Here is a 521041-nt window from a genome sequence, read left to right on the forward strand (position 1 = left end):
TCTCAGTTCCTCTCACCTGTACACAAATTTTGCATTTGGTCCTGCCACTTCCCCCTAACACCTCTCCTTTCCCTCACCCTGACATCAGCTGTGGAACTGAAGGATGCAGCCACTCTGTGTGCAGCACAGGTACATGCCATGTAAATCAAAGGACATGAGAGGCTGGGATAAAGCTCCAGACAGACATGAGTACAGACTGCTCCATTTTTGTTTGTGCAATTCTTGCAGCAGATGCCTGATTAACAGGGGAGCAGAAAACCAGGGGGAGAAGCCACATTTTCTAAGCTAAGTGTGCAAAATCTCTCTGTACTCCTAGATTAAAAAAAACCATACCCAAGGCTTGATATAAGGTAAACTTTGATTCTGTGTTTAACACTGCCTATATAGCCAGAAAACAAACTGTTTTCCATTGTCTAGACTTCAAGGGATTTCTTTTCATGGCATGTTGCAGAAGTGATAGAGTTGCAGCTCTATGAATCATCAAAATCTTGAATGAATATTCACTTGAAGAAAAAAACCCCTTTTAAAAAATGTGATTGTAAGTTTAAATGTTGCAAGACCCACCCTCAGGGAGCAGGCAGAGCATTTTTGATGTGGCTTTAAATGTTTAGGGGAATTTTTGAGAATATCCATAAAACCATGGCTCCCGTACAGTGTCCACACAGGCAGCAGAGAGATACCCAGCCCAGCACTTGGCCTGAAGTTATTCTCTGAGTGGATATGTAAGTTCACAAGGTTGATGTTGGGTACATTATGGTGTCACTCTGTGTGACCAGATCCATCAGAAGAAGAGTGTGAGTGTGCCCTATTAGCATAATTCCTCTTGGAACTGTTCTGTAAGAATAATGTAAATACATTTTTGGGTTCTCAGAGGTGACTTTTCTTGGGCAAAATGCACAGGTCTTCAAGAGAGATGCTTGAACATCTAAGATGGAAACTCCTGTATTTAAAACATTCCCCTAGGCTTCCTGTGTAAAAGAAAAACATGGAAATTAAGAGAAATAGCTCCTTTCTAGGCAGTGAGTCACCTGGTATTAGCATAGACATCTAAATAAAACATGTAAATCATGCCTCAGAAGTGTCTTTTTCTCCACATGAACTATAAAAAGAGTCTAAACAACTGACTCAGATGTAAATGTCTGCAGTGTAGATGATCAAAGCCAGGTGAGGCACATCCACCACTGGAGCATGGGGAGGTGCAGACAGACACACAGCAGCTCAGGCTCTGAGAGCACACACCACCAGCTCATGACTAGGTTCTCATGGTGCCTGTTCTGGTGGTAGCTCATGCTCCAGCATTAATGAGTCCTTCCCCCACCCTTCCCACAGTGAGTTGCTGACAAATAATCAAAATGGTCCTAAGAAGTCAATCACCTCTATGCCAAGTACTTGAAAGTGGAAAATATTTAGGAAAAAAATGTATTTACTAAGAAATTTTATATCTAGAAAGAAACAATTCTGCATTTTTTTCCTAAAACTTCCTAGTTGGAATGTCCATAGTCTAAATCTTATTTGGCAGACCAACTTAAAAACACTTGAACATTTGAAGGAAGATGAAATAAGCAATGAATGACAAACATCAAATAAATAATTTAGAATCAGATAAAAAGATTTCTTTTTTTTAACCTCTAAATGCTATTATGTTGCTTTGTTATTATTTTTTTTGGCTTGGGTTTTTTTTTTAATTTGTATTCAACACTTTAAAAAATTAGGAAATTTGGAAATAATTGCAGATAAAGGGCTGGAGTTATTTAAGAGGAGAAACTGATGGGAGCTCCAACCCTGCAGCTGTGCTGTTCATTTGCCATGACAGAAGCACATGAAGGCATCCTTTTCCTGACTCCTTGCACCCAGTGATTGAAACCAGCACTCCTTGATATCAAGAATCTGCCCTAATTTCAAACATGCTCCAGGATGGCATTCATTGCACATGTCCATGTTTGCATCTTAGCTTAGGACTGATATTCTGATGCCTCTTTTCCACCCCTGCTCATCACTGGGATTGCAGCACAGGGCTGTCCCGGGCCAAACCAGCAGGATCAGCCCCTCGATGGAGCCAGGACAGGAGCTGTGCCCCAGCTCCGCTGGGCAGCCAGACCTCACCACCAGAGCAGTGCTGGTGCCAGGAGCCACCCTGGAGCAAGGACAGTGTGGACACAGGGCCCAGCAACTGTAAAATCACAGTAAGAATCCACAGTCTTCAGGTGAGCTTTTATAAACCAGAGGAGTTGGCTGCTGGCTGAGGATTCACGTGCTGCAGATATCTGACCATACCCTCTGCCCAAAGAACTGAAATCACCTCAAATACCTTCAGAGCTTCTATTAGCAAAGGAGCACAAGCTGTGTTACTTCCTACCTTCTACAGCGGCCTCTTCCATCCCTCCATGGATTCCCTAGAGCAGGGTCACAAGCACTGACACTGCTGGTCTGACCCTTCTGGTGACTTAGGATGCTCTTTGTATTCACTCATTGGCTCCTCCCTAGAAACATGAATTAAAAAGTTCGTCTTTCTGAAGTGACTTCACAAGTCCCTCTCAAGGATCAGATTTTTAGTTATTTCTCTTTTAGAACTCTCAGGCCTCCATACCTCAGTTCTTGGAAAAACACTGTGAAATGCGGTCCCTGACTCAAAAAGTAGCTTAGAATTCCCTTGCATGAAAACCGTCTAAGGATGGCAAAAAAGTAGAACCAAAGAAGGGAGGGAAATGCAGAATTACAAAAGCGTTCAGACGGGCGCGGCAGGGCACGGCTCGGCGGGGCGGGCGCGCAGACACACTTGTAGCTGTTCTTGGTGCTGAAGCAGGCGACGCTCCGTGGCAGGACAGAGCACGGCTCGGCACGGCTCGGCACGGCACGGCTCGGCTCGGCACGGCACGGCACGGAACGGCTCCACGTGAATCCCCAGCCGGTCGCGGCTGCGGCTCCGGGCCCGCCCGCCCGCGCTCGGCACCGCCCTCCCCGGCACGGCCGCTCCGCCCGGGGCGCGGTGCCGGCAGACGCGGCCGCGGGATCTCTGAGCAGGGGAAGCCGGTGAAGGCTGAGGCTGTGGCACCGGGGGAGCGGGAGCGAGGACAGGGACACAGAGGGATCACCGGCGCGGGCCGGGGCTGTTTAACGCGGTCTCCCCCAGGGTGCGGAGCTTCCATCCCCATCCCGCCTCCCGCGGGCGGCGGAGTCGTGTCCCCCGCCACAGGATCGATGACACAGGATAAGATTCCCGACGCTCTTTGTCCCGACCCCGGTTTTGGCTCGCAGCTCGGATGCCGGGTGGCGGAGTTCCCATTTACCCCCCGACACCAGGGAAGTTTCGGCAGCGCGGAGCCGGGGCCACGGCCGGGAGCACCTCGCCGGACGGCTCTGGAAGTTTGCTCCGCTCCCAGCGGCTCTGCCCAGCACACACCATTGCCCGGGGATGCCCCGCGCCGCCGGGCCCGCGGAGCCGCGGGAGCGCAGCCCCGGCGCGGCCGCTCCGCCCGCCCGGGAGCCCCGCTCAGCCTCGGCCAGACGGCGCCACCTCGAGGGCGCTGCCCGCAACTGCACCCGCGGCGCGGCTCGGCTGCGGGACGGGGCTCGGAGCGGGGGCAGCGCGGCCGCGCGTCCGGCTACGGACAGCGACCAGACCTTCTCCATCCTCCCGTTCACGCCAGCCTGAACTGCTCTCCTTAAAAAGAACAACATCTTTCTTTGCTTTGCCCAGGGCTGTCTCACTTAGAGCATCATTGCTGGAAGGAGGAATTCCAAGAGCGCTTAAATATGTCCAACCAACGCTTCCATGATCACCTCTGTTGTCTGTTACTGCTTGTGTTTATGTTAAAGGTCTGCCCCAGGCAAACCACAGCACTCAGACAGTGTTCAATGTGTCTTTCTACAGTAACAGTGTAGGGCCAAGCAATAAGGTCCCAAACATCAGACACTGCTCCCAAAGATGCTGGGTGGGAAGTCCAGTGGCTTCAGGACAAGACATCAGTTTGCACCAAAAGCCACGCCTGCACATACACACCCATTTCTGTAAATTCCTGAAGAACAAGTCAGGTAAACAAACAGGTCTCTGCCTCCCTAGGCAACAAAACAGCTCAGTCTGCAAGCCACTTGCTCTTGCAATCCCCTTTTCTGCAGAACAAAAGGCAGAGAATTAATTAAATACAGCACAGATGAAGAAACAACATAGAAGATGTATGTTGCAACTGTCATGACCATGTTTTGACACTGACTTTGGAATCAGAGCAGAAACATTCAGGTCAACTTCACAGCTGGTATATTCTGTCTCTAATACTTATTTCTCATTCAGAAAAAAAATTATAAAACTATCTATACATCATAAAATAATCTTATTCAATAGTCCATAGTCCTGGCAACATGCCAGTCAGGCCTGTAGCTTTAAATAACTGTCCCCTCACCAGACAATAAACTCCTCATGAATATATCCACCTTTTAGTCAACCATGACTTCAGGATCTCAAAACCAAAGTATTTTAATGCTGACTGCCTCTCTATAGCATTCTCATATTATGATACTGAAAGTTCAATTGTCTCTTCTCACAATATAAGGGAAAAAACCAAAGTGGGAAAAGGAATATTATGCAAATATGATGCTTTAGTTGAAAGCAGTAGTTGGAATATATTGGGAATTACAGCTTTATTTTGCACAGTGATGCTGAATTTCTGTTTTAGGTGTTTTAAATAATCACCACAAAATAAGATGCATAGTTTCAATTAAGGATAAAGAAACTAAGTTTGGCACAAGTGTTCCAACAATCACCAAGTGCTTGAATAGTTCAAATATTGTATCTCCTAACAGACCACCTTGGCACATCATGTTCTCTTCCACTGTGACTACAAGTCTTAAAGAAATTAGTTATATTTAGATTAAGAATTAATATCAGTTTGAAAATAAACCACATCAAATAACAGGTACTAATATCTGTGGGAACATTTGTACCTCATACCCATCTCTCAGCAATTTTAGAAAGTATCTGTTAATTTATTTCACATACATGTATTTACATTGAGGGAAATTCACACCACTGAAAATACAACATTTACACATTCACAGATATACAGTTTTGCACTCTCTCCTGTGTTAAGACCAGGCACTCAGCTCTGCTATCTCTGCAATAATGACAATATTAATTCTTAGCAGATCAAACAACAGGCAGGTTTAGTGGATTTTAAACATCATCATGCTCTGTGTATGGTGGTTATACTCTTCAGGCTTTTAGATAGCAGATTATTTCACTGAAGAAAAATGCTTCCTGCATGGCATTTGCATAAGCTTCTATAAATCATAAGCATATACATATAGTTTCTGTTTTACTGTGTTATCAGTGATCCTTACTCTATAGAGTTCAGTTATCCTTGTAGTAGTTATTAAAGTTAATTCGCAGCAGAAAATCCTCCAAATGTGGTTGGTATCCTCTATTTACAAGCTTTGTTACCACTGGAAAAAATAAAATAAATAAAGTAAGCTTCAACTAAGATTAATATTGCAAATTCATCCTTGACAGCATCTGTGCCTTTTAATTAAAAAAAAAAAACCAAGAAAATCATAATGCAGAAATCTGAGAACAAATGTACATTTTAACATAAGAAAAGTCCAGTATTTCTTTCTGGAATTATAAAATATTTTAAATAAATACAAAAGAAGGACTATGTGTCAGTTCCAAGTGAAAGTGCATTATTCTAACAAAGCATTTCCTTCTTATGTCGCTTTCACAGAAACAAAGAAATCACAGAATCTTTCACAATAAAGATGGTGTGTTCCTATCACAATCACAACTGACCAGGAAGCACATTTAGGTCCTCAGGAGACCTCTGTGAAAGAAGCAGCTCTGCTGAAGTGAAGTCCATTGTGAGAGAGAAAAGCCAAGAGAAATTCCTAGGACAAAGCCCTCACGCTCTATGAACGGACACACCAACTGCTCTAAACATCCTCCAGTACAAAGGAAAAAAGCCAACAGAAGCTCCCTAAGCTCACAAACATCCCATGCACCAATACCAAGGGAATCAGCAAGCAGCAGCAGCATGCAAGGAAGAAGGGGAGGTGTCTTTTTAGAAGTTAGGGCCCGAGCCAAAGCCATTGAAGTCCAGAAAACTTTGTATTGGCTTTCAATGGATTCTGGATCAACCCCTTGTGGAGAGAGAGCATTTTACAATACATGGTGACTGAAGGTACAAGTGGAGATGAACAAGCACATATTTGTTTTGTAGTGCTTAACAAAGAGGGTGTAAAAAAATGGGTCACTCATCAGATTTCCTTACAGAATGGTCTATTAATCTCTGTCCATGAAGCAACCATAGATCTCGTAGTATGGGCTTAGGTGGCTCCCACAGGTGTTCTGACTTCCTGTAGAATTTGGAAGCAGCCATTCTAACTCATCCTGAAATATCTGTTTTTGGTCCTTTGATACCATTTTTGGACACCCTTAAAGAATAAAAAGGGCAGCTCATTTCCTGAAGAATATAGTCTGAACTAGAAAATATTTTAGAAGAATAGATAGAAGAAAAGCAGATGCACCTCCCTCGGGAATTCAAGATTTTCTAAAAAAAGGAACCCAGATCCCACAAACAGCCTTTATAACAGACGAAGGATAAGTAATGTACTTAAATACAAGCAAGATCTGAAAGACATATGGAAGGTAACCATTTCAGCACATTATAGCCTAAGCTGAGAGTGAGATGAAATTTTACCATAGTAAAGGAAAGAACATTTGTCAATAGTTGAACACAGTTGAAAAGCTTGCCTGGAGCACATGCTGGAAGGCTCTCTGAGCTTTAGTCCAACGTGGGAATCAGAACTTCCAAATCTCATACTAGTGGTAAAACTCAACTATTGCATATATATCTAAAATTACTTCTGAGTGGTATCTATCTCTCACTGCTGCCAATAAAAAGTTTCAGAACTCACTTCCAGAGAAAAGAAAAAATGTATGCACAAAAGTACAGCTAAATACCAAATACTTATTTTGTAAATCAGCAAAAACTTACAGTCAGTTTTCAAATATCTGGTAGATTTCATGTGTGTACATCTCAATTGATGTACATGCAGATCTGATCTTGGCAAACCACAACAATGCAGTTTTCATTTGGGAAGTATATTTCCAACATTCCTTAAGCATATAATCTTCCTACTTTTACATTATATTACTAAAATATTCCAGTAGCCAGTTGACCTTTTGTTCCATCTAGAATTTATGCAATTTCTTACCTTTGAATAAGAAATGGGAGTAATACTTGAAGGTGTTGTAGGACTGCTGCATCAGACCAAAGTTGGGATGGACAGCCATTTGCTTCCCTGCATCAAAGCTCCACGACTGCGAGATGAGCTGGCTGCGGAACTTCAGGATGAGGCTGAAGATGCTGTGGATGATGTTCATCACAGGGGCTGCCTTCTCTGTCAACAGACCCCTGACAGAACAAAAACAACTGCACAAATCAGTTGATGTAATTTACTGGTTGTAAGACTATAAATACAAAGGAATGACAACCCTTTAGGTTAAAGATAATGGCTTTAAAAAAATCCCCAAGACTGCAGCCAACAAATTTTAAACAAGGTGCCTAAATCTAACACAGTTTACTTGCACTTCCAAGAAACTTATATCTGCCCTAGAGAATCTGATTTCTAGAAAGACATTTGCCTTTGCAAAAGAGATGACATTTAACAGCAACATGTTCTGACTTTCCTTAAACTTTAATCTCCTCTCATCCTACCACCTGCTATCCAAAGAGCAGCTCTAGGCAAGCCTTTTCTGATTAAAACTCGCAAACAGAGACATGAAAGGAGAAATTTCTTTTCTTGCTTTTAATTTCTGTTCTGTATCATCTCCCTCCATCTCACCACTTCATCATTTCAGTGTACACTGTACAAGAAGAAACCAAATAAACTGTAGCTCCTTTCCTTTCAGTCACACCACACCACACCACGCCTCACATACAGTAACTAAGGGGCTAAAAGCTTGTGATTCCTAAAAGATGGTTGTCTCTTGCACTGCTCATAAAGCTAGACAAATCTTTTTGTCCTTTCCAAGTCCAGCCCTGGCCACTGCACACATATTAAAAGCACACACGTTGTACAGAAGATGCATCTCATATCCTTCAGCAAGGCTTACTGGGCACACTAATGATGCTGAATGAAACAGCAGTAATTTACAAAGGACAGAGTGACAGAAAAAGAACTGTGGCATGTGTGCCCTTAGTTTAGAGCTGTCCTGAGCAGCTGGAAGCTTGCAGAGGCATGGTGACCAGGAGCAGGAGGTAACTCAAGGAGTCCAGGGAAATGAAAAGGATGGATAGCTGAGAAAAAGTATCAAAGTACAGACCTTGTGAGATGCCATGAAGTTTGTTTCTTACATAAGAACACTTTCACATGTAAAGACTAATTAATGTGTCAGGTAAAAGTCAGTTTTGCACAAATACATTAGGCTAGGACTGGCCACTCCCTTAACATGCATTTGAAGTAAAAGCAAGTATGGTAACTTGCCTGAAGATTGCTTTGTTGAGGTATTCAGCATGTGTTCTGTGAATTTCTTCCAGGTTGCCCACAGAAGACAGTTTGTTTCCAAATTCACACCATGTAACATGAAGGATCTGATTAGCAATGTAACCTTGAATTACTTTCACAAAATGCTGCATCTCATGTTTATACAGCTGGAGCTGTCGAAACTGGACAGAATTTGATGCACGACTCACTAAAGCTGAAAACAAAAGCAGAAATATATTATCAACCACAGAGACCATCTAAAATCAGAATTTTTTAAGGAATTTAGATTTTTATTAGTAGAGTCTAATCCTGTTTAAAATGCCTTCAGCACCCTCTGCTAGACAATTGCTTATATACAGTCATGTCAAACTTCAAAAGCCACAATTTTCTCAGAACATCTTCCTTTGCATTTTGAACAGGATGCTCTCTTTCACTAGTCACACTCACCAGTGCGCTTCAAGTGAAACCAAACATCCTTGAGAGTCCACACCATGTGCTTCAGCTGAAGCAAAAAGGAGAAAATCTTGTTGTATTTATTCATGCAGCTCTCAGTAATGACAATGTTCAGAGGCCAGTCAACCTACAAGAAACAACAGTGCTGATCATACTACATTTTTTGTTAGAAATTATAACATTATTTAAAATACAAGTATTTCAACAATTATTATGTATTTTAATAATGCAATGCAATGGGCAGGCTAAGTAAATCCTGTCGTTTCCATTACACATTATTTTACTCCATTCTTAGATACTGTATTCTTATTAACATATTCACCACTGTACATAAGAACCATGGCATAAGTGCAGTATTCTACCTTGCTCCATGACCTCTTACCTTGTACCTGAGCTCTAAGCAGCTCAGAGCATCCGGTGCATTGGGCGTGAACATTTCTGGGAGATACTTGAGGGCAAAAGAAAGATTGGAAGCAAGCTGGGTGTCACCATGAAGACTGTACTGTAGTGCTTTATTTAGGATAGAATTAAGAACCAGTGGATTCAGCAATTCACCAGGTGTTTGTCCTGATCCAAGCTGGAGATAAAAAAAAAAACCAAACCACTAATTACATCATATTAATAAAAAGTCTTGGCTCTTGAACACAGGTGAATTAAAGCACAATGATAAAGTGGTGATTACCCTGCCTTGATTGGAAGTTTTTACTTCTGCCATAGGGATGCATGAACAGCATAAAAAGCAACTTCTGAACTATTTTCTGTTCACAGCCTGAAGGGTAATCTCATACCTACACTGATTTATTTTCTTATGTCTGCTGTGGTTCAGTTCCTCCTGCAGGGAATAGAGTCTTTAGAAAGCCAGGGATTCAAGGAATTTATCTGACTTGAATCTGCCTGTCTCATCACCTCAGCACTCTCAGAGGTTTACAAATAAAGCTATTCATCAAGTCTAAATCCCCAAGTGCTCTCCCTAGTTGGGTCTAAAGCATTTTCAGAACTCAGAAAAATGCATTAACTCTCCTACAGCTGCCTATGTCCATGGGCAACAATCTGAATCAACCCAGGCTATCTGTCCTACCTTGTTGTCTTCCCCATGAACACAGCAGTAAGTCATGAAAACACTGCCTCATCAGAGGGCCAGCACTCTCTTCACATGGCCTCCCCTCTGCTCTCTAGCTGAGGATATTTAAGGTAAGAGTAGGTAGTTTGCAACACAGTGGGCAGCTTTCCACTGGATTTTAGCAAATGGCAACAGGCTCTTCCAGCCTTGCTGCCAGCAGACAGGAGGGGACAGCAATAGTGCAGCAGCTTTCACAGGAAATAGTGAGGTACCCTTCCAGGAGTGCTTATCTGTCCAAGACCTTTTTATTCCATCCTTACAACATTAACAGAGTTCCTTGCTACAGACTTCTCAACACAGCACAAAAGAGGAAAACTCCACAAGCCAGGATTCCAATTCACACCATTCTCTCATTCCCATCCAAATCAATTCAGAGGCATGAAGGCAAAGCAGACACCCCAAACCCTGGGGTTAAGACAACAAAGCAAATACCTTCTCAAACAACAGGTCACTGAGTGACTGAGCAAACTCCCCATCTTCCATTAATAAAAAGTGTCTCAGTGCTTCAAAATGCTTCTCTACATTCAGCTCCACAAAGTAGTAATCAACTATTGCTTTGTTCACAAGAGAAACACTAAGAATAAAAACACAGAAAAGATATTACACTTACATGCAACTCCTTCCTTACTGTTAACATTCAGCTGTGGCTACATCAGATTAATACTCCAGTACTTAACCCTGCTATTTAAGATGTTACTCATATAGGCAAAAAACATGAGACAAAAAATCCTCATCCATTATATATCAGAACTAAAACCTACCACTTCAGGTAACTGGGTTCTGAAAAATACTGGGGAAGTATTTTAAGACCGGCTACATACAGTGATCTTTGGAATATGCTGCTGGACCTGGATCAACATTTTATCAATTTTTTATCAATAGCATTCTGATCTCTGCACCTACACAAATTAAAAGACTATTAAATCCCCAGTAAGAATATACTAATTGAAAAAAACTCTGACACCAGATATTAAGATCTATACTACAGTTTAGCATCTAGATCTATACACAGCCTACAGTACCGTCTAGGTATTCAACTTAGCTTTAAATACTTTAAATACTTGCCTATCAGGGATAGGGTTATTCTGGCAGCACAAAAACTCAGGCTCAGTTTGCTGAATGTGTGAATCTGCACACAGATCATTCTGGCAGCCAACCAGGTGTTTAAAATGAGGTTAGACAATAACATCTTTCTACATTGCACCAAACTTTGAGTATAGCACACTGAGAGCTAGCAGATGGAAACTTAAAGGAAAGCAGATTCTAAAAAAGTGTCTGTAATTGTTTTCATGACAAAAGCTAATCTTGTACAAAGTAACAAAAACTTTTATTTAAAATATTATTAGATATACTCATTAAACCATCCAACATGTATGTGGTTTCCTTATATATTCCAATGGTAACAAGAACTGCTTCCATTATACCTCAAAACAGCCTTGAAGCTGGAGTTCCCACATAAGCATGAAATATACCCTGATCAATATGAGATTTCAAGAATTTAAAGATTTTTTTTACTCCCTTCGCTTTCATTTTTCAAATATAAACTAGCACACATAAAGAATACACCTTCTTTTTAAAAGAACGAGGAAACTAATGGTGTCAAAATCACTGCTGCATAATCTACAAGACTTCCCTCTGAGTGCTTATATTACAAACACACATTCACATTTTTAATTTGCATATAAATGTCTAAGTTTATGTTATTATTTATCATGCAGATCTGATCTTTTTAATTACTAATGGACCATTTACTGAATTATTTCTAGGACCTAAAAGCAAATTTAACACATCTATGTGCAACTCCTTTAATTGCAAAATTAATTGCAAAATTCCTAACAAATACTCACTGAGATACAAGTGGAGCAGTAATAGAACGTTTCATCAGCACTGGCAGAGACAAGAGCTCACTCAGCTGTACAGCAGTTTCATCTGTTGCAGACTGCACTGTAGGGTCCACAGGAAATGTGTATGATCTTGGTATCACGTGATGCAAGAGATGAGAAACTGGTGGCTCTGCTACATTTAAAAATACACAAATAATATAAGTTATTATAGTTAAGAAGCTTAATAATATGTTCCTATTAACCTCTGTATACAAAGACTTCTAGGTCAGAAAATCATAACATGTCAAAATGTATTTCTCATCTTTGTGCCTTGGAGCAAATTGTTTGGTTATTACAGTTCCTAACATTGGTAATTCACTGGTAAGTCATAACATTCAGCTTTCTAGCTCAAATTCATCACATCTTCTATTGATCTACTATTCCAGCAGTTCTACTCACACATCAAATCATAACTATCTTGATACTTTTCAATACAATACTGATCAGATAAGGCTTTCAAATAAGCTTGTTCTTTCTTCCATGCATCTTCCTCTTCCCCTTCTCTCTCCTTGGCTGTGGCAGCATTAGCTTCAGAAGATAAAGTTTCTTGAGGCACGGTATCTTGAGAAATGGCCTTTTCAGGTTCTTCTTTCTAAAATTCATGAATGGACAAATTTTATGAGAGATGTTGGCTTTGTCTGTTCAGGCTTAATGTGTTCCTACAGGTAACTGCCTAGCTGTTCAAATGAAAAGAGAAGAGCCTACTCGCCTGTGTGTTTCAGACACGTAGAAACAAAATGATTTTACAGCAACTACTAGATCAGAGAGGAATTTACTACCTTTACTTTCAGTTCAATTTTTCAAAAGAAAAATAAGTCCTCTCAACAACCCCTTTTGCTTCTTACCTGTAAGCTCTGTGTGGAATCTGGAGAAGGGTCCTTGTTGACAACATCTGCAATTACTGTAAATACAATTAAAGTCAGCATTTACTTAGACCTGCTTATAATACTTGGTTCATACCTCAGATCTGCTCCTAAAGCAGTTCAAGATTCCTGTATAAACTATCGCAGAAACAACCACACCAATAACAGTACCTCCCCACAGCTCCACCCAGGTAGTTTTATGCATGTTCTCTACTTAAGGACCCTAAAGGTCCTGTTTCACAAAATTCCAGGCTAAAAGTTTCATTTTTTAATGCTCTGCTTCTTGCATACAGGAGACAAGTCTAAGCTCAAATTCTTTCCTCTGAAATCTAGCACTGTATGAAAAGTAATGCAAGGAATTAAGTGGAATAAGTAAGGAAGAAAGGACCCGTTTAGAAAATAAACATTTGGAGTTACTTTCATAAGCCCTTAAACAAATGCTGACTGAATAAACCTAATTTTATTTTACCTTCTTCTTTCTTTTCTATTGTATTTTCCTTTTTATCATCTTGAATATTAGCATCAGGAGAGTCTGTAACACTGTCAGATATCTGTGACTGAGGCAAAGTCTCTTCCTTAACTTGTGATGGTTTTGCATCCTTCCTGCCCCCTTCAGCGGGAGAGAACTCCTCACTGTACAGAAGTGTCTGAACTGTGGAGTCGGACGAAGAACCCGAAATGGCTTTACGATGAGGTATAGGATCACTTTCTGTAGATGGGGCCCACTTCCCTATTTGGATGCTAGACTGGGATGCGTGTCCAAAGGGGCTCCAACGGGATTTCAAAGGCTCTGCATCCGACACCAGCTCTCCAATTTTGATGTGTGACTGCGAGGCGTGCCCGTGGATGTTCCAACGAGGCCTGGCTGAGGCCACCTCTGACACGTTTTCACCAATCTTGATATTGGCATCAGATGCGTGACCATGGCTGCTCCATCGAGGCCTTGCAGGAGCTACATTTGACACATACTCTCCAATCTTAATATTGGCTTCTGAAGCATGTCCATGGATGTTCCACCTGGGCCTTGAGGTCTCTATCTCTGAAGCATATTCCCCAATTTTAATATGAGCTTCAGAAACATGTCCATGAATATTCCATCGAGGTTGCCTAGACTCAACTTCAGAAGTACAGCTGCTGCTTTTTATATGGGAATCTGAAGAATGCCCATAAGGACTTGAATGTGGCTGGTAAGTGTCCACTTGAGGTACATATTCTCCCACTCTAATGTTGGCATCAGATGCATGTCCATGAATATTCCAGCGAGGCCTTCTGTTGTCCACACCAAATAAGTTTTCCCCAACTCTGACATGTCCCTGCCAAGCTGCAGACGGTCTGAGAACTGTACTGAAATCATACTCGCTCTGCTGATGCAATGGTGCACTGTCTTCTTCTGGTGGTCCTCTCACAACAGCCTGACTTTCACTCACTTGCAAAGTCTGAGAAAGATCTGAGTTAATATTTTGGAATGCTTCATCGAGCAAAGATCCTTGCATCCTGACAGCAACAGACTGTTCATCTTGTGACTTTGATAAGAAATCTTCTATATTTACATTGGATTCAGGCAAGGACTCAGCACTGTATAGAGAACTGCATGCTTTCTCTGAATTTTGGAGATTGCTTTCAGATCCTGTTGCTTTAGGCTGAAAATGCTCATCAGCATCATTATTTGCTGGCTCTGGCACAGGCAGTGCTTTGTCAGCAGAAGCAGCATATCCCTGTTCAGTCTCAGATTCTTCTCTGCCAACTGTCTCATTAGAAGGCAGAGGTTTGACAAAAGACTCCTAAAAAAGAAATAATTATTACACTGTATGGTTGGTCACATATCAACCTACTAATTAAGGCATTACTTTATTACAGGATTAAAAATTTCCCAATTTTTCTGATGAGTACATAAATGATAACTACTCACCTTGCTGTTGCAGTGAACCTTGTGTTTACTGAACTGAAATGAACTATGAAATTAAGTCCCTTTAGGGAAACCTGGAACAGCAACTTGAAGTTTATGTAAGAAAATAAACTCACTTGTGAAGGTGGCTCTTTCTCAACAGGGGTTTTATCCAAAGCCAACTGGCACTGTTTATAAGGAATAATATCTAATTTTCTCCTATAGCTTCCCTCTGGAAGTTTTTCAAGCATTTCCTACAAATTAAAAAAAAAAAAAGAAAAAAGTCTTTAAGTACCAAGTATCAAATTTTCTAAATTACACTTCTTAAATCTTTTTAGGAGGTACCTCAATGCGTTTTTGATCTTCTAACAGAAACTTAAGACGGGCTGTTTCCAACTTGTGGCGCTGAATTTTCCATAATTTTCTTTGTTCCCTACGGGCTGCATCATCAGAAAGTTTGCTATAATGGTCAATTAATTCCTGCCTAAATGAAGGTAAAAAGAAAGTTACAGATTTTTGCACACTGATTTTCATCTTCCCATCTAAAGAATAAAACTTTTTAGCACTTCAGAACTGAGAATTGGTTCTTGAAATGTAGAAGCCAGAGGCTTCAGTCACAGAATAAACAGGTGGAAAACACAGGACTGCATTTTTAGTCAACATGTATTTCTGTAACTATTTTTATTAGTATTAGTATTAGTAGGTAATTCATTTGGTTTAAGTAATTTTAGATGAAACAGAAGAAAGTGAAATATCAAACTCCAACTGCTTTTTACTTCTGCTTTGACATACGTGACCATTTTTGCTGTGGGCTCTGCTTTTAAATTTTAAGATGCAGTCAATTTTTTTCTTGAAATTTTTATTATAGCAAAACCCAGCATAGGGTTGGCACAAATCAGTGGGTCCCAGATTTTATGGCCACTAACAATTTGTAACAAAATTGCTCACTGATTGCCAAAAATTCTTACATCCATCTTCTAACTGCAAATATTACCCTTGTAGAATAAAGTCTGCAAAATACTGTGAATTTTAACATACAATTACTTTTTCCTGAGATCTTTATGATAATTTTGAAGACAACTCAGATACATTTACCTTGCCTTTTTTTCCAGTTCTTCTTCTAAAGCTTTCAGTCTTTTTTCTCTCTCTCTGAGCTCTCGGGCATAGCTGAAATCATCATCAATCTCCTCTTGCTTTATTGCAAGACGACGCTGCATAAATATTTAACACTTTTAAAAGCTGTTCCCAATACCAGCTGTAACACACACATCTACAAGAAGTTCTTATTTGTACACCATGAGCTACTAATTCAACTTCAGTACAACATATCCATTCATTTATTTGCCTAAGAAATATAGTCTGCCTCTAGAATGGCAGAGAGATACCTCTTGGTCCTTTGCAAACTGTTCCTTCAGCTTCTGAAACTGCTCCCGTTTCTTTGCATCCAAAGCCATTCGTTCTGATATTTGCTTGTCTGTGTTAAAATAAAGATTCTGTTAGTTTACATTAACAAAATCACTAGAGAGCACATAAAATGCCACTATAACTTACCACTAATGGCTTTCAGTACTTTGCTAGCAGTTTCCCGAGCATGAACAATTAATTCTTGTTTGGCTATTTCCATGCGCAAGTCCTAAAAATAAAATAAAAGAAAATAAAATTAAATTTAAAAGAAAAAGCCAAGGTGGAATTTTTTCTATTATTTTAGACTTGAAATACACTGATACACAGTTGCAAAGACAGATGCACATTTTATAATGGTTATTAATCAATTAATACAACAAAAATATGAATAAAACAAGTAAATGCAAAATCTACAAACTAGTCTTGAAAGTTAATACTCCAGACTTTAAAACAAACGAATTCCATCTGATATATAAACTAAATTGATGGAATCTGAAGGCCAGAATTTTCTTTGTAGTTAAAATGTTCTGAAAAAACAATTAGCCATGGAAATCACAAACAGTCTTATCTGGTTACTAATTAGTTTATCTCATTTGTTAAATCAGAATCTAACAGTCTTTTCAGTAAGAGGACAAATCTCCTAATGTAAAGAACTAAGATCAAAGTCTAACACTCATTTAATATATGAAAAGGCTAAAAAATATCAACACACCACCTATACTTTTAAAAGCTATATTACATAATTTCAATATTTAATAATTTTTATTTGCTGCAATTAAAACTGTAATTTACCCATTAAAAATCTGACTGTAAATACAAATTCTTTAGAGGTTATAACAAAAATGAAAATTGACTATTTTTAAAAAATCATAATGAGGTATTTGCTCCTTTTTCATTTACCTTTTCCTCCTTGCTTATAGAACTGTATCGAGCAATTCTTTCCATTCGACCTACGTACACTGCACAATCTCTCTCTATTTCCTTCAGTTCTTCAAGGGAAAAAATAACTGAAATCCGGGGAACAGGTATATCTGACCAACATATATAATGCTGAAAAATGAGAGATTTCCTTTTACATACATTTTAAATATTATGAATTCACATTACACATTTTTTTTAACTTAGTCCTGCTTCACAAAACCTCCATACAGGATCTATTTCACTTGAGGTATTAGGCTTACATGTGACACCACATAGCTGATAATGAGCTGCTCTGCTGAGACTGAGCAGCTCTGATGTTAAGGAGAACACTTGCTCCCTGGGAATGTTTACAGACTTTAGACACCTCTCTGGTTGTTTTATTTTTGGACATATAGAGAGAAGACACAAAATAGTTGAACATGTTCTTCTTATCAAGGACAAGAATCGTTCTGCAAAATACCAATAAACAAAACTTTTTGAAAATGCAGTGATACAGCTAAAAGAGCTGTGCAGAACTGAGCCATGACCTGGTAAGAGTGAGGCAGTTTTAGACCAAAAAGGAGTAGTGCAAGAAGTGGAAGGCACTTGTTTGAATGCCACAAACATTTCTGCTTTCAATACAAAGAAATAAATACATAATGTACATTGTATACAATAAATCTGATGGTGCTAAAATGTCTATTTCTGCAGTGAGGTAGTAGCAAGTAGAGTGGATAATCAGCTCACAGGTATCTGAGAGCAAGTAATTGCCCTTCATCATCCTACTTACGTAATACCAAGTTTTGTTAAAGGAGTGAACTTGCTAAAAACCTGCACTCTTGCTCTAGAGAGTAATGTAATAGGAAGGAAGCAACCCAAAACTTACCCTAGGACAGCACAATTTCAGCAAGTTTATGGTTTTCCCACATATGTATACATCATTAGCAATATGCTTAAGAAATACAGGGACACAGTCTTCTACTTCTTTTGAAATCAAAACATAACCATGAGTCCAGTAATGTTTATCTGTGTAACAAAAAGATGGAAATACATATTTTAGTTATTTAATTAACAGCACAAATTATACTAATTAGAAATGCTCCATATATATATACTGTACCTCTGAAACAAAGATAATCCTCATTCACCTGAATCATAAATTCTCCATAAACATCTCTGAACACACCACTATATACCCAATCATAGATAAATCTGAAAAAAAAAATTGTACAGTGTTGAAAATCAATTCTCTTGCATTCTCTTCTTTATTATAACCAAGGAGTTAGTATGCTCTCTAAAATCCCAAAAGACACAAGATATATGCAGGTTAAAAGCCATCAATTAAGTGCTGTGACACTGACATTTAAATATACAGGAAATTGTGGCTCTACACTTTTCTTAAGCTATTTTTAATAGACTATTTTAGTGATAATTAGTTTAGATAAGAGAACAGTGCCTCAATTAAAACAATTATTTTATTCCTACACATCAATTTACTAAATATATATAAAAATATACAGAAAACTTTGCAGCACATCAAGGGCACAGCAAGAGAAAAGCAGAAAGGATTTGTTTTAAACAGTGGTAATTTCAGCAGAGAGAAACTAAAAGGGTATAAAATAAAGATGCAATACCATGTACTTTTTCCCCAGACCCAGAGACATTTTTAATATATATGCCATGATGAGAATTACTATTTTGGCATATTTATTCATGCTTTTTCATATTTTTTCTGTGTGAGTCAAACTTTTGAAGAAATAAAAAGCCCACTACTTTTATACAATCTGAGGCTATAGATAAAAAGGCTCAGAGGTCCTGGGAGATTTTTTTTTTTTTTAATTAACAGTGTGCAACAAAGAGGAAGCATTTAACACAGCAACCGCTGCTCAACTTCAAGGTTGCAAGTAAAAAGTTAAGCACTTTTAAATTGTTAAATCTGATGCTTCTGTGGTTTATTTGAGCAACAACTTGTATTATTTAATTTCCTTCAGGTTAATAAATGAGTGGGTAACACTTTATGCAGATAATAGAGGCTTCCTTCCAGGGTAGTCCTGATCATGTATAATTGATACTTCAATAGCTATCTGCAGCAAATTTAGGAATCAATGCAGCAATCCAGATTTTTTTAGGTTCCATGTGATGCCCTTGGTATTTCAGAAATCTGACTTCCTTCTATAAATAGCAGGGTAAGAGCTGTGAAGATATTTCAGTGAGGCTTCTGGTAAATCTGAAATTAAATTTCTCCGAAGATAATTTCATGTAGAAGGAAGAAAACACAAGAAGGGTGGCCATGGGAGGAATCTTAAATTTAGAGCATTTTGGCAGATTTTTGTTTTCTCTTGTATTTTTACATCTATTATGTAACATTGCAAACTGATGATGGACTACAGCTATAATTCGTGTAAATAGCTATTAAAAAAATTACCATCTCTTCAGATGTCTGTAAACTAATAATTTTTTAATTGATGAGCACTGCTTAACAAAACTGTTGCAATCCAAGGAACTCTACTTTTAGTTACTCCTATTATCAGTTAGTTACATGTACTTAATGAACAACAGATATTTTATTCATTTTTGCTTACTAAAAAGCCCACAACAAAAAGACAGTGGAAAAAAGCATGAACTTCCCCAGTTTGTACAATAAAAGAAACTTGTCAGTTTCCAGTTTTGGGATTTTAACTGAGGTATGAGGATATTTCAATATGAACTTCCATGACCAGCAGCAAGAATTAAGTCTTATTTACACATATTTATTTACTAATCTAGCCACACATAACTCCTTACATTGTTACTTAGCTAAGAGGGTCAGAACAGCAAAATTAACCAATTTTAATATATACTGCATATACAGACATGTATTTTTTACTGAAATTATTAAAAGCCACCGTTAAACATGCAGAGTCACTCACCAGATTACCAATTCATAATTCTTAAACTCAGTTATGCAGAGAACAAACAGTATCGACACACCTTGTGTACGGCTCACAGCTTGTCTTCAATAAAGAGAGAAGAACTGGATAATGCTCATTGCTACAATTGTTGAGAGCCTCTTTGTACAGATATGAAAGCAATTTAACACCCTAAAAATGAAAAATATTTTAACATTAGGCAACACACTTCACAACATCTTTAATAACAAAAATACATGGCTTGACATATTTCACTAGACTCAGAAGGCAGTTTCATCTCATGTCCTCCATCTATTTGCTTCACCTGAGCAAGTTACCCCAAGCTCACTTTATCATCTCTAGAGTGAGACAGGTATGTTTACAGTTGGATTCACATGACTAGAAGGCTTATTTTGAGCCCTTTGTTTATTTCAGGAATTGAAAACCCTGGACAAATTTCCATATGTTTAAGTATCTGGAGAAAGGACTATAGTGCTTTAACTGGAGGTCCAGGATCATAGCTTTGCTAGTAGAGAGACCAGCACTAAGTATTTAATGTAAAATCCAACATATTTGAAGAATATTAACACTGAAACCCAAAACAAACATAAAAATATCAAACAAAAAATCACCGTAGGAAATGAAGCACCAGCTCCACCACTGATCCCCAGTGCTGTCGTTCCTATGCCACACAGTTCAGCTAAATACCTAAAAAACAGTATTAAAACATATATAAAAACTTCAACCAGGAGTCTCCAAGATCAGTTATGAACTTTGCTGAATTTCAATATTGTACAACAATCACACTCAATCTGCTGAATGACAACAGGCATAACTAAGAAACTGAGTATAAAGACCTTGTATGTTTTCCCTCGAATAGTCTGGATATAAAAAAATTTTGTAAAACAGAGGAAAAATACTGACAGACTAAATAAGAATGCCCATGTAATATGGCCTTCTCAGTGTATATGCACTTTTTCTGCAAGGAAAAGTTTAAACATTTAATACCATTCTCTTACCTCAGCTGACGACCTAATTTCTTGAATAGAAAGCTGATTGTTAGAAGACTCAAAGTAGGAGGTGTTGACAAAACACAGGCTCGGTAATATTGAAGATACTTTCTCAGTCCACTTGTGAATGCCTGGCATGAACAGAAAATACTTAAAAGTCTTACTGTGAAAGTTGTTAACAGTCTATCAATGTCTCTCATCGATTGCATCAGCATGAAAAAAAAACCTTTTAGTAAAATAAATGGCATATGCAGGTAAGGGAGACTTGAACACTAAAGTAAGGGGCGAGTGAGGGTCCATGCAACTTCAGACACTGCAATGAGCCTGATGACTCCTCTGTAGTCCTCACACATGCAGTGCATAGAGCCTGGAGCCATGCACAGTGAAATAAAGCATCTTGGCTCAGATTCTTTAACTTGTCCTTTGAGGAGCTCCTCATTCTCTATAAAACCAGCCCAGGGAAACCTGCTTCCCTACTTTCGTGCCTAAACTGGATACTGCAAAACACTTATCTAGGACTTTATCTAACAGAGAAACCTTCTTAACAGAAATTGAATAACATTGCTGTAATTCAAATATTCAGCATGAATAGATTTTCATAACTAATCCTAACTTAATTCTATACATTAGGAAGAGATTAAATCACCAGATATTACAGTGCGTACATACAGCTCAACATAATATGCCGAGGACTGACATGGAAAATTTGCATGCATAATTTTGAACCAAGGAAAAGTAATTAAAGCTATTCAAACCATCTTTTTCTACCTCAGTTTTTATTTTTGAAAAATATATTTTATATATATACAGTGTACTAAGAAAGTTCTTGTATTTTAATTTTATACATCTTTCTGTACATATAAGAAACGTGTTAAAAGCATTTAAAAATTTCAATTCTTTAGTCCACAACAGAACAATATTACTAAACAAAAGGTAACAAAGACATTTTACTGCATGTTTCAGTGGAAGCAAGCCCTCAGCACAGAGAGCTGTGATTTAAATACATCAGCACTGTTCCTTGCTGACCTGGGATGGAGCATTACACTAAAAATATCCTGCAGTTTTGCAGAATGCAGAAATTCCAGCTTTACATTAAATCAGTGACCTTCTCTACCTCAGATAATTGGCCCATTAAACCCAGTTGATTTAATGCAATTGTTTTACCTGAAACACAAGTCCTTTGCTGTATGAGGAATCCAAAACTGGCTGAAGAGAAAAGCGACTTAGCCGCATGTAATAGGTTCCATACTCTGCAACTTCTGAGAGCAGGTTATGCATTGTCTCTGGTGATGTTCCAGACACATACACCCCCTCCTTTATCACAAAGGACTGAGCAGCCTAAGAGGATACAGGGAGGAGAAAAAAAGAAAAGGCAGGCAGATTCAATGATTTCTAGAGCTGTATTCTGATTTAAAATAGCAAATGCTTACACACAAAAATAATAGCAGACAAATTCTCAGTTTAGATACTCAGGTGACTGAGACTATATAGCTAGGACAGTGAGACAAACATGGAATTGTAGCAAAATTGGAGGAGTAGGAATGATGCTTTAAAATTTACAGAATAAGACTCTTTACTTAATTCCTTAAAGAAAATCCAATTCTACAAAATTATTTACACACCTATTTTCAAGTACTCATAAACCTATTTTCCCTTTAGAGAACTACAAATAATCTTAGCCTATTACAGTAACATAATTACTGCAATAGATAAATACTGCCCTGTTGACATTAGGCAACATTCAACTTCTTAACACTAGTCACAACTGCAAGATCTCAGCAGAAATAAATGTATTGAGGAGGAAACCTCTATGAAGGAAAAAACTAAAAAGATTTGAGTAGGAAGGGCAGATAAAAATCTTCCCTACCTGATTGAGTGAAAATGTGGTGGATACCACACCAATGAGGACATTCAAGACATCCTTAACCAGTTCAGGTTCTTTCACCAGCGCAAGCTGAGGAAGCTGAAGTACAGTATTAGCAAACAGCTGCAATTCCCCTTCTCGAAGTTTGTAAAATTTGTCAAAAGCTTCTCTCCCAGCTTCAGTAAGATACGGTTCCTCTTTTTTACCAGGTGGGCTGTGGCAGAGTAAACACAACATTACAAGGTAATTGTGTAATGAAAAGAATTACATACATCTCATACAGGAAGAAAAAAGCATTTCAGAGTTTTGCACAGACAGAATTCCACACAGAAAAGTTACTTGTAATAGACATTTGTAAGGGAATGTGCAGTCAATGAAACCAGAGCTCAAACTCAGTGCAGAGAACAAATACATAAATACATAGATAATTTGAACATCAGTTCAAAGAGACAGAATCCTTGGCACAGAACTACCAGCTGCTTTTATGGCCCTCCTTCATGCAGTTTTCACACTAGGAAAACAAGGAAAATATATGCCATATTTCCATGGTTCATTTAATGCTAATATTCAAGTAAGTTGAAGAGAAATACACTCCAACTGTTAGAATCAACTTCCATTAACACATTTTGCCTGTTCGTAGTGAAGATTACTATCCCCTCCAAAACAATTTCTATTTCCAATTCTTCCAAAAACTCTGAATTCTAGTAGCAGGTACTACACAAAATCAGTCAGGCATATGGTCTATATATGGCTCTTAGACCCCTACAGTCTAAAAAGCAGCAAGAAAAATTGTTTTGTTCTAGGAAAAAGCTCAAGTGGGCTATAGTGGCTTTGAAAAGTCAGAACAGTGAATTTCTGAGTTTCTGAGCTTCTAAGTCTCAGAGATAAAAAACCACTGTTCAACAATGCAACAGCACACCACTAGATTATTATTTAAAATTAAAGAAAACATTCAGAGCAAAGCTTCTCCAAGAATCAGGCTCATCACTGGCCATCTGAAATCTCAGAACACCTGCCATACCTTCTTTTCCTTTTACCTTCCATTTTAGGGGAGCCAGGAACCCTGAACAGGACTGCAGAGAGCTTTCTCTCAGGAGATGCATCTTCTGCTCAAAAGCCGAAAGAACTACAAGCCTAACTAGACCACCAAGAAGTCTGTTACAATTTTCTCATCTGTCTACAGGATGGGGAAAGGAATACAATACTCTACAATACAGGGAGATATTTGTTTAAATCTTCTACTGCTCTACAATTACCACTTTCTCTTTTGAAACTGAAAATATGGAATCATTTTATACTGAGACAAATTGCATAGCATGTAAGAAGTCAAAATAGATAGAAAAATGCTGCATTTCACACAAACAGTGTTTTCCTAATCCCTTCGTTTTTTGACAAAGTTGATTTTATCTCTTCCTGAGAAAGTGCTGCACTCTAAGAATCGGTCTGTTGAAATCACACAACTTTTATTCCTTTATCCCTATTAATGCAGCATATTGAAATCTGTGAATTAGACATGCTCATTTCACTATTTATACTGAGGTCATGTGGAACTAAGATGCAATGCACCTTCACACATTTGCACATGGTGCACAGTAAATTTACCAGTAAGATCAGACACGTACTAGCCAATTCTTTCCCAACACCTTCGTTTGCTGGGTCCATATGTAAGCACTGCATCCCACAGGTCTATGTCTGGAGTCATGCTTGGCTCTGACTGAGAATCAGGAGTCAGATTGGATGCTGACTGGAATCCCTCATCTTCTGACTGGTCTATACTTTGGGGAACCTGTCAGAAAGAGTTCAAATGTCAGACATGGAAACATTTTACTGAAGACACATTTGTTAATGAAAAAGATGTTCTGCAATCATTCATGACCAAATGACTCAACGTGACCCAACCTCTCTCAGCTACCCTCCCATTATATCAAGCTTAAATTTTTATTGTAGGCACTCTTTTAATCTTATGAGTCTCTATAGGTATTAATGCCCATACATAAAAAACAAATCACCTTCAAAATAATATACTACACTTGTTGGGGTTAAATTTTAAACTTTCTTGTTTGGCAAGCATATAGTGCTACAAATGGAGAATCTCAGGTATGGACATTCAACAATGTAGCATTAATACTGCTTTACCATTTGTTCCAGACAAAGGATCCAGGCCACAAATCTTCAAATTTGTAAGCATTTTGTTAACTATGACTAACCACAGTTTGTACCCTAATTCATATGCAGAAAATCTGTAAGTGTCCAAACAGTGTATATGCCACATCCTCAACTCCCACTCAACAGGACCCATATGTGCAGAATTATCCTCAATTTTAGTAAAAGACATCCATGTAAATCACATCCATGTAAAAAGCAGCATATTCCTCAAGAAATTGCAAATTTTCCAGTGTGATAGAAAGAGGTCAGCACTAACTCAAAAAGCTTCTGCCTCCTCTAGGTTACAATTTACATCCACATGTGAGCACTGAATGGCAGAGGGTTTTTCTATTTAATGTGTTTGCCTTCAAGTTTCAGTTCAGACCCTGAATTAAAGGAGTTGCAAGATCTATCCATATGTTAAGTAAAGGGAACAAGATGAGGATCTAAGGGTAGGCTATAAATAAGCCTACCTACACACAGTAAAAATGGAAAGAAAGAAGAAAAACTCTGAAAGTGTACCTAGTACTTCTACAAGAATAAGCCAGCAAAAATAAACAGAACGGACAGCAAAAGGGGAAAAAAGATACAGTAGAAACTGTACACACTGAAAAGGTAATAGGACAATAGGAACTAGGCCATTAAATGGAAAAAAAAAACCCAGAAAAAATGCTTTAAGATATAACAAGCCAAGACAACAATACAGCAAGTTAGGTAATGCAATCTGAACAGCAAATCAGTACATTCAGGCAGGGATGCTTAGGCAGTCAGTCTGAGCACTGACAAGCAAGCAGCAATGCAGAGGAGCTCATCAGAAGAAGCAGGCAAAAATGCAAGCGAAAGGTTGCTAGGGTGGGGAAGGCATAGATACAGCTGATGGCTTCAATTCATAAAGGCTATGGCCACATGATGGGTTTTGACACAGCTACAGGGCAAGACCAAGGTTTTTGGTATTATACATCTCCAAAAAGAATATCTGGTTCTCTGCAAAGGAAAGGATCCCTGCTCCATCTTAAATTCCAGTGCTGTAGGCTTCTATCACCAATTAAACTACTATGCACATTTTTAACTATATTTTAAAGTGACACATGAAAGCATGCATGCACTCCTTAGTCCAAACCAAATGATACCATACTTTAATTGCAAGTCCAGACAAATCTGCATTGTCAGGCACTGGTGGTAAATCCAGCTTGATGTCCATATCATAGGTGCGGCTGTGGACGAGAGCACCGAAGAGCGAGACGCGCGTTTCCTTCTCAAACTTGTCCCCAGCAGGACAGCTCTGGGAGAACAGCCCCATGGCAGGGAGCCCAGTGCCAGGGGCAGCCTCCATGATCTGCAGGGTCTGCTGAATCGTGTCGTTGAACTGACATTCTTCGTTTGTTATCAGAGACTGTATGTCAGCTTCAAACACACTCACATCATAATAATCATAACCCTGGTATTTGACATTCCTCCCAACATATTTGTTGTTCAAAAAATAGTCCTTTTTTTGAGGTACCAGCTGAGGGGGACCTGTCCCAGCAAGCTGTACTAAGAGATCTAAGACAGAATTAACTTCAGTAAATGGTAAACATTCAGCTGTTTCCAGTTCCTCCACAAGATTCTCCAGTCTATCTGCTTGAGCACCTAGGCCAGCGACTCTCAAGTTGAAAGACAGCATCAAAATTTTGTTTTTCACCGGGAGTCTGGAAACGTTTGATTGCAGCTTACGAGCCTCATCTTGAAAAAGGTTCATGAACAGGGCATTATAAGCAACCCTTTTCAAATTTTGCTTAGCCCTTCTCTTGCTGATCTTCTGCCTGCCTAAGTGAACTTTCCATGGCAGAGCTGTCAGGTGTGCTTCACACAAGTCATTGAACAGCTGTGTAATGCTCTCCATTGCAAATGGAACTGTCAGGTTTTGGCAGGTACAGTCTGGGTCTCTGATCCCATGGGAAGGAAGACCTGAAAAATATCAGAAGGAAAAAACTCATAAGGTGCATAAGAAATTGGTAAGTATGCTTTAACTTGAACTGAGACAGCTCAAAAGAAAAGAGAACTGACCTCACACACATTTAGGACATGAGCTATGAAAAACCCACTTTAACTTTTATCATCAATGAAGTTATGGTGCAGGAAGCTTAATTCCAGATGCCAAATTTTTCTCGGGAGACTGAAATAAAAGAAGGAAGATTGTCCAGATCTGATCCCGGAATCCTGCGGGAGCACCTCCCTCCCCTCGCGGTGCCTGCAGCCGCGGCCGCGCGGGCAAGACGCGGGAGGCGATGGTGACCGGGGCCGGCCGCACGGCTGGGCCGGAGGGTTCCCGCCATCCCCGGGGCACGCCGGAGCACCCACCCAGGACTGGAAGGGTGTCGGCACCCCCGGAGGAGCTGCCGGCGGCGGGGCTCACCCTGAGCATCCGGCCGGGCCCCCCCGCCCCGAACCCCCCGCCGCCAGCAGCTGCCCGCGCCCTTCCCGCCCCCCGGCCGTACCTGCGGCGCTCCCCGGGCAGCGGGAGCGGGACGGAGCCGCCGCCGCCTCCTCCCGCCGCCGCCGCCGACGTCACCCGAGCGCGACCGGGCCCGCCCCGCTGCCCGTCCCGCTCCCGCTCCCGCCCCCGCCCCGGCGGGGGCCGAGGGAGCCCGCGGGGCCGCCCCTCAGGCCCGGCGCTGCTGCAACGCGGCCTCAGCTCCGGCACCTCCGACCGCGGAGGGAAACGCCGGTTGGAGCGTTCGTGAATTTAAACCATTCCTGCAATTCTCACCCTGAACTGCCGCGGCTCGGCTGACAAACACATAACAACACGCGAGTGCCGGAAAGCAATGAGCGACGCCGGGCCCGAGCAGCCTTAGGACCGTATTTGCAAACAAATCTACTAACAGTACACTGTTTCCCCTCTTAATTCATGTTTTAATAAAGGCTTAGAAAAATACATATCAAAATGCAACACTAGAAATTCCATTGAAGAAAGGCAGGGAAAGGGGAAAGAGCTGAGCTATTACACAAGAAAATGCTTTTATCATTAAAACGCTGCGTTTAAAAAAAAAAAAAGGAGGAGGAGGCGTTTAGGCGAGACAGTGCGAGAGGGGAGAATGGCAAAAATCTCCTCTGTCAGGAAACAAATTTCCTGTTAGGAAAAATGCTGAAGCTAAAGTTTGGCCATTGGCTAGTTTCCAATTTAAATACCTTTTTGGACCTCAAAGGCCAGTTCAAAGAAACTCTAAACTGAAACAGAACATCTTAATGCTCTTCAGCTCTTCTTTGTGAAAAATCTTTCACATGACTTTTATTTTCTTTTGAAAGAGATTTTAATTTCAAAATGGTCAAGGAATGGGTATAATTTCCTCTCCAGGAATATCTGAAAACCAAAACAAATGAAAAGGGAAGCGCACTGAACAGTTAAAAAAGACAACTGCAAAGACAGATTTATTTATTCTGCATGATATAAAGTTATATAAAGTGGAACCCAGTAGGAACACCAGTATAAACATCATTTGAAGTGCCTGAAATCAAAAGGTCAAATTATTGAAGTCAATAAAAAAAAGTGCTCTTGAAAATTATCCCTAAATCACACCTGGAATACTACAAAACAAGGCATATCATGGCTATTGCCTTGGGATGTTTGTTTAATTTTGAGAATTTACATGATGTGGCCTTAGGCAACTACTAAGTCTCTGGAGATTTGGAGCTCTTATTTGTTATACTGATAATTTATGCTTGAAAAGAGGGCAGAGTGAAGTCCTCATATTTTCCTTTTCTTCTTTGCAAAATGATTCTGAAGTGAAATCAATTTCTGGAAGTCCCATCGTTCACTGAAAAGAACAGCAGTAAGGAAACCAGTTATTAACCAAGCTCATACCACATTCCTGGCCCCACAAGAATATTTTTATTGGAACCAGACCCCTGGTATTGGGCATTGCTTCTGAAAGATAGAATGAAGTTTTCTTTTAGAGATGCCCACCTGGATAACTGTTTGGTTTTCTTTTTGAAAAAGAGAAGTCCTTCAGCAAAAAAATATTTCTGGATAAGTATGCTTGAAAACATGCACACCTGCCTGGCCTGATTCCTCTACAAATGCAATGCCTGATCTCCAGCTCTTTGTAACTGTACTTGCAGCATGACTAATCATTATTGAGTTATTCGTGGAAAAGTTAAACATTTTAAAATATCATCTGGTTTGGTACTATACTCAGAAAACACATCAGCAATAAAAGCCAGGGCACATCACGTTACCCATTCTTTAAGCACATATTTTGGCTATTTCATTCCAAAATTTTGAAGTAACAGTATTCTAAGTCCCAAGGCTACAGCTGCTATGCTCTGAAATTTGGTGCTTTCCAGCTCAAGTGGCAGAATTAGAAGCATTCAGGGTTTCACCATTTGAAACATTCAGAGATTCACATTAGATCAATCTGGTCCCACTGACTTACAGGACTCAGTTGTATTTATATATAATCTTTTCAGAAATTTACTGTATATAAGAGTTAAAGATAAAATCAGATGACTTACCTGAACACTGAAGCATTTTCCATTCCTGCTGAAACTGGTCTCTTAATGCTTTTATTTTATTTACTTTTTCTTGGGTAGGAGGTACATAAATTCCAAAGGGAGGTGTAGAAGCACCTACTAATGCTTTGGCTACACTTTGCATTAAACTTATCTCTGTGTCCTAATTAGGAAGAAAAGAAAATACTCCTGTGAACCAAGTTCTCTTTGCTTCAGTGATACATGAAATATTTTAAAACAAGCTTTTGTAATTCAATTGCTAGCATTAGTAGTAAGAATGAGCAACCTCCCATTTACAAATAAAAATGTGTTAAAATGGAGTTTTTTTTCTGAAAAATGTAAATGAATTTTCATGTGTTGTTGTAAAACTTGTTTCTTTCAAATGGAGAAAGAATTTCACTTTTCCCTTTATGACTGAAGTGCTGGATTAAGGACAGAAAATAAGGACAGAAATAATGCTGGGCTAAGGGGAGCATGGAACTTGCTTACTTCATGGATCATTTACTTTCTATGAGTGGAAAATAGTAACGTATTTTGCTTATTCCAAAAGTTTACTCTTTTTGACTTCTCACAGTCTAAATCAGTATCATTTCCTTGCAGACACTGGATTTGAAATGTTGATGCTATATGAAGAGTATATTTGGAATACTGTAACACTGTTTTTAAGAGATAGAAGCATTTTTTCAAGTACTCTAAAAAGCCATGCACATGCATTAGAAAATCATGATACTGTTATGGAGCTACCTGCAGAGTACCAATATAAAAGTATCAATCTTTTTTTTTAACATGTATGCCTAATATCCTTTTATTGTCTGTGTTTACACTTCAGAATATCTCCATTTCATACTCCTAATTAGTAGTGTGCAAATACATTATTTTTGAATACTGCATATCAGTGTACAAATTATTTTAGCTTAGCCAATTTATGTATCAGCATTGTAAATTAAAACAAACAACATTTGAGAAAACTACAGAATAAATTATGTCAAAAATCCACTTAATTGGAGGCTTAATGAATAGCATGGGGAACAGATTAGAATAAGCATACATGAACAATTTTTTGTTGTTTCTCACTGAAGAAGAACTAGAGGGCACAAAAGTAACTAAAAGTTACTGTTTCATAGATCACACAGAGAAACTGTGTTACAATCACAGGATGCTGGAGCGGCCGAGAGTGGAAATTGAGTTGTTTATGTGACTAGACAAATTCATGGAAGATACATTCACTGACACTGATCACTGCTCCGGATACAGCCTCCAACTTCTAAATTCAAGCATCCTTTATGTGGTAGCATGTGGAAAAAGCCTAGGAAAAGTTTCTATATTTTTTATTTTCTTTCCCATGCTCTCTACCTGAAACACAAAGCTGGGGTACTCTGGCCCTCAATTATGTATTATCCCAATTAAGCTCACTTGAAGGCTATGTGCCCTTCTGATTTGTGTTCTGCAGGCTGGAAGTTGTGTGTGACAAAACATAGCACCAGGGAAAGGAGAGGAAATGTAGCGGTCTGCTATGAACAGAACAGCAGGCTGCTTTCAGGCACACTTGATGGAAAGAGGCCAGATTATTTAACAGACAGGAAGTGCCTCTTTCCAGGTCACAAATGAGCTGTGGATCTCAGATAAAAATGAAAGTTGTGGCAGATTGACAGAACACCTATGGTACACAGACATAACCTTGTGTTCATGCCTCTGCTTCCCCACTGCAGGCTGCAACAGCTGCCTACAGCTCGGTGTGCAACTGTCCTTGTTTTATTCTCAGGACAGACAGAACCCTGGGCAGGTTGTGCTGTGACCCCAGGGGTACCAAATACAGCATAAATACAGCCAGTATTTTCTACTGGGCAGCTTGAAGCAGTTCACACCAGTGTCTCTGCCAGACACTTTGAAGTACCATGGCTTAGCACCACTTACCTCAATCACAGCAAAAACTCGAGACTCAGCCAACCCTCGTAGTAATGCAACAAGCAGAGAAATCCCACTTATTCCAAGGTTCCTGTTTGGTCCAACAGCTATTACTGTTAGGTTTGGTTGATAACTATATGCTACAGGAAGAATGAATCCAAGCACAGCAGAAAAGAGATCATTTCCTCCAGCATCCTTTAACAACAACAACAAATTGGTTAGCACAAATTTAAACCCCCAGATTTCCAGATATAAAACAAAACAGAAAGATGACTCTCATAAACCTTTTGATTGGTCTAGGAAACAAGATACTGATCTATTTTCCTAGCAATTTTTATATTAACCATGCAGGATTATTCATCCTTTCCTTAGTGTCTTTGCAGTGTAACTCTGCCTTGCTGAAGATGAACTGCAGTAACTAGGGAAGGTTTCCTCAAACCTATGCATTCTAATACACTCTAAAGCTCTGAGAAGGAGTAGTAACCTGGCAAGGGCAAAAAAAGGAAAAAAATTTCAAAGGTCCAAAGTGGAGCAAGGGGTGCAATTCTCAATGTAATTTTATAAATTTGTAAATATATTATTTCTGTTAAAAAAAATTTCTCCTATGTTGTTTCTAGAAAGTGAATCTTACCTCTTTCCAGTTTAGAGAAATATAGTGTTTGCAACCAGTCTTTCTAGACTGTTCTTTCTCACAGATGTTTATGATAAGCATTTTTCTGTAAATAAAAAACCATTTGAGTATTTAATCAATTATTTCCCAATGGCATAAAAATGGAGTATTTTCCTTCATCATTCTTTATATACTAATACTAAATACAGGAGCAAATAACTATTTGCATTAGTACATTCTGAAATTTAAACAATTAAAACTGAAATTCTTTTTATGAATTTTTAAAAAGATGATTAAAGACTATTGGCAAATTACTTTTAAGAAAAAGGGGAGATAGAAAAAAATTATGTGTAAGTAAAGAAGACTTTCAGTAAGGAACTCTGCATCAGCAATATGTGCCTTCTGCAGTTAGAGGGGAGATAGGTCTCCTATTTAATTAACAATTGCTTTATTATGTTGTATTTTCAATAACAATCTAAATTTCAATCAATACAGAAGGATTATACTTCACCACCAAATGCATGAAATAGCATTTAGAGACAATAATTTCTCTTTGAATGTGTATTTGGGGATGTTTTGTATCATGTCTCAAGGTAAACTTCATAAATGTCAGCTCATGACTGATTCCTTAGTGCAGATTTCATCACACATATAGACAGATAAGAACATTCAGAAAGCCCTTGGGACTGTACCCCCTAATGTACAGGGAGGCCTCACCCATCTTCTGTGTTGGGTATCATCTGCATGTCTCCAACAAATACACAAAGCACTCTGCAGGAAACAAAAATTTACATCTATTAACAATTAATTTTTTTCAGTTAGTGTGATTTGTATAAAACTTTGTGTATAGATTAGAAGCATTAAAAAGACTGTATACTGAATTTGGTCCATTAAAAGTAGAAATAAAACACATTTAGGGCAGCTCATTTCTTTTATCAAATACTGGGGAGGAAAAACAAAAATCAAGAAATTGTCCCCAGGCCAAAGCCAATTACAATCTGACAAAGGAAGTGTAGGCTAGCACAGCCATCATCCTTACAAATGTTTTGCCTTTGGAAAGGCAAAAGGCTGTTGCTGGTGTATACACTGTTACCTGGATTAAATGTTGAAAATGCTATGCATGTGGGCATGCTATTTATTTTAAAATCAAGGTTTCACAGGCAATTTGCCATATTTGCCACATTTAGTATTTGATTTTGACATGTTGTCAAAGGGCTCTAAATGCAAACATACAAATTCACCTTTGAAATCCAAAACGAACAGAATGTCTTAGTGCAACAGCAGCAGAAAGAGCAGCTGTGGGTGATGCTGCAATTCCATTACACACCTACAAAATAAATTTTTCATTCAGAAGCAATGCTGCCAAAGATCAGGTCATTTTTAAAGTGTAACAGCTGTATTCATTATTTTCTACAGAAACATTATTATTTATTCCACAAACTGCACTATTATTTCAAAAGTATGGTGCTACACCAGAAGGCAACTGTAAAAATAACTTTTCCAGAGGAAGGCCACGTTTACTGGGTCTCTAGAATAGTCTACAAACTGTGCAGAAAAACACACCCTATGAAAAGGAGGTTTTTCCTGAATATTCTGACTCTTCCTTTAACCTAGGGAAGCTATTCTTTGTTGGAAAATACAACTGCCACAATACTCAGTCAACCCTTGAGTGTTCATTTGTGGTGTGTGCTTTGAACTCCACATAAAAGCTAAGCAAAAAGATATGTTTCCCCCTCATTCCTCCTCTTTGTCAGCACAAAATGTTAACTTACACCTGCAACTCATTAGAAGTTCTACTTCTTTTTACCAGTAATCATTTCTTAAAATCTATTTATAGGCTATCCTGGAGCTGTGTGCAGTTTATAAAGTCCAAAATTTGTCCCTGGGATCTTCACATGTGACTTCCAAGAGCAAGATGTCTTGGAAGAAAGAGGCCATTGTGGTAGTTACTCCTCCTTGTAGGTCTGGTACCCTAAAGAGAGCTTTTCACTCAAAGAGTGACTTATTATGATGTAATATTTTAAACTTGTTTTCAGTTCTTCTTCTCTGCTCATCCAAGATTTTACACATAAATATGGATATGCACCCTCTAAGCCTGCCCTCTCTTAATTCCTGACCCTGCAAGGATCAAAACACTGAACTAGAATTACTCTGTTCAGAATCAGAGCATTCAGCAGAGCTGTTGAAAACATCACTAAAAAGTGTGTGCATGCACATGCAAGTCAAAGTTTACTGTGTAAGCTTTGCACCTTAAGACATGAAAAGTATTGGCACTTCTTCAGATTTCTACTGTTCCTTACTGGTGCTTGATAGAGCAACCTCTGCTCCCCTTAACTGGAAGGCTTAATGCCTGTCACCCCCTGAGTCTGAGAGCAGTGAGTAGGCTCTTAGGGACTAATTCTGTGACTACCTACAGAAAGTCTGGACAATGAGTTGCCCAAAGATGGTTAGAAAGATGGATTGGGGTTAACAGCTATCCCTAAATAGTCCTTTTCTCATCTTGCATGCTCACTCTTATAGCCAAACACATTGTAGCTGAGATTAGTGGACTTGGGAGATAAATAATAACTAGTATCTGGGTAACAATATAGCAGAAGAAAAAAAATCAGAGGAATCCCCCTCTACCCCCACCCCCCAGACCAAGGAAGGATCTTATTACCTCCTTCTTAAGTATCTTATCTAGGATCACAAATGTACTGCCAAGAGAGAGCAAAGTTTTGTCTTCTTTCACAAGGTCTGCATAAAAGCCACTGTAAGTAAAATAAATTACATGAAGAAAAACTAGGTTAGAGGCAATACTGTCTTCAAAGGCAACACTGATAAGTGCTTTGCAATTAGTATTAATGAAGTACATTTTGTATAGGTGCTACACACTGATGCTCAGAAACCTGCTCTAGCAGGAAGATGACAACACCGGTGCCTGACAGTCTTCATCTCCCTAAAACTCTCTCCATTCTGCACTGGGAAGAAAACAAACATGTCTGATGCTATTCAGGAAACAGAATTCTGTCTAAATTAGACAAAGATATGACAAACATTGCATTTCTCAAATCAGAGCAGTTTGGTATTTTTTCCAGCTAGAAGTGAGTACAGAGCTTTAAGACAGCTTCCTAGCAAAATCTCTTTCTAAATTAATACATTTGCATTAGCTGTCCTATCTCTATTGAAAGAGTTATAGAGAAGAATATTGATTATTTAAAGGATTTCAGGTTATGAGTGCTATACAACACAAATGTCTTTATTTATAAAGGAAGAAACTCTGGCTGTAACTGAGTTGACTAAGGCCAAAAAGATGACCATGGCAGGCACAGAGCTAGATGACAGCCTGTACAGAGACCTCTCATCCTCTGTGGAAAATAAAATAAATAGGACCAACCTCACAAGAGCTTTTATTTCTGTTTCATCCATTTCCTTCACCAGCTGAACATGTTCAGGAAGAAAATGTTCTGAACCTTCAGAGCCAGTTGTTGCTGTTTTGATGGGAGGCACTGGAAATAGAATATTTTTCATGTGCAATTCCAAAAACCTTTCTACTTTGACAGTGTTGTTGTTGTTAGTTATCTGAGATTCATCTTCTGTGGAGGGATTTGAATTAGCCTTCTTTAGTAAGTGTGATTTGGTGCTCAAATTTTGTAAAAATGATGTATCTAGAGAAAAAGAAAGATGGGTTTCACAGGTATTAGTTTCTAAGCAATATGTTAATATTGGGATGTATTTATTCACAAATAGAATACATCAGTATTCACAGTATGCATATTTACTCCCATGCACTAGCTACAATACTTGCTGACACAGATGTTATTTCTTCAGTGCTACTACATTTATTTTCATCTAGTGAAAGGTTATATATTGTAATGAAGCTTATGCCCCTATTTTTGACAAAGAAAACAGCATCCTCAAACAAAGATATCAAAGTGCTACTTTTTGGCATGATGTTTGCCAGCTTCAGAGAGTTTTTTTTCTGACCAGCTGAAGACATGACCTCAAATGAAGCCCCATACTGCTTCATCAGTCATTTGATGACTAACTTGCTTGTTAGTCCACTGGTATTAATTTTAATAATTTTTCAATTTCTGTATAAATCCATTTATCAATAATATTTGCTTGAATGAAGAGAAACTACCTTCATAAGCCAACCATTTCCAGTAGGGTTTATGTGCTGCTCTCACATTTTGAATAGATTCAACAGCACTAAAAAATAAACCAGATTAACAGTATTAGTAATAATGAAAATCATAAAAGGAATCCTAACTTACTTCAACAAAAAATCAAAACCAAAAAGTCAAACTGAAAATGAAGAAATTTTGATTTCTTCCAAGAATTCAAATCGGAACAAGAGTCAATAGGCACATTGCTTGAAAAGATTAGAGTCAAAAAAGAAAGTGAAGAGCACATACAGCATGTACACACATTTATACATTGAGTGGAATCCCAACCCTGCTCTTGGAGGAAGCACACCTGTATGAGTTCAGGAAAAATTTGTCCGGTCAATGTTTTGCCAAGAGATTTTATCTACACAACATAAAGATTTAATTAGACTGACTCAAAAGCAAGACAATCTGTTCAGGAACTACGTAAATCACATACCCTGCTATTCTTTGCATTGAAGTCTCCTTTTTATCATCACTGGTTATATTATGGTATTATTATTTGGCACCACTATTTGCAGCACTATGGGCAAACAGTCCCATTGCATCAGCTATCATACAAACAGAATTCAGGTTGTGTTAAATCCAGAAGAAATTCTGTGTACTTGCAGATTACTTGTCAGGTGTTCAGGAGCTGGGCTGACATGTTGGATAAGTATGTAATCAACTTTCTATGACATAGGATGACAGCAATGTGAGATACCATAATTGGTAGAGAAGAAAAAGAGGGCACAGTGGGGTTATGGGATGTGCTAGGAGCAAAATAACAAGTTTTGCTCCATCAGTTTACCAAATGAAACTCAGCCTACAGTCTGTGTATATCCACACTGCTTCCCTGACTGATCCAAGCTCTGAGTTTTAACTAACACAGCCAGCTGGGAGGTGCTGCCAATAAAGGACATAAGGAGCATTTCAGCTAGAAAAAGCAGAGGACAGCTACTGAGCTGGGATAAAGATGGAGGACATGGAGATGTGGAGGAGATAATGCAAACAGGTAGAGAGAAAGACACTCTTTAGATGTCTTTAAGACACTTTTAAGATGTCTTTAGAAAGACACTCAGGCCCAAGGTTCAGAATGCTTTACTAGGTCACATTCCACCACTGTAGACACACAGTCTTAGTGTCTCTAAAAAGAAGTTAGACTTGAAATTTAATTATCTTGGTACAGTTCTACACAGTCAAGTGCTTTTGCACCCCAGAGCTCAATGCTCCAAATTCCAGAAACACAAGAATTCATCAAGACTGGCTTGCATAGCCTGAACTCTCAGTGATGAGAGAAAGGCTTGCCCCAGCTGTTGCTGTACTGCAGTGACTGAAGTGGCTCTGGGGTCTGAAGCACCACCCCTTGCAGCTGCATACCTTCCCAAATACTGGCTGTAGATAACTGGTATTACCTTGATTACAGCAGGATTATCTCAGCCTCCAGTGAGATGGATTTCTATAGGATAACAAGGCCTAAGGATAAAATGGCTTATAGTTTTATGCTGTAAGATCTCACAACTTGAAGTAATTCCAGAAACAAAAGTATATAAAACTGTACCTTGGAGGACTTTTTAAAAATGCAAGTTATCCAAAGTAGAACGCAATATATTATAACTACCATATTAAAACTTTACTTCAGCAAAGTGATCAAAGCATGCATGTCTTTAGTCTCTTTAAAAAACACATTAGTTGCTCTAAAATTCTTTATATGCTTACCTTAGACAAGGTGCCATTTCTCCAGTTATCTGAGGTACAGGATCTCCAAGCAAAGTTCTTACAGTCATGCACACTGATTCACCCAATGATTTCAAGTGGTATCCGCCCTAAAAAGTATTTTGTGTCAACTAAGGGACAAGTACTTTTAATATCTCTCTGAATTTCAACAGAGAAAATATACTATCCTTTTGAAATGTATCTGTATTTACAGAAACAGAAGATGATATGCAAGTGTAGGTAAGTCAATGATTTTTCAATATGAAAACAGTAACTTAGTGGCCACCTGCTGAACTTCACTGGCATCCCATGAGTGAACTCACTTCATCATAGTTCAGGTAACTTCAGAAATCAGTCATTTGCCATAAAAACACATGACTTCTCCGTTCCCATCTACAACATGCCATCTTCAACAGTCCTTGTGGAAGATTCCTTAGAAGGCAAATGCTATAACTGTCCTCTAAAATGGCTCTACAAGAGAAATCCCCCACAGCCTGACACTTTTAAGACATGGTTGCTTAACAGTTTGGCAGAATCTGGAGAAGAAGATGGATTTAAGACTGGTAGGTGACATGCAGGAAGCTATCTATCACCTATGGAGCAGTCACACCATCTGTGGTAGGAGTGAATGCTTACTTGCACTTCAGCTAATAGACAAAAATATCTATAATAACCTGCTACAGAGAAGGATGATGGAAGAAGGGCCATGCAAAACAAAAGGTCATGTGAATCAATTGATATACAGTTGACTCTTGAAGTCCTTGTTGGCAGCAATATTTCCACATATTTATTTACTTGAAAAGCCACTATTTTTCTAACATGCAGCAGAAATAAGGAGTTTCTCCTTTCAAAAGGAGAAAACATTTTAATTGTTTAAAAGAAGAATAAAAAAGAGCTCCTATAGAGCCTGCATACAGTCATTAAATCAAAAAAGAGGGAATTTTCTAAGTGTTCCATTACTAAGTAAGAGTATATTTATGTTAAAGGTTTTATAAAATCTGGAGTAAGGTGTGCTTGTAAAAACATTGGTGATACAGCCTATTCATTAAATACATTTAATGAGTTTGGGACTGTCAAGAGCAGTAGACTAATCACTGTTCACAAGAACTGAGCAGATTTGTGGAAGATATGTTTTTTTGAATGATAAGCATATGGCTCCTTTGTTTCAAAACTCTGTAGTGTAAGAGCACTGTCAAATCTTAGCCATTTTTGCATTCCTGCTACTCAAAAGAAAGATAAAAATAAGAAATTATTTTATTAAGAAGTTGTGCTTCCTAGCTTCTAGTTTGCCTTAAATGGCTTTACTACAAAGACCTTTCCCCTGAAAGTACATTTCAAAAGTCTTTACCTCTAGGATGACACACAGTTTTCCATTAGCTAACTGCATCAGGAAATGGGTAAGGTGGGCAAAAACCTCAGGAGTGGCATTCATCTGACCCTAAACCAAAGAAAAAATTTTAAGAGATGACACCTTGATTCAAAAACACTGTTAAGAAACCCAAACAAACAATCTGACATAGCCAAGTCTGAGATGGAGTACCAGAGCACTTGCCTCTCATCATATCAAACAGAATGCTGAACCAACTGCATTTAAGGAGGTGAAAAAAACCAACACAGTAATTACACATATCCCTTACACATATGGCATAATCTGTCTTTAGATGAGATGTCTTGTTGTAATATTGAATGAACAAAGGTCACCCTAAAGATTCAAGCATGTATTTTTAGCTTGATCAATGTGAATTTCACTTAGCAATCACAGGATTAAAACAGCAGGAATATTTTCCTAATAGATTCATGACTGACAACACAAAGACCACAAGTTACTTACTTCAGGGTCACCAATTCCAGCATCATATCCAGAGGAGACAATAACCAGTTCAGGATCAAACTGTTATAAAAGACAGACAGTTGCAGCACATCTTTAGGTCCTATTTTCAATTGTAGGGATTACAACTGTACCATGATCAGTTGCTATTTCAATTTGAATATGAACACAAGTAAGGATTCTCCTTGAATACATTACCCTTTTACACTATTTTTGTACATGCTGGAGAAGTTGCAGATGATTGTGTTGAATATGTAAAAGCTAAAATGCTATAAATACTATTCAGTTGATCAGGGCAACATCACACCAGCAGAATAAATGTATTAACTGTGCTACTGGCAATTACTGCATTTCTGTAAAATATTCAATGGTACCTGCTTTAGAAGCACTCAGGAAATGCTCTTTGGCACTAAAAAATTACCTCAAAAGCCATTGGAAGCAACACATGGAAAAACGCAGCAAGATAATCTGAATTTCCCATCCCAACCTGAAAAATATGAGAAACACAGGGTATGTTTTCCAGTTGGAATGATAAATTTTCTAAGGTTCTTCAAGACTGTAGGGAAAGATAGGAGAAGTTAAAGATGAGGGAATCTTATGAAGTACAGTAAAAAATCCTCTATTTAAGTAAAACACATAAATATCCACCATTTTTAATCTTAATGAGTTTCAGTCCTCTGCTAAACAAGGATGTAACTGTCTCCTGAAACACTTTTTGATTGGATGGCTAGGCAAGATATTAAATTAAAAATGAGTGCATAAATTCTTCTCTCCCTTTTATTTTTCAAACATTACCACATTCTGAGCCATATTTTTGCAGCAGACCTTCCCCTGACAGGAAGGATATACACTGTGCAAGACATTTGCCAAGCAAGTGAAGCAGGGAACTTACTCACAAAGTATTCCACAAAGGATGAGATACAAAACTATTGCTTTGTTGTGCTGTAAACAATATTTACCTTATTCCAAGGCAAATTTATGTTAAAACCTTTTCCTTTTCCCAGACCAACAGCATCATAATCGGATTCTTTGAGTGATGGCCAGAATTCCTGATGCTCATAGCGATGCCAAGAAAAGTACAAAATACTGGAAATAAAAAAAATAAAAACCCAATTTGACAAAAAGATTGTGGAAATTGCTTTATATCCTGAACCTGATGACTGCATGGCCTGAAAGCAAGAAAATAAAACTATCCTATCCTTTCTCATTAGTTTTCTCAAAGGATTTAGACTGTGAAAATTGGTAGAGTGGGTCCTATGCCAAAATTAACCTAAAAATTAACATGCTAAAAATTACTTATGTCACTTTCCAAAAAAAAATATAAATCTCACATATTTTATCCAACCACTACTTGAAGACTTTGACTGAGAGATTCATAAACAGATAACAGATGTACTACCTCAGTAGTGGCAAATCGACGTAATCATATTGCTTATTTTGTTATTCTTTAAAGTAAAAGAGATTTACATTTTATTTTGATTTAGATATTTACTTCTATTTTGTAACAAATGAAAAACAGAGAGACTAAAATAGCAAGGCCAATGTGTCATAAGATTCTAGTTTTAGAAGTTTAAGAAATCTTATTCTCTAGAAAGGCAGGCAATCTTAAACAGCTGACATAAAAGAAGAAAAAAAATCCTTCAAACCTTGGATCTTCTTCAAATATATATTGAGTTCCTTGCCCGTGGTGCACATCCCAGTCAACGATTAGGATTCTGTACAGATCAGTAAAAGAAGGAATTCAGAGGAAGAGCCACAGCATCTTAATCTACAGAAGATGTAAATGAAAAATGTTTTTCTGAACCAAAAGGAACATGACATCCAGAAAGCTCTAGACATTAATCTAAACTAGTACAAAGTCAAACTGTTGTTACACATTAAAAACTTCTCCAAAGTCAACCATGCACTTACCTCTGCAGACCATATTTCAGTTTTGCATATTCTGCTGCAATAGCCACGTTGTTGAACAAACAGAACCCATTAGCTGCATTCCTCTGGCTGTGGTGACCTGGAGGCCTGAACCAAAATTTGATGAATTATTCACAACAGAAGAGGTTTTGCTAACTGAAAATTTCCTCAGGTGTGTTCTTACCTGACTAACGCCATTCCATTGCGCACTTTCCCTGCCATCACAGCATCCACCAGCTGCAAAGCTGCTCCTACTGCCAGCCTGGCACAGTGGTAAGTGCTCTGAGAAAGAGAAACTCATCAGCTTAAAGAGGGCACCCACGAGTGCTTTAGCATCCCAACAGCAAACTGTCCTGACATAATTCCACCCCACTGAGGCTATACAAAGACAGCTGAAACAGAACTTTACAACACAGACTCCAATGTGCTTTCCCCTGTGATTACCAGTGATCACCAGAATCTTTCTAAGGATGCTCTCTGTGGAGCTGTCAAACATGCTTGATGGATGTATTGAGTGGAATAACATGACATCTTTGAAAAAAAGGAATGAAACCCTACAGAAACATAGCACAGAAGACTTCATCTCAATTTCATGGAACAACATTTAAGAGCAACTATTACCAAAATGTGATTTGCAGGTCACTAATGGTCTACAGTGACATTAAGTGACAAAAATAGAGCTAAATTTTGAGTAGTGCATTATCCTGGTGTGATACAATTACAAAATAGATGACAGGACACTTGAGCAATTTAAATTACAGCATTATACTAAACTAGAAACAGAAAATTACAATATCATAAATAAATGTGAGACTACATCAGTAGCAAAAAAAGTATTTTTAATCATCCCCTTCTTAGAAAAATTCCACTCAGGTGCAGTAACAGAAATAGTGGTAACTCCCAAGAGAGGAAGCAGTTTAACTTACACACCGGATGAAAGAAAAAAGCATCATAATTTTCAGAGACCCTTTTCAGCTCCTCCTCATTCATTGTCTGAGTGCTTTTTGCCACTTCCAAGTGCTCTAAACTGCAGGAGAAAGAGATTAACACAACACTTAAATAAGCAACTATAAATATTTTTTAGAAGTTAACTTGTATTCCTATGTATAAATCAGCATTCATTGCTTAAGACCCCACAGAGTGAGAATGTAGATTTAGTGGAATAGCAGATTCATAATTCAGCACCTATGCCATACTCAACATTGTGACACATTTTCCATTGAAATTAATGAAAGCCATTGCATTTTGGAACAGTCTTTTCAAATGGATCAAAATATAATCTAGAGGTATGAGATCTGCTGTTTCATTGGATTAATCTGAATGAAAGTTAAGTTTCAGACCTGTGAACCAGCAGGATCTCCTCCTCACTTCCTTCTCTGACGGGCACATGGACACACCTTTCCACAAGATGGTAACTTCTAAGCTGCTCATAGGAGGATGAAAGTCTTTCTGGCACTTCAATATCACAAATGGGACTAAAAAGAAACAATAATTATATTACTGTAATACTAAATCAGCACAGGTAACTAATACACTTCATAAAGCCTAGCTTTTAACTCCCCATTTTAAGAAAATTCATTACCGTCAAAGAGAGATACATGAGAGTATGTAAAAATGGAAAAAAATTCTTGAAGCATTTTATGTTTCAGAACTCAGTCAGAAATTGATTCTAAAATATGTAAGCAAAACTGAGTCTTAAAAAAATCCCAAACAAACAATACAGTAGCATCATTTTTTGTTTCTTCTCTCACTGGTAAAAAGTTGCTTAACTACAGACATGGGAATGCTGCAATTAAAACCTGTAGGCTACAATGAAGGTGAACAGAGAAGAAGCAGGTGTGGGAGAGAAGACAATGGATTGTTACTCTGTGCACTGCAAAGAAACTCCTCTGATTTATGCAAATTTACGTAATATTATATTACATAATATTATTACGTAAAATATACCAATTTCTAACTTAATGTAATTGACATGTTTCAGCTGAGTGAGTATATCTGTACACTTTTCCAAGGTCAATGATACTTTAATTTTATAAACAATTTAATTAGCTTAAAACACATTATTTAGGGGACTGCTCAGATGCCTCATCCTAACATCTCTTGTTAAGCTCTCCCAGACTGGATGCCTGCAGCTTTTTAAATCCAGTTTCAGATAATCATTACAGTATCTAGATACAAATTATGAATAAAATATTTTTTTCCTCTTAGAGGAAAGACTTTCTTTTTACTTGGAAATGACAGGAAATAATACGAGATACTTCCTATTACATTTACAAAACATGCATTTATTTGGCACTGCTCTCACGAGTCCTAACAAGAATCCATTAATAAAAACAACAGCAGTGACTTACTCATTCCAAAGTAGTTTGTGAGTGGTCATCTCCTCATCATAAATCAGCGCTGTTCCTGAAGCCATTGCTACAACTGAGCAGAACAAAACCACTAAGATTTCACAGCAGAACTAAACTTACACCAGTTGCTATCACATTAGATAGTGAGAATGAAAGTACAGAGCATATCTGCTTGCACGACAGCTTTGTACTTTAAACTTCGTACTTACAGAGCGAAATCAAAGGGAAACATGAAGGACTCAGATTCTGACAAAAGCGTACCCCCCGAAACCGGGTGCAGGCAGGCAGGATTCACAGAGACCGAGCGCTCCAGAGCCGGGCGCTGGCACTCCGGCTGCGGGGCTCACCCGGCTCCCCGAACCCCCGTGCGAGCAGCGGGGGCTCCGAGCCCAGGCCGCTCCTCCCCTCATGGCACACAGACTCACCTGTGCGCCCGCCCAACAGCGCGGGGACAACTGGAGCTACAGAGCCACAAAGTAGGAACAACGGGATTGCATACACCGCGGCACAACAGTTACAGGGATTCGTCTGGTTTAGAACTTCATCGGTCTCTCACAAACCCCAGAGAGACGCTGAAGAGAGGCAAAGAAGCCGACGGGCAGGCAGCGAATGCGAGCGCGCTGCTGCCGGCCGTGGGGCCGCGTACCTGGGCCGCCGCTCGCGTACCGCGGAGCCCCGCAGCCCCTCACGGAAACCAGCCCGGCCCTGCAGCCTCCCACGGAACCAGCCCGGCCCCGCGCCCGGCCGACGCCTTCCGAGGGCGGGGAGGGCGGCGCGTCCCGGGGCTGGCTGTGGGCGTGCCGAGCGCAGCCCCGCCCCGGCCCTGCAGGAGCGCGGCTTGAGGCGCCGTTCGAGTGACGCTGCGGAGCTCCGGGGCCCACAACCGCTGGAGGGGTTTTAGCGTGGAACTGACCCAAGAGCGAAACACCCCCAGCCCCTGTGGGCTGTGTGGCATCTTCTGGCATAATGAAAAATAAAGAGCGAGCCTGGACCAAAGGGGTGACTGCTCCTTTTCCGCAGAATGATGGGTCCGGGCGCTGATGCCTCTCCTGCCCGTCCGAGGCGGGCCGGGACAGCCGGCCCGTGTGTGTACACAGCGTCTTTCATTACTGACCGCATTTTTACTGGTTTCTTTCCCTCGCTTTTTTCTACGAGATTTCCCAGTTCATGGTAGAAAATGATGGAACAGGTGTCATCGCATTCCATAGCCTCATACAAACCTGCACTTTTGGGGAATGTATCCGAACCCCAGATCATTACAGGTGCGAATTTTAGAGATCTACTGCTCATAAACTTTTCCCGTATTTGTTTAAAGAAAATATAATAATAGACACTGTATTATTGAAGTAGTTTCTAATTTATGTATTACCACCTGTTACTGTGTTTATTATACACATTTATAAAACTAAAGTCAAGTCCTGTCCATCTTCACGTAGTCTTTAATTTCCGTGTATTGCACTGACCATGAGGATGCTAATCATCTGCCTTCTGTAATTTTTTTAATGTTTTGACTCCATTATTTCCCTGCAGATCATTTGGAGAACGAGTAAATTTTATAAATTAACTTTTGTAATGTGTTTGAAAATGAAAAGAGACTTTTCAGAAGCAGGGGTTTGATTTGTGACACCCAGTAACCAAATTTTCTTGCGACTGGGACCAAAGATACCGTGTTAATTATTCTTCTTTTTATTCCACTCTGATTCCGGCGAAAGCCACCAGCAGAGGGCCGCCTCCTTTCGAAATACTCCAACGGGAGACAATGAGGCAGATTCATGACGCACTAGGCAAGGGAAAGGTTAGCTAACTGGAGAAAATGGTAGAGCAAGAGGTATAGACAAATACATTGAAAGCGGCTGGATTTGAAACTGGTTTATGCTGAGTTTTACACATATTACATATTTTTTTAAAATCATAACTCAAAGAAATATTTATCCATAGCTGTCTGAGTTCCAACAGGACGAGAGAAGTTGTAACACTACCAAAAGGAAGCCTGATAACAAATGTGGTTTGAGTTCAACTTACAATACCATTTAAAAGGAAATGAAAGCTTTATTTTCAACTTATAATACATTCCTATGTACAAGATAGGTTTGGCATGAGAAATATAATCATCTTTTTACAAATAATACGATAAATATTTACAAGCATTTATGTTGTCTCCACTTCTGAGTGGCCAGAGTCAGCTGGGAGTCCTTCCTCTGCCAGCGATAAACCTGTTTGACCAAAATGATGCCCTCTTCAATGTTCCCCACAAGGAGATACACCATGGGACGGTGGGTTGGGCTCATCCTCTCTATACATTTTTCATTAATTAGCAGCCACTGTTGTATCATACTCTGGGTTTCGTAGGGCAACAGTGAGCCCTGGGTAATGAATTCCACCTGGCATTCAATGTTATACTCCTGGTCCTCAAATGCTGTTCTCTTCTTGGACAGCTTTACTTTCACTGCTAAGGAAAAAGGAAAAGGAAGTGCAAGTCAGACCATTTCTCAAATGCAATAGAAAACAGTACCAGTGAAAACAGGAAAATTCCTTGAAAATATTATTATAATTTATGTTGATAGAGTATGGTGAGGCCTTTTCCAGGAGAAGTTTAAAACATTTTTGAAAAATAAATTTTATGTAGTAAAGGGGTTTTTTTTCCATTTAATTAGGTGACTAGGAAAAAATATTTTCACAAGCATGAGTAATTTATTTTTACCATCACCATGTTATGTCAGACTTTGAGTAATTACATATTGTAAGCTGTTGGTCTTATTCTTGTATGACAAAACTGCCCAGCAACTGCCCAAGCAATTTTCCTGAAATTCGCCTTGTCTGTGTGTGGAATTCCTAGGATACCACCCTTTTAGATATTCCCTTTTCACTATACGCACTACCTACCCCACTTGACTCCATCAACAATTTTTAGCATGACATTTGTCTGTATTTCTTGATCTAATGTCAGCCAAGTTGCTGAAAGTCTTTGCACTGCCATCAAAGGCTTTCCAGGAAGTCTCTAGGGCAAACTCCACTCATCACTCCAACAAGGCAACAGGAGGTAAGAATTCCTTCTACTGATATTATTTTCTGAGTCTCCCTCTCAGTAAGTTAGGTATCACGAAAAAACTCATTCACAAAAGTAGCAGACATACACCATATACTGGTAAAACACTAAATCTTTACTTTCTGCTTAAATGATAATAAAAGGCAAACTTGCTTATTTGGCTGCTTTTGACAGAAATATTTTAAATAAACATGTTGTAGCCAACTAGACCAGAACAGCTATTTGGCTGGAAACCAGATCATTGATAAATCTTTCATGCACAATAAATCCTCCTTATATTTAGATTAGAAATAACTTATTCTGAAATTCAACCTAAAGCTAAATTAGCAGCCAGACTCTTAATCCTTTGAAATCCCTGCAGAAACTGTCACTAACTGTAATTCTACTTCTAAGCATTTCGAAGAAGAGTTGTTAGTCTCTTCAACACCAGGTACATTAGCAAGGACTTACCAAAGTTACTGTCACAGAAAACTTCAAGAACTCTTTTGTGTGTAAAGAATTCCTCCACGGCTGGGCAAGTCTGGCAGGTAGGCTTTGGTAGGACTGATAAGAAATTACAAAGTCTCATTGTTATCTTTTAGAATAATTAGTTTTAATTTTCTGCTGCCAAAGCTGAGAACCCACTGTTTAACCACAGAAATGACAGAGAAAATACACATCAAATACAGGGCCAGTGATAATAGGTAAAAAGTCAACACACTTCTCTGAAAAAAAGGCTAGAGATTAAAAGGAGTTTCATTTCCCATGCCCATTCAGCCCTTGTTCTGACTGACAAGATCAATTATCAGCAACAAATAAGGTAACAAATACAGTATAATTTTTAACGCAACTACAGTGGGTGGTAAGGGGTTAGGTGGCTGATTCTGTCAGTCCCTCTGGGATCAGCTGCACTATAAGCCTGTGAATATACATGAATTTAGGTGTGCTAGCAGCAACTGAACCTTACTCTTTTCCATAGAGTTAGTAAGTGGGAGTACATTTGAAGATTTGAACATTTATGCCAAGATAACTCATGCTTCTTTAAGGAAAATCAGATAAAATAATCCAAATTTTACTAAACCGATTTGAAAACCAGTTTGTTGTACACATAAAAGCATCTGTGCTAAGGGCCATTGATAAGTCTGTAATGAGCAATTCCAGCACGGTGTGCTGTGTGTATGGCAGTGCCCAGAGCTGGGCAGGGTGGTGCTGCAGGTGGTGGAGGCACTACCACAGCACAGCCCCTGCACGGCTGACCCCAGCCCTGGGCTCGCTGCAGCTCACAGTGCTGGCACCCTGCCCATCCTCACGGACACTGGAGCAGGACAGCCACACCTGGCTGCATGACAGAACCACAGGAACAGTGTCCCTGGGATCTCCCTGATTCCCAGGAACACGGGGCATGGCCACCCTCCCCTCACATCCCGAGCTACCTTTGTGCAGGTGTTTGTAGTCCTTGGAGAGCGGTGCCAGGCACGTGTCCTCATCACCAGGGAAGCGGTCGCAGTCCAGGCTGGCCGGCCAGGGCTGCCCCTGGCACAGCAGCACGGGGGCACAGCTGGCACGGACAGAGGCACACATGCTCCTGCAGGGCTGGATGAACCTGTGTGCGAGCAACACCGGGCTCAGGCAGCTCAGGGGTAACACCAACTATTGCAACAGTGATGCCTGGGCAAAGTACAGCATCCTTGCTGACATTCAACATCCTTCAATAATAATATCATTCCAGAAGCAGCAGCTGTGCAAATTATGCAAGCAGTCTCTGTATGGACTGAGCTTACAATATTTAGTTATGATTTTAATAATACATTTATGACAACCTGAGAAAAGCTTCAGTATGAGCCTGATTCTATTAGCTGTAGGTGCTTCAACCCTAAATGAATAAGAATAAAGTTCAGCTGTAACAAAATAAAACATCATATCCTTTGACAACACTGTTCATGTTCCCAAGGCAAACTAAAATTGAAGTGGAACAAGTTTTCAGTACTTTTTTTTCATACTTGATGAATACAAAAAAGCTAGCAGAAATTTACTTCAGAAATTACTTCAGAATAACAAAAATTACTTCAGAAAAAGTAGAGATCACCTTTAGATTATGATAAACATTCATTTGATTTCATTCCTGTTCTGGCAAATAAAGGCTGGAGTTTTGTACTGTGCTGTGATACTTACGTATCTAAACAGATGGGTGCAAACAGGGAGCACAGGAACGTCCCCACGTGAGGGTGACAGTCTGTGTTTACAAGGTGCTGCCAGGTGCTGGATTTTTGGATAACCTCTGCCATGCTTGTGTGTCCCATCAGGTTGGGAAGTCTCATTTCAGAGTATCCAATCTTGTGGCACATGCCCATCTCCTTGGGTATCATGACGCATTTCGTGGATAATCCAATGTCCAAGGCTGTTGCCACCCTTAGGAAACCATTCATGGCAAAAACAAGAATTTCTGCAGTCAATAACATCTTCCAGTGACTCCTGGACTGCTGAACAGGAAGCTGTCAAACCACTCAAGTGCAGAGGCATGCCGAAAACCTTGTGGCTTATATATCCCAAGAGCTTAATGAACTCTTGGTTATCAACAGCTTATCAAATAACTCGAGACAAGACCGGGTCTTATTGCCTAATCAAGGGATTGTTGTGACAGCCAGGGAGGTGGAGAAAAAGTATAGATGTATGTTCCCCAAGGACACTGATTTGGAAGAGCCTTTCTCACGTCCCACGGTGTCAGTGGCTGCAGCATGCTAGGCAGCATATTAAACTTTGACACCTGGAAGGTTCTCTGTGCTTTCAAAAACAAATTAAGAGATCCCCCAGAAAAAGGGTTGGGCAGACATGCTGTCTCCTGGGGCTTCTGTGTCTCCTTTGTTTTCAGACACTGCTGACATGACAGAAAAACCAGCCCAGATTGACTTATCAAGTGAAAATGTTTTGCTTGTGCTAATGGCCCATGTCTCTTCCACAGTTTTACAATGTAGAAGAGGCACTTTCTTTTATCAAGCACTGTAAAAGAGACAGACATCTGCCATTAAGTGAGTATTTTGACTGGAAATTTGGATTCCTATTCTCAGACATGCTAAAGGCCTCAACTGCTATTAATTTTAATAGACACCTGAAAATACAGAATTGAATTTGTAGCACTGTTGTGAGTATCAGTATTTAATCAGGAAAAAAATCAATTACACATTTTTATTATTTTGAATGAAGCTGTCTACATTTAAAAATGCTCAAATAATGCAGCATTTTAACTATTTATTAATAAATTATAATTATAATTATATTAAAGTGTATGAAAGCAAATTATACCAGACGTGTACTTCTTCTGTTCATAGCACCAAAAAATGGTGTTATCACTGTTAGTACAGCTCTTTGCTATAGAGAAGTTGGGAACTAATTAAGATGAAAAAGGATCTGAGTAATGCATAGCTTACCTATTATGAACAGAAAAGTCAGTTTATGAATTTAAAAAGCTGAAGATCTAAACAAAGCATTTTGTGGAGATTTTTTTATTTTATGAAAATACCTTTTTTCCAGTTAGTTATGGACATTAATTTTTATTTTCACACCTGGTTACATGATTTATTAGCGGAAATGTTTAGGTATTAATAAGTTGTAGTTGGGTCTACTGTAAAATATTTGTCTTGGGTATTAGGCTAAAATAAGTACGTTCATAATGGTGTATCATCTAGTATTACTGATGCTTGATTGAAATGCACTTCTTCAGAAACTATAGCTTTTTGTGCTTATACTGAGATGTAGCACAGTTAGACAATGCATCACACATAATTTACATGTTTATACTTAAAGGTGAGGTTACTAATCCTAGAATCTTTGAAACCAAAGACAACCCCCTACTAATTCCTCCTTGGCTGCCTTCTTTATTCTGAACTACTAGTAAAATTACAGTATCTGTTTAAATAAGTAGAAAAAAATGACAGCATGCAAGGTCCCAGGAACTAAAAAATCACAGAATCACAGAATCACAGGTTGGAAGAGACCTTCAAGATCATCCAATCCAACCTGTTCTCTGACACCTCAACCAACCATGGCACCGAGTGCCAAATGTATTTAAAACAACTGTCAGTTTTTCTTCTCATGCTTTGTTCCCAAATGGTGTTTTTTTTTCCCAGCAAATGCGGCTTCTCTGTATCCCTTACCTCACCTCAAGGCAGAGAACTGAATACCTAACCAGGCTGACTCAGGCCTGGTGATAGCTTCCCTTTGACAGGTGCTCCATGTATTTCTTAGGCAGTTAGAGCCTGCAGCAAGAGTCCCATCCTTGCTAAATCTGTGCAGGTACATCTGCAAGGCACAGCTTCACACAGCTCCTCTTGCTACCATTTTGCAGTGAAATGACTTCACAGTTGTTTAACCCAAGGAGAGGCAGGTCCAGGCTGAGCCAACTGCACAACCCTTTGTCTAGTAATTTTATTAAATTAATCAAATTCCTCTCTGTCTCCAGTGATATTCTTCTGTAATACTGCTCTCATCTGATTACTATCTGAAAGTAGGTGGCAAGATCCCTGATGAAAGAAGCATGTGGAGCACGGTATTACATGCAGATTTCTAAATTGTATAAAACATAAAGTAAGAAAGAGTATTTGGTTTCTCAATTATTTGGATGTTTTTCTCTGTGTTTTTTTCAGGGACTGTCTCACAACCTACAAGAAAGTCTGATTCATCTTAAAACCTGACCCAGCATTGTTTCCTGCCAGGCTTCCCAGGGAGGAGGTCATTTATGAGGCACTGTGGAGCTGTGCTTTAAAGTATCTTTTAGTCTCTTAAAGGCATCCAACTATCTTTTGATGCTTTGCTTTTGGAGAGCTGACTTTTGGTAGACTCAAGGGTTGAACAACTGCCACCAGTTTCAAGAGAAAAACCTGCCTAAATGCTTTTGCTGGATGCCCATGACTGCACTGGGTCCAAGGGTGGTTCTGAAGCAAGATCATTATCCATAATTCAGTAATTTTGGATAGCCATCTTCTGTCAGGAACGATTTATGGGGAGCTTCTGATTCTCTTCTGGAAGCGACTTGGTTCAAGTGGGTCAAATTTCTTACCCTGTGCTATTTTCAGTGACATAACTTATTAAGAAATTTACCAATTTAAGATCCTTTTCACTCCTGGGTCACTTTTAAGTAAGGGACAGTGCTTCAGTTCAGGCTCAATTATTTTCATGTTCTTCATGAGCAGATGTTACCTTTGAACTTGGTTTGACAGGAAGCCTTTATAATTTTAATTTTAGCAGGAGTCTTGCAGAACAATTATTAAAAGTGAGCATGTAGAGTATATTACCATTGCTTGGAGAGTGCTACGGGTCAGCAGATGTTGGCAGAAGCATGACCTGCAGCACCCATGTTGCTGTGCCATAAATTCTTTTTTTTTTTTTTTTTTTTTTGCAAACAGCTGCTCATTTAATGGGGAAAAAACATCAAGCAAATATACACACAGATTGATTTTGTGAACACAGTAAACTGTTTTACTGTTGCCACACTATCTAAACCTTCAGATTGCACAAAAACTTGTGGCTCAGCATTTCTTTTTGGAGTGATATATGTCTGTAGAAGGTGTTTGAACAAAGACTGACTAAGGTGAAAAAAAAAATATTATCATGGCAATTGCAGTGCCTGCATACAGTTAGAGATCTCAAAATCTGGAGTGCAGCTACTGCTCTCTGAGACTTCTGAGGAAAGCCGTGTGGTGTTTCCCTTAGCCACAGGCTGCATTTATTGTTCCTGGATATGAGCAAGGGACACCTGCTGATGGACCCTGATAAGAGGAGCAGTGGCTGGAGGCTCCCTGCCTGCCCACCTCTGAGCCCTCTCCTTTGACTGTTACCAGGGAGACAGACAGAGATTAACCAGGAGCCACCCATCAGAGCCCAGTAAGAAACAGGATTGAAATTTTCTTCAAAGAAAGCAGGGGGTTGAGAGCAAATTTGCAGATGTAGGGATTTTTGGTTTTAATCTAAACATTTGTTGCAATATTTGGCTGGAGTCATTTTTAACTGGAGTCAATTGCAGAGATGCAAGGCTCCCAGACAAAGATCAAAGCTTGTAACCATGTAAGAAGGCAGGGGAGAGGTGGTCCTTGTTCTGATGAAAGCTTTGCTCAACTAACATCTTTAATCTGCAGTGCAGGATTTACTTCATAACATTTCCTTTGCTTTATAAAAAAATAATTAGGCCACATGTGGTATCTGTGAAACAGAAGAGACAGAGTCATGGATGCCTTTGAATGCCTTTGAAAAGGCCTCATTAATTTATTTGTCACAATAGCTTTACCATTGGTTCAATTTTTAAAGGACAGAAATATATTTCCTTATAAATCTGTAGTGGAAATTGTTACAGGCTGACTGCTTTGGCATGCTCAGCACTGTCCTTTCTACTGTCAGTTGATTAACTGAAAGTTTGTTTTAATAGTGAAATTCCCTGCTTTGGGTGACCCAAACTTAGTTTCTGACTCTGCCACATTTCTTCTGGAAGCTTTAACCCTGCTGCACTGTCCTCCTGCACACACAGATTGTCCTGGTTAACAACGATGGGGGGATGCTGGAGTTAAACACGTTCAAATATGAAGTGTTCAGATGCTACAAGAGTGGGGAGAGGGCATGTAAATACCCACCCAGATCCCAGGAGTATCACTCAGAGCACAAGGGTGTTGAATACTACACAAAAACTGGATAAGTAGCATTTCCTAAGTAGGCCAAATCAGTCAGCCAAAAGAAGGACACAGGAAGATGAGGTGACTTCTAACCAGCTAGGAGCTAACTCAGGCATACAAATCTGAGCTTTGACATCACCATGTTCATCAACCCATTCAGCTTCTGGAGGTCCTGCCCAGCAATGTTTTGTCAATGCAGAGCAGGACAATTTGTGTGAGGTGATGTTAGAGGAAGAACTGAAATCCAGCACTGACTTACTAGAGGCACATTCACAAAATTGCATTTAGGCCATGTCCTGGGTGCTGCACATCAGGGCCTTGTGGTGAACACCACATTGGTTAAATGCTGTGTGAAGCTGTTTGCTTTCAAGGTGGCTGAAAATAGGAAAGAAATGCTGGCACAGCTGTTAAGAAAGTGAATTTTTGTTTTTCAGCCATAAAAACCATGGCAATAATATTAGTTTTGCTCCAGGGGTAAGCAAATTCCAAATAATAGCTTTCAGGTGGGAGCAAAATACAGTCTGTCTGAATTTAGGGTTTTACTCTATTGATCGTGTACCAGATGAGCACCTTCCCCCTCCAGCCAGCAGTAATAGCCATTCTTCTCTGTTCTGACCCAGGTAAAAAAATTCAATGTGTTAGGGTACTTTTATTCCTTGGTATTGGTTTGCTGCATTGGCTAATATCTTTCTTTTTATTCTTGAGACAGTTTTACTGGATTTCAATTTTGTTTTGCTCCAATTTAATTTTGTGAAAGAAGGACTATTTGACAAATGGAGTATTATGTATTTCAGGCATAGAAAAGCTCCTCTTTTCTTTTAGACTTAAGTAGCTTTTGCAGTCTTTTGGCAACTGGGCTGATGCTGGTTCTCCCTCTATCAAATTTCTATCATAGCTGAGTCCCCTGTCATGTACTGTCTGTCACAAACAGCTCCAAATCAAATAAAAAGTGAAGTTAAACACAGAGCTTATTGAATTGTTTCTAACCTCTGTGAACATAAGGGAATACAAGTAGACTCACACTCTTTCCTAGGGAGAAAGGGGAGCAGCTCCAAGTACACATTACATCCCAGCTATGTGTAGTCCACTGAGAAAGTAAACCCTGTCACCTTGTCCATTCCCCCTCCCCGATCCTTTCTTTGTCTGCGGTCTGTAGCCAACCAGTGATCATCAAGATAAGACAAAACCACATTAAGTCTTGAAAATCGCGTCTGGCTTCTGGCTGCCACTGGAGATAGCTCTATCAGTTAAACAAGCCAAGCCCCGGGAGAGTGCTCTGCTGACTCCAGCACGCCTGGAGCCCATCCCTTTCAAGTCGCCTGGCAGCATTTCGCATTTCACTTGTGTGGCACCCGCAGGAAATGCTCTTGGCATCTGACCTCTTCTCAACACACGGCAGGCCATGATGCACTTTCACACCATGGGAAGCTGCAGACCTGAAGCTCCCGTTTAAAAGGAAAACTTCAGCCTAAATACTTTGTTGAATAAGCAACATTTAAATAATTTCTGTAATGTTTCACAAATACACAGATGTGCTTCAAATACCTGAATCAGGTATAATGGCCAAGTCTTCTTTAAGCAAGATTCCCATTGGCATTTGCATAATTTTTTCTTGAATAATGTAGATTCATAAAATTATTCATAGATTCACAAAGTCATTTAGGTTGGAAAGGACCTTTAAGACCACCAAGTCCATCCATAAACCTACAACTTCAAAGTCCCACTACACCACATCCCTAAGTGTCACATCTACACGTCTTTTGAGCGCTCCCAGGGAACATGACCCAACCACTTCCCTGGGCAGCCTGTTGCAACACTTGATAACTCTTTCCACCAAGACATATTTCCTCATATCCAGTGTCTGGCACACCTTGATGGTACAATGTAATCTCATTCCAGACCCTGAATAAGTATTTAAATTTAAATAATCAAAGCAAATGTTCCTGTTGCAAATGTTCTTGGTGAAACCAAAAACTTACCAAGAAATAGTCAAAGTTACATCCTGGACATGAATTTGAGCTTCTGATCATTAGAATCCTAGCAGGTTTTTTTTTACAAATTTCTGTCCAAACCAGGATTCATATTGTTTTTTAAGAGCGTAAAATGTAATTCTAAAATTTCAAAAAGAAAATATATTTTCTTGATAAATCCTAGCTTTAGGTTTCTATGTTAGTATAGTTTTGGAAAGAGATTTATTATTTTGGGCTTTCTAACTGAAAACACTTGCAAATTTTTTAATTCAAGTACAGAGGTGTGTACTAAACTCTATTCAAAACAAATAGGTGTGTCCTGAACTCTAATGTGTGTATAGACAATATTCAAAGATTGGGATTCTGAGAAAATATATTTTTAACTGTGTCAATTACAAATTACAGGAGTAACTGCTTCACAAATCAGTATGTCCATTCACAGGGTAGACATACCTATGTATATGCCATGTCAGGTATATAATTTTTACCTGACAGCTATACAAATATTTTATGGGAATAGTTCTTTTCTGTTCTGCACCATGAACTATGTGCTCCAAGGAAAAGGAGTACTCACTGACAGTGTGAATAATTTTTTTTTCACTCTCCCTATTTTAGATGTTACCTTACCCATACCTTTTGGACAAGGATGACCTCAAAAGGGAGCCTTATGAAGCCTTTAAGGCACCTTCCTATCCTGACAAAAGACACAGTTGCTATTGCAGCTGCCACTAATCTACTTTTTTCAGTATTCCTCATATATCAAGGAACTCAAAACATTTTCCAAGGTTCAATGAATGAAGCAACTGGCCTTATGTGTAACCTGCTTTGACTACAAATGCTTAGCCAAATCACACCTCTGTGTGAGGAGTGAAGAATTCGAGAGACAGCAGGAGGGCAGCACTGTGGCAGACAACTGGCAGGTCATGCCAGGCATTAGGCGGATCATCATGGGCAGGTCTAGATTTCAAATGTGATAATGGCTTCGCAGACACTACTTTTTCATTTGAACCTTTATGATTTTTCTCTCTGTTATCATGCACGGATGGTATCTCTGTAAAAACTGTTTAAGTATTTTTTTCTGTCTTAGAAGACATGTAGAACAGTTTTGTAAAAGTAAGTAGATTCTGCATCTTGTATTCTTATTGAATCTTTTTATATGCACTTTAATGGTGAATGCATAGTGCTTTCCTGGAACACTGATGCTGGGCCTGCAAAATCTGTAAAACCTCAGCAATTGTTCCTATAAAGACAACTTATATTGCCACAACCATTCCCACAGCAAGCCTGAGAGTTACAGAATCAACCACTTCGTCCCCTCCCCTCTGTTTTGTGAGACAGCCTCAATGGTATTCATGAAAGGCTTTAAATTCTCTGCAAAGGGGGAGAATTCAATTTGAAAGAACCCCAAAACCAAAAACCAAACAAACCACAAATCAGTCATTAAAGAGAAAGCATAGATGCAATATGTTATACAAAAAGATAGGGAATAAAAAATATCTTCTCTTTCTCTGAGCCTTGGGGCAGATGGCAGACTCCTTCCTTCTCTCTGTGCTGGCTTATGCTGCACACGTTGCCTCTGTTGACATCAAAGACATTTGGTTTCTATTACCCTATCTCGAAGAGAAATTCCCTGATAAAGGAGTCTCCACCCTCATGATTAAACTCTATTTGGATTTCAATACCTGGGCAGAGCCCCTGCGCCAGCAGGCCAGGATTAGAGGGCCCAGACTTCAGCACCCATTTGCTAATTTGGGAGCAGACTGTGGGGCCTGCCTGTGGAATGTTATGTCACTTGGTCTTCACAGCCCTCTACCTTCATTCCAGGGCAAACATTTCCTTCCAGTGGAGCTACTGGGAAGGGAAATGGGTGAATCCATCCTAAATAGCTACACAACAAGAAGAGCTGAGTAAATAAGAAAAAATGTAGAGCAATCATTTAGAAATAGCTCAAAATCAAACAGTACCTAAATGATCTCTAAAACTATGGTTTACTTCTAATTAGTATATGAAGCTCAGGGAGGCACAACCAGAGAACAATTAAATTTACAGTTAGACAGAGAGGCTGATGGTTTTTTTGGTCTTAGGATCCATTTTCATTCTCTAAATAGCATTAAGGGTTTCATGCTGGTTGCAGTGATCAAAGATTGATAACTGTCTCCACAGGAGGCTCCTTTCATTATGGAAACCATAGAGGAGCAAATAGTTTAGAGGGGAAGGTATTTTGAAATTAGACTGGAGCATCCAGAGAAAAAGGATTTGTCATTGCAGCTCTGGTTTCCCACCATAAAAGGCACATGTTTGCCAGACAGCGTCCCCAGCTCTCTTCCTTTGCTCTTATATCTGTCTGATAAAAGTGATAAAAGCTATTGCCACTCCCCATAAGCTTTGTTACATCTACATCTCTACTACAGCATTGCTAATGATAAATGTATTGGGACAGGAGACCTTTGAATTGTTTGGTGAGAGAGAAAACTACTTTTAGAAACATCCATGGAAAATGCTTTGTGTTTCTCTTCATGCTGAGTAGTATTTTTCTCCCTGATATACTAGCAAAAAGAAACAGAGGTACTGGAGTTACTGACAGACAGGTTCTGTACCTAAGGAAGGCAAAGACAGTTTCCACAATCCATGGCTATACCATGGAAGGCAATGTTCTGCCTGTTTTGCTTATGCTGAGTGTTAGAATACACCCTATTGATGTCAGTGTCTTATGGCAGACCTTTATGTGAGCAAAACTGACAAAGTTGGCCAGCATACACAGACCACTCACTTTTTTTGGTGAATTATCTTTCACAACATTCTATAAAATGTTTGGTTTTGGTCCATGATGTTGAAAAAGCATTCAGTATGGGAGGTACTTTCCCTGCCATAGGGTTGGCTCAATAAAGCAATCTCATCCTCATATCTTGGCTTCAGCAAGGGATGCAGCAGATGTATATGCCAATCTTTAAAGGGAACAAACAACTTGTGTCCCTGAGCTTACAGAAGTCCTTACAAAGCAATTCTGTCCCAATACTCCAGTGGGAGAAGCCAGCTTGGGTCCATGGCCACATGTGTGAGGACATTCACTTGGTTACTTCTTTCTTTACGGATTAGCTGTACTTGGTTTTCTTGGTTGGAATACTGCTTGAGTAGATAAAACTAACACAGAAAAATGAGGGGAATTAGTGCTTCAAATTCTGCCAACTTCCGAGTTTTCATTTTTCTCTTTTCTGAGAAAAGGACCATTTGTTGTAGGCCTGCTTCACAAGAAGCCCTACTATCATGCCCATGTTTACCAAGGTCTGACAAGAAGAGAGAGATTTAGTCTTCTTTAAAAATCCTAGCTGATCACAATGGATGTATGAACCAGCTGATGATGTCACAGCACCATATTAGAGAAGATTTTATTAACCCTAAAGAGCCCTCAGGCATCCACTGGTATGAATTTGATACATTAAGGCAAGCCAGTGTGTGGGACACAGCAATGCTCTCTGCTTGCTCAGCTCAGCTCCTCAGCCTTCCCTGAGCATTTTCTCATGGCAAGTCAGGCTTACCCCACTGCTAAGATCTGAGGTTACAGCATTAAGGGAATTTTCTCTGTATATAAATAATTTATGTCTCAAATTACTCTAATGATACCAAACACTAGTTAAGGAAAGCAATTCAAAACCTGGAAGACACACAGCAAGTTCATAACATTAATCATATCAAATCCAGGTGATCAAAACCACTAATCTAGCCATAAAGCATAAGAGGCCATAAAACCCATTGAGAAACCTAAGGGAACATAGTTAATGTTCTGTTTTAAAGACTTGCAATGGCCATACTGAATAGAAAAAGTAATTATAGTTATAGTGAGCTGTTCATTAAAAGAATCACGCTCATTTCATTGAGTCTCCAAATATTCACTAATTTTTGTACGGCCATAGTTTCACATCTGTTCTGGAAAATTCAGCAATCTGAATGCAAAGAGTGCACTACCAGAGTGCTGGAAAGCCATATGGGGAGTCATGCTTGAAGTCTGTAAGGTGACATGAGACCTAGAGTTTATATGTGTGCCTGGTGACCTAGCCCTCCCACTCTGCCAGCAGGCAGGGCTTGACCTCAGTGTTCACAATATTCTCACTGCTGTGGTTTTACTTTTCTGATGAGTCTGATTGTTTATTTACAATATTAGTAATGCCTTCAAAAAAATCTTCCTGCATTGTATTTTCTTTCTTTAAAGGAAATCTGTGCTCTCTTGCAGAAATTTTCTTTCATAATAATTACCTTTTGCACTAATGCATCATGTATGAAAAACCTCATTAATGATGTTGTCATGATACTTAGTCCAAATGGAGACTTACAGCAACTTAGAGTAGTTTGCCAACAGTACAGAAATATGTATTCATTCCATTTATCATGGAGCACTGCCAACAAATCTTTTCAACTTGACTCTAATTTGATGAAAACCACTATATCTAGGTCAGATGGCAGGGGGCACCTGGGGACAGCCCCAGCCCTGGGTGTGGGGCACCTCCCTGGGGATGGGGACAGGCCAGACCGGGACATCAGCCAGCGAGTGGAGGTGGTTTGGTGGGACCCACGGCAGGGACACGGCTGCAGGGCAGGGAGAGCTGCAGCTCAGGCAGGGCCAAGGCAGGAGCCTGTGCTGGAAGGGTTTGCCCCCACAGTGCCTGGGAGCCTCCCCCAGGGTCACTGTGGGGAAGGAGCCACCCTTGACTGCAGTGGCTCTGAGCTGGCCCCCAGTCTCAGCAGCCCAAGCGTTGTGACCTCCTGCCGACACTCTCATAACCCTTCCAGCAGAGCTCACCATCAGGCTTCCCAAACAAGCCCCTCACAAAGGCTGCATTGTTACTCTCTCACGGCTGGAGAACAACAGACAAGAGATGACAGCCATATGCACCCATCAGTTGGGCTGAGCACAATTTTCCAGGCACTGCTGGCTCTGTGGCCATGTCAGTGCTAGTAAATGAACCATGCCTGCAGCACTTTGCTGGATCTATGGCTTTAGAGAAAACCTGAGTGAACATTTTTCTGATTACATTTTGTGGCTGTATTTTTTTCTTCTTATAGTAGAGCACTACCATTTCATGAAAAAAAACTTGGCTCAAACCCAAAAATGTAAGGGGTTACACAGGAACAGCAAAATGTCTGGACACATGCCAAAGTTGTACTACTTGTCAGCAGGAACCATCATGTATAAATGGGATTTTAAAAATGCCTAAAAAAACCTGCCATGGCCCAGGCTCCTGTGGACTAAATGGCGATGGTTTTCCAGGCAGTACAATTTTGCTGTTATCAGCTGTGCTATCACAAAGCTATAGTAATAGTGAATTTCCCATTAGGATCAGACTGAAGTGGATTAGGGGTTGGTATCAAAAGTATCACTCTGACAGGAACCTCACCATGCAAACACAGCAAGAGACTTTACCTGCTCCCCAGGAGCATGTGCTCCCAGGACATTGTGTGTAAACCAAGAACATTCTCAAACAGGACCTGAGCAATTCCATTCCTTGCTTTTCGTTTGTTTCACTGGCAGTCTGTTTTGCTTCTCAAAGGTAAAAGTATATTCAAAATGCTTCAATGAAAGGTGTAAGAGCTGCATGCCTGGATCACTCTAACTTTGCTGGGAAATACACCTCATTGCTAACTCATGAAGCAGACCACAAAGTAGAAAACTCCTGGTAGGAAAAGTAACAAGGGTAAGCACAAAGGAGCTCCCATCACAGAGTAAAACAGCAGCAGACAAAAATGATGAATCATTAAAACACCTGCCTTGTCCCCACTCACCTCCTAGGGGGATGCTGTTCCTGGTAGCTAAAAAGCATACATCAGTCCCATGCCTCAGAGCTGCAGATGGCTGCTAGATGAAAATACAGTTTTCAGACATTTCTACTCCACAGGCTACAAATGATCTGTGCACAAGAGCTGCGCATTAAGTGGTACTCCAGAAGTTTCAAAGAGTGTCTGTATGATGGAAGTCCTCCTCCCTTGATCTTTCTCCAACTCAGGCTCTGAATTCTTATGAAGACTTAGGAGGAGATTTTAAATGCTGCTGTGCATTAAACTGCTTCTGGTATTGTTTGGCTTATACAACCAGTTGCCACCAGTGTATGTAGGAGATGGAGAATTAATCAGCAGAGACAGCAGGTGTTTTGAGCCCCTATTCTTTTCTGTGGTCGCTGCAGGCACCATCAAAACACATGGCTATTTTATACCAAGATCCAGTGAATGACAGCATCTAACAGGTGCTTCATTCTTTGAGAACTTTAGCTGTTAACAGACCAGAAGTATCTGGTATTCACTTCTGAACAGCAGATCAGAAAGTAGGAAACTCAAAGAATCCCACCCATCTCATATGCTCAGTAATTCCCAATCAAGAACAAAGTGCATCTTCTGAGCACATTTTGCGGGACACATTACCATGCACCTCAGTGATATCCTACTTAAAAAAAAAAAAAAAAAAAGGAAGCTTGGATAACATCTGGCCCACAAGAAAACATTATCAAAAATCAACATTTGGTGAGTCTTCAATGCAACAAAAACTAATACTTAAAGAGACAATCTTGTTCTAAAATAGTCAGAGAGCATGTGAGCCCCATACATCCTATTGGAACTTTGTTAACTCAAACTATCCTGTCCAACTCAAAGATATATATGCTTGATGACCATCAGTCTGACTCTGGCTTTTAAAATCAGACTGAGAAATGCAACTGTATTTAAGAACTAAAATCCTGTCCTTCAGAACAAAGCAGAGATGTCTGGTAAAATCCAAGAAACTGTTAAGAAATAATATGGTGGCAGTAGTACAGTCAGATCAGCTCTGTGGCAACTCTGGGTTCAGAAAATGGGAGAAAGATTAGCATCTGTGGTCTCACTAGCTTCCAAAAGAACCTGTATCAGCAGCTATTATTACATGAAATGTACCTACAATACTAGTTTCATGCAGATCCCTTTACTGAAAGTAATATTTTCAGTACTGATTATACATCTGCGAATACATATGAGGAAAATAAGACCATTATTGTGTAAAAAACAAACTCGCAACCTTTATTTGTCACAACACATTTCATGTACATGCAGAATGTATTTACATTTCTCTTTTAAGGCAAACAGAAATTGGGTTCTTATACCTGAGTTGCTTAGCACCAGTAGGAATAGCAAATAAAAACTTAGGAACTGTTGTCTCTCCCTCTGGAGTAGCAGCTGCTTCTGCTGCAAAGTATTTCTGCTTTCACCTCACAGTTCTTTCAATGATCTCTACTGGAGAGATGGCCCTTGGAGCCATTTCTGCAGAATTCAATGTCTTCACAGAAACTTCCAGACCAACCTGATGTTGGCTTTGCCATTTGCTGATGGCACAGCAGTACGTCTGTTTTTGCTGACATGCATCAAGGTCTTCAGTTAAGAAGGCCTTGTATTTCTTCACTACCAAGAAAAGCTAACACTATCTTTTTATGTCTTTCTCATGTGTGCTGGCTGCTTCTCCAAAGCTAAGTTAAAATTAAGAGAGGTAAAAGTTTGCCACAGCAGTGGAAGATTTTAGTGCTTGACTTTGTGGAAATACCCACTGAAGCGTTAGCCTTTAGGGAAGAAAATGCAAAGCAGTTTTTCAATTAACAAAATGCTCCCTCCTAGTCTGACTAACATTTGAGCCATCTGCATTATCTCCAGACTTTAGGTATTTGCAAAAATTTAGAGTGTTGAATTCCATTTAAAATATAGAGGCAGCATTTTCAATTAAGTGTTTGACATTTTTCATTTCCCATTGACTCAGTCTATCAACACCACTAATTCCAAGAGGCACTTTTCTCCCACGACTTTTAAGAAGACCAAAGAACATGATTCTAAGAGACAATATCTATTCTGTAAAAGATAAAGTTCCTATTTAACACAGAAGTGTAGACCAAGCAGAAAGTCCATAGTGCAAAATGGGGTATGACTCTTAAGTATGCCTTTCTCTGTGAGAAAGCTGTAGTTTGGAAAAATATTTTGATTCAATATACATTCTCTGCTTTTTTTTTCATGAATTCCTGAAACTGTCGTTTTTAATGACTTGTCAAATACATGAATTTAAGGTCTCTCTTACTATTTAGTCTCTCTAGGTGTCCACCTCAGCAAATCAACTCTCATCACAAACAATTTTTAAACAAATGCTAATATTTACAGGTGTTTAATTCAAACATTCATTGAAAGAAACAGAGTAACTCTGCCTTTATTAAACTTATGGTTTATATTGGATATTAAAGCAAAAAAAAAAAAAAAAACACAAGTAATTTCTTCTTTTTTCCAGTTACTACCTGCTAGGATCAAATGTATTCTTTAACATTCATTTCACTCAGTAGTAACACACCATGGTGTTATTACATTGGGAATATCGAAACAGTCAACTGTGAAGATACTACCTTTAAGAAAGATAAACAATTTCACACAGAAATTCTTCACAAAGGTTTGCCAGCTCTTTTTCCCACCTCTCAGAGACCCTTATGAACAAAGCACCTAGGAAAATACAGTAACAGGACAGTGACAGGAACTCAGGAAGCACCTAACCAATATATCCCATCAGGAAGCTGACTCCTGCTAAGGTACCTCTCCACAAAAGGTCTGAAGGTTTTTCCAAGTAAGATGAGTTTAAATCAGTAAAAAATCAGTATTATTCTTCACTTGGTAACAGCTTTGTACACTGTAAAAAAAAGCCAGGTTGCTGCAGGTATTCCTGATGAAGAGGAAGTCTATCATTTTGGTCCTCATTTCATTTCCTACAAAGTGACCCACATGTAGCTTTATTTTTAAAATCAGCACTGCTGATTGTCTGAGATAATTTCAATACTAAGATGTTGAAGAGCTTACAAAATTTTAGAAAATCTGTAGAATTTCTCCCTGTAAATCCTTGATCCCTATTCTACTATACAAAGAAAATGCACTGTATTTAGGGAAAATATTATACAGTGATTATATATACAGTGACTGTTCACCTAGCAAGTTTATGAAATCTTGTTCTGAGGTTCTCTTCTACTCACAGAGGACAGGGGATGCAGGCACTCACTCAGTCTGCTACCCACTGCAGTCCCTGAGGTAACAGGAGATGATTAGCCTTCCCAGACATCTCAGCAAAGTGGAATATCCCACAGGAAGTCACATGAATACCCCTTGCATTCAAGACAGTTCAGTGGCCTTGGAGATCAGTCACAGCACACCAGATATACTGTGTTCTCAGCTTGCCTGGGGTGGTAACTTGCACTCTTCAGATCTCTGAGTTGAAGAATTAATCCTGCTCTTTTGAGGATGGCAGCAGGGTATTGCAGTCTGAGTCCTTTTGTGCAGAAGGAAGAAGTTTGTAGGCAGAAATAAGTTTCTGGCCATTTTTGAAATGCTACGCCCAAAGGCACCAACTTCCACATGCAGAGTAAAGGACATTGTTACAGTGCAGATGAAACAGATTACGTATTTATAAGGAGTTTTATACACCTGAAATGTCACAAACATTTACAACTTTTCTGCCTTCAGAGTTCTGAAAATACTGAGCCATTACACTGCTGTCTCCTTTGAGTCCAATGTCTGTGGTGGCTTGAAGTTCAGTATCTCTTTATATGTAATGCCTGCAAAACAACAGAACAGACATAGCATTGCTGTGGTCTAATCCGAAAAGGAGCTACACAAACATGAATGAGCAAGGTACAACCCCAGCATGGCTGGGCTCTAATCTAGCTCAGGAAGAGAGAGACCTCTTCAGGCAAAAAGAGAGGTAGAGTACAAAACCTAAGGGAATCAAGGATGACTTTTTCACCATTTCAGATTTAAAAAAGTAGCCCAGTACTGAAATGGTATAGGGGCTTTCAAAGGGACGTGAGCACTGACTTTTGAGTATAGTGGGCAATATCCTCAGCAAGAGCTACTGAGCACATTAGATTTAAAAGTTAGGTCCTGATTTAAAAGCCAAACTACAAACCTTTGACCTTAGATGAAAACAAGATTGGACTTAAATCTCTGCTGACACAGATATGTTTTTTTCTCCCTCAGAGACTCTAAGGCCAGCAACCACTGCAGTCCTGTAGAGGCAACAGTCACAAAATCTCTTCACCTGCTCTATCCACTGAAAGGCAAGTTACAGAAATGGTTTCTTTTCTATGTTCCAGAAGATGGGAGGACAGAAACATTAGGGAAATGGAGGACAGCCTCTGTTAGGAAGCAGAGAAGAAACCTTTAGAGATCCTTCCACAAGAACTTGGTAAGAGGAACACTGGCTTATCAGTAGCATTTATCTTAATGCTGTCTATTTACCCTGTATGACCAAAAGCAGGGGAGTTAATTTGTAAGGGGGATCATTTTTATTTCTGCATGGCCTTTCAATCGGGCTAATTCTGAAAACATCACAAAATTAAACTCACGCTTCCACTCATCTAATGGAAGATCCATGTTATCAAATGTGTCGTCGTATTTCTCAGCTTCAATCTCTTCCTCAGGATCATGAATTGGTTCAAAGTAGGGATGCAGCAAAGCCTCAGCTGCCGTGACTCGCTTCTCTGCATCCAGCACCAGCATCTTCTCCAAAAGGTTTACAGCTATTGCACAGAAAACCAACAGTGCATCAACCCACACACCTGATTCCACTTGTACACGGTAATACTGCCCTGGAGGTATTTCAAATAACTACATGGAGTAACAGATCACTGTGGGTCCATTTATAGGCAGTGGGGCCTCCTTGCATGACTGTTGTGAGCAAGCTGGGACGTGTATAAAGCCTAATGCAATGCAGAGGTGCTCCCTTGCTTCTGTATGCAGTACAGAAAACATCTCAGCTAATGACTCCTCAGCTTCTGGCTCCAGGACCACTGAGCCTGGGCTTTCCCAGGTGTCTTTAAGCACTGCCACTCATTGTGGTTCTAAGGGACATCCCCCCTGACAGCACCTGAATGAACAGGTGAACAGGGAGTGAGAACTGCGCTCTGTGTCACCAAACCCAGACCAAGTACACTCTGAAGTACACTAAGACAGGTCAGCTGTCCATACTCAGAACCTCAGAGCTAACTTTATCTCCTATGTGGTTTTGACCTCAGCCAAAACAACCCATTAAAGTTCTGCATGTTCCCCTCCTCTGGATTCTGGATTCATTCCATTGCTAGACTGTCAAAGTGGGCTAGTGTAAACAGGTAAGATGAATGATTCATTTATTTTCTGTTTTTCTATCCTGAAAGTTCTTGGGTTTGAAGCAGCTGAAAGGAAGTAGAGACAGTGTGGGAAGTGATGCTTCACCCCAAAAAGTGTGGAACAGGATGCTTCAATGTCTGCTTGCCATGTTGCATATTCCAGACCTGAAGCAGCCAGATGGCCACAGAAATGATAAAAGACATCCTAAGAACTAAATGGAAATGTGTAGCTTGCTATAGCTACCCATCAGCTAACCATGCAGTAAGGGTAAGAGCTGTTTATTAATCAGCTTTATTCATATCGTATCTGAAACTAAAATTTTAACTTAAATTATGAAAATTTAAGTATCTTAATTAATATTCTAATAAAACTGGCTTGTTAGTGTTTAGGCCATTGGGGAATTGATAATGCTTAAGGAGAGTAATTTCAGAGCTCTGCCAGCCTCATGTCACAGTTATGCACAGTTGATAGGCTCTTCTGGCTGCTAAGATTTATGGAATCCAAGCCACTGTTTCTCAGGAATGCACAGATGTTTCTCAGGATGTATTAATTCTATTACTAAAATGTCAGCTTTCCATTTTCTTGTATTTCAACTGCAGATCAGATTGGGCTCTCAGAATTGTAGTTCAAATACAGTACAGAGAAAATTTTATTACATTTATTTGATATGCTAGGGCTCTCGAGAAAAATGCTCAAGTAAAACCAATAAGCAGGTACTAGACTGAAACCCAAAACACAACATACTAATTTTTTTTATGCTTCTAAGAAACAACTGATTCCTGGCAGGGTTTAAACTTCAGTTTCCACAATCAAAATGATGAATTATGGAAAACAAGAGACAGAATAGCCCAAGAACCACCACAACCCCTGTCACATGACTGAATTATAATGCAGCTGCCTCCAATGCAAACACAAGAACAAGCTGCACACATCCACACAAACAGCCTTACCCAAAGGATTCGCATACTTCAAGATGGATGCAAAGTCTTTCTTCTGGACTTTTGGGAGGCTTTTGATGTAATTTTTTGCCTTAAAACAAACATGGATATTAAATTAGATCTTTGCCCCCTTTGTAATGAGACAACATTAACTATATGCTTAATACCTTTCTCAAAAATATTTTGACAGCATGTTGTACAAATGCATTTTTTCTGATGATATTAATCTTCTTCCTGAATGGAATATTTTTTAATCACTTTAAAACCATGATTTAGAAATTATGATGTGAAGCTTTAATTATTAGTGCTCCATATTTTGTATATTTATTCAAATAAATATGTATGAATTACTTGAAAGAATGTCATCATGAGTTTACAGCAATCTCTAGAAGTGAACCTTATACAGTAATTCCTTTACATTTAAACTGAACAGTTCCACTAATGAATAAATTCAGGCTCTTTATAAGAAGGGCCTCAGGATTCTAGAAGGACATCACCATAAGGACAGGAAAGAGACATTTGCAAAAAACTGGGTTTTCTGAATATCTCCCTGCTTTTAGTATTTTTACAATAAAAGTTGCCATGTATCACCTCTGCTGTTTATATGGTACACACTGGAATCCTGAAATATTTAAATAATGTTCTGATAATTTTCTGTCATTCCACCCTCACTTCCAGTAGCTACTGTGGGTGCACAAACCATGTCAAGGCAGAGAAGAACCATCAGGGGCCATATCAGCAGTCAATATGTATTACCTCAGCCTGTCTAAGAACTGAGCATGGCTTAAAGGAAAAATAAGACATGGAAAACCAACAGACAAATCAGAATACTCACATCTTGACTGTGCAATTTTTGAACAAAATCTTGTGTTGGTGTACCTGTTATTTTCATTATTTCTGTGAGTTGGTCCAGATCTGAATACCAGAAATAAGGAACAAATTCTTTCACTATTAGGAAAGTAATAATCCTGCAAAAGTAATGCATTTCTTTGCTGTTGGAGAATAATGTAAAAAAATTAATTCAATGAGTGAACAGAAGATTTATGAAAGATGAAAGTTCTCCATTTCTCTTAGAAAAGGCAAAGAAAATATTCTAGAATTTAGGAACAGATAATTGAATCATCTGCAAAATTTTCTAATATCATCAGACTTGTTCTGTGTTGTCTGGACAAAAATCAGTCCAAAACTATTAAGAGTATCTAAACAATCAACACATGTATTACATGCACTAGGAAAAAAAATGCATTTCTATTATCACAGAGCCTTCTACTTGATTATTTGGAATGTGATTCAAAGATCACCTCTACTGAAAAAAATCAGTAATACAAGTTTTAATTGGCAGATATGGTACAGATATGAAATAATGATTTAATGAGAGAGCTGTAAGCCATTTTACTATTAATTTCAATTTATACTCATCTGTTTTGAACAGACTTACTGTATTACATAATCACCTGTCATAATTTTCTTAAATCAGTATCATAAATTCACTGAAGGATACGATCATTTCCCTTAAACAGAGGTCTCCCTGTTATCATCTCAGCCATTATACAGCCCACAGACCAGATGTCAACTGAAAAAAAGACCAAGAGGCACATCAACTTGTCTGTTTAAACATGCATAAAGTTTAATTTAAAACATATTTTAAGTAAGTATAAAAATTACCTTTATAGCCTTCTATAAAATAAATGTGTGCCTTGCCAAGTATGATGAACAGCATAGGTAAAACTACCAGACTTTGTAATGAGCAAACTGGAGATAATCTTATAAAATGCAGAATGAGTTTCCCAATAACAGGCATAGGAAGTAAATTTTCAGTACTTTCAAAAACTTTCATAGTGTTATTTGAACTCTCTCCATTTGCCATTTCTCCCTGTCTGTTCAAATTAATTTATAGGAACCCAAGAAGAGAGACCAGACTGTCATGTCTGTATAATTTAAATAATTTTCTTCTAATAACCTTGGCACTTTCTATTACTCTCAGAAAACGTATCTAAAAAATCCCCAAACTCACCACCACATTATTACCTGCAATTTATCTACAAGGAAATGTTGCATCATTACACTGTCATTTTCACCTCCAATTTCTTGTTCATTTCAGAAACAAAGCCTTGTGTACATCTCACCTGACCCAGTGAATGCTTTAGTTCTGTCAAGATACTTTAGAAGAGACACTGACCTGTCTGAGTATAATGCATCCAGTTAAGAATGACCTCTGGGGCTCTGTACCACCTTGTAACCACATAGCCAGTCATCTCACTGTCTGTGTGCCTTGCCAATCCAAAATCCAGGATCTGCAGTGGAAGCACAAAGCACATTCATATCAGCTTGCTATCTAGTTCATACAGTTGTTTACAACTCTAAGAAAAAAACAAAACTGGAGCAATCTGCAGAGATTAGTTTATTTTTGGATCTTTTTCTCATTGAAGTGTCTTGTTCTCATTTTAAAAATCAAGACAGAGGTAGCAGAGAGATTTGAATAACTTTTTTTCAAGTTACATACTTCTATGGCACCATCAAAAGCTGTAAGACCAGTAAAGAAAATAAAAAATTATTCACTTATTAATTAAGGAGATATTGGACACACTTAATGCAAAATATTCCCCAACCACAGAATCACCATTGTATCAAGTTACAGCTAAAAGAACAGCACCCATTTTAGACAGTGTCCACTGCTCTCATATCCCAGGTGGCACAGCTATTCAAGAGTGTGTTCCAACAATATTCTGAAGAAAGAAGGTATTGTTATTTCTACTATATGATAGTAGAAATGAATATCTATGCATCATATATCATGATAGATCATCATGAATAACTGATACAAGGGAAGACTTCCTCTAGGTCACACTGAAAAACAGCAACAAGAGTAGGGAATTACCATCACTTAGTCCCATCAAGTCTTCTCCAACCTCCAGCATCAACTATAGAAAAACCTTTTGAAACAAATGCAAGAACCATGCAATTTTTTTAAAGTGCTATGCACAATTCAGCTTATTTCTAAGATTCTCAGATATTTCTCTCTAGATATAGCAATGTGTACAGCAGCAAGATTAAAAATGAATGTTATGGCCTTCTGTCAACTTCTATAAAATCTGCCTTAAAAAGGCCCACCGGTATGGACCATCAAAAGATGCTGAAAACAGTAAGAAAATTCCATTCCTAGAACAACAATCAGTTTGTATTCATTGGAAAGCTCATGCTTCTAACAAGAACTGGGAGGCATGGGTACGTCAAGTTCTACTGAAGATAAACCATGGTGACACACAGATAACTAAACATGGAGCTTTGCATGAGCAGCCACAGCTTGCCATGTGAATCACACTGCACATGTTTATTGATAGGGCAGGGGTTTTAATAGGGACACCTAAGCATTCCTATGCCAAGAGTCATGTTTTTGTAATGCTCTCTGCAATTAAGCATTCTAAAATATTTCAGGATAGTTTCATCATTCCCTGGCACTAACAGAAAAAGGAAAACTATATTTTCATTCACAAATCAAGAATACAAAATGTTATGGCTTATCTTTATTGCCATACTGGAAATATAATTTCCATGTTTTCCTCATAATTGCTGATTACCAATCAATTTAAAAACAGGAACAGAATGCAAAGGGAGACATTTTTTATTCATACCAATTAAATGCACTTGATTGTGGCTGATTCTTTGGGTACTGAAGATTCACTAGATGCAATTTTTTTGTATATATAATTTTTGTATAAACCTTTATATATGGCTTTTATTGTACAAATTCAGCACATGAATTTTCCCAGAACAACAGCAGGGATGGTGGAAGAAAAAAAAAAAAGTAACAGATCAAATCCAGATGTGGTACAGTCTATTCTGTCACAGTCTTTTAGGCATTTATCTACCAAGGCTTGTGACATGTAGAGTTGGAAACAGCTAAAATATAATTTGGTCTTGTAGATTTGTAGAAGTAGAAAACGACAGCAAGAATTTTTGTGTATTATACTTTAACTTCGTGATTTATTTTAATTTACATTTCATTAAACTCCAGAACAACTGTATCCTATTTGTACTTAACATGGTACCATTTCAATAAGTATCTTCATATAAAACTTTTATTCTCACACTGCAATCTCCAACTTTTCAGCTTGAACTTCCACAGAAATTTTCAGAGCATGTTTGAAAATCCTTCTTATAATCTGTGAATTATAGAACAATGACCCAATTTCCCTCAGCTCCTTAAGGATAGGTCTTCTTTGACTCAGCAAACTTAATTTTCCTAATTTTTTTCATTAACTAAAAAAAAAAACTTGTCACTTTGAGAGTGCAGAAAGGACAGTGATTTCCCCTCATACAGCCTCCACTGTCACTTTTCTGATACCTATGAAGGAGTTGAGAGCATCAGATGAGGGAAAAACGAGCATCAGAAAGCTCACTGTGAAAAACCTGATAGCTAATTAATTACCATTCAAGGAATTGTTTCAACTTGCTTACAGTCTCATCGTCACTGGAGTTGATGCAAGGGAAGCTGCAGAGTGCACAGACATGAGGGAAAAAGGGAAAATGGTTGCACTATTCCTGGCAAAGTGATTTTATGCCTGCATAAACTGACTTTGAGAATGTGCAGAAAAAGATTTGTTAAATAAGTAGATACAGATCAGGAGACACTTGGCCTGCATCTCAAAATACAATTGTACAGCTGGGGGTGTGGGGGATGACATCCATATACAACTGTTTTTTCTACACTGTCTTATTTTCCCATCAGCGTGGGATCCATCCCCAATTTGTCCACCTCCAAGCCAGGAAAAGTCAATGGCTTTTTGTGTTTGATAGGAAAACACTAAAATTACAGAACCCTGGAACATTCAGGTCAGTCTCCAAAGACCAAAATTTGTATTACAATGGCTACATGCAAGTATGTAGTTTGTGTGTTGCAAGCTAAAATCCACTTTTGTAATGCTCTGCATCACATTTTATTTCATTCCATTAAGGGTGTCCTTCACAAACTTTGATCTTCTGTATCTCCCAGCTGGTAGAGTAAGACTTTTTCTATTTATTTAAAGCTGAAATTCTCACATAACCGAATCACTCCCACCAACTCTTCTGTCTCTTTTAGGAACAATACCTTGGCCATAAGATCTGATGTGTCCTTACACACCAGGACACTAAAGTCCCCATTCAAATTCCCTGTTGTTCTGTGAGGATGCACAGGCCAATTGTGGTTCAAGAGCAAAAAGCCTGGCCCAACACAGAAACCAGCCAGCATGTCCACAGCTGCTGCACCTGTTGTCTTCTGCCTTCTAACACGTCTGACTGGTTTTTCAAACAAACATACCTTACCTTCAATTCACAGTCTTCATTTACTGCCAAGTTTCCAGGCTTTAGATCCTGCAACCAGATTTTAAATGAATGTTTTGTGTTTTTTTGTTTTTTTTTTTAATTTTACAGCAAGACAATAGAGTACTCTTTTTTGGTATCTGTCCTTCCTTCTTTCTGGTTTTATAGTTTTTATGTAACTATTTTGAACAGCAACAGGTAAAATGATGTCAGAACACAAATAACACAAACAAGGATGCAAACTTGCACATTTGGCTTTTTTCCAGTATACTTCCCCTCCAAGAAAAATAATTATTTTTTTTTCTGCTATAAGTCAGGAAAATACTTTCCAGTGAAGGAATTCTCTAATTTTTCTACAAGAGGGGTTTGGACAATAATTTGTTGCATTTAATACTATGACCACAAGGTTAAAAATTCACATTTATAGTTCTGGACTGTACATGTTGCATATTAAAATATGCACTATAAAAGTTCCTTACCCTGATAGATTTAGAAGGAGTACTGAAAGAATCAAACAAGATTTTACATAAAACCCTATGCTTTCTTCTGTGGAAAAATCAATTTCCCATGAAAGTTAACACAACTGCAACATAAAAACAGTATTCCCTTAAGTCTCTTAAGCCACCTTAGAGACTTCCAATGATCTTCCACAGTTGTAAAGTTTAGCAAAGGGAAGATTACTGGCAAGGACTAAGATGATATTGCAACACCAATGGCTCAGAAATACATTACTAGATATACATTCTCCTTCAGCTTTTTCAAACCTTTGTTTGATACACTCTAGCACAAGATCTTTAGAAGTAGCTTCTCTCTGAACTTTTTAACATGGATCCACCTGTTTTATACAAAGATCTTTTAAGATCAGAGGGGCCTTGGAGAGAAACAATTTGGTGCAAAAAACCGTAATAAAACCAAGAAGCTCAAGGGTCATCAAGAGAGCCCTTAGAAGAAAACTAAGCAAGGGTAAGTTTAGACCAAGATCCCAGCAGTTGCAAAAATAAAAATATAAACATCTTACATTATTTTGTCAGTTGTGTATTTTCCACGTCCAGCTTAAAGCTGATACAATGTGCACTGTCTATGGTGCTCCTGACACTTGATTAAAAAAGGACAATTTCTACTGTTCTAATGCAGTTTCGGGGGAAGATATGCTGCTTGGTACCACAAAGGCATCATTCAGAACTCCTTCCTCACAGTGCAGAAGTGATTTTAAGTGGACTTTATACAGAGAAGGGATTAAAAAGGAAACAAATGCTTAATTTCTCTCAGAAAAAAACCCTGAGGTTCTTAAATCTCTATAATTTTGGATAATTTTTTTCAGTTTCTAAGGATCCCTCAGAACTCTGAACACTAATAAAACATTTAAAGAAAACCTAAACACTGTTTTTAAAAGTTTACTCTTCATTAAAAAATAAACAAAAAACCCCCAGCTCTTATCTATCTCAATTTAGACACTATTTGCTCTTGTGGAGACTTACAACTCAACTTCAAAAAGTAATCTAGGAACCCCAAATCTAAGCTGTATTCAGGGCAACTTGAGTGCCAGCTTACACTGACATCGCCATGCCACCTTTTGTTCGCACTGGAGAAGAAATCAAAGGTACCAACAAACTGAGAAAAGCTATAAACAGAATTTCAGGCCTATTTATAAGCATGCTTATACACAAACATCATTCACATTATCAAAATATAAACATCTTTCATGTTTTTCCACTTACCCTGTGAATTATGCCTGATGAGTGAATATACTGTAAAAAGAGAAAGTATTTTTTTAGTCAAGGTCTTGAGTTTAAAAGTAGCCTGGGGTAGGAGAGAAAACACTTATACATGGTGCTAAAGTAAACTGAAATTAGAAAAATTTTATTTGTTGCACAGAAGATCCCTTTAGCCATGGTTTTAATGTTTATTTAATGTTCATTAGTATTTTGTCCTTTCCCTCTCTTAATAATGAGAAACCACTAAATCAGTTTGAGTACTGCAACTGATATATGTATATCAGAATGAAACATGGTTATTTTATACATCAGAAATGCTCTCCTGCAATAGGTGTCTCTGGTGTGCCATCACAGTTTAGATTCATATGCTTCAGCAGCACTGGCTTTTAAGAGATCATTGAGACTGGGATGAAGGCCAGTCAAGGTCTTATCTGAGAATTCTTGCTACATGCTTCAGTATTTCCTCAATGGAAAGTGGAAAGGTCAAGTTCAAAGACATTCTCTTTACTTGGATATTTTCATCACTCATTCAGTGACCTATTTAAGGGCTCACAAAAGCCAAACCACCAAACTGAACACCCAGGACTAGTTCTTTTGGGATGATACCTGATAAAATACAGGTGTTCAAACCCATGACTGCCACTAAATGCTCCCCACTGAGGAATGCAGCTTCTCTCACCACTGAATGATACCCTAAAAGAGACTATTTTCATCACAGTCAATAAAGGGAACTTCTAGTAACTAGTTCAGATACATGCATCTCTTGCAAAGATCGAAATGCAGAAAGCTGTTCTGAACTGAGGACATGGTTTCCAAGAGCAGCCTGGATGTGCTAATCCCTTCAGGGGTGGGGAACTGATCTGAAACCCCCACAGACCATACTAGTGATGCTAAAAAACATGAGAACAATAAAAGTATTTTAAAAAAAGACTTGAGAAAAGATGAATAAGATGCAAATCCTCCAGCTTCACCCAAAGAGCTTTCATTTTATTCTGCTCTGAAGAATGGGACAAGTGGCAACAGGGTCACTGGGAACTAGCTGGCAGAGCCAGAAAATACCAACCAAGAATAGTCAGCATGACATCAAAGAAATGCACAGAAGAAAGGAGCTTTGCAGGATAATTGCAAATCAGCCACAGCCATGACCATCCTCCCCAGCAGCCCTCAGGATGGGCAGTTAAACTCACAAACGCAACAGTCCCTCTGCAAAAGGGTCCTCACAATCCAGCTGATGAGAAACACCAAGACAAAGAAAGGAAAGCTACAGAACCAAATCAACTTCTTCAGACAGAACCAATGTGCCTTTCAGACTTAGATTTCTGAACTTAAAACACAACCCATACAACCTAAGCAGCACAAGATCTGCACTTAGGGTGCCAAGCAGTGACTGAAAAAATCTCTGACAGTTAGTCCTCTCTTACACCTGACCAGCCACACCAGATGTGGTCTGATAGGTTCTGAAAAGAGGGATGGGGGGAAAAGCCCCCACTTCTTTGACCCTGTGCCTACAACTTTACCAACCCAGCCCAGGCTGTGGTAGGGCCCTGCTGCTGCAGGGTCACACTGCTGTGCCAGAGCCCAGGCCTGTCCTGGCAGCTGCAGTAGTTCAGCTCCTGCTGCAGATTACTTACAGATTGGGCAAGGTTTAACAGCACCCATAGGAAATGCCAAAGCCTCTCACAGGATTTCCTGGGGCTGACACAAGACTTTGAGGGCACACGGCTGCTTCACAGAATGTTTGCTGAAAAACCACTACAGCAAACACAAAACTACAAAATGTTTTATCTGTTATGGATGTGCATGAAGTGAATTGGGACAGGAGGAGGAGGAAGTTTGTCAATTTTACATGGAGACCATATGTACTTTAAAAAACAAAACAACAAACCCAAACTAGAAATGTAAGTGTAAATAGTTAAACTACCAATAAATTAAGAAAAAGATGTCCTCTGTTATCACTATCTTGATCAAGGATATCACAATATCTACTTGCATTCTAAATTATTGCAATATCTTCTAACTGAAGCCTCTTGATTTTCCAGAACAGATGCTTAAAATATTCTATAGTTGGTTTGTGCTGCAAAGACTGTACACAGTAAGGAAATATAGGGGCCTGAATATATGTATTGTTATAAAGGAGTCCTTGTGAATATATATATGTAGTGAGAGTCCTATGTATTAGATAGGTGGGTCCTGTTGCTCTGGATGAGCTACAGCTGTGGGATCCTTGGTTGGGTAGCAGCTGTAGCTCATGAAGGGCTCTGGGATAAAAGGGGGTTGGGTCGAGAGCCCAGAAGGAGCCCCTATGGAAGCCATGAGGAACTGTGCTGCAGAGAGGAGCTGCATAATAGGACCATCAAGAAGGTATGGACTTTAAGATGGGACTCCAGAAATATGAAATACAATAAGATAACAACAACAAGGAAATAGCTGGCAGACCCAGTCATTTGGCACCTAAGAATGTGGAATGTAGAACCAGGAATTAAAAGGTCTGCACCCTTCACAATTTCAGTCAAAGAAAATCTCACCTGTTTGGGGGGAAGAGTATGATTTTGCTGTCATTCTCACCCCACTGAAGGTTTTATGAATGTCCACAGCACCAAAATCATGTTAACACCTTGGGGAAAGCTCCTATATTTTCTGAAAGCTCTTCTTAACATAACACAACACTACTGTAATTACCTGAATTAGCAGTTATTCCTGATTGCAATGCACACATCAGCCTTTCTGTAAGCTGAAATACTGGTGCTGTGCTGCAATGTTTCTTTAACAATAGCAGTATTTTTTTAAATGCATTTCATAATCTCCTGGAAGGTAGCAACACTGGAACTGTGCCAGTCTTCATTCAGAAGGTTTTCTATTTCTGTTCAACAGCCTTCTGAAATGGGATCCTGTTCTTACTGGTTCTCCTCATTAAATTATCCATCCATTGACAGATTTTTCATTCTTAATGATTCAGAACAGAGTAGTCATATTCTTCACAAAGTTTCTACCACTTCACCTGAACCATATTTTATTCAAGAAGCCAGTTAACACAAGTGAAGTGCCTTGCAGCACAGGAGCTCTGTGCATTATCCCAAAGACAATTTTGATAGTATGCATAAATCCTGGAATGCAAGCTTCAGATCGTGCTAGGAAGTCATCCAACAATCATCTAAATTTCAAGCATTCTTTTCTTTCTATGTCACCTCTACACAAAATAAAAAGCTAATCAAAAGGGAATTAATAAAGACTCAGGAGAATGTGTTCTAGGGAACATGCAAAATGAAAATGAAAAGCATCTTGGCGGGGAAGTAAAAACTGAAGAGGAAATGAGTCAGAGGGGGAAGGGAAAGCAGACAAGCAGAAAAATCCAGCATAAATGTGAACAAACAGTAAATACAAATGAGAAAAGGACAGAACTAGAGTAGTACATCTTACCATAAATATGGCAAGAGAAGCTTGAACAGCTGTTTGCATGGCCCTATAGCTGTCTGTCCCTTCCCAAGCAGAATGAATAAAGAGAGAGGACTGACAGCCACCTCCCCCAGACCTCTATGAACAGGAGCCCAGCTGGCATTCCTGCAGAACAGGGACCCAAGACTGAAAGCTGCACTCTCTTTCCACCTACATATACAGACATTTATGTTTAGCTTGCCTTCTGTGCTCTTTGACAACACACAGCTTTTCTGTCAAACAATAGCAAAAAAGAAATTATGGAAGCCCTTCCAAGATGCAAGCTCACATGTAAGTAAAATTTAATGCCAGACTAAGGTCCAACTAGGCAACAGGCAAAGGAGAGGTAAGCCATTGCTTTTAAATGGTGTCACATCACATTGAATTACAAGGCTCACCAAAGAAAGAAAATTAGTATTTCATTCTCTGTAGAAAAAAGACAGTAAAATGATAAGAACTGACAAAAAAGAACTGTACAGACTTGCAGAGCAAAGGCTGAAGATAAAAATCTTCATGAACTCAGTCATGACCTCAATTTATACAGGTTTTTTAAAATCAAGGCTGTTGAGCCCTTTGTATACAACCAATCCAGAAGCAGCCTACAGATAGAATGTAGAAATGAAGCCTGCAAGGAAAATGACTGGGGGGCTTAGCAAAAATCTCCCTTATCCCTTCACAGTACATCAGTCACACAGAGCTCTCCCTTACACACATTAAACTGTCACATGTAAACAGGTTGTTATGGTAATATATGCAATGTGACAAAAATGATGAACAGCCTTCTTGCCTTTGACCAGACATAAATACAGATACCATAAAGTTCTTATATACTTTACAAAAGACAAATGCATATTGCATGTTACATCTTTAACACCAAAAAACCCCCTCAGAATAGACTCCATCAAAGTTAAAAGGTGACAAACAAAGTCATCATACAAAGGAGAGGCTAAGCTTGAGAAGCTGAATGAGTTTTACCACAAAGATCTACAGTGGCATTCTCCCCCTTCCCAGGTGTTGCAAGCATTTTTCCCTTGCAATGCCTCTACTGAGTGCTAGCTAAATGTATGTATGTTTGTTCCCCATGCCCAGACAAAAAAGCAATCCAAGTAAACACAAATGGGCTGTCTTTAACCCAGATACAGTAGACCTTAAAAAGTACAAGGCTTTAATGAAAAACTTGGCTAACCTTTTCTTAAACAGTTAATTTACTGATATCTGTAAAAGAATAAACAAATTACTGACTCATTTTCTTTCTTGTCTGCATGTTAGCAACACTGCTTTCAGCTTAACATATTTCCTAGCACAGACAGGGCTACAAGAATATGCCTCAACACTAGACCATTCCTATTTCTTAAAAATATTTTCAGCTAGGTGTGTACTTCTGGCTCAAATGGTTCAATGAGAATCCAGCAATTAATGGAACAGATACAGGAAAGACTGTTCTCCAGAGTTTGCTGTGTAATAAGAAATAACAAAACAGTCTAGTAGCAAAATAATATTTTATTTCCTGCAGGTAATTTTGAGGTACGTACAGTTTTAAAAACATGGGGTAAGAAACTGCTCAGGTAAACCACTTCTTACAGAAGATCTATCACAGTTACTATCTCAGCATCCCAGCTGGTAGCTGTTGCCATGTAACTGCTTTTATCTTTATGTTCCTCCCACAGGAGACAGTCCTTCATGAACTCTTTCAGCATGTGTTCTTCACACAGGATGCAGTCCTTCAGGAGTGGACTGCTCCAGTGTGGGTCCTTCAAGGGCCACAGGTCTCACTAAACCTGCCAGGGGCCTGCTCCAGCACTGGCTCTCCATGGGCTGCAGCCTCATTTAGGCCACATTCCCAGGCTCCAGCATGGTGTGCTCCACGGCTGCTGGGTGGATATCTGCTCTGATGTGGTCCTCCATGGGTTGCAGAGGAGCAACCTGTGCCACCAGGGCTTGCAGGGAAACCTCTACTCCAGCATCTGTAGCATCTTCTCCCCCTCTATCCTCAATGACACTGGTGCCTGCAGGGCTGCTTCACATTTTCTCACTCCCCTCTCACAGCTGCTGCCAACATTTTTTTACCCCTCCTTAAGTGTATTACCATGCCATGATCATTGCTGATGGGCTCAGCTTTAGCCAGCAGTGAGTCTGCTTTGCAGCCAGCTGGAACTTTGTTCAACAAGGAGGCAGTTCCTGGTGTCTTCTCACAGCAGCCACCCTGCAGCCTTCACTAACAAACAAACCTTGCCACAAACCTGCCCAATACATCCTCATAAATTCCTGCTCTGTTTTCTTCCCATGTATGTCAACCACACACAGTTGCTCCACATTTGTCTTCCACATTTACTGATCCAACAGACTTCAGCATCAGCCTTTGGGGCCACAAGCTCTGCTCTGCTGGCCTCTGTCATAGAGTGACTGTCACTAGACCAAGATGTTTCTAAGCCATTTCACCAGAATTAAATTAATTATTCATCCTTTCCACTACACTCAACCTAAACTAATTCTTTAAGGTTCGCATATGCCTGTAAAGTCAGCACAAATGCTGTTTTTCATCCCTGGTGAATAGCATGCCTCTCCTGGAAATCTGCTTCCCAGACAGCTACCTGCTGGAACTTAAACAGACCACTCCATTTACACAGTCCTTCAGACAACACTTATTAGGACATGGCTTTGTGACTAGGGAACTAATTACAGAACTGTAATTGTAACTCCACATTCAGAATCCAGGTTAGAGGCGATATTTCCTCCAGTTTAAATAAAACAAATTTCCCCAAACCTGGCTTTAGTTTACCTGACTTGAGGTTCCTGCATTTGTAACATGGGAATTGTAGCACTTAAATGCACAACTATAAACACAAAAGATAATTACTTAGCACATGTAAAAGGCTATGTGAACAAAAATCTACTAAAATAAGAACACAAAATCCAGGGTAGGGTCAAAGAGAAATCAATAATGCACGACTCAACAAGAAAATGTATTTATTACAGTTTTTGATGGGAGTAAAACAGTTTATTTGCCCTTCTGTATCTCTTCAGTGCTGAGGGACAACAGAATCATGGTTATGCTGCTCCTGATGTCATTGTCCAGGCACAGCAAGCTGTGCTGCTATTTAATTATTTTTTAATAGTGTTTGACAATGCAAGTATAGATCTGGATGAATCCACATCCTGATAGGAGTGCCACATGCTCCTGTCTCAAAATCAGGTCTGTATTTCCACTGCACAAGCAAACCCCTACACTGACCTCACTTATCTGTACAAGCACAGAGGAAATTTCTGCCCATACATTGTGTGGTTACAGGGCCATAAAACCAAAACTGTACAGTGCCAGCAGCAGCCCAGGAATGACATTCCATTTAGACAGTGCCATTCCATAGCCTCCTTAAGTGTCTCCAGAGCAGCAAAGAGAGTTAAACAGCTTTAACTGCAGGAGAGCCTGGATAAAGCCTGCAGACCTAGGTCAAGGTTTTTCTTCTCTTGGAATTGTGTCACCAAAAGAAAAAAGTAGTAAACCCAAAAGTAAACACAGTAATTTAAGAACTGTAGTACCAGTATGGATCAAGAATCATTTTCCCATCACATTAATACAGATTATAGATAAAAAAGGGAGCTTAAGGAATTCTTCTTTTTGTGTTGTAAGACCATGAACTTCTACATGAAGAAACTGCAAACTGTGAGCAAAAACAAAACTAGGGAGAACACAGGCAATTGCACCAGGGGCATGAAAAAGCCAAGGTACTCAATGCCTTCTTTTCATCCATCTTTACTGGTACTATTTGCCATATCATAGGTCCCTGAAATTGCTGGAAAAGTCTGGAGCAGGAAGATTTAACCCTCAATGGAGGAGGATCAGATAAGGAATATCTGAACAAACACAAATTTAACATTTAAACAAACAGTCTGATGAGATGCACTCATGAATTCTAAGAGAAGCTGGCCAATGTCATCAGGAGTCCACTTAATAGTATGTGAAAGGTCATGGTGAGCAGGAGATGTTCCTTATGATTGTAAGAAAGCAAATATTGCTCATGTCTTCAAAAGTGTATTGAAGAAGAGGATCAAGGAAGGCCAGTCAGCCACACCTCACTCTCTGGGAATGTGCTAAGCAAGTAATTCTGGAAACCATTTCCAAAAATTACAAGGACAAAGAACTGATTGGCAGTAGTCAACATGGATTTACAGAAGAAAATCATACTTTACAGCCTGTTAGCCTTCTGTGATAAGACAACTGGATTGGTGGATGACAGGAGGGCAGACAGTGTTGTTTACCTTGTCTCTTGCAAAGCTTTTGAAGCCCTCATAACACCCTGAGAGACAGTGGAAGTAGGAGTTGGATTAATGGACAGTGACTGAGCTGCCAGGATCAAAGCTGACTGAACTGCCTGGATCAAAGAGCTGTGATCAGTGGCAGAAGTCCAGCTGGAGGCCCATCACCAGCACTGCCCCCTTAGGGATGGTACTGAAGTCAGTTCTGTTTATCATTTTCATTACTGACCTGGATGATGGGACAGAGGGCTCCCTCAGCAAATGACACACCAGATGACTGTGTTGCCATTTAGTGAGACCTCCACAGGCCAATAAAAGGGCTGACAGGAACCCACCAAAGTTCACAAAAATCCTGGGAGAGAATAATGCCATGCACCAGACAAGGCTGGAGATTGACCAGCTTGGCAGAAAAGGACCTGTGCCCTGGAACCAAAGACAACCAAAAGCCTCATTCATTGGGCAGAGGATTGCCAGCACCTTGAAGATGATCCTTCCCTTTCCTTAGCTCTGGTGAGACACACCAGGAGTGCTGTGCTCAGCTATGGGCTTCTCAGTTAAAGAGAGACACTGAAACAAGCTTAATAATGATGACTATGGGACTGGAGCACCTTATGTAAGATAAGAAACTGAGAGAGACAGGATTCTTCAGCTGTAAAATTATACTTTCTATAATAAATGAATATAATGATTTTAATTTAGTATACAATTTTTACTATACTAGGTGAGATAAATTTTATCCTGCTATTAAATTATAAGTACTTATAGTTCTCCATAACAGTTCACTAGGAAAAAATCCTGTGAAATCAAAATAGTAGTACAACTGGCAAACCTTTAAGCCTTTCAACATCTGATATACCAGGAACTGGATTCGATCTTCAGTTAATTTCTCATGCTTCATTATCTTACTCAAGTCTGTTCCCATAAATGGCATAACGAGGTAGCTTAAAACAAAACAAAACAAAAATAGAAAGAAAACCAAACAGATTAACTTGATTAACTTTGTTATGTAAAGCATTATTGTATGTTATAGTTCAATTACAATATTAAATTATAGATCATTCCATTTACCAAACAATTCATCCTCCCACCCTCCAAGCCTATCTGTTTTTATCTGATTGTCTCAAAGAGCTATTGCCCAGTTCTGTCACTGATTATGGAAATTTGCTAGTTATCAGAACTAGCTTTGAAAGAAACTAACCAAAAGCCTCATGATATTTCAAAGACAGCTACACAAAAAACTAAGACATTAATGCAAGGCAATGTACCTCACAGTCATGATCGAGCAGCACAGCCACTGAGCTAGCAAAATCTGGAGGATGATTTTAGGGTCTCATTTCAAACACAGGGCTTCAATGCTCATCAGGTACATGTGCACTCTATTACATATGCTGTGTAAAATGCCAGCACAGTAGACAATATGGACAACATTCATTTTGGCTCAACAATCAATATGAACACATGCTCCATGTTTTCTGTACTTCATTTTCTACATTTTTCTGTCAGATAGCTTTCTTTGTTAACATATAAATACACAAGGTTGTTTAGGAAACACAGATACACTAGATGAAATCCAGAACAGGATTTCTGGACACTGCTTCTCTAGCAACTCTAATTCACCAGAATTGTAGCAGTAAACAAGTAAAACAGCAGACATGTTAAACATCTTGTGTTTGAGAAGCCACCAAAAGGTCAGGGAGATGTGGTAGAAACAACCTGTATCAGGTGCTGTTTGGACCACTGACTGGGTAAAAAGTCACGGGGCACAATAAACCACAATGCAGATAAACACCAAAAAATTCAGCAGCAGCAGCACTTTTAACTGATCCTTGAATTTGGATGGATCCCACTGAGATATGCCACATAGTGGGAGTAACTTTTAGCCTACTGGATTGGGTTAAGAACTGCCCCACCATTTGAGCAACCTGGGCCTTAGGGTAAGAAATCAGGATTTGTAAGGTGGATTAGGGAATTCACTAAACTGCCATTTATTAAGGGCTGAAAGACAGGAAACTGATTCCAATGACAATCTGAGAACTCCAGCCCACCAAAGCTGCATGTAAGAGTTATATTAAGATGAAACTCAGAAAGAAAAGTCCATGAAGCAACAATTTTGAAATTCTCTATTTAAAAAGCAACAACCTTTCATCCCACACATGCAACAATGCTCTGCTCCAACAACAACTTGGAACTTACAAGTCATTAAACTTCTCCAGCGTTACATCTGGTGTGAATACATCCAAAATTCCAATGACCTAAAAAAAAAAGAAAAAATAGAAAAAAAATTAATGGCTGATTTGACACAATAAAGCCTAAATCACCTAATAAGTGGAAAAATATAATCTAAAACACATTGAGACATTAGCTATGGGCATAAACATGTCAGAAAGAATACCTAAAGTAGTGCCAGGATTTGTTATGTGTTAGATTTTATAACTCAGATGGCAGTTTTACCCTATAACAAAAAAATATAAAAAGTACCTACTGGAACTAAAAGTTCAGAGGCTAACAGTTTTACGTAAGAGGAGACAGTATTTTATCACTTTCAATACTGACATGCTGAAAATAAACCAGAAAAATCAGACTATAAAATGAAGCACTTGTAAGTGCTCTCCACCTAGCTGGGCCTGCTGCTTATCAATGAGGTGCACTTTAAACATCTTCCAATTTCAGCAACAGGGTAATTTAGGTACATAGACTACAATAGCTTCTTGGAAGCACAAAGAAGAAACCAGAACGAAGCTGGTTTTATTGAGAAAAAATTAGCAAGAACTTTATATGATTTACTATGGCTTATACCTCAGGTTCTCCAGAGGGTTTTATGTCAAACAAAAGCATCCTATCACTTAACAGAGAAATAATAATCCAGTAAAATGGATTTTCCACCACAGCTTTTCCTATTAGAATGGGTTTTGGGAGAACTACACAAACTGACTGGGTTCATTACACTAAATACCAATGCTACTTTCAAGACCACTGAACACCAGAAAATTAAATACACAGTACTCAATGCTCAAAAAGAAGTAGCTGCAGTGATCTAAAGCCAGATTTTAGATGCTGCATAATCCAGGCAGTGCCTAAATAACACAGGCTTTTAGAGCTGCCTCTTTTCTATCCCTGCTGCTAATTCATGACCATTTCTGTCTGTTCAGAGGAAGACTCCCAAGCCTCAGAGTGCTTGTGGTGTTTCCCAGGTGCAGGCTGCTATGTCACAGGACCACAAAATATTCTGAGCTGGAAGGGACCCACACAGATCACTGAGTACAACTCTTATGTGAACGGCCTGTGTGGGGACTGAACCCACAACTTTGCTGCTCTTAGCAACATGAGGCTATGCAGGACTTTGCCAGAAACAAGCTAAAAGACTAATAAGCTTTATAACCTTGTTCAACCCTATCTTTGTGGCCATACAGACATTAGGTCATCAAGAACTGTCATCCAAATAAGACATCATCTTAAAAAAGTGAAAACAAAGAGAAGCATGAGCAGAAATGGAGGGGGGAAATGCAAGAAAAGGACACCTTCCTTTATTTAAAGCTTTAAATGCCCAACCATGATGAAATCCTTATTGCACACATTTTTACTCTTTCCACATTAAGGGTAGACTACTACAGTTAGACTGGATATTGTCAAAATGATGAAGAAGGTAGAAAAACTAATAAAGATGAAGGCAGAAAATTATACCTCCCTTTCTCTGCACATATATCTTTGAAAAAAAAGTCACCAATAATATTTACTTGGGACTGTTATATGAAACTAATTAAAGAAGAATAAGTATTATAAAATAATAATTAAACCAACAGAGGATGTGGTTATTATTTGAAGTAATACCACTAGTGCTGACACTACAATAAGAATTTTCTTTTTTATCAGTTTTACATAAGTTTTTCCTTTGCTCTGTGGAGGTAGTGAGAGAAAGGAGGAGGATGAGATTACAAAGACATACTTTGCAACAGTGGAGCATAATGCAGCCCTACAGGCATTTCCTAAGGCAGTGTGTGTATGCAAACACACAACCAGAAAAGTAGTGTGCTCTCTTCAGATGTACATATATGAAGAAGGAAGTTAACATTTTAGCAGTAATCTTATTTAATATGCATCTTCCTTTACCAAGCTCCACTTTCTCAAAAGTCTTGCTTGTTCTCCTTAGCAAGTATTTCCATGCCCTCATACACCTAAGCAAGAACCACAAGAAAATAAATCCCACCACATCTGAATGTAGCAGTGAAAGACACTGGGACACCACAATGAGAAGAAGGGACACAGAGGAGGATGAAATAATGTGGCTGCTCTATCTCATGCATCTGTGCACCAAGGCATTATCAGGCACCCCCTGTGGAATCCAGGAGCATGAAGAACACATTTCCATGCAGAACAGACCAGCCCCAAAACACACTAGTGAAGCTCACTAACATCCTAATGTGTATCTATTCAAGTACACAGAGCTCCTGGTACTCAACGCTGCCTGATGTGCACTACTGCTGAGGCAGGGCTGCAAACTTACAGAGACAAACCTACCATTGCTGCAAATCCTCTACAGTGAATGAAGCCACCAAGAACAACGCTCAGCTCCCAAAGAAGGGAATTTTAAATAATGAACTAGAAAACTCTTTAAATATGCTAAGGATTTCAGAATACTTCTTTTCCTCTACGAACCAGGTTTTCTAAAAATCCTGAAATCCATGTTAGTGTCCAAAATGGTAAGACATACTAATAGTGAATAAATATTAAAATATAGTGAAGGACCCATTTCCTTTTCCTCAGTGATTTTTATTTAATAGTTGTGGTTTGGGATTATTTTCCTGTACTGGAGCAGAGTCATTCATATTTCCATTTAGGCCAGAGGTTTTTGCAGCTATATTAAGCACAAGGAAATATGTGATAAAAGAAATCCTCTGAGGAAGATACAACTCCAGCTACTTGTTCAGGAAAAGGAAAAGAAACAGAAAAAATGTAGTCAACTCCCTCCTTTATAATATGATGGAAAATTCTGCTTCTGTTTGAAATCTCTCAATTAAAGACAGCATTTGTAAAGAACTTTATGATGTTCCAGCACTAAAGCAAGCCACCATAAACAATCACAAGAATAATTTATTTTTTCATAGTGTTGACTATATGAAATGTACCAGAAATATCTATGAAACCTTCTATAAATGTATTTTTGGCATTAATCAGCACAATTACTGACGCTATCAGAGCTGGAAGCTCAGCTGAGGAATGAACCCAGTACACTCTGCAATGGCAATGAAAAGGATCTGTGGAAATCAGCAGCAGTGCTGCCTTTTCGGGGTCTTATTTTTACCCCAACTAACTTGCCAAGAGGCAATTTCTCCCACAAAGAATGCAGCTACTGTACATTTGACTGAAAAATAACCTCGATTTCCTCAGCCTGCACTGAAGTACTTTAATAGCTTTCATCTCAAGGACAGGGTGTAATACTGCGTCACTTCCATAGAACTACAGATTGTTTTGGCTTGGAAGGGACCTTTAAGTTCATGTAGTTCTAAACCCTTACTATGGGCAGGGACCCCTTCCACCAGACCAGGCTGCCCAAAGCCCCATTCAACCCAGCCTTGGACGCTTACAGGGATGAAGCATTCACATCTTCTTAGAACAACCTGTGCCAGTGCCTCATGACCCACACAGTAAAGAATTTCTTCCTTATGTCCAATCTAAATCTACCCTCTTTCAGTTTAAACTATTGCTCCTTGTCCTGTCTTATAAAAAGCTCCTCTCCATCTCTCTTGTAGCCCTCCTTGTGTACTGGAAGGCTGCTCTAAGGTCCCCCCAGAGCCTTCTCTTCTCCAGGCAGAACAACTCCAACCTTCCCAGCCTGTCTTCATAAGAGATGCTGCATCTTCCTGAAGCAAAACCCCACAAAACTACCCATCTCCTGGTCTAACTTGTTTTCCAAAGGTATGCTTTCACCCCAAAATATTTACTCTGAAGCCAGTGGGGAGTGGGTAGCAGCATCTCCAGCCTTTCTTAGCCTTACTGTGTGTGTCCTCTGACCACATTCACCAACTTTACTGTTGTTAACAAATAGCAGGTTCACATTGGTATGGTGGTTTCTGCCCTTCCCTTCCCAGCTGCCTTCTTTTCCAAACACCATTTCAACAGCAGAGCACAATGGTGAATAGCTCCTTACCTCTGCCTTCCCCTGTACTTTGTATTGGATTACTTCTATTCAAGGACTGACTCATTTCATTTCTGTAAAAGAGTTTCTGATGTAAGCAGCAGTACATCAAAAGACCTGAATCTAGTATAAATTAATAAGTAATGTTGGTTATGTGTCTCATGCAGTAAGTGCTGCTTTCTCCAGCAGATGTTATGCATGAAAACACAGTGAAGTTGAGTGGCTTTAGCATTCAGGCTAAACATGCAAGTACATTTCTTAAGAGAGAGCCTTGCTGAACTACATACTATGTCACATTAAATTTTCTGCAGGATTAACTTCACGTTCCTGCGCTGTCCTCATCATGGGCATCCTTTTACTACACTAAAAACTCCCAGTCTTTTTAAAATTTTTACTATTCATGCCAAGGCTTGTACCACAGTCACCTTTCATCCTCACAGAGATGAGGGACACCTGGAATACCTCTTTTTCTTTTCTCCTGCCAGCACATTGGCACTCAAGCCATATCCATGAGCATCACCACACTCTTCCTTCAAAGGATTCATATGTAACACTGGACAGATTCAAATCCTGCAGACAGACTCACCTTCATCTCTAGACTGGATGGCAATCAAAAGAGAAAGTTTGGGTTTCAGTGCAGCTTTTCTTATTTTAATTTCATGGAATAAGCTCATCAGCCTGCTTTACCAGAACCCAAGGCTGGGTGTGAATAAATGGCTATCAGCTGAAGCCCAGCCTACATAAAGCAACTATTAGTCAAGTTAGGAAAATAGGCAGAAAGACAACAGAGATCCCTATGCTGACTTATTGACTTTGGAGTATCAAAATAAAATTAATTCAGTGTCCTGTTAGTGCCCAGTGTCCACATCTAGCTCCTAGATGTGCTAACCTTTCAGTCTGCAGAAAGGCAGACAGGAGCATTTCTCCCTTACAAATTTTTGATAGCAATGAATTGTCCAGTTGTAACTGTGTTTTTGCTTTCATAAGGACCAATAAGGAGATTTGCCATTTCCAGATAGGAAATATATGCACTTTACTGGCATATATGTACCCAAAGAATGTGAGTTTTTAGCTGGTGCAGTCCTGCAGGACTTGCTGCAGGAAACCTCTTCTAACACAGTGAGCACACTCTCATCCATTAAGGCATCACTCATCTCAACTCCCTTGTTGGTCTGATTTTGTACACTGCAGATGCTGCTGCTTTCCACTGCTCATGTCAAGCTAGATGAACTGCAAAAGGTGACAGATTTAAGATTTTTCTCAGGCAAGAACACAGCATGACTAACTATTTTCTCTGGAACAAATTCCTTCCCTGGTTGGCACTCTGTAGGTGAAAATAAAAAGCCCATCATTTTGTTTTAAATAAAAAAGAAAACAGAATTAAAAAGCAGCCAACCTAAAAGTGGATCATCCTCAGAAATGTAATTGTAGAGAGACAGATAATTTGGTGTCTGTTGGATATCCAATTCCTTCCAAAGGGGGAAAAAAGCTACATGCTTCTCATAATGCAAAACACACACTGGTCTTCAGATGTAGGAATACACCAGAGAATAATTTCCACCCTGAGCAATGAATGAGAGCATAATATAGAGTACCTTTAAACAAATACTGCACTGGTCTCTTACATACAGAGTTTCCAGGAAGGGAAAACATCTGTAGAATATTAACTGACCCAAGAAATGTTTAATGAGCATTTGTCAGAAATGTTACTCCAGAAACACATTCAGACTAACTGGTAGTACTGTGTCAGAATTCAATGTGGGTGAATACATGTACACACAGGTATACACACATGCACAAATGCCACACTTTGATAAAATCCACACTCTGCTCTGACACAAGCCACCAGCATAAGCCATTGCTCTTCTCTTCCTCTGTCCAGTGCCATCTCCTCTTGCCAGCTATTCTATACTCCTGCTTGAAAATTTCTCTTAACAACCTGGAGGTGAGGAGAGCACCAGGGCTGGAGACCTGCAAACAACTGTGCACTTGTTTCAACAAAAGCAGTATCAAGGTATCACAATCCAAATGTGTAAGAAAAACCAAGTTATTTGCCAAAAGAAACTAAAGGTTCTGCACCTCCACTTACTTGTCTGGGTTTCACTCTGCATACACAGACATCTCCATTAACTGCAGAAGAATACACAAATACAGAGCTATGCAAATGTTTGAGAGCTAAAGCCAGGATCAAAGTTAGCACACTAGCCATATTTTCACTGCTTTTGGTTTCAAGCCAGAGCCGTAATAGGTAAATTTTAAAGGTCCTATTCAAATGAATTCAAAATGGACAGAAACACAGAACAGAAGCAGCACTACTGAAAAATAGTTCCTAAAGATAAAAAGACTGTTCCTCTGTACAAGATTCAGCAGATGTGAAAGAAGTAATCAAGAGCTGGTAAGGCTGTATGGGGAGGAATACTACAAACCAACATGATTAAATGAAGAAGAAAAACAGCCCCAAGAAGAGCTTTCTTCATTCTGCCTTAGCTGTGGTTATTCCTCATTTCCATACCATGCCCTTCCACATGCCAGCTATTTATACAGCTACAGAGTGATCCAGCAGCTTATCCCACTGGAAACAAACTTTTCTTTTTGGCATTGTCTAAGGAATTGATCTGTGTTAGACTGCTTCTTTAGTAGTAGAAACAGCTTATGAAGTTTGGGAAACATCCTGTGCCCTCTCAAATTAAAAGGCCTACCCAAAAAAAAAAAAAAAAAAAAAAAGGAAAAAAGCATACCAGCATCATTAAAGACTGATTTACCTGTCACACACATGTGAGTACCTGTCCCTTGGCCCTCAACCCTCCTTTGGATTTGTTTGCAAAGGGCTGATGAGAAGCCCCACGTGATCAAGTCTGCGTGGTTTACACAGGAACATTCCTCACTACATGGTCTACACAGAAATATGCCTCACTACATTTACTTGAGCTTTACTTGAGAGACTTTAGGGAGAACAAAGGTCTAATGAAAGATGGTGCAACCAGCCAGCTCCTCCTGAAAATGCCTAAACAGACAAGCAAATTGACCTGTGACTTAGCATCCCTACAAAGAAAATACAAATCCAATAAAATTTGGTATAATTACTCCTGCCTTTGCTTTTGCAGGACTTCTGGTAATCCTACAACCATTCTGCATAAAAAATATGAGCATATTTCTCAAACAGGATATAATGGAGGTCATCTAGGGTATTTAGCAGTAGTTTTACTCCATTTTTCTTCACTGACACGCTGATGAATTATATCCACGAAACACAGGTTTAATGGGATCTTCTGCTATCTTAATGGAAGATCAGAGCTGTTATTTTTAACACAATGTGTCAGACCATTACAACTTCTTCCATTATTCTGAATACAGCATAAGGTTAAATAAACTGTGATAATGTATTGCTGCATGCTTAACACAAGAATTCCCTGAAGGCTACGAGGGGCAGAGATGGTCCATTGAGAGGTAATTATAGTGAAACAAGTAAAACATCACACTTTCCATAAAAGCCAACATCAAATTCCTTGTGGTCACAGAAGTAATTTTGAAATAAAATCAGGTAAGAAGAGTGAATTGGATGCAATTTTAACTATCAAATAAACAGAAGAAAGTATTTCCTGAGAGGGTGGTGAGACTCTGGAACAGGTTGCCCAGAGAAGTTGTGGACATCCCATCCCTGGAAGTGTTCAAGATCAGATTGGATGGGGTTTTGAGCAACCTGGTTGAGTGAAAGGTGTCCCTGCCCACAGCAGAAGGGTTGGAACTACATGATTTTTCATATCCTTTTCAATGTGTGGTTCATATCCTTTTCATATCCTTTCCATTCTGTGGTTCTATGTTTCTATGAAATATGCAAAAAAAAGCTCTTTGACAGAATGGTTATGGGTCCAAGGGGTCAGGCTGAAAATCATGATAGGAGCAATATTGCCATTCTGATTTAATTCTGGATGGGTGAAGCAGCTGAAGGATTACCCTTGAGATCAGCTGAGGAACTGAAAATCCTAAGAGGCATTGCTGCTGCTTCTAATTCACCATGGCCAACGTGACTGACAAAAGGGAGTGAGGCTGGGGTGGCAGATAGGAATTGTCTTCATGGCTGCACTGCCATGTCAGTCTCATCACAGATGGGTGGAACAGTCAGTTTCTGCTTCCAACCCCTGCAGCATCATTTACTCAGTCTTTGTTCTCTAATGAATAGATGATTTTAACAATTCATGTTAAAACTTCTCCTTAGTACATAAACCGCTTCTTTCTGTGGCCCAAACTGTTTCCTATGATTGTAAATCATTCTCTTCCTTCATATATATTGATTTGTAACTTGTACAGATTGTGCTCAGGTTCCCCAGTGACCATTTTCTTCTGGACTCTTTAATTACCAATTGAGCCCACAGTGGAGTTCTAGAGTATTATTCCAAAGGGCATACACTGCATAAAACCTGCTAAGAGTGGAAAATGCTACCCAACAGATTATTCTGGGAAATGGAAGAAAAATAATCTCAAAATTCTGGACACAGTTAGGAGCTTGGCAACTGCACAGGCTGCTCTGCTCCCAAATGTTCAGTAAAGAAAACGCTGAGAGTATTTAAGCCCATACACAGAAGTTTCCTGCAAACATTAACTCTTAAACATATGCAGCAGTGGTTATGAGGCAGTTACTTTGAAGTAATCAGACTAAAACAAGTAGACAGTTTCTTAAGCCTACAAAAAGCTCTTTTTCTTTCTGGACTGTCAGGACAGCCCGCAAATTATTCTTCAAACAAACCTAGTTGGTACTCACAATATTAGTATTATAATGTTAAATGGCAATGACTAGTTATTGTTATTACCACTTTCTCTCATCCTCACTTTTGATGTCTCAGTTTTTTGTGAAATGCTTTGAGACTCCATAACAACTGTTTTTGCACAAACTTCTTTATTTTTTTTCCTAAATTCCTAAGCAGTACTGGGACCATGAATCTTTCTCTCAACCACACTTTCAGCACTTCTTTCTACAGCTGTTCTTTCACATTACATGGGAATTATCTGCAGAGTTCTATTACCTATTCTCTGCTTCACCGTAAAGCAATTTGTTTAGTCATTTGTGGACTTTTCCTGTTTCCCATTTATATCAGCCTGAAAGGTTAAAATTAACAATAAAAAAGGAGAAAAATGCTAACCTCTTCTAAAAGATATTCATGTGTGCATCTTCAAGCAAGCTCAGGGGAACAAAAAAAAAAAAAGAAAGAAAAGAAAAAAAGATGCTGGTATTTAAGACCCACAGACCTGTGCTCTGTGTTCTCCTGCAACTCACAGGAAGGTAGTAATGGAGACCTTAATTTCTGGCTTTTAATCCCTCTCACTAGCACTGAGCAAATTGCACTGTGGTCCTAACCTTCCCCACCCAATTTTTCCTACGTGGAAATTAAGTGGTGTTTCCCACAGGATATTCTAGTTTGTGTGAACTGATGTTTGTAGGACAGGCAGACAAAAAAACAGGCTGAAAGATTTCAGAATTCCATTCAGCTACACATGTGCCTTGTCCAAATGTACATATTTTCTTTGATTTAGAGTGCCTAAGCTGTAGTTTTGAGCTAATGACTCAACTCACGTTTTCATGCTTCATGTGTTTCAGGAGACGCAGCTCTCGGTAAGCTCGTTTGGCAAAGAGTTCAGACTGAAACGGGCGGTACAATTTCTTAATGGCCACTTTGGTACCACTTCTTCCATCGACGGCTGAGCTTTAAGGGAAAAGAAAGAGTTTGGTGAGTAAGGACCGAAGCAAGTCTGCAAAGCCCAGCAAACCCGGCCAGCGGCTGCATCCTGCCCCACGCTGCCGGGCCCTCGGGGGGAGACACCGCCCCACAGCATCTCTGCCAGCAGCCATCTCACTTCGTTCCTTTAAAAGCCTGCCAGGCTCTGTAATGAAATGTAGACAGTTATCAAAAGCTTTAAAAAGGAACATCTGCGGAGTGGGAAAAAAAAATCCCCAAACTAAAAATAAGACAAAAAATCCCACTAAACACCAAAGCCCATCACCAACGCAGAGCCAAACCGAGGGGCCCGCCCCAAGCGCTAAAACACCCCGGGCTGCAGGGACGCTGCCGCTCCGGGGTGCCGCGGGCCGGGCTCGGCAGCGGCGGGCAGCGCTGGGGCAGGGCTGGGGCAGCGCCCCCGGGCAGGGCTGGGGCAGCGCTGCGGGCTCTGCTCGCTCCAGGCACGGAAGACGCCCGGGTCGGCTCCTCCTGGCGAAGAGCCCGGCTCGGGGCGGCCAGGTGAACAGCGGGGCCGCCGCCCCTCTGCACCCACGGGGCCGGCGGCACCGGGCGGGGCCAGCCCGGGTCCGGACAACAACCGGGAAAAGTTGGCAGGGAGCAGCGCGCGAGAGGGCCGGCCCCGGCAGCATCCCCCGGGCCGGGACAGAGGCCGCCGCCCCCCTCGCCCCCACCGCTCCGCTCACCACACGGCTCCGTAGGCGCCGGACCCCACCGGCTGCAGGTCCCGGTAGCGGTCCCGCACTTCCCAGAGGGTCTTGGTGATCTCCTGCCGGTAGAAGCCATTCTTGGGGGAGGACATGGCGCTGCCGACCCCCGCCGGCTCGCGCCGACAAAGAGCCCGGGCCGGGGGAGCGGGAGCGGCCGGCGCCGCCGAGCCGGGCTGCGCTGAGGGGCCGGGCCTCAGCGAGCGGCGCCGCCCGCGCCCGCCCCGCGCAGCCCCGCCGGCAGCACCGCCCGCCGGCAGCGCTCACCCCGGGGACCGGCACCGGGATCCGCACCGGCCCGGCAGCGCCCTGCGTGACCCCCAGCCCTGGAGCCTGGGGCTGCGCTCCGCCGAGTCTGGGCGCGAAGGGCGCGGTGTCCCGGCGGCAGCGGCGGAGCGAGGCCAGGGAGGCAGGTGCCGGGGCTCTCGCTGTCCGAGCGAGCCCTTGCAGTGCGGACCAAACCCCTCCGGCCGGCTCTTCTCCGCCATGGCCCCCCCTCACGCGGGGCCCGTTTGGCGTTTGTGCTCAGGTTCCGGTGAGGTGCCTTCGGCTGCTGCATCGACGTGTTAAAAAGTACGAGAGGCTGCCGCTGGCAGAGCTGGGAGTCCAAACGTGAGCTTTTGTATGGCCTGTGCCCTGTGATGAACAGGTCGTTCCAGGGTCAGACCACAAGTTACAACAATATTTCATAGAGTTAAATAAAAACCAGCCCATACTTGGTTCAGGTGCTCAGAGCAAGTATCTTGTGCATGGCTGAAGTGGAATGGAACTGTTGCAGCAGCGGCTTGAAATTACTGCAGTGCTGGAGTACGGACAAGAGCAACCTTCTCAGTAGCTATGTAGTAAATAGGCCTGGGCCAGCAACACGTGTAAGGCAAAAACCTGGTTTAAAATATGTGTTATGTGTTCTCTGTATGAATATAATTAAAATTCTTGTCCTTCAGGGTCTGGCACAACCTTTGTTTAGTTTGACTTCACCCCTGAGCAATGTTGCTGTGGTTAGATAACTCAGATTTGCTGTCACTAGAGTTCAGTTTGTGGTTTAGCTCTAAAGGAGCAATCTGGACAAGTTTCATGGCTCCCAATGCCATTTTGGTAGTTGCCACGGGCCCAGCCCTTTTGGTGCTGGACTACCAAATGTGGACGAGCCACTCTGCCCTTGCTCCTCTTGGGGTACAGAACAGCACAACCTTCCAGCTGCCAGCCCTGTGTTCAGCTCTGCTCTCCACTGACCTGTTCCAATCTCTGGTTTAGTGAGAATGCAGAGCAACCTTCTGCCATTTAGCAGTTAACATGAGGCTTGTGAGAAGTGTCAGATTAATAGCAGATGTTTACTTTTAAGAATCCACTGCCCCAGGAGATTATTTTTTAATTTCTGACATCCCTTCTATGATCTCTGCCATTCAGATGTTGGCGGTGTGATACATGGTACAGGTAAGGTGAAAGATACAACAGCTTTCTCTCATTTTGAGCTAATCCATTAGTTAAATTACTTTTAATTACCATTATATATGTTTCTAGTATAGAGAGGATAAGTTCTGCTTGTTATCCTTCACTTACTTTTCCTTTATCCAGTTGTGACAAAGTGATACTTTTTTACTGCTTGCTTTTTATCAAGGCAGAAATTAAATTATTTTGATACAGTAGATAAAAGTACTAATTTAGCATCAAGAGAAGTTCACTCTTGTGCACAAGCTGAGAATATTACAGAGCAACTTTAAAAAAACATTTTAAATTGACAGAGTTATCTGCTCCTGGTTTTCCCATGTTTTTCCTCCAGTAAGTATCTAGGCATATTTTGCTATAGATGGATGAAACAGCTGTGTAGGTCAAATATAAGACCAGCTGGTCATACATAAACGTGGTGACCTGGTAAACTTACTGAAAAGACTAGGAAATCAGCACTGTCATAACTTTGTCTAATAAACCATTCAAAATGTCTATGAAGGGAATGAGTCAAGAAACTTGGGTCCATCCACAGCTGGTAGATCTTACAGCAATGTCACAAACTGCAGAGTCTCTGCATCCTGCTAGGCTCAGCTGGATACATGGTGATGTTTTCCCAAAGACAGTTTGTTGTCAGGGGACTGACTGATAGATGCTACGGCCCTATCTTATTCTGGGCAACATGTACTTGATAGGATGGATTTTAAAAAGAGTGCTATCAGATATTTCTGCTTCTGGCATACATTTATTGTAAAGTTAATAGAAAAAGGGATCTTCTTCACATATCATTAACAAAAAATAATAAATGCATTAATGGTGCAAAAATTGCACTTTTCTAATGCTCATCACATAAACGGAAGATTTAAGAGGTATCAGAATGTGGTGGTTTTTTTTTTTTAAGAGCCAACTTTTGATGTGCTGGATGGTTGCCATCAGCTGCAAAGCATATGAGGTAGATGAGATGGGTACAGTATTCTTTCAGTACTCTTTCTAATCCCTCTGATAACTGAGACCTCAATTTCCCTCCAGCCTGGAAGAGAAGCTTTGGTTCTGGAACAGAAGCTGTACAAGCAAGCAGTGAGAAATCTAACCATGTTTTCCTGAGAAATCCTACATGTCTGAAGTCTGGTGAGAGAGTTTGATGGCAAAGCTGCTCACCACAAGCTGCCCCTTGGAGATGACAAAATGACACAGCCCTGTCAGGAGCTGAACTGGAGAGGGGACTGGCAGTGATCTCTAGTCCAGGCACTGATATTGTGCTGGAAAGGAGATCATACAAAGTCCTTTGAAGAATCAAACGTCTTCCCACCTTTCTGCCTGTTTATATGTCTTTCATATGATCATTTTATTCTTGAAACACTAATTCACATATGAATAATTTGGCTGTGTAAAACATATCTGAAATGTCAATAAACATAAAATCTTGCTGAATTGTCAAAAGCTGATTCCTAGGATATTATTTTTTAAGAAGCTTTCTATATGTCCACCTTCAAAAAATACTCTGTGCCTTACTTGGACCTGTTGCCATGGAGGAAGTAAGTTAATTCTATTTTTTACAACAAGAAGTACAGCTTAAAAAATAGTAATTAAAAAAAATCTCAGTGTTAATTGGAAAATACTCTTGTGCTATTTTGTCCCCACCCTTCCCCAGTGGAGTCACTGCCAACTATTTTCCAACTTTTCTGATTTTGTCTCTCTGCCCAATGAGCAGGGTGTTTCAGTTCTAGTTTCTGTGACATGTAGCCCTCCTGGGGGGCCTTGCCATGGTGCAAGGTCATTAAGCCATCAGCAGAAAGGAATAAATAAATATACACACCTAAGTGCTTTATTATATTAAAAAATAATTCAAACTATACATTACATTTTTTTCAAGAGGTCAAGTGAGAACTTACTAAGTAACTGTGTAGTACTCCATTATCCCTGCTTGCTGGAGGTTGGTGGAGGAAGAGAGGCCAGTTGTAGAGAGTAGCAGACACCTATGTATAAATCAACTACTTTTAACACTCTCCTAACTTTCCTCAGAATCCACCAAAAGATCCTCTCCTACAAGAGACTGAAGGAGTTTAATTTTTAAACTATCACAGATTGTTGCAATATGAGATGCTATAGTCTACAGAGCAAAACAACAATTCTTCAAGAGTTTCCCAACCTCAATGCAAAAATCATATGAAAAGAGCATTAATGGATATCACTGATGGATAGCTTTACTCATTTGTCACTGCATAGTTTTGCACATCTCCTGTTAAATCACCCAAACCATCATGGCATTCTTTCCCCCATCTTACCCATCCTTCTCAGTGCTGCCTTAGTTTTCTTTGTTTCCACCACCACCTAATGAGAGAGCTGGGCAGAACAGGAGTACTGTATGTAATTTTTGCACAGAATGTAATTTAACTATGGTTCTTGATTAGAGCAATCAGGGTCTAATGTAAAATAGGCATATATTATCTGGGTGTTAATCCACAGGACATTACTCTATAAGGAACAAAGTATTGCTCAGTGGAGGCTGCCAGTTATGGCAGATTTAGTGTATAGTTGTCTCAGAACTGCAGCTGTGATTCAGTATTACTACTGTGTTCACTATTACTTGTGATTAAATTGGAACCTAAAAGGACTGGCTAAAACCTCTGTGCTATGGTACACATCTTAATATGTGACAATAATTGGAGCTGGGGGACTATGGGAGTGCAAAATGAAGCATTTGTGTGTCTGCAAGATGGAAGCCTAATTGAAGAGTTTCGCTCATTATGTTGAAATTTCTGGTCTAATGGATTAAGTGTCAGATTGTTGGAGATCAGTGTTCACACAGAAAACTCACAATATATTTCCTCCTTGTAGTGAAAATGTAGACCCTTTTAGGTGAATCAGTTCAATATTTTATTTTATAGCAGAAAGAAGGGCAATGGCAGCCACACGAATGTAGCTTTCTAAATCTCTTGGTACGAGTGCCTTAAAACCCCTTACCCAGACTCATAAATTAATGACACTTGGTACTCTCACTTGTGCAAATGTGCTGATTTCTAAGAACCAGTTTGCATCCATAAATACTAGCAGCAGTAGCAGCAATGTGTGACAAAAAACCAGCTGCTTTTAAAGCAAAGTGAAGTGTTGCTGTTATTTCCTAAGGAGACTGATCTTGTTGAGGTTGAATTCCTTTCTGCTGCTAACAAAAGACATAGTTTACTCCATTTACAGTGAAATTCTCTTTTCATAAGAGCTAAATCTTTACCACTGCTCATCTGTCAGGGATTCTTGGGCCAAGTCAGTAATTTACAGATGTAGCAAAGGACACTTAAGTAATTTGTGCTGGCAGTTCTGTACAGTATGTTTTGGACACATTCACCTTTGACCAGGTCCCAGGAGTGGGGAAAGTGGAGGTCTGTTTTCTTGCTATGATCCAGGAGCACATGTGACAGGAAAAAAGGAAGGAAGTAACTTTTGTATTGACTGCTTCCAACCTCTGTCAAAGTTTCTTTTGCTGCCAACATTTTGTCCTTGAGAGGGCTGTTCCCCTCCTGACCCTTAGGGTGAGCTCGCTGTTTCAGATCCTGCAGCACACTGACCTTCCTTCCCTCTTGCTTTCATCTGGTATACCATATCAAAAAAACCACCAAGAGCACAACCTGGAATTCTGCAACAAAGCTGTCTAAATAATGACTCTATTGTAATGATTGATAATGATGTATTTATTTTAATATATCAGTATTGATTGCCTAATTTCTTATTCCCCCCCCCCCCATAAATTTTTGAACTTATTAGTAACCCTGCTATTTCAGACTCAAGTAGCCACTTTGTATCTTCAGGGTATGGCACATGATATCTTCTAAAACAGTGCTTTTCCTCTAAACTATCCTTGTTTTTTCTTTCCGTTGGTCCATTGTAGATTAAAAGTTTTTTATTCCTGTCTGCTTTGGCTGTGTCATATCAATTTCCTGTTGCTGGGTTTCAGTGCTGATGAGGTAAAGAGCTTAAAAAATAAAGCTGCAGATTCTAAAAGTGTTGTGTATACTTAGGCATGTCAAAAGACTGAGATGCATGCAAAAGATTTTCCTTTTGCAAGAACGTTTGCTGCCAGTGATGATAAAATTACTAGACTTGGGGTTGCACTAACCCTGATTAGAGTGAGATAATAAATACTGGAAGTGATTTCAATTCACTAGGTGGACGGATAACAAGCTCTTGTGACTGAAAGCTGAAATTAAATAAAGTCAGATTAAAAGTAAATTGCTAACCATGTCGGTAATTGACCAGCTGTGTCCTGCCCACTGGAAGCCTGAGCTGCCTCCTCCATGAGCAAAGCCCAGCCCTGCTCCTCCATCCCCTCTGTGCTTTGCAGGTGGCCAGGGATGAGAGTACCCTGATTTAGTGTAGGCTAAAACCTACCCTGCTCTCCTGAAGCACAAATGCAATGTATAGGGCACCTGCAAAGGCACAAATGTGCTACTGAAAGTAACAGTGCTCTCAGGAGATGAAACCCCTGCTGTTTAAGCAGAAACCACTACAAGTTTGCAAATAACATTTGGGCCATGTAATGAATGCCTTCATTAATGACATTTTTAGCAAATACTTTTTTATAAAAGCTTTATATTTACTTTTTGAAATTTACTTTTAAGCCATCTGCCTCACCAAGCCTGACAAAGCCCTCACTCCTCTATATTTATCTCCATCTGCCTGTTTGAGTTGGTAGATAAATGTTTTCTTCCATCTGTGTTCAAATGATAAGCATTGTTAGTGCTAAGGCTCCCACCTTTCTGTCCCATTGGGGTACTGGCTTTCCAATTACCTTCTCCTGCTGTTGTAAACTGATAAAGTTATCAAATTATAGTCTCATGTTGGATTGCCACAAGGGAGCTGGTTACCTACTCTAGAAAAATACTTTAATTATTGGTTTTTGAGGTCTAAATAATTACCTTCATTTTGCACATCTAGGAAAAAGATGTCTGTCTCCCTACTGTTTTTCTTGACATTAAAATGAGATGATTTACAGGTTTTGATGGTAATTCATTAAAAAGGGCTGATCTATTGTTGCCCATTACTGTCACCTTCGATTACTTTAAATGCGGCCATGACCATGTTCTTCCTACATAATTTATCTCCTAGAAAAAAACCTGCATCTCTGAATGCCAAAGAAAATATTCAGAGGAAGATTCAGAGTTGCCAGAAGAAATTTTGGAAGCAACATAAAACTTTCTTTCTACCTCAAGTGGCAGAGCTATGGCAACCAGTTTTACCCATCCTTTGAAGCATTTTACAACAGCCACCCTCAGAGCCAGGAAACCAGATTTAACAATGAAGGGACAAACCCCATAATAAATTAATTATTGTCGGACACAAAAAGTTCTTGTGAAATCTCTTTACTTCATCTTTGCCCTTCCAACTGAAATGGAGCAACCAAATAGGCTTGTAAACTCAATATCAGACTTCAGAGAAAATAAAGCACTAAGTTACTTTTAACTGGCAAACAAACAAATTAAAAAAATGTTTAAGATATGACTGAGTGAATATTTTCATTATGTAGTTAGACAAATAGTTTAAAGATTTAGAACTTTTTCACCTATTTTAGTCAGCATGAAATTCAGTCATTGCATGATCATTACAATCCTCATCCAGCTTCACAGGAAGCCAAAGTAACAATGGCTGACAGCACTTCAACAGAGTCACAAGAAATTCATGCAGGCATTTACTCTCAGATTAACATGCCTTGGGGGAAGCTGAATACAAGTGGCTGCATTTCATTGGTTGCAAGTGTTGGATAACTGGTCAACATTGCCAAAACAGTCTATCGCTTAGTCCATAAATTAGAAACATATTTTCTGGATGGAATGTCTATTTCTACTTTTGAAAAAAGCAAAGTTCTTGGACTTGAGTTTTTGTTTTTAAATCTGTTTATTAAGAAAAAGCCTTTCTTTTTACATAGAAAAAATACAGAGGAAAGTAAATGCAGTAGAGTCCATTACCTTATATAACTGCTATACAATTGAATATTAATGACAAAAGTTTCAGAAAACCTAAATATTATAAAAAGCCACCTCTAAAATAAGACTCTGACAGCAAGAACAAGACACAAATTAAACATTAAACAGCTGTGAATCACACGTGTACAAAGACACAGCTAATACAATACAAGAGGCCTTGTGCCAAAAGGATATTCCTGTCACAGTATTATGCATGTTATGTTGCTGTATACAGTATAATGAAGGAATCAGATGAATTTGATTCTTTAAAAAATTTTGGTATCTGATATATCCTGCAATTTTTAAATTTAATTTTTCAACTTTTCAGAGTCAGAAAACCTTTAAAAATTTAAAAAGAAACTCCAATGAGAATGTGACAAATTCTTGACTCTCCTTGTTTTGTCATGTCTTCCAATGGCAATTATTAGATTACTTTCCCAAGGATTTTGTGAAAAAAAATAAGACAATGTGGAATATTTAATTCAAAGCTGTGAACTGAGCACTCCTGCACTGCCATCTGTGACAGCCTTTGCTGAAGCTTGCAGAAGTCTACAGAGCTCTGCTGCAGTACCTTCAAGGCACCTTTCTGCAAACCCAGGCAAATTCACCAACACTCCAGCAATGGCATGGTGAGGAATACACCGGGAAGGAAAACTGTCTCACAAACGGGTATTGTGCAGATTGAAAAATAGATGTGGAAAATAATGAGAACACACACTTGAATGGCAAGAGAAGAGAAAGATTTATTTTTACTGACTTTCAACTGGTGTTAAGATTGCTTGAGAGACATCCAGTACATGTGTAAGACCACCACAGATATGACTACATATGCATATTCTGTCTATCTCACTACCACGCCCTCTCTTCATAAAGGCACTAACTATAAATAGTACGAAAACAGACAGATAAAATGCCACCAAAAAAAAAAAAAAAAGATTGCTTGTATGGACTTCTTGTTCATGTTTGTATACATTCATGCTTTAAATGTACAATTTTAAAATTAATTTAAAAGGTCACCTTTATTTTGGCAGTACAACTGATAAAATGAAACATGCAGAACACATAGCTTGACAGAACTCAGTGCATAATTTTTTCAGAATGAAGCAGTTCTTTACCACCCTTTGTGAGCTGGGAATACATTCATATTACAAGGCAAAAGACACCCCCACCCAAACCAGACATCTGGCTTCTGTTTAATGCATCTGTTTTTCCACATCTCCTCCAACATCTTTGGATAGTAAAATCTATGTCTGACCGCGGGTTAAATTGTATGGTTATATTTTAACAGTCTTCATAGTGCAGCAAGGTGAGACAGAGCTGCCTGTATTCACTGTTCTATCTCCAGGCTGTCCATTTTTAGGTCGGGTGGTTTAAAGCTATTCACTTCTTCATAGGTAAGTTCTGTAGAGGGGGTGTGAGGAAGAGAGAAGAATTAGGTGATATTTTCTCCAAAAGAAAAATATTCCAGACAAAACAGTTCTACGGATACACGTGACCTGTAGTTTGTATATCCAGCCTCTCTAGCTTCCAGATCCAAAAATAGACTGAATTCACTAGGAATCCTCCTCTTAACCTCAGATTACAAATTAGACTCACAAATACTGTTATTGTACAACATGACTGTCCCCTTCAACTAATTACTAAAACACACAGCTTCTGAAAGGAAAACATCAGTTACCCTGTCAGATGACCTGCCAAAATGCAATACACAACAATGTGTAATGGAAAATGGAAACTTTAGAAGTATCTAGATAGGTTTTAAAATGTACACTTTTAACTGTGGAAAACATTCTTCATCATCTCTCAATCAGTTGCCTTCAATTACATATCATTTGCAATTACATATAATTTGCAATTCTGTGCTAATTCCTCAGGATCCTGGGATTTTTTGTTTTTTTTAATGTTTTACTGTAGCTAACTTAATTTTACGGTACTCTGAAAAAAATTTTCTTTTTGTCTTAGAAGCACGTAACAGCTTTCGTCAGCAAATTCTATATTCATCAATAGCTAGAAACATGGGTTACTTGCTATGTTTTGGGAATAACCCTTTATCTTTTCATGCTAACAGTCACGTCCAGTTTTCTGCCTTGGACATTATAGGAATATGTTGTCAGTGGCTACCTCTTTTGTATTTTCTCAAATTAGATGCTGCTTTTTAAGGAACAAATCCTGTTTGCATATGGCTAACTTCAGGTATTGGCATTACTTCCAACTTCTGTTTTCCAAACAGTGATGTTTAAATCATATCAAACTCATGCCTATTAGTTTTTTTATTACGTAACTCTGTCTGAGACAGCTGCTATGCCTCCAAGTGTATCTAGGACTCTAAAAAAATATGTAAAAAATCTCGGTATTGCATCCTGCTTATGCTCTGGTTGTGTTGTGCTGGACCACTGTGTACAGTTTCAGTGAGAGATTTCTGTGAAGGAAATTCTGTGTGCAGAACTCCAGGCATTGGAGGATTTGTTAGGTGACTCTGAGTGACTGACTTATGACTATTACATAGAATTACAGGCAGCCAGGGAGCAGCTACAGCTGACTGAACTTGGAGAAGCCAGTGTCCTCACAAATTGCACACCAGGAACTGTATTAGAAATCATTCTTACTGGCTGTGTGGTTTATGTTCATGAAATTCTTTACCCACTTCCCACTGCACCTACCCAGCAGAGATATGTCCTACTGGAGCAACATCTAAGGAGAGAATATATGGCATTCAACTCTGAATAGCATACTCTTGGCCTCTAAAATTTTGAAACATTTTCTAACTGATTAAACATGTCAGTAAGAAATCTATGAGCTTGGGTTGTGAGCCTCAGCAGTGTGCAATGGAGGCCAAAAAAACTCTGAAGTGTATAATGTATAAGACAAAGTGTCTGAAATCTCATTTTACTTCGGTGCTCAGTCCCTTGAGATCAGGCACCACTGATTTTTAACTTGAACAGAAAAAGAGCAGAAACATGCCAACAACATCTTGAGAAATTGGGTCAATATTTCATCAACACTACAAACATTTTATCTCATCTTACTTAAATGAGGCACATGCAGTACTTGAAAATAAAAAGTTTATTCCCCAAGATAAAAATACGGCCAGAGGGAAGAAGGAAAAGCAGCAAACCTGCTGTGCGAGTTTGGAGATTTTTCTCTCACACCTTTTTTTTACATGTGAATAAAGGAATTGGACCTGCAGTTCCATCAAGGTCAATGATGTAAAAAATGATACAAGAAAAATGCAATGATAAATAATATGATACTGCCTTCCAAGAGATTTCACCTGCATGTCCTCATTTCAGTTTAGAAAGCGTTAAGCTGTTAAGATTGTTGCTGAAATAATTTCAATGGAGTTTCATCACAAACAGAAATCCACTTCATGACTCATAAATTGTTAAACTTTCCTGTTAAAGACTCAGGCAACTGAAAAGGCAGCAGAAAATAAATCATCCATTCCTGAGTACAGCAGCAAATGAAGGCAGCTCTCAACAAACAAGATGTATGGGTGCTGCTGTAGGCTGCCAAAGGAGAGCGTGTGTAAGGAGTAAGTGATGCCAGTCAATACTCCTTGTTTGTACAGACAGCTTCTACAAAAGCCTTTCCAGGGTTCTAGGAGGTTGATTTATTGTAGAGAGAGCCATAACCCCACTATTATCTTTCTTTAAGATATTTGCTATAGACAGTCTTCTTTCTCCCCTGTAATGCCCAGGATAAAACAAGTGGATGGGCATGAGTAAGACATGGGAGTATTCTTCATCCTAAACCTAACCACTGTGATAATACGTTTTTATCAAAGCTTTCCCAAGTAAAAGTTACAGAAAACACAAATAGAAATAAAAGAACATTTATTTTATAGAAGACATATTTCATCTTATGCCAAGGAAAGACCTTTATTGATAAATAGAAACAATTAGTTTTCTACAACATTAATCTCAATTTAAAATCTCTAGTAAGGAATTTTTAGAATATTGTCCTCATTATACAGTGGTGAAATTGGACTGTACTTTTCAGTGTCCTTGCAGTCTAATGTTGAGCCACCTTACTTCTGTGATACTGCAGTGCAATATGACTGTGTTGCAAGCATGGAAGGTTGTTGCAGTAGGTATCAAAGAAAGGTTTTGGGGTGTCACTCCCAAGTAAAACCAACTATCATCTCAAACAGGACCAATAGCATGGTGTAGTTATTAATCCAAATTCCTTTGCTATCTAAAGAATTATTAACAAAATACACATCTATGTGGACAATATTACTTTCTGGTTCTGGTCAGAACTAGACCAGAATCCCAAGTAGTGTCACTTCCCCCAGGACAGTTACTTCAGCTGGGGATCTGACCTAGAAAACTAAAAGCAAAACAGAATGTGTAATTACCTTGTAGCTAGCATCAGCTTTTAGTTAAGCTTTCACTGCTACAGGGAATCTAGTAAGTAGAGGATAGAAGCAGGGGGTGAGGGCAAAATCCAGAGAGAAAATATAAGCTTTTCTGCTTGTCCATTCCACAAGCACACATATGAACTTGTTTGCCTGAGGCTTAAAAGTTCAAGTTCCCCTGGCTAGAAATGGAGGAAAACTGTTATTTAAGTAAGGCTGTCTTCTGCTGTATGTGTTAAGCAGTGCATGCAGTTCTGATACCTTTCCATTCATCAATGGTTCGCTCCTTGTTCTCTATGGACTCGTCGTAGAGCTCGGCCTCGGGTTCATCATCCGGGTCGTGGTACTGCACAAAGTAGGGATGCGCGAGCGCTTCCGACGCAGTGATCCTCTTATCGCTGTCCAAAATCAGCATCTTCTCAAGAAGATCTACAGCTAAGGCAAAACCAGAAATGCAGTTCAGAGCCAGAAGAGACCACGAGGAAATAAAAGAAACCATCTATTCTCATTAAACACAACGAATATTACTGGCAAACTATGTTTAAGGTGAAATAAAAGAAACCATCTATTCTCACATTAAAATGAGATGATTTACAAGTTTTGATGGTAATTCATTAAAAAGGGCTGAGCTATTGTTGCCCATTACTGTCACTTTCGATTAGTTTAAATGCAGCTATGACCTTGTTCTTCCTTAAACACAACTAATTCACCTTAAACACAACTAATATTACTGGCAAAATTTAGGCAACATAACAAGTAAGTTTTGAAGATTTTGTGCTGAGAGTACAAAAGAGAGCTGAAGGAAGCTTCTGGTTTGCTTGTGGCATGCACAAAGGCTCAGTATAATCAAATGGAGATCTGATTCACCTCTTCAGATATCTTAATTCTAAAAAGATCCGTGTGTGCTTATAAGGTAATATCCTATGTTGTGCTTTGTGTGCTTAAGTTTGCACTGATCAGGACCAAGCTAAGTAACTTGTGAATAATAAAGTGTGAGATTACACTTCTAATAAGCAGCACCAATGAAACGACCAGAGGAAAACCCCAAAGCCACTTCACAGGACCCAGCATAAACAAAATATGTTTAAAGTTGACATTTGAAGTATACTTCAAATATCTTATAGAAATAAGAGAGAGTTGTATGGCTGAAATGATTTTTTTAAATGGAAATTATAACTACTTCAAATACTATTTTTTCCCTGCTTTCATATAAGCATTGGCATTAATTTGCCTTTATGCTATTAATACGTAGCATGCTATCATGTACTTCAGGCAAATAAATCCCATTTTTTAATATGAAAATGTTGCAAACTACTTGTATTTGCAAGAATAAAATTTGTATTAATACACAAAATGAATCCAAACCATTTTAATTCACAATACTTTCCTTTAATGTGCACTTGATGGAACTGACCTGGTACTGCAGTGAAATTACTCTGATGACTCAAATGTCTTCTTTTTATGTCACAAGAAAAAGCTCACAGAAACATCTCTTTCGCAAAGGCAGAACCAATTGATTATACAGAAAAACAATCACAGAATCAAAGGTCTGCCTTAGCCTAGTATCCTGTGCCCAACAATGGCTCATATATTCCTAGGAAATAATACTCAAAGGGTCATTCAAACAACTATACTTCCTGGTATATTCTTCTGCTTGCCAGCAATTTACAGCTCATGGCCTTCCTGAGCCAGAAATGATGTCTCTAATCTAGACCCCATGACATTTTTATTTATTTCTGCTATCTACAGCTGGCTTGTGCTTTTCATCTATGTGGACCATTTTCCTTTAGGATGTTCCTGTAATCTCCATCAGAAACAAGAAGACACAGGCTTCATAATGGGAAAACCGTCTCAGGATGAAAGGTTAAGCAATGCTTTTCTCACTGTTCTGATTATCATTATTATTATATGGGATCATACAGCAAGGAACACAAGGAATGCTTGAATCCCTATGTTAGTGAAAAATTTTATCTGTGTCAGTCTGATTTTCTTACCTAATGGATTGGCACCACGAAACACTGCTTTCAAATCCTGCTGAGGCATATGTGGAAGAGATTCGATGTATTTTCTTGCCTAAAAATAAGTTAATATACTTATGATAAGGGTTAAGTGTTGAAGTGAGGGGGAGAACGACCATCCTATAATGCATCGAACTCCGAATTTATTGATCGATCAGTCACTTTAAATAACAGTGTTAATTAACTTCATGCATATTCCAAAATCCAGGTTTACGATAGGCTAACAGAGAAAACTCTAACCACTCCTTTTGTTTTACAATACCGTTGATTGTTTACATCAAACAAATCCAGTGTTCTCACTGTGATACGAACGGTTCCCAAAACTTCCATAACTGTTCCCAGGGTGCCATCTTTTCCCAGAGAGGATGTTACCTTTGTTATGGGAAGACTGCCTGAGAACTTTATTGTTTATGCAAGGATGCCTGAGAGAGACTAATTGTTTATAGAAGTCAGGCTGGAAACTGCTTTGAAACTGCTTCACAGCTACCTGTTACTTTTCTCTCAGCTGCATGGCTTCGTGGCCTTTTTCTTTAAGCCATGCTTGAACTAAACTCCCGACAGTTAAGTTTTGCTCAACAGTAACCATATCAGCTCTAAGAAACCAGACATTGTATTTTTTACGTTTCTTACATGGGAAATTCTTTTTACATAAAACCATAATATATGACCTTGTTTCAAACACTCACCCCTGTATACTGGACAATAAGCAAGAGAATTTTAAGCAGGTACATTTTGGTTTAAGGCTTCAGTGTTAGCACTTTAGTTTTCACCTGTGCTTACTGGTTCATTGCAGTATATCCCCAGTGAATACATGCATGTAATGCTCAGTCAGAAAATGCAGCCTAAATCATCTTTCAGTTACCCTCAGCAAAGTGGTATAATTCAATCTGTAGCCTTCCCTCATCTCTCTTCTCTGGTGAGACGTAGCTTCACTAACCAAAGAAGAAATTCTGCTACTCCATGTGAATGGATTTTCAGATGTTGAACAGAATTTAAGAGCTTGCCTTTTCACTATGGCTATGAAAGGTTAATCCAAACTCAGCTAGTAAAAGCCTGCCTGGATATAGGATCCACAAATGTCAGCCTGACAGTACATGAGCTACAGATTTTTAGGCTGAGGTAGGTAGGTTGGCAAGAGAAGAGGTTGCATATTTGGATCAGACAGAACAGGGAATTCTGAAAAGAAATTGTCAAAAAAAGGAGCAGATGGCTATTCCCTAAATCCATAAAAAACCTCAGCTGGTCTTTGGACAAACCCTAACCCTTTTAAAACATGTTTGTGTTATAGAGATGTCTCTCAGGATTTTAGCAGTCCCGTTAGAAGGACACTATCTGCAGAAGGCTAACTAAGCATCCTTGGTCCATGGAAAAAAGCAACTAATCAACAACTAATCCTAACATGACTGAATAAGATGCAGTGAAAATTACCTCCAACCTTGCCCAGAAGTCCTTTGAAAACAAAACAGACCTATCAAAGTGCACGTACTAGCCTGTCCCCTCTGCTTATATACTCACTGCAGAAACCTGACCAGGAGATCACAGTGTTTAAATTATTCTGAAATACAATTACCATTTAAACTCATATTAACATGAAACACTGACAAACACCTCAGTAACTTGTGCTGAAGCATCCAAGGAGGTTGATCTTTTAGTTTCCAGTTCTTTAATCCTCTACTTCTAACTGAAAATAGACTTGGCATTTCAGCAAATCTCTGACATTGCTGTTACAGGAATGTTAAAAAATTGTCCATGTCTGCAAACTGCACTAAGAAATACCTAAACATAAGGCCAAACCACATGGTAAAGAAGGACTAGAATGAAGAAACTCCCTTGCAGCTGGCAATTACCTCCAAGCAAGGTGTGCATCTCATCTGACATTGCTCCTCTAATCAGGCAGCAGCAGCCCAGAGGTGACCTAGCAGCCCTCCTGTTCATTAACCTGGTTTTTGTGTTCTGCCTGTGCTCCAAAGGTATAATTAGCCCAAATAAAATAGTTTCAGGATTCCTGTACCTCACTGAGCTATGCTCTAAAACACAAGAAATTAAAAGAACAAAGCACGTACTATTTCCATAAGTATTTAAGGTGTTACTATCAAAAAGCTCACTAGTTGTGGGAAAATAACATTTTGTATTCGCTTCTGAGAATATGTTACAGCAAAACCTGTAGGTCTTAACAGCACATAAAGGCTACAAAAGGAACTATGAGACTATATAAGGACATATGCTTAGGTCTGTGTCCTATACAAGGGCTCTACAAGGACTGTGCTTAGGACAGCACAGTCTGAGATTTGTTGGTTGATGAAGTCTCTGGCAAAAGGATGGAAGCTTAGTTAGCCTCCTGCCACAGCCATTCCTAGGTGTTGGGTACCGAAAAACTCTGGGACTGTGTATTGGCCTGTGATGAAGAGGTTTCACTATGCTTGGACCTTCCAGAAATACAGGGCTGCTCTGGCTCTCTGACTGCTCCTGCTTACTTAACCTGCTAGTGCATTCATTAGCAAGGTCAAAGGAAACCCATCAACATTTACACAAGCTGAGAAACAGCCACTGATATTAGTCTGAGGTGTATACAGAAGGGGTTTAAGAAAAGAGCTGCAGCTTAGGAGGTATCTGTGTGCTGGTGTTTATCTGAACTCTTACCTCATGCCCATCACCTGCATCACCTGCCTTTATCAAACAATACTACATCTCATTCCTCAGCTGGCTATCCACAGTTACTGCTTACAATGAATCTTTGAAGTGTCACTTTAGCAGAGAAATTAAGTGGAAATTGGTCATTTACTAGATTGCTATTTAAAGAAGCCACATGGAAAGTTAAAAAGCCCACTCTTAACTAAATATTATTAAGACATTAGACATCACGCAAGCACTTAGAAAGATTAATAAATATGATTTTCAAATTAGGGATCTAAATGGAGCACTCATGCAGAGCAGACATTTTTTGATTTGGATACATCTTTGTTTAGAAACCTTACAATAATGGAAAGCATACAAATTACAGAGACGTCAGATTATCAGATTTAATAGAAATATATTGCTCTGAGCTGAGCACCAGTTTTAATTTTTTAAATTATAAGAATATTTTAATTACAAGCACTAAAAAAGATCATTTGGACTAATTTCTTAACACTTTGCAAAAACTGAGTACATGAGAACAAGTATCAAAATTTATTCAGGTGACAGTCAAGGCATCTGGCTGCCTCCAAAAACATGTTTTTTGAATTACGACATTCTAGCAGTAAAACCAGAGATAATTTTAAGGTATTTCCTCATTTCCAAATTAGAATGTCCATGTAACAGAGGCAGTGACATACAATGCTAGTTAGAATAGGAATGACAGGAAGTCAGTTAACTGAATGAAGCTGTGAACTCACATGTTCTGATGATATTTTCTTCAGAAGCTCCGAACTGGGCGTGCCCACAACTTCCATTATTCTCTTCAGTTGATCAATATCTGCATAATTTCAGGGAAATGAACAGCACACAGTCCTTCTGGGTTTAGACAATTAATGAGCTTCCATGCATGTAACTAAGATGCTTAAAACCATTCAGCAAAATAATTCCCCCATAGCTCACGGAAGGATATCAATTCATACCTGCTTAAACCTAGTCCTGGAGTACCAGATTCTCTACTGTACTATATTAACTTGTCAGGTATGTCAGTATTGCTTTTCTGTCCTAGTTCCCAATTTAATACATTCTTCAGCTTAATATTAATAGCATATTTATATTTCAGTGATCTGAGGGATTTCTGAAAATCAGTTTATTATGATAGGCTATTTTAAGCTGATAGGCCTAAATTACTAATCTGAAGACGGGCAAGTGAAAAGTTATCATTTGGCACCTTTAAAAATTTGTTTTATATATGTCTCAAGATTAAGACCTTTGAAAATGTTCATTTTTCATTGCCACCTAGGATCTGTGAAGTATATTACATTTTTTTGTAGAGACTCAAGATTATTTTACAGCTTTATTTAAATTGATATAATCATATAGTTGTAGACCATATTTTATAACAACAAAAAAAATCTTATTTCTTGTGAACTATATTTACTGATTTGTTCAATACCAACATATCATGTAATCAAACACTCTGAGGACAAGTCATGTCCTGATGATGATATACCTGGAGAATGCCTGTGGTTACAATAGAGCCTAATGATGCTGAGCACAACAGAAGGTCAGTGGGGAGACTTGGTCTCAGCTCTCTTAAGATTATTTCAGGCAATTCTAGTGTCATAATTCTTTGCACCCAGCAACAGCTAAGTACTAGCAGAAGTGTTTTTGGAGGGGTTTCAGAGTAGCAAGAAATGTAAATACAGAAGAAATGTACTCTTGTTTCTCATAATAAAAGCTCGATGCAGTTGGTTCCTCATTCCTTATTATGGGTTTTTCTTCAGTTTCCTTTTATTATTTTACTGCTCTCCTCAGAAACATCTCTTTTTTGCTCCTGCCAGCACAGGAAACGCCAGTGGAAATACCTGATGCTCTATCAGGGACCACAGCACAGTGCTGCAAAAAAGAAAGGGCTTTGTTGGTCCTGTGGCATTTCTGGAGCTACTGGCTTCTTTTAATATAACAGGACAGAACAGAGATATTAATTCACTTATTATTAAAAGTTAACTCATTTGCATTTTCCAGAACTTTCAGCCTAAAAGCAGTTCTATTTTGTTAAATCATATTAGCTGATGAAAAAATGATGCCTTTACTCAGCTTCAGTTTTAGTGTATGTTATTTCAATAAGATCCACACATGGAGGAAATCTACCCTGTTGTAACTAGGTTATTATTTAAACACAGATACACAAAAGAATAAATGTAACTTTTTGTTGTTTAAGAACATCTGTTACTGGTTTTTATCCTACCAGTGGGTCTCATATTCAGTTGTCATATACACTGAACTGAAAGATTAGCAAATTGTTTATTCTTTTACAAGTTTGTTACCTCAAAACCATGTCCATAGAAACACTCAAGTCCTTCGGAAAAAAAAAGGAAGAATTGGAGAGTATTTTTTTAGTTCAATCTTAAGTTTTATATTAAGGATACAATCATTTCCTGGAAATAGAGCCTTTCCTTTCAATAGCTCTGCCATGATACAGCCAACTGACCATATGTCAACTGCCAAAAAACAGAGACAGAAATGTGCACAATGAAACAAAGAGATCCTTAAACACAGCTGTTTCTTGGTTTAAAACTATCACTACATCCAGCTGTAGCAAAATACAAGCCTTCACAGTTTACCTGTTTGATTGTAGTGCATCCAGTTTAACATAATTTCTGGAGCTCTGTACCATCTTGTTGCAACATATCCAGTCATTTCATCATCAGTTTGACGAGCTAAACCAAAGTCTAAAATCTACAGAATAAAAATAAAATAATAATTTTTTAAAACCCCTTACACTTTTGTTATAGGTCCTGATTTTCCCATTAATCATTACTGAGTTTTCCGTAGTCCCTCACTATCAGTGAAGTGGGACAGCAGCACTCTGCAGACGAGCTCATCTGCTCTCCTGCTGTATCTGTGCAGCCTCTGGTGCTGCTTGAAGATATTTCCACTGTAATGAACCTGGTGCTTTGTTCTCCAAGGCAGACTTTATATTTTGCCTTGGGTTTAGTTTTCCACTGACATTAATTTACTAAAAATAAACACTGTTGCTATAAAAAATGAAATATTATTATAATCAGCTGGGAGTGTTTGTGTAAAACGCTGACAGCAAGTGCCAGTGGCCATTTAAAGACCAAATAAGCTGATCACAAATGTGCAGAATTTCTGTTGTCTAATTTTCTTATGTCTAAGCATATACTCAATTCACACATTATCCTGATGCCACTAGGTGAGAAATGTATATCCTGTGTAACAATATAAATTTAAATCACACTTCATTTGTTTTCAGCAGAACTTGACCACCAAAACAAAAGAGGCTGGTTGCAAAGTGTTCCCCTCCAGATGCTTTCCCTTGCTAAGTTTACACTGATGGGAAGTTATTTCAACTGAACTTTCAGCTCATTTCCTTGCTTTCTGTTCTGTTCTCTGGTTAGTCTATGTCCTGCCCTAGCTCTAAGAGAGATTGCCTTGGAAGGGTAAAGTCTGAGCCTATTGTCAGTCACCTGGGCTAGCCAGCATCTCTTCACATAGAAATGTGAGTAAGATCATTGAGTATCTCCTGTGATGAGATCCAGGATTATTTATTAAGCTGATGGCTAATCCTTTTCACAGGGAATAGGAGAACTTCAAGAGTATAATTCAAAATTCCTCCGTTATAATCCAATTAAAAGATATAAAAAGCCTAAAGAAAAACGTTAAGATATAAACAATTAACATCTTTACTTCCAGTATAGTTGAAAAGCATAATTTATTTCTTAAGTAAGTGAAGAAAAATGCATGAGGCAAACAAGCAGAAGTAATGGTGTGAAACACAAAAACTAATGCCCTTATTTTTATAAGGATTTTGGCAATATTTTTCCTTAACAGCTGATCCCTTCCACCAAATGTGCATACACACACACTTTCCTTCTCCTTGCTTCTATTTCCTTTTTGTTAGTACTTGGAAATATCCACTAGTTTGTCCTATTAAAAATAATTTGAGGAAGTAAAGCTAAAAATAAAAACAAAGCAGAGAGCAGTGTAACAAATGCTAGACAGGGAGCTGCACAGATTTCATAATAATAGAAAAAAACCAGAAAAAGTCTCCTTTATTTCCAGTACAAAAATACAGTACATGATCAAACACAGATGACCCACAAAATTTCACAGATGCTGAACATACATGCATGAAGACATTTAAGAGATAATCATGAAACTTGCTGAGCATCTGCAAGTGTCACTAAATCAAACAGGAACTACACTTTCTCACCACAGATCCAGATTAGTGCAGGAACCTAACTGCACTGCTCTTACTCATTATTGTGGCTTTTTGCTGATCTTGTGGTATTTGGAGTCTTTTCTTAAATCCCTCGCAGCTGGGATAAAGTGATTACATCAGAGTCTTAGAAACAGGAATAAAGATGTTTCTGGCTGTCATGGAGAAATGTTTAACTTCTCATTCTTAAGCTTAAAGGCTTAGAAAGCTCCAAGACATCTTTTCCTTCTCCAGAGTCTCATGTTACTACACAGTATCATATCACACAGACACACCAAGAGTTGTATCTATATAGAGGTGTACATCAAAATAGCATTTGGGAAGCAAGGATTATAGGGTTCTTTTTGGTTGGTTGGGGATTTTTGTTTCTTTTTCTTACTGCCTGTAACTGGTAATACTGGTATCTTTGTTGTCACCATTATTTAATATAGCTTGGATGTTCTACAGATACAAAAATGAAAGTTGTTACAAGTTGTATACACGGCAGATGCAGACACATATAACAGGTCAGACTCTCAAGATATCCTCAGTTAAGTACTCACTCAGAGACCAAATATTATCTCTGTACCATCTGTGGCGTACATAGGGATTTTGCAAAGATATTTGTATTCATATTGAATCAACATTTGGGAAAAAATGTTCACAGAAATGGGCAAGTAGCAAACAGTTGAAATTAATGGAATGAGCCATAAGAATGGTAACTAACATTTTCTTAGAAAACTGTCATATTGAGACTTTTCACAACACTCTGTTACAACAGCATGATACCCACCCTCAATTCACAGTCTTCATTTACAGCTAGGTTACTGGGCTTCAGGTCCTGTGGCAGAACACAGAATTAGTTGAGTACTACTTCAGCCTTTTAAAATATATTCTAACTATGTCTTAGCAACATATCTGATGCACAGAGGGACACATTCCATTAATCTTCATTACCTCAAAGACTGAACTCACCCGATGGATGATTCCAGCTGAGTGAATATACTGTGAAACAAAACAAAACAAAAGGGGTAAGATTTGAAGTTAGAGGTGAAGGGAGGTCAAAGAAAGCCACTTGTCTTGTTTTTTTGCTTCTGAGACTGTTTTATATACAGAAAATACCTACGTCATACCATGTTTACAGATCAGAGGTATGTCAAACTTCAAAACCTTCCTGTTTTGTCTTATCCAGAACTGGATATTTCAAGAAAGGTAACCATGAAGACTAGATTTCACCATGAAAGGCAGCACACTCAGTGATTCTTCTGTATAAAGTCTTCTACCAATTTGGAATTTGTTCCAGCCTTCCCTGGATGTTGATCAGCAGTGGCCTAGGGAGCAGCATGGTTGACTCCTACAGGATATAAATCCACCTCCCCATACTGTGAACACTGATGTGGGTGGAAGCAGCCACACCTGCACTCTGGGACAGGTCAGTGACCAAAATATCCCCCAAAGCCACAGCATTGCTTCAGGTCCACTTGCAAAGTGGTATTTAAGTGGCTATTTTGTGTGTCTGCTATTTTACATAAAACATTTAAAATAAAAAATTAGAACAGCTTACTCTGTCATTGCCTATTGTTCTCCAGTTAGGATTAACAGCAAGTTTATCTATGATCTTATCTACCAGCATAAGCAGGGCCTTGAAAACCTTCTATTCTCTAGAGGGGAATTCACCTGTTTGAGGGGAAGGGATTAAACACAAAAACTCTATAGCAACTGGGAAAACCCAAAGAGAACACAAGGGCATTCTTCATGTTCCAGACCTAAGAACTGTTTATCAGAAGGCAGGGCCACCTCTCAATGTTCTCACAGCAGCTGCAAGCAGCTGAATGGAGGAAGCCAAAACACTGCTATCAACAGAAGGAACTGTGTCCCTGCTCTGCTGAGACAACCACAGCAGCCCCTCCTGGTGCCACCAAGCAGTCATACACAGGATCAAATGTTCTTTTGCTAATGAGACATGAGAATTTCATGAGAATTTCAATTCCAGAAGAGAGGAGCTACCAGCAACCTCTCCCCTTTGGAACAGACCCAGAAATGCACCTGAGTGCTTTTCTGAAATTAATATTCACTTAGAGCACAATTCTTACTATTATTTAGCTTTGACACAACAGAGACTTATATTCAAAACCACAAGCAGGATAATTAATGCCAGAATCCATCTTCCTAACTAAGCTATTAACTCACATAAATGAGACAAAGCAATTAAGGGCTCAGTTGTGCAATTTTTATTCACTAAAATCTGTTCTTAAAATGATGGAACCTGCATGCATGAATAAGAATTACTGTCTCAGGCACAAGGTGACTTGCTGAAAATCATTTCATAAGAAAATCATGTAATAATATTTCAGAGCCAGTATTTACCATGGCTTGCTTTCAAACACATATTATTTTCCATGTCTAAAATATCAATTACTGTTAGGTTAGCAAGTAAAGCTGCTGACCTCTCTCTTCTGTTTGCTTTTATCCTGGGAAAATCCATACTGGTCTGAAAAAAAGCTTAGCACCTAGTAACGGGAAGCATTACCTACATCTTCTGTTTATAGACACTTACATATTAAACTTCAGCAAAATGATACATATTCTGATTCTTTTGGAAAAAAAATTGCTGTAGATTCATTGCCAATCACCTGTGTCATTGAAGTGTATAAATATTAATTTATTTGATTAAAGGAAATAATGACTTTACAGGCACACTAAATCCTAAGTGATTGTGTGCAGCATCATACATTGCTGGGATAAATTTCTACTCCTTGATATTTCCCAAAGGACACAACTAACTTGGTTATCTCTTCACCCACAAGACACTCTCTACAAAAATCAGGACTGTGTTTTTTTCAAAGGGCCTCATGCCTCTCAAAGCACAAATGTGAGTTACTTCCCATATTGTTTTTTATCTATTCATATTATTTCCATATTGTCCATAGTGCCTCAAAAATTCTGAAGAATATGAAATGGATAAAGAAAATATATAGCATGTTATTGTCCTGCAATAGGAACTGAAATAGACCTAAATTGATCTAAAGTTAACTTTCAAGGGAGTATTCACATGTATTGTGCATGTAAACATTGGTAGGCTTGGGGGTTTATTTCTAGTTGAAAAAATTATCTGATAATTGATAAATGATTGCTAGTTGTGCACTTTTAAGATATTAAAAAAAAAAGCATTTAAGTATGCTCATTGCAACCATCCAGGTTGCAGCATTGCAACCATCCTTACAACATTTAGGTTGCTGACTCATTACCACAACATTTAGATTCCAGGACTCAGACAGTACCTTAAGACCTCGAAGTAACTGATAGATGAGAAACTGTATATGATCATCTGTTAACTTCTGGCACTTCACAATGTTATTCAGGTCAGCACCCATTAAATTTGTCACAAGATATCTGTGAAAATACAGAAGTGGGGAAAAAAAGGAAAAAAAAACAACACAGAAAATTCTTCTAGAAGAGTATCCACCCAGGACATGTAGGCTCCTTTTCCACTGTCTATTAACACATTTTATATTCTTTAAATCATCTGTGAGTTCTAATAATGCAATCACTACTATGAGACTTAATATAATTAAAAAGAAAAATTCTTGCAGGATATTAGAAGCTTTTATCTCTGTTTTCTCCATGACACACTACAGCAGTGATACATGCAACACATTTTTTGATGAAGAGGAAGCCTCACCCAACATCAAAGTGGCAGCCTGAGCCACCAAAACCACAGGACCTGCAAGGGCCTGGAATATCTGATGGTGGAAGGAAATATTAGAGAGGCAGAAATAAGAGTGTTTTGTGTAACTTCCCTCTCTGTTCCCACTGGAAGTTTTATTTTCTGACAAATTTTGCAGAAACATTGATTATTTTCCAAGTACAGAGCTGGAACAAAAGCATGCATCTGTCATACCCAATTCCCATTCGTGTAATTTTGCCCCAGAGTCAAAGGGGTTTGGTCACTAATTTCCACAGAGACAAAAACATGTTAATTACTATTTCTTCTGCTAAATTGTTTACTTAAGTGCTTATACAATTATGTAAACCAAAAGGAAATCAGCATAAATCATATGTTTGAGTCACACCAAAATATACCTGGTACTAGGTTAGCCAGGAGTCTAGCCTAAATTTACCTTGTGTCAGTTAACTAACAGAACACCTTCCTGCATTCCTGAACTCTGCCATCTATGTATGAACAAATAACCCACAGTTTACAAACACACAGTTGAAGTGAAAAGGTTTTAAGTTTATTGGCATTTATGCAGCATTAAATAATTTACCATACACCTTTAATCTAATTTAAATAATTTAAATTTTCATTTAGAAAAGTACAAAAATGAGGTCTATCTCCCTGCCTCCTCTTTTGTGGAAAAGTTGCAAAAAGATTTTTACAAAGCTGACTGTGGCTGAAAGTCTTTTAGAAATGTATGTTCTTCCTTTTTAAAAGCAGAATGGTATTTACTTAGTAAGTAGTCAGAATGATTTAAAAAATTTTACTTACACTTCGTTGAAGTTTTCTATTGATGTTGCAGGTGTAAAAACATCAAGCAGTCCTATAACCTGTAAGGTGAGAGAAGGGGCAAGAAGTGACATTTTATTTTTACAAACCTGTAAAGCAACATGTGATTTGTATTGACAGTGCTCAACATTTTCAGGATGAAACTTACAAAAATATGACATATGGTTATACTGAAAATTGACATAGTAGGTGATCTATAAAGGTATCACCTCAGCCATCTTAATTACAATCTTAATTATGAAGAGTAAAAAAAAATAAAGGCAGAAGAAGTAATGTCTCATTACAGAAAAGCTGACACATGCCTTATACAATTGTTATACTTTAGATTATGCACACCTTCATCACCTTTCTTGGTCTGTTTTCATTAAACTTTTTATTCTTTCTCCAGGATATTTTTCAATCAACCATATTTTATTCAGGCTTCAAGTCATCAAGCTACCTTTAAGCAAGTGGATGCTCCACTGAAATCAACTGTTTACCACATAAACTTAGACCATTAATTAGTAATGTGAGATCTGAAGGTCTACTGCCTTTCATTTAACTATTACACTGTTGTCAATTGCAACAAGACTTATCTGCCCCTAATTTCTCAACAGAATCCACATTCAGCAAAAGCAGGTTTGAGGTGTGGGGTCTTTTTTTTTCCTGGGCTGATGTTTCAAGATGTTTCAACAGTAGTGAACAGAATACTTTTATTACTTTATTAGAGAAGAGTACGATGACTTGTTTTGAGTTTCTTTAACCTCACCTTCAAGATTTCATTAGATATTTTTAAAATAAAAATGCAGTGTGCTGCTGAAAGCTTCCAGTGACTTCACGACACCCAAGGTGGCTAGGTCTGGGTATCTTGGGTAGCTAGACAGTTGCATGCACCTTTTTGAAAAAGATTGTACCTAACTGAAATTAAGCTTCTATTGTAAACTTTTGTAAGGTCAATCCAAAGGGAAGAACTCACTCTCCACTTACATTCTCGTGCTTCATGTGCTTAAGCAGCCGAAGCTCCCGGTAGGTTCTCCGGGCATGGATAAGCGATTGAAAAGGTCTTGAGAGCTTTTTCACTGCCACCTTCTGTCTTGTTTTGGTATCATAAGCTGAGCTGAAAGAGGGCAAGAAAGTCCACAATGATGGCATGTTCTACAGCAAAGCTCTCCACCAGTTCACAGAAGGAACTTGCAGTCTCCTGAGGGCTCCTACCCCTTTCTTCACCCTCTTTCACCTTCTACTCAGGGACTGCAAGCAGGGTGCTTAGTCAGCAGTAACTCCCAAGTATTTCAAAACAGGTCCCTTGTTTTCCATAGCAAATTACTAATGCTCATGGTACTGTTCAGGACCCATCCCCAGGCAGCCCTTTCCCCAAATGGCAGGAAAAGTAACCAGACAATTAGCTCCACTCATGCAGCTCCAGCCTCCAGCTCCAAGGCAGGGCTCGTAGGGAATATGGGGATTCAAACTGAAGTTTGTTCTTACTGAGCAAATTGGAACCTTTACTAATTAGAGGAACACTGCCTTTGTATCTATGAATATTAATTATTAGGTAACCATTAGCTTGATAGATGACAATGTCCCCAAACAGGTATCAAGTTAGGATGCTGACATAATCATGCCCATGCCTTTCCCAACAAGTGAGGAACGGGCATGTCTCATACTCCAGCCCACATATCCACAGCATGTGCTTAATGTCCCACAGATGGAGGTGCCCTGCTGAAGAGGACACTAAGTATATAATCAATATTTGCAAGCAAGGGAGACCCACTCTTTTTTTTTGAGCATTAGAAAGACATGACAAGCACAAGCCACAAACAGATGTCTGATATGTAGCACAGGGGTAAAAATGATCCCTGTATGTATTACTTCATACATAGTACACTACATAGTACAATTATAAAAAGACACTGTAACCTCCTGTTAAGAAGAAAAAAATTTCTTTCAGTTGTTACTCTTACTTATTAAGTAATTGTGTTCAATTAAAATACCTAGAAATTCTCAGTTTAAAGAGTGGATAACACTATGTGTACTTGCTAGAGAGCGCTAACTAAATTAAGACTCTTCCCACACATTTATCTTATTACAGAACTTTTTTGGAATTACAAACACAAAAATTAAACAACATGAAAAATGCATGGAGTAGAATGTCAACAGTCACAGAAAATGCTATTAACTTCTTCTGCAGTGTTTTAAACACTCTCACAAATTGTTGTAGAACACACCTGCTAGAGACAAAAACCACTCATGGTGCCTGGAGTAGCTTCCAATTTAATACACAGAGCCTACAGTCAGCTGCAAATAGGTGGACTCTGACACATATTTGGTGCTATGCTAAAGTCACAAAGAGCCAAGTGAAGAGCAAAACCTCTATCTGCAGGATAAGCTGATGGTGCTAATCAGAAGAAACAAGGGATACAATTCAACATGCAGGAAGAACAGTGGCATCCAAAAGGTGATTGTCCTAGAAATAACCCAACCTCCACGAGGCCAAGCCAGAATTTCATAAAGACAGAATAGAAGCAAGTAGATCTAATTAACAAGTTTCCTGTAGGCTCTGTGGAAGGAGGGTGTCACTCATGAGATAAATGACATAGATAAGCAGATTACTTAGCTAGTTCTTTGCAAGCATCACAGAAGCTGATCTTCTGCCAAGTTTTAAAGGTGCAGAGTGCTGTGGTTTTGCTGAGCACCTCAGAAAGGGCATTTCCCGAGCAGAAGCAAGAATGCATAGGAACGAGGAGAAGACTGGAATCACTCTGATGAGTGGATGGAAGGGATACAACAGAGAAACTCATTCCAACAATGGGGCAGGGACTGAGTTATTCAGGATATGTGGCTTAATTACATGGAGCAGCTTAAGGAACAAACAGTGTGAAAAGAACTGACAAACAGAAATATTTTAAATTCCACTTGACCAGCCACAAGGAAAGCATGAAGGTTGCAAAAATAAATCTAAAGAAATAAAAAGGAAGCCAATGCTTAGCTTCTAATATAACAAAGATTAGATGTAATTGCCCTGTGTTTAGCCATGGGCAACAAAGCGACTGGAGAACACTGCCAAGTCTCACAAATGCACACTGACTACAGTCTTTCCAGTTTTGGGGGAAAGGAAATGTTTATCCAGGTAAATAAATAACATTGCTCAAAAAAACAGTTTGCTTAACATCTCAGCTTTTCTGGTAATTCATAAGCCTTCCCACTCATGCTTGCACCAGTCTGTGAAATACTGTACACATTACACAAGAAGGCTAAGAAGAATTAGATTTTAAGCCCGTTATCATGATAAACATCACTCTCTTCCCAATTCTAAGTTCAAATGTGAGTTTCAGTGGTTTCAAAACCACTGATCTTTAAGATGAATTGCTTTTTATCTTCTATATGACTCAAGGCTGCAAAGCTTTCAGATGATACAAAGCACAATTTTTTTAGCTTCAGTAATTCTTATGACAGCAGCTTTTTAGACCAAAGATGGAATCACATAAGGATAGAGGAGGAAAAGGGAAAAGTGAAAAGGGAAAGGAAAGTTGAATTCTGAGACCTCCAACAGGAAATCATGAATCGAAGCTGCACAGGCCAGGGACTGACTTGGTTTAAATGAGTGCTTCCACACTCAACTAACCAAAGTTATAATCAGAGCTAATGCCTTCAGACTCCTTCCTTGCCTGGTTTACCATCATCATAATTCAAGTTATTAACAGTAAAGCATTCAAAAATATGTTTCATGTTGTTTGAACTGTCTTGGTTGTCAGATTCAAGGAGAACTTGTATATGTGATCTCTGCTACTGCCTCTGTGATCACATTTTTAGACTAGATCTCTGTCTTGCTATTATATCATCATAGCTACAATCTGGTTTGTCCCCTGAATCCCTCATCAGCCACTGGGTAAACTATTAGGTGATAGAAGGAAGGAGGAGTTGCTTCCCTTTCTTTGTGATTTCCCCACGAATGCTCAGCTTTCAGAGTAGAGTTTCAGATGTCTCTGGAGAGGACATCTCTGGTTCCAGCCAAAGCAAAAATACAGGCACACCTGTGCTTGGCACCTGTAAATCCTTCCTTGGGGGCCTGTAACCAGCATGGTTAAAATGACTGAAAATTGCTTTTTAAAAACCCCCCAAACCCATGCTGATAACTATTTTGATTTAACAGGAAGAAAAGGGTTAGAGGCCTATTCCATGGTTTAACCACAGCTGGCAAAGTGCCACACTGCTGCCTGCTCACTCCTGTCCACTCCACCTCAGAAAAAAAAATTAAACTTAATGTGTTGACATAAGAACAATTTAACAATTGGAACAAAATATAATAAAATGTAATCATGATGCCAAATAACTGCTTTAGACAGGCTTTCTATCATAATTTAGAAAGAAATAGAATTACACTATCTTTTTAGTTAACAAGAAACAACTTTGTAACAATCATACCAATATCTTTTTCAGATATGATTGCTCTTGACCCAGAACCCATCAGAGTTAAGACACATTTTTTGCTGTCTCTCCTTTTCAAGATCAAGGATAAAAAGCCATGACTCTGCTGGGATGGCATAATTTTCACACAGATTAGAGACTTTGGTTTAGTGTGATATTCAATCATTGCTTAAATTAGACTCACCTTTTTAGTGTTGTCAACTCCTATATTTAATAATTCTATTGAAGTTCCTCTAGATGAAATATCAATTTTTAGTTCTGTGCACATTTTCCCAGTTCTTAAGATTTCAGAGAAAAGTTTGAAGACAGGGAGCTACTGCAGTTCAAAAACTTGAGAGGCAGAAAGCATGGGATTTTAACCTCAAGATAACCTTCAAGCCTCAAGATAACATTATAACTTTTGATGAGATATGGATTTTGGTAGCTGTTTATAACTATGGCTGTACATACAGTAATTTCCCTAGTACCCACAGAGTTTATCCTCTGTGGTTGCAGAGCAGTAAAACTGGACAGACAGGCCATTCATGTGTGCAGCCTGCTCAGACCCCTCAGGGATTTTGGGGCTAGAAGCACACCATTCACCTGTGGCTGCTTAGTCTTTGGGATCAGATTTGCCTCAGCAGCTGGAGGGCTGTTTGTAGGAGCCTGATCTTAAAAACCCCACATGGAGCCAACTTGGATCCGATTTAGTAAACTCCAGGATTGAATGCAGGAAGAATCCTTCCTGGGATCAGCTGGTCACCTTGAACTATAGCTAGTCCCTGAAATTCCTAATGCTTTGGGCTCAGAGAACATTACTAGCTGGTCACTGCCCTACCCACAGTGCCTGGAAAAAGTTAATCTTGAATGCAGCATTCAGTCTACAGGTTCTCTTCATTCCTGGAGCCAGCTCAGATGTAGCTGATGCGGAATGAAGGTGTGACCCAAAGCTGGCTGTCCATGGTGCCAGTGTGGTGTCTCCAGAATCATTCCTGTTTGCTGTAGGTTACTTGTGTCAGACAATATTCCATCCCTTCAATGTTCCATCCCTTCACTCTGGATAACCACAAGATTTTGATTGTCTACAAAGTCTTTTGGCATTATAGCTGTAAAAATTATTTAGGTCTATGCAATCTAAGCAACTGATTTGGGGTTAGGTGGAAAAACCACAAGACTAACTTCTCAGATTTTTTAAAATATAATTCAGTATCTCAGCTTGCAAGGCTGTTACCTTTATATCATCAGAAGTTTGACTACTGGCTGGACACTATACCAAAACTTGGAGAGAATGCTGGACACAGCACATGTGACAGTGACACCGGGTATTTCCCATATTGTTCCAGGTATCTACTTTTGTTTCTTTCACTGCAGCATGAGTTTATTTCCTTCATTGGGTCACATTCCTCCAAAACATGCAAAAATTCCCCATTACATGTAACTGTTAAGAGAAAGACAACAAAAAAGAAAGAAAAACCCCAAAAAGGCAATTCATGCTCAAAATACAGGTTCACAATTTTGAATTCTTATCTGCAGATCTCAGCACCCTTTCAAGTACCCAATGACTCCTTCCACTGAAGGTGACATGAACTTCCTTGTGGACAGATGTACTCTTAATTTGGAAGATGCTAAGTTATTGAGAAAAACAAATAGCAGAAGGGTCTGTGTGAGCAGGTATTGAAGGGGAAAGAACTGAAGAAGGGTCAACACTCAGAGAATCTCTTCACTGATGGAGGCAGCTCTTATGGCACCATGCACTGGCAAGTAAGATACAAAAGAGGGACCACAGGAACCCTGCCCTGGGACACCTTCTAGCAATTTCTTGCAGTTTGGGTTCCTAGAACTACAGTGAATAACAACACTTTTTTACACTTCTCATAAATGTCACGTAAGTGAAAAGTAATCACACGAACAACATGTGATTTTATTTTTTATTTGCAAGGTTTTGTTTGTGAGCTTCGTCTTCTGGGATTTACCTATCTTGTTCTTCTTCTTTAAAACATACATTTCTATTTATTTTTAATTTAAATAAAAACCTACTTTTTATTGAGACGTGAAGGAGCCATGAAAAAAACCCCACACAGCATCCATCCAATACTGGCAAAGGATCATATCAGCTATTGGCAGTGAAGGAAGAGAACAGAAAACAGCTACCCAAAGCCATTTTGAGTTGGGCAGTAAAGTAAACCCAGGAAATGGTTAATTTGTTTCTTCTTTATAAATGTTTTGTTACTGTTTTGCAAGTTCATGTTGGTGATTTTTACTCCCCGAGAGCTAGCTGTAAGGTTTGTTTGCTAAACCATACAAATCACAACATATATGTGCATCAAAAGGAAACCATAAAGAAAAATTAGATGGTGGCAAGAAAAAACAGAATGAGGATGTAATGGGAAGCTCTGAAACTACATGTTAATCTTCTAATTAGACAAAAAAACCCACTTGTTTGATGATGACAGGTGATTGTACTGTAAAAATTACATCCCCTCACTTGGATATGTTTCCAACACACCATGCTGATCAGTAGCATCAATGGTTTTGGTTTTAGTACAATGACTGTTAATTATCTCAGATTAATTTACCCCTAAATCTAAACATAACCCCACAAATATCTTTTACCTATGCAACATAATTGTTCTATAACCAACATAAAAGTATGTTACTGTTTTTATTGTTTTAAGCAGACATTTTCAGTGAAAAATAATCACTCTCCACATGTTTATGTGAATACATCACCAGTTTTCATTCAATGGAACATGATCATAAAAGTGCTATATCAGCCTCTGAATCCACAAGCCATATTTTATTTTTTGATCTGTCTCCTGTGCCTCCACAGTGACTTAAACATTTAAATAACTTTACTGAGGAGCAGTCACACTTTTTTAGGTGAAGGTACAGAGAGCACAGCTTATATCAGTGGGACTGATGTATTTAAAATCATGTTTGTGAAAAAAACATACAGAAGGTTGGGGTCATAAGCTGTTAGTTTCCTCAGCATGTGCAACCAGCTCATGGATACTAAAATAATCAGGCATTGTACATAGCCTGAGCCCAATGTCAGTAAGTAAACAAGAATATCAGTCAGCTGCCACTAAACCAGTACATTGCTAGTGACAAATATGTTCCATTCAGTATTTAAAAAAAAAAAAAAAAAGACTAACAGGTAGTTATATATTGTAGGCCTTGAAGCTTCAGCTGGAAATGCTCGCAGTTAATGTAGATATAAAGTTTAACATGAAAGATATCAGTGCTTTCAAAAACATTAAACAAATCCATACAGACAAAAATCTCACTTATATTTTGTCCTTCTTTTTCCTATTCCTCCCCCCATTTCTCCTTCACATTTCCTGTTTCCTCTCTCCACAACAGCAAAATATGAAATGGTAGCAATTTATTCCCAGGGTTCAGGGGTTTGAAATGTCCTCTCCCTTCCCGGCTGTATGTCCAGAATTGAGATATTGTATTTTTGGTATGAAACAACTAATAGGTTCTGGAATTCAAACACTCCTTGTGAAGCAAGCAACCAGGCCCTAAGACTTTCAGGTCTTTGGGACAGGGACTGTGTTCCCAGATGTAATCATGGCTGACAGCAGGACAGGAAAGGAGGCAGCTATGCCACTGCTGCCTCATGTAGTCAGCAAGGTAAGTATCATAAAAAATATATTGAAGTAAGGATGGAGGAGCCCTGCAGAGAATACTCTCTGCTAATGTATTCTTACAGCCACACAGAAGGCCATTCAATGACCCCTGTTGCCTTTCTGCCACAACTGGTTCACCTCATGCCTCTCATCTCTCTACCATCCCAAGCCTTCCCTTTCTCTAAGAGATCTCATTAATTCCCTGTGAAAGAAAACCTGCACAATACAAAGTCCCCACTTCTTAACCTTGTCTTTTCTTCACCTTTCTTCACAAAGACCTCTATCACCCTTCACATGCCCACTTGTGTCAGGTGCTCCCAAGATACTCCACAAGCTTAGTGACAGCACCCTACATAGAAATCTCTATCACAGCAATTCTCAGCCTTTCTCATCCTTCTCCACAAACACCTCCTTCATTAAATCTTATTAGACATTCTCATTTAAAATAGGGACCTTGACACCACTAATTACCATCCTGCTTCCCTTTCCTTTCCCAAGTCAGTTAACTACACTGTTCCAACAGCTGGAAAATACTCAGGATGAAACCAGAAAAAGGAAGGACAAGCAATCTGCATTCCACCCTAGTTTTCCACAAAACCACTCTCAACACATTCCCTATTTGATGTCTTCCCAGCCGGTGCTCAGAAACACCCTCCCGTCTTCCTTCATGTACCTTTCACAAAAATTCCTAAATTCTTGACCTTCTTTGGCTTTGTAGCTGCAAATCCCACTGTGCTTTTACTTCTAATGGCTATTTCTTTATGTTCCTTTTAGAATCTTTTTCAATCTGCAACATTTTTTTGTTGCTTCCCTTATTTTGATCCACTCACTCCAGCAATACTGCTGCAAAGATCCTCCTTCTAATTGGTAACACTGACCATGCAACCCCTTTTATTTAGTTCTCCTCTCCATTGCAACCTCACCTTCAAGGCCTTGTTTCTAAGTATTTTTGTTACATATACTGACTTTTAAGAGCTGTCCTACCTCTAACTGGGGTCTCATATCAGCCTGCATGTCAATTTTCAAGCAAGTGTTTGACTATGCTTAGAGGGCTCTATTGTAAATATCTACACCACTAAAGAAAGGTGTCAATGCTTTCCTTCTGAATGCTGCATACCAAAAATAGACAACTCCTATCGGGTCTTTGACAGCAGGATTTTAACAATGTTGTGGAAAAAGCTTCCAATAATTATAACCATTTGTAAGATGAAGTTCAGCCCCTGCATTTATATTGAAAACAAAAGACTTAATCAGAAAGCAGTCCAAAGGGAGTCTACAAAAAATCCATGTGTGTCTGGGATTGTGCATTTAGCCTGTAAAAATCTATACCATCTTCAGTTTCCAGCTGTATTTACATACAGCAGTTGTGTGTTACTACTACTCTAAAAGTTTATCTCAGCATTTACTATTTAAAGTAGCATGTAGCTCTACAGTGATACACACCACAACTCCAGTAACCTGATCTCACAGTTGAAATCATACACTTAGTATCAATACAGCTAACTAAACAGATATTAAAAAAAAACCCCAACAGAACCCAACCTGAAATCATCGAGTACAATCTGGGATGAAGGAATTTTTCTTTTTGTCTGCTAGATTCAATTTACAGCAGCTTTTAAAACCTTTACATGATACTGAGTTGTCTTAGCATCTTCTTAGAGTTCCTCAATGTGAAAAGGATGGTATCAGCAGTGTTATGTTCCAGTATTGCAAGCTAATGCCCTCAAAACATCTGCGAGTACCAGAGGCACAGAATGGGGTGAATGGCAGGAAAGAAGGGGTTAAACTTCAAGATCACAATGTTCTGCTTCTATTTTTCCACTTGTACTTCCTCAAAGCAAAACTGTAGCTTAAACACCTTCTCCCATTCTTACCCAAAATTAGCCAGGACATAAACTTAATGAATCTTAAGCATGTGCTTAAAGGGAACAGGATAGAGGGATGCTGGAAGTGTTGTAAACAACTTTGCTTTCCTGCTTTTTTTGAACTGAGGCCTGTGCCACTACACTTTGACTTAGCAGACCTCAACTTAAACATCTGTTAGGTCACCTGAGATGGTGCTAGGCATTGCATAGTCTCAAAATCAAAAGAGACTGAATGTAAGTACTACTGATGGCAACAGACTCTGAGAAAACAGTGCAGGAGTCTATGGTTGTGAAGAAACTCTGGACTGAGTTTGGTTCATCTTGCAAGGTCTGTTCTTTCCAAAGGAGGCAGAACACAGAGCCTGCAATATGCTAATGGCAAACAACCTGTTGGAGAGATCAGAGAGCATCCTGCAGAATGCTGTCAATCCCTCCCAGGCAAAAATAGGACTAAATAGGTTAGAAGGCAGTTTACAAAAGCTGGTATAAAAAAGAGGCATACAGGCTTAAAAAAGATCCAAAGAACAGGAAACCCAAAATCTATACATGTTTCATAATTTGTGGTATAATAACAAGAAGTCTTTTAAAAAGATGAAGCTCTTTCTCAAGCACGCAGCAATGCCACCTCCCAGAGGAAAAGGTGGCCAGGCATCAAACCACAGTGGAACCACCAGGGCAACACAGCTGGAAAGCACAGATGCTCCAGGCTAAAGGTCCCATTTATAAGCAACAGCACTGGGACAGTTGGAAGACTCAAACAGAACCAGAATTCTTATTTTAAAAAGCAGAACCATAAGGAACAAGAATTTAAAACTCAATTTGACCTGAGACATAGTCACTTTTCTCTAGAACTGAAAAGAAAGGATTGTAGATTAAGACTACCTTGTCAAAGTAAGGTATCTTGCTTCCTATCTAAATGGCTTAATATAACTTAAAGGCTGCAAAACTCTCAATTAGCAGGTCTGGTGCCGGTCCCTTAAGAGTGAACCAGCTCTTTGACTTCTGTGAGAGGCAATCCAACTATAAAGGTTGAGCACCAAAAATGCATTTTTTGAAGAAAACTTTAAATTTAACCAAATTTTAGCTTGAGAAAGAGTTAAAATAATAGTCTAATAATAAAAAACCCTCGCCTTATACAAAGCTATAGCAAAAAAGAAAACAATCCCAAACCACACCAGTTGTGTATGTAAATTTGATACTTGCCAATAAAACCCAACCCCTAGAAAAAAAAGGAATTAAGCAAAACATACTGTTGAAAATGTCAATGATAACTTTACTTGTAATTAAACTATACACTCCCATCCCTCACCCCCTGGCTTTAAACTTTTTTTCCTAAACTTAAAAAATCAGATCTGACAGCAGCAAATGACAGAACACACAGGAGCTTGAATGGCCACAGGAAAAAGTACAGGCAAAAGAAAGCCTTGCACAAAGCTAAGGTACAAGAGTAACATAAAAAGTACTTCAAGGATTAACTACTTGAGAGAAAGACCTCACAGCTCTCTCTGTAATTCACATAGATGCTAAGGTGCAACTCTGCTTTGCAGTGCAGCTGAGTTTGGAAGATTTCCAAAACCAAATGTTCTTTGTGATATGTCATTAAAAAAGTGACAAAAGCACTAGAGCTTTTTATACAAGGGAAGATTTGGGGTTTCTACCTATTCCACATCTAAATAAAAACAAAAAAAAAAACCCAAATGGGAAAGCAATGTGCTTGGTACAGCTATACCTCTAAAAGTGAATCTGTTTTAAACCCACTAGTATCTATCTCCATAGCATATTTGATGCATCTGCAGCAAACTCAAACACAAATTCTACTGGACACCTGAAATGTCAATAAATTGGGCCAAAACACAGCCTCCTGACACAAACTGCTCTATTGGTTTTGAGCTGCCAGCAAAAGATGCTTAAATGCAAGCATTATGTCAAAAATAAGAGACAATATGTCTCTTATTATCAGTTATCAATTCAGTTACCCAAGTCTGTGGGCTATGACAAATAATTTACTGTTAAAAAAGAAAAGGGTAGGCCTAGAGAAGAGTTTCACTGAGGTAGAAAAAATTTGTTACAACAATTCTCTTCTCATTTCAAAGCCAGCATTTGGAGTTCAGGACCTTGGCTGCTATTCATCAAAGCACTTAAGAATTTGTTTAATTCTAGTAGTTTCTGTAAGACTTGAATATGTTTTTAGGTATTTTACTGAATAGGAGTACAACTATTCACAGAAGCAATATAGCATATTACTCAAGGGAATGGTTGCATCTTGTAGGTCTCCTGGGTAAAGCACATGCACACAGAAAAAAAAATCAATTTCAATAGACTCTAAAAATAGAAGGCTTTTCTCAAAGAGATGCATACCTTTTCCTCACATGCAAGCTTCTATTTGGGTTTATACTTCATTGATGTTAACAAGGCTATTAATATAGAGCAAAGTTTTATTGCTATATTCTATTTTTAAATGTCTATTTTAGAGTAAATCTTTCTCATAGCATGTTCCAGTTTCCATTTTACATCTTCATTTCCTAGGCTTTGCAATTGATAAAAATTACTAGGATTTCCTTGGCTGTGCAGTTTCAAAAACCAAAGCACCAGCTGTGCTGCAAGTGAACCATGACATGTTTTCACTTCCTTTTCAATTGCTCAAAACTCTTGACATCTCATTATAAAATTCAGTAAAGTAGGTCTTTCCCTCAAAACTATGTCAGCATAAATAGGGAAAGTAACCAGAAATGCAGTTTCAATTGGAACACAAAAGTAGTTACTCTGCTACTGCATATCCATCCAGCTCTTAGTTTACTTTCTCCTCTTTCCTATCACAAACTAAAAATTTTATTGTGTAAATAAATTAAGTCGTTGTGGAACTATTCCCAGCATCTGCTTGGAGCAGTTAGCACATGCTAACTACAATGACACTCACATGGTATTGGCCTAGACCTCCCTGCTGCAAGCATAAATTAGAAATAATAAAAAAAGAGAAGAATTCAAAGACACTTCACACCAGTTCTGAGTGTTTCTGCTGATAGTTGGAGGTTTTTTGAAAATGCATACTCTGAGTTTATGTGCAAACTTGGACATTTCACAGAGCTAGAGAATGAACTAATACAAAACTGTTCTCTGGTATCTGAGAAAAAGTGAGAACTACTGCATGAGTTTAGAGCACAGCAAAAAACCAAAGTTCTAAAGAAAATTTTTAAAAAAAACTTTTATTTAAAGTAGCACTTGCATGTAAAGGGCCATGGATTATTTATTATTGTTTTACATATTTCCACTCACCCAGCTTACAAAAGAAACACGATTCTTTCTCAAAAACCCTTTAATCGCCATTATTATTTCCATAAATTGATTCAAAGCTTTTATAAGCGTAGTAAAATGTGCATCAAATACTAAAGTAAAGCCCAGCCTGCACTGGGAGTTCCCGGGAGTGCAAGCCTGACGTAGGAGTTACCAAAGAAAGAGAAACGTTTTATGACAACATGTGGCAAACCCTTCCAATTCCTTAAGACGCCGCAGCCCTTGGGCAGCAATCTGTCCTAATTTAGGATCCCCGGAAAGCCCGGGGTGAGCATCCCGTGCTCTCCCTCAGCCTGCCCGGCTCCGGGGGCAGCTCCCATTGTCTCGGCGGACAGAGCGCTGCGCCCGCCGCGGCTGCCCCGGCCTTGCGTGTGTCCCGGTACAGCCCCGGCGGGAAGGGCCGCGCCGCCGGGAGCCGTGCCGGCCGGGGCGGACCCCGCTCGGGGACCCCTTGCCCAGCCCCGCCGCCTGCCCGTCCTCCCGCTCGGAACCGCCATGACTGTGCAGGATTCCGGGCTTCGGGGCAATTCTCCCTCCGGAGGCGGGAGCAGCACCGGCCGCAGCGGTGCTGCCGGACCGGGGGCAGCCCAGGGGCAGCCCGGAGCCCGGGGGGCGGCCCCGGGGCAGCGGCGGGAGGGCGGGCAAGGCTGCCCCGCGTTAGCGGCGGCGGGAGGGCGGGCAGGGCTGCCCCGGGGAGCGGCGGGCGCGGTTGCCCGGGTGACGGCGCGGCTTGCCCGGCCCCGCGGGGCCGCCGGCCGGGGCAGCGGGGCGGGAGCTCCCCTCACCCCGGTGCCTGGCGGACACGCCCCCGCCCCGCCGCCGCCGCCGGCCCCTCCGCTCCCGCACACGACCCCCGGCGCGGCGGCTCCCGCCTGCCCCGCATTGTCCGTCCCCGCCGCCCGCCGGCTGCACCTGCCGGCTCCCGGCCCCTCTGCCGCCGCGCCGCACCTACCAGACGGAACCGTAGGCGCCGGAGCCGACGGGGGTGAGGTTCTGGTAGCGCTGGGGCACCTCCCACACCGTCTTGTTCAGCTCCTGCCGGTAGAAGCCGCCGCGCTCGGACATTTTCCCGGAGCCGCCGGCAGCAGCGGCAGCAGCAGCGGCAGCCGCCCCTCAGTCGAGGCTTTACGGTCGGCGCCGGCGGGGAGGAGGGACCGGGAGGGGAAGGGGAGGGGAAGGCGGAGGCCGAAGGGGTGGGGGCAGCGGCCGGGGCCGGGGGAGCCCGGGTGGGGACGAGGGGAGTCTTGACGAAGGAGCCCAGGATCCCCGGGGCGGCACCCGGTGTCTTTCCGCGGGGCCACCCGGGGGCTTGCGGGGAGTGGCGAAGCGCCGATCCCGCCCCGGAGCATCGCAGCCGGGGCGGTGACGGACCGGAGCGGGGCCTCGCCGCATCGGCCGCCCCTGCCCGAATGTGCGGGAAGGGCCCGCGCCGTCGCTCTGCTCCCCGCGGGGACGGTGGGGACGGCAGACCCGGTTATCCCGCCCTTCGCCTGGTGTCTCTCAGGCTTTCTGAAGCCTTGCTGACACCTTTCTTACTTTGCCACGGCCACCTGAAGTTCCCTCTGGGCCCGCCAGGCTCTCCCCTTCCCCAGCTCGAGCTGCAGCCACTGCGGCGCTGACCCTGCGCCGGGGGATCCTCTGCGGGGCCAGTGCGGGCCCCGCTCACTGATGGAGCCCCGAGCAGGTCGGGGGTTTTCTCGGAGTCCTCTGGTGCCTAAAATTTCCCCTTACCGCATTGATTCCCGCATGCAATCATCTGAGTCCTCTTCCTTTTCATCAATGAAGACTTGAGCCCTCAAGACAATAGATAATCTTGAAAACTTTAAAAGTCCAAAATTCATGCAGCAGTTAAAGGTTCTCTGACTTTACTGCACGTTTTCTTTTCTCCAAAATGTACCTTATACGATATCTCAATGACGTCTGAAATCATGACAGCACTACTGCAATGTTACCAGTATATTTCTTTATGTATTGTTTCCTTCCATGGCTTCTTACACTTCTTTGAGCACCTGTAAGTAACTTGTACATAGCCTGTTTGCATAGATTCAGTGTACTGGGATTGCTTTACACCTGCCTTTTAATCACTGTGGAATATAAATCCTTGCATTTCAGAACCCTCCTGTACCATGGATTGCTGTTTGCTTTGGCAAATAGCTGCTCAGTTTGTGCTAGGACATAATGTGAGTGTAGAGAACACGTATGCTTGAATAGTTGTGAGCATGATGGGACAGAAAACAGGTGTTACAGATGCTCCAAACACTAGCTCTGAAACCTCAGCCCATGTTGCATGACAGGACTTCCATACTAGGACTTTCAAGTGAACAGCACCAGCAACTTGGCATTTGCTGGGTGCATTTCAAATAAAAAATACACGAGTGGTACTACTATAGCCATTTATCTACAGCCATCCACTCAAAGACTACTAAGTGCTCCTAAAGCAATAGTCTAGTTCTCACTTCTACCTTTCTTCAGTGCAGCTGACCTCTCCAGTTCTCTCCAGACTGCTCCCTGGTCCCACTTGAATTTCTCTGCTGAGGGCATAGTGCATGAAGGAAGTGAAAAGTGTAAAAAAATCCAACAATACATTAATTTATTTTATTTTTCTCAGCACCACTGTATGGAGTTTTAAAACCGGAGTAAGAGTGCAGTGACACTACAGCAAGCCAAGAAGAAATATTTCTGTCACTGCCATCCCCCATCTTATTTACCCCTAAAGTAAGTGGCCCCAAATGTTTACCATTGCTAAAATGGAACAAATACTCCTACTTGCTAACTTTTATTGTACTTTGTCTCTAGAGGTGTTTTGGTGTATTAAATTATTTCTTTCTAAATGCAGCCATGATTTTTGGAAGTTGTGTCTGTCTATGTCTCCCCAAGCTTTTAATCATGCAATTTCCACAGGAGTTCATTTTTCACATTACTAGTTAATATTGGTAAATATTTACAGTTGGTCTCAATTTTCTGTCTTCTCTGAGTTCCTGTGAGTTATTTGTGTTGCAATTATGACTCCAAGACTGTGCTTGATATCCTTGTTTTATTGGATACTACGGATATGGTCTGCTACTGTGTGTAATGAAGGAGATAATGGAAAACATCAAGATGCAAGGACATGTATTTGAGTTGTCTCAGAGCTAGGTAGGTTCTAGGCCTCCAGAAGCCTCCCATAAAGCAAGCCCTCACAGCTGCCTTTCCCATGGCAGAATCAGCTCATCCATCTTTGCCATCTCTGTGAAGGAAGAGAAAGAGGCAGAGACAGCTCCCTTGTCAGCTGGATTCTTCTCTTTTAGCTGCAGTTTTACAGGAGGTGTGATGGCACGAAGAAAAGATAAGGTCACAGCTTCTGCTGTACCTGTACATACATTGCCTTCTTTGGAATACTGTTGCATAAAACTGAACCTGAAGCTGTGTTGGGACTCCCACGGACAGGGAGAGCCCATGAAAGAGCTGTGGACACTGCACAGCCCTCCCCACCTTGCCCTGAGAGCATCCTGTGTGACAGTTCCTCACCAGGTCAATGCTGGTGGCCGGAGGGCAGTGGCAGGGACTCACTGCCCATCACACAGGGCACAGCGCTGGGAGGGGACCCCGTGTGCTGCAGTGGGACAGTCTGGGACACACAGGCAGCTTGTGGGGTGGGATCACCTGGGTGAGCCTCCTGGCTGGTGAGGCAGCCCTGCATTCAGGGATGAGGAGGCTGTGCCCCCAGGAAGGGTGGGATGCCGTCCCTCAGACACACAGCACATCTAGCCGGTACCAAAGGAAGCAAACTTGCTGGCAGAGCACTAACTTGCTGTTGTGACTCTTCTCCCACTGCATGGTCAAACCCCACATTAGTCTCATTAGAATAAACTTCAGTGAAAACAAAGGAATTTATTGTTTTAGCCAGTTATGAGTTGCTAATTTCCAGTTGTTCCTCATTCCTATTTTTTTGAGTTGGACTTGATGATCCTAATGGATCCCTTCCAACTCAGTGTATTTGATTATTTTCCCTCCTTTTTTTGTTTGATATATTACAGAAAGCTTGCACGTCTTTGTTACCCTCCTCCAGGTTCCTTTCAATTCTCATTTATTCTTTCTCTAGTTCTGTTTTTGTACTCAGTTTAGAAATCTCAAATTTAATATATAATGGAGTTCAAAGATTGCAATTTTCATACTAATAATAAACATGAAAAAGAAAGAAAATGCCACCTTAGTACTGAAAACATATAATTTCCTGGTGGAAAACAACCATATTACTGTAAACTCAGCACTGATTTAAAAAAGACTTTGAAAAACATAGGACAGACTGTTTGCATATCAGAGTTCAGACTGTTCTCAACACAATTGCTATGAATATAGGATAGCCCTAACTAAAAATCTACCAAGTATCACTGAGGTTTTAGGATGAACCACCATGGTTCTGTCACTATATCTGTTATGTACTTAACTTTGTAGTTGGAGATGTCCGTTAATGGATTTCACCATGTCCACCTGAAGTTAATAACAGTAAACTAAACATAGTAATGTTGTGAAGGTGCTTCCTGTGCCACTTTTGAAAATGTTGTAGGGTATATGGAACATATTTATAAAAGATTTATTTTGATTATATTTTATACTTTTATTCTTTATTTTTATTCTTTATTTATTGGTTTTATTTGCAGGTTCTTGTGAATTTCTGAAACTACATCTACAAATAACATAGGAAAGCTGCCACTGTTTGTAATGACTGAAAGACAAAGTACAGACAGCAGGAAAGGCTAAATGAAGTCCTCTGTAAATAGCAAGTCAATCATTACCTACTCCTAACACATTGGTTTCCATGAGATTGCTTTGCCAAGGACCATGTATCTTTGTGACTGAATCACAAGACACTTGTTGCATTTGCCCATGAAATACTCTCTCATATTTCTGCTATTAACTGGCTGTTGCCAAAGACCTATTTGGAAGAAGGCTTCGTAGCACCCAGGTTGATTCAGATGACCTGCTCCAGTCTGAGACTATTTTGTCCTGTTAGGTGTTAGATATTTAAACTGGAAAAGCATTTTTTTTTATGTTGTGAGAACATGAAGGGTCTTGCATTAAAGAGAACTTAAAATTTAGTTACTCATTTTTAGCCTCAAGTTGAAAATTAAAAGTCCAAGGCATTTCACACCTATAATGAGGTGTGAAATCAAATAAGCAATTCTGCTATTGATTGAGGACTTTTAAAATCTGGGTTAAATCCTAGTATATATATGGCAAGAATAGGTTTCTATTCTTTCTGAGAAGAGAGATTCTAATATGGCTTGAGTTCAGAGCTCAGGCTTTGTTTCCTTTTTTTCCACATTCTTTCTCTGTGGAATTAGGATGGCCACTAGATATCTCTGTGACAGCTTTCCACGTTTATGACCTGAGACTAGGATTGTTTCCTTATTTTAAGTATAAATATATAAGACTGATGCTACCTGAGATAGTAATAACACTTTACTAGCTAAGCCTATTGTTTGCAGACATTGATAAAATTTTTTCACGTATTCCTATCATACTGCTGTGGATGCAGGGTGGGAAATATTTTCTAATATCCTGTTAAAAATGTAATTCTGACAAAAAAAAAAAAAAATCAGTGTCCTTTACCTAAAATTACAGAGGAGTGTATCTTGGCCTCCTGGAGTCTACCAGAACAGGGTGGCAGTGTTTTTCCTACATGCAGGAGCAACACATGGCTGTTATTCTAAGATCATGTTGCTATTAGATGTCTCAATGTGATTGGAACTGCAAGCATGCTGGCAATTGGTGTCAGAAGTCCCCAAAGTAAATAAAATAAAATACAATATCCTGCTCAGTCATGTCAACAAAGGCTTCTAGGTGCATGTACATTCAGAACAAGGCCATCACCAGAAAAATAAATAGAGATTTAACTTTATAATAATTCCTAATTAAGCAAACAAAGGTCCAGATATGAAGAAAGGCTGAGATGGGCCATTAATACATAGTGCCATATTTTCTCTTGCAATCCATGTAATTATGTTGCCTGCTGAATCACAACAACACCATGATGCTATATTCTTATGCATAATACAGCTTCAGTCAAACACAGTCTAATATTGACATGTATAATCAGTAGCTGCAGAGAGCCCAGCACTGCTCCTATTCAAATCAAATTTCATTATGAGAATGGGAGCAAGAACACATTGTTCCAAATGCATTAATTTGGGCTTCTGTCCTGAATATACATCAGCTGTAAATTTTTTCACAGTGACTGAAGGTACTCTAAAGATGAAAGCAGATGCAGATGTAAGAGCCCACATACACCAAGCTCTGTGCTTTTCTGATGCACATTAAGAAATCACACTCAAGGAAAACTGTTTAACTGACTACTGTGTTGTTTCTTTTGGCTACAAAGAACACCATGGGTTCTTTAAAATGGCTGTGCATTGCAAATCATGAATTCCTCTTATCACAATCCAAAAATAATTATGTATTGGAACAATTATATTAATGAGGTGTCAATCTGGCTAAAACTGTGCTTATTCTGCATGCAAAGTCAATATGAAGAAAAGTTGTTACTTACAGGACTTCTAAATGCCATGGGGTTGTAGATGTGTACAAACTTGCACCCACACCCATAGGGCTGCTCTGCCTGATGCCTGTGAGCTTTGGAACATGGTAAACTCTATTACAGTGCTTTAAAAATATGCAAATATTTGCAGTTGAGGGAGAACAATATGAAATCCATATCTGATTCAGCTTTAACTCTTAATGAACACTTACAGAAAATTGATACCAATGCAAACTTGTAAAAGCAGAACACAAATTTCTAGTAAATTAGCCTGACTTAGTATGAGGTGCATGTATTCACATGCCTTCATTTGCCATCTGCTACTCATCTGCAGAATTTTGCACTCCAATCTGGTGCTGTTCATTTCCCATAAAGCAGTTACATTCAACCTTGTCATACTGAAAATACTGCATCCTTCTTCATAGTTGTGTTTTTCAGTCATTTTTTGAGATATTGTGAGGATACAACTCAGACAGCTTGAGAAAAATGGTACAAGTTCACTTGTTCTATTGTATATAATCCTGTCTAATCTATCTGCAGGGGTTTTTTTGTCCATTAGCATGACTCCAGTGCACAGTGGGCTATTCCACAAAGGTGAAAAGTGGGATTTCTACTTTAATCACATTTTATTTCTCGCTGATATTACAATGTCACCTTCTTGGTTTTTACTTAATAACCTGTCTTTGGACTCTGCTGAGAAGACTTTTGGTTCCTCAAAGTAAATGTGTCAGTAAGGCTTCAAAGAATGGTTGCAATGTGACTGTGGCGTGACAAATGACACTGCAGATGTTGAGCAGGGTGGACAATAATGGACCTGATGGCGGCATGCCCTCTACTGAGGCTTCACAAGGGCTTGATAAAGCCAGGGAAATGCAGTTGTGTGGCTTGGCAGGCTGCTATTGGGCACATTTGGACACAAAACATACCTTGCTTGCTAAATATCTGGATCAAACTTTCTGCTATTATTATTATGGCAGGATGGTAGTACAATAATGTGATGTTTTAAAAATCATTTCAAACAATCATTTGGATAAAAAATGTGATCCACATTCTATTTGGGAGCTGCTATCCATAAAAGAAGACATTTTTTTTCACAGTTTCATCATAATTCAGGATGAATTTGATACACATTGGCTTTTTCAAGTTATATAGATCCTGCATCTACTGAAATCTAACTACAGTTTTATTAATGAACCTACACAGTCTCTATGCTGTGAAAGAGCAGCTTATTACTCCTTAGATTTTCTTGTACTTACAAGAATTTTTATAAACTGAACTACAAAAGCTGTGCCCACAGTTTAACAACTGTCTTATATATGTATGGCCATCTTAAAAAAAAATTAAGCCATAAACCTTTGTATGTAGAACTGTGTAGATGTATGATATACATCTACTAATAATTTCAGAAATAAAGATCAGGTGTTGCCTCAGTTTACCTGTTTTGTATTATTGTACTTGAATTACACAGATCAATGAATAAAAGCAATGGCAAACATAAACTGTTTTTGAGGAATTATTAATTGAGGGACTTGAACCTACGGATTTAAGCCTGTTAATATCCCTTCTATAAACTTGAACTTAACAAAGGGAATACTGAGTCAGAGGCCCTAGAAAGGAGTGGGGTTATCAGTAGTTGCAAGGAATAAGTGAGACAAATCCTGACTGCAACAAGCATATGACCACAAAAAAAGGGGAAGGGAATTGTGCTGAAAAGAGTTTTCAAGGGAAGGCTGCTACACTGATGAATAATATCAGACTGGAAGCGATTTCCAGTCACTGAATTACAGGTGTTACATTTGCCATCACAAACTGACTGAGTGCCAATTAATAAGTACTTTCACTGGCCTTATCAGAAAATTTATATTAGGTTATAGGCTACCAATGCATATTTGTGATTATGCAAGTGCTGATCTCTGGCCTTTCTTTGGTGTTTCACATTCCTCCAGTGTATTTCTAGACATCAAGTGTGTCTGTGGCAGCATTAAGTTCTCTGAGCTCTTTTTGTTTCCTGTACTAAGATAGGCTCACCTCTTGTTAGTATGATTCTGAGGAGAAGGCCAAGCAGAAACTGTAACAGCTCCTCCTGTGGAGTTGAGTATTTTATGAAAAATACTACATGACAGTTCTCTGTGGCCACCAGGGAGTTACAAACTAATCCTTTTTTGTACTAGAGTCTGTTGTTTAAAGAGAAATTAATTATTTCAAATTTCCTTGGTGTTTTACTCATCCTGTAGTAAAACACAAACTGTCCTGTTTGCTGCTTGCTTACTATTATCTCCTGCTTCAAATGGTAAAATAATAAATAGGCTGAGATTTTTTATCGACTGAGACTCTCAGACATGAATGGCATAACTGGGCTTTCAAAAGCAAAGGTCATGTCCACTGCCTTATTTGGTGAACATTTAAGTGACAGGACAGTGACCTGTGGTGAAACCTTTTCATTCCCAGTGTGCATTTGGGGGCTCTTCAATATAAATTTTTCATGCATACCAAGCTAATGTTTTTTCTATAGTGGTTTTTAACACTAAAGAGAACCGATGAAAGAATTCTTTGCTGGCAAAGGCAGCACATTTGTTCTAAAGACCAGCCTGTTTTACAGCAAAATACCTTGGTAAGCTAAAGTTTCTTAACACTACTTATCTTCAGTCTCATTTGAGGTGGAAGTAGACTGAGTATACCTTGAGAAATAAGGCAAGTATGTCCTTAATTGGAGTTTACAGATGATGATTTTTATGCTACAGGTGTTCTTGAAATTATTGAGATGAGTGTGAAGCCAGCTTTTATTACTAACACAGTAACTGTTTCATCTTACTCCAGTTAGACGAAATACTTCTGTATCTAGTGCTCTACCTATTTTTTGCAGTAGAGTGGAATAGTGGATGAGTTTGTATGAAGCCTCTTTTTCATATTTTTCATTTTTGTCTATTACAATATATTCTAATTTCCTTCTAAAAAGACATCAGCCAACTGCATTGTCCAGCATTATTTGCTTAGAGGTAGAGCTTATATTTTCTTTAAAATCTCGGAATGACTGGAAGCATGGCAGTTGAAACCAATTCTCTCTCTCCCTGTCTTTATCCCTCCATTCCATAACATAGAGGTTTAGCAAATATTGTATCAATTTTAGGTAATTCTTCTAGAAAGCTCTGTAGAATGCTTTTCCCAGTGGGGGCTTTAGAAGCACCAGGTTTTCTGTAACTTTTCCTCTTTTATTTGTTTTCATAACTTTTTCTGCCTTGAAATATAGATGTAGCAAACCTTGGCTCAAGCTTCATTTGAAAGCGGTGTTTTTATGTACTGTAAAAATCAAGTCCTCTACAGCTGTTTCTTGAACTTAATGGATGCCCTTACAGAGTGTCCATTTACTCCTTCTGCCTGATCTGTATCTTGGTTTTTTGTGTGATGCTGTTGCACCTACCTGACAGTTTTAGCAGGTCTCTCTCCATGACTCAGCAATCATTAAGGTATTTTGAGGCCCAAATCAATGTCTGGACTTGCCTCAATTTGTGCATCCTGCACTAACATCTATTTTGAAATGAGGATTAGCAACATTTAAAGCACCTATGGTAGACTATTTTTTCCTCCAATTTAGATAAAAGCATGTTACCAGGATCTCAGTGGAATGGTAGTGTTTTGTCTTTATACAAATAGAGGCTCACTGGACCCAGTGAGATCCCAGTGCCTGTGAATGTTGTTGATATCTGCCCCAAGACACACCATGGTGTTCAGCGTCTGGTTCTGTACCATAAAAGAGTCCATGTTATTCCTGCTGCAGATTCTATCCCTTGCTTTGGTGTGATGAATTGCTAGCTGCATACTGGAAGAACAAGGTACTTTCTATTTGATTCTGCTATGGCAGCAGAAGAGCTTTGCAATTACTGGCGTTTTTGTGGACAGGTGATCCTGCAAAGTCATTCAATCTCAGCACTATTTTGTGTGCTTACTTACAGAAATTGCTAGCTATAGAGTAGCTCCTTTAGTCTCAGAAAATCAATAAATTATGTCATTAGCTATTAGAACCTCCCACACTCCTTAGGCAGGTGAAGCAGTAGATTTTTTGCAAGCATCCAGCCTCTTGAAACTATTTGCCTCCTAGATAAGTGATTTTCTCACACTGCAATAGCTGCAATGTCATCACATTTAGGTCTTTTTAGTTTAATTCAGCTGGCTTCTTCATTTCCATTTGAGGATTCCAGACTCATTTCTAACTGTCAGGACTCTCGCTCCATGAATAATAACTATTTGTTAAGACTGGACACCATCAAGTCATTCATACTGCAAATTGTGGCAAGAATTATTATTGTTCTAACAATATTTGATGACACTGGGAGCCTGGACTTGACCTATGAGATTCCTTCCCAATGCTATGATGTTCCCATTGCAAATCCCACCATCAAAAGACCAAATGGCAAAGAGAAGGAAAAGCTAAATCACAAAACAGCACAAGAAATTCTCTGTGAAGGCACAGTCCCCTACCTCAATCTCACTGTCCAGTGACTCATTGTACCTCAAACTGCACTACAAAACTTAATAACACCAGAGCTCAGATCTTCACAGCTATGTGAAAACCTGTTCAGACTAGGAAACATATTTTTTGTTAAAAATTAAAGATGAGAAGGCTGTATTCTCCCTCAAGAGTAGCTATTTTCAGTTATTTCTTTCTATAGTCATGCATGCATAGCTGTCAGCAGTTCTGCTTTAAGAGGTAGGATAACTTACCCTAATTATTCCTGGACATTTCTTTCCTAGATATTCGTGTCCACTCTTAGTATGAACATTTCCTTCCTTCCTTCCTTCCTTCCTTCCTTCCTTCCTTCCTTCCTTCCTTCCTTCCTTCCTTCCTTCCTTCCTTCCTTCCGACACTTCCTTCCTTCCGACACTTCCTTCCTTCCGACACTTCCTTCCTTCCGACACTTCCTTCCTTCCTTCCGACACTTCCTTCCTTCCTTCCGACACTTCCTTCCTTCCTTCCTTCCTTCCTTCCTTCCTTCCTTCCTTCCTTCCTTCCTTCCTTCCGACACTTCCTTCCGACACTTCCTTCCGACACTTCCTTCCGACACTTCCTTCCGACACTTCCTTCCGACACTTCCTTCCTTCCTTCCTTCCTTCCTTCCTTCCTTCCTTCCTTCCTTCCTTCCTTCCTTCCTTCCGACACTTCCTTCCGACACTTCCTTCCGACACTTCCTTCCGACACTTCCTTCCGACACTTCCTTCCTTCCTTCCTTCCTTCCTTCCTTCCTTCCTTCCTTCCTTCCTTCCTTCCTTCCTTCCTTCCTTCCTTCCTTCCTTCCGACACTTCCTTCCGACACTTCCTTCCGACACTTCCTTCCGACACTTCCTTCCGACACTTCCTTCCGACACTTCCTTCCGACACTTCCTTCCTTCCTTCCGACACTTCCTTCCTTCCTTCCTTCCTTCCTTCCGACACTTCCTTCCTTCCTTCCTTCCTTCCTTCCTTCCTTCCTTCCTTCCTTCCTTCCTTCCTTCCTTCCTTCCTTCCTTCCTTCCTTCCTTCCTTCCTTCCTTCCTTCCTTCCGACACTTCCTTCCTTCCTTCCTTCCTTCCTTCCTTCCTTCCTTCCTTCCTTCCTTCCTTCCTTCCTTCCTTCCTTCCTTCCTTCCTTCCTTCCTTCCTTCCTTCCTTCCTTCCGACACTTCCTTCCTTCCTTCCGACACTTCCTTCCGACACTTCCTTCCGACACTTCCTTCCGACACTTCCTTCCGACACTTCCTTCCGACACTTCCTTCCGACACTTCCTTCCTTCCTTCCGACACTTCCTTCCTTCCTTCCTATTTTCTTATGTCTTAGACCAAAACAAGCCTTACAGATATTTCTCACAGTCCCACATATGAAAGAAGAAGACAAAAAGAAACTTGAGGCAGGGTTGGCCTGCATTAGTCCGCACTGCTGTATTGATTGTGCATTCTCTCTCATTAGCTTACCTAGGATGGGGAGGTTTGATCTACTCAATTCTGCATGATCTCTTTCTTCTCTTATGTCTACTTTTCACCATTCTGTGGATAGATCCAGGCTGTAGGGCTCTAAGGATCAGCCTAGCAGGGAATTTCCCCTCTGTAGTGCAAGCTATGAATACTATGTACATGTGAACAGCCTGGAAGGGTCATTGTTAAGAAGGCGTGAGGAAAAAATTTCTGAGATTGGGCTCAGTGACCTGCTTTCATTCACTGAAGCATATGCTTCCATTCACAGACATGCAGTAATCATAAATCTACCTGTACTAATAACAGTTAGGCAATATTTGTTCAACAAACAAAAATAACATCAGTAACAAAAGCTTAATCAAGGTTCACACTTGCTTTCTGAGGTACAAATTGGTAAAGTGTAGCTTAGACAGAAATATCAGTTTCATTAGACCTTTTTGTTAAGGTGATGGTCCTTAGCTTGGGGAGTATGGCAGGTGATGCTTTAAAGGAAAAGGCCACAGATGAGAATGCTTACATCCTAAATGTTGTGGCTCTCCTGCTTTATTTAATGAAATGACAGTAATCACAGAGAGGAAAGCAGACAAATGTTTCACACATATGGCAGGCTTCAGCAATTCCCCCAACACAATGAATGCAATCTTTCCAGCTCTAGGCCTTTGCCACAAAGCTAATAGCTCTACTGCTCCGGAAACCAATCACATGCCCTGTGCCTCTCCCTGCAGGTGCAGCTTGCCTGGGCAATCCAACCACAAACACTGTATTTTTGCACTCTCATGTACAGGAGTAAGTTGCAATCCTGCAATCAGGAAGTGCTGTGACCAGAAGTCATTACGGTGAATTTTCTGAAGTAATGCAAAGGCACACAGGAAATAGCTTTCCATGATTTAAAGCCTTTTCACATGGGCTGCTCAATTCTCAGAAACAGCAAGCAGTAACTGAAGACAAGTGATAGGTTATTGCTTTCTCTCCCATCCTATTTTTCCATCAAAGCAGGAAAGGAAATTAAAGATAAATCTGTTTTTATGAAATAGAAATAGGTTTTTTTATTACAAATAAATCTTGGACAAAACCAGAGCAAGTGAAAGCACTGCTGTTTCTCTTTTATGGCAGGTAACTTGGTAAGGTATGGGACAGGTGGCTTCAGGAAGTAAAATACTCCATGCCTCTGCATGTGTTTGGTGATCTGTTAAAATAGCAGCTGTCCCACTCTCATCTCAGTCATAATGAGAAGGCAATTATTACAGCCTTAATTATCATTACAGATAAGCAAACGGGCTTCAGCACAACTTGAATCCTGGCTCTTCTGCTCTTGTTTACCAGAAGCCACACACTGCTCCAGGCAATTCACACAGCAAGCAGACACATCCAGGATCAGCCAGAATGAGGAAGGCTGTTGACCAACGTCAGCAGTTGCTTAGACCTTACGAAATGTAGGTCCAGTTCTTGGGCTCACACAGGGCTTTGGTGGGATTGTTTTGGCATGCCTTTTCCAGCCCAAGTGTTCCTGGAGCTCTAGGCTCTTTGGCTCTCTCAAACCTAACCTTAACCTCAGCCCTAGTGCTAGCCCTAGCCCTTATCCAACCAAACCTATGAGTTTTCCAGATCAGAAAGATGTTGGAGCAGCAAGGAAACATATAGTTTTTGTTTTGTGTTTGGGCTAGGGATAAAGACTTAGGTTTAGGGTTAAGACTCAGAGAGTCAAAGAGTTTACAGCTCCAGGAACAACAGGGCTGGAAAAGGCATGCCAAGGTGATCCCAACAAGGCCTCAACCCATCAGAAAGATGTAGGACCAGCAAGGTTGAGGCCTTGCTGGTCCTACATCTTTCTGATTGGGAAAACTCATAGGATTGGGTAAGGGCTAGTGCTAGGGCTGTGGCTAGCACTAGGGCTGGGGTTAGTGTTAGGTTTACAGTTAGGGTTGAGAGAGCCAAAGAGCCTACAGCTTCAGGAACACTGGGGCTGGAAAAGGCAAACCCACAGGTTCCCAGCAAGGCCCCAACCTTGCTGCTCCTACTTCTTTCTGATCTTATAGGAAAACCTATAGTCTTGGGCTTGGGTTGGGGCTAAGACTGGGTTTAAGGTTAGGGTAAGGTTAAAAGTTTGGGTTTGGGATAGGGTTGGGACAGTCAAAGTGCCTACAGCTCCATGAACACTTGGGCTGGAAGTGGCATGCCAAGGCCATCTCGGCAGGGCCCAACCTTGATGCTTCTACTTCTTTCTAAACTTGAACGCCAATACTGCTGGGGACTTTAGACTTAGGCTTAGGGGTAGGGTAGGGGTAGGGTTAAGGTTAGGCTTGAGTGAATCAAAGAGCCTACAGCTCCAGGAACACTAGGGCTGGAAACAGTATGCCAGCCATTCCAGCATGGCCCCAGCCTTGCTGCTTCTACATCTTTCTGACCTGAAAAACTGATGGGATAGGGTTAGAGCCCTAGGATTAGGGCTAGGCTGGTGTTAGGGTTAGATTTAGAGTGAGTGTTATGGTTAGGGTTCAGAGAATCAAAGAGACCACAACTCCAGGAACACTGGTGGTGGAAAAGGCATGCCTAAGTGGTCCTGGCAGGACTCCAACCTTGCTGCTCTTACATCTTTCAGATCAGGAAAACCCAGGATTGGGTTAGGCCTTGTGCTAGGGCTGGGGTTAGGGTTAGATTTAGGGCTAGTGATGAGAGAGTCAAAGAGTCTGCACTCCAGGAACACTGGGTCTGGAAAAGCAATCTATGAAGTTTGCCTTGGCAATATGAACTGTAATTCCAACAAAGAATAAAAGATTTCAGAAGAAAGTTAATTCCCTTACAACACTTACCTTGAAGCATATTTAGCTCAATCTAGCATGTCCTTGTGTAGGAAAAATTCATTCTGAGGCCTAACACCTTCTCAGCTGCACTGTGTCATTATTAAAGTTCATCACAAGTATGCTGCATGTTGGCCATGGCCTTTTGGTACAAGCATTGTGAAAAGGATAATCAGTGTCCAAGAAGAAACTCTGGAGAATAGATTATGATCATCTTCTCAGCATCTTGTCTTGTTTCCCTTTTTCCTCTCATTCTCCAGTAAAGATTCATCAGCAGTTGTTACAAGTCCCTATTGCTGGAGACCAGTGAAAGCATGGACATAGGATGCAGCCCATTGCTCAGTGCTGAATTGGTATTTGTGTGAGTTTGACTTTGTTTTCACTACTGCTAGGGGTGAAAGGGATATATAGCACATACAGCAGGATCAAAAAAAGGATAAACCCTCCATTACTATGCTTCACAGTGTTTGGCATTTCAAATCAAGAGATAATGTTAAATTCTGTCATATTGATTACACACACAAAAAAAAAAAAAAAATCAAAGGCCAAGGGTCAACTTGTGACACAGGAGCCTATTCTGAATGGCCCACAGGGCAATTTGGGACAGTGCTGGGAAATTCTACGATTTGAAAATTCACCTGCAAAAGACAACTGTTTCTAGTTTCTTCTGAATCCAGTGAAATAATTTGAATTTAAAGAACACAGGCAGTCCCTGTCCTTCAGAGGCAAGGTACTGCCAATTGATTGATTGGTATCACCTTTCTGTGAGGTAGCATCCCTCTGCTCCCATCGATCTTCTACCAGAGCTGCCCCTAACCTCTAAATTGAGAAAGAAAATACAGCTTGGCATATGCACTAGAAAAAGGCTGCTTCTCCAGCTTTAGAGTACAATTGTCTTTGAGGATGGTGCATTTATTTGGGCTAAAACATAGTTTTTAATTGAAGCTGTTAAAGCTCCAGACTGAAAGAGCTTTTAAAATTTGGTATGTCTCCTATGAATCACATCATATCCTGAGATCTCTATTGTCTCAAGTTGCCTTTTTAGAGCTCTAGGCTAAAAACTTAAAGACAAAGCATTTTAAAAAGCTGAATGAAAGAAAGGGAACACAAAGAGACTTGTCTGGCTCACAGCCAGGCCAAGGCTGCTATCTGAAGAATAGTCTGAAATATAAATCACTGAATATGGAGATTTACCATGTCATCAATTATTTTTAGCAGAGTGAAGAAGAACTAACTCAGTTTTAAGAAACATGTGAGAGAAAGATGCATCCTTAAAATTAACTTTGGTTTAAGTTTCTTTGAACTACTGGTATTGAACATTGTGATTTGCATTTTACATATTCCTTGTAGATGTCTGCTGGTTTTTTTACTAATTCAAAATACACCATGTTTTTCTACAATAAAAATATAAAGCTTAAATAAAAAACTATGGAACAAAAATGTATCATGAAAAACAAGAGCTGGAAATAAATCTAGAAATAAAATAAATAAATAATAAAAGCGAAAAGCTATTTATTTATAAAATAAGTAAATAATAAAAGCTAGAAATAAATCTCCCTGCTAGCTGCTGGGAGAAAAAGCCGTTCTACACATTTTTAAAGGCTTTGCATTCCTATACCTCAAGTGTCATCTTACCTGATACTTTCCTAACATTTGAAAGGTGATGGCCAAAGACCTACTCATTCAACTAACACCTTGCTGTGTTGTTACACCAAATGTATTTCTGGACTCTGGCCCTAATTCAGAGGATGTCTATTATTTTCAAGTGCTGTAGTTCTTAATCTTGTATATTCTTTAAACTTTAATAGATCTCAAGTTGTGGTAGCATTCATGAAGGTACTTATGTGCTTATGTGGAACTCATAAGCACATGAACTAGTGTTCTAGAAGCCAGCTTTGCTGTGAGACGCAGAATCAAACCTACTGATGTGGGATGCAAATAGTGATGATGGCAGCAGCACACAGTTATGTCAGCTCATGATGAGAGGGGAATGACAGTCTGTTAATCTGTTCTAGAGCTGTGGCCCATGAGTTCCCATGCTTCATCACACTGTAGCCAATGTAATGTTAAATAGTTATTCCAAACTTCCATTAAATTCACTGTAGTCACCTTGCTGACTACAAAAATCCCTGCAGCTACACAGTCCCAATCTGATTGCAAACTGATTTGCTTCTGACAAGTCATACCACACTGTCCAGAATGTTGCCTTTCATCAGAATAGGTATTTCTCCATTAAAACAAAAGAAGTGAAAACTGATGAAGAACCAAAATTCATTCTGGGCAAAAGAGCTGTTCTGTAAAAGTAGGGAAATATTTCTGACACAAACAGGGATTCCTGACTGCTGAATCACAGGAGTGTGGCTACCATGTTAGTGGAAGGTCTGGGAAGCCACTCCTGTACTCATGACTGGATGCATTTGTTAATGAGTACTAATAGGAAAGAGGAAGGAGGGGAACAGGGATCTACATTTTTCTCAATTATTTGGAAATTCATACTACTTACAACTACAGTACTCAAAAACTATGTCCCAATATGTATGCAGGTGATCTACAGGCTCTACTGGCACATCGAGGGCCAGATCCTCCTCTCTTTTCCTCACACAAACTGGGGATAACTCAACTGCAATTCATGCTGCTGAAACAGGGAGAAGAGTCAGACCTGAAGTTTCATCTTCTGTTATTTTTAATGAAACTTTTCTAGCAAGCTATCACTTCCATGCAATGCAAGATGTCCCCTTGCAGGAACTGTAAGTGCTATTGACAGAAATATTCCAGTTTAATTAAGTTGCTAAAAGAGACTGCCACTTTTAATGTAGAAGAAGGGGTACTTTCAGAGAGAGATGCAGCAGAAATAGCTGCCTTCAGCAGAAATGAAATAGCTGGGGGAAAAGAAGCCAGCAGCTGTACACAGAGCAAATGGTGATTAAATGGAACCACAAAGAAAGAATAAGGAACAAATCAGTAAAAAGAGTGATGAAGACCTAGAAAGTAGAGTATGAGTAATAGTGTTAAAGAAAAATGACTTGTTGTGCAAGAGTAATGAAAATGCTAGACTATGTATCTGAAAATACTGTGTAAAGAAGTAGTGATCATTGTGGGAAATTATGATTTAGAAACTGGAAGGGAAAAGTGCTAACTTAAAAAGCAGCCCACATCCTTAAAAGGTCTGAGACCTCAAAGAGCTATTTTTAAAGATTAAATTGGAAATGCACAGGATGAAGGAACTGTGTATAAATAACAGTTAAGAAAACATGAAAAAAAAGTTAACATCCAAAGCATATCTTTATGGTTTCAGACTGAAATCTGAAGAACTTAGAGAAATTCTGTGTAACTCTGAGAAACCTTAGAGAAATTGTGAAAGGCTTCTGGTGCTATGCATTAGATTTCTGCAACTTGCAATGAATTACCATGTTTGTTTAATAAAAATCATCTTCCATGAGAGAAAAAAGGTCAAGCTGAAGAGATAAATAAAGAAAAAATATTGAAAGGGCAAAGTGAAAAAAGCATCTCTTCAAATTAATGTAAGGAAGGATGCATGAAAAATAAGTTTGTCAGAGGGGAGAGAGATGGAAGAGCATGATGGGAAAACCTGACAGTTCAGATATACAGCTGGTAATTAGGCAGTTCCTGGGTGTCTTTTTCTCTACTCCAGGATGAGAGGAGGTCAACTCCCACTCAGATTAGTCAAGGATCAAAGGATCAAAAAGTTTTGAAAGCCACATAAAGCAAATTTTTCTTTCTAACATGGTTTGGGATGCCTCTGAGCTAGTCCTGTGTATGCAACTGGAGTTTAAAGAAGAGAAATGGAATGAAAAGACTGAAAAGGAGGAAGAGGATTACCAGGGAAAATAAAGTTATTTTTAGCTTTTATTTTCCTCCAGTACAGTGTCAAAGTGATGAAATGTAATTAATATTGATCCTCTGTGATTCAGAAACTGCCTGTAGTATTTCTGAGTCTATATGCCACTTGCACAGCTGCTGTTGTCTTTCCAGGGGCACAGAGCTGCCCTGAGCACCAGAAACCATGCAGAAGAGAAAAGGTACCATTGGGCATTACTCTGAGAGGGGAACTAAGGAGAGGCAATGGTTTTAGCAAGTGCATTTAAATAGGTGCCTATCACAGCTTTAAATTGTTAGATGTTGGGAAAGAGCCACTAATTTGCTGCAGCAGTTGCTTACACATAAGGCCATGTTTGGAACTTTTGTAGATGGGATATATCATAACTATTCCAAGCTGTGACAATTCATTGTGAAGTTCATAATCTGCGTCACTTGTGTGCACCCTCATAAAAAACCTCCTGAAAAACCTGTATGCTGGAAAGCTGGAGACAAGAAGAGCAGATCCTCCAGGCTGCCAAAGTGCCACTGCGGACACATTTCTGCCAATCCATTTTCATGACAGACACTTCTTTCCAGCAATGGTCTTTCCACTGCATGTCACTGTCTCCTAGCCCATCCATCCTCTCAAATTGCCTTCTCTCCCCCTGGCTGTTTTGTGTTTCACTTGTGTACGCAGGTTTTAATTCCTCCATCCGATTAGTTAGGAGAAAAAACAGTCTTAATCTGACAACAACAGGATTATGTATCACTGCAAAGATAGGATGATTACATTATTGAATTTTTTTTTATTTACTAATGTGGTTTATAGCAGAATGCAATGAGTTTTTTTTTTTTTTTTGCAAGAAAGTAAGAAGTTATCCTCAAAACATATTGGATTTAAGAGTACTGTATGAAACACTGATATCATCCACCAAGAAGAGATATCTCTCAGCTCATTTCAGCAGCATGTTTTTATGCTGATGTTCCTAGGAGACTTAGCAGATCTTTGCATTGTCTTGGTCCTGGCTTCATTTGCCCCACCTGGGAAATTTTGTACAATCAGAAAAATAAAAGCCAGGCATACACTCCCTACAAAGTAGCTGCCCTCCAAAGAAATTTCCTTGTAATTATTTCCACAATGACCTGGCTGAAATAACCTGCACATTTCAAGGCTTAAATTGTCAACATATCAGATATTTGTGTAAAACAATTAACTTATGCAGGCCTCACTGTTTTAGCTATTGGTCACTGTTTGAGACAGATTAGCTGGGAATTTGGAAACCCATTTTGTTAAATTTTTCAAGTAAGCTTATTAGACATCTTATAAAACATGAAAACAGTCACTTAATAGAACTTGTTTTTGTACTGAGGTGTGTAACCCTACTTTTTCACATCAGCAGGCACACATCTGGTGGGTTCAGGACAAGGAAATGCACATCTGTATTACATGACAGCAGTGAGCCTCCAGCCTGCCTCTCAGGTACAGAAAACCCCTGCAGAGGTCTGGAACTTCTCTGACAGCCCTCCTGGTGACTCCAGGTGACCTCCTAATGACAGAGGCTCCCACGGGCAGGGGCTGTGGAGCACACAGGCAGGGAGAAGCAGCTTGTCCAGAGTAAGGAATGCCTGAGGCAGAGCTCAAAGCATTCAGTCAGCAGCTGGACTAATTCAGGTGCAGATCAAGGCCATTGCCACTGACCTCAGTCAGACTAAATTTGCAGAACTCTTTCCAGCATCTTTAGATGCTTCTGTTGGCAATATTTTGGCCTTTAAATTTAATAGATTAAATACAAAATAAATATATATTTTAACTTATTTTGCCGAGTCAAGTTGGAAGCTTATGCCAAGGAAAAGTTGAAATCACAGTGAGAATCTTCACAAAGAGGTAAAATTTTGCTGTATGTGTGTTACAAAGTGAGAGGGGAGAGCTTAGGCAAGTCCCTGCCTTTGACAAGTTTCTGGCAGTAGACAGCAGCTTTATTGAGGTGGCCAGCACCCCAAAATTCACTGTTACTTGCAAGTTCTTAATAATGACAGATCAGTCCTACAACAACCTGAATCATTTATTGAGGAGACCAAAGAAAATGGACATAAGACTTCAAACAGACTACTTACTACACAGGATAGATAACACAAAAAGAGCTACTTGAAGATAAAAATACAGTGCATGATAATAAAGGTACCAATGTTTTAGCTAGCAAAGAAATAATATAGATTAAAAGTCAATGTCACTTACCAACACATGACAGTGGTGTGCAGAGAATCTCCTAATTTCTCTCAATTCTAGAGAAGCCTCTCAATGTGAATGTCTCCACACTGAGGAAATCTTTTATACACTCTCCAAGGGGAAGGTGCCTGACAGCCAAGAGAAGTCTGTTACTGGATTTCTGGTTTTGTTTCTTGTTGCTGCTGTTTGTTTGCCTTGTTATACATACAAACTAGTAAAGAACTGTTATTCTTGCCTGAAAGCCCCTTCATTTCAAAGTTATAATAATTTGGAAGGAAGGGGGCTATATTTTCCTTTCCCATGGAGGTTCCCCCCTTCCTTGGCAGACACCTGTCTTTCAAACCAAGACAAATATCTAAAAGAGAAGATTTTAAAGGTTAAAGTTTTAGAAATAAGTAATGTAAAAGACTACATCTATTACAAATCAAAACTACAGATCAAGAGAACTGTCATTGAATTTACATAGGAGAATTGTAAATGCAGTGCTCCTTTTAGAGACTTTTAATAATTGATTCCATTGTAACCTCTTGTTAACAAGAACTCAAGTTTCTGCCCTCTGCAAAGGAGATTATGTTATGCAGAATATACAAACACTACAGCCTCGTATGATTCAATTAATATTTATTTAATATGTTCTCATACACTTAATCATATTTATAGTCTTACCAAGTGTTAACAGTTTTGTTGAAGTTTCTTTGTTGAATACCTCATTTGCACTGAAATTTCAATTAGAAATTTTTTTTAAAATGCAACCAACTCATATTTTGCAGTCACACCTTGCTCTGCCATGGAGCTGTGCTGGTTTCCCAGGCAGGTACAGTTCTGGAGCTGTGAGCTGGTCCTGCTGAGTCCCACAGCTTTGCTGACACTGTTGTTCAGTTCTGAGTGAATGTGTGTAATTCCAATTATTCATAGCCTCACCAGAACCTTTTAAGAACCCTCTATGCTTTCTGAGCTCAGGAGAGATATTTAAATGGCCTTTTACTTCCTTTATGTCTGGCAGGACATAAAGGAAGTAAAAGGCTATTTAAATATCTCTATCTGAAGGCTATTTAAATCTCTCTATCTGAAGGTCTTTGGCTCTCCCGGTGTTTTGTCTCCAGGTTACTGCCTTTGAACTCTGGTGATTCATGTGCTGGTCACTCACCAACAATACCTCTCAAGAGCAATACCTCTCAAGCATCACACCACCACATATTCAAAGCAACCCTCTTCCCCATGTCCCCTTTCCACACATTGCCTCTTTGTCCAACCAGATGTTCACAGAATGCCCTCTTCTTATCTGAGTAACATGGAGAGGGCTTAACTTCAGGTTTACATTGAGAGGGCCAGTCAGAGGGTGACTCCTGGGCCTGCTAAGGCATGCAGGCAACTCAAGTATGGTTCCTGGGCTAGAGTCACACCATGTGGCTGGCATCAGGGTCATGCTAGTTGGAAGGCTGAACCCCCCTGTGATGGGAAAGAGGAGGTCCAAAGGGGCTGCTGAGCCTGGCTCTTAGAGTACCTGTGATCCTGCCTGGTCCTGTGCCTGAGCACCGGAACCTTTAGATCCAAGTAACACATTCTTCTTACTCCTCTCAGCTGCTATGTCAACCATGGGAAGATTTGAAATAGCTTCTACACAGCCTGCTGGTGTCAGTAATGGCAGCAGCAGGCACTTCATGCTGAATCACAAGCTTTTCTTGCTGCATCTGGGCAAGCTGGCAGTTTCACTGTTTGGACAGACTGCAGCAATGTTTTTCAGCAGGTTTCAGTGTATCTCTTTCCAAACACTATAGTGCAAAGCTCATACCTGTCCCAGATAGACCAAGAATGATGGAGAAAACACCTGCTTCCTGAGTAGATAATTCCAGGACTCAATTATGCTCACTGTGAATAATGTGGTCCTATTTTTGTTCTCATTTTATTTGACTTAGTTTCCAGCTAAAGAATCTTCCTGTCTATTAGACAGGAAAATTCTTTAGCTGGAAACTGACTATTAAAAATCTTCTACAGAGATATTCAATTGAATCAACTCTGAGCTTCGTCTTCAACAAATTAAGTAATTTGAAGTTCTGTTATTAGGTTCCCTGGGCTTTATATAATTATTTTAAGTCATTCTGGAAGTCCTTTCACATTTTTCAGAGTTCTTCAAAGAAAGCAGAAGTTAATCTTGGGCAGTATTCCAGGTACAGCCATAGAGTCTTCATCTCACCTGTAGTGCAGGAGTGCTCTAGGGTGTATTGTGCATTCTTGATCTTCTAACCATTCATCAAATTAAAGCCATTCTGGCCATGACTTTGTCATTGCATAAACCACCAGGTAACAGAAATTGTATCATCACTGCTTTTTCTGGCTTCAGTGCTCCACAAGCCCCTCCACATCTCTCTGAAAAGCCACATGCATATTTTCTGTTCTAATATAAACAATTTAAAGTTCAGCTCACCTCTGAAAAAAAAAGTTATTAGAAATCTGACTTTCATAATTTATTTCCAAGCCCAGATGCCTATATGAGCTACAATGTTAATTTTGCTTTTTATTCATTAAGCAATTTCAGCTTGTTTATGAACTGGTTTCGTTGGTCTCGGTGTATGTTGCTGTATTTTAACACACAGTATAGTCTGGAAGGCTGATGCATTAATCTGGTTAAGAAATCAAAGCAGGTATTTCCAGCCTGAGAGGTTTCACTTGTTGAACCCCCAAAGGAATTTAACTCTGTATTGTGGATTTTTGACTGTTTTAATTTCAATTGAATCAGAATTGTTATGCTGGGGATAAATTTTTACCGGCTTGTTCACTGGCTTATTTGAATGATTACACAATTGTCACACTCTAGGAAATAATTCTGCTATTCAAAGCATAGGTCTAATCAGAATTTTCTCCTTGTAAATAAAAGATTATGGGTAAAAAGCATAGAGGAGAACAAGACCATATTATCTCATGAAAGCAATCAACAAACACTAATCCCTTTAAGTGCTCAGTTTTGAAGCAGAATAGCATTGTTCATAGTATAGAATGCAAAAGGATCAGTATGTACTACCAGCTAGGCAGACAAAATAAGTAGAAAAATACTCCAGTTTACCTTCTGAAAGAAATGCTCTTTCCTTCTGTTATCCACTGGATTGTTATTCACACAGTTCTTTGTGATTTTCAGTTAATACTGCAAGAGAGAGAGTAATTATATTTGTTTTAGAAGTAATGTTATTATATCAACACTAGTATTTCTGTTACCTAATAATCACTTAGAATTACCCTATGTGAACCTTGCTTGGTTGTTTCTCTTTTTTTTTTCCTTTTTTTCTCCATTTTTTCTCCCCCTCTTTTTTTTTTTTTGAGTTTGAACAAAAGGTTTACCTGATTACAATAGGTATTTGCTTTAGTTAAAAAATGTCCAAGAAAAGAAATCAGGCTGTACTTGACCACACTGGACTGCATTCAAGAACATGAAGGAGACCTGGCTGGGGATATTCAAACCCCATCATTCATACAAAGTTTGCTGATCTTTCCTATAGTTGCCCAGCAACAAAGTATGCAAGTCACTCCCTTTTAATTAATGACAGGGAAGCAGTGTGTTAATAATTAATGGAAAGATATGGGACTTCTGAAATAACATCTTGACAGCTCATGTCTTTCACACATGCAGCTGGCTTTTAACCTAGGAAAACCATTTTTCTCACAGTATTTAAAAAATGTCTCATAATTCTATTGAAATTTAAGCTGTGAATTAAATGCCTCTCACTTTCAGATCATAATCAACATCTGGATGATGTATATTCTACCAAGTAAGTTGAAGAAAAATGGTTTTGCCAGATACCTTAAAAATTATAGAGACAAAATACTCTTAATGCATGGATTGCTGTATAAAATGGGATTGCCAAGGCATTAACACTGTCTTAATTTTTTCACCCCTTATCTGTTCTGGGCTTATTCATCCTAATTGATCCCCAGCCACGTGACATCTGTATAGAATGTTCACAAGTACTCAGGTCTATTATTCAGAGTACAGCTCTTAGTAGAATTGTAAAATAGCTTGCAGGAAAGCCTTGTCTTCTGAAAATAGGCCGTGACAAGGAGGTTGCAATTGTGTTTGAAAAATTTTGTCGGAAATGTTTATTGGCCCTGGTACTGCCCTCAGTCAGGACAGGGGGATGTTATCAGCACTTGACTCACAACAGCCATATAATTTAGGTGAAAGCAAAAGCGAAGAGAAATATTTCACAGTGTTACCAAGAGACGACTTTCCTTGTGAAATTTATTGACCATGAAAAGAATGGATTGTAGAATTAACCTGTCACACAAAGAAACAGATAATGTGGCCTCGCTCTTGCTGCTCAATGGCCGCGGCCAGACTGGGGGTTACTGGCAACATGTGTGATGCTGAGGTACTTACAGTTTCATGCAATTATTGCAGCAGAAATCTCCCAGTCAATTTTTTTTAACAGTGCAAAGATGAATGAATTAATGTCTTCAAGATGTCTTTTATTACACCAGGGCTGGCACTACTCCCTGAGCGATGGTCAGGCCCTGGAGGTCACAGAACCCTGTGGGGAGGCTGGCCAGCCCTTCCTAAAGAGGGAAGTATCCCCAGAGGAATGTCACTGATGCCACGGCCCCCTGGCACGGCATCAGTGTGCCGGCATGCAGGTATACATCAGTGTGCCGGCATGCAGGTGTACATCAGTGTGCCGGCATGCAGGTGTACATAGTGTGCAGGTGTACATGGCATGCAGGTGTACACGGCATGCAGGTGTATTATTTTAGGTGCTTCCTCTGGAATCAGAGCAGAAATGGGGAAAGCACAAAAGGAAAGCCTTGTCCCCTTGTCCGAGAGCTTCTAAGTAACTAGAGGCGTTGTGGGAATTGAAGCCCCTGGCCATTAAAGCGCAATACGTGGTTTATTGCCGCTGCCCAGCCGCCAGGCTCGGGCTCAGGCCGTGCGAGGCCGAGGGCCCGGAGCTGCTCCCGCCGCCTCGCTGAGGCCCCGGGCCGCAGCCCCGCCCGCCGCCAGATGGCGCTCGCCGCCAGCCGGAGGAGCCGCCGCTGGCCCGATGGCGCCGCGGGAGAGCGGGGACGGCGCGGCCCGGGCCGGCCTTGGCCGCCCCCTTAAACACGCCCAGAGAGCCCTTGTTTGTTTTTACACAAGTGTTTAGGACTTTGGCAAATAAAGGCCAGTGCTCGGAGATTTCCGGGCAGAGCTTTCTCTGCCTGCTCGCTGCGGGCCTGGCGCCCTCGGCTCCAAGCCCTCGGCCTCGCAGCATGTGGTGTCCGGGTGGGCAGGGCACGGTCATGGAATGAACACGGCTAAAAGAAACCCGCAGCGTGCGATTGACTGAAAGTCTCGGCCAACGAGCCAGTGGTTTTGGGTTTTTTTTTTGTTTTTTTTTTTAAATGCAAAGACACTACGACGGTATTTTGTACCGCAGCTGCATTACAAAAGGCAGTAAATTGCAATAAAAGCATTTTTAACCTACTTTAAGCAAAATTTTAGTCGTGTGTGACATCGTTCAGAAATTCTGAAATAATTTGGAATAGTTATTGTTTTAACTGGAAATCACTGTACTTGAACAGTGTAATCTTAGTAATGTCTATTTTTCAGTTTGCTGGGAGAGAGAGAAGAGTTTCCTAGGAATGCAGGAAGCTGTTTAGTCTACTTCTTTGTGAGAATGTCCACTGCTAATAGTTATCAACTTGCAGCATTTTTACTGTCTCATCTGGAGGGGAATTCTAGCCAGGGAATTTGGGAAGCGTGCACAATTTATTTTAGTGTTTGTAATACTTTTGCAAGCTGTGTGCTGCTCATTAAAGAAGAAAAAACCTGAGAAATGGACCTAAAATAACAGCATAGAAATTTTCCAGAATGTAGTAGTTTTAATTTTCTTAGCATTAAACTAAGGCTTAGGGAAATCATGCAGACTTTCGGATAGAAGTGATTTAGTGTCAGAAATCTGAGATAAAACTGAGTTTGTGTGGGTGGGAAATAGGTGGAAGTTTAACTGGAGAACATTTCTTATAAATTAGGACAACTGAGCAGAACAGCAGCAAAAATCTACTTCTGGTTATGGTTCTGCTGAAATACCGAGGGTTTTTTTCTGTAAAGGCATAGAAAAAACATTCTAATTAATTAGATTTATTTACAACAACTGGGTTTGGGATTGAAATAATTGCCCTGAGACTGAAGTACAGCTGCAACACACATTCCAGATGTGAAATGTAACAGTGTGTTGTGGCTGACTTCATTTTCTAATTTTAAACCCAAAATTGGTTAGAATTAGTAAGTGAATAGGTTACTGTTGTCCTCTGAAATAATCCAATGCAGAGGTGCTGTCACATTTCCTCAAATAATCAGATATGTTTTGGGAATAGGCAGGGAAATAGCTTCCTGCCAGATGAAAGGTCACCCTGAGAAAGATCATTCACTTGGGTCTGGGAGGTAGGAAACTGCTGCCTCCTGAGGCATGCATGTTCACTAGATTTTAATTTACATTGCAGTTTGAAGCTTGAATCAGCAACAAGTTACCATCACACCACACGTGGATCATGCTGTGATCTTCAGATGGGGGAGTTCACCTGGAATGCCCCCCTGCTCTGGGGAAAGCGGCCAGGTGTGTGCTGTGTCCTGCTGCACTTTCCCTGCAGGCAGTGCCTGCTTCCTGCCTCTCCTCTTGTTTTTACTCTTCCAAAGCTCAGACTGGTTTTGTGTTAGGCCACTGAGCGACATCAGAGTCCGTGTGAACAGCTTGGTGAAAACAAAGAAGTGATAAAAGAACTTGTGGAAAACCTAAGCTTTGCCACTTTCAACAGGCAGCTAATGAGACCCAAAGTTTGCAAGAACATGGAACAAGTGTTCCCTTCACTCTTCCAGCCTCTTTTCCAGCATACCATGATGACAAGTGTCTGTTTTCACAGTAACTTTTGAAGTCTATGCTGTTCCATGCTTAATGCTTATTTCAAAGTAAGAAATTATTCTGTCTAATTAGACTGATACATGTAATTTTTTTTATTCCTTTCTTACTCTTTCCTTAGTATAGCTGGACAGACATATCACAAATACGTGATTTACATCTGCGGTCTACTATGATATTTTTACCTGTCAGAAATGATTTTCTTTAAAATTCCATCTTGCTTAATTTTTCTGGAGTGTCTTTTTACATCTCTTTTAGGTGTCAAATTGAGATATGCTGAATAGGACAGATTTATAGAGGCACAACTGTCTCATTCCTAGGGAAAAAGACAGGTTCCTCTGAGAAGCTTTTGTTTTGGAAGCAAAATTCAGTTTTCCATAGGAGGCAGCCTGGGCTTATGTTGTCAGAATGCAAAACTTCCTACAGTTGATTAGGCTAGGGAAAACTGTACAAGGAGCTCCAAAGTTTTAAAAAAAAGTAGTACTTAATTACCTTTTAATTTGTAAACTTATTATAACAGGAAATAATTTCTTTTGGCATAGGTCACTGTACTCTGTCACAATTCTGTAAAAATTTCAGTGCTGCCTGAGCCTCACTGAGGGCTTGGTGGAGCAGGGGTGCTATGTTTGGGCATGGACTTTCACTTGTGGGTTCCACTGTAGAGAGCCTGAGAGGGGACAGTGTCCATGAGAGTCAAACCAGCCATTTTGAGCACTAACTAGCTAATGCTCCTTCATGGAGAAGAAAAAGAATTCTTCAAAGACCTAGTCCAGGTTCCCACATTACCTACCCCAGCTTATGATTCCTCTGAGTAGAAATCTTAGTAGAAATGTTTAACAAGTTTGAGATGTTCCCTTAGGTGGTTTTAAACATTAGTTTTCTGGCAGCAGCCCAGACTAGGTTGTAAGGTATTGTAGAGTGCTAGGAGATGGACCAAATTCCATCCCAAGATAGACAAAGATGTTATGCAAAGGAATGGCAGTGTTTATCCTTGAATAAACAAGCTTCTTAATTTGTTCCTTCATGTTTCAGAAAGGACATATTGGGGACAACACAGGAAACAGCACAGAAGCAGTGTCACACTTGTAGAAAGTTAAATATCTCCTAGCAGGAGAAAGTGTGAAGTATCATTGTTCTGTGTGAGATATGGCACTTGTCTTGTATTCATTTTTTTCCACTATAAACACTTTTATCATGGTAACTTTAAAGATAGAACTCAATTAATGCTCTTCATGTAATGTTTTTGCATCTGTAGATAGAGCTTAAGGGCACAGGTAGTCAAAACATTGGAATTAGAATTTACTGGACTGTGACATCAGAGAGTTAGGATGGTTCCTGTGTCCTCTGTGTCTCTGTCTAGCCTATGTCTGTGCTGTCAGCTGTGTAACTGATTTTCTCAGACAAAAAATAACCCAAAATTAATGTCAGACTAAGAACCTTGACATCACTGTGCAGAAAACAGCCCAATAGCCTGCATGTCACTATGGCACTGGAGCAGCAATGCTCAGAGACAGCACAAGAACAGTGAACAAAGAACATGAACAGTGATCTCTCCTGCCCTGCTTTCTAAGTCAGAGATTGAATTAAAACTACTGTTTTGTTAAAAATTTTATTGATTTTTACCAGTGGACCAGCCTTCACTGAATTTCTCTGACTTTTTGACTTTATCAACACTTTTGGCCTGTACAGAAGCCTATGACAATATAATTATGCACCATGTGAAGAAATACCTTCTCTCTCCTCCTGATTTGACACCTAATAATTTCAGTGGTGCCCTGTAAGTTTTGTGTGGTGTGACACAGTGAATAGTCATTACCTTGTCACCCTTTCAGCACCATTCATCGTTTGTAGCCTTACTCATTTGTCTTTTTCCTACCTGGAAACTCCTCATCCATTTGGGTTTCTCTTATACAGAAACTGCTGTCTTGGATCATCCTCACTATTATCATCTCTGCTTTCCATCTTCTACCCTCCCTGAGGTGAAAAGACCAGATTGCATACAGAGACTTACCCAGCATGGACAGGTTTTTGTCAAAATAAACCATGAGAATAGATTATAACCTTGTTTTGATTTGTTTCTGAACAGATCCAATAAAATCAAATCACAGAATGGGATAAATGGTAGTGATGTCCTTTATGTATATATCAGTTGTCACAAAAGGAATGAAATCTGAGTTCAGATCCTTTCTGCCTACCTTTGAGAAGGAAACTGAGCTACAGGCTGATCAGGGTAATCTCTCTTGGTTTTCCTGCCCTGGTTTTGTTTAGACATCTTTGAAAGCCCCTGGAGTAGGTACTGAACCCCAACTACTTTGCTTCCCAGGTGTGTGCCTTTATCAGTTGTTTAGGGAAATAGCTCCTTGCTCATGCTCTTCTCTGCACACCTTTGCTATGAACACACTTTTAGCCATCAGTTTATTTTCTTGAGTAAGTTTGAGCTGATGTCCTGCAGGACACATGAGTTCAGAATCCTGATGACTCAGTGCTGTTTTATCAAGCAAACAACTGCAGTTGCTGAGGGTGCAGTAGTTAATTACTGAGCTGGTATTACACCTACCCAAGCAGTGCAAGAAGTGGTTGCTCAGGAACAGCATATCTTTATGGTGAAAACAGCTGTGGCCCTTGCCTCACTTTGACTATTCAGACAAATTTATTTGGAAGCTGTGGAGGCATGGCTGGAGCTCAGCTCATCTGCCCACTCACTCCTACCAGCAGAAGTGCTTTCTATGATCAGAGAAAGAACATGTTTTTTAGACAATACTTAGGCAGTAGTAGGCCTGTCACCTTAGAACTTCATCTTTAAAGATGCAATTTCTTCTGGGTGTGGAGGCCAGCAACACACAGCTTGTGTGGTATATCTAGCCTCAGTGTGAAGCCCTACCCATCCTTCTCCCTGATCTCCCTGAGCTTTTAGGCTTTTGGAAGCACAGTCAGAGAGGTCCCTTGCCGCAAAGAAGAATTAACACTTTTAAACCTATTGCTAAGACAAAAGAAAGAAAAAGTAATAAGACAAAAGAAAGAAAAAGTCATGTGGCCTATTTTGACTGTACCAGCCTTTTAGGTAGGTGTAGTTAGAGTTAGCATTGTTTGCATTCATTAATCTTAATTAGATGTGGATTGATAGGCACCTGTCACTCTGGTCAGTACCTCTTCCCCATTCTCTTCCTGCTCTGGAAGTATTCAGTAGCAACACTTAGTGCTGCTTTCTGGCCTCTTTTATGCCTGGAGTTTTTCACAAAATGAAGGTGTTTGATTGCAGTTCACCTTATTAAAAAGGAGCTGTTACTATATTGGCATGCCTGGATGATCTCTGGTCACTCTAGCCAGTATGGAAGGTGTTAGATTTTCCAGTTCCAGTTTTATGTGTCCTCACAGCAGTCTTTACAAACAACAAACACAAATCACTGTTTGCAGTGTGAAAAATGGGAGAAATAAAACCATTTGTTTGTAGTTTTCTTTCTACCTCAGGAAAAGGTTTTTTTGTGTGTGTAAAAATACAGCCTTGTCTGCAAGCCAAATCACCAATGCATTGTCACAGGTTGTTTGGGGACAAGGCACTTGCCCTGTACCTGATTCAGGGTTCCTCTGCAATGCAAGAGGAACTAGCTGAGGTTTGCACATCACCCTGACACATACCCTCTGGACACAGTGATTTATATCTCTGCATCAGCTCTATCATCCCTAACTTGGCGCATTCATCTGTACAGTGTTGCAACATGCATGTTACTCTCCTAAGAGAATCCTTGGCAAAACAGAAGGTTCTAGATGGTGTATTGGTCAGCAGTGTGAGCTGGTCTGACATCAGTGCTCTGTAGAGACACCTGAAAGCTGGGACCTGAACTTACGGCAGTTGTTTCTTATATCCTCTTCCATTATTAATAAAAGGCCCAGGCTCTGCTGATCTGGACATTTAAAACGTATTCCTTCCCACCAAATCTGTTTCAAGTAGTTGCTGAGAAACTGAAATGAGCACTTCTGGTGTAAGTTTGATAGCCCCAGAATAGTGGTGGCAAAATCAGATTGCCAGCGAATACATGCTGGTTTTCAACCTCCAGAAGTGTTTCCTCTTGTTGCAGGTACATGATAGGATTGATCTTAGTGAACTTTGGAGCTTGATATAAATGTCTCATAGGAGTAGAGCTGTTGTGGATTCCTGCTGTGACAAAAGAGGAAGGATTTGCAGGACAGGTCGATAGTCAAATCTCTTTGAATATTCCTGCTTTTCTCCCTATTGATTGTATTTTTAGCAAAGGAAGCCATGCTCTTGATTTGATTGCCCTGGTGAAGTTATCATGGTCCTACTGTTGCAGTGAGCTCTGTGCTGAAGCAGGCGCTGAAGTGTGCACTGAAAGCACTCAGAACAACGTGGCATTTAAACAGAAAGAAAAGGAAATAAAGCAGTAACCATTCTAAGATGACAGATTGATTTGCCTACCTAACAGGCCAGCATTGAGTGCTTTGTAACTGATGAAATACTGATGAAACTGATACAGTATTGCCCAATGTGGAATAAAATTATTCTTGTGATAGATAATAGCTTACAGTTGATACAGTGACATGAAAACAATCCATGAAAACCTGACACTCAGATGAACCCCAGAGCTAGAGCACGGGAAGGAGAGAGATTGAGAAGAGGGGAAGGAGCAAAACAGAAAGGAAATAACATGGCAAGTGGAGAGAAAAAACTTTTCAGCTTTCAGCAGTGTTGGACTTTGATTCAGGTTGTTCATTTGATGAAACCATCCCCACAAGAATTGTGCCTGAGATGTCTTTACTTTCTGTCTGAGCTCATGATAAACATTTAGATGAGATCCCTCCCCCGCAAAGAAAACAGAAGAGAAAGCAGAATAGTTTTTATTGATCTAGAAAGTCAAACTACAGACAACATTTAAAAACTTTGTAGAAGAAGTTTAAAATCTACACTGAGACTATCTTATTCTGTTGGTTTGGGATTTTTTTTTCTGGGCAGACATAATAGCTCTTTTCTTGTATTTTGTTATAAATTCTGTCATTCTGAAAATAAAATACAGCAGTTTGGAGAAAACTAGGATATTGCAATGCATAGACAAAAGATTTTCAGATGGAGAAAAAGTGATATCCTAACCCCTTTTGTCCCTAGTATTTCTTGATCTAAGATATTTTGTTTTACCAAGGGTATTTTTCCATAGCTGTAATCCCTATGTATATGTTTCTCTGTGTGTGTGCATACAGTAAGTAGTAAAGGAAAGAATTATAAACTCCTGTGAACAAATTACAGAAGAAAGCAGGTGGTTGTTTGCCTGACAGTAGTGCATCCAAGACTGGAAATGCCACACTAGAGACATGGCAGGAACATTGTTACTGTGAAACTTTCAATTTGTGCACTGGGAGCAGATGTATTTAAGATTAGGAAAGACCTCAGAATATCAGTTTAACTGCCAGTTTAAAATAAAATATAGCTGTGGGGAAGGAAGAATGTTCTTGATCACAAGATCGGGGCAGTTGTGCTCTAGAAAGTCTCTCCATCTCCTCACCCTGGGACTTTTATTAAGACCTAATTAATTTCTGAAGTGACTAAAAATCCTGATGTAAATAAGTCAGTAAAAATGGGAATACAAGAAGACTATTTAAATGAAAGGAGAAGGCAGTCAGCCTGGGAAGCAATAGCATCTGTATCACATATAGCCTGATAATAACATTACCTTTGGGATAGTTACATGTATGAGTATTCCTTTACACCAGTAATTCAACTACTGCCTTGTAGCAATGTAATTACCCTGCTTTCTCTTTGAAGGCTGGCTGTGGTTTCAATTCATTTCCATTCTAAAGAAATCTATTTTTTTTAACAATAAAACAAGCCTTCTCTAGGTTTTAGCAGGTCATTTTAGCAGATTTCTGCTAGGCCAGTACTTGTCTGGGAATTGTGGACAAATTTGATTTTCCTAAAAAGAGCCAAACAGGTAATTTAAGTCCCTCATCCAATCCACTGAAGCAGAGCAACCTTCTACAGGCAGCTGTGCAGATATTCACAGTCAGACATAGTTTTGTGAGAGGGCAAAACATTCCAAACTGCCTATATTCAGCTTTCTTTAACAGGTGTTTGTTGTAGTTCCATGTCTAACTGAGCACTTGGAAGATGGTGGTGGGTAAGAGCATCCTGCCATCAGCTGGTAATAAACTGTGATGGCTCCTTAGGTTGGGACAAAAGCTCTGCCTTCCATTATCAGGTTGCTGAACACCTAAACATGACTTATGGGCTTCTCCTCTCAAAAATGCCTACAGCTGCAGTAATGAGGATATGAACAATCTAACTCAGTGGTTTTGGATGGTGTGCAGCCAATAAGACCTCAGCAAGAAATGTGCTTTCTGCACTGATTAGGAAAATATATTGAATACCTGGGTGAATGTTCATAGAAGACTGTTCTGGAAGCAGAATGGTCTGTTTAAAAAATGCAAATGTAAAAATATGTGGAATGTGAATGTCCGGAGTGGAAAATGGCTGTATGCAAAAGCTGCAAATCTTTTCACCTCACTTGAGCCATGCAGAAGCTGATGTTGAGTCTAACCTAGTGCCTTACCATACCACTGGGAATCTCTGTCACCCACCTGGACATGCTCTGTCCTCCCTCCCCGTTGTAGAGGAACATAGGAAAGTAAATGTTCTAGAGAAACTTTTAGATAGCTGAAGTTAGGTGATATGAATTAGGACTACATTCCAGGAGTCAAATTACTGCTGTTATAAATAGCTCCTATTCTGATATTTCCCACAAATGGTGTAACACTTTCAAGAAATTTCTTGGATGCATGCAGAAAGAGTCAGATACCCAGATTGCATTAAAATAATTTAGACACTGGCTGTACAGAATGCTGAACTCTCTAGAAATAAACGAAGGGCTAAAATGCTCAGTTTCTTGTAATGTAACATTTCCGGGTGAGAAAACAAAGCATGTCCACTGAGGCTTGATAACCTTAATTGCCCAATAGTTTGAACTCTTCTTACTGCAATATCTCCATTCCCTTAAAGAGGTTTTTCACATTTGTGAAGGTGTCACAAGCATGATGTGGAATGAACTGTGATATATTATTTTGAATGATTTCTTTCATTGCCTAGGAACCTTTAAAACAGGCCCTCTGTGTGTGCTTATGGCTATTGTAGTGAAGCGGACACAATTTTACCTAAGTAAAATAAGAAAGTAAAATCTGGGCAAGAATTCTGTTCCTGAGTCTAAATTACATTTGGTGCTAACTCCTTGCAGACTCTATTTTCACTCTGTCAATAACAGATGTGCTGTTTGCAGTGTATGGCTGAAAAAAAATCTATTTTCGAATGTCTCCTTGACTCCTTCACAATCTGTTGCATTCCATTGGTAGTACAATAAGCTGCTCAGCTGGGAGAAGTATGGAAGATAGGAACAAACTTGACTTTATTCATTTAGAGAAAAAGAAAAAAGATACTTTGGTTCTTTTTGTTTATTCATGAATAAATCAAATTAGGAAACCTAGTTTTGTAACTTTTGGCTCCAGGAATGGTGATAGCAACATAACAAATATTACCTCTTATGAGTAGAGAACTGTCCTTTGATTTCTTAGACCTACTTATTTGCATGCACTGTTTGTTTAAAAATTTTACCCATACCAGAAGTGCCTTTTAAAGCAAACACATATGGTCTTTCTCAAGGTCTCAAGGCATTGCAGCATTTAAAATTATATACCAAAATACATGAGTTAATTTTTACTTGGCTTAATTATAATAAATCAAATATTTACTCTGAAAATAGAGATTTCAAGTTGATAATTAAATAACTCATTGAAATTGACAAGAACAACATGCAGTGCTTAGAAAAAGGGAAAATAATTTTTGCTAAAGAACATTAAAATTTAAGAGACAGGGTCAGTTCCAAGGAATAGCTGCTAAAGATGTTGGTTAATGCCAAGAGAAGATGTGGCTAAATTTATTAACCCTAAAAATGCAAAGACATGTTTGTTCATCTGGACTAAAGCCTGAGGACAGCATGGATGCATCACTGATTGCAAAGTCAGTGTGGACAGGCTTGGCCTCTGACACTGAGGTAAACTGGTATGGAAGAGGCTACATCCGTGCCATTAAACTCTTTTATCTGCCAAAATGGGTCAGCTCACACAGTTTGCCTCTTGGGAGTGGTATGTGAATCCTGAATTACAGCCTAGAATTATGTGGAGGAGTATTTCTTGGCCCTGGCCAGCAGTTTAGTTTGTGTCTTGACCTAGCCCTGTCCTCTCATCTGCATGCTGCAAAAGGGACTGTACACTGCATGTTCTGCTGTGCCTCTCAGGGAAGAACGAGGCTGAAAGGATGTGACTTGACCTTGCCGTGATGCAGAGTTGCTTCTCAGGCTCCCTTCCCATGCTTGATACCACAGTGGTCAAAACTGCCAACCAGCTGCTTGGCCCCCACCCTCAGCAAGACAGTCATCAGGGAAAACAGGAGTAACAGAGTGAGTGAACTCATGGGGCATGATAAAGACATTTGGTGTCACCTCAGCTATTTCTCACACTTTTTGTTCCCTAATCGTCCTTTGCCTGTCTGGCATTTCCCCCCCTTTCTTGAATTAGTTATTGCAGATAACATAAAACAGAAATGTTTTGTGGCCAGCAGAATACAGTTTTCCTGTGCCATATTTCGAACTTCTGCCCTAGACCACAAAGGCAACAAGCTCCCTCAACATTTAATCTCAAAGAAAACTCCAGATAATTTTTTCCATGCATGAAGTGACTGTAAAGAAAGGGAACCATGAAGCATGTACTCAATTCATAAGGTTTGATTTTTTTGTTGTTGTTTTTTTTTTTTTTTTTTTTTTTTTTTGCTTAACCATTGATCTCAGAACTTCCAACAACAGATTGTTGGTTGTACACCTAACAGGACAGGAAAGATCCTTAGACCATTTGAGGTAGCTTCCCATGTGTCACAGGTGGTTAAGGATACCCTATATTGCAGTGTCAATTGTTTCTTTATGAATATATATTTTTGTTTTCCACTGAAAGCTGTATTTGAGAAAGCATGTAGACTTAAAAAACCCAAATGATGAAGAGTAAACCTTTTATTTTGGTAATTCATGTCAATGTTTAACCACCTGCTTTTTAAAACATGGTTCTATGGTTTGCCTATGTGACTGTCTCCCATCCCTTGTTCCTCCCTTCATCCCTCCTGTTTTTCCTTCTCTTCCCCCTTCTGTTTCCCTTCCTTTTCTGTCTTTCACCACTGATTCTTGATAGGTTTTTGACTGCTAGAATTAAAAACTCAGTAGTTTCTTCCTTTGAAATGCTTACCTAGCCACTCTTCGGTCATCATTTTGGTCAGCTAAAAGAGACAAGGCTTTTTATCTTTTCCACTCCAGCTCTCAAATAATTTAGTTGCTCTATCTTTTTCTGCTTGTCAACATTCTTTTTTAAAATAGGCTCCACACCCCATAAAGTATTTCAGTCTTCATTCACCAGTACCTAAGGCACTTAATCAGTTTATTAATCCTGTTCAAACTTCCCCTAGCTGGGTTTTGTTGTTGCACTTTTGGTCTATCATAACATCAGTCTTTTCTTGTATCCTTTCCCTTATACAGTAAGTCTAGACTTCCCTTCATCTTTCTAAAAGGGAAGAATATCCTTTGGCTATACCAATTTTTTGAGTGGGTTACTCAGGTTACCAGGCAGTCAGAGGGTTTTGTCTGCTCTGTCCTTTATTACCGTTTGCTGTATTTTCAGTTTTTGTCCCTGGAACTGCAATTTGCTCTTTCATCCCTTTTGAAAACAAAGTCTGAGTAGTGAAACTTTTTTACTGATGCTCCTCTATTGGCAACGATATTTCCCAGAATTTGCTTTCTACCTTATTGCATTTATGTTATATAGCACCAATTTTTAGATTACTGTAATGTTGTATTAATTTAACAGCTCTATATAAGTCAAAGATATTTGTGCAGTTATGACATAATCAAAGTTGTAACATAATTTTAGAAGTAATTCAAGTGTTTGACAAGAGCTATTTCCCTAAAACCATGCTGACAAGAATTTCCTACATTCCTGTCCTTTAAATCTTTTTAAGGTTGAATGATGAAAAATGATATTTACTGATTTCAGAAGGAAGAGAAGACATAAGTTCACAGAAGGAGGTAAGTGGATGCTATTGGTACAGGAATGACTGCAAATGGCACTGATAGTTTAGAATAGAGAAATAGAGCATTACTTCTTTAGCAAACTGTGTTCTGGTTCTTTTTGCTAACTGCAGGAAAGATTTATAGAAAGTGAAGGCACAGTGATGAGAGTTTTTTATTTCAAGACTCCAAAGTAGAACAAAAAATCAGAGTCCAGCCATTATCCAAAAGTGTTCATACAAGTAAAGTGTTAAAGAAAAAAAGACCAGATTAGCAAACCCCAAGATTCTCATTATTATCCTCCAAAGGCCGTGTTTGATAAATAAAACAAATCTGCAATTGGGAATTAATGAATAAAATTTTATGTGCTGCATGCTGGGTCTAATAATGAAAGCATGAGTTGCTGGGCCTATACACATTTGTGGGGCTGTAAATATCAATGACAGGAAAGCAGATGGATTGAAAGGAGCAAGCTTTACTGTGGTGGTTGCCACAGTCCCACTTTAGGGCTGTGGAACCCAGGCCCTCAGAAGCCCGGAGGTGTCACCTGCTCAGGCAGCGAGAATCTAGCAAGATTACGTCCACTGTTTTGCTCGTGAATATCCCTTTTTTTCAACTTCCTTGTCCTCTTTTTTCTCTTTTCTTATCTGGTTGTTTATATCTTTAATGGAAGTCTGGTTCAGATGACTAAGCTTGAATCCTTTCCAATGTTATTCTAACTCTTTGGCCAAAAAGGCAAGTAAAAGAGGAACTTTAAACAACCTAATGATTGTATACATCTGTGTCTGATAAGGCTTTGCATGCATCTATCATTCTTCAGCGGAGTTGCACCAGAAACAGAGGCAGCATTTGTTATCTCTTGCTTTTATGTGACTCTCTCTAGTTTGTATTTAGGAAAGCCAGATCCCAACAGAATAAAAAAGGAAGATGCCTCCCAGCTCACCTTTAAGTTTTTCTCCCCTTTCCATATCCCCTTGCTTCCATACACAGACAGATACATTCAGCACATTTATACTCTGGACCAGTTAACACTCAGGAAATGAACATGGATTATTTTTATTGAGAACTCTCTGGCATGTTACCTGGGAGGTGGAAATACCTTTTCATAATAGTTTGGATTCCAAGGGACCTTTGAAGATTGTCCAGTCCCACCTCCCTTGCTGTGGGTAGTGATATTTTTTCCTAGATCAGGCACTATCCAACCTGGCCTTGAATACTCATGATGGGGCATCCACAGCCTCTCTAGGTAGCCTGTTCCAGTGTACACACTGTTCACTTACTGTGAAAAATCAGTTTCACTTAGAAGTCTATCCAGTCCTGTTTTTGTTCACAATAGACCTGTGTCATGTAGGACTTTCTGACCTCTAAATGACCCCAGTTACCCCTTCAGCTAACTACTGTAGAATACAGCTCTCTCAGATCCAGGTCATATTTTCTGTCTCACATGCACTAAGCTGGAGAATTTGGTAGGAGAAGTAAACATCTGTACAAAACAAAGTAAAAACCCACGGAAATGTGACAAAGTTCCTTTCTGAGTGGGATTTTTCTGATGGGGCTCTGGTTGTGTAACATGACAATCAAGGAAAAGGTGCCTGTCTAAAGGCTTCACGCTCCTCCTCTGATCATTCAGCAAGGCTTAACATGATCTGCTAGGAAGGGCTTTCCTTCTCCACTACAGTTTGGTCTCATCCCTCTCCAAAAAAGAACAGCAGAGACCACCACTCTAAGAACCAGCTGTTGGAATCAGTAAGGATCATCACACAGCTCCCTCATGGGTATCATTATGGCTCGCTGCTGTCATTATTTGAAAATACAGCAAAAATTTCATTCTCAATCCTCTTGTACTGCCAGGTAATTTTCTTTCTCTTTGAGTGTTCTCTAATGCAAAGCATTCAAACCACTATTGCCTGCCAACCTTGAAGGCCCCCGAGTCTGGAGACAAACAGTGAAAGTGCTTCTGGGCACATCCACCTTGTACAGTAGCACATGGAATGTAGGCCACACTTCATTTCACAGTCTATGGCCACAGCAAGCCCAGCAGTGCTGAGGAGGTCAGCATGGCTTGGGCAAAGTGCAGGTTCAAACTAATGTCCCCTAATAATGTCCCCTAATAATTCACCTCTGTAGTGATATCTGGCTGTACTCAAATGAGTAACCTGCCTTGAGATCCTAGATCTCACAGGTACTCATCCTAGAGGTCCTTTGTAACAATTCAGAATAATAGGCAATTGAAGAACTATTTCACCAGACCTCAGAGAAACATGTCAAAAAGAGTTGCAGTTTAACTTAACACAATATCAGTTTGTTGAAGAAGATCCAGAATATATTACATGTTTTCAAATTTCTGCTAGAGAGATTTAGAAGCTCTTTAAAGGACATCAGAAATCCACTAGGGCCAAATAACCTTGCATCTGCTCTGTGCAGGGCATGAAAATAGGCAGTATGTGGAAACTAACTCACAAGTTCTTGGTAAAGCTCATCTTTTAAATTTAATTGGTGCCCTAGGGGAACATGAAGGGCCAGAGTCAACTCTGAGGACTGAAGTAACCAGCTTTTGGAGTTGACCTCCCTAACAATGTGTGAAACCACTACTGTGATTTCAAAGTCTCATTAAGAATTAAATATAGGGCAATCCAGAAGTGATTTTGCAGTAAATAAAAATGTTCATCCATTTAAATAATCAGACTGTAGTCTCATTACAGCTGCATTGAATGCATGAAGCATTATTTGTAGAGAAGACTTCTTAATCATCCACTTCAGTCAAATTTATAGGGAAACCAGCTTTAGTGAGTTAATTTCAAAGAATAACATGTTTGGTTTTGGATTATTCTTTCACAGCTGAAAAGAAAATCAAAGTGTTTTGAAAATTACTCTGAAAGAACAGAAAATTATAAGCAACATTGAGTGAATGACTAGTAACTGCCCATTTGCAAAACAGAGGAAAACAAGATTTGCAAAACATAGCCTGCCTCTAAATATGAGAAACTGTTGTATGGATACAGCCCTCTGCCCCTCCTATCCCATAGGAATCAGACACTGAAAATTTTAGGGAACAAACCCTCAGACTTTCAGACCTTCCAGATGGAGCATTTTACTCAAAGAGCCCTTTACCCATGAGACAGTGTTGACATTGCTAATGAGAGATGGCAAATATCCTTTTAACTCTCTCTGTGATCTTCTGTATTGCTGTAAACAATATACCTAATAATAGAGAAAATTAAGTCTTTGATGCTCTTACTGACGTTTGGGTGACTGATGTAGCATGTTAGATATTTTGACATTAATGTGTATAGATCTGTAGTCTTAAAAAGGATCTTTTTATTTTAAACAGTGCAGGCCAGGGAGTGCCCTCCAAACAAAATGGTATTGTTCTTCTGGCCACAGGCTCATCTGGGAGTTCATGAAATGGGTATTGGCCTATGCCTGATGCCTGTTGCCTTTCCTTCATGACACACCATGAAGAGCCTGGCTTCATGCTCTTCATGCTTCATGCTCGTGCTTGAAAAGACTTCTTGTTAAGTAGTGGGGACTGTCTGGAGGCTGGGCAAGCCCCTGTCCCTCAGAGTCCCCTCTCAGGGTAAGTGCTCCAGCACGCAGCTGGCACCATGGCCCTGCACTGAATGGGATCCGGTCGATGGATATTTTTCTTGTAGTGATTGGGACAAACAGACCAGCACAGTACTTGAGGTGAGGTCCAACAGCTTCTACACAGAGACAGGTAATGCCTTCCTGGAGTCCTTTCCAATATGAATTTTTACATGAGCGAATGAAATGATTGGCTAGTAGGTCCTAAAGGTAAATAGGAGGTAAATAGGCTTCATGTGAGTGTAGGTGGGCTGTGTAGTGTGATTGGGTGGGCGCAGATGAAAAGATGAGGGATGTTAAAGGAGAGAAGCTGTTGTTGAAGTAAGGGAGAAGTCAAAATAAAAAATGGTAGAACAACTCACCTCCAGAAATTCAGTTACATGGTCCAAGGTTTTACTAGAAATCATGGAAATCTACAAATGGAGATGATGAAGTGATTAACTTTGGAAGAAAATTCTTGAAACAGAACCTGGTGGTTTTAGGGTACAAGACAGTGTTAGAACTTGCGATCTCTTTTCTATCATTATTGCTTAATTACTCATTAAAACATTGAGAAGAAGAAATGGATGCAAGAGTGCCTGTAGCTTTCTTTGTTTCTAGGCATTCTGTAGTGTGGCAGTACATGGCAAAAGCTTTTCTTCTCTTGGCTGAGAAGGGAACATGAAATTGCAAAGGGGAGAGCAACAAATGAAGCCCTTCTGCTCCTCTGAGCTGGAGATCAAGCTTGTCACATCAGACTGCATCCTAAGATTCAGGATATTTTTGTTTTCCTAAAGCTCCAGTTTCTAAAACCGAGAAGTGAGCCCTTATGGTTTTAGTGAGCGCCTAGAAAAATATAGGGGGCATTTCAAAGTTTAGAGTCTAGAGAGCAAATACTGCCAAACCCTCTGTTTCATAGTTTTCTCTTTTTCATTCCTTGCTCCTGGAGTAGTTGGTCAAACTGGCCACCATAACTCTGTTTCTGCCTCCTGGGACACTAATGATGGAATACACAGTTCAGACTGTGGTGAACATGAGACATGTCTCCTGATTTTAAGCTTTCTTTTTACCTGGTGACAGTGAGGAGCTGTGGTCACACTTTTGTGCATTACTCTTCTAGGGATTTATCCCTGAGGAGAGAAGATGAGGAGCATGACATGTCCCAGGTCTGATGGGTCGTTAGTGCAGCAACCTCCATGTACTGATTTCAATGATGAATGTGTTTGACCTGAGTCATACAAAATCTGCTTTAAAAATTCATATTTCCTTTTTCCTCCTACTCCCAGAGGCTCAGTGTACTCTGAAAAATGACTCACTTCTCTCCAAGACCACTTGATATTCAAACAGCTGAACTACTGCTTTTAACCAATGGTTTATTGAAAGATTTCTCCCTGGCCTTGCTAGCTCTTTTGGGCAAACACCTTTTCTGCCTTGCCTTGCAGATGCATTTATGAGTCCCATCAAAGAGCCCAAGCAAAAGGTTTCAAGATAAGTTTTGTCAAGCAGCAGAGGTGAACTTTAGGTTGACATCAAAGTCAGGCCAGAAGTGTGTCAGGCCAGTCAGGCCAAAGCCCTGGTGCACAGGGTGACATGTCCTGGGCTAACCCAAGCATGTGCAGCTGTCTCTTCATGCTGTGTGTGCAGCAAAACCACCCAGCTGAAGGAAAGGCATTTGGATACAGCACAGCTGATGGCACTGGAGGGGGTGGGTACTTGGACTCCTTTGGGTTATATTGTTGTTTTAAATAGATGCTTTGGCAATTTTTATATCCTAAACAATGACAGCTGGAGACAAAAAGCTGCTGTGAGTATGTCTGAGACCTAGTGTGAAAAAGCTGTGATCACACAAAGAAAATTTTATGCCTTGTTACTCCCTAGAACAGTTAGGAGTGGACAAAGTTTATGTTGATCACAAATATTCATAGATTTTGCTGTCTTTCCTGTAATACCACTATCTATATTTGCTTCTGGAAAATATTCGAGATGCATGGCAGGGATGTTAAATTTTAACTAAGCTCTTTCTTTCATGATATAGCTGTTCTCTTTCTCATTTATGTCTTGAGTAAGTGTTGATAAATGTTCACATTTGCAGTAAAATTCAGAGGCAAAGACAGTTTCATCTTGGTTTTGCAGTGACCATATCTGAGCAGAGACTATTAATATTGATCATCACAATCTAATTCAAAGCAGAGAGCAAAACGCAGGGATGTTAAAGCCTTGGGCAATTGTCATAATTTACTGTTAAGGATAAAACTTTATGGTTAGCTGCCTGGATTAAAAATCCCTAAGAGTTTTCCATAGGAAAGTTTTATTAAAGGCATGCAGTATAGTTAAATGTAGTTATACAACGCTCCCTCCTCACATATATAGTTACACGTACATTTATGTATGTGTAAAATCAAATTTCCTTGCTCCTGTTAAATGACATTTTACATTATTTGAAAAAGAAAAAGAATTTAAAATACCATATAATTTTTTGTATCACTTATGTTGTATTTTTATACTATCTTCTGTTTCCTTCAGCTCAACCAAATGCTTTGTCCTTCAAAAAAATCCCCCAAACCAAATCCAGAAGGACCAGTCAGCTTCATTCCTGTCAACATGTCTGCATGGAAACATTTATCCAATCATAGTCAGCTCTGCACCATGGCAATATTTAACTCAGCGTGAGAAAACCAGTGTGATGGTCCCAAGCACCAGCTTGGTGCTGTGAGCTGGGCTGAGGCTTGCCTTGCTGCCTGGGTGTCTCTGCTTGGTGCACTCAGCTGGCCTGTGAGACAGGGCCTGTCCCGGGAGAGGGGGCACAGCTTTCCCTGCTGCCACGTCCTGGAGCATGGCAGTGCTCAGCCTGGACTCTGGTGTGCTGATGAGTTTTGTCATGGCTATGCAAGCTGGAGCTGACAGCAGCCCAGAGAGCCTGAGCCCTGTAAATATCTGGGAGAGGGGCACAGTGCAGTTCTTTGCTCACCGAGTGTCCTGCTCATAGCTGGGGCGTGCTCAGGACCCCTGTTTGTGAGGATCAGGGACCTGTTTTTGCATCATTGGGTGCCTGGTGAGGTGGAATGAGAGGTGTAACTTCAGCAGTTCGGGCAGGGGTGCCCAGGTTAAACACCAGCTTGGTGAGGAGCACAGCCTGGGGGCTGCAGTGGGGCAGTGGATGTGGCCAGAGAGGAGCTGCAGCAAGCTCTCTGCCACAGGTGGGCATGTCCAGCCGGCTGTCCTCTGGGAATACACGCTTCCCCTGCAGGTGTCTGTCCACAACACTTTGGGCAAGTATAGATGGTGGCAAAGTTACCCTCTTTAACTTATAGGCTGGCAGACTTACATTGTACCCACATTTACAGGATGGGTCAGCCTGCATGCTGAGAAACCCTAAAAACCAGGCCTCATGCACCCTTTTCATAGATGCTAAATATCCATAGTTTGCAGACTGCAACTTGGGCAAATGTATTTTCAACAAAGTCTGCATATATTTAAGCACAGAGAGGAGTTTTCCTTTTGAACACATATCACCCTTGCCAGGCTGGTTTTTCCTATCTTCACTTTGTGTCTGAATTTTTTTTTCTCTACAAAGCCATGGAAAATTGTAGCATGGAGATAGCAACTTAGCTGGATAAATTTTAGTTTTTCTGTATGTAGCACTGCCACCAGGTTAGATTTGGGATCCAAGGATCTGGAATCTCAAGTTTTATTCTCAGCCATGAAATTGACTTGTGCTCTAACTTAAGGCAAGTTGGTTTTGCCTTAATTTTTTTTTTTTTGGTTTTTCAAAACAAATTCAGTTTCATCAACAGGAACAGGATACAACTTCACAGAACTTCATTAGTGTTTGTGAAACATTTCAAGGTTTTTGGATGAAGGCAGCAGAAATTCCCTATGACAATCCTGATGGCCAGCTCAGGGACTGCCAACGTTCTGTGTGCAGAGCAGGCACTCAGGCCATGGTATCAACCTGATAAATGGTCTGCTTGGTTCCCTTCTCTCCCTACCTCAGCCACCTGCATCAACCTCCCGTTCCCTCTCTTGTGCTGATCATGTTAAAGCACTAGCTGTATTGATTTTAGAGCAAATATAATTGATTTTAGAGTAAATCTCCTAGATATAGCAGGAGAGATTCAGAGTCCATTTAAATGACTAGGGACCCCTGATATGCTTCATTAGATCCAGGGCAACCAGGGGCAGCATCTGCAGCATAGTAATAACCAGATCAAAGCTCCTGCTATGTTAACACATCAGACCACATTGAAAAGGGAATGCAGATGGACCTGATCCCATCCATTCAGCTGCTTCTTTATTGCTTAGTTATTTGGGTGTATTTATTTTCTCATTACAGGCATGGGTGATATGGCTGATATCTGTGTTGGGTGATATGATAGCTGTGTTTGTGTCACATTCTTGAATCTTAAATCCAAGCAAAATACCGAATAGTTCTAATGAGAACAGAATTCAACTCCATTTGGAGAAATAAAATACTCTAGATTGCAAGGCTAGAATGTTCTTAGTAAAGGAATTTCCTGTAGTAAAAACAAACCAAACCAAAAATTCCCCAGCAAAAACAGTCATGGTGGAGTGGGTTTGTTATCAAGGAATGCAGATATGCAGATGTCTGGGTTTTTTTTTTTTTTTTTTTTTTTTTTGGTTTGTTTTTTTTTTTTTTCTCTCATGCGGATAGCCCATAACAAAGCCCAGCTATACATTGCTGGAATAACAGTGTCTACATCAGCCTCTCTGGAGAAACTTGTAAACAGAGAGTCACTGGGAAGTTTGGAAAAATCTACTATGACATTCAGCTCTTGTGGAGCATAGTGTGACTCTGAATATGATACACCTCTATGGTGCAGCCACTCATCAGTGAAGCTGAAACAGTCTCATTGCTTTAGCAAAAAAAAGAGAAAGGGGGCAGGAAACATTTCCTTGAAATTTTAACATGTTCCTGTTCATTTCTGCAGGAGCACCACAATGATAAGAGCTTTAGAAATGCAGGTACTTCACAGATGACCTATTTGTGCACCACAGACTTTCTAATATGGCTATAGATGTACAAATTTGTGTTTCTCAGAGCTGTTGGTAACTGCAAAGAGTGGGTGTGAACTGGGTTGTTTCAAAAAGGATTTTTAGATTAGGTTCTGTTTATACCTCTGGAGATCAGAGCTGATTCTGACCTTTGAGGTTTCTTTATTCCTCTTAGCATTGTTCTGCATTGTTTTGACTTTCTGTACTCCAAATTATATTTCAACAAGCTGTTTCATCTGGGTGCTCCTAAAAACTGGCCCTGTGAGCCCCTCATGTCTCTAGACCCATACCTGTGATCTGAGAGCACTGTGAGGGGTGTCTGGGCACGGCAGTGGCTCTTGATGCCAGCTGTGCTGTGCAGCACTGGACATAGAAAGCAGGACCACGCTTGACCAAGGTCTCCCTGTTGTGCCATGTACATGACCAGCCATACAGATGCAGTTTCACAGTGTCAGTGCTGCAGCAAACTCAGTGGAACAATGCTGCCTGCACCAGGTTGTGGTGCAGTTCCTATCCACCTCAGATCCTTGGTAATCAAAAAAAGAGATGGAGATGTTGGAGGCATCCCAAGGTCTGTCCCACCTGAGAGTCAGGCTGCCTTATGGCTTCCTTGCATGGCAGCAAGGCAGAAAATGGTGCATTCACAGTGATCCCAGCTGAGGAGGGTGTCCTACAGGTTGCTCTTGCAGCAGCCAGTGTTCAGAGCAGCTCCTGGTCTTAAGGGCTAAATGCCTGTCAAATCAACTCAAAGCTTGGCAAGGCTCAGAGATCTGATCCACCTTAGGCCTTAGGACTCAGGCTTCACAGTGAACTTGTCTTTGGGTTTGCCACTTGCTGGCAGGAGGCTAAAATTAGCATCCTTTCCCAGCAGATGGTCAACAGAAGTGTTTTGGCTGCAGACATGCCAATTGGGTCATCACTAGTGGAGCAAATCTTCTGATGAGACTCTTAAATCACCTGTCCGAGAGCAATTTGATTTGAACAGGAGCTAACCAAAGCCCAGCCTGTAATTAGTTAGACTCAATCAGTTCCTAGAAAACCACAGGAGCCATTAGCCCTTATTTCCCCAGCAGGTGGGGAAATAGCCTTGGCTGGGAGAGCAGCGTGAGGGCCCTGTGTGCAGGGCAGAGCCTCCAGCCCAGCTGGCAATCCCCAGCTTACCCCAAGCAGCACATGGGTACAGGCCCACAAAGAGGAACTGGTTAAAAGTCTAAAATGAATAATTCAGCACTCCTTTGATTTGTTTTAACTACTGCAGAATGTGTGTCCTGCCACATTACTTCAACCTTGGAATGAAGTACAAATAGATGTGATTCAGACTCTAAATATTTAAAGCCAGAATCTAATCTTAGATACATTGTGTGTTGTGTGTGCTGTCATCTCAAAAATCCGCTAAAGAGAGACAATGATGGACAGCACAGATTCAAATTATATTCAAGCTCTGTATTAAAAAACTTGCTCTGCTAGTTGACATGAATGATTAACCACAAAGAAACTTATGTCTGTCAGTGACAGCAGTGCTCAAGTGTTCTTTGTCATCACTGTCTTTGTTAACTTTAGAAAAGAATAGTCCAAAACCACCTTACAGGGAAAAGACGTCACCTCTCCCTTCTCCCTACTTTCTTAAAGAGATGCAGCTAAACTATTAACTTTTTCCAGTTAAATGCCAAACAAAACATTTCCAATCTTCCTTTCACTGGAAAGAAAGATAAAATCACAACCTTAACTTAAATCAAAAGCTCTAATAGTACTTGGGCAGTTACAGGCTCTTACTATAGCTAGGCAGGTTAAAGCAATCAGCATATGAATCTTCACACACAGCCAGCAAACCCGGAACTTGACACAGCTCTCTACCGAATATTATCCTAAGAGGAATAAGCACACCAGGGCATGACCCTATTAAATACCAAACCTGCAGCTCCAAAATTGCACAAAACCTAGATGGATGATCTCATCTCCAGCAGTAATGTGCCAGAATACAAATAGAGGATTGTCACTGCTTCAAGTGCACAAGGAAACAAAGTAAGGCCATGTTAAAATAAAGGGTGGAATATGCATTGACAGCTGAGCAGAAGAACCTGCTGCTGCTAAAAATTATGGTGGTCTTTCTGTTCCTTTTGCTGGACATTAAGGCCTCATTATGGGACTTTTGGACATCATAACCATATAGCAGCCTCCCAAGATAAACTTTAGTCCAATAAAAGGAGCAATGAGGCTAAACACCCACATCAAGCAAGTGAACTGTAGAAATCTAGCCTTGTCTAAAGGTAAAATGATGTTAATATCTACGTCACTTTCTCGTTTAGGGCTGGCATAGTGCAGCCACCAGGCCAGGATAGAGAGCTGCAGAGTTTAGGTGGAGTTCAGACCAACTAAGAATCATCATTCATACATCAGATGTGAATGCATGCACATCAGACGTAAATAGTAATGTATGTGTAGGGTACATTTTTTAACAAATGTCTTTTACCTTAGACAGATGGAGATGTTTGATGTTTCAGGAAGGTTGTCTGCTCTAGCACAAAAAATCCACTTCTATAATTTTCCAGTGAGCTGAGCCTGGGAGGGTCTGAATGCCCATTAATCCAGGCAGTGATTGTTTCCTTCCTTGGGCTTTCAGAGGAATGTAGCATTGTGGTTCAGAAAGTGCCAGTGAAACACAAGGTGAAAACTCACACGAAGAAGGATCACATGAAGAAAGATGAGGAAAGAAGCCAGACCCATGATAATAGTATTTCAAATAACATCCTGGAGGCAATTTTACAATTGTGAGCATTGCCACGGACCTAGCTGTAGCTGCAGGAAACATGGATTTGGGTTTGTTTTAAATCCCATGGATTGGCATCCAGTCTCTGCAACTAGCAAGAATGATCTCTAACTGAATAGGAGCATAGCCACAGGAGAGAAAAGATTAAGGGTATCAAAGGAATACATTTTTTCATTTCACTCCTTTCTTATTACAGTAGATTAAAAGAAAAAAAGTGAGTTTTGTTCAACATTCAATTTTGAGGACAATTAAATAAGCCAAAAACATTGTTCAGAATTAGAGCATTGAATAAAGGATTTCAAAAACTCAGTGTGGGGTTCATGGTGGGATTTTTATTTCCTTTTAAGATGAGCCATATACATCTGTATGAGATCTATTGTCCTCTGTCCCACTGAAGAAATAGTTTCTTTCTGAAGCATCCAATCTGTTAAGACACATAGGTTCTTTAAAAGCTTAAAAAAAGAAGGAAAGCACTCAAACTCTCTTCTGGTTCAGATGGCAATTATCTGAGAAGCAGCAGAGAAACAGGAATACATGGGCAAATGAAATAGCTTTTGATAGCCTGGCTATGAATGACAGTGGGATTTGTCCTCTTTGGTAATGACATGCAGCAGCAAGCAGTGTGCACCAGCAAGACAGAAGTCAGCCCCGACTGTCTGGTACAGCAGCAGTGATCTTTCACAGCATAGATGGTTATTACAAGCCTGCACAGGGGAAACCACTTTATTCTCTAATGGATGGAGGAATGTTCCTTGATACTGAGGCAAAAGGGGACACCATTTAAAGAAAACAAAACCTTTGAAAACTTCCTTGTATCTGTGGTTCTGGAAAGTCTCTTTTCCTTCTGTTCTGCAGGAACTGTCAAACAACAAGAATTCCACCATCACTTTTGGGCCCCATCAAGACAAAGGCTAACAAAAGAGGGAGGCTAAAAGACCAACTATAATTTACCATTCCAGCTTTCAAACTCATCATTCATCAACTAAAGGAGGGTTTCTCAAAATAAAAAAACACAGACCAGGTATGTAGAGTCTGAAGAAAAAAAAAATCACTGATCATTATAGCTTGTGTGCTGCTATCATTCATTCTCCAAGGAATCCTGTGCTCCAGGCAGATCTGGCAAAACAGACAACTAAGAGAGGAGCTTTGTGTGATGGAGAACCTGGAATGCTTCAGGCACAGAGTTTGACTGCATTGAGTGGAATGAGGGATGAAAGCAAGTCACAAGGGCGACAGTGCTTACATTTCCATTGCATCAACTCTGGTGACTGGAAGTGCCAAATTTTAGCTCCTCAGAGTGTAAGGCAGAATAACACAGGACTCAAGTCAATGGTTGGTAGAAAAATGGCAGGTAGACATCCTCCTTTAAACCTCTGTAGCTGACTGTCTCACTGCTCTGAATGGTATCTCTAGACAGAGATAAAAAAGACAAAAAAAGCCCAAACAATTTCCCCATAAGTTTTTTCTAAGAGAAGACAACAGACTTGGGAGAAGTCTTAAGCAATCTTTGCTCAAGATCAAATTCTTTAGAAAGGAACTCCCCAGAGAACTGTTACACCTCATGCTGATGTGCGTATGGGAACTCTGACTGGAACAATTATCAGGATAAATAGAGGTTTTGGAATCCTAGGAAGCATATCAAAGAGGGACTTCCCTATCAGATTTTGAGATTGGGTTTTTAGGCTATGTAGGTACATATCTTCAAGGACTGAAAATGGTTGTGTTACTAATAAAGCTGGAGAACCTGGAATGGTAAAGTACTGGCCACAAAAACTCATCAGTGCTGGTAAGTCCAGGACAGATGAATTTCAAGCTCAGAGCCATTTTAAGTCTTTATGCAGCTGGCTAAAAATCCTCCCGTGTTACGACAGTTTGTGAATTTGTGAATTCCAGTTTGAATTTCTGAATTCCCTGCAAGGTTTTGTTTATAGTGATGGCTCTGTTTATTTTCAAAAGGTTACCAGAAAGGCCAGCTTCAGAGAGTGCATGTAAATACAGCTCAGACTCAGAAGGCTGAGAAATATGTCCAACACAGGAGGGTGCAGAAGGGGGAGGATCAAGCAGGGTGTAACAGACTGATCAGAGAAGTCATCTTCAGGAGGCATTATGAATGCCTCACATATGTGAATTAGCCAAGGCCCTCTTCACCTATAACCACTTGCTTATAAATCTACAGCATACAGAGAGCAGCAAAAAGATCAAGTAAGGTGTCAGAGGGAAACCTGGCACCAAGGAATAGAGAGTGAATTCTTGGCCAGAGACAACAAAAAAAACCCATTCCTGTTCAGTTGGGTGAGTTACTACATATCAAACAAGCAGGTGCAAGGACCTTGTCCTGTCATAAGAGATCTCTATTTGAATGTTTGCTGTAAGGAGGCAAGCAAAACCCTGGGGAGACTGCTGTCAGCAATGGGATTCAGACCTGCTGGTGGTGCCTGTATCAGCCTCCAAGCTTGGTCTGGGAGATGTCCAAGCAAAGGAACTTCACTCACAGCTGCTGCTGTGGAGTAAAGTGATTTCTGTTTGGCAGCCAGAAGGTTCTTGTGCTTTAAGAAGTGCCACTTAGAGGAGCTGCAGAAGGGGTGAAAAGGAGGGAGACCCCCAGTGAGCTTTTTTCTTTTATCTTGTAGATGAACCAGGTGTCAGGAGCAGCGGAAACCAAATGAGGAGCAGGAAGGTTTTAAGAATCAGATTGCTAAAATGTAATCAAAACTGAACTAGGCCTGGACAAAACAGAGCACCAGAGTGGAAAAACAAGCACTGGAGGAACTTAGCCAAAAGGGGAAATGATAAAATAAACGAGCTCAGTTCTTCAATTCAAATTCCAACTTTGTGCTTTCAGGACAGGGGACTTGAAGAAATTGAAGAGCTGGCATTAAGTTTCTTTGTAGCTGCAGCTGCTCACAGTAATCTGCCTCTGTGTTCCCTGGCAGGCGGCACAGCAGCACTGATAGCCTACAAATTTCTCAGGATGTGAGAAAGGGGCACCAAGAATGATGAATGGATCCAAGATGGACTGGCACATGCCAGCAGACACACACGCCAGTTGCCTCACAGGTAGGATCCAGCCAGAGCCCTGCTGTGTCCCACAGCTGCAGCCTGCAAGTGCTCTGTGTCAAGTCACTGCTGATGGGGGACATTTAATGTTCCCTCTGAAAGCCCTGCTTGCTCAAGCAGGGCTTTCTGATCTCTCTGGAGAGATGCTGCTGAGACTGTATTTTAATTGGCTTTCAGGTCCCAAGATACCTCAGGCAAGAAGACCTCACTCTGGTATGTTGCACTACATCCTTGCTTCTCCAGAGTACTGTCATTTTTCAGAGCAAATGCCAATAAAAAGGGCATGATGTCAGGCATTCCATCTGCAGGATATGTGGTGCTCCTCCTTTCCCAACCACAGACTGATGGATGCTGCTGCTCCATCACTCCCAGAGGGAGCATTACAAATCCTTTCAACACCCATCCCCCCAGTTTCAGTAAAGATCCACTGACACTTGGTGGAAAAAACAACATTGTATTTGATTTACAATTAACAGGATTTACAAATTATGAAAAAGAAACAGATTAGCCATGAAATTAGGATGCCTTTGTTGGTGAAAGAATAACTGGCAAAGCACCTTGCTGTAGGAGTCATATAGCTCAGTCCTAAACAGTATAAAATAAGTTACAGCCCAGGCAGGTTCAGGAATGATTATAGACAAATGCGAGAAGTCGAGTACAAAGCAAACAAAAAACCTGCTCACAGCCTACTGGGCAGGAAACCAGTTCTGGTGAGGCTTTTGATTTTCAGAAATTGAAGAAAAGGCCCACTGACAAATACTAGGAAATTTTCAAAATGGGAGATAATAAAATAATATCAATAGACAGTAAAAGTCAGTGTGTAACAACCTACCAGGCAGGGAGAGCGGGCGCAGACACTGCATTAGCTTGCTGAGAGTCAGCAGAGTCCGGGTGCTTGGCAGGACAATGAACGAAGGAGTACAGATGGCAGCACGTCATTAAAATGCTACTTTACTGCCAAAAACTTGCAAGACAAAGAGAAGTAAAGTTCTCTGATGTGCAATACAGCAATTTAAGAAGACGTACCTAACTTTCTGATTTGTACGGCGCTTACCTATATTGTAAACACACACTTTCTGACAAGTTATTTCAATTTTCTTTGCTATGGATTATAGTGTGTATTCAATCAAATGCAGCATTCCAAGGCTCAAAACTGACTGAGTGGTTTTCAATAGATGAGTATATGATTTTTTCCAATATCATAGTAGTATTTTACATCACAGATACAATAAAAACAAGTGATGGTATTTCTAGGACAGTTCCAAGATTCAAATAAAAAATCATCAGAACCATTCTAAAAGAGGGTATTATACATAATCAAATCATGTTAAACAGCACACTCTCGGCAAGCAGCTAATTACAAGCATTCTGCTGGTCATGTTTTTCACACAAAAGTCATTCAATAGCACATAAATACTTATTTTTCTGATCTGCTTCTTTTTACAAAACCATTCATCAGATTCACAGAATTAGTACAAGTAAGGCACATTAGCATATATCATAAAACTCACAATAATAACAAAGAGTTTTAAAGTTTTAAGGACTGATTCCTTCTTTGCAGTGATTTCTGAACCGAACAAGACTTCATCAGTAGAACTCTTCTACATTGAGATTACACTTATTTCTCTCACATCCAACTGTGGTGGGTGCATCACCCTTAAGATAAATAATTAAATTAGAACCATGAGTGGTAGCAAATCCCATTTTTAGATCTTGCAGAGAAAATGGACACTTTGTTCGCTATGTTCATTATGAGCACAGACCAAGTTTTAGAGCTCTATGGAAGTCAATTTCCAGTTATCAAAATAAAAGGGGATATTGCATGTGTCTCTGAGTATGTTATTGTTTTCCTAGTACAAATATTGCTTAAGGTAGAAAGGATGCTATGGTATTGAATTTACTTGCATAATGAATTCTAAATGCTGATGTCTCAGATTCTACTAAATCAAATGAAGGATAGGTCTTTCTTCTTCCACCCCCCACCCTGCCCCCAACCAAAGGACTCTTTCCCACAGAAGATTCATTTACACACAACACAGCTTTTAATTAGAAGCATAATTTACAGTAAAAATTCTTTACATTACACCTCTGCTATCAAAAAACCATGAAATCTTTCATTTAAAGTTGTAATTATACATTAAAAAATAGAACACTATTTCCTTAACAGGAAGAATGAATTTCAACATCTTCAGATCAGATTTCTTTATTGCGGCTTTTGAGTCAAAGGTCAGTCACTTTATTCTCTAGCGCAGCTGCTATTTGCTGTAAACGGAAGGCAAGCTGCATTTTTTGTGCAGCTGGATCCTCTTCAAGTGCATTTATAATCTGGAAGATATAAACACAGAAAGTTTAGAATAATTTAGCTTAAAATGTATGACATAGTTCTGAGACCAAGTGTTTGATACTACTTTGGTTGTAAAGAGTCTTTTGCATTCACTCTGTACCAAAGTCCATCTATTAGGCCCCATGTTCTATTTTTTTCACAAAGGCAGTAAAAATTATTGTAACTTTATATAAGTTGCTGTAATGTTTCCCATTATGTTGGGATACAAGCAAATTAATAGATAGCGCTTTATCTTGTAAAATATTACATTCCAAGATGGAGCAGGCAGGGGAGGAATTTCCTCAGAGCTATTTAAGAAACAGTGCTTTTACATACAGTGCACCCTACACAGCTTGAGGGTCATTTACCATCAGTAATTATATCCCATCCCCATGAGCTGCAGTTATGAGAAGCTCCTGGGTGGTCCATGCACAGGCATGTGGCAGGACCACGCAAGGTCTCCTGTGCCTGTAGGCAAGATGAGGAATAAAGCCAGCAGCTCCCTTTTGGCTATCACCAAGAAATGCCAAGACTCTGGCCCAGCACAGCATAGCTCAGGAAAGCAAATAGCTCCTCTGAGGAGCCCCCAGCATCCCACAGGCTCTGCTGTACAGAATATCTATAAGAGGATATGACTCTTAAGACACAAGGGATTTGAAAACAAGAGCCAGTAAAGGTCAGCTGTTATGAGAAGGCTTTTCTTCAAATAGAGTTTTTAGGGTTTCCCAGATCAAATTCAAAAGGTTTTGAAAGGTTTTCATTTCCACCATCCTTTAGGAAAACTTTCCCACCAGCTATTAGATTTCTCCATTAGAAAAATATGTTATGTGACAAAACCATTCCTTTTCTAGAACTGGCTTTATTAATATAAGTCTGACAGTGTAATCAAGCAGAAACCTTTAGCACTGTTTAAATACTATATAGACTTGCAAGTACAAAGATGGAAAAATGGAGTTTGCCTGTCACTACCCGTGGTTCTTATTACTTCTTGAACACCACTGACAATGGAGATTAATGCAGTCAGAATCAATCTAGCCAATAATTTCACTTTGAAGGGCTGGTATAGTGTTTGCATTTCCAACACTGGAGCAAATTTGTTTAGAAACAATTATTTTAATGAATTTGTTTTTAAAGTGTGAAAATATTTTTACAAGACAGACCTAATAAACACTTATTGCAGTATTTAAACTGGGCCTGATTTAATTTGATATTGTTTCCTTAATTTAAACAATTATATCTAGCTGTAACTCCTCAAATTTAGACTAAATAATTTATGATTATCTCTACTGGTGAATATATCCTTCCTATAAATGTGGACAATTAGAATGTACCCACTTAGTCATTGTCAAGCCCTGCAGAGATGCAGAAGGTAGAGCACATGCTGGGAACCACTGTGTCAGTAATAAAGACAAGGGCAGCTGCAAAATGTTCCAATTTATGCAAATTAAAACATTTTCATGGAAAATAAATAAGCTTGATTAATTTTACTGAATAGTTCTTGACAGATTATCTCCACAATTCTGAATTAGCAGCCTTTTCATCACATGCACCTCATTGTTACACAGTGATGTACGTGGAAGGGAAGAGCTGCAGCTACATACTGGGGTGTGCTGGCCTGCCACTGATGAAGTGCCACAGGCTGGTGGCTCTGCCCGACGTGTGGATGAATCAGGGATTTACAGTTCAGCTGTCATTCAGGGTCCCCGAGTGTTTTTGTAAGAGGTCAAACTACGGACGTATTTGGGAAGGTGCTGAAAGCCAGCTTAGCACTGGTGGTGAGGGGTGAGGGAATGCCATGGGCTGGCCTACATTCCTCTGTCTGCTTCCCCCACTGACCATCATTGCAAGAGTTCTCAGGGTGATTTGATTTTCCCTGCTTGCATCTGTTTAAAAGCTGTGAGAGGCTGGCTGCTCCTGTATAAAGCAGCTGCAGTGAAGGATGCGACTCACTGTCTTCAGTGCTGAATGTAAGTGAAAACACAAACTGTGCTGAGGTGCAAGACTGAGCGAATAGAGCTCACATGTACTGTGCTCCTTTTTGATTCAGCATCTGTTCTTACTTGCTTCAATTCTGAAGGTTTTCTGGAGGCATTCATTTCCATGGAAACCTTTGAATAAAAGTTTCCTTCTCTCTTTTTGTCCTCAGATTAAGTTTGGAGAGCCATAGCCACAGCCCAGCTACTCTGGGATATTCTTTGTCCCCCTTTCCACAGGGTGTGAAAAACCAAAGAAACTTTTTAAACTGAAGCTGTGAGCCTGCTTTTGAATCAGGCGACATTCAACAGTTACTCTGCTTTGGTTTACTGCAGGCAGGCACTTCACTTGGCATGGCAAAACAGGGATGGTACCACGCAGGGAAGTTTAAAGAGCATTTTAACTAATAAAAATGTCATGGCTCCAATTCCTACAAGCAAAACAAGTTTAGCAAATTTTTCCTAATAAAAAGGCACACTGTCTTGAAACCTGATATAGCTCTGATGACTTTTTGCTTGGTGACATTGTTATATATTTATTAGGATGGTAGAACTGAAGAGAAGTGATTTTTAAATCTATTTATCTTTCAGATCTTGTTAAACTATCCATTAAACTATCCCTACCAAAACCAGATAGCCATAATGAAATTGTTCATTTATAAGGACATTATCTTGACCAGTGTAATTGCCAAGCAGTGTATATAACTGCAAGGTTTTTGTTCAGCACTGCTTTTACCTGATCATTCAGTGAAATCCAGAAGTCACTCTTTTTGACTAATGTTAGCTTTCATAACCTTTTACCACTGACATTAAAGCATGAAAACAAAAGGCATAACTTACCTCATCATAGTATTTGTTAGTGTACTGGTAGAGTTGGTGTAGAGCCACAAGCGTGTTTAAGGAATCAGTATGTGCCTGTTAACACAAGCAGGCGGCAAACATGTCAAAATAGGATCACACACGGCTGAAACTTATGCACATGCACAACTGTTGGGTACAACTGACAAAATTTCCAAATGCAAGCTCTGTGTTTAATTTTTGTTGAATGACACTTGGGGCAGAGAAAAGGAGTGAGAAAACTTTTGGTTGGTGATTTTTAGATCAAGGCTTTCCCTCTGGTATTTTTCCAGCCTGCCCATAACTCAACGTTGGAGGGGGAAGATATTTTGAATTCTGAACGTCAAACCACAGGCTACAGCTCAAACATCTGTTAGCAGCATGGGTGTGAAAAGCTAAAGCATTTACCCAGTACAATCTACATATTGTTAAGATATTAAGCATTGGTTCTGACACAGTCATCATGGGTGTTTGAAATCCTTTCTCCAGCTCTTTTTACATCCTGAAAATTATTCACACTCCACTACAGCAAAGGTGTAACTCATCAATATTATAAGCACATGTACATTTGGAAAAAGCCACCCGAAACATGGAAATAGAAAGGTGGGGGGGGGGGGGGGGGAGGCGGGGGGATAGTGAGAAGAGAGAGAGAGAGAGAAAGGACTTCAAATGAAGCAGGAAATAACCCTTCCATTACCTTATCTTCCCCCTGCCCCCACACATATGACTTATTTAGTGAATGTGCTCTACCTGTCTGAACAGATGTTCTTCATTCAAATGTGTAGGATTCAAGTCTCTAGCTATGCCTTTAGTCTTTTAAGTTAGTTAAGAAAATGAAGAATTGCAGAATATTGTTACTGGCATAAATGATTACCCCAGGGATAAAGCAGCAGAGAAACATCCATCTTCCCTTGCTCTATAAAAGTCACTTTTAGAGCTGGTCAAAATTTGCAGTGTTCAATCACTCCTTCCATGTTAATTTTGATCATAATTTATAATGAAAATAGAAAGGAGGAACATATCCTGCTAATGTTAAAACATTATATTGAATTTACTTTTAATCACCAAATGTTCTAATTTTATATACATCTCAATTTATGTAATAAATAAAGTGAACTGTAAAATGAAATGTCACTGCAGATGAGTTTTGTAGTAAATGACTGAAAATAGAAATGCTCTCATGAGGATGTTGATCTGCAAAATGTTAGGTCCTAAGGGCACTGAAATAAACAAACCGCAAAAAATTCCCCAAACATCCTCCTTACGCTAGAACTCTTCAACTAAATTAAGCAAATGAGCAAACCAGCCGGTAAATACACTGCCTTCTTGCTCAGGCTAAACAACGTCTTTAGGGCTGGTGAGGGACTCTCCGGGTTCCCCAAGTTAAATAGAGTGCTTCAAAGGCAAGAGCCTGCCCGAGCTGAGCTGAGCTGCACAGCAGACAGGCTGTTTCGAGGCTGAAGCAGGTTTTGAACTGACTTTGTTCCACCCATCTCCAGCCAAAGGCCCATATAGCAACAACCACACTCTGCTCTCCTCCACGTGAGGTAACCCAAATAACCTACAATGCAAAATCTGCCACTGAGCAAGCACGATGAACTTCTTACATGTAGCATAAAGCAGAAGTATTGCCCCTGTATAGACTGTTCTAAAATATGCTATACTTAATGTTCATGCCCCCTCTATAATTTCTGGAATCTAATTTTTGCTGTGGTAGCACTGTGAATTCAGTCACTACTCGTTGTCAGTATGATCAATGCTAAAAATCCTCTGTGTGCTGTGGAGAGAAAGCACAGTTCAAGAGTGTATAATTTTACCACAATGGCTGTGAAAAACCCAAACACTGTGCTCTATTTCCTACATAACTCAGATACATTAATAACAATAAGGATTCTTGATTCCATTCAATAATCAACATTTCAAAGTTTGAAATATTGGCATGACTACAATGAACAGGAGTATTTCAGAGATTTATGAAATCGTCTGATATTTGCACATACAAAAGACCCCATTTGCTGAGATAGAAAGAGAAGACAAAAAACCCAGTATTACACTTGGCTCCAATTTCACTACAAGAAAATAGATTTTATTCTTACCCTAGAAATCTCTGCTAGATGGGTATTCATGTCTTGGTCACTCACTGGCACCATCTGACGAATACCTTTGTAGTAACTGCCAGAGATTAAAAAGGAGTTTCAGTTAGGAAAATAAACTGTTTCTTTCTGGTAATTCTGCCATTATTTCAAACATGCTTCCTTACTAACATAGGAAGAAGACACAACAGACCAGTGATTCCTTCAGCAATCCTGCTTTCCAATATTAGAGCTTTTGCAGTAGAGGTAAATCTTACCTGATTGTACAGGAATGTACCAGAGAAAGAAAAATCTATAATTGCAGATAATGATTATTTTAGGTCTTAAAACTGTCAAGAGTTTTTTTGTGTGGCAGATCTTCCATGATATTAACAGAATTTCCAATTAGCAAATGAATAAAGTCAGAGACAGCATAGAAAAAAAAATGTTTCTGAAAATGTTTTCAGGATTTGGTCTCTACTGACTTATGGAAGTGCAGCATTTGTTAGACAGATCATGTGGGTAGCAAACTGCAGAAAACAGCATCATATTTTCTCCTGAATAAATCTATTCATCTGTCTGTACAGACAAGAATATGCCCTGGGTCCTAATGGAGCTCCATTTCAACTCTGCCAATGCCACCACCAAGGGCATCTTTAAACCTTTGGGTGTAAAATTTTTAATATTTGACAGCTGACTTTGACTATATCAGCATTCTCTTTTCCTCTTACACAGGCTTAAAATCCTAAAAACTGAAAAATCATGAAAAGAGTTGATACTTACTCTTCCACCATTTTCTTATAGTTAGAGATTTCTTTCGCATAAAGTAATTTATTACTTGGAGAATCCTGAAAAATTTAGAATATGGAAAAATGTAGTTATTTATGAACATTTCTAGGAAGCAAAAGAAAGTAAAGAATATAGGATCAAGCCTTTATATTCACCTACACTCGAGCTTAAAAGATATTAACATTTGGATACTTATTAACAAAGGTGGGATTATTTAGTAAAAAGATGGTGCTTACACATGGTATTACTGCTGAGTTTTACAAAAGTATTAATGCTAGGTGATGATAAATTATTGGTGGACCTGAAATACTCAGTTTTAAAACATGCTTTTTATAAAAGCAGTTGCTATTTGCTACTTTTTCAACAGCATCAATTGGCAGACTACACAGAAATACTAACAGTTCACCCACCTGTTAAGTGATGAAATGTTAACTTCATTATAAAACTAAAAAGAAACGATCAAGGCTGTATCTCCTCAGAGAATGGGTATTGTCTGTGAGGATGCCCTTTGTCTCGTCAGGAATGAGCATAGTCAGGATGTAGAATGCAAATCACTTACTCTGCTTAATTTGTGCTCTGTTCTTGTGCAAGCATCCATGAAAGTCTGTGCAATGACTGACAAGGAAGCATCCACTACTTCATGAACATGAACATCAAAGATGAAATGGGGATTTTTCAGTATGTTTACCCAGAATCTAAGAGGCAGGCTACAAAGCAAAGAAAAAGATAAATAATCCTTTTTACACAATAAATATTCTACAACAAAAAAATCACATGAAATCAAGTATGGGCTTTGCATTTTCATCTCCTCACAACAGTGATGTTTAATTTTATATTTCAATACTTATACAAGCTTGCCTGGGTTCCATGCCTGAAAATCAACTCTTCACTCTCAGGAAAACTCATATGAGAAGGACCTTGAGTGCCCCAAAAGAGCAAGGAAGGATGTATGCATGGTCAGGGAAGCTACAAAGTAGTATGTATTAGATTTTGTGATTTGACAGGTAAATCTAGTCCCATTTGTCTCTTGCTTTCCTCTTCTCTGAGGAAAGACAAAAAATAAAACATGGTAAATCTGCCAGTGACAATCCCATAGGTAAACTGGTTTCATTTTTTGCCTCTTCTTAGACTTACAGGGAATCTTTTTCATCACACAAACATATTGTCTCAAAATTCTGAGGATTATAAATGACATTTACTTTGATTTATGGTAAGAGTGTTAGTATATACCTGGGAATTATACTCTTTTTTCTCTGCAATACATGAATGACTCTGTTCATACTGTACCTGTTCGTTTTCCAAATGTGAATGGTATCTTCATCCTTGATGTCATGTTTTTCTGCTTGTTCATCAAGAAAGTCAAAGAAGTACTTCACAGCTGGTGGTACCACATGGTTTGAGTTGAGCACACTGTGAAAGAAGTCATCTACAAACTGCTGAAGTGTCCCCTAAAAGCAAATTTTAAAAAATCAGTTTCATTCGTGTTACAAGCTGAACTCAGCATCTTTTATTCCTATGGACATAATCCAGCTGCTGTCACTGATGGCCTTTATCCTGAGGGCTAAGAGTGACAAAAAGTAAGCAATTTCTTAGAGCAGTGACTTTGTAAACTGCCAACGCAGTAAAGACCTTCTAAAGCACAATTTAATGTTCTAGACTCAAAGGTTGTGACTTCACCAGAGATCCTATGGTTTGCACAGCAAGGTGTGCCTTCTGCTTGACAGAAGAAGCAGAAATTGGTTGCTACATTTACCCTTCGGGATCATTGCCCACATGAAATAATTTTTAGCCACTTTTTAAAGGTTTTTCAGCTTCCCACATCCAGTTTCTCTGACAGCAGAGCACTGCAATTTTTAAAGACAAACTGAGAGGAAGAAGTACCAGTGAGCATTTGCCCTTTTTGGCTAAGGGCAGGCACATGGGCCTTATCAGACATCCAGTCTGACTCAGCTTCATGGGATCCACAGAGTCCAGAAGTGAAGCGTCCAAGAAGTTGTTGGATTCTGGCATCAGCCTGGATCTTAGCAATGGCAACCTCTGCGACTGTCCCCTTGTTTTAGAGAGGACCCTGTTGAGGCCACACAGAGCTCATCCCCAGCCAACTGATTGGCCCTACAGGGACCTTTGAAGGGCTGCATCCTCTTCCCAACCATGACTCCAGCTGACAGCCTCCAAACAGGGAAGGGAGCCAGATGGCAAGGAGCTCTGAGACATTCTGCTGTCAGCCAGAACACACAAGTCCCAGGGCTGAAGGGGTAGCTGTGATCTCAGCTGTAATACCTCACCAACATTTTATGAGTCAGTAAAGCTCCAGACTTGGTAATAACCTATAAAATGGTTATTGGGAATACAAAGCAGTGACTTTATTATCAGAAGAAAGGGATGCAAGCATCTTTTTGGCTCTTCATCCTGAGTCTATGTCATCTAGCCAAAGACTTTCCTTCATATCCACTTCCATGCTTGGACAAGTGGCCTTAGCTGGAGCCAGACTGACTTCATTTTCACAAAAGGAGCCTGGCTTTGTGGTCATTAAACACATTATTCTAAATTCTAATTCTTTCTTCATGGAGAAATGTTTAAAAAATTATTTTGCTCGTTATCAATTCTGCAGTAGAGGCACAAAAAATTCTATAAAAGCACTATTATTATTTGGAAACTTGGTTTTTTTTGGGTTTTACTGGAACATTGATCCCATACAAGAACAGAGAAATATAAGAATTTATAAAGCATTCAGTTCAAAAGAAAAACCAACAAAGTATTATTTAAACAGGTGGCACAGAGCAGAATATCCATCTTTGTCTTGCAAGGAAAATCCTTATTTAACAATCACACAGTCATGGTTCTCAGCTTTGAGCAGGAGTTGTACATTATCTCCTTCCCAGTAAAGCTCCTCAGGGCATGTTAATCACTTGAAGCCTTGAACACCAGCTTGTATGTACATGGCACATATTCCAAACTGCAGATGAACACATGACTAATATTTGCATCTATTGCCTCAGTTGTGTATCAAAATCTGTAGAAGTAAAGTTAACTATAGCACATCTGAGCCCTACCTTCACAGAAAGAAGTCTGGTCAGGTAGATCTCTGTAATAGCTTTGGTCCTCTCTTTTTCCTTCACACTGCCCCGCTTTGATTTCCCTTCATCCATTTCATCCACTGGCCGGACTAGATGCCAGACCTTGTTTTCATCTTCCAGGAGCGCATGCCCTAGAAACAGTAATTGTAATAATTATAAAAAACACCCAACCCCAAAACAGCAACACAAAGTAATCATATACACATATACACGTTCCCTGTCCTTAACATACCTGTCCTCTTGCCAAAGGGATCTAGATTACTCTGTTCCTGTCCAACATACACAACTCAAGTACTAAATGTTCAGTGGCACAGAGATGAAAAAAACTGGCTTTTGTCAAGATCAAAGGGTGATGAAAGAATCACACAATAGGAAAACTTCTATTTGGTCCTTGTCCTGGTTCGAGCCAGGACAGGGATAATTTTTGCAGTAGCCAGGAGAGTCATGGCTGGGACATGGAAGTTGTTCTAAATGTCATTGTCACAGGTGGGGAGAAGGGAGTTTCCTCTGGGGAGAAGGGGTTCCTTCCAGTGGAGTAAGTGTGGAGGGAGCAGTGGAGTGATGCCAGTTTCAGGCTGGAGGGAGCAGTGGGAATAGCATAACAGAGGGAGCAGTCAGGTACTGTCTGTTGTTGGGGGTTTCTATGGTGAGCAATAATGTTTCTTTTCTTATATCCACTGTCATTAGTTTTCTTTTCTCATCTCTTTGCTGTTTCCAGTAAATTGTTATCTCAGCCCATGATTTTTACCTTTTGTGTCTTCCATTGTCCTCTCCATCCCACTGCAGGGGAGGGGGAGGTGCAGGGGAAAGTGAGCAAGCAGGGCATGGCTTGGAGTGGTAGAAAAGTAAATTAGATAATACCATTCCTAAATCACAACAGTCATGTAAACACAGTATGTGTATGTTTTGAGGTTCACACAATTAAGTTATTTTCTTCTTTGTGAATTCTCAAAGACACAATCAAGTTATAGAATCTTAGCTAGGTCTGACCCCATAGCCACCACAGAAATACAAATTGCAGCCTACTCCTGGTACAACCTTTTCTCTCAGTAAAACCATTACAATTCACATCTTTACTCCACTTGCTGAGGTCAAAGTATGGTACCTCAGTTCAAACTTTCCTTTTATCACCATTTGATAAGCACCACTTGACTTTGTAGCTGAGTGGAGGAAAAATACATCCCTTCCCTGAGATTACATGAACTCCAGCAGCCAGAGATAATGACTGAAGCAAATTCATATACATTCTAATAAGATTTTTTAAAAAATTGTTTGTCAGTATTCATAGTTTAAACCAGAGGGAGAGACTCCCATCAAGTCTGTTACAATAAAGCAGAAACAGGAGCAAGCCCTTGGATGATAATGGATGGTCACAGTGCCTCTCTGTGCTGCCTGGGGCTTGGCCCTGCACCCAGTGCCAGGGCTTGGACCAACAACACACAGTGCATAAAAGCGGTTTTGCATTTCAGCACCACACTGTTGCTCAAACTCCATGCCTAAGGAGCTTCTGTTACAGACAGTTCTAAAAGAGATGATACAATTAACTTGCCATTAATATTCCTTGAAAAGGGTTTCTCTGTCACTTTCAAATCTCCTGGTTTTTTTGTTCTTCCTTTAATTCCTGAACTTTTGCATCTACTTGGCACAGTCCCTAAAAGCAATAGTGCTTTTCCAGTGGAAGTTATTGAATCAGTATATTTAAAATTATTGACATCTTTAAAATATGAAAGTTATTTTTCCCATAAAAATTGTGATTCAGCCCCACGGTACAAATTATTTTGCATTCTGCTAAGTTTTATGCCTTAATATACACCTCTAACTTAACTGAATCCTGGTTACAACACAAAATATTAGTTTTTAATTGCATTAACTTTGACCATAATAGTCAATTAACTAAGTTCCTCAACAGCTACATTGAATTTCCCAGTTTGCATGTACATTCAATATTTTACATCACAGGGGAAAATAACATTTAAGAGTAATTTGGCTAAGCCAACACTTTTGCTTGAATCTACTTTATATATTCTCATGAAAAGCATTAGTTTTGCAGCCTTCTGGGACATTTACTTCTTTTTAACAAGGTAGGGAAGAAATATAAATCCCACATTAAATCACATTGTCCTTTGAGAGTCCTTAATTCAACCTGGAAGTTCATGTGAATGAAGCCAGAAAAAATAAAAGCTATCACTTTATTTTGAAGCAGTTGTGATTTCACAATAGATGCCATTCATAGCAATCATCTGCCAGTACAATAAGAATCACTGCTGGGCATGAAGTATGGAATTTCTTTTGCAATCCCTGTTATTCACTTTTGGAAATTAACAGATCAAATCAGGCAGTTAGACCAGAAACTATATTCCAGCCTTATGTCAGTTCTTTATTGCACTCCTGCTTCCTGCTTTGAATCAAAGGAATTCATTCTCTCTTTGCCCTCCTGATGGTAGATGGTCCAGTTTAACTTTGGACAGAAGAGGAAACTGCTAAAGTGGTTTCCACTGAGATCACTGGCTCTTACACTCAGCTGAGCTTGGTCTGTGTTTGTTTAGCAACAGCAGAATTGGCTACTAGTGGAATAGTAGTTATTTCATAGCAGAGTAAGGATCAAGGGACTACAGCTCAAGCAGATGAACTTCTGCAACCCGAAGATCTCACTTGATTTGTATAAATAGCAGGAAGAAAGAGGAAGAGAAATTCAGAACATGGACCAAGAAAACATGTTAGCAACATGGTTGCTAAGAGAAAATAACAGTCTTATGAGATAATATTTTCCTCAATGGGAAAGTAGGAAATAAAGAAAATAAAAGATAGGGGGAAATACCTCCTTTTTAGCTCCTTAGTCACACTAAGCATCAAGCTGTAAGCAGGAAGAAGATTGTGTCCAGGGGGTCAAATGCTTCCCCCTGAGCTCTTTGTCTTGGTCCTTGGACATTCTTTGGCCAATATAAAATAATTATTGGGGTGTTGGGGGGAGTGTTAATGGCAAAAATTGACTGTGCTGACCAATTACAGTGGTAGGAACCATGATGTAAACATGAGACAATGCAGCCCCTTTCCCCTTGAGCGACCTGCAGCAAATTATCTTCTTTCCAGTCTCCCCTACCTCATGAATACTGTTCCATGGAGATGGAGGAAGGGCTGCCCTAACAGATCTGCTAATTAGTATTTCTGATCTGCAACCCTGTGCCTATTTTTATTCATAATTAAAAAAGGGGAAAAAACCACCACCCAACAAAACAAACAAAAAAAGCCCAAAACATAATATCAGGAAAAAACACCCAAAACAACAGAATGTGTTGTTTTGGTTTATAGTTCAGTGCAGAAATACTAGTATGAAATCACTGGAACCATTCTCCTTCTTGATACAAATTAGTAACTGCATTTATTGTCTCCTGAAGCAAAAGATGCTGCATTTAATTTGTCACAATCTCCAGCTTCCAGTGTCTTCCTGTTAAAAGCTCTGAATAAAAGCAGCACAGAAGCAATGCCAGGATTTAGAGCAACATCTCTGAACATGGTTTTACATTTTCGGTCGGTGCAAAGCCTCCTACTTTGGCTGACAGTCAATGGCTTCAGCTGACACTTCTCAATGCAGAAGGTGCAAGTTAATGAGACTGAATAAAAGGAAATCCACTTTGTCACAAGCCTCATTCATAGTCAGGATAGGATTTCTGTTTATTCAAACCCTGTAAATCCCTGTGCCATATAAATGTGTATGTGTGGGAGGGGAAGCCTCTGATCCTCTCCTCTCCCCTTTATACAGTGTCTCACAAATCATGGTCACAGCAGGCTCTCACTTTGTACCAGCTTTGTAACATTTTATAGCTTTCCAAGAGAACAAGCTGGCACCAGATAGCTCTGAGGACCTTACAGTGCTAAAGAAAGCAGGGTAGCTTGGCATGAAACACTGCCATCCCAAATTTGTACACTGCCATGGTGCGAGACAGGTGTAGAGAAGAAACACGGTGGAAGCTGTTAGCACTTGATACTTTGGGGTCTGAATTCTCTGCAGACTTTTCTCTAACATGCAAGAGCCCCTGTGTGACAGCACTGTCCCCACAGGTCTGCTTTTCCTTTACAATTTAGCATGCCCCACAGATAACTAATGAATTCACCTTGGAGTACAGATAGATTATGCTTGTTCAAAGAGCTTCATCATACTGAATCATATTGAATGATATAATTGCTGAGAAGAAGGAAAGGAAAAAACCTAACCCTAAAAAGAAAAACATGTGATCTGGTCCTCTACTGCCTGCCACAGGGGTGGAGAGGTGAGGAGGATGAAGGTTGGCAGTGCAGAACAGAAGGCTGACCATTATTCTATATCCAGAAAGCAAAGCAAGTTAAGGGCACCACCAGGCTCCATTCACAGTCCACTCCACTCATTTAGAGGTGAGGTGAGCATGGCCCCAGCCACCAGTGCAGCCACACTGAACAGGGATTAGGAATCAGCACCTTGCCTGGCTGCACTCCACTGCCTTCTGTATTAAACTGGATGGCTTTTTAAGTTAACATGCTGGGTTGGCACCTGCTGTGACAGAACAGTCACTGCCTGGCCAGCTATGCCGGGCACTTGGAGTGAAAGAGTGAGGATAGCAGCAGCAGTGTACACATGACCATTATAAGTCTCTTCTTTCTGGTGGAAAAAGTCACAAAAGACAGAATCCAGGAGGACAGAGTAAGAAGTAAACAGTAAGTAATTCTGCCCATCTTAATTTCCTGTCCAACACCAAAACAAATCAAAGTCTGAACCTTTCTGCTAAATAGCCATATATGTCAGAGCTATCAGCTGAGACCCATCTTTTTGAAAAATGTACATTTCTGGCATATTATTTCCAACCTGTTTAACTGCCCAGCCCTCAAAACGTATTAAATCTAAGATCAGTAAATCTCTTTAAAGGAATGAAACTATTAGGTGAAGTAATGGCCTTTGCAATCAGTGCTAGAGAGAAAAGCATATCAAATGAGTTCATGGGAGGAAGAATGATCTCAACAATTATTGTTCCATAAATCTAACTTCTACCTCATGTAAAATAACTGAATATAAGGATAAAAAAACCTCAGAGAAACTGAACATCTGAAGTCAGTAAAGGAAATACATGTGACAAAGAACATATATTCACAAGTAAATATTGCCATAAAAATCTGAGTGCATTCAAGGCTGTAATGGATATTGTGTCTCAAGATATTTTGAAGTATGGAAAATTGGTCTAGACGGAATACTAACACACAAAAGTAAAAGCTTTTAAGAGGGTTGCAAGCTAACAGGTTTCTTCTGTGTTGCAAAGTCCAGCATACTATAGCAGGCAGCAATACAAGAATTATGCATCAGATGCATTAGTGATGTGAAAGAGAAGAAACATTACAAGGAAATTCCTGATGCTCACTTACAAAGGATTGAAAACCTCAAAAAGAGCAAAGGAATTGTGAAAAATGGTGCATCTAATAAAGAGACAAAATGCATGGAATGATCAAAGTCAATTAAAAAGCCCTGGGAAAAAATAAGTTAGCATAGCTGGTGAAACATCACTCAAAAGGAAGGGAGACACAAAATCTGGAGGTACAGAGATGAGTTTGCAAGGCAGCACAGTTGTAAGAAATGGTACAAAAAATTATATCAGTCATTATGTCACAGAGTCTTCACTGTGGTTCATCTAGAACACTGGATTTAATTCTCAGTATAATAAGAAGTGAAAGAAATTTGAAGAGGAACATGAGTAAAGGCTTTAGAAAAGAGAAAAAAAGATAAAGCTCTGGGAAGATGAAATGCACAGTTTGAGTATAGATGTAGTGTGATTAAAAAACAAAATATGTAAGGAAATGTTTAATAAGAGTGCTTTCTATTAAGTTGGGGTATGGACTCACAGCAATTATTAAAGCCCTAGGGTTTAAGACTTTTATAATGAGGGCAAACAAAACCATTTCAAGTGTACAGTGGGAAACACAACAAATAAACTCTATGTAGTCTGGTGGGGAATATCTAGCTCCATGGAAGTGCTTGATAAACAAAATCAAAATGGCAGCATCACTATGTGAGTTTTGACTTCTGGTCATCTAGGGAGGTAGGGAGGCCACAAGACACTTACTTTCCCCTGGGACATCTTGCTGATTATCCTCTGGCTGCTGGGAAACGCCCATTTTTGATAAGATGAGCGTGGCACCATCTCGGACCTTTGGAAATAGAAACACAGATTTTTCAATAGAATCATGTGCTACTGAACCTCTTTCTTAAACCTTAAACTGGGGTTTCTATGATTGGTTGCAGGGAATCTATGACAAATGCTAACCTTGCTAGGCTCCTTGGATGACTGGCTCTGCAATTCAGAACAGACTCCCTCCCACTCTCTAAGAGATCCCATCAACAGCTCCTCTGAGATTACTGAAATATTAGGAGCATCTTTAGGCTTAAGTGGTTCCTCAACATGGTGTTGGTACCCTCTGGACAAAAATGGGGTTTATCATGAAGAATCAGACCTGTCTGTTTTCTTAAGGAAAACTAACCAACTTTTCACTTTCCCAGTCAGGATTAACTGTTGTTAGAAAGCAATAAATAACATACAAAGGAAAGATAAGTGTGTGGTAGAGTGCACAGTATGAAACCTAAAACAGACAGTACAACAACATCAACACCTGCTCTCCTGACTGGGCTTTTGAACAAACCAGAACTCAAAATCTATTAAGTAGCACAGCAAGGATAAAGACAATTCTCAGGGGTAGGAAGTGGTGGAGAAAAGAAAAGATGAATACGAGGCCCAGCAAAAAGTTGAATGTTCAAAATGGAATTTGGATTTGGATACTTCAATGCTGAAGAAACCAAAGTACTGGCATTTAGGTTTTGTGTTTTTATATAAAATGCACAGAATGTCTAGACCCAGCCTTTCACAGTCCAAACCTTTTACTGACTAGACCCAGACCTGTGTTTTTGTTTTGACTCTTTATCAACTTCTCTGGGCAACCTCTATGTACCACTGAAATTTCTCTATAAACAAATAAAAATTTTATTTATTACAAGAAAACAGGTAACAGGTGTAAACAATATTTTCAAAAGACCTTACATTGTAATGCATTAGTGTGTTGATACGTTTCCATCTGCCATCTCTTTGGGATGTTAAATCCAAGTCTGAGAGGATCTGTGCAGTAGAACCTGGACGCCATTCTAAGGGGCAATTCAAGTGAGAAAAAAACAATTAAAAAAATACAATACAAAAAAAACCCCCCAAAACAAAACAAAACAAAACAAAACCTACTCCAAGGAAGTTTTACAGACCCACTGACACATTGTGGGACATCAGAAGTAATGTAGCACATACTCCAACGTGTGTTTTTATTGCTTAATCATTTGGCCTTTATCACAGAAGTTTGCATGAACTATTCCTAACCATGTATATAACTTCTGACTATCATCCATAAAAACTGAAATTCCTTCTCATAGAATTCAATAAATATATATAGTAAGATCTGCTATCAGTCCAAAACAGAGTAGGATTTCATGGAATAGAAAAGACATTTTTAGGGGATTTACTAGAATTTTCTGAAGTGCAAGAATTTCATCTTCTACTTTCAGATTAATGCAGTAATGAAAATATTGAAAAAAATATAAATTGGAGCTTTAATTCTGAGTCTATTAGGCATTTTACGGAACACCATTTCCTTTTTTTTTTGTCAAGAAGAGAACAGTTATTTTGAAAGCCTTCAAGGAGGATGATTTCAGAGACTAAGTGGTACATCATCTCCTAAAAGTGCAGTTCCTGTAAGCTGTAATTCTTTTGAATAACCATCATTAAGGCAACTAAAAATCAGTACCAGTTTCTGAAATTGCATCATTACTTCTCCATCAGTTAATTATCTATGCTGTCATTATCACATTAATTAGTACCTGAGATACTGACTCTGTCAGACATGAATTCATTTGTGCCAATAATCATTAACAGGCTCTTGCAATGCTGATGACAGTATACCAAAACTTTAAGAGTCAAAAAACCCTAACTCATAAGAAAACATTAATTTTTAAAGCATATTCAGATTGCTGTAATATGCTGCATTTTTGCATTCAGCTGGACAAGAATTCAGCTTAAAAAAAAAAAAAAAACAAACAACCAAAAACAACAAACCAAACCATAACCAAGCAGTAAAATCCTCTTACAGACATTTTTTTCAGAAAATACAAAGTCACACAACAGATCTCAGCTGTTCAATACAGTATCACAAGTAACTACATACCAAGAACTACGCTGTCAGCTTTTGGCCACTGAGAACACGGCAGGTTTCGATAGACTTGGTCTATTATCTTTTCCTTCACTTGTGATATGGTGTCACAGTTGAGCACTTTCACAGGTATGGAATCATTTCCTCCCTCCTGCACATATACATTAACTGTCTGTGAAGAAAAGAATGTACAAGGTTATTAAGGCAAATCAGTGCTGAACTACCTCTGAATCTGTTCCTCTGGGTGATTTCAATGCAAACAGTATCTGAAATTCACCATGCAATGATTATTGCACAGCAACACGTATTTGCAATGGGAGTATAGATTATTTGAAGGATCTTTTGCTGTTATGCAGCCAACCAGCTATCATAAATTCCAGTTAATTTCTCCCACTAAGGCAAGACAGAAAAGATACAGAGTAGATTTAGTCATGTCTAATATGCTAATATTATTAAGTCTTGGGAGTTATCAAAGAGAAACACACGAGAACAAAGCAGTTGGACCACTGACTTGTTACATGCTTCACATTTAACCTGATAATCCTAAGTATTTGGGCACTGCCAAGTATTGCAGTGCCCAAATTTCATGAGTTCCCAATAATAATTTGAACTGTACTTTGTTGAACTCCTCAAGTATTATGTGCTTTTGCCTTCCTTTATGCTTTCTTCATGGCAGTGGTTTTAAAGATGAGCAGACTCCTTCTGTACATATGGTAATTAACATGGCTCAAGTGATGAGCAGTTAGTTCAGCTCTCCAAACTTCACTTCCTGTTACCAGCTGTTCATTAAACACACACACACACACACACACACACACACACACACATATGTATGTACATATAAATGCAATTTCTATCATCTTGTGTGTTTGAATACCCCATTTACTGCCTACTGTTGTCTAATAACTCTAATATCTGCAGGGAATATGTCTAAGTAGCTTATGCTAGTTCCAGCATTTTAAATATTACTGCTTTCTGATAGTATTGTCATGATTTTGTTCATGTTAAAGAGAATTTCTTGAAAGCCTGTAATTTGCTAAATCTAGAGAGATTTTTTTTGAAAGAAGCTTTGCTATGTAAGTGTCAGTTTCAATATAGACAATAACAAATAAGAAAACCATGGCCAGAATACCTCCCCAGACAGAAAAAAAAAAATTTTAAAAACCCAAATAGATACTATAAAAAGCCTCTTTCTTTCACTAGCTGAATCAGTATTACAGCTTAGAGCCCTTGTGGATCTTTTGCCAGTCAGGTAACTTAGGAGGCCAGGCACATGTGAACACTGCAGCTCTCAGACACATTCAGTCCTGCCAACCACAATGCCTGAATTTATCACATCACACTCAGAAATAAACTTGCATGGCTTGTATTTTGAAAAAGTGAGGAAAAGCTATGCCATACGGCAGTCAAATTAAACATGATTGCACTGTCCCTTGACAGAATGCTCAAACTAATCATGAGATTTCACCTTCCTTTTCCTATTAGCTTTATGGTAATTAGACATGATTTTGCTGCTGGTTCAGTATGCAGCATGTCAGTGTAACCAGTGATGCAAAACAGATTCATCTTTTAAATAAGAACAATTATAGAGCAGACAACTGCTCCATGCTGTACTCACCCACCTTGTCTCACTTTCAGGCAGAAGTGAAGGAATTAACTCATGCTTTAACCTACACTGGTGCACAAGTGCTCCCTAACTGTTCAGAGTTACCACATCATCATCATGCCAAAGGTCCCAAAAACGAATGGCAATAGTACCCCTCCATAATCTTTTATCATATGTATATACACATATACATACATCTCATCAACTTCCACTCATGCACATACATAAAATATTTATTTGATGGGAAATCTGTAAGTCTGGACCAAATACTGCTACAGTACAATGTTCTAATGTTTAATATCTAGCTAATAAGTGTGTTGTGCCCACGTCTGATTGCATTCATGAATTTTCTGCTTCACACTGAATCATACAGCTTAATTGCAGGTTCTTCTTTTAAATGAAAAGAAACAGACCAAATAAAGAATTATTGCCATTAAGACTTACATGATGTACAGTGCAAATAAATTTTGTTTTCCATGCACAACAGAAATTATAGCCAGCATTGCCAGTCAGTGTGTTTTCTATGGGCAGCACTTACAAAGATGGTACCTAAACTAATCACCAAAATATCAGTTGAACTTAAAACTTCTTGCCCAGCACATTCTCCATCCAGCTACTCTAAGTCACAGTCTGGTGACTCCATGAGTGCAAGTCCTACTGAACTCTTCTCCCATCAGCCCTCCCATCAGCATCCTTTCAGAATACATAAAATGGTGATTTTTTTCCCCCCAACCAAGGACATAATAAAACTTTTTATTAAATTTCTTTTCCATGATGCATATATGTCACTGCATCTTTCTCAGCTGAAGACAACTACAAATGACTCCTAACATGTCAATAAAAAACAAGTTAGAAAGGGAAAAAAATCATGAATTGGTCTTTGAAGGACAGCCTGTGCATCTTTGATGTTCACTACACTGTACCCTGAAGAAAACCAGCAAGACTGTCAGAAAGAGTAAAACTAGATTTTACACTCCCTGAAGAGCTAGGAAGTGGGCTGCTTGAGTTTTTCCAAAAGGACAGTGAATCTGTGTTCTGGAGTATGTTTGAAAAGTGGTTGAAATTTCTGACAGTGAACAGAATCAAGTTAAAGCAGAATTCACAATAGAAAAGAACTAGACCATGGCACTGGTGGTCAGATAGAGGGGAAGGTTGAGTTCAGAGGGGAGTTGCCTGGCCAGGAATATCCATTTCTTCCCACTTGAAGCAACTAATACAGGTCTCCAGAGCTGGCTGTAGAGGCACTGTAGGGAATTATTTCCCTGAGAGGAAATAAACAACTTTCAATGCCAGTTGGGCTGCCCACATTCAGGAGATCTTGACTCACACAGAAAAAAAAAATGTAGAAAGAATTTCATAAAGTGTTCTGGAGATTGTGGAGCCATCTCACAGGACTGAAGAGGAGCACAATCTGGTATACTAACAAAATGATCTCTAAAATGCTGTTCAATATGCTGATCAGCAGCAATCACAAGGGAGAAAACCTGAAGTTCAGGCAGTGCAAGAATTCTGCAAAAATCAATTGCCAATGAATTTAGATGGGAAAAGGGGAGGAGCCAAACATCCTGACCACTTTTCACACGGACTGAAAATTATGAAAAGAATTTAATGAAATGGATTCTGCACTGGCAGCATTTGAATTTTACTTTAGAAGATACTTTATAATTTTGTTTTCCTGCTTGGAGACTTGTTTTGGTCAAACTACTGACAATCCTGTCCATGACCAGAGTTTCTATGCAGTTCACAGTAGTCTAGAAAACCGAGTACAGACTTAACACTATAGGAATAAATTTTAAAATAAAAAATGATTTTATAATCTATTAATCATGCTTTGCTTACCAACTGTGTGTACTCTACATCATCTCCCAATAAGCCTGTGTCATTCAGTGTATACTTTGCTTTCTTCAGCACAGCATCCACTGGGCCTTTTTCTACCTGGTGTTTGATAGCCTTGAACAATTTATAAAGAGGCTCCCCAGCATTGTCCTATGTGAAGAAAAGGAAATAAAACAAAATCAATAGACATACTCAAGTGCAGCTTTGTTAATTATTACTGATTAAAAAAAACCAAAACACAGGCAACAGACTTCAACTCTTACCTTGAGGTACTGATATAAACAAATAGACATCCAGTTAGACAACATTCTCTCAACAACCGTTTCAGATCTGAAAAAAAATAACCAACCCTGAATATAGCAAGGGTACTTAATGACAAAGTTTAAAAAAAAAAAAACAAACACTGCTTGCTTGAAATATAATATTTTTACATGCTTAACTGCATTCAGTCTCCTAATGCAATGATTTCCCTATAGAGTCTTGAAAGTGTATACTTGCTTTAGGATAAGTGCTTTGTATTGCTCATCAGTCCTGAGTAGGTGCCTTCATCTCACTGCTGAAAAGCACACATTCTTTATTCAAAATCTTAAATTGGGTCTGCACTGTAAGAGCTAAAAACTTAACCCAGTTGTGCAGTTACTGGGAAACAACCGACAGATTACAAATCTACAACATACACAGAGCAAGATCTATTGAAATTTATTGGGAGTAACAGCTGGGTTAAAACACTAGAGCAAGCCCTCATTGAAGGCACAATGCAGCTGATTATGTGTGCTCATTATGGAGGTGATGTGTGGTATAAATGCTAAATCATTTGGAATAAAGTTAGACTAAAAAGTAAATTAAATGTTCAGTGTGGTATTTCAAAGTAAGGTAGGTGTTTCTACACTGCAGTATTTGTATAAGCAATCCTGTCCAGCATCCTGCTGGTGCCTTCCACAGCTGCTCCTGGTGGGCTTGTCTTGCTAATGTGCTTTATTATTTCTGCTATTATGCCAAATTATTTCTGATTTTACAGATAGTCGGCATTTCACCACAGTCACACCGCAACAGAAACACATTTACAGAAAGCCAGAGACATACAGAAAATATGACAATCATTCAAACCTTCTTAGCATCAGCTTTGGGTTTTTGGCCACAACATACTGCTCCATCAGTTCTAAGAACAGCGTCCTCATGATGTCAGTGTAGTATTCTAGTTTTCCATGTAAAGCAACAGTCAGTAAAGATGCAAAATACACTTTAGCTCGAGCAGAGAACTCCCTTTGGTTTTCCAGTGTGTGAATAAACTGAAAAAGAAAACAAAGGTAAAATAAAGTCAGATTACAGGTTTCTGAAGAACCTCAACACTTGTCTGCACTGACAAGCAATATTATTTTAATATTAGATCTCCTAAGCGCTGAATCAAAAAGTTTTCAGAAGTTTGAAAAAACTTAAATGAAAACGTTGCCTAATTTTTGATTTTAGATATACAATGTACTGGACTGACCTAAGGAATACTTCTCTAAAAGCTTATCTAAATACTTCTCTAAAAGCTTATCTAAAAGTATGTTTTAATTAAATGTAAAATAGTCTTCTGTGACAATTTTAAAAAAGAAAATCAACTCCCCTCTCCCCCAAATTCCCAGTCCTTTCACATCAAATTACAAAGACACTAATGTAAGTACACCTGTAAATGTGCTCTCATCTGCCATGAACTCTAATTCTACCATTAACTCGCTGAGCACTAGATTCTCATTAAAAAAAAAAAAAGAGAAAAAGCTAGAAGCCTAAATCTATATTTAGGTGTCTGACAATGAGCTTCAGTTTTTGAGAGTGAGCAATTATAAGTCTCTTCAGAGCAGCTGTGAGCACTCATCAGTCTTGTTGAACAGGCCACTTGAGGAGCCTCTACCTTCATTGGGGCAGAGATTCTGGTAGATGGCTGTCCACAAGTGACTGCTGTGAGGAGCCAGGATGGAATCAGCACTCTCTGATCACATTTCTTAAAAGGCTAAGCCAAACTTGTAACACCAGTTTTTATGCTAGATTGGGAAATACCTGCTGTTTACAGCCCCTGCAATGGGGGCTAACTAGTTAGTTGACTAACTCCATATTACATGATCTGGCACAGAAGTGTGAGATACAACATGAAGCCCTGGCTGTGATGCCACATATCTGCAGTGGTTACTGTGAAATCAGAACCATATGAAAATCACTTATTTTTATTAATTTTTGTTCAGTTGTGCTTGCAAACCTGCTGTCTTGCACACATACACACAGGTGTGCCTAGCTAAGAGACAAGGTGCATCTAGTTCAGTACTCACATTGATGAGAAATGATTTGCTGTTGAGGAGGTTGGAGAACTGGTACAAAGCCTGCTCCACGGTCTGGCGCCTGGCCTCAGGAATATCCAGCTTTCCTGTGATCATCACATCCTTCTCTCCATCTTTGGAGGGCAAGAAGAAGACTCTGTCTGTGTACGTTTTGTAGTCTAGTACTGGAATTCCAGCTTCGTTGATATCATTTGTCTGATCCTCCATCTCTATCATTAGATCTGCAACATGCAATGTAGTTCAATGGTTCAGTTTAAAAATTCTGCAGGTTTTTAATACAATACAAGGTCTTTGAGTGCCTTGTAATAGTGAAAAAGCAACTCAGCAGCAAAAACTTATTTCATCTCACATTTTCTCTTGCTATTTTTAACAATCATCCTATTAACTATAACCACAGTTAATCCTATGGTGACATGAGGATAACTGCCTTTAGCACTGATGGTGTCCTTGTTGTTGCCTATCTATAAAAAGGCCTTTATGGCATCTGAGTGAGCTCATATAGATGAATGTAGGTTTATAGTACAGAACAAGAAAAAGACATTGCAGTATTTTTTGTCTTGTTTTAGTTTTAGTTTTCTTTTTTCCCAATCCATATTCTATACCCTCTGAGTCCAGTTAGTTATTTTAAAAACACCGCAATCCAGGAAAGAGAAGTTTAAAGTGTAAAGCAAGCTAATTTATTAAAAAGGAAGGGGATGGCAGAAAGGAAGAAGGTTAAATGGTTCACTGAAATGGATGGATATATTTCTGTGGGACTCAAAAGCCTGAAGTTTTTAAAAGGGACAAAAATTAGAGAATCATCCTTTGGAGCAGCTACTCTAGCTGAAGGCTTTCCAATTACCCAATATTGCTGATTGATTGGAACACCATGTTAATTAATATAGCGACCTATTGTCTCAGGAGTTTTATTGCTCTTACTCATTCATTTGCCTCTTTATTTTACAGCATTCATCAAAGATGAGGGACAAAGAATCTTCTTGTTTCCCTCTGTGTGGTATTAGAACTTCCTTCCTGCTGTCCCCTTCCTTGGCTATCTTTGTTCTCGTGTATTTTAAAGAGTTTGCACTTTGTGCTGTTGACATTACGGTTTCACAGTATGGAACCAAAATGTGCTTTGACTTCAGTGTTTCATTTAACTGGAAGTCAAGGTGGATGTAGTTTAGGAACTGGATAACTCCTTGGATGTGCATTCTACTCCCCCAATGCTTGTGCTTCGTGGAGCAGAGAAGAAACTTTCCACCCAACAGGTAGTAGGAATGTGTAACTCTCTACTCATGCCCCAGAAAGAGAAAGGTACCTTCTCCTTTCAGAAATGGGTATGAAGTGCCCAGGGAGAGGGAAGAGAGGGAGGGAGAACCTTAATAGATCCTCTCACAGTTCAAAATGTTTCTGAACTGTGAGAGGATTTGAAATGAAGTTTCACAGTTTGAAATGAAGCCTATTTGAGATTGAGTCAAACATTTGCTTCTAGTTTGTGTCCAGAACCTGGAAGCAGTTGGTTTTCCAGAGAAAGCAAGATTGTACAAGTAAAGAACATCCTGTCCCAGAAATACCAGAAAAAACAAGACTGAGGGAGGCTTCCAGCATGGCCGAAATCTTTGAGATACTCAGAACTTCTTAAATTAATGTCAAACTCTAACCTGAAATTGCCGTTTTATTCAATCTTGCTTTTTAGCCACTGTCTATTTTTTTAATAGAGATTATTTCAACATGACCCAACAGCAAGTATAATTCAGATAATGAAGTGACATTTCATGGTAATCATTTAGGCCAATATTTGCAAAGTTTGCACTCAGATGCCTAATTTAAGCTTTGTGATGAGTAGTCCAACATGTAAAATGCTGAGCCTTCACACATCCTGCTGCCTTCCTTGGGATGATGCCTCTGCATTTACACAGAACAATTAGCTAACTCCTCTAATCAAGCTTAAGATTTTCCCATGGTGAACAGGGTAAAATGCTATTTTTTTCCTGTGAGCTTACCAAATTATCCCTTTGTATGCTGATGGCTGCAAATAAATTTTGCAGCCTGAAAACAGTTTTCAATGTGCATACATTGCACACACAGTCATTTTGCTAAATATTAAGTGCACTGTTAGTCACTATAAAACATTCTTATCTTTGTGTTAATGGCCAATCATATTAATAACTATAAGTAAGCCCAATCTCAGCTAGTTTCTACTCCCAATTTCTAACTGTTCTTCCTTTAGACTAAAATAATCAATTTATTTTAATAACCTCAGCTACCTATTTTATTTTATCTACTTCTCTCATACATAATAGCAAAATACCTGCTCTATGTCAATGCCAGTAATGAAGACTACTAAGATGTATTGATTATTTCTTCCCAGAAGACAGTTTTAGTGAGCTAGCACCCTTCCTCCAGCATGTCTTGATTGCTGAAGAGGACCCACGGCAGTGAAAATATCTGTAATACCTGTGAACTCCTTCTTGCACCGGTCTCTGACACTCTCCTCCAGGCCTTCAAGTTGGGATTTAATTTTTTCATACTCTCGTTCTGCTTGTTGGCTCTTGCGTCTTTATGGAACAGAGGTAAGAATGAAAAAAAGTTATAAAATGCAAAAGTAAATAATTTGCAACAGCCTAAAGAGGGAAGCCCAAGGAATGGAAGAAGTTTTCATGGCTTTGATTTTTTTAAATACAGCTGAAAGAGAATGGAGGAGCAAAACAGCAACAGTGGCCAAAATCTTCATTCCATGTAAGCGACTTGGCACTATCATGGGCTGGTTGCTTCAAAGCACACTTGGGCCAGTAATTTAAAATCCAGTAAGAAGTAGCTACAAATGCTTTCAATCATATATCAAGTACAGGAAGTCAGTTTGAGCAAGGATTGCTTGCAACGTGTCCTGTACTGGCTCTAAGCCACCCAGGACAGCGTCTGGTTTCAAACTCAGAAGGTTTGATGGAGGCTCACAAGAACTGTACAGCACATGCTTCAGCTGTACTGATATGTACCATAAGAGTGAAATCCACCCCTTCCTGAGGGACAGTATGAGGCCCTCATTACTAACCTTAAAATTTGATTAAGTAGTGAAATACAGACATATATTCTGGCCCTTTATGAAGCATGAATTCTGACATTAATAATGAAGTTTGTGTGTGGGTAATTTAGCTGGAAAAACAAAACCAACTCCGTGGTAAAACCATTCAGCTCAAACCTACAGTGCTGACTGAGGCAGCACAAATGTTGATGGGTATTTATACAGAATAAGTTATCCTTAAGTTATCTCCTCCACAAGTGCCATTTTAGCTGCCATTTCAAAAGGGTATGTGTGCAACTCAGTCTGCAGTTGTTTACTTGGGAAGCCTGGGACCAATTGTGTTTATATATAAAGGAGGGACTGGGCTGACTGACACCAAGGAATTTGGCATGCGTGAGAGGAATAAATTGGTGCTCATACATATTTCCAGCTGTAATTCCTTTTCTAAACTCTGCATCTCATAAAAAAGATGAAGATAGTTTCTGTAGACTGAGCTGAAAACAATCAGGTAGTACCTTGAAAGCTTTAGGAAAACAAAAGCACCTAATTAGAAGAACTTACCTGTAGCAGATGATAGAAATGCCGATGATTACTATCATAGGAATAAGTACCAGTGGCAAAATTAGATTCAGTGGGATATCAGTCACACGGTTATCATATTCCACCCTTCCAAGGATCCATTCCCGGAGTCCAAATTTTACCTAATTGGATAAAAACAGACATTTATCTCAACAAGTGCAAATGTAAGGTGGTCCACTTCTCAGTTGCACTGTAAATTCTTAGTAATTTTCACAAGTGAATTTCTAGCTCAAACTTCCAAACAAAGGAATTACTTTGGAATATTTTAAACTGACTTTGGGTCACTAGCACTTTATTCCATTAAGTAATTCAATTTTGCTCAGCTGAGGAAGAAAAATCCCAAGTCTGTCTGGCTAGAGTTCTACATTTCTATATAATAAAGGTATTTGGCAGCCTTGAGACCGCTCTTTTCATGTGACATCTTTTATGAAGTAGGCAGAAGCTGGAGGAAGAAAGAACTGCAAAGAGTTTCTTCACAGTACTACAACATCTTTGGAGAACAAATTACTTCAGTCAAGAGGCGCTGTGACAGTGTTATTGGTACATGAAACTAAATTCCACAGAAAAGGTAACGTACAATGAATTCGGGAAGGTTATTGATGGTATCTCTCTTCTGCCGTTTCTTTGGCTGAGGCTGTACTTCTGGTGGCTCACAATATAAGTCTGTTTCAGTCAGAGTTTTTATATTGCAAGGCTCATCACCCACAAAAGCTTGGGCCTCATCAATTGTCATGGCTTTGTTCAGGTTACTGCCCTAGACAGAAAATAAAAGGCTGAGTTATCATCACAAAGTCTTGGGGGACAAGAAATCCTGAATTGCAACTTTCCATTTGGATCCCTTTCAGCAGCAGATATGATTTGCATTGCAGCCTACAGAACAGCAGAGTGATTGGGAATTATGTGATTCCTCTCCCTTCCTTCCTGGTGTGAGATGAGATGCCCCTTCCAGTTCCTGGGAGGTCTGTTGGGGAGGGCATTTCCAAATGCAAATGTCAGACTCAGCAGGAGGAGGCATCCTTGGCAAACCCACAGAACAGCTAAAAAAGATAGGAACTCTTTCTGAGAAAGGGTGTGGGGAGAAAAGGGGAGCTGCCAATGTCCATCGTCTAGCAGAGGTAAGGGACTCTACCAAGAATTTGGGGTATGGCACCAAATGTCTATTAAGGCTTTGAGAAAAAAAGAAAGAAAAATTCCATACATGCTTCAAGGACAAAATGAGCAAGCACCAATTTTTGACAAGTTACCTTTGCATTAATAAGTTTGTTGACTTGTTTTTTGATGCCATCTGTGAAGTTTTCAAAAGTTGGGTCTGCAACATAGGCAAAGGAGTGGCTCTCATTTTTTACAACCAATTTATAATGATCCATTAGAATAACAGTGGTAATATTATAGTTTTCTGGGTCTTCCAGTATTGGTGGGGAAGAAAAAACCACCGTGGTTTCATTAAGTCTTGTAACAACCTTTCCATAAAACTGTAAGAAACAAGACAAGAAGAAGAACATGCACATTTTAGAGTATGATTCCTTTCTGTACCTAACTGTTGATAACTTTAGACCATAGAAATAAACCTGCTGAATTTATATCCTCTCCAAACAGCAAAAATACCACAGTACAAGTATTAAAAAAAAAAAAAAAGAGAAATAAATTTGATGGCAATAAATCATCAATTCACTATATTCCAGCAGTTGCCTGCAGAAGAAGCTTGGGCTATGGGTCAGTTTCCATTGCCTCCAATTTGTATGGCTCTTTACCACTGGACTGATACCATCAAATTCCTCTCAGATTAGGAAGTTAATATGTCACCCTTAATCCTGATCATCTTCTGTACCTTTGAGTACCTTGGGTTGATTATTTTCTGCTTACACCATATAATACCTCATTAAATTTCAATACAATCATTAGGTGAAATTTTGGAATAAAATTCAACAGCTATCACTTAACTACTCAAGGTAACAACTCAGTTCACCATCCTCCATCCCCAATTCAACAAATGTTTTTACCCTGACACATTCAGTCATTCAGTAACATCGACCACAGGTAACAACACTAATAGGAACCCTCAATATTTATTCTATCACCACCTCTGTTTATCACTTCATGACTCAATGCAACTAGATAGCTTCTCCCCAACATTTCTGATATTGTCATGTAAGTAAAAGCAAACCAAAACAATAGAAAAGCTGAGTAGTCTGCAAAGTCTTAAAAAGGAATGTGTGCTATAGGTAATGCTCACTCAAGCTAACAGGTTGAGTATACATAAGAGGAGGTGTAAGAAATGTAGATAAACACTGTCAAGAATGTTAAATAGACTTTTAGGTTGTCCTGGGAGTCAAGATTATCAAGATAATTATCTTTTGAAGTTTATGGCCTAAAAATGTACTCAATTTTCCTCCTAAAAATCTTTAGGGATAAGGTTTTAATGTATCCAAATTCAGCTGGCTTTGGCATACTCTAAAAGTTGAGTCATGCATATAATACAAAACATGCTCATTACAAACTCTTTATGGATCACAAGACAGTCTTACACTGAAGAGCCAGCCTTAGCAAGAGTCTTATAATGTTCTTACTGGAAGATCACTTTTAGGTCTAAATCAAATAAATTGTGATCTTCACTAGAAGAGGGGGAAATCGATACTATTGGCAATGTCAGTTCCTCTTAACAGAAGATGCAAGAAGGAGTTTTTTTTAATGCTATTTTCCACAAGTTTTTGTGGCCTGTTGCAGGTGGAATATGCATGAAGAAAAAAAAAAAAAAGAAAAGAAGACTTGGCTCATTGAGATGTCAGGAAAAAAAAGACACTGTGCAAAGCTGAGTGTTCTGCATTGTCTAGACTTTGATCCTGCTTCAGGCAAATTGCTAATGGCTGCATGGGGAGAAGAAGGAGAAAGATAAAGAAAAAACAAACACTTCCAAACTCTGAAATACATCTTTTATCCTTATCTATATTGAATGAAATGAATTTTAAAGCAGAATATTGCTAAGTACAAATGAATGTAAGGCAAGATGGTAGGAAAGTCGAGACTTTCCACAGGAACACCCTGAACAGACTCAGAAATATGTTCAAACCATATTTCAGTCCAAGCCCAGTGGAGTCCAGTGGGAAAGTTTATATGCAGTTTTTGAACAGATTATATGCTGTTCATGCAGTGTTATGCCTTTGGGGGAAAAGAAAGAAAATTACCTTTTTTTGATTCATCCTTGCTTCTGGACGCTCTGCATATATCACCAATGAGAAAGACTGGATGAGCTCAAAACCAGTTCCAGTTACTGTAATATTTCTCCCTCCACTGCAAAGCAGAATTAAAAAAGAAGTCAAGTCATTGCAGACTACCACAGCTATACACTGCTTCATACTGCACTACAACTGCTTCCACTGAAAAAAAACCCCTATGTGTGATGCCTATATGACAATTAGATGTCCTACAAAAAGGACTTCTGTTAAACCTATTGATGACGAAAGCATTTAAAAGATCAATGTCAACTTAAAACTCTATTTAAAACAGCAGGACTGAAAAAAGTACAAATTGCTTTGCCAGGATTTTTGGCTGTACATTGATGCCAATCTTTGTGTGCTTTACTTCTCCAATGTTACTATTAAAATCACTCTGCCTACAATATGCACATAGAGACAAAGCTGAGAGTATATTTTCCACAGGTCTGTAGGGACCTGGCTTTTCTATTCCCTTTTATTTGCAGCACATTTTAAAAAAAATAATACATTCACATAAGAAGAAGAATTTGCCAGTGGGAATTAAAGTCATTGAAGTGACATGGATTTAGAGGGATAGTAAACCTCAAAGCAATACATAAAAATAGGCTTTAGTTGATATAGAAGAAAAAAAGTAATTTGAATTCCATGGGGTAAATCACTATTGATCTACCAAAGAAAAATTCCAGGTCCCAAAGTCACCCAACCAAAAATGAAAAGGAAACATTACAACCAAATCCTATTTTACACAAGTGATTACTCAATATTCAAGAAGACAGGTACTAATATCTCCAAGAGAAGTCACAGCCAAATTTGTTTTTAATGTTCTGTTTGTTAAGTTATGATGTTACATTTTTTACATTGACCTTTGAAAAGGGATAAAAATTAGGAAGTAAACTGAATACTTTCAAACATCAATTGCAGTTAAGACCACAAGCCCTATGTTCCTGAATGTGTGCATTGATACAGTATAGGAGTGTATTCCAAACAATTCTATATTTAATATTTTTATTACCTATTACACATATTTTAAGCCGATTGTGAAGAAAGTTATGACAAACATTTCATTACCTGCTGAAGCTGTTGACTGGCAGGAATTTGGTGACAGTGGGATTCTCACTGTATGTAAACAGCTGTGGGACAGTGATTCTTGTGCTCCCATAGTTCATTGTGACTGGAACAGGTTCAACCTTGTTGTTACGTCCTGTAATGCAGACAATGTCGTCTCCAAATTCAGTACTAGATTGAAGAAGAAAAAGAAGAGGAAACATCTTCTGTTACTAAGACTATGGAGTTTTGTATTCTTTTACTGTATACTCCAGAACAAAAATACCAGGGCTCTATTTTTGCTGGGTACAGTAGTTATGAGAGGAGATAACACTTCCATTAGAGCACATAAGCTTTTTAACAAAAGAGATATAGGATGTAACAAACAGTGTACAAACACAGGAACAATGCAATGTCAGCACACTTAGTGTCCTTCCTTTTTTCTGGGAAAAGACAAGGGCAACAATTAATAAAAGGAAAAAGAAGGGAGCAGAACAAACCATGGGGGAGACTAAACAATTAGTATTTTATACAAAACCACTGAGGACATGCTGAGTGAAAGCATGGGTGGGTTTGAAGCAGCCAGTCTAGCAGAGAAAGCCAAAATTGGAGAAATTTTTGGACATCTAAATTCTCCCACTTAAGGTATTTTTATAGCTGCTCCTTCCCCTGAAGCCTCTGAGTGAGTTTCTTTCTGAGTGTTACATGCAGATCTCCATTGCATGGGAGGAGTCACAAAGATATAGACAAAGGACTTGTTTAATTTATAAAGGGCAGAAAAGGTTGGTGCTTTTTTAGGACACAGCTCTATATAGTTACTTGGCTTACGTACACATTGCAAGGCTGGCTACCGACTGTAACTTGAACATCCTTCTTGGAACCAGTAGCCAGATTTATACCAGAGATGGTAAGTCTGGTTCCACCTGCTTGTGGACCACTTTCAGGTCTTATTTGAGAAGGATGAGGTTCCTGCAAAGAGAAGATGGTCAAACGAAGTGAGAAAATTAAAATAAAATTTATACCAGTAAAATTTTTTATACCAGTATTATTTAGCTTAATAGGTAATATAAGTTTAATATCACTACCTGAAAAATACTAAAACTGGAGCAATGACAGACAAATCTTCTAAAATAAAACAAAATCTTTTACTATTCATGTTGAAATAATAAGAGATAATGTGAATGCACTTTTTTTCTTTATTGTATTTTATGAGAATTTATACAAGTTTCAATTCCCTATCACAAAATGTAGAGTTAGCAGCCATTAAGTATGTGAGAGCTTCCTGTTTGTTCCCTTTATCTCATAAGGCTCTCAATAACTGTGGTAAAACTGTATGCCTATTCTTAGGCAATAAACTTGCAAAGAAAGAAAATCAGAAAATGCTCAAATTCTCTTAATGTACCTAGAACCTTGGAGTGGGTTCCTTAAAACCAATTAAATCAGGCAGACACACTTCAAATTGTTATAAAATTTGTTTTATATTTAAATTCCTCAACAAGTTCCCTCCTTTTGTTCTCAATTTAGTCAATGACTGTATTCTGGGAGCTCCAACAAATACCGTAAATTAACAGTAAGGGCTTTTCATGAGCAGCATGATTTAATTACTTTGTCACTAAGTAGTTTCTGCTTCCAGTTGAGAAAAGCATCCTTATTCAGGACCACACTGAAGCTGCTGAATCAAGAGAATGATGGAAGCTGAGCAGGCCGCGTGATGTGGCCTCCAGCTGGCTCTGGGTGCCACTGCCTGCTGACCCCATGGCTCACCACTCCTGCAGACGTGCCACAGCCCTCGTGCCCAGGGGCCACAGCTGCTGTGTCTGCAGGCAGCACTGTGCCCTGGGCGGGCAGCACTGTGCCCTGGGCTGGTACCACTGTGCCCTGGGTGGGCAGCACTGTGCCCTGGGCAGGCAGCACCGTGCCCTGGGCTGGTACCACTGTGCCCTGGGCAGGCATCACTGTGCCCTGGGCAGGCATCACTGTGCCCTGGGCAGGCAGCACTGTGCCCTGGGCAGGCAGCACTGTGCCCTGGGCAGGCAGCACCGTGCCATGGATAGGCAGCACTGTGCCCTGGGCAGGCAGCACCATGTCCTGGACAGGCACCACTGTGTCCTGGGCTGGCAGCACCATGTCCTGGGCAGGCAGCTGCCCTGGGGTTGCACACAGATACAGGATGTCAGGTCTAGGTGTGTGGCATTAAGCTGGGGCATTGCTGTGAGGGAACCTGATCCTGTGTTTGTTGAAGCATACTAAATCAAGACCTTTAGGGAGGCTGTGAATAGGTGATGCCTTTTCAGATGTACTGCTTCACCATGCTAAAACAGGCTTTTCTTAAATGAGTCGAAAAAAGTAATAAGCTTATTTCCCAGACTCATGTATATTTGTAAATGACAGCTGTTCTCCTCTTGCATAATCTTGCAAAAATAGTTGACTGATAATAAAGTCCAGGACTGGGGCTATTTCATAGGAAGGACATGCATATAAAGAAAGAGGAACGGAGTTTGAAAACGGCCCTTGCTGATGAGGGTTTCCTTGTTCACTATCACACAGCACTGATCTTCCACTTGAAGGAGGAAGAGCCCTTCTCAGAGACAGAGAGCAACACGCCCACCTCTTCCTAGTCATGCAGCAAACCCCTTCTCTCACGTAGCTTTGCTCAGGCACAGACCATCTCTGTGACAGCTTACAGCTACAAAGCCAAGGGCACACCAATCGCAGGGAGGAAGGGACTGATATATTGCATTTCAGTTCAAAGCTCGGTGAGTCATCAACAGGTTTTTAACAAGCAGCAGGAATCCATAAAACTACATCTAACTGACTTCATGGTTACTTTACAAATTTGTTTTATTGAAGCTCAGATATTATAGCAGCACGGAAAACTCTTACGTGCTCTGCTTTTTTTATACTTTCATGTCTAAGCAAGTTCCCTCTGAAGGAATGCATCATGGTTCAGCACACTTCACAAATCCACAATGACAACCGTAATTTGCTCTCGAGTCATTGAGCTTTAGGAATATGCTTTAACTAATTGGGTGTCAATTGCTTTTCTTCCCCGAGAGAAATCTGTTTGTAAACCCTTCACTCCTCAAGAGTGAGCATATGACTGCTCTTATGCACTACCCTTTGATTTAGCTTTAATTTAATACATCACTCAGGTTACAAGATTTTATATAGGGAAGTCATTCAAAGTAATTTTAAAGCATTTTAAAAGCTCATTTAGGTCTATATAACCCTGTGTGTGCATCCTCATATTTGGATTTAATTGCTTGCTGATTGAAGCGAGATTGAAACAAGATGCACCAGGGTAAATAAGAAGTTTTAGGGGGTCAGTTTTAAAAAAAAATTTGAAGTTTAAATTAGAATAAGTCTAGATATGCACTTTATAGGAAAAAACTCATTTGTGCTTCTTTATAACAGAATTTTGTTGCTAAAAAGATTACAATTAGAACTGTATATGAAATACACAGTTAATAAAAACATAGTTTATAAAAACGGGTCAAATACTTTAAGCATAGCCTTACCACATGGACAGAAAAGTATACCTTTTATTAAGTTCAAATTAAATCCTAATTGCTATAAATTGTTAACCATGCTGGACTTCTGTGTTTTCTACAGGAATTATTATCTGCATAATAATATCCTAAGCATGCTTAGGATAGCTTTCAGATTAATGTTTTCTTCAAGAACCACTAAAAAAGCAGTATAGGCAAATTCTTTCTCTATGGACCTCTGAAAAAAATCTCTTTAAAATTTGTAGCCTTTTCCCTAAATACTACCTCCAGGTAAGAGGAGGAAGGTTAGGCTCCAAGGACAAGCTTAAAAAGAAAATTAACAAGAAACCACTAAAAGCAAGCCTTTAAACATAGACAAAGGAAACAAAGAAAGAAGAAAAGGGTTTCTGAATCATCACACACACTATTCTCTGTTACCTCAGCATAACAAATGAAAGGAAGCTTGCTAGGAACTTCAGTGGACAGCCATATTCCTTTCTCTTAGCAAAAGTGGGAGTTACAGCTCTGTTGGGTTATCTGATGGGTCCCTTAGGCAGGGCTCAGCTGTCCCTGTTGCCAACAATCAGTAAATGCAAACTGAGCCACAAACCTGAAGTCAAACCACTCAGCGTCACTGTCTTTGAAGGACCTGTTAGTGGCTGCCTGCATTTATCTCCCTAGGAATAGGGATGTAGAGGTAACCAGCCAGCAAAGTTAGCTCTGAAAAACACAGCTCTAAGGGGGAAAAAAAAGAAGTATCTGTTCTGTTTTCCACAGAAACTGGGTTTTTTTTCCCTTTTTTCTTAGAAAGGCGTCAACTCCACCTCTTGGAACTGAAAACTCAGCTACACCAGACAGGAGAACTCACCACCCACCCCTCATGCATCCGTTGTGCACACACATCTCAGTTGCACTTCAGGCTGAATGGAAAACTGGGGCCAAGAACCACTGTGGGAACTAACGCAGAGAGCAGCCAAAGAGGAAGTGGAATGGTTATGGCTAACCCTTATTTTGTCTTTAATTGCTGATCTTGCAGCTGTCCCTCAAAGGACAATTTTAAAAGCACTTAATTCAAAATATTCATATTTAACACATTTAAAGTAATTCTGCAAATACCAGGAGCTCTCAAGAGACTAAATAATGTGGACGCTTCATAAAGATGATCTAATAAGGAGAAGCTGAACGATGCTTTGTGTGCAGAGAAATTCTTCAGCATGACTGCTAACACTTTGTTACTATAAACTTGGAGAGAATATTAATTGATTAATTTTAACTTGCTATTTTCTGTTTCATATTTCCCCTCCTTTCCCTTCCTCCTAAGGACCTGCCAGAAAAAATAAGCAGCTGAAATAAATTATCAAGAATTTTAACAATTTTAATAATAATTTTATTGCAAAACCAATGTGCTATGAATAAGTTTTATTGCTCCTCTAAAATGTTAATGGATGGCTCAAAGAACAAAGCTCCATCAGCCCACCTGGCAGTCTTCTTAGGAGTACCAATAAAGGAAAAAGTAGGGTCATGCAAATGCTCAACCAGAAAGCATTTTTCAAAAATGCAATTAGGTAGATAGGATCAGGAGGAGAATGATACTTTACTGAATGCCAAGTTAATTTGAAGAAGTGCCATCAGTGGTGATCCAAGACTTCAACAAGAACTGTGCTACTTAAGGAGAAGGCAGCCCCTTCCCATGGTTCAGCAGTCAGTCAGACACATATGGGCCCTTGCAAGGTGCCAGATCTAATCTCATCTTACAAAGTCTTATCTTATGCAGCCTGGCAAAGCTGCAACTGACCCACAGCTCTATGTTGCTACCAAAGTCCTACAGGAGATTCCTTCTCCTTGCAGAGGAAGACAAGGGGCAGACAGTAAATCTGTCTGTGCAAGCCTTCTTTGAGGGATAATAAAAATGCTGCTTTTACCAAGAGCCCTTTAAACTGAACTCAACCTGAATGTTCAACTGTTACAAATGGGACTGATAAGCCTCCAACCCCAAGTGCTGCAGTATCAGTGATGCTATTTTTTTTCCAAATCCCCTCAAGGATTTCTTCTCTCCTTCTTTCTGCCCTTTTGTCATTTCAGTCTCTGAATCAGAAGTACACCTGCTGTCATGATAAATACCTCCCTTTCTTTTTCAGCCCTCTGCACCTCGAGATCTTTGTTGGCTCTGTCAGAAGGCACCCAGGGGAACTCACACTTCCTATAACATCACTGTAACATCATACTGCAGTGCTCAGTGCAATTATGATGTTAAACAGAACATTTGATAATGTGTCCTGTATGGAATTTGTAGCAGTCCTGTAATAATTCTGGAAAACATCAGCCTTTGTGAGGACTTGGCAATACTTCATTTCTCATGGACACAGTAAAATTTAAACAACCCTGCAAATGATGATTTAACCTTTGTTTTATAATTCCTTTAAGTGTAGAAAATAATTCAAACATATTTCAGTTTTTTCTATTATTTTGCTTGAAATGGAGGAATGTTTTTTCAGGTCTATACTTCTTTTGTCACCAGGAAAATACTGTTCATGTCTTCCAGGTAGTTTAATGCTTGAGCATAAATATTTTCTGCAATAACAGGCTACCTTGTTATGAGGGCTTTTTGATAGTTTAGCTTGAAAAAGCCTGTTCCAATGTCTGTCAGCTGTTCAGTGGCCTGGTTTTTGAAGAGTCTGGAAAGCCATTTCCCAGCAGAGGGACTTAGTGCCACCAGCACTCCCCAGTGCCTTTCGTTCTCACGATCATGCCCCGTGTTTGCAGAAAGTGGATTTGCAGTTTTGATAAAACCTGTGCAAATCCACAGCTATGCTGTCCAGAATAAAATTCAATACAATAGTACAGTTTGGAGTGATCTTCGATCACCAGGTATAACTTGCTCCCTACTGCACGATTTATCCCAAAAAAATTATTTGATCTAAAGAGGATTTCTTGCTTGTAGGTCCAATCAGAATGCAGCCTGCTTGCAAAGAGAAATTTGAGTACTTTACACATAAATCTTCCTTAAGCCATACCTAGATGTAATAATGTTGAGTTCAAGATCTCAAAGTCCACCTGCAACCCAACTTTTCCATCTTGTATCAGACTGCTGTGTAAGTATTACTGAACTGATAAGTAGTTTTCCCAATGCTTTGATAACCACAAGGCTATTTTCCTTATTGGAAGGATAAAAGTGCTATAAATAGGTTATCTCTTGTGCTTTTACACCTGTGGTTAGTACCCATCCTGCTGCTATGGTTTACCTAAAAGCAGTGGTTATCTGCTCCAAGCAGTGCAACAACACTTGTACATTGCTTTTGGTACCTAATGTTCAAATAATGACAGCATGTTTAGTAGCAAATTCATATTTCCTCCTTGTAATACCAATGCAAATGTGGCATTTAGATTCTTGTGTGCCACTGTATTATTCTTGCTTCATCAGCACAGAAGTACTGGAAAAAAAACCAAAGAAAAATATTGACAAAAAGGCTCCAGCTGGTCCAAGTATATCTGTGACTTCACGTTCAGGCCATTTTCCAGTGTCCTGTATTTTTCGTCACAGCCAGAAATCTCTTCTTTGCTTGCTTTGTTTTTATCTTTTGCCCCTTTCTTAAAAATCTGTTCATAGAAATGCTGTGTATTTTTCATTGTAGTTTCATGCTTTCTGTATGCTAGAGGGTAAATTATCTCCATGTCTGTTCCACTTATAATCACATTTAGACATGAACTTGCTTATTAGCAGTGTACATGGCTGCTGCTCTTACACAGCTACTGCAGATGCTCTGAGCATTCACATTTAGCTCTTACATTTTTTATCCTGTTTATTAATCTACAATGAACTTTCAAATCTTTAATATTTTATGAGTAGCAATTAGTCTTTTTGCAGAGTTAGGAAGGTAATATCTTATTTCTTCAGATTTTTTAAACTTCTATTTTAGTAAAAAAATACTGTTTGTAGTCTGAAAATTCTCTAAGAGAGTTCCTAGCATTTTAGATCTCTGTGGTCTGCTGGTGTCAAATCAAAGCCCATCTTTTACCTAGCTAGCAATGGGTTTATTCCTTTTTTCTTTCCTTTTTTTTTTTTTTTTTTGTTTCCTGGTTTTTCACAATTTTCTTTGCAATTAGAAATATAGAGGTGTAAAAGAGAACCATTCCCCCAGCCTCTTTTTTTGCTCACCCATCTTGCATCTGAGATTGGATTTTCCAAACAGATTCACGTTCTTCTTCACTTCTTTTGTTTGCTCTGCAGCTTTCCTGGTTTGCACTGTCATGTCCAGCCAACTCACTTCTGGTCCCTTACAAACCATCCAAGAACAAGAGGAGTGCACACCCATGGAGCATCACCAAAGTTCTGCATGTCTTCTTTATCTATTTCTCTGCTTTTCCATTTGTCTGTCATCAAGCACAACATCATCTATACAAAGTTTCCTTTCCCAGAAGAATTCCTGGACATGACTCTGTAAATAAGGGATACTGTCTACTATGGTATCCATCTGTGGTAAGCAGCTTCTAGCCCGTGAACTGCACCACTGAGATAAAACTGGTTGCCCTTTATCCTTCACTAAGGTAGAAAATCAAAGAGAGAAACAAAAAACCACCAAGGAAGCTACTAGTGGATCACAAGAGGGGCCCAAAATTCAAGAACAGTTGGACAGCACCAGAGGAGAGGAACCTAACAGAGACGCACAGAAACCTTGGCATGAAATCTATGCTTCAGAGGGGGATGCTGGAAAAAGCACAACTGTGCCAGATCACAAGCAGAGACACAACTGGGAAGGGAAGAGAGGATGGTGTCAGAGTGTGGCCCCGTGATGCTGAGAGATGCCAGCTGCAGCACAAGGGGAAGCCAGCAACAGATGGAGGTGTTCAAACGGACACGATGGGCAGCAAATGGCAAAGCCACCTAAGCTCCCTTCTGTTGGCTCCTGCAGGCACTGACCTCCATTTGGGGGTCTGCCTTTGATGCAAGTGCACTTCTTCACAAGTAGGAATAGGCTCCTGTGCTTCCACACAAGCAGAGAACAGGGATGCTGTTTCCAAGACCTCATGACAGTGCACATAGATGTGGATAAGATTTTCATGAATGTACAGGCCATGTTGTTGCTGTGCCCTTATCACAGCCATCTTTCCTTCACAAGTCCTTCCCTCTCCTCATCCTGGTTCCAGCTGCAGTAAGTTCTGGCTCTTGAAAAAGTAATTTTCAACCAAAATTAGCTGCCTCACACTGAAAGCCAAATTATTCTGCCAACTCTTGCACGTTATGCACACAAAAATAAAAGGCATAGCCTGTGAAGTGCTATATACACCAGCTAGCTTCTTGGAGGTCAAAATGTCATTTCATGGACTATAAAGGTAACCACAGGAGCTAAATTAAACCTCTGAGTGGGGAACTCAAGCCATTAGATCTGTTCTTTCCCCCTCAACTTCCCTCCTTTCTCAGACTCAAGGGAGCCTGTTTCTTGTTTTTTCAGACAAGTCACCCACTCACAGGATATTCAAGCGGAGAATTTCCACTGTGCATTCTTGGCAGTCGGGTGCTCACCGCAGTGGCTGACCTGACCCCCTCATCACAGCAACCATAACACAAATGAGTTCCTGCAACAGCAGAGAGATGAGGAGCTGAGTCCTGCCTTTCTGGGGCTGCTTTGTCCAAACTTTACAGCATGTAAGCTGATCAAATGCTTCCAGGCACTCCAGGTGCCCAGGCAGAGCATTTGCCTGGCAATGTGCACTGTGTGTTGGCTGCTGTGGATGGGACACTTCAGCAAAGGGCTGGTATGTTAAACAACTTCTTCTTTGGACTGAAAGCAGCATCTTTTTATCATGAGGCAGATACCACATGATTTTCTGAAAACACCACAGAGCTCTTCTGACAGGTTTGATGAAGAAATGGGAGCATGCATGACTGGAAAGTCTGCACTATCATGCATCCAGTGTTTACTGTCAGCTCTTGAGCAAAATCATGAGTACTGGATGGTGGGACATGTATTTAAATGCATGGCTCAGAGGACAGAGAGTTAAGACTAACAATAGCCACATGAATAAGGGCCAACTTCACTAAAACTCTCAGCTATCCAGGAGCTCTCCTGTCCCCCATGTGGACTGACACACAAAGAAGATGTACTGCAAGACTTAAGAATAAAATAAGAACCTCTCGAAGCAGATCCAGACTTCTGTGGATGTGTGGTTTATCAGTATCAATCATAATGGCAACAAGCATGTAATTTTCCCCACAAAAAACCCCACCCAAAGCCCCCAGCTACAGTGTAAAAGGAATGTAAAATTGAAGCAACAACTCAGGGTGAAAAATCAAGGAGTGAGCTGAAACCCTCCACAAAAGCCTTGAGGCACTGATCTGGTGAGAGCTTTCAGTGCAATTGCTTCAAACATCACAAAGCAAAGCAGAGGATGGATGCACGTAAGAGGAAACTGTCACATTTGGGGGTAGATTGAGGTGGAAGAGTGCACTTGTTAAATGTAACTATGCTGTTCATTTCACATTCAAACTTCCAGTATGGTGAGTGTTCATGTTTGTTCTCAGGTCAGGCTCTAATTTATCCTCCCTTCTTCCTCTTTTTGGTTATTAATCTCATTTAGGAAAATAGACATCCTGGTTTACAAGAAGTAATTTTTTCCAAGCCAGTTTCTAAACTACCTTCAGCACCTCAGAAATGTATTACACTTTTGCAAAGTTCTACGTCTAATTTCACCATCTTAGATTTATTTGAGCTTTCTGAAAAGTCATTCTAACCTGCACAGCCTAAACCTGACAAAATTGTTCAGACAAATGCTGGAGGTGCCAGAACCAGCCACAAGCTCTTGTCCTGGTGCCTTGAGTCTAAAGAAGAGGTGTTCTGAAAAAAGAATCAGCACTTGTATGGGATCAGCAAATCTGGGCCATACACATTGGAAAAGCTTAACTCCTTCCTTTGAGACTGCTTCTCACTGCCATAGCAACAAGCAAATCAGATAAAGTTAACAACAAATGAAAAAGCAGGACTGGCCTTTAGCCATGTTACTGCTCCACCTGCTCAGAGACCAGCCAAGCTGTCAGTGCTCCAGATGTACTGCATAGCTGGATATTAAAATTTAGCAGAAGTTCATTTCTATTTCACTAAACAGGAGAATGGTTATTGCCTGAGCCTGCTTATAGTGAAACAATAGAAATGTCAGCAGAGGATGACTGGGTTATCAGAATTTAATTTCATTGGGACTGTACTTGAACTGAACTCAGGCTGGATAGAGGAAATTGTGATGGGTAGGGAGACATAAAGCTTTCTTCTCCTGTTGTGCAGCAAATAGAGTATTTACTGTACAGCACAGACACTTCTGGACCAAGGCATTTTTGTTCAGAAATAATTTTAAATTGAAACCGTGGCTTATCTTTTAACTGGATTTTTGACCCATTTCATGAAGGTCTTGCACATTTGTCAGTTCTGAAATGCTCTGTGCTGCCAGACAGGAAAGAAGCATGAATCTGAGCCCCAAGTTGCTCTGACTATTGATTCTCATCAATCCACCTTTAAAAATAAATCACACTGTTCAGACTGGGTATCAACAAGAGCCAAACAGTACTACTTATAGAATCATGGAATGGTTCAGAATGGAAAGGACCTTCAATGCTCACCTAGTCCCACACCCCTGCCATGCACAGGGACACCTTTCCCTAGATCAGGTTGCTTCAAGTCCCATCCAACCTGGCTTGAACAGTTCCAATAATGGGGCAGATACAGCTTTTCTGGGCAACTTCTTTCAGTGACTCACTACTCTCATCATATAAAAAATTCTTTCTTATACCCTATTACTGCGCCTGAGTGGGCGCTGGCTGGTGAGAGAGACGGTGAATCTTGTTTCTTGAATCAGAAGGCTGAATTTATTAATATAAGATATAATACATTATAGTTATACTAGAAAGAATAAGGAGAGAGGTTTTGCAGAGCAGCTAGGCTAGCTAGGAAGAGATAGAAAAGAATCCACAACAAAGCTGTGGCCAAGGACTCAGTCCCCTGGCTTGCACTGGTGATTGGCCCTTAATTATAAACATAAAACATGAACCAATCACCAATCAAAATAGGTGCCCCTGTTGCATTCCCCAGCAGCTGATAATAATTGTTTACCTTGTCTTCGGAGGCCTCTGGCCTCCTGAAGACACAGAAATCCGAAAGAAAGGATTTCTGTGGAGAAATGTCTGCGACAATACCCAATTTACTTGATAAGTGCTTTTGGTGGCAGATACTAATCACATGTACGAGGCTGAGGCAGTGGGGTATATGGTGATACCTCTGGTACACACAGACACACCAGGATGAGCATCTCCAGTGGCTCCTTGTGCGCTTCAGCCCTGTCATGCCACACACTGCATTTAGAACAGTCACTGTTAAAGATGAAACTATTCTGCTTCAAGTGGTCAGAGCTCACAGTAAAAACAATAATAGTGACCAGCAGAAGGGTATCCATCCCATGTGCCAAAGAAACAGGGAAATACATGAGAGAAAATTTATTTTAGAAGGGTTTTTGGAAATAAGATTATTTTCTTTCCTTCGTATATACTGAGTAGAAGAGGTTTTACACAAAGCATAGATTTTGCATGTCTGCTGAAAGAAGTCTGAAAAAAGCACTGAAACAAGACTGCAGCTTTTAAGCCAACATTAACTGATGCAACTGTCTGCTCTGATTGTCTGTTCTCATGCCAAAGCATTTGTGCCACACTTGTAGAGGTGCACATCAGTGTGACACCCCATACTGACTTCAATCCTACAGTGCAAAGTTGGCTTCATTTTCTTGTGGAATTAAGGGAAATGAAACTAGAAATCAATATCATCAATTTTAACGTGTGAATTGTATTATTTGTCATTGCTTTCCATATTGTAAAAAGGGTCCACATGGAAAGAGTCTTGCAGTAAATAAAAATGCTCTTTATCAGCAGTTGGCTTAGGTGTCTGATTTTCCAGTGGTCTCAATGCAGGCAGAGACTGACACACAGAGAGTCTTGGACTTGCAGGAAGACATCCACCTCAGTAATGCTTGTGCTCAGCCACTTCTCCCAGCACCTCACTGACAGGCAATTAAGAATCTTTCCCTGAAGTGGTCAAAAGCAATGGCTCCTTATGTCCCTTTCAGATGTGCTGGGGAGGGAATCACACCAAAACAAGTCCAAAGGTTCCAAAGCCTACGTGGTTCAGGTTTCAACCCACTCCATAATAACTTCACGTTTTCCATGAAAGTCATGGGAAGATCTTTATGCACAGAAGGATAGGAGAACTGGTGCAGAACACACCCAACAGATTCATGTCAAAACCTCATGTAGGTCTTACTGTCATAGTCTCTGTCCTAGAGACCACAAACATACACATGGGAGATTATATCATTGTTCTCTGGTTAAGATCATATCCTACATTTCCACAAAGGAACACATGACATATTCAAGCAACAAGGGTAGTTGTTTTTTGCAGCAGTGTCACCAGAGAGAGGAGGTATTTGCTTGGAAATTACAGAAACCCCACTTCTAGCCTGTTTTGTGAAAACAAGAATATCCTCTTCTCAGTTAAATGTCTTTCTCGACTTATTCCACTGCTGAATTCTTTCCTTTACTTCTCACAAGACATCAAGAATTAATGAGACAGAAGTTTAAATAAGGGAGAAGATAAAAGCCTAGCACACAAGTTATGTTTTATAGTTTTATAGGTGTAATTTTAAGTATCATTATGGGGACTGATATTATTTAAACCTCTCAACTATCACATGATCTTATAAAATTTGAAGACCTCATAGCTACAGATAAAGCTACGTGCTGCTAAAACGACAGGCTAGACCAGCTATAAGCTAGGGCCACATTCAGAGCAAAGCAATTAACACAGAAATGAAATTTTCTTTCATAGTCACACTGAAAACAAGGCACATAAGTAATATGAACACACATCACACTGTCTGTGGCTCTGCATGTCATACTTTTGAATGAAATAAATTATTAAAGAAATTAATGTACCTTCATTACTTATTCTTCAGCTGCTCTGCATCCATTCTTCTAATTAAGAAAATTGCCTAGACTAAATACCATGATTAAAATAGTGCACCATGTATCTAGAGAATACCTAATTTTTTGCAGAGCTGACTTTTTTATTTAATAGTGATACTTCAGAGATATTATGTCACTAGTGAATAAGTTTATTCCAATTGCTTTTTTACCACATCTTTTTAACTTAGATGGAAAATGACATAATCCCATTTTGAGACTCTTAATCTATTGATCAGAATTGATTTTTTGTTCACCTTTTGAATATATAAATGCTGGAATTAAGTGTTTTCTAATATTTTTCAATGGCAGTGCTATTGATGAAACAGTACAACAAAAACAAACAATTCTGTGCTTAACTTTAACTTATGTCATACACAAAGTATAAAACAGATCTCTGAAAAAAAATGCACTTACCTGGTATGTAAACAACACTTCACTTGGTGATCTACCTAATTTTCCATTGATGTTAACTTCAATTTGACCTTGCTGTGGTTCCTTCATGGATCCAACTTGACACACAATCCTAAAAAGAAAGAATGTAAGCTTATCTGTTAGAAGTGACAGCTGCAATGCCAGGGCAATGTATGTGAGCTACCACACACACTGCCAGCAGAAGCACCAACTTTGCTTTATCCTATACTGTGTAATCCAGTGCTGCCTCAGATTCCCAGCAAAATCACCCAGGAATTGCTTGTCTATCCAAGGGTTGATAAAACTGAAACCTGAGCACTGCACACAGCCACTTCAGCAGTCTGTTAGTAGAAGTGCCTTCCCAGAAGACTCAAATTCAGCCCCATAAGTCAGTTGAACCTGACACAAGATGTACTGTGGACTTTGTGATGTTAAAAAAACCCAACCCCACAAAAGAGCCCCCACCTCCTTGAGGCAAACATCAGACCATCAGCTATCTTTTAATTTTGTGTGTTTTAACTGCTGATAATTTTTTTGTGCATCTTGCTACCTTTCAGCTTCAAACCTTTTCACACCTATGATCAAAATCCCTTCAGAATTACTGTTCTCTGAAAATAAATTCACAGAAAACACATGCAAAATCAGAGGTCAAGGAGCACTGGCCAAGAGAATGCTGCCTTAGAACTAACACTGCTGCTGAGTGATAGCTAGGATGTTTAAATTATTATTTCAAACAGGTAAACCACAGAATGATAGCATGAAAGGGCAATAAGGATTTGACACACTTGAAAACTGGGACAAATGCTTAATGGAGAGCTGATAATACAGTTAGATAAGGAGGTATATAGTGCTCATAGCCTGCTCAGTTTCATATAGGCCACACCCTATGATCACTGCTCATTTCTGTCTCTCTCCCTCCAGGATTATTGCTATTCTTCTTTAAGCAGTGCACGACTTCTTAAAAAAACCTGAAGTAGCAAAAAACCCCTCAATGACTCCAAATTACTGGGTATAATGTACTTAAATCAGGACTTATAATAAAAGGATTGTCAAGTCCCTCTGCAGATCACTCCAGACTTTTTTTCCTGGGTACTGGCAAATGGACAAAATTCTCGGAATTCCTGCATGTCCTGGCATGTGTACGGCTGCCTGAGCCTGTTCCTCATCATCTCTCTACTGTATTCTTGGAAGTTGTATCTTCATGTCAGGCAGAAACAGGAAATGGTGCCTTTGGAGGAATTTTTACCATATGTCAGGCTGGGGAAAGCAGTCGGGGGCCGGGGCCAGGGGCTGTGGGGGAAACATCGTAGCAGGGATTTTAATTGGAAAAGTTCCCTCCCTTCCCAGCGCTGGCATTGCCTCCCTTCCCCCACACTTCTAATGGAAAACTACAAAGAATGACTTCTCCAAGGCCAACAATTAAATCACTACAGAGCCAGAAAGCACCCTTAAATGTCTTAAATCTTGCTGTGCATGGGAGCCACTGTCTCCTAAAAAGACTAGCTTTTAACTAAAGGAGGATAGGGGAGCCAGACAAGGCACTTTTATTTATTTTTCAAATTTAATTTTATAAAAAGAAGGTAATAGTAATAAAAAAAAAAAAAAAAAAAAAACCCAGAGGGAGATAAATACAGAAAATTAAAGATAGCTATTTGAAGATTTTGACAACTTCTCTTTTTAAGCTTCCCTAGCCAGGAACATCCTTCAAAACCCACTAATTTGTTGATAAATGACATGATGCAAGTTGCGTTTGTTCTCACCCATTACTACATTGCCAGAACTTAGGAAACCAGTAATGTTGCTATGATACAAGGAACCAGTCATCTCAGTTTTGGCTCCTTTCCATGTATTTAAAAATATCAAAAAGCTTTAGAAAAAGCCAAGAGGATGGGGAAATTCTTGTAAGGCTATGTCGCAATTTAATGTAGCTTTTGCAAACACTGAAAATAGGGAGTGGGGAAAGATGACTGGTTGGAAGTACATGTAAATGCGGGAGTGATGGCAATAAAATTGGGAAGCAGTGAGAAAGAAACAGCTATTCTTTACCTTCTTCAGTCCTAGAGGCCTGGGAAGCTTCTAAATGCCTGATCCATGCATTGACTAAAGTTAAATATTTTTCAAAATCTAAAAAAAAAATCACTTAGGTATCTTCAAAGTCACTTTCAAAACATGCCACAGAAATAGCAAAAAGTTACTGTGTTACAATTTAAATCATAGGAAGCAAAAGAAAGCCAAGGTTTCAATTGCAGCTTTCAGGAGAATGAAAGAAAAATCCATCATTACTCTTAATATTGCTACTGAACACTCCTGCTATGCTTTCCATCACCTAATATAAAAAGGGTATTTCCCTCTTGAAATTAGAAGCTTGATATAATCTGTAGTAAACACATAGATACCTACCTAGAAGAATTTAGGCATTCTGTTTTAATTTTTGGCACTGCTTAAGAGTGCGACAAGTAATCCACAAAACATCTACCAACCTGCTTAGGCAATTCAACATCCATGGACTTGTTGGCTTTGAGATGAAACTTAGTCATCTACAGCTAAACCTAAGCTCTGGGCTCCCTCCCTGTCCCCAGGCAAGAAACTCTGTGGCTGGACTAAGCAGATTTAAGCTTCCTCTTGTTTTCCCTACTTTCCCATAAATCTTGTATGCTTGCCTTCACTGTAGTTCAGATGTAGCAAAGTTTTAATGACTAGATGCACATGTAGAATGCCTTTAATTTAAAAACAAATAGTCTTGATATATGTGCAGCAGTAGTTTATGAAAGCTTTTCAATCAAGTAAGGAAAAAACTTCAATCAGGAGCAGGATGGTAGTACACCATTGTAAATTTGTTGCTGTATTACAATCTATAACAATAAAGAGTCAGACATGTTACTATGAAATATTGCATGTATATCATAGCAATAGTTATTTTTTCAAATGGTAACCTTTTGTAACCACAAGAAGATCATCTTTTCTTGAAAATGCACAGAGGTTCCTTTTTTCTTCTAAAATCTTGTGAAAAGCATCCATCAATTACCTTGTGGAAACAGAGTAGAACTCCTCTTTAAAAAGACATTCCTTGTCTGCCACTGTTATATTTTTTACATCTTCTGCCTTTATTCCCAAATTAGATCCCATTATGGTCAAAAGAATTCCACCACTTAGTGGTCCAGTTTTTGGCTCAATCTGTTTGCATAAGGGACAGGGGGAAAAAAAAAGCAAAATTAAATACTGCAGTGACTATGTTACTCTTCTATATTATTTAAAGCTACTTTGACTTACCAACATTTGAAATGCAGATGTTTCTTGTAGGACAAACAAAAAACAAGCTATGCAACTTTTTAATGTTAATTAATCATCTGTTAGCTCAGAACTAGCATTCAACAGCTGAAGATTTCATGTCTCCTGTGGCAGACTGTTATGTACAAAATTCTTGCCTGGTGTTTATTCTATTTTAAGTTTGCTTCCTCCACTGAAGTACTGTGATTGTGAAAAGCAAATTCATTACACTCTTCTCACAATCCTTCCACAGAGCTTTTCCAGCATTTTGTTGTTGTGATTTTATCCCTTTAGGTTCACAGCAGAGCAGTGCATTTTCCTAACATGCAGTGTTGCCCCACATCGTGTTTTCAAAAGTTCCTCCAGTCTCTTGTTTTCCCTTAGTGCATCTCATGGTAGGGTGCTGCAGCATGGGCTGATGCTAAACAAGTAATTTGCAAATAAAATGAGGACAGAAGATCATGCAGTTGCAGTGGAGCCCTGACAGACACTTCAGTTAAGAATATTTGCTGGGAGGTTAACCTGCTTTCCTACACAATGCTTGGAGCACCTTCAGTAAGACATTTTCAGGTCTTCAGCTTTGGAGGGCTGCAAGTTTGCCATCGAGAAGAGTGAGGTTGCACTTCAATGCCTGCTCCATCAAAATCAGTCCCTCAGGTCTAGGCAAGCTGAGCACAGCGATGAGGCTGCCTCTGCTGGCTGCCTGGCCACTGGCTCTCCATCTGCACCCAACCCATACACGAACCAGCTGAAACATTACTCAACTGTCTGTCTAGCTCTTTCCAAATGTTATGTTCATATTTAAAGCTAATGTAAGGTCTGAAAATCAAAAATATTTTAGCATCATTTTTTTGTCCACCATAATGTAGAAACAGTATCCCAGGTGAAAACACTTTTTTAAAAAGATTTTCCTTTTCCTTTTTTCTCAAATCATGTTTACCTGGGCACAGATACTACATAAGTATTCTTCTCCACACATTCTGTCAAGCTGCTAGAGTATTTACCTTCCTTGGCAGACTTCAACTGTTTAACAGCTGTTTCTTCTCAGATGTACCCTCATGGCCAACCTTCCTCAGTGTTCTGCAGGTCTGCCAGCAGGCACATTGCACCTCTGACTGCACAGTCTCCAGGGATGCAGTGTCTCTGCCACTTTGAGCCACAGGTTTCAGACACAGTTCCTACTGAGTGAAACATCCCTGCTACAACTCTCAGCCTGTGTCACACAGTTACCACATTTTGTGACAGCTTGGGATGTGTTCTCATCAAACAGTGTGTCTGAGTTTCTAAGTACTGATACCACTGCTGCAGCAATTTAGATTTGCCCAGTGGAAGCATGTATCACTCTTTTCTCAACAATTATGCCCATATAAGCAGCATAGGCTTGTTTCTGGAAAGGACATGGATTAATGACTTTCTTTGCCTGCTGACCCACCAAAGTGGATAACAACCTTCCCTGACCCTGAGTGAATGCTCCAAGTGCAGAGTAAGTCAGGTGCACATTTGGCCTCTCTGACTTCTGACATTCAGTTCCTACAGCCTTGGATTTGATGCTGGTGTGGACTGAAAAATATCACTGACACCTGGAAAACACTTCGTGACACAGAAAAAATCTGCTCCCTTATTAAATACTATTTTGAAGCCTGTAAAAGGACCTGTTATGTACTTGTAGTTCCAGGAACAGTGAACCGCTCTTACAGACTCATTTCAGGTAGAAAGGACTTTATGAGAGAAAAAAATCCATGCTAAGAATTCAAGATTCAAATGCCATGTTTTGAGCATGCACTGCTACCCTGGCTTCTGATACAGCGAGGACAAGGCTTGAAAAACAAGGAGGCTCAAAGAATCCATTCAGTCTCTTATTTTGAGTCCTTACAAATCTCTCTCACACATCACTACTGACATTATTTCCTTTCAGCTATTTCAGAGGCTTCCTTAAGGAAAAAAACCTGCCCTTCAGTATGAGCTCACTCGGCTGCTTTCTCCTGAAAAATATTATGCTGGTAGGGAGAGAAAAAAGCAATCTTACACCAGTGATTTCTGGAGGAGGACACGTGTCGGTGGGGGCAGCGCGACAGAGCTTTTCATAGAGGCACTTGCTGGGCTTGCCATCCTCCTCACACCACACACACCTGTACTCAGGTGGGGCAGCAAGGCACAGGCTGCAGTCGCTTCGTCCGTAGGAGCAGTTGTACAGAGTCACTGAAAGATGAACAGCAAACATATTTAGATGTTTCTCTCTGTTCCAACGATATTCAGTGTCCCTTGGGAAGGAAAAGTAACCCTCTGTATAAAGTTCAGTGGAGTCACAGGAGTAATATGTACGGTCTGTTCTTAACCCCTGAATGATGCTGAGAGAAAATTTTATTTTTTCTCTATGGAAAAACCTGACATTTATCCATGTGCAGAGTATGACTGGCCTGAAAATATATTTTTGTCACTCAAGCACTGTCAAAACATTCAAGTACAAAGTCCTTACTTTGACCAACCTCAATAACACATACAATTGTTTAAAGATTAATTCAAAAATCAGGTCCTTGGAGCATCCCAAGTCAGATATGGAAGGTATAGACTCCGCATGGATGTCAGTAGGGGTGGACATCAGTGGGCATGGGACCTCTGCCAGTTGCAGGATTGAAGGAAGAGAGCTGCCTTTGTAGGCTGTTTCCAGGACATTTGGGACTTTCCATAATCATCACTCATGCCTGAACCAAATAGAAAGTTAACACTTAATAAAATGTTAACCTTTGTTCAAGTTGATACCTCTGTGTTTCTTCATTCTTCTCTATTTTCTTGCTTTTGTTTTCCCTTTTGTCTTGAACTGTCATCCTGATGTACACCTTGTTCCTTTTGTAGGGGGGTTTAGTTCTATCTTTTCTGAGCCAAGAAATCAAATCTGATAGTTGTATCTCTCTTACTGATGAAGCAGAGGCCAACTGTACCAGACACTAAGCTTGTTTTGGCCCTCATCAATCTCTAGCATGATGCACAGTCACTGAATCAAACTAATTTTCCCAAATAGATGCAAAGCCTTGAGACATATCTTAGTCGTTCAACCACCATAAGGAGAGCCTGGGCTTACAAAAAAACCATATGGAGATGCACTTGAGAACTAGCCCAGAAGAAAACAGACCGAAAAGATACAACATGTTTCTCTAGGGAAAGTGAGCAAGTTGCCCAGATTACCCAGCATGGGAGTGCTGTGCCTCCCTGGACAGGTGGGATGATTATTGCAAAGAGGAAAACATCTTGCTGTCTGCTTTTCTGCTCGTTTTTCCCCTGGTTCTCTCCACTCTTGGCTGCTCTGTATTTCTGGCCACACAGCCTCTCACCCTCTGCCACTCAGGCTCTGCCACTTTTTGAGTCTTGTAAATCAGCTTAACTTACCAGAACAGCAGAAAGCTTTTTAGGCTTCCTCCTGTGCTCTTTCAAGAGTTAAATGTGATTGCAGATGGGAATGGGGTATACAAGACAGACTCTCAACATCTTCCCCTTCCCCTTCCCTTCATTAAGTCCCAAGAAACAGTAGCCCTAGTGACACTGGATTCTTTTCAAAAGAGGTTCATACTTAAAGATGCAGGAAATAAAGGAAAGTAAACAGATGTGGACAAAAGTAAATCCTTTTGGGATGCATACAGTAAAGGCCATTAAACACATCTATTTAAAACGAGCTTTTACTCTCAGAGGAGCAGGGCTTTACAAAGGACACTGGCAAAATCACCCTCCAGTGAGTAGCATTTCAATACACTTGCCATCTTCCTAGATAACAGCAGCAGCAGCAGTAGCTCTTGAAATCTAATTCCAAGAGACTACCATGTCAGATTTCTAGTGAAATGAAAAGTAAAATGAGAATGCTAGTTTTCCATTATTTTTTCATCAGTGGCCTTATTCTCCCGCTAGGCATGAACAATATTGCAGATGCCCAAGTCTTGGCTAACCTCTGCCACTTGCAGGAGAACATGTTATCCCATACAGGCACTTTTTCTCTAAATGCTGTATGTTTAAACCCCTCAGCATTAAGATTCACAGCTAGTCTTTAAGATAATAAACAGGCTTTTTTCTTTCCCCTACAAGGAAGAGTTAATGCAATGATGCAGTCTGATTTTAACCCTTTCTTATCTATAGTCAGCACATCCACTTGATTTCAAGTATCTTTACAAGCACAAAATCAGCTGAAGAAACACTAGAGGTGCATGCAAAACTAAGGGACTTTGTAAAAATGAATTAATGAGAAAGAGCATCCATTTGATTCAATCTCTATCTTGAACTTCCAAGGAATTGATGAGCACAAGGCAGGAGTAGCATCATTTGCTTCACAAACTGAGCACATCAATATGGAAGGCACTGAGGAACAAACATAAACCAAGTCATATTTCCTGCAGTTTGTGGGTCAGTTACCCACTCTTTATGTTGTTTTGTGGATATAGTGCTGAGGAAAAGCACCAGGCTGACAGCCCATGTATGCTGTTTGCTTTGTGGACAGAGGCAAGGACAAGTTTCCTCACTGGGAATCGCTTTTATAGGAACCAGATTGCTTTCTTATTCCAGCACTCTGAAAGATTGCTACTGCACAGGCACTTGAACAGGAAATATTGTTGAGCAAATTTTCCCCTTGGCTTCCCAGACTTCAGATTTCCCACCTAGACAGCCACATGGCCACCAGGTACAGCATGGGAATTTGTTTACTGAATTACTTCATTATCCTTCACTGGCTGGACAGGGATTCATATTCCACCCCTCAGCAAACAATGTCAGCACTGCAAAGTCTTGATGTCCCTCACATCCAGTTGCTGAAATGCAATGGAGAAAGCCCCGGCCTCAAAGCATTAACTGCTCCCCTTGTTCACTGATCAGCTCATTATTTGTACCAACAGCAAGCTACTCATTAGATTCAGACTCTTATCCATCACCTTGAGATACCAGCTGTGATATCATCGATAAAAGGACAAAGGATAAAAGGGATATATTGGATTTCACACTGTTCAGAACCCCTGATGGCTGGAGATGTAAAAATGCTATCATAACTTAGTATTCACTAAGTGTCATACAAAGAAAGGGTTCTTTCACTGGCAGGTTCAAAGGTGCTTCTCAGCAGCAGCCATATACCCAAAGCCAATTCTTTTCAAGATGCATAAAAACACATTACACACTGGATTTCATATGGCAAGGGAGTCTGAAAGTCAGAAAGAATTTGGATTTTAAAAAATCCCTTTTATACTAAAAAGAGACATCTGTTGATAATTTTTCAAGTCCCCTCTTGGAAGTGTTCTATATTTCAATTTGAATGATAACATTTCTTTAACAATTTAGCTTCTTTTTATGTTTTGTTTTGTTTTAATGCTTTTTCCTGACTTGGAAAAAAGATGTTGGGAATATTTAGTCAAAATTCTGCAGTTTTAAGCATGACAGCCTCTGGAATGGAAATTAAGACAGTCTGAGATTGTAATATGACCTCCCTATAAAATTCATGCCAGGTCCTCTTTTAGTCTTTTAACACTGCACACAGAACCATAAGGAAAATCTTCTAAAACACAGTTCATGCTGCCAATATGAAAGAGAATAAATTTAAATATTGTACAGTTGGAAAAATGGTCTGAAGATTTATTCTGCAGAGGAAATTACTTGGGGTACTAGTATTTTCCTGATGCTGTCCCATCATGCAAGTACATAAGAGGCTTGCCTCATGGGTTTTGCAATATTCTGCCTTAAATGTCAGTCCAAAGACATGTAAGCTGGGTCCTAGATACTGCTCCATTGATTTTAAAGGAGTTTTCTTACCTCAGGACTAGGCTTCATTGCTTCATTATTGTATGTTCAAAAGAAATGAAATTTATATTAATAAAGAGATTTTTATTTCAGAGATCAAGTCTTTGTGCTATAATTTTTAATTTATTTTTAATAGAAATAAATTAATAGAGTAATGAGCTGAAAACACACTGAATGTTTCTGTGTTTTCTTGATTGCCAGCTAACATAGGGACTGCAGAACCTGCCTGAACTGAGACAAGTTAGGAAATGAGATTTCAGGTAAAGTCCATATGAGTGGCTGTGACAAGAATCCTCTTTCTGCTGCTTGACGAGGAAAGTTCATTGAGGAAAGGCAAAGATCATTGAAAGAAAAAAATCAAAATGCTTAAGTGTTTAATTTTCATACTTAAGTATGAACTGGGAAGCTTTGCTATTAGGATTGCACTTCATAGCAAAAGCAATCTTGAAAATTATAGAATCATAAAATCAGAACACTTTGGGTTGGAAGAGACATTTAAAGGTCACCTAGTCCAAATCTCTGCAATGAGCAGGGACATCTTCAGCTAGATTGAGTGATTTTTGAGATTGTCCTGTGTACAGCCAGCAGTTGCGCTTGATGATCCTTGTGGGTCCCTTACAGCTCAGGATACTCTAATTCTGTGGTTCTGTGATTCTACACAGAGGCCCATCCAGCCTGAACCTCGATGTTTCCAGGTATGGGGCATCTACCATCTCTCTGGTATCCACAACATAGCCCTGTATCAGCCACTGTGAAGAAAACTGACTCTACCCCAGCTGAAACCATCATAGCAACCTGTGCCACTGTTCACCAGCCTCCTTCCTTATATCTAGTCTCAATCTACCCTCTTTCAGTGTAAAACCATTATCCCTTCTTCTATTGCAACAGTCCCTGCAAAAAAGTTTGTCGTCCTTTTTATAAGCGACCTTTAAGTACTGAAAAGTTGCAATAAGGTCTCCCTGCAGCCTTCTCTTCTCCAGGCTGAACAACCCCAACTCTCTCAGCCTTTCCCCATAGGAGAGGTGCTCCAGCTCTCTGATCATCTTTGTGGCCATTCCTGCTCTGTACTCATTCCAAGAGGTCCATGATGTCCTTCTCACGTGGCAGCCCCAGAGCTGGGTGCAGCACTGCAGGTGTCTGAGAGTGGAGCAGAGGGAGAGAATCCCCTCCCTCACCCTGCTGGCCACGCTGCCCCTGATCCAGCCCAGGACATGACTGGGCTTTCTGGGCTGCACCCACACATTGCTGGTTCCACCTTGTCACACCCTGTAGGACTGCTCTCAGTCCCTTCGTGTTCCAGCTTGTATTTGTGTTTGGGATTTCCCCAGCCCATGGGCAGGACCCTGCACTTGGCCTTGCTGACCCTCACGAGGTTTGCACAGGCCCAGCCCTAGTGCCCATCAAAGTCCCTCTGGATGCCATCCCTTCTCTCCAGCATGTCACTGCACCACACACCTTGGTTGGTGTCCCTGGAAAACTTGCTGACAACTCAGATGTTTAATGCATTAGTTTAACATTAATAAATTTCGATCTGTCAGATTTAATTGTCTCACCCAAACCAGTAAAACCTACAAACATTCTTATTAACAAGACTCCAAATTATGAAGGAATTGATTTCTGCTTACAGTAATTAATCTCCCTTTAATCCCATATTTCACACTTACCCATCAGTTTGCTGTCAATCTTGACCTTATCTGTTTTTATGGATAAATTAAGTTGTAGGGTCTCATTTGCACTATAGGAAAACTAGAAAAGATGACATAATAGAGATATTTATACCTTCATTTGACAAGGTTAATTTCATACATTTTCTATGATTCTCAATAATCAGACCTGTGAAGGATTTTAGAAACTCTCCCAAGCCTTATGGCCTTTTTTATAAATGTATCTTGGGCAGATACATTTATAGAAAAATGTTTTAATGAACCTAATCCTTCACAATCAGAATTTTCAAGTACCAAGGGACGGCAATATCCGAGTACTCTCTTTTCATTAATTTAATTTACATTTGGTTATAAGTATCAAAGCAGCAAAAGTGCTGTTCAGAGGCAGTAAGTATAGCTGCTGACCCTGCTGAGTTCTCCCTTCCCACACCATCTGGCCCCATTACTTCTGTGGGCACAGCAGACTCGCACCACATGGAGGGGAAATCTCTTGCATCTTTTACAGTGCAGCCTCCTCATTTTACAGCCAAATCACAAGGTTCACATGCTCCAAGACATGAGCTTCTGCTCATGCTGAAAGAGCAGCAATGACAATTGTTGGGAAACAAGAAGAACAAATAAAAATACAGACGCTTGATAAAGCAAATGCTTTGTGCTAGGCACAGATGATGCAGAAATGCTCATTAATTCTCAAAACTAGTTAGTGAGCTTGTAAGATATAAAGTCAGCATAACATTTGTGAGTCAAACTTGGAGCTTAGAAAATAGACCATTTTTAAAATATTATTTCCTTTTGCAGTAAAAAAGCGAGAGTGAAAGAAGCATAACTACTAGGTAGCCAAGCAACAGCATATTGTCACCATTCTTACCATTCCCATTTTTACAGATACAAAATGGGAAAGATAGTGAAGTGGAATGTGGAGAGGGAGAGCACCGAAATTCTTGCATTTTATCATCAATTATTTCACTAGATTGTATAAAAAATAAAGAATAAAACAGTAGTGGTCTCAAATTCCTCCAGAGACAGTTCAATAACTCCATGGGTTACACAGGTAGAGAAATCAGGGAGAAAGATTGAGGGCTTTGAGGGGAGACTTCAGGAGCTCTGAGCCAAAATGGTAGCCTTTGACTACTACTGCCAAAGGAGAATCTCCATCAGAGGTGACTTTCTTTTCTGAGGGAAATACATATTACCTGTGTAATTCTGGACACTTGTGGCTACAGTTTAGAAGAGCTGAGCATATTTGGTAGGCAAATAGCATTTTCACATTTACCTCTTTACTCACGAATGAAAATTTTCCTTCATCTGACTCATCAACAGAAGCTTCAAATTCAAATTGGCTGTTTCCAACCACAAATTTTTTACCCTGAGGATGAGAAAATTTCAGTTTAGAATTTGTATAGAATCACCAAGCATAGTAAAATATCACCAGGCAATATCCTGTTCAGCACTGGAAGTAATCAAATCCAAATGGAGAAGACTAACTGGTTACAGTCATCTTCTAAAGCAATGCTAGAGAGAAGCTGAGCCAGAGCAATCTGTGACTTTGCTGCACTCCTCCAACATTCATTCATGGTAGGCACACCAAGAAGTTCAAGGAAAGCAAGCTCATATATAGCACTCTGTTTTAGGGAGCAATAAGAAAAAGCTGAGAGATGTGAATACTGGATGGCTTCACACATCAGATGTGTTATTAACAGAGCTGTGTGAGTTCTGCCCTTAAAGGTTTTCTCTGTAGGGATTCTGGGCAGAGCATCAATGCAAGAGTTGCATGGGAAACTGGAATGAACATCTCTCAGCTCTTCCTGCCTTTCTCCTGCCTTTCTGTGACTCCAGCTGTATTTTCACAGGACAGTCTTCAATGGCAGCACTAATTTAAGGGTATTACTACCTCCTAGACATCATCCCCTCTCTCCCAGATCCTAAATCTATTGATTCCTGTCTTAAGTCTGTAGCACATATTGACTTTCACTGCACTGACAAAACTCTCAGCTTGGCTGCTCTGTGATTCAGTCAAAGAACTTGGCTGGCTAAAAACCTCATCCCATGGCATTGTTTCTGTGCTGGGTGAATCTCCTGCCCATAGGACAGACATTCAAACAGCTTTGCAAGAAGGGTATTAGAAAGAAGTGAGTAGCAAGGATATTTTCATACACTAATACAAAATCACAACTCAGTTGGGGACAAGCCAACCTTCACCTTTAGAGAATCACAAAATGGTTTGGGTTGGAAGGGACATTCAAAGACCATCTAGTCCAACAATCCTGACATAGGCAGGGACACCATTCCCTAGACCAGGTTGTTTGAAGCCCCATACAACCTGGCTTTGAATATTTCTAGGGATGGGGTACATAAAAGTTTCTTGGGCAACCTGTTCCACTCTCTCACCATTGCCATTGCAAAAGATTTCTTCCTTATATCTCTAAAACTACCCTTTCTCACTTTAAAAAATGTTGCCCCTTTCTCTGACCCTACAGGCCCTGGTAAAAATGTCTCTCTCCATCTTTCTTATAAGTCCTATTTATATATTGAAAGTCCACAAAAATGTCTCTCAGGAGTGTCCTCCAGGCTGAATCAACTCAACTTTGTCAGCTTTTCTTCAAAGTAGATGAACTCCAGCCCTCACCTGCTCTCTGATCATTTCCATGTCTCTTCTCTGGACCCATTCCAACAGATCCACATCTTTCTTGTACTGGGAACCCCAGAGCTGGATGCAATACTTCAGCTGAAATTTCAGAAGAGTGGACTGGAGGAAGATAGATCACCTCCCTTGACCTGCTGGCCACACTTCTTTTGATGCAGCCCAGGACACTATTGGGTTTTTGGGCTGCAAGTGCACATTGCCAGCTCGCATCTAATGTTTCATTCTCAAGTCCTTCTCTGCAAGGCTATAATCCATTCAACCCCCACTCTGCATTGATCCAGGTGCAGGACCTTCTCAGTGGCCTTGCTGAGCTTCTTGAGAACTTCACTGTGGATGTAAAGAACTATTCCCTGGTTTTGACCAGAGCCATCTGAGTCTAGAGTGCACCTGGCGATAACATAATGGTTATTTGATTCCTCTTTTCTGCTCCAGAAGTACATTGTCTCCTGCTATCTTCTAAGTCTTGTGTATGAGCATCTTATCCTTTTTATTTGTAGCTACTTCTTCAGTGTCGGATACACAGGTGCCTTCTGGTACCTAGGTTTTATCTAATTAATCTGGTACACCAGATTTATCTAATTAATGCAGTGGAAAGCTTTCCTACAGCACCTTCACTGTGACAGGTTGGGCAGTGAACAGGAGCCCACCAAGGTTTGGGGCTTAGGAGGACAACGTGTATCTGGACAACTAACCAAAGGTTAAAACAGACTTGAGGCTCTGGGTGGTTATTTTACAGACGAAAACAAACCTTTTACTTCTTCCTTCTAGGAAACTAGATTTAGGAAATAAGCTACAGCCTAGCTCTGAAAAGCCTTGTCTGAAAATTAACAGCCCATTCTGCCTTAAAGAAAACATCTACATACCATCTCCTTACAATTATTTTTTATAGGAATGCTGTCTTGTTTTCCTTGCCCCACATATTTTAATATAATGTGTTTTTCAAAAGCATTCAAATTCTGCTGCTCCTGTGTAAGGCTTTCCCACATGCTTAACAGCAGGCTCTGGGAGAGGAGGAGAGCTGTGGTGTGTGTGACAGCTGATACCTGGAGTGCACTGAAATCAGGAGCTGCTTACCAGGCTCTTGAGCAGAAGGCAGCAGAGCTCACAGTCAGTAGTTTGGGGGCAAGAGATGTGTAGCAAGCACTAGGAAGCAGGTTACACATCAGACACACATGACAAAGACAAATCCAAATGGGAAATTACTTTTAACGAAAATCTTTGGCAAGCTAATAAGGTTATCTCGATGCTGGTACATCTGTCTCTCCTACTGTGCCAATCTTTCAAGGACTCAGCTGGAGAATGCCTCTCAGAAATTGCATGCAATATGACTGATCAGCACTCGACTTCCCTCCCTCTGCCTGTCCTGGATGGCGCTACTCCCACAAGAATGACAACAGCTTGGATTTCTCTCTCCTTCCTACTGAAATTCTTTCAGAGGATGGAAGGGAAGAACAGTCAACAGCTCCTCCTCTTCTAGGCTATTTCCCTCCAGTGGAAGCTATCATGAGGAGACTTATTCTTTGTGCTTTAAGCATTCACAAGTTTACAGGAGCTTACAAAACGTGTGAGTTTATACTTCCACCCTCAATGGAAGTATAGCAGTTTCTGTATTTCCAGTATAGAAATAATTCTTGATATAGTCCAGCAACAGCAGTTTTTAAAGCCATTTTCTTCTCCTACTCACCAAGTAAGCCCTTTAATGTTCATCTCCACCTAGAGATGAAGATTCTTATACACACAATGTTGGACAGTACACTTAGTCACCCATGGCAAGGCTGGGTGTGCAACACCCCTCTAAGTAAAACACAGATTAAATCAAGATAATAGAACTGGTATTTCGAAGTGACATCACAACATTAATTTTCTGCTTTTTCTAAGCAAGAATTTAGGCAAGGAAAACAGGAGGAAAATGGATATACCAACATCCTAACCAATAAAGACCTTAAATATGCTCATAGCTGCATGACTGCTAGCTTCAAAGATGCTGTAATGCCCAGCATATCCTGTGGCAAAATTGTTCCACATGAGAAGCCAAATGCTATTTAGCATTTGGGCTGTGGGCCAATCCCTGCAAAATATCCATCCATGGCTTCTCCTGAGCCACCCTGTTTTCCATGAAATGTTTACCAAAGGCTAAGTGTAAGTTATGCCCTCATTCAAATGAACTTTCAATCACCAAAGTTTCTTCTTCAGATATTATAATCCCACAGGCATGAGTGCCTTTGTGATTACCACTATTTCATGCCTTATTTGTCTGTTATCACATGTATTAAAGGGCTATGTATACAGCTGTAGTAACTGCGTGTGTTTGTTGAAGTCCTGTCACTAAAAGCATTCTGTTTTGATTAAAAACACACTTCTGTACCAGGATATATGGAGCTGAGCCCATGACAGAGATAACATTTTCATATTGCTCCCACCCAAGAAAAATTACTCTGACATCATTTGACATTCATTGCTCTCCAGCATCTTTCCAGTTTTGGGACTATGCATTCACCTTGGCTTCCTACAGAGACTTGAACTCCTCATAAGACTTCCCAGTTCCAAGCTAAATAAATACATTCTGTAGGCAAACTGTTAAACATTGCTACCCATGACAAAGCATCCAATCCACAGGATGTGTCTTTGCATTGTTAAATGCAATTGACATCTCACAGAATTAAAAAACCCCAGCAGCCTTTTCTCCATTCCCTTTTTGTAACTAGTAGTTCAGAAAGATTAAAGTGCTTATTCATAGAATAATAAACTAGATGAAATAGTTTTTGCATCCCTGCTGCTATTTCTCCTTGGAGGACAAGGGTCCACTAGAAGTCAAACTCAGCACATCTAGATTATGCATCTGCCCTGAATTTCTCTAGAGAGAGAAAAGGCTCTTCCAATTATAACAAGGGAGCAGGAAACAATTTTCCTCTTGGGCAGAAAAACATCGCTTGCCAATGTTAAGCAAAAGAAATAAAAGTATAATCTCCAGAATACTTCTCAATTAGCTGTGGGTGTAGGAGAGGTGTTGTATGCCACATGTTGCACACAGCCACATGTCCTACCAGGGACCAGTTCTGGCATCTCAGAGAACAGACCAAATTCACCAAATTTGCATTTCACTGTCTGCATATATTTTAAGGTCTTCAAACAAAAATGTTTATTTTTGAACATATGTTTTTATAGCACAGTTTTCATATATGTCTATAGTAGTGACACACATCATGGTCTTTACATGGTGCTCACTGGTTGCTTTTTGTACTTCTCTGAATACCCTTCTTATATTGCTACACTTCTGGCCTCTTGACCCTTTTCCATCCCTTGACAGGAGCAGCAAAGGTGATAGAAGGAATTTAGAAGCTATACAGCATTCCAATTTGAAACAGGAAAAAAAAAAACTCAAAAAGAAGAGCCTTCTTTCCCATGATAGATGGCCAGGAATAAAAGAAATCAATGCACTCCCCGGTGCATCTATCATCAATTCCCATTTACACAAAGACAACACAGAAACAAAGAATAGAAACTGATAACAATACTTGAGCTATCACCTAAAAATGGTTTTAAAGCTTCATTTTCATCCTACTAACAAATAACATTTTATGCATTGTCTAGACTATAACACAATTAAAACCCTGGGGTCTAACTGACTTAGAGACTTCGTAATTTATTTTCTGGAAGCAAGTACTAAGAAAGAGAAGCCTTTGCTATGGGTGAGAAAATACCTGATCTTCTGGTTTGATGGTCACACACACACACACACAAAAAAGTGAAAGATGATGTTATCCAAACTAAGAAATATTTAATGTCTGAGGGCATTTTTGTGTTTGGAAGGCGAAAACTTAAAAAAAATTAAGCACACAGAGTGATGTCATTCTAGAACAATAGCAACAAAACCCATCAAGTATTTAATTAGAAAAATATGTGAAACATTCACAATTCCTACAGCCCCTCTCATTTCATTACATGAAAAATAATTGTCCAGTGTTTCAATAGGTCCAGTCTACATTCTTTAAAATGCCCCCTCCATTTTAATAGTTAGGATTATTAGCTCTGATTCTCTCTTGGCAATGATTCTACCACAGTAACCAATATTTTATCAAACTTGAATGCAGCCCTTTTCTTTCTTTAAATTACAAGCAGGATCTCCAAGGCACATGAACCAATGCTTTAGTTTAGGGGTGTGGATGCAGTTTAAGAGGCATTCAAATGACAGCTAGCATTGAATTAATCTGCTTACCTGATAATAATCTAGATGTTTTCCCTCAAAATACACAGTTGTTTGGTACTCCATAGGTATTATTGAAGGGTCAAGGTTTAGAAACTGTGGGCATTCTCCTTCCTGGGGAGAGATACATTTTATATGTTATTACAAATAAAAAATCTTATCACAACAAGCTCCAATGGCCTTTGGACAATACAATGATTGTTCTGAAGAACTTCATGCTTAAAATACAGTGACAGATTTGATTACACCCTTTCAAATTAGACATGCTAAAAATGACTGCAGCATATGTCAAAGCTGTGGGTGATTATCTCTCCCTGCCTTGAAATCTCGTTCCTCCCATTGAAGCAAAATAGTAAAGGCGCAGAAATATCCTTTCAGGAGTTATTCAGTCTCACTGCCCCGCCTCAATCACACCCTTAAATTCCCACCCCCGCACTGTCACTAAAAAAAAAAATCACCTTACACTTCTGGAGTTAACTTTAGAATCATTTTCAAATCTCTAATTCAACCAACTGATATGAGAGATCCAGCAAACAAAATATTGAAGTGTTCTAATAAAAAACCTAACAATGTTATTTTTAAACATTACCATATTTTGTTTAATCACATCTTGTACTGAAGAGGACTCTTCACAGATATGTCTCTTCCAGTCCCACTGGCAATTCCATCTATTGCTTGCACAGGAATAGCATCTACAAATATAACATGGTAGTCATGACAAATTGTCAGGCTTTTTTCCCCCACTACCAAGAAAAGTAAACGAAATTCCATATATATTCACAGAGGGTAAATCAGTCTGTTAGAGTGTCCTTACTATATTAAGATCAAAACTTCACAAGAACAGTTCAAGAACCCCCAAAAGCTATTTTATCCCTTAAATAAATATTTGAGCAGGGATCAGAAAATCATAGCATTTGCAAAAACTTTGAGATCAAGCCTGAGAGGACTGGAGGTGATTTTGATCAACCTTCATACATAGGGATGAACAAAGGCTTTGGGCTGGCTGCACCTGCCCTGTCTGAAGGCACTGCAATCCAAAACACCAAACTATCATCATTACAGGGAACAAGCAGGCACACAATTGTCCACATTGCTCACCTGCAAACACATTAGCAGCTCCAGAAATGGCAACACAATGAACTGGCCTTAATTATATGTGCCATGAATATTGCTATTCCATGTTTTATATTGCTGGTTCACCAGGTGCCCTTCAACCATTTTTAAACTCCATTAAAATGTAAGAAAAAGGATTTGGACACTGGCAAATTTTGAGTGCCAAAGGCTTAATTATGAAATGATTGAGTAATTCAGGTGCCAGTTACCTAACACACCAAGCTACAGGATCTAAACATTTAAGAAGCTGAAATACTCACGGCTGATTTTCAATAAGATTCATTGCTTCTTCGCAGTCATAGAAAGGGTAAGTATGTGATGCAAAAAAAATCTTGTTCTTTTCAAAGGTTAACTGAAGTGGAACTGAAACATGATCTGTCACAAAATAAAAAAAATTATCCAAATGGTTGTTGAATTCTTCAGCTCTTGAGCTGAATGATATAATGAAAACAGTTTTATTAATTTACAGGACATAAGCAAATATTTAACTATACTGTTAACAATCTCAATCTCATGACTTAAAATCTGTAAGTTCTGTTTTGTCTTTTCAAGCTTTGCAAAATTTTTCAGTGCATTATTCTCAGAAGAAAAACAGAGAGAGAAAAAAGGGGAGAAGAATATTAAAAGAATAGCTTTGTTTTATGGAAGTGTTTTTCAGTGGTGCTATTATCATGCTAGACTTTAAAAGAGTCTAGAAGAACAAGGAAAACTGATTAAAGACATAATTGAACACAGACGAAAACTGGCACAAGAACAGTAATTTTAAATAAAACATTTTCTTAAATATGAATATGTCTGCATGTAAAATTACTCCTTTCATTTGTGAATTAAAAATGTTACGTGAATTCAAGCAAGTGCTCTTTGTGGTTAATGCCCAGCAGTGCCTGCAACAGTTACCACAGGCATTTGTGAGCTTCAGTTTGCCATACACCATTTCTCCACAAATGTACTTCTTGTCTGGATTATTACTAAAGAGTGAAACTGTTTGAAATACCTTTTGCAGAAATCATTAAGCCCTTATGACAAGCTATTTCACAAGCTATTGAGCAACTTCAAACTCTGCTTTCCTTGAGCAGGTTCTTGGAAGACCATCAGCTGCTTGGCTGGGAGTTACCTCTGCCTGCACTGGGTCCCCTCGAATATTTCAGACTCACAGCAGTGACGGGATTTCCTAACAACAGGACTGGGAAAAGGCATCCTTCCTAGAAATTCCTTTTGGAACCAACCAACCAACCAACCAACCAACCAACCAACCAACCAACCACAACCCAGACTTGTCCAACATCAACAGGGCTTCTTAAGAGTAACTGGATGTCTCAGGACTGCCAGGAATACACAAATACCATGCATACAAATATCTTAAGGGCAGGTGTCAAAAGAATGGGGCCAGACTGTTGAGACAGAGCAAGGAACAACAGAGACACAGGAGGTCTATCTGAATAGGAAGACAAACATCTTTACTTTGAGGGTGACAGAGCACTGCAAAAGGCGGCCCAGAGAGGTTGTGAAGCCTCCTTCTCTGGAGACATTCAAAAGCCACCTGGAGGAGATGCTGTGCAATCTGCTTCAGGTAAACCTGCTCTAACAGGGGGATTACACTAGGTAACCTCCCCAGGTCCCTTCTGCCCCTAAAAATTCTGTGGTTCTGTGAATGCTTGTAGCTGCCTGCCTTCTCCTGGTGTCTGCTGAGTTTCTGAGCACCCTAATATTGCTTTTGAATATCCTTTCATATGTGCAATCAACTCAGAGAGTCATATTATTTCTAGATTACTTGTTTATTCTAATGCCTTCTCTGACAGACTTCTAGTCTTACATTTAGTGCTGGATGACATCCAGATATCACATTTATCAAGCCCATTGCTTTGTGTCCTGCTTTACAAAATATTTAGGGAATGTGAATTGGCCTTAAATAACAGTGTGCTGCTTTAACACTTAGCAGAATCTGATATACCACAATATACTCCAGCTAGTGTAAAATTCAATAATGAGATTTTAATGTAATTACTCTCCCTGCAACTAAAATTAGATTTTTACCTGTTTCAGCCTTAAGAGAATTGAAACTTATCTTAAAAAGTGCTTCCAAGTACCACTTTGACAGTTCATGACTGTTAAAATGCATATAAAAGACTTATCCTCAGGGGTATGTCTGTAAGCTGCAAGAGCACATGTTTTTTGCTTGTTATTTCTCTTCAGATTTTTAAACTTGATACATAATAAACAGTGTTGTGTAATGAGTTTCATTCCATGTGTTTATGCATCAAGATGTATGAACCATGGCATGAACAAAACACTGTCTAGGAAACTGCACAGAATTATGGCTGGCAACAGACCTCAGGCCTATAATCAGTGCTTCAGAACAATGGTGCAGTCTTTAATTATATGATGAAGTATTTTTCCATCAGGCTTACTGCTGCAGAGGTTGCAGGACACACAGAAGAAGAGGCAGAGGGCTGGATGCTAGGAAGGATAGGCTTGTAACATGAACCAGAAAAAAGCCACTGAAGTATTGTTGACCAGAGCAAAACTAAGAAGTCAGACACAAATTCCTTCATAGCTGAAGCAGGTAGAAATCCCTTCTCTCCCCACAAGTCAGAGTGCTTAGGCTTAGACTAGGTAACTGGGTTTTGTTTGTTTGGGACACAGAATAACATCTCTCTGACTCCATGTCTCTGTCTCTCCCAAGCTACTGTTTCAGGTTCCCAGCAGAAATCCTGGGAATGCCACAGCTTGTAAATATATCAACAGAAAAAGTTTGAGCAAACTGACAGTTCAGCAACAGATTATTTGGGGAAAAGGACTGGAAGGGGAAATGTGGGATCTCAGCACCTCAGGATGGAGGTGCAGAGAGGCCGAGACCACCCTTGGGGGGCTCGGGAATCCTGGAATGTTGCCAGAAGTGTCTGGTGGCAGGATTTTGATCCTACACAGGAGATGAGACCTATATGAGGACTGGGAGGAATTCACTGGGTGAATGGTGAAGGGATAAGTTAGTTAAAGTGTAAAACACAGGGTTTAGGATTTTGGTACAGGGGGGTCTAAAGAAGTAAGATGGAGGAATTGGGGCGTGTCCTGTCCTTCTTCTTCTTCTTCTTGGCCTCCATCTTCTGTGGTGGTGGTGGCACTTTGGGATTGGTCATTACTAAAAGTGCACCGGTTAATAAGGGTAGAAAGTATTGGAGAAAAATGATAAATCTTGTACACGTAACTTAGAGTATAAAGATAAGTGACCGCCCGGGGGCTTGGGCAGTGTGCCCATGGCTGACTTGCTGTGCAGACCTCTGTCGGGCTGAAAGAAAATCTTTTAGATAAACAATTAATAAACACCAAGACCGAGACAAGATCAGAAGTCTCTCCTCGTCCTTTGAAGCGTCGGCTCTCCAAGGCCATCCCTGGGAATTCCCTGGGCCTTTCCAGGCCACCAGAACAGGAACACAGAAAATGGTACAGGGAAAAACCCCATTTTGTAGGCACCTCATATAAGAGCATAACATTGGAAACAACAGTCTAGTTCTTTTCTCTTATTATCCATGTAGGGTAGCAATATTTCTTTACCTTGATGTTTTGGTGTTGGAGGAATTATATCAGGGGGATCACAGATAATAACCCCATCTTTCAATTGAGCAGAATGCACTGTTTCACCAAAGGTACAGCAAACCTTGTCACTCTCAGTCAAAGTTGGCATGGGACTTACAGTCAGTTCCACCTGGAAATAAAATTTTAAAGTGGTAAAATATTTGGAACAAATGAGCCAAGACCCAGTAAGACTTGGAAAATTTCAATTTCAAAGGTGATATTTTAGCCAGCATCACAGAACATGGCTCTCCTTTTCAATTTTTACTTCTTCCCATCTATTAATCTTTTCTCCTTAAACCCCTACCAGTCTTTTGAGGCTGGGTCTTTGTTGAATCAGACTGATACAAAAACCTCTTGTCCTGTCAATGCATTAGACCAGAACAAAATTGTCTGTACAGACACACCCAAAACCTTTTGTCCTCAGCATCCAGTTTAGCAACAGTAAACAGAGTGGTTAACACTTAAACTCTGACAAAATTAATTAATATTACATTAACCTTAGGTGTTCTTAGTGAATAATGGAAACAGAACTGGATAGGCTGGAAATGGTGGAGTTTGAAAGGGATAAACAAAAAGTGCCTTCCTCAAGACTCCATGCAAATGCAAAAAATCCAATACTGAGAAAGGATTTCTGAATGGTGATGAGATCTTATCTTCCTCAGAGAAAGAAAGCATTTGAGAAACTAAAAATAACTAAATAAGATGGGAAAACATAACAAGGAAACAGAAAATTAAGTTGAAATTTGGGATCTTGTTCTTGACTTAATGTTTCAAGTGTGTTAATTACACAGTCTAACTTTCCATTTTGTATTGCCAGTAGAAAAGACAATTATCCCTTTCTCACTGAAAGCAGTTATTCTCTACTAATATTTTTATTCAGCATAGAAATGGCCTTAACACAATGCTGTTTACATAATTTAGAAGTGGGATTGAAGTGACTTGAAATAAAGTTTCTTTATTCCTGATTAAGAGGAATTTAAAGCCATTTTATTGATTTTACTTGTTGAACACCCCCAGGAAGCACTCAGTCTGCACTGGCATGCCCCATTTGGAATTACAGCAAGCTATGACACCCTGACCACACTCCAAAAACTCAGTTTTATAGTTTTGTTGCCATAGAGTAATTTTGCATGCTGAGTTTACCTTCTCCATGCATCTGCTGTGTAGGCAAATCCACTGCTGATTTTAAAGCAACATCTTATGGCTTCACTGCTTACCTAAGTTCATGCCCAAGTAAGCTGAAAGGGCAGCATGAAATCTCCCCTACCAATTACTTTTTATGGGTTATACAACACTGTGCAACACTTTCATAATATTCAGGTAAGTGTAAGTGCTTTATCATCCATACCAGTGCATCACTTTGGTTTACACAGGTCAGAAACTCAACCTGCAAGAGCAGCAGGCAAGAAAGAGCACTGTGAGAAATGACAGAGACTGAGACACCCAAACAGTCTCCTATTCCTAGTCTCCACTGTGCATAAAGAAATCAGATATTCATATTTCTGGTAGTCACATCAACGTGCTTCAAGAATATTTATGGAAATCATCATCCTGTTATACCTTAGCAGGAGCTCTGCGACTCATATTTAGAGGGTCTGCACTAATGATAGTCATACATGTGCCACTTGGACTCCACAGCCAGTGGTTCTCCTTATCAGCTGTACCACAGTCTGCCTTCTTTGTGCACCTGAAAAAAAAAAGGAACAAAACCCAAGGCAGTATTATAGCTGGATTCTTCTTTCTCTGAATTATGCAACAATTTCACAATTAGAGACTGACATTGCAACTCAAGATGACTACAAATTTGCTTTAATATTGACTAGTGGGGTTAGAAAGTTTTTAACAGAATTAGTGGTGCAATTACAATTGATGGTTTGACATGTCAAGAGCAAGTGCCTACACTATTTTAGACAGCACCCTGAATCAGACAACCCAAATCCAGGCAGTGACAGCATAGGAACCATGGGGCAGAGGAGCCATCTGAAATCAAGCTGATAATCTTCATTGCAATATGTAACAACATCCTGAATGAGAGGGCACAGACTGTTTTTTCCTGCAGGTCAAATGGCAGATACCTATGTGTTGCCACTAATAAGACACAGCACTCAAGAGAGCAAGATGCAACAGAGAAGTATTGCTGGGAGCATCCAAGCATGTGGATAACTTCTGTGTAACCCAATTGCTGCAAATGTTATTTTGTAGGGAATGTTTTCATTAACAACTGCCGGTATTTAAAACCTCTTTCTGCCAAGGCAGTGTCACAGTTGTGGAAGACAAGAGCAGTTGTGCAGCCCCACCAAAAACACCAGAAGATTTTCCCAGCTCAAGTACAGGAAGAAATGCTGCAGTACAGAAGCTGCATGGGGCTACAAAAGCTTGTTGAGGTGGGGGCAGTCTCATGGGTATTCTTTCCATTCTGTGCAAAGTGTAAAAGAAAATGCTGGAGTATCTCTGTCTGCTGTAGCAGAAAGTTGACTATTAACTCATCAGGGGCTATAATGCAGTGCAGCTGTTGCACAGCACTGTCAAACCTCTTTTAAACAAATTATTTACATACAGAGTAAACATTCACATAATACATCCCTAAACACACTACTAAGTGGTGTGTGTAATCATGAGACAGAACTGAAACTTAGAATGAAGCACTTTTTTCTCCCCTTTGGAAATAATATTAGCAAATGTGAAAATTCATGTTTGCCTTTTCTCAGAAACCATTAATATTTTGAGATATTGAGGTCAGTGGTCATATCAGAAACCTGAAGGGAAATCTAAGGAAAATTGCCTTTTTTATGATATATGCCAAAGCCTTCAACTCCCAGCAGCCCAGGAGGAGTTTGAGGTTACATTCCAAATTCTCAGGTTTCATCCACAGCAACTGAAACCCCAGGCTGGAGGAGTTACAGTATATTACATAAACCTGCACACACCTCAGAAATTTCTCTGCAGTGCTCTACATTATGCTACATCAGGCTGATAGGTAACCTAATGCGATAGTTCACATTTTCAGGCTGGAAACTAGAAGCCTGAAATTCATCTGCATATTATAATTAAACAGCCTCTTTGTTCCAACAGCAAGAAGTTAGAATCACGAATTCCCAACCACTCATGCCAAGGGGTTAATTAACTTAGTAGTCAAAAAGAGAACTGCAGGACTGCTCTTCCCTCTCGGCACTCTAATCAATGCAGAGTGTAAAGAAGAGACATTCCAGGGCTGTTCAGTGCTGTCCTAGTTTACATGTGCTTGAATATTCATTCAGTGAACCTCTGCAGATAGTCAGCAAAATGTCACTTTCTGCTCTCCTACAGGCAGGTGAGGGTTCCCCGTAGCTACACGTCTTGATAGATGATTATGTAAAACCAGCATTTGAACTATACACTCTGTTTGAGACATGGAACACTTTTGTCTTTAATGTTCTTTCTTACACTTTACTGATGTACTTAAAATACACGCAGTAGTTTCTGAATCTGAAATAGGGAGCATATTTTTATTTTCTGGGAGACCATGTGACTGTACAATTGAAGGAGTGATAAAACATACAGTTAGAAGATGTATAATCATTCTCAGTACCAGCAGAAAAGTATATATTTTCCCAAACTAATCAAATCTGAAAAAGTCAACGGGGAATTTTTTGTGTGCACAGAATATTGATATCAACGTCTGCGTGATAAAATGAAATGACTGCCAGGAGCACAAGGGTGAGCACCAAGGGCTGGGATCAGCATGCCCAGCAGTCCCCAGGGCACAGGGCAGAGCTGGAGCAGCTGCAGTGGCTGCACTCACCTGCCCTCCCGCACACACCAGCCGCAGTAGGGATCCCTCGCCTGGGCACACTTCTCACAGTCCGAGTACTTGTGGCAGTCCTGCACGGGCAATCGGTACACCTGGAAAACCACGAGCAAGGCAAACCTATCAACTGAAGGTGGCACAAGGAGCTGGAAACATTTGTGGACTTAGCTGTACAGCCGCATTCCCTGTGACAGCTGTATTATTATACTCAGAGCTCAGCCTGAGTATATTAAGTATATTATACATATTTTCTTTTCCCCCTTAACAAAGTCTAAATTCACATACTTTTTCCTGCTTTTTTTCCCCACTCCAGTATTATCTGTCTTCAAAGTAATGTAGGACATTGTTATAATCAAGAATTATGAGCAAGGTTTACAAAAATTGAGCTTTTTGGTTCCTCCAGTTATATTACTTGTGGAAATCTGCACCTCAGGATAGAAACTGCATCAGTGATGCTCTGAATTCAAGAAGCAGCTACTGCAGGGTGGATACTTTCAAAAGACTAACTTGGTACTGGCTAGATCATTTTTTAAAGAGAATATTCTCCTCTCCCTATCACTACCATGGAGGTGACATTGTTTGGAAATGCACTTCCAGCCAGAAGGCATTTCAGAAAATCTGCAAGCGTGAGAGAGCCAGGGTGTTTTGGGTTACTGCACTTCTCCGTGCATAACCTTCCACCATGGAACACATTCACGAAATAAAATGGAAATAATTATGACAGGAAGCAGCAGGGGAAAGAACATCATCAGTTCTCATGTCTCATTCCCCCAGTAAATGTACAGCTTCTAGTTTTGATTTCCTTTAGTGTGGAGAATAAACAACGTTTTCTTTGGCTCACAGAAAGAAGAGCCATTCCTTTTAGCTATGCTGCTGCAATGATGCAAGAGGAAAACAGGACATACATCTTCCAGTTTATGACTACATTTTACTTTTAAAGAGCACAAAAAGTATAGAAACAGAAACTCTGAGATGTAGGCTTTATAGTCTCATTTTAAAATAATGCTAGTCTCATCTCACTGGCAATTACAAAGTTACTTTGACAATCTGAGTTTGGCCTTTTCTTCATATTCAGAGAGTTAAAGAAAATGACTCAGTTAAGGAAAATGTCAATATTGTGCAATTTTCTTGCATTTATTAATAAAGGAGTTTACCTTTTCAGCATTCTCTTCTTTTTAGCTAACTGGAGCTGCGTCGCTGGCACTCATTCACTAACTGGTACCCATAAGTAATATTCAGTCAATGATTTTTTTTTATTTGACAAAATATTTGTTTCACCATTCTGGCAGGCATAAATAAGCCCTAGAGATTGCTGTCTCAGCAAGTTTCGTGTGACCTTAATGACAAAAAAACCCTCACCAAACCGAAACCAAACTCAAAAAACCAGCTCCTTTAACAGCCAATTACAAAATGCAAATAAATTAATTTTAGAGGTTTGCAAGTTGGCCCTCTAAATCAAAAAGTGCTAAAAAGTAAAACAAGCAAACAAGCTTGATCATGGTAAGTGACTACCACAGTGACTGCTTTCCTCCAAATACATTAAGTACCTTAAGGAATCTGGGATCCTACCGGTGATGTACACTTGGAATGAACCAGCATGAGCAGCACAGAGGTGCTAAGCTCCTTTCCAAGTCCCACAAGAAGGTGCAAGGGGTTTCTCCTGCTTTCTGTTTAAACTTTAGGAGCAGAGGGGACTGACTGCTGAAAGCATTTGCTCAAAACCCCCCACTGCTCTTGGCACCACAACAGAAGCTGGGAGAAAAGAGGGGAGAAAGGTGAAACAGGAAAGGAAGAACTTGATTCTCACTATGGATCTTAACCTCTGTATTGTTTTTCCCTGATTTCTATGTTTCTCTGATTTCTTTTTAAAGAAGTTATCACCTACCACATCACCACTTCCACTTCGTTCAAGTGCTCACAGAGCCCAAGCAATTAATTTCTAAATGTTGGGGCAGTCTGCATCTGCCAGGTAGCTCAGCAGCATGCATGCCTGTCAGTGCAGCCAGTTGTTCTTTATTGTTTACCTTTAACCATTAAAACACACAAATCAGGATTCTGATATCTCTATTCCCACAACCCACAGCCATAACCCAGAAGTTACATATTTCATCCAGAAGTACATATTTCATCTCTTATTCTTCCCCCCTTGCTTATGTCACCTTATTTCTCCCAGCTCCAAAGGCCTCCATTCTCCTCCTGTCTATCTGCTTCTAAAAGTGGGTGGGACTGCTCACTGTAATTAACTCCTGGAAATGATAGTAATGCAATGCCATTACAGAGCTCACAACTTTAACTATTCATATTTAAGCTAAACAGGTTTTGTAAAAGAAAACTATTATTCACATTATTCAGAAACTGCAGTGTCTACGAGAGCTACTTGGAAAAGATTTAAGTAAAATCCTTTCTTCAGCAGAAATTTACTGCATTCTAAATTTAAATGTTTTGTAGTGATTGATTTTTTTTTTTGCAGGTTTTCTCAGAAAAAAAGTTGTCTGCTGTCTTTCTAAATTCTACCATTTAAGCTGACTGTCATCAGAAAGCTTGTCTTCCTTCAGTGCTGCTGCTCTCCCTTGCATTGCTCAGCAGCACACACAGTAGCCTGGTGCAGACCTTGGGACTTTTAAATAATGTGCCAGCTTGTCAAATGGGGGGCCAGGCCACCCAGAGTTTTGTGGACAATGTTGAAGCTTGGAGCTGTGTTCCAAATCCGAACAGAAGCCAAATGAGAAGTAAAAACAACTTGAAAAGAAAGAAAAAAAGTAACCTCTCTCTCACACCGTCATATTATTAAATGCTTTTCCAGTTGTTTTTCTGGCATTTTTCCAATGTTGTTTCTAGCCTAAAAACCTTCAGCTAGGCTATAACATTCCTGCAGCAGGAATTGATATCAATCCCTTTAAAAAACAGCCAGAAAATATTTTTCTTGCACTGTCTTCCCAAATATTCTCCTTTCATTCTCTTTGAGTCCCCTCATTCTCCCTCTGTTAGTGGTGCAGAGCATTTCCATGTTGCATTCCATGTCACTGGCAGGGCTGCAGATGGTCACAGCCCATCACCCACCTTGTCCTGGAAAGCTGCTGAACAAAGTGTTTGAGGCTGGCAGCTCCAGCCTCCACAAAGAGAAGTGTCAGAAGAGGATTACCCCTGGGGATGGAGGAGAATCTGGCATCCCTCTCATTTCCTACTTGCTTTTTTTGCTCCCATTTTTTACAGACCTCCATTGTGCCTTCACCTCACAGCAAAAAGAAGGGGCCCAGGAGAGAAGGCCCATGCCCTTCCTAGTGAACTTGAACTTTTCCTACTGTACCCAGTTCTAGCAGAAGGTTGAATGAAAGTGTTTCCCAAATATATAATTCTCTCCATTGCTTCTTAGTTTTTGACACTAGGACTCACAAAAACCACTGGTGGCTTTACAGACGTGTCAGTGAGAGCACATCAGGAGAGCATCCTGAGTCCTGAGGTGCCCTTGAAAGGATCTGATGGCAGCCACAGCATCCAATGGTACCCACACATCCCACACTGAGCATTGGGTCTGCCTGACCCTGAGTCGTGCTGGTGCCAAACATTTCCACTCCATCCCTCCCACAGAGCCTGTGTGACAGCTCCAGAGGGGATCTCACTTCCCATTATTCCCTGTTGCTAAGCATCATTAGAGGACATTACAGTTCTCCGAGTCACAACAAGTCCATCAGCTTAGACTTGAGAAAGGTCTTCATACACACAGAGTGGGGGGAGTCCCACCAAATAGGGCAATTTCCAGGAACAACTGGAAAATGTATATATCTCAGGTTAAGTTGCAGAGAAAGTGAAAGAGGGACGGGTCCTTAATGCAAGCAGGACACATTACCTTGTCTGTGGTCATCACATATAGATTTTCCTGGGTTTGATCAAGGACCAGGTCCTTCTTTACAGGCTTGTTTGGTTCGATAGTAAGAGAGCTGTACTCAGCTGCAGTGGATGACAGGAACACCTATTTTGTGGAAGGAAGAAAAAAAATGGTGGTTAATGTTGCCTTTTCCCCACAACTATCATTATATCTGGCTACTGCTGTAAAATACATTAAAAATGTTTCTAAAAATAAATTAAGAACAAAAGGAGGACTAAGGCAAATCTTCAAGAAAGACATTGAGATGCTGGAGAATATTAAGAGAAGGGCAACAGAGCTGGTGAAGGGTCTGGAGGACATGTCTGAAGAGGAGCAGCGTAGGGTGTTCAGTCTGGTGAAAGAGAGGCTCAGAGGAGACCTACACACTCTCTACAACTATCAAAATGGAGGTTGCAGTGAGGTGGGGGTGGTCTCTTCTCACAATAAGCAAGCAAGAAGGGAAGAGGGAAAGGCCTCAATTTGCGCCAGGGAGGTTCAGATTGGGAAATACTTCTTCACAGGAAGGTTTGTTGACCATTAGAACAGGCTGCCCAGGCAACTGGTTAATCACCATCCCTGAAGATATTTAAAAGAGATAGAGGTGTGTGACTTAGGGACATAGACCCACAGAATCACTAAGGTTGGAAAATACCTCCAAGACTACAGAATCCAACCACTAAACTAGCATCACCATGTCCACCACTAAATCATGCATCTAAGCACCACATCCATATGAATTTCCATGTGGTTTGGTGGGACTTGGCAGCGCTAAGTTTAAGGCTGGACATGGCCATCACTCTCCTTCAAGCAAAAGAAGGTGTTTGGTGTTGCAGTCTTGAAATTTTAACACCACAAACATGTGAAGCCTTGAGTGCCACACAATCAGAATTTATCAGAGCTTCAGCTTGGGCTTTTTATTGCCACTTCTATTCACTGAATGGCTAGAATGACTACCAAATGAAAAGTTGCTCTTAAACCAGTGTGAGCTTGAATAGAGATAAGGCTAAAGCTGTTAGATTACCTAAGGCTGTTTATATAAAGCTCTCAGTAGGTATGTAATCCTTCAGGAAAAGTGTCATTCAGGCAATGCTAATTCAATCTGAGTATCACATAGCTGAGGTACATTGGAAATAACGCATCTTTCCTTTGAGATGAAAAAAAACCAAGCCCCATGAGAATTTGCTCCTAGTATGAGATCTTGTAAATCCCATTTTGACTTTCATAACCTTTTATATATACACCTTCCAGTCTCCCAACCCAGTTGGTTACCTTCAGGATTTTCCCATCTGATGTTCCCAGAAAGGCCACGGTGTGCCCGTTCTCCACGGCCACGGTGACGGCCGTGAGGTTCATCCCCTCCTTCTGCAGCACCGGCCTCTCCACAACGCCGTTCCTGCTGCCCAAGAGGTACGGCAGGTGCTCGGAGCCACAGGGGAAGTTTTTGCTTGCGTTCTAATAAGGAACAGCAATATAGAGTGATGTTAAACATGCAGATCACTAATTCCTAGCTGAGAGTGAAGTGCAGCCCTATTACTAGACAATATAATACCCCTCAGACACTGAAGAGTAGGAAGAGAGAAATGGATTGTCTAGGCATTTGCCCCCAGCCAAAATGCAGTAATCAGACAGCAGCCTGCTAATGGAGAACTGCTTCCATGCTTTCACTTTCCGGGAGACACAGGGAGAGAATGTTTTTTTCTGTTTCATAATAGCAGCGGTTTAAAAATTAACCAGTTGGTTTAATTATAATGAACATGTCATAGAGACTGGTTTAACCAACTTTGCCTTGAAGACTGCTATTTTAATTGCTGCTTTGTTTCTTACTTTGCTGCAATCCATAAAATAGCAACTCCCTGGCAACAGTCTCATGAACTTCAAAACACTCCCTCTTCACTACGCTTTAATCCTGAGCGGCAGCAAGAGCTACCAGAAGGAAGTTCATTCACACCTTGCCTTTTCTGCTATATTTGGTAACAAAACCATGTTTCTGATCTGAAATCCACATCTTATTTTTGTCAGGAGCCACGGCCACTCGTCACATTCAGGATTTCTGTGTTTGATGCTCACCCCATATGCAGGGTACTGCAGCAAGTAACACTGGTGGTTTGAAGCAAAATGTGTAATTTTGACTCATCAGCACTAGTGACTTACTGTGTGGGGGATGGTTTCAGTCTCACAAGATGAAGAATTATGGGTCAGTACCAAAAAAGGTATTCCTATGCCCCATCTCTTCTCTCCCTCTCCAGCTGTTCACTCCTCTCCCTGTACTATAGCACACCACTTCACAAGTTGTGCTCAAACAGCTGCTTAAGCAAGTGTGTACCTTGCTTAGGCTGAGATATTAAGACATCCTCTTAAAAGCTGAGTTATTTTTAAGATGATTCAATTTCTCAACCCATTTTAGGGTTGGCTGCAGTAATGAATGAGTGGCATGCACAAGTGAGGCTTGGGAATACAGTGATGCGGGCAAAACAATCATAAAGCCAACAGAAATGCTCAAAACTGCCTCTTAGATACAGCCATAGATTGAAGAACAGTAACTGAATGGTTGTAACAGTACTCTTCAAAAACCTTATAGTCAAGGTAATGACAGGCCATAAAAAGATGGTTGTCATGCTATACAAGTGTTTTGAGCCACACCAAAACATGAACACCACCTGAATACAGGAAATCTGGGTATTTCAGTTGTCTAACGATACAAATACAAGTGAGAAAAAATGCTGAATTATAGATACCATTTAAAAGAGTCTTAATACTATTTAAGAGCATTGTAAATACACTGACTGAAACTACAATTGTCTACAGTGATTACCCCAAAGCTGATCATGGATGTAAAAAATCCCTGCATTTGACTCAATAACTCCTATACCAAAAGGAGCCCTTAAAAAAAATGCATTTAGAAAAGCAACACTTATCTTTGAGAAAACATCAAATCCTTTTTAAGACACTCAAAATTTTGTCACTTCTTACTTAACCTGGTCCACAACACCCCCACATTTCATTTCTATTGTGAATTCATCTACTGAGTTTTCAGTCATCAATACAGTTTAGCTCAAAGCCACCCTAAAACATGTAGTTGTATATTTTCCACAAACCTTAACACCGATTCTAAAACTAATATTAATAGTATTCATATTACCAGTCCATGTAATGCACACGGGTTTTCTGCTGAAAAAAGTTTGTAAAATGAGCTGGTATTCTTTTTAGTGTAGCAATCGTTCCGGTTTTTTTCCATCTTTTCATTGATCTGCCGCAAGGAAAACACACACATGGCAGATTTTAAAGAGCCGTCATCTTTGTTTACTTTGCTGAAGAGTGCAAGAAGAACTTTGTCATCTGAGGGAATATCTGCAGGTTGTCCCTGCTGAGCCATGCTCTCAGCCAGTTCTTTTCCAGGGGTAGTGACGTAAGCAGAATGACAGTGGTCATAGGCACCATCATCATCATCTTTGCAACCCAAGTCCATTTCAAAGTAGGAATAATAATGGGCATCGTCCTTGCACAGACGTGCAATCAGTGTGCGGTTGTTGACAGGTTGTTTCTCTTGCTGATTAAAAATAAAATAAACATAATTTTTATCCTCAAAAACTGCCACAAATTGCTGTGTGCTTGATGAGTGATAAGCTGACTTAACAGCTGCTGAGTCTGTATACATTTCAAAAATGTCTTTCCCATCCCTGGCATAAAGCTGCCGAGTGCTGATTATGATGCCATTGTCATTTGGTCCATTCCCTTTCCCAACAAACAGCACCCGATCGTTATTCAAGGAAGTGATCAGTCCCACAGTGGATACATTCTCATCGTTGCTGGCCACAAAGGACTTTTCTCCACTGCTGTCCACATAGTACTTCTCATCGCTGATGTTTTGTAGATCTCTGATGGCACAGATTCCCTTGAAAAGGCTTCCACATACCACAGTTGTATTATCCACCTTGTTCAGCAACAGCAATTTGTTGTAATTGTCAGTCAGTACGGCCTCTTTACATTGATTTTCATCAATGGGAGGTGTGCATTTTTTGTTGTCCTTTCTTGGACCTGTTTCTACAGATCTGATTACTTCCAGGTTTTCTGTAAGCTGATACAGCGCATTTACCACTCCCAAATAGATTATCCCAGTGTCATTATCCACTGTTAGATGATTTAGCTCTGTAGCACTCTGAAAAAATTTCAGTTCCTCATTTCTGGATAAGGTGATGCAAAAACAGCTCAAGATGGTCAGTGGCCAGATCCATAAAGCCATTTCTATGTAGTACCTAAAAAGGGAAAGAAAATAATAACATGAAAAATATAGAAAAATAAAATTTACACAAAACTGAGAAATATGGAAGTTTTTAATTACTTAAATTCACTTATCCTTGTGCACGTGTAGACAGCATGAAGATTATGGAGAGCCTCAAATCCTGTTAATTGCCCAGCAATTTAATCTGTTGGGGAAGGATTTAACAAGGTCATATGTCTAAACGATGATCATATAACCAATTAGATCGATTATATGATTGTGCTAAAGCACAATGAGAACAGACAATTTGAAACAACATGAAGTGACAAAATGCTTGTCCAGACAGTATCATACTGTGCCAATTATTTACTGCTGAGGTTTTAAAAATAATTTGGAGAATCCCTGTTTTGGGTAGCTCCCCCTTAAGAGGTGTGGGGGGAATTTACATAAAAGTGTTGGAAACATTTTGTATTGTGGGATTTCCCCAGAAAGTAAAAAACCTTCCCCTGCACTTGGATCTGAGTGCTTTTTGAGAAGGCATTGCACTAATCCTTCATCATTGTGAAGCCAGAAGATGGTAGATCCCTTAACACGCAACATTGCCTTTTACTGTTGGTATGCATTAAGCTCCAACACTTTCATTCGCTAGAGCACTGCAACTTAATCGTTTCAAATCTGTTTTAAGAACAACATGTAAAAATTTTTTGGGATTATGGTTCTGTTACCTTTTTTTTAAAAACCCCTTTCAGAATTGTTAGTTCCCAAGCAGATCGCCTCGCTGTTGGAATTAGAAAAACCTTCTGAAACTTGTAAGAAGGGTTCTAGTTCTAATCTGAAGAGTAAAATGAGGAGTCTCATCTGACTTCCTGAGGCCTGAACATTTTGTTAATGTTTTCTCAAAGTGTTTAGTTCTGAGAGCAGAAAATAAAAGGTGGCATGCTTGGACACATTGATGTTAGGGGGAAAAGATGAACACTGTTTGGAGGAAGATCAAATATAATCCACCATATTTTCATTTTCAAAGTCAGCCATGGGATTCTTTAATCTGATGAGGAAAGAACCTATAAATTTACAGGGAATTTCAAGTTAAATCTGAAAATATCTGGAGTCTAAATAGAAAGGAAACTATTAAAAACACTGAAAAGACAAGAGAACCATTTAATAAAGCAATCTAACAGGCAACAGTCTCATAGGATGAAGAAAAGAACATGAAATGCCAAAACCAGAAACTGAAAAAATAAAACTTTAAAAAATAACAATAAAGGAACCATCCTCCTTTATCACTTAGTCCGTTTTGGCAAGAGCAATAGAGTCTGGTGGGATATGAAAGAGAATGGCTGAATCATCACTTATACTGGATAACCAAGACTAAATGTTAACAATCTGGATGTAAAAGTCTGAACAGGGAAGGAAGGGCTTTTGTTGTGAGCATAAGTCATCTGTGAGCTTCCCAAACCACCACAGCACTGCAGCAATGCATAAAGACAATGCCTGTCCTCCCGCATTTGAGGGTGTTTGGCTCCTCTATGGAGAAAACGCATGTGCAATGGTGAGAACAACTGCCCTAAAATCAGAGTGAACTAAACTCTATATCCCCAAAAATCTACTATGTGTAACTCAGGATAATAAAACTAACTTCAAGCTTGTTTTGCTGAAGCTCCTATCATGTACCATTAGTACTAGCTATAAAATAATGCCAGAGACAAGAGAGTACATCACCAGCAGCACAAGCTGGACCTTCTAATGATAGATTGAGTTCCTATGACAGTGACCAAGAAAAGGCTAAGACTTATAAGCTGTTCTCCAGACACACAGACTTCAGCACATGCTTTGCAATGTAATGAAGTGTTGGATCTCTTTACAACAACAGTTGACCAGCTCTAAGGAACCCAGAGTTCTTCTGAATTCTTCTCTTTTCTTACTGTTCCCAAGGACTTCAATTTTCCAGCTTTGATCCTATCTCATTTCTCCATTGCTAAATGATATGTGATAATGCTTGTCATCTAGTTTCAAATATTATCCCTTACAGTTACCTGCAATGGAATAAAAAACAGCTTGACACGCTACTGCAGTGTTTTTTCACACCAGTTTTATCACTCTATTACCTATTGTACAAGGATCAAATGCAGAATTGAGATTAATTTGTTCCTGCTTTTCTCACAAGGTAATTATTTTTAGATTATTATATTCTCTCAGTCAAAGAAACCCCCATAAATAGCTCTACTTACAAAAAGTGCCTTAAATGAATGGAAAATAATTCATTGTACCTTAATTTCAGTACTCAGTTCCCCTCCACGTTCCTGTATTTCAGGGGATTGAAAAAACCCATTTTGTCCATTGGTGGTACCCAGGACACAAAGGCTGCATTTGCAATACTCCTGCCTTTGTTCCAGGAGAACGAAGAGCCTTGCTGGTCTGTGCCAGAACCAGAACTTAAGAAAAAGTACATTTTGCACGTCTGAACCAGTCTCTTAGAGAAGTAATTAATTCTGTGTATAAAAATGGGTAATGCTTCCTCTCTGCTATTTTCTGCCTTGTTTACTTATAAATTTTTTGACTTAAATTATTCAGAACTACATGCACTCTCCATTAATAATGCCTTATCTTTGTTCGTTTATTTGCTTGTTTTTGTTATTTACTCCCTGCCACTCCTGTGTCATGCCAACCCCCATCAGACCAGCTCTGATCTCTATGCAAGGTAACAGTTCAGTTCATCATTCTCTATCATTATTAGTTTCACTTTCCAGACTCTCTCCAAAGCAAATAGTAAACAAAAATTAAATACACTATGAAGAGATTCAGAATTAAACTTTCCTTCACTTATCAAATAGCAGGCTTAAGAAAATTAAAAAAGTAAATAGAATGAAATGAGATGAACTACAACCACAGGCCACTTTCACCTATTTTTAACTTAATTGGGAAGAAGCAGCTGGAAGAATCCTTCTATGACCAGCTGGTGTGATAAGAATGCCAGAGCTGCTATTAACACAGGTGCTGCACTGAATTAGATGCTCTGGGAATGTATCAAGAAGCAGTCTCCTGCTGTGAAAAACTTCCGTTCCAAATGAACAAGTTGCAGACATACAAGAGAAAAGGTGCAAGAAGCACAGGCTGGAGCATGGAATCCATGATGCTCTGCACAGGAAATGTATTTCCAATGGCTTAACCACACACTGTATTTACGCACAGGCCTGGGTGGCTTACTCTAACTAATGCCCTGGTCCTGAGAACTGCCATACATCCTCCACCCTCAATTTGCAATTAGTTTTTAGCCCTTAGCAGATTCAGGATATAAGAAAACCAACAGAGCATTTGCCTACATAATTTTTTTTTCTCTCTCAAAGTCTTGTCTCCATTCAGTCTCTTCTCCCCTCTACTGCTTCCTACAACAAATATGAAATTCTAGAATTTATGTGCAGGAAACACAGGGCACCCAGGAGAACACTTCATTCAGGGGAACTGCCATAAAGTGACACCGTGTTGGTAATCACACAGCTACCAGAGCTCTGCCTCACAGACATCAATTTTAAAGCAAGTACCCATAACTTTGTATCTTTCTACTCATGAAAGACCAATAACCTTAAATAACACCCACTTCAAAAGGAATGCAGAAAAAGGAGCATCTGTAATCTACCAGCACAATGAGCTTCAAATTGACTTCACATTATAATAAACAACCCTAAGAACTAGCACTAGCACCACACTGACGTGGACTTGGCAGGTGTTCTTCTTGAGTGTAAAATCATCTGCTGTGCCTGAACACAGGAACCTTCAACCTTCCAGCCATTCCCCATCACCTTAGCCTTTGATATATCTTTAGCTTTATGCTAATTAATTTCTTACATTTGCTTCAGCTGAAGTGAAAGAATACCAAATTTTGTCTGAAACTGGAATAACAGAGAACTAAAACAAGTGTTTTTCCCAAAAAACATCAGACAAGAAGATCTTCACTGAAGGAATAATCTCACCATTTCAGCTTCTGTGGTTTTTTGCAGAGTATTTCTTACTAATCACACAGATACTTAATTAAGCCCTGCTACATCCTCTCATCCAGACAAAATTTTTTTACTTGAAATTCTGGTCGAGAGACAAGCACTTTTGCCAAGCAAGGCAGGTACAGATATGCTTTAATGGCAAGCGATGCAGAAAACTGTGGTTCTCCCAGCAACCTTTCCCTTAATCAGAAGGACTCTAAAAGATGTACAAGACACTTAAATTGGAAAAAAAATTGATAAAAAAGACACAAAAATTGCGACATAAAAAAAGGTAATTTCCAAAGAATGCGCTCCAACTGCATGGTTGGAAAGATGAATGAGGATTCTCTTCTCTCTCATTTTAAATAACTTTTTAGCTTTTATTAAGTGTGCCAAAGATTGAAAAGAATTCAGCTTTCAGTTTTGGGCTCAAAAGAAGTCGAAAAAGAAACTGCAAAATGTATGAGAAGCAAAGGATGAGCAGCTTTTCAGTCTGGATTTCAAAGCTTCTACTTCTGCAAGAGCTGTAGGTAAAAGTAAACTCTTCCTCAGTTACAACTTTGACTAATATTTCCTAAAACAAATGAGCAATGGAGCTCACTGGTTCAGAGAATGAATCACCTCAAACAACACTGCAGGATTCAAACCCTTTTCACGAGAGCACAGCAACATACAAGAAAGGTTTTGGACAGAGAGGAACAACTCTGTTGGTATACTGTGCCACACATCCAAAATTGGCAGAGCCAGTGAGAACAGTGATGACTGTGACGGTGTTCATGCCTGTAGCTGTGACAGTTTGCTGTTAGCAGATGGGACCTGTGGGTCAGAAAACTGTGGGAGGTCATGCTGTGGAGAATGAAAAACCAATATCCACTTCATTAGATGTTGTGATAGCCTGTACTGCTCAAAAGGAGCAATTTCCCTTCCCTTTCACCTCTCAAAACACAATTTGCTAAGATGTACAGACCATCTTCATATGGAACAAAAAATCCCATCAGGCCAAACTGCCTTAAACTGGTAACATATGGACAAATACTTTAATACTATTTCTATTCCTGGTGTAGAAGACAAAAGTTTTGCTTATTTTCACACGACAAATTTAAATTTTTTTTTTTAGTAATTTTCAATAATATAAGATTTCTTTTTTTTTAATATGTGCAATAGTTATATTGACATGGTTCTGTTACAATGATTAGTTGAAAATTATGGATTTGCCAAGGAGATAATGAATGCTACATCCTCAATCCCTGTGCATTCTTTTGCTGTTTCCTGCAGTCCCAGGGAAAACAAATGGAAGACACATGGAAACACAAATTCAGGTTACTGAAAACCTGGGTTTCTTATATCAAGAATAAGCTGTGGTGCCCACTAAATCCCTCTGTCACTCCGTTCCCTGGCTAAACAGGCTGAGAAAAATATGATGAAAGGAGCAGGGGTTGAGATAAGGACAGGGAGATATCACTCATCAATTACTGTCACAGGTAAAACAGCTGCAACTTAGGGAAATTATTTTAATTTGTTGCCAATTAAAATCAGGGAAGGATAATGAGAACTGAAACCAAACTTTAAAAAACCTTTTCCCCACACCCTCCGTTTTTCCAGGGCTCAGTTTTACTCCCAAGCTCTCTACTTTCTTACTGCCAGCAGCACAGAGAGGGGGGGGAATGGCAGCTGCAGTCAGTTCATCACATCTCTGCCATTCCCTCCTTGTTGCACTCTTCCCCTGCTCCAGCATGTGTTCTGTCCCACATGAGACAGTCCCTCATGGCCTTCTCCAAAGTGATTCCTACCCACAGGCTGCTGTTCTTTATGAACTTTTCCAGAGTGGATCCCTTCCACAGGGTGCAGTCCTTCAGGAACAGACTGCTCCAGTGCAGGTCCCCACAGGGTGACAGAGCCTGCCACCAAACCTGCTGCAGTGGGGCTCCTGTATCCACAGGGCACAGGTCCTGCCAGGGGCCTGCTCCAGTATGAGCTCCCCACAGGGTCACATTCTTCTTTGGTCTGGGCTCCTCCAGGGCTGCAGGTGGATCTCTGCTCCCTCATGGATCCCCCTGGGCTGCAGGGGCACAGCTGCCTCCCCACGGGCCGCACCAGGGCCTGCAGGGGAATCCCAGCTCTGGTACCTGGAGCACCTCCTGCCTCCCCATCTTCCTTCACTGACCTTGGTGTCTAAAGAGTTGTTTGTCTCACATTTTTTTTACTGCTCTCTCCTTTCTTCTGCTGCACAGCCGTTTTTCCCTGTTAAACCTGTTATCCCTGAGCAGTTTGGCCCTGACCGGGCCAGGTCTGTTTTGGAGCCAGCGGGCATTGGCTCTGTTGGACATGGATGGGAGCAGCTTCTGGCAGCTTCTCACAGAAAACACCCTTGTAGTCCCCATCACCAAATCCTTGCTATGCAAACCCAATATACCTAAACCATGGTTTCACCTGTCAAGAATATGTTGTGCTTTGGTCCAAAGGGGAGTGAATCTATGTCTTGTGCCTACATCATCAGCAGAGGTCAGCAGTGTCTGGGAGAGGAGGGAATGCAGGGCAGGCTTCCCCTGGGAAAGGGGCACGAGGAAGAAGATGCTTCCATCACTCTGGAAACTCTCATCTTTCAGAAGATCTGAGATAACAGCAGCAAAAAGATCTAGATAACTCTCTGCCTGAGATAACCCTTTAACCCAAGTGGACACTGTGGCATCCTACAGCTGGGTGAGCTGGGAGATCAAGGGCAAAGGGATGTATTTGAAAGGATGAGGAAATGTTGTATGAGCAAGATGATACAAAGGAAATTTTAAGGACCTTTTTTTAAAATTTTGCTTACATCCTTATCCACCTTCACACAAGTTTAAAAAAATGAGTTTTGGGAACCTGAACCACCAATTATTTACCAAAGATCACCAAATCTTTCTCACAGGCTTCAAAGGGGTAGGAAGGAGATTAAACAGGGTATCTCATCCAGCTCTAGTATCCCTGGCAAGTACAGTAAAACACTATTGCTGCATGCCACCAGGCTAAACAGAAATGTTTTCTTGTCCCACCTTAGAAAAGGTTTCTCCAGGCATTGCAATTGTTTTAACAGCTAAAGAACACAACTGCCTTTTACAGTAGGTTCTACATCCATCAGCATCCCAGCATACTTATGACAGGGACTCTCATGAACTTTGTGCAAAATTGGCAGGATTGTGTTAAAAGTTTAAGAGAGGCAAACAGCTGGAAAATTCAGAATTCATATTAATAATTATGTTATTAGCTTCAAGCTAAATTAATAACACTATTAGTAGTTGGAATCAAAACCTTTCATCCATGTACACCTGAACTTTAAAGTATTTAATATTCTGATCCATATCCAAATTCAGAGCAAGATGGAGCCATGTGAGCCTTAATTTTTCAACTAGGAGTCACTCAAAAGAGCATTAACAGCAGGTAATGAGGACTTAGAAAATGCATACTTAAAAATTTTTGCTATTTCCAATAGCAAAATGGGTTTCTAATAATGTCCTGTTTCTGCAACATCAGCAGGTAAACAAAAGAGAAGAGTAGCACTTGGCAGATTTACATGCACTCTTGGAAGCAGATACTCGAATGAATTCCCTGGTTAATTTCAGTGAGACTTGGCAATGTTTTGATTTTGAAAATCTTTTACACCATAGATTCTGCCATAGTCCAAGGACAGGTTTTTTGGCTGGGCTTAGAAATCAAAATAATTTTTTTTTTTTAATGAAAATACTTTCAAGATTTTATGGTGCCAAGCAGCTTAAAAAAATTCAATAAAAAACAGCTTCTGTGGAGAGACCTCATTTGACAGCATTCACTACCAGCAATTACAGATTATAAACCATTCTGAGACAAGGTTAGCTTATGCCAGAAAGGTCTCTTCAAATCCTATTTTTTATTATGAAGACAAGTGTTCATATTACCATCCCAGTTCAGAGGTTGCACATTCACATTCCAGCCCCAGTAATGCAGGCAGGAGCACACACAGAGAAGAGAAACACTGCAGAAGCAGACCTGCTTTCATGCCTTCCTGGACCACACCTCCCATTCAGTTTGGGCTTCTACATTCATCCCTCCATCTTTTCTCCATTCTCTCAGTTGCAATGAAGCTCTCATTTCAATGAGGCCTCACTTGCTCAAGTGTTACAAAGATGCAGTTGATCAGTAAGAAAAGCAGCTGAGTGACGTGTTCCATAGCAAGCAGCTGACTTGTCAGGAATCTGAACCCACTGAATCTCCTCTTTGACCGTCTTTGTGATTTTGTTGAAGCCATGAGATCTCCTAATGAACAAAACATACAATTGTATTTTTACCTACAATCTCATTGAGCACTAATTCCAATGACACCCTATGGACTAACAGCCAGCTGAATCAGCCTGCAGTCAGCACAGGGCCACAGGCCACTCCAGGCACTCCCAAAGCCACTTACACGTTACCCTACCTGATCCTGCAAATGGCCAAACATGATTTGGCTGCTGCAGCTGCCTGAGCTTCAAGGGGGGATGAGTTCCTGTAGCAACCACCATACTACAGAAGCCCAGCAGCCACAGAAGCCCAGCAGAAAGCAGGGATACCTCATGCCCACTCACCAGCTCCATGTAAGCCCCAGGTTATTTTATCCTTTCTGCAACCCAGGAAGAAAATATTCTTTTCTCTTAGCTGGTGAACGTGCAGAAAATGAGAGTCTGGAGCATGGGAGGGAAAGCCCAGGGAGTTAGGATAGTGCTGATTTGCAGGCTTTCCTTGCACCAATAAGGGTATTACAGCACAAGGAAAAAAATGCATTTATACTGATAGTAAAAGGAGACTCTGTGTCACCAGCTCCATGCTACAACAAGGAACTGCTTGTTTTCAGTGCTATAAGGTCATCTTCAAGGACTGGTTTTGGACTTCCCCTGGAAGAAGCCAGAAAGGAGGCGGATTTTCTTCCAGCGTGGGGGAATCTGAGCACAACCATGTGGAAACAAACACAAAGTATTCTGGCTCCTTCCTTGCCAGAACCAGCTCGTCTGTGTAATTAACCTTGTAATTAACCATTTATCACATGCACAAAGAAATACTCAAGTCAAAAGGACACTTTCAGCATGTATGAATTCAAACAGGGAGCTCACAGGCAGGCACTCGGTCTCGCTGTCCCCCCCAAAGCAGAAGCCCCAGCTGTGATGTCCAGGGCAGCTGCAGCCTTTGCAACAGCCCCAGCCCCTGTGTGAGCAGCCTGAACCTGCATGTACCCCTTGCTGACATGAGCACAGCCAGAGGGGAGCTGCAAAGAGCCAGGATTTCCTCACTAAGATACAACTGTACAGAACAGCACACAGACATTTAAAGCTATGCAGAACTTTGGCATGACGCAGAGCCAACATTTTTGTCTTCCTGTTATATTACAGTGTCATAGGGCTTAATAGAAGCATCATGTATAAACTGCAAAGATAATGCCATATGAAATTGATCCTATAAATCAGTGGGGTAAATAAATTTTAACTTATAAATTAATTAGATGCAAATATGGTGAGTAATGGAAAAAAATCCTTTTCTTCCAATTCTACCTCTCACTTGGTAGTATGTCTGCTGGGTGATTCCCTGTCTCATCACCATGCTGTCTTCCTACTCTTTTCTTTCTCTTTATTTTGTTTTTGTATTTGGGTTTAACAGATCCCTGCATTCTTAATTTTCATGTATTTATCTGTCTGTGCCAGTGATTCCTGCAGGACTACTGAGACATGGGACAAAAGCTCTATGAAAATGGGAAGCTATTGACCACAGTCAATAGAGTACTACAATATACATTGTACTCAGGCAGCTGATAATGCAAGCCACAAAGAGAGAGGGGTAGATGGGGAAAACTCTTAAAATGGAAAGTTTATTGATTGTCAGGAGCTAAGAAACACATAGAGGAGGAATAGAGAATTTTCCTGGCTTCTGCTACTGGAGATAAATCACAGGTGTTTATCTGGCTTGTCTTGCTTGAAATCTTCTAAACTTTCATTTGGACCATTTGTATCCTCACGTTGGTGTTGCTGATTTTGATCACTCTGAGATTAAAGTGAGTTTTTTTCTCTCTATCCTTCAAATTAATGTTCATGACAGCTTTTAAAAAGCCCTTTTATTTTTCTTGCGTTACACATCTTTTCTCATCTTCTTACAGCTCCTCCTCCCACCACCGTATTTTCTTTTTTCTTAGGCACAGCCTTCAAGTTTTCCTCTCTTACAGTTGCTGCTACAACAGCCTGAATACTCATGTGTAAAGCCTCAGATTACAAAGTAGGAGGTAGAAGAAAAAAAAAGCTGGGGGGAAATAAAGGAACAGGAACCTCAAGTGCTTTTCAGATCTCAATGGGGATCTCAGACATACTCACTGCCTTATTGACTTCCTACCTCTTTTCAAACCTCACCTGGAAACACCTCTTTTGTTTCTTGACTGCTTTTTCCTTCTCTTTTGTTTCCTACTGCTCTCTCAGAAGCAAGAAAAACGCAGTGGGACGCAATGCTTAACTTGGTGGCACCTGCTGATACCCTCCATACTCAGAGCTCACTCCAGCCTGGGGAGAGGGAGGAATGAATGTGCAGAAGAGATGGTGCTGATGAACTGGAGTCCTGCCTCAGGCAGCCATGAAGATGAGCTGATGCAGATGGAGCCACCCAGCAGAAACAACAAACTTGTGCTTGTGCTCACAGGCAGACAACTCCTGCAGCTGAGAATGGAGCTGGGACAAGATGGGGGACACACAAGACAGCAGGGCAGAAACAGCTTGGAGAAGCAGAGGCATAGCAAGAAAGGGCACATGGTAAATATTTGGTAAGGCTTTTAAGGGGATATGAGTAGAATAGAATCCATAAGAAAGGTGCCTGCAGGAAATTGAACACACTAAAATAACCACTATACACAGTATAAAGGGTTAAGGACAAATATGGAGCAGGCTGCATGTTCCAAGTCACATTTGATTGTACTTACTCATTTACCTATTGTGGTTTTTGGCTGCCACAAGTGAAAAAAAGGTAATTGCAGCATTTTCACTTGTGTTTAGCTTTTCCTGGTGTTTTGTTGCTGTTGTTATTTTGTTTTTGTTTTAATAAACACACAAGGCTCATCTGAATGAATGAATGAATGAATGAATGAATGAATGAATGAATGAATGAATGGATGGAGTGGGCCCAGCTCCTGTCTGGACAGACACTCTGTGCACTTCTATGTACTCCCATTGTATTTCCCTCCAAACTTATATAGCTAGTTAACCAGTAATTTGCATGAAGGTGACAGCAGCACCCACCTGTGTCTATCTACTTAAGGGCCTGTCAGTGAAAGAGTTGTAAAGTCTCCTTTTATGGATCCATAACACAGTCATAAAATGTGTTTTCCCTGTTTCAGAGGTGTCCAACACAGGAACACTTATTTCAAAATAGGGGCATGATACAGTGCATGATTAAAGTGTATTGCTGCCTATTTCACACCAGTCTCTGCCTAACCCCTCCAAAACAGAGGTCCTTCCTTTAAAATTACAAGTCATTAGTCATGCTGAGCACAAGACTGCAATCTCCACAGAACAGCTCTCACACACGTGTGACAGACACAAATAAAAGCAGTCAATTGTCACAGGTGGGCTCTGAACCCACTCCATGTGAACTTGCCAGCTGGGCCAGGACCTGTCATGGCCTGCCTTGGGGGCTCTCGGAGGATGTAGGTGATGTACAAACTTACTGAGAATCATAGAATGGTTTGAGATGGAAGACCCTTTCAAAGATCATTTAGCCCAACTTCCCTGCTCTGAGCAGAGACACCTTGCAATAGACCAGGCTGCTTAAACCCCTTCCAATCTGGCCTTGAATACTTCCATGGATGGGACATCCACAACCTCTCTGGGTAACCTATTCCTACTTCTCACCAGCCTCATCATGAATAATTTAATTCTTATGTCTAATCTAAATCTATTCTCTTTCAGTTTAAAACCATGGTCCTTATCCTGTCACTAGAGGTCCTGGTAAAAAGCCACTCCATTTTTCCTATGAGTCCCCATTAAGCACTGAACAGGGCTTTCCACTGCTACAGAGTGCAATTTTTGCTTGGAAATGCTGCTGCCCAGTAAGTACAGATACATGAATGATCCTTTCCACCCCAAAAATATCATAGAACTCTCACAATTTGTCTGTATAATTACTGGTCCCAGATTTACAATCTTCTCTTGTTTCCTCAATGGCTTTCGAGAACCCAAAGTCATGTTTCTAAAGAGGATGCAATTTGAGAGGATGCAATCAGAGGATGCAATTTGAGATACATGGAAGTAAATAGTAACAGACAAGCAGACTGGCCCTTCCACTCCTACTATTAACAACACACTGGTTGAAGGATTTATTTATCTGCTTGCTCTTTGCATGATCAAACCATTCTCAAATAGTACTTTAACCTAAAACAACTGCAAGATTCATAAATGTATCTTTAAAAAGACAAAGGAAAGGGAAAAACCCTCTTGTTTCTGCTGTGCATAGAGCATCTGGTTTCAGTTTTCTAACACTCAGAGCTGACTCTTCCTAAGAACTCTTCCTAAGAACTGCTAACTCTAAACGCTTGGCCTTTGACTGAGGAGCTGGGCTAACCATGCTCAAACAAAGGAGCAGCAATTTCCAAACTTCTGGCAGCACAGTGTATCCTTAACCTATTGCTTAAATAGATGCTGCCAAGGCATCCCTGTGAAAAAAACCCACTACAAAAGATGCAAATCCATGCATAAAGCCATGCAAACTCTTGCTACTTAGCAGAGGAGCTGCAGGAGAAGTTGGGCACAGCATTTGCTTTACCCAAAGTCCTGTCTATGGTGATCCCACTTCCAGACCCCGTTGTGTTTTGATGTTTGAATGAATTCAAAAGTATGCATTGTGAAACAGCCAATCCTAACAAGTGGACAAGAGGTCTCAACCAAAACTGCTGCCGCAGAGCTCAGTGTAATTCTCATTGAAGGAAGATGAGTTTCTTCTATGTGTTTGTACTAGGATGGAGAGGTCACTGCAAGGCTGCTCAGCAGCTGGTGGGAGTATTTTTTTCTTCTCACTGCTAAGTGAATTTGGATACAGGAGTTAGCAGAGCCAATAAGGGCCAGCTACACTATATGAGGGAAATAGAGAGCAGTGTAAATCCTCCTCCTTGCATGACCAGTTTCATCCCACAAGACTAATTATCAGGCAACCTCCAAAGAATTCTGTTGAGCAGCTTTCATCATGCATCTTCTGAGCTCTTAGGCTAAATGTTTCTTTTACAGCACCCAGTGATGTGGTTAAAAGGTCTAAGCCAAGTATATTTTATGATTGCTTTGTACATTAGGTACTTTGGTATATATATTTCAAATTTGAATTTACAGTAGCTGCTCCATGTATTTAGAAATTTTGTACAGTAGATAAACTCTAAATTCAAACACAGCCTACACTTTCTATTGGAGAATATATATCGAGGAAAGTCTTCAAACACAATCACCATATATAAACACTTTCAACTGTTTAAAAGCAAATAAGATGAAAATTTATAGGGGTATATTAAGACAAAGTTTATTGTGCTGACATGTAGGGATAATAGGAAATATGCCTGAGAGCATGATGTCATTGAAAACATAACCTGCATTCCTGCCCAAAAAACTGAAAGGCCGTCAGAATTCCAGTATTTCATATATATGTTCTAAAACAATTATTTGGCTAGTCTTATTTCCAAGGAACCAGAATGCATAGCTCAGTTGTTCCAGGAGCACTTCCAAATTATGCATGGTGTGTCAGAAAAGAACAAACTACTATTGCAGTAGCTGAAAACTGCAAGATTTTGTTCAAGCTGCATATTTTGCAAGAGAAGCCCATGTACAGACTCAAGTAAAAAGGAACAATTTTATGGGCTAGTTTATCCTGTAAAATATTCTCCCTAATCCTTGTAAAAATATACTTTGTGCTAATCCTTCTGCCTGAAAGCATTTTTGAAGACAACTTAGAACATTTCTATCACATTTTGTTAGCTTTAAGCTGATCTAATTTACCAGGATTTCATCAGGTTTATTAGGGTCTGTCTGGATATCAGATTTTTATAGTTGATCTGGTCTTATATAAAATGCTCAAACTGGTATATTTTAATTTCCCAAGTGGACATCTGTCTTCATTTGTGTCTTGTAAAGTGCTAAGTACCTTCCTGGCCCTTAATTAATTAGGAGCAATGACCTATGTATCAGGTAGTAATAGCATCCAATTAATGGAAATGTGCCATGTGAAGCACTGTCAGTCCCATCCCTGCAGAGGGGCATTTGCCTGTTTGTGCTGCGTGTCCTGGACAGGCTGCACCAGGGATCTGGAGCCACCATAGAGTGCCAGCACAAGATTAATTCTCCTCAGCTCAGGCTTCTCAATGGGAATTTCTAAAGACACTGGGAAGCTGATACTCTGTGCATTTCTGACTGCCATTGGAGCATTGTATCTCCAAGCTTTAAACATGCCTACCATTGAGCTCATGGCTGTAGGGAAACGATGGAGGCTCCCAGAAGGTGAAGTTCTGTGAGCTTCTGTGAGGCTAGAACATGCTGGGCACAGGAGACCTTTGAAGCACTGGAAATTTCCCTGTTGCATACTTTGCCCTTCCAAAACAAAGCAGGAAACCAGTCTGAGAGGACAGAACTTTTCAACAGTTTTCACTGCACATTTTACAGAGCCTGTGGAGTCACACCCAAGGAAGCATCACTCCAAGGCACAAATGACTTGTATATGTTACTGTGTGCTTTGCAGATGATTTTTTAAAACAATCTACCATCAAATAATTATGCAACATATGCCACAGGAAACAACAGAAGTTGCACACGAGCATCTGAACACAGATTTCTCACTAGCTTTCTGCAGTACTAGAATGATGACATAAAGAAAAGCCAGCACGAAACTCAATCCCTACTATTCTCCATTTGTTTGATGGGCAGGCATGAACTGTAACTGGCAGAGAGATTAAGAAATTAGCTATAAAGTACTGAAATATAAGGATATCTGAGACTATGAGGATAATTCTTTGAGTATCTCTGAAATAATTGTTCGCTTGCTCTGAGGAGTCAAGGAACAGCAACTCACCAAGAGCTAGAGCAAGGAGGCTACTGCACCATGAAGCTGAGCTACAGTCTCCAGGCAGAGTACCGGAGTACAGTGATTTCATTCCTTTGCAAAGGATGTGACACACATGGGTGCAAAATGTTACATAAAATGAGAACTCGTGGCAAGATCCAAAAAACCAAACCAAGCACCCAGAGAGATCCAGCACACTGCTAAAATCAGCTGCAGCATTACACTTTCCCTAAAGTTTTGGGTAAATATCTTCAGGCAGAAAAATCACAAGCATTTCAGACAGAAATGTGTCTTTCCAGTTTGCTTTCCAACAGGAGTGTCTATAAAGGGCAACCACTCCCGTTTGGTTGGTCCCTGCTTACAGAAACGAGGAGAAGTCTGAAGTTCAGCACCACCTCCAGTTTTACCTTACAGGGAAGAAGATGGAGCCAGGACTGTGCCTCTCATTCTGGCCTCCATCACCACAAGGGTTTACAACAGCAGCCTCTTGGCCTCAGCTCTGACCATACAAGGCCATTATAAAGGGCATGCAAGAGCGCTACTTCCACGCTTTTAGAAAGAACTATGGCTGTGCAGTAGGGAAAATTAGGCTACACTGCTCAGCATATGGCCAGCCATCCTACCCTTCCTGCTAACTTGATGTTTGAAAGCACCCTCTGTAAACAAAATGACAAGAAATTCTTATATAGTTTCACCCACTGATTTTATGAAAGCACTGATCTACCACCTCTAGGGAAAAAAAAAAAAAAAAAAAAAAAAAAAACCACGAACATATTTCGCCTCAATGTTCATAGATTTGCACTGCTTTTCCTGTGGTGTGATGTGTAGCAGTGATGTGTAAAAGTAAAATTAGATGAGCATGCTTGCTGAAGTTTCAACTTTACCTATACTTATTTGACTCATCTGTTCTTTAAACAAGATTTTGAAATAAGGCACTTGAATACTTTAAAGCCAATACTTAACATTTAGATTTGTTTAGACTGAATATAAATATTTATTTAGACACAGTTAAGCTGAAATCAAGCGAGTATTCAGCTAAATTGATATAACCATTCAGTAACATTAAACCAACTTGGGAATTCAGACAAGCCTTTGAAAAGTAAAAGCATTAAAAGTGTACAAAGATTTGCAGAAAAGCATGAAATGAGAACGTGGTAAGTGTAAGCAATTTACTTTTTTGCTCTCTAGAGAAACTGTCCCAACCTCTGGGACATCCCACAGCCCAGTGCAACCACCCAGAACACAGAGCTATAGGAAAATTGTCTACAGAGTTGAATGGGGATAAGAATTGCCTGTGTTGGGTGCATCTGTTACTTTGAAATAATTGACCCCTGATGCTAAAGTTAGTAACACTGGTGGGATTCAAATACTCCAGACATTTATGAAGTCCCTCTCACTTTCTGGCAAAAAATTTAAACTGTCCCTACTTGCACTGTAGAGTGCCTTCAGCAAGAGAGGCAGTGGTTTAATAATAAAGGACTGGAAGTATTCAAACTGAGGAGGCTGTAATTCAAAGAGCAAAGGAAGGTCACTGTGCTCATCCTCACTACTGTGTACAGCATGCCCACTGCCAAAGGAAGAGCTAGGGGAGGGGGACAGGTCCCTACCTCCATACACCCAAGAATAAAAACCTCAGCAAGCCAGCTACAGCACTGATTTCAGAGACCACTGCTCCATCTGAATACACCTGGAAAAAACAGATCAGTCTCCATTAGGTGGTTAAACAAACAGATGTTTGTTTAACTCCCTTAGAAATAGCTGCTCAGCAAGACTGGTGTTTGCTTTTTTGACAAAGTTCCTGAACTTGTAATGTCTTTCTCATTTCCTTCCCGTCTAGGACCACTGACAAAGCAGTCTGCCACACTTTGTGCTGCACAGCTGATTTCACTGCGCCAGGCACCAGAAACACAGAGGTCCCAATCCAACATCTGCAGCCCTGGTCCCTTTGCAAAGCAAGCACAACTCACAGAGCTTGAGTAAATGCACCAGGTATTTTACAGGTGACACAAAAGTAACATTTTATTAAGGTTTGTATTAGCCTCTAAGCAGAAGTGTGAGAGGAAAAAAACTCTTGAAAGAGCCAACCACCTTTGTCTAGATGAATCAATGGTCCTTTACCCCTCCATCACTGCGTCCCTATGGGATGGCCACAAACCTGTTGTAGATGCATGTGGAGAGACTTCATTTCTAGTACAAGTCAGGACTCTCTTATACATTGTCGAGTCCTATATCAATATTAATATAAAATTCCCACAGGGATCTAGGTAGCCTGACAGGGATCAGCCCTTTTATTAATAATGCTTTATTTCAACTAACTGGAACTGCTATTTGATTTATGAAGTCCTTTGCAAGCTTCAGAGTGATTTGCACAAAATCCCTATGATCCATGCTGAATGAATTGGGTGACATAATACCTATTGTCCTAGCATCACCAACCCTATCCAACACATCTTTTGACATATGACCTTGTCCAATTAAATAAACAGAGCAATTTAGATAGGCAGAAGGCAATTATTAGGGTTGGATGCTGGCCAGCTAACTGAAGCAGGAGTACCATTTGTTGAAAAAAGCTTCATGTCATTTAGCAAATTTAATGACTGGAAGCTTTCAAGAGTTTAGGACTGTACTACATCCAGCTGTGAAGGAACCAAATGTATGGAGCTCCCTTCATACCACAGCAGATGACATTTGTGAGGTCTCGTGCAAGGCTGCTTCTTTCAAAAAGATGCCTGGAAATAAACAGCTTTCTAACCTGCTCCCTTCTATCCCTAATTGTCTATATCTTAGCTGGGTCCTGTTTATTTGAACAACAAATAGGTAAATAAGGAATCAGGACTGTGCCACTTTCACAGCTTCTTTTTCATACTGGGGAATTGTCAAATACCATTTCTTATGGAAGTATTTCAGATGTTTTTCACTATCTCTAAGTTATTTGTCTCTAAGTTATTCTAGTTTCTTAATGGAAAACAGAGTAAGAAGAAAGAGGACAGTGAATAATAAATAAAACATGAATAAAACAGCATGATAACATAGAAATAAGTCACTTCTTAATTGGGACTTGACCATTACTTGCAAAATGATATTCCTGCATAGTGAAGCCTTGATAACAGAGCCCAGTGAACAGCAGAGGGAAGTAAGGGTCTTAGGTCTTCTGCGCAATGCTGGATACATTTATTTTTGTGTATGTTAACTAACCTTTTTTTTCTGTATAGACACGAGATCTATCACATGGTCACTTCCCACTGAGGTTTTCAAGCAGGCCTGTGCCAGTGCTTCCCTGTCCCAGCCACCCAAAGGACTTCACTGCAAAAAACCCCTGACCTCTTCCAGAGGGAACAGGATGCAGCAAGAATGAATGAAATGTTTGTAAGGCCCCCATCCTATCTGAGCACCCTTTCAAATCCCAGCCACCAGTTGGCCCTACACTGAGCTTTTTGTTCTGGGCATGTCTGAAAGGGTCTGAGTATTAGTTTAGCCTACTCTGGTAAGTCATTCTTCAAAAGCCTTTTTGAGCTTGCCTAATTGCATTGAAACTTTTATACTAAACCTGGCAGTGCTAAAAATCTCTTCTAATGCTTTTTATTTTGACAGGACGCCAGATTTATGAAATCACTGATTGGTCTGGGTTGGAAGGGAGCTTCGAAGACCACCTAGTCCATTCCTCCTGCCATGGGTAGAGACATGATCCAATGGACCATGCTGCTCAAAGCCTCATTCAGCATGGTCTAGAGCTCTTCCAGGGATGGAGGATCCACAGCTCCTCTGGGCAACCTGTTTCAGCCTCACCACTCCCAGGAAAAGATCTCTTTTTCATATACCCAATCTAAACCTACCTTCTTTCACTTTAAAACTGTTTCCCCTTGTCCTGTCACTACAGGCCATGATAAAATGTTTTTCTCTGTCTTTCTTATGACCCCTCTTGATAAAATGGCCCTGGAGCCTTCTCTCCTTCAGGCTGAACAGTCCCAACTTCATCAGCCTGTCTTTCCAGTTCTCTGACCATTTCTGTGGCCCTCCTCTGGACCTGTTCTAATGGTTCCATGTCTGTACTGTAAACCTCAGAGCTGGACACAGAACTCCAGGTAAGCTGCATTTTGAATGCTGTTTCCTTGTTTCTAATAACCTCCCTGACCCAGAGCACAGATGCTCCACCTGTCTTTCCCACCCTTGGCTATCCAAAAAACCACTCACTGACCCTATGCTTTCATTGCCTCCAAGGGCAAGCCCCCTCTAATGACCTTCTTCCTTGTACACTGAGCACAAATATGTAAGATTTTTCATTTTTTGTACCCCATGCTGTGGGGAAAAAAAAAAGGAAAAGAAAAGCTGGAAGCTGTTGCAGCCCTGGCTTCAGCTCTGTGCTGAAGGATGCTGGCCTTCACTTTGTCCCTGGGCTAGGCACCTTCAGAAAACCACTATTTTTATCTTGTGATAAGACCCAAGGGCCCAAGTGGGATCCAGAACACAGACAGCCCAAGGTCAATACATTGGCAAACCCAGCTTGCTCATGACTGACTAGCAAATGCCATGTCCCTTGTCCCTTTTCAAACACCCTCAGCACAAGCCTTCCCCAAACACACACTCCATTTCCATGCCATTTAATAACACCCCAGTATAAATGAACAGCTACTACAAGAAAGTGTCCAGTTCTACTCCTGAAATGATTTTGGTAAAGTTCTTTTTCCCCACTCAGCAATGATCTGGACTAATTAAGAGAAGCTAGCTTCCTGTTCAAAGGAATGGCCCTCCCACCTCCACTGGCACACCTCGATGCTAATGGTATTTAAGCCATGCAGGCACCATTAAGATTTGAGATTCCACACAATTAAACATTGATACAAGAGGAAAACTATCCTTTTAGCAGATTACTAACAGCACACTGGCTTCTGTTGTCCACATGGGATCTTGAAAATTGACTGTCTGCATGGAGCTCAACATCTTATACTACTGCAGAAATGGAGCAGAATTAGGAAACAATTATTGGTAAGTATGAAACTGTGGCACCTTAAGAGCCCCATGTGTAAGACCAATCTAAGGAGAAAGAAGTTTTTAAAACTACCAGCTTTCATTTTTCCTTTTTTTTTTCCTTGTTTGCGCAGCTGGAAATTAATTCCCTGCTGTTTCATATTTCCTCTACTGATTAAAAGTGTTGCCTACTGCATCATTCTCTTCAAGGCCTGGATTTTCTAGGTTAAAGAAACATTAGAAATAACAGGGCTGAGGTAGTGAAATAGGGTTGAATTGAAGAATTTTTATACAATATGAGCAGTAAAATGTATTTTTCTCAATAACACTTTATGCATGGCAGAAATTGCTTTTCCACATCAAAGTCAAGACATATTCAAATAATGAGTTAGTGCAAGAACCTCAAGGATAAGACATTTACATTTTTAGGAACAAACAGACTTGCAACAGGCAATACTGGGTATTAATCTTGCTTAGCACCAAAACATGCTTTTCTGGGAAAGGCTCTGCAGACCTTTTTGACCTCCTTTCTCTGCCCTCAGGAACTGACAGAATCACGGATTGCACATGTTGAGAGAGCTATACATATCAGCACAGGAAAGGAATCAGAAGCCTCTCTGAGCTACACATCTCACTTTCTCATCCATGAGAAACTTGAAAGCATCCACAGTCTCACCATTATTCTAAGAATTGTGTTTTAGACATGAAATGAGCCCCCTGGTTTTCTACTGGCTTTTTTCTGCCTAGTAGAGGTAAGCAGTAAATAACTGTGCCATTAACTTGTGCAAAAATGTATACAATCTAATTTTAGTGAGAAGGGCAAAGGAAGATAAGTACACTGGGTTCAATTAATGCTGATGCTAGAAGTTGTAGTAGGAAGTCAGCATTTCTTAAAACTTTGTTCATACTGAGATTCCGTGAGCTCCCAAGTTGTTTTATCCTGTTTACACTAAATATTCTGGCAGAGTGGTGACCCACATAACCTCCACATTTTCCTCTTAGAGTTACAGTTAAAGACAGGATGCAGGTACAAGGTTTTTTTACTTACAGCATCCCTGTCAACTGCATTTGGTGTTCAGATTGTGTGCTTATAGCCACATTATCCCCAGTAAGTGCTTTTTTTAAACACTAAGTTTAAAAAAGTTTTATCTTGATGAAATCTTGGGAATGTGACTCTTCCAAAATGCACAAATATGCTTTTCAGTCCTGTTTTTTAAATATTGCACTTAAATAGACAAACAGGAAATTAAAATAACCCTTGAACTATTTCTTTAGTCAGTCTTAAAGACTGCTGGACTCTGTCACCATTTACAGGAATGTTTCAACACCTCTTGATCGGCTGAAGCTCTACTCTCTAAAAATGGATTAAAATATATGGCATCACTTAAAATACAACTTTTTCTTTCAGAGTTAATTTAATTAATTTCCCTTAGAAAGAAATTGGCCAATTTAATGTTAACAGTTACATGTTGAAAAAAAAAGCCATTCTGAGCCCTCTAATAACAAAAAATTAGCATTCCTAAGACACATTTGTGACTACCAAAGTGCCATTCTTGTAGCTTCAGACTATGTATACCATTAGTTTTGTCTTTTGTTACCCTCCAAATTCCCCAAAAATCTGGATTTCACAGAATATGATTTACTTTGACCTTGTCAGCACTCCACAGCTTTGCTCTTTTTCTCAAGCTCAAGCCTGTCTGGGGAGCACAGACTAAACATTATTATACTTATCTCCAGTAGAAACACAATCCAGATATCAAGCACTTGAACACAGCAGTGGAGGTCTCTGCACTTAGATGCCAGGGCCACCTACACTCAAAAAGAAACACACACCCTTGGCTGTGGGAGCAGAGCACAGGAGCACGTGGGTGATGCTGTGGTATTTGCACTGTAGCTCTGTAGTGGGAACATTATTTTTGGAATTGGGAAATTTCAATTAGGGCTGTTAAAAGCATCTGCACCCCCCTCTGATGCTTTGCTACCTGATGCCTTAGCCTGAAGTGGAGCTCTTTGATTCAGAGCTGTAAAAGAAACACTTATACATTTACAGGAACAGACTGAAGGAAAGCTGACTTCAGGGCACTGATTGTGTGGGTGATCTGGCTCCTGGTGCAGGAACACCTTGTGCATTTTTCCCAGTGATGAACAAAAAATGTGTAACCCATTTTCAGAGTGGGTATATGAGCTCCCCTCAGTTTAACATGGGTACTGACCTCTATGCATCCACAAATGGGACTGGAAAACCCCTATAAATGAAAGTTTTAAATACGTTTTTCTCCTAAACATTCCTTGCCAACCAGTTTGAGTATCCCTGCTCTGCATCCTGCTTGTTCATGAATTTTTTTTCTCATGGGCTTAGCGCTCCCCATGCAATAACTTGAAGTGTAGTGCCATCCAGGTACTGGGATGTGGTGCACTTCTTATTTCAGTAATACAAAACACAACTCCAATGCCACACTTACACTGTCAGAATACAACCTACAGCCTCTAATTCTTGTCTTGGAAGGCAATACACTTTTATCCAGTTATTTCCTACTGCTAGAGAGAAGCCATTCTCTCCTAGCCACTGCAATGAAACACTCATCTATAAAATAATTCTTCCTTGAATGTTTGGTTTTTTCCTTACCTTTCATTTTAGAAACAGCAGGGATATGAGCTCTCTCCTCTTTCAAACTCTGCATTATAATCTTTATGACATGTTTATCAAAACAACCATCTTTTATCAAGATAACAACTTTGCCTTTGCAATGGGTCCCACATTAGTCCTGACTGAAAATGTGGAGAGCTAAGACCAAAGAGCCTAATATGAGAATTAAGTGGAATAAAAAAAGAAGGTTTTGCGGTCTGCTAAGGGAAATCTCAGCAGTAGGCTATGAAAATGCTGGATGTTAGTGCTGTGCATCAGCAAACAATATCCAGAGTTCCTCAATTTACCTAGGAAACATTTTTAATAGGCACTGTACGAGCAGCTCTCAGACACTGACTCCTCCTCTCTTACTCCTGAGTAAGTCTGCAAGTCCACAGATCAGCAGAGCTCTCTCAGGGACACAGCAGCAAATCCTGGCGCCTGCAGTGTGCATTTTTCAGAGTGTTGCCATGGTGATCTCCAGTACGCTTATCCCCTGAGAGCTCTGCTCAAAATTCAGAGGGAACCAAAGCAGGACAAAGAAATGACACCCAAGCAAAAGCAACAGGGATATTATGTGTAATTAGCACATGAACATCCATTCATAGGGAAGATTTCAGAAAAAGAGTTATTCTTAGAACTGAGTGGTCTTTAGGAAAGAAGTGCAGTTTTCATAGTCCCAATTCTAAACCAATAACCATGGAATAAACCCAAGAATTTCTATCCCTGTCTCTGTGGATGGATCACTATTTGGCACAGGGTAAATCCTCAACCTTAGTACTGCAAAAATCCACATTCTTACAGTCAGGACAGAGGAAAATGGATAATTAAGCAGGTAAAAAGAGACAGATTACTTTAATAATGAAGCACTGTAGATCAGCAACAGATCACTACATAACCAGAATGCAACATTTACTTTTTAGAGCATTGTATTTCCCTATTTTATGAAAAGAGTTAACACAAAAATTCCTAAGTATTGGAGTAATTTCTTTTTTTGCCAATTACTTTACATCATCTGTTGGTCCTTACGGCAGTTCTACTCTCTTACTGCACTTCCAACAAAAGGAAACTACATTTGTGCAAACATGAAGGCAGCACTTATGTCATGTAATGTATGATCTCAATATACAGCTGAAAAACATGTTGGATGGTCTTTCACTCCTACCTGACAAAACTCCTATGTTATAGGGGCCATACACATAAAAATGAACCATCAAGAAGAGACACCAAAATTAAAAATCTGGGCCATGTCAGATATGTCACAGTCCAGAAAAAATACTAAATGAGAATCAATCAATGTTTTGCCATTAAGGCAGCATGTTTCAGACAGAGCTCATTATCAGATTTCACCAGACTCTTTTGTGCCTAAATGAGCTTGGAGATCAGTTAATCCCACATAGTTTGATGCTCAGCCACTTGTGTAGGGCAGTTTCTTTCCCCAAAATTATATTCTTTTTGTTCTTATGTGGCTTTCTTACTCCTGTTACAATGGACTTTGTTTGTCTTCCCCACATCATCATCTATTAGATCACGGAATACTGAATGACATTATGAAAAGCTGCCTCCTCCTGAATAAGCATGGAGTTTTTCAGTCAGATCTGCTTTTCTTTCCACAAAAACCTTCTGGGCTGGTACAGCACTAATCACTTCAGGGGTTTACTCCACCCCCTCTCACAGAATCTGGTGTGCAGCCTGTTGCTTATGACCGTGGGCAGCACTTGGCCTGCTGCCTCTGTACTAATGCCTGATGCTCATCACTCTGGAAGGTGACCTGGTGACAGGATATTCATGGAGGTTTGGTTTCTTCAGCATATTCAGGTTCTCACAATCCCATTGATAATGGACATACAAAGGGTTGTGCAGTGTAAACTGCAAGTATCCATTTGTGTGATGCACAAATATTTCTTCAATATACGTTTCTCTCCTCCCTTAGAGCATCTGAGTCCCTAATTTTTCTTTGCTATCCACTCACTGAGTGAATTCTCTGTGCTTTCCCAGGCGATAAACTCCCTCGTTTTCAAATAATTACAGGTCCAACAACTGTTGACTGGAGGAAGGGCTGAGGGAAAGATCCAGGTACAATCTTTGGTATTTATCATTTTATCTTTGGCTCCTCTTCCAAAGGGTGCTGACACTTGCCTTGAGCAGCCTCCCTGCATTTTAAGCTTTCTTGATCCCTTTTAACAGTGGATCAAGCATTTTTCTGGCATACATTGGTATTTCTGCTCAATTGCAAGGAAAGAACTTGAACTTTAACAAGATCCCTACAAAATCGCTGATTGCAATAGACATAATACTATGGCTTTTACCTTGATCCCTTCAGGGAAGAGGTTTTATTTACCATGAATAAAGATGAAGACTGACAAGCAGACTTCAAATTAAAGCAAAAGCTAGAAAATCTTGGATTAGTTGTGGAATCAGCGTTTAACAGCTTAACATGCTCTTTATATAGGTATTATACTGCGCATTTTACCCCTTAATGAAAGCAAACTTGTCATGAACAAAATCATCAAGACCACTCACTGACAGACAAGAATTTAAATAAAATTTGCTCTTATGAGATCAATTTGTACTAATTTCCATCTCTTAGATGCTTATGCCTTTTCCAGGGCTGGTGAATGGAATCCCAGCCACTCCAGAAAACATAGTTGTATGCTGTAATGTGCATACACTTAGGGAATTTACTTAAAATGCTCACTTTACTTACTGTAACAGCATGAACTCTACCACCCACTATTTGTATGACAATATTTTACAAGGATACTGCAAATCTTGAAAGCATGGGGACAAATTAAGTGTACAGGAGCTGTCAAATATTTACCTTGTCCAAGAATGTTAGATTTATTAGATTAATGCCAAAGATGATAAATGCAGTTCGACTTCAGTGACGGAGTTGACAGAACAAGACAAGAAGCATCACTGCAGAGATGCTTGCTTCAAAATCATGTGCTGCAAAACATTGGATGTGTCCCCTCCTTCCCCCACCACTTGTCTTTTCTCTCCCCTGCTAGTCAGCACCTGGGCCACAAGGCAGTCCTGTCAGCTGCTTAACAGATGCATAAGGAAGATCATACCATGTCAAACACCTCACTCGGGAAACCTTCTTTATTCTCTACTCTCCCACAAGGTCAGTTTTGGTTTATCTAATGAATATGAAAGTAAGCAGCTTGCCCTTCTCTCCACATTTTGTCCTGCCATTCATTTCTAAGAAAAATCTTAGGTGAATGTTATACTTTGCCTAACATCTGGGCTGGTAGTGGCATGCAAAAGCTGGTGAGAAGACAGTCATGAAGCTGTTCTAGCAGGAATAACCCATATTTCAACTTCTGGCCAGTTTAGTTTTCAACTCTTGCTTAGGCTTGAGGTTTAGTTGCAGCCATACTCATAGCACTGATGGAAGTATTAGGGTGGACTGGTACCTAAGAGAGTGGGTGTGTGTATAAACACATCCTGACACCATTGAAGTAGAAACCTTCAGTAGGTTTACTGCAACTGAAAAAAAAAACTCTCCCTGTCACCTTGTCAAAGACAGACAGACTTGCTGGGCAAAAATGTCATCTCTGTTCATTCTTCTTTCATGAGAATAAACACCTGCTTTTGTATAAGATTACTATTTTCAGGGTACCTAATTTATTTGCAATAATGTTAGCACATCCAATTTTGCTCAGGTTGTGTAAAATAGATATATTTGGAACATTTTCCTTTACATATATTTTTTTTTCTTGTTTCCGTTCCCCATCTACATCATTTACTTGTTCTTTTTCTTCTGGTCCTATATATACTGCAAAGACATATTTTCAAAGAACAATTTCTCTCAGCATAGCTTGTTCCCCGAGCTGTAAAAGTTTTCCTCACATATACTTCCCTCAGGAGAGACAACTTCTTTGCATAATGCTCCTTTAGGCAAAATCTATAATCATGCAAACAGGTAGAACATTCCCATGTGGGGCAGCTCAAGCAGGAAGCAAACACATCTGGTAAAGCAGAGTCAGGGTAGCACCACAAATATTTACACCCCAGATAAAATCTATATCCTGCAGATTGGACCACTGTAAACAAGTGCTATCAAATACATCTTTCAAGGCAATCAGCTAAAGAATTCACATGTGGATGGATGGCCTGATTCACACAAGGGTATGGAAAGCCTGGCAAATGTAATGAATCAGCTCAGTTGACCACATTTCTTTCCTAGAACCATCCCAGCCTCAGGATCTTCCTGGCTTTGCAGCCAAGAAGAGCTTTCTACAGTCATTCAGTTTCTGGATATTTCTGAGGATGCACTGGCAACCAATGCCACTGCAGAACCAGGACCAAACTTTCCCAGAGTCTTCTGTAAAGAATAATACAGCTTATGTTTTACAAAGATGTTGGCTGTAAGAAGTGCAGGAGAGCTTCAGGAATCTGCTCACCACCCCTGATAGCAGCTGTACTCTGTGTTTTTGTGTTTTTGCTCATTACAATGTAAATGGTATTGTGACCCTTTTCTCTTCTCTGAGTACCCTGAAGAGACAAATGGCCAGTAGCCAATGATTTTTGGGTGTAAACTGATGCAGAGGATGCCAAGGCCAAAGTTGTGACCTGGCAATTTCAAGGTTGAAAACCAAAACAAAACAAATGAAACAACAAAATAAAACAAAACAATCCCAGACCTCAAGCACTAAAAGCCATGTTTTTTAAAAACCATGGCAGGTCCATTCATTGTCTGGAAATTTCCAGATCCATTTTTAAGAAACACTGTCTGTGTAAAAACAAGAATTGCAGTGTTTTGCAAAGTGGTAAGTTCCCAGCAACTGTAATTTGATATGATTCAGTTAACTAGTAACAAATTTAAGTCATGCAATTTTAAGGAAAGCCAGCAAAGATAAACAAGGCTTTTGTTTACAAAGTCATTGGCTTACTGACTGGCAATGAGAAATTTCCTACCTCAAATGTAGATATTTTTGCATATTGACATTATTTCATGATATTGTCATGTCAGCTTGATCAAATTGAGTGCTGCAGTAACAGTATACCAGAATATTGCCCCGCAGTCCAAAGGAATGGTTATTTTTAAATACAATGTCAATTTCACTACACTAATTGAATCAAATATAGTTGAGGCTTGCCTTGAATTTAGCCCTAAAAAATTATTAGGCAAGCAAGTTGTCTCGGTATTTAATTTTTACTTTTATCCTTTTAAAATCCCTTAATTAAATATAATATTAAATACAACATTAATTAAAGGTTATTATGAAGGTTCAAGTAATATGTTTAAATGCTTTAAAGGAGGGAAAAAAACAAAACAAGAACACAAGTTAGGCTTTTAAATAGATTTCATATAAATAAAAAATTTAGCATTAAAAAAGTAACATCCTGAATGCACGGGGCATTTTTTCATGTTTGCTAGCACAAAAGTAACAGCAAAGGTTAAGAGCAGTGGAGATGGTATATTCTATACAAAACATTGCATTAGCCAAATCATTTTCATTTAGCAAAGTGACCGTTTTACCTAAGGCAACTGCTTAAACAACATCATTGCTATGACAAAGCAGGAGGACGCACTGCAGGAATGGAGCAGAAGTCCCATACCATGAAGAGACCCCTAAGACACCTGCAGCCAGGCTGCCCTGGCACCAAACCCAGGGGATCAGCAGCATGAAGATTTCAAATGCACTCTTGCAGGAGCCTGGTCCACAAGCCAGGTGGGAGAGGGCCAGGCCCTGTGTAGGGAGCAGGGAGCAGCAGGGGCTGCAGGGGCAAGGCAGGAGGCAGCCAAAGTGAAGGAGTAGCACTATCCTGCCTCCCCCAAGGAGTTCTGCGCAAAGCACTGCTCCCTAGGTTCTGTGGGCTCAGAGTGAGTCTCAAAAATTAAGGAGACATGAAATGAATGGGCCCTCCTAAAAATTGTTTGTTTATTAGTAATTGCACAGTTCCTACAGGCATAGCATTCAGAGGCTTCCCCTGTACAGGCAAACAAACAGCAGCAAGATCATCAGCAAGAAGAGCAGCAGGACAGTGCCCTTATCTGTGCCTGTTCACATCAGTATCATTCACACTGGTATTGTCCACTCATCTGCAATCAAGAAGTGAGGTGAGGAAGCTGATTTCACCTACTCAAATGCAACAGTCCCATAAAAAGGCTTACTTTGTCCACGAATCAAAGGTTTATGGAGATAAAGCCAATGTAGCATCTGAGAATGACACTAAAAATTATACTCAAGCTGCACAATCAATGCTAAAGTCAATGCTGAAAACTGATTTGCAACAGTTCCCTCTAAGTCTGTAATGCATTTGCTTTTCTAAGCAGGGACAATTCTCCATTTTTGTTGCCAGACGCAACAAGAAACTTGATGCCAATATCCTCACTTCTTTGAGAGTATAGAATAATATCCCAAATGGGCAACTCAACCTGCTTATTCTGTAAAATACCACAGGCTGACACATTGATTTGAGAGGGTTATGTTACCATTCCCATTGCACGCTAGGAGAAGGAAGAAACCCGTTACAGTGTGGGTGACAACCACTGCAGTTGTATTCATCAACCTTTACAGTAAGAAAAGGACAACAGTTTAGGCTGGTACCTTTGACAGAAATTTGTCAATGAATCTCCTCTTTGCATCTGCCCAAAACTTCAGATTCACCTTTAATATGACAGAGAACTGATGTGCAGCCCTATTTTACTGCACCCAGTAAATTTTCTACTTGGCTTTGCTAGACTTTCGTAAACTGCTTTTTGCCTTCTCTTGATCTCTCCAGGATGCAGCAGCCCTTGCTAAAAATAATTTTCCTTCACAATTCCCTTGCAGAGGTTTGCACTGTTTTAATGCTGTAGCATCACATATCCTTTTAATCCCTGCCCACACATTTTAACATTTCAAACACATGATTATTTATAAGCAAAATGCCACCAGGGGTTTGGCGAGGTAAAGTGGTTTAGTGGGGACTGAAACTGGGGAAGGGGGAGAGGGGAGGGTGAGTCATCATTTGGTGTTTTTAATCCTTCACTCCTCCTCTATTGGGCTTTGTCATTAGCAGTAGCATTTACTCACTTTGAGCAGGGCCAAGACAGCAAACAAGTTCTCTGAATTTGAAAGCCAGACAATTCCAACTCCTAATTCAGCCATGCACGCCTGCTCCAGGCTGTTCAATCCCTTGAGACCCCTTTTTGTAGCCTAGCCTTTTCCCTCCTTTAAGTGCCAACTCATGGACAGCCTTTGGCTGGGTTTTGTGCATTCCCACCTGCTCCTGCAAGAGGGAGAACAGACTGGCATGGAGTGACGCCATCCTTAAGTTTTGTGTTGCATTCAGGGCTGGGCATTGCCACACCAAATGGAGCAAACAGGTTACAAAAACTGTTTGCACAGACAAAGCAAGGCACTTGACAATCACCACCACTCCAACTAAAACACCATTTGGAAACAAGTTGCACTGCACACTGAAGGGGAGACAGCACTTGTTCAAAATCTCCTCTCCCTTTCAGTCGTTGCTCAATAGAGCAGCAAAAAATTTGTCCTCCAGCCCAATTATACCACTCTGCTGATGCTGGAACAAAAGGAGAGAGAGTCATGACAGAAATAACAAGATAACCTGCATCTCTAATAGAAGCAACAGCAGGAGGTAGAAGAATTAATTTCTGTCACACACCATTTTTCTTTCCACTTCAAGCACCCTCTCCCTCTCTAAAAACTCCTTCTATACATGTCCCCTGCAAAAAAGAAAAAACATCTTTGAAGAATGATCCTCCCAAGACTACCTACAGCTCACATGTTTTTCAGTTCCACTGAGAAACAACTCTGCCTTAAGGTATGAGAGCTGGGCAGTGCAGGGACCTGAGCCCAGCCTGGGAATTGACAACATGTAGGTTCCAGCTCTAGGCTTTTTAGGGCTGCTTAAGTTTTGAAAAACTCTTTTAAGTGTGGATGCCTCAGGTTCAGCTTCCATACATACCCATGTTTCTGCACCAAAATACTTGCACTCAGTTTCAAAAGAGTGAGTACTCTGGAGTTCTAAGCATAATTTAGAACAACTAAGAATATGAAGAACCTTTGAGAATTAGACTACTTATTTCAGTAAATTAACTAGGTAGCAACTGTGAAAGTGCTGATGCTAGACAGCATTTAGCTTCCTGGGCTATAAATGGATATAATTTTTACTTACCTGACAGGTGTGTCATGAGAATTAGCTAATATTGACACTTTGATCTTTAAAATGCTTTGCCAAGTATTAATTAAAGAAGGAACATTTTGCATTTAAAATACCAAGTATTTTGAAGTTGAATTTGTCTCCATTCCTCTCCTAAAATGGAAAAGAATCTACTGTTTGTTTTTCTACATATTCCCCAGGAGATAATTTCAGAGAAACATGAGAAAGAAGACTGACATGTGGGTCTGTGTTTCAAGGAGGAAGAATGAACACCTCTAAATAAATAGCTATGTTTTGTTGCAAGAATCTTCTCTCCTGTGGGTCTTCCAGCCAAACCTGTAGACTTCATCAGGTGTTACTGGATTAGGGAGAAGGGTCACTCATACCCTCCAATAAATCACATTTTTATAACTAACCTAATGTTTTTTACAAGACAAATCTCACAGTGAAGTATGAAAAGTATATAACATGTTTCAGATATTCAAGTATGCAACTACTGGGAAAGCGTGGCCTCATTTCTCTAAAGAGGGAAAGGTGCCAACATATGGGCAAAACTCTATTACAGTTTATCTACAGCTAGAGATATGAAATATGTACAAAGCTGTGCAATGCTTTTGTTAGATGGGTCACCCTGTAGGCTTCTGCTAGAGAAAAATGGAGAGCCAAGGCTTGCCTGTGGAGCCAGCTCTCCCCCAGCGACTCCATGCTTGATAAGGGCAGGATGAGGGCAGGACTTTCACCATGGGCACTCTCATTGCAAAGATCTAGCAGCAAAGGCATGACATTTGGCCTTTACATGACCTAGTGAATATAAACTCAGATTAGAGGGAAATAAAAGATTGTATTTGATAGCATGTGAGAAAACAACAACATAAATAAGTGTGCTCTACACATCCTGGAGAGATCATTATGCAGGGCTTTCCTGTGGTTGTTACTGCTGGTGGTTACAGCCTGACCTGGTGTCACAGGCTACTCATGCTGGTAGTGCAGAGATGTAATTTCTCCTGGAGCTGAAGTATTCCCCTTAAAATTAGCCAGGCAACACAGGGAGACCAAGATGGAGGGAAAGAAAAAAGACAGGACATAGGTACTGGGAGATGCCAGAAACCACATGCATGAAGACAAGACAGATGCAGCCCATGTGTAGAGCCCTTGCATGCCCTTTAGGGCTTCAGTGTGACAGGGCAGAAATTCTGTGGGACCACTTTGCAATGTCACGTTCTTGCCCACAGCCCAAAGCATGCAGAAAATATGAAACAATTTTTACCTGTTTTGTTGACTTAAATTTTATGGATCTAAAGAAGTGTCTTAGAGGTGATTCTTAGAGGGACTTAAGTCTGATTGATTGTCACGCATAGAATTAAAGTTCCTTATGTGACTCCTTTATGATAGTCTCTATAAATGGGAGACTTCCTCTGTTTTCCTGCCTCATTTCATGCACAGCATAGACATTATTTAATGAACTAGTAACTCCTAATTATTTATTTTTCTCCTTATTATCAAGAATGCCGCTATGCTTTATACACCTCATTCAAATGTTGCTGAGAATTATTTGTAGCATTCACAATATAGGAGCCAAGCTCTTAGAAACAATAATTAATTTTACAATAGCCAGCTGGATCCTGAAACTAAGATGGACATTTTTGAGAGGGACACTGGTTTTGAGAATATATTTTATAATTCTAGAAGTCTAAAAAGCATCTCTGTAGACTTTCCAGGAGGAACCTGCCTACCAGCTAGCAGAGCTTAGTGACAGCACATGACATGATGGGGTCCTCACCCTCCATAAGGGTGCTTGAATCAGGCTATTTAAGATGCCAGTGCACACATTTTACATAAGGAATACTGCTGAGAACAGTGAAAAAACACTCAGTGCTACATTAAGAACTCGTTCCTGGGATCGCAGATTACAAAATGTGCAGCGAGAACCTAATTTTGGTATCTAATCAGGGCTGAGTGTTCTTCCCCTCATCCTGTGCACTCACTTGCCTGTGCTCTACTTGATGGTGCCTGCTCCTGATTCCCCAAGGTACACACACTCCTTCCTCCTCCTTGCAGTCACTGCCTCAAGATTATTTTGATGTATCATCAGCATAATTCAACACAATTGGCTTTTCATCATCTCCACCAGCCCGTTTTATGTTTTTCCTAGCCTTTCCTTATTTTTGAGAGAAACAAAACCCTCACTCTCTCCATTTCTTTTCACCCCTTTGTGAAGTAAAGAAACACAGCAAGCTAACATTTCACTGGATTTATCCAACATTCCACCTTGGTGTTTCATCTATTTGAAAGGTGAGTCCAAAATTTCATTGGATGAGAATGAGGAAGAGCAAGTTTGTTCCACCTTCTGGCTTTACAGGTAACCAAAGCCAACATTCTACCAGTTATTCTGCCAAACCATTACAATGTATTCAAGCTCAAGTTTCAAATTTAATTTTTAATTTTGACTAAACAAAAATTTTTAATAAATATTTCTAGATGTGCCACACTTCAAAATGGATGATTATAAGAGCTGGATTTCACAGGTTCAGGGCTCTACCTCCAGTTTGTTAGTGGTTGCAGGTAAAGCCACTGCTCCTCTTGGTTCCCATGATGTCCTCTGATCCCTCCCTTCAGCTATGCTGTCTTTGTATATGTCTTTGAATATCTCCCTAGCCACTTTTGAGATACAAAACTAAAAGTGTATATGAAAAAGTATTTTCTGCTCTCCAAAAAAACTTGTTGATTTTGCAGTTGTATTACTGCAAAAAGCCCAGCCAATGTGAGGCAAATTAATTTTTGAAAATCACTGATGTTTAGAAGGATAAATCTCTAATATTAATGTCAGATACCTGTAAGAGCCAGATTAAAAATAAGGTTTACATTTAGGAGCTCAGACTACATTTGCACAGAATCAAAATATCAGAAAAATAACACACACTAGAGATGATAATTATTTTTATATGAAGGACAAAAGGCTAGCATCCATCTCTGCAGGATGTGTTTAGTCCTCTGCCAGTTTCAGGACCAGCTAATAATCACATCGCCAATATTCTACTCCTCAGCTTCCAGAAATACAGCTCTAATTCATGTCTTTTAGTTGTTTCCACATACATACATGAAATGACATTTTAACTCGGCAGATATCTTTTATAGCTCAACTGACATTCAACTTGTGCTCTCCTGCTAAATAGGCCCTTCAAAACTACAAAGAGGAAACCAATAACATTCTGCTTATTTCACAAAAAATGGTAACTAAAGATAACCCTTCCCGAGTTTCCCAGAAGTAACAGCTGAAGATGGAGTGGTGAGAAAAATGTGAAAGCAACTGGCAAAAAACTTCTGCATGTACAAACTTGTCACACACATGGGATAGTTCAGGAAGTGTCACTGGCCTGAACAGGGTCATTTGAAATGTATTTTTAGGATCTTGAGACATCTAAAGTTGTCTCAGTAAGTTACTCCAAACTGCATTGTTTTGGTCAATACACATTGAAAGGTTTTAAATGACTTTATTTTATATTGTATAAGCCTACATACATTTCAAACTGGGCCAGATATGAGTAATGGAAAGAATCAAGGCACTGCCTGATCTGTAAATCTTCAATTTAGGTACAATGTTGTCAAATCTGACGATCTTAATTTCAAGCAATCTTATATCAGTAGACAACTCTACATAAACCAGACAGCACTTTGCAATGCTATATGCAGCTCCTGCTGCTTTCAGTGCTACTGGTCAGCCAGTAATTATTGAAGACAAGTTAGTAAAACCTGAAAGGCTAGAATTACAACTGTCCCAGCTTGTTAGACATTTAAGACATAATCACTGTCCTCTTTAACATCTAAGTCATTAATTCTGTACTTTATTCAGCATTTGGAAAGGCTTAGTTGCCTGCTTCCAAGCTCATCAGTAGGCTCTGGGAAAAGGAAGGTGAGATCGTGGGAAAAATGTAATATGAAAAAACCACTGGAACGGATCTGTGGTGGCTGCAAGTTCATGACTATTGCTGCCCTGCACATCAGAGCCGCTCACAGTCTCCTGGGGAAAGACTTGCAGAGACGCAGCTTTGCCTCATACACAAATACATACATGCAAATACACACATGCAGCCACACTGTTAGGGGGTTCACATTATTATGAAATACAGCTAAGGAAGGCAATTACTCTAAGAAAAATAATGGTGTATTCCCCAGCAAAGTAACAGTTTCAAGAGGTTCTAGAAAATGAACCAAAGCTCTTATTGTTAGATAACTATTGACTCCAGGTTTGAAAAAGAGACCTCAAGTGAGCAATGATGCACTTAGCCTGGAACTTGCAGCTGCTGTATTTCACTCTAAATTGAATTGCCAATCCACGGTGCAATCTTTTTCTACTATAATCTCACATCTTCGGGGCAAGTATACCAAAAATTACTATATATGGGGTGCATTATTCCAAGTTAGACTGAATTCCTCTGGAAATGGAAAATATGTCTGCATTACCGAATTTAAGAATCCCTGTGGGTATTATATGGGAGTAGTGGTTTTTTATCTTTTTAAGGGCGCTTAGTGACAACTTCATGTCATTTTTCCTGCAAATAGTTCTTAAGCATGCAAGTGACTAACAGCACATGGCCCCATTAAAATAATTTAGGTATATATTAGCCTATAGATCCATATAATAGATATTCTATACCATGCACACACATACACACAGTGATCAGATCCTGCATTCTCACCCTAATAAAAGTGACTGCCAATTTATCACGATTTACAGTATCACCAATGTCAATGATTTGCAAACATAAATAATTGACACATGCTCTGAAATACTTACATTCACTTTTCCACTAAGTCTTCTTCACTATAATCAAGTTATTTTCCAGGACAGTTTAATCTTCTTACTAAATAAAAGAAGGCAACAATTAAAAATAGATTCATATGCATTAAGCTATGTTTAATCACATTAAATTTATGAACTTTAAAATATGATTTAAGATCATCTATAGTGTAATATAAATTTGTAATTTGTTTATATGCAGTCAGTTTTATTACATTTTAAACACAACTTTATCACACTATAACTTTCCATCCTGAAGCTAAATGGGGCAATGTTCCCTATTTCAATAGCTACTAGGACAGTAAATCAGATGGACAGTTGCTCACAGATGTACAACTAATTACTGAAGAACTGAGAGCTAAACTGATCTATTACCCAAAAGAATGCCTAGCATTACAGATGGGTTATTGTATGACTTGGTACTCCGCTAGCTAGAGCTTGAACATGCTCTGACTAGTGGCAGTACTTGGTACCTCCACTGACCAAACATTTAAGAATGGAAGAGAAGCAATGTCTGTCTCTTTAGGGAAGGATAAAACACCATCAAATATTATTTAACATCACTGTTTATGCCAAAAAGTGGTAACAAGGTTTCATGTGGATTGTTCAACATAAATGTGAAGATGACAACTGTCCTCAAATAAATATCCCAAGCAATAGACATAGTGAGTGCTGTATGCTTCTGTTCCTTACACAGAGTTATTTTTCAGTTGCTTTCAGCAAAGCACAATCAAACAGTTTGCAGCACAACCCAACACTAAAAGACCACCTCAGGGCAGTTCCCCGGTAAGAGAGCCTGAACACCTGGCAAAATCCACCACCTTTTCTCCAAAGCCATCTCATCTCAACTGAACATGACTTTTAGACTCACATAACACTGGCTTCCAGGGAAGTAAGACACAAACATCAGCAGGACTTTTGTGTTCCCTTCATGTTTCTTGAGGCTGTCCAGTCCTAAACCAAACTAATTTTGCTAATGTTCCATTAATTAATTTTCTGCGTTCATACCCTATAAGCAGTTGCTTTGGGAAGATGTTCTTTAAGACTATGTACATTCACCTCTTTGCAGAGAAAAGCTGTATGAGGGAACAAACCTTACTGAGTACAGGATAAGCATGTATGCTCAGCAAAATTGTGAGATTGGAGAAGAGCTGGGTGAGATATTTAGAGCACAGCTGCATGATACAGTCTAACTGGAGAGTCTAGGATTGGGCTGAGGAAGGTCATAGGAGGGAAGTGTAAAGTAAAGCAGCCAAGCCAAGAGACAGACAAAAAAATGAGACTGTAGGACCAAGGTAAAGGGCAGATTTCTTTCTATGTTTTACCAACAACAGGAAAAACAGATCTGGTGCAACTTAAACATGTAAAGGAAAAGAAAATTCAGAAGTTAAAAGGAAGGACAAATGTGAACCATTATCATCCTGTTGACAGCCAAGAAGGAAGGAGGTGGAGGTAGTCAGCAAGGAAACAAGACTTGATCCTGCTGAGAAGTTTGCTTTATATATCCATGTTTTCTCTTTCCTTACGAGCATTTTTGCAAGCACTGCTGAACACTAATTTAGCCACGTCTTGCACAGTTGGTTCCTCATCCAGCCTTGCAGATGCCAGCACTGAGGTGCATGGAAATTAGTATTTGGCTGAGCCTGGAAAAGCAATCAAATGCTATCAACCCTAACTGTTATGGTCAGCCAGCTATACCCCCAATAATAAAGCTATTATTAAAGGTATATCCTTTGCTAAAAATATCAGAAATGTATTTATTGAGAAAACTGGTTCAGCCATAACCCAGGACGTGGAACAGAGTCATCTAACTACTTATGTGGCAGTTCTCACATGGATACACCAGGCATTTCAGTCTGTAGTTCAACTGTGCCAGAGAATGATGCTACCAAATTGTATTCAATTTTCTGTGTTATAAAATTGGAAGCCTTTTTCATAAGAGGCTTGGGACACAAGCCAGAAATCTCGCTCACTGTCTCCCTATGTATTCAGACTGAGTCATCAGATTTTCCAGGTTTCTCCACTCAAATGGCACACTGCTTTGGATGGACACAGGTGGTACCATCTGCCACAAGGCTTCTTTGGTTTGTTTGGTTTTGTTTCTTCCTTCTACCTCCTGCTCGTAGCACAACAGCTCTTTTTCAGTATCTTACACTGGTTCTGGTTTTTCATGGTATGGATTTGGCCAGTCAAAATGGACTGCTTGAACTAAAGGAGCTTCAATACATATTGTTAGCACAGGTCCTCTAACAGCTGGAGGCACTTGCAAAGTGACCTGAAGCAAAAACTACTTCAGCAATTTAGAGAAATTGTTCTTTAAAGATGACAGAAACCATGAGCACAACAGAGCAAGTGGGTAAGGGATGGTCACATAATCTAACTTCAGTCTAACAAGGCTAATCTTCTGTTTCTTCTCTCTCCATTAGCTTGACAGAAAGAGTCTGCCATGGATTGCCTTGTGGATTAGGAATTAATCTTCCCTGAACTGCTTTTTGGGGAGGACTCCCTCTCCCCTCCATAACCCACAGAAGACAGCAAGAGGTTAGACTACTTTTAGCTGTTATCCTGTCTCAATCTGAACTAGCTTAATTGCTCCCACCTTTTACATGACAAAATTTCTGCCTTTCAAATCAAAATACACCTTAGGGGGAAAGGATGAAGACCACCCTGTATGGTCAATGACCCAGCAGAAACAGGACAACCATGAACAATCTCCCCATCCTGCAAACGCCCTGTCCCTCATAAGACAACTGCACCTCTGTGGTCAGGGTCAAGGTCTCAAATGCCATTATTTCAAATAGATGAGAAACTCAGGCTGATTGGTTGTATCCAAGTGCAAAATTTTGCAAGCAGGTAACATGGTGCTCTGGCACTGCAGCTGCCAGGGAGATAATGGCTTCTGAAAGCAGCAAGGAACAAAGTGTGGCACTTGTTCTGCAGTGCCTAAAGCTGATGCTGCTGTAAGTATGGGTAAGAACATATTGAGGGTTTTTTTTTGTCCTTTTTTTTAATGTTTGCTTCTAGAGCTAAAAACAGATCATGAATCACTTTTCTTTGAGAAGGGATCTTGTTTGTTTGTCAAAAAGGGCAAGCACTGGGTCAGAGATGGAAAGCTGTGCTATCCGGTTCCCAGCCACAAACTTAATTCCCCTGAGCCTTCAGCTGTATAGAACATATGGAGCAGATACTTTTCATATAGACTTTTACATGCCCATGGAACTTTCATCCAGCTGTTGAGCTAACAAACACAGTGCCCTTGATAGGATGGAGCACATAGGATAAAACTACATACTGCTTTTTGAGCTTGATTTTGAGAATGGATCTTCACATTTCAGTGAAGACATTACAACACTGAGACCACATTCACATGGAAACAGAAGAATTTAATACTAAAAACTTTAGGGGAGATCAGATGTCAACCTAATACTCTAAACATTGCAGTGTGTTTAGATCTCTAATTAACTCAGAATCACACAACATCTGGCCAATGCATTATCTTCCCTCACCTCTAGGTCATCTCTATTCTGCCCTCTCCACCTCCTTGACCACAGACATCAGATTTCACTTCTAGCACATGAGCTCTTGAGTTTTATTACTGACTTTCTTTCTCCTCTGCTTGGCTCACTGCTATTATCTTGGCTGGCTCTAGACAGCACTTTATCAGAATGTAAGGACACTGACTTTTTTTCTGAGCCTTCCCCTTTCTTTTGAGAGCAAATGGAGCCAAGGCCACCCAGCACGACACACCCCCTCCATGCAAGGATCTATTTGTGCAACCTGCTGCTCTCCCAGCAATGCAAGATGCTCCCCATGCCATGAGCATCACCCAGCAGAGGACACAGGAGACAGACCAGCATTACACAGCAGAACAATGTTTACTCTTAGTTTTCCAGGAATTCAACATAATCCTGCATAGCCAAGTTTTTAAGTTACCCAGTGTCCTGGTTTCATCCAGGACAGAGTTAAGTTTTTGTTTTGCAGTAGCTGTGAGGGGACAGAGCTTGGAGCTGTGTGGGTATGTCTAGGTTGTTATTCTATATCATCCACATAATCACTGGTGAGGGCAGGGAGGGGCATGGAAATAAAGGACTCTTATTCTAGGAAGAAAAGTGTGGCTTTGGGTCATTTTTAATTTTCTCAGGTTGCACCACCTGCACCACCTCAGGCTGGCTGGTAAGCATTTATTTCCATGTAAATCACCCTCTTTTTGTATACTTTTGCTATTAATATTGCTGCTCTAACTGTTCATTTTCATATCTCATTGCTGTTTCCAGTAAATTATTTCTTATCTCAACCTGTAATTTCCCCCTTTTTATGTCTCCAATTCTCAACTCCACCCCTGGTTTGGGAAGGGGAAAGAAAGCAGGATGAGCAAGTGAGTGGTTGGTTTGGGAAGAGTCTTGGGGATATGGGGGGGCACTTATCTGAGGAATGCTGTTCCATTTATAAACCATGACATCCAGAATTAAAAATTAACCAAAGATCACAAGTTCAGTTTTCCTTTCACTTTCCTACTCCTTTGAAGTCCTAAAACACTATTTCTGTTTCCCTCTGTTCCCCATTCTCATGTAGTCCTCTTTTTCTTTAATCCTTTGGCCTCTGTGGGACAGGGAAGAGAAGAGGCAAAGAAACATATGGGAAAATGAAGCTGACTGCCATCTGTGTTTGTGCTGACCCTAAAAACCAATATAAACACAGACCAGTTAGGCTAGCTCACATTCGCCAGCAGTTTTCAGAGTACTGAAGTAGCCCAATCATTTCAAAATACCTGTAAGCACTTCACTGACAAGAATTATCAGGAATCCTGTGTTATTCTGGTGTTATGCAGACTTATAGGTAGATCTGTGCTTGCCATGAAATATTCTACAGCTGCTGCTTTGGTTTAAAACAGCCCCAGCAACACCAACCATCCCCTCTTCACAGCACAGTTGTTAACTACTAACTGAAGAACACAAAAAAATTCACCAAAATTGTTCTACAACCATTACTGTTCAATCAAGGTAAATGGTGCAACATTCAAGAACATTGCTCCAGAGCCTCATACCTCAAAAAAGAAAATCAGAATCTGTTATATTACATTCTCCCTTTCATCTTTGTGTCACTGAAGGCATTCCACAGGCAGTTTTACCTCTGACAGCACGATTTTCAATCAGTCTGCTCTTGCCTGGATTTGAAATAGGACACTACATGAAATTGGATCCTGTAGCCTCAAACATGCCCAGGCTTGCAGAGGAGGTAAAACAAAAAGAAAAAGAAGGGTTTTTTTTAAACACAGGGTGCTAGTAAAACTGATTTTAAAGTGCCACTTCATTTCTCTCAACTGGAAGTAATATATTACCTCTATAAAGACTTTTATACTAAGTTCTTGAAATTCTTTATTTACACAATGCCATTGGTGCCCACCTCACCTTAGAAATACACATTTTAATAGTCAACCAAAGTGATACAAACCACCAAAGTAAATAAGACTACCTTAAAATTGGCTTCACTACTTTTTCCCATATATCTGCCAAGCTAAGGCCCAGTCCTGCAGTCTCTTTCATCATGTACTCAGTACTCACACCAGAATTTGAAGGTTTACTCCTTGAATTACAGAATGCAGATTGCCTTAATGGAGAAAGGAGCAGGCATGACAGTGTGAGTGTGAAAAAGGAGAGGAAAAAATTCAAAATGTAGGAAGGTAAAAAGAAGCAAAGATTGTTAAATGGAGAATGAGGCATGGATAAGAGAGAATAAGAGACATAAGGAGACAGCAGCAAATAGTGGTGTGGAGAACAAGAGGAATGAAAAGTTTATCCTGAGCACTGTAGGGCTTTATTTTTAATTTTATTTTAAAAGTAAAAATAACCCAAAGTTCACTCCTTTGTCATCCTGAACTGAGATGTCCATTCCTCTGAAGTGGGGTATGAAAGGATGTAAGGAGTACTGGTACGATGAGCCAGGCAAGGCTCACCTGAGACCAGCTGGATGGATCAGTGGAGTTTCCAGTGTCTTCTTTTATAGTGACTGATTTCTCCCATGATAGCCCATTGCACTGCAAATTTCATTCTTTTGTTTGTTTCTAAAAGTGGAAAAAGGAACCACTACAAAGCCTGGTTGGAAGTTTGAGTGAAATTTCATCTTCCCCACTGAGAAATGTATAAAAATCACAACCTTCTCATTAATACAACAGTGGCCTGGCTGTGCCTTTTGCTGAACAGATCAGAAAGCATCGCAGCAATCCAAAGTTATAACAGCAGTAATGTCTCATTTGTCCATCAAATCCAAGGAACAAGGTGAATCTCAGCCTAATTGCAAGCAATATAAGAACACTTTCCTCCTTTAAATCAGGTAGAAGAGCTCTTCTCATCTTCAGCACCTCTCAGAGAATCAGCCTGATTCCCTCCACACTCTCTCTTGCTTTCTCTGTGACCTGTCTTGCTAATCTGGAATCCTTCAGAGCTGGGAACGGGACCCCCTGCCTTGTTTCCCATCATCTGCACTGATTTATGTCAGCAAGCCAGGCCAGCTGGCTGCCTGCACACCCAGAGAGCCCATACACCCTGACACTGCTCACTAAAGAGAAAAACAACAACAAAAAAATCCCATACACCCCTCTCCCCAGCCCAAAAATCCAGCGTGGCTTTGCCTGCCAGGTTAAACCTTGGTCTCTCCTTGTGAGCCTCATCTACCTGTGGCTGCTGGGCAGGACACTGCCCTGGCTGGGGCTGCTCCTCTGGGGCTGAGCCCTCTTCTGCAAATTCTTCAATACTATTTCAAGTCTGGGGAAGGGTACTGTTACTAGTTCACTACGAAAGATACATATGTCCACACTTTTTTTAAAAAGAAACCATTCGGAACAGCGATAGGAGCTGGCTCGGGCGGATACCGTCCTATCTGGCAGAGCAAGTCACAGCAGGTTCTGTAATCGCCAGCTCTGCAAACACTGATTTCCCCCCCACCCCTCCACGGGACCTTAACTTGCCCTGTGCTCCTGAGCAGAGGATGAGCACATCTGAAAATACTGATAGGGAATGGCTGGGGAAAACCAGCTTTTTAAATTTTCTTTTTTTTTTTTTTTTTAATAATTTGTTTTTGCTTTTTTGGTTTCTTTTCTTAGATGTGGTTTTTGTTGGTGTCCCTCTCCCCGCAATAAAACTTCTGTCTTTCACACTTACATGGGGCATGAGCTACAGGAATAAGAGCTTGTTTGGTTCAAGCACTCTTTTTTTTTTTTTTTTTTTCCACCAGCAGAGCAAACCGCGTTTGGATGCACACGAAGGGAAAGGCAATATTTATAAAGGAAGTTCCCACACTTCCTCTTCAAACAAATCACTTCTGGCTGGTTTTGCAATTACAGACCTACCGTGAAAAGAGGGTGGAGGAATAAAAAAAATTGGGTATACTATTTCCTTTTAAAGTCACTTGCTCCTGAAAATCAAGCTTCCAGAGAGGAAGGAGTTAAGCACTCAGGACAAACTGTCAAGTTTTCAGTAACTAATTTACTCTTCCTGTAGGCCTGGAGGAAATCCACAGCTGCCACTAATATTCCTTGCTCATTTCAATACTCCTCGTTGTGAAATGGATTTTAATGGCCAAGCAAAGCCATGCAAACCGCAGATGTAATTAAAGCCACTGAAACCGGCTCCACAGAAGGCTGGGCAGCGCCCCGTGCCCCACCTGGGGGCAGATGCCGTGGCACAGGCTGGCAGGGTGGCACCAGGACACCTCATCCCTGGCACAGCACACGGTGCTGCTGCTGACAGGGTGGATCCTGCTCTCTGGAAGGGCAGCAGGACTCACAGCAAAGCTGCAGCAGGCGATGGACAGGGAGCCAGGGGCTCGCTGCAGCTGGGACTGGCTGTGCCCGTGCTGCCAGGGATCAGTGCCTCTGCAGGGCACTGCTGCATCCAGCTGGAAGCATTTGTTCTCACCCAGTTTTCATCCCATGCCCTGCTCCCTGGGTTACAAAGCTCTGCCACCCCAAACCCATTTGTTTGCAGTGCTAAAAACCTCTTCTTCCATGGCCAAACTGTATTTGACAAGCTAATTTCTCTCCACACAGAGTGGCTTAAAGTCTGCAACACTAGCATAGGAAGTAAAGATTTTTCTGACAATTCTCAATAAATCAGCTTCCTATTTGAATTGACATACCTTAATTTCCTCTGCAGTGAATCTAACTACTAGTTTACCCAAAAGGTTGGTAGTCCCCTGGTATTGAAATCTGTATAAGATCCATACCCAGCAAAGGAAAAAACAAAAGTTTTCCCGAAACTCTTATCCAAAGCATGGGAGGATGGAAAATAAGATCAGCATACCTTGCTGAAAATAGTTCTTGAGATAAAAGATATGATTGCTCTGGCACTAACCTCCTTCCTCCTTCCCTGCCCTCCTCAGTCACAGTGAGGTGCAAATGCCTTAGGAAACTCCCTGCCCCTACTACACACTTTTCTCATGTTTAATCTTAGGTTAGAACACAATTGGCTTTGGGCTTGAGTAACCTTTCATGCAAAAAAATTCCCACACCTTTCAGTTACTAATTTCATTTGATAACAGCTGCAGGAAACTTGCTCCATATTTGTGAAGTTAAATCACTGCCAAATTCTGTTTTCTGGTGCCAGCTGCTGAGAATAAAGCTAAAAAGCTTTCCAAAACAATTATATTTAAATTATTAATTAACACCACTTGGAATATTATGACTAAAATCAATTCGTTTATGCAAAGGTATCTACAATCCTGAAACAAAGTAACAGTGAAAGAGATTCTTTAGCTGGTGAATAATTAATACAGCCTTTCATTTGTTTCACCTCATATGCCAAGTAAGACAAAAGGAAAGTCATCGATGCAAGTGGATCACAAAGGTAACAACATGATCATTATACATTTATAGCCACTAAACTGTTTAAGTGAAAAGTTAAACAGGACCAAAAATACTTCTGCAATATCAGATCCAGAAGAAACTAAAATACAGTTTTGACCATGTGGATGAAACAACAAAGATAAGAAAAGCAGAGCTGCCTCCTCAGCTTTCTTGCTGTAGGTAAGCAGAAAGATCTCTCATCAGCTGTAAGAAGTTAGGTCCTCTGAAACCTCTGTCTTCGGGCCCACAAGATCCATCAAAGTGGCTTCCCACTTCTGGAAGCAAAACACCATTGTTTGGCAAATTACCTCCACATTTTTTACCATGAAGGCATGTGACTTTATACCCACATACATACTGCTTCCTCTCAGACACCAAAAGAAGCATTTTTCTAGTCTGACATGCTCCAGGTTTCTTGGCAAAGCACAAATCTTTTAAAAAAGTGCGTTTTGGTAAACAGTGTGCAGATTTCCTGGGGATTACCAGAACTACATACCTCTTGTTAAAATATGCTTCCGTGACACGAGGTGATGTCAACGGAAGAACCGCATAAATCATTATTTGCTGCAAAACGAAAAGCTTAGCATGTTTCAATTTACAGCATTCCTTAACTTGATTATGTGGCTAGGAATCAGCAAGCAGTTGCCATTATGCCAGTGGTCTGATACTACCCCAATTTCATCCTATTTAACCATTAAATTTTTACACCATTAAAAAAAAAGTTGGATTTATACATGTTTGTTTTTATTTTCAAAATTACTCAGAGTATCTCTCCAGAGAAATGTTAGAGATTAAAAAAGTACCTCAGTGGGAGAACATTCGTTGCCATTTAAATGTTGAATTACAGCAGAGCACTAAGAAACGATGTAGGTGTTTGATCAAAGAGTTTCCTGTGTGCCCCGTTAACAGCTCCTCTGTGTGAGGCAACAATAGGGATATTTTCACACTGTGCAAACACTACCTTTGCAACATTTCTGCCTCCAAACTGGAGGCTCACCTGCTTCCCTCAATACACACCATACCTTCTCCTTCCTTGTTACATTACTCTTGCTGCCCTTTTTTGTGCTTTTCCCCATAGCCTCCTTTATATCCCATCAGCTGAAAACAGAGCCAGCAACATTAGACTTGAAGTTCCTACCTCCTGACATAAGCAGACTCAAAAATCTAGACAAAACAAGCTGTCCCATTTCTGCATTATCTGTGCACTGATTTCGGAATCTAAAACCCTTTTGCTCACGAATGAGAAATGATGTGGCTTCCTTCATGATAAACTTTCTCCAAACAAAGCTTACCCAACTGTGACACAAAGCCTGCCTTGCTTTGTCTGGGACTGTCTTGTACATGGAAAAAAATCCCATGAGGCTCATCTTCACCTGCCTCTAAGGGTACTGGAAATAAAAGATTTTCCATTCTATGAGTGACCTGCTTTCCTTGCAGCACCCCTCCTTACTGGGTCAAAACTTTTACACTCCTCCTAATTCCATGCCTGCAACCAATATGCACTGCCACCAACCCGTTAGCACATACTTTTCATATCTTTCAAACAGATGGTAGTTTGGGGGTGAATTACACTTGGTTTCACAGCTAGCCCAATCCCAGGCACCGTGTCATCACCACAGACAAGAGCCCACAGATCTGCTTCATTTGGCTATAAAGGTTTGCTCCATCATTGCATTGATAAAGTGCTCAATGGAAAAGACTGTGGTTTAAATATTCCCCAGACCAGGAAGAGTTTTTAAGAAGCAGCACTAGCTCACTCCACTTAAAGGGAAAAATGGTCTTTTGGCTGAGAGATGTCCTTTGTTCTGCTGTGTTTGGGTCCCTCTGGCTACAGAGCTGCATGGAGGATGTGTGAACTGAAAGTGCTGTTAGAAAGGCAATGCCATGGTCTTTCTGGCATGAAACCTATTTTGTACCTGTGCTGAAAGAACTCTTGACATATTATTGGTCTGGAACATTCCTGCATTATGCCTGTGGCCATAAACTGGCCAGTTTTGATTTCTGGATCTCAGAAATAGCCAAAGAACTAGAAACAAATTGTTTTGACTCTACTTACAGAGTGTTATAGTGAAATGAAATCCTGGGTGAATGTGATGATTTTCCCCTCTCTGTAAAGAAGTTGCAGTTTTTCTCAGTATTTCCTCTCTACAGAAACACTGTGCTAAGGAACCACTTGCACTGTAGGACCCCAAGCACCCCATGGCAAAGCTGTCTCTAATTGGCACGCCTATCTGCCCATCTCACCCAACAAAAGAAAGCATTAATCCACATCTTCAAGAATTCAATAGTCATTTAAGCAGAAGGTCAGGTACCTAATGGGCTGTCAAGTTCAGGCTGTCTATCCCTCTGTCTTCCTGGCTTCCCAAGCCTTGACTGAAGGTCCTCAAGAGCTGGGTACTTTATTTTCCTGCCAGAGCACTATGAAGGCTAGAGCACAAGTGACTGCTTTGCAAATTTAAGTTGGGATGACATATTCTGGCTTCATTGAAAGAGAGAGGGGGAAAAAAAAGCAGCCAGGTACAGAGCAAGGCTGATAAGTATACTAAGGATGCTGTTTGTCCCGTATTACTGGCACACTTCAATAGAATGTGAATATTCAGTAGCCTGCATTGTGCTTTTTGACCCAAAACTTATTATGACTGCTGCACTTTTAGAGTACCTCACAGCAAGGATAACTGTGTGTAAACACTGTGTGGCATCGAGTGCTATTAAATATTATATAGAATATATATATTTTACTGTTTATATATACAATACACACTAATCTTTTAGTACCACTAAAGGTAGAGAGCATGATTGTACACATTTCCCAGGTCTTTTTCAGCACCATGATTTATGGAGTGAGCTTGAAGCCTACAGTCTGGAATGCAGAAACATTGCTACAGCTCCCAGTAATTTCCAGGAGTACACAAAGAGGAGGGAGCCCCTTCCAGATTTGCTGGGACACAGCCCACTGCACATACTTGCTTTTGAACAGCCTCGTAAAACCAAAACATTTTTTTCCAAACAGATCACAGGTCACGTAAGCTTCCCAAGGGATATATTGGTTACAGATGTTTTCATGTAATAAAATATTCCACTCAACTGCAGTATTTCTAACTGATAATGATAAAACTAAATTACCCTTGTCTAATGGTTATGTCCCCAATGTACTCCTTACCACGGTAAACATTGGCTCATTTGTTACCATTTAGCCACATAAAATATTTTTTTTTAATATGAGCACGCCACAAAGATAACGTATTTCAAGTTTGCAAGAACTACTTGAACTTTTCAATAATATATACTTAAAATTCACTATTTTTGCATATTTCCAGAATAAATTATACCTCTACGTTTCAGCATTATCATATAAATTTGCATTTAAAAGTTATCTCATTCTTTAAACATGAGTAAGTCTAATAATTTTCCAATATTTATTCTTTAACTTGGAATATTTAAGAAAAATCACTCAATTGTCTGAATGGTGTAATACTAATAATGAAACATTCAATTTGATGTCCTCCTGGCAGAGTTGTTAGCAAAGGTCATTGTGATGGTATGTCAAAATGATCAAGCAGTTCAAAATAAAAAATTAAAAAAGGAAAAAGCAAGAAGGAGATAATTGTCTCTATTCAAAATACACTTACAATATAGCACTAACAAGGATGGCTATGAAGAAGGAAGAAAAAAAAATTTGAAAAGGAAACTTAAGTAGTCTTTGACCATAACGAGGAGCCTCTCTCAAACAAGAGGAGCTCATGCAGTTGGATGGGACCACATCTCTATGAAAACTACCACCTCACCATTTTTATGTAAAAGATTAAATTCATTAGGCTTGAGATAGCTATTCATCATTGCTCTCCTTTTTGGATCATCAAGATACTTATGCTTGGATTTCCAATACAGACATTAAGAGCAAAGGAACAAAGTGACTCTTGATGTCCTATAACTGTTCTGTGTTGCCACTTCACAGACAAAGTCAAGCTAGTCTAATTACATTTCAGTAAGACTGGAAACAGCAGGTGCAGAATACCCTCCGTGGAGGGAAACATAAGCCACTTAGCACTACTGGTGTTATATCAAAAGTAGAACCTGTCTATTTTTAAGAAAATGTGTGAGTTAGTAAAAATTGGAAGTAGGCTGTCTACACTTGATTAAAGAAAAGGAATTCTTCAAACTTCACAATGCCACAATCCAGTTATTCACTGCTTTAATGCTAATGTTCCTTTCTGAGCTAAATGTATTGTCACCAAGCTTGATAAGCAATTTTTGCAGTTATCCAATTCAAATGCATGCTTGTGCTTGGCAAAGAAAAAAAATCACTTTGTATTATTGCAGTGGTCAGAAGCATTCTTCAATGATGTGCTATAGGGGAAAATGTGGGAGCATTTCCCTCCACTTCCCCATTCCAACTGAAAGGATAATTCAATCTGCACCAAATCACTTGAGAAAAATTTAATTCATATTGATGGAGATGCTTTCTAAACAAAACATAGCTGAACCTGACCTGAATACAGCGTTTGGAAGAGGAGGACTTTGTTTTGGTTCCAAGCAACATGCCAAGAAAACTTTACTCAGCTGACATTTTTGCCATAGTCCTGCTTATCTGCCTATCACTCTCCTTCTCATCATCATATTTGATTAACTGTGAACTTATCCTGAGACTGATGCAGTAATTAAGATTGCTCCCATGTACAGGAGGCAACAATGGTTCTCTGATAGCTCCAGCATTTGGGAAGGAGGTTATGCAGCACATGAAATGCAAAGGAACAGCCCTGTTCTGTGACTCAAGATAACATCCAGGATACGAACAAAGCAGTGCTTTGTGACAAGTCATTTGCTTTCTGAATAAAAGTACAATCCAGTTTTTCTAAGCAGATGCTCTCACACAGAGAACAGAAGCCTGATCTGATGATATTTGAATTTTTAAACCAATTTAACAGTTTTTAGGATGGTATGACTAAACAGCAGTAGGAGCAGTGATTTTTGTGCAGCAGTGACTTCAAAACACATGAGTCTTGGAAACTCACATACTTCTTTCCTCTTCCCTTAAAGAGCCTTTAGCATAGTAATCTGGCCTAATGGGAAAAGGACTAGCTTTCTGGAATCAAAATCACCTGGATGCAGAAGAGGACCTGATCTGAAGCACAGCCCCCAGGAGCTGTGTTCCTGTTGAGCAGCCGAATGCTGCCCATTGAGCACTGCCTGTCACAGCACCTTCCACAAGCTCCCCTTTCCCCTTCTTGTTTTTCCTGGCTGCCACAAAAAACCTCAGCTAGTTGGCATTACACCCTGGGCAGAAAATCTCTATTTATTTGAAGTGCACGAATAATGTGAGTAGCAGGAAAGAACACAAATAAAACAACCTAGAAGCTCATCTATGGGACGGGATGTGAGGTGAGCAAAGCAAAACTCATGAGAAGTTCAGCAACTCCTGATTTACTTATGAACATAGAGCTTGAAAGGTGAAAAGTTATTATTTTAAATCCATTTTTTGGTATGTTTTGTGATATCTTTTTCTTGCACAGTTGTTAAGGACAGCACCTAGAATGCCTAGCTAACATGTCCACTAGCATCATTTGTCTGTTTCTCATCTTCCTCCCTTCCCCAGCCCCTTTACCTATGCAGTCAATACCATATTCAAAAGCACACACTAGCTCCCCTGAACTAAAATTTTTTCATTTTCAAATAAATGCCAATTAACTACCCTTTACTTTAAACTATTGTATGCAGGAAAACGCTCCAATTAAAAATGGAATGTCTATTAATTGAAGCCCAAAGATTCTGTTAAGGCAAGTTTCACAAATCCTAAAAATAGAAATGCATTCATAATTTTTTCCTCACTTTAATTAGGCTTTTTTTTCCCTGGCTTGAATTTAAATATCCCTCTGCAGTATCTTCAACTGCATTGCAGTAGTAGGAACCCTGCATGCAACACAAGAGCCACAAGATGAAAGATTACTTGCCTTTTCCATTCTTTCTCTGAAAGAGGAGTGTGAAATGGAGGAATGCATCCCACAGAACAGAAGTGTTGCAGTTAAATAGAAGAAAATTCAGAAAATGAGACTCCCAGAACCAAATGAAACTTGTGGTTGATTTGTGCATAGACAGATACACAGTCCTTGTCTAATCTATAGTCTTAGGTGATGTGGAAGCAAACAGCACTGTGGCGGTCAAGGTGAAGGTGACATAACTGATGGTACAGCAGCCAGACTAAGGGCAGGTCAGTTCAAAGCAAGCTGAAAAATATGCTCTGTGTGGCTCTTTGAATGACATTACTTATAGCAGGCACAGAATGCAAGGTCATGTTTCTTCAAACACAGGTTAAACTTGGAGTGTAGTGAACTAATCTGGAAAGCAGTGACTTGAAGGATGACTTCAGGGCCATGGTGAGCCACAGCTAAAACTCTGGCAGGGATGCAGTGGCTAAGATGATGAATGAGATCTTTCAATAGCTGAGCTAGGGGAAGACACAAGGCAGAAAACATCATTGTTGCACTTCAGAGGAGCATTGCTAGGAGCAGACAAAGTTGAGGTTATCCAGGTCAACTGGGCAGTAAGCAAAACAATGCTAAGCAGCAGTCACAGACCTCTGCCTGCTTTGCCTATCCCAGAGCCAAGCTTCCTCCTGCTGCTGCTGGCAGGATTTGTCCATTGAAAAATGGAGCTTTGAGATAAAATTCAGGCAAAAAAAAATGAGGGAGAAGTGTTAGAAATGAATGTAGTCAAGCCACTGGAACCTTTCACATTTGCATGAAGTAAATTTGCCATCACCTAAAGTCATTAAAAATGAAAAAAAGAGAAGGATGACTTTTTAAATTGATATTCTCGAGCTCAGGCAGAATTTTCAGGCTAAGTGGTGAATTTGTACAAGAGTATAATACTACTAGAGGAACACTATGTTATAAAACCTATGAGCACAAATTTATTTCTTGAGTGGGCCTATGAAATCCAGGGTTTTTTTTTATTTGCTTTAAATGGATGCACCAGTTTTGCTGCACCCAATCTGAACTTCTAACTTGAGCATTCTGCTGTAGATGTGATATGTAGCCAGTTTCTTTTCAGATACTGTGAAGAAGCAACTCAAATACCCAAGACAGTGCAAGTGAAAGCAGTGAATCTGAAGGCAAGATGCACCTGTAAGCTTTTGGGCAGCTCCTCTAATCCTGAAAGCTCTGGCATACTTTCCAGGGGCATTTGCAAGCCACCTTGGATTGTTCCAGCATTTGGGATTAGATGGAGGGCAGGGATTTACCACCTAGAGCTCCTTAACCCTGGCCAACCCAGTTATGCTAAGCAGGACAGTATGGGAGGTATCTTACTATTTAAGCACTTTTTGGCTACAAGGCAAATAGTTTCACCAGGACTGTGACAAGAAGAATTGGGCAAAGCAGGACAGCCTAGATATGTCCAGGTTTAATGTAGTTAAATTTTATACCTTTGAAATCCACTGTAAGAGTACTATACACTTTAGTTTAATAACGGAATTAACATCCAAGAAGTGATATTGTGCAACAACAGCATTCCCTAGCAATCAGTGAGCTTTAGGAATGATGCAATTGTGTGGTCAGGAGACAGATTTAAAAAAGACACATTCCCTCCTCCAGTTCAGCTCCTCTGATCAATTGTTTACAAATCCATAATCCTTTTTTCTCTCTACCACCATGAGAGGTATTTACTGTTTTTATGATCTCAGAATGGAAAAATATTAATCTGAAACAGCAGCAACTATTGCTTTTTCTTCTCAAATCTGTGTGGCATTCAGTGCAATTACATAAATAACTGGAATGGCAGAAACAGACAATTACTGGCTTTGTATTGGTATTGGCAAAGATTATACTGTTTTTTATCATGTCTCTCAAACAATGGGTATCTTCCAAGTCTACTGTCAAGAATACTGCTCACTGCTTTAATGCTGATATGGAAATAATATTGTAAAAGTAGTGAGAGGGTCTTTCCATATACTTTCCCTCAAGAAAGATTACTTAAATAATAGATTTAACTTGCTATTGACCTAAAACCTGGTTGCATAAGTGTTTTAAAAATTATTATCCGTCCTGAGTAGATAAAAGTAATCTAACACAGTCAAGGATAACACAGAAGTCTCTTAATGACAGCTGCATTCTCTGCAGCCTCTATTAGCATATGATTTTTCTACTGGCAAAGCAGATTTAAATGAACTATAAGAACACATGTATGTGATAGCTCTTCCTCTTTGTAAAAGACTGGAAAGAGACATATACATATGAAGGAAGAGTGAAAACCTGCAAAGAGCTCTTACAGGAAGAGCTTCAACTACTTTTGCCCCATTTTTTCACTATAAACATCGCTATACCTTCTTTTTAAAACCAGTAATAAAAATTAGAGATACCACAAGAAAGTTAAATATAGAGGTTGTGTCTACCCACACCTGAGCTACCATCATCCCAAAGTCAGTAAGGATGAGTGCATACAGCATTTGCTCCAGTGTGCTGAAAAAATGTTCAGCACCAGCTAAGATAATTAATTGGATATAGTTCATCCAGTGTGCCCTGGAGATACAAAGCATTACAGGCACTCCAGTGTGAGCAAAGAGGACAGTGTGCTTATCAAGCTTAGAAAAGGCTATCTCAGGAAGGCAGACAGTGCCTTTACCTACTAAGAAGTCCCCTATTTTTAATATCCTGTGCTAGCTGGCATTGTAAGAGACTGCTCCACTCCGTGGTGTGTAATGAGATGAGTCTCTCAAGCATCTCAACTTTCCTCCCCTGCAATCAAGGCAGTGATGCCAGATGCAAGTTTGGAAGTCTTCAGCATTTTGTCTGACAGCATAAATGTTATGTTTTTTCATGAACAGCAGTCATCTGGTCTGCTGCATGCTTTCACCACCTGCTCATATCAGGCACATAGGAAGGGATGCTTGTGCTTCAGTGACCAAGCTGGCAAGTATCTAAAGCTTCAGCTGCTACAGGATCACCCAAACCTTTGGGTTTGTGGTTGTTTTTTATAAACAGATCACAATTCTAGCATTCCCTTTCCTCACTTTAAGGAAATGTCACCTTTTCTAAGGACTCAAACAGCAGCCATGTGGTCCACAGCAGCATGCTGGAAATGGTTAAGATGCTGCTGGCATTGTCCATGCAACTTCAAAGGGATGCAGCTGCCCCAGGAGGTGTTTCCTGGCCATATACCTGACCATATGCTGCAGCACTAAAGACCATATTTTCCATACATGCAGATCTTTATCCCTTCTACTTCCTTTGGGACAGGTCTGTTTGTTTTTTCTGAAATCATTACTAAATTAATAATCTCACAGCCACACATATTTCCACTTCCTGAAGTGTTGAAAGAAAAAAAACAAACGAGCTCTTGATATTTCTGTCAATAAAGACAGACTCAGGATCAAAGAAATGAAAATGCTAATTATGGTGCACTCTGTAACACCTCTTTCCCAAGCCAAGTGCTCTGATTAAGTTAACCATCGTGCTAATTATAACACTGTTTAGCACAGCTGGGGCCAAAGAAAAGCCATCTTCTACCAGAGCATGGTTGCTGGCCTCAGAATGAGATCAAGCATTTGTATAATGTAATAGAAACTTGCCTATGTCCCACCAAAAAATAAATTTTAAATATTCAAAACCATATTCAGTTTATTTTATCATTAAAAAAATTGTGGTCATTAAAAAAAAAAGATGTGGTTTGTTTATTTTTTGACATGAAAAAATGCTGGAGTCAGAAGCTTATTGCATGGGAATTGAGTCACTGTCTCCTAAGGGAACACACAGCAAGATTACACATCTTTGCAATTTAAAGGGAAGCCCACTCTTCTGCGTTTTCTAAGTCAATACCATACGGCTGTGAAGCATGCCAGTGATGAGAGAGGAAGGCCAGTGTACTCTATACTTTCATTTAAAGTGGAATGAAGTAGCATGCAATTACTGGCAAAGCCACCTGCCACATTTCAGCAGCACATTTGGATGGAGAACGGGGATGATAGTACCAGTGAAAAATGTCAGAGTGTAAGTGAAAGTTAATCCTTCCCACCAATTCCATGGAGGAGAGAAAAATATAATAAATCAATAAATCCCTGCAGCTCAGAAAATTGTATCTTCAGTGGATGCTTACAATGCTTGTTCCACACAGCATAATTGGAAGACATTTTTAAATGGTTATGTAGTTATAACTGTATTTTCATTCATCACTTCCCTCCTCAAAGAACTCTTCAGCATTTACTGGCAGCACCTTCCGGTGCACCTGCTTGAAGGATAAGCACTACTTACCATGGAGCTAAAAGGTAAGAAAATTGCCTTAGATTCAGTATCACTCCTCAAAATGGCTGTTTTGTACTTGCTCAGTCTCCCTGAGACTTTGAGTAGCAGCAGATGAGCAGACGGGTTTTCAACATGAATTCAATCATTAACTCTGAATTATACAAGTCATCTAAACACAATGAGGCAACTAATGCTCCTGAGTGGATATGTACTTTCCAAATTCCAGGCATGTTCACAGTACTCCTGTTTCCCTGCACAGATACAGCAATCACTGACACCCTTATTATGGCCCACCTTCCCATTAATTTCTCATGCATTGCATTGGCTCACTTAATTATATACACACACATATATATTTTAATAAATACAGCACTGTTTTATGCAAATTGATAATCTGAGTTCCTTACTGCTTTAGTAGGGTGGTAAAGGCTTAAGTGAGTTTAATCTACTCTCTGGGGAGAGAGGCTAATTATTGCTCTGGTTTGGAAGGTAGAGACGAGAGGTTCCTCAGAGGGAAAACCCAACAAATTGGCTGAGATGTTAGAGAAGGTCAAAAACATGGAACAGCACCCTTGACAGGGTGAAGACTGTGGCATAATGGGGCATTATTACACCTCCTGGGCAGGAGGCAGTGCTATTTCAGGGGTTTGTGGACACTCTTAGAGGATTCATGATGAATTTCAGTCTGTCACACACATTAAAGAAATACAGCAATACAGTGAAAATTAGGGCATTTAAATCTTCTTCTTTTTCACTGACATCCTTGGATGCATGACCCTGTGATTTAGTACAACCCCATCTGCTTCCTGCCCTCCTGGGAGTCACAGATCCCTCTAAATGTGGCTGCTTCACCCAGCACCCTGCTCTGCATTCCCTTGTATGAGTGAGGGAGATGGGAAAGGCAGAAAAAACAGGGAGGGAAAAGAAATCTTTCATTATCTCCCAGTCCCTCCCTCTCTCGGCTGCTAATTAGCAATGGCCAAGCCCTGTGCAAAGTATTACAGGGCGTAAGAACAGAATACAACTGACTGGTGGAGAGTAATGTACAAGGCTGGTTATTTGGCACTTGGGATACTGCTCGCTGCTGCACAGCTAGGGTGACAATGGTACTTTATTTTGTATCTATCTTCCAGTGCTTAGGTAAGCTCAAACACTAATTCTTACTTACAGTCTGCATTTTACAGCAAATTAATTTCCACTCTATGCATGTATACATCTAGGACAGGTAGATATTATGCAGTAGATACTCACACACCATGGTGATGTGCATAATAGGAAAAAATAGTGGAATAATAGAGGAAGCAGAAGACTAAATTGCATACTATAAAATATTAAGACAGATAGTTTCCTGGGAGGGCTTTAATATGGGTGTTTGCATTGCCTGCACCTGAAATGCTCAGGAATTACAGATCACATTCTGCCATTGCTTCTCCTATAACCCATTCCAAAGCATTAAGAAGCTGCCAAAAGAAAATGCCAAGCAAAGTAAACTGATCTGCTTAGGTTCTTTTCTCTGAGTTTTATTACAACAATGCTTTTGATTGAGAAAAAAAGATTGCTGTAAAAATCAACACTATTATATACTATTTAGTTATCTCTTCATAATAAAGTAATCAGAGGAACTATTAAAGCATGGTCACCATAATATTTGGATTTGGCTGAGACTTAGAATATTAGTTACACAAACTTTAACTCTTGAAATAATGATCAGCTAATGATACGTGCTTCACTTGGGAGTCAAACACTTAACGTAAAAGCTGCTGTCTGACAAATTGAAAGTAATTTCACACTGAAGTAAATTAAATGAATTTCCCAGATGTTGCTATAAGAAGAGACTCAAGGAGGTGAAATGAAAGTCACAGCAGATGCATTCAGACACTTACCATAAAGCTCCCAAGAAGGAAATATTTTAAAATGAAACTGTGGAAAAAGGAGAAATAAGAGGCAGGAAGTTTACAATCCCACCTACAATCTTCATCAGAGCAACTTGTGGCTCTGTCATTTCACAGGGAGTGGTCCACATTTGTGTATGGGAAACCCTAGGCAAACACTAGAGTGAAATCTGTCCTGTTCAAAGGGTGTTGGGTAGTCAGAACAGGCTGCCCCTCCCTTCTGACTAAGGAGAAAGAAGATAAAAACCAAGGCCTATCTTTAATTCTATTTTGTTTTCAGTACCTTGCTGCAGCAAATCTCAAAGTACACCTAGGATTTGGAAATCCCAACTTCTCCCTTTAAAATAGGTTTTCCAGTACAGAGAAATATAATAATTGACTTGGGCAAATGTCAAAAGCTACCACCATCCTTGCATGGAAACCCTCTGGAATACCTTTCCTTCCCTTCTTACCCAATTATTGCCACTCCACTTGAATTACATCTTCTACCATATCCCAAATTGAGTAAGGAGCCCATAGGTCTAGGAGGACAAGGAGGAAAGGAATTTTACAGTTTGGGGGGATTGTCTAACCAGATCCCAGAGAAGCCTATATGCTCACCTCTCCCTGCTGTCAGTAGCAGACACCCATGCTCTGGGAGCACAGACACAGCACTGCCCACACACCAGCCATGAGGGCTCTTCCTCCCCTGCAATCCTATTTTTCAAATTCTCTGCACATTTATGTCTCAGCAGTCTCCTCATCCAGCCCTTCCTCCGGATTCCTAGCAGTGCTTGGGTTACTATTCCCTCCCAGCAACGGCTAGGTGAAAGAAAGAATTCTCTCTCCATATTTGACTCCAGTACCCCACACAGATCAGGGTTTGTAATATGGGTTTGCAAGGCTTGTTCATATTAAAATTACTGGCTATGCTCACTTGTTTCATTAATATAATATTTTCTTTAGCATTTTTTAAAATTTTTGCATGTTCCACTAAATTATCATCCAATAAATTAGAAAAAAAAAATTAGTGAGAGTGGTGATTATGTCAAGCTTATCTTCTCAGCATTACAGGTTTTCTACAATTTACCCAGAAATCTGCTTTAAAGGCTAACTTTTCATGCTAGACCAAGAAGAGCATCTATTCCATTTTCATCTGGTGACCAAGGCAGCATATCAGAGAGGAAAGATACAAAAAATACTTGAAAAGTGCAAGGGGGACCAATTTTCAAGGGGAAAAAACCCCACCTGAAAGTCTAAAATGGAATACCATTGAAGAAGGAGTTATAAAATCCCACACCAATAATAATCTTTGACAGTTGTGTAAAACACTCCATATTTTGGTGGGGCTAACACAGTTGCAACACTGACTTGAGATTGTTGGGACATAGTGATTTTGTTCCAAACATTTGAAAGATTGAGAACTTTATAGATTTAGTAGCTACAAATGGAGCATTATAAAACAGATTTTAAACTTCAGGTGTATATTTTAAAAAATGTTTTGGTAGAAAAAATTAGACACTGTTCTATAAATACCTTTTCTGTTTCACATTATCTTTCTTTGGGTATATCCAGTGGTACAGCAGTAAGAGCAAAACCAAAATGCCAGAATATTACACTAGCCCCTCCATTTAACTATAAAATAAAAATAATTCTGACCAATGCCCCTGTTTTTAAATATATAAAGCAATAAGAAAAAACTGTTCCAGATGAAGCTTTCACCAACATCTCCAACTCCACAAATATCAGCAATCCTGGCTGGTAGTGCAGGTTCCTCCTGTGAGACCAAACTCCTGGCCAATACTCATTTGTTTCACATTGCTCAAGCATAAATGTGAATTACTGGGATTTGAAACAACCTGTATCATGCAGAAGTGATTCACTTCAATGTTCCACAAAGGGATGGAGGGAAACAGCCAAAATCCTCCATTTTGCTACCCCTCTCTCTTTTTTTAAGACTTCCAGAACATGGCTCAGACCAACGGATCCAGAATTTGTCCAAATTGAAATAACTGTTTTGATCCACTTCTTAATAAAAGCTAACCAAGTAACAGTGGGTACACCAGCTTTTTCTTGGGGATTCTCTCTTAACATGTTCTGTCAAGAAAAGAAACCACATTGTCTCCAAATATTTCATTCTAGTACAGCAGTTCAGCAGAACAGGCATAAGACATTTTCTCTAATGCCACCTGAAGCTGAAAAAGCAGTTTTGAATTGGAGGAACACACATGGTCATGCAGAAGAGAAGACAACAAGGCCCCTAAAATATTTCACAATACTACATGAATTGTTCTGTTACAATCAAAGTATGGAACACGTTATGAGTCTGATTGACTCTTGGTGATGTTGAAATGCTATCAATGAACTCAATGAAGTTAACTCAGTAGAGTTGAGCCCTATATCAAAATACTCACTTTTGTCATTCTAAATTGCCTAAAAATAGGAGACCCCCCCCCACCCCCACTTATTAATTTAGGATAATAATGTTATTGCACTGTCTCCTCCTCACTAACATAGTTTAAAAGGGATGAAAATAAATCCCAAAGGAGGATGTCACTGAGAGAAAAACTGAAATTCACAAATATATTTTCTTTTAATAGTGGCTCTTTGGGGGGAGGGGGAGGGTTGTGGTAGGGGGTGTGGATGCTTGGGTATGGATGCATTCCCTTTCATATGGAATAAAGGGGTCCTCTGAAAGTTGCTATGAGCACACCACTGTACATTGGATGACAAGGTGACCTTTCCTTGGTAAAAGAAAAAAGAAAATTTTATTCTCTGGTACCAAGACCTATCAATGCATTTCCTTGCTTTTCCTAGGCTATACAAAGTTCATACACGTAAAGGAAGAACATTACTCTCTGATAAGAAGAAGGAAAGCAAGAAAAAAATTGAAAACTTCAGTGAAAACTTCAGTCTGGACAAACAAGGAACTCATTTTTACCTCCAAAAAGGTTAAGGTCACCAGACTAGTGCTTGCAGTTTCTCTCTATGGGGACAAAAGAATACACCACAAAGCCAGTGGCACATGTATCACAATTGGCAGCTGGCTTGAAAATGGTCGAGTTCAATTGACTATGAAGAATGAATTACCCTTATGTTTGAACAAAAAAACCCTCAACCTGATCTCACCAGGCCAGAAGCACAACCACATTCCAGCCTCAATGTGTGACAGCGCACAGAAAGCGAATTTCAATTTATTCTGCACATTTGAGCACACACAAAAGCCTATATGGTTCTCATTAAAATAAAAGATATCTTCAGTCATCTGAAGGAGCACAGAGTGATTTAGATTCTTACTTTCATTCAGAAGAAATAACTTACCCTCCTGTTTGTGCTTCCTCCTGATCTGCGACTTAAGTCCCTTAAACCACTTTTCATCTTTATAAACAACTACCAGTAGAATAAAGATCTTCTCATATTCATTCCACACTCTTTTTTTAAATGGAAATTTCTTTGACAAAGTGCAACAAAGCATTCTCTCTGAAAGAAAGAGCACTGCAGATACACACCACTTTCAGAGAGGACATTCAGATGCAGCTCCTCAAAGTTTAGTAGATTAGCTTAACAATGTTGTCAAAAAGGAGCTATAAACCTTGCATGAAGTGTAGCTTTAGTGGTGGCAGAGGTTTAACAAGCTCATTCATTAATGACCAGTGTCTTTGGGGTGCTTTGGTGGACCTTCAAGGAGCAGGTGTTTCTGTTTTCTCCCTGCCTTTCTCCCTGCTTTCCATGGTGTCTGGCACATTCTCCTTGCATGCCGGGCTGCCCAGTGAGCCGGGCTCATCCACCAGACCCTGCTGAAAGGACAATTACGAACTACGAAACGGGAGGAACAGAATATATGACAAAAAATAATTCACAGGATTATCTTTTCTTTTTGCATTCACAAGCTTCTTCTTATGTATTTCTGTGTGAAAAAGTGATTCCAGTGTAAGTGTGAAAGGCAAACTTACGTTTGCATGAGTGGCGTGAGATGTTTCATCTGGACCTTGCGTGGGGCCAGTTCAGGCACACAGAGCCTGAACAAAAAGCTTCATAGGCAAATGAGGAGAATAGGTATCTATTTAATACCAATTAAGAAAAGACATTGAGGAATTAGAAGAGGGCTACAGTTAAGAAGTTCTAATGCAATCACTTTATTTTGGTGTTTAGGCCCTACCTACGCAAGGTTTTCCTTGCTGGAACATCAGCATGCCTTGCAGAGGCTACTGCTTGTGCTTGAGAGACTATCAAACACTTTTCAAAATATTATGCAAATGAGTCAGAAGGGGCTGAGAGACAGTAAGATTCTAAGAATACAATGAATTAAACATAACTGAAGTGCACGCAACAGAAATCAAGAAACAGTCCATTTGCATCAGCTGTAGGTGTTTATGAAATAAAATTGTCAGTGTTTGTCATGTTACAGGAAGCATTCTGGCTTGATTTGTAATTAAAAGGGAAGCTTAATGCATATAGCTACTTTAAAATTATGTACTTAAAACTTAGGCAAACTACTATTTTAATTTAATTAAAAGCCAGTGATCTGATTACTTTGCACAGAATCTGAATCTTGAAAAAACCCTATAAAATGTCAAATTAAAATTTGAAATTCTACTTCCCTCTAGCAAGCTTAATTCAAACACTATTACTAGGTTTTTGCTGACATATCATCTAAAGCCAGGACAAAAAGGCTGAAAAAGAGTGCTTGACAAGAAGATAGTTAGTCTTAGTTAAGTCAGGAGCTACCAAGAATTGCACTCCTAAATATTAAAGAGAACATTAACTTAGTAGGAAATTTCAACAGGAAGTATTTTAGTGTTTACAGCCTGCAAAAGAAAAAATTAAGAACAAAATGTGCTATAATAATATCAATTCTCACTGGAACTGCTTTAATGGGTACTTTTTTTTGTCTCTCTGATAAAAGGATAAATATCTTAAATCTATAATAGCACTTACGTGATATTTAAGATTCTGACAAAAAGAAACCTTAAATGAAAGTAAAAGGAAATGCCTAGATAGAATTTGTCTCACCACTTTAAACATCCATTTTTCATTAGGAGAGGCAATAATGGTGCCAGTGGCCACACTGCCTCCCATTAAGTTCAGAAAATTATTTTGCAAAATTAGAATGTCCCTGTGAGTGACAAAGATGCATTAGGCCTCTCCTGAGGAGTTACATATGAGCTGTATATTCCAGTGATATTATAGGAAATCCATACTCTGGAAGACAGGCCACCATAGCCAAAGGCATGCCTTGCAGCAAAACAAAACCCAAAAAAACAGAACAAAATCAAAACTAGAAAATAAGATCAGTAAGTGTTAACTAGCAATCAAACCACCTTAAAAGATGTAGGGGAAATACTAAGATACTGTGCTGACCACAGCAGTTCCATTCTGGAGGCTGAGCCCTGGCTCTGCCGTCTTTACAGCCTTCACCTCCATGTGGGTTACTACAAAAGGGAAGTTGCATTCCAAAAGGTAGGATGGTTTTGGTTTTTTGGGTTATTTTTATTTCCTTTTCCTTTTTTTTTTCTTTTTAATGGAGGACACTGCATTGCTTTCTCTTCCCCTAGCAAATAGCTCAGAGCTGGAATGCAGAATAAATGTCTCAAAGACTCCTCTGTGCTGGAGGGCTTAGCAGGAACCCAGCAGCCTCAATATAAACCAGATGTGTCACAACAAGTTTTGGGGGGGAGAGATGTGTTTGCTCAGGGTCTGAGAGGGCTCAGGAGGGACTTTTTCTTACAATACAGGCACAGGAACAATTAGGGAAGGTGGGAGTAGGCTCAGCAAATATTTCCCAGCAGTACTGATGCCTTTCTGTAAAGCACTCCCATCATTCATTCTCCAATATTTTAAAAGGGCCCTGATGAGATATACAGAGCATTTAGCTTGTATTAAATAAAACTTTCAGAACAGAGAAGGGCCAAGAACCCCAAAGACCTTGGAGGTTTTCCACAAGGGCAAGCAGGGTATGCGATGATTTTGCTGTGAAAATCTGGAGTATTCTCAGGTTGACTATGATCTTCAAGCTGTTTTGGCCTCTCCAAACCAAGAACACAGAAGCCAAATTTAATCCTGGATAAGTACATCTCACTAGCTCCACATAATTCTGAATTATTCTCTTATGATGTAGCCATGTAAGGCACTTAAAGAATATGTGCCTGCTCCAAGCAATCCAAGAATCTCATCTACAAGCAATTAGGAGTATGCAAGTACTTAGGGAAATTAGTCATTAGTTTGCAAATCCAGATTCAGAGAGTCTCTCAGTTACAAGAATCACTTGGGTTTAGTTCACTCTGGTTTTTAGGGTTTTTTTCCTGCCTGTTTTTTTTTCTGAAAGAGCATAGGGATAATGCTGTACAGTAGTAGAAATTTGGAAGTACTTGCATAGATCATCCCACAACAATTAATTTTGTTAAATGATGTAGAAGGAAGAAAATGCTTGAGAAAAAAAAAATGTCTAAATGAAACAGAACACAAGAAAAGCAAGATAGCAGGAACACTCAAACCCAAAAAAGGTGGAAATCCAGGGTTGTAGATAGATGTCAGAAAAGAGAAAGGAATGCAGCAGGGAAAAAGAAATAAATTTCTCATCTCCCCCTCTGCTTACAGTTCCAATTTTCAAAATAACATCCAAAGGAGCTCTCTTCCAGACAATGTAACAAGCACAAAGACCCACCTGTAGTAGGCAATCTCTGCCTCCAAAAACTCTTTGCACACATTTCAGGTCTACAGCATGGAGAGCAGGCAATTAGCAAATGAGAAGCCCTGTCTGTAGGCAGGTACATTCCAAATCCAGCAGTCATATGATGCAAATACACAAGTACAGTAATGCCAATGAAAGCCACCTGTGCTGCAGGCTGAACTCGACTTTCTTGCCCCACATGTGTCTATGGACTCAGCATTACCACACCATCCTACTTCTTTTTTTGCATAAAGGGGAAGTTTGTACATATGCTAGAGTAATGCTGGATGTATCTAGGGGAGTCCTGTGGTTTCCCATGGGATCCTGAGCCTGTCTGTGGGATTCCAATGTGTTGTGGTAATGGCAGCTATGGCATAAACTTGAGCAGTACTCTGCTACTGGCCAGGATCCCTCGGCTGACTCAGCCTGCAGCAGGTTATAAAATGTGGAACAGCCCATGTGCTATCACAGCTGGAGCTTAAAAAGGGCAGGTGTGGCTGTGCTGGGTAATTGCTGGCCAAGTGGGCACGAGAGCCTGTCTGCCAGGAGGAAAAACTTATATACTTTTAATATTCCTTATCTATTACTTCACCTAGGAGCTGAGACCAACCAAGTATGATCCAGGCTGTAAATGGGCCGAGGGATATGTGGATATGGTGAGGGGAGGAAAAATTCTAGGTTTGGGAGCAGCAGCCAGGAGCTCAGACTGGGGCACCAACAGTGGAGCCACCACTATCCAAGCTGTAGGTTTTGGAATCAGTCAGGCATCAGCTGATGTGCCCCACTGGTGCCAGACATGGATGGGCACATATACTTTGGCTCCAAGTCAGGCTTCAAGCTAACATCTTTTGTGTCAAGCAAACTATTTGTTTGGAACTGATGTGGAGGGAAAACAGCAAAAGAGACTGAAGTGTTTGGCACTGTCAAGCATACAGAGATATTATATGCATTTCTTAAAGGGCACGCTCATGCCTTGGCATGCCAGGCAGCTCACAGTGCTCACTCTGCAGAGCTGATCCTGAGAAGGATGAGTGAACAAAAGCACACAGAGCATGTGGGCTGAGGGAGCAGCAAAAACACATAAAAGGATTTTGGATAGGTCCTGGCATTCAGAGATGTAAAGGTCTCCAGCAAGGAGGTCACTCACCACAGCTGGGGCATCCTCACTCACTCCTCATGCTGAGGACATGAGGGTGGAGGAAGTAGGTGGAGGGTCCTGGTGGTCCCAAGAATTGAAAGCAGGATGGGGGGGAGTCCTTTTCAGGTCACCAGCGTGATCCAAACAGCAGGGAGTGGGGGTGTGTGAAAGCACCTCTCTGCTCTCACTCCCCCACATATGACACATTTTGAGCCTCTCAAAAGACACTTATGGATGACCTGTCTGCTCAGACAAATACATTGTAGATGTCCTGCCAGCAGCCCAAGAAGATTGCCTGCTATTATTGCTGTCCGTGGGCAGATAACAATGACATCGTTTGGGAGACCCATTTCTGGCACCATGGCTGGGAAATGTATTCCTAAAGAATCAGTTCAGCCAGGCAAGACAACCTCTTAGCTGCCACCTATTCAGGAGGATAACAAACTTCCTAACTAACTTACAAGTGCACATATTCAAAATTTCTTATCAACGAGGCTTGATGTAAAACTAAAGCTCAAACAACATGAATAATAAATGAAAATGACTTGTACTCCTACACTCAGCAGGGCCCAGGGCTTTGACTTAAAAACTCCCCTTCTTCTCAAGACTCTGTTCTCTCCCTTTTGCTCTGTATCCCAGTATGGGTTATATGGTTTTGCTATGCCAAAGTAGAAAACCTGTCCTTACAGCTTGTGCTGCAGTACAGAAGAGGAGGCAGGACTGTTTTGCAGAGTTTGGAAGGATGAGTGCCAAAGGACTGCGTTAAAGAAATATTGCAGCAAGCCTAAAGAAATACTAGCAATTATATAGCAACTAATGCCGCAGCAGCCATAGCATCCTGGTGCTGGAAACCTGAAATACATGCATGTACACATGGATGGACAGACACACAGACACATTCTCCCAAAAGTTCATTTTAAGACATGCATCTTGGTGACTTGAACACCTCCTGGTCTGAAAAACCAACAACAGGAAGAAATATAAACAAGTGACACAACTGTCAAGAATGCCAATCTGAGTATCCTGCAGTCACAGTTTTCCAGCTGATCTCAGCTGTTTTGGTAACAGAGTGGTTGACCAGTAACATTTTGTATGTAGTTTTAAGTCTAAACAGAGCTGAAGTGGGTGGACTACTAGAGGAGAAGAATCCCGCAGCAAAGTTCAGGACACTAAATTTGTGCTAAAAAAACAACTACAGACTATGTGCAGTAGTTTTTGTTGTTTTGGTGTTTATTTGCTAGAAGGATGTACTTGCTTATGTGCTACCATGTTCTGGGCAAGAGTAAAGCATGAAAAGCAGATTACAAGTAAAAGAAAAGTGAATTAGGAAGTTGAAAAACAGGTAAAACTGGATCTGAACAGTTTCACTTCATTACAATGGAATTCAGCCCCTGGCTGGAGGATAAATGTAGGTAGCGCACTTCTTTTCTAAAGAAAAATACATAAACCTGTCTTACTTAAGGAATTAACTTGTTGACTTTTCATTCAGTCATGGGAGTACTCAACATTTTCTCAGTCAGACAAATGAGTTACTATATGATGTTTGGAAAACTGACAGAGTCACATCTTTTCCTCTGTGCTTAAATGGAATGATTATTATCACAGACATCCAGAAGAACTCAAAAGTCCCTGTAATTTTTAAAAATTTAAAATTAAAAAAAAAATTCCTTACACAGTTTGGATGACAAGGCAGCAGAGGAAAGGAGTTTGAGGGAAGGATGTGCTTTGTAATATTACATAAGGCCACGAAAAACCATTAAAAACAATTAAACTGTCGTAACAGGAGTACCAATTCTGCCCTGGCGTACCACTGATCAAAGAGCTCCAAAATTCTGCTCTGAACTGTAAAATGAGGAAAACACAGTGCTGGCACCAGCCTGCCATTCAGACATCCCATGTGTAACACAGGATCAAATCCAGCTGATTTAAATGCCATTTGCGGTGGCTATTTTTGAGCATTAGGAGCATGGGCTGCCCAAAAAGCAAGGCAGGTTCCTGCAGTTTTGGACTCCCTGTGCGCTGCCGCTGTCCTTGCTGAGCTCCTGCTCTGTCGCTCCCATCCCTCGGGGCGAGCCCTGCCCGGCGGGGCGAGTGCTCCATGCAGGAACAGCACCCGCACCTCGCACAGCCTGCCACACCACAGGGCTGCCCCTGGAGAGTCCCATGGGGGGGATAGAATGTAAGAAAATAGAGTGCAGAAGGTAATCTCACCCCTGAGGAGTTGCAGCTGTACCAATCACCAAAGATTAGGAACAGGCCTGCCCTTAATGGGCCACAGCTGTGTCCAATAAGAAGACGAGTGCTGCAAAAGAGTGGGGTAGCTGGGTGAGGAGAGTTGGAGTTCGTTGTTTGTGCTGTGAGGAGATGTCCATGAGAAATCACCGAGAAGGTATAGGAACCTTTACAATACAATAAGATGACAGTATTCCAATGCTCTTTTCAAGTTAATTTCACCCATAAAGGTCTTTGAAATTATGTCAGAGCAATGCTAGGTAGCTGGTGGAAGTCATGATTAGATTATCCTCCTGTGACAGCTACACCACAACTTTCTGAGCTTCGCCTGGAAGACCTTATTCCAACCCAAGCCTCTTTCAAATAGGAAACTATGAGGTTTCTCACACTGAATTTTTATCTTCAGAATAAATCAAAACAAACAAGTTTCTGACCAAGTAAAATTGGAACCTTTATTGCCTGAATTCAAAATGATGGCAGGTTTATTTTTTCTGTAGTGACCCCAGCAAACTCTTTAAAAAATAACCCCCTGCAAAAATCCTTGTATTAAAAAAAAAAAAAAAAGACATTTCCATTTTGTGTTTCATATAAGTGATAAACAATATTACTCAAGTTCTTAACAGCTTAAGTAGGAGGGTTTTCAAAAGAAGCTGTTTTTGTGGTCATTACTTGCCAGAGTATTTTTAGAGAGGGGAAAGCCCAAAATGAAAACAATGACCTTCCAAATAAAGCTGCATCAGAAAGACAACAGGAGAAGTCAGAAAAGACCAATCAATCAAAAATATCTTCCAAAGTGGAAGTGTCTACCAAACTGCAGTCAAATTATTGAAGTTCAAATTATTGGTCTCTATGCCAGCCACTATTAGGCAAGAAATTCAAAATGTGCATTTTAAGATACCTTCTTTTTGTTTTTCTCATCCTTGTCTCTCCTACTCTCTAACCAGGTGAACAAACCATGAAATTATCTAGCTCCAAATCAACCCATCCATGCAATTACCTCACATTCCCCTGCCAAGTTTTATTGCCTAGCAGAAGTAAAATTAAAAGCTTTATTTAAAAGTTGAAAGTTATCAAAAGCCTATTTTACAGACTGAGACAAAATAGTATTGTTCAAATGTATAGATTTCATCACTGATTGAAGTCTCTCAGTGTGGTTGAAAAGGATCAAATCAAATCCACAGTTATTCTGTGAGCAGGAATGCTTTAACCTAACAAACAGTGAGGATCTACTCCTAAAATAAGGCTCCTTTTCTACTCTTGTGCATAATACAAGCAAAACTCTTGCAGATCACATTGGACCATCAGAAAACCCAATTTACAAATGAAGAAAAACCCACCACCCCACAAAAAAAAAAAAAAAAAAAAAAAAGAACCCTAAAACCTGCCAAGGGAGAATTAGGGACCTAGAATGCATGTAACGTACAGCATCCTTCAGCCTTTCCCTTTCATTCCAGTAAAACCACAGCACTAATGACACACAGATGGACAGCTGAACAAGAGGACTGTGTGTTGGTAACAAGAGTGACGTCCCTGGGCAATCTGGTGTGACCCAGCGAGGACAGCCCTCTGCTCCAGTGGGACTTTGCAGGCTGTAGGCACAGTGAGCGAGTAGCAGCTCTACAGAGGCAAGGTCACAAGTTGATTCAAGAGGTGGAATGAGGAAACGCAGGATGCAGCCAGAGGTTTTGCAATTTCATGGGTGGCTGAGATTTCCCACTGGATTCCATTCTCTCCTTGCACTGAGGAGGAGACGTGGATCCTCCACCCACGCATTGCATAGCTGCTCTGATTAGAGGGTAGCTCTTTACTTCATGATTTTCATTTTCCATGGTTCTCTGGCACAAAATCTGTTCAACTGGACATTTGTAGAAATAGAATATTGCTTCCATTACAGAGAAGGAAAAATCCCCAACAAACCTCAAAAGAGCCACACAACTGGATTATACCCAATTCCATTTTAAAATACAAGACATGCAAGATCTAAAACATAAGACACTCGTTTACCAGGAGACATACTTGATTGATTCTACCTTTTTAAAAACACCAAACTAACTCTTTTGTCCTCAAGCAAAACTAACCTCCTATGAGATACAGACACTATGCTACACAGGCTTTTGCTTTTAAAAACTGCCTGGGAAAGTACTTTTCAGTAGCTACACAAGCTCTCAACAAAAATACAGATCAGCTTGCATTCTGGACTTGGTGAATGATTAAAGTAATTTGAAATCTAATCATAAACCCATTGCTGTTAGCATTCAAAAACACATAATCACGGAGGGATTATATGCGGTGCTTTTTATTAAGAGCTCTGGATGTCAGAGGTATATTCAACCCAAATCTGACTCGGACCATACATCCGAAATAATCATGTTTTTATACTCTATCGTTATATAACTTTCATGTTAATTATTAAGTTTATACTGTTCTATTGTATACATAGATTTAGCCCCCCTCTGAATTTCCAACATAGTTTCTCATTATTCTTCTTATGGTTATATAATAATTATATTTAATTACTAAACAATCATCACATCGAACAATTATATAATTTATCATACTGCTTACGCAGGTGCAGTTGATCTGGGAAAACACAAAGCTTAACATTTTAGATTCTATCTTTAACTTTTTCCAGGGCTCCACTATCATTGCCACCTAAATATTTTAATGGAACTGACAAGTAGGACATATACTTTGAGCTAAAGACCTTCAATGCAGCACCTTTCTGCTGAGAAAATCTGAGTTTTAAAACAGAAAAGGTAATACATACAAAGAAGAGTAGTCTGGAAGAAAATGAAACCTTTTAAGATGAATGTCTGCAATGTTTCATACTGCTGTTTCAAAAAGAGATTGTTCAGTTGACCAAAAGAAGATGTAGTTTAAATGTAGTTTAAATACCACGGTATATTTTCCTTTTCAACCTGTAAGTAACATGTATTCTATGTTCTCTTCCACTATTAATCATAATTAGATTAAATGGTTACTTCCAGCAGTGGTTACCATCCACCACATTCTTTGAGGAATTAATGGCAGAACCACTTATGGGAGGGTAGGGGAGTGGGGATACTCTTGTTAAATGGTAGGAAATATACCAATAAGGTGTTTATCTACTGGCTTTATGCCTGAGAGATGTTAAAATTGCTCTTGAAGCTTCAGTATTTGCATGCTCAGCAGGCAGAGGGGTGAAAGCCACAGCACCATGGCACGAGCACACCAAGTAGGATAAGGAGAATGCAGCTGGTCATGCACATTTCCAGTTGCAGATGTAGAAATGGGGAGGAATTCCTGCTAAATACAAAATAAAGACAGAAGAGTGTGAAGGTCACCTTCACACTGTGTGCTCCAGTGGAAACAGAAGTTTAAAAGCCACCAACAAGTGAAAGCAGCTTCTAAAGCCACAAACAAACTTGAGATATGGTTAGCAGATATCCACATATCAGGATATCTGCTGTGGAGATGACTTGTGATCAGAACTAAAACCATGGGCAGGTATTGTGTGTTTTACACCCATGTGGAAGTCCTCCTTTCTCTTCTGCCGCACGAGGTCCTCATTCCAGAAACCAGAGAGTTCTGACTGCAGCCCTGCCAGAGGCTGGCCGGGGTCCTGGATACCCTAAGGCATCTGACCATGTAATGATCTATAGCATCATTTACATGGTAGCATGCTCAGCACAATTCAGAGAGCAGCACTGCCTTATCTAGAAAAGGAGTTCAGCACATTTTTGCTGGTAAGGCATTTTACAACCTTTGGTATTAAGCACTAAAGGTGCTTAACTTGACTTGGAACATACCCATTTGAACATTATCAATTCATAATGCTGTGTTGACTGAGAAAGTATGGTCATTCTCCAGCAAGAGCGACTGCCAAATGAAATGGGGGATCAATTAATGTGATGCAAGGCTCCTCGCAGGAGACTCAAGAGCACTGAGGGGCCACGTGTTTCACCCAGTGTTTGAAGAGATGTGAACAAGCATAGCTGGTACTGTTGTTTTGACCTGGTGCCCTCATGTCCTTGCCTTGAGTCAACCTGCATCTGCAGGAGTTGTAATTTCCCGCTACAGGAAAATAAAAGAGAGCATCCCTGGCTGGAGCATTTTAATATCCCCTCTCTGAGAAGAATGAGGACAATGTGGCTGGTTTATAACAACATGCTATCTGGCAGGATATGTGATTTCAAAGACAAGAGCATAAAGACAGAAAACAGGCAGAAGGGGAGTGAAGAAGATTTTCAACAAGAGGCACTTGAATAGCAAAATGATGAGATGCATATGAACATCAACTTAGAAAACCCCACATCAGTACATGGGAATGAAAAAAATATATGGAAGATAATTTCAGTCAGAAAGGACAGACTTAGCTTGATTAATTAATGCCTACACTTCCCACTCCCTTTCCTTCCCAGTCACACCTGCTATGCTGTAGCTACATTACACACCAACAGAACAAGATTATCTATTTAGAGGATTGTTTACCTATCAGTTTATTTCCAGCTTCCACAAAATATTAGGGATCTTGCTAAGAAATTCTGAAGGGACCAGGACAGAAGACATGTGCCTTGGCATTCTACAAAATTTGCTTCAGTCTTCTGGCAGTCTCTCTTCTAACACTCACCCACCCCACTCCCTGTATATTTTACTGGAAAGGGTTCTTCTAAAGAGTTGGCATCTACAAATCTAGCTATTAGACATTACTCCAAGAAAGTGAGGCTCATTTCTCTTGCAGGCAAAACATTTCTATTTTTTCCCTGGTGTGTTGTATGCAGGCAGAAAGGTGGAAGACAAAATACTTTTGCTTGTTTCCCACCTCTCAACTCTCACAGATGGACCGCCCCACAAATAATAAGTGTGGAGTTTGTGAGCATATGCTTTTGGTTCCACCCAAAATTGGCAAGGGTCACTCTAATCTGGATAAAGCAATTTACAGCTCTTCAGCCTGTGAGATAGTGAGAACTTTAGGTATAAAATTATTTAACTGGAATATTTACTCCTGACTAACCTATGTGCCTTGGTAGCTAAATATTTTCTTTGTCATCCATAAAATTAAAGAAAAAAAAAATCATATCTTGATGAAGAATGTATACTTTGATAAAGGCTGTTAATCTAGGCAAGAATATTCTATCTTACAATGTTACCATATTTTGATAATACATACTCATAAAAAACATCTAAATATTTGTGGACTCTGATCTAGTACAATAGACTCTTCTAATTCCTCAAAGGTGAATCTGAAAGATCAACAAGATTTTTCTGCTTACTTTAATGAATGTCTATAAATAATGAAGGCAGCTTACCCCTCTGTGCAGTAGAGGGACTGTCATCCATCAAGCCAATAATATCTGGTCAAGAAACTTTCAGACATTAAATTAAATTCTCTTTGGAAAGGACTCATCAGATTTTGTATCTCCTCTTTTGTAAGAAACACGGCATCTCCCTCACTGATCAGCAAAGGAGTTGACAGGAAAATATTCTCTCAGCCATTCAGTATTGTTAGTAGAGCAGCAGAGAGGAGAATCGTGGGTTTGCATAGGCAAAAACTAGCCACAAATCCCCTGGTAGAACTGAGATGCAAAGCAACTGTGAAAAACAGAGAAGATTGATACTGAGAGCTCACAGTTAGTGAGTTTTAGGGACAAAGCTCCCCATTCCCCAAGGGCATTAATAAGACACTCAAATGGCATAAGTAATGCATTGAGATGCTGCATAAAATCACAATATTTTTGAAAAGTGAAAAGGTGTCCTCTCTCAAGGGATACTCAAATAAAGATACTATGCATTTCATTTTAAAAATATGCAATATGCAGGTACTGTTCAAATACATAGCTGACTAACAAAAACCTAGCTTATTAACCTTGGACAAAAGATTATTTTTTTACCTTCTCTTTTTCAAATCTTTGCTTTTCCAAATTCCCAAAAACCAAAACTCAACCCAGGAAATACCCTCCCCCACCTCCTCAACACACTTTCTTAGTCTTTCAAGTCTTGTGAAGAAGCAATATAAGGCTTTCTTTTCCCCTCCTGAGTTACCCCTTTCAGAGTCAGACGTTTAATTTCAGGGTAATCTCCCTTTAAATGAAAATGAATTTGCACACAGGGCTGCACATACTAGAAAAGACTGACAGGTATTTTGGTGTATTTCTTTAAAAACAGTAAGAAATAATTTACACCCACCATTTTTTTATTAGTGTTTATAAAGTCAAATGGCAGCACTTATGTTTTAATAATATGCAATAAAGAGAACATCGTTTTCCAATGACTATTTTAAATTAGCAACACTGCTGAACGCTAAATGCATAAATATTTTATTCCAAAACACTTACATAGCCTGTGGTTTATAGCTAAAGTAAGCTGCACATTTATAGTCGACCTGTGATGATCAAACCACAGTACGTTAATTCTGAAATATATTTAATGCTATTTCTACTTTCAGAAATACTTACAATACCATTTTACAAAACAAAAAATGAAAAGATGTCATGAGGCTGGCTTTGAAGTCTATCATTACACATTTCTCTTTCAAGTACTGCTAGAAATAATTTGTTCTTACTTTTTGCATCAGCAATTGCAGGAAGTTTCTATCAATCCTTGGATGACAAACTACAGCTTAGAATTAGGACACCTGAGAGCAGGTTTAGGACACTGAATTGCAGCACTGTGTTTTAGAGGATTCTATTTCCCAGCAGAGCCCAAATAATTATTAAAAAGAGCTAACTTTCATGGTATGCATTCAATATGAGTTGGACATGAATTCAGACTACTGTTTTAAATCCAAATAAATTTGGAACAATCATTTGACTTTCAGGTTTACACCAACATCAAATTCTCAGCCCCAGGATTAATGGGATCACGAGAACATCAAGGACTTTTTGATTCTTTAAAACCCTTCCTCCTTCTCTACTGGAGGAATTCTGTGGTTTTCAGAGGAGATGGTAAATGATTCACAAAGTCCCCAAAACAGGAACAAATACAGTAACACTGATTCAGGACGTTTTCTTTTCAGGAAGGTGGCTCTTTTTTGCTACTCAGGGCTCAGTCTTATGAATGCTTAACAAAGTCCTGGCTCTCCTCCCTCTCACACAGTGTGATAGCTTCAGTACTGACATGCTAAGAGATATCCACCTTTCCCACATGGAAGTATATATTCAAAGGGGTCCTTTCTCTTCTGAGTAGTTTTGAGTACTCCTTTTGATCCACAAACATTTGGACTCACCAAGTAAATTTTAGTAATATTATAGAAGATGTGAAAATATATAAACACTTGCACATATTTAAGGACTCCTCACAGAGCTTTTACAGTCAAGGTTTTTTTCATATCCAAAAATGTGTTCTAAAATATGATGTTTAATCTCTAATGTGGCAGGATGGGGTGGCAGGAGGAACCTCACTTCATGGCTTAAAATTTAACCTCAAAATGCAGTTAAAATATATGGAAGCTTGGAAGCTGATAATTTATCAGAACACTTGTCTGCATTCCAAGGCTGCCTTCCAAAGCATCATTTCATTAGCATGTTATTCTGGGGGAAGAAATCACTGTAAGTCTTAAAAGAAAGCTTCAGGTTTTTTTGACATTAGCTTGCTCAGCTAATGAGCTAACATTCCCTTTCAATTAATTCTCTAATTTGCCCAGGCAGTTAGCAGATATATACATCTTAATATTACCTGAGACACCTTTCAAATTATTCCTGTGTATATACTTTTTAAATCTTTTTTGAGCCAGTGACTAAAAGTTGTTTTCAACCACGTCTTGCCCTTTCATCTAGTTTAAATATAACCAGCTTCAAAATAAACCTACCCAACAGACCCAGCCTCCCACTTTAATTGATGCAGTTCTGAAGCCAACAAGGGCCACAGCAAATTATTAACACTAGGCTGATCACTGCATTTAAAACCTGGTGTAAGGCTGTGTTTACATCCTCCCAGGTGTGGCTACTTAACGGGAGAGAAGGGGACTGAAGAACAAGGAGAGCAAACATTACACGAGGGCAGCAAACGCCTTAAGCCCTGGGGTGGGGGAGAGTTAGGCCATGATCAGAGAGAGGAAAATAAAAAAGAGATAAGAGTTTGGAGGGAGTAGGACTGAGATGCAGAAAGCAGCCAGAGTAACAACATCCTGCAGGAGGAGGTTACAAGGAGGAGTCAAGCAGCCCAGAAAACCACACAGTCCCATCCCAGCTGGAGGTGGTCCCTGACACTAGATGGTGTCCATGCAGGCTGCTCCTCTGCTCCCAGTCACAGCTGGGCTCCTCTCCCCATCTCTCCCTCCTTGTTCTCTGACACTGGAGAGGAGCCAAGGGCAGCCAGGATTGTCCCTGATCTGAGGCTTGGTCTGGGGAATGGTTCACACAGAGATCCCACTGACCCTGCTTGTCCCTGGCTGCAGTGCTCCTTTCTGACCAGCCAGCTGCCTCCTATATGCATAGATTTACTTTTTTTTTACATCTATGCAGTTGATCCAAAACATATTAATTTGGCATTGAAGTAGGTTTCATTTCCCCAGCAAGGGCTGTCCTGCTCAAGGCTTGAGAGTCCTCTCCACTCCAATGCCCCAGAGAGATTGTTGACTCTACACCAACATTATATCATACCTAGCAAGTTTAAAACAAAGCCAGATGTCCCTGACAGGCTACATGATTTATGTGCATTAACAGCCTTAGAAATACATTTTAGAAGCAGGCAGGATCCCACAGATGCCTAGAAGTCCTCCTGCCTCTCAGCTATGCTCCAATTTTGGAGCTATGGAGCAAATGTTCAGAGTTGCAGCCACCCACAGGAAGCTTCACCCACACATTCCCCCTGACAGACAGAACTGCATTCAAAATCAACACCCCAGAAGCACAACCAGCAGGTTATGCCAGTTGTATTTATCATCCACAACTGTGCTGCCACAGCCTAAACTAATCATGCAGAAAAGCACTTACTCCTGTAGCTTCAAAAGTCAGCTCAGGCACCAAATTTTAAGGAAAGCATTTTGATCCTCCTAACTTCCTTCTCCATCTGAGACATCCTGAACGCACTGTAAACCCATGAACATATTTAGCCCAGGTTCCTTTGTACCTAATACATGTAACTCACAAAGAGACAAGTCCCCAGTCTGCGCCCTAAGTTTTCCAGCTGCTCCGGATGCTCAGAGGGAAGCAGCAGGTTTAAGGAAGTAGAAGGCAAGAGCATGCCATTCTGAACAATTGTATTGCACAACCTTATCAACTCGAATCTTCTAGGGATGGCTGCATAACATGCTGCAATTTTGGTTTTACTACTGGCAAACAGATGCACCTCAACCTGAAAACAGCCTCTCTTGTTTGTACAGTAAGTTCACCTTATTACATCAATTAAAATAATCCTGACCTGCCAAGACTCTCAAGGTGCCCATAAGCACGCAACCTCCAAATTTTTGGTACAATTTTTGAATGCCATTGTTAAGCTGCTGACTGCTAACAGATGCAAAAAAGTATCTCTCTTGTTAATGTTAAAGAAGAAGTAGAAATATGTCATCTTAAAGGAAAGCTTAAAACATTAAATACATTGCTTAAAACATTAAATATATTGAGACTATCTGTTGCGTTCCAAAGATTTACTAGGGTTTTAAGAACGTTTCCTTGAGTAATCAGCCTTCTCTTGGACTGGAGAAAAAAAGAGTTCTCTCACAAGGCAAGTAACTTCTCTCACTCACTTGTAACAAGGAAAGATATATGATGTGAAATGCTGAGCACCACCAGAAAGAAAGAACAAGCTCAGGAAGAATTGTATCCACTTATCCTTAGAGGCCTAAACATTTTCAGTAGCTTCACACTAACTCAAGAGATTTTTTTATCCTTCTGCCTTTTGTTTGCTTCCCTGACTTCCATTTTCTCTTTTCTCCTCCTGCACCATATTCCATCCTTTTATAACTGTTCACAAGGCCGGTATCCTGTCTCCTTCTGCCTCTACTCCTTACTGGATGAAGCAAACTGAGCAGCTGCCTCTGGGCGACAATGAAAAGTAGCCCCAGCCTGTCCTACCACCAATCCACATTTTCTCTTCCTGTACATGGAAACCCATCCATCAGCTCATCATAATGTGCTTTTACTTCTGGTAGTGTGCAGTTGCTTCAGGATTTGGGGTACGATCCCTCAGGGGAGTTTCTACAGCAATATTTTACATGAGCCTTGCTACCATTCTTTTTTTCATTATTCTTTTTCTTTTCATAAGCTTCCTTACCTTTTGCTGTGTAAGTAAACAAATAAACACATCAAAGATAAACTGACACTCAAGATACAAGAGAATACTACCCTTAGATGACTACTTTGATAAAACTGAATTGGACTGTCCAATACGAGAATACATATTTTGAATTACAAATTAAAAGACACAGTAAATGACTGAATTCTTGATATACGGAGAAGAAATAAACAAGGTGGTCTGCAGCTCTATAAAGAATTGCTTTTCATGTTATTCTATATATTCTCCTTTGCTCTCATTTTCCATATCCAAGTGAACAAAACAACGACAGCTGAACTGAATTAGTGAGCATCTAAAAATATCCAGCCCATCTTTCTTAAAAACACAGAGGGATGATTCTAGTTTGCCAAAAAAGAAGCAGTATTTTTAATACTGCGGTCCTCAAATAAACTGCCTCTTGACTGTCTGAATTACAAACTACTGTCTTAGGGAGATAAAACAAAGAATACGTGAAAATACAGCAGTGTGTAGAATGAGCAGCATGGGAATCAGTTGGCAGCCATATCTATACTGTCCCCCATCATATTTTTACTAATTTTTATTCAAAATAATGGCCTGTAATGACAAGAGGATTTTGCCAGAGTAAAATCTCAGTATCCAGCATGGGATTTATTAGGTTGTTTTGTTTTGTTTTACATAAAACTTTTCCTCCTTATTGCCAATTTGGAGTCATCTGCAGGTATTTTTACCTTCCAAGACCAAGCTGAGATTTTTCCATGGGATTAGGGGCAGAAGAGACAGCAATGGTAAACCTCACGTTGAGGAATTCAAGAGAAACAAAAACTTTGGAAGCACTAGTCATACTGGAATCCATATATTAATATCAGAAGACATGATCTCGTGCGGTGTCAGGGTCCAGAGGACACATATTTGAAATACTGAACGTAGTCATTTATTTACAACAGAAACATAGCCAAAGCCAAGTTTCAAAAAGCTGCAGGAATCTTAACTGTTGCAAACTTATCTGTGAGCCAGCACAATGTATACTTAGGCCATATAATGAGTATTTACAAGAGCAAAAATCCTTTCCATCATCTTCAAAGGGAGTTAGACATCACGTATGCGTGGTTTAAACTGGAAGAAGTCCATGCATAAAGAAGAGAGAACTTTATGCTTGGCCACGATCATGGAACTTCCCTCTTGCAGGAGAGGATTAAAATAGAACCACCTAGACAAGCAACTACAACGTGTAGCATTTGGAGATACCTTCTCACGGATAACACATGCAAATGAATTCAGCAAGACACTTTGTTGTTTCTATACTGTGATCATTTCTGGTTGTAAATGCCTGGGTGGTGTTTGGAAACTATGGGCAAAAGGTAACTTGGTACAATGACAAAACAGAATTGGATTTTGAGGTAGGGCAGGGCAGGGCATTAAAATAAAGTGGTATCTTCCTACCATATAAATGTAGATATGTTTTGAGAGAGAAAAAAACAATTACATTGTTGTAGGCTGAACTAAAGAAGCATTTGCCTCTCTCTCTCTCTCTCTCTCTTTTTTTAAACAAACAAAACACCTCCAGCCATTGCATCTTGCTCTGTTTAGTTTTGCTGCCTGCCTAAACACACTTTAAAAAGGCAAGGAAGCCATTGAAGGGCCATAAAAGGCTCACTGGGTAGCAAGACAGGAAAGGTGAAACACTGGCCAGTGCTCAGAAGCCTCCCTTCCAACAAATTAGCCAGGTTTATAGCTTTGAAGGACACCTCACAGTGATCCTCCACCGATGGCAGGGCTGTTTGCCAAGCCTGGGGAAAGAAGATCAAAGGGCAGCAGCATTTCAAGAGTAGCAAGCACTGAGCAAGTTCAGAATCACTGCCCTGTGCCTCCAGGAAAACAAGCCCGCTGGCTTGGAGCACCAGCGTAGGGAAAGCTGCACCATCTGATAAAGAAGGATGAGCAAGTCAGATTGGTCTGAAATACAGGAATATAGATCCCTTTTTGCTCTGCTGAAGTGCAAAATACAATTTTGCAAGTGAATCAGTGAGAGTTTTTGGAAGGACTTTTCCGCTTGCTCCAGCCAGCTGCTAAATGAGACTCTCAAGGAGAAGGCTGGACAGGCACCCATCCACCAGCCCTGCTGGTCCCTGGGGCAGAGCCAGAGCCTGCCCCACACCAGCTGCTGCACCGGAGGATGCGCTTGGGCAGAGAGGACAAAACGCCCCACTTGATCCAGCATCCAGCAGGAGCCTGAGAGAAGGAAGGTATGCAAATGGTCCAGGAAACTGTTTCCTTTCAGAAGTGAAAAGCCACAGATCAAAGCTTACTTTTTCTGCTATTACCCTGTATCAAAAAATATGCCTGCAATCATGAGTCAGAGACCTTTAAATAATGTATTATAGGCCCATCTATTTCCAAAAGTACATTTTGGTACTAAATGCATAAAGATATTAGCTTTTTTTATATATATATGTGTATGTGTGTGTATATATATATTTTATATATATATAAATCACTACTTGATGCATAACAAATTAAAATAAAACACATGCAATGCATCTTTGGAAAGCTTCCATCTGAAACACAACTGAAAAGGCTAAGAATAGTTAGGAAAGAAAATTAATAAAATTAAATCATAAACAATATAGATCCAAGCACATCAATTTACCTTGTGAAAATTCACAAGCTAATAAAAGAAAATACATTTTGAAAAGAAAATACAGTGCACAAGTGACTGACACTGTCATCAAGACCATTAAATCAACACAACAAAGACCAGACGAGGCTGGCAGGAATTAAATCAAAAGCACCAGCCTGATTAGAGGATTGAAATTCAGATGTAAGTGGGGCTTTGGACAAGTTCTTTCTTTGAGGGGTAGCTGGAGTAGTACAGTATTACCACGGCCCCCCAACACTTGCCACACTGGCCCGGCACAGCCCACAGAGGAAGCCCACTACAATCCTGTGCCCTTTTCCACAAGATGATTTATTTGCTCTATCAAAGGAAGTATCTCCTGTTACTGTAATTCTCCTTGGGCACAGGAGTTGATTGGAGTTATCCAGTGGAGCTGACATCACCTTGGATGGGAGCAGACCTGCCACAGGAGGACAGCTATGGCTCAGCTGTCCTGCCTGGCCAGCTCTGCCTGCCCACACCAGTGTCCTCCAGCAGCTCAGCTGCTCATGGAGTGGACACAGAGCTTTAGCCCAATGCACACTTCTCCCTACTGCCTGCTGCAAGATACCATGTGTTTTCATATAAAAATAGTATGCACTGCTGTGTGAGACTAAACATAGGCGGAAAACTGCACTGATATTGGAGGAAAAAATCCTTCTTAACATATTACAGGTGCAGAAATTGTTACTGTCCTAAACATTTTCCATCCTTGCCTTTTGTGCAAAGCTTGAGACCATCTTGAGGATAAACAACTCTTCAGAAGGCCACCACCAGCCCTAAACACAATTTGTGGAAGGCAGAAGTCAAAATAATTTTGATCCTAAATAATGCATCCCATTTTCTGCTTTATTGTGAGTATAAAAAATAAGTGAAATATGAGATAGTCTCAAAACGTCCATTTGGACTGAACTCCCCAAGCATAGCAGGGAAAAGGCTAATGTTAGAGAAGAATAATCTGCTTACTACATGTGTTGGTAAAGCTTTCCTGGCACTACTGTGCAAGAGTTCTAAGGCAAGGGATATGAACAGCTTATTTTTGAAGTACTTCACTAAAATCAGCTTCAGTTTGAATATTCAAACTTTCAAGCAATCTTTTTATAGCCAAGCTTGCCTCCAAGAAGAAAAAACAAACAGGGTAGGGAGAGGAGAAAGGACCTCACGGATCAACTTTGCCATGTGAACTAGAGGCACAAGCTAAATAGTTTTTGGTACCTATTTATTTGTAAATAGAAACATGGGAGAAGAGACACAGGTCCTTGCTCAGCTGTTTCATTGCTGAAACCAAAATGCTGGACCACATCTTTCCTAATATTCCACAGCAACAGCATTGGAAATAGCTCTCACAGCGAGCCAACCAACCTCTATTTATCAGCTGAGAAAACCAGGCACTTGGAGAATGCAGTTACTTTTCTCCAAGGTGAAGAGCTCAAGGATTGCAGTGGATAACACTCTGAAATGATCATTTTTCCTCTGCTGATTATGAAGAAAGCCTGGATTCTTCAGTTTCTACTGTACTTGTATTTTCACGATGAAGCATTTCATTCCATTCATGAAGAAAAACAAGCAAAGCTCTCAGCTCCCAAACTGGAACATTCTTGTCAAAGAATTTAACACATTAGACTGTCAAGATTCAGGAGACTTGATGTGAAAGAACACAGCCAGGCAGTGATGACAAAAGGGTAGCTTGACAGCTTATTGACTGAGAATGGCTTTCACACCAGAAGGAAAAGAATAAACATTTTTTTTGTGTGCCAGATATATAACACGCACTAATATAAGTAACCATACAGATGGCTGACTCTATGGCAGACCTTAGAGATAACTGCAGGGTAAAAAATAAGTTTTAAGCCACAAAATACCTTTTAAGCATTCAGCCATCATCTAAAGATCATGAGGCAGATGAAAAAGTTGGAGACCAAGGATAAGATTTTGAATGCAGGGTCCAGAGAGTCCTCTGAAAAGGCTTGGAGCCCTACTGCTTCTTACTTCCCTAATGATGTAATTTGGCTTAACAAAACCAATTCTGTCTCCTCAGAAGCCCTGCTTCTGTTATGGCATGCTACATGTCATGACATAATCAATTCTCTGTTCTGTTCTAAACTCAAAAAATAGTTTTGTGTTATACAGTTTCCAGAAAGTTACACTAGGTCAAGCTCTACAAAGCAGAAATGTCCCTGTTCTGAAGTGCTCTGCTAAATTTTTATCCATCCTCTTCCTGGCTTCTTACCATTCCCGCCTTTCTGTTATGAATTGTTGCTTTCTGATGAGCCAGACTAATCGAATATATGTCATGCAGAAAGGCAGATTGCTTTTATTTGCTCTCCTGTCCAGCTGTAACCAATCCCTCTGTCACTCTTCTAAATATTCTCCTTCCATTTTAAAGCTTTCTACAGCATTTGTGCTGCTCTTATTGATGTGTGAAATTCTCTCCCTCCCTTCTCCTTACCAGCCCCTGGCTACATGCAAAGTAGAAATGCTGACATAAGGTACAGGATGGAGAGGAGTGTGATCAGTCTGAGAATGCCACCTCAAGCCTGTTAGTCCATGAGGAACTTAAATTACAAGATTTACAAGGGGTGCACTGATTGATCTGAGAACCTGGATGCTGCTTCAAAACAAACCCCAAAATACTGTTTTTTCAAGGTATTACTAAGGGATGCATAGTCCATTTATAAAAGCACATAACACACTGGTGGCCCATCACCGAGGCTAAAACTAACCTAAACTAAACTAGGCACTGAATTAATACAAACCATTTTGCATCAAGACTCAAGGGTCTACAATTAAAAAGAAGGGATTTTTTTCTCTATAGTTTGCTGATACTTTTTGGCAATTATGAACAAAGAGCCACCATTAAACAGGGTGCTTGGAGAGCATCTTTAAGCAGGCTCTTTCATTCCTTTTTGGGAACCTGAACAACAGCAAACATGACAAAAGCAATTTCAAGTCACAATAAATACATTGTTCTCATTTAATTAATGTTTTCTCAATACAATTGATGTGTAAGAGGTCAGAGGAAAATAAATTTGTATACTACAGAGATGCTGCCAGGTAGCACATTAAAAATATTTTATATGATTGTTCTACAACAATAAAAAAATGTTTCCATAAATACATGAGTGACAAAAGAAGGGCTAAGGACAATCTCCATCTTTTGTTGGAAGTGGAGGGGAACATAGGGATGAAGGATGAGGAAAAGGCTGAGGTACTTAATGTCATCTTTGCTACAGTCTTTAACAGTAAGACCAGCTGCTCCTTGGGTACCCAGTCCCCTGAGCTCAGAGGCAGGGGTGGGAGCAGAATGAAGCCTCTGTAATCCAGGAGGATTGGGCAGTGACCTGCTACACCACTCACACACACAGCTCTGTGGGGCTGGATGGGATCCACTGAGGGATCCACTGAGGGAGCTGGCAGAACTGCTCTCTGAGCCACCTTCCATCATTTACCAGCTAACCAGGGAGCTCCCAGGGGCCTGGAAAGTGCAGATGGGCTGAGATGGGATTGGCAGAATGGTATGTGCACCAACCAATTGAAATGAATACAATCTTTTTAGCTTTACCTAAGCTTAGTTGCAACATTTTGGCTTGCAAACACAACCTTTAAAGTCTTATCAAAGACCTTTGTGTAGTACACCATTTTCCTTATAACCAAACCTGCCTTTCTCTCTCTTGTTCCCTCACCTCTAAATACAGTATAAAACTCTTAGAGGTGGAAACAATTGTGGAAACTCACAGGTGAAAGAAATCTTCATGATACAGACTGTAATGCTACCATTCAGAGCACAGCAACCACAGCTTAACATGTGTTTTTGTTCAAGATTAGCAAAACTCCAATGAATGTTTCTTTTCTTTATCAGCACTAAAAATATTCCAACATCCTCATGTCAGCAGTTACACATTTTCAAAACAGAGATCTCCTATTAGGCTTGTTTATGATCAGCAAAAAGTAATTTTGCAATATTTTGCTTTCCAGATCCCCTCCCTCAAACAGCAACTACCAAGCGCTGGTGATATCTTTAATTTTTTGAAAAGTTTTGCTTTGTCCAAACAAACATGGAAATCAGTTTTTATTCAAATTTTCAATGAACTCAAGAGTTAGAGTTACAAGGTGTTTCTTCGTGAAGTTGCTTTTTCTTTTCAGGTTAAACATATTCTTTTGTATTTAAATTGGATAGTAGTCATGGTTTGGTTTGGTTTTCAAAGCATGGTTCTAATCCAACCACCAAATAAAAAAATAAATCCCGAACTGAGCTGTAGCTAAAACTGAGCACACTGAGACTGTGCAGGGCACTGTTGATCTTGGACACTCAAAGGAATTTTATTGAAAGTTCAATGATCTTCAGCGGTGACTCCCTCAAAGTCTTTAATTTTCTGAGTTATCTAAGGACACTTCATTTACAGCAAAATGAAAAAACCAAAAAAACTGAGTCTCAACTCAACTTGTTCAATAGCTCCTGGATAAGTTTTTTCCATTTCTTCTCTTAAACTGACAAAATCTAGTGAACCGGGGAAGAGAGAGGAACTACAGGGAAGAAATAGCTTTCTTCAGGGAGTATTCCAAGCCCATCTGCACTTTAATGTAGTCCTTTCTTGGGACAGAAAATCCGTTCAGAATGTAAACCTATCAAATATGGGAGCATATAAAAGACAATGAGAGCACTGTGGGGTAAAAGAAAGGAAAGAAGTAAGACAGTGAATGTTGTTAGCAGTCTCTATTTTATATCAGTGTCCTCGCTAAGGGGCTGCTGCTGAAGAGGAAAGTTAGGCACCACGGACCAACCATCACCAATATACAGCAACATCTGTGTGGCATCTACCTGGGGCCAAAATCAAACCTGAGACTGGTGGAGGAAGGCTCTCCACTGCAGCAACATCCTCCACAGTCCTTCCTCTCTCAAAACCAACTTTAAGCAGTACAAACAGAGGAGCTGCCAGCCAGCTAGACACGTTAGCAAACGGTATGGTAATCACCCACATATTAAAGGGGGAAGTTGAAGCCAAGATTTTATAGTATGATTAATGGTTTCTGGATGTACAGTTCAAGGTACTGTGAAGAAATGCTGAGTTCAGCTTCTGGAGAAAAAAAAAAAAAATCAGGCTCCTTTAACATCCCTTAAGCTAAACCAGCTTTGGGTTCCCCAAGCACTGTTTTGGGATCCTTGCCATGAGGACCTTGAGAGAACTGCCTTCGATCTTGGGAAATTAATTAAGCTGCAATACATCACATTTAAAAGCTGTCCTTGCTTCAGGTTGCACTTCAATCTTTGCTCAGCCAGCCTCTGGGGTGGGGTGAATGTGCATTTAGAGATGGGAAAAGTAAAAGGTCTTTCCTGAGGGCCTGGGCAGCTGAGTGAGTTTCCATGAGGTAAGCAAGGGTGTGAGCCCATGGGTGTGCTGCAACAGCCCCAGTGCCTGCTCCTCCCCAGGGGCACTCAGGGCACCCTGTTCCTCTCCAGGGACACACAGGGCACCCTGCTCCTCCCCAAGGGCACACAGGGCACCCTGCTCCTCCCCAGGGGCACACAGGGCACCCTGCTCCTCTCAGGGGCACTCAGGGCACCCTGCTCCTCCCCAGGGACACACAGGGCACCCTGCTCCTCCCCAGGGGCACTCAGGGCACCCTGCTCCTCTCCAGGGACACACAGGGCACCCTGCTCCTCCCCAGGGACACACAGGGCACCCTGCTCCTCTCCAGGGGCACTCAGGGCACCCTGCTCCTCCCCAGGGGCACTCAGGGCACCCTGCTCCTCTCCAGGGACACACAGGGCACCCTGCTCCTCCCCAGGGGCACTCAGGGCACCCTGCTCCTCCCAGGGTGCACACTGGGCACCCTGCTGCCCCCAGTGCCTGCTCCTCCCCAGGGGCACACAGGGCACGTGGTGGGACCATCCCTGCCCACCCTGCAGCTCCAGCTCACACTGCCTCAGCACCCACACAGCCACTGCTACAGCTCCGCAGGGACAGGAGGCTGGCTGCCCACCCAGCCTGGCAGTGCTGTGGGGAGCCAATTCACCCAAGAAGGGAGCAAGCACCACTGGGGAGAGCAGTGGGCTCGTCTGGAGCAGGGTGGGCTTGGCCTGCTGTGCTGTGTGACACCAGGCAGACATGGGCAGTGTAGGTGAGCTGATTTGCTGGTGGTGACTGTGAGGAATGGGGTCCAAAACCACCTGAGAGCATTTGGCTTTGGGCTAGGTCATTGTATGCCTCTCACATAGCAATGATCACTCAAACATCAACCAAATATTGTTCACTTTGTGACACAACAGCTACAGCTTTGTCTTCACAGCTTTGTCTCTGCTCTCCATCTCTGCTTCCCAAACCTGAGACTGTCCTTTGCTCACCTTGAGAGCAGCTCTTCTCTCCAAGCATCCAGTATGGGTGGCCACCAGGGCCTTGTGGCTGAACACCCAACAGAGCAGCTGCCCTCCAGCAGCAATCCAGGGGTACCAATGCCCATCTGGCCACTGCACCGACCTCCACTACCTTTGCTTCCTCGATGGGCTGGGACTCTGAAAGAGCTGAGGAACACCGTGGCTAGGCTTGTGGAAAGGGCAGAGAGATAAGACCAGGTCTGTTTTCATACAAAGTTAAAGATAAATCAGCAGAAAGGATAAAGGGACAATGTGGTCACTGTGATGAGTCTCTGTGCAAAGGCTGCTGAATCCCTGCTGTAAGGGGATTTCAGGGAGCATATGACAGCAAGGAATGGTTGACTTAGTCCACCGAGCTTCAAGTCTCCCCCTCTCCTGACATCTAATATACCCCTCAAAATTGATCTCTGTGTGTGTAGGGGCCATATCAGATAACTACACTGTTTAGCTGCTCCTGGGGATACTTCTGCACCAAAAAGATCCTAACAGCAAGAAACTCAGACCATTCTGCCATTGCCTGAACACCAGAAGGCAGATGGAGACGATGCTTCCTTTGTCTTAATATTTAACTGCTTGTAGATCTTGGATGTGTTTATGGCTCAGCCTGAAACACCTGAAAATGTCTGTACTGGGCACACTGGACTCATTCAGCAGAGCCCAGTTTTGTGAGTGAGATGAAGCTCAGCCTTCTTACTACACTCACAGAAGACACACATTCAGGCTTTAAAAAAAAAAAATAAAAGCAATCCTTCTTTTGCTAACCAAAGACACAAATCAAATGGCACTGGCAGACTGTTCTCTTTTCTTGGTTCTACATAATTTTTCATGCAGAAAATATTTTATATACCTGCTGAATTCTTTTTTTTTTTTCCCATGGTACTCTGTTAAACTTTTGATTAGGAGACAAAAAATTACTTTTGCAATAGCTGCTTCCATGTACAGGTGGGTCAAGAATCTTCATAGCCACAATACCTATGTAGTGCAACTATCCATCAAAGAGAAACATAAATTCCATGGAATTACTGCAGCAGCACTGAAGTGCATAAACTGCCAAACCATACAGAAAGTTAATAGATTTGTTTATGGACTAGACAAGGTTTAATTAAACCAGGCAGCTCTGAAGAACAGTAAATCCTCTCTCTTTTTGTTCTCCCCTCCCCCCCCGCCCCTTTCTTTTCTAGAGTATCTTTCTCCTAGTGGCTTTCTTCTTCCTAATAATCCCATCACAAATGACAGATATGTTATCAGTCATCACTGGGATTTGACACATTCTTAATACCTGTCATGACAGCTCTGAAGTCTGCATGCTACTCCATTGTATTCCAAAGCATTTGCAGGAGGTAATGGACACATCAAATACAAGTCAATGGCTCTGCTTTATTGAACTGCTGAAGGCTTGCAATATAGAAGGAGATGCTTTAAAAAGCCTAATTGTGATTAATCAAAATTACAGACATAGTAATTAAATTTAAAACTGTATATAATGTGGCAGTGCATTACTGTCCCCAAACAGAGTCTCTCCTGGTACCTTGAGTCTCTGTTTTACTTCAATAGAGAACCAATGCAGAAAAGAGGTGCAAGTCATGGCTAGAACCAGAGTCAACGTCAAAGGTGGACACCTGAATTGATACGAGGGCAGTGGGATTGTGAAGTGTGTCACTCGCAGGAACTGTCAATACTGCCAAGGAGTGAAGGCAGTAGAACATGAGTTTGAGAAGTGTCTCCCTGATGAGTACATAAGGAAAAGACAGCATCTTACCACTGAGCAATAAGGACAAGGAACACCAACTGTCAGGTCTTGTATGAGTCCATTGCTAATGCCTGTTGATTTTTGTGGACCTCTTAATACAGGTAGTTTTGTTTTCTTTTGTTCAAGCCCTCAAAAGAGCTGCAACAGATACAGCACCCCACAGAAAAAAATCAATACAGAGCTCTCCAAGCAGATAAATTTTCTTTTGATCAAATTCAAGTATTATTTCAGGTGACTCAGGTCATCTGTGTGTAATACTTTTCAGACACAAAAAAACCTCGACAAAACAAAAAATTGTAACATTTCTTCCAAGCCTTAAACTTGCAAAAGCTTTCTCTCAGTTGAGCCCAGCTGCTGCAAAGCATCATATAGCTACAGTCTCTGCCAACAGCATATGAACTGCATGACAGCAGTGTGCTCTGCCATTAGTAAATGCAATGGCTTGTTGTTCTCAATGCATTTACAATTTTGCACAAAAGCAGAAAAAAACCACCCCCAACAAAAACAAAAACCCCACACAGATTAGAGACAAAGCAGTGCTGTGTAACTCAAGGCCCTTTCAGGGAGGCGATAAAGCCAAGGCAGAATTGTGAGCTGGAGTCAAAAGGAAGTGTCCCATTGACACAATGAGCTTTGGAGCAGGTCTGCAGGGAAGAAGACAGGCAAAACACGTTCAGCCACCTAAGGGATTTCATGTCCTCTGGACAAAATTAAAGAGTATGTTGTGGTTTAAGAGTCTTGAGGCATTGTTTGCATCTACAAGAAATGGATGAGCAAACTTGGATTCCTTACGATGCAATTTTATTTAGGAGAGATGCAAGATTAAGTTTTGCACCTATCAAGCACTTGGGAACAAAGTGATGGTATTTAGAGGGGTAGGAATATTATTCTCAGGAGGCAGCAAATCCTGTTCCAGGGATCTAAACCCCTGCAATAACTGCACTGGTCGAGTGTAAGCTCATCTTTCCAGCTGAAGCACTTTCAAAAAAGCTGAAAGTTGAAGTTTACTTTAGTAGGCTTCTCACCAGATCAGTGTGAGATCTGCCCATTTTTGAGTGTGAAAACATACCACAAATAAACATGGTATCACATTTTCTGATGATGGTCTTATACCAGGGCCGACTACAGATCAAATGTGTACTGTGAGCTGAGCTTAGGTTGCATGGAGGCAAAATCGTGGCAGCACAGCCCCAGTGAGAAGTCTCCCAGCAAATATTCCCTTCTGGCTTCGGTCCAAGGAGCATTACTGCTGCTCCTGCTGCCTACACTCCCCGGTTATTCCTTTCTTGTATCCTCTCAGCTGTAAGCAAATCAACATGCCAATCCCTTGGGACACATGGCTTAGCTTATACTTAAGACTTGCCATTTTGCTTTGTGCTTTGGACATTGATTTCCATTGTCTCAGCTATCACGCAACAAAAGGGCATTTAATTGCTGTCTCATTTCGTCTGGGGGAGAAGAGGAGAACAACTTTTTCCAGCCCTGATTGATGGCAGCCATTAGCACCTCCTAGCACAATGCTGACTTACTAGAAGCATGATTTACATGCGAAGTTCAGCGCCACACAAGTGAATCAGATTTGCAGCTATGCTTACTTGAACAACTTCAGAGACAAAATCTTCACATGAAATCAATTTGCAGAAATGCTTACACTGGCCACCTATTTAAAGAGAAAACTTCAAAGATTAAGGAGGTTTGTTGAGACCTCCTAGAAACAAAAGAAAGTTCAGCAGAGATCTCAGAGTTTTTGTTTCACTTGTCAAGTGCTCTACCATGTAGGTGCTTTAACGGTTGTAAAAGGGGAAAAAAAAACCAACCAAAAACCACCCAATCAACATAAGTCATACTTATTTACATACATGTAACATTAGGAAACTCTTCATATCCACTGGGCATCAAAATTCCCAATTGCATACTATGAAAGGCAATGCTGAAAACTGTTTTCTCTTTCCGTGTGAGCATTTCTATTTTCTATGTGATGGAGGAAAGAAGAAAATTAATATCCACATTTAATATCCTCCATGTTCTGGGGAGCAATAAGCCACATGCCTTGGTGTTCAAGCCAAACTGCTGATAGTGGATTTTTAGTACTCGTCTCATTTTATTAAAAAGCAAAAGGATGCAAATCTCCCTTTCAAAAGAACAGAGCTCAAGAAACAACTAGATTAGTGAAGGCTTCTTGAAATAGCACCTTTAATCAGTCCTGTTATGTGAAACTTGCAGTAATTTCAGTAAAATTTGATGTAGTTTGATGCAGCTTATCAAAACATTTAATATTTGCAGAATATAAGATCAAGCACCTTTTGAACACCAGACTTTCCACTCAGACATAGAAACAAGCTGAGGCACTAGGTATTATCAGACACACCTTTTTACATTTTTGGAAGATTTACCTCAGGAGAGGCAGATTGAGAAAAGCTGACTTTCAGCAAGGCAACAATGTACAGCCAAACACGCAAGCACTCATGTTGTCTCAGCTGTGGGAGCACTAACCCTGGCCAGGCAGAGGCTTTCTGAAACCAAGCTAGCTATACCCACAAAAAACCACTTCTGACTACTTTCAGAACATATGCTCTGTTGTTCACATAATTGGTTTAAAATTCCACAGCAAAATTACTCTGCAATTACTTGCTTTCAGTGAGTCCACTTCTTACATTGGCATCCCCCACAGGTCCCACCTTTGTTCCTCAGTGATACTCATCTTGCCTGATGTGCATTTCTAAATAAGTTTAAATAGTGCCTATTTCTGTGTTATTTCATGCTTTTCCCTACATTTTCAAAAATCATGATTTTAGGTGCATAAATGAATGTGTAGTGGCAGAATGCACATTTTTGGTTTAGAACAGCTGTTTTCAGCTGTTTTCACTTCTATTCATTCTGCAGCACATATGCATGGAAAACTGTATTTTGATTCTTCCTTTCCCCATTAGTTTTTAAGGGAAAATAAAACTTAAAACACAGAAACATCCAAACCAAACAAACAACACCCCCCCAAAAAAACCAAAACAAAACAAAAAACTACTAAAAAACCTAAACATAACCCCTCCCAAATGGTATGAGGTCAGATATTCAACACTAGAACACACTTGTTTCCTTAACTTGGCTTTTCCTAAATTTTGTTTTCCCCTCCCACCATTTCCTTTTTCTTTGGTGCCAGGCAGGAGACACGTGTTTCTCTTGCTGGAAAGGCTGAGTGTTGTATTCCAAAAAGTTCAGTTTATGGACAATCATTACTGGTAACTGTGAGGAAGACAGCTCACAGGATCCAGAGTCTCTCCTTTCCCTCCAGCCGTGTGCCAGACTGGAAGCAGAGCTCTCAGTGGCAGCGCCTCCAGGAGCATCACAAGCACCAAGAAAGCTGCCAAAATGGATTTAAACCATTTTGCAGCTGAAGAATAGCCCAAGAACCATGTTTGTGCAACCCCTTTATCAATCTTGCTTCAGATCTCTTTGGCCACTTGAGAATAAAGAAGATGATTTTACATGCTGGTTCCTGAGAAACCTGCCGAGCCAACACAGGCTAATCAATGTGAACAGGTCCTGGAAAAGAAGTTGACCAAATCTCTCCGATCATTCTCAGGGTCACAGTCAAACCCACACACCTTGGAGATTCAGGTCAGCCACACAGCTGCTCAGCATCCCCTGGGAGGCTCAGAATGTAAGTGCAAAATTAGGGCAAGCACAGCAGTAGGCTGCAGCATGTTGCTGGCAGAGGCACAAACCCGCTCCTCTACTCAGCACACCATCTATAAATAGGTTTATGAATACAGAACCTCTGCCAAGCTATTCTTGCTATTTTTTTCCTTTGCTAATTTTTAATGCCTCTTGCAAGACTGACTCCTAGAAGTTTCATCTCCATTAGTATTAATAAACACTTATTAAATGCTCCAGCAATGTCTGAAAGCCTTGATAAATAGCAACAAATTTGTCTAGAAAACCAGAATATGATTTTGCATTTAGAAAACTCAATTGTATTAAAAAAGAAGAAAAAAATGAGCTTACCTGAAAACAGAAAATTCACATGAAAAATCTATGTGCACTCCACAGCTTGGGAAACAAGAACCCACTTCTTCTGGGACTTCAAGAGGAGACAGGGCGGTGACAGTCCTTGCTCTTGTTCAGCTGTGCTCCTGGGGGTACCAGCTGAGCCCCAGAGCTGAGCCTTGGGCTGTTCCCCTCACTCTTGGCACCTGGAACAAGAGGAGAGGCGCTCAGCTCCCTCTGCACAGGAGCAGCACAGCGTTCCTCAGCCCAGGCACGGCGAGGGATGCCTGCACTGCCCCACTGCTGCACACACAGCCCCAGAGCAGGGAAACTCAGTACAGAGCCATCAGTGACAGGCATGGCTCTCTGCTCCTCTGCACCAAAGGTGCCCTCCCAAGATACCCTGGGGACACACAAAGCACTAGAAGCTATCTACAGAGCATCCTAACTCTCCCTCAGAGGGGCTACTTTTCTAGATAACAGTAGCCCCATAACAAACCTGCTAAAGCCCAGACTATAGCAAGAACACTTTATGGTAAGAATTTTGTTTTGAGCTGCCAGTTTTTGGGTGACCAAACCAGCCAGGACTAATTTCTAACAGGGGCATTAACCAAGGACTTAAATTACCTCATACTTTCATCTGGTATCATTCTCTTGCAACTCTGTTTTTTCCCTTTCCCTCTCAACCCTTACATATTTCACCATCCATTTTCAAGGATGGATGACTAAATGAAGCCCTTTATTAAGGCTCAATTTTCAAAAGCAATGTCACCTTCCAGTTTCCCTTTGCTTCAAAATTAGCTTCTAGGGGCATTTTCTTGAAAAGCCTACATCTATACTTATTTAAACTTTCTGGGGAATAATTGAGTATGGAAAGTAAGGTTTAGCCTGATTAAAATTTTATTTCCATCTAAAAATAAAAGGAAATGCACAGTAAAGAAGTAGGAAAGCTTGAGCTCTCTATTTTTTTAAGCTTCTGAAAGAGGAAGACAAAGAAGACATATTATAATAAACTTTTTCCTTTCAGAATTCCTGAGAGACTTATGAACATATTCTTAAGTTTTGAGCTCTGTAAAGTTGACTGCTAAATGCTTGATGTGTTCTGAGCCAGCTGATCTTGCTGGCCCCAATTTGAGCCATAGGACTACACGACCTCTGGGGGTCCCTTCCAAACCAAGCTATCCTATGATTTTTTCCAAAGGGAATGAAGACTGGTCTTCTGCTTTTCACAAACACAGCCAACCTTTTTTTTCCTGTTTGCCACCACTTCTACTATATGCATCTTCTCCAACAAGGAACCTTTCAACAGCTGAAATCTATACTCATTTTATATATGAAAACTCTAAGTTATTTAAATTCCAAGTTATCAGAAGTATCTTGTCACAAGAAATGAAAGGATTTAAACTAGCCTGCATTTTAAGTCCTCCACTAGATAACACTAAAGAAGGAACTGGGGGTAAAAGAAAGTTGGTGTTTCCTGCAGAAGAAACTCCAGCTTTACAGTAATACATTTTCTAGCTGTGATTCTGAAGGCAGGACACTATTTTTTAAAGCATCTCTCATGTCACATGGCTGTCAGTGACAGCAGTGGAATCCCTTGCCCAGCCCACACCTCTCCCTGCCAGCATCACTCTCCAGTCACAGCTCCCTGTGCCAAGGCCCAAGGTCACACACAAGCCCCATCTCCTGTGGATCCTCACACGGCCACAGCCCAGCCCTCCAGCTGCCTCCATCGTGGCCCTGTGTCAAACCTTCTAGCTTTACTCCACAGTAAAAAGCCGACTTTTCAAACAGCCTCTTGGAAGATAAACACTCTGAGCTTTTTCTCCCCAAAAATTCTTAAGCATGTGTGTTTCTTGATTAATAATAAACAAAAAGACCCCTTGTGCAATGCAGCAAGATCTTTTTCTGTTTCTCCATGTACCTGCTCTCAGCAGAGAGGAATAGAGACATTACTTAATAGAGAAGATGTTCAGGGAATGAAGTACAGGCATTCCAGTTCTAAAATATCGTAAAGACAAGATATTAAAACAAAAAATAAAAATATTTTTTCCATCATTAATGTGAAGGAATGACATACAGGATTGGAAATTTCTCCTCAAATCTAAGTCAGGCTTATTCCTGTTGCTCTGACACTTCTGTCATGTCTTCTCGCTTGCCCTTCTCCAAGGAGGAAGTGCCTTCTCTCAACCCCAGCAACACACTAGCCATCAGACTCTATCAATGCTTCTGCTGCAAGGGAGCACTGAGACAAGAAAGGGGTAATTCCCTCAGAAAACCACTCATATGGGTCTACCCAGCAAGTGGATACATATTTTTTCTTTCATTTTTCAAGAATCACACAGGTACTTCTCTATTCTAATAAAATTATTTCAAATAAATAATTTGAACAGCACACCACGACCACTTTTAAAGTTGAGCCTTAGACTCTAACAGATTCTAAAAGAGACTGTTGTTAGATATGAAGAGCTTTTTCTTCAGGATGCCCATAGTTTGCTTCAAAGCTCCTAGTTTAAATAGGAACAGTTGACATGCAAAGTCAAATTTAAGGATCCTGGGAATAGCTGTGCATGACGGGCAGCTGGCAGGCAGGTCTGCTGAAAGGATGCAGTTCTGCACATGAAGTCACAAGAGTAAGATTCCTAATTATATGCAGTAACCAAGGCATGGAAGAAAAACAGTTCATCAGTTAGCATCCAGCAGCACAGTGAGGAAGCTTTGTTCTCTTCTCTGGAAAGAGGACAGTCAATACTGCTCATATCAAAGCCTGGATCCACAGCCCTCCAGGCTTAATTAGAAAATCATGAAGAGTACAAAAAGGCATTGGATACAAAATGATCATTTTTCAAGTAAATTTAGTGGAGTGAGCACTCTCACATTTACAATCCACACTCCCTTATCCACCCTTTTTCCCTCGTTAATGATACAGAGTTGGCTGCAGATGCAACAAAACCTGTCAGCAACTGCAGGGTGTCCTAAAGCAAGTCTTGCCTATTATTCCAGCTGTACAGAGGAAGGTCGCTGACACTGCTAACACCTCTGACATTTTATAATCAATTGCCAACATTTACAGAGGAGAAAATACCCTAGCTTTGAACACACTCAGAAAAAAAGAAATTCTTCTCAATTAATTTTAAGCTTGCTCTCTCTGAGCCAAAACATGAAACATGAGGCAACCTAACAAGTCAAATATTAGTGAGATTGTTTCCTGGCAGCCAATGCCATATTCTGTTTGTATATAAACAATTGTAGTTTATCCATCTCTTCAAAACAACTGCAGTATGAATCATTATAAGGACAACGTCAGAGAAAACTGCCAAATACTATTAGCTGAAGAAAAATAATAATTTAACTTTGAAAGCAACTATGAATATTAGACTATCAGCATGTTGCTAACACCAAATACCTATTGGTGAAATCTAGTATTTTGTGGATTAGACTCTTGGAAGATGAAAGGGGATGACCTTTACCTATACCTTCACTGCTGGTAAAGAATGATGAAGCTCTTGCCATACAGTGCACATTCACCTCATGCCTGCTTTTCAGAACAGGAACAGAAATTGCTGCCTTTTAAACTAGTCTTACATTGATTTTTAGCCAGCTACAATATTCCACTGCTATAGCTAAGGATGGAGGGCTAAGGAAGAGATTTTAAAACAATAATTTGTAAAGGGTCCACAAGTCCTGTCTGATTTATAAACTGTCAATGTGCTTGGTGAGTTCAGCAGCTGAGAAGCCCTGGATCTGACATTATTGCCCTTACTCAATAGTTCAAAGTAATCATTTTGAGTTAATATAGGGCCTCAGAGAACACGGGGATCTCTAACTTAAAACCTTCTAAAGATCTATATTTGGTCAAATTTGTTGCTCCTGACAGTCCTCCTCACCCTCCAGCTGCTAATTCAAACAACCAGTCCACCCTTGCTTTTCACAGGAGCTTGTTGCTGTACGTTGTAACATTTGCATCAAATACAATTGCCAAAGGCACTCCAATTTTCACTAATAGTTATCATTAGGAGGGGAAAAAAAAAAGTATTTTTGTCCAAAAAGAGCCATTTCCTGATGTTTAGCATAGGCAGGATAACGGTCACAGGCAGCATCTTGGCTCAGCAGGCAACAGTAGTGGGTGGTAAATGAGAGTGCTGGGGAGGGGACAGATCTTTTTCCAGGGGGGAGAGGGGGCAGTGTCTGCTAAAGGAGGCACCCTGATGGCAGCAGATTTATGTACCCACTCTTGTCAGTCTAGGAGGAGGGAATCATTATGCAGGGCCAGCTGCAGGGGTGTGCGCTGCTGTCGGGAAAAATTAGGAGTCTAGCAATGAACTATAAAGAAGGGAGAAATGACAGAGTGAATGAAAACTCCATGATAAACCCATTTAGGCTCTCTTCACCCTGGGATGAAATATGAAGCATAATCTCTTTGGCATATATGCTGGCAGAGAGTCAAACAAATATGCCTAGGTGCTCTCAGGCACACGGCCCAGAACGTGCAATGACAGCCTCCACCCAAGGACTGTGACTGCCCAGGGTGGGGCAAGAATCCTCCCTCAGCAGCTCAGCTCAGCCCTGGGGAAGGGTCACAGCACGCCCACATGCTTTTGGGAGAAATCTCCTCTGCTGCCCAATGCCTGCTTTGTGCAAATACCTTGGAAAGAAAGCTTTTCCATTTGAATACCTTGAGGGAGTGTGGAGGGTCAGGGTGGGCACAGAGATGACTGGACTATAAAAGAGTGAAAAGCACCCAAAGAAGGCCCTGGTATTTCACCCTTATTTGAGAAAATGATAACTTCCCAATTTTACGTGGCATTCCTTCCCCTGGGAGAATTTCTGAGGTGGGGAGGTCTGCATAACTTCTTGCCCTGTTTAAGGCAGAAGTGTGTTTTTTCTCCTGTGCTAAGACATTCAGAGATAAGAAATATTCCAAATATTTTTTCATTGCGCTTGGTTATTAAAAATACGGATATTTGGTCATACTGGTATCAGAAAACAAGGGAATAGGGAAAGAGCAGGCAAGGAAAGCAGTGCTCTTCAATACACTCCCAAAAGCCCCTGGTTACAATTCAAGCCCCACGCCTAAGAGGCAAAGTGTTTGGTAGCTTTTCCTTCTGCCTGTCCTGCCCACTGTTCAAACCTAGGGGCTGGTGAAACTCTTTCTGGAATGCTAATGCCTTGCTGAAAGCCAGAAGGTACAAAATGGGAGCTGTTAGGAGAATGCTTTCCTGGGGGAAAAAGGGAGGGAGGGATGTACTTCAATACCTTATTTAAAGTTACACATAGGGACCCATAGTGTTAGGCATATTTTTACCAGAAACAGAAGAAATACATTTTGCTCAGCATGCTATCATTGTAAATTCTGCCACCCTATGTCCTACAGTGTAAGCTCTACGAGATACAGTTTGATGAGGAAGGTTTTTTCAATTAAGTGTGTGAGAATCAGGGAAAACAAAAATAAACCACAAGCAGCTCTACTGTAAAAGTCCTTCTTTCTACTACACAGCACATTTGGAAACATGGGTAATTATTCAATTCTCTGTAAAATACTTTGAGTATTTTTTAAGGCAGCTCTGCTATAATTCTTCCTGGTGGCATCATCTATCAAGTGTAAAAAATATTTATGCTACAAGGTGTCAGATTAAGACACCACTGACCAGACTGTAACTACCTGGTGTGTTTTACAAACATTTATACCCCATGTAGGTCTAACATCTAAAAAACTGCAAAAGCTCAAAAGTACATTAAAAGAAACCACTCCAAAACAATGTTGATACATCACTTCATTAACATTTTGAAGGTGTAAATGGGGTACTGAAGTGAAGAATGGGGTCTTCTGATGAAGTAAATGGAAGATATCTACATGCATGAAGGCTCAAAGAACATAATTCTGAAGGCCACTGTTTGATCAAAGTTTTGTGGGAAAACACAGAAATAAACCACGAGCTGTTACAGTGAGCAACAGAAATAAAACTGGCAAATTTCTAAACTACAAAACTGTATAACTGTCAAAGTGCAAAAAATACTTCTTACAGCTACATGGTTATGTTTCACTTTTTTTCCTAAGAAAAGTAAGGACAGGCAAATGTATAATTTTAACATCAATTCAGGAAAAGCTTTAATAGTAAGATACCAAATATATTATGGAAAAAGGAAAAGGAACACAGTTATTTATCTGACTTGAAAACAGCACAGTGTCAAGTTAATTTAAAATTCAATTTCAGTTTAAAGCATTACAAGGAAGAAAGAATCCTATGTATCATAGGCTGTAAATTGAAATCCTAGCAAGGTTTTTGTCTGCCAACTAGCTGTGTATCAGCTATAAAGCCAGATTGCAGGTGCTTCTTTTAGGAGATTGGGCTGCAAGGCTCATATTCCGAGAAGTTTGTCATTTACTATTCCCAAAGGCATTTTATTTAAATTTTTTTTATAGTCAGTTAGTTAATGGAAAGCTGGCAGTACAATAACCTAGAGGTAATTTCAGCAAGGTACAGTACGTGATGCAAAAGCACAGAGGGTCCTACCCTGTGGAAGTCACCAAGAAGGTGCACATTCATATAAACACATCTCTTATAAAAGCAAACATGAAAAACCAGTTTGTCTGCAAAAACAGCTTTTAAGGTGACAGAAATTTAATAAATAAATAAATACATCTTGGAGTTGTTTCCCCTTTCTAGAAAATACATGTGCACAAAGGTGTTTCATTTAAACACGACACAAAACCTTGAACACAATGGTTTGAGGGAAGAGGCAGGATAATCCTCCCAGTTTTCTGAGCTAAGGGATACACAAATCTGATAGAAAGGACATTTAATTCACCCCTGAACTCCAAACTGAATGAAAGCCTACTCAAATTTGGTACATATTATAAAAAAGTGACTCAAGGACAAGCGCTAGACTTCCAGCTTCAGAAGGTTCCTGTGCAAAGTGCAGCAACCAGTCTGGTCAGAAAGGCAAATTCTGCTCAGAAAGGCAGATTCTGCTCCTCAGCCACCAGCCACTAACAACCCAGCTGGCCAGCAGACAGGAGCAGGGCTGGAAGGGCATGGAAAAGCTGCACCAACAAAGAAAATAAATGTGTATCCCTGACCTCCGCTCCTCCAAAAGAAAGGCAAAGAAAAGCTGCCATTTACAGCAGCTGGGCTACTTTTATTTAGTCACACAGGCCTTGAACCTCCTTGTACAAACACTGTGAAACCTCAAAACCTTGCTGAGGGAGCAGATGAGCACCTTGGAAAGCTTAGTTTTGTCAAAGTGGAATTTAAGGTGTGTGCAAATTGGTACCTAGGAAAGGGTAATCTTTGAGGACGTGAATTTATCTCCACTGACATATCCACAGCTGGGAATCAGTGTGAACAGCTTCCTCATGCTGATACATTCCACTTCTTTTTCAAATGGAAAGAGGTGGAAAACATTATTAGAGGTGATAGAAAAATGTTTTCGCACTGCAGTAATGGCTTTTATCCTATCTTTGAAAATTACATAATTTTGTGTAAATTTATCATATATGCCCACTATACAGTTACATTCATTTTTCATAAAATAATAATTTCTAAAAATGCTGGAAGATTTACAAACACTAAGGAGGGAGGAATTTGATACAGCGTGAGATGGAAAAAAAACCTTTTACCCTTAAATATTTTTTTAAAATACATCTGGGCCCCTACCTGCTCCCACAGCAATACATCAGTCTGTGGTTATACTCCTTTCCACTCCCCTTCAAATCCCCACTTAAACCCTCACCATTTAAATGGCTTATTCACCTTTTTGCCTTACCATGCATTTTTGGACTTACAGCTCTAAGGTAAATTTCAAAAAACTTTTCCTGGCACTTAATAATATGGAAACCACCACCACCACTGCACCAATATTTATACACATGGAATTACAAAAGTATACCATTTACTCTAATGTACTGCTCTTTCCCTGCTTCCTACTCTAGCAGAAAACAGAAAGGGGTTTAGCAGCGCTAAGGAATTGACTTAGGATATCTTCACTATGCAGTGCCCTAGTGAGAAAGGTTTACATCTGAATTATGCAGAATGGCCAAAACAAGCCTCAGTTTGCCTAAATTTCTGAGTAAACTAAGAATCCCTGTTTTTAAAAAAACAAACACCAAAATAATCCAAATTTAAAACCATGCTTCATCTTTTACTAGGAAAACCAGGCCACAGCACAGGGATGTTGCACACAAGAGGACACAATACTTGCTTTCTTTCCAAGCTGTCCCTGACACAGCATGTGACCCTATTCTAATGCTACTTTTTACTAAAACATTTTTTGGTTACGAGATGTTGCACAACCCAAAGAAGGAGGATTGGGAGCTGGAAATGCCAGCTGCTCCAAGATAACTTGCCTTGGACTAAAGCAGCCTGAGACTGGAGTGTTCCTCACATGATGGAGAGAGCCTTCTGTGCAGGACTTGAGGCTTCAGATTTTACCAGTTTCATGGAATTTGGGAATTCAAGTTGTACCAGACTCTGCAGCACTGTCTGATACCATTTGATTGTGATATGGGCCAAACCAACTAGCAAAGGTGATCAGAGATGGTCATACACAGACACGACCACAGGGTTTTCATAGGAAGGCTCACAGTGTACCGTGGAGCGGGTAAAAGGATTAAATCCTGCATCAAACTCCATCCCACTGCACATGTAAGAACAAACAGTGGTGCAGCAGAAGACCAAAAGCAGCCTAAGATTTTACATTTAATTGTCAATCATTTCATCTCAAAAAACCAAAAAGAGATTGTTTTAAAATAATTTAAATGTTTCAGTTTTTCCCCTTACATTTGGTTTGCACACCAAAGTGATAAAAAAAGCTTCAAATATTCCCGTGTTATGCAAAAAAATTTTAAAGTATTGCTAGTACTTCTGAAAATAAAAGAAAAATATCTCAGAAAACCCAAAAATATAATCAGATTCTTTGAAGGCATTTTCTGTTCCTCTAAGACTTTTATACTAATTGGTGAGCCCTCATTTAATCTCTTATCATTACAGATCATTTCTAAATGACTGAGATTTAGGATACAATATTTTAATACTAATGGTGTACCTAATGAGATCAGATTTTTAATAAGATTCTAGGCATTTATATTAGAGAAAGGCTTTGACAAAAAAATAGGAAGGTAGCTGTATATCATTAAGAGTGAGCCTGTTCAGATCATTATAATCACATTTGCTATTCTTTTTTCATATACCAATACATGGTATAGGTGAAAATCACACAAATATATAAATCCTTGATACTAACACAAAATGCCTGCAGGTCCATTTATATCTCATTCTCAGTATATACACAAAACTTCCAGTAAAGAGATGCTATGGAGGATAAACACATGCCACTTGTGATTAACTTAACCAGGTCTAATTTGGCCAGCAACAACGTTAGCTACTTCCTAACTTGTTTATTGACCACGATCAGAAAAACAATTCAACATCCATGTCAGTACTGATATTCTAATTTTAGTATTATCACTTTTTATTCCTCATCTTGCCTGTGAAATACATAATTATGAAAAGTAATTATCATCATATATAGAGGTGTCAATAACTACTACTAAAATTCTGCTGCTTCATTTTTGTGCAGAAGTATATCTAGAGCTACTGCAGGTTGCCAGTAAGACTGCAGTGTGTCCATATGTTAGATTATATACAGCCTAAGCAAATGCTGAGGCACATCATCTTTCAGTATTATAGCAATTTCAGGCTTGGGCTGATTTTCCTACAGAAATACAACCAATTAGTATTCAATTTTGAGCCATACCAGAAACACTCTTTCAATAGATTCAAGCGCCTTGATAATTTGCAGCAGCTCTTTTGATGTGACTAACCTGAAAAAAAAATTGAACAGACAAGTATGCTAAGTTTCTGTTCATTCCTGAGATATTGCCACTCCTGTTTCTGTGCCCATCCCTCCTTCACTTGGGTCCAGTCCAAGCCATCCAGGCCTCCCAGGACAGGGAGGAATCCTTGACCCACATTTGGAGGTTAAACTCGTGGTGGGCTTCTGGGGTTTAGTGCAGGCAGCACAAGATCACCTGCACTGCTTCTCTTTCCAGGCTGAGGACACTGAGGTCTCTGTATAAAGTACTGTTTGTTCAGAAAACAACAATGTGAAGAGAGGCCTGGCCATAGCAGGGAGTTAACAGATCTGCATGCTCACAAGGAGTCTTGTGCCTCCTGCATGAAAGCCCTGGAAGAGCTTCTCTGGCTGCTCAGCCGAGCCTTGAGACTGTCTGGGAGATGTCATTTGCTGCAGATTGAAGTCCTTTTACCACAGTCTACATAAAGGCAGGAAATATCCATAGTTCCTCTACAGGAAAAACTGTCCTTTGAACCTACAGTGGTATTTTGCTCTTCACCTATTCAGGCTGGAGCACAAAGCCCAAGAGAGCCAAGACAAAGAGATGCACATGCAGTCAGTCAACACCACAATCCCTGATGCTGCTGTGTATCTCCAAAGCACTTGCTGATGTCCATATTGATTTGCCTGCTGAGGAAACCCCTATTCTATACCTATAACCCAATTGTTCCTGCAGAGACAATTGAAAGGTAAATGTAGACAGATTTCTGTATGTTCCCAGCAGAGTCTTCCAAGAATTGTCCACAGATTTAGCCAATTGGGTACCTATTCAACTTGCTATTCTCCATCTTAAACTTCTTATAAATAAGACATGAAGAAGTTTTGATCTAACCAGAAAACATAATTTGTGCCGAAAGCTTGTGTTAGTGCTAGTTGCCATTAAACCTCACAACTACACTGCAAGTCAGCCTGAAGAGAAAGTGTCCCTCTATTGCCAGGTATCAGTCAGTTCACAAATATGGTGTGCATAGGAATAAGAAAGTTAAGGCATAGGATCAGTGCCAGGATACAAACATATTATGCCTACACATTGTTATTCCAGTTCAAACACTCTCAGCTTCTCTAGTTCTGAAATGTATTAGCTTCACTTACGAGTAAATACAACTGTAATGAATACTAATAAATAGACTACAAATAAATAAAGATGAGATTTTTTTTTTGTCTTTCATGGGGAACTATTACAAGAGACTTACATGCAGACAGAATGGCCATTTCCTAATACAAAATCCATCACTGTCACTTAACATATGACTCTCTTGTAATGCTGTGTTATGAGACAGAAAGTCAAATAATATCTCTTGCTTTGATGAAAGCATGAGGAAGTTGACTCAGATAAAAGCAGAGAGTAATCTGTTTAAACAGCTTGGGTCCAAAGTTGAAAATTAAACAAAATCAATAACAAATACAGGCCTGCTGTATTTGGAATATGGAGAATCTGCCTTGAGCATTAAATAAAAAAAAGATGAAATGTTACTACAAAAATATTTCATGCCAGAATATTCTATATGTCATGTTTGTGAAGACCCTCATTTGTTTGAATTTGCATGTGTTTATTCATGTATAAATTGATATAACACACACTATTTGCTAGTAATTATGTAGTTTAAGAAGGTTTTGGCTAATCTAGAGGTAATGGAGAATATCAGGGTAAATTTATATTTATTAGAAAAGCAAAGAAAGAAAAAAGTGAAAGCCCTTAATGAGTTCCAATTATTTAGGCTCCAAATGTATCTTTGGTGATACATTTCTGGAACATATCTATTCAAGTCAGTTATTTATCTGAGCTAGTGATGTGTTCAGAGGGAGCACAAAAATGCCTGCATCTTGGGTCACAAAACGATTTTTCAGAAACTGAAATTTTTGGAGAGAGGTATTCAACAAATCCTCTCTGCCTTTTTAGAGAAAAAGCAAAAATGTGCAAGTTATGTTTGCAAAGTAGAAAAGATAATTCCTTCCCACTCCATCCATAGAAGATTTGGCATGAGTACTTACACAGTAGTATTAGCAAGAAAACTCACATAGAAGACAAGAGAACAGTTTAAAATTGGATTTGGATCACTACAACACATCCTTCCTACACCTTAATAGCCAAAGGTGTGAAGAGTTTAAAAGAGAGTAAATGTGCTGTCTTTAGTTGATAAATTCAAGTATTCATGAAAGAAATCAAAACCTAAAATCATCACTGCAGGCTTCTGAGAAAAGATATTAAATGTGCATGAACCTTTTCTACACAGGCAACCTGCAAAAACCTCCCCATTAACCTGTCTGAGATCTTCTGAAGTAAAAGCAAACTCAAAATCCCCAAAGCACCTTTCAGTTCTCAAAATTATTTTTCCATAATAGTCAGAGAGAAAGGCCAGTAACAGCTCTTGCTACCTTAGTAAAAGCAGGCAAGTGTTTTAAGTTTATAACATTCAAAGTGCGCCTGTGAACATAGTTTATTAAATTCTCTTAAAATACAGAATTACTGTAATCATAACAAGAAGAAGCATTTAGCACAAATCATCAAATTTATAACTGACTTCCTTTCACCATCTGAGAGAAAATAGCTTTGCAGATTTTTGTCCTTCTTCTCAGCAGTCCAAAATAATGTTCCTCAAGGAATTGAACTAGTGAAAAGGCCAAAATTTTCCAGAAGGAAGATAGAGGATAACATATTAAGCTGGCCAAAATAAATAGTTTCAGATTCATCAAGTAGAGTACTGTGAATGGTATTTTTATCATTCTGTAGCAAAAAAACCCTCAACCCAAATTCACATTCCTTGAAAAATGTTTGGTCTTCCTAAATATTTAGAGAGGCACATGTTGATCTGCAGTTCTGCGAGCGGAGTAACTTTAGGCCTTGTGATTCCATTTGTCTCAGAACTCGAAGTGTTTGAACAAAACCCATGACACCTGCCTGGCCAAGGGTTAAAGCAACCTTTCACAAGGAAGAAATCAGTCTTTGTGGTTCTTGGGATGGGTTCAGGCCCATAAAGAAACAATTGCATTACGCCCTAATTACTGCAGCTGACTCAAAGCACAAACTGGGATCCCTCTGAAAGCATTTCAGAACATTTTGTAATACAGAAAATTAAGGTGTTGCATTATACTTCCCAGACCTGACAGCAAGTTTTTTTTCAGAGCTCATTTAAAGTAGAACCAATATAAAAAGGGAGGATCTACAGGCATGGCAAAACTATGCAGAGGACAGGACACATGGAGAACAACTTTCAGCTATAACAATGGACTGCCGTGTATGACTCTCAGAAATAGCAGCACTAAGCTCCTACTTCTCTATTTCCCCCTGCAAATTAATCTAAGTAAATTTCAGTGAAAAAAAAGTTTGTTTTTTACCCAAAAGTTTGTTTGTTACTAGGTAACACCACCGTTATCCTTGCCTCCTGGTAGAAAGGAGCAACATCTGCAGCAGATGACCTATTAAGTTTCCCAACATTCCTGTGAGGAACAGTATTTTATTGTTCAATTTGGTTTATCCATAATATGTATCTCCATCTTCCATAGTGATGGATAAGGAGTTTTGATCAAGCAATTTAATACTGGGGAAAAGGAACTAGTATTTTATAGGGTAGACATACATATAAGGACAGAAACATACAATACAGAATTATAAGGAAAATCTGCAGTTTCCTAGATTCATATGTATCTCTTTATATGTATTTTTCCTGTGTGCGTATATGTACATTACAGATATGCTAGGAGTAGCCACACTAACTCTACAGGGTTGTATCTCTTTCTCACAGTGTATATATTCCTGGAATTAATCAGTTGGAAGGACAAGCAAATATCTACACTGGTAGGTAGTTGCTCATCTTTAAGGCAAGACATATATATTGCTGGCTAATGCCAAAATAAAATCATAAGGTCTGTATATTAATTCAATATAAAATAAGGTTGGGAAGCACTTGCAATAAAGTGACACACTGTAACACAAGCCACTATTTCAATTTCCACACCAGCCTGCAAAGTGAAGCAGCCAAGGAGCAGGGATGTGCTTTTAGCTGCCCTGGCTAGTGGGCTCCATTTCCCTGACAGGAGCAAAGCTGCAGCCAGGGAGGGGCAAATGCTGCAGCTCACCCCCTGGCATATGATCGAGTCTGGGAGCCTTACACAGGAGATCTGAGTCAGGACTTTAGTACAAAGCAAAGGCAAAAACCACAACAGCTGGCTTTGCATCTGCAACAACATAATCCCTTCTCCCATTTCCAGACCACTATCTGGGAGCCTTGTCGATGTTTAGGCATTCATTGGAAAGTTTTCATTCCAGTTCTGCACACAAAGACTTCCCATTATGTACTTTCTTTCTTTACACCTTAAAAAAGTGTCTACTTTGATATTTTCAAACCACCTTCTCCTCATCTACAATCCAATTCCACAGCAAGCTCTGGACAATCCACTGTGCTTATGCCTTACAGATGTTCCCCCTGGGCAAGCATGCTTATTTACAGATTGCAATGCAACCCTGTAGCATGGACGTAAACAAATTAACAACCCACTCCATCCTGCAAAGACACATGAAAACCTAAATTTAATTCCTTGTCATGAGAACACATCAGCAGTTAAACTATCCATCTTCACCACCATAATTCAACAGCAGGCTTCTCTTTGTACAACAACATGAAAATAAAGCTGCTGGTAACTATTATTTTGATGTATCTGGCAGATAGAGCACAGCATATCCGTTCAGCCAGGGCACTGAACTCAGTATTCCTGTGGTCAGAAGCCCTTTGACTCGTCTCAACCTCTACCTCAGTTAAATTTCTCTTTTGGTTTCTCCATCATGACTGTGGGGCAGACAGTAAATGCATTTGCCTCCCCAGGGAGGTACAGAGCACAGCTGCTCCGTGGTGATGTGCAGGGGAAAACTTGCTCTTTTATATTTTTCCTCTGCTCAGTCTCAGGCCAGACACACAGGTCATCCTATGTACACAGGATTTTAAGTGGAGGCCACCAGCTTGTCTGATGTACGTAATTAAATTTGTTTTACAAGCTTGTAAGTAATTAAATATCACTTCTCAAACTGAGATTTTAATTGTCTTGAGTTGCCTGACAACAGCATTTTTCTCAATCTAGTTTGTTCCCAAGTAAATGTGAAATTTTAAAGGAACTACTGCTGATAATTCTACAAGAACTAAAAAGCAACAAAAAATGTTCAACTACCCATAGCTTTAAGACAATAATTATTAAGTATTCCCAATAAAAAAGATTTAAAAGTGTATCCAGATTTTCATCAGCTTCTTGGTAATGGAAATGTTAAAAGACAAACACAGAGCATTCTGCCTCTGTTTACATGATGCTCACAATAAATCTGAGGCAGATCTGAACCACAGTTTTAAATCCAAATCCGTGTTTTTCAAGTCAGACCTACATCTAAATTACCATAAGATTATCTGTAGATACTCTCTTAATTTGGAAAATTCATTAACTGTTTGGTTATGTAGAATAATGAAGCCTTAATTTCAAGTATTATCGTAAATTATTCTATTTGACAATATACTAAGCATCATCTCAAATTTTCAAAAACCTACAAACTCCCTGGAGGAGCCACTACCACACAAACCTGTCAGATGTGGGACAGAACTCTTTTCAAGATCTAAAATGCAGCATACAAAGTGGCCAGGTACGTACCTGCCTCCACTGCAATGGCATTCAAAGAGTCACACCCTTGCAAAGTCCAGTTAAAGGACATAACCACATTTTCAAAACTTAAAAATGCAGTCTGTTTTTCTCTGCAGCTGTCTGTACTTGGCCCTAAATAGCAGACAATCCACACTAGGTTTTGGAGAAAAGAGCTTGCTTTTGTGCAGTCAGATACAGAAGAGAGATCCAGACATGGCTTCCTACTGATAGACAGGGTCAGGGCTGTACCCCAAGCAGGCAGATTCTCCTACTCACTTGTACCACTGCCCCAAATTTCTGTCAAGCCATGGGAACTGTTCCCAAACTCCCTAAGCCAAAAGAGGAGGAGGGGGAGAACTGCTCTCTGTGCAGTTACCCCATGTTATATGGGTGGAGACATAAAACAGGTGTCTCTTTTTAGAGTCCCTTGGGGGGAGCATTAGAATCATCCCTTGAAGATGCTTTGAGAAGATCAATTCTTGCCTTTGACCTGGAATGCTGTTAGAAACAGGATTAGGATACAATGACAGGGAGTGTTCTCACAGATTTTCACCAGAACAACCAGGCCAGTGCAAATTTGCAGAAGACAAAGGCAGAATTACAAGGGCACCTTAGGATCTACCAGCAAGACAGAAACTTAACTAGAAGCTACATAATTGCATTACTTCTTCTCAAAATATTGAAGACTCAAAATATCCACATGTCCTGAAAAAGGCCACAGAATTAAAGCATGTACATGGGCAATAAAGCCCATGAGGTTCAATAAGATTTGTAGCAACAAACCCTTAGACATGAGACTAAAGAGTTTAGAAGTTGAACATGCAAAAAAGATGCAGAAGGATATAATCAAGGCCAAACACTATCATGCAATATTAAAAACTACAAGGTCATCTGAAGTCAGTTGTGCAGATAGCAGCTCTCCATGAAGCTACAATCTGTGCCACAAGCTGAAAGTTAAAAAGAGCTCATCAGAATCCTGGAATCCTAGACTGTTGTGGGTTGGAAGAGGACCTTGAAGACCATCTAGTTCCAACCCACCCGCCATGGGCAGGGACACCTTCCAGCAGACCAGGTTGCTTAGAGCTCCATCCAACCTGGCCTTGAACACTGCCAGGGATGGGGCATCCACAACTTCCCAGAGCATCCACAGCTTCCCAGTTCCTGTGCCTTTCCACCCTCACAGTAAATATCTAATCTAAAAATCTAATTTAAACCTACTTTCCATCAATTTGAACATACTCCCCCTTGTCCTGTCACCGCATGCCCTTGTAAATAGTCTTGTCCCATCTTTCCTGTAAGCTCACTTTGGGTGAAGTGAATACTCACTTCCTTCTCACAGGAAGGACACAATTAGGTAACCCTGAAGCCTTCTCTGTTCCAGGCTGAACAATCCTAATTTTCTCAGCATTTCCTCACAGGAGAGGTGCTCCATCCCTCTGGTCAACTGAATCACAAATTGAATTTTTAAAGAAAAATGGATACTAAAATACAGAAAAGGCATGTGGAGTGTTCAATTTAGATGTTTGTTTTGGGGGGAATTTGATTAATTGATTTATTTTAATTTTTTTTAAAAACCCATCATTAAGTATGAGTCTATCCTTAAAAACTACAGTATTCTTACAATGGCTCTTAAATATTTTGTATTTCCCTTGTGAGATTAAATGATGATATGTGATTTAACTCCCCCATGATATGATGAAGGGAGATGCTATATGTTTCGCTTTCCTTATTCTTTTCTGTCTAGTGTTGGATATTTGACCATTTGTGTGCAGTCTTGCTCTTAGTCTCAGCATTTATGGCATCCTGACCTGAGACAATATTCACAGAAGGGAAGTGCTAAGATGTAATTGCTTTAAAACTACACAGGGGAGGAAAAAACCCCTACCTTAAATAAGCTATTAAAGCCCTACTACAAACTCCTGGACCAGCAGCACCAATATCTCCTAAGCACCTGCTAGTTATTTAACATAGACAGTTAACCCAATACTAATTATTCAAACTACCTTCTGTTCTACAGTGGAGCTCAGCAATTGTGATGGGTAGTAGACTTTAAAACTCAACACTTAAATTACTATAATACTTCAGTAAGAAGTGACATATCTTCACGGACACTGTTAAACTGCAACAAGTGATTGCAATAATGAGTGTATGTTTACTATGCAATTACTGTCTTTCTAAATCCCAAGGGAACAGTATGTGAAGTATTAATTCAATTTTTAAAAATTATCTGAATGCATACTGAGTTATAAGCCCCTAAAAACTCTTACTTACATTTCAAATATGTGTGTTTGACTTAACCAGCTTATAACACAAAAACGCAAATCATTATGAACTGCTGACTACAAAAAAAATCCAGTCTGTTACATTATTTTTATTATGACAATTACAATAATTTCTTTCATGGGGCATGCTACCAGTTGTGCAGGCCATGATCTGAATAAGAAACAGTGTCAGTTGAAATACTGATGCAACAACATTCATCTGCAATTCCACACACGTGCACTCTGGGCTTCAAGTATTGTACAAGATATGCTTGAAGCTGAAACCCTGAAGATGGTTTAAGCTCACCATCAGCTTAAAGTGATTTATTGATGGTTATTAAGTATTTACTGTGATAGACACAAAAAACCCCAGCAAGGTTTTCTACTTGGCTAAATCATACACATGGTTTCTGCAGCTTCATGTTTATAACTGCTTCTCTTTGAAGAATCTCTGAAATAGTCTGAGTTCTCAGGTAAAACTTCTAGAAACTTGTGAGAACCTACTCAGCTTTCTGGTGCTTTTATGGACTTATAATGATAATTAAGCCATTTCTAAGCACTCTTGAAACAAGAACAGCCATGGCAGCTGTTCTCTCTTGCCCAATCGTTGGGGAGAAAAATGTATGGAATGTGTTTAACTGATGCAGTTGAGCAAAACCCACTTCATCATGTTGAATTACTTATTTGTAATGAGTTACTTGTTCAACACTGGCCAAAACAAAGTTTATCCATTTACAAAGAACTGATCAAGTCAGAACTCTCAGAATTCAGTTGCAATACTGTTAATCTCTTATTGTTAATTCAGAAAGTTAAGAGAAAGGAAGCTGATTTTAATTCATTTAACAGAAACCCAAAGACAAGATTGTTCTGTTATTAGCAAATGCTTCAAAGATTTTCTGCCAGTCCTGTTTCCTCTCCAGCTGGGAATAAAGTTTTCTTCCCTATTAATACAAGTCAATCATTCTCTGCCTCAAATTCATCTTTGAAGTTTCCAGTGATCTCAATGTTCCTTTAATGAACACAGATTTCTTTTTAGTACATAAGAATTCCTTCTTATTACAGGATATTTTAATTCATATTTGTTGGTTAATGTTAGAAAAGTTGAACAGTAAGTTTCATATGAAAAGTACTAACAATACTGGGAATGATGGATGATACCTGTACACACATGATGGTCAATGGATGTTGTCCTGGCACTTTCAAGAAGACAGCCATGTTCTGCAGTTAAAAAATACCTATTTTTCTTGGAATTTGGATACTGTACTTTCTGTTGTGAGGTGATGTGTCATATTTACACCAAAATCCTCTGAAAGGTGGTGGCTGCAAGAAAAGTTGTCTGACACAAGTAACAAAGAACAAGAGCCAGCTATTCCACACAACAATCATTTAACCTCACAAATTAGAGCAACAAAGTAATTAATTTTCATAAAGCTAAGCACCAAAGGCCTCACAGTAATCTTGTCTCTGGAATTAAATTTTAACATGAGAACATACTAGCACATGGAAGAGTGCCAGTATTTTGGTGTATACTACAAAGGTGGTTACAGAGGTACCTCTTGTCATAAACAACCAGTTTGATTAGCAGTTTAATGGGCAGACTGTCCTCACTGTGTCTAGCCTCATCACCCTGAGCCTTTACACACTCTCTCCAAACTCTCCTCTGGAAAGAGCAAGTCTGCCTTATTTTAATCTGATATTAGTCTTCAAGTATAAATAATACATGGAGATGAGCTAAAATGTCTCATTGATTAAAATTCTACACTGTGAGCTTGTCACATTTCAATGTGCAAATTGCTTCTGTCTGGCCTGCATTCAGAAGTCAGTCATCTAAATATATATACACACTTGCTTGATTTAAAGTTTAGTATCACAGCTGAACCACAGATTAGAATCAGAAGAGATTTTTCCCTACAATGAATTTTTAAGCAATGATGTATCTGGTCAACTGATTACCTAATGAGATGACTGTATTACATGTTGTGGCTGCCTTCACACAGCTGTGAAGAGCTCAGCCAAGCCTGGGGTTGAAAGCTAAGCTAAGCCTTAGGTTCTACCATGGTTTGCAGCACTTTAACTATAGCTATAGTCCTCAGAGAGGCCAAGAAACCAGCAAAATGGAAAGGCCATGGATACCCAATTTGCATAGTAATAGCTTTTTACATGTTTACAAGCAATTCTTAAACATCCAATGTATCTAGGTAGTTTCCTTGGGAAGCAAACACAAAAGTCAGCTCTAGTAAGAGCAAGGTTTAATTATTTGTCCTCACATATTTATGATTAGTACTGCAGAGTCTGTACATAAAGGGCAAAGGTGGTCAGAGAATTATGATGTTACCCTGCCACATGCTCAAAATTTTTGGATTTCCAAGTCATATACACAATATTCAAAGATTGAAATGTCCCCCTTGAAAGCAGTGGTCAGACTTGCACAGGCACCTTTAGAGAAAAGGGATGTTAGAGAATCCATACATTTGCTATGCACAACTTGTTTCTTAAAACCACCTCAGAATGAAAAGTTATTTCAAAGTGACTTCTGCTATTTGAAAGCAATATGTCCATAAAAGCTCTTCTTTTAGTAGTTTGCTTTTATTTTCAGGTCAGATAACCAAATTACTTTCTAGATTAAGAAAGTATCCTATAAACTCAATAATTCAACATATGGAGACATAAACTCAACAGAAAAAATACAGCCCTGCCTTGACCAAAATCGTATTTAAATATAGTGCTGTGTGAAGAACCTTCTCTCAGGAAGGCACACTGATTGAAACGTGATAATGGAAGTAATGGCATTAATGGCCACCAGCAAAAGAAATGGCAGGAAAAAATGCATGTAAACCACTGTCATGCTTTCTGCCAAGAGCAGAAGGAAAGGATTGCAGAAACATTCAGTTCTGCCCAGTGTTTTTCAGTGTATTAGTGCTAGGACCAAGTCTTTTATTGCTTAACTTATTATAAGTTTGGAACAACAGACATTGTCTTTAACTGGTGAACATAAGGCAAAGATTGGTAAGGTCTCCATGCTTACCTCATAAAAATTAAAAAACCACCACAAAATCATACAGCAATAGCAAAGAACTACAAGATGCAATTCTTGTAAGAATGAAGGTTATTAAAATGAAATAATTTTTTGAAGTATTATTTTCTATGGCTTAATCTTTAAAAAAATGCCCATTTTTGCTTTTTCAATTTTACTTTATGCTGCCAAACTGACAGTTTTAAAGAAAATGTGGCACCTGCAAAGACATCTTTCCAAATGAGAACTTTAAAAACATTTATTTAACTCATTAGAAAATTTGTTATTTAGTTATCATTGCATGATTATATAATGAAAGGAGTAGAAGCTACTCAAAACAGAAGTAATATATTGCAGTAGATCTGTTTATGAAAAAATCTAACTTATAATACCTGTAACCTAAAACCACATATGCACAGCAATCCATAAACAAACAAACAAACAGAAAAAAGGCAGATAAATGTCGGCTGGTAATTTCAGATTATACATGACACATTCTGGCATGTGCATCATATTGATATGCACAACAATTTCATGTTTATCCATTTAGCTGTATGCAGTGGGTGACAGTGCAGAAAGCAAGAACCATTTCAGAAAGGCAAATTGCATGGAAATAAAGTCTTTTTCAATTGCCCAGCATTTTCTGAGGGCCAAGGCCATGCACTCTGACAGACAGCTATAAGGATGGAAGGACTGATCTGTAGCAGTGCACACATGCTGCATTGACCCAGGTTATTAAGATAATGATAGAGCAGCTATTTCAACATTTTGGATGAATGAATAACCTGAATTTTCCACAGTAGTAGAAAATACTAAGAAGAAAATGGTAAGTAACCTCCCAGTAAACTGACAAACCACATAGCTATAAAGGAGTTTTGGCAGGCAGTTGCCACCTCCATAACTTTGTCTTCATTGCCAGTTATCAAGACACAAATCAAAGATACATAAAAGGAATTAAAGTAATTTGTAGAAGATGAGTGTATGCCTTTGTTGGAGTTCATAGGAACTACTTGAATCCATCACATCTTACAGGAAATGGCAAATCTTGAAAAGGTAGTAATTTGATTTTTATTTGTAAATCCTTCTTGCATGTTGCACAATTCTGCTAAGATTAAACAAAACTTTGTTTCATTAAAGCTATATATTCTTCAAAACACCAAATGGTATCTAGCCTGCAAAATTATCACAGTTTATTCCCAGGGATTGGATTCCACTCAAGGAAACCTTAATAAGTGACAGCAGTCCATGCAGAATTCCTGTGAAACTAGTCCTTTAACAGCAACACCTTCCTCTAGTTTTCTAGAAGATTCAAAATCTGTCTGACCTGAATTTATTTTATGGACCTGATAGGAAAACCTTCCCCTCCCTGCACTTCTGTGAATAAGCAGAATACCTTCAATAATACAAGTGTTTTAAACCCTGCTTTACACGTGATAAAAGGTTAACTTCACCAGAAGCCCAGTTTTGAAACAGGGCTTAAAACAGGCAACACAGCATGGTGTAATAAAAGGACAGAAAAACAAAATATTGGATGTTTTCCTTCAAAATAAAAGAAAGTACTGCAAAGGCTCTTTCAAGAGGTGAGCTAAAACATGCTCTTGCCCTTCCTAAAGTTGTGAGGGAAGTCTGTGACAGTGTGGCCAGACATATGCATTTGCCTCCAGAGGCTATTGCATCTGCTACAGGTTACAAGTTCCCATAAGCAGCATGGTCTCTGTTGATGTGAATATATAATCTGTATCATTTTGGTGAAGTTGTCAGTGAGATAACCACAAACAGCAGTCTCCTAGCCCTATCATAACGTAGTGTGGGAATATGAGTCCAAGTAGTTAATGCCTGGTGGCAGAAGCCACCCTATACTGTCAGTCCCACCCATCTGCTGGAGGTTGCAATCTCTGGAAAAGGATGGCCAGCATATTTCAGCACAAGTTAGCATACCAGGCTGTGAACTGCGATGAGGGGGAAGTCGACTTTCATTTCCTTCAGCCATCCCTGCTAAAGAAACATCGCTGACAGCTGGAACAGTAACTCTTTAAATCAATTCAGCGTGAAATTCCAGAGCACTTCTCTTGGTGCCCTCTAAAACTGGATGGCTTTAATCAGCAGCTGGCTGAGTTACTGTAAGCAGATAGGCAAGGTGGCATGCTTGGTGTTCCCTCCTGTTATCTCTTTATGCAGCAGTGTCTGCAGGAGACCAAGTATTCATTAACTCCTGCCACAGTTAGCCAACAAATGCTTCCTGCCGCTTGCTTGCAAGGGGCTGGCCAGCTCTTTAATCTTTTCTTCTAGAAAAGAAGGATGATTAACAAAACACCCTGTAAATATGCACAATTCAAGCCCTTTTTTCAATGCCAGGTGAAGACTAGAACTCCAGTCTAATTGCTCAGCAGCACATGGTTAGCACTGCTGCAGAACTTAGCATCCTTCCCATAAAATATCTGGAAAGGTTTTCAAGCATTCAGACTGAGCTGCTGTGCAATGTTAGAATCACATGCAACCCTACTGGAGTCTGAAGCACTGTCTCCGTGAAATATTTTTCAGCACAGGAGGTTCTACAAAAGAAACAAACTATCACATCCCCAAAGTGACACACTTCCATTTTTTCTTCTCCCATAGTGATACAGCAGACTTACATTTTCCCTGAAATAATTTTTCAAAGTTTTGTTGAGTTTAATTAACCGGATGAGGTAAAAGAATGTTCCTTAAAGTCCCTTTTACTACGAGACACAGGCATTTACAGCAGTCAGTGACTTGTGGAAGCTGTTACTGTGAGATACAGAATTACTGAGCTGAAGAATAATACTTGCCACAGACTCAGCTTTAATATTGGAGGGTGAGGGATCACCTGTGCTGACAACGTCTGCACTCAGCATGACTAGGAAATAGGAATAGCTTCTCTAGCATCCATCCATTTTTACAGATTATAAGACAAATGCTTTTATGAGCATTGGGATAAATGAAATTTGTTTTCTAAACCAATTTGTCCTCTTCTGCTTGACTGTCTCTTTCAACAGAGTTGCTTAAAAGTAAAGCATATTCCTCAAAGAACCCACATTGAAAAACACATGAGAGAGACACAAAGAGATTAATGTGGTTTCTCTACAGGACGGGTTTCACTGAGTTTGCATCTCGGTGGATACCCAAGAAGGAATGTTTTGGGCACAGCTCTGAGTCAGCTTACACAATGATCCACACCACCAGGCAGGGGGACCTTCTCTGTTCCTTAGCCTGCACAGTGCAGTCTCACACCCTCATTGCAGCTGGCCCTAAGAAGTGAACTGATTTGACTCCCTAATCTAACAAAAACCTCATTTTCTTTGGATTGGTGCAGTTTGGCTGCACAACAGCTGAGCTGGCTCACTGTGCAGACAGGCAATCTGCAGAGAAGAAAAAGGGAAGAATGGGGACAGCACCACTGCTTTGGGCACTAGGAGTCAGTAGGGAAAGGTGGCTGAGAGGATGCCAGAACTAACATGGAGATCACCAAGCTTTCCTGACCAAGCTAAAAAAGGTCTAATAAAATATGTATTACAGTACCCAAGGCAAACCTGTAATGTCCTTTCTAACCATACACCCAAATCAGGAAATCCTCAATGTTTCAGTGGAGGTTGATAATTCTCCTTTCAATTCTCTCATCTTTGTCTTCCACAGCCAGAGAGAATAGAGCACACACTGCTCTGTGCACTGCAAAATGGCCTTCCCAGCACTGACAAACAAGCACAAAGTCAGGGATGGGCTCTCCAGACATCTTCCAGGAATGCTTTCCTCTCAGACAGGCCAGTCTCAGGGCCAACAAACCCCTGGCAAACATGAAGCATTTTGACTGGATCTGCTGAATAATCTGTCTAAGGAGGATGTGCAGGGCCTTGCTGTGGGAGCGGCTTGAGGGCTGGAGCCCTACGAAAGCCCAGATGTGGTGAACAGCTGTAGGATCCAGCTCACTTAGAGCTTACAATTTTGTTTCCAACTTAAGCTGGATCAAAACCAAGTCATTTGTCAGCAAAATGTAAACCACTGTCTCGCCACATTTGTGGGCACACAAATAGCCACACTGTTCCTGTGCCTTCCTCCAAAATGTTGCGCAGGGCTTTTTAACCTATGCAGGGCCAAATAAGTGCTCCCCTCTCCCCACCAGCTTCACAAGCGCTAATGTGGGAGGACTGGCTCAAAGATAAACCCTTGGGGGAAGGGCTGCACTTCCCCTAGGCAGTTGGACTGTGTGATTTTGGATAATACTATCTCCTATGCTAAAAGTATCACATCAACCCACCATGCTGAGGGACTACCGGCTTTTAAAATGCTTCCCAAAACCTTCTCAAATGGCTTTTTGGAACACAAAAAGACCTGAAGAATCATAGAACATCATCCTACATGTTGTTCTAGATTATTACTTCCTTTTGTGATCTGAAGTAGACCCAAAGGTTATTTATTTATTTTCCAAATTGTTATGGGGATAGAAGCCTTCATTTATCCAGACTCTTAAAATTAGAGGCATCATGGATAAATTAAACAGGTATGAAGGTATGATTTTAAAAGCCTTTAAAAGCAGGTATTGATACATTAAAACTTAATAACTCTTTTCAAGACATTACATTTCATAATCAAAACCTCCTTAGAATTTTCATTAAAAAATGAAATTGCTGATCCAACAAACCATAACAGCTGCAAATTGGGTCTGAAAATAAATACTTATGCATAAAACCTACTTATTAATATTCTGATGAGGCTGAGACATGTATTTGAATGAAGAAAAGGCACTCCACAAATTAAAAAACCACCCAATACCAACAGAAAAACTATTGACTTTCATGCGAGAATACTCAAGTGGTTGAAAAACTTATCTCAAAGGTAGCCATTAATGGTGAAAGAGACTTATCAAATTGGATAACTTGTTTCTTTTTGGCACTGAGGCTGGGAAAAAAACTAGGAAAAAAAGATTCCAGGAAAGGTATCACTATACCTTGTAGGAAAAACACACACAAAGCAAAAAAAAAAACACTACAGTTTTCTATACTCATGAAATTGAGATCTTGACTGCACCAAACCTGTTAATAGGATGCCTGGAGACAAGAAAGCAAGAAATATTTTCTCACTCTTGTCAGGACCAGTCTTTTAAAACACTATTTATGAAAAGTCAAGCTTGACTACCCAGTAGGGTTCTCCTCTCAGGATCCCTCCAGCCCAGCACAGCCCCTTTGCTGGAGAGCTGCACCACATCCTCCTGACCCAAGGACACTGTGGTAAAACATTGTGCCGCAGGGAATCCTCAGGAATTAATTTTCTTTCCTTCTTCCACAAGATAACCAGAGCTGTTATGCACTTCAGCCTTCCCACCTGAATTAGCAGGTTCTGGAAGTGCAGCAGTGCCTGCAAACATCACCATGGCAAATCAGCAGCCACAGCCCAAAGGGAGGTGCTTGCCCCCACCTCCTCCATGGTCTCTCCAGAGAAGAGCAGCACCAAGGGGCACCGGGCACCCACTTAAGGGGGCTGTGGGAGGAAGAGAGTGGAGGACAAATAGGAGATAAGCAGGGTCCTCATGGTCTTGCAAAAGCAAGAGTCCCAGATACGCAATGCAAAGGAGGAGGGAAGTTGTGTGGTAGATGTAGACTCCCCAGCAGCTTGGGACTTCTGGGGCAGGACAGAGACTCTTTTTCTGCCCTCAGGTCTGAAGGGACAGGACTGGTTCTGTGATACAACAGCCTGGGATGAGGAGTAAACTCCATGAGGTGGGGTTTCAAGACCCATGAGGCCTTGAGGAAGTATGACCACCATAAAGAGGGGCTCGATAACAGTGGTTGGAGATTCCCTTCTCTAGGGCTCAAACGCACCCATCTACTGATGCAAGATGCTGTCATGGGAGATAGTTTATTTGTGGGGTGCCAAATTTGGGATGATGAAAAACTGAAGCTCACTATCCTATAGCTACAACTACCACCCCTTGCTGCTCATCCATGCAGGCAGTGGTGATACTGCCATGCTAGGCCTGGAATTGAAGAATCACTACAGAGCTCTATGGGTAAAGGTTGGAGACCAGGCAATGCTCTCCATGATCCTAAATGCAAAAGGGAAAAGTGCAGGTAGGAGTGCAGAATTCCTGCCAATCCATGTCTGGCTGCATGATGACAGGTATCTCAGAGATGTGCCATTTATGACCATGGAACTCTCTTGAGCAACAGAAACTACGAGAAAGATCCACCTAAGAAAAGAGAACAATGCAGAACTACTACCCTTTACAGAAAAGGAACACTCAAATGTGTGGAGCTCATTTATGGGATGGACAATAGCCTGGGTGAATGGTTGTGGGCTGGCATAAAAGAGAGACCAGTGAGGGTGGCACTGTGATGGGAGGTTATTGCAGACCACACAGTGACGAAGTTGATGAAGTCTTCTATAAACAACTCTAGGAAGTCTCTAGACCACAGACCCTAGTTCTCAAGGGAGACTTCAACCTCTCTGAACTCGAAGAGGGAAAGGCAGCCCACAACAGATATCTGGAAGGTGGCAGGGACAACTTCTTAACACAAATGCTAGATGGGCCACAAGGGACGACACTCTCATGGTGGTTCTTTTGGTTATCGTGGTATGTCTTAATGAGATGAATTAGTATCCAGTAATATGCATATATAAAAGAAATATCAAATATATATATACTGACAGGGTTAGAACAACAATACTACATTTTCCATACACACAACTTGCTTCTTGCCTTCAAATAACTTCCATGCATATTCCAGAAATGTGCTTTAAATCATATGCATGGGTACACACAGGGAGTAAGAGATTCTTAAACTGAGTACAAAATCCAGGCACTTTCTTTTTCAAAAGCTGCCATCTTATCTTCCAATTATCTTTTTCAAGGTCAACAAATCAGACCATGTCACACAGCAAAAGGAAAACCTCTATTCATTATTTAGTCATGTAACTTCAGTATGGAATACAAATAGCAAAACTATCCCCTTTTCAAAGGCTTCAAACCAGTCATTAGTGCAAGCATTGCTTTAAAATTAGAGAAGGTCACAAACAGCAAACAAACTACATCTTCTGTAACATATTGAGCCCTCATTGTTAGAAAACACAGCTGTTAAGCATTACCTGAAGTAATGTAGCTATGGAACTCAAGTAGTTTAAATTAGCCAAGTCCTCAAATAGACTTGCACACCCTCTAAACATGACACAGAGTATCAGAGGGTTCTCAGGGTTGGTAATCTACATAATTTCCCACTTGTAGTCAAGATACTCAGACCTTATTTGAAGTAGTTTTTATTATTATTGGCATTTCTTTAAAAGAACACCTTTCTGCCAACAGGCACAAGAAAACCCTAGCTAATGTGTTCATATGTAAAGCCAAATAACACATGTTCATTGGACAGCAACTGCTTCTCTTTTGAGGTATCTTCACAAGCTAGAGTGACTTGCCTCTGGAGAGTAAGGCATGAAACAGATCCAAAACACACAACCATGTGCAGTGTCAGCAGTTACCTGGTGGGAACAGGGCAGACCCTGCAAAGGGAGCCCTGCAAACTGGCTGTTCAGGCAATGCACCTGCAACAGCTGGGGCTCACTGCCAGAAATCCTCCACTACACTCTCTGCAGGCCTGCTACCTCCTGCTTTTAAGCAGTTCCCAAGAAAAGCCAGCATTTATTAGGAGGTTTAATTCCACTGTAGTGGTGTCCATGTTTGCATTAGAAAGTTTGATGGTGTCAAAAGGCAAGAAGAGATTGCATGATCAGACAGACAATGCTAGGACAGATAAGGCTGCTTCCCACTCTGCTTGCCCAACACAAATTTCAAATACTGGAATTCCATGGATAGTATTAAATACACATCAGACTGAACAACATGAGTCCCACTACCTAAAATTCCATCCAAAAGCCAGCCACTGGATGACAGCAGGTCTCATTTAAAATAATTTTTATGGAGACCAAATCTATGATTTGATCTCAACTTCAAAGACTGATTTGATCTCAACTTCAAAGATTATACATTACTTTGACAGAAAATGAAGGTCCAGAGAAAATACCAAAATGCAACCTTCTGAATTGTTTCTCCAAAATTAAGGGATTTATTGGCTGACTACAATGCAAGAGATGAAGCAGATTTGAGAACAGCCAGAAGAACATACTAGAACTGAATTAATTATGGATTTACTTGGGAGAGAAAGAAAATACTTGAAAAGCTCATTTTCACTTGAGCTACTTGGGAGATATGTGTATTGCAATGGGATCCATTTTTCTCCTGTTGGGAGAGCATCAGTTGAAGTCCCACCACATTCTTGGAAAATACCACCATGAATCAAGGAAGGAACAAGCCTGGAGTTTCACTAGTTCAATGTTTTTTTTGTTATTGCTGCTGAGTCTGAAGGCAGGCTTCAAGGAAAATTAAAGACTTACATGAATTTTTTTTTCAAAATAGAGAGACACCTTTGAAAGCAAGAGAGGCAAATTACACCTAGGGCCCACAGGGAAACTCAGCTCCTTCAGCACTAAAGGGAACAATGCATCTTTGTGCAATGGAAACAGATTTCATCAGTCTGCTTTGGAGGAGAGCACAGCTATTTCTTACACCATGGCACCGAGAGGACAGGCAGCAGAGCTTTACAGCCTCACTCCATGGAAGGGATCCTCAGTGCTGACTGGAGGCATTTTCAGTCCTTCCTCCTCTTCCACAGGGATTAGTTCCTACACCTTCCACACCTCTGCTACAAGTGACCCCTCTTGCCATGGCAGTGCTTCAGAGATGCTGGAACGAAGGCATACAGGCAGCTCAACAGACAGATGAGGCTGAAGGCTCACAGCAAGGTCCTGGCAGCACTCTCTGCTTACTCTGCTGATGTGCCCTTGCTCCACAGCCCATCATCAGCTGGCTGCATGGAAGCAACTCAACTCACGAAAAGGCTGCCAAAAGTAAGGGGAAAAAGTCCAGGCTGGATCAGTTCTGTGAAATACTATTAAAAGAGTTTAAAGGAAGGATATGTGTCTGTATGGTTTTGTCTCACACACACAGAGACAGACACAGGACAAGAATTTGGTGCCTCAAAAAAGCAATTTGAGTTGGTGGTGAACTTCACTGGGGACAGAGAAGAAGTCCAAAAACCTGAAAATTCTCCCTCTGGTTTTGCTGATGAAGGATAGAGAAAGTTGTCAAATTCCTCATTTAGCAAGTACCATCACAATGCTTCATGAATCACAGAATCTTTAAGGTTGGGGCAAAAACCTCTACAAACCAAGTGTAACCATTAACCCAGCACCACTGCATCCACCACTAAACTGTATTGCCAAGTGCAACATCTACCTGCCTTTTGAATACTTCCAGGGATGGTGATTTCCCTGGGCAGTCTGTTGCAATACCTGATCACACTTTCAGTGGATAATTTATTCCCAATATCCAATCTAAACCCAGAGAAGAGACTGTCAATCCAATGAATTATCTCCTCTATTCATGCATGCCTGTACCATGCCAGAAGAGCACTCTAGTCTAAGTACACTATAAGATCAACAGACCCATTTGCACTTTTACCCTGACTTAATTCTCTGTTGATGACTGCATTTGTTGTTATCTTGAGGTTCTCCAGACAGCATCAGTTGGATGTTTTGTGGATTAGCTTCTCATAGCACCAAGTTTTGTGTTCAGGCACAGCCACATGCTTGCTGTACTCCACCCACTGAGGTCTATATTGAGGTGAGCTCAGTGCTCATCTTCTCTAAAAAACACTGTGTTTTCTGAACATTCAGAGAGCAAATTATGGCCACCAGCTGTGACAAATCCTCCTGGATCCTATAACCACATATCACAGCTAAGAAAGCACATGACAACGTAACTCTCAGTTTGAAGTACACACTTCCTTGACTACGTTCTTGCCCAACTTATTCAAGCACAGACCAGGAGAAAAGAGTTGCCATGTAATGTAAGTCACAAGCACCAGTCACAACTTGTAGCCACACACCATCTCCAGCTTCAGTTCCACCAGCTGGAGCAGTGACTGTGTTCAGCAGAGTGCAGAGTAATATCCAGGCTCCTGTGGATATTACCAACCTTCAAAGCTTCCAGCAGAGCTATTTGGAGGATGCTGCCTCCCTTGCCTGTATCTGCCCAAACCAGCCAGGTATGTGGAGACCTATCCCTGGTAATTCTGACCAGCTGACAGAGTTGTCAGAAGAGGGCCTGTCAGAAGAAGATCTGCCCAACAGCTCTTGATGTGAACTCTTGTGTCTCGAGGATGAGAGAAGAATAAAAGCAAAACTAGATATTCACCTCCCTGACCGAAGGGGAGCAGCTCTCACCATCAGCTAGGGAATGCTGGCAGCACAAGATGTGTTGTATCTTCAAGCAGTAATGGAAGGGAACAACTGCAAAATCAATGAAGTGCAGGAAAGACCTGAACTGACTGTGTGTTCTGACACAGCAACTGAGGCATGACACCTTCCCTAGAGCAGCATGAGGAGGCTGTGGAACAACCTAACCTTATACCAGCTTCCTCAGGTAGACCACAAATACATGAGTGGTTGTGGAAGCTACCTTTTCTAATTGGAAGAGTTATGGGGGGAAAGCAGTGTGGAGAAGGCACAGGGTAGAGAAAAAATAGAATTTATTTTTTACTAAAGCCAGTAGTCCTGTATACTAGTAGTCCTGTCATAAACAACTTTCCCCCAAAATTTCCCCAAACTGCTTCTAGACCAATCCTGTTCTCTCTCCAAATAGTTCTATTTCTTAAAGCAATGCCCCTAGAAGAAGAAAAACTGCTGGTGCCACAAAACATGTAAGTAGTAGAGTGGTGAGGAAGTGATTAAAACCAGAACAAGTGCATGCACTTGGGGAGAAAGTGTTCACTGCTTACAGCCCAGAGAGGGTCATAAGGGACAGTGGCACATACCCAAAGAAATGATAAATGGATTTGGCATGTGAATTAAGTTCTTGGTAAAATCCCATGAAGACTTTTTCTGGCTTTTATTACTATGTGTGCACAAATCCAAAACACACATGCTGTATTGACTTAATCCACAACCACAGTGCTTTTATGTGTCCATTTTTGCTCAGTTCTGAGGTCTCATTGCTTCCTCTTTTTTTCCTGCAGAAGTAAAAACCTTCTCCCTTTTTTGCAAGCAAAACTCTTCCTGAAAAATAATTCCGTTTACCCAGAAATGGTTCCCAGCCTTTACACCTGGTGAGCAGAAAGCACTAAGCTCTGTGAAGGATTTAGACTGCCAGAGTTTTGGGGAGAGAGCACTGCAGTGCTTAGGCTCGGTTCTCACATACCATCACAATGGTCAGTCCACACAGCATGATGAGTATGTGCAGTGCTCCTCTGCTTCCCTACTCTGTGGTTTCAGTTTCCAAATGGATGACTAACTATAAATGTATAATGGGTTTGAAAAAATAATCTTATCCAGGGCAAATGGAAAACCAAAATCATCAACTTTGGAAAATGAAGGGTTCTACTAAAAATAACTGTGGTATTTCTGGTTTTGCCAAAACCAGTATTTTCAAATAAGCTGGGGACTAATATATCTCAGTGGCCACTTCCTGAGCTTGAAGACAGATAGCAACAGTCTCCTTTTTCTTCCAATCAAAAACCAGGAGAATGAAATTACTATGTGCAGACAATTTAACTGCTCCATGATAAGCTCACCAATGGCACTAAGAAGACGGGCAAGAATTCCACTGTTCTTTGGAAGACCCATAAAGAGCAGCTGAGAAATGGGAGAGGCAGAAGGACTGGAAAAGACTGAAGAGAGGACCAAGTAGCAGAGACTCTTCTGAAGCCTCAGGGGAAGTGCTGGAGGGATGGGGAATTAAAAGCTCCTTAACTACCAGGAGATTATAGCGACATGAGAAGCAATAGCTTTCCCCTCTGAGCACTTGGAATACAAGGGAATAATAAAACTTTCAGGCATCTACTGGCAAGGCAAAATTCACAGCAGCATTTAGTCCTCAGACAAGGGCCAGGAATGACAGCACAGCATTAGCTCCCCAAACATCTGCCTCCTGGGAGAGTCAGTGGTGTGCCACCCAGCTTCCTCAGAGGTGGGAAAATTGCTGCTTTCCTCCTTCTTGTCTGTTTTTTATTCCACTTTGTAGTTTTGTCACACTCAGAAACTGCCAAAACCCCAAGAACTTTCAAAATGGAACTCAGAAGCTTAAGAAAAACAAAGGAAAGCTTCAGTCTCCGTGGCTCAACTGTTATGCCAAAGTGCATTTTAGGTAATTTAAAAAAATTACTAGCTCCAGAAGGGTGTCAAAAATGAAACCTCATAACTTGATAGTTAAAATATGACAGTTTGACTATTCATGCAACAGGAAAAATTAGTTTCCTCAAAGCATTTGTTCCATGGGTCACATGAAAAGAAAGGGCAAAGACTCTTTTATTAGTATTTGGTAGCAAATGTTAAAAGAAGTCAAATACCTAATTATCTTATTTGAAGAGAGGAACAGCTGGTATGTTTCAGTGAAGATAAACGTCCAGAGTCTATCCTTGCTGTGTGAGAGTTGATCTTTTTTCTTCACAGACTTTTCTGAAATTAGCCATTGCCTTACTTGGCAGCAGAAGAGGAAGCTACTGCTAAGCATCAAGTAATTAATTCTTAAGTTCCAAGAAAGGTAATATTAAATATGCTTATCTAAATATTTTTCTGAATTATGTATGCATGGGAAGACAGGAATTGTGATAGGGAAGGGAGGGAATGGTACAATATTCCTCTATTTTAGAGCTTTTTCTCAGAAAAAATGTTAAACAACACAAATTTTAAAAAAAAATCCCTGCTAGTAAGATGAGCTGTCACACTTTCTGGAGAAGAGTCTAAATGAGCATTTTAAAGCAGAAGACTTTGCAGACACAGATTGTGTTTTCCACATCAACTGCAACTTTTCCTTTTGTAATTTATACTGTAATTTGAAAATGCCAATTGAAGGGTTATGCAAGCTTCTGCTGTGAAACAAAAACTGGAAGGTACTTCCGCATTTCTCTCTAAATTAAGATGAAGCAAAGAGATGAAAAATATTCTAATTAATGGAATTTCTAAAAAGCCTTCTTTTCAATGAAATCATACAGTGGCTTCCTTCTGTGATCAGCTTTATATCCTTAATTGAATATCTCAGCTTGTTTTTTTCCTACTGATCAAAAGCATCCCCACCCAGGTCCTCCATGTTCATGCACTGATCTTTCAGATGCCAATCTGCAGTGCCCAAATCAAAGTTGTTAGCAGGAGCAGCTCCTGTGCACTACATGGCTCGTGGCTTTTGAAGATGGCTGAGTGAATCCCCCTCATTCCCAGTGCTCCTCTTGGAGGTTACACATCCAGCATCCTCTCTTACAGGAATGCTGGAGTACACTCTGTGCTTTCCTGTAATGTCCACTCAAGCAGCCAGTAGTAGGGACCCCAGTGGTAAAGGTCCCCCCTAACCTCCTCATGCCACAAGCCAGGATTTTGCACATCTGCCCTCTGAGAGCCAAGCAGAGGTTCCTGCCTGCCTTGTCTCCCTTGTTCTTCACACCATCTCTGCTCCTTTCTGCAGAAGGCTGTCCCAGTTTGGTTCCCATCCGTGCCTCGCGGCTCCTGCTGGAAGCACAGGCCCAGTGGAGAGTGTAATGCAGCCAGCAGTGTGAGCAGCTGCCTCCTACACATGCCTGCCAGCAGACAGAGGTGAGGAGCCAAGAATGTGTGTGTATAGAGGCACATATGGTACCACTCTCCTTCCCATTGTCCTCCCTGGCCAGCTAGGTCAGAAGTCAGCAGCAGGGGTGCCAGCAGGGTTTGAATGGGGCACAGCAGGATCAAGGGCTCGGGGCCAAGGGAGCTGCAAGAGGCAGCATTTGCTGGCTCCCATGGGGTTCCCCCAGACACAAGGCATGATGGCCCCCAACAGCATGATGTCTCTTCAAGGGACAAGATTTCTCAACTCTTGAGTCTACAGGCAAAGCCTTTATGGGTCAGCCTCTCATTTGAGAAAGCAAAACCTGGCATAGCCCTCTGAAGAGACTGCCAACCTACAGCTGCTAATTTATGAATTACTAATTCATAAATGTAGAGCTTTGGGGAGGCCTCTTTGTCAGAAAAGCAGCACAGACTGTTTCTTTCTGACAAGCAGAAGCAGTACAGCAGGGAGTTCGAGGAGTTATGAGACACACCCCACTCCCTGGTCTCCAGCACTCATATGTGTGGGCTTTAAGCCTTTTTTTTTTTCTACAACGATTCAGAGGCAGCACTCAGCTGCCTGACCTGCTAGACTTAGGACTACTGCAGCACCTCATGGATATCAATCCTCTCCCACCCTATTCACCTTCATCACATGAACATCAAAGACTCTCCCAAAGTGCTTGGGAGGGAAAGTTAACATTTACTGTATATTAAATGTGAACTGGATACACTTCAGTTCACCTTTGCTTTTACATACAAGTCAGAAGGTTGAATCATACTGGGACAGGACTGACCTACTCAGGTTTTGCTCAAGTTATTGAGGTTGCCTAGTTATTCCTTTTAAGCCAGACTCTTAAAGAGTCTGGCAGACAAGGCTGCAGGGGAGCTTCAGTGTTTCTGAAAATCTCATTAGGCATCTAGCTGTAACCTGAACCCACAGCCTTAGCATACAAGTATTTGACCTTTCATTGCTAGACCCATGTTCTGCAGAGGAGATGCTATTGTGAGAGCTCATCCCTGTCTCCTGTGAACATTCTCAAACAGCTACATTACACATCCTGAGGAACTGAGAAACTCCTGCATTGCAAGGAAGAGAGGACAACATAGAAGATTTAAAGAGGGCTCCTTTCAGCTTCTAGTACCTGGGATTAGATATACAATCATTCTGGGTTCAGAAAAAAATTGGACACTTCCTTATGCTTAGACCCATTTATTCAGAATTAACTGCATGTCTCTGTATTCAACTGAGACATCTTCTGCACAGCCAGTCCCTCTGTCAGCAGCTAACTAAGCCTCAAGGATGGAGGGAAAGAAGAGAGAAAGAAGCAAACTGCATTTTTGCCTTGTCTGCCAGACTTCTCCCTAGGCCTGAAAACCTAACTTGCAAAGAATGAGTTCACTTACATGAACATTTTTAAGGCAGTGTACAGCAAATGCTGGTCCCCAGCCCTGCAGCAGCAGCTTCTGCTAGGGCAGATGTAGAGATCATAAAACCAAGGGAGGGAAAAAAAGTAAATAAAAGTCTTGATTCCTTACATTCTTGATTCCTACAAGGCAGCGTAAGAGCACAACAGGATTCTGAACTGCATATTTGTATTTTCCATGCTAGAGGCAAACAAACCACCCTAGACACTGACTCCTTAACACTCAGGAGAGATTATAAGCAAAACTCGCCCATCACTGGCACAACCCCCCAACTTGTAACAGTCAGTTTATTTAAAACCTGCAAGCTAGATTTGTGCCTTCTGCACAGAGAGGTCTAGTATGCCAAGTTGCAATCCAAAGTGACTCTTACTACCAGACTATAAACCCCAGAAAATAGGGCTAAGAGTTCATTATGAAGCTGGTGACAGACTCCTAATTATAGTGGTGCTATCAAGCATGATAAAGGCTGGTTGGTTTTATTATAGTCTCATCCAAAGACTTGTTGGATGCTGGATTAGCTCATCTTTTCATTCCTGTTGAACTGCCATATGTTTCTTTTTCTCCTTTATGTAGCATTTGGCAGGAGTTATTTGTCAGCATTTAGAAAAAGAAAACATGTCTCCAGAAACTTCATTTCTAGTTCTTTCCCTGCAAAGGTTCTTGTTTTACCTGTTAAAACCTTAGAAATTGCATTTTCATGTCTAAAGCCAAACTGGATGAGAAAAAGTTACCATTAAAACCATGAAATATAGACAGTCTTAAACTGTCCTGATCACAATACTGTCCTGATCACAATACTGCAGCATAACATCTCAGTATACTTTAAATAAACAGATACCTCCATAAAAAACTGTCTCTCTCTCCCTCCCCTTCCACATCAATTCTGCCCGATTTCATATCCACTTCAAATATCTGCAAGTAAATCAGAGCAAAATGCAGCATTTTGCTAAAAGATTTGATTATTTATTCATCACTACCACCTACCAGCATTGTTGCAAAGATCCAAGTTACACAGAACAAGTCACAGGAATAAAAACAATATTAATTCAGGCTTTTTTTAAAAGCCTCTTGTTTGCAGCTGTAAATCCACTGAATGTCACAAGCTTAACTAATATACCATAGGAGAAAGGATTTAATTGCTTCTAATGCCAGAAATGAGAAAGTTGGGAAGAACTAAGCAGCACCTGTATGGAGACAAACCTGGAAACCAGAACAGTACTGTGGCTGGACAGAAAAGAGAGCTCCAACAGTCATTTCTTGACTTCATAAACTTTGGAGAAAAACTGAAGCAATGGCAGAGCTTCACAGAGATAGCCAGAGGAGAGGCAGATTATTTCACCTGTGCATCAAAACATGCCAGGAAAGGTGGAATAGGTGACACCATCAGCTTTAAATATGGAGCAGAATTCAGCAACAGATAAGGATTTTACTGACCCATGTCCTTTGAATCAGACACACTTAAAGCATCACTTCCCACTGCCCTTCCTCTCCTCCTTCAGCTTCCTCTTCAGTAAGAGCACTTCTGATACAGTAAACAAGGTATTCTTCTGGAGGCATCTCCTGTGAGTGACATACCCCCCAAACAAATATCATGGGCTCATCTCCAGACAGAAGAAACACAGTTTATTTCAGAGGAAAAAAAAAAAGAAATGGCCTTGAAAAGGCACAAAAAGTGACCTAGGGGCAAGATGATGAGAACTAATAGAGCACTTGTGAGAAAGGGAAGGTCACCTGTCACAGTTGCTACTCAGCTCTGCTAAGTGGTTTTATTGATGGGTCATTAAAGGATTCTCATCCACCTTCCGCCTCAAAGTGGTTTTATAAAACAGACAATCAGAAAAAACAAAAAAAAAACACAAACAAAATTGCCTTAGGTTTAAAGTGTCTTAGCCTGATATCATTATGCACCGAGAAGTGCATAATGAAGGTATGAATTTTAATTAAATTTTATTTTTAAATTTAAGTGCAGTCTTCCTGCAGCCATGCCTCATCACCAAATGAAAGTTCATGTCTTTGGATAGTTGAACCCTGCCATAATCCAGTTTGCCTGAAAATAAGTAGTATAATTGATTTCATGCTTCTCTGAGCCCTTTGGTGTAGGCTTTCGGCTGCCCCACCACTTGCAGGTGTAGATATGTAGTAGATAAAGATTAATGCTTGTGTGCCAACCCAGAGATGCTGAGCCTGCCAATTTTAGTAGCTCAGCAAAACAAGCTGTGAGATGCTCCCACAATTTCGATGTAAGTAGGCCAATAGAAAACTGAATGAATAAGACCATTTTGGTGGCTAGGCCATTGCTACTGTAAGCAGAGGACTGGCAGCATAGCTAAAAGCAGACAGACTTCCTTGCTTTCCTTTTTTTTTCCCTTCAGACACTCTAAGTGAGTGCTGTAGGGAGGGACTGAAATTTCACCAGCACCTGCAGTAACATGCAGGCATGAGTAGCACCCAGCTTCAACAGTGTCTTTATAGAATACCAAAGAATAACTAAAGAGTCACATGTTAATGGGGAAAAACCTACAGTGAACAAGAGTAAAAGTAATTTCAGCGCTGATTGCCTGTAGTGTTTTATGATAAATAATGTGATTTTTGCCATTATATCCAGAAAAAAACCACAAAAAACTATTGACAAGCACTATCAATAAATTTGATTTTTGGCTTGCATTTTGCAGCTTAACAGATGACAGTTACAAGGAATGTATTAAGCTAACTGCTACCGTGAACAGCATATAGGTGCATACACCTCTGTTACCTATAGGGACCTCTACATAACTTATACACACCTTAAAGCTCCCAAAAGCACTCACAAATTGTCTTACAAACACTAATGTGTTCTGCCCATTTAAATTTGTCATCCCTCTCCTTTGCGTGGCCCAGGCTCAGTCAAGGGCCATAGGGATTTGGGCACCTTGTGCCCCCAGTGTCTGGGCACAGAGCCAGGCTCCTGGCGCTGGGGAGGAACCAGTTTCCCCTCTCTGCAGGCCAGACTTGCACAGCCCACAGGCATCACATCTATGGGCAAATTAGCTGCCATGAATTAAAGAGCTGCAGGCTGATGTTAACTGAAATGTTTTCAGAACTTGCACGTCAACCTGTTTTGGTCAATATTCAGAGAAAAGGCAAAAGCATCTGTGACAGCAACTCCCCTCTGCTGCCAAATCCTGCCTCTGAGCTGTTAAAAGAAAAGGTCACTTAAATTTAACAGGACTAACAAGGTATTTTCTCAGTCCTCTTTCTCAGAAACAGCTGAGCTGCTCTGGCTAAATGCTGTTTTTTCTTTTTAAACAATAATAACAGAATATTCAGCAAGAGGCAGACACCAAGTTAAAGAAATCTCAATGCAAGCTTTTAAAAACTGGCAAACTTGTAAGTGGCTGAAAATAGTGTCTTATAATAGGAAGTGTCAAACAACCTTGATAATAGGCAGCATTACCAGTCTGCTCTGTAATTCAAAATTATGTTTTATTATAGTGTTAAATATGCCTAAGCTCCATCTACCAAATCCACCACTGCCAGCCCAAGAGCAGCTGCTGGCCGATGGCAAATTAACAAGTTGTAGTTTTCCTGGTGTAGACAAGAGGATAGTTGTTTCTGGCTTTCAGCAGTTGGAGCAGGTTCATCTCAGCAGTTTTTATAGAGCTGAGCATGTTGGCATAAGGCCATTAACATATTTCTCAGGTGGCTCCCTGCAGTAATAAGGTGGCCCGAACATATGAGAAGTAAGATCAAGCCATGTTTTTCCAGAAGCTGGTGTAAATGTAGTCAGCAGGTGATTTTGAAGAAAGTACTACAAAGTACACACATTCCAGAGTTTTTGCTATTTTGGAAAACTAATTATAACTCCAGTTGACACTCAGAAAGCCCAGGGCCTTTACTGTATCACAGGATGAGATTTATATGGTCAAGTTCAGAAAGGGGTCTGGGGACATTTCTTCTGACACATATTAAGAAATGGGCTGGTTCTGTATTTCCTTCAGGAGAATGAATGGCCATTACAGAGCCAAACCATGAAGACCATCAATCTTTTCCTGCAAAAGATGAGCCACATGAGTTCCCAGCCTAAAAGACTGACACTTCTCAAAAATTCAGAAGTTTTTAATGGCCTCCGAGAAGCTCTTCAGATAAATCATGCAAAAGGGCCTTTTCCAAGGTGCCAGAATCACATGACACCAACCAACCTTTCACCACCCAGGGCCAGTCTGTAAGAAAAGCTGCCAATTCTAAGTCTAAAATTGAAACTGCAGCTCACATTGTCCCTATGGAATAAAAAAAAGAGGGGATGGACATGACATCCTTCCTAGGCTGCATGCCCTGGGGAAGCCAGATTTTGGCATCACAACAACCCTGGAAGCAATCCACTACCTTGGGTATGCCAGAGAGCAGCTGCCCAGCGCCAGCGGTACAGAGGATAACACTTCACATGAGGATAGACAGGAGAGCATGAAAGATGAGTAGCTGCTGTCAGCACTGGGCTGGGCACCCACTGGCATCTCTCCCAGACAAGTCGCAGCAGGGAGCCGAGGCAGTTGCTGGCACAGCATCACAGTGACACAAACATGACCATATCCCCTTCTCCTTGTCTCCCAGTTAACTCCCTCAGACACTTTCACACTTTATTCTTCCCTCCACAAATCAAATGGCCCCTCTTGGGGGCGAAGGTTGAGGCATGGTGATGATTTGGGGCTGTGGCACATAAGATCCCAGGGGAACCAGGGCTGGACCATGTCATTCAACCTTCCATTTCTATGTCTCCAAAGTGAGACTAGCGGTCCTCACCGGCACAGAGACACAACTATACATTTTTGAAACTTCAAAATATCCACATATAACAGTAAAGGACCCAGAGAAAGATTCTGCTAGTAGTATATAAAAGCAAAAAGAATGGATTCAAATCTACCGTGCTGCTCAGCACAGCTGTTCAGTCAACCGCACCTTTCACCCTGGGGATGTCAGGAGATGCATCCCTGGGCAGTGAGAGAGAAGCCACTGCAAACACAGACAGGTGCTGCCCAAAAGGAGGTGAGTGCTGGTTTCATCACACTGGCACACAAGGCCAGGGGCCAGTTTCCAACTACTGGTAGTGCTGGCTCCTTTTTTACCTGGTACATGCACAAGTTGAAATGCAAAGTGGGCACTGGATGTTTTTCAGAGAGATTAAATAATCTTTTGATCTTGAGAACAGAGGGCAGCATCTTCAGATGGTGCATGTGCATCTTTTTCTGATTATTAAATCCCTTTGAGGTATCTTAGAGAGGACATGCTCAAAACACCTCAAGTCTCAGGCTGTTTGGCTAATCTAGATTGCAGAAGTCTTGTCTGTATTCAGCAGAAGTATGATTTGTTTCTTCAACACCTCTTACAGCCTCTCAGCTACATTTCCCCCATCTCAGGAGTAAATTCTACTTCTCTGATTCTTTCTCTATGTCTTCCAAAAGCAGAATCCTTCACTAACCAATTCTTGTACCACTGGTCCCAAAGGATCAGCTCAACATCTCTATGGCTTCAGAGCCACTTATTGCAGGACTCCTGTATACTCTGAAAAGCATCCAGAACAGCTGAGATTTTAATTCTGAGTCCACCAGGGCCAAGGTGAGAGGCTACTGAACTCTCAAATGATCCAATATGAAAGAGTGAGGAGAAGGGAGAAATAAGATGTTTCCTCATAGGAGGTAATGGGGATCCATAAACCAGTAGATCTTGGGCTAAAAACCAAGACTCTCCTACAAGAAGGAAGCAGTAGAAAAACATTTTTACAAATTGTACCACTACAATTGTTGTCACCTTATTTCAAAACTCCCGTGCCTTCTCAGTGATTTCTCATGGGCATCTCATCACAGCACTGACTTCTTCTTCTCAGCACAACCAACAAACTCCGACTCTCTCCTCGCCCAGCTAACCCGCTCTTTTGTGGCACTCTTCTTCTTATTGGACACAGCTGTGGCCTATTAAGGGCAGGCCTGTTCCTAATCTTTGGTGATTGGTACAGCTGCAGCTCCTCAGGGGTGAGACTGCCTTCTGCACTATTCTCTTACATTCTATCCCCCCACACACGATAATAGGACAGAGGCTCACTAGACTATTCTCAGGGACAGAGATACAGCAGGCTGGATTTCTCTTTTAGATTCCAGGTAAGTCTTCCATCTACAGTGACTGATGGCTATCATTTAGTTCTGAACTTGTCATTTCTAGTTTTCAGAAAACAATCTCATTAGAAAAATAGCCTTATGAGACACAGAAGCAAAGAATTGCAATCTTTCTAAATAGAGGCTCTAACAAGTATTGAGTGCTGTGACTGAAGGAGTAGCTGTACACTAAGTCTGTTTAAGCAGCAGACATGGCTTAAGGAATTGCCACATATGCCTCTGTATGCTTCAGCATCAGCTGTACTCATTCTTGTACCATACATTGTTAATTGGATTTTAAAAAATAGACAAAACTATAAAGTTGTTTATATTTTAAAGAAAATTAATAAACGAACTTATTTCAGTTGTCTCTGGCCATGCAAGCACCAAGAGCAACAGAAGAAAAAGACATCCTCCTTAGGATGACCAGTAGAAAGGCACTTAGGGGAAAGATTAAGATATTCCAAGACCACAAAGAGATGTGAAGTTTGGAACACGACTGGAGCCTGTGTCCTAGTTCTGCCTATAGCACTGGTGAGGATATGGCAGAGCAGTCATTTACAGAAACATCTTGCAAGGGCTTCAATATGGAAATATTCCTGGTAACTATGCCAGTCCAAACTAAAAATAAAAGTGTTAGTCATTTGATATCTGGACAATTCATTGCAGGAAGTTTCTCTGTGAAACAAGGACAACAGTAATAATACCCAACAGCTCTCGAAGCTATGACCACTGAGATGGTATTTTTTTTCTTATATAACTTTCTCCCCTATAATAGGATTTGTATAAATATATATATATACACACACACCTCAGCCTCATGGTATTGATAAGGATTTTTCATTGCAAACTACTGTTTACTTCAAAGGAGCACTGTCATCAGTGGAGAAGCAACTTGTTCAGGCAGGAAGGTATAAGAGAAAATGACTGTTCAGCATTCAAGGAGGAGAAATAACTACTCTGCCCCAGTTCTCTCACTAAAGAAGTACACTGCAAATTGAGAGAGCTCTTACTTACAAGATAAAAATATGTGTGTTGCCACAGAGTGCTTTCTATTTGAAATGCAGGAAGACTTGGGGGTCAAAGTGGGAGAGAGAGGGACATAATCCAATCCTTTGACTGTTTTAGGGAAGGGCCCAGCTATAGCTCTGTTAAGAAACTGAAGACACTGAACAAGGGAGTGAAATAAAGTGCTGCAGCAAAATTTTGATGGAGCACATGAGGAAATTTGGGCTGCTTTTTCTGCATGAGCAGAGGTAGCACAAGTAGCACCTCTCAAGTTTCCTCCAGGCTGTGGAGAGCACAGCCACCTCCCAGCTTCCTCCTCCCTCCCCAAACCACAAACTCATTTCCCAGCCTGCAATCTCTCTTCCCACTGCTCTGGCAAGTCTTTCTCTTTCTTTTCTTTGTCATAGCTCCAAGTTGCCAAGCAGGTTAAAAAAAAAAAACAGAAAAGAGCTGAACATATATGAAGAAGGATGTGGGGGTTAGGGAGATCCTGTGTCATGTTAACAGACCACAAGTGTTTTGTGCAAGAATCACCTTTCTGATACTGTTGGGAAAATTAAGTTGTTTTAAAAATATGGATGGATGGATGGATGGATGGATGGATGGATGGATGGATGGATGGATGGATGGATGGATGGATGGATGGATGGATGGATGGATGGATGGATGGATGGATGGATGGACGGATAGATAGATGGATGGACGGATGGATAGATAGATGGATGGACGGATGGATAGATAGATGGATGGACGGATGGATAGATAGATGGATGAATGGAGGGATACCTAATTTCCTCAGATAACAGCCCACGGTGTTATTTTCTCTCCAGAATACACATCATTAAATATAACAATTTCCCATTAGCAGTGCAAGAACATTAAGATTCAAATAAAATGGGAAGCAGAACAGCAAAGCAAATATGCAAGGGCAAAACACCACAGAGCCAACTGAATTAGCACAACTACTCAGCTTTCTTCATGTCTAGCTGAAATCTGTTTCAAGATTGGAAGCATTCAACAAGACTAAGTGATGCTAAGAGCAGGAGGAAAGAGTTTCAAAGAGCTCATTTCAAAGAGCTCATAAATATCCCTTAATATTGTAGGATATTACCTTAAATTAAGTTGAAGCAAGCCATATCTGTAAGATTAGACTATAGCTGAATTGCAGGTACTAATAGCAATAGAAAGCAAATCTGACTGTGAACAGATCAGTGTTATATCCTCATCAGACACCTTTCAGAAAAATGGAGAAGCAAATGTGTCCCTAAAGCTGCCATTAGCACAGCATGGGCTGCTGGGTGTATCTGGCTCAGGTGCCCCAGCTTTAGCAGTGGCTTTCCACTCACCAGCCTTTTGCTGGAAAACCTGAGGCTTTCAGGCACACCAAAATGGAGACCCACCCAACCTGCCACAGCAGTATTTCACTGGAGTTTTGGAAGTCAGCAGGTACCATTTACTGAGAAAGTCACAGAAGACATTATACACTTTTTAAAGTTAAAATGTTGAGCTGTCAGCCCAAATCATTTGCTCCCACAAGTTTATAAGTGCGAGTCGAGAAGCTGCTGAGGTTGAAGACTTGTTAAATACCACATTATAAGAATGCTTCAGACAACAAAATATGAAGTGTTTTAGCAATATTTAGGGACTGAAAATAAGTTCACTGTGGAAACTGCAGACCATTTAAGACATTGATCTTGAGCACTTAAATGTTTAAAGAAAATTAAGAATATACAAAAGTAAGATAGAGAATCAGGAAAATATAGCTCCAGGAAAATCAGACCTATAATCCTACCCAGAAAATGACCCCAACCTGACAAATTTAGTTAAAGAAGGCACATGATGTCTTTCAGCAGACTAAGCATCTTATAACTAAGCTCTTATAACTAAACAGTTCTATTTAAAAACAGATGTCACACAAGTTAACAAAGCAGATTAAATAGCTCGTCATTCTCAACGATTATCATCCAATCCTGGGTATACCAGCTCTCCTCATCTTCATAAGAAAAAACACCTGAAGCAAAAATCTTTCAGAAATGTGGAAGTCCTAGTTAAGAAAGCACTGGTACAAATCCATCATTCATCAATTTTTCTGTGACCTGAACAAAAGCACAAATCAAGTTCAAAGATATGATGACATGGATCACAAGGTACAATAAACTCAATGGAACAGCAGCACTGCTACTGTAACCAAACAAGACCACACAGAAAGCAGACCCAAAATTTAGTTCACAGTGTTGGAGTATTATTTGGAAGAGAGTAATGCAAAAGATCATTAGGGTCACAGTTGTTTACCTGCTAGCACAGTCACTCCAGGGAAGTGGAGAGAGACAGCAAACATGATACTCCAACACACACAGCACCAAAGCACCATGTTGAAATTGCGAGATGTAATTACATCATTTAACATTGGACTTCCTAAAACGTATCTGTTTCTGACACTGCCTGCTTGAATCTAATGTCGTTACATTGGTAAGAGCTCAGATGGGAGATATACACCCTATTTAGAACCAGACTTAAAGACAGACATTATAGCCAATCCATTTCATTTAGCAGAGAGGAGGTAAAGAGAGGATGATAAAGAGGTAATAAGCATTGTCTGTGTCAGCTCATAGATGTTAGGTCTTTTTCTTAGAGGTGATTTGATCAGAGAATGCCAATCCACTGGATCAAGCTGTTCTTAGGAATTTGGCAGATTTTACAGGCACTCCCACACCTCATTGATGAAATAAATCCTTGAGGAAAGACCACTGGCTACTCCCTAGTCAATTTTCTTCACAGAAAAACCAAAGCAAACCAACATTATGGGTACACCTGCATCTGAACTGAAGAAAGAATACAATGTGCCTTTTCAACTCAAAATTAACCATTGTAAACTACTTGATTTTTCCTGTTTTTTCCAGTCAGCCTCTCACCTGTCAGACAGGGATCATCAACTGCTTCCATGGGTCCCCTCTGACCTTCAAAGCTACAAGTGCAGGGGCTCATTTCCATCAGGATCTGACCCCAACCTCTTCCAGGACCAAACCAAAAGCCCCCTTTTTGGATAGATGAGCTTTGCTGCTTTGACATTGCTTCTCTCACAATGTTTACCCACATTCAACACACACCAGGAAAAATGAAAATGCGACCTTAGCATGGGAATAATTGAGGACCATTGAAAAACCATTGAACAGATGTGGTAGAGTAATATAATGCAACTAACTTCTCTAAAACCATGTCTGTAGCTTCCAAGCTTCATCCTTACTGAAATATGGCACCGAATTTTTAATTATACTGCTATTATGAAGTGGTAATGAGCATTAGCCGATGACTCAGAATAATAATTACTAGGTGGTGCTATCATGAAGGTACAATTTTAGAAGCCAAGCAGGTGTTACTTTCCTGAATGATTCAAAAAATCACAAGCAGCCAATCCTCCAGTTAATTGCACACGGAAGCTATGCACATCTGAAATGCCTTTTTTCACATGTCCAAAACAGGTGGAGAAGGAAGTTTTTCCTTAATGCTGCTAAGCCGATTGGTTGTCAGTGCTCAGAAATAATTCCCCTAGTACAAGGTTTGGCTTTTTCGTGATGTGTCAAGCATCTCTCTATTAAAAAGGTTAGGTTGCCTTGTCTTGTAGAAAGAAATATTTCAGGCTTGCTTCCACCTAAACCTCCCACAGCCCCCAATTCTGAATGTCAGTCATTTTGTATCAGTGGCAACAGCAGTAATAAATGTCTACTTGTAATTACAGCGTATTGGTTTTGACATTACAGGGTCTGTAATAAATGAATAAAATAATAAAATAAATATATTAAAAAACCTAATTATAAAAAAAACATTTAAAAGGGGGCTATTTTTTAAGTAGCAGAATACATATTTAAAAACAGTAAGTAACCCTGAAAAATTGTGCAGAGCAGTCTTATAGCTCTGAATTCTGGCAACTTGTTGGAAAAGACCTATTATGAAAGGCTTCCCTTTTGTCCCGAATTGTTCTCCAGGTTACCCCACTGCACCATAAATTGAATCACGAGAGGATTTCAATGTCTCCATTTCTAATGAAAAGCCAGCTGACTAGGGATATATCTATGACATTTGTACTACCGAGTATTTCAACACGAGATTGTTTGTGACAGCAATCCAAAAGTACTCAATCTCGCAACTCCCTTCTCCCCTGGGTGCTTCAGTAGCTCTTTTTTCAATCACTTGAAATAGCAATATGATAGACTTACATGGGACTTGTTATGGGAATGATAGATAGCTGATTAAGTGTGGTTTTTTTTGACAAACACAGCTTTTCCTTTTGTATATCTTAAATCTTCTCCCACAGCACTGCTACTTAAAACAAGTCAATTAAAATTTTAGGTGATAGCATGCTCTTAATTTCTTTATCAAATTAACTGGTGTGCAAAAAAAAAGGATGATTGGAGAGTCTTCCCCCATGATATGGTGATTTTTCTTTTTTGTAAGGAGTTTCAGGGAGTCAGTGATAGAGGCAAGAAACAACAAAACGCTGGGCGTGTTGGGCCATCAGTTGTGACGTAGGCTGGTGGAGGAATCCTGTCTTCCACCACAAGCATGCCCACGGTGACTAATGCCTTCACACCCTGCAGCATGGGATCACACTCACCCCATGGTTATGTCATTTTTAAAGCATCTGGTGGTAATTTAGAAATACAAAACTAAGAACCAGACAGGCACGTACTTGGTCTACTATTCACAAAAGCAGTGATGCAGTCACAGGTAAAACAAATAAATATTGAGGTTCACCCTTCTTTAAATCTGAGCTGGGAGTTTACCTCTTTACTACCTTGCTTTGAACACCAAGAAAAGAGGAATTATTCACCTGTTACAACTGGCAGTTGAGCAACACAGAAGAGATGTTTGCAGTGGTAGATAGATGAGCTTCATTACTTTGAAACTAGTGCCTTGTACAGAAATGCTGTACCTATTTTAGGCCCTTAGTAAAGCAGATTACTTTTATCTATTATCACTGCAAGCAATCTCCACTATATTTAAGTTATCACATTAGGCAAGCTGCCCTCATGGATGGTATACAGCCAATTAAAACACCACAAGAACAAGGAAATCTGACCACCTCCAGATGCCTCATGTGCACACACTGCCTCAGAGCTCCTCAGTGGGCTCCTCCACTGGCTCCTGCCACCAAACCCACGTGTTGGTGCTCAGCTCTAGAACCTTCAGCACAGAACTGCAGAGCTATTTATTACTGCATGTAGTTTAAAGATAGCAACCTTTTTATGAAAATAATGGCATTTGTTCTCTTGGGCACCACTGGAATGTACTGAAGTGAACTCAATGTAGGATGCAATTCAGGAAATGTAACTACATTCATTGACGACATTTAAATGTTAATCTGTAAGTATATTTGTTCCTTATTCCATCAGGATTTGTTTCCATTTCTTTGACTGTTTGAGCCCCTCATCAGACAACACCATCTCCCTTAGAAGGCTGGAAGCAAAAGAAGATGACACTGTTGAACCTGGCCATTTCTGCTGGAGCCCACCTTCACACACACGTTCATCCAGAGCCATCCCTTGCCACTCATTGCTGAATGAGCTCAAGACCCTTTTGAAAAACAGCCCAACACACCCACTGTGATTGTGCTAAGCCTTTTTAATTAAGGCCCCTGGTACCATCTACTCTGATGCAGAGCTTTGTGTTGTTTAGAAACCTGAGAGCTGTCCTGATAAGACAGGAAACATCCTCTAGTCCGGCTCACTCCCCTGAGAACAGACTTCATCTCACTTTCTGCAGAGCAGCCCAAACTAGTCATCAGGTTATTTCTGTTTTCAAGGAGACTGAGCCCTCCCAGGGGCAATTCAGCTTCCCTGGTTTAGGTGCTTATCTCAGGCTTGCATGAATCACCTCAGCCTCCCCTCTTCCCATCCCCTGATGATTGTTTGCTGTAAATAAATGTACAGAGCTAGAAATTAGGTGTCTTGCTGAAGACAGTCAGGGAAAATGAACCACATTTTAACAGTAGCCAGCAGCAGCCACTGAAGACCATTCATTTTTCATGCCAGATATCTTCCCAGATTTCTAAGAAAAATGAGTTTCAGGACTTCTTAAACTGAAAGTTGCATCAAGGCTTTAAAGTTACCAAAGGTCTTATTTTCTATGTATGTGCCTAATCTTTTTTCCATATCACTGACATCTAAAAGCTTCCTGCAGCAATTCTGTGATTTAGCTTTCCTGCTAACAGGAGAAGGGGCAGAAGAGGGAACTGGATTTTAGGCCTGCTGTCTGGTAATTGTATTGTTCCTGGTCTGTACTTTTAAATTACATGATATTTTTTCTCTCATGCTTTTTTTCACATCAACTGAAGAGGTTTTTATTTCTAAAAAAGGTTCTGAAATTATCAGAACCCTCCAGGGTATCTAAGATTCAAAAGTGTATGGATCTATTAAATCACAGGGATAATTATGATTTTGCTGTCCACTCCTCTCCTTATTTTCTATTTACTTTACTGACCACCACTGCACACTGAACTGACATTTTAAAAGTATTATCCACTGCACCTCCAAGAGTATGTTGAGGCTTTTTAGCTCCTCAGAAAGAAGAGGATTATTTCCTTTCCCTCTTCGTGCATTATTTTGCATTCCTCGACACTGAATTTCATTTCATCTTTCCAGCTCTGTGTTGAAAGAGTCTCTGCAAGTAATTTCAGGCAGCTTCAGGTCAGATTACTGTAAATAATCTTGGTATTCTCTCCAAGTTCTGTCATCTACTTAAAATCAGATCATTGATGAATATGTTGAACAGCTCCAACAAGAGATCTTTGACGGACTCATCCCAGTAATAGCTGCTACAGAACAAGGATGCTAATCAGATATTACATTTCTTTGTTTCCTATTTTTAATCACTTAGCACTTTTTCCTTCACTCCCTGATAACTGTGGTTCTAAAATATTTCTGTGAAATATAGCTTGTATTTTAATTTTCAAAGAAGCTTTTTACAAAGTACCAGCTAGATCTGCTATATCTCTATAGTAGCTTCCCTCCAAAACTTGCACAGAATCACAAGAAGCAAATTCCCTTTACAGAAGACATGCTGTCTCCTCTCTGGTTCATTATATTTCTCTTATTTACTGCTTCTATTCCTATTCTGATTTCTACAAAACTATGTAATACAGGAGCAAGATTTACTGATAATCACCTTACACGACCCCCAGAAGCCCTCACTAGACTGGTATATTATTGGTCTATTTAAGCAGACAACAAACTAGGAGCAATTTCTTATTTTTATTCCTCTAGAGCTCTGCATGAACAGCATCCAGCTCCACTGCCTTGTTACCAGAAATTGTTTGGTTTTTTTTAGTGTGAAAAGCCTTTTAGAACTGACATTTCAAAAAGCGCCGGGTGACTATCAAAGAGACATGTCTGGTCCAGTGAAGGCAAGTCCCTGCAATCTGGCTGCCTTGAAGATACCAACAGCAGTTTTAGCAAAGCTAAGGATCTGTAGCCCAAGAGCAGCAAAGGCATGAGAAACGACAGAGTACAAAGGTAAAGGGATAAGGGATGAGTCATGCTATTTAAAATAACTGACATCTAAGCTTCCCTAGATTTTGGCACCTAATAACACGCGTGTCCTCAGCCCACTCAGACTGAGGACAGGGGTGTAGGCAGGAGCTCTGGATAAACCTACCACACACAGGTGCCACCCTCAGCCCCCTGTGGGGGCTCATGCACACCAAGTCAGTCTGCAGTAACACCTCTGTCAATGCAGGTGCACCATTTCCCATGCACAGCAGGGAGTTCCAGTGCTGAGGATCCCACTCCACCTAACAAGGAGAGGAGGAAAGATGAGCTCTCCCCTTAACTTCAGTAAACCTGGATCTGTCCTCCATTCAGGGTGGTGACAGCTGGAGCTTAGGTCCATGATGAAGGAATGGATCAGAGTGGAATTTGAGCACATTACCACTATGTGCTTTGGTGAATGGTACTGTAGTTTGCAGTGGTTGTGCCAACCCCAAATATTTCCAGAGCAATGACTCAGATGATTTTCTTCCCATGGAAAAAAAACCCCAACCATAAAGCCAAACATATGGGGCATCCCCATTCCTGTCCATATGTCTTTTTTTCATTGTGTGATTTTGGAACAGCAATGCACTTCCATTGTTTTTGTTTTTCACTACATTTGTTGAAATATAGGAATTCAATTGAAAGCTGGAATTATTTATAGTGTGACTTCAGGGAACTGGGCTTAAAGAAAAAATACCCTATGAAATATTGCAAGATTCATGGAAGAAGCTGTACTTCAGAGCATACTTAAGTGATGCAGCAACAGTGGAAATTTAGCATGTGTATAACTGCTAAATTTAGTTATTTACTGCCAGTAGATAACTAAATAGGTTTGCATCTTTCAATCATGCCATTTCATAAATGCATTTCATAAATGCACTTGCCCAAGTATTGTTCAACATCACATTGATCATCCTGGCAAAGAGGCCAGGACTTCCAAGGTTGGATTTGTTTTACTGTCCCTCTCAGAAAACATTTAATTCAGGAAAGCCCAAGTGCTTAGAATTTATTTTTCTGGAATAAAAGTTCCAAGCAGAATATAGCTTTGTGGTTCCTTTCAATAATGTAAACACTATCAACATAAAATATAAGTACTGCAGTTATATTTGTTACATTATTACTCCTATTTAGAATAAATATGATTCCAAAAGCTAGGAAAATTGTTATTACACTCAGATGATTGTTAATTCTTCTATCTTGAAGGAAAAAAAAAAACAAATTTAGGAAGCTAAATTAGTAGCACATAACAGAAATAAACAGATTTTTAAAGAAGCTGTTTGAATTCTTCAAATTAATTTTTGCCAAGAGCCCATCTGGGACTGACTTCCATCACCACACTATGAGAGCTTCATTAGGAAGTTGTTATAACAATATTCCAGAAACAGCAGCAGAACACAGGTTTTCTTTTCTCCCTTTAACTCAGCTTGCAACTTTTCACACACAGAGATGAGCAGGAAAGCCTCTGTCTCCCCTGTCTCCCTACAAAAAGCCTACCTGCAATTTTCTTCTTCAGCATCATATAGATGTAGAAAACAAAACAGATCACTCCATGAATGAACAAGCAAACTAGCTGTCAGTCAGACCAGACAATCTTGGTACAAATAAAGGAAGATTACTGGAAAATACATGGTTTGATAGGGTGACAGAAATCACTCTTGTCAAGTTGTATTAATACACAGTGACTTGCAGGCTACTTTGGGTGCCTTAGTTCTCCAAACTTCTTTTTTTCTCATGACTGTAAATGCTGAACTACATATTTCTTATGACCCCAGTACAGGGTGGTTGGATTGGTTTTGTTATGATTCATAATCAACTGCTTTAAAATCTTATTTTTTCCCCCATGATTTAAGTGAATGTGTCATTGTCACTTGGGAACAAGCAACAAAAAGCATGAACAGGAACATGTTTAGCACAGTGAGCAAGGCCAAATATTTTTGGATCTCTGTCTTCCAGCACAACTAGAATAATTTCAAAGTTTCTCCTGTAGACCTTGCTGAAAACTCCTACCACTCACTGAGAATTCAGAAGTGGCTGTGCCAATGCAGCCTTTCATTTTATTTTACCTTTCATTTCAAATCTAAAATTCAGGAGTTATTTAACATTATTTTATACTGCTTAGAGCAGTAATTGGACTCTATGTGCCTTTTTTTTTTTTTTTTTGCAGCCAAGGGCATTATTCTGGCAGGTTCACACAGCTTTTGCTCAGAAGCCCCGAGTACACAGATCCTTCAAGCCAATTGGGACACAGCTACCAGATGCTCGGGGATGATGTTATGGGTGGTTTTTATGAGGGCTCGGCTCTCTTTGGCTGCTAGACAGGATTCCTCACAGAGGTGAGCCAGGAAAAACTAATACCTAAGTAGAAGTTCCTTAGCAAGGCAATTACAACGCAGCTAATGCCTGTGTCTTTTCCAGGGCTGTGATAAACCCAGCTCCAATGCAGGAAAAAATGAGGTTACTGGAGAGGAGAGGAACCCAGGCACAGGTACTGAAAATCTCATTCAGAGTACCAGGACCTTCAGCCTCGGCCCCTCTCCAGCTCCATTACAGCACAACCATTTCCACTGATCTTGTGACTCATCCTGCATGAGAAGACTCGTTGTGTTCATAGATACAGCCCAAGCTTGATCACTTTGGTTTGGACTAGAACACAATTAGAATTATTTAGCTGTAGAAGTGTGTACAAGGTGGACAAGGCACACCTAGCTCAGCACTGCTGTCACTCTGAGGCAAAATGTCCCCAACTCCCCTCCAGCCCGGTTGGGCTGTCTGTACTTGCAGCAGATGAGGCTATGCCTTCACTTCTGTCACTAAGGAGCTAAAGTAAAAGTTTCTCCAGCTTTCAGAGAGTTCCTTGCACTCTGTTCTACCAGGTTTTAGCAAGTGGGCAGCAACTCTGGGGAGGGGTGGAAAGTGCAGAAGCACCTGGGGAAGGATGCCGCTGCGCCTTGCCAATCCTCTGGCAGCGGCAAAGCTGGTTTGGGGAGCTGCCTCCTTCCCACTGCTGCCACCCCTTTGCCTCCCTGCCTGCACAGGAGAGCTACCACACCTTTCCCCTGTGCTAATTCAGCTGCTTACCTAACCACAGGCAGGCTGGGTACACGTTCACACATAGAGTTTAAAAATAAAACCTCCAAAAGAGCACTGTGTTCTTTAAAAAAACCCAAACAAATCACCCCCAAATCAAAACATCTCCCAGGTCTGGCACGAAGCACAGCCCTTCCAGAAGCTGAATCAGCTGGGGAGGAAGCAGTTCCCACCAGCTGCAGAGAATGAGAAAGAGGCACAAGGAACAGGGGGCAGGATGGAAACCACTGAACTCCACCCTTGCCCATAAAGAAAGGGGAACAACACTCACCCTGAAAGCTACTTCTGCAGACAAAGAATGACTACAAGCATATTAAAGGAGGCAGCCCAAGCAGCACGACACGTCTCAACATAATGCACATGCACTCCAGCAGCAAGCCCTTATCGTGGGGTGCCTGCCGTCCCACAGTACCTGAGCCACCCAGACACCCGGGTGTGCAGGCTGCAAAGCCATCTGGGCCCTGGCCATATCGATGATCTCAGGTCCACTGGTGGCAAACAAGGCATGTTTTTATTTACCTTTCATTTTTAAGCATTCAGATTTAAATTGCTCTTCCTTCTCAAGTTAATACCAGGAACAAGGAGATTCATATTTTGTTAAGAAAATGCTTACATTCCCTCAGTCATTTGACTCCAGAAGCTGGGGATTTAAGCTAGTGATAAACTATTTTCAAGACTAGTGATAGAATTGTACAAGTTGGCATTAACCTACAAGACAAATACACATCTCCCTCTGAAAGCTCTCCTCCTCCCCTGTCAAGAAAAATTTCTAGCAAATATTGCCCCAACTCTCTGTGTCTCTGCACCTTGCTCACACAAGCTTCCATCAGCTTCCAGCAAGAGCCAGTCAAGGGACTTTTTAATCCCACCTCCCTGCTGTTAGAGCCTGGCACCAGAAAACTCATACCCATCATCAGTGCAAAGTTCAAGCCAGTGACCAGCAGTGCTCTCCAGAGACCAGTACTGGGTCCAGTACTGTTCACCATCATCATCAGTCATCTGGATGATGGGGCAATGCACCCACAGCAAGCTTGCAGATGGCACACAACCAGAGTCGTGCTGCCACACAGAGGGACCTTGACTGACTCAAGAAATGGACCAACAGGTCCATTATCCAACCTCATGAACAATGAGAAGTGCAAAGTCCTGCACCAGTGGGGAACAGCCCCAGACATCAGAGTATGGTGAGGGCCACCCAGCTGGAAAGCAGTCTGGCAGAAAATGAGCTGGGGGTCCTGGTGTATACTGGGTTCAGCATGAGTGAGAGACATGCAAAGAAAGCCTATGGTGTCTTGGGCTGCATCAGATGGAGTGTTACCAGTGGGTTGAGGAGGTGAGGCCACACCTGGAGTACTATGTCCAGTTCTGGGCTGAGTACAAGAGAGACATCAACATACTAGAAAGAGTTCAACCAAGAGCCACAATACAATTGAGGGACTGGAGCACCTCTCCTGTGAAGAAAACTTGACAGAGCAGTAACTGTTCAGTCTGGAGGAGAGAAGGCTTGTGGGGGATCTTGTCAATATATATAAATAGCTGAAGGGAGAGTGCAAAGAGCGTGGAGCCTGCTGCTTTACAGTAGTGCCAGTGACAGGACCGGAGGCAAGGGGCACAAAATGAAACACAGGAGATTCCTTCTGAACATCAGGAGACACTTTTTTACTGCAACGATGACCAAAGACTGTCCAGATGTAGATGTAGTTGCCCAGATGTAGAGTGTCAATTCTTGGAGATACTCAAAATGGCTGACTTTAGGAGGAGCTACTTGAGCAGGAATGTCGGACCAGATGACCTCCAGATGTCCCTTCCAATTCTCAACCATTTTGTGATAATGTCATCTCAGGAAATAAAGGCCACACCAATCTGTCCCCAAAAGTTAGTGGTGGTTAGTATGAGCCAATACCTAAACCAGGGTACCCACACACAGTTAGACCTCTTCTGGAAGGTGGAAAATCAGCAGTGCCCTTCAGTAGCTGTGTAGGAGCAAGCAAGCCCCACAGGACTAGGGTAAGGGCTCTCAGACTATGGTCAGGTACTAGGTGCCATGGGAAATGACACTCAGCTAATGGCAAAACAATAAGCAGCCTGCCACAGCCATGCCAGAGAGCATCACCTGTCAACTGTTCATCCATGCAGCAGTACAGCAGAGAAGTGAGAGAGGTTAAGAGGTAACAGTATGTGCTGGCTCAGAAAGCTTGGAGGCTGATGGGATGGGAAGGTGAAAGGGGAAAGAAGACTCTGGATCTTCCTTCTTCAGTAGCAAATGCCCAGGGTTACAAAAACTATCAGCACAGCACACCTATTACTCATAATTGAGTTTTTTTCCTGAAACCCAACCTTTTTGGCACCTCTGAGGAGCTATTCTATCTAGAAGAGTTTTAAAGGCCATAAAAGTCTTTAAGTTCCATAATATTGGAAAGGTGAACAACAGAGAAATCCTCACTCAGCATTCACCCTTATGTGTCCATTCCTATGAAAGAAAAGGTTAAGTGTAGCATTCAAAGATGCCCTTTAACCAAATCTGCAGAAAAGCACCACTGCTTTGCTAGTTTGGCTAAAGCCTATGTGCAGTCTGAATTGGCAAATAGCTTAAATAGTCCTATGGACATTCCCAGGTAGGAAGGCTGGGGACAACTGGAACATAAGAAAATATCTCTTATAGACCACTGAATCAGCTTCCAAACAGGTCCCAAAACCACTCAGTTCCTGCCAGGGCATCTCAGAACTAATCATTGCTGGAGGTCCTGGGAGATCTGTCCTTGTCAGAAACTGAGCTGCTGAGTCCTGGCCTCCAGCCAGCTCTACCCTGTGACCGCCTTCCTGGGGCCAAGGGCATCAGCACTAAGTACTGAACATGGTCCACCAGAACAAAGAGCTTTGCCTGTGCTGAAGAAAGATCTGTTCAGTCAGATCCATCACACACCTCCCATCAAGCCACTGCTCCCCATTTTTCTCCACCATCTTCTCATTTGCAGCTTGTCTGTGCCTAAAGGCAGAACAATCATCCGCCCTGAGCAGAAAAGAAAGATGTGAAAGCTATAAACTTCCTGAACATCCCTCCTGCCAACACCTGTCATTCGTTTCTACATTTCCTATTTGCTCTGTTTTCATTTAAGGTATTATATGACTCAGATGAGGCCTCAACAACTTCAAAAGAATTCCTGTGTCTGACTGCCTCAGCTTTATTAAAAGTAACTGAGCCATTGATCATCATCAGAAGATGTCTCAGGAGAAACGATATCATTTGTAAACAAATAATCCTGTGAACACAAACACTCCACCAGCTGTGAATAATAGGGAAACAAATACGTGGTCGGGGAGGCGAGAAGCCCTCCCAGCACACCACCAGACCATCTCAGGGATAACAAAGAGAGTCCCACCTTTACAAGCAGCCCAGCTAACAAGAACATGCTCTTCCAAAGGCAGGGTGAGGGGGAGAAGCAATTTTCTTTTGCTGTTTTCAAGTATCTAAAAGCAATTTCATGCTGCTGGCTTAGGGTGCGAGCAAGCAAGACTGCTCATCCCTAATACAACCAATTCCCCACATCCAGAGGGTGTTTCTTTAGCTGACAGTTTCCATACACACCCTCACATTCTGCATTTCATGGCTGACCAAAGAGTGAAGTCTGGGGAAGGGACTGCATGACTGCATGGCAACACCTGTGAAAAAATCAAACTATTTTCCTTCCCTTACCTCCAGCTAGCTACAAACACGATCACCCTGTCTGAGATATGAAACTGGTGTTTACAGAAACAAACTAATAACGATCTGCACCATGGATTAGAGCACATAAAGTGTGAAAGATGCTATAGAAGTCTACTGACACATCTGCCAGTCACTCATTCTTCAAGAGTAGTGGACCAAATACCCATAAAAATGGACTTTTAAAAAAAATGCCTTCATATAAAATAAATGCTTTCATATAAAACAAATGCATTTCATATGAAAGGTCAATGTTTCATATTACAAAATGTAATGGACAACCCCTGGCAAAGATTTAACTTCAATCCAGTTCAGGTTAAAAAGCTGCTGCTGCTGGAATGGAGCAGCTATTGTACAATTCTGTTTTTTGGAAGGAAAAGGATGCCAAAATCTGCACCAGATGCCCTGCATTCCTCAACAAGGAGTATGTTTAGCATATTCAGTTTAATACCACAGCATCCATATGGAAGCCATCCAGAATCTGCAGAGGTTTGTCAAACAGAAAGTAGGCATCTAACCAAGAATGGCCACAGCAGAGCAGACACAGACAAGGTCCTTTTGGTCTGCAGCCAGAAATAATGGCTTGGTAAGACAGTGTCTCTGAATCAGCTGGGGCAAGCTTCCACCTTTCCAGAAAACCACCTGGTAAAATCTTCTTTGAAGAAATCATTGTGCATGGAGGGGAAAAAAGAAACCTCATATTATCTTCACTGCTGGGCAAATACATCATGAAATCTAAAGCATGTCAACTAGCCACCAAAAAGCCCAGCTGAGCTGATGCCTTGAAGTGAAATTCAGCTTGCTTTAGTTCATACAGAGTACACCTATCAGCAGCTCACTTGCTTTAGGGGCTAAGGGTGTTCATCAGTGTGTAAAGGTGCTGAAGGAAAGAAACAGCAGCACTGCCATGTGGTTCTTCAAAAGAAATGCTGCAGCAGTCGGCAAATTCAGGCCTCGTCTAAACTCAAGCAGCTTCTCTAGGCAGTCTAGAATTTCCTTTGAAGTATATCTCTACAAGCACATATGGTCCTGGAGCACATCCACACACATTCACCAGAAGGGAATGAGAGTGGGTGGAATACATAAGACTATCCCTAGGAAAGGGAGAAGGAAGAGAAAGAATAAAAATTCTGGCATAAACAAACAGCTGCTATTTCTAGTCCTCCTGGTAGCCCCTCCTCCAGCCCAATGCCACTCTTCAAGATGCCTTGTTCAACTTAAGAGACAAACAGAGAATTAAAAGCACAAAACCATGCACTTTTACAGCCCAGTTATGACCACTTACACTGTAAATCTATTCACTGTTTGACACACCAGGTACATCCCAGCAAATGCATTTGCTCAGTGTGTACTCCATGTTGCTTGATATTCTCCATGTATCTTGAGTGTGCACATTCAAGTAAGAAAAAAAATTAAATAAACCAAGTCTGGATTAGAGTCAGTCCACAATAGCAGGGAAAAAGAGTAATTATTGACAGTGGCTTGGTTGAGCTTACAAAAGCTTAATGGAAAAAGATTTTTCCATAATTGCCATCTCTAACCTTTTATCCAAGCTCAGTGGGTACATTACCTAAGTCAGCAGGAAGTTTAGCCACTCCATATGAAATTAATAACATTTACAGGGTGATCCATAGCCTTTAAAACAAGAGCTATGAAGTTTCTGTCCTTCCATCAAGGAACAGTGCATACCACACTGAGTTGCTTAAAACAAAACAAAACAACCCCCCCATTCCTGCAGGCAGCTTTAGTCCCTCAAGACTGAGCCTTCCTCTTTCGCATACTCAAGAGGAAATTAACCTTACATACTAATTAGAGGAACAAACACAAGCATCTCAAGAGCAGTGCATTCCATCTGCTGACCTGCCATTACCTTTGGGGCAGCAGCTTCCACATCATCAGGGTACCCCTCTTCTACACCCAAATGCCCTGAGAAGTGCTCCATGACCCGAAACAGGAACTTCCCTGCTGGCCTTGGCACACCTTCCCCTGTGCTTGCAGGCCCATTTCCCTGGCCCATCCATTCACCCACCCAAAGAACAGATCTTGCTGATGTTGGAAGGATGAGTTCCAAGCCTGGATGCCCATAAAATGGACCTGCATGCCAAATGAGAACTTCATATTTATGTATATAGAGAACAAGATAAACCAGTTTAACTAATGCTAACCCAGTTCTTTCCACTTTACAGTGGAAAGAACCAAAACAGATATGAGAAGCTAAAATAAATTCCTGAAGAGATACTGTTCATCTGTTTTGAAGTGGCAAGCATGAAATATTTGAGTATCTGTGCTAAAATTCTAGCTGATGACCGAACAGAGAAAAACAGTTCAGCAATCTGACTTAACAAAATTGTGTTGAAAACCATTAACAGGAATAGAGCATGCATGCTTTATAAGATGGTACTTTTCAGTGTCATAGACTAAAAAGAGAACAAGAAAAGTCAAGGGGAGGATAAACAAGGCTGGCTGAGAATTGATTGCCACCTCTGAAATTTTAGTGGAACAGTTGGAGCAAGAAGCTGACTGCAGCTGAACTGAAAAATCACTATCTGTAGCTAGATTACTCATCTACTGTTAAACCAAATTAAAGTGTTCTTCCCCCAGGCAAGGCTGAAGATTTCAGAAAAGCCATAATCTATAACTCAGCAAAAGTTTGGAGGAAAGCTCTGCTAAACCAAAATGAATTTTGTACTTAATGGGCAGGAAAACAAAGGACAGATGGAACTTCATGTTTCTTGGTACAACAGTAAATACTACACAGCACGCAGGATGTGACTGAGCCAAGAAGCTGATGAGCTGCCTTAAAGAAGAGTTCACCTTACTCAGGTCCCAGCCTTCCTTGCTCTGCAAATCACCCTTTCAAAATGTTACATGGTAGCAGAAGCAGAATAAAAAATAGATTTTGAGCAAACCAGGCCTTTATTGCAACCTTAGGAAGCACTATCAATACAGTTGGAATAGGTGATCCTCCTTAACCTGGTCCATAATTAGGTAGCAAACTCATTTACAGGAAGTGCAAAGACCGAGCATGCAAGGCACAGAAAAGCACCACAGTATTTCTGTCCAATTTGTTTTGCAGGAGAGATCATGCCTTGGATGGAAGCCTATTTCTAACAATTTATTTTTCATGTCTGGACAAGGCAATATAACTTCTTCACAATTTAATCTCTTTGCTAATAGACTTAGCCGTTATAGTTGAAATACTCAAGCTCAACAATAAGGCTAAAATACCCAGAATACTTAAATCCAAGAAATGTGTTTGCTGGCTTCAGTTCAGGACAAGTAGAAGCAATCAGCTAAGGCACAGCAGACTGGAGAACCACAGCAACACCTGCCAAGAGGTTACAGTGGATTCTGCGCACTGACTACAGAACTGCTCTGAGCAAAGCACAAAAACCATCTACAGAAAGTCTTTAATTGCCAGTGAAGCTCCTCCAAAGGACCAGCAAGCACCTGGGCACCCCGGCAGCTCGCCTGGGCTCCTTGGGTCAGCACTACCCTAAAATTACAGGGACGCTGAGCCAAGCCTTCCCCCCCCAGTCATTTGCCTGTCACGTTTCCCCTGCGTTTGGTTCTGCTTTCAAGCTGCAGCTCAGTGAACAGGCTGCAATTTACCTCTTCACCCTCACCCTCAAATTTGTTTGGATAAACAGGCTCTCCTTTGTTCCAGAATGCTACTACATTTACACATTGTATTGTAAATCAGCCGGTACAAAGCAAGGCAGGCCCTTGAATGAAGACACTAGCTGTTCTGTTCACAGCAAAATTAAACAAGAGGCACAGAACCCCATTTATAACCCCAGTCTGAAAAAAATTGGATTTTAAAAGGTGAGAGATTTTAAAAAGTTTACTAAACAAACCTATCCAGTTACAGAGTCTATAGTCAGCTCACAAACAAGTTCAAGGCTGTATAAGTTGCCAAAATAGTGTTATTTCTTAAGCGAACACTAGCCAGTTTAAAAGCTTGCTTTTTTGCTGTTTCAAGGACCCAAGAATTATTGGCAAGTGATTTAGCTTTTAGTGAGTATTCAGCTAGGGAGAAATTAGTCACAGAGGAAGGGAATGAACTGTTCACCATGTCTATTAAAGACAAGAGACCTAAACAGCATCCAGGAGTTGCAGGATAAATATCGGGAAAAACTTGACAGTAATAACTGTTGAGCAGAGGAATGACAGCTACCAAGTCTCTTCCTTTTGAGGAGGAGGTTCAATGAATGGCTTAACTACAGCTGATTCTCTGCCTTATGACAGAGCATGGACTCCATCTGCATATGGCTTCTTCAAATCCCTCCTTAAATCTATTTTCCATTATTTTAAATGTTCTTTTAAATAAACTGAGTTTGCTGAGACATCTCACATGGACTGATATTACAGAAGAGTCCACAAGAAAAGAGATCAAAACTAACTATTTGATAGCTGCCCAAGTTTCCTAGGAAGCTATCAGCTCAGTCCCAAAACTGAGTAGGTATTCAGAATAATAATAAAAAAAAGAATTAAAAAAAAAAAAATTGGCTGATCTAAGGGCCAAGAATAAATTGCATTTGATGTTGTCTGCAGTCCAGAATTGAGGCCCTCTGATGGGATCCTATGGAGAAACTTCAGCTGGACCTAAGTAGGATGTCATTCACTGCTGCAGAGAGCCCTGCATCCTTCATAAACATCAAGCTTAAAGAAACAAATCCCAAGTCTGAAACATAAGCTTGAGTGCCAACAATATTTTTATTCCTCTGGTTACTTTAAGGGAGGGAGAGAGAGAAAAATGATAGGTTTGGGTTTAAAAACGTTTTTGCCCTGATTACAAGAAGTATGTTACAATAAGAAGTGTTCTACAACTCCTTTTGGTACATCTACCATTAATAATACAACAATCACCTTCCAGCAGTTTCAGATCTAAACCAAAACAAATTCAGGAGACAGAGGGCATACCTCCATCGGATGTTTCAGAAGCCAGGGCCTCACTGTCCCTGTTGTAATTCTGACATGATCTCATGGTCAAAAAGTAGTTGCCAAGCAAGATCAAGGAAGCTCAACCTCTTCTTTGCCACCAGCCCCAGCAACACTGCCCAAGCACAAGAGCCAAGTGAGAGGTCACTGCACAAGCTGCTGCTCTTGGCCACAAAAAATAAAAACATCTGATACAGTTGTGACCATGGCAACTTCCCTTTGAGACTCTTGTGCTGCTGGCTCCCATTGGAGTGAGGCCTGCCCTGCCCTCTGTCAGGGAAGGAAGCAATGTGGCACCACTGCAGCTGCTGCAAGCACACCACAGCCAAACCCTTCTCCCAAGCAGTGCAAGGCTGCCAGAGTAGCACACTGGGTTGACACAATGCCTCCCACAAGCTGAATTCACCGTCTGTGCCCTGCCCCATGCTGCCAGTCCTGCTACAGGATCCACCTTTTATCCACTTCTCTCCATGACTAGCACAATAACCATCACTGGAGTGCTTCAGCTGCCTCCAAGCTTCACTTGAAGCATGACCTGAGCTTTGCCCACTCTCCTCCCTCTCCTAAGCTACCCTTCCCTCTAGGATCAGTGTTTCACAAAGAACTCACCAGTTTCACCCCTTTCACCTGAAAATGTCACAAATCATGGAGGGAGCACCTCGTGAGACAAGCAACACTGTCACCTGATGCTGGACCCCTTTCTGTCCTGAATCAACAGAGGTGTATGGAAATGGTGCTCCAAGAGTGAAGAGAAGCAAACAATCCACAGCATGCAAAGGTCTGCAAACCCTGTAATTTGTGTCCTAAAGAGAGATTACAGCCCATCTGTCCCAGCTGGAGTACAACAGGATTCAGAGTGATTTGTGCTCCAGCTCCTCACCTCTCCTGGCCCCCTGTTTGGCCAAATAACTAAAGCAAGCACATATAGCCATGCCCATAACTCGCTGAAGTAAATCTGCTTGTTTGTCACTGCTGCAGCCCTTGTGAGGGCATAAATACTGCACTTGGGAAATCACAAAATCATCTCCTGGAAGGTGGCATGGCACAAGCTTTCCCTGAGGTTTGGTCTGAAACTGCACTGATGGGCTCCAAGTGCTCCATCAATAAGATTTACTTTCCTGCATGAGATAATGCCATTGAAACATCTGTAAAAACAAATACATTCACTTTAATGTTAAGCCCTTGCACTAAGTATTGAAGTGACACTGCCAGATTAAAGGGACTGTAACATATTTTTTTAATACCTCATTTTAAAGTCAGATTATTACCCATGAAAGAGTTTTTAATATCTCTTCTTGGACTGAGGTGTGTGACACCTGTCTGTCCTCCATTTCTGCCTCATTTTGCTCAGGTACACAGCACTTCCCAAGGCCCACCTGGCACTTTACCAAGCTCTGCTCCAAAGAAAGCAGTGACAGAGACTGGGGGAACCTACACATCACCTGCCTGTCCCCCACACCACCGAGGGCTGGAACACCCCAGACACCTGGTGAAGGAACACCGAGAGGCAGATGTTGGGAACCTGCTGCCATCCTGGTGGCAGCACCACCCCAGCCTTCCACAGCCCTTGAACACAGACACCAGCTGCTCCTCTGGCAGGCACCTGGGAATGGCTGCTCACTGCCAGCACAGGATGGAAACAGGTATTTAAATTTTATAACAATAAGCAACTCACCCTGTCACTTCTCATTTTAATAATTTCTTACTCTGACAAGCAGGGGCAAGTTTGACCATAAAACTACCAACAGGAATCAGAGAATCACAGGATTGTTAGGGTTGGAAGGGACCTCTTGAGATCATCTAGTCCAATCCCTGCCAAGGCAGGGCCACCAGAAGCAATTACACACAAACACGTCCAGGTGGGTTTGAATGTCTCCTGAGAGGGAGACTCCACAGCCTCCCTGGGCAGCCTGTTCCAGTGCTCTGCCACCCTCAGTGTAAAGTTCTTTACATTCTTCTTTCTCATATTGAGATGGATCTTCTTGTATTTTAAGAAGACCATACTGAGTCCTGAACAAAGGAAAAAGGTGCTCAAAAGCTCTCAATGTTCACTGTGGTGCACACAGACAACAAGAAGACATAAAAAGCCTTTTTGTCTTATCTATCTTTGACTACAGGGCAAGTAAGAACAAAAGCAAAATCATTTAGCAGAAGACCCCCAAAATCAAAAAAACATCCCCCAACAATATCCCTCCAAAGACACAAAAAAATAAATCCATTCCTTTTCTGTTCCTAAAGGCAGGCAAGAAGAAACTGTAGCTGCCCCTGGAAGTGGGAACTGCCAGAAGACAGGACAATAGAGACATGGCACCCTCAATGTCACTGCCTCAGCCCTGTACCCAACAAGTTCCTTCAGCTACTCTGGGTCTTGGTTTCCACATCTGCAGACTGGGGATAATAACAGGTCTTTACATCACAGGGGTGTTACAAAGATCAATTAGTTAATGTCTGAAAAGCGCTTTGAAGATATAGCAGGTGGTGAGTATTATTATGCAAATAACATGATTTAAGAAAATCACAAGTGCTGGATTAATACTAATCCCTTTGATATTTAAAAGACACCGTTTTTTTTCATATTTTAAAGCAGTGAACGTTTATGCTATAGCTTTTCACGGCTGCTGCAACCACAATTTTTAACCTTTTCTGTTCATACAGCTCCATACATAAAACTCCTCTGCAGACATCTTCACAAAATCCAATCTCGACTCAAAGCTAGGAGTAGTGGAAGAAATTATGCATGTTGATGAACTGGATAACGAGATTCCATGCAGGAATATTTCTCAGAGGATAGAATGTCACAGGCCTAACTTACTGTAACAAACACTGCAGTGTCTTTCAGTTTTAGGGCTTTTTTGGGAAGCACACTAATTTCACGCATAGAGGCATTTGTAAAACAATATAGCTCTTATTTAATTATGCCATTTTATGTGGTAGAAAAATGTAGAGGAAAAAAGGAAGCTATGGTTCATTCATTTCTTCCAAGGCTGCATGTATGAATTGTTAAAAAAAAAAAATTAATGTCTATTGACCTCATTTAGTGGTTTCACAGGAGATCAGGCATTGCAATGTTTCCTCCAACTTCCAGCAAGTGGTTTTACAACCACTTCTGCTTTAGATGGGATGCAGGGAGTGGAGTGGACAGCCACAAGCCAGCCCAGACACACAGTTTTCCTGTCACTCACCATGAGAGAGAAACACAAAGAGCCTGAGGTGAGCAGGAACATGGGAAACCAAGGTGAGAGCACAGTCAAGACTTGATGTCCCTCTGGTTTTCAGTGTTGCCCTTGCCAGAGCTCACTGTGAAAGCAAGACATCCTGTCCAGTGCTTGAAACTCCCCATTCTCCCAGGACTTATACTGCCACGTTTCCTTTCTGTGAGGAAGTCTGTTTCTTGTCTCCTGCACTGTAAAATTTAGTGCAAACCAGCTGGTGCATTTTGTCTAGGAATCTGGAAAATATTGCTGTTATTAAAACCAGCTTAATATTAACCCTCTCTGGAATGCAGGCCTGAAATTGATATTAATGAAATAAGATCAGATATTAATATTCTGTACAGCTGGTTCCTCAAGCTGTGCTGTAGTGTCAAATCAAATCTTTCCCCAAATCAACATACCAAATACAAACACAAGATGGCAGGTAGCGTGCACGTGTGAGGAGGCAGAAGGAGCATTTTAAAACTTTAGAAGCTGTTATGTTTGCAGCTCCAGGCAGCCATGCTTCCCTTCCTGCCCCATCTCCCACAGCAGCCATATTAATAGCTATTCAGTACAGTAATAGAATGCTAGCTGTACACTTTGTTGTTGGAGTTTTTTAATCTCCAGGTCAATATTAAAAGCATTTGGATGGTCTTTAGGAGGGAGGAATGATTTTGCACTCCAGGAACAGTGAAGCATGTGCAGCATTCCCTAGGAATGCTAGCAAAGGATTTCCTTCACATGTCTCTGCTATGACTGATGTGGTAATACTTTATTTTAAGTGGACCCAGTAGTACAGATTCACAATTCAATTTAGTTGCACAAAAATGCACTCTGTATAACATCTGTGTGATCTCGTTAGTTGAGTTTATACAATTTGTGTACAAAATAGATCCAAACACCACCTGAGGGTCACTCTGCAGAAGGAGACCCTGGAGGGTCTCTGAACAAAATTGTTTGGACACATGATTTTTACTCCTGGATATGCAGTTCTGATTCTGGGCAAGTAAGTAACAGACCCATCTTTCACTTTCCTCTCCTGTTACATGGCAGCCACCTCATTTCCTGAAAAAGATCTAATGATAGACCTCTCCACTGAAGAGCAACTCCCAAGTGGGAAGATGAGTCAGCATGATGCTTCCTCCATCTTCACAGAGTAGAAAGTCAATTTCTCTCTAGAGTACCCCTTTCTCTCTCAAGAGTGCCCTGCAGGTAGCTTGAGGTTTGGTGTACTCCATCTCCACACCTTCAGTTAATTCACTTTTTCTGAATGTCTTGAGTTTCCCAACAGCTTACTTGAAGAAAGTGATCTGATTTTCTTGTAATCTGCTATTCATTTTGAAGTACACAGGTTAATATTAAGTAGGCCATAGACATTTATAGCTAAACTTAGAAACAAGAAAAATATTCCAGCATTCTCAAACTTTCACATGTGCAGCCTCACACCACAAAGATAAAACCTAACTTAGACGACACCAAGTTTTTTAACTCCTCTTCAAACAGCCAAATAATATAAAGCTCCTTCAAGGACTGGTCCCATTAGTTAACCTTCCCATCACTCAGCAGTCTGTTGCCAGGTTTCTCCAATTGAGAAGATGAAAACTATACTATCCCCACTAGACTCAACAGACCCAGCCTGAAGAAAAAGCAAGGCTATTGTAACTGTGACAGAAAAGTAGATAAGACAATACCTTCTGTCTGCCCACAGAGCAAGAGGAAAGCCATTCAAACAGCCACACAATGACAAAAAATAAAAAATCTGGACTCCTATGTGGTTTGTTAACCTTTGCATCAAGTAGAGCCAGGAAGCTGCAATTTCTCCCATTGGCTACTGCTGCCTTTTCTTTCCCAGGAGATGGACAGAGAACGGGAATGGGTATGTACTGAAGAGAAGGTTACTCTGGTGATTTGCAGCTCACACACAAAGTTTCTGGGCTGACAATCTCCTGGCTTTGCATTACAACTTGCATCACATTTGTAATTGTATTACCTGGACAGCTTTAACTTCATTAGGATTCACAGGTAAAAAGCAGATGCTGAAGCCAATCTTATAAAGCAATGTCTGCTTTAAAGAGACTACACTAAGCAGAAGCTAATTCAACACCTTCTCTTTTTGGTTTGTAAAGAGGAAATTCATAATTTCACTCAGGCAAATAAAGATATATGTGAACTGAGGTAAGGTTTATTTGAAGTAAAGAGCAAAAAAATTGTGTGGTTTGGGATGTTTGAGTTCATGCTGCATAAAGTGCAGCTATTTAAAAAGAAATTATTCCAGGAACATATTATCCTTTCCTTGTGGCTAATATATATATAAATTACTTTAAAATATTTACTCAAATGGTAATATTTCCTCTCTCTCCAGTAAATATAAAAGCTTAGCATTAAATCCATATTAAAAAAAATCTTCTTATATATTCTAGGGACTACCAGTTCAGCCAAACTAGGTCCTTGCAGCCGAGTTAGCTTTCTGCTTTTGGCACAAGTACAAATGAAATACTCCAGAAGACAGATATGTTACATTCTTTCAGGTGTTTTGAGTTAACATTCACGGAACTCAAGGAATTTCTATGAAAAAAAACCCATCTTCAGAGAATTTCATAACCTTCAGCTGGGAAACATCAAGGCAAAGTTTCCATAAGACAGAGCATACTTTCCTTTAAAAACCCTTGATAGCAACTATAAAATATATTATACATATTGTATATAATAAATACAATTTTATTTTTTTTTTTTTTAAACAGAGATCTTGTTATTAAAAAGGAGTAGAGCACACTCCATGCATAGAGCTACTTTTATGAAGGGGATAGAAATGTGTGAAGAAGTACCACTATGGGTTTTTATCATACCGTCCCTTGAGTCATGCCAAGGGAGTAAAGCTGATAATGAAGGATCTTCTTTTGGGACCAGGAGAACTCCAGCTTCCTACTTGTGCTGCCACATGCATGAGCATAAAATGGAAGTTGTGTTTGTGCTCATGGCCTCAGACTATAACTCAACTGCTGATTTGAATTCCTGCAGGCCTTGTACTCTTGGGACCTGCCCTATCTCATTTGGAGGAGATCACATAATGGTTTTTCCCCTTTTCAGCCTCACCATCACCTTGTAGCTAAGCCTCTCAGTAGATAATCTTATGTCTAATTTTCACATTTAACAAATTTTCCTATAAGTCAATTAGTAAAGACTGTTCAATACCTAGGATGGAGCTAAATATATTAAGCATTAACAATTTATTTATCAACTTTTTCAATGTCACATTTTTTAATAGTTGCCTAGACTTGTCTCCTTTTAATAAATGCACCAAAATGGCATCTGTATATCCTGTTACAGGTATTGTACCCTATAACTGCTGCATACCCACCATTATAGAATCCAGATTCAGTTTCCAAATCAAACCTATAAATATCATAGTAGCGCTGAAAAATCCTTCTAAGCTCCCCCCAAAAGCCTGCCAGAGGTAAGAATCTTCCTTGTATTTAGGTGAAGTCTGCTTGAAAGCTATTTTTTAACATGTGAAGAAAATTCTCTGTATTTCTTTTAGCCCATCCTAGGTATTTCAGTTTTCTTTCTCTGCTGCAAGCAATAAAACACTTTTATGTTCAATATATGAATAGTAGAGATTTTTTAAAGCCTAACATTTTACAAGGTTTTCCTAAAGCTTGTAAAATATGAATGATCTGTGAAATGGCTCCATACATTAAAATGCAACTCGGGCAGGCCACTTCTCCATCTCTCCCTTTATTCATTACTTAGAGGGCTAGGAACCATCCTGGGATGCCTTGCACTAGGAGGGAAAGCACATAACTAATTTCCTAACTGCTCTGTTTACTTTGCATACCTTGTGGGCAAAAGTTGGCAAGAAAGGACTGGAAGCTGTTTGCTTTGAAATTATCACCCCATTTACAAGATTCAAGAGCAAAGTCTTTTAAACTGAAGTAAGAGGGGAAAGGAAGTGACTCTGTGCATGGTTAATGCTTCAGGAGAGTGCTAGCAGTGCACTGGAGGTCATCAGCTGAGAAAGAAAACTGACACCAAAAAAGTTTCCTCACCAAGTGCACAGGGACACAATATTTAGAGCACCCAGAGAGAATAAGGGCACCAGCCAGATCTATGTAAAAGGGCTGTATTTAGTTTAAAGCCACCTCATATTATTTGAAATGAAAGAACAGCTACACGGGAGCATGGTTGCTATTGAAAGTACAAACTCAACACCCTCACTCAGTTTGCAAAAGCCTCTTCTTCCCTGACTAATGGGGCCACCCAGGATGGGACCGGCAGGAAGGGAAGAGAGCTACAGACACAGGCGGGGCTTGATAACACAAAGAACTTGGCAATGAAATCACTTTAAGCAAGTCTTGAATCCTCTTCTTCCTTTTTTTTTTTTTTTTTTTTTGATGGGATGGGGTGTGGGGATTGCCTTCCAGCTTCTCAGTCCAACATTGCAAATTATCATGCATTTGCACAGCCATGCTCTGAAATACAGCAGAGACGAAGGGAAATGTCTGAATACTTTTTTTCAAAGCCACATAACAACTACATAAAATACAGTCTAATGCTAGATCAGCTCTCCTGTCCAGCCCACAGCACAGCTCCACAAAACAGCACAACCAAGCAGGTACTGGCCAGTGAAGGCAGGAACTACTTACAGCAGAGCTGCCACTGAAGATTTCATATCATTGAATGATGGTCTATGCCTGCTGCTAACCCACTTGGAACAAAAATGCTCCTTCCTGCCAAGCCATCTCATGGATACAGAGAGCACGATGTGAAAGTGCTTTGGAGGAGGCTTTCCTCAAGCCAGGAAATCTGGGGATGCAAGGTTTACTTTTGCATAGGGGCTTTTGGGAAAGCAACATGGGATAATTTAAGAGAATTAGCAGGTCCCCATCCTTTCTGGTCAAGAAGGAATGCTGCAGCATCTACTTGCCCTACTTATACTTGACAAAAATACCACCAAATTGTACTTTTCTCTACAGATTTCCCAAAATACCCCAAAGTGAAGCAATGAAAAAAAAAAAAACAAACCAACAACAAAACCAACACCCACCCACACACCCCCCCCCCCCCCCACAACAAAACAAAACACACCACAAAAATCACAGAGAAATTAAATTGCTTGCTAAAGACAGCAGCAAAACCACCATGCTGAAGTTCCCAGTCAGGAAACCTACAGGACCCCATGCATACAGTGGCTTGCATAGATGGTAGTCTGGGCACCAAACCTACTCACAAAGCAGCCCAGACTTGTGGTATTCCAGTAAGTATGCCAGTTTCATCTGACTGATGCCACTGAATTACTGGCATGGTGTTGGAACATCTCAGCTTGGGACAGAGACCTGCCTATCCATGCCAAGTTATTACACGTGAAAGGCCTGAGAAAGCAGAAAAGTCTCTAAGAGGGAGGGAAAGGAAGCAAGTATGTAGCCACTTCTGGCCACGAGTTTACAAACACCTTCTTTTTCCAACAAGCAAAATAATAACATAAAGTAACTCTTCAGCACTGCCTCATTCATAAGTTCCTAACTTCCAAGGTTGCTAAACCCTCTTCTGGTATCAGAGTTCCTGTTCAAGTATAATTCAAGTAGATTAATTAAGCCACAGACAACAGAAAACACAGTCTGCCTCTTGAAATTATCAGCAGGAGAAAATAGCATGAAGAGTTTAGTTTCAAGAATGCTGTTTACATTTAGTCATTTTACAGGCATCAGGATCAAAATTAAAAGAGAATAACTAACTGCTACAACTGGGAAAAGTAAATAGACATTTAAATTTCAACAGTGGCAACAAGCAAAACATTGCAAAAGTGAAGTGGAAAGTGTTACTCTGAGCAATTGAGATACTATGTTTTGATAACTAAGTTAACTTTGAGATGACTCACACCCACAAGCTGCTTAATATCCTTTTACACTACAGGTCCAGGAGATACAAAACTATGCATAAAAATCACTATTGAATCAGACAGCATCCAGGACAAAGTAAGTGCATTTTCATGCCAGATTATTACAGTAAATTTGAGGCTGTGATATTTCAACTTAAACCCTAAAGCACATCCATCCCACACAGACATCTCTCATCTCAGTGCACCAAGCCAAACGCACTGCAGCGCCCTACACAAGAAACTCCTCTTTCTCAAGCAAGCAGCACGACTCTTTGGAAGAAAAAATGGGGGTAAACCCAAAACCCTCACTCCAAAAGAGTTCTTAGCCCACCTGAGCAGCACAAGCGTTGCTGGTCAAAGGGACTTCTTGGGGCTCAGGCTTCTGTGCAAATAGGGTCCAGGGTGAAATGCCTTTTGATGTGTTCTTGTTCCTGCTGGAAGAGACACAGAACAGATGCCTCAGAGAACACATAAAACAAAGGACTAGGCAATATGCACAATCAAACATAAAGAGCTCACTCAGGGGGTCTAAAGGCATCCTAAGCAAGGAATCATTTTGCAGCTGGCATCTCAAGACATTGCAGAAAGTTCCTCATTTTTATCTTTATAAGAGTGAAACATGGTGAAATCTATTGATTGTATATCACATTGAAGGCTTTTTCAGCAACTGAAGGCTTAAAGATGTGACATAAGCAAGATTTATCAAATCACTGGGATTTTAAAAACAGGATGTCAAAACATATAGGACAAATATGTAAAAATTAGTTAACTTCAGGATCTCAAAAGCTGTCATTAGTGAGTAACATCACAATGCAACTGTAATGCTTCTTTTGCAGTTCAAAATTACTGGAATTTTGCTTTACATTACTAAGTGTTTTATTAGCTACCTGGAAATAAGCAAGTTCTTTATGGTAAAATTAAGAGATTATATGGTTTAGTAATAAAAACAGAAGGCAAATCACAGAGTTAACACAATTACTTGTCAAGCTGTGCTCATTCCAACCAAAACAATCTTAAGATACCTGAATGCAGATATGTATCTAGTAACAAGGGATGCAGGTAAGGTTTGCAGATCAGAGAACTGTGACCTCTGAAGCAAGGAGAGCAAAAGGGATGAGGTCAACACAGCCTCACAGCTAAGCATCACATTCAGAGCTTCTGCTGTTATTAGAAGGGCTAAGGTGGCTCCTGGGTTCAAAGATATGAGAGTGAATGGAAATAATGATTGGGGTAGCATGGGGCAAGAATGCCACTAAAATACTCTGCCCAGTTCCATGACTGATGCTCAAAAAGAGATGTTGAAAATTATAGAACATGCAAAGTAGAGCTACAAAAGCAATTAGCATCTGAGGGGAGGTAAAAAGCATTATGTATAATCAGATTTAAAGATTCAGTCCTTTTGATAAGCCACCCAGACAACTGACAGTTTACTTGATCATCTTTAAGGAAAAAAATTTATCAGCAACAAAAAGTCTTTAATACAGCCATAAGAAAACTTAAAAGGCATGAACAGATGCAATTCAAAACAATAAAAGGCTCTTGTTAGAAACAAGATGAAATTCTGAAAAGGCAAAAGCAAATGGGAACAAATTCTTAAAGATGGATTCTTTTTTTCTCAGAATTTTCAAGTTAAGATATGCTTTAGTCCCAGATTTTGTTTGGCTCATGAGCAATAGCCAAGTGAAATGTTCAAACAGTTGTGGGACTTGACTGTTCCGCTGATGCTAACCTATAGATGACAAGCTCAAAAAACCCCAAACAAAACCCAAAATCAAAGAAAAACCCCTCAATCAAATAATTTCAAAGATATTGCCCTGCATTTTTATCAATGCTACCAAATAACAAATTAAATGCACAATGGACTGTGAAATGCTTGCAGATCTTCCCCCAGTTAAATGTCAAACCAAGAAGTCATCTGTTAATAAACAAAGATGTCACCTCTCTGGAGTTCTATCCAACCTACTAATACATAAACTCATACCACCACTTTGGACCCAGGATTGCCAAGGCAAATAAAGTCTTTTGGTTTTTCATCTCAACAGCCTGGGTAGGCAGAAGGTGACAACACCTGGACCACACAGCACATGCATAATCTGAGCCATAAAGCCAGCTTTGTGGCTGCAGAGTTACTGACTCTTGAAAAACTTCTTAAAAGTACTTGCAAAGACACTTAAAAGTACTCACAAAGACACTTTCTGCCTGTGCAGAAGCTTTTCAGACAAAACCACTGCCATTTGACATATGTGGGGGAAAAGAAAACCTCAAAGTCACCCACATGTACCCATATGGGAGATGTGCACACATCATAACCACAACTACAGTCTACATGAGCTGTTAGTTCATGAGGGAAAAGTTCCAGTTGCTGATGATGTGTATCAAAACTGCACAGAAAAAATTTTCACAGCTTTTAAACTACTTAATCACACAAGACTGGAAATAGAAGAGGTCAAATTACTGCTTTTATTGCCCTACAATTCAACAGGCCCAACATTAAGTTTATACCAATTTGTCCCAAACTGATTAAATGAAGATAGCATGTAAGTTCAACACACACTTGACAACACACTAAGAAAGGCCAAATGAGTGGCCTACTGATATATTTAAGAGAGATGTTGCATATTTTGGACTTCCAGCTGCAATGAGCATGACATAATCATGTCTATTAAATGGAAACTAACTAATACAAGCTGAAGGAAATCATACCCGTCTACTACTAACCATGCCATGTGCCCTGTATCTTCAGGAAAAAAGAAGCTTTCATTTGCTTTGCAGGCCTAGTTTAAACCCCAGCAAAAGATTACTAACTTGTCCTGATTCAGGATGGTAAACTTCACCTTGTATTTCAGTTGCACCCTTTTTACCAGATCAATTTGGTTTATATTTTCTGCCTTCTGCTTTCTCCCTGTGGCTGAATACATTTGACCAATAACAATTTTCCTACAGGCCAAATGTTGGTTAAAAAACTGGTCCTTCAAAAATTCTAAACAGTGATGCCCATAGCAATGTAAGAGCTAGATCTTCTTTATATACAACTCTTAGATGTCAGAAAGAGATACTATCTCTTCTTAAACTATCTAGAAGATAAACAAGAGGCCTGGAGAAAAAGATGTGAGGAGTTCCTCCTCACATTTTTACATATTTAAAACACAGTCAGTAAGTATAGGCAGAACATTAAGCTTTCTGCATTCCTTCTCTAAGACACAGAGCTATCACATTAATAATTCCTCTAGATACAGCAAGATTAGCATCAGGTTTATGAGAGTGTCCTTCAATCCAAGTCAACATGCAGAGGTCTGCATGTTGACTTGGATTGAAGGACACTCTCATAAACCTGATGCTAATCCAGTTTAACTAGAAATATGCTAGTCAAGTCTGTTCAGCAATTAGCATGAACATACCTTGTTATAAAAAATTAAGTTCTGGAAAAATTCAGTTTAAGTGCTAAACATCTCATGGATTTTTATTTAAAATCGTGCTGTTTACAGGCAGTTTCCATGTACCTAATCTGGAAGAGTAGTTTTTATGGGTCTGCTTGAAAGTCCAGCACATAATTAGGATATTTTAGGGGCAAAGTTTTTCTACAGCTTCCTGTATTATTGTAGGATTGAGAAGGCAGAAAGAATGACATCTGCAACATAAAGATAACTGCGATTGTCAACTAACACCAAAGCCATTCACTGCAAATGACGTAGATCATAGAATCACAGAAAGGTTTGGGTTGGAAGGGACCTCAAAGATCATCTCATTCCAGCACCCCTGGATACCTTCCACTAGATTAGGCTGCTCAAAGTCCCATCCAACCTCACCTTGAATGTGTCCAGGGATGGGGCATTCACTCATAGCTTCCCTGCACAACCTGTTCCAGTGCCTCACCACCTTCACACTACAGATTTTTTCCTAATAGCTAACCTAAGCTACTCTCTTTCAATTTGAACCCATCCCTCCTTGTCCTGTCACTACATGCTTTTGTAAATAGCCTTGCCCTATCTTTCCTGTTAGTTTCCTTCAGGTACTGGAAAGGCAGTGAGATCATCCCAAAGCCTTCTCTTTTCCAGGCAGAACACCCCTAACCTTCTCAGCCTGTCTTCACAGGAGAGGTGCTTTATCCTTTTCATCATCTTCATGGCCCTCCTCTGGACTACTCCAACAGTGCCACAACCATTTTATGTTGCTGTCAAGCTGCTGGCCAGGCTTCTGTGATACAGCCCAGAACAGGTTTGGCTTTCTGGGCTGTGAGTCTGCATTGCTGGGTCATGTTGACTTTCTTGTTAACCAACAGCCCCCAAGTTCTCCTCCTTGGGGCTGCTATCAATTCATTCTCCACCAGCCTGTACTTGTGTTTGGGATTTCCCCAATCCAGGGGCAGGACCCTGCACTTGGCCTTGCAGAAATTCATGAGGTTTGCACAGGGCCTCCTCTCAAGCCTGTCCAGGTTCCTCAGGGTGGCATTGCTTCCCTCCAGCATGTCTGCACTCCACAGCTTGGTGTCACTGGGAAACTTGCTTAGGGTGCACTCAATCCCTCTATCCATGTCACCAGCAAAGATGTTTAAAAGTGCTGGTTTCCATATTGATCCCTGAGGAACACCACTGGTCTCCACTTGGACATCATGCCATTCACTGCTACTCTTTGAGTACAACCCTCCAGCCAATCCCTTATCTGCTGAGCGGACCATCTATCAAATCCATGTCTCTCCAGTTCAGACAACCATACCATGTGGGACAATGTCAAACTTTGCACAAGTCCAGGCAAATGATACTGGGTGCTCTTCCTTTATCCACCAACACTGTAACCCAGGTCATAGAATCTTATCAAGTTTGTCAGGCACAGTTTGCCCATGCTGAAGCCATTTTGCCTGTCACAAACCACCTCCTTCTCTTCCATATGCATTCACATAGCTCCCAGGAGGATCTGTGCCATGGTCTTCCTGGGCCCAGAGGTAAATCAGGAACACTGACTGCCTTCACTTTTTACTTGTGGCCTTAAACTAGTGATGCCAGTTAACAAGCAAACAAGTGAAACACTAGGAATAAGGTTTTAGTTGGATAACTAACTTCTTGAGGACACACTTTGATTGAATAAATCAACTACTAAATTGACTTGTTTGCAGGATTACAAAGCTTTTTGATCAGGGGCATGTCAAAAGTGAAACTACAAAGGCAGAAACTTGGAAGCTAACTATAAAGGTGGAGCAAGGCCAGAAGTGTTTCAGAAGGTGCCAGGTGGACTCTGAACCCTGATGAGTACTGAGGCTGACGAGCCTGGGGAACTCAGCATGGTGCTAATCATCAATCCGTGCTGGCGCCAGCGCCCAGGAGCTGAATTCCAAAGAGAAACCAAGTGTCCCTACAAGCACGTGGCTGGTGACCACAGCTCTGCTGACACACTCCTGAGGGCAAACTCTGTCCTGCATTATGGTCATGTAAAGCTGAGCAGTGGGGCAGGGGCTGACCATCACATTGAGGCTGAGATTTTTTTTAATAATTACTAGTAACATTTATTAAGCACAGATACTTTTAGACATTACAACGAGAAGTCTTCACTCAACTACCTGAGATGGAAATTCAGAGAGCTCCAAAAGTTATATATTTGCAGAGATACAACTGCAGAGACAGAAACAGAAATACTTGATTTTAACAGATAACTAAATTACTATCTGCCTAAAGAAAGTAAGCCCCAGGTCCACAAGATCCCCTGAACAGCTTTCCAGTATGGTCTAGTTGCACGAGGGTTGGGCAAATATGTGTCCTCTCCTTCCTCCATCCATCCTCCGCTGCCTCCAGAGCAGCAGAGGGCAAGGACTCCAGGCCCCTTTTTGTAGCCAGATTTGATCAGTTTTATAGACAGAGAGCTTTTTGTACCATTAACCACAGATGGTTAAATAAAATGTTTTCAACTCTTTATTTCTAAATGTGTTTGATCAATTAAAAAGTAAGAGGCTAAACCACTTACTTTCAAAATACTGTTTTTTCTTACAACAGACATCCCCTCAACTACTTGGGCTATATGATTTTATTTTATTTTCAACAAGGATTAACTGACCAATGTCAAATCCAAGTTAGACTCATATTTAAACAAAACTCTTTAGGTAATACTCCACTAATCCTAGTTACCCCTGGCCTTATTACAGCTAATAATACTCTTTTTTCTTGATTTTTGGGGTTTCTTTCTCTACTAGAAGCCATTTAAATAGACCCTCCACTATAAGCTGAGCTTTACAATTTTCTATGGTGCATAAGAAAACCTACAAGGAAAGCCAAAATAAATATCCACTACTGAGTTGAGAAAAAAGGTAAAAGTGAAGGAGTAGGAGGAATACCACATCGAGGTTGTTTGTTTACTTAATTTCATCATAATTATTTAGACTCTCATCTCACTAATAGCTGTGCAGGTGCTAACTTTACTTCAAGAAGGACCTAGAGTTTTTGTTTGCATAAATCAAGTACATTTAATCAAGTGCACATTAGCTCATCAACACATTGGATCTGATGAGAAATTGCATAAGTGACAATGCCAAGCTATTTCGGTGAATATTCATGATATCTCCATGGAACAGGCTGACTGGAGGGGAGTGAGAACAAAATGACAGTAAAAGAACGGTAGCAATTACTTTTCTAGCAGTTAATGTTGCCATTAACTGCTTGCTGGCAAGAGCTTAAAGTTGCAAACTCCAATTTAGGCTTGTTACCTTAATTTTACAATTGTAATTCAATATTCTGAATGTGACACCAGTGTAACAAACATCTTCATTCAGTGCTTCATATAATAAATAATTTAAAAGTATATGAAAATTTCCAAAATCTAGCCATTACAGAAATATAAACACTTAGTATTTAATCTTCATAAAAATAAATAAATAATGCACAAATCTTTTTCTCAAAACTGAGCCAGAATCCAAACCCGTTTGCAACAATAAAGTGGAATTTTTTTGTTCTTAATAGGCATTCATGAAGAGATGTCCCTTCAAAATGTAATTTGTCCTTCGTGATCTTCTGCATGCAAGGCAAACAACTCCCAATTTTATAAAGCTATACAAAGCCTTTATCCAACTTCCAATATCATCTGTAGAAAATTCAGGCAGAGTAGTGTAGTGAGAATATTTTACATAACAAGTTCTCAAGTCAGATGAACAAAGAAAGGCTTAGATAAAAGAACAAAAAAACTTGGATCACTTTCAGATTGCTAGAATGGATGAAGGAGGAGAGGAATTAAGGGCTGATTGGGTGCACCATCGACTGCATCCTTCTGAAACCCAGACCTTGTGTGCTGCTGACCAACCTGTGAAGAAGGTCACACAGCCTCTCCTCGTGCAGAGCTGCCTCCCCACCACCTCTGCCCACCAAGTTCTGGTACAAGGTAGGTCACTGGACTCACACCTACCATTTCATAAGAAATTAGATGTGGGTCACAAATACAGCTCAATTCAGCCAACCCCAACTGTTTGCTTTGTCCCTCTGTCACAGCAGAGAGATATACAGGAGACTCATGCTACCAGACTTCACAACACTAACCTGAACAGCCATAAAATACAGTTTACATTCATATGCCTATCTTGAATCTGGCAGATTCAAAGTTCAATAGAACATAGCCCTGAATGGTAGAGTAATCTCTGGCAAAGGGACAGGATGAACAGCTGAATGCATAAGCTTCTGGAGCAAAAGTCAGAGTCACAAGTGTATTTATCGTGCTACCCTTCCCATCGTTGACAATCCAGGAGTATCAAAGAAGCCTGGTTATCAACACTGTTGTAACAGACTATCACAAGCATCCAAAGCTTCAGTTGCACATTTTGGGGGTTCATGTTACTACAAAATACAGTATCACATTTTGATGGGTTGACCCTAGCTTCTTACAATAATCTCAGATGATTTATACAGCTTTTGGTACCAGAAGCCACCATTCAAACTCCTTTCCCAAACATTGACACTATTTAGTTTCTGTATTTATTTAAGTCATATATTTTAAGAAAGACTGTTTTCTACTTCACAAGCAATCAGACTAGGTTCTAGATCCACAAGTGTTCTAGGTAAGGAGGACAAGCCATGCTAGGCTTGGAAGTAGACTTCCTTCCTTCCTTCCTCGCTTTTGTTTTGGCTGGAAGCATGTTCTATTCTGGCACATCAATTGCAGGCAGCAGCCCCCGTGCCCAGGTGTGCTGGATCTGTCTCACAACCTGACAAGCAGGCAGGGCATTAAGCATCAGCCCAACATGCATTTATAATCTCACTCCCTAGCAAACAGTGAACAGGTCTCCCAGCTGATTTGCCTATAGCATGGTACATAGCTGTTGCAAGACCAGTTGCATACTTCAAGCTTTGGGGAGGGGGAAGAAAGGAAAAAAAAAAATTTTCAGCCCAAATTTAGAATTGATGTCTTCTGAAAAAAACTGTTAAGAAAACTGAAGTCAATCCTAGGTACATACCAGCAGCCTATTACTTACCAACCTTTGCTTCCTCCTAGATTCCATTGTAATGAGAACATAAACAGTAAAATAAGCATATATCTCCCTTGAATGAATTACCTATTCAGAGTTCCCTCTGGTGTTCAATAAGCTCATCATCACATTCAAGGTAACAGCCTTCGTTGCAAAAGCATAAGTTCTCTCATGAGCAAGTTATCATTTGATGACGAGCTCAGCAATAAGGACAGGACCATAGTGCTGTAACTCGTGGACAAAAGCAATGTTACTTTCCATCAGATTTCAGAGGGGCGATGAACTTACACTTCCTCCTTTGTATATTCACCCGAGTGTCTGATTAAGCTCGAAAGGACCCAAAGTGCTAAAGATCCCTTCTGCCTCCCGATGCCACCAAACCGACGAAGTCTCGGAGAAGGCAAAGTCACAAATTACAGGTACAGCCCATCTGAACGGGGCACGCAAAGATGTTCCGCACCTCCCGAATAACTATGCTTTGAGTCACAAGCCTTCCCAGCCTCGCACTCCCATTCGCCTCCACGGAACATGAGCAAAGTACAGTGTATCTAATTAACAGTTTGGAAAGAAAGTTTAAAGCTGCCTCTGCAAAGAGACAAAACGCGTTTGCAGGAAAATCCCAAACGGGTTCCCGAGTCGGCGGTGCGCAGGCGGAGCGCGGGGCGGGCGCCGGGCCAGTGCCAGCCGCGACAGCGGGGCTGCTGACCCCGGCCCTGCGGGGTTGCGAAACTCCCGGGGAGAGCGGCCAGCCCGCAGCGAGCGGGGCGGAGGGAGGGAGGGAGGGAGGGAGGGAGCTCGCCGGACACCGGCGCACCCCGGCCGCCGCTCGGGAGGAGTCCATTGCCCGCGCCTCCCCCACCTCCCCGCCCTGCACGGCGGCTGAGAAAGGCGCTCCGAGTCCAGAGCCGCCGCCCGGGAGCCCCTTAACCAAAACCATCTGGTCACGGGCAGCGCGGCAGAAAGCCCCATCAGCCCCGGCCCTCGCCGCTTACTCCCGGCCCCGCAGACCGAGGAGGAGAGAAGCTGCTCTACCCACAACTCAGCAGCTCCCGAGCTGGGGGAGACAGGGGGAAGTCGCCGAGGAATCCGCCTTCCCCCCTCCCCTCCGCGCCCATCCCGCGGCGGCAGCGCCGGAGCTGCGTTACCTTCAACAGGTGCAGGCGCCGGCGGGAGGGAGCCCGCGGGCACGGACCGTCCGAGTTGCCCGAGCGGGAGCGGCGGCCCCGGCAGCCCGGGTGGGTGGCGGTGGGCTGGACAGAGGCGCTACGGCAGCCCCCGGCGGCCGCCCATGCTCCCGGCGGGCCCCGCCGCCGCCGCCGCAGCCGGAGTCAGCGCGAAGGCGGCAGCGGCTGCGGCCACCTCCGAGAGGAAGGACGGGAGCGGCGGGGAGCGAGGGAGGAGGAGGCAGAAAGCGAGAGGAGAGAGAAAGCGCCCCAAGAGAAATAATCATCACATGGCGGTCACGATCCGCCGCCGCCCCCCGACAGCCGGAGCCTACGCTTGGGAGCCGGGGAAAAGCTGCGAGGAGGGGACACACCTGTAGGCGCAGCACATATCCGCTGTGAGCACAATGCGAGACAGGAAACTGAAAAAAAACCAGCCCAGGGAAGGAGAGAGGCTCCCGTTCGTCCCTCCTTCCCTCCCTCCCTTTCTCCCTCCCTCTCTCTGTCCGTCCTCTTTCTCCTCTCTCCACCCCCTGCCCCCGGTCAGGATTCGCTTGCAGCGCTGTCTCATGCAGGGAGATCCAGGCAGAAGGCTGGGAGGCGGCGGGAGCCGTACTTTCTCCCCGTTTTCCTTTCCCTGTCTCCGCTTTGTTTTGCCCGCCAGCCAGGCAGAGGCCAGCCCGGCGAAGCGGGGCCGAGAGCTCCCGGAGAAGCGGGGTCGCTCCGAGCCCCACCAGGGTACCGGGGCCGGGCCGGAGGCTGCAGCTCCGGCGCTGGGAGCACCGAGCCCCAGCCGCCCGTGGGCCCCTGGGGTGAAGAGCGGCGAGCGGCGGGGCTGCCGGGCCCCTCTGCCCGCGGCCGGGGTCGGCGCTGGGCTCCGCGGCGCTCTCCAGCGGGGCGGCGGTACCGCCGGGAAAGGGTCTGGTCGGTACCTAACGGCCTTGGGGTACCTGTCGTGTCCCGGCGGTGTTCTGAGGACGCTCCTGAACGTGAAGGAACATTGCAATGACCACCCCTTATCCCCTGAGCAGAGTCTCAGAGCGCCCAGACGTTTCCTCCCTTCTCGCACGCCCTTGTCGATGAGGGGCCCGGAATATGTCACTGGCATCACTTTTTCTGGACTTGAAGTACTCTAGGGTTTATCCCTGTTAGGTAAATCCTCTGCAATTACAATTTCTGCAGGTTGTTTCTCTGCTGAAGCACTCTGCTAAAAAGCCTGTGTGCAAATTTTTCATGCCTTCCCCTATAAACAGATCAACAGAGTTCTAGAGTTCTTGCAGAGCTCACTTCCCACCTGTTGTGAGCGCAGCGTCACTGTGCTATAGCATCGTCATCCCCACGTTCAGATGTTACACTTGTCTCAACTACATGTAATGTAGGGATAATCTATTAAAAGGAGGGATGTCTTAGGATAATGGCTCAGGTAAGTTTGGTCAGGATGTTTATACTTTGTAAGTTTCCATCAGTGAAATGTGGACCAGCAATGTTTCAAGGAGTCATTAATTAACTGCTCTTAGCACTTTGAGTGCAGCTTCATTAAATGCTGTGTGTGTTGTGCTCCCTACTAAAACACCAGGAGACAGCCGGTCTAAATGCCATGCTTCCCAAACAGGAAGTGGCTGAAAAGTTACCTTTGCATCTCAAAACAGCAACAAATAAAAAAATCAATACAAATCAGCCCCAAAACCTGGGCAAGAATAAAGTTATACTTTTGGAAGAGATGTTAAAAGTGGCTTTCAGACTCTGTCTGTGCAAAGTGCCACTGCAGACTTAACAGTGGGTTAAAACATAATATAGAGTTTTGTGGGGTTTTCCCTTTGGGATTGCCCCGGGGAGGCAGACTGTACTGGCCGAATTTTGCCAGTCTGGTCCATTTATTGTGCTAACCTCCACCAGAAGGCCCTTGTCCTTGTTTATTGGCTTCCTTCCTGCCCTTCACCTGACTGGGCTTAGTCACTGCAAGATAAGGAACAGCTCTGGCATAACTCTAGTGTTTCAGAAGGTCTGGATTCCCCTTCTGTACCTCTCCACTTACTGGAAAAGAGAAAGGGAAACTGAAGAGAGAGATGGGACTTCCCTAGGAAAACTGAATTAGTCATGTCCTGCAATCCTTGTGAGGAATCCAGTAAGAAGAAACTCACAGGCTGCTAATGGGCTTGGTAACACCTGACTTTCCAGGCTGCTTTCTCAACATCTGGGCTTCTGGCCAGGTTGTACCCTAAGTTTGGCAGAATGCCCTGGAATTACCAGCCTGGCAGCTCTCTTTGTGCCCTGGGCTGTGAATCTCTGCCTTCCATCATGCTCTGCCCCAGGACTTTCTGCTGGGGTCTCTGTCACTCATCCCCCTACCCTGCCTGCTCCAAACCTAATGATCTGCTCTCTCTACTCTGGGCTCTGGGGAAGAGCCCACATTTTCTCCACCTGATGACCAGTGACCAGGACTGTACTTGCCACACTTTTGCTGTCTCAAGGTGGCTGTACACAGGTTAAATCTAAGCCTTGCCTCCCTCCCAGCTCACAACACAGCTTCCTTTGGCTGGTAGTTTCTTCCAGCTCCTGTTCAGCTCCTGTGGCTCTGGCCTAATGAATTTTTTTTTTTTTTTAAGAAGCCTGCCTGTGAACATATACAGAGCCAGAGCAGTGGCAACAGTTTATTTAATTCAAAAGAAGAGCTGGTGAAGTGAAGCTGTGCTGATGCTGTGCACCTGACCTTGCCAAGTGTGACTGGGATTATGAAGCTGACCTGGATCTTGAGGTGGCTGCACAGCATCCCACCCCAGGATAGCTGTCTTCCTGCTAACCCTCCATAAGCTGCTGTTCTGCCAGGCACATTTGGATGTGCTAAAGCAGCAGCGTGGCATATTGGCCTATGCTTCTGCCAGCTGGGACACAAATGTTCACCACAGCACTCTGGTTACTGAAATCCATGCTGAATTTGGCACTTGGCCCACTTGCAAAGGTGAAAAGAATTCACAAGATGGTCTTCTGCACTTCCTTGTCTTGGAACCAGCACACCATCCTTCTGACTCATGGAGAAGTGATACAGGGAGATGTCCTCCAGTGAACCCATATAAACAGCTGCACATCAGAACCTGCTATTTGTGACTGAAGGAGAAATTCCCTCCCTTAGCATCATCCACCAAATATCAAGAAGTCACATCATATTCTAAATGCAGAGATGCTTAGAGAAGAGCAACAAGTAAAGGACTGAATGATTAACAGCTTCCCGGACTCCTGGGGATCTTCACTGCAGTCATGCACATGCACAGGGTGTGGCTCGGGGCAGAAAGCTTTGTTCCCTCCCCCTTCAGCATCAGGACACGGACGACAGGGCTATGTTTGAACAGAACTCTAGTCGAGATTTCAATTTCCTCTTTATTTCCTTCCTCTGCATTCCGTCTGTCTCTCCTTTCTTTGTTATCACCCATTTGTTGTTACGTGTGTCCTCCTGATATTTTTTTCTCTGCCTGTTATTTTTTTTTCTGCATGTTATTTTCTTTTATACCGAAGGTGACACCTGAGCCTCTTCCCTGCCTGCTTCTCTTCCCAGTGCCGTCGGTTCTGAATTTTATCCAAGATGCAGCCATACAGGGTATCATTCCTACTGCTGAGACCTTCGAGGCCTATAGAAAAGAGCCGAATTTTCAGCTATTATTAAAACCACCTTGCTCTGTGATCAACAGAACTAATGAAGGCAGGTTTCCTGTGGTTTCGGCTCTGACTCCCTGGCTGCGATCGGCTCGCCTCCCGCTCCCGTTCCGTGTCCGATGTGCCATCTCCTCCCCTGGCTGAGCGGAGCGGGCGCTGCCGCGGGCCCGGAGCGCCGCACGCTGCCGAGCGCAGCCCTTACAGCCCAGCTCCTCTGCAGCTCTCTGCTGGAACACTCATTTGAGCCTCCGGTCGCTGGTGCTCACAAATCCCTAGGAACTTAATTATCTTTGAGCTTTCTACCTCTTACATTCATTTGTTTGCGACTAGCCAATGTGTTCTGACATTTTTATGAGGGGCTGATGGGCAGATGAACAGTCAGATGATTGATTATCAGTCTTTAGGAAGGAAGGTTGTTGCCCCGTGGTCATGGAGATAACCTGGGAGCAACCCAAACAGCTAAAAAAGAACATGAAATCCTTTATAAACTTTTGAAAATTGCACTTTCTGTGTGCAGACAGTTTTGATTGTCTGCATGCCCACATGTCTGATCAACCTCTTTGCATCCTGCTTGGGGATGTCCCATGTCTCAACTCTCTTCTGAAGGGTGGGGAGGGGGAAGAAAGGGAAAAAAAAATTATTCTTCATTAAGCAGCAATTCACCATCTGTACTGAACAACCACTGAGATTCAGCCTGCCTTAGCACTCCTGCTGCCACCATCCTTTATAAGAAATTTTTATCAATAATGGGAAAGCAAAAAGCACAAGTGTAGAATACTACCTGAATAGGTTTAGTCTCACAGCAAAGATATAAACAAAGCATCTATAAGGACTTTTCACTCTCCATGTGATGTCTCTGGTTTGGATAGGGCACTGCATCATCTTCTGCTAGTAACTGAAATGACCCAAATATACATATTTATATTTTTACAGTCCATAAATCACTCAGGGATCTACTTTTTCTGTATAAAAATGCCAGATAAATCTAAGGTGTTATTATTAGATTTGTGAAATGTCACTGTGCACATCCTGCTTTTCATGCCCTTTGCACCAAGCTCACATGGCAGATCAATTTGTAAACATCTGGGGTTGTTCTTTACTTGATGGATTTCTCAGTGTCCATTTTCCAACAATCCAGAAAAAAAAAATGTTTAGGGATGAAATAATCTAAGGTTAACTGTGCAATTCCCTTCATTTTTTTTTCTTTGATGCTAGAAAATCTTTGATCCACCCAGAGCAAGTGGGTTTTGGTATTTCCTAACCAACCTTCACTTGATACATTTGTTTACCCCTGTGCAAAATGCTACCCAGTCAAATTTTTTCTTTTGTTTAGTTTTACATATACTTTTTACAGATATAAATTGCTGCACAAAGGTATGAGATAAAAAAGCAGCAGGCACTGGATACAATTTCCATGTGGAATCCAGAGAAAGCCTTATATGGATGTGTGCAGTAGCTCTATGCATATGCATAACTATTACAAGTAGCAGCCCTCGCAGTCAAGACTTGATGTTCTGACATTGCCCCAGTTGCACCTGGCTGTGTGAGAGCCTGGTTAAGAGATCCTTGGTTAATGAAGAGGTTCATATAGGCAGTGCTTGCATTTTTAAAGCTATCTTGAATTTTTTGAGAAATTGAATTTAAAAATTATAAGAATGAAAATTTCTAAGAATTTTCTTCAGGAAGTTCAGTGCTGTTTCAAAATGTAGGTAAAGTGAAAATTTATATAAAATATTGACAACAAATATTTGGCTCTGCCCTTTCTTCCCTTCTTCTTTTGTTGTTTAAATAAGTCCTTCACAAACACACATACACACACATCTGTGTATATATAAACCAGACAAACCAGCATGTCCAACTTTAATTAAGGCAGCTGGCCAGCAAAACATTAAAACCATTGCTCTGCCATTCATTTAACCACAGCCAATATACTTACACTTGGTGGTATTGGTAATTCTTCAACTGGTTGAAGAGTTGGGATCAGCTAGCTGCCATGCATGGTTCTATAAATATGTTTATGTTGTAGAAAAAATAATATCATGATTTTTATAAAAATTATATCATTATCTACTAATATTTAAGCTCATTTTATTATGCAGATGTAGGCTGTGGGAAGACAATTACAAATAAGAGTTCATGATTAGAGCATTCTGTTCAAAAGTGGAAAATCAGATTTACCTCTTCTGTGCTGGAAATAATGCATCTTTTTACATCAATAACCTCAAATACTGTATGATTAGTATTTTCCAAATATATATTGCAGAAAATTTATGTTTATACTGCTGAAGTGTGTCTGATCTATAGTAGCTTAGAATGCAGCATAAATAATCAGAGTTTAAGATGGTACAACAGCATTAAAGAAGCGTTTGTAATCTTAAAATATTTAGACTTTTCAGAATTCATCAAATGACACTCCAGTTAAGAAGGAAAATTAAACTATTGACTACTACGACAGAAGCTGTATTTTACCTTTTTATTCAAAGGAAGATTTCCAAGATAATATGTGTATTTTAAATGACTAGTTGAGCTTCCCTCATGTAATGGCAACTAATCAATAAATCATGTGCCATTGTTGTGGCTCAGCATGTCAAATAGCAGCATTTCAGTGTCCACACTTAAAGGTGCTGAGCAATTTTTTTGTTCTTGTACATTTCTAGCTCATTAGCCTGGATTCTAGGAGTGGTTATTTTCATGTCAATGAAATTGGTAGAAAAATCACATCTTACCTGCTTCTGCCAAAGGGAGGAGATGGAACGGGGTAATGAACGGGAAACTTCTGTTCCTTAACACTGCTTGCCACCCCATGTAGGTTTGCTAAAGCAGCTTTTCCTTGTGAGCAACATGGAAAATAAATACATGGCATCCTGCTAGACATACTGGATGTTTTGATGCTCATGGGAGATGGTAAAAGGATGAACGTATTTGAAAGCAGCTTTTGGCATACATAAATCATGAGGTTTGCTAGGCCTGGGATATCCAACTCGATGGATTTTGGTTAGATAGCAGCACAAAGATGGACTAATAAACTTTCAATTATCCTGCACATCTCAGTTACATTTGCCTACCAGAACTGCAGTGCAATCTTCATTTGCCATTTGAAAACTGCCCTGCATGAGTAGGTGAAATAAGTGGCCAGTATGCATCCAAATCTCTGGTTTGAGAACAGTGGCCAACAGCTGAAAAAGCACTAACCTTTGGTGTGATCTCCCATTGCCATTAATCACATTTGGAGTGCCTTTGCCACTCTGTCAGAGTATCTAAAAATGTTCTTGATGAAAACAGTTGGTTCACTTGGACTCAGGCCAGAATAAAGTGATGTTTGTCCTCAGAGAGATGCAATGTAGAACTAGCCAAAGTGCACTTGCTGTCTTTTGTCTGCAGTAAACAGCTCTAGTTCATCAGGATATTGCAAAATTTCAATGTCCTCTTTTCATCAGTCTTAAAAATGCCTGGATTTTTTCATGTTTTAATTTATTAGAAGATTAAGTTCTTTTCTTGTGGACAATAACTCAGGATGTAATAAACCCCATGTTTATCACAGGCACATCACATAACTGGAACTCACGCAATCTGAAGTGAATTGTGAGGGTTTGTATAGGTTTCTGCAAATACAAAACACAGATGCTCTGTTTTCCAATGGATCTGTTTTATGTGTGTGTATATATACACATATATATGCATCAAGTCTGTGCTTGTATTCCTTTCCTGTGTGCAGTGCAAGAAAGCCTGGGGTTTCATTTCCAAAGTGATTAATAGTTGAGGCTGCAGCTATATTTCATTCTAGTAATTCTTGCATAAACTGTGCTCCTCTGAGAAAGCAGATGGCAAAGCAAATTCAGTCGCATCACATCAACTAAGGAACTGTCCTGCACAGTGGCAGAGGCAAATCAGGGTTTTGGTCACCTTTTTGGTAGTTTTGAATGCTTCTTTCCTTCGAGAAAGCTCCTCATCCAGAGTGGGGCCTCCTCCCAAGACTTGTCACACGAAGAGTCGCCACTGGATGCAGAAGGCCCTCTGCAACTTGTGGTTCTCCTCCTGGGACTGTGTCTACTGTGTGACCTCACACATGGAGGTTCACAGACCCAGGCAGCTGGAAAGGCCCTCTGAGGTATTTAGAACATAGCCCTGACTTGGGGCAGTATCACATATACCTACAGGTAAATTTTAACCTGTTTGCCCAGAGGAGGAGCAAGGCGTTGATCAGAGGGCTGGAGCCCCTTTCCCACTAGGAAAGGCTGAGAGAGTTGGGGCTGTTCAGCCTGGAGAAGATACGGGCTCCAGGGTGACCTTATTGCAGCCTCTCAGTACCTGAAGGAGTCTATAAGACAGGGAGAAGCATTTTAACTGGGTTTGTTACTGTAGGACAAGAGATAAGGATTTTAAACTAAAAGAGGGTTGGTTTAGAGTAGATAAAAGGGAATTTCCTACAGTGAGAGAGGTGATACACTGGTATAGGCTACCCAGAGAGGTAGTCAATGACCTATCACTGGAAATCCTCAAAATCAGGCTGGACAGGGTTCTCAGCAACCTGATCTAGTTGTATATGTCCCTGCTCTTTACAGGGAATTAGACTAGATGAGTTTTACAAGGTGCCTTCCAAAACAAAGTATTCCATAATTCTATGATTCTATGTTCTCCTAAAAATCTCCATTGATGGAGGTCTGAGCATTTTACAGGCCATCTGTCCTGTTATTGTAATCCTAATATCCCATCTGAATCTTCCTTAATGCAGATGAAACACTTTCCCCTTAGGTTAACAAGGATGTTAAAGCAGGTACGTTGTTCTTGTCTCTTCAAAAAAAACCCTTTATGTAGTTGAAAACTGTGATTATGCCTTCTCTAAGCCTTCATTCTTTACACTTCTCCTCTACCATTCATTCAAACTTTTCATGTATTTTCTGAATTTTCTAGGTTTCTGGTTATTTTCTGAGCTTGTGTAACTGGGTAGCTTCATCTCTGAAATGCAATTCTTAACAGTGGCCCTGATCCTTCAGCTGAGCCCTTGCCAGTGGTGAATACAGTGAAAAGATTGCCTCAGTTGCTCTGTAAGCTGTACTGCTATTATATGAAACTTGGAATTCTGAGCTAAAAAGGCCTTGGGAGAATGATGCACTGAAATGGAGAAGAATTGTACCATGCTGGTAAGAGGAGTGTGAATCCTGTCAGTCAATAGGTTTGCTTATTAAGTATGCAATGCTTCCAGTGAAGGTAAAGTCTACAAGGATTAGATGACCTATGCCAATGTTATAGTACCTCGAAGATGTTATTTAGTCTTGCTGGATTTGTTTTGGTTTGCATTTAGCTTCCTTTCTTAGCTGTCTGAGAAAGAAAATTATATAACAGTAATAAAATATAACTTAACTAGTAAAATAAGTGTCCAGGAGGATGAACTTCACCTTCATTAAAGAAAAGAGCCAAACATGGAGATCTAACTAGACAAAAAGGTATACTCCTTTTGCAACCTGGAATTAAGCCAAGTCCTGCATAGCTTCCCAGTGCCCAAACTAAAATACCCTCAATGCAACCCTAACCCAATGATGTGATTCCTGCAGCAGCCATCTCTCACCTAACAGCTCAGAGCCTGGAGCAGGGATACTGAATCTTGAGACTGTTCATCCATACTAAAGCAGCAACTGGAGCTTGTATCTGTATCTCCTGTCTCCCAAATATTCACTCTAACTATATTTCTGCTGCCTTTGGCACCTCTCCCAAGCAGTTCTCTCAGCGTGGTGATACATGGGAGTAAGGAAATGAATGCTGAAAGTAGCAAATGATGATTAATGAACACCTAGTCCCTCTGTTTGAGTGTCCTTCCCCTTGTAACACGTCCTTGACAATTAATTTCTTCAAGAGGGGTTTCACATTATCTGGTTTAAACTAAGCTGGTTTAAGGTTCTCTTCAATGATTGATGGTTCCCATCCCCTTCCCTGATTCTGGCCTAATAATTCCCCAGCCTTTTGGTTTGGTTTGGTACATATCTGACCCCATAAAATAAGCCTCTTTTGGGAGCCAACAATCAGAAAACAAGGAAAAGAGATCTATATATTCTGCTTCCAGAATGCCTGATGATATTGCTCCCTGAGCTGGTTTACTACCTTGCCAGGATGGTCCTTACCATGGCATATTGGAATGAGAATGGAATGGGATGAGAGAATGGAACATGCAGGCAGCAGACCACTAGATCAACCACTGGGTAAGCCTCAACATCCCTTTTTGCTGTTAGAATGGAAAAAAGTCATGGGAAGCAATCACTAAGTTCTTCATTTGTGTTTTCTCTTCTGAAATCTGTGGTTTTGACAATACTTGACTTTCAACTTCTACATCCTACTGAAGTTGCAGCTGTCTGTACTTGAAGCAGGTGGGAGGGTTAAGAATGAGATTGTCACAAAGAGGCAATGCAGTTTCCTTCTTTGATCATCTGTTTTTCTATTTTTTCTGTGAGATTCCACTCCCTGGCCCAAGCTCAGAGCAGAAGTCAATAAGGCAGCAGGAACATTCCCATATTAAGCTTTCTGCACACCAGTTAGCATGGGGCATGAGAGTGCTGTGAGTGTGAGCTCCTGCTGCCACCCTCCTTTCCTGCCTCCATCACTTACAAATGGACGGAGGCAGCAGGAGGGGCAGCACAAGCCAGAAATCAAGCAACATGAGAAATGGCTGGACAATTGCAACTGACAAGCAAGAGACTTGTAAGAGACGAAATTTAAAGCCTCATTTCAGTTTTCCTTGTTAGGATGCTGTTAGGCCTCCTACAACAATGACAAGTCAGATATAATCTAAGCAATATTGTATAGCTGAGAGCTGAAAGGGGCTCTATCAAACATTAGAATCTCTCTCTAATGTTTTGTTTCTGATACCCAGGAAATTTTGTTCTGCACTTGGAACAGAAGAGAAATCATCATTTGAATAAAACAAAGAAAAACAACCAAACATTTGGCAAATACATTATTTTAATTGTAAATGTGGTAACTATTTGGAAATGTTGATGTTTTTTGGCAAGCACAGTGCACACATGTATGTTATTAGTCATCCAACACATTAGATTTGTGATAAATATTCTTCTTAAAATAGATTTTCTCAGCATTTAGAATTTTTGTCTTCTTTATTCAATGAATCTCCAAAACTGGAGCAGATGGATAGGGGAAAAACATTTTTGACCTCAGAATGGAATACTCTGATGGAATTGCAACAGACAGATGACTTCTGTGTGTTAATAGCATCCTATTCAAAATGGTTACTGCCATGGATCACAGTACTGTATTACAGGCTTATCATAAGTCTTCCTGTAGAACACATTTAAATCTAATTTGGCAAAGAAGGGTAGAAAAAACCCCCTTCATTTACTATGTCTGCTCATTTATCCTTTAGCAGTTTTTGTTGTTTGACAAACATTCTTATTTTTGCCATGTTTTCCTGAGAAAATAAGGCTTATGAACTGATGGTTTGGATTTTTATCTCTTCCCCCCTAAAAAATTTGGAACCATGTCCTAGTCTGAGGTTTTGGTAAGTATTGAAATTTTATTAAAAAATATCTAGAGATAGAAGTAGCCGAATTGGTATCATTAAGGAAAAATCTGATGCGAGTGAAGTTGGTAAGTATGAAGGGATTGAAACAGAAGAGAGATTTAGGTATGTTTCAGGTATGGGAAAAGGTTCATATGGTTGCTGTCATGCTGTTAGGCAGTGAAAAAGAGCCATAGGATTAGCTGCAGAGATGACTGATTTTGATAATTTTGTTTCAAAATACTGATGTGTGCATCACACGAAGTGAAGGAGATGTTTTGCTTCATTTTTAGTTGCTTTGTGTATTCACAACAGCAACAATCTACAACCAAAATCTTGTTTGTTTTTGAATGTTTGAGATATGTGTCCAACTGAGAGATTCTGCAGCCTTGGTCTCATATTTGATAGCCCAAATGGGAGTGTTTCCATGGGTTTAAAATGAAGCTCATGCATAATCGTTGTCAGGGTCAGTTCCCACGAGCTCTGTGCTTCCACCACCTAATGGAGCAGCTCTCTTAACCCAGGTGAGGTTGACACTGGTGCCCTACAAAAGGTTTAATTCTCACTGACAGCCAGCCTTAGCAGCTAAGTGTTCACATTGCTTCTTTGTTTTCCTGTGGTGCTTTGCCTGATTCTGAGTTCCTTTAAAGTCGTGCATGCCTGCAATTTCATGTGAAAGCCATATTCATTGTCTTTTCAAAACACGTGCTGCAGGAGTCCAAGAGAGAAAACGAAACAAAAGGTCTTTTTAGGTGTGAAAAACATATCAATCTGTGTTAACAGCTGATTTCAGCAGCCTCTTCTGTCACACTCCTGTGGCTGGGAAAAGTTCTTTCTTTTCTGAAAGAAAAATGCCTCCCTAGCATTGCTCTGAGGCAGGGTGAGGAGAGTGAAGAGGAAATTAGTGTTTCCTCTCGTTAGGTAATTTTGTTCGACTCAAAGACTCTTACCAGCTAGTGAAAGCAGTTGTGCTCCTGTTGTCTGCTTTCTTTGTGTATTAGGCAGAGGGAAGTGGCAGCCTGCTGCAAAGGAAGGGCCCTTTTCACCAGGAATCATGGAAATTCCCTTATCCTGCCCCCGAAGCAAGCCAGCAAGAAAACAGCAAGAGGAGATAGCACGGTGTGTTGGCAATGGAGGGGAACAGCCACAAAACAATTGATGCGAAAGCCTTCAGCTGAAATCAGCATGTGGCCCATGCAGCTGGCCAGCCTGCCTGCCTGTAGCTGCAGTAAGGTATTTACACCTTGGACAAAGTAGGAGGAGTGCTAAAAAAGCCAGGAGAGAATCATTAGACCGTGTTTATTAACAACACAGTGCTTTATCTTCAAAGTGTTGTGCACAATTAATCAATATATTCAGCAAGTGCAGTAAGTGGATAGCATTCATTATCACCCAGTCACTATCTTACAAACAGATTTAAAGTGATCAGAAGAAGCGCTTGAAACCTTGTGAAAGAACATTCTTAACCTACTGTTTGAACTGGTGCAACCCTTTTTTCAACCTCTTTGTACTACCTTGTCCTTTCAATCCCAGTTTCATCAGGCAAGCATTGCCGGCAAGGCTGAGAGGGCATTCAGTGTCCTCTCTTATCACTTTGGTATTTGCCTGTTAGGAGCTAGAATGAAATCTGTTCACTTCATAGAAAGATGTGATTACTCTCAGAGGATAGTCATCACTTTCAGTGATTTTAGCAGCAGTAGTCCTGAACCAATATCTTAAGTGAGCATCCTCATCAAGTGTGTACCTTCCCTCTGGATACAGGAAAGCTGGACTGGAGTTGTGCTTGGTTTAAACCTAAATTATGTTGCCTTCTCCAGGTTCTGTGAGAGTGGGTATTAAATGGCATTTTTTCCAGTCTCTAAGTCCTGGGCTGAATTCAAGCTACTGACAGCAGCAAAATAAAACTACAACCAGTCCCCCAAGGCAGGCAGATTCCAGTTAATATCCGTCTAGCTACAGAAATTATATATGAAGTCAGACATTTGTACATGCTTCCACACAGTAATACATAGGGTGTAGAGCATAAGTCTTGTGAAGAGCAGCTGAGGGAGCTGAGGTTGTGTAACTTAGAGAAGAGAAGGCTTGAGGGAGCCATTACTGTGATCTGCCTGAAAAGAGGTTGTGCTGAAGTGGGGTTTGTTATCTTCTGGTAAGTAACAAGGATAGGATGAGGGGAAATGGCCTCAAGTTACACCAGGGGAGATTTAAGTTGGATATTAGAGAAAACTTCTTCACAGAAAGGGTTGTCAAGCACTGGAACAGGCTGCCCAGGGAAGTGGTTGAATCACCATTATGGTCTTTATAAGAAGCATAGATGTGGAGCTTAGGGACATGGTTTAGTAGTGGACTTGGAAATGCTGGTTTAAGGGTTGGACTTAATCTTAGTGGTATTTTCCAACCTAAATGATTCTCTGATTCTATAAAATAGAAGATGAAATCAAGCTCAGAAAGAGAATTCAGGTCATGGAGAGCTCTTCTAACATAAAACAATACAGCAGTGATGTTAATTTTCTGAGTATTATCATTTAGTGAATAACAAACCTTTTCAAAGTTATCTTGTCATTCATAGGACAAACTCACTTCAATGTGGATGCACAAGTAGTGGTTCCAAGAAGTACTGCCAATCTTTTAATTGAAGTTTCCCCCAACCTTTCTCTCTCCCTCACACCGTCAATTTTTCCCCAAAGAAAGCATTGTACAATGACAGCAAGAGGAAAAGTCTGTGAAATTCCAGGTCAACAAGAAGGCCTCATTTCTATTAGATTTGTTTGGAACTTTTGGTATTTTGGGATTTTTTTTGAAGAGTAGATTCTAATGCTGCTTGCTTCTGTAGAGTCTTTGTAATTTTAGACCTCTTGAAATTAGTCTGAGCAATTCTTCGGATGGTTTTTAGTGCTTTTAAAAGAAAATCTACTCATTATAAACATCACTAGCTTCTGTAAAAATGGAGCTGGTGCAGTAGTTCCAAAGTATTTCCTTCTATTTCTATTCTGCTTAGCTTAATGCTTGAGAGATTATTTGTTCAGATAGGTTTTTATTTGTTTTAGATAGGATAGCCTGATAGAAAAACTCAGTGATTAATTTATGTTGTTATTCAACTATCAGAGCTTCAGGTATTACAATGCAAATATTGTGAATCAAAATGCAAAGAACTGAGGAAATGAATAATTAAAAATAAAAATAAATAATGTCTTTGATGGTAGACACTTTAGTCCAATTTGTACTGGACAGTAATGTGCCTATGCAGAGAGCTCAACAGGCTAAATTTCAGTTCCAAGCTGTGCCACAGATTCCTGTGCTGCCTTAGATCACCATTAGCAACTGCATTTTTTAAACAGTCGCTCATGTGCAACGTTTCTGTCTTTGTGTGCCCTAATGAGAAAGTAGCAGTCAGTCCAGAGCCCTTGGTGCTTCAGCTGCTCAGTGCCACACCAGGCACCCAGCCTGCTGGAAATGAGATCAAGTCTCTCTTTTTTTGCACCCATTCGTGATTACAGAAGTCATATGTGTACAGTATGGCTGAGTTAACATGATTGTGGTAGCTGTTATATTTTACATTTCTTTCCAAATATAGCTGACTATCCCAAAGACTATTGTGTTCTAATGCCAAAATATTACTTTGGAAGTTAAAAACATGGATGGGCTGCAATACTTTGCTTTTCATTTAAGAGCTGTGATTTTCACAAAAAATCCACTGTAGGTTTAGAAGGAAATGGTAACCTACAATATTTCATGTACCCAGAGTCATCATCCCTTCATAGACCAGAAGAAAAAGTCCAAATAGTTTGATTTGCAGCTATTGATTCTAAAGATCATGACAGGATAATCACAGCATTTCCATTAATAAATTGAGCTGCAGCCCAAACACATATTAAGGGGCAAACTGCTGTGTCTAAAACATGCAAAACTCTCAAACTATCAGCATTCAGCCTTACTTGGTAGTTTGGGTACTAAAGATCTTGGCAAAACAGAACAGATGCTCTTGTTACAGGTACTCTCTGTCTTCTCTGCTCTTGCATAGTCTCATGTGGCTGGAGGGACCAGCTCAGGTGGCTCTAAGGAGGGAGTTCCACTGCAGCCTGCTCAGAGACACCCTAGCAGGAAAGTGGCACAGGCTGCCCAGCTGGGGTCTGGAGGAGAATGGCTGTTAATATGAGACAGCCCTTTAGGCAAAGTGCTTAAGACCCAACACAGATTAAAAACAATGTGTAAAGGACACATGGTGAGAACTTCTTAGCAGGACTGTTGCCAGACTACTTTGGCTCTTGCTTGTGGAATCATCATTGATGTGTCGCTGAAATGTAAAGGTGTTGAACTGAAATGCCACTTCATCTGTATGGGCACATGCTCTCCTGTGGTGCACAGCAATTCTCCTGGACACCCCTTCTTCCCTGCTGGTGGCAAACCCTTTACATGAAGGGGAATCCAAAATGCTCTGCAAGCAACATGTGCAGTACTATCAAAAACTATAGAAAATATACTTAGCCTTTGTCCTGCTAGGATTCAGTAATGGCTGTCCCAGCAAGGAGGATGGAAATGCTCTTGGCTCCCTTGTCTACTCATTGCTTTGCTCTGCTCTACATGCACTCACCAACATGGGTTGCTGAACTTCCCATGACCACAGTGCATTCTTGCAATTGTGCATTATCATAGTTTCTTCTTCCCTAGAAATCTGGGAGATCCAATACTCCCACCTGACTTCAAACCGGACTGTGATGGGCAGAAGCTGTATGCAAGTAGCAATATCATAGCTGATAGCAAGAAAAAACCTGTGGCTGTGGCTGATGAAGTTAATGAAGCTGGGTTTCCCCATCAGGAAACCCAGACTTTACAACAAAATCAAAATTTGCAGGTGTGACATGGTGCATATCTAAGACGAATGTTCCAGTTCTAGTAAATATCTAAGAAGACAAGAGACTGATCCCGAATTTGCATTTAAATTAAACAATAATCAAATGCAGAAAATGGCCTTTTGGTGAAGTGAGAAGGAAGGCACAGAAAAAATGGGTAAAATGCTTATGGGCAGCAGTGGGAAAACCAGAGACTGCAGCATGAAAAGATAATATCTGGCTTACAGTATCTACTGCTACAAAGCCACTGTTTTTTTCCAAGTTGATTTGAGCCGCCTGCTGAATAACTTTACTCTGATCCAGACATTTGCATTCTGTGGCTTCAGTGTTTTTGACCTAGCACTTAGGATACCAGAAAACAGGCTTATGAGTGAACAAGGCTCCCAAACAGGCAGTTAAACAGCACATGATTGCAGCCCAATTGTTTTGTAGTGTGACTTGCAGTTGCTTTTTCACTTAATATTCCTTCAGGCAAACAGGCTTTTTAATTCCTGTGCATCTCACAGGAAGATTTGCAGAACTGCCTTTAATGTTTTGCTTCATCTGATTGTTGTTGAGAAATACCAGGGACTTGAACTTGAATTCTCTGCCTGGAGACATTTTTGTTTGCTTAACAGATGAATATCCCATACAGTGAAATTTGGAGCAAAACTTTCTGCAACTCCAAACGGTACTTCCAATGTCCCTTTAAAGTAAATTTTTTAGCGTTCAATTATATGTGCGTTCTGCAGTAAGTGATTTATTCTTCCACAGTGTTCTTCATTAGTGTGGATTACTTGGACTAAGACTCTTTTAGGGTTAAATTTTAGACTTGGTTTTTAGAAAGCCACATCAGTCATGATCTAATTGCACAATTTCAGCAGAGCTGACATTTAAAGTATGTGATAATTCTACCACTTCAGACAACCACTATTTCAAGGACTATCTCCTAGAAACGAAATTAAGGATCATCTAGATTGAAGTAAGAAGTGCTGAAGCATTGTTTGATTAAAATAATTAAATAAATTATTCTGCATGGAAAATAATTATGATTTGTTTATGCAGATATTTGAGATACACTGGCACTGAAAATACACAGGTGGCCAGTCCACCAGAAAGTTTTCACTTACCAGAATTTCAAGTCCTCTTTGTTCTGTTGACATAAATTTGTTGGTAGGAAGACAACCACACTTGGTTTTGATGCTTAAAAGTGCATATTGGGAAAAATGGCCCATGGATTAATCTTAATAAATGTCATTCTCAAAAGATAGCTTCAAAATCAATCTGTCAATCCCACCCATGTAGTTGTGGCTAATACCCTCTTTGTATTAAAAATAACTTTTCCCTCTAAAATGTTGGAAACAGATGTGCTGTGGGGTCTCTGCATGGAAAATATCCTGCAAGGATATTGTGTGGAATGACTGGGCAAACAAAGGGGAGCAGGCAGCAACTGTTCCCTTGCTCCTCCAAAGATTATCATTGATAACAATGAAGTGAAATAAAATAACATAATTGAAAACAGCACATCTCTGTCTTGGTTTTTAGCCACATCATATGTCAGTTAGTGCAGACCTCTGCCTCCCAAAGGCATTACCCTCACTCTGCCTCTGAAAAAAGCAGTTACCATGTCTGCTTACTGCCTGCTTGGCTGGGAGAAGGAAAAGATTGAACCAGTTAGGTGTGGAACAAGGTCTTGCCATAAATCTATTTGTTTCTTTTTTATAGGAAACAGTAAAGAACATGTGCTTATTTTGATTGTAAAAACAACCTTTTTATATTCCTATTTCTTAGGTGGCTTCATGCAATTATGATATATTTTACACATCCCAGCATTGTCCTTCCTTGTGGAGCTTGAAATGTAAAAAGAAAGTAAGTCAAAGCAAATAAACACAAGGTAAAGTAGAGGACAGAAGCACAAAAAAGAGAAGAAAAGAGAGTTGGTTTTTTGTCAGGGTGAAATTCAGGGTGATTTTGAAGACAACCCACAGGATGAAGACAGGATAATTATTCAATTGCAGGGACCCATATAGACTGGAAAACAGTAAAGCAAAATAATTAGGAAGAGTAGAGAAATCAGGAGAAATGGAAAACAACTGTGGGCAGTTTCAAATGTATTTAGTTTAAAGGACCTTTTCATACAATAGAATTTAGTATTTAGTATTAGAATTTAGAATTTATAGAATTTAGAATTTAGTATTTAGTATAGAATTTAGTATTTAGGGGATGGAGAAAAGATGTGAACGCTGATCTGATGGAGTTAAGGAGCTGGTCATGGCACAAGTAACCTTCCAAACTTAACCACTGGACACAAATAGAGAATGAAACAAGTACTGAAACTATGTGGGCCTTTAGGGGAAGTGCTGGCTGACTGCACTATGAGGCCAGACTGCAGTGCCTGCCCACTTGGCCTCAGCCAGTGTGGCTGTGGACACACTGCATGTTTCCCTTGTGCCTCAGTTTCCCAGCTGCTTCCTCAATCCAGAGTCATTGTGGAAAACATTACGGTAGAGGAGTACAAATACCACAGAATCATCATAGAATCACCAAGGCTGTGAGAGACCTTGAGAGCAATGTGTTCAACCATCCACCCAGCACTACCACTGTAACCCCTAAACCACTAAACCATCACACAGTGCCAGATCCAGAGAAACACTGTCAGGGATGGTGATTCCACCACCTCCCTAAGTAACCTATTCCAATGCATGACCACCCTAACAGTGAAGCATTTTTTCTGTAATCCATTCTGAATCTCCCCTGTCTCAGCTTAAAGCCATTTCCTCTGGCCCTCTCACTGAAGGCCCGGTAGAAGAGACTGGGCCCCACCTCACCACAGCCTCCTTTCAGAGAGCTGCAGAGAGCAATGAGCTCCTTCCTGAGACTTAACAAACCCGGCTCCCTTAGCTGCTCCTCTTAAGACACATTTCTAGATTTTCATGAGCTTTGCTGCCCTTTGCTGGACACACTCCTCAAAGTCTGTTGTAAGGTGAGGGGCCCAGAGCTGGTCGCAGCGCTCAGTGTGAGGCCTCGCCCATGCTGAGTACAGAGGGATGATCACTTCTTTAGCCTGCTGGATATGCTACTCTTGATAAGGGCCAAGATGTCATGGGCCTTCTTGGCTACCTGGGCACATGCTGACTCATATTGAACTGACTGTCAGCCAGCACCCCCAAGTCCATTTCTACCAAACAGCTCTCAAGTCCTTCCCCCCCAGCCCATAGCACTGCATGCTGTTGCTGCAACTCAAGTGCAGTATCCAGCACTTCACCTTTTTAACCTCATGTATTTGTCCTTAGCCCATTGATTGAGTCTGTCCAGGTCTCCCTGCAGAGTCTTCCTACTCTTGAGCAGACCAACACTTCCACCCAACTTAGCATCATCAAATTTACTGAGGCTGCACTCAATATCCCCATCCAGATCATCAGTGAAGGTGTTGAACAGGACTGGCCCCAAACATCCACATGAACATATACATTCATGCCTGAGACTCACATAATCAGACACTGCACAAGAGCAGATGGGACATATTCTGATGTGTAAGCCCATATTCTGTGATGCTGGATCAGCACAGCAGAGCTGCTGGCAGGTAGCTTTATTGGCAGTCACAAGGTTGCAGCCTAGCTTTGCTGCACACTCTCTCTAATAGTCTCTGTTTAATTTGATGGGAGTTTCTTACCACTAATTACATCCAGATTTAAAAACAGGATTATATTTTCATAAACACTGAGGAAAGCAAAGGCTCTGAGCACCTGCATTGCATGTTTGGTAAGAGGTGGAAGCTATGGGGAGCACAGTCACGTACGGCTCCTCATAGGTCTGGTTGGGATCACTTTAAAAACTCTGTCTCTCTCTTTTTTGACCCTTTAGTTTTATGTGTGCAGCAGCAAGTAAACACTGTAGATTTTAATTGTGGAGGCTAGAAAAAGTTTCTTTAAAGAAGGAGCTGTACACTAGCTTGATTTTATTGTAGCTTTTCATACAACCTCACACAACATTCTCCTAAGCAAACTCAAGAAATGTGGTAAGTTCAGCTGAACTACAAGATGAATACAAAATGGCTGAAAATTCTGCTTAGAGCAATTGAAAATTTTATAGAGTGCTGGGAAATGCAGAACATTTATCACCCTGGAAAGACTGTTATGCAGCCACAGCTTTATTAATCAATAACCTTATGTTAGAAGTAAGGGAATGATTAGAGAAGATACAGTTCCATTATTTATGGGGACCTAAGCAACTAATGAACAAAACAGGGAATAGAATGAAATATTCAGTGCTTTTCTGTATCTCCACAGTTAAAAAAAATCTAGCTCTGACCACAAACTATTAACTATGAAAAAAAAGGTTAGGGTGAAGAGAAAAAGAAAGGATTAAAATATATTTATAAGGCTAAATATATAAAATCAAATAATCAATTAAGTCTGTAACAAGAAACTAACATGCATTTATTTACACTTACATAATGTCAAATCAATCAGACTTCCTTTCTGGACAGGTTAACCAGCATAGAGGATAAGAGCAAAGAGTAGAATCAGTATATTATATCCTGATTTTAGGGTAAATTATGAGAGAGAATCATGGGACTGACAATCCAGGGAAAGATGATTCAGGAGGACTTACACAGAAGGTTAGAAAGCTTCATTCAGAGAATTTGCCAGTGATTTCTTCTCAAATCAAGAGGCAAGAATGGTTCCATTCCTCTGCTGGTTTCAACAGCAGTGAACGGTAAGGCAGAGAGAAAATCTACATAGATTCAAACATTACACAGGCTGTGAAAGACAAGATCAAAATTCAGGATGACTGTGGTAAGAAGTAGAAGTGGTTTAAAATGGTAAAAGGAAGTTCAGTGATGAATAGGACAGCCTGGTATACTTAGGGAGCAAAAATTAGTTGACAAATGCGTGGCAGCAAGAGGCAGCAGAATAGACAAGGGGACAATTGCAAGAAGATATTGATGCTGTTGTGTTTTATTCTTGGACACCAGGAGGCCTTGTCTAAGAGAACACATTCATCTTGTGTCCTACATTTTAAATGAAAATAGCTGAAGAAAGTTCAGAGAGGAGCTAAAAAATTGCTTAGTTTAGAAAAAATTGTTAAGACTGTAACTCTGAAAAAATTGTTAAGACTGTAACTCTGAAAGAGCTGCTTTCTGCTACAGAATAAAGATTTTAAGTGTTAAGATGTAATTGTATGCTAAGAGCCTAATGATGTATTGATACCAGGAGATCATTACACAAACAAAAGAGCAATAAGAATTTTTAGATTTTTGCTGAGCACGAGGCAAGTACTAGTTAATTTCATTTTTGTCAGAAAGACGCTTATATAGCAAGGATTGTTTTTTTTATTTGCAGTCTTATTTTTTCTTACAGAAGTTACAGAATATCCAGTGTTGGAAGTGACCCAAAAGGATCATTAAGTCCAATCTATAGCAAATGGCCAGTATGAGGATTGAATCTACAGCCCTGGCCTTATTAGCATCATGCTCTCAATAGACCAGAACTGGCTATGGGGAGGTTGCAGAATTGGTGTTGTCAGGGAATTAAAGAGTCATCTGTCAAGAATGTTCAAATTACTGCTAGTCCTGCATAAGTGTAAGGGAATAGACTGGAAGCAGGCATGCCTGGGGTGTGATGAACACCTGAATCACCTGGATGTGTCTCTTCACAGAGAGTAGGGAGGCAGTATTATGCAGTGCACAGATTCCAATTTAGCTCCTCCAGAGTAAAGTGGGAAGACATTTTTAGGCATTTGACTCTAGCTTATCATCAAGATATTGCTCTCTTATGCCCAGTTTATCATATTCCCTATTTCACGTTTGTGAGGATCATTTAGCACAGCCCCATCAGCCTTTGTGCAGATCTGCTATGGGCATGGTGCTGACTGCCTTTCTCTAAAGCAAAGGCAGCTGCAGGAGGGCTTGCTTTCATCCCACTCTACCCTTATCTGCAATATCTTGCTCTCAGATGTATCACCAGGGAAACTATCCCAGGTCAAAAGTAAGAGGATTTTATTATTGGTATTATTTAGGAATTCTTGCTCTTTACCTGTCTTTTGCATGCTCCAGCAACATTCATTTTTGGGCAGCATAGGGTAGGATCCTTGTACATATGAGTTTCTGACGTAAGCACGGTGCCAAGAGTCTAACACAAAATCCTTCTCTTTGCTACTTGTCAGCTTGGGTCACTAAAGCCTCTACAAGAGCTTTTCCTCACCAAAGACTTCATCTGACTGTGTAGGAAGATATCCATACATTTCCAGTGTCTAGTAGGATGTCCTAATGTTCTGTCCTTGTTGGTGTCCAGTGCAGCCATGGGTTAACACAGTGTTTAGCATGTGAGAAAGGAAGCAGTGTAACAAAGGGCAGTGAAGGATCCTCTGGTCGGTCACTCACCAGTTTGCTGAACAGATATGGATGCCCCAAGTGCTTTGAACCCTCTTTTCTGTGCTCCCTTGGGAGCCACTCTAAGAGCTGCAGTGCTCCGGGGAGTCCCGGCTTCCATTTCTGATGCTAACATTCCTACAGGCTCAGGAGACCTGCAGGATACATGAGCAAACCAGTTTTTCATATTTCTTGGCCTATTTTTACTCGGGGGGTCCAGGAGACATCCCAGCCCACCTCCACCGCGCCAGGAGCCTCTCGCAGCCGGAGCGGGGAGGGCTCATTCACGCCTTGGCACCAGAGGGCAAATGTGGCACCTCCTCAGTCCTCTCCGGTGTGGAGAACCCCTGCCAGGTGACTTCCGACCAGAATCAACTTCTCTTTGCTCTTTGAAGCAGGAGCTGGTTTATTTCAGATGGTGATTACATTTCAGTGGGAGAGCACTTAAGCTAATTGCTCGGCATTGTTAGTTCTGTGCCAACATTCCTCTGAAGCTTCAGTTCAAAGGCTTGTGTTGCAATCAAAATACTTTGCTGTTTGACATAGATCCACCCGGTGTTCATCGGCTGGAAGAGAATGGCTGCATTGTGTGGACAGTGTGAACAGGTATTGTCAAGGGAGCAGGTAACCAAGAGTGAAATCTGGGGGTGAGATTTCCTGTCTGGGATCCTGAGGATGAGCAACTGAGAAGCCCTTTTCCTTCAGCTGGTGCTGTATGAAATCTACCTTCTCATCAGCAAGATTTACTTTATCGCTCCATTTCACATCTTGATAAAAGCAGTGGAGATGCTTATATCCAGTTCACTTGTTCAGCTTGATATGACATACAGAAGCAGTGAAGCTGTTTCATTTGATAGAATTCCCACTGTACTATAAAAAGCAAAACTTCTGCAAAACCGGGTCATTTTGCTATTTACAACACATGCTGTGGCTTTTTGCTGTGAAATATTTTTACACCTATCAACAAAGGTTAGTGCAGACAATTTCTTGGGAAAATGTGTGAGGAGTATGAAATTCACAGAGCATGTACAGAGGGAGTATGGGGGGAATAGTGGCTTTCTAGAGACCATAGTCCATGAATCTTTGTAGAGAAAACAAAGAGAAAATAGTTAAAAGTGTGTGTTTTTCTGATTCTCCCTCCTCTATTAAAATACAATTTACTTATTGTGGTGGACTTTTTTTTTTCTAAAGCACATCTTTCCTGTAGACCATGCCTTGTAAGTGTATTTGGTAAGTTCTGCACATGTGTATTTAAACACAGATGTTTCAGCATATAGCACATCTTTGGCTGGTGACTTCCTTTTCCACCCAGTTAAAATCTGAAGTGTTTTCCAAACTTTAAAATTGAATGGGGAGCCCTTTTGCTGGCATGTGTAATTGCTTTGCCCATTTTTTACAGGGAAGCTGTTAGCATACAGCTATGCTGTGCAGGAGTTTAGAGCACTAGAGCCAAATGAAATTATGGTGGGAGTTTTTAGCAGACAGGCTGTAATTATTCAGTTTGTCATTTGACCAGAGTGAAATAGAAGCTTGCCTACCAATAAACATACTTGAAGTACCATGTTTTCAAAGCTTTTAAACAAAGAAACTTGAATGGTGTAAGTGCAAGCTGGGAGTCAGAAAATCTGTGCTGCTGTGGCATACATTTAGGACCTATACTGGGAATTATTTAATCCCTCCCTCACCTTTTTTTTTTTTTTTCCAATCAGAAAGCAACAACAGAATGGAGCCTTACCACCACTTGTTCTCTTCATTTTTATCCTGCATTACCTTGGAAATGATGATGAGGTTGGCAGGAGCATCTTTTAGCTTTTTTTGTTTGGTGCTTACTGGATTCTCACCTGTGACTCCAGAGTGGCCTTGCCTCTATTAATTCTTTACTGTGGCAAGGACAATTGTGTGAGTGTTTGCCTGGAGTGGCTCCGCCCTGTGCAATTGTCTATAATTTCAGCAATTATTTCACTTTCAAAGCAGGACTGACATTACTTTTTATTTCAACAGAGTATTTTCCCATGGCAGGTTAGTCTCTGGTGGCTCTGAGCTGCTCTGTGCAGACAGCCTCCTTGCTTAGGATTTCCCCATTGTTCCGCAGAACTGCTTGTAAACCTCTAGGAGGAATAAACTATGTAAGCAGCTAACTGTGGAACAGCAATCCAAACCAATGTTTCAACTTTGAAAAAAAAATATGTGAAAGTGAGGTTTTTTTTGTTTTCCTGTTGAAGTTTTGCCCATAATTTTCGCATGAGTACACTTCATGTGATTTTTGAAGCATTCAAATGTTATTGTCCATTAGTTTTGGCTCATGCAAGAAAGGGACAGAGCTTTAGCAATGCACAGGACGAACCAATGTACATGCACATACTTGTAGTGAGGCAGGGCAGAAGTGACAGAAGATTGATTTGCTCAGAGCTGAGTTCAGTTGTTGGTCTGCTGCAAGGCATATTCTAGGGCTAATTTTGCCATAAGTGTCATGGCATGTGAAAATGGCAATACAGGATGGTTGAAGTAACATCATGATATGCAGATATGGATAACTAATGGGAAGATATGAAAGAGAGAAGAATGTGTAGTGGCAAACCCAGTAGCCACTCAGGCTCAGCTTCTGGATACACTTTAAGAAACCTCTGGAACTCAGTAAAGGTGAAGCACTTGAAAATATACTCAGCATAATTAAAGTTTTGTGACAAAAATCAAATGCTTTCCTAAATTAACAGTATTTATTGCAAATCTTACCAAGTTAGAAGGATTGGATCTTCTCTGGTATTTCTTCAGTCATGGATCTCCCAGGAGACAGGCTCAGGAGGTCTCAGGACACAGGCAACAGCCTTCTCTCCACATGTTGTGCTGCAGTCAGGCTTAGCACAGGACCTCCCTCTTCACTGTGACAAGAGTTTTTTGAGTTATCTAGAAAAACGTATGAATTCTAGCCATGGACTTTACGTAAATGAGTCAAAAACAGTCCTGACAAGATGGAGCAGATTTATAACTTCATGAAGTGGAACAAGCTTGTGATGTTGGAGCTACACAGCTAAAAACACACTTGAATTCTTGTAGTCACCCTGAGAACATACCATACATACTTTCACACAAACAGAAAACCTAGACATACAACCTTTTCCCCTTGAATTTCTTAATTTTTTCCTACCATTTCACAAACTAGCTCTGTTTTCATTAAGGACAAAATATGTTATGAATTTATCAGTTAGCTCAGCACACTGTCACTCTTGTGTTGCTTTCAACTTAGTACTTCTGTTTTTTTTTTAATTTTAATAGGACGTTATGTAAGGTTGGATTCTGGTCTTGGTTACTGCGGTAATCCCAAAGGCTTGCTAGTGGCTGCAACTTGCCTTCACAGATAATTAGGCAGCATTGTGCTTCTAAATTTTAAATCTGACCACCCAAATTCAGATGTCTGACTCTATCAGTCAGAGGAACTAGTTCACATTTGCTCTTGAAGTGGTAACAAAAGTAGCTCCCCAGAGTATTGGCTGAGGGAAGACTGGGCTTCACACAGCTGAGCACTAATTTACATTGCCACATATCCCACTGTCCTCTTGGACTGCATAACAGTGGCTAGCCACCCTGTCTGGTTTTAAAGCTTTTCTAGATCTGTGTTGCTGGTATTAATTCTGTTTATATTTACAGCACAACTGAGTCTTCTATTTGCTTAAAGCAGAAAGAAAGTAATAGTCTATCTGTTAAAAAGGAGCACACAGTACAAAGAGCTCAGCTGCTGCTTGAAACATTCCAATCATCAGAAGTGCTGCTAATTTAGGTAGGCCATAAATACATTCATTGAGAATATTTATGAAGACTTGTTTGTGCAGATGGACAAAGACAATAAGAGAATGGTATTTCCTTGCTACATGAGGAGTTGGTGTTTATCACATGCTAGTTTGACAGGTATTTACAATGTTTCCTTTCAGCATCTACATTTAGGTCTCTAAGTTAGGGGCCTACACCTGGTTTTGTCTCATCTGACTTAAGCATTTAACTAAGGTGAGTAAATTAAATCAGAACTGTTCTTGTTCAATTAAGCAAAGTGAGAGTGGGGAATGGGAAGGTGAGTGGGGAGAGAGGAGAGAGGAGAGGAGAGGAGAGGAGAGGAGAGGAGAGGAGAGGAGAGGAGAGGAGAGGAGAGGAGAGGAGAGGAGAGGAGAGGAGAGGAGAGGAGAGGAGAGGAGAGGAGAGGAGAGGAGAGGAGAGGAGAGGAGAGGAGAGGAGAGGAGAGGAGAGGAGAGGAGAGGAGAGGAGAGGAGAGGAGAGGAGAGGAGAGGAGAGGAGAGGAGGAGAAACGCTTCTGAGAAAAAGATTTTGAAACCTTGCAATCCAAGTTGCCTCTGGAGAACAGATGCTTAATTCTCCACTGATCAGGATGATTTAGTTAAGTGCCTGAAGTAATGTGGAGCATATTTACATCAGCTGTTAGAGTAGCCCTCTCTGTCTACTTACTGCACATGTAAAACAACCTCCTTAGTCATTTAGAATCTGATGATTAAAGGAAGCTGCATGAATAGTCCTATCCAGACCAGAACTTGTAGGAGGGAAATGATTTTGCGGGTTATCCTTACCTCTAGGCATTTTGGCCCAGGGGAAGGAAATTGTGGTAGATTTTGGACTACCTGGTTCCAATTCTATTCTTTCATTAAAAGGACCTTCATATGACTTAGGAGAGGTATTTATAAGAAAAGCACTCTTAAACCACATGTGTGTGATTCAGGTTCATCTTCTTAAGGAGGCTTTCCCACTGTGACCCAGTACAGCCAGAGGAATGTGCAGTGAGGTAGAAAACATGTTTTCTGCTGCTTCATAGTGACCTACATGGGATGCCTTCAGGGACAAGAAGTTTAAGGAAGTTTTGTGTGTCTGATCATCCTGCCATTAATTTATTCCCAAAATGGTGTATCTCATTGCAAAATATCATTGGGCACAATAAAAGCTGAATCAGGCCACAGGACCCTCAGCATTATGTTATTCCTAATATATCAAATGCTGTTTTCCAGGGTTTGGATGACAAGGGAACTTTCAGTGCTGCAGGGTTTAAAATCCAACCATATTTAGATAATTTTGTGAATTCATTATGGCCTTTTGTGTGACTAAAATAGTTCTATCCTTCAATTACCATACAATTTTGGACAAATCATTAATATTCTGCTGTGATTTTTCTTTTTTAGGCAACTCTGGTGTTGTCCAGCATTCCCATGCTTCATCAACCACCCTTATAATAGCTGCGTCAACCAGCTGTCCACCATGGTATATCTCCCACTCTGACTGCTGTTTTGGAAGGCTGCAGGTACTCAGAGCATGTAGACACACTATCTACACACTGTTCTGCCATTAAATACAATCTTATTCTTTCTTTCTCACATGGGTTTTCGAAATAAAATATCACTTTCACTTAACCTGGAGAAAGGTCATGAAGACATTATTTATAATTTAATTTACAAGTGTTTATTAAGTTCTGCTTTTAGAACTCAGGGTACAGCTCATTTACTGCACTCTAGTTGATGGTCTGCAGTCCAGATTTGGTCTGTGGTGTACTTCCATCTGAGTAGAGAAGATGGAGATGAACTGTTCTTTTTTCTTTAAGGGCAAATTGAATGTTTTCAGTCCTCTACCCTTTTTTTCTCAGATTTGGGAAAAAAACCCCTACCTATAATGCACAGGTTTCACTCAAGTCATTAATAATATTTGTCCTGAGGATTAAATAAACCACAAACCCCTGAACCTTAAAAAGTCTGGCAAATGATTTTTCTCTCTTCCTCATTACTCATGTGATGGGCTGAAACTGAAGTTGAAGGAAATGGAAGTTGAAGGAAATGAAAGTCAGGATTATGCAGAAATTGAGTGCAGTGAGTGATTCAAAAGGAAAATGGATTAGGCTCAGATTTTGTTTTGACAGTATTTTATGTAAAATTTTGGTTTGATGGGGACTGTAAAAAGGCTGACTTTCTGTTCTTGTGCTGTCTTAACACAGTATCAAAGAAACCAATCACATACAAAGTTTCCTCCTGAACAAAGGCTGATATGAAATGCAGAAGTCATCATTTGTGAAAGTTAATTCAGAAACTATTTTTGGCCTTTTAACTTCTCTCTTGGGCAGTGGTTAGCAACATGTCAGAAATGGAGGAGAAGTCATTGTCCAACTACGCTGAAAAGAGACAACAACCAGTGCAGTTCAAGGCAAACCACATTCAGTGCTGTGCAGGCTGATGCATCTTTAACCTCCCTTATTGCTCCTGACATTATTTACAATCACATTAAAACATGATAGCATCAAGAATGCACACATATCTGCAGCCTGATTTCTGTAAATCACTTTACAAATCTGTTATTACTAGATTTTTTTTTCCTACAGTAGTAATTTTCTGGACATCATTTCAATGCAGTCTTTGTCTCAGTAAATAAAAGCCTTGTAGGGGTATGTCAATCTCTATTTGTTAATGCTTAGTGAAAGATACAGGTCTAGTTGTTCTAAAAATTAAGTATTTTTTTTATCTCTGAGAAAGAATAGCAGAAAATGAGAGTGTTTTGATGTACCAAACTGCACAGACCCTGACTTAAAAGAAAGTTCAGACTCATTCCCCTGTGAGATTTTTTACTGATTTCCAGCTGGCAAATATGGGAAGTGTTTTGTTTAATGTGGACCCCTGTTAAGAGTAAATGGCTTGAGACTACTCCTTTACTTCACCTAAGCTGCTACCCAGAATCTCCTCAAATTCATGCATTAAATAACAAACACATGAATAAATTGGAACAGAGTAGGTGCCCTAGCATGCACTGCAAAACCACATCAGGGATAAAAATGAGGTATCAACAGCAACCAACTATCAGGTACACATCAATTTCACAAAAAGAAAAAAGATAAAGTATCATACACTGAAATGTAGAATAATAGAATCATAAAATGGAAAGGACCTTAAAGATCATTTAGCTCTAATCCCTCTGCCATAGGACACCCTCCTCTAGAACAGGTTGTCCAAAGCTCCATCCAGCCTGGTCTTGAATGTGGTGTTAAACCACACCACCTTTTACACTGTGACTTCTTTTTGAATAATAGGAATAATGTTCTTGCTCTTTGGCTTTCTTTGCACTAAATGGATTTGTGGTTACAGAACAGAGAATCAAAAGCATATCTACTAGACAAGTAGTTGAGAGAATGTATCAGATCTGAATAGAGATTCTATCTTTTTTTTCCACTCAAGATCTCATAGAATTCCAGACCTTTATTAAGACTCTGTTTATATACTCCTAGGAATATATAGTGATCTGAAACTGGAATAATGCTTAAGCCAAAACACCAGTGTGAGAATTGTCATTAAAATTACTTGTCATCATTGGTATTATATGCTAGGTGTACACTACAGTGCCAATCTGCCCCTCAGACAGAGTGCTGCTTATTACAGAAAGACAGTAGGCTAATTGTGCTTTATGACTCTTTCTGTTGAGCATGTAATGTTTGATGTACTTACTGGTTACTTATTGTTTGTGTTACCTAGATTGGATGGTACACCCAGTTCATGCAGCCACCACTGTCTAGGCAGCACTCTGCACAAACACTGAATTGTCATAACCAAATCATGCTCTCCTTCTCCCTGGTGGCACATTCTTTGACGAAGAACTCCCTGTGCCAATCACCAGCAACAGTGGGAGGGAAACTTTGTAAGTAAGGGCTGTGGGACCAAGCCAACAGCACTCACAGGCTGGTAATCTGGAGAGGTGTGTGGGAACCTTGAACCAGCTGGAAATGGGCTGCCTTCCACTGGTTAGCATGGCTACCTGCTCACTTCTTCAGTCTCTTTGAGTCTCACCTTCCCACAGACCACTCTTCTTTCCCTGTTGCTCAGTCATCCTGGTCTGTTCTTCCTTTCCCATTTCCAGCTGTGGGATGATATATATATTTTTCATTTCTTTCCTGACTCCCAGTTTTGTCTGTTACTGACTGCTCTGCCCAACCTTTCCCTGGATTGTATAATTTCAGATGTTCCTTGCAGGTCTCTGATTTGCTATTATGCTTTGTCTAGTTTACACTCTCTTAGTTTTTTTCAAGCTGAAAAAAAACAAACCATAGATATGCAAAGAAATCAACAATTATAGCTTCTAATTATTTATTTCTGTTTGTGTTTCTGTAATCTTTATATCTTCTATTTTTTAGCACAAGAGAGGAACTACATGGAAGATACATAAAATATTTCGGCATTAAATGACTCACAAAAATTATTTATTGCTCTGTGTAGTCTTCTGACATTCACAGAATCTTAAACAAAATTTCCCAGTCCTTTCCATCTTATATTACATCTGCTTACTTCCCAAGCAAACAAATCATATTTCCAGTGGATGAAGGTCCTAAGTGAATAAGATTTTGTCAAGAACAAGGAGCAACTAAAAAAGCACAAAATTACACTAGATGAGACTATAAGAAGAGGCAATAATTCAGGGAATTAAGGAGAAGTAGAAAATGATGCATAAACAAAGTGGCTGCATACTGTGTTAGAACAAGCTCCTCTAAACATACAAGTCTTTAAAAGTCTCAGTTTCTAGAGGTAAGACTTTTGCTTGGTTTTCCCAACCCCCCAAAACCCCATCCCAAAATACTGGGTGTTTTAGAAAAGTTACTTTTTGAATAGACTAAAAATAAAAGAACATTTTCACTGAAATTCAGTGAATTTTTCACTGAATTATTTTCCCCTTATACTTGGTGAAGGCTGTTATAGGAAAAGAGAAAAATTGAAATCTTTTATTCAGGAAGAATTAATGGTTTAAACTAAAGAGGAAGATTATTTCCTACAAATCTTTATCTTATGAAATGCTCAACTTTAATAAGGGCAACTTTTCTCAAAAGCCAGAGCTTCGCTAAAGCTGACATGTTCTTAACATGTATTTGAAGCTGCAATTGTAGTAGGTGAATGGAAAAAAGAAATCAGTAAAATATGGCATCTTTGCTTTCTAGACTGGTGTCATATTGCTGAGACCTATGGCATTCAGAGCTGCCTCTTCCCACCTTAGCTGTGAGCCTGAGTCTGTTTTTAACTCAAGCAAAACCTTCACAAAGGCAATGAATTTTCAACTTGATGATTTTTCAAGATTTTCCTAGTTTGTGTGTTTATAGTAAACCTTTTCCCCTCTGTAACATGCTGGTAATTTCTACAGGAAATAAGAAGAAAAAAAAAGCATAAACCCCCTAATGCATTTAAGGGTACAGAGAACCAGGTCTACTGATATGTTGAGAAGCATCATCTCACACTGTACAATCCTCTTTTAGTAAACTTAGATGATTAGGAAGGATTTGGTCAAAAATGAAATTAGATTGTCAAACTGATTTCATAAACAGGAAATAAAAGTACAAATATGCTAAGTGAGGTTATTTTTGCCTGCTTTCAACAATCCATAGAAAAGCAATGTGTTATTGGTGATTTGATTTAATGACCTACTTTGCAAGACTTTATAGGAAGCTGTCTGTAGATGCTGATCCTATTCTTTCAAATGAAATGTTGCTTTTCTGCTGTGTGCATAAATATCAAAGTATTGTAATCATGTACACACACAAAGACTGAATCAACTCTAATCTATGGCATTACTTAGTAATGCAAGATCTGAGCTTTGGCTATTGGTAGAAAAGTCTGCAGTGAAGAAGTAATAAGCAAAAGGCAGCAAAAGCTTTAGCAGTGTCTAATATAATAGCTTATTGTTCTTCTTGTTCTTATTCTTGTTCTTATTCTTCTCCTTCTAAAGCTTACAGGGACTCCTATCCCGGGATGGAAGCTGCTTTCACCTGCCTAAAATCTGATAATTCTAACCTTCATGCCTAACTATACTTTAGCTTTAGTGATATGATTTTCCATCAGATTACTACTGAGGGAAAAGGACTTGTTATTTTACTGAAGAAAAGTGAACTACAGAGAATTTGAGTAGCTACTTCATGGGCCCACAGGAAGTTTACTTTATGGCAGGTGTTTGAAGCTAGGCTAGTGCTTCAAATATTAGGTCACTGCTGGACTTCTGCTTGCGACATATCCACAGCTGTATCGGTTGAAGAAATCCCTGTATTTTTCCCCTGAAGCAGTGTACAACAGTAATATTCAGACTTACACATGAGGCAGGAAGCAAAATAAAAATCTACAAAAGCCATAGCATAACAGGCAAAATGCATAATTAAAAAAAGGGAACATATCTTAAATTTGTGTCTATTGTAGTAATGTAAGGCATTGCTTAGAGCAAGAATTAACACTGGTTATGACAGGAATGAAAAATAGCATTGGAAATGCAGTTTGGAAGTAGATTGTGTACCCTTCATCATACCAGTACTCTTCCACCTTTCCAATGGTCCTTTCTAGGAAGCATCTACATAAACCAGTGCATTCACCCAGCACTCTGTTCGGGGAAAACTTCAAAGTCTGTCCTTGCTTTCTGTCAAACACCTCAACAGCTCCAATATAAGTACCTCATAATCTATTTTTAATTTCAAAAGAACAAGAAATAAATAATGCCTTCTTTCACGCCATTTAGCTCTTCAGAGCCAAGTCCTTATCCTTCTTGGCATAGCCAGAAGTTTATATGTCTCCCCTTTTACTGATGCAAAAGTCTAGAATTCAGAAGCTTGAACTGGGTTGTCTGGGCTGTGTCCTGATCCCTGTCTGTGGTTTCTTTAAGAAGGGACCCTGTGCTCCTCTAGACCTATGTAAGGTTGATGGACTCTGATCTGTCACCTGGGTTTTCATATAAACTCTTCTGCAAACAAAATCTTTGTTCCATTTGGAAGGCTCCATAGGATATTTGCCTAATACATCACCACAAAATGTACACCAGTGCACTACAACAAATTTGAAAAAAAAAACAACAAAAAAATTAAAGCAAATTGTTCAAGTGCTGCAACAAGGGATCAGACACAGAGCATGAAGTTTTTGCTAAACTAGAAAGATGAGCTGTGTGTTTTCATTACTTGTCAGTTGACTCTGCCATATTTTTCTTGATTTTTTTTTTTGTTCTGTTAATAGAAGTATGCTTCTAACATATAACTCATTCTGGTTTATGACCTAGCAGGGAAAGTCAGATCTAACACTTTATAGCTCCAAAGCAGAATATTTTTTCATGTGGTTCTGTTGTGTTGGCTATCTGCAGTGTACAAAACATAAATCCATATCTAGTAAAGCTTAAAACGTTTTAGTTTTAACAATTAAACATTATTTCCCTCTTCAAGAAACCAAAATATGTCAGAAATTCCTCTGCATCTGATCTGCAAGGCATTCAAGTTCAACAACAATAAACATAAAGGAATGTCCTCAATTAAGGATTCTGATTTATGTAGCTTTGTGTATATGCATGCATATGTGTTTGCATATATATATAAATTCAAAAATGAAATACAGTCTCATTTTGCTTTACTGGCATCTATAAAGGAATATAATTGCCAGGGAAAAAAGGATAAGGTAACAGTGTGAAATTAAATGTAAAGTCTATAAGCTTAGAAAATATATAACTTCTGGTAAGGTCATTTTATATTAGAAGAGACAGTCTACATCCCCAAATTCTCCTGAGGCTCATGTAAAACAAATAATTCCCATGAATCAATCAGGCATTTAACACTTCCATGATGTCATCTCTCCAACATGGATATGTGTGTGAAGTCTGAATGCATTTACAGTGCAGTCATGAAGATGAAACCACACTTTGGCTGCTGGTGTGATAGGAGCAAAGACAGCCACCACTTCATGTCCTAGGCTACTGAAGTAAGCTCACAGAGCAGGTCAGATATTAGACATATCTTGCAGTGTCTTCTAGGACATCACTTTTTGTTTTGCTTGGCCCAGAGGGCAAAGAGCTTGACATAACATGTAAATGATAGGTTACATATTATTTAAGCATATACCTAGGTGAGCGTGTGAGATAAAAAATCCACTTGGCAATTGATTTTATGTTTCAAAATATATTGAGCTTTTACAAGGAGAAATAAGGTTTATTGGAAGACAAGCAAATGGGTTATTTTTGTAATAAATTCTACATTCTTTACCCAGAAAGAATTCAGAACCTTGCAGAACTGGTTGTAGGTCAGCAATGGTTCTTAACGGACAAGAAGTCTGAAATAGTATACTTACGAGGAGGGTGGCTGCCACTTCCATCTATTTACCTCTTTGCTAGCCTAGAAAATATCATTTTCCTTTTTCAGGCTTTCTTGGCTTTTACAAATGCTCTAGTAAGCACTGAATGACAACTTCAAGCTGTTTACCAAGAATAGCCAAATGGTTGGCATAATGGTAGCTGTCACAACAGTGGGAAATACTGTATTCCCTTATTAAGTTATAATTTCTGTTAATAAACTCATGTCCTCTTAACAGAAAACAGCAGGACAAGAAGGGAAATCAGCAGAAAAATATTGAAAATAATACATGTTATTACCTAAAAAAGGCTAACACCAAACTGTGAAAACCTTGCAGTTAATTAGGTGATTGGATGTGAGCAAAGTTATAAAATATAAGAACAAACAAACAAAAAAACCCCAAATGAATTAATCAACATCGGCATTTTGTGGAAATATTTCTGAAGAAATATTGTCTCTGTGGAGTGAGTTGCTACAGACTAGGAAGGAAAAAATGCTGTGTTGGTACTATGGAAATACTACCATGTTACCTGTGTACCCACTAGTCTGGAAAAATAAAGAAATTAATATTATCTGTAGGATATTCTACAAAGAAAGAATGCTCCTTTTCAATCTTTGTGTGAGCCATTACCAAAGCTTTATAAGAGAAATAATAGGTATTGATAGAAAGTTGGGCATTGATCACAGGCATGGACTTAATGAAGAAACACATGGAAACATTTCAGTTTTGTGGAGAAATAAGCATGAAAACTTGTTAGGACTACCCAGTTTTGCTGCTGAGGCCAGCTAACAAGCCATGTACAGCAGCCATGGCAATGTTGTCTCTATAAGTGACAGAGAACTTTAGGCTTAGTTCTTGATCAGTCTGGAGAGCCAGCATATGAAATTGAGGAGAGAGAGAATAGAGTGCAGAGAGCTACAGCCTCAGATATTCAGGTAACAGCAGGAGATTTTATAAGCCTGCTAATATTAGAAGAGAAATTATATAAATTATAAGGAAGCTGAAATCCTGTAGTGATGGTGTATATTTTTTTCACTACAAAGCTGAGATATGCTCTAATACATTACCACATTTCAGATTCTAATAAAAGGTTTCTGTGGTTTCAAATCTCTTGGTTCCACTTCCCCATTTCTAATTCATTTTGAACATATTCCGGATTTCCTGAAAAGTAGAATGTGCCTACCACACTAAAGCTTGCAAAGAGATAGGAAGAAGAGAGGAAGGTATGCTTGTATTAAGCAGCACCAACAACATTTAAGGCATTGAGGAGAAAACTAGCACTCATTTTCTGGGAAGAGGTGAAGAGGAAGGTCTCAGCATTATTCAGTGCAGGAAGAAACAAGTTGGGCAAAATTCCTTGGTAAAGCGAATCATTACAGATTTGCGAACTCTTGGCTCCCCAGGCCTGAGCCACATCCCTGCCTCATGTTGGGGCAATGATGTTGTTATTAGCCATCAGTGTCTGACAGGGAACTGCAGGGAACTCCTCACCCAGTCCCTGATCTGGACAGCTGGAGGAGCATTATTCAAAAAGACAGGAGTGTGTCCCAGCTGGTCATCTAGACACAGTTTGAAATGCCAGGCAACAGTTACAGCAGAATGAGCTCTCTGTCTGGCAATATCAGGAGTGCTCGGCTGATATACCAAAAATATTTCAATCATCCTTCTTGGAAGAGATATTTTCAGCATTAAAAAATTACATTAAAATACAGTTTGACTGACAAATGTCAGCATTCAACTCAGCAGATGCAAACTTCATAAACTAAGTCACAGAAAAAAGTCCTTGTATCCCAAGCCACTGTTTTTGCAGATGGAGATCAAGAGAGACTGCATATATATGTGTATGCCTCACCTACACATTTACAGGCATTTCAATATTATACTGAAACCTCATGTGTAAGAGCAACAAAGAGAGGAAATCCATATGAGAAACAGCAGCAGATGTATGGCAGGATTTATCTCACCTATCTTTAGACATGCAGAGTGTAGGCGTCTCCATCTGAGCCAGCCAGCCTGTGCTCCTTTTATAGGCAGTGGAGGGAAATAGGCATTTTCAGGGTCTGATTTGTCTGCTTTATTTTAGATCACATCTACATTACAGCAAGATGAGATGAGATGCATCCTGGAAATGCCATTTTCTTTCTATAGATTATGAAAGGACTTTGAGGTATCTAATTTGAACACAAATTTGAATGCTGGCTAAACTAAGAACTAAAAAACTCTTCCTTTTTTTTTTTCAGGGATTTTTTTTTATGCTAGCCTTGTTTCCTGTTCAGTTATCACATGGGGCATAAATAAATGTTGTCTATAAGCAAGTGATGAGGCCTATGAGGCCAGAACTGTCTTAAACCACATTGTTACAGAACTCTTCTGTTCCTGAAACTGAGCAATGATGTTAATCCCACACAGGGAATTAAAACCTTTAGAAATTGAAGATTGACTAGATAAGCCAATCAAACAAAGCAGAGGTTTATTTAGCTCAATATGCACAGATCTGGTCAATCTGCACCTCAGTTAGCTGTGATATGGAGTGCTTACCCAACTGACCAGCAGATCCCAAGGGCACAATATCTGGCATGGTTGTTGGGTTTGCATGGCCAGGCTTTGGCAGAAGGGGGGCTACAGCAGTGGTTTCTGTGAGGAGCTGCCAGATGCTTCCTTCATGTCTGGCAGAGCCAATCTCCAAAGATGGACATGCCATTGGCCAAGGCTGGGCCAACTAGAAGTTGGCCCCTTTAAGAAGATATCATCTTTAAAAAGAGTTTAAAAAAATGTTATTGCACAGTTGTAATTGCAGCCAGTGAAGAGTGGAGTGAGAACATGTGAGATGAACAGCCATGCACACATGAAGGTCAGTGAAGAAGGAGGGGAGAAGGTGCTGCCGGCACCAGAGCTGAGATTCCTCTGCAGGCCGTGGTGAGGACCATGGTGAAGCAGCTGTGGCCCTGCAACTCATGGAGGACCATGGGCATACAGAGATCCACCTGCAGCACCTGGAGGAACCCCTGGGAGACCCATAGAGAGAGGACCCCACGCTAGAGCAGCCTGTTCTTGGAGGACTGCACCTGTGGGAGAGTGACCCACACCGTGACAGTCTGAGGGGCACTGCTGCCCCTGGGATGAACTCATGTAGCAGCAGTTTGCAGAGAGCTGCTGCTCCTGAGATGGAACCACGTTGGAGGAGTTCATGGAGAACTCTCTCCCATGGGAGTGACCCCACAGTGCAGAAGGGGGATGATTCTTCTCCCTGAGCAGCAGAAGAAACAGAGTGATGAACTGACGCCAACCCCCATTCCCATCTCCCTGTGCTGCTGGGGTAGGCAGTAGACTTGGGAAGGAGGGAGGGGTGGGGGGAAGGTGTTTTTAAGATCTCATTTTACTTCTCCTTATCCTGCTCTGATTTTGTTAGTAGTACTTTCAATTAATATCTCTATCTCAAGCCATGAACCCTTTATTATACTTTCTCCCCCCTGTCCAGCTGCAGCGGGGAGTGAGAGAGAGGCTTTAGTGGGTGTCTGGCATCCAGCCAGTGTCAGCTCAGTACACCTGGTTTGGAATGGGCATATAGCTGGCAACTTGTCTCTTAATAACCAAATCTCTAATAGTGACAGCTATGGGTGTAAAACATCTGAAAAAAAAAAAAAAAGGAAAAAAATCTTATCCCTAATAATTCTGATTTTTAAGACAGAACAATGTGACTCTTCCCACATCCATGTATTATAAGAGGTGACTATGAGAAATTTCCTGTAAATTTCAATGTGTCCTTAGAAAAATTTTGCTGTAGAAGGATTAAAGTGTCCATTTAATCACCTTCAGCTTTCTTTTTGGTATGTTTTTCTTTGTCCTCTCTCAGGAAGAGTTCTTCTTTAGACAGGCAAGGTACACCTGCCCACTGAATGCCCTTCCTGCTTTGCAGCCCCATCCATCAGCTGATCTGACACACCTGGAGCAGTACAAAGTTGGTATGCTGCAGTATGAGCCTCCTGGTTCTTCATTTACAATCTGTATTGTGAGGCAGATACAGGAGCTCATTTCCTTTAGCTTCTTACTTTAGCTGATTTACTAATCTGATTTCTAAATTAAATATATGACAAGGTGCATGCTGTAGCAATCTAATTGCAGAACTAGAGAAACACCAGAAAATTCTCATTATTCAATACTTTGTTTCACAATCTCACACATTAAAATCTACTTTTCCATTAATACTTTTTCTGCCTTTCATTATGAGTAATTCAATGCCCAAGACATTTATAGAATTATGGAATGTTTTGCATTCGAAGGAGCCTTTAAGGATCATCTGATTTCAATTCCAGTGAGAGAAAGACCGGGGTCTGAGCCTAAAGCAGAGAAAGAACAAATTTTGGACTGAGAATATGTATAATCTATTGATGGCAAGTAATTTTAAGAGGACTATTTTTTGTTTTCTGTCAGTTTTGTCTCCTCTTTCTTGTAGTAGGAGTTGATGCCCCAGCAATTGGGCACATTTTTTAACATGACATCCCTGTAAAACAGGCTTCTGAAAAGATGAATCTTTAAAGCATAATTTACCCTGCTCTCCCTCCAACCTTACCCTGGATCTGCTGTAATAATACTATGTAAGTCCAGCCTGATTTTCCAGGTCCATGATTAGCAAGGCCAAAGTCCTTCTACTACACCCAGCCAGCCACCATTTTACCTATAAACTGGACACAGAACTGAACGCAGAGAAATAAATGAGGGACAGTAACTGCAGGTTCCTACAATGTTGTTTTACAAAATCATTTTGCTTTCTACCAGATCTGAATTTTTTTTTTTTTAACAGCATAATTTAAAACTTGCTTGAGATGCATCAAATAAATAATAGTCTGGCAGCCAAAATATGCCAAAGGTATTAAAATTTACATTAAACAGAGATTTTCAGGAAGCTCTGGACTATAAAATCTTTCTGATTAAAGTGAGATTCTGGCTGAAAAGTGTGTATGAGAAAATGAAATACAGTACCTGTTTGATGTTTACTCTAGAGATTTAGAATTTTCACTGTAGCCTTATTCTTGTTTCTGCTGCAAAGCTTTCTCAGGTATAGAGAAGTTATTTGGTTTTCTTTGCATTCCTTCAGCATATTATTAATTCAGTGTAAGATGTAGGGATTGTTCTGTCATCTGAATTTTTGTTGATGTTTGTGTGTACTATTTACAAGTACTATATATTTATTAGCACCTTGGTTATGTGCTAATAATCAAGGATCAGGATCAATTGTTTCAGTCTCTGCCTGGGAGACCTCAGATTTAAATAGGCAATATAGACATGGTGAAATCAGAAACATAAGAAAATAAAATAATTTTTCTAATGTCTGGCAAGTGGGGGCAAAAGGGCCAGAGCAGGAGGAATAACAATCAGGACATCTGACTCCAGCTCCAAGAGTCATTCAGTGAAAAATATTTTCTTCTGAGGATATTTAATAAGAAATAGTCCCTGATAATAAGAAATAGTCCCTGACCAAAACAGTTACAATCTAAGCACATTGTGAAAAAACAAAACTTGTAGGCTGGATGGAAAAAATAAGGCTGCAGTGTTATGCATTTACCAGAAATTTGCTCAGGGTGGTCTTTCCCGTTGTATCCTATAAGCTCTTTTCTATTCCTTTACCCCATCCTCTTCCACATCCTGTCCACCTGCCTCCTCCCTCCCCTCCCAGAAGCTCTGTTTTCCGTGGACATCTTGCAGGCAGGAGGGTGAAGGAGCTGCCTCACTGTGGGGCAGAGATGGTGCAGGAGATGTGGGTAAAACACACCTTCAGCTGAGGAGCCTAGAAAGACTGGCAGCTGGAAGCTGTTAGAGCAACTCTGTCTTCCCTGTCAAACAGCACCCAAATGATGACATTAATTAATTCTTACTTCTCCTGTATTACTGTTATTAATGAAGATTGCTATTGCCACTGCTCAGGAGAGCAATGAGAACACCCACAAGTCCTTTCCAACATCTATCATCAGTCTTGCAGAAATCCCCTTCTTGCTGAGAATTGTTGCTGCTAGTGATGTTGTGAGCAAGAAAAATACCAGACTTTACTTTCCAGTCCCAGGTGAGCTTTGTAGAGATGCAAGATCATTAAATTACCCTGTGAATGGAGCCTGTTTGATTCAAAGTCATTAATATAAGCTGTCATTAAACCATAAAGTATGATTGGCATAATATTTCAAAGTTTAGTGTTCCTATAGATATCTGCATCTATTATGAAGGATTCTGTTCAGAGGGAAACTCATGCTCAAAACAATGGACATTTACTAGTTTGGATAATTATCAGTGTTGCTGTTGTGCTCAGATTTAACTTGTTGCTTAAGAAAGTCAGAGTAAAAACTGTCCTGCTTAGAAGGCAACTGAGAAACTTTATTGAAGTGACAAACTGTGACAGCTAAGGAAATGGGCTTTTATGCACAGGGAAACAAGTGTTAAAGTCAAAACCACACAAGGCTTATTAAAACCATGTTGAGTGTTGGCAGTGAATAAGTGCAGATGGCTTTCTGAAAGCAGCTTCCTGATGGTTAAAAGAATAGGAAATAAAAACAAAACAAAAAAAATTAACAAATTGTCCTCACTGTTGAGGTAGAGATGGGGGTAGATGGACAAAAAAAATTACTGATTGTCAGGGCAAATTCACTAGTTGGCAATGATGTTTAAAAATTAAGTAGGTGAATGCACATGTACGAGTTCTCAGCTGTCAGCTGCCAAGAATGAAAGTCTCACATCTGGCTAATAAATTGGATTTGCTCTTGATTGCTCAGTTTCCAGTGGTATTAGCTAAAGATGCAAAATTCTAGAAGTAAGAAAAAGAAGGTCTTTAACCCTAAGGACTCTTTTCTGAAACCCAGAAAACCATGAATCTTCCTATGTCTATGCCTTGGTATTTCCCAGTACCTTTCATTGTGGCCATAGGAGGATTAGAGTACCTCTTTAGAAGCCTTCAGTTTTCTTGTGTTTTGGCTCTCGTCCCTATCCTCCAGGGGGACTTTTGATACACTCTATTGCCCCAGCCAGTGAGGAACACACTGTTCATGTCCCTGCTGAAGGTCCTTGCTGCCCTGCCCCCCTGGCACCTTCCATCAGCTGATCTGTGACACCTGCAACAGGAGAAAGCTGACATGCTCTGGCTACCATATGCCTTCCAGATAAAGGGGTGGGGCAGGACAGGCCTGGGAGGATAAGGAGCATAGGGTTGAGAAGGTGGGTAAAGGGTGGAAAGAGAAGGACAAAAGGGCTGAGATTCTGATAAAGTGTAGAAAAGTATGAGACATCAATATTGTAACACTGGGGTGAAGGTCCTGGATTAAAACTGAAGGATGTGTGGTAAATAAATATAGATAGATGACATTGTCTATCAGAGGTTTTGATAATCCCTATTCCAATTTATGATTCCCAGTGATATAACATTTAAAAGCTTATGACAAGTCATGTGATTCTTCTTTCAGTTAATGAAATAGTCCCCCCACCCCCCTAGTCCTGGCATATTCTTTATTCTTTTGTGCCCAAACAGTTCACTCTGACAGCCTATTTATCACTGCTCAGACTCTGAAGTCAGGGTATTGCAAGTCCCAGAGTTGTCAATAAACTCACTCATGTATCTATGAACTACTTTTTGTTTCTTCTCACAGGCTCAGGCATTCACTATTGACTTAATACCATTTTGACAGTACTTTTTAGTGAGGTTAGAAGTTGAACAGTTTTACTGCTGTTGGGCTGCAGCCAATGATGCTTCCATCTCAGCTGGGAGGGAAAAAACCCCAGAAAGTATAATAAATGTGTTTTTACTTCATTTTTCTATGTCAATCACAGCTGCTGCATTTACAGAATAGCACAAGGCCTCCCAGCCTTCTGGGCCACATGTGACTCACAAAGAGCTCCAGTATGACTCCCAGGCTGGGGATGCATTTCACAACCAAAGGCTGTAATCATGCAATCTCTGTCTCAGGCAGGAAGAGAGTTGAAGGAACCACTGAAAGTGAGAGAGAAGGTTGCCCTGGGATTTACTTCAGTGTCCAACCCAGGTGAACCTTGGAGTGGAAAAGTGGGAACTGTGACTATCCCATGTATGTGATGCATTTCGTGTGGCTGTTGGTGTGTACTTTGATAAAGTTCAGTATGAAACTTTAGTAAAGTTTTTACTGTGTAGCTCACAAGTTCAGGGGTCTTTGTAGTTGCAGCTTGGATAGGTGCAGCAGCTCTGATGCAAATGTGCTTTATGGGGAGTACAGGGCAGCAGTGCAGAGTTTATCTTGATTTGGGCCTGGACTCATCCTTCTTGGCTTAGAGCTTGTAAGTGATAAAGATTTCTCTGTGCCTCACCTACTTGCTGGAGAAAAGTAGGGCCATTTAGGGGGATGTGGAGGCCATTTATGTGCTGAATTTTCATCTGAATTATTACTTAATAAGGTGACTGTAGATACAAGCCCTAGGCCTGAGCAGATAAGAAGCATGACATCATTAAGGGAACACTTTTACCTTTAATTATCAGACATCTTTAGTTATGAAGAATGCTGTGATAAAACCCAGAGAAAGTAAAGACTTTAGCATGTCAAGGAAACATTAAGCATACCATGGTCTGTCACAATATAACACAAAGCATAGATGGACTTTTTTGTAACATGTTGGCCATCAAAGGTGTAATTAGTAAGCATTACCAGCTTCAGGGTGATCTTTCACAGTCCCACTTCTGAGCTACAAATTGTTGATGTGACAGTCAGCTACTTCAGTAAAGCTGGACAAGCCATTGAGGCTGTAAGGATCAGTGTGCATGTAGAAAGAGGAAGGAAATAAGATCCTCACAGTCTACTAGGTCTTCATTCTTTTCTTCACATTACAGCACTCTAACATCCAGTTGGTTCAGTCACATGAAATTAATTTCTGAACACAATCTGGAAGGTCAGTGACTTGATGTTCTTGAAAAACAAGGGATATGCAGTTAGCTGCTGCAGGTGGATGGGAAAAGGCTGGCCTGAGAATCTCCAGAGAGTCCTGATGAACAGAGGATACCCTTCTGCAAGATGTTGGAAACTAAAGAAACAGAAGGACAAAACTGTGTCAGAGTGCCCAGCTGTGTCAGGACACCCCTTGCACAGAAGTCTGCACTGAGAAAAGGAAAGTGGTGAATGAACCTCAGCGTGCTCACTGGCAAAGTCAAGGTAGTGACAACACTGGGCACTACCCAGAGAATGCCAGGAAGAATGAAAGCAGAAGGAATGGCAAACAAATGAGACCACACAACAGCAGCCTAAAGCAGAGAGGTAAGTGAGGACTCCCCTGCCTGCTGACATATCTATCAGTCACTTCAGCTGGCATATGAACTCCCCTGGTGTCAATGTTTTCTAAGGTCTGGCCCCCATTTGGAGATTTCTGAGGCTGCTTTCAGGCACTGCATTCAGGCACTGGTGAGAGGCTAAGTCACAATACTGGAAGGATGCTTTGGAAGTGTCCAGCTACAGGCCAACAAGTAGGCCAGGTAAGTATTAAGGAGACTGTAGCTCTTTGAACACAGCTTTATAAAGCAGAGATGAATAATGTGCTATAGTTGTATCCACACAACTATCTATCCTTGTTTTCCACATTAGGCCCTCTAGTCTCATTGAATCTTGATTTATTACCCATTGTTCCTACACTAATGTTTATTACATTTTCCTTTTCCTTGTGATAAAGCTCTGTGGTTTAACACTTTGGATCAAGTGTGTGAGAGATGTCAGATATGGTTCAAGAGTCCTTAGACCACAATGCTGTTTTCTAGATTTGTGAGTGAGAATTGAAACTAGTTTTGCCTAAGCTTTGAGAAGCCCTTACTCTCAATAGGTAATCCTCTTCCCTGCTTAGCTGTTTCTTGCAGAATTACATAAACATGCCTTGAGAATTTGCCAGGTGTAATGTCTCTTTTGTTGTGCTTCTTGAGAGAACAGAATTAAGCAGAAATATCATAAACTTTTTGCTTAATATTCTATTACACCTCATAAAACCAATACCATCTTGGGCATAACAGGAACAGCAACTTTCAAATTTTATTAAGTTGTTTGGCAGCTAAGGAGCCAACAACTCTCCCTAGATTTTAGATGCAGTGTTGGAAGAGAATCTAGATGAATATCCTTTATGATTTGCCAGAAGGGCCAGAATGGGTGCTATGCAGCAATAATGAAAACGCTACTAGCTTCATCATTAGCTGCTATGATTCACATCTGGTTTAGGTACATAACCTAAAGTCAATGGCAGTTTAAGTTAATTCACTGGCTGTAAACTGCAGCAGTTAAAACTTCTGACTCGTGATCCCTGGTGGATTATGCTGTGACAGCTAATGCTCCAGCTGTGGGAGGAGGTCACCTCTCTAGCCTACTGAAGCTAAATGTGACAAAGAAAATGAATCAAAGCTGTAAGGCATTTTCCTCTGATTATTTGGGGAGAGCTTTTTCATAAGGCTTTCTATTATACAGTCAACCTTGTGCATACCTTGCAGAGGTTTGCTAGGCTCCATTCAGTATCAGCCACTCATTATTGTGTTTCTTTTGCATCCTGCTGATCCAATTTGAGTGTTACAAAAGTTTCATCCAACTCCACATAGGTGTATATGACTTGTGTTCCTAGGGAATGAAAGTGTCTGTGGCTTTTATGCATGCCTGTCTACCTTGTTGAGTTCCATTATTGCTCAAAACATGTGACTTACTTCTGAACACACAGTTTATTCAAAGAAGATTGGCAGAGTTAGTTGAAGTATATTTGCTGTGGTTTTGGTCTTGGTATACGTATTGTATTTTCCACCACTGATATCTGTACTAATTAACATATATTCAAATAGCTAAGACAAGCTCTAAGGTGAGTGTATCTCTTGATATCAAGCATGCATCTGTGCTGACTGAATAACAAGAATACAGTGTTTTTCTCCCAAACACAGCTTCCCTTTCTCTTCCTTCTTTGCAGCATTCTAATTCAGTCCTACTAGTTTTAATGACTATCTTGCTTTTACAAATAGAATTTCCATTTCTAGATAAATCTTACAAATGTCACTGGTATTTGTGATCTGAAAGTCTGCTTTTTAGCACACACTTGGTGTCTCTATTACATCCACATTTCTCAAGGACTGATAGTGTATATTCTCTGGCCCAGCTGGAAAAAAAGAAAAAAAGAGCATAAAACCCCCCCTGGCATTTGTTAATTTTTATCACATAATTTGCTCTGAGACTTTTTCTCTGAAACTGAAATACATATTGGCTGTTTAGGTCTTCCTGTGTTTTTGTAATGCACAAGCACCTGCCAGGTTGCTCTTATTCATTGCTTCAGGCCAGAGTGCCTGGGAGGGCAGTACAGTTCATCTGACCTAATCCTTGGAGCAATTCATCCAGGTTCTCTTAAAGTCAGTTTTAAGAAAAACACTTCCAATGCATGATTCATTTCATCCTAATATAGATATCCAAAATAGGTCAAGTGTATGCATTCTAGAAATGCCTGAAGTTAGAAAAGCTGAATCTCTTCCCAAGTGTCCCAAGAACTGCAGTCAACTGCAATTCTGCCTGAGAGACTTCTATTTATTTCCCTGGTGTTGCTGATCATAACACTTGGTGTCATTGCTATCTGTTGCAAATTCCTCAAAGCTGTCTCCACATTAATACACTGGAATCCTGTGCATCCATTTGGATTTCCTTGAATTTTAACAGTCCCTATTGCTGGTTAAACTGATATTCTTCCTTTGTAAATTGATTCCTGGTCACGCTCCCAAGCATCTATAACTACTCAATGCTATGCAATATTAAGCAATGTACCCATTCACTTCTGTAATTCTTGGCTTTGGCAACAATAGTACAGAGCAGGCAGGTCATGTTTAATTTAGCTGAAAGCACATGAGAACAATCCTTAAGTATATGTAAATATGCAGTGTAACTAAGTGCAGTTTAGCAAAGTTTGGCAGTAATGCCTCCTTTTCCTACTCACTTCACTATTTCTATATATTTTTCTTCACAACAGAATGACAGGTATGAGACAACCTGTGTTGTTGGTGAATTGTTTTTAACTATTTCCAAGCAAATTATGTTCAGGAGATATTCTAGCCTTCATATGGAACTTGCTACAAGAATGCTGCAGTATATTGCCAGGATTTATTTTCTGTTTTCTTTATGTATTTAATGTATGAATTTCTTGCTCCCCATATATTTTAAATGTGATAATAATTAATATATTTCTGTGGGACTTTCTGTATCTGTAACGTTAAGCATTCTTCTTCTCCTTGGGACTCTGTCTCCCTACTGTAGGCTGTTTTAAATCAGTGTAGCCATGGCCTGTGATGGTCCAAAAAGGGACCTCCTATTGGAGCTGCATCAGAAAACTGCCAGTTTTCCCTTCCCTGAACTATTCTGGTGAATGTACAGCCGTAGTTCAGATAATCTGTGGAAGACATTTATGCCTCTATGACAAAGCACTGACTCACCTTACTTACACTGCAATGACTCTTAGGCTGTAACCCAACTTACTACCAACTTAATGCTACACCCTTCCTCAGGGAGGAGCACAAGAAATGCTCCATGTTTTCCCAGAGCCCATTGAATGGCTCAAGAACCTTGAGCTGAATCTAAAATTCTGCTTACAATTTACAATATCCAAGTAGTGGTGCATATAATTTTAATTAGCCTTTGCTGTTTGCCGTTCCATTTTGAAATCTGTAATGCTGTGGAAGTCTTTGTAACCTGCTGGCATATTCACTGATGCCCCATTGCCTATTCATTATTTAGTTTTTGGTTTGCTCAGGGCTTCTGCCTTGTCTTTGCATTTCTGATAGAGCATTCAGGCATTATTTTTTTCCTCCACTGATAGTGTGCTCTCTCATCAAACCTTTCCCAAAAGTATTTTTCCTATATTTAATCACACAGCAGCTGCCATCCTCCCTTTCCCTTTTTGTGTATTTGTAATATAGACAGCAATACCAAAACAATGCTTACTATTCATGATGCAGTGGTGTGTGGCATTGAGCAAGAGCTGCTTCATGTTTTGTAGGTATATGGTCACAGCTTGATAACTCTGGGCAAACATTTAGATTCCTTGTGTAGCTCTGACAGGGGAAGATGGGGTTTTTTACTTCTTCTTTGTAAAAGAAAACTCTTATTTACAATATATTCAAATTCTTTCCTTTATTAAGGTTATATATATGTTTTCCTTCTTCTTTTCTTTTTGTTTATATATTAAAAAAACTGAAGCAGAAAATAAAGGTTACATTTCTCCATTTCAATGAACATTTTGGTTAGCAGTGGTACAATAGTTCTGAAGGGAAATGTCTGATCACCATCACTTGCTGCACTGGTTTAGTTTGCAAAGCCATGCTGGTGTGTGTCAGCTAGAGCACTAATAGAGAAAACTAACCAAGAAAGTCTACTTGAGATCTGTATCTAATGGACTCAGCACAGTAATGGGAACCCAAAGATCAAAACTGATCTTTTAAAAATAGGTCTTAGGACAGCCTTAATTCATAGGGGTGTTTGGAGTATTTGATTATGAATGTAGTCATCTCTTTCCAAAACCTTGTAACATGTAGATGTGATTGTCACTGCACTAACTGCTTTGATCTACTAATCTTCTATTGTGATAAATTATTTGGTAATGCAGATAAATCTTGAGCTGTTTAGAAAGATAATAAAATAAATATGATCAACATGGCCTTGAATTCATTTGTACTATGTTAGTATCGGTACTTAGTAGCAAACAACTTTAAAAAATCCATTAGAAACATTCTCCTCCAGCTGTGGTCTGAGAATATTGATTTTGAAACTACAAAGTTTTAAATCAGATGGTTGCATGTGGACTTCCCACAAATATGTTCTAACTTTTAGGACTGATGTGATCAATTTCACTCGAAATGCTCTTGGTTATTACAGCTAGCAGCACATATCCTAGCAAAGCTAATCAATAAGCACTAGCATGCAGATTGATACCATCCTCTGTCAGGCAGTTAGGAATTTAATGTATCTGCAGAACAGGACTCTGGGAGTGAAAAATAAAAGAAAAAGTACTGGTTTATTGATTGTGTTCCTGTGACCCATTTCCTATACTTTTTTACTCCATTTGTCACAATGCAGCTGGGATAACCATATATATGCCTGCACACCATTCCACAGCAAACTAACAGCTCTGACTTAATAAATTTGACTTAATAAAACAATATCACCAGAAGCTTGTAACGTAATCAGATATAATACCAATATTTAGAGAGATACTCAAGGATACTTTGTCAACAAGGGCTAGCCACAAGCCAGATGGAATGTTCTGCCTTCAGTGGTTGCAATGGCAAATGTGTTTAATTACAGAGTTTTTGGAATGGAAGAAGAATTTGTTTTCTTTACTGTTCTCATGGTTCAAGGAGATAAAACCATTTTTACTGAAAATGAAAACAAATGGACCTTTGACAGGCTATTTTTATTACCATTGGAAGGTGTCTGGAAAAATGAAAGAGTTTCACCTTAGCTTCTGTCTTCATCCACATGAAATTAATTCTGGTTGTATGGGAAAAAAACAAATAGAAAGTAGTCTTTTTTTTCTGACAGTAGAAGCCTTTAATGCACTTTATGTCCTTGATGACTCTTATTTAACTCAAGCAAAGGAGATTGATTCTGACCCTTTACAGAAATACAGACAATACTATCCTCCACGTGAAACCGAAACACAAGAAATGTCTTTTCAAAGCAGTGGTGCAAGAATTAAATTAAATTAGAGAAGAATGTGAATACTGACATCTGAAGTGGATCTCTGAGAAACTAACAGAATTCCTGAGGAATTTAGGAATGCCTGTCATCTACAGCAAACACATAAACTAGGCCAATCAAAAGAACTCTCTTGACAGCATGGGAAAAATGACCTCTCAGGAGAAAATGATTCATTTGTGTTGTCCAAGGAAGAACTCTGCTCATTCTAAATCACATATACTCCTTCTAAACTCCTATTATAATTGTTGCACTAGAAGATATGATAACTGGATAAGGGGTTATGCTTATTAATGCTCTCTCTCCCAGGCATAGTAGACTGGACATATTAAAGACTGTAAATAGGAATGGCATTTGGACTTCAACCTGTAATCCCTAATCTCTGTTATTTTCGGTTTGACTGGCTAACACACTACAGATTCATAACCCATGAATGACAGTTTGCCTACTGCAGGTATGGTGTTTAATATGAAGATAAGATTTAGAATTCTTGCAGCTTTTGAAGATGATATAAGAAGTGTTTGGGATTCACAGAAGAAAGAGCAGACAGCAAAAGTTGAAGAAATGTACTATTTCCTGTCACTAAGATCAGCTGTCACAATACTAGGAATATGTTGCATGCACATCTCTGATAGCAGCCCATGGCTCCAGGCAGCCATGTGAGGTTTTTCTGAGGCCATAAAGGGCTACCTCTGAAATTAGGCCAATACCTTCTCCACCTTCCATAACAGGGGAAATAAGGTGCCTAACATTGCTTGTTTGCACCAGAAAGCTTGTTAACTGGCCACAACTGGAACAAGTAAAACTGTGCCCCAAAATGCAACACTTCAAATAGACCAGGACACAGCCAGGTCAGACATGCATGACTTGTGGGACACCTGGGACAGAGCCAACTGGCAAAAATTAGGCATATGGTGCTGTGTGTGTGTATCCTCCCCTGCCTCCAGTGGAGGTCTCCATTTAGACCCATTATGCTGTCAGTAAGACAGAATAGAATAGAATCATTTCAGTTGGAAGGACCTACAATGATCATCTGGTTCACTGACATCTTGGTTGCCTTAGGGAATCTCAGATGGCATGATGTGAGTGAGTCTGCTTAAGCAACAGATTCCTAAGCCTAGTAGCCAAACAACACAAGGCACTCCTGAAGTTAAGTAATTAGTTTTAGTATCTTAAGCCAGTAAGGTGCCTACAGTTCCAAACCCAAAATGGTGCTTTGGTTTGTTCAGTGTAAATTATGTCTGGGAGTAAAGATGTAAAATTTGGAACTTTCACATGCAACAGTTTAACTTTGAAGACAGAAGGATGGATTGAAGAACCTGATGTTCTGTTACATGCTTATAACTACTCTCTGAACAAAAGCTATCTTTTCTCAGACAGTTTGGCCTACTTGAAGTTTTTATACTAACTAAATAAAAAAGAAATGGCAGCACTTCACAAAATAATGAGATGGAGAAGAAAAAAAAGATGAGTGAAGATCCTCAGGAAAATTGAAGAACAAAGAATGATCATGACTGGCCTTTGTTCAGAAGAACTTCACTAGTTGCTAATAGAAAACTGGAAACTCATTTTTAAGGCTTTACTTGGGCTAACTGCTTTCCTATCTTGAACCATTGGAGTTATGTGCAAACATGGTGATTCCTCAGATCCAAGGAGAGTATTGACAGAAAGCACAAACATGGAGGGTCCTGTGAATAAGGAGGAAATATGTGATGAATACTGGAATCATGAAACCAGACTTTAAAGTGATATCACCATGACCCCATTAAACCTTAGACTATGTGAGTTCTTAGAATAGTCTCTTACTTTTCATTTTGACAAATTTGTCTGCAAAACTCTTCCTGGCATTACAGAATTATAGAAACATTTAGGCTGGAAAAGACTTTTAAGATCACTGAGTTGACTTGTAGAAATAATACTGCCAAGTCCACCATGAGATGTGTCCCTAAATGCCACACCTACATGGCTTTTAGTTATGTCCAGGGATGATGACACAACCACTTCACTAGGCAACCTGTTCCTATGCTCAATAACTATTTGGTGCAGAAATTATTTGTAATATTTAATCTAAACTTCTCCTGGTGCAACTTGAGGCCATTTTTTTTTCTACTGCTTGTTACTTGGGAAAAAAAAAATCGACCCCAACCTAGCTTCAACCTCTTTTCAGGTAGTTGTGGAGAGTGAATAAGGTCTTCCCTGGACCTCATTTCCACCAGGCTAAATAACCCCAGCTCCCTCAGCTGCTTATAGTACTTGTGCTCCAGACTGTTCTCCAGCTTTGCTGCTCTTTTTTGGATGCATTATAATCTAAATAGCAATGTGATATAATGTAATATCTGAGTGATATCAAGGCTACTGTAGGATGTTCTCTTGTGGAAACAAGATATGGATAGATTTCATCTGGTATCTATACTCCTGCTCCTCTCAAGAAGAATTAATTTTACTCAGTTTGGTTTCTTTGCCAGTAGATGTATTTATCTAGCCACTTATCTGATATTAAAAAGTGTGATGTCCATCGCTGTGCTAACATGACTCATGGTATGGATTTTTAATTTTGACTTCATGTTGCTATTTAATTTTTTTCTTATGCATCTTTTGAAGTCTGACTTGCACCATAAAAGAGCTTCCCATGACAGAAGTGCTGAATCAAGACATTCCTCCCCATCTCAATCCTGTTAGAAACTAGCAGTTTCTAGTAATAGGTTGTTAGAAGCATAGTAGTACTTTCCATTTTCCCATTTAAATCCTCACTTTCCTAGATAAAAGATTTCCCATAATACTCCATAGAATTTTCACAGCTTGCTGTTTTTTATTCAATTTACATTATTTCTTCTCTGTTTGCTATTTTTGTACTAGAATAAGCAAATGTGTTCTACTTACTTTAAAAGAAAGTGGGAAGTGCAAAATGAGAGCCACATCAGCAAGTACAAAATAAGACCATGCTGGCATGGCTGGCTTGTGTTTTTTGACTTGTCTGCAGGTCAATCTGCTGAGGACACAGGGAAAATAACACCCTTAAAATCTATCTGCATAAAACACAGGTGACTAATTTTTCAAGCAGATACCGGATCTGTTGAAATCAGTGGGAGGCTGGGTCCTGAAATATCCTCATGCATCTGGTACTTAGGGATATATTTAGACAGCATAAGTTATACCTGTATCCAAATGTCTTGTCAGCAGAGGAACGTTTCAAATTCACTCACATGATATTACAAGAGCTAGACAAGGTACCAATTGATATGGAACTTAAGACACAAGAACTTAGAATTTAGGCTCATGAGCTGTGGAGACCCTGCTATTTCCATGGCAGAGATACCTATAGGGTATTCATTGCCAGGATCTCAACTTCCTATCTTCTCATAAAGCAGCAGTCTTTGGACACAAATTATCAGCTGAAGGAGATCTATATTACAACTCTGTTAGAGGGAAGTGTGTTTTAGGGTAGAGCTGAGCTGAATCTGCCATCCCAGTAAGAATGCTCCAGGAATTAAAAAACCTGCTGACAGATTTCAGATGCTAGTGCTGGGAGATCTGCTAAGGGAAGCTATGAGATCCCTGAAACTCAAATAACACCAAATCAGTCAATGCAAGTTGAGTCAATTAAGACAAGGCTTGAGAAAAAAGCTGAAACCAGTGGCTCTAAGACTGTTCCAGACACCCCTTGGGGTCTCCCATCCTCAAAGGGTAAAATGCACATGTTGAACCTCTACGTCTTGAGCACAGAAACTAATATTAAGTATTTTCCAGGTTTTAGCCAGCCACCCAAACCCTCATGATGTATTTGTCCTCTTGCTCAAAGTGTATTCTGAGGCAAGGTTCTTAAGGACATGGGCTCAAACACAATACTACAGTACATGGGGATTCTCCCTAAATCAGATGTTTAATTAGCTGGTTTATAGGCAAAAAAAGGGGTATTTATAGACAAAATTGACCAGATGTGTAAAAAAATGGAGAATCTTCCTATTTTCTCTGTGAGAGATGAACATTCTGTTTTCAGCTTTGTATGCACAGTCTGTGGGAAATAAATGATGTGTCAGTACTCAAATGTGCCAAGAGAATGCTGATATATTGTGTACTTCACTCTTAATTATCCATGGACTCTTTATCCATGTTCCTAATTAACCATGTCATGGCTGTAAGAAAATGGAGCTGGCTCTCAGCACAGCTGGTTGGTTTTGGCTTGGATTACTCAGGTGCAGTTGAAGCATTTAATCAGTTTTCATGTGATATAGCCTTGATTCCAGTAACTCACATAAACCTGATCTGCTACCTGCAGACTTGGTGTGGGTGTCTCTCTTTTTCCTATCATCTGTGAAGTGCCAATTCTCATCTGGATGGCTTTGGTCAAATTTGAATTATTAGCTCCTGTTCAGAGCTGATACTGCTGGACCTAAGGGTGGTATTGCAAAGTCCTACAGCCTCAGATTTTGAGAGGGCTTGTCAGAGTGAACTCAGAAGCATGGCAGTGCTAGGGTTTTCCCTGATGTTGTGCTGTGTCTGAGCTGAGAAGCTTCCATGAGTTAGTAGCACTGGAGAGTGGAGCTCACATGTACCAGGTGAATGGTCTGAGTAGGTCTGGTCCTGCCTGGGTGGAGCCACCAGAACACCTCTGCTTAGTGCTCCCCAGGCTGCACGATCCGGGGTGACCCCAGAACCTGCTTCTCTAACAGAAAGGTTTTACAAGCCTAATTGGTAACAGAGCTACCAAACAAAGTCCTTATTTAATGGAAAACATTAGAGCCACAGTATAAATTAACATGAGTCATTTCAGCTAGTCTTGAGATAGTCTGCTTGGCTCCTCTCATTTTTCATTGCTCTCTGTTTGTTGTTTGTAGAAGACAAATAAGTTCAATTTTGCTGTATCAGCAAAACTGTCAATTCTGTCTGTGTTCTGGTAACCCAGTCAGCTAAAATAAGCTTCTTACTTCTCAGCCTTCTGTCCTCTCTTCAGCTGGGGAATATGGGACAGATTTATTTCTGGGGCTGTGGACTGCCCATTGGCACTGTATGTGAGGCACACACTCAGCAGCATAGTTGCTACTATATCATGTGTGATGAGTATTTTCTCTCTCTCACTCCCCCCCTAGCAGGTGGCTGTTTCAGGCTGTCCATTCTCATGCCTACACAGTAGTGCTTTCTCCCTCATTTGAAATCAAAGACTCAGTGGCAGCAGGGCTGAGTCTTGAAGTTTATGTTCATTAGAATGGACCCTTTCAGTCCTTCCTCTGTGCTGTGACAGGCTGGTGCCACAGTGTGCTATGAGCAGAGCTGCTGAGGTGCATGCATGGAATTTATTATTTGGAGGGAAGAATGAGACAACTGCAAGTTTCTGTAGAGCTGGAGCAATTGCATAGATCCTTTTTTTTTTTTGGTTTTCAGTCAGCTTAATTTGAAGAAAATTCCATAGAATTCCATAAAATTCCAAAGGTACTAAATACAAACTCAGGAAATGATACCATACTCTTTTTCTATTTTGTAGAGAGAATGGAAGCTCCAGTCCTCCATTTTATAAAATAAGGTAAAGTTCCCATGAATATTTCTTTCAGAGACTGACTAGAGTCCTACCAGCTGTTGGATAACAACCAAGAGGATAGCTTGGATGGAGGCTGGCTCTTCCTCACTGATTCCTTCCTTCCTCTGTCCCCTCCCTCAGCAAGGGGAAGCATGCCCATAGGAAATTGATGAGGTCTGCCTGGATCTGGACTCTTCAGGGAATTTTTATGGCAGCAATCAACTTCTTCTCTGCAATCAGTCAAATGTCTTCTGTCCAGAGCTGGAAGACATTACTTTTGATTGCAGAGTCATTTAGCCAATTTATGTGACTGAAATTATTGATGACTGACAAAGGAACAAAAGGATGACTATGACCACATAGGAAATTTCACAACCATAATGATTCTACAGAGAATGTGGGCCAAGGCATCACACATTTGTACTTAAATTATTCAGCTCAAATCTCCAAAAACTTTTCTCTTGACACAGATTTCCTGCATAGAAGGAGAACTGACTAATGCATAAAAGTTTAGGACTCGGGCTTCCAGACAAAATACTGTGTTTCAATAGCTTACAGTGCTGCAGTGAGCTGTGGTGACTGTGGGAATGCAGCTGATGCTGTAGGACTTCACATAACACTTTGGCAATGACAGTCTCTGTATGCCAGCTGAGCAGAAGTTGTTAGGCCACAGAAACTTGATCAGCAGTAACTTGGTGCAATTATTACTTAGTTTTCAGCTGACATTATGGCTCAGATTCCTTCTATTTTTTGAAGGGAAAATGTGAAATTGTCTTTGTACGCAACATCTGACATGAGGAAGAGAAGGCAGAAAGGACAGATTGTCTTCTCTGAACTGAGCTGGTCTAAAGTTCAAGCCTGAGGAACTATTTGTGTGGCACAGATGCTTTCAGGACTGACTGTTTTTCATCAAAAACTGCTGGAGATTTGGAGAGTTATAAATAGCACCTACTTCATTAGCTGAGACCTCAAAGACTTCAAGCACAGGTGCAGGGATTTCTACAGGAATGAGAGAGGAAAGATGACTCTCAGTGGAACTGCTGTGTCCTTGAGAGTGAAAAATCACAGGTCTTTCCTTTTTTTTGCTGCTGAATAGAATATAACACATAAACTGTCATAGGATACAGACAAAGAAGTAAAATAGATCAAATGTTGATTCTAGTATTACAACCTTGGATTACACTTAATTTTGAAATTATTTGAATAGAAGCTGTTAAATTGATAACATCTTGTGAAAAATGTGTGATCGCTGGCTCCCACAAACAGTGAGAAAAATGGATTAATGAAAAGCATGGTAATTGATCAGAATGTTAATAATCTCCATGCCTTGTACGTTAGACCACAAGACAGTTAAAAAAATTATTGCTTTCATGAACATCTGTTACCAGTCAAGCAAATGCTAACAGCAGTAAGCAGCCTGTCTTTCGTCCTGTGCTCAGGTTCATCATTGCACATCTCCAAGTTCAAAATGAAGGTCAGACTGGAAAGGTGAGAAACAGAAGAGTTCTACAGTACATACTCCAAAAAACCCCCAAGGTTATAGCTCTGATCTCTCCTCCTGAGCATCATTCTGATCCACAGCTTGCAGAGATGTCAGCTTTGTAGTACAAGCAGGAAGAGACAGCATAGCAACAAAAACACAACAGTGTCTGAGTAATGGTTCTAATGAAGAAGAGGGCAATAAGAAGACTTCAGCTATTGGCAACAGAAGAGGAAAACAGTGCAGTCAAGGAGCTTCTTAGCTCTGAGAATTTGAACTTTCTTTTTTTCTGAATGAACTGAAACTTCTAAACCCCTATTGAAGCCTATCAGTATGTCATAAGTTACTAAAAATAAGTCAGTCATCGAAACCTATAATAAATGAAATGTTTTCACTAAGGGTATTATACGTAGATTTGAAGACTGGGACCTATGCAAAAATAGGTCAAGATTCTTATAGTACTAAATAGGCTGAGATTTTTACAGCACTGAGATGTAATTAAGTATTCTAATTATTTCACATTTGCATAGTTGTATCCAGATGCCTTAAAATTTGTGACATTTTTTTTAGCTGTGCTATTTTTATGTTTATACAGTTTTTCCCTCTATTTGTGGTCAGAAAGCTAAGCAAAAGGAATCTCTTTAACACATAGGTCTAAAATTAAGATTGAGTTATTTCTTAGAATTCTTCACATCAAGACTCTCAGCCTTAGATCTATTATCAATAAAAGCTAGTTTATTATAATAGTACAATAAATTTAGTTTAAAATATTTTGTTTGTTTGTTTTTGCTTTTTACCTGCATTGCTGTTTTATAATCTTTTGGGATTTCCATCATATGGGTCAGAATACTTCAACACTTTGAAAATTCACTAACTTATAAGAATTGGAAAGCTGCAGGGCCAGCTCTGTAAATTCCATTAGAATCCACTTAAAACTAAGATATATTTTTGTCAGGAAAAAAAAAAAAGAGGAAAGGAGAAAGGAATTTGAGAGGTTACATTCTATCAGGCACTTTTGGATAGTTGCATAATGTAATTAAATTCAAATGCTGTGTAAAACCAAGTATGATTTAATTTGTCCCTTGCTAAAATTCTGAAAGTTTGGTCATCAAGACACATATGCACATATACATACACTACCCAGTGCAAGTCCCTCTTGTAGCTCTATTTATAGCTCTGTTTCTAAGATCTGCAGCAACTTGATAGAATTTTTCTCACACTATGAGCTTGTCATTCTGCAACACAGTTGATCAGTACTGCAGACAGTACTCAAAGTCACAAAATTCATTCGGTGACCTTAAGATTTTTTTCCATTTATTCTTCTGGAAGTACTTCCTGTTATGTCTCAGATTCTTAGCCCTCTCGCTGCTAACAAATCAGAGGCCTCAGCTGATTAGCTAGGAATTTCAGTTCATTTCCTCCCAATCACAAAGTTCTTCCCATTTATAGCAGAAAAATTTTTGTTATCGCTCTGTAGCTGCAGCATTTTGTAACATCAACTGCTATTCAATTACTGTTTTAAAAAAGTCTTCAAGGTTGTCTGATATTGCATGAAAACACAATGCTTCTCTGTACGGAAGAGACTTCCCAATTTTGCATCGCTAACCAAGTTCTTAGAGGAAAGCTCCTACTTTTTTTTTCCTTGAACTTCTATAAGAAATTATACCTTTCATTTTGCATTCTGAACTACTGTCATTAGTGAAAACTGATGATACTTCATGTAGTTTTCATAGTTTTCCAAGAAACTGAGATGTGATGGCTAAATAGTTTCTTTTTTAGTCTTTTCCTTGTAGTTTGCCAAGACTTATTCTGCCCCATTCTCACTTCACACTAAATATCCTTTGTTTGAAGACCTCATTTTACTCTAATACTCCTCTCTCTGTCACCACAGTTCTGCATTCCTTGTGGACTCTTCCTTCTTCTAGTCTTTTCCATAGCACTTGCTATCTTATGTTATCTTTCTGCTTCCTGATCTTGCAACACTTTTGCTTTTTTTTCATATGGACTTGAAAACTTCAGTAACCACCATGAATTTTGAATTACTGAATGTTTTCTTCAACCAAGAGACCCACCTAATGGGACACTTGTGTCACTTGCTTCAGAATGAAATATATTAATTCGTTCTTCTGGCTTTACCAGAAGTCTCTGTAACCTTACAGTTTCATCTAATTTATATTCTTACTAAATGCATCCTGACAAGCAACACATTTTCTGCTGGATCTGCTCAAATGACAAATCTACAATTTCTTAGCCAGGACTCTTGACTAATGAAAACCTTTATCTCCACCATGATTTTAAGAGGCTTCAGTTCTTTATTCTCTCTCTTCTGTCTAAGAGTCATATTTCCTTCTCCTCTCAACACCTTGAAAGTTATTTATATTTTCCTTGGCCTCTCAATTCTGGCCTCTTTCATTTTAGTGAAAACAGTTTTTCTTTTTTCATTCCCATCTCACCTTTTCTATTCATTTTCTCATGGAGCAAGTCTGTGTCTAAAATGCTCTTGCCTCATCTCCCCCTGTCCCCATGGTCTTATGTTACCTCCTTCACTTATTTCTGTATTTCAGATTTTGCCAAATACAGGTTTGAAAATTGGAAGTAGTTTGTGCTTCTGGGATTCTTCCTACATGCAAACTCACATATGTGTTGACCACTGCCTACATTGGAGCACTGAGGTCCTCTCTCACCAGTCCTGTCTGTCCATAATTCATGAGTTAACACTCTGTGAAGCTTCCACTAATGGCCAATGTAGATGCTAAAACCTCTGCATCCAGTAATCCTGATGGTCTCAGCAAAACTTAAAAATTTTCTGGCTAAATGCTTAGCCACCATTACTGTCTTTTCCTACAAGCTCACAGCTTTAAAGAAATAAAGGAACTTCTGGCTTAGCCTTCATGCTTCCATCTTCATGCCTCTATAAGCTTTTGTCTGGGTCATTGCTGCCAGCTCACTGAAGCTCAGCAGTTAGTTATTTTTCAGCTGTGATCAGTCAAAAGCTGGAAGATCTCTTAACACCATTAGCTGCAATGCCTAATTCTTACTCATGAAAGAAAGCTGTGATTTGAGAAGCTGGGTATATTCCAAAAAAACCCCCAAAACCTAATAAAAAAGAGAGCTTTAAGCATATTACCTGAGAGGGACAACAGCTGCCAAGTGAATGAAAAGGAAAATAGTCTAAAATATTCTACTAACTCAATCATAACATTCCTAAAACTGCCTAACAGTGAATAATCTTTCCTAAATCAATGAGAACATTAAAGTGTGATTTTTTTGGCACAACGTTTTTTGTATATTTTTTCTTTGTTTTTTTAAAGCTAGTAAGTTTAAAGTTTACAATTTTTTGGTGGTAGATCAGTGAGTTTTTAGTTGGATTTGGTTGGATTATAATGAATGTTTGCCTTAAGTAAGCAAACATGCAAATACATTTCTGGAAAGGCAAAAGTACTTTAAGTACCAATGTAAATAACCTATTGCTGAATTCCAGAGATTTTATTACTGTATCATTTTTCAGCTAAATGTATATAAAAAGAGCTCTGGGTGTCCTCCTACAGAACAACTACACGGGTCATTTTTATTATTCTAATTCCTTTTATGCCCCAACTGCCTAATCCCCTCTTTTGTAGTGTCTCCACAACCTGCATCTCCTTTGGCAAGAGAGGAAACAATCTCTATATACTTACTTCAGAATTTATTTTTTTCAGGGCAGAACTTTGCTTTTCTAAGGACTCTCCCATCTGCCTGTCTCCTATTTTCCTCTTATATGGAAGATCATTAATTATCTTTAGTTACCTTAAATATTGTATGTGGATGTGCTTTCTTAAAATGCAGGGGAATTTTTGTTTTTAACCCAAACTGAAAAACAAGAGGACAGACAAATTCTCTCATCTGTGCAGAGCCCTCCTGAAATGTTCTGGCATGTTTTCAACTTTCTGTCTTTAGCTAGACAGAAAATTACCTTAAATGATATTGCTAGTTTGTCTTTTCATCTTTGTCAACTTGTTGGCTTTTTACTTACAGGAATAGAAGTATTCCTTCCTCCTTCCTCCCAAGAGTTTTGCTTCATACAACTCAAGACAAATACAAGTTTAGGATTATGAAATCCTTCAGAGGAGTAAGATGACTGCAACAAATGTCACGAACAAGATGAATAACAAAACCAAATAAATGGATTCAACCATTTCAAAAGGCACTTTCAGCTTGATCTCAGGAAGGGATAGTAACATATTGTTTTGTCAGGAAAACTACCAGTAGTCATAACAGGCCTAGGAATAAATCATTACCTGGGTGCAATTTGGGGGCTCATTACTTAAATGAAATGAATCCAGTGTACATAACTGGAAGAATCAGTCCATTAGCCTCTTTCAAATAGTAGCTTAATAGAACTGGAAATATTATGTGGAGAGAGGACAGGAGAAATCAAAAAGTCATGACATCTGATTTATTTCATTAATTACTCCTTTTGGTTTGTTTTGGGGTTTTGTTTGTTTGCTTTTTTTAATTTTGTTTGGGTTTTTTGTGTGTGGTAGAATCTCAGCAAAACCACTTAGAGGATTCATGTTATACTGCTGTTTTCCAAGCCCTCTAAATTGTGCAGCCAGAAAGAAATAAGAGGAATTGAGGGGCAGAATGACCAGCATTTGCAACCAAGACATGCTACAAAAAGGCACTGCAGATTTTTACTTTCTTTGCACAAGAAGAGATGACCTGTTCTCTGATCATGGCAGCTGCAAAGGGACACAATAATTCATTTGACTCTAAACTCAAATTTTCATGCTGGGCTTACTGCGTTCCTGTTACACCCTCAGGCACATGGTGTAATTGTTGGGGTTGTCCTGTGCAGGATGGGGAGTTTGATAATCCATGGGAATCCCTTCCAACTAAGGATATTCTATGATTCTATGCTGAAACTGGGCATAGGGCTGGAAATGGATTTCAGAGGTATAAAATTCCCTTGGGTATTCCATCTCTCCAAAGAAGCTCAAGGAATAGGTACTGTTGCAAAGCAAAAAACACAGGAGAGTTGCAAAGCGCCTTCTTTCCTCAGCAGTATGTCCAGGAAGCCATGCTCAGCATGTACAACTGCCTTCAACTGGGGTGTAAGTCCCTGTAATGGAAAAGGGCTGTAAAAATCCAGTCTTACATCATTGATACCAGAAGGTGCAATTCAGCTAGATTGATTATAGCTCAGAAAGCAAAGGCTCAGTCTGCAACAAGTCAGAGGGGTTACTGTCATCAAAATGACAGATATTCAAAGAAAGCACTGGATAAAAAGCTGGTCACATGCTCTGTATGATGGAGTTTCCATGGCAGACTGTGCATATTTCTTTCAGGTACTTCTACACACACACTGTTGATGCTCAGTTTTTTTCTGCAGAACTACTTGGAAATGTCCCATGCTGTTTGATAAAACCCAGATGGTAACCAGATGGCTACATATGACTCTTTGGAAATGCTGCTACAGACAGGGACTAAGAAACTGAAATAAGACTCACAAATACCTCCTTCTTTTTTCCATGACTTCCATTAATAGGGAGAGAAGATTACAATACTATATTTCCTCTGGTAAATAATGTCAGATGTTGTGGGCATTTGCAGATCATTTTTCCATTTTAGGAAAAAAGACTGACCCAGATTCAAGGCATTTTCCAATGATGACTAGTTTACTTATTTGATCCATCCTACACTGGCAAACTTGGGACAGTTTTAAAGTTGAAATTACTATTGAAAATTCATAAATATTATACTATCTTCATGAATACAGCAAAATCTGCTCTAGCTACTTCCTTTCTAAGAGCTCTCCCTCAGACCAGTTCAGCAGACACCCCTCTATTTCCTAAAGGGAGAGGTACAGGCTCACATCAGTACGAGATGCCATAGAGCCTGTACCCCTCTCTAAATCACCACACTGTTTTCTAAACAACAGAAAACTCTTATTATAGAGTTTTAGCATAACCTGTAACACCACACATCTTTCTCCATCTCACACACATTGTTCTAGTTTTCTGTCAATGAAAATATGCTGATGTGAAGATTTAAAAATACAAACGGGGCCTGGATTATTTAAGCATTGTTAGTCTAATATTGCTACAATGTCACAAAGAGTTAACATATCCCAGTTTCTACCTTCATGGAAGTAGTATGCTTTTGTATTAATTTCTTTTGGAAAATTCTTTATAGGGATTTCTTTGGCTCCAGATGGATTGTGTCTGCTCACTCTATTAATATTCCCCAATGCTGGTCAGTGATTTACTGTAAAGTTTCTGGTTTAGTCTAATTTTTCCCCTTCTGTTTTACCCTAGTGCAATCTTCTGTGTGATAAAACACAATAACATACCTTCATCATGATGCCTGACAAGAACTTTTCAATGTAGCAGAGTTCATGGTACCAAAGCTTCTTGGCACCAAACCCTATATAATCTATGAGTAATAAATTAAGTAATTTTCGTCTCTATAGGCAAAGCACACACTTTGTTGGTTTGTAGCTAAGCACATTAAATATTTATTGGGAAAAACAATTAGATAATGCATGTGCATTGATAGGAAAGTGCACATACATAACTCACGAGACAGAGAAGCACAGGAATAGAGGGGATACATCTGTAGTGGGGAATACATTTAAATGCAGGAAAATATTACCACTCAGAATAAGAGCAAATAAGCTCTTTTAAGATATCATAGTTGTCATTCTGATGGGAGAAGCCAGTCATCACAATTACATTCATTGCACCTGAAAGATTCGGTAGGAATTCACCAGGATCTAGTTTATGCTAATATTTTTCTGAGATATTTTTAACTGTTAATGAACTCCTGTCAGAAGGTTCATTATTTCACGATTACATTATTTTTAATAACACAAATTTTAATGAGTTTTTCCCTGTTCTTGCATATTTACTCTCTGGGTGTTCTTCATTGCCCACCGTTCTGTGTTTCAAACTGTTCAGTCTTATTGAACAGAATGCAATAAAATGAACAGGGAAGAGCCAGAGGCTCTCTGGAAAATTGCCACTGAAGCATTTTTTTAATGTTTTCGTGCTGCCATCTTGAGTACAAGTATTAAAACTACACTTTTTGTGCACTCAAGCAACCAGGCCTTTGCTTTCTTCCTTTAACACATCATCTTGCCTGCTTAAATGTGGGTTTCAAATATGGCCAAATTAAATCAACTGTGCACTTTATATACAAAAATGTCAGTGAGTAAAGGTAACCAAGTCATCTCTGATGATTGCTCAACACTACCGAAACACCACGTTGAACAAACAGAAACTGGTACTAGACATTAAGATGATTATTTACCATGGGTTTTCTTTCACCCAAACCCAGGAAATACATTTAAACACTATTTGTTTTCTTTTTCAATATGAAGATTTTTTTTAAGTCTCTGGACTCCAGGAATATGATGAGAGAATACTGGTTGATAAGTACTGAACATTCATTCCCCCTTATTTTCATATTCTCACATTTTACATAACGCTGTGTTCTGATCTTTTTCTGTCCCTTTCTTCAAGAATTAAGGATTAACCCCACAATATATAGCTTCCATGGTCCAAACTGGTTCATGATTTTGAGAGTAACATGTCCTGACTCTCAGGAAGTTTTCAGCCACTTGCTCTGCCCTTGTGCTACCTTCAGGACAGCCTGGCTGCTGCCTGAGGAGGCTGAGCTGGTGGCTTAGTTAATTATTGCTTATCATGTGAATCTTGCAGCTCATAAGGGCCCATTGAAATGGTTGATCCTGTGTTTACAAGGACTCTTTCAGGGTAGCATGATAATGGCTGTCCATTGATAGATGTATATGAGCATAAAGGCTTACAGTTCTCATTTCTCAAAGCCCTGGCAGATGGTGTATCACCTGACAGATACAAATCAAGATCTTCAGAGATTTCCAGATATAAAATGGGAATAAGCCCTATATTCTCTACGGATATAGTGATTTGATAAAGCTTTTCGCCCTTCAAGAAGCAGTATTCATAAACAGGTAACCCCTTTCAGGAAAAAGCAAAACCCAAACAACTTAGCTGTATTAAAGGAAAGGCTTGTGTACAAGGAAAAGCCATATTTTAGGACTGAAAATATTAAAAGATTTCACCTGGCAAGCTCCCCATTGTTTTCCCAGTCAAATATAATGACAGCTTTTATAAAATCATTATGATTTTTGTGGTCATTCTGACTTTGTAATAAAGAACAGATGAACAGATACATTTTTTCTTTGCTGAAGTGAAACACAGAACTCAAATTATATTCCTGTCTGCCTATTTTACTTGTGATTATGCTTAAGGCAGGCACAAAATTATGATTAGACTTTACACATATAATCAGACAATACTGGACTGAGTGAGCAGAAGAGACAGATAAATTATATCATTATATCCTTATATATCCTTATCATCCAAAAGAAAAGAAGAATGGAAAAATTCTTTACAGGTACATTCAGGACCATGGAAAAAGCTTCCCAAAGAAGATAACAAGCATTGTCCTGAAAACATATGGTGTCAGGTTCACAGCAATGGGTCACATTTAGGCACATTTCACTGTACCTCAGCATCTGTGGCACACCTTCAAATGCTCTTGTCATTAATCCTTTAATTTCAAAACCACTTATCTTCTTTTCATTTGCCTTTTTTTTTTTTTTGTTAAAAGTTTGCTTGAAAGTAAACCAATTTTCTCAACTGCCTGTATTGGAGAGTCCAAAGAAGAATAAGATAAAGATGCTTAGAATCAGAATGTGAAGAAAGCGTTATAGTTAAATCTAAGGAAGAAAAATCAAATGGATCAAATGAAGATTTTCAAAATAGTCTTCCACTGTGTAAAACAGCTTTTAGTAGAGAAGATGATTATAAAATTAAGAAAATTTTTATTCTATTGACACAACTGGCTAATTAGGATAATAAAGCACAGAAGCCCAAGAATGTTATGAAATCTCCAGCATCTGGATAAAAGAATCCCTCCTAACCCTTTCTCTTACCTAATTCTTTGATGTCTAGTTGAGGACACACTGAACTCCCAGTAATTTTCAGACCATTTGATTTACTACTCAAATTTGGACAAAATGATAAGTTGTATATAAACACATTTAATTTGCGTGGCAGGTTTTGGCGGGGAGGGGGGGGGTGGGTGTGTGTGAGAAGTTTCTAGAAGCTTCCCACATGTCCAGCAGAACCAATGTCAACTGGCTCCAAGACAGATCTCCTGCCGGACAAGGGGGAGGCCTCCAGCACCTCAGGGATAACAGAGATAAGAGAGGGAAAACCCCACCTGCTCAACTACCTCTGGAGAGAGGAGTGAGAATGTGTGAGAGGAACAGCCCTGCAGACACCAAGGTCAGCGAAGGAAGATGGGGAGGCAGGAGGTGCTGCAGGCCCCAGAGCTGGGATTCCCCTGCAGGCCCTGGTGCGGCCCGTGGGGAGGCAGCTGTGCCCCTGCAGCCCAGGGAGGAGCAGGGGGAGCAGAGATCCACCTGCAGCCCTGGAGGAGCCCAGACCAGAGCAGGTGGGTGCCCAAAGGAGGCTGTGACACGCAAGAACAGCCTGTGGCAGAGCAGGCTCCTGTCAAGGTCTCTGGAGCAATGGAGAGAGAAGCCCACAATGGAGCAGGTTGGCCAGCAGGAGTTGTGATCCCATGGGGGGCTCACACTGGAGCAGTCTGTTCCTGAAGGATTGCTCCTTGTGAAAAAGATCCACACTGGAGCAGTTCAGGAAGAACAGCAGCCCATGGAAGGACACACTGGAGAAGATCGTGGAGTCTGTCTCCCTCCGGAGGAGGAAAAGAAGGTGAAGCATCCACGCCCCTGAGCAGGAAGGAGCAGCAGGGACACCGTGTGATGAGCTGGCCACAGTTCACATTCCCCTGACCCCCTGGGCTGCTGCAGGGGAGGAGACAGACACCTCAGGAATAAAATTAAACCTGGGAGGAATGGAATGGTGGAGAGAAAGTGTTTTGGTTTTATTTTTTATTATCCTACTCTGATTTGATTGGTAAGAAATTAATTTTATCCAAGTCTGTTTTGCTCATGACAGTAATTGATGAGTGAGCTCTTCCTGTTCTAACCTCGACCCATAAACCTTCTGCTATTTTTTCTCTCCCCATCTAGCTCAGGAGGCAAGTGACAGAGCAGCTTTGATGGATATCTGGCAATGAGAAAGGGTAAACCCTTAGCAACAAGGAACCTTAAAATGAAGGGAGGAGGTACAATCACAAAAATACAAGAAGAAGCTTAGAGATGCACATTGAAGTGATCTATAAATCTGTTTTCACCATGTGCTGCAGATTCAAACACGAACATTGAAGTCAAATTAGTGAAATATCAGGAGTGTGTAAACTACAGTGAAAATGGTAGCAATTTCCCCTCTGCTGAGAGTTGGTGAGAAACAGAATCCAACTAACCTTCAAGGAAACTGCCAGGCTACGTAGGATAAAGTCAAGTCCTAGACTTCTACTAACATATATTGACTCTTAAGTGACACAATAAAGATGCTACATAGACTCTTGTAGTGTTTTTTCCCTGTGGAAAGACGGAGGCTAGGAAGTTTGTGAAAAGGGAGTCACACTAACAAATGCTGTCTGAAATGTTCTGAATTACTTGGCTCAGTATTATTAATTTTCAAGATTAAAAAAGCAGTATCACAGATTACCAAGCAAAAAGGAAAACGGAGCTAACAAAACCCAAACACTAAGCAGCATCCAAATCCTCTTCAAACAGAAGGAGCAAGGGAATAATTCTCTACAGGGCACCAATGGGTAAACTTCCATAGGAAAAAATGCCAACAAATATTCAAGCCATAATTCTCTGCAGGAAATCATGGAAAAAGTGAGAATGCAGGTTGTCATGATTCAAGACACCATTATCTGCTCTTTATTTATCTTAACTTTCATTTTTAGAGTGGAAAATGGATATAGATAACTGAAGAAGTGAGAATGAACAGTAATTTTAAAAATCATGTGTCTAATTAGGCTATGTGCAACCCAAATATTAAGTTTTACATGAAACTGGTTTAATTACAAGTTGTTACCTTTCTTCACAAATATGAGAAATAAGATTGCTGGTGTTTTTGATCAAAGAACAATGTTTGTGGACACTGCCATAGGAGAGGAGCTGTTAAACACCAATGCTTTCTGAAGGTAAAGTCTCATGTGACATTTGAGAGACATTCCTGGAAAGCTCTATTCCCGTTTTGACAGGGGTGCGGGGCAGCCATCCTGCTGTGCTGCAGAGAGAGACGCTTGATGGTGCTGTTGTACCGCAGGCAGCGGCAGAGCCCCCAGAAGCTGCCCCAGCTCCTGCTCTGCAGCCCATGCATCATCGGCATGGCTGCACCGCGTCCCAGGACTCCTGCACCCCACAACTGGCACTGCCGTCTAATTAATACACTGAGCAACCCATATGCTACAGACCCCGCTGGAACAAGGAACAGTTTAGACTTAGTTTGAAGTCATTTAAACAAATCCACTACCACAAGTGCAATCCCAGGCAGCTGGACATGGCTTCAAATTACGGTGTCCCAGGTATTGTAGTGCACTGGTAACTGATGCTCAAAATGTGCAGCTCCTGGGAGCAGGTACTGTAAAATTTCACTGGAAATTGCTTCAGCTTTGTGCATACTCTGCCACATGACAAGATCCATAATTTTTCTAAGTCATCACCACCCTCTTACACTTTTTTCACATTGGGTGGTAAAAAAGGTGAGCCAAGGTTTAAAGCAGAACACACAGGTACCCAACCAGCTGGCTCTGATGTTCTGAATAATGTCTATTAGATGTTCTTGCATTGCAGTCCCAGTCTGCACATGCACAAAGGTCAGACACAGGTGTCTGAACATTTTTGGATACCCTGTCCTCCACCGACCTGATCTCCATTTCCCCACAAATCATTAATGTGTAAATGATTATGAGCAAAAAGGTACCTGGTTTACTTCACCAGCTGTTGTTATTACATTGCAAAGGTTCCATACTGCTGGAGTTTCATACCTCCTTGATGCTTCTTGTAGGCAGCTCCTCTAGGCACTGACTCTTCCTTGCCCTCACAGCAGCCAACTGACTCCAGGTCCCCTCGACCAACCAACCAACCAACCAACCCACTCTTTTATAACACTCTACTTATTGGCTACAGCTGTGCCCTGTTAACATCAGGCCTACTCCTAATCCTTAATAATTAACCCAGCTGCAACTTTTGGGGGGTAAGATTCTATACTACCTTTATTTACTTATATTCTATCCCCCTACAACGAACTGTTCAGTTGATGCTATGTTCTTTCTACCCAGAGCTCTAGACCTGAGCAGATCTGACTACCTCCCTTCTGCATTTAATAACTAATTGATGGTAAGACCTGGACAACAGTTGCCAGACTAAAGCTCAATCCAGATAAAAGCCAAGATAATGTGAGATTGTGACAAGAAAATGGAAAATCTGGAAAGAATTTCTATGACTTTATGATACAGCAGTACATTATTTGAAGTCTATGTAGCTGCTTGGTCATTCTTAGATGGCCTTAGATGACAAAAGTTGCTCTAAAGACCTATTTCTAACTTTGTGGTTGCTTTTGGAATAAATTAGGTTCCATAATATGTTATGAATAAGGCAAACAAGAAATTTCATGGGCTGTTTAGTCAGAAAGTCTGTCATTTAGTAAACTGGATCCTTTGTTTGTTGCCACCTTTAAATTTAAATATTTTTCCATACCAAAAGCTGCAATTGTGAGGTAGAGGTAGCACCAGATTTGTTTGCAGGTCAGACTTTTAACCTCTCTCTGCCCTGGCCAAACACAGAGTTTATTCGCCCCATCAGTTTTAATCTGCAATTCCTCCAACAGTGTGTGTTGTGTAGTAGGTCTGTATTGTAAAACACAACTCTTGTGAATGCTATGGTTTACACTTTCAATCTTAAACTGCAGCCAGTTAAATTTTCACACATTGTCAAAAGAAGCCACCACAATGGAAATAAATTCCCAGCAGTAGCACCCCATATAGACACGATTGCCTTTGCTGCTTTCAGCACAAATAGACTTCCATGGTAGACACTTTAATTTACTGGAGTCCAGTAGCTAATTCTAGCAGCAGCCACTAGAAGATATTTCAACATATCAAGAATCCCTAAGTCTGTGTGAAATACTGCAGGCAAAGTAAACTTGCAGTCCAAATTCTTTTAGAGACTTTCCCTCAGAGAATGCTTTATTGTCCAGAGGGCAGTCAGGGATTGAACAATCAAACTAAAAACCACAGAGCACCCAACGGAGGCAGAAAGGGAACACACCTTTTCTAAACCCACTTCTCCTTTCTTTTATAATCCATCCCCTAGCTATTAGGACAGACCATTCGGTCCTAGTAAACCTCCACTAATTGAATGCTGTTATCCACTATGTTGCCCAGAGAGGAAGTTTCTTTTCAGTTGTAAAGATTTTTCACAGTCATAAACTCAGCTTTCTATATTTCCATTACCTGATTTTGATAAAAATATTTTCTTCATTTAAATCTAATGAGCATAAAATGCTCATTTTCCCCAGTTTGCTTTCTTTCTGTTCATATCACTAAACCTTTTTTCAGGCTTGACTTGATCCCACCTGACTCTCTTCCTATCTTTCCTTTAAACCCCTTCCTGAGCAGAGCTTTGCAATGAAGACAGAAAATAACTAATGGATAATAAAATCCCTCTAATCAGTTACTAAATGCTGAGTTTTACAGCTTATGAGGAAAGGGTTCCATGTACCACAAAGTTTGTACAGAAATATTTGCAGCATCGATGACATCAGCAATTTTGCAGATTGCTGGGGCAAACTTTTTCTTTAATTTGATATAGCTGTGTGTAGAGCCTTTACTTATTGGAAATATCCTTTACTTACAGTTGGAAAGGTTTTTTTTTTTGTTAAAAATACTGAAAAAAATGCAAAAAATGTAAAGCATCCTCAATTTATTGGCATAGAGTTTCTTTTCATTACTAGCTAAGCAAATACACCGAAATTTAAGTATATAAGTACAGGGGCAGGACTTCTTCGGTCCTTATGGTAAAGAGGTTTTCAGTTCTATTGCTATAAAATGGACTGAAATTCTTCTGAAGGTAACCTAGAAATGTATGAATACTACTTAATAATTACAATAAGTGTGGTTTAATATCATAATAATGAAACGCATAAACCACAGCTATCAAGATGATGTAATAAGGGAAAAGTTCCATTGGTGCATTTTCTCATGCCATTGCCCTGGTTGAGCCTTGACTTAGGCTCCAAGCAGATTTCTCTAGCTCTCCTTTGCTTTCTGGATTTTATATTGGATTTTTCCCTTGCTTCCATCTGTGGATGAAAAGCAGTCTCAGAAAAATGGTTGCTTAGCCCCAGGTCAGAGCTGCAGCTCTCATCTGCAGAAACAGAAATCCTTCAAAAGACACTGCCAGGAAATTGGAGTTGCTATCAGTGCTGAGGTTTCACTTCCCCAGATGTACAACCTGCTGGTGGCTGTTTCCTCCAGCTGCTGGCTGGAGGCTGACCTTGCTGGACACACACCAGGGCTCAGGAGGAGCATATAACACAGAATCATGTGACACACATCATATAACACAGAATTCTGTGATTTACAATTCACCTGAATTTGCTGATGGGTTTAAATTTGGTCAAAACACAGCTGTGCACACTACCTGAAAGGTTTTAATTATTAATAAAATGTAATGCTTTAAATGTGCTGGCAGCTGTGGTAAGCTAATCAACCAGATGACATTGTGATACCTTTGCAACCAATCATTTCCTCAATGAGTTGGCTGCCTGTTTTTGGGCGGTGGGCTTCTTAGAAGTGTCAACTGCAGTTTCCCGTGTCTCCAGTCTCAGCTAACTTTTAAACCACCTTGTGTCAACCATTTCCTCCGTTTCCTCACTTTGCTTGTGTTCTTTACTGGGGGGGGGACACAGCCCCTGAGCAGGGACAGTGAAGCTGCAGCCCCCAAGACCCCTGCAGCTCTGTGGTGCCAAACAGAGGCAGCAGCAGCTGACTTGGCTCACATCAATCTCTTGGACAGAGCAAGAAAGACACAAAGAGAGGAAAGGGCAAAACTCTCATGATTTCAACTCTCCCAGAGGTGCAGGAAGATGGCTGCCCTTTTGTGTAAAAAGGAATTCGTAGAATGGAGGCCAGGACCAGGTCACCAGGACTGTCCCATGCCCTGGTGGAATCAGCCTCAGTGCAAACTGCAGGCTGTTGCTACCCCACAAATGCTTTACCAGGCAGTTGAAATAATGAGAAGTAAGCAGCAGTAGTGACAAGGAAAGACAACTTTTCCTTTCCTGCAGATACCTAGTCAGAATATTTTAATTTCTTAAATGACAACCCTCTCACAGCAAGCCATTGCTTTATTGGGGAGGAGGGCTGCACCTCCCTTTCCAAAGCCTTTTTGAGTTTATTCTTTAGATTGGTTTTTGAAAAACAAAAACATAGATTTCAAAAAGTGCTTAGGTGTCATCATATATATTGCAAGAGTTCTATTGTCAGTACATTCTATATTGCTAGAGTTTCCTACCTCCTTGATGTTTCTTGTAGGCATCTCCTCTAGGTACTGACTCTTCCTTATCCTCACAGCAGCCAACTGACTCCAGATCCCACCAATCCGCTCTTTTATAACACTCTTCTTATTGGCTACAGGTGTGGCTTGTTAACATCAGGCCTGCTCCTAATCTTTAGTAATTGGCTCAGCTGCAAGTCTTTAGGGGGCAAGATTACATTCTATACCACCTTCATTTACCCATACTGTATCCCCCTACATTTAGGTCTTTTTTCATTTAATTACCAAAAAACCCCAAACCAAACCAAACCAACCAACCCCAAAACCCCAACAAAAGAAACAACTAGTGTTCTCACAAGGAAGGTTTATCACAGATTTCAGGAGAAAGGAGAGGTAGGTCAAGTGTGAATATTTTGGTACTTGCTGCGTGTGTCTGCCCTGCACCATTCAGGGGATGTTCACACAGGGCTGCTGCCTCTGTAAGAAAAGTGAGAAATAATGGGAGAACCTGAACATATACTGGTGCAGTGACAAAGCCTGGAGTATCATTTCCATGTGCCTGAAATCTGTCAGCCGGAACTGCAGCTGGGGAAAGATCTGTTATCCAATCTTACACAATGTGAAATCCAATTTCACTTTGGAAATTGCTCCACTTCAGGAAGCTTGGAGAAAGGATTTTTATTATATGCCTGCAACAGCTGTGTGTTTTTGCCCAAATTACCCTGGCATATAGAAAATGGGTAAGTCATATGTGCCCAATGTAGACACACCAGACCTTGTGAGTCTGTATTTGATGTGTGCCTATGCAGATTGAGTCAGCACCATGAACACAGACTCTGACTGGAATGGCTCATTGCTGACTCACGAGTCAGGGAAGAATTCTGTATATACTTTTCAACAGATGTGGTTGAGACTTCTTTAAACTTACATTGGGAAACCCAATAGGCTCTCCAAATCTCCTCAGCAGGCACATACCAGTGTCTTCACAGTGTTACAGATACTATTTGCTGCTATCTATATCGTTCTGCCTATAGAAATAAATGGCTTCCTTCATGAGGCTTTTATAGGCTGGAGGTTTATGGATGACTAAGATCTGAAAACCAAATACTATTTAAGTTAGGCTGTTACTAGCTGAAGGTGGGAGGGGCGTGGAAGAATTAATTCATTTATGTAGAAGCACATATAATCTTAAATTATGGTGCATATTTCTGGAGCCTCAGGTAAAGGCTGGGGGAAAAAAAATAGAATGCAAGACTTTGCATTTACAATACTTTTCTCCACTCTGTTACAATGCAAGACTGTAGCTGTAATCTCTCACTTTATTTAGCTCTGATATATTTCCTCATATTCCTTTTTCTACTTAACTGGTGCTGTGATTTTTTGATTCAGCCAAAGCACTGTTCATTCTCTGCTCATCCTCCCTTTGTCTTATCAGCTTGCCTTGTGTAGGATATATTTCCAGGAGACCCCATATGGCATCTTCCAGCTCCCAGGCTGACTGAACATATTTGTCTTGGGCCATTTTAACACAGCAGTCAAGAGAGACAAGGAGGTACCAGAGAGTCCATCAGAGGGCTGGCTCCCTCCCAGGTCAGTGCAAGGGGATGTGACCAAGACATGGTGTTATGCATTACCACCTAACATAATTGCCAGAGGTTGGGAAAAGAGACTCCCACTCTCACTTCCAGGAAGAAGGGCATCCCTTTCCAGTGGAGCAAAGTGTGGTGGGGTGGAGAACCCATCGGTCATGGTTCATTGTCTCAAGGTCATGATGTGTGGGGTCAGGCTCGGTAAGGATTTGGCATGCAAATCACCCTCTACCTGTACATTTTTTGAGTTAATACTGGTAGTCTTAATGTTTGTTTTCTTATCTCATTGCTGTTTCCAGCAAACTGTTCTTATCTCAGTCTGTGATCTCTGGTTTTTTGTGTTTCCCATTGGAGGCGGGAGGGGAACAGCCCTCTTTTTTCTTTTTCTTTTTAATGGGAGTACTAAACTGGGGAATACCATTCCTAAATCGTGACATCAGGGGACTGGAGCACCTCTCTTATGAGGAAAGACTGAGGGAGTTGGGCCTGTTTAGCCTGGAGAAGAGACAACTGAGAGGGAACCTTGTCAATGTATGCAAATATTTTCAGGGCAGGTGCCGAGAGGATGGAACTCTTTTCACTGGTGCTCAGTGGCAGTGTGAGGGGTAAGAGGCACAAACTGAAACACAGGAAATCCCACTGGAATATGAGGAAAATATTACTTACTTTGAGACCAACAGTGTGCTGGAAGAGGTTGCCCAGAGAGATGGTGAAATCTCTTTCTCTGGAGTTATTCAAAACCCACCTGGATCCTGTACAAACTGCTCTAGGTGGGCCTGCTTCAGCAGGGGCTTGGACTATGTGTTCTCCACAGGTCCTTCCCAAGCCCAAGCATTCTGTGATTCTGTTGTCTTCTTTGGATATTCCTTTCTATAGCTCTGAGTCAGAAGCTTCTCTCTGAAATCTTCTGAATAATCTGGTAAACCTACAATGGCAAAATTCAAACAAGATTTCTAAGTGGATGTGAGTGTTCAGTGATAAAAATATGGTGTTTGTTAATAAGATTACTGGCAATTACTGATTTCTTGCACATCAAAATATTTGTGAAGCTGAAAGATACTGCCAACCCTTATTTTTCTGTTGCAGGTTTATCTGAAAAAAAGCCTTCTTATGACTTAATTTCTGCTAGAAGAAGGATTAATTTCTGATCGTTGATACTGAAGGAAAGCTATATAATGCTATTACAAATCTTGAACTGACAGGGATTTCACTAATGAGTGACTTATGTAAACCCAGTCTAAGGAAATAAAAGCCCTTAGAAACCTTGAAATCTAATGTTCTCACACTGACAGTAGCAAAGGAAAGAAGAAAGTAAAGTACATCTGTAGGACAGAAATCGAGTATCTCAAGCTCAGACTGAATTTAATGGTTAGAGGTTTGTATCTTGGAAGAGTGTGAAGAAACTGTGAAAACTCTTTGGTCCAAACCATTTTTTTCCTGTATGACATTTTAATTCACAGATTTTGATGAAGTTATTCCAGATTTGCACGCATGTGATGTTAGAACATGGCCTATCATTATCCTTTCTTCAGAATTCTGTAATTCAGTTTGAAAATAAGGCAGTTTCAACTGGATTAAACTGATTAGAAATATCTGTAACTCATATGAATGACAGTGAATTAGGTCAAAACTTGAAACTGCTGACATCAGGGTGTTCTAAGCACACACAACAGAAACAATTTCAATGTGCAAGAAAAATGCACCTCTGCAGAAGATGCATTGGTTTGCTAGTAAAGGTTAGCCAAGGCTGGATTTCAGCATGGAAACACTCAGTGTTGCAATGAGGGTTGTCCAAGGTAATTATCTGTGTAGGTGATCTAACTGGGGGCTGTGTTTTCCTCCCAGATAATGCAGCCTCCTCTGGGAATACTTACAGCCTGATTCAGTTAACAGGACTTGGTTGTTGGGAATTAAGGAGTGATTAGGCATTTCCAGGACTAGGCAAAAACCCCTAAGCATATGCTTGAAGATCTTTATGTTTAAAACAGATATTTTTGTAGAAAATTTGACACCTAAAAGTGTGTTTGGATCTAGTAATGAGTACCTGATTTTACAAACTTAGTGTAATAATCCATCTCTTACAATAAAGATGTATCTGGGACAAATATTAATTGAAGTTATTTTTTGAGGAGAAAGCCACTTTACTTAAAGTACTTTTCTGTACACTACTCTGTATAAAACCAAACTTCCAAGAAAGTCCCAAACCCCTAATTTTGACTGATTTTGACTTCTGCCATTTATTTGCATTGAATAAGTGGAATGACATGGAAATGTTTATATCTGACAGATTTGTAAAAGCTCTAACTGTGTCTCTAATTGCATATGCATTATTTTGCAGTCCAGCTGCATCCTTTTAAAAAAAATGTACCCTTGAAATACATAACTAATTTTACACTAATTTTTTCTCTTTTCTTTTTCCTAATATTACAAATAATGGCTTTCATAATTATGAATTAAAACAAGGTTTGTATGCTAGAAAATTAATAATATTTACAAATCTACATTCATTACAGAGATTGTCAAGGCCTTTTGTCTCAGTGACAGCTATTGCTGTCTCCACAGGAACACTTTCTTGCGACACAACATTTATTACACTATACACAAACATTCGATAAAATATGAGAAGAAAACAAATACAACAGCTGTATTTAAAGGGTGCTGATCAAAAATCTAAACCCCATTGGAAGTGGCAAACAAAAGCACCCAGTCAGCTCCATCCTACAGCAGATGAGTAATATTCGTTGCAGGTGCTCAGCTTTTCAGGGTCTCTCTCAGCCTGATGTGTCCTTTAAGAGGCAATGGCACATATTGCTGCACATGTTCAGTTGCTCTACCTTTGTGCTCCACTTCTTTACTCTGTAAAATGTTCTTCTCAGCACACAAAAGCAGCTGCTGAAGAAACTGCTTCAGACCGAGGGTGAGAGAACTGATGGAAGGATCACTCAGCAAACTCCAGTAGAGACTGAGGCGGTGCAGAGACACCAAAGGATCTTCTGTGAAAAACAAAAATACCAACATTATTGCCTGTCATCAAACCCCAGGTGAGATTGAAAAGCCACTAAAGCCTTTTTGGCTGTAGAGCCATGGACCTGAATTATGCTTGACTCAAAATGGTTCACCTTAGATTAAAAAAAAAAGAATGTTTTGCAGAAATGATACCAAAAGCTTTTTCTATTTTCTTTGCTTCATCAGTGATTATTTTTTACCCTAGAGAAAAAATAGTCATGAGGGCACTTATCTGTATATTTTGAAAGTTTTGTTGCTTAATGTTTAATTAATTAATTAAAAATTCCAATTGACAGAGACTTCAGGAATGTCTGTGGCTGACTAAATTATCCAAGCACTACATCAGTGCCTCCTGAAAATGGTGGCACAAAGCCAAATGGACAAAAATGGATGCTTGGCTCCTTAATTTACTTATGTTAAAATATATTTTATTGTAATCATTTGTAGAGAGAGATTTACCCTGGAAGAGCCCCAAAAGCTTCATGTGAAACATGCACAGCTATTTCTGTTAGTGCTTTATTTCAGGCAAGGGTTTTTTGCATTGCTCTAGCCATGCAGCGATCTGTAAAGGGAACCTACTCTGATACAGTTTGAAAAGTGCATTTTGTACTTGGCTCTCCCTTTGATCGAATTAATCTGGTCTTTTTTGTAGTTCTAAATGAGGCCTATGGGCTGACAATGTAGCTGTTTAAAGGGGATTTTAGGGGATAATAGCCAATGCAAATAGTGCCATGAGAATGGCAACTTGCTTTTGCACTTTCAATCACATAATAACAGCAAAGAAAGCTTTTAAAATGAATTGAAATTTTGTGGCTTGCCATCTGGGATTATTTGGGGAAACAGTTCTGAATACTATGGTTGTGTAAAAGAATGGTACTATGGGACACTCTTAAGCTGACATGTTTCAGATGGCACCCTTATGCTAACTGCTGCAAAGTTGGCTAGCATTTTTTTTTATTATTTTCTTTCTTCTGGATTATCTGCAAAAAATTCTCTTTGCTGGTATTTGGGGCTGAAAAACTTTTCTATTGTTAAAGAATTCAATTCAAACCCCTTGCAGCTGCTGATCCCTTTATTGTTCCGAACGTTATGTATACGCGTCTCAGATGAATGTAGCCAAGCCTTTTAGTGCCTTAATAGGTGTCTATGTAAAGGTCATTTATTCTGCAGTACTTGTTTTAACAAAAGTTTATACACAAACAACAACTGCAGCTAAAACATTCACATTAATCAATGCTCTTTGCCGTGTAAATGCAGAGAGAGAAAGCCTAAGTGGAGAAAGTATGTCCAAACATGAGAACTCTTCCCGTGTTTAACTCTGAAGCAGCATATATTTTAGACTGCATCATCAAAAACCAAAGGGAAAATTGTTTCAAAGCTATTCCAAGCAAGTGTTGGTAATTCCAAGTTTTTCAGGACAAGTGTAGTTTTGATGAGGTCACTGAAAGTTATAACACACAGGAATCAGTGGATATGTGGTAAATATATATGTGTATATATATATGACTTCTCCTTTCCAATTAGTTTGGAACTGAGCTTTAGGCTAGCCAGCACCTTGACATTTCAGTTGGCATAGCTGCCTTCTTTTCTCTTCATATTCCTTTTGTCTTAGCTCCAACTGGCTGCCCTTATAAATGGTCCTTGAGGAATTAGGGTGCATATCAGATGTTTCAGATGAGAAGAACTGAGTACACTTCTCTGGCACACAAGAGTTTTTTTTTTTATAGAAATATTAAAATACCATCTGTAAGTTTTAGGAATGTAGGTCATGTCCATGGAGAGTTTCAATTCGAGGTTATGACAGATGTTGGATGGTAAATTAAATATTTGGCTCCAAGTCTGTAAATCAACTTGGTTCCATTTACTTCCCTGGAGTTAGTTCTGCTGACACACATGTAATGAGATCAGATTTTGACTATCTAACTACTCAGTTGAACTCAGCAGAATATAAATCCATCAGTGTTATGAGGGATGAGACTTGTCAGGAAAATAATGTGCAAGCTATGGTGGGGACACATAAAGAGCAGGACCAGGGAAGCCCAACTGCTTGATCTCTGATAGAAGAAAATAGAGGAAATAAAAATTAGAGAAAGCTGTATTTCCTTGTTTACTGTTTAGTATTTTTTTATCATTCTTAGGAATAATAGATTAGGCTCTGACCTCTAAATAAGTGATTTTTTTAATGTATAACAATGAACTTAGTGTTGCTGCTAGGGGCATTAGTGTATACCACTCCACAAGTCTGTGTCAAGATTTATACATGGATTGCAGTTACTCTGTACTTAAAACCTAAAAATCAATTGTTAAAGCAGAGGTTTGTGAAAAATTGATATGAATTCCACTGTGTTGATCATTTGATCTGCTGCTGTGGGCTCTGCCAGGTAGGTGAGGGCTGTTCTGCCAAGGATTGCAGTGAGACTGCCCCGTGTCTCCAGTCTCAGCTTCCAAGCCAGCACAGCTCAGTTGCTCTGAAATGCTGCCTCTGCCCCGGAGGCAGGCTGCCTGCAGCTGCCTCACACTTCCACTTTGCAGCCACATGAAACTAGGTGGAAAGTTCAGTGCTGGAAAGTTGCCTTAGAGCCAACACTATTAATCTCATGGATAACTACATCCTGCTCTAGCTGAAGCTTCCAGGTGGTCTTCAAACCAGCCACACGTAGAATGTATGGTAATAATCTCATTTGGCAGCAGCAGCACAGACACAGCTAACTGTGGCTAGGTCCTCATCCAAGCAAAATGTCTGCAAGTTTGCCAGACAAGACAAGGTGCCAATGCATTGACTGGTGTGATGACTGGTCAAAATCCCATGTCAGAAAATGCAAATCCTTCTTGCTTTGGCAGGTAAATCCTATCGGTATAAATATTCGAAATGTTTCATAATAACAGCACAGTGATTCTGCGGGAGAGATACAGAGTAGCCATGGCAGGGCACTGCAGAATCCACTACAAGAATAGCAGGAGGATAGGGAATGCCATTATCAGAAGTGGAGGGGAACATTTACTCCTCACTGTAAATATAGCCTTAATTAGACTAATAAAGCACAAAGAACTAATCAACAAACCCAGGCAGAATGTGCTGACAGTCACAGAGGCATGTTTCCTATATTAGGAACCGAGTTTTCTGCAAGGTTCATTCCCCCCTGGAAGGTGAGGAGCAGTAGGCAGTGCCCATTGCAGAGGCAGGAGATCACTCATCACTGATCAGTGCTCTGATCTGGCAGCAAAGCTGCTGCTGCTGCTGTGTGCAGCTCTGGGGAGGCAGCACCTGGCACCACCTTCTTGAGGACATTCTGAATGAGCTTGTTTTATTTGTGAACAGGAGGAAATCCAACCCTATGCTTTAGGTTGACATGACCATGCCGTTTTTTAAGTCAGGCAGTGGCTCCATCAACACTGTTAACTATATTAATTGTTCTGGATAGCTTAATATAAGAACATTCACAAAATAATTTGATTTTTCTGAAAAAGGTGAAATATTTGTAGGATACTATTATGCCCATATCAGGTCCAGTTTAATAAAATGAGGAATCAGTCAGATATCTAAATTACTTTCACAATGCATCTGCAGCCAAGCCTTTAGCTGGTTAATATCCTTTTACCTTGCACTTCAAATTGCAGACCTGATCTCATGAATCTCAGATAATGACTCTTCAGTGTCTTTTTTATTTCCTGCTTTTAAAGAAATTCCATTGCTTCAATTTCTACCATATTCATGACTGCAAAGTATTTGCAAAATAGGTGTTTGCATCAAATTAGTGTTTAATATAGCATGATGCAGCAGGAGTAAGGACAAAATTCTTCTCCATTATCTATGAGCAACACCTACAGCCCTTCAGCTTGCTTCATCACTAAATCAGCTGTAAGAGGCTTTATAGCAACAACAAACTAATATTGACATTTAATATTATATTCTGAAATAATGATTCTGACTTAAAAGCTGGAGTGACCACTAACAAAATAAATGTCATGCATCATGAAGAAAGCTGGTCATTTGATCAAAAGTTTAAAATAAATAAGGTTAATAACATCACCAAGTGCTCAGGATTGTGAGTTTACTGATTTGTGACAGGCAACTTTTTAATTTGCTGGAAAATCTACAACAAGAAAGTTACATTCTTGCGTATCACCTCACACAATATTCTTAATCGTTGAGAGCACTCTATTCTTCTTGATGCAGCAAAGCTAGTAATTATAATATAAAAATAGCTAAATACCCAGGATATATATAATTTTTTTGTCACTCACATCTCAATTATTTTAGTTTCATATGAACTGTACATTTTGACTTTAATACAATACTTTCATAATTCCTTTACTAAAACCCCATAACCACAAACTCAAAACCCTATGGCAGTAAAATTACAAAAATGACAGACCGACTTGTTTGTAGTGTATTGCAGGGGCTGGCAGGCTGTGCAAGAACTGCAAAAGTGCTGGGACTTAATATTTTCACTGGTTTAATCACCCGATTCTCTGATTAGATTTGTAGATAACCCATGATTGCAGCTGTTTCACAAACATGTAGGAATACATGGTCTCTGCACTGATGTGTGTAAAACTCTGCTAATTGTTGTCAGTGTGTGTGAGGTGTTTTTTCAGCACATAGTCCACTAGTACTTTTCATGGGAGATGTCGCCAGTTGGGTGGGGTTTTTTCAGTCTTTCCTCAGTTTCATTCGAAATGTTTGCTCTCTTCTGAATAAAGGAGTTTTTTGTTTTAATGGGCAATGTGAGAGTAATAGGTTTAAAGTTACTGACTCCTGTGATTTGGTGCCGGATTGCCATGTTCCCTTGTGATTCAGAGCATCATGCTGGATCCATATTAACAGAATATACTTCCAGTAAATAAATAAAAAATAAAAGTAGTTATTCCATATCTCTCTCATCCTTCTGTCTAACAAAACTGGGTATTTTATTTGTCTGGTACCATTCATGAATACTATACTCCAGAGCTCTGAAACAGACTGAACCACAACAAATAAATTCTTGCTTGAAGTATTAATCACTTGAATTAGGTGAATCTTAGCCATTTTGTACTTCCTGTCTTAGATACAAATGAGTGACACAGATAATAACCTCAGAATAAATAATGACACAGCTGGGAGGGGAAGAGCCCTGTGAGATAATCAGACTTAGATCTTACATTGAGCACAGTTCAATTTGGCTAATCATGCTCTGCCAATCTAACTTGCTTTCTGCAGATTTGAATATCTAGGCTGATCCTCTCCCTTGTTTTGTTTCCTGTAAATACTGGCATCACAGTAATGCATAAAGCACATCTAGGAGTTAGTAATGTTCTTTGATCACGACACCATTCCTCTGAGCAAAGAAGGGCACACAGCTCTCAGGGAGTGCTGAAGCCCATACATGACACAAACTGGGAACTGGAATGTTTCTTGAACTCTCATTTACATTGGAAGAGGAAATGTTTTTTAATGTGCTGAAGGCTGAATTAATTTATTTAACTGTTGAAAAGGAGCCTACCAATCACCAGACAAGTAAAGACGAGACTATTGTGACCTTGAATGACTACAGGATTTGCTGCCAGTTCAATTTAGCATTCAATTTGTTGCTGATGTTGCTTCCTTCCAAAAATGCTGGAGCCCTACAGTAAAAAACACAGGGCACTACTGAAACATTGCTTCTTAGGACAGCAAGAGTTTGTTTAGATGGCTGTTACTAATGTGTCACTTTACTTTGCTAAATACACTCTGGAACAGGATCATGAAAGTTGTCTTTGAACTTGGAAAGCCTCAGTTCTCAAATCACACATCTTTGTTCTGGAGTGTAATTATAGTAACTGATTACAGCAGTAAGTCTTTATTATCTGTGAGGGCAAACAGTAGAGCAGTAAAGAAGCTTGTTGTTATGCTAAAAAGAAAGCAGAT

The 521041-nt window shown here is 40.2% G+C and overlaps 6 protein-coding genes and 1 long non-coding RNA gene across 15 annotated transcripts; 1 reads left to right on the plus strand and 6 right to left on the minus strand.

Moving 5' to 3' along the window:
• Positions 1 to 4573: 4573 nt before the first annotated feature.
• TUBGCP6 (tubulin gamma complex component 6) lies at positions 4574 to 27430 on the minus strand. Of its 2 annotated transcripts, XM_059473237.1 has the most exons (27): positions 27368 to 27430; positions 26937 to 27045; positions 26026 to 26837; positions 24368 to 24531; positions 22749 to 22959; positions 22046 to 22219; positions 20891 to 21012; positions 20504 to 20579; positions 19954 to 20063; positions 18104 to 18195; positions 17870 to 18009; positions 16984 to 17133; positions 16231 to 16312; positions 16065 to 16153; positions 15775 to 15890; positions 15025 to 15163; positions 14817 to 14933; positions 13264 to 14575; positions 12777 to 12832; positions 12331 to 12523; positions 11896 to 12064; positions 10481 to 10622; positions 9311 to 9505; positions 8923 to 9055; positions 8476 to 8689; positions 7204 to 7403; positions 4574 to 5436 (listed from the first exon to the last, which is right to left on the minus strand). In XM_059473237.1, exons 3-27 carry the CDS (start codon positions 26770 to 26772, stop codon positions 5345 to 5347), a joined length of 5235 nt encoding a protein of 1744 aa, XP_059329220.1. In that variant the 5' UTR covers positions 26773 to 26837; positions 26937 to 27045; positions 27368 to 27430; the 3' UTR covers positions 4574 to 5344. The 2 variants fall into 2 exon arrangements, with proteins under 2 accessions (XP_059329220.1, XP_059329221.1); XM_059473238.1 differs by lacking the exon at positions 26937 to 27045 and having other exon boundaries at positions 27368 to 27413.
• Positions 27431 to 28267: 837 nt separating this feature from the next.
• HDAC10 (histone deacetylase 10) lies at positions 28268 to 44549 on the minus strand. Of its 3 annotated transcripts, none has more exons than XM_059472449.1 (21): positions 44473 to 44549; positions 43827 to 43899; positions 42816 to 42950; positions 42406 to 42502; positions 41660 to 41757; positions 41479 to 41583; positions 41214 to 41282; positions 40527 to 40653; positions 39989 to 40054; positions 39571 to 39630; positions 39088 to 39177; positions 37743 to 37849; positions 36020 to 36087; positions 35273 to 35543; positions 34556 to 34646; positions 33138 to 33223; positions 32614 to 32667; positions 31918 to 32002; positions 31296 to 31481; positions 29385 to 29544; positions 28268 to 28687 (listed from the first exon to the last, which is right to left on the minus strand). In XM_059472449.1, the coding sequence occupies exons 2-21, from the start codon at positions 43889 to 43891 to the stop codon at positions 28662 to 28664; spliced, it is 2046 nt and encodes a 681-aa protein (XP_059328432.1). In that variant the 5' UTR covers positions 43892 to 43899; positions 44473 to 44549; the 3' UTR covers positions 28268 to 28661. The 3 variants fall into 3 exon arrangements, with proteins under 3 accessions (XP_059328432.1, XP_059328431.1, XP_059328433.1); XM_059472448.1 differs by having other exon boundaries at positions 44252 to 44490; XM_059472450.1 differs by lacking the exons at positions 42816 to 42950; positions 43827 to 43899; positions 44473 to 44549 and having other exon boundaries at positions 41660 to 41755; positions 42402 to 42434.
• A 1306-nt stretch (positions 44550 to 45855) lies between these two features.
• LOC132073921 (secreted frizzled-related protein 2-like) lies at positions 45856 to 49310 on the minus strand. The gene is made up of 4 exons (XM_059473234.1): positions 49024 to 49310; positions 48285 to 48454; positions 47323 to 47415; positions 45856 to 46275 (listed from the first exon to the last, which is right to left on the minus strand). Exons 1-4 carry the CDS (start codon positions 49308 to 49310, stop codon positions 45965 to 45967), a joined length of 861 nt encoding a protein of 286 aa, XP_059329217.1. The 3' UTR covers positions 45856 to 45964.
• Positions 49311 to 62483: 13173 nt separating this feature from the next.
• Positions 62484 to 94917, minus strand: MAPK12 (mitogen-activated protein kinase 12). The gene is made up of 12 exons (XM_059471955.1): positions 94802 to 94917; positions 93953 to 94082; positions 84444 to 84502; positions 83080 to 83191; positions 74568 to 74597; positions 72853 to 72900; positions 69728 to 69842; positions 69050 to 69121; positions 68384 to 68463; positions 67561 to 67639; positions 65851 to 66024; positions 62484 to 65061 (listed from the first exon to the last, which is right to left on the minus strand). The coding sequence occupies exons 1-12, from the start codon at positions 94915 to 94917 to the stop codon at positions 64991 to 64993; spliced, it is 1086 nt and encodes a 361-aa protein (XP_059327938.1). The 3' UTR covers positions 62484 to 64990.
• A 7256-nt stretch (positions 94918 to 102173) lies between these two features.
• Positions 102174 to 134252, minus strand: MAPK11 (mitogen-activated protein kinase 11). The gene is made up of 12 exons (XM_059471954.1): positions 134069 to 134252; positions 120909 to 121038; positions 119925 to 119983; positions 118717 to 118828; positions 116411 to 116440; positions 116229 to 116276; positions 113838 to 113952; positions 113643 to 113714; positions 111972 to 112051; positions 108574 to 108652; positions 106841 to 107014; positions 102174 to 103623 (listed from the first exon to the last, which is right to left on the minus strand). The coding sequence occupies exons 1-12, from the start codon at positions 134179 to 134181 to the stop codon at positions 103550 to 103552; spliced, it is 1086 nt and encodes a 361-aa protein (XP_059327937.1). The 5' UTR covers positions 134182 to 134252; the 3' UTR covers positions 102174 to 103549.
• A 53568-nt stretch (positions 134253 to 187820) lies between these two features.
• On the minus strand, positions 187821 to 439428 carry PLXNB2 (plexin B2). Of its 5 annotated transcripts, none has more exons than XM_059471795.1 (39): positions 439340 to 439428; positions 429700 to 429802; positions 358123 to 358310; positions 302187 to 302253; positions 265580 to 266693; positions 263710 to 263892; positions 262423 to 262545; positions 258570 to 258670; positions 256349 to 256475; positions 254768 to 254918; positions 251476 to 251590; positions 250692 to 250794; positions 250115 to 250216; positions 244528 to 244620; positions 243255 to 243336; positions 237854 to 238026; positions 235586 to 235734; positions 232564 to 232672; positions 219500 to 219636; positions 218692 to 218859; positions 217594 to 217699; positions 215656 to 215883; positions 214989 to 215165; positions 214394 to 214533; positions 213268 to 213368; positions 210823 to 211052; positions 209624 to 209805; positions 208780 to 208846; positions 208520 to 208666; positions 205090 to 205246; positions 203925 to 204025; positions 202956 to 203040; positions 196849 to 197003; positions 195083 to 195243; positions 194355 to 194502; positions 193790 to 193854; positions 193031 to 193106; positions 190938 to 191012; positions 187821 to 188126 (listed from the first exon to the last, which is right to left on the minus strand). In XM_059471795.1, coding segments are annotated over exons 4-39 (5538 nt in total). In that variant the 5' UTR covers positions 302189 to 302253; positions 358123 to 358310; positions 429700 to 429802; positions 439340 to 439428; the 3' UTR covers positions 187821 to 188021. The 5 variants fall into 5 exon arrangements, with proteins under 5 accessions (XP_059327778.1, XP_059327779.1, XP_059327777.1 ...); XM_059471796.1 differs by having other exon boundaries at positions 429700 to 429799; positions 439340 to 439360; XM_059471794.1 differs by lacking the exon at positions 439340 to 439428 and adding an exon at positions 438948 to 439183.
• Positions 439429 to 510774: 71346 nt separating this feature from the next.
• On the plus strand, positions 510775 to 515205 carry LOC132072953 (uncharacterized). 2 transcript variants are annotated; one of them, XR_009418448.1, is made up of 3 exons: positions 510775 to 510952; positions 511995 to 512149; positions 515025 to 515205. It is a non-coding gene; the product is annotated as an uncharacterized LOC132072953 (long non-coding RNA). The 2 variants fall into 2 exon arrangements; XR_009418447.1 differs by lacking the exon at positions 515025 to 515205 and adding an exon at positions 512248 to 512302.
• The last annotated feature ends 5836 nt before the right edge of the window (positions 515206 to 521041 follow it).

This window comes from Ammospiza nelsoni, chromosome 5 (genome assembly GCF_027579445.1).
Source record: "Ammospiza nelsoni isolate bAmmNel1 chromosome 5, bAmmNel1.pri, whole genome shotgun sequence".
NCBI lineage: Eukaryota > Metazoa > Chordata > Aves > Passeriformes > Passerellidae > Ammospiza > Ammospiza nelsoni.

Excerpts from the sequence above, each read along its gene's own strand:
- TUBGCP6 (XM_059473237.1), bottom strand. The coding sequence starts at position 26,772 with ATGGAGAGCATTACACAGCTGTTCAATGACTTGTGTGAAGCACACCTG. Across the intron at positions 20,064-20,503 it reads CTGGTGCTTCATTTCCTACG|GGTGTTAAATTGCTTTCATA; the intron begins GTGATTTTTTGT and ends TTTCATTTTTAG. Across the intron at positions 9,506-10,480 it reads GTGACCTGTTGTTTGAGAAG|CTTGGATCAGGACAAACACC; the intron begins GTATTTGCTTTG and ends TTTTATCTCCAG.
- HDAC10 (XM_059472449.1), bottom strand. The coding sequence starts at position 43,891 with ATGGCTTCAGGAACAGCGCTGATTTATGATGAGGAGATGACCACTCAC. Across the intron at positions 41,584-41,659 it reads AATGGAATGGCGTTAGTCAG|GCCTCCAGGTCACCACAGCC; the intron begins GTAAGAACACAC and ends ATTTTGGTTCAG. Across the intron at positions 39,178-39,570 it reads CTGGAATTGGTGACCCTGAA|GGTCAGATGAATGCCACTCC; the intron begins GTAAGTAACTTG and ends TCTTTGGTTTAG.
- LOC132073921 (XM_059473234.1), bottom strand. The coding sequence starts at position 49,310 with ATGTTATTGACTGCAGAAATTCTTGTTTTTGCCATGAATGGTTTCCTA. Across the intron at positions 47,416-48,284 it reads CTACAAACACCTGCACAAAG|TCCTACCAAAGCCTACCTGC; the intron begins GTAGCTCGGGAT and ends ATTTCTTATCAG. Across the intron at positions 46,276-47,322 it reads TTTCTGTGACAGTAACTTTG|CAGTGAAAGTAAAGCTGTCC; the intron begins GTAAGTCCTTGC and ends CTTTTTCCTTAG.
- MAPK12 (XM_059471955.1), bottom strand. The coding sequence starts at position 94,917 with ATGTCCTCCCCCAAGAATGGCTTCTACCGGCAGGAGATCACCAAGACC. Across the intron at positions 94,083-94,801 it reads GGCGCCTACGGAGCCGTGTG|CTCAGCCGTCGATGGAAGAA; the intron begins GTGAGCGGAGCG and ends TTTCCCTTAAAG. Across the intron at positions 67,640-68,383 it reads AAAAATTGCACAGTCAAGAT|GCAAAAAATTACATCAAAAG; the intron begins GTGAGTATTCTG and ends GTTTGTTTTAAG.
- MAPK11 (XM_059471954.1), bottom strand. The coding sequence starts at position 134,181 with ATGTCCGAGCGCGGCGGCTTCTACCGGCAGGAGCTGAACAAGACGGTG. Across the intron at positions 116,441-118,716 it reads AGTTACTTCGAGGTCTTAAG|TATATTCACTCAGCTGGAAT; the intron begins GTACTGTCTGAG and ends TTTGTTTCACAG. Across the intron at positions 116,277-116,410 it reads CAGCTGGAATCATCCATCGG|GACCTGAAGCCCAGTAACCT; the intron begins GTGAGTTCAGTC and ends GTTCTGCCACAG.
- PLXNB2 (XM_059471795.1), bottom strand. Across the intron at positions 209,806-210,822 it reads GCAAATCATTTCTCATCAAT|TTTATTCACACACTGGAAAA; the intron begins GTGAGTACTGAA and ends TTTCTTTTTCAG. Across the intron at positions 203,041-203,924 it reads ACACACTAATGCATTACAAT|GTCCGAGATGGTGCCACGCT; the intron begins GTAAGGTCTTTT and ends CTATTTCCAAAG.